This window comes from Callospermophilus lateralis, chromosome 1 (assembly GCF_048772815.1).
Source record: "Callospermophilus lateralis isolate mCalLat2 chromosome 1, mCalLat2.hap1, whole genome shotgun sequence".
Lineage (NCBI taxonomy): Eukaryota > Metazoa > Chordata > Mammalia > Rodentia > Sciuridae > Callospermophilus > Callospermophilus lateralis.
In genome coordinates, this window is record NC_135305.1 from 45804597 (window position 1) to 46306342 (window position 501746).

The 501746-nt window shown below is 34.5% G+C and overlaps 1 protein-coding gene across 1 annotated transcript; it reads left to right on the forward strand.

Moving 5' to 3' along the window:
• Positions 1-30155: 30155 nt before the first annotated feature.
• Kcnd2 (potassium voltage-gated channel subfamily D member 2) lies at positions 30156-476895 on the forward strand. Its single transcript, XM_076861771.2, has 6 exons — positions 30156-31270; positions 462034-462196; positions 470818-470913; positions 471798-471890; positions 474898-475145; positions 476711-476895. The coding sequence occupies exons 1-6, from the start codon at positions 30156-30158 to the stop codon at positions 476886-476888; spliced, it is 1893 nt and encodes a 630-aa protein (XP_076717886.1). The 3' UTR covers positions 476889-476895.
• The last annotated feature ends 24851 nt before the right edge of the window (positions 476896-501746 follow it).

A 501746-nucleotide genomic window follows, 5' to 3' on the forward strand; every position in this document is an offset into this window, starting at 1 on the left:
GATGAATATTTGTCACATCTTTTCTCACATAACAAGAAGGTAAAGCTCCAACATGATGTATAATAAGAAATAAAGAAGGGCTTAATTCAGGCAATTTATTTCCTGGAAAAGCCATTTTAGTTTTTTTTTCTTACTGTTATATTCAAGTAATGTATCTTCACTGAAGACAAAGATATTTTCTCCAATTTTAGGACAATTGGCATGAATGAATAAATAATAACAAAATGAACAAATGCTTGGTAATAATATGCATCTTCTTTTCATGCAATGATGCATTGTAGTGACTCTATCTAAGCACCCATCCATCTCTTTTTTCAGTTTACCATTTACATGAAATTTATTGTTGTAATTCTTTGCTCATTTACATAGTTGACAAAGTCTCTATATGCCAATCAATATCATTTGTTACCTGAATAACCCCATTAAATTTCAAAGTAGCTTTGAAATTTCTATCCGTAAAACAGAAGAAAAAAAAAACGACTCATTTAGTTTTTAATATATTTAATCACACCCTACCACATCAGTCAGTCCCCACAGATACCCTTTCATGTACTCAAAATAGAATACTTCAAGGAGTATTTGTGCTTAGAGGAGTTATTTAAAAAGTAAAGGGAAGTCAAGAATATTGCAATAATCTGAAATTAATAGCTAGCTGCAGATCAAAAGGGGTAAAAGAAAAACTAGTTACTAGAATCTGGGAGGAAAGAGTTCTGTGAAATCAATAACTTTGGGAGGAACAATACTCTTTACTTGAGCACACTCAACCCTAGGCATCCTAGCTGGGGCGGAGCCCGTGCTGATATTATGTTCTCTCAATCCCTGCCCATCCTCTGACTTCCTGATATAATTGCCCATTTCTATAATCCAACATAGAATAACAAGGCATGAATACTGTGTAAGTCAGCGTCCATCTCTCTGACCAAAAGACTTGACAAAAACAATTTAGAGAAGGAGAAGTTTACTTTGGGCTGTTGGTTTCAGAGGTTTTAACCCGTGGTCAGCCAGCTCCATTGCTCTGGGCCTGAGATGAGATAGAAACAACATCCATAAAGATGTAACAGAGGAAAACTGTCAGCCCACGGCAGCCAGGAAGCAATGAGAATGAGCAAGCAAGAAACCAAGGACTAAGATCCCCAAGGGCCTGTGACCTGCTTCCTCCAGCCATGCCCTATCTTCCTATAGTTACCACTCAATAATCCATTCAAATTCTGAATCCATCAAATGGATTAGACTACTGATTAGGTTGCAGCTCTCATAATCTGATCATTTCACCTCTGAACATTCCTGCATCGCATGACATGAGCATATTGGGGGATACCTCACAACAGATGCTCACCAGTTTAATCTGTAAATTTCATCTTGCTTGGACCAAGAGCAAATGAAGAATGATCTATTAACACATAGGAAATCATCCTGAACAATCAGTGAATTCGTCCTTCAATTTGAACATAAAAATAGAATGATAATCACAATGATGATGGCAGTGCACATTTGGATAGAGCTTTGGTTCATCCATAGGTATTTTTTAATATTCAGCTAATCTTTGTATGATGTTCTCACCTAATGCAATGTGTCATAATATCCAGAGCAGAATTTGATTTTCTGGCTACTCACCAATTCAAAGCCTCCTAGATTTCCAAGAATAAAGCCAGAAAAAAGTTTGCTTCAGATTTTACATTTGTTTAACCAGTGAAGAAAAACTCTGTATTTTTAAGTTTGAGTTTTAATTGCTGTCAAAATTATACATGTTCCTACCTAATAAGTCAGTTATATAAAGTTTGCTGTGAAAAATAATAGTTTCCACCTCCACTTTCCTCAATTATCCCTCATCAAATCAATCACCTTCAACATTTTTTGAATTTATTTTTCACCTTCAAATCTCTATATAGCATTCTTATATTCTGAATTCTTGATTATTCCATTTCAGGCATTGTATTAGTTTTCTAGGCTATCATAACGAAATATCACTAACTGGGGAACATAAATATAAAATACTTATTTTCTCATAGTTCTGAGCCTAGCTTCCAGTCCAAGAGTCCAAGATAAAGGTGTTAGCAGGTTTTTGTTTTTGTTTTTGTTTTTTATTTTTATGCTGAGGCTTTCTCCTTGTTTTATAGAAGGCTGCCTTCTCTCTGGATTCTCACATGGTCATCCTTCAGTCTGTCTGTTGTCTGCAGACCCAAACTCCTCTTCTTGTAAGGACACCATTGACATTGGCTTAGTGACTATATATTTATGACTTCATTTTGTCTTAATTATCCTTTTTAATGGCCCTATCATGAAATACTATCACATTCTGAGTTGTAGAACATTTAGACTTTGGCATATGAATTTTGGGAGGACAGAATTCAGCCTATAATATGTATTATGACAACTCTTAAGTATGCTTTTGAGCTCCATCCCCAAAGATCATCTGTTTTATCTGTTGTTCTGCTCTTCTTATGGTATTTAGGAGAGGATGCCAGTGAGCTATGTAAGTTTAGTGGAGATCTATGGTTCAGCCTTTGAAAGAGATTTAAAGAAAAATGTCTGATTTCAAACCTTTGTTATTTCCAGAAATACATGATAGAGACATTCCTGAGAATTTGGAGTATTAAATAATATAAATTAGATTTTTTTCTTAGTGTCCCTCATTATTGGTTTAAATTTCATTTTTAACAGTAATGCTAACTAATTTACCACTTATCTTTCTGTAATTTCAGTTTTGAAAACCGTGTTGCTGGGATCTCTTTTCCCTTCTTCTGACTTTATAAATTTATGTCTTAGTAAACACATCCTTTGTTTAATAGGTTTTCTGGAGAAAGCAAAAGTGTATGTGTATAAAAAAAATAGGACTAGTTTTCAAACAAAGCATGCCCATAATAAACTCATCTCTCATCCCCACTGATAGTTATCTTTTCCTTATTCATCAGTCTACTTTTAAGAAACTATCATTCTTCTGATTGCTAAGGCTAGGCAGTAGTCTTTTCCCCCAACTCCTTTACTGTTTCACTTCATCTAATCTGTCAATCATTTTACCATTTCTTCTTCTAAATAATATCTGAAGATTTCCACTTTCTCTGTTTTCTTTTTATCTCTACTCTCATTCACCTGCATGTCATTTAAATCCCAGTTCAGTAGACATGAAGTCAATTCAATAAATTTGTGTTATGTTATCCAAATGATAGATTTTGCACACTCATGATCCATTGAGAAATGAATGTTGGAAACATTTCAATTCAAATTAAGATTAAACCTGCTTCTATTAATTTAATCTACATAAGTATTACAATTTATTGATAACCAAAAGGTGAAGGAGAAGAAACAAAAACCTAGTACATAAATAGTGGTGTTTTATTATTATATCATAAATTTAACTAACTCGAATGGACTTTGGAAAATACCATTCCCCAATTTATTATTAAGTATACTTATCTAATAGGGTAAAAGCATATTCATATTTATCTGACATTGGTTAATTAAGTCAGTGCATGCCTATTCTGTAACTACTGTATATCACTTGTTGTGCATGGGTTCTTTTGTGGATATTGGGTTCTTTGTGAATATTGAGTTCTGTGATTTGGATGATAAGATGAATTTAAACATAAAAATTTGAATATGATCACTTAATATTCCAATTTTAGTAGAAATGACAGGTTTTTACAAACAGAAAGTAATATGGTAAGCTATAACAGGGGTAAGGGTTGGTATAGAAAGAGTACAACTTTCAGCTCCTTACAGCCAGGCCGTAGGGTTAAGGTGGACTTCTCCAAGGTAAGAATACCTGAAGTGATCATAGATTATGGGGCAAGGCATTCTAGGCAAAGGCATTAAATATCAAGACAAGGGTGTATTTCAGCATCTGTGTATTTAATTCTTTTTAACAATTCACTTTGTTTTCCACCCCCTAGGATAGATCACAGCTTGTAGAATATACTTAGATTATTATGAAATGAAATTCATTACATTTCATTAGTTGAAATGAATGCACTATACATTTGATTTCTTATACACACACACACAGTAAACACTATAAGGTAATGTTCTTGGTCTTTTTGTAGGTAAATTGTTTATCTCTGCTCTTGGAGCTATACTTAATGTGCTACAGTCCCTCCCTTCAAATGATGAATATCCTCTTGAAGAAGACTGAGCATTGTACCAACAGCATATGAGAGAACAATATACCCAGGAGGTATGTAAAGTAAGAGGTTCTAAAGTAAGAGCTCTGACACAGAAATTAGAAAATCTAAGTTCTAGTTCCAAAGTTTTTTCTCATTTTTAGAGTTAATTATCATTTCTCTGTCCCTGTACTTAATTTAAAGGAGCAAGGAGCAATTTGCATTAAAGTCTTTCTTTCTTTCCAACTCCTGAGTTACATATATCAGTAAAATAACAAATGGACAGTACTTCCCTGCCTCTTTTCCCTCAACTGGTGTCTGGCAAGGTTTGGCCTTTGTGACTAAGGTCAAACAGGAGCCAGCTTATCTCTTCTAAACTCCCATGGAATTGTATAGCTTGTTTTCTTACATGGAATAAGATTTGGAATATACTTCTGGTGCCAGACTGCCTGGTTTTATTATACTACCTTGTCACTTACTTATTAGCTGTATGATCTTGGAAAAGTTTCCTAGTCTGCTTATTGATTCATTTCCTCATCTATTTAATGGGGACTATAATAATGTCTATCTCATAAAGTTATTATGATATTTCAATGAAGTAATGTCTCCAAGTGTTTGGAAGCCTTGGTACACAGTAAGTGTTCCTTAATTAATAAATAATAATATTCATTGTCATTTATTGTTACTATATGTACATTCCCAGTGGCACCTGGAAAAGAGTTGGTAGAATAGAGAAAAATGAAGAGCTGACATGTGCAAGTGTTGAGCTCTGAAGCCAGGTTTTGCCTTTCCCTGCTCCAACGCATCATGTGCTCATTTCACATCTGATGATGGTGTGTGGACCCCAAGTCCTAGGAAAGCCTGAATGTAGCACAGATTCCTCTGTGTCCCTTACAGCATCTGGTAAAGAGCCTCATCTGATCCTTCATCCCTATTAATGATGAAAATCTAGGAAACAAGGTTACATGAGCAGGATTAAGTACACAATGTGCAGGGCCCAGTGAAAATATGGTTCCATTATTCAAGAAAGAGAAAAAGGTACTGACATATGAATTGTTTTCCTTTCTTTTGTGTACTTCCTCTGATAATTGATATGCATCTTTGTTCACTTACAAAAGAGAAGTTCAAAAATAAAATTAAGAATTTTAAGACAGTTACTGAAGAGTGTTAAACTCTGATATTGGAATTTTCACAAGTAACATAACACTCTCATATAAGCTGGCCCTGCAACCCCAGAGAGAGGGAGCGAGGAGGGAGGCAAAGGAGAGGAAGGAGAGGAGGACAAAGAGGAGGAAAGGAAGGAGGAGAGAGGAGAGGGGGAGAGAAGACAAGGGAAAGGAGAGAAAACAAGGGAGGGTGGGGGGAGAAAGAGAGAAAGATAGAAAGAGATGTTCCAAGTTGATTAAAGTTGAAAATATTCAATTCAATGCCAAAAAAGACCAAAACAAATAAAAATAAAAGGCCAAATTGCTCAAATTAATACTTAAATGTCAGAGGATCAGAGGATTGTATTTTAAAGATAATCTCAAGGGAAAAAAAAGATTAAACTTGAACTCTATCATGTAAATTTATGATGTAACTCATCCACTCTACTGACTAGTGTTTTTCCCCACAGTATACTCAGGATAAAAACCTGAATGCTTAAAATGGTGTTGTGAATGGATAATTATGATTGTGATGCATTCCACTATTGTCATGTTTGTAAGAAATAAAAAAAAGGTTAAAAAAAGAGAAATAGCTAAAATACCCTATTGAACTAAATCTGGGCTACCACTCTGTCTTCATGCCCTTCATTTTCTTTTTTTTTTCTGACTGTATTTTAAGCAAACTGGTGTCCTTGCTCTTGCTCAAAAATATCATTCACAATCTTGTCTCTTGACCTTAGTGTATGTTCCCTTATCTTGGCCTAAAATACTCTTTTTCCAAATCCTCATGACTCAGTCTTACTTCTTTCAGTTCTCTGATTGACTGGCGCATTTATGAAAGGGTCCTCCCTCACATCCCTATCTAAACAAAATTGAATCCCCACTCCCTTATTTCTTTCACATTTCTCTTTCTCTTTCCTTGCTTATTTCATTTCCTATACAGTATTTATAATTACTATTCATGTTTACATATATTTTTAATTTTTCTATTTATTGTCTCATCACAGATTATAAAGTCCTTGAAACCAGAAACTGTATTTTGTTCCTTGCTGTATCCCCACTGCATAGAATGTGGTCTACCTATAATAGATGGTTAATAAATATTTGGAAGAATAAATAAAATGTGTAAAGAAAATGGGGACCAGAATATTTTAAGGGTCAGGCTTTATGACAGACCTTTAATAGAAGTCATCCTCTTTAACACATGTAATGTGCAAGGAAACCTGAAAGTCAGAGGGACTAGATAATCTGCTCAAGGACAAACACTAATAGAAAAAAAATTTAATTACATTAATAAATCATAGAACAACAAAAGAGTATGTTACTAAGTAGTGGGGAAAAGCCTAAATCATATATTTATATAAAACTAATTATTTTTATATCAATATTTTATACACTAGAAATATTTTATACACTAGAGAAACAAATTTAAATCCCTTTCCTCTCTAGGAAGTGAATTAACTAAAAGTCAGAAACTTGGTAACTAAGCTGTTGCACTTCAGATTTCTCTTTCTCCAGTTTATCCTGTCTTTAGACTACTTTTCCTAAAACAACTATTTTACCATACTTTTCCCATACTTTTGAACTATTTATTAACAATAACATCAAGGGAAGCCAGGTGTGGTGGGGCACACTGGTAATCCCAGCAGCCTGGGCGGCTGAGACAGGAGGACTATGAGTTCAAAGCCAGCCTCAGCAATTTAATGATGCCCTAAACAACTCGGAGAGACCCTGTCTCTAAATAGAATACAAAAAAAGACTGGGGATATGGCTCAGTGGTTAAGTACCTTTGGGTTCAATTCCCAGTACAAAAAGTAACAAATAACCAAAAAACAAAACAAAAAAACAAACAAACAAAAACCTACCATGGTCAGAGGTCCTTGTTTGGTATTTCAGACATTTCATAAATTCAAGCCCATTTTATTTCTTAGTACTCTCAAAAACATTAACTGCATTCTAGTTAGATCATCTACCTGAATATCTCTATCGTCCTCAGCTGCTTGAACATATGCACGTGTGCACACACACACACACACACACACACACACACACACACACAATGATGTTTATTCTCATGGAATAACTTCTCATCTTTTCTGTGGAAAAAGCAATAACTTCACACTCCTGTGTTTTGGTAGGTAGAGTTCTAAAGTGGCCTCTGGGATTTCATACTCCTCCCTGGTGAAGGACCCTGTTAATCCACAGGCCCATGAGTGTGATAGATTCCACTATTATCACTGTTATGTTTTATAGCATAGTTAACCTAAAGAATGGTAGATTATCCTGGTGGGGCTATCTTACCTCTCCATGAAATGAAGTGTTTCCTATAGCTGGTCACCAAAAAGGAAGGAATTGACAAAGCATGAAAACCATGAGAAGGGTTTCATGCCCAGTTGCTGTCTTGAAGATGGAACAGGCTGAATGCAAAGGAATACAGAAACTAAGTCAGTGTTAGCTCATCGCGTGAAAATGGGAACATCAGCCCTGCAATGGTAAAATACTGAATTCTACCAATTGCATGGATGAGGTTGGAAATGGAATTTTCTCCAGAGCCTTTGAACAAGAACTTAACCTAGCCAACATGATATTAGCCTTGTGATCCTCTGAGCAGTAAACTTAATTACACTGTGCTAAATGTCTGACATATAGACTGTTGAATAATAAATGGGTATTAAGTGTTAAAATAGTGGCAATTTGTTATTCAGCAATAGAAAACTAACATAGTGACTGATTATTCTTACTTTACCACCACAGTTTCATAAGCATTTCTCATTAACATCCAGGTGTTCAGGAAAGTACCCAGAGGGTCCACATTGTAATAAAAGCTCTTCACATTGCCTGGGAAAAGGCTGTGCTAGCCTTATACTAGAGATAACTAAAACAGGCCTTTAGGAATTAAATCATCTGCATGAAATTTAAATACCTATAAAATAAAGTCTTATAATCTTCAAAGAAACACAACAAAATCTAGACACTCAGCAATGCAACATTCATGGTATAAAGCATCTGATGAAAATGTATTCAAAAACAAAAGAAACAAGAAAATGTAACCTGTAGCCAAAAGAAAAATCAGTTAATAGCAAAAGGCTCAGAATTGTTAGAGATGGAAGCACTAGCAGTAAAGTGTTGAAAATATTACTATAAGTGTGTTAAAATGCTTAAATGAAAATGTGAACTTATTAAGGGAAAAATGGGAAATACAAGAAATAAGTGGAATTTTAAGTTATAAAATATATTATGTATGAACTGAATTTTTTCTGGATTTATGGCATATTAGACACTAAAAAATCCTTGAAGACACAGCAATAGAAACTATCCAAAATGAAACAGTAAAAAATAAAAATGAAAAAATAAGGATCAGACCCTCAGTGGCCTGCAAAACATATCAACTGATCTGTCATACATGCCACTCTATTATCAGGGAGAAGGATTGGCAGAAAAATAAAAGGAGAGTCAAATTTTTCTAAATACAGTAAAATAGTAATAATAACCTTAATAATAACTATAACAACAACAACAATAAACACAGATCCAGAAAGCTCAGTGATCTCTAGGTAGAACATACAAGCATACATTATGCACATATACTTGCATACATACACACACCACCAGAACAAAATTATATTGCTATTAACAAAATTATATTGCTAACCAATAATGAACAGCAATTCTTACAAGATACCAGAACAAAATAAATCATATGTACAATAAAATCTATATACAAAATAATCACAGACATCTTGACTATACTAAGCAAACCAAAACACAATGGAGTTAACATTTTCAAAGGACTGAAAGTAAAAACCTGGCAACCATGAATACTGCACAGATGTGCCCCTAACCAATATTAAGAAGAAAAACTAGTAAGTTTATGAAGAAAATAAATAATATATTAAAAATAATATAAGACAATGCATGTTTACCTAATGAAGCAAGAGTGGTCATAAATGTGTGTGCAAAAAGCACTAAATTAATATTAAAAATTTATGAAAAAAGATTCAGGACACAAATTCTAGATAGCAAAAATTGAAAACAAATAGCAAGATAGTAGATTTAACTACACATTGTGGGAGGCCATCCTTGCACGTGATTTGAGTTACCTCCCTGGCTGGGTGAGAGGCACTTAGACACAGCTGTGTTAGAGCTTTCCCCACCCTTCTCCAGGTCCGAGGGCTTCTCTGTGCAGAGGCGTGTCTGGCCACTGGCTGGAAGACCCAATCGTCGCCCCTGACCATGGGATGCTGCCCCCACTTAACCTTCATTGGATGGGATTTTCCCTTGAATTTTTTGTTCCCCAATAAAAGCCCACTCCCTGGAGTGTTTCTCTCCCTCCCTTCCCCCCCCCTCTCTCTCTCCTCTCTGGATAATCTCTTTTATAAACCTCACTCTTGCATTAGGAGGCTGGAGGCGGGAGCTAGGAGAAGCCTTCAAGGAGCTGATATTAAAGGTAATAAGAGTCTTGTCTCTTTAATTTAAAACTCTCTAGCAATTACTCATGAATCGAACCTTCTTCCATGAAGCCAGCACTGGTTGCATGGCAGAGCACACAATGAAAATTACATTACAAATAAATGTATGGTTAAAACTCCAATTAAAAGACATATTTTCAGGATACTTAAAAAAACAATCACTGGAAAAGCTTCTTAAAGAAATGCATTTTAAATACATTTAAGTATGCTAAATGTGGAAAAAAAGATAAATTTATTTACAGATATAGACACATGTAAGTACTAAAATAAAAGGTAAGAAATACTGTATTAATATAAGACAAAAATACTTTAGAACAAAAAATGTTACCAAAAACAAAGAATGATATTTCATAAAGACTAAGAGATGAATGGATCAAGAAGATACTATAATCCTAAATGCATATGTATGAAATAAATGAATTACAAAATGCAAAATCAAAAAAAATGGCAACTAATTAGAGAAATAAACAAGTTTAAACTACCCTTTCTTTAGTCATGGATAGAGCAAGTTTAGATAAATAATCAAGGACATAGAAGATCTGAAGAAAAAGCAAGCAACCCAAAACTTTTAATCAAATTGTCCTAATTGATATTTATATAGTTCATTCCACCCAAGTGTAACAGTATATACATTCCTTTAATTACACATGGATGACTGATCAAAATAATCCATATTCTGCTTAATAAAATAAAACATAATGCATTTAAAGAATTCTAGCATGTTATGTATATTTTCTGACCAAAATGCAAGTTATTTAGAAATTAGTAACAAAGTTCTTTAGAGAATTCCCACGTTTATAGTTCTCTAATTCGACCCCCAGTTCCAGCGCAGAGTGTGACAAGGATGTGAATATTTGCAATTTTTTTTATACCTATTGTGAGATGTAGAGGTGGCTCCTTGCGTTTTTTTATGGTGACATGCATACATTTTATATAATAGCGATTACAGGCTCAGTATTGTATGTGGAGCCCAGTGGCCACAAGCAGGTACCGTTGCCCATCCCCAAGGCTTGTAATGCGGACAGAAGTGTATTAATACTGTTTTACAATGACTCTGCTTTCCCTGTAGACATCTTCTTTGCTGTTCACACTGCAAAGGCAGCTGGTTGGTCCATACTGGACTTGAATAAATTTCTTCTGTACCCCAAAAAAGACAAAAAAAAAAGAAAAAGCAAAACTCAACATCATTGTTATCAGGGAAATACAAATTAAATATACAATTAGGTCTCAATGCATATTCATTAAGATGGTTGTAATTGAAATGATTGATAATGTAAAGTGTTGGTAAATTTGTGGAGCGACTAGAACTCTCTCCCTCTCTCTTTCTTTCTCTTTTCTTTCTTTCTTTCTTTTTTTTTTTTTTTTTAAGTTCTGGTTGAATACAACAGCAATACTATTTTTTATATAGTGCTGAGAATAGAATCCAGAACCTCATATGTGGTAGATAAACCCTTTACTGCTGAGCCACAAACCCCAGCCCCTAGAACTCTCATTTCTTGCTGGAGAAAATAGAAAATTCTATGATCTCTTCTCAAAACATTTTTGGCAGTTTTTAAAAATACTAAATAAATGTATAATATAACTCAGCAATTTCTCATCTAGGTATTTGCATAGGAGAAATAAAACTAAAAGTCCCAAGAATACTTATGAAGAAATTTCATAGGATTCCTATTAAGATATCAAGGACATACACTCTATGATTGTTTTTATATTAAACTCTAGAAAGGAGAAATATAATATAGATTAGAAATTTAAACACAGCAAATAAGTAAATCTCTGAGGTTGATTGTACGGAGTTAAATTTATTGGGAAAGTATACAGGAAATATTTTAGGTGATGCAAATATTCTATACTTTGTGTTTTCTCATCAAAATATACAGTCAAATGGGGATATTTGTTATTTGTAAATTAGCAGAATTAATTTAACTTAAAAAAGATTTTGGGGGACATTTTTAATATATGATTCTAAATGCTATTATATCCTTTCAGATTCTGACAATAAATTTTCTGATTAAAGCTTGTTTTTAGAAGAGATATTGTATTTAGACATTCATGCATTCAAGTATAGTTCAAATGAGAATTATCTGTTTGAATATGAAAAGAAATATAGATGTTCTTGGGGCTCTATAAATGACCTGTGACTATATTCTGTCCAAACTGAAATCTATATTCATGGGTATTTATAGAGATTTATAGAGGAATTCTATAAAAAATATGTTTAAATTTCAGTTACTTCCAAATTCTGTATCCTCCTCCACTCTGTTCCCAGAAATTACCTCCTTTGCGGGTCCATAAGCATTGAATTAATCATGAGACAGTAACTATGGTGATATAATCTCAACTAGAAAAGTCATATAATTATTAATCAATTTCCTGTATAAAACATTAACTTTAACTATATTTTTATGAAGTTAAAGACATCACAGGATTTTTTAAAATGATCCCATTTGCTCTTATTAGAAATGTTTGCAAATTGTTGTAAAACTCATAACTCAGGCCAATTTTACTGCTATTCCATCAAAAAATGATTTAGGGACTAGATCAGAGTGTATCCAGTTTTCACCCCATAAAAGTGAAAAATACATGTTACGAGGTGCTAGTTACCTTCACCCTCTAATAGGTTAGCCAGACTATTTATTTGTGATGTCCAGTTAAATGACACACACATCAAAATGACCTTGTTGAAGTGGGTGTTTTACAATGTGCTGCATTTGTTTTTATATTCAATTAAGAAATCTTTGGTGAGTTGAGAACAAATAGTGATTGTCTTGTTATAGATTTTTAAAATTTACATTGATGATCCCAGTGTAATGTCCATTTATTCAAATTTTCAAGCTCCAGCATTGCAGCTTTAGGTGTTGTATATTGTCTGCAGATTTTGATTTTGTTCAAATAAGTATAAAATCATATGTTGCTGAATATATCCCTATTGACATACATATGAACAGACTCAACAGCTTAATGTAATCCTTCTAAAGATTATAAGAGTATGCCTAGACATAAAAATTCAACAGTGAGCATGTTTTATAAACTGGAATTGATGAAAGAATAGATCAATGTAGAGTCTAGACAGTTTTCAGCTTGTGACTTGAAGTCAAATTATATTTTCCTGTCCAGAAATACATGTCTTTGACTGTAAGTGGCAATCCACTAACAAATATTCTATTCATGAATGAGAATAATGTCACCAAAATGTTAAAGAAAGAGAAATGCACAAAGAAATAAATTAGGATATGTTTACCATTACCATTTGCCATTCTTAATTCCAATTCAAAGTAATTTGGTTTATTAGCAGAAATCCATGTACAACCAGTGTTTGCTTTAAATGTATCCTAGTAAACTGTTTTTTATAGTGCCATTTAGTTCTTTTAATCAATTCTGCAATCTCTCATTAATATCTATGCCTATAAACATGACTTTAAAATGATGGATAGAGTCAAAGTTCTTTTAAGATGGTGTTTTATTACCTTTTTGTAACTTAGCTTGTTTTAAATTATGTGTAGTCACTTGATAAATGTTTCTCATGTTTTCCCTCAAGAGGTACTGTGGCATGAAGCAGTAAAGAACACACTGCATTTAGGGTCAGGAGACAGCACCTGCTGTGTCTGTCATATGAGATGCAAAGAAAAAATGAATACCATTTGTCCTTACAGTGTTTTAAACATGATAAATATAATTATAGATGTATAAGATTCTGTGGGAGGAAGCATGCAATTTAGGGTTTTGAAAAAAAATGAAAGATTGTGATATATTTGAGTAAGTATTTGCCAGATAAAGTAGAGAAATGGCATTTAAGTCAAAGGAGAAACAACAATATATATATATATATATATATATATGAATAAGAATAATGTCACCAAAGTGTTGAAGAAAGAGAGATGCACAAAGAAATAAATTAGGATATGTTTACCATTACCATTTGCCATTCTTAATTCCAATTCCATATGTATGTATGTATGTATGTATATGTATGTATGTATGTATATATATATATATATATATATATATATATATATATATATATGGTAATGAGAGGGAAAACCTCTGGAATTTGCATCATTCTGACATGACTATTTTGAAGCATGTATGAGACAGTGGTGATTTGGGATTCTGGTGAGAAGAGGGAGGTGCAGAGTTTCAGAAAATGTAATGGAATCAGAGCAGAGAGTATTATGCTACTGGTGAGGGTGAGCTCTTCAAGAAATTTGGCAGAAGAGTATAAATCAGTATTTTTTAAAAAAATTTCAATATATCACTGTGCACTGTAGACCTTACCTGGGAGAAAAGAGAAATTTACAGGGAGGCTAACTTTAGGAGGCTAGGGCCACAGTGCATATGGAAGAAGATACTGTAGGGATAGGAACAGAGAGGAAGGGATGGACTTGAGAATACTGTATACCTTGTCATAAACAATTTACCTTTATCTACCAATATAGCCACTTAACCTTTCATTGGCTTAATATAGAAGACACTCTGACTCAAATTTTTATTTTGCCTGTTCAATAAATTTTCCCAGATACCCAACAGCCTCACTGATGTTTGGTAAGAAATGCCATTTTTTTCCTAATACAAACTTCCCACTTCACATCTAAAAATGGATCCTATTGTTAGGATAACTCAGATCATTATTGCTTTTTGTCATCGTGACTGGCAGGTCAGATTTCAGTGGTCTTTCTTTCTTGTCCCCATGTTACATTGCTTATATCTTCCATCCTACCTTGTATTTTCTTTGTTCTCCTTACAAAATTTCAGAATCCTTAAGGGTAGGGACCTTGCTGTGGTTGACTATCTGTGACACACATTCCTTTGCTTAAACTCAATAAATATGTGATGAAACAAAAAATAATTCATTCACACTAAAGTGTCATCTAGGTAATGTTAATTCCAAGTGATAAGAAACTGCCAAATAATATCTCTGGCATAACATAGAATCCTGAAGTCTATGTTTTTTATGGGTATATTCATCTTTATTCATGTCTATATAAAAAAGGTAAATCTAACTTTAATTCCTACTCATAAATGTGAGTTAACTCCTGTTCTCAAATGTATTAATGTACAATCTTTCATATTTATTCTATTGTAATTTTGACTATGAAGAATTTTATCATAATATCTACCTTTCAAGCTGATTTATTCAAGTTATCGTTTCTACTAATAGTAAATGATTAGTCATATAGAGTTTTACTACATTTATCAACAGCATCCTTGCAATGACTAAGATAGGACACTGGGATGAAGATTCATATTTTATTGGTCCACAGTTCATTAATAAGGAGTTAGTAATGAGTTTTGACAGGTTCCTGTAAATATCTTGATTTTAAAGGTTATTTTGACATGAGACCTGGATTTTTTTTTTACAAATTTGAATATTTAATATGTTCATTCATTAATTCATAAATACTATAAAAACTTATACTTCAGAAATATGGTAATTTTTTCCAAACTTTATAGTTGTGGTAGATTGTATTTTCAAAAATGATTTCAACAAGATTTCTAGCTCCATATGATTTTCTAGAATCTTGTCATTCTGCCATCAAAGGGATGATTCTAAGTCCCTCCCCACCCTTTGACCTTGGATGGGTCTGTTGGGTGATAATAAAGTGGAAGTGACACTATGTGTTGGACAGGATTAGTCATCAAAGCTATACAGCTTCTGTCTGGCTGCCTGCCCTTGGAGCCCTGCCATCAAGCTATGAGGAAGCCCAGGCCACATGGAGAGACCTACAAGGAGAGGAACTGAGACCATAGGCCCCGAGTCCTGCTCGAGTTTTCATTCAACAACGACCACCAACTCTCTGCCACATGAGTTTATACCACAGGACTTCCTCACCAAATCCTCTCACAGTATGGATGAATGTACAAAATGAAATGGCTGTCATTTTAGGCCATATAATTTTGAGGTGATATTTTTGAAAGATAATAGTAACTGAAACAAAAGTATGTAAAAGCATTCAGAAAAGTTACATCTTGTACTAGAGCATGTCCTTCTAATGTAAATGTGACCTCCAGGAGAGCCACACTTGCTCTATTTGGTTAGCTTTAATATGCTTAGTGCTCAGAATAGGGACTGGACTAAAGCATGAACTTGGTGCATAAAGTAAGTGTATGATATATAATGGAATAAACCTGTTTTTCAAATTTTGTGTAATACTTGTAATTTTGATTCAAAAATTACTAAAAGTCCCTGTAGATATTATTAACCAGGAATTCAGATTCATATTTAGTCAAATGTTTTCCCATTTTATTAACCTGAAGCAAAGCACATATTTTCCAAGCAATGCTGAAGGCTTTTGGAAAAAATTGCATAACTGTGAAAAATGTTTTCTTCTTTTATTGTTTATTCTGCATTGTTGTACAGAATTTATTCCAAGTGTGATTGGCAAGGAGGCACATTAAATAAAAGGTGAAGGCATATAAAAATCAGTGTGAGCAAAATTATCAAGCAAAAAGTCAGTATGTTGTTATTAGCTATTTTATATTTCTGAAATATAAGTTTGTCTGTGATAAACTTTGGACTTCTCCCACAAAGATATTCACATGTGTTCTGAAAAAAAAAAAAGTAAATAACTATTATAACTATTTAACTATTCATTGATGAGTATCATTTAAAATCATTGGCTCAATAAATTCAGAGGGAACATCATATTAGATTTTTTTAAAACTTGAATTTATTAAACTATCAAAAACATCCTGTTTAGTGAAAAAGATGCTGCACAAAAATGAATATTCATGAAATGATATAAAATTCTATTAAAGTAAAAAAATATCATATTGCTAAATTCAAATATTTAGATATAAAAATGCCTTAGAGATGTTAAGATTTATAATATAAATATTAGGAGCTCTATAATGAGTGCTGAATTTCAGTCAGTTATTTTCCACTTTGAAATTATCTCCTATGGGGAGTTCTTGAAATTAATAAACAAAATAATAGAAAAACAAAAACCTACCACATATGGATTTAGTTATAATCTGTTGCTCTTGATATCATGTCACAAGGTATTCTAGCATGGAATGCAGATGACAAACCTTATTTTTCAAAGGCAAATATGTAATAGCCTCATCCACACTAACATTATATTTTAAGTTGTTGAGATATTTTTTTCATACTGCTTACAAGACATAAATGATACATTTCATCTTGCAGATGTATTATATTTTCAAATTCAGAATGTGGTTCCTAAACTGACAGATAAATACCCTACAATACATAAAACTGTATGGTGACATCACTGAGTAAAGAAGGCCAAATGTGTTAGTTCTTCTGATATTTATAAAATTTATGAATAGGACAGAAATCTGTCTTATCTGTTTCAAGGAACAATAAGTTGAAAAAATTTTGTCATGATTCTGTTTTTGAAGATATAGAATCCCAGATAGCTTTGTGGCTAATGATTTTCCAAACTCTTAATAGTTTTCTAATAATAGCATAAATAAATTTGCTCAAAATTGTGAATAATTATAATAAAGATGTTCATTGTCTCAAACACATATTGAATTATGCAATTTTGCCTATCCCTCCTCAACCTGAATACTTGCTAATGTACGAAGAAATGGTACTTGTTGAGACTCTGAGAACTGCCTCCTGCTAATATTTTCAACTTATTGTCTCTGAAACAATGAATTAGATGTGGGTCCTTCATGCTGTCTAGCATCAGGTCAATATGTATTTTCATGCTTTTGATTATGCTGTGTCTTCTAATTTCTAGGCCCATTTCTGCTCTAACTGTCATCGTCATCTGACAAAATTGGAGTCTGTTTTTAAAAGTCTTTTCAGGAGTGTTTGGGTGTCCCCAAGACCACCTTGCACTCAGAGATTCACTAGAAACACTCACTGGACTCAGCAACTTGATGTACTTACCATGAAAACTTGTTTTGGCAATGGAATATGGACACACAACTGGATCACATCAGGAAAAAGCAGCACAGTGTCTAGAGGAATCCACACGGCAGTTTCTTAGGCTCTGTCTTTCCCATGAGGAGTCACACAGAGCACCCTCAGCCTCCTGTAACAAAATATGGGAACATAGCATATTTCTGCCCCAGGGATTGATTATTAGGCACCTAGGTAGGGGGCTAGAATGTACAGTACACTATCCCAGACTCTCAGAAGAAAAGTTGGTGTACAATATAAACTATTTAGTTTAAAGATAATCTAGGCACAGTGAACCACCTTCCCCAATAGCTGATGATTGACTGGTGACTAAATTTCCAGATACCAACCAAGGATCAATCTGCCAAGCAGATTGCGACCTCCTATGTTCATTCTTTTCCTCAAGAGAAGCAATCCACTGAAGATTCTATCTTTGTTTCTTGGAGAGTTGGCTGCTGATATTCACTGTTCCAATGCTCTTAGATCTCATAGCATTTCCTACCTTGGAGTGCCATTATCACCGTACTGAACCTTCCCTCTCATCATCCTGAATGCTCTTGAAAACTAGAAAGCACTTTGAAAACGTTTGTTGAAAAATTAAGTAATAGATCATTAAGTTTCTGCTTAGTCTATAGCACATTCCCTTTTCCATCCTCTTCCCTTTCTGAACGATTACCCCAGTCAGCTCTACTACCCTCTTCCTTTCCTGAACAATTCAGGCCTGATATCATAAGTAGGTAATTTATCTTTGCCACTGTTAAGTGCTGTACGTGTGAGGTGGAGAGGATGTTCATTTGGAGTAGTCTCCTCTTCTTTTTCTGCCAGTTCTTTCTCGATTAGATCTCTCCTGCACATAGCGGTAAGAAAATAAAGTTTATTTGCTATTTCCTTTTTGAATTAGATATAAGAAAAATGTATTGAAAGAGGGGGGCAAAATCAGTGTTTGAATAGCTTTTTGAACTCCTTATTTTTCCTACTTCACAATTTCTTTTTCTGTGCCAGCAATATCTGGTATTTCTATAGTATCTTCACCCCATGCAAAACATACCTTCAAATTTTTCATTCATATTTTAAATGTTTTAAATATATAGTAAAATATACTTAAAATATGCTTCAAATACTTTTGTTATTTTTTCTGCTCCTATTTACTAGGCAGTTCTTTGCTAAGATAGAAAAGTTGAATTTTCAAATTTCTATATAAAGACTACAATTGATATTTTGGGAAAAAGAGATAATATTGAAAACTAGACACTTATAGACAAAGGACATCAAAAGGCAATTACTTAATAAGCATTCTGAGCTTGTTGCTCTCTCCAAATCCTTGAGCAACAAATTCCTGTTAAAGTCAGTGGGAGTCCCCCCACCCCCCTGCCAGGATTTCACACAAGGGGAAAGAATGAGAATTCAAACAAATAAGTAGAACAAACTTTAATAAGCTCTCTCAATTAGTATTTACCTGAGAGACTAGAACAGCTGCAATGTAAAAACCTGTTTAATAACCTTCTATTAAATAATTTTCTTTATTTAAATTACAATCCATTGCAGGCTCAGTTGAAAATAAGATTTACATAGTATCATTTTCTAAAAGTGTAGTACTACAGGGCTCTCTTATTAACCAAATATTTTTAAGTATTGTACTGTTTTACTTTTCATTAAACTCTATTTTGAGTGATTTATGAAAGTCAAACACACAATTGTGCATGAAAATAATGAAGCAAATATCCTTCATGCATCAAAGTAGCTTACTAGAGTATATCAAATTGTCTTCAAGAAAGTAAACAAGCAAATTAATTATCTTTTTTCTCACAGAATGCGGTTTCTTAAATGACAAAAACCCTGTAAGGTTTTTTCAAGGTTTTTCAATGTCCACAAAGTACAGGGAGGCAATTTGTCTTCTTTGCCATTGCTACTCCCTTTTGCAAAAATTTGCTCTTCTCCAGCTTTTAAGGAAAAAACAAACAAAACTTTTGTCGTTGTTGTTTTGTTTTGTTTCTTTAGAAGACTTGCTGCTTATTTCTTAATTTTAGTCACAATTCTTATTTTATGGCACTGGAATTATCCTGTAGCAATTAATCCCAAAGTTCTAAATATGATAATGAGTCTGAGAAGCAAATTTATATGTTCTTTATTTTCCATCTTTTCTCATAACTAAAAAACAATTCTTAGAAACTAAAACACTTAGGGTAAATACTCTAAAATGAAATTCATGAGCAAGGGTTACTTTTGGATTAAATGACAGATCCATCTCTCTCTCTGTTCTCAGATGTCTAGTTCCTTTAGGGCCACCTGATCTTACATAACTTGGGTCATTCTATGCCCAATTTGATGCCTTACATATTATGAATAGCCAACAATAAAAACATGTTAAAACTGATATTTCCTTCTAATTTACATCTTGGTTTCTTAAGTCATAGGGCAATATGTACATCACCATTCAGGAGGCCAAGAATATTCTAACAAAGAAAATCACAGCCTTTTTCACAGCCTTATTGGGGTATGCAGATATATAAAGAACTGCACAAATTCAATGTGTGCAATTTGGACATGTAAAAATATTTGTGAGACACCAAGTCATTTCATGAGGCAAAACTGAGGTTATAACATAAAGATTAGATTGTGTTTATCCATTTACAAAATTTGTCAACTTTACAAAGTTTCAACCACATATGACAGAGCCTCAAAACAGCATTGAGGAACTTTGAGAATTAAGCCCATTTAATTATATAAAATGTTTTTTGAGACTTTATGCATATGAAAAATAAACTTCAGGAAAATTGATTATTTTGAATACTAATTTGTTCAAGGTCTAAACCTTGGTAAGGACTTTGACAGCACTAACAAAACAAAAGAAGTTGAGCTCAGGTTGTCAACTGATTCTTTCAATAGTGGTCCAAAGAGAGATGCCGGGTCATTGCTCTTTCCTTGGTGACTATATTCTAGGGATAATGTGAGGTTTTTGAAATTGCAAGTATGTTTTAAGCATTTAACTACCGTGACTTTCACATGTCCCCTTTTTTCTTACTAATGTTTCAGATTTTATTTCTTTTGGGAGCAAAGGCAAAATTGAAAAGAAATATATAAATAGTTTGTGTAGATCTATAGAACATAATTTTTTTGTATAATGCTTTCAATTTGTGATCAAATGTTTCCTTTTTATATTTAACAATATAAACATATATAATGAAAATTGATGTTTTTGGTCAGCCTTTTCCTACTATGAACAAAAGACTTGATAAGAACAATGTAGAGAAGGAAAAATTTATTTTGGCTCATGATTTGAGAGGTTTGGTCTATAGTAGGCCAAATCCTTAGTGTGGGGCCCAAAGTAAGACAAAACATCATGGTGGAAGGACTTGGTGAAAGAAAGCAGTTCAAGACATGGCAACAAGGAAGCAGAGAGGGGTCTGCTCATCAGGGAGAAAATGGAAACCCAAAGGCACATCTATTGTGACTTATCTCCTCCAGCTATACTCTGTCTGCCTACAATTATCACCTAGTTAATCCACATCAGTGGATTAATCCACTGATCAAGTTACAACTCTCATAATGTAATCATTTCAACTATGGACATTCTTGCATTGTCTCATACATGAGGGAGACAAAAGAGATGTAAAAATTTGACATGATACACTTTAATCGAGATTTATTGCACATTGCACACCAAAGGAAATAATCAACAGAGTAGAGACAACTTGTAGAATGGAAAAAATATTAACAAACTATTGAACAAGAGATTAGTGTTCAGAATACATAAAAAAAAATCTAACAACTTGACAGCAAAATCTAATAATCTGATTTAAAAACTATGCAAATGAGTTGACAGACTTTCTCAAAAGAAGATGTACAAATGGCCAACAGATATTTTAAAGATATTTAGCATCACTAATCATTAGGGAAAAGTAAATCAAAGCTATTAGTAGATTTCCTCTTAATGCAATTAGGATGGTTATTATAAAAAAGGTAAACAACAGGGGCTGGGGATGTGGCTCAAGCAGTAGCACGCTCGGCTGGCATGCATGTGGCCCGGGTTTCGATCCTCAGCACCACATACAAACAAAGATGCTGTGTCCACCGAAAACTAAAAAATAAATATTAAAAAATATCTCTCTCTCTCTCTCTCTCTCTCTCTCTTTATAAAAAAAAGGTAAACAACAGAAAAGCAAACAAAATAACAAATGTTAGCTATGGTGTGGAGAAAGCAAAACTCTTATACACTGTTGGTTGGAATGTAAATTAACATAGCTATTATGAAAATAGTGTTAAGATTTTCAAAAAAATAGAAATAGAACTGCCATATGATCCTGCGTTCCCACTACTGACTACAAATCCAAAGGAATAGAAATCAAATATTTAATACAGCACTATTCATAATTACCAAGATATGAAATTAATCAAGGTGTCCATCAATGGATAAATGGATAAAGAAAAATGTAGTATGTATTCACAATGGAATATCATTCAGCCATAAAAAAGGATGAAATCCTGTCATTTATGGCAAATGCAGTTCCATAGATTGAACTTGAGAACACTGAGTTATGTGAAATGAGGCAGGCACAGAAAAAAAGCCCGCATATTCTCACTTATATGTAAAAATCTAAAAATTGATTTAATAGATGTGCCGAGTGTAATAATGTTTAATAGATCCTGGAACTGGTATTGAAGAAGGTAGGTGGAAAGAGGAGTTGTTAACAGGTACAGGGTAGAGCTGGATAGAGGAAATAACTTCTAATGTTCTATTGAATAAAAAATGGTGGGTAACAATTAATTGTATATTTCAACACAAAGAAATGGCAAGTGTTTGAGGTGATAGATAGACCAATTACCCTGACCTGATCATTCTATACATCAAAATGTCACACTGTATCCCATAAAAATATACAACTGTCAATTAAGAATAAAAAAATTAAAATGATTTAAGACACATACTTTCAGTTACTGGTGAAAAGTCTTGCTTATTTTTATTTTATGTGTTGATTTGGCTTCTTTCTTAACTCAAGACTAAGGTTTTAAAGATAAAAATGCTAAAGATGTTAAAGTAACCTAACATAAACTCTTACAAAGCGTTTTCTGGATAAAAGTCTTGAGAATGTAGTTAGATATACTAAATTTATCTTATTTGAAACAGATCACCTGGATAATTTATCTCTTTGGGCAGAAACAATAACTGGCTAAAATGTGTGAAGAACAGATATGGTGCTACCCTTCTCCATGACACAGCCTGATTTCCTGCCCTGGCCAGAGACATTCCACAGGGACAGTAATCAAGCATGCACCTCTGAGTGTGAACTGCTCACCAGCAAAAATCAGCAACCAATTGACAAAGATGATCTACTATTGCATCTATTGCTGGGTTTAAGCAACTCAAAGAACATGTGATTAGGGTCAGAAGGCCTGGGAATGAGTCAGCTTTTGCCAATTAGCTGTACAATATAACCCTGGAAAATCATTTAAACTCCTTAATCTTTATTTCCTTCTGGGTAAAATAAACCTAGGAACAATACACACCTCACAAGGTCTTTTTGAAAATAATTCATAGTAAGTATGTAGAGAAAACTCTCTTTACAGAGACATACAAATGTGGATGACTTGTTTCATTGTAAAAGGGAAGATTTTTTCCTCCTCTCCTGTTGTACATCCTGGTAGTAAATCAGCTTGATTCTCTATAACTTTCAGGAAAGTTACCATAATAATCTATAATTGAAAGATGTGCATATCACTACCTAGTTAGAACATTCACTCACTTGTTCAGCAATCATTCATTGTATTTCTATTGTGTGGCAAGTAAGTGAGAGATACTGAGGATACAGAGATTAGAGAACAGTGCCTTCTTTGAATCAAATTACAGTACAGAAACTAAGAAATGAAAGGACACAAATCTCATCTAAGCTGTTACAGTCTCTAATGGAGCACATGAGTTGAACATCATTTTGAAGAGGCTACATAATGATTCCTGGAAGATGTGACTTAAGCTAAGTAGTTGATAACTGAAGGAAAAAGATATAGGTACCAAGACCCAGGATCCAGGAAAAACACATAAAATTCTTTACACTAAACAGATAGCAGAGCAAGACTATAAAACAGACTAAAAATTAAGGTGAGGTTTATAAGTTCTATATTCTTTCCTAAGTACTAATTTCTGTAAGACTATTGAAAGGGGTTATGACATGATTATAAATCAATTAAAAAACATTGCAATAAAAGTCATAGGGACTGCAAAGGAAGAATGAAAACTGACACTATTTGCAGATTACATGATTATATACACAGAAACCCCAAGAACTAACCAGGACATTCAAAAAAATTGCAGGGTACAAGATCAGTATACAAAACCAATTACGTCTCCACATACTAACAATGAATACATGGAAAGTAAAATTTAAAAAAACACAATACCATTTACAATTGCTGCAAAGGTAAAATATTTATGTGTGAATCTAATAAAAATGTACAATACCTATTTCCTTGAAATTAAAAAATGTTGATGAGAGAAATACAAAAAGAAGCAAATATATGGGGAAAGACCCAATGTAGTAAACATGTCAATTCTTTCCAAGTTGATTTATAGGTGTAATATAATGCCTGCTAAAATGAGAGTATGTTTTTTTTTTTTTTGGTAGATGTAGATAAGTTTATTCTAAAATTTATATGGAAAGGTACAGACCTATGAAATTTTTTTTTTAATTGTGAAGTGGGATGAATTATTTTACTTGAGATTGAGTTACTATACAACTATAGTAAGTAAGAAAAGGGTTTTAGCATTAGTGTAAACAGAGAGATCAATGAAATGGAATAGAAAATTGGAAGTAGATCCACAAAAATACATTCAATTGTTTTCTGACAAAGGCACAAAGGTAATCTTAGTGTTTTCAAACAACCTTATCAGTGTAGAAGTAACTGGACATACATAGGCAAAAACAAAACAAAACCAAGCCAAAAACACCCACCTCAAAAAAAGCTTGACCTAAACCTGTGCTTATACAACAATTAACATAGACTTTGGGCTTTGTTTTAAAATATTTAGAAGAAATTTTGCTGTTTAGTGAAAATCTTTGGGACTTAGGGCTAGAAAGAGTTCTTAACTTTAATACCAAAGAACAAAAGAAAAATTGAAAATTAGGATTTCATCAGAATTTTAAAAATTTGCTTTATAAAAGACTCTGTGAAAAGGATTAAAAGACTATCCAAAGACTAGCAGAAAAATGTTTGCAAACAACATATCTAACCTGAGACTATTATTTGGAATATATAATGAACTCTCAAAAGCCAGTTTTGAAAAGCAAAGGATCCAATTAAAAATGGGCAAAAGACAAGGAACACACATTTTACTGAAGCAAATATATATGGTAAATATGCAAATAAAAATATGTTCAATAAAATTAGCTATTAGAGAAATGCAAACTAAAGCCACAATGAAATACCACTTCTGTCAAAGATAAAGCAGGACAGACACCAGTGAAAGTGGTAAGGTCTTATTTTAATCATTAATATACTATTGCAATAGGGAAAGGGGTCCAGCATGAACTGAGCTCATGATCAATGTGTACAGAGGTGTCCAGGCGTTTATAAGGGAACATAAGGGAACAGGGAGGGATGAACAGAGATTCAGAGTTAGGAAAGTAAAAAAATTCCAAAAAACAGATTTGGGTGTTGGGTTCCTTACTGGAGCTTATGGATGTTATTCTCCTACCCTCACTGGGAGATAGGGGCTCTACCTTTTGTGTTAGCTAAAACAAATTCCATTAGCAGCCTTGGGTTTTCTCAGGCAAGGCCATCTTAAAAGATCATACACTGCATGATTCTTTTTAGATAATATTCTCAATAAATTATACAGGAGAATAGATTAATGGGTGAAAGGATTTAGAGAATGGGGAGAGAAGGAAGTTGTAGCCTTAAAAGGGGATCCTTGTAAAGGAAATATTCTATGTTTATTGTAGGCAAAAAAATACATGTGTGATAAAATTGGATAGAACTAAATATAAATATTAAAATGAGTGTTTGTGAAACTGCTAGAATCCTAGTAAGTCTGTAGATTGCTCTCCTATGGTATGAATGTTTAAGATCTCCCTTCGTAATTCATATGTTGAAATCTAACCATCAGTGTCATGGTATAAGGAGGTATAGCCTTTGAAAGGTGATTAAATGATTAGAATCATGATTAGGGTCCATAAGTGGGATTAGGGCCTTTATAAAAGTGGCCCTATGGATCTGCCTTCCCTTCAACCATGAGAGACAACTGCAAGGTGCTATCTCTGAATCAGAAAGTAGACCCTCACCAAATAATGAAACCACTGACTCCTTGATCTTGGACTTCTTAGACACCAGAACTGTAAAAATTATTTTCTGTTGCTTAGAAACTACCCAGTTTATGGTATTTTGTTATGGCATTCAGTACTAATTTTCTGGCTGTGATTTCATACTTATGATAAGCAAAATGTTACCTTTAGGGAAAACTAGGTAATACGTACATGGAATCTCTATTATTTCTCAGGACTCCATGTGAATCTATAATTATCTAAAAATAGTTTTTAGAAAAATCACACTAGGTATGGAGGACATACTGGTAATGAGGGTGGAATACACAGAGTTATTTGGGTCACTGGATGGGTGTGTTTGCTGTGGGGAATGGGGGAGAAAACAGGAGGAGTAAATGATTGGAGAAGAAATGTGATGAATTTATTTTGATCTTGATGAGCTTATTTTTCACATAATCAACCGGGCACAGTATATGAAATGAAAAGGCAATAAAGAAAGAACAGGATTCTCTGGGAAAGGAAGGCATATACAGTGATCTACTGGATTTTGGATACCTAATATTCACATAACATTTAAATATATAAATGTACATTAAAATATCAGAGTTATGAGCATATTGGGAAAAGGGATTTTTAAATTTAGGGCCAAGAGAAAATATACAGTAATATCTGTGTAAATTTCAAATGCAGGCTGGGATCAAATGAATATCATTAGTATTATTCATTAAAGTAATAAGGAATTAATATTGAGTACCCTCCATTGTTAAATGTTTAGAAATATTATCCTGCTAAATCCTCACAACAGGACTAAAATGTTTGTTTCATTATCTTTAATTTCTAATCCTAGAAGTTAAATAATTGGCCAAGTTGAACAAAGCAATTCAGTAATTTATTGGACTAGAATTTGAACTTGGATGTGAGTTCCAATCTCACAATCTTTCCACAATAAGAAGCTTATGATGGCAGATCATAACACATTCCTATAACTGTAGATATTTTATTCCTGTTTTTTTGGGACTTATTTTGAGAATGATCTGCCTACATTTACATTTGTAAATATCGGATTTCCTAGAGGGAAAATTTAAAGTTTCTATTTAGGTCATTTGCCCCATCTTTACAGGATGGCATGCCAGTACTGGCATTAATTGAATATTCATGGCTCTCCATTGTCTGGATTCCAGTCTTGGCGCTGCCATGGTACCACATTTTCCTATGGATTAGAAGGGTTAATTTTCTATAGTAATTGATAAGTAATACTCTCTTTGCTATTTTCCAATTTTCTGTTTGTTTCAGGGTGTGTTTTCAGGTATGCAGATGATACAGATTTGTTTGTTAGCATCACTTCACAAATACAAACAGATAAACATTAGGTAGATTCAGTTCCATGTCCCATGTCCTCAAGGTTACACAGTGCATTAGCTCCAACTTTAACTACTGACACAGGAATCCCTAAACCTCTACGTCTGTAAGCAAATAATCAAAAAATATCTTTCCATTCTACACAAATTCCTGTACTTTATACAATTTGGTTTTCTCTTTATACAGTGATTTTCTGGGCTCTGTTTTTTTTTTTTTTTTTTTTTTGTTATCCTATTTGAGACTTTTAGGAGACACATCATGCCTGTGATCTCTAGGGTTTGAAAGTCAATTTCTGTACCTTACATTATAGTCCACTTACTTTACAAACGAAGGGCAGTGAAATTAAGCCTTGAAAAGTAATTTTCAGGTAGAAATTGGTCTTCTTCTCCTAGCCAACGTCGATACAACCTCACTTTTTCCAAAGATCTTAATTATGATAATGATGATGATGATTCAGTAATCTGGATTTAATTTTCAAAGGCATTTTAACAAGAATTGTCTGTATCTCATTCCACATCCGGGAAAATGCATACTCAATCCTGAAAACTACATCTCATATAAACACTGGAAAAGGTGGCAGCAGGGGATTTGAGGATGTTTATGTGATCTGATTCTCTGTTGGATCAGTTAATTTTTTGATCCTTCACCTTTTTACAGCATCCAAACCTTAGGTGTAGATTTAACTTCTCGCCATTCACGCCATCTAGTGGTTATAAATATTATACATTTGGTTTTTAAGGATGATTCCTAATGACTGGGGGGCGGGGTACACGAAAAACAAAACGGTTGGCCGCGACAATTTTCCTGTCTCCCTTCACATCACTTACCCCTCACGGACACCTTTAACTACTTTAGCCATTTTATATATGCACAGCGATGCGTAAGAGACGATGAAGGGGACGCACACTCTCAGAGACGCACGTCCCTTGACGTTGACATTTAGAAAAGGGTTCTAAATCCTCCTGTCATTCGCAAAGGACGGAAAAGGAGTTGTGGCAAGACATAGACCGAGGAAACTGCCTGACTTTTCAGCAAGTTGGACAGATGTCACATTAACCTCAGCAACCTTAAGATCTATTTTGAAAAAAAAAAAAAAAAGTAAAAGAGGGGAAAAAGAGGGAATAGCACTTAAAAATTCCGCCGCGGAGCTTTGCAGGTTTTGCAACCCATTCGCCCCCAGAAGACAACCAATTCCTGCGCGTTCCGCTCCGTTCACTCTCCTTCCCAGCTTCTCTTGAGTCTTTTTTGCCCCTTTTTCCCACGCTCGCCTTGAAAGGGGACTTGGGAGGCAGAAGGAAGGCACCGGTCCCCTTTCTCCTCTTCTCCACCAAACCACCGCAGCCAAGCGCGTGAAGCTTCCCTTTGTTCATCCGAGGCTCGCTCTCTTCTCCCGGCAGAACCACCTGGATGCTCTCCCTCGGTGACATTTTGCGCCGGGGCTGGTGGGTGGCTGGGGTGGAGCGAGAGGAGCCCGAGGGGGCGGGGGCGGAGAAAGGTCAAGCCGAGGGAAAGGCAGGAGACGCCTTTCCTAACCTGCGTGGCGGGGCGTGCGCGCAGTTATTTATTTATTTTCTTCTTATTTATTGATCGCACTAGCAGAGCGGCGCGGGGAGCTCGGGGAGATGCAGGACCACCCACTGGCGGGGAAGCAAGGAGCAGTCCTCCCGCGCCCCCGCGCTGCCGAGCGCCTCCAGCCTCCGCGCTCGGACGAGAGCCCTAGCCGGCCCCGGCTCCGGCCCCGCAGCGCCGCCGCCTTCGCCCGCCTGTCAGCCCCGCAGCCCCGCCACCCCGCAGCCCCACACCGCACAGCCCCGGCCCCGGTGACAGCGGCCGCGCAGTAAGTTGGCAGGAGCGAGTGCCCTCGGTTCTCGCCTCCCCCGCACCTTTTGAACTTGTTGCTGTTGCTCGGCTCGCCTGCGCCTGGCTTTTGGAAGGTGAAAAGGAGGAGGGAGGTACGGAGGGATGGGGGAAGGGGAAGAGCTCGCTTGAGCTTTATTTATGCTCCCTGGGTGCATCGGATCCGACTGCTGGGGAGCTGCTTTCTCTCCTTTTCCTTTTCCGGGTGCACAGCGAGGAGAAAGTCTCCATGCAACTCAGCCCCAGCGCGCACTTTGCCAGGTAGGTACCGCGGGCGAGGCGCGTTCTACGCGGAGGCAGATGCTGCTGCCGCCACGGTGGCGGCGGCTGCCAGCTCACGGGCTCAGTAACTGTCACACTGCACCTGAGCTGAACTTGAAAAGAGAGTGAAGGGGCTATTGGGCGAACGCTTTGGGCAGACACCGAGGGTGTTTGTAGACGTGGGGGAAAAGGATCAATGTATTAACGCCCCCCACCGTGCCCAGGGCACATCACCTCCATCTCTGCAATTTCGGGAGTAGTAGAGGCGGCAACCGGACTCCCAGAGACGTGGGGCAGCAGCTGTGACTGTATCTCGGAAGCTACAACAACAGGTCGCTTGTTTGAGACTCCTTTGGCGGGAAGGGCTACTTGGAAAGGGAAGGTTTGAAAGAGCGAAAAGGGAAGGTGAGAAGGTTCCCCAATTCGTCAAAATAACACCACTGGGTGACTCTTCGTTTTCTGTCTGCTGCTCCACACACTGGCCCCAGATCGTCCAGACTCTGTCAGGGGAGAAATTAGACACCTGTTTGAAGAAACTGCTGCATCCAGTCACCTGTGTACTCATTCGTGCCAGGAGGGGGCCTGTGCAACTGCTTACACAGGTTGGGTTTGCTTCTACTGGAGGTGATTGCATTTTTTAAAAAATTGTTATTCCTAATACCTGAGAGGGAAACTTGCCTTCCTGAGGACTGACTTCACCTGGACAACTGTTTTGGAGTAGGGTGATACCTCTGAACCGTATTCCCCAGTACTGGGCTTGAGACGAGGAGGGTATCACTGTGCTTTTTTGGCTGACCCACTGTAGAAGCTCCTTTACTCTTGGTGCCCCACTTCCCGGCAACATGGCGGCTGGTGTGGCCGCATGGCTGCCCTTTGCAAGGGCAGCAGCCATTGGGTGGATGCCTGTGGCCTCTGGGCCCATGCCTGCTCCCCCAAGGCAGGAGAGAAAGAGGACTCAGGATGCCCTCATTGTGCTGAATGTGAGTGGCACCCGCTTCCAGACGTGGCAGGACACCCTGGAACGGTACCCAGACACTCTGCTGGGCAGTTCTGAGAGGGACTTTTTCTACCATCCAGAGACTCAGCAATATTTCTTTGACCGTGACCCAGACATCTTCCGCCACATTCTGAATTTCTACCGCACGGGGAAGCTCCACTATCCCCGCCATGAGTGCATCTCTGCTTATGATGAAGAATTGGCCTTCTTTGGCCTCATCCCAGAAATTATTGGCGACTGCTGTTATGAGGAGTACAAGGACCGCAGGCGAGAGAATGCCGAGCGTCTACAGGATGATGCCGACACTGACAACACGGGGGAGAGTGCCCTGCCCACCATGACGGCCAGGCAGAGGGTCTGGAGGGCCTTTGAGAACCCCCACACCAGCACAATGGCCCTGGTGTTCTACTATGTGACAGGGTTCTTCATTGCCGTCTCAGTCATCGCTAATGTGGTAGAAACAGTGCCCTGTGGGTCTAGCCCAGGCCACATCAAGGAACTGCCCTGTGGGGAGCGGTATGCAGTGGCCTTCTTCTGCTTGGATACCGCCTGTGTCATGATCTTTACAGTTGAGTATTTGCTTCGCCTGGCTGCAGCACCTAGTCGTTACCGTTTTGTGCGCAGTGTCATGAGTATCATCGATGTGGTGGCCATCCTGCCTTATTACATTGGGCTGGTCATGACAGACAATGAGGATGTCAGTGGAGCCTTTGTCACACTTCGAGTCTTTCGAGTCTTCAGGATCTTTAAGTTTTCCCGCCACTCCCAAGGCCTCCGCATCCTGGGGTACACACTGAAGAGCTGTGCCTCGGAATTGGGCTTCTTGCTCTTTTCGCTCACTATGGCCATCATCATTTTCGCAACAGTTATGTTCTATGCAGAGAAGGGGTCTTCAGCCAGCAAGTTCACCAGCATCCCTGCAGCATTTTGGTATACCATCGTCACCATGACAACACTAGGGTAGGTGCCATCAAGGGAAATGGGGTGGAGGTTGGGTGTGGGGGAGTTGATTGTGGGTCTATTAAGGTGCTGTGATACTTCAGAGAAACTAATTGTTTTCTTTTTCCTAAGTACACTTAGGAAAACATTATCTAAATGATTTGGAAAGTCTTCTAATCTGTGAAATGGTATAATGCAAAGATTGAGGTACTAGTGGGTTGCTGGCAGATATCGAGTATTGACCCCTGAAAGGGATAAATACACAAGTTTTGGAATTCCTGAATATAGGAGAATGTTAAAGATATATGTATGAATATATGAAAAATATATAACGAAGAAAAACAAAACCAAAACTTATGCCCTAATAAATATGTGAATATGCACAACATGTACTGCAGTGTTTAGAAAATGCTTCCATGCGTTCCAATGAAAAGTTTCCATGTATATTTGAAGTATTATTTTCCTGTTGATACATATGGAATGCATTTCTCCCTCTCAGCATCACAATTCTTATTTTACAACATGACAAAAAGTAGATTGTAGATGTATCAGAAGAATTTTAAAATATGCATGTAATAATAGGTGCATTTTCATTACAGCTGATAGGTTATTTTTTTAGTCTGTCAGGACTGAAGCTGATCAACTCCACAAAATGTAGTGGAATGATATTTAAAAGTCTAGGTTCACAGTTTCACAAAAAAAAAGCAGCACATGATTGTCATCCACACTTTTTTTAGAAACTACAGATCCTGAGCAATGGATCCACACCCACTAAATACGCATGGAAGATAGAGCAGTGAATGTCTGGTGAGATTGATGTTCACCAAGGACAGGCTGCATTATACAATTTTGGTTCCTAATTTCCTTCTAGAATTCTTTTGTGCATTCTTTAATTGGTGGGGGGAGATGAAGTTTTATAACTGAAGGGACTATTTTGAATTCACGTGTATTTTAAAATAGATTTTTAGGGCTAGTATTAAGACTTGTTTAGATGGTAGGAAAAAAAGAAGTGTCAGATGATTAAGAATGTTAATCAAACTGCTGAAAGTCGCAGCATTATACATATTAGAGAATCTAATAAAATAAAATGGTTAGAGCCTTTTACTTTTATTAGTTTTTAGATAAGCCAAGGAGTGATGTTATTGCCCTTTCTTCAGCTTTATGCTACTTTTCTTGCATAGGTAATCAGTTCAGTAAGGATTTGGTAATGGCTGTAAGAAAAAAATTATTCCCAAGGCTGCTGTTTAAGTTTTGTTTCTGGCTAATTTCATTGGCTTCCTTAAATGACATTGTGGTTAAAGTCAACTTAATTTTATTAGATATATTGTGTTGAACAGTTTCTCATGTTGTCAGATGGCCACCTAATGGAATATTTTTTACATGAGGAATTTTGGGTGAGTTAATTAACAAATTATTATAAAGTAAAATACAGTGCTTTTGATTTTGACATAGTCTCATTTATTTTTGAAGACTTACGGGTAGATTTTTTAAAAAGCAGTTAGTGAAGTTCATATCATATAGCTTATATTTCCCTTTTATTTGGTTGACAATTTTGTGACAGATTGTGAAGAAGATTCAGAATACCTTAGGTGCTTTTTCTTTATTAAAAGATGATTTGTTTTTTTTTTGTCTTATTGCCTTTATGTCATTCGAAATTATTATTATGGGACAATTGAGCAGTGCCAATCACTGTTATGATTGTAAAGTAGAAGTATATATGAATATAAAAGAATGCTGCAATAAAGGAAGAAATTTTAAAAGGAACTAATACTTTAAAAATTGGTGTATATGGCAGGTTTTCATGAGGTCTCATGTCATTTCACTCTTATCTACTGTCTAGATATAGCTATATCTACATATAGGTATGTCTTGAATGTAGGAACTATTACAATGAAAGTTGTTGAGCTGCTAATTTCATATAACTAAAAGTTCTATTCTATACCTGAAAAGTTGGTATTATTTTAATATTTGTTCCTTGAAATGACTTTCAACTTTTATTTTGAAATTTGTTTGTTTTCAGAAAAAAAATGAAGAAATTTTAACCACTAATGACAATGTTTATTATATAAACAAAATGTTTATAAATACTTATTTGTGCAGTAAGAAACTGAATAATAATGCTTGAGTAGTTCACATGTTTCATAGGTAAGTAGATTAGAAGGATTAAATATATATATACACACACACACGCACACACACACACATATACATATATGTACACTTTATCAGAACTTGGAAGCAAAACGGGAATTAGTTTCACAAATTTCACTGAAGTTGAAATTTTTAATTTTCAGGGAATTAAGCTATTAATGATTCTAATGGAATACACCATCCAACTTTTCAGATGTGGAAATGTTACTGCAACCAAAATGAGAGTATATGTAGACATTTAGCAAAGCATATGCTTCATATGACAACAAAATTTCTTAGGAAAATGTATTTAATTTCTCATCAAAAATATTTATAGTGCATTTTAACTTCCTGGAGAAATAGATTTTTAAAAGCAGTGTCTTTTTTATTTCTTATCTGTAGTTACTTTGTGATTCAACAGCATTATGTAGGAATAGAATATATTCAGCAAAAGCCATTGCCTGACTATCTTTTATGCTGCTGTTTTAGAGGATAAAGTATAAAGTGTAAACTTTCTGGAATGTACGCAGTAGTTTTAGATTCCATGAAGTTGTGTCTGTGAGATGATCAAGAATTTTCCACTATACTCTGAGCTTTTTTGGGGAGGTGGGAGTGGGTACCAGGGATTGAATTCAGGGGCAATCAACCACTGAGCCATATCCCCAGTCCTATTTTTTATTTTATTTAGAGACAGAGTCTTACTGAGTTGCTTAATGCCTCACTTTTACTGAGGCTGACTTTGAACTCGTGATCCTCTTGCCTCAGCCTTGCCTTAGAGTAGGGATTATAGGGATGTGCCACCACACCTGCCTGAGCTCTTTATAATGTGATGATAATTTTAATGATACTGATTTTCATCAATTAATGATAATAGATATGAAAAGGTGATCCTAAACAATGGCTATCAAAAGTACCAGCTATGTAAACATTACCTACAAGAGAACAAATACCAAAGAGCTTTGTCATGGAGGACTGGTAGAATTAAAGACTACTTCTCAGGTCATTTTACACAATATCTGTAAGTCTGTTCCTCCATTCCATCCTTTCTTTCCAAAGATACTTATTAACCTGCTCAGGGCCCTGGTTACCCTTTTGCCTCCATCCCACCCATTTCCCTTTCCATGGGAAAACTCTGATTACTGCCTGAGTCTGCCATGGTGAAAAAGAGATAACATCCATTGATAGTCTTTGTTCAGATGGTAGTGTTTAAATGTTGCTCAGTTCAGGAAACTTCCAGATGTTCACCAATAATAATAAAAAAGTATTTAAAAATTTGTTCAATAGGGTCAAGCTTCAGTTTGTTGTTGTACTTCATGTTCATGATTTGGGATTTAAAAGTGTAACCAGATGGCATATTGAATAATTTGAGGAACTATTCATATGTTAGGCAATATTTATATTCCTAATCAGGATTACTAACCATTTAGATAATCAACTTTTTTTTTTAAGAAAGAGGGAGGGAGGGAGGGAGAGAGAGAGAGAGAGAAAGAGAGAGAGAGAGAGAGAGAATTTTAATATTTATTTTGTAGTTTTTGGCGGACACAACATCTTTCTTTGTATGTGGTGCTGAGGATCGAACCCAGGCCGCATGCATGCCAGGGGAGCGCTCTACCGCTTGAGCCACATCCCCAGTCCCACAGATAATCACCTTTTTTTAAAAAAAATTCATTGCATTCTTGAGGATCAAACGTAAGGCTTCACTCATGCTAGGCAATCACTGTACCACTGAGCCACATCCCAGCCCTAGAAACATTTTTTAAGTGATGATATTGCTTTTAATATAAATCTTAAGAACTTCAGAAATATCATCTTGTGATCCATACCATTTTTTACATTTTAAAACCAAGTTGTTTTCATCAAAGTTTCCAGTATGGAGAAGAAAGCTGCTATATGGCATTTCTGTAAAGTTCATGTTTAGAATGAAAATTTTTTGATGTTATTTTTACTTTTTGTAATTCTGGGGATTGAACTCTGGGCCTCACGCATGCTAGGCAGATACTACCACTAAGTGTGTATATATCTGTGTCCCTACTTAAAGTTTTATCTTGAAGTAGGGTCTTGCTGAGTTGCCCAGGCTGGCCACAAATTTGTGATCCTCCTGTCTCAGCCTCCTGAGTCACTGTAAATTTTGTGTATTTAACTACATGAATCATATTCTGAAGTTTGAACAAATTTGGGAAAGCAAAATATTTGTTTATATCGTGTATTTACCTGAAGCATGGTAGAAGTACATTTTTGCTTTAAGGGAACTTTGTGTCTATTGATTAAAACCATCAAAAACTAACAATATCATATTTCAATTTTAATAGGTTTAGTGAATTTGTATTTTAAGAAACAAAAACAAACAAACAAAAGCAAGGGCTGGGGGTATAGCACAATGATAGATCACATGCTTATGCACTAGGTCCAGGGTTCAATCCCCAGCTTAAAAAAAAAAAAAGGCAAAATAAAATTTCATTGCAATTTTTTTATTTTTTTCCTCTTTTGGTGTACTGGGGATTGAACTATGTCACAAGTCTATTTTATTTAATTTCATTTATTTTTTTAACATATTTTTTGGAGAAAGGGTCTTGCTAAGTTGATAAGGTTGGCCTTCAACTCCTGCGGTAGCCTCCTGATTAAATGGGATTATAAGAAGGAGCCTTCATGCCCAGCTCATTGCAGTTTTTCTAACAACATGACATTTTCAAAAAAGGAAATTTTGCTTTTTAGAGTGGCATAATTTGAGAGGAATTTATCATTTCATTCATGATCTAAGTATGCTCTATGATAAAAAGAAATATAAAAATGCTCTTAAATAGCATCCTCCTGCTACCTGTCACAATTCTAATTACATTGGGGAATATAAGGAGTATGTCTTGCAAAATCATTTACGTAGAGACTTTCAGTGCATGCATCTACTAAAATTGATGGAATTATCCCCCTTTGTGTTAGCCTCTGTACTTAAATATTGCGAATGTGTTATCTAACAATGTTTACAGAGTCGGGGAAGTACCAAAATTTATCTGAGTGGTGAAGAGCCCAATTATGGGTAAGAGTCATTTTAATTTTGGCATACTACAACATATTTGTATGAAGTTCTGTGGAGAATGTAAATGGATAGAAGTTGAAATGTGGTATGTATTCTTCTTTTTAGCATTAAACACTATCTTAAGTGTTTTCATATTATTGCAGCCATCATTTGAAATAGAAACAATATTAGAGTTGGCATTTTAAAATATGTGAATTTTCCTACCGTATAAAACTTTTTAGCACGTACTTCCTTTCTAGACGATATGTCAGAAAGGAATAATATATGGTATCTCAACATGGTACTCTAGATAAGGGAACATTATTGATTTTCAGTGGGTCTGCTGTTTGTCCCTTTTACTGATGGACTTTGTCTTATATTTATTTTTATAGTTACACCATTTAATTCATAACTTTTCACCCAATTATATTCATCTTTGAAAATGAATTACTGACATTAAGATTTCTTATTAACTGATCATTCAATTCCTAGTGGAAGAAAACTTAGCTGTCATTTATTTAAAAATTTATCATTTCACACTTGCAAGAATCTTGTGACTTTCCCATAGTTAATACCATTAAATAATAGCAGTACTTTTGGAATTTCACTTTTAAACTCGTTTTTTTTTCCTTAAGATCTTCAAATATTATCTAGAAATGTGCTGTAATAATTATCTGGGGATTGCTTCTGATAAGAGGAGGAACACGTTGGCAGTTTATTCCATTCGTGTAGTGAATTTCTCTCCTTGTTCTACACTCTGTGTCTCACTTTTCCCACATTCCTTAATATCATTGCTGGCTTTGCCTTTGCTTTTTACCATGGTGATGCCCAGTTGATACAATATAATGATATGTTCTCATCCAGTGAACTTTTATGCCATTTTTGGGAAAACTACTTAATGGTACCTGGACTGACGGAAAAGTAAATCGGTCATTTTGCCTACATTAAATAAAATGAATTAGCCTGTGAATTGTTGAAACTGTGCAATTTAATTCTTTTTTCATTGGAAGAACAAGAATAGGCAAAGAACTTTGACAGTAAAGGAAGCATTATTTTTCCTTTAGAACTATGATAAATTCATTCCTGTTTCCCTCTCCTCATTTTCTCTTATGTTTTATATTATTTTCTAATCACAAATACATATACAGAGAGAAATAAGTAATGTTTTCCCCTTAGCTCCAGCAGCTAGATTCGGCAGCATGGAATATTGTCTGGTATTGAAAAGATACCCAATGGTGAAAAACCATCTCTTTATTTTTTTGTCTGTACATTATAGGGTTCTTTGCTTTACCGTTTGAATGTTTTCCACTTTTGTTTTCTTCTCCAAGAACTAGCCTCTGCCTTGATCTTGTTCATGAAAACTTTTCAACCTCCTAAGCCTGTATCACCTCTTGTTGGAATTATGTTTGACTTTAGAATTAAAGTCTCATTTTGCATATAATTTGTGGTTTCATTTCTTACACCTTACTTATATATATCACTTATCTAAAATTCTTGGGACCAGAAAGATTTCAAATATTTTGGAGATTTGATTCTGTAATTTTTGAAGGCTTATTACCTAGGTCAGTCCTCAAATGTAGAAAAAGGTCTGTGTTTATGTATCTGGATCTTGAAATGAGTGAATACCTGCACACCATGGAGAGGTCCATAGTCACGGAGCAGTGCTGTCTCAGTAGTAGCAATAATCCACTAATATAAGAGTCTTGGCTTTGTTCCATGTTAAAAATATTTATTTATTTAGAGAAAAGGGAAAAATAACTTTTATTGATTTGCTAGCAGAAGAGAAACACAGGGGACCTGTCCTAGAGTCTGTGATTCTGCCTACCAGAGGGAAAAAGGGATTTTTAAAGAGGTGATTTAAAGGCTACATTTCAGGTTCCCTTGCCTGGAGTTGTAATTCACTTGTTAATTTGGAAGACAGTCATTTATTAGTTCTTCTGGTACCATCCTTGAAGTCTGAATTACCTCTTTCCTGTAATGGGTGTGTGCTTGAGAATGAATAACTCTGCCTAGGTTGGGGAAGAAAGGTAATCCAACTTCTTCTGAGATTAGGAAGGGAAAGTTCGGGAGGGGGAAAGATTAGGGAAGAGGAGGGTCATGTTAAAATATTTAAATTTATTATTTGAGCATTTTGCCTTATGATGTACTATAACCCACTCTTTTTGTCTTTCTCTTTTGACTGGGAAGCATTGTGAGATTTATCTACTTTTTTATCTATAGCTAATTTTTCTGCAAAGGTTAGAGTTAATGGTTGTTAACTAATTTCTGCATAGAGATAATGAACCATTATCTCTAAATTATATATAAGGTACATGAAATTGTTGTCAGGAAGTCCACATTCTAAGGGCTTAAAAGGTGTACAAAATGTAAACATCGATGTAGATACATAAAATGGCATTGTACAATCTACTTTGCCTTGGAAATTTTGAAAGTGTGTTATGTAAAGAAAATCTGAATCATGAAAATGTGGAGGAAGTAGGGAAGGAGTTATCAGAAGTTGATGAGAAAAAAAAAACAACATTAAAAGAGAGGATAACAGTTGAGATAATGTCAAATTGGATGGAAAGGCTTTGTTCTAAAAGTAAAAGATCTCGTATTATTTTTAAATGTTATGTGGCCCTAATTCACCCATCTTCCTCTTTTTTTTTTAATACAAGTAATAGTGCTTTTGTAGACACAAAATAATGTCAGTGGCATACACTCTCAGGAAATCAAAATGTGGCTCAGAGTTCAATTTAATTTAAAGACTTTTTTGATAATTTATTACTTGTCAGCCATAGAAATAAGCATACACCCAGCTTCCTAACTTTAAGCAAGGTGCAGATCTAAAATAGTGGGAAAGGCAGAATATATAAATTTGTGCTATAATTCTAGGTCCTGATGAGTTCTATGAAAGAAAGAAATCTGGGTAATAAGGCTGCAGTTTGGGAGAAAGGACAGAGAAGTTCTTTCTAACATGCTGACATCTGAGTTGATGGCTAACTGAAATGATGAAGTGAGTCTGTGAATATCTGAATGAAGAGTTTTAGAGAAAGAGAGGAAACGGTTCAGGTTATTCATATCACTTATCCAAAATTCTTGGGACCAGAAAGATTTCAAATTTTTTTAGATTTTTTTTTGGTATATGCATATGAGGTATCTGGTGATATAATAAAAGTCTGAACACAAAATTTATTTGTTTCATGTACATCTTACACACAAAGCCTCAGGTAATTTTATATAATATGTTTAGTGCACTAAATAATTTTAAATATTTTTTAATGTGCCTGTGATTGTTACCTTGTGGCACCATAATGGCACTTAAAAAGTTAGGAATTTGAGAGCCTATTTCATTTTGGATTTTCAGATTATAGATGCTCAGAATGTACAAACATCAAGGGACTGAGATTTGGGGTATTCTGCCTAATGACTTTGTAATTGAAGAAATGGAGTGAAGAGTTTAGTAGCAATGAGATCTGAAAGATTTTTGAGATGAGATGATACAGGATCATTGTGAAGACTTTTGTTTCCTTCCACTGACTTTGGCAGCTAGATTTGGTGGTATGGGATATCTTCTGTTATGACATGAAACCCCGTGGCCACATACTGTCTATTCATTTCTGTGCACATTTGCAAGAATCTCTGATTTTGTAGATTCTGTAGAATGTTTGCCCTTTAGTTTTCTTCCTTGAGAACCAGTCTTTGCATTGACCTTCTCCTTGAAGCCTTTTCCAACTCCCAAGTCTTGTCATCTCTAGTTGGAATTACCCTTGATGTAACTAAGTTTCATTCTGTATGTAATTTTACTTCTTGCCTTCATAACTAGTTTGAAAGGCTTTCCAGGTTTGAGTCTGCATCTATTACAGACTTAGCCTAGTATAATGCTCAAATGTAGAAAAAGATATGTGTTAATGTGTTGCAGATGTGAGTTGATACCTGCATTGTCACAAGCACTCCTTAGCCATGGAGCAGTACCATCTCAACATAGGCGGTAATTTACTAATCTAGGCCAAACTTATATTAAAGAATATGAAAAAGATCATTTTACAAATAACTTAATCATGTACAGATTTTCATTTTTTATTAGATTTGTCATATTTACTTTAGCTTAAAATTTACATTGAGTTATTCATGAAATTGTCCCCAAATAGGGCATTTTATAATAATATATGATTAAATTATTAGCTTATTAAAAATAAAATAGTTCAAAGAAAAAAATTCCACATTTTAGTTGAAGAGACTACTGGTGGTCAATAGATGGAACTATATGGGAACTTACAGGGGAATTTAAAAATTTTGAGTATAGCTTTGCAGATTAACAGCTGTAAGTTCTAGTATTAGTGCTTATTTGGCCATCCTTAGAAAGTCTATGAGCTACCCAGTATCCATTAATAAATTCTATGGTGAAATTTAAAAAAAAGAATATCACATTAATTTTGAATTCTATTTAAACTAATTTCATTCCTTTTTTCTCATTTTTTTAGTAGGTATGTATATATCCTCTTCAGGTGTTTAATTATTTTTATGACTTTGAAAGAGAAAGTGGTTTACATATCTTGAAATCTGTGGAGATTGTCATACGATAAGATTTTTTTTTCAATACAAATCAGATTGTGACCATGCATATGGCATATGTATAATGAAAACTTATAGAGGCAATGCATTGATAAGAATCACCATATTGGAGAATTAAACATAGTCATGAAGGGATAGTTGGAAGACTTATGGGTTTAGAAGAACAAGAATTGAATACAAATATATATGCTTGAATCTAAGGGAATTAAATGTGGCATCAAACTTTGGCATGCTGTTTTCATTAAAACGTCTTTCATCCAGATAATTCTATATTCTACCCAGAAGGTCTGTTCAGAGGCTGGATTATTCATGAAGTAAGCTGGGATTCATGAGGGCCATCACACAGGAACTATTGTAGTATTCCTGGGCTTCTGCATGTGATGAAGTTGGATGATAACTAGACTCCCATCATTACCCTCCTTTCTCTATTTTGAATGAGATAACATTACAGAAAGTAATGTTATCTAATCCTATGCCATTTTATTACATTTTAGGAAAAAAATGTCACCATGCATATTGAAATTTATTAATTAAATCATTTCCAATTCTTACCAAATATGGTATTTTTGAATTGAAAATGTAATAAGCTTATATATTATATTCTTAAATTTGATCAACCCCCAAAATGGACATTAGATACTTTATTGAGTCAGAAAAGAATGTCCTGAATGGGCTCTCCCAAAGGTATGAGTTTTCTATTTCAGTCCAAAGGTATTAAAATAATGGACTTTTAGCATAAATGGCTCATTAGTTTCTATAAAACTTCTCAATTTAATCTTGAAACAAAAGTGAAATGTAGTTTTGAAACTCACATAAAGTCCCCAACCTACCTTGTGAAGGAACCTATGCTAGATTTCTGGGGGCTCTTTTGAAGTCTAATGCTCCTAAGAGTGCAACACACTAGAAGCCATTTTACTCCTAATGTTTCTTATTCTACTTGAAATCAGTTCTTATCATTAAAGAAAATATTACAAAGAATACTGAGCAATAAAAAAAGCAGGTCTGGAAGTTTCTCCATGATATGATTAAAATTTTGATAATGACTCCATAGTTTAAATATAATTTGAAATCTAATGAATAAACAAATTCGTAAGTTTCATTTTATTATTCTTTCCTTGGTCATCTGGTGATTGTTAAATATTTTTGAAACTGAATAGAATTCACATATTGAACTGAATTTTAGATAATGAACTAGTTTTGATTTTGTTGATTCTAATATTGATGCTTTTGACAGAAAGCTGTGAAAACATTGTTAAATCATTTGATTTGTTTTGGTCTAAAGAACAGAAAGTCAAAAGTTGAAGGTTCATAATTTGCTATTAAAAACTCATGTGCATTTTAAAGTCAAATAAAAGATTTGAAGGTATTCTGAAATTAAACATTATGAGTGTATTTTGAAGGAATATTTTCAAGCTTATTTAAATTTTGTAAAAAGCTAAGCCCTTGATACTAAGAGCCAAAAGAACTAAATATTATTGTTGGCTTTATTCCACATGCACACAATTTTAACTGTTACTTTTCACATCACACTTCTGTCATTCATATGTGCATGACCCTCTTTACCATCTTACCTATGCAGTTAGTAACATTTTAATAATGTAACTTGTGCATGTGAATCTACTGCCTCAAATAAAGGTATGTCATTGATATTAACCTGCATCTAACCACGTGCACCTTTTCTTCCCATCATGTTCCACTGTCTCTCCCTATTTCTACTAAAGTTCACCATTATCCTATACCCTGTGTTTGTTATTCTTAAAAATTTATTTTTAGTTGGGAGATTTCACGGAATTTATGAAAGAACATAATGTTTCATGTAGTCTTGAGTTTTGTCTTATAATATTATGTCAGGTTTACCACACAGAATTTCTAAGCACTGCAATGCATTTTGATTGCTCTATAACATCTTATTCTATTATGTGAATATACCATAGTTTATTTCAACTATTGTTCTGATGATGACACTCAAGTTGGTTTCATGTTTTTCTGAAGAGTGCTGATATACAAATTGTTGACAACTGTGTATGTTTTACCTTGGGGTGAAATTGGTGGTATTATCCTCATTTGGAGGATAATACCATTTTTTTTTCTGAAGCTGTTTCAGCAGTTGATACTCTTACTATCATCCCCACAATTCTATGAAGCAAGTACTTAATATGAAGAAATGAAGGCTATTGTTTCCATTGGTATTGCTTTTACCATGATCTTTTGGAGATGAGAAATATGAATGCAGCAACCATAACTTGAATTTTATTCAACTCTGTGATTTGTAGTTAGATCCTTTCCAAGTCCAATAATATGAAAGTTATCAAACTTGAAACTTTCTCATAAGGCTTTGGTTTATTTATTCTTGTGAAATTAAGAATGGGGATTAAAGGATTGAAGTTGATATTCAATTGGTTTTCTCATATTTTATAGTGTTCTATAAAAGGTTATATGTGACTTTTTACAAACATGTACAATCAAGAAGACATTTACATTCATTTCATTTGTATTGTTTACTTTTTCAGAACATTGCTGTAGTTAGAAAAACTACTCTAATTTCAAAACATCTCATAGGCATTCAGGAGTGAATGCATCACAGAGAAATAGGATATAAGAATAAATGTCAAAAGGAAATTGCTTCCATTCCAGGAAATTCTTAATTATGGGAGCTAAACTGAATATTATTTCCAATCCTTCATAAATAGTCTAGTAATTTTTATATTTGAAATAAAATTCAGTTATTTTGAAGAACATAATTAACTTTGGAATATATATATATATATATATATATATATATATATATATACATACATATACATATATATATTGTCTTTCTTTTTTAATGTAGCATTTCTGCTATTGGCTTTAAAATTGGATGAATTTAAAACAAAATGTCAGAATATAGCACAGTAAATATTCTAACAAAAACAAAACTAATGTAATTTTGAAAATGGCTGTAAACTATTCTTTATGGAAATAGGGCATTTTATTGAGGGCTGGCATAGTCTTAGAGTAGTGAGAAGTGAAGTGTCTATTGATTTTACAGAGAACTTCATTATTTTCATGTAAAGAGTCCAAATACATAATAATCTAGGAGAAAGAGAGGATTATTAAAAAAAAAAAGTAAAGGGAGCCATTTTTTTCCAGTGGAATAGCAAACGTTGGCAATATGTTCTAAAACATTCTATTTTAAGGCAAACTCTGAATAAATTAAGAAATTACTTGACAGACCACTCACATTCCTTTTACTTCTGTCTCCTTATTATTTCTCACATTTCAGTGCCCAATTTCTAGATCTCTACATATTGCTTTAACTATTACTAAAATACGTGTGAATGTATGATGTAAACTCAAATATGCATTTAAGAAATACAAACACACATATGCATCAGTTCAAAATGTATAGATACATAAATATCATGTACATGTGCAGATGTTTCTATACACATATCTCTTATTTTTCTGTGGAGACACAACATAATTTATTGATGTTAATAGTTTTTAGGAAGATCTGAGCAATAAATACTTATTTCCATACTTTAAGAAAAATAACATTTTACAAGAGGGTCTATTTGGTATCATTTGGGGCCTCTTTCTTTCAATTTTTCATTATAGAAACCTTAAACTTGTTATTTACAATTGCATTGCTTCTTTATAATATTTCTTTAATGATTTACTCAAAAATATCTTTAAGGTATAAGAGACTGCCTGGATTTAAATATCAGTTCTCTAATGTGCCACCCAATGAACTTGGTCAAATTACTGACATTCTTGATTACCTGAAATTTCCTAGCAGTAAAAATTGCCTAAGACTGGTGTGAAAATTAAATGTAAATATTATATGTAAATTCTTAGAATAACCAGTTCACGTAGTTGCTACATGAGATATTACATTTTAGTCAGTTTTTGCAAAAGTTGTGATCAAATAACTGACAAGAACAACTTAGAGGAAGAAAAGTATATTTGGGACTCATGTTTTCAGAGTTCTCAATCCATAAATAGTTGGCTCCATTACTCTGGATCAAAGTTGAAGCAGCATATCATGGTGGAAGGGCCCAGAGTAGGCAAGCTGCTCAGCTCATGGTGGGAATCAGGAAGGAGAGAAAGAAAAATAGAAGAAGAAGTGGCTATAGGGAAGATGCACCCTTCCAGGGCATGCTCTCAGTGACTCACCTCTTCCAGCCATTCCCCATCTGCTTGCAGTTACCACCCAGTCAGTTCATTCAAACTAGAATGTCACTCCAGTCAGAATGGCAATTATGAAGAATATAAGTTAACAATAAATGTTGGTGAGGATGTGGGGGAAAAGGTACGCTAATACATCACTGGTGGGACTGCAAATTGGTGCAATCACTATGGAAAGCCATATGGAGATTCCTCAGAAAACTTGGAATGGAACCACCATTTGGTTCCATTGGTTTGTACCCCAAAGTCTTAAAATCAACATAATATGGTGACATGGCCACATCAATGTTTATAACAGCTCAATTTCACAATAGCCAAGCTATGGAACCAACATAGGTGCCATTAAATAGATGATTGGATAAAGAAAACATGGTATATATACACATGGAATACTAGTCAATCATAAGTAAAAATGAAATGATGGCATTTGTCAGTAAATGGATGGAACTGGAGAACATCATGCAGAGTCTCCAAAAACCAAAGGCCAAATCTTCTCTCTGATATATGGATGCTAATCCACATCAAGGAATGGTGATGAGTGGAAGAATAGACATACTTTGGATTAACCAAAGGGGAATGAAGGGAAGGGAGAGGGAGGGGAAGAGGAAGGACAGTAGAATTAACTAAACATAACTTTCCTATCCTTGTATTTGAATACATGACCAGGGTAACTCTGCATCATGTGCACCCACAAGAATAGAATCCTAATTAGAATAAGTTGTAATCCATGTATGTAAACGAGACAAAGACACTCTACTATCATGTATATCTAAAAAGAACAAATAAAAATAAAATGATGATACAATAAGATAAAAATCTAGAGTGTACTTTATAGCTCTCATATCTAATCATTTAACTTCTGAATATTTCTGCTCTAACAGGAACATTTGTGGGATACCTCATATTCAAACAATAACATTCCTCTCCGGGCCCACAAAAGCTCATGTCCATATCTTGATGCAAAATGCATTTAGTTCATCTTCAAGAGCTCCACAGTCTTAACAATTTCACTATTGCCTGTAAGTCCTAGTCTAAAATCTCACCTGAGACTCAAGTCAAGCTCTTAACTATGAACCCCTGAAAAAAATCAAAAGCAAGTTAGATATATCTAATATACAGTGGTATAGACTAAACATGCCCATTCCAAAAGGGAGGAATGGGGACATAGAAAGAAAGGATAAGGGCAAATCAAGACCCAAACCCAGCCAAGCAAAAATTTCCCCTAACTCTGCTTATAACTCCTCCTGTAGCATCCAGGAGAGATTTTTATTGTATTACTGTCTTATAAAGTATGTGATATTAAATAATATTTATTTAATTAGATATTAAATTTTACAGTTAGTACATGTTTACTTTGCATAAGAAAAAGCCTCTAGTGGATCCCACCAATAGATGATTCAGCAGGAACTAATTGTTGAAGAGTTAAATCAGGCATTTCCCTTTTAGAAACTGGAATTTTGAGTCACCTTGAAAATATGTTTTTGCTTGAAAATTCAATTATTTTTTGTTACCAAATTATAGAAATCCTATATCTCTGACAAGCTTGTTTTGAAATTATATTCTCAATCATTTCTTCATTGCTTTTTTTTCACTCTACCATTTTTTAAAAAATATTTGAAACAATTTATTGTCAAATAAACCAAAATAAATGACCGAGTGCCAAGTTGTTTTAGTCAGCTTTTTAACTGCTGTGGCCAAAATACTCAACCAGAACAATTTTAGGAGGAAAAGTTTATTTTAAGGCTCATGTTTTCAGAGGTCTCAGTCCAGTTCATAGATGGCCAACTCCATTGCTCTTGGCCTGAGGGGGGAGGTAGAATATCAGGGTGGAAGGGTGTGGGGAGGAAAACAGCTCAGTACAAGGTATCAGGAAGCGGACAGAAATTTATGCTCACCAGAGACAAAAATATATTCACTAAAGGCACACCTTCAGGGGACCACTTTCTCCAGCCACACCCTACCTGCCTACAATTATCATCCAGTTAATCCAACAGGGATTAAAACACTGATTATGTTAAGACTTTCATAACCCAATGATTTCACCTTTGAATGTTATTGTATTGTCCGACACATGTGTTTATGGGGGACACTTCATATCTAAAACATAATACAAGTATTAAAGATGGAGGAGAGATAATGGAGAATGGAAGTTATGTTAAAGTGTTAGTGAGTATAAAAATATCTCTAGATTTCTTGCTAGCCAGACAAAATAAGAAAAAAATGTAGTATGTTTCACAGCTATTTATCCGAAATAAGAAAGTATCTCACTTCATGAATTTTTTTTTAGAAAAATAAGGTCTAAAAGTAATTGTCATGTAGATCTTTATAAGCAGTTTATTTACTAGTATAATGAACAGTCTAGAAGCAGTTTCACAGTAAGCTTAGAAATATTGTAATTTTAATTTTGTTTTTTATGGGGTACAGGGTGATAATTTATGTTTACATGTGTAATAAAGCAGGGAATTTGGCATTTCCATCTTCTTAAACATTTAAAACCATTTTTATTTACTAACAAATAGTATTCTTATATTGCTGTGTGTGGTTTTGCATGCCTGTAATCCCAGTGATTTGGGAGGCTGAGGCAGGAGGATTGCAAGGTCAAAGCCAACCTCCCCAATTCAGTGAGGCCCTAAAAAACAGGACTGTGAATGTGACTCAGTGATTAAGCTTCCCTAGTTCAATCTCTGGTACCCAAAACAAGAACAACAAATATTGTACATATTTATGTAGTCCATGTGATATTTGAGTATATGTATATAATATGGACTGATGAAATAGAGTGATTAATGTTTCCATCTCCTTATCATTACTTTGTGTTTGATGCCTTCAAGTTCTTAGTTATTCATATAATGTATAATAGGTTATTGTGAATGAGAGTTCCCTATTTTTCTGTGTAACACTAGAATTTATTACTTCTATCTATTTCAAACTGGAATTTGAAATCCATTAAACTTCCCTCTATCACCCCTCCTCCTCCCCCTTTCTAGCCCAGTAATCAGTATTCTGCATCAGAACAATGTTTTATAGCATCCAAAGATGAGAGAGAACTTAATATTTGTTTTTTGTGTTTCACTTAATTTACCCAATATAGTACATTCAAAGCCCATCCTTTTTGCTACAAAAAATATCATTACTTTTTATGCCTGAATAATATTCCATTATACATATACATCACATTTTCTTTATCCATTCATTAATGGGCATCTAGCTTGATTCCACATTTTAGCTATTGTGAATAAAAAAGAAATCAAATAATGTCATCTAACTTGATTTCACATCTTAGTTATTGTGCATATAGCTGTTGTGAATATTGTGTTATTGTTTGCAGCAGTAAACATGGTATGGAGGAATATCTTTGGTATTCTGTTTCTTTTAATATATACCCAGAAGTGGAATGTGGAATAGCTGTATGATAAGCAGATCTGTTTTTTTTTTTTTTTTTTTTGAGTAATCTCCATTATAGCTATGCTAGTTTACATTCCCACCAACGGTGTAAGAAAGTTCCCTTTCTTCATATCTGTACCAACATTTGTGATTTCTTTTTGCTAATAGCCATCTTAAGGTGAGATGATTTTTCATTGTGGTTTTATGTTGCTTTTCCCCAACAGCTAATGATGTTGAACAGTTTTTCGTAACTGTTGAATATTTGAATTTCTTCTTGTGAGAAGTATATATTCCCTTCATTGCCCATTTTAATTGGATGATTTGGTTTCTTTTTTGCTTTCTTTCTTTTGGTTGCCAGGGATTGAACACAGGAGTGCTCTGCCACTGAGCAACATCCCCAGCCCTTTTTTATATTTTATTTAGAGACAGGGTCTTGCTGAGTTGCTTAGGGCATTACTAAGTTGCTGAGGCTAGCTTTGAACTCATGATCCTTTTGCCTGGACATCCAGAGTCACCGGAATCACAGGCATGTGTCTCCGTATCTTGCTTTGTTTCTTTATTCTTGAATTTATTTTTGTTTCTTGAATATTCCAGGTATTAATCCTTTGTCAGATGATTAGTTTGCAAAAGTTTCCCCTATTCTGTAGGTCTTCTCTTAGCTCTGTTTATTGTTTCCTTTGCTATACAAAAGCTTCTGAGTTTGAGGCAGTCTCATTTGTGTTCTCTTCATTTCTTGCGTTTGCTTTTGGGGTCTTATCCAAAAAATCATTGTGTGATGTTGAAGTGTTTCCCATGTAGTCTTCTAGTAATTTCAAAGTTTCAGATCTTATATTTAAGTTTTTGAGACATCTTGAGTTGATTTACTATAGGGTGTGAGATAGAGTCAGAACTATTTTTTATTTGATCACATTGTATATGAAACTATTATAAAGTCATATGACAATATTGAAGGATCTAAAAGTGTTTTCATAGAAAATGCAAATAACTTGATCAAAATGTCATTATAAAATTCACATATAGAGTTTAGCAAATCTAGAGTGATGTTTCATAGTATATACTGAGGACCACCAGAATTAGGATCAACTGGGATATGTATTAAAACTACAGATCCTGAGGTTTACTTAAAACAACTGCAACAGCCTAATGGGAACAATGGCATGAGCATTATCATTTCTCACACAACAGTTTAGAGAACCACTGATCTGAAAGATGCATGTTGTACCTTTGTCTCTAATATCATCTTAGGATATTATTTCCTTGAACTGGAAGTTTGAAAGAAGGTAAAAACAAATCATTTAAGACTATGATCTAGAGAAAGTACTATAGTACTAATTTTTAAATTTTATTTCCTGGACATAGAAATAGTATGACATAGAAATAATATTCATATAGAAATATAGATAGAAAATCAGAAGTCTTATATATAGATAATAAATTGATTCTTTATTACAAAAGCAATATAGATAGCATCATGTGCTAAGGAATAAAAGCTGTTAGTCCTAGCATTCTGGAGTGCAGCTGTACCAAAGAAAATATATCTGCTTCCTTTTTGGAATTTAGGATAGTGAGCTTTTTAAAGTATTAATTTTCTAACACTGTCAGGGAAGGTGGGTTGAGCTTTTCTTTAGTAGAAGCACAAGATAATGGATCAATTGAGCATAATGAAAATAAAGAACATGGAGTCAGATTAGAGCTTCTAAAGAAGGAAAGAGATTATAAAAAAATAAGAGCACAGGCCATGAAAACAGTCTAAGTCTCATAAGACTTGAATTTTCTTTGGGTAATTTTTTTTCTTTATAGACTATATTTTTTTCTTCTATATAAACAGAAAGTTGATTTGAAAGAACTTGGTTTCCAAAGAAGATAATTTTTAATCACATGTAAGGGATTTCAAGGGTGCAGAACAAAGATAGGAAAGAAATTACTGGTGGATTCTTAGATTATAATTGAGCATAAAGGCACTTTTATGTAAAAATCCACTGAATGTGAAGTTGAGCTTTTTAATTGGCTTTTCATGGCTGTTAGCTGGACCAAAATGACTTCATGCTCTTTCCCGGTAGAGATGGAGAAGTTGCAATACAGCTTTTCCTACAAGATCTAGATGTAAAAAAAAACAACAAAAAAACAAAACAAAACAAAACAAAAAACGGTCTTAAGAAACTGTCCTGAAGATTAAAATGCACTTTCCATCTTGGAGAATCCTGTGTAGATATGGCTACTGAATTTTTGAATGTAAGTTTGGTAAAAAGAGGAAACCGATAATCAAATGTTATGATCTAGTTATAAAGGTTCTGATAAACATAATTTCATGCAAAACCCAAATGTTATTTAGTGTTAAGATCAGAAGACCTAATGTGACATGTTGAAGTTTTGGTTTGAGGTGAGTTATATGATGCATATTTATACTAGTTCAGCTAAATAGAGAAGACATTCTAAGAGACCTCTTAAGGTCCATCTTCCTGAATAGAATATAGATGGAAGGAGGAGAGGAGAGGGAGGAGGAGAGCGCAGAAAAGAGAGGTGTATAAGGACATAATCTGAGTCTTATACTAAAGTTAGGAAAACAATGTGAATTTCTTGTGTCCGAGTTCTCTAATACACCACATGGTGGACAGAGCAGTGTTCTATTTTTATTCCATATATTGGCTTTTTCCCTTTGATTCACCCCATTCTGATACCCATTGGTACAATAGATAAGTAAAAATAAGCTACATAATCTCTTGATAAAATGGAAAAGATCAAAGTAAAATAAGACCACATCAAAACCATATTTTAAGTTCAAACAGCCAGGGGGGTAAAAATTAAGCAAACTCTGTTGGATAAAATAAAAAGAATAAAACATCAGTAGAACATATTCAGAAAGGAAAGTAAGTTTTTAGGTATGAAATTTTCCTGGAAGAATATTAGAAAAGGCTCCACCAAAATAAAAACCAAAAAAAAAAAAAAAAAAAAAAACCCCAAAATCATGTGCTCAGTTTAATGTCCCTGGTCAGATGTCACAGTAGAAGAACCTCATGCTCCTACTAAAGATTTGAGCCACAAAATAAACAAGTCCTCTTATCTTCCTGCAGAAAGGATCAGTGACTTTGCCAAGAACAGCAGCTGTCCTCTCCCTGTACCTTAGGCCAAACATAAACATCAGCCAAATACCACAGGCCATGCTTGAAAGTTCTGACCTGCTATTTAAATCTAGAATTTTAAAAACAAAAGGACTCCCAACTTCTAGTCCAGGATTTGTTTTTGTTTGGTCTAAAATCTTGTTCAACTTTATTTCAGTTGATTTAGAGGAATTTGTTTTATTGAACATCTATACATATTTAATTTATTTTAAATATGTTGTTGCTAAGCTCACATTATATTTCTGATTACTTGTAATATCCCTAAGAATCAAATAAGAAAAAAAAATCCCAGTATTCTATAATGCTGTACTTGGAGCCTTGTGCTTTAGATGCCTGCTAATGGAAGTTCTCTCTTCAGAGAACCTTAGACTTTAGTTGAAATCACTTCTACAGATTTTATAACAAGGCCAAAACATTGTGGATCACAGATGCTGAATAAAAATGACTTTTTGTTCTAAAGTCTGTTCAATTTTAGGAACTTATATTACTCATGATACTTTCTCCCTAATTTTCATTCTCACATCCTCTGATATACAAATATCTATATAAAAATAAAATTTCCACAAGCAGTCTTCAGCTCGACATATATTAAAAATTATTCATGAAATAAACTATTTTCTAATCCTTATTGATTATCTTTAACCATTCAAAGAAGTCATAGATTTCTGTGCGATTTCTTTCATCCATGTGTTGGATCATAGCTATCCATATCTGTCCTGGACCATTCTTTTGAGCTTTAGACAGTAATTTCCAGATTTATGTCTTTGGTAACTATTAAGATTTTGACTCATATAAATGATCAGCATAAGAAATGGCCATGTGGAGAACATTTACAAATGTAAGGAATTCTTTAATGATCTGAAATGACCAATCCTTTGCTTGAGCTGAAAAGAACACAAATGTAACCCATTAGGCATAGAATATTGTCCACCTATACATTACTCAATTTTCCATATATTAAAAGCTACAAATTTGTGGAAATAAATATATAAATATTCACACACACACACACACTCTTATATGTATTTATATTTATACATATATTCCCTGTTATATATTTTTCTTATTTTCCAACTGTATTAGAACTTGGATGCCTGCTTATGTGACTAATGAGAAGAATTTTTAGCTATATCCAGGATCACCAGCAGTGGCGTACCATGACCAGTTAGTGCAGCAAGCCAAGGAATAGAGGAGAATTTCTTCACCTGGCGTAAGCAAAGTCTCAATGGCATAAAAAGGCATAGCATATTTTGGCATAGTTTATTGATTTATTTGGCACTCAAATATATGTTGAATATTGACTGAATAAAATCTGGAATCACTTGTCACTTTTAAATTCTAATGCATGGATTCTATGAATGGATTTGAAAATCATTGTAGCACAAATAATAATACCTTCATTTATAAATTATATTTGTTCTCATATTTGTATTTTTACTTTTCTAGCATGTTTTGCTTATCATAAATGATCAATAAATATTCATGGAAGAAATGTAAATGAAAGGACAAATGAAATATGTCTTTCTGAATGCATAAATATTTGATTCATTTGTAAAGTGTAGAAACATAGTTCTTGCAGAAAGATGGAACAGGTTGTTTTTGAGGACATTTGAAATTTATTCTATGGTCTTAACACTTGAACTCCCCAAATATTACCTATGATGTATGACATGGTATTACTTTATCTCTCTGTGGTATTCTTATCTGTAACCATTTCTTTTCATTTTCTTAATATTATTATTTGTGTCTGTGAAGCTGGAGTACATTATTGAACATACCTGAACGTTTGTTTAACAGAAACAAATATGATGTCCAGAAACACAAAACAGAAATGCACAATCACATATAGATCTTAACAAGTAAACGCAGAACTCATATTTCAGTTAACCCAATGTATTGACTGTTCCTAAGTGCCAGACAATATATTTGGCACTGTAAAGAAAGATGTTAAGTATGAGAGATTAAATTGTTCACAGATCTGGGATTTTACACCCAAGAACTGTGATTTTAAATCCTGGCTCCTCTTACTGGCTGATTCTACAGAATCTAGATAGTATGTAAAACTAAATTTGCATTTGCATGAAATAAAATCAGTGAGGAATTCTTTAATGATCTGAAATGACCAATCCTTTGCCTGAGCTGAAAAGAACACATGTCAACCATCTATTATAGTCAAGATAGGAAATTACAAGAACATTTGAACATGCGGATTTCTTCTATCAGAACCTCCTTGTCTTCTTTTAGGCCTGTCTTAGCGAAAAACTGACTAGGCTCCATGTACTAAACTAACTTTGCACATATATTTATGCTTGTCTTTTCCTCTCCCGAACATAACTTATCCATATTTTTCTCAAAGACTCCTAGATCCCAATATCTGTTGTAGTTTTAAATGATACACAACATAAATTGTACAAATAATAGAAGATTATCATTGAAAATATTGTACAATATTTATTTTAATACAAATGTGTCATTTTAAAGATAATTACATTGAAATGTTTTAAATGAATCTCACCATTGTAAATGTTCTAGTTGTAGTTTGGAAGATACACTTCTATAATAAGAAAGCAGTGGATTCAGATATTACTTCTCAGTTTTCTTAGTGCTTCTCCTCCCTTTGTCCTATTTAATTTTCAAATCCATTTTGATTTCCGGTTGGTGATAAGTCATCAGATCCCATGATACTTAAATGCATTCAGCGACACATTTCACAGATTACAGGCATTTAAGTGATATTCATTGGGTATTTCTTTATATTCATAGAATCTTGAATTAGAATTTTCTTTGTGGGTCATCTTTTCAACCATTCACCTATTTAAAGTTTATCTTTCTACTACATTCTCTATATTTAGGTTGCTTTTATTGAACTTTAAAAATATTCTTTGCAATTAGAATATTAAGGTGGCCCATTTTTTTTCAGAATAGCTCAAATTTTTATCAGGTTTTGAAAAACTGAGATGAAATGTATATATAATTTCTTCTCTCACCCATTTATCTGAACTAGGTTTCAGGAGGTTAAAGTGATTATGTTTTCATTTTCATATCCTTTCCAGAGTGTACTTAAAAAGAGCTATTGTTTCTCCATAGGCTTTTCTTTGCTGGTGTTAACCTCTGTAAATAATTCGGATTTTTTTTACTGTGCAAAGTTATTTATGGACCCTTTTATTGCTTGATTTTAAATCCTCTGAAGTTGATCTGACCAAATGAGACTGCATTAGAATCATGACCTAGCATGACACAAACCCTATGTGGAGCCTAAGTGCATTGACTTGTATGGATCTCATGGTACTGGGGATTAAACCCAGGAGCTCTTTGCCAGGGAGCTACAACTCCAGGCTTTTTTGTTGTTGTTGTTTTAAAAAATTTTTTTATATTTATTTTTTATTAGATCTAATCAATTATACATGACAGCAGAAATCTTTTTGATTCATTGTACACAAATGGAGCACAAATTTTCTTTTCTCTGGTTATACATGATGTACAGTGGTACTCACATGTACCTAGGGCAATGATATCGGTCTTATTCTACCATCTTTCCTACCTCCCACAGTTCTTACCTTTTTCTCCCTCCCCTTGGCTCAATCAAAGTTTCTCCACACATCTGCCTCCGCCATTATGGATCAGCATCCACTTATCAGAGAGAGAACATTTGGCCTCTGGGTTTTTTGCGATTGGCTTATTTAGCTTAGCATGATATTCTCCAACTCCATCAAGTTACCTACAAATGCCATAATTTTATTCTCTTTTAATGCTGAGTAATATTCCATTGTGTCTATATACCACAGTTTCTTTATCCATTCATCTGTTCAAGGGCATCTAGGTTGGTTCCACAGTTTAGCTATTGTGAATTGAGCTGCTGTGAACATTGATGCAGCTTCCGTCACTGTTAGTTTACTGATTTTAAGTCCTTCAGGTATAGATCGAGGAGTGGGATAGCTGGGTCAAATAGTGGTTCCATTCCAAGTTTTCTAAGGAATCTCTATACTGCTTCCAGATTGGTTGCATTAATTTGCAATCCAACCAGCAATGTGTGCGTGTGCTTCCCCCCCCACCCCCCACCCCCGCCCCGACATCCTCGCCAACACTAACTGTTGTTTGCATCTTGATAACTACCATCTGGTTGGCGTGAGAGTTCTTTTTATTCTGAGACAGTATCTCACTATGTTGCTTAGGGCTTCATTAAGTCAGTGAAGTTGCCAGAACTTGTGATCCTCCTCCCTCAGCTTCCTGAGTACCTGAGAGTACAGCACTCACCACTGTACCAGACTTAGAATGCTCTAATACCTTTTCTTTCTCTCCTTTTCTTACACTGATTATTTATCCTACTTGAGGATGGATAAATAACCAGATTAGAAAAATATTCTTGTTACATTTCATTCTATGAACTAATATAAATGCATTGTTTGAGGTTTACCTTGCTACATGGTTCAAATTTCTCCATTACTCTGTTTAATTGTATTATAAAAATGGAATGAAACACACAATAGGCAATATTTCTTCTGGAAGTGCTATAAAGGAATCTCCTCATTAATGAAAGTGTTATCCAGATCATTGTACTTGAAAGCATCCACACAGTGCAACCAGACATTTAAAATCCAACAGGGAGGGAGAAGAGAAGAAAGAGTATATTAAACATCCTAATTGAATTGTTTCAGCACCCATAGGCATTCCAGTTCTGATTGACCAGAAGCTGAGGTTTATTTAGTTGTCTGATGGGTTTTTTCCTTCACTCTCCAGGAGACTCATCAGTAATGAGCTTATTAAGATAACCAGGATGGATAGAAGAAAAGAATCAGACACATGCAGCTCTCCTATTACTAATTTTTTGATCAAATTCATTCAAAGGATGAAATTGTACTCATCGTCTTCCTTTCCATTATGATCATTGTCATCATCATCAGATGCTGCCATTAAATAAGTAATTACCTTGGGTCTGCAATATACTCAGCTGTGCTCTACAGACATAGTCTGATTTATGTGAATTTACAACATATTACATTTATTTCACAGGTAAACAAATGAGAATCAGAAATGACTGATGTTTGATCTTTTCCAAAACATAAAGACTGCATTATTTTCAGAAATGCAAATTCTTGGAAATTACTTATATTTGTTAAATAATTATTAGTCATAATGTAAACTGTCAGTCTAGACATAGAAATGCTAAACAAAGATCACTTGGCTCAAAGTGCATCAAGACTAACAATGATAAGAGTAAATTTCCTGACCTTGGACTGTATTTATAAGCCACTACAATGGAGTGTAATAGAGTATTTTCTTGTGTGAAGGATGGATTGAAGCTGCTAAGGCAATATGCAAATTTTCCTCCCTAAACATGTGTTGGTTTGAGATTTGCAACTTTTAAGATTCCTATTTGAAATCAAGATGAGAAAAAAATAATCCACAGTCTTCCAAAACAGTGCATTGTAAAAAAAAAAAAAAAATGGGGTAAGTTATGCAACCTTGTTGATTTTATCCTATTTCAGAAAGAAAAACAATTTTTTTCTAAGAAGTTGTTTTTTTATCATCTGTTTGAAATTGTCATCTAAGCATCATTAAAATAATACATGACTGGATAAAATACACTTTCATTATAACAGAGAGGATTGTATTACTGCTTTAGAAAGGGAGTTTATATTGAATATAAGCAGTTAGTCTTAGACTCTGCTTAGTGGTTGTATCAGCATTAATGGACGTGGATATCAGTGGACAAGTATGAACATAATAAATATCCCAATCATTTTTTTCTCCTAGGGTGAATTTTATTAATTACATTATCTCTTATTTATAAAATGAATACATATTATTATAATTAGTGTTTTATAAAATAAAAGGTATGGTTACGATATATATATTTTTAAAACATTTTCATCTCTATACACAGACACTACATACATACATACATATATACAAGTGTATACACGCATGAAATATATTTGTGATTTATTTCTTTTGTAGTCTCTCCTATAATATAAATTCTTGGAGGTTAGGACCTGTATCTAACTCAATTTGTTCTAATACTCTGAGCATTGAGTATGCTTTTTCTCTTATTTTTATGTTAGTTTTGATGAAATATGCAGTATTCTATTTATAAAGGAGAATTATCTTGACGTGGAGATAATGATTTTCAATATATAGCACTAAGAATTCATATTGATGTCAAAGAAGCAAATTCAATAAAACATCACTTTATATCAGCTTTGGTTGCAAGAATATTATGATGTTCTGTTTCAGTAACTATTAGGAAATATCAAGATTCAGTTCTTTCATTTATTCAGCAAATATTTGAGTACCTATTCTGGGCAATGCTTTTGCTAAGCGTTGAGGATACAAAGATTAACAAAGCAAATTTTCCACCTTGAAGAAATATTTCAGAGTCTCCTCTCTCTCCCTCTCTCTCTCTCCTTCTCTCTCTCTCTCTCTCTCTCTCTCTCTCTCTCTCTCTCTCTCTCACACACACACACACACACACATACACACACTCATTTCACATCACAGTACAAAAGATACAGGAATGAAGTTATTGCTAGGAAATTATGGGAGTCAGAGGAAGGACACCTAATCTAGTTAAAAGTCTCACTGAAGCCTTGGTAATGGTAAGTTCTGAATGAACTATTTTAGGGTGAATATGTGCTATGAACAGGAATGAGAATGGAGAATGGAAAGATCATTCCAGATGGAGGGAGAGAAAAAACAAAAATAATTAGGATATTAGGTATTATTGTGTTTAATGCTCACTATTTACTAATAACTCTACAAGGGTTTTTACATGGTTTCTATAGTTTATGCCTAACAATAGCTCTATGAAGTAAGTGCAGTTTTTATCTCTAGTTTGCAGATGAGGTAATGCAAACTCAGTCCAAAAGTAGGGGAGTTAGGATTCAAATTCTAGCAGTCTGACACTGGAATCCCTGCTGGTAAGCTCCCCTTTTACATTCTTGCCATCTTGAGTTAGGAGATCTCAACAATTTAGAGTAGGTATAAACTGTTCTCCAAGGATTCATAGACAATTGAGGCTGGAGTCCCATAGCAAGAATTCATGGAAATTGTTGAGGTAAACACCTGATACCTAAGTATAACCTGGAGCAATTTGAACAATTTTTAAATGTATGATACTAAAATTTTAGTTCTGCTTTTCACCCTTTGAAAAGGTTGTTATATCATTGTGTGTGTATGTGTGTGTGTGTGTGTGTGTGTGTGTGTGTGTGTTGCTGGGATTGAACCCAGGGCCTTGGTGTATGTGAGGCAAGAACTCTACCAACTGAGCTATATCCCTAGCCCAGGTATATCATTTTTAAGTGCTGGAAAAATCACACACACACAGACACAGTCATTCAGTCTGCTTGGCAGGATCAGAATTGCATTCATGTGAAGTACATAAGAAATTAAAGTGTTGCATTTGACAGTGACATTTCTTTCAACTTTGGAAAGCTGTGTTTTACATATCATGTTTTTCCAACTAAAGTGTTTAAGGTCATAGATCTAATTGTGACTTTTGTCCTACAAATTCCACAATGATTCTAAGTGCTGGATCTCATTAAGTTTAATTCCTAGACCAAGGAGAGAAGAAATCTCTATTTCAATTTAATCTCTTAAAATTAATTTCCTATTTCAAATAATTCTGAGAAAGACAGTGTTAATAATTAGTTTCACATTATCATTCACCTTTAAAAAACAGAACTCAGTATATGCCTATACTATGACCATTTGGGAATACTAATTGTTTATTTGAGAAATCTCTTTTTAGTACATAATAAAATGGGTCTAAGAATGCTTTACAGTCATCCTAATTATCTAGGTGACATATATCACATACATTTGAATGAATACTGTAAATACAATACTGTGCTATGCATAGTTGCTGAGAGAAGTAGTTTCCAACACTCTACAGGAATAAGGATTCAACATTTGGAAGAGGCTTTGGATCTGTAGGCTATAGTAGAAGAAACCAGATTCAGACCTGCAAATGAGATACTGAGAATATGAATGTCATAGATGAATGATTAGAATGCCCAGACACTAAGCCTTTCATCCATTTAGCAATTATTTTCTAAGAATGTAAGTCACTTTTTTGTAAGATACAACTTAAAGATGAAAATGAGACATCCATTACTTTTTTTATTAGTTGAGAGCTCTTATTTGACATTTTCATGAAGCTACTTTCTAATCAGATTATTTTAAAATTATATCTCTACATCAATACTACTTTTCAGAAACTTGACTTTTTAAACATTTTTACTCATGGCTGTTTTATGAGTAGTTATTTCTCATGGATTTTCGAGCCTTCTGCACTTTTAACTGAAACACTTCAGAGCCCTTTTTTGGATCTTATGTTTGTTCTATTGAGCAAAAGTCATTGCAAAAGTATTTTAACTTTGAATTTTTAAATTAGCCCTCTTTCCAATTATGTTCATACATTAAATCCTGGTTAGCACTGTGTCATAGAACTTTCTGTGAGGATGAAAATATTCTTTAACTGTCTGCTCAGTACAGTAACTGCTAGCTAAATATGACTACTGAGTACTTGGAATGTGAGTAAGGTGACCAAGGAATTGAAATTTTACTATTATTATATGTTAGTTATTTTAAATTTAAATGGTTACATGTTGTCAATGGCTGCTATATTGGAGTTCTAGTGAACTATATTTTAACAGTGTGGTTAGTAAAAATTCTGTATTTTTTAAAGATGCATTATAAAGATGTTAATTTAAACTTATAGAAGTATCTACAGGTAGGTGGCACAAGTTACTATATGGGGTATTCTTTCCCCAGGAATTTCATTATAATATTGGAACAATCATCCACAAAAGAAACTCATTTAACTAGAACATCTCAATCATGTTACTATACTATTGTGGATTTAAACCAAAAAAAAATATGTTTTTACATTGATAACAACTAGAAATATGAGCTATAGCAAACTCACTGACTAAAGTTTTCTGGCCACTTTTCAGTCTAACTGTTTAGTGATTAATGGGTTCATGATTTTAAATTGCATATTCAATGTGATTTGGATGATAAATTATTGGGACTACTTCCTTATGCAGCCATTTCCTGCTAATAATATCTAAAAATAAGTTTTAGGAACCAGTCTCCATTGTTGGTTTAAACATTTCTTTTCATTTCTGCTTTAATGAATTCAAAACAATATATGTTCGAGCAAAGTAAAAAATGTTTCTCTCAGAGCCTAGTCTTGGAAAAACTACACAGAAAATTAAGAACCATTTTTTTCCTGCTTTTGCAAGTTAATAATAGTTGAGCACTGCTATTAGAAAGTAAAATTCTTAGACTCTATTTGCTATGACTCTTGGCCCTTGCTGAATCACCAGTGCCAATAAAAGGGTTAAGGATAGTCACTAGTTAATGCAAGATCTGTCATTTCATCTTACTTGTTATAATTTTGCTATGTTTTGTATTTTCTTAACACTTTGCATTATCTGGTAAGAGAAGTTTTTCATAAACATTAAATGAGTCACAATCAGTGAGTTAAGAGCTTGATAAGGAGAGATTATCATGGCTATCACACTTTCACCATTCTGTGTATGTGTGTGTGTGTGTCTGTCTCTATATGTGTTATAATATTTGTATGTGAAAGTCTCATATACATCTGAGGTTTTCACTATCTTGTTCTTTTAGCAACACTCCCTTTTCATTTTCAGGCAGGACATCTATAGTTTAGAGTTAGATTCAGCTATGACTGAGAGAAAATTCAAAATTTTACAAGAGATATCACTATTTCTCATAAGCAAAGTGAATATTCCAAAGCTACTTTGGCCATTACTTCATCACAGTCACAGGCTTATTTATTTATTTATTTATTTATTAATCAAGTTCTCTGCAAAATTTGACACTTGAATTTTACTTTGTGGTCAGTGTATCTAATCAAGTTCTAGATTTCGTATCTGCATTCCAGAGAGTAAGATGAGGAAAAAGAAATAAAAGTCCTTTTTCTATTGTCTTTGAAGATATTTCTTGGTAGTGGCCATGCAAAATTGTTTTTAAGCCTGAATGTGATCTTGCCTACTTTCAAGATTCCTGATGCAGGGGTTTCTAACACACGAGCTGAAGCATTTAGATTACGAAAGCAAGGTCCTCTTTCTAAGATAAATATTAAACTACAATTATTTTCTTCTTTCTTGTAGAAATAAACTGTTATTTTAGCACATATTAGAACTATTTATGAGGCATACAGTTACAGATCTTAAAATAAAAGTAAAAAACTTGCCAAGGGCATATAGCATAGATTGTAGTCAAGTTGACTTTAACTCATATTGTCATGTTGTTCCATATGTGGGGCACCTATAAAAATCTTAATATAATATATGCTGAATATAGTATACATTGTGTAGCATAATTTAACATAATGTATTATAACATAATCATTATAATATAATAAGTTCTAAATTATGTTTTCCAGCCCAATTTATTTCCCTTGTGTCAATTTCATTGACATATTCACAGATTGAAAACTTGGAGCTTCATGGGTTAAGAGAGAGCCAGAGTTACCCCTTTTTGTCCTATTGACTGGGACAGTAGGGTCAAGCCTAAAAAGAATATATCTGATAAGGAACAAGGGACAAAATCTTTTTTAAAAAAAGAATAGCTTGGAAAAGAATCACTTCACTAGATCTACTTAATTTAGATGGACTAATTTGAGTTAGATATATATATATATATATATATATATATATATATATATATATATATATATATACACACACACACACACACACACACACACATACACACACACACCATTGTGTTGTGGCTAGAAAATAAGGGACATGTGATTAAGAAAATTCAAAACTTAACATGAACTCCTCAAAATAAATGCACAAAAGAAATGTGATGTATCCAAAAGAATGGATCTTAAAGTCAAAGGATATTCTTGAGCAGTAAATTTGAATTCTGAATTGTAGACTTGGAAGAAAGATTTAGAGAATGAACTAAGAATTTGGACTGCAATTTAAAAATATTGATTTATGCTATTTTTATTTCAGGATTATCTAAAGCACATTGTTTTAAAAATGTATAATGAACATAGATATTTCTCAGCAGAAAAAACACTGAATGGTGAACATATACCAAAATTATATTTTTTATTAAGCTACTTTTATGATAATTGTAAAACATTTTTACTAACTTAAAAAGCATGAATTATCATAAAAGTCTTCATTATTATTTAGAAATTTAGCATCTATTCTTCCCCATATCTTCCAAGTTCACACAGATTCTGTGATCATGGATAAACTTTCCTGTTAAGCTTACTGGGCACAGTGGCTGTCACATTACTTTTAGGACATTCTTGCTTTTCAAATAAGAAGGAAAAATGAAATTTAGGTTGAAAACTTTTAGTATTTAACACTAACATATTCATGTTTATACTGACACTGTTGTAAATGATAATTTTTGATTGTTTAAGGAAAGAAGGGGCCCCTACAGAAAAGTTCTTAGGCTTTATGAAAATTATAAAGCATCTCTGAATAGCCAAGTAAAAATCTGAAGGACTGTCTTCATTTGGCATGATAAATTATATGCAGTAATCAAATAATAATATACTTCAATGATAACTAAATTCTGTATCATTAACTGTGGACTGAATTCTGTTTTAAATGTTTTATATAAGTTATCTAATTTCATGCATAGAACAACCTTCTGAGGCAAGTATTATTGTTATAATTCCCATTTTATATAGTCCATGACATTCATTAACCTCTCAGAAAGAACATGAGGAATTTGTGTAGCTATATATAGTTGCATCTTCTGGGCATTAAACACTAACATGCTGCAACCACTGGTATGATCCCTTAATAAAGGAATTAAGCAGAATTAGTCACCACGTCAATATTTAATATCTTCTGCCAATATGACAGAAGTTTTATATTTTGTGTATTGCCATCTAAAAATTTTAACAAGTTAAAGGGTTTTGTTCAGTCTTAATAAAATGTTAAAATTATTTTACCCAATTTATTTAATTCTGGAATTATCTACTTTCTTTATAAATAAATATCATAAAAATCGCCATCTTATTATTGTTTTTTTTTTGGGGGGGGGGGATACTGGGAATTGACCTCAGGAGCACTGAACCACTGGGCCACATCCCCAGTCCTATTTTATATTTTATTTAGAGACAGGATCTCCCTGAGTTGCTTAGTGCCTCACTTTTGCTGAGGCTGACTTTGAACTCTCAGTCCTCTTGCCTTAGCCTCCTGAGCTGCTGAGATTAAAAATTGCCATCTTGTTGGGTCCTGTTCCATGGCAGCCCAGTTTCTTCAGGGGATTAATTTATGGTACCCTCTGAAATTTTATTAGCCTAATAATTCATTGCTGGATATAGTATTTCAGCTTTTTCAACTTAAACATTTTGTTTAATCTATTGCACTTAAAGGTAGCATTTGTATAAGTTAAGATTCAAATAGAGACTGTAACTTGAAAGCACCTTAAATTACTCAGTTAATTAACAGAAGTTAAAAAGTATATACTGCTATAATTATTGTACATATGTCTACCAGAGTAAGAGAACTTGGAGAACTGAAATGGGTAACTAGATGACTACTTTTTACCAAAAGGCATGTTTGTTAGACTATGTGTTAACTCAATATTCTAGCATCATGTGTTTTCATTCCTCAATATACTTGTAATGTGTTATAAATAGAATGCAAAATTACAGACAATAGGATATTTTGATATATTGCTAAACATCCTAATAGTCTATCTATACTCATGATTATCATCTTTTTATCACCTATTTATATGCAGTGTGTGATAAAAAGAACTATTTACAAATTAATTTATCCATGACAATTAATGTCACTAATGAAGATTCCCTAGAAGATCACACCAGTTCAGTAACCACTTATGTAGCTACATATTTTTAGTAGAATTAGTGAATTATTGTATAAACTAAGCACTTTAAGTTATATTAAATAGGACATTAAACAATATTAAAATGGGTCTGAAAAATGTTTTATGTATGATTGAAATGTTTGAATCTAAAAGAGTGATAGTAAAACAGATTATTAATTTTATTTCTACCAGATTGTCTGAGGTTCTTGTTTGTACTCAAACTGTATTTAAAAGCACATTTCCCAAACTGGGAACTTTTTCAGGGATCTTATCTGGAATACCTATTAACCTGTGATCATCCACAGACAAGAGCCAGCTTATCAGAATGAATCATGAACTTGGAAGGCTTGTGTATACACTCTAGAGATTATGCAGTCTAACGCTCTCATTTTATATTTGTAGGAAAGTGAGATATATAAATGTGAAGTCATCTCTACAAGGTCACACAGCTGTTTAGAGGAAGAGATGGAACTAAAAACAAGATCTTAGAACCTCAGGCTCATTTCCATACTCGATGCTGCATGCTGTTGACTGTGCTACATGTTATACAATGCAAAATTCTATTGCTAATAAATTTTACTTTTGTGGCAGACAATGGTCATAAAGAAAAAATGGGAGATGGATATTACAAGTCAAAATGCCTAGAAAAATTGTCTTTTGGTAATAACATTTCCATAGATTACGGCAGGGAGAGATGAGACAATTACTTTATGAAGGGGAAACTGTGGTATTTGAGAAAGAGTAGATTATGAATTTATTCAATAGATATATGCTCAAACTCACCTATAATTGTGAAAATGCAGAAAGTCTTACCTCTGTGTATTATGGTACAACAAATTGGTGATATTTGACCATAGAAATACAGAATGGTATTTCCAAAGAGAGTTATTATTGTCCTTTTTTTTTTTTTTTTTTGAAAGAAGAGGTCTAAGAGGTTTTAGATATAAAGAATTAAATATCTGTCCTTGAAAGCTCAGAAAACATTATATAGCATATGTATTTTCTTCTTAATGTATCATCTTAATTCATTTTCAGCCTCCAAAGTGAAATATTAAATATAAGATTGATTATTGTTTCTCACTATTCTGCCAAGGACAAGTTTTGCTTTTGAAAGGGTTAAGGGGATGCCTTCTCCAATTCTAGCTTCTCTTTGGGTAGTCCAAGATTCAGGAATATTTTCAAGGACATGAAGGCAAAGCAGCAAAAGTAACTGCTTTCCTAAAGTGTCTTTAGATGGGTAAAAGAATACCTTTCTACTTCTATTCTGATTACATGCATCTTCATTCTGTGTGTCAGTCTCTCTTAAAATAATGACTGAACAAGTAAATAACATTAAAAAATGGGTCATACTAAAAAGCTCTTGGGGGTAGTTGGGGGGATTAAATATCAAAGCACATGTCAAGCACTTAGCCAAATGTTTGGCACTGAACAAACGCTCAATTACTATTGTTATTAATTGTGGTTGCAATGGTACCTTGAGCTGTATTAAAAAGGCTTATATTAATCAGGCTTTTGATATATAGTGCCAAATTATATTCTGAAACATCTAAAACAAATTATATTTGTGCTGGAAATTAATGAGAATGCCCACTTGTCACATGATCTTTGAGGCCAGTCTCTCTCTGTCCCAACAGCATGAATGTGTACTGCTTCCATGGACTTTTTACTTTTTTCCCCTCACTTCTCATGTTATGAAATACAGAGCACATCTACTTAACCATAGCACAAATATAGACAATAATGGTCCTAGCAAATGTTTAGGTAGGAGAAATTCAGGGCTTTTAAACAAAAGAATATACCACCTAGAAAGGGCAATGACCTACAGAAAGATGGTTATTGAGAACCATTTTCTTAATAATGTAAAGGGCAAACTGAATGACATCTGATTTTTCTTGGTGAGACTCCTTAGAGATGTAAACCTTATTCAGTGTTCTCAAATGTGGGCACCAGACCAGCAACATTGTCATCTCCTGGTGCTATAGTTTGGATTGGAATTTCTCCCGCAGGGCCTGTTGTAAATGGTTGGTCCTTCACTTAGTGCTATTGGGAGGAGGTAGAAATTTTAAAGGGTAAGATTCAGGGGAGGAAGTTAAGTCATTGGTGGTGTGCCCCCCAATGGGGTTATTGGGACCTACTCTCTTCCATTCTCTCTTCACATCCTGGCCACTGTGAGGTGAGCAGCTTGTTCCACCACGTGATCCCATCATGATGTACTGTTTCATCATGGGCCCCAAAGCCACTGGCCAATTGGCTATAAACTGGAACTCCCAAAACCGTGAGCCATAATGAATCTTTCCTCTTTTCTCGGTGACTTATCTCAGTTATTTGTTGAAAAATACTGAAGACAGACTAGTATACTTAGCAATTTCTGCTAACTTACATGCACCACACCAAACTGCAATAAATATTCTGGGAGTGAGTCACATCAGCCTGTTTTTATAAGCACTCCAGCTTATTATGATATGGGTTAAGCTTTAAAAGCACTGAAATATAGAGTGGCAATTCACTTCCTCCTCCTTTAGCTGTGTCTCCACCCACCCCATCGTCTCCTCCTTCCTTTTCTCTCTTTCTTTCCAACCTTTTTGTCTTCCAATCCTTTCTCTCTGTACCTCCCCTCCTGTTCTTTTCCTCCCTCCCCTGAGAAATAGCGATTGAAACTAGTTATTGCATTATTGTTAAACTGGAGAAATTGACTAATTTGACGTACATGCTCAGCTGGTCACTAAGGAAGCCTGCATAGGAGATAGGAGTCCATGTTTCCCAGTCTTTAGCACAACAATTTTGCACTGCACCACAGTCACTTAAGAGGTTGAAATGTTCTTGAAGAAACCTTCTATTGTCAATATTATTGTCCTTGGAGACATTGTCTCTTTGAATATAATAGAATTTCAAAGCTTACTGATTTAATCTTTCATGCTTCAATCCAGACACTGTTCTATTCTAGGTGAAAGATTGCTATTTCTTTATTATTAAAGGAGGAATTGTGTCTTCCTAGCTATAATTAGTTACATCAGCCTTCACATCAAAAGGGTAGTAATTTTCTGAACCAGAGCTTTGCAAAGTAGCAAGAAAATAATTTTATGAGTGTCTTTTTCAAAAGCATGAAAATTATGAGACTGTAGGTTCAAACTATTCAATTCAAAATGTGTCCAGGTTAAGCCAAACAAATTTATTTCCTTTCAATTTTTTTTCACTCATTTCACTGAACTATGCTGTTTCATGGGGAGATGGCTAAATATCATGTAAAGTAAAAAAGCAGACAACCTGCAATGAAAGAAAGAAAATACGTGCCATATCTTCAACCCAGAGAAAATGAGGAATTTAAAAACAAATCTTAATGAATGAATGATAAAGCATTACCTGTGTTTTTACTTCCCATTTCTGCGCCTTTTGTACATGAAATCAATGTTGAAGAGCAATTCCATTTGCATTTTCATTTTCAGAATCCATAGGGACTTTGCAAAACCAACTGATTCCAGAGTATCTCCACCTCTCCCAGAATATTTTCTGTTTAGGTTTCTATGCCTAAATTCCACTAGTTGGCTAAATGAAACTAAGTATCACACTTGTTTCCCAGGGTCATTCTGCAGAATATTTATCATCTCTTTGTTTGTTTGTGGTGCTAAGGATCGACCAGTGCCTCACATGTGCTAGTCCAGTGAGTACTCTTCCTCTGAGCTACAACCCCAGGCTTTGATAAGATTTTTAACAACTGAAAGAATGGTACCAACCTTAAAACATAGGTAAAACTGTTTTTGGTATAGTAGGTTAGCATCTGCTTACTGGGATGACAGGTAAAATGGCTAGAATGTAGCATGTCCACAGTAAGTGATAACTATTCTTTTATTCCCCACATTCAAAATTTTCTCTTGATAGTTCCTGTACTAAGAATTGTGTGTACCTTTCCTTAACTTCAGAAATTTTGTGTTGCTTTATATTCTACCTCGATGCCATCTCCTCCATTAGATATCATAGTATGGCATGAAGTGTGATGTCAGGTGGGATCTTTGTGTTATGAATTCAAAGACTGAGATCCATGGACAAATGGAGGGTAGAGCAACGAGACTTATTTAAGGAAGAATAGGCTCCTGCAGTACAAAAATCCCAAGGGAGGGTACTGCTGACTCTAAGAATTTTTAAAGACATATCTGATGGTCTAGGGTGGGTGATTGGTAGAGCCTATGTGAATAGCCTATGTTCACCAGCATGGACAAGTCAGGTTCTTCAAGCAATGTGTTTAATAGGCCAATAAGAAGAGCACAAGTTTAATCCCTCAATTACATAAGTAAGAGGACTTGTCCAACCTTGAGATTTGGTCCTTCTGTTGGAGAGGAAGTGCTTGGGGTAAGGGTAGATTTTGTGGTTGGCAGTTGATAGGGGTAGCTGAGGAAGAGCCATTGCATTTAAAATATGCAGAAACAGTCACAGGATGTTCTCAAGGCTTGGGATCTCCTTCTAGAATGGCCTGGTCTCCTCCATTCTTCCTTCCTCAAAGGCCCTATTCCTATATGCCTACAGGTGGTGCCTTACCGTATCTGCATGTATACTTATTGGCATTCAGTTTACTTATCTCTACTTATTGGCATTATTTTCTCAATCATAACCATGATTTTTTTTTCTGAAATTCATAATATGGAAAATAGTTTTCTTTTGAGATTCATATGGCCTCCTATTTATAGAAAATATTCAATGATGTTTGATGAAACCTTCTTATTCTTTTTTTTTAAATTCAAAGAGAAAACAGTAAAATTTATGAGGCAGTGGAATAAAACAAACAGATTTTACAAAAAATATCCTTGTCACATTATTGATGTAAATAATAATAAACATACTTATTAGTGATGTTTCTTCTTACCATTATGAAAAATAGATGCACTTGCAAAGATGTCTCTGACTTTATGGGGCCATATTCTTAATTAATGAATAATGCCAGAGTCCTTAAAAACACCCACCATAAAACTCCAAGTATATTTGTATAGAACCTTTTAAAATATTAATTTCCACATCTTCTATATCTTTTCTGTCTTCTTCAACCCTCAAATGTTTTCTTTCCAGTAACTTAAACAAATTATGAGGCATTAAAATTCAACAAGGATATTTAGAGACAGGAAGAAAAGAGAATAGACAAATCCAGGAGTTGAATAGAGCAGAGAAAGAGAGAATATCCACAATGCTTTAAAGATTGATAGCTTACCACTTAACTTTCCAGGCATTTTATTATCATAGAGGCATGTTTAGATTAATAACAGTGCATAGAAAGTAAAAATTGACCAAATGTATGTAAAATATTCAGTCACAAGTCATAAATAACAACTCAGAGTCAGGAAATATATACATATATAAATGCATATAACACTATCATATTTTATAAATGTAGATTTCCCTATGAAATTGTCTATGGCTAATTGGGAGGACCAAATACTTAAAGTAAAAAGTACTAATGTTCCTCCCAAATTGGAACTCATTGGTGTGGTTCCTTCTGGGTGATTCTTGGGCTTGGAATTCCTCTGTATTATTTTTATTTCTAGACTTGACTCATGGCTCCTGATATTTCTAGTAACTGAGGAAGAGTTATACAGAGAGACTATAGCAACCATTCCCTAAACTACTTTTTAAAGGAGTTGAGTTATATTTAACTGTTGATTTCAATAATGCATCAAAGTATATTAGCCATTCTATTCTTTTACAAATTAGGTAAGATATATATATATATATATATATATATATATATTTATACACACACACACACACACACACATACACACACATAATCTTTAAAGAAATACTACTTTTCCTCTTTCATGAAACTCAAGTTTTATGTATTATACACATTCAAAAGAAATGCTTATTTTTATAATTCTCTAAAGGTGTGCTTACTAATATTAAAATAACATAAATGTGGTAAGTATACTTCTTATATACTTGGCTAAAATTATTTTAGGGATTTGAACATAAACTGCATATTAATCCAATTAAATATGTTTTTAAAATCTCAGGGATTATTATTAGTCCATTACTAACATTCAGTATCAGAATTAGTCAAACATGAATATACTGAACATCCCTGGAGGTGTGTACTGTTATCTGTCATATGTATTATAAATTCAAGTAACTCTTTTTCCCCTGACACTGGCAAAATATAAGCCCTTTATGCTTTGGAAAATATAAACTGCATTTCAAATAGTGAAAACAACAGAATTCAGACCTAAGCAACATTTGATCATCTAAGATTTTGATTAAAGTCAAGTTTATTCATAGGGTTGCTTTTAAAATCAACGCTGCATTTAAGAATAGAAGTAGATTTCCATGTCTGATATGGTATGTTTTCTTCCTCCTCTAGAATTTAAAAAAATCTCATAACATTTTCTCCTACCTTAATAGTTACATCTCCTTTGGATAGCTTTCTTATTACAGGAAAAAATAAAACCTTTGCAGCAAATAAGGGGAACACACAGTTTTATAATTCAGCTTTTCCTAGTGTTTATTTTTTTGACAAATGAGGGGAATCATCAGCAAAAGTGAATCTTGTTTTGAAGATAACATGTGAGAATGTTTTATAAGGTGGTAAATATGTATAAGGTTTGGAAATGGTGATGTACCTACCAGCCCTGTACCTAGCCTACAGGATCCTTATAATTTGTATCAAAATGTTTTGATTATAACTTTCATAATGTTGTGATAAATGGTTAAGAACTATAAGAAGCAAGATTTCTTTCTCTTCTTCTTAGAAATAATTCCAAGAACTGGAAGTTCTATATCCATCTTATTTCTAAAATGAAACAGTGTTCCCAGTAACAGAAAACTGTTGAACAAGAAAAGTGTTTAGATATGCCTGTATAGCCAGATATATGTTGTATCACAGCATGCATTACTCATGTTGCATAATCTATTCAGAAAGCATGCCTCAGCCACCTGAGTGGAACATATCAATGTGTAAAAAGTGGAGGTACTCTTCAGAACTGAAGAATACTTTAATAGATGCTGCGCAAGCTTTTGAAACTAGACACCGTGAAGATTCTCTGGGCTATTTCATTAACAAATTGTATCTGTGCAGCCTGCATTTCTCCATGTATTTATTGAACAGATAATAGGAAATAACTACTTTCTTTGTGAAGTTGTAAATAATATGGCAGAAGGATATTAAATGCACTGAGATGTGACAGAAGAGCTAAAACTTGTGGGTTTTAGAATTTTATGATGCAAGCCTCTTTTTTCCCCCATGAGGATATGTAAAATAAACAGACACATTTGAGTTGTTTATGTGGACAATTATCAACATAGCAGCTGCTAAAATGACACCATCTCAAACCCAGAACTCCTTCTTGTACTTTTTTTTCTGCAACACCCCTTGCTGAAGGGTTTTACTAAAGAGAGAGAGAGAGAGAGAGAGAAAAAATTTTTTTTAGCCTTAACCATAGTCCAGCTTCAAATGATGCAAAGCCTTTTATGATTTTGAAGGTGGTTTTATGTCCCTGCTTCACATAATCACTGTATGGCTCCCGTAAAGGTGATAGGAGGGCACTGCTCTTCCAGTGTAACATAGCTTCATCCTGTTTACTGAAATAGTTCCAAGCAGCGCCATGCAGAGATGATACATTACCATCCTTACTGCTAACAGCACGAGAGCTGTTTTCGTTTGTCTTTTGAGGGCTTAGCCGCATTTTACAATTATTTTTTAACAGTAAGTGAAGAAAAACTCAAGTAGAGATAAAATTACTGAATGAAGGTTTCAAGGGGCATAGGCTTTGTATTTTATTTTTATTATCACATAATATTACCTTAATATTGGTCCATAAAATTTGTTGATTCAAAGATCGTTTCTACTTGTTACTGTTCAGAGATACGTGTCCTAGATATAAGTCTTTTGATTTTCTCATCAAGAAGTCAGATTTGTTCTGTTCAAAGTGGGATAGGAGAAAATGGTCCTATAAGCAGGGATATCTAAAATTAGTTTTGCCTGTGGCCAATTAAAGAGCTTTGCAAATGACAACTTATTTAACTTCTTTGAGACTCAGTTTCCTTACCACGATAAAGCAAATAAGAAAGTCTGGTTTAGCAAATTAACTTTATCACATTTATTTCTACTCCTTTGTGAAACCTCATTATGCTGAAAGCAAATGTATAAACCTACAAAGGAGGAGAATTGGATAGGGGGCAACAACAATTGAGGGCTTTTCATAAGATTTTGAGAGAAATATGTGGATCTTAGTGAATGACTCAGTAGCTAAGTTAAGTTCTAAATGCCTTTGAGAGGCAACACCAACACAAAACAAGTTGCTGTGTGTTGCACAAAACCAGAAGGGTCAAGAAGTAGAGATATTTGGTATTTTAGAATGGGAGAGAGGGATTGGTTAGAGATCTCTGTAGGAGATAGACCTCACCATCCAGTGTGCATCCAAGCATGTACTTCTGTCAGACCCTCACAGAAAGAATTTACTCTTCAGAGGAATTCCTTGGAGAAAGACAGTCTTGGTGAAGCAAAGAACAGAGGTAGGGCACTGGATTAAAAATAAGTGTTTGCAGAAAGTCTGCATCATATTTATATGTAAATGGATACATCTCTAGAAGAAGAAGTAAGTAATATAAAGTAAGAGTGCTTCTCTAGTAAATAGTTAAAATACAATAGACAGTATTGATTGATTAGATTGATTGACAGATGCATTCATTCATTCATTTCTGAAACAGCTCAGTATGCACCAAGTTCTGTCCTGAGTACTTCACAAATATTAGTTTGTATAATCCCCAATAAGGCCATATGAGGTAGAGTTATCAATTAGTCATTTAACCTTTAAATTCACCTAATCCCTGATCCTGTCACTTTATAGTTTAACATTGTTCAATAACAACTCTATTTACATAATGGAAATGAAACTTTTAATGTTAGCACATTAGAGCCCTCATTGTCTGTCTGTATACAACCATAGGAAATTCCTTGCCGTAGGTCAAATTTTTTCATCTGGATTTACCTTTACGTATACTGTCTCTTTGGGCTTTGATCCTTTCAACTCTTGTTGTATATGTGAAAAGTATTTTATTATTTCTTAAAATCTTAGTTGTCAAATCTTTGATTCCTTTCCTGACTCCTTCAAGGAGAACTTCTGAGTACTTTACTCAGCAAGGAGAACTGTTGAGTACTTCACCTGAAACAGCTTCCTGTGACAGCAGTGGTTATCATTGTCCTTATGAGAGAGGGAAAATGAGCAGGAGACAGAGAGAGATGAGAGCTCCAAAGATGAAAAGGGAAAGAGTCAGGAATGTTAACAATGAAGGATGTTAGTGTCAGGATGAAGAAGTGCATTCAAAATGTGGATAAAGAATAAATGAGCTTGGTGGTGCACGACTGTAATCCTAGCAGCTTGGGAGGTTGAGACTGGAGGATCTCAAGCTCAAAGCCAGCCTCTGCAACAGTGAGGCACTGAGCAACAGTGAGACCCTTTCTCTAAATAAAACACGAAATAGAGCTGGGGATGTGGCTCAGTGGTTGAGAGCTTCCAAGTTCAATTGCCAGTATCAAAAAAAAAAAAAAAAAGAATATTAGAAACTATGATGAAATAAAAAATTTAAAATTATAGGAAAATGTTAACAAATTTATATGGTTTGCAGTAGTATTTCAGTTATTAGCACATCATGTATTATTTGCAGTTTCTAAGAACAATGAAGACCAACTTGATTTATCCTACATGTTTTTCCTTAAAAGAAACATTTTTCTTATATAAAGATACTTGACACCTGTCAACTGTTATTTACAAAAAGGTCATATAAACATTTGCCTTACATCATGCAGAATGACAGTAAATTGAAGGTATTTCTATGCCTTTATTTCATACTAATTCTAATTTCATAGAATTCCAGGAAAATTAATATTTATTATAGAAAGTTAATATTCTATATAGTGCTTATTTTGTGTGTATATATATATGTACTTGTGTATACATACATATATTTAGATAAGAGTATATTTAGTAGTATAGTTTATATGTTGTTTGGTTGTTGAGTAGCTTTGTGTTGACTTAGACTTTGTATTGTCACTTTCATAGCATGCACACTTTCTTTCTTCCTCTTTATTTAAGCTCCTCATAAGCAGAATATAGATACATGCCACATCTTTTTAGCAAAGCTGTGCTCCCTGGGGATTTTTGTTGACATATGCAGACTTCTTGAAGAAAGTCTAAGGAAACTGAGTGACTTCTTGATTAGAATACATATTTTGAAGATCAGTCGAAAGGTTTTGTAGATAATTACTCAATTGATTATTCTTGTAAAAAAAGAAATCAGAGAAAAGAACAGAGTAAATATTTTCAACATTTACCCATATTTCCATTACAAAGATGGTAAGAATTATAATTAATTATAGAGGCAATTGAAATAGAATAGAATGTTGAAGAAATAGCATTAATTTGAGGAACAAAGGAATGATTCCCAATTCTTTAAACTGCCTTTTATTTATTTATTTATTATTAATTAATAATTTATTTATTTTTAGGTTTATTTTATTTATATGTGGTGCTGAGGATCGAACCTAGGGCCTCACACTGCTAGGTGAGCGCTCTGCCACTGAGTCACAACCCCAGCCCTAAACTGCCTATTTTCAGTAATAGCCATGATTAGGATTTATTGAGCACCTACAATATTACAGTAAATATCGTGAATGGATTACCTTATTATATTCACAGAACAGTATGCATCTGGTAATTTTTTTTACCACTATTTTCCACATGAGGAAACTGACAAAAAATTACAGTCATTGGCTAAATTTGTGCAGTTAAAGAAAGAAGTGTAGAAGATTTTTGGAAGGGCTATTTGATTCAGAATTGGATAATTAAAAGTTGACAGTTGTGATTATGGCAACAGGAATCCATACATCCAGCTTCAGAGAATTACTTCAACTCTTCACTAATTTACTCAGATGTTTGCTGCCTCACCCCTTCAGTAATGGTTCTAGTTTAGTCTTCAATGGGTAAACATGAGGAAGCATTATCATCACTGGAATTATAGAAAATAATCTCTCAAACATAAAGGTGCTGATAATATTAGAATGATAACCACACAATTGAGTTAAATTCATATGTATTTTTTAATATTTATTTATTTATGTATCTTTAGTTTTAGGTGGACACATTATTTTGTTTTTATGTGGTGTAGAGGATCGAACCCAGTGCCTTGTGCATGCTAGGCGAGAACTCTACCACTGAACTACCACCCCAGGCCCCAGATGCATTATTTTAAGAACCTACCATTTTAAGAAAATTAGAAAGAAGCTCTATTTTTTAGACTATAGAAATTCTTCTCAGCTTTTCCTTTTTTCTTTTCTTTTTTAAAGTCTCAAGCTTCTAGCTGTGACCACTACTACCTGGTCTAGAAGCATCTCTGCTGTAACAGGGTAGTTACAGGCACTTTGAGGACTTTTTCATTGCAAAAATCTCAAAGTGTGGATTCATTTGTAGTAGTTGATAGATTTAGAACTTTAGTAACCAACCCTGCCTTCATGGGACCCAAAAAGGTCCAATTACCCACTTTCCATTTTCTTTGTGATCACATGAATATTTCACTGGGAGTTATCTTTCTCTGGTTTTGCACAAGGGTTAAATTGAACCTTCCATAGTTGAAGATGCTTGTGGAATAGAAATTGAATTTGATATTACTAAGGAAATTATCTAGAACAAGCTGATTGAAGATAGTTGTTCATTCTATTATAATAGGTAAAATACTCTACTGTTTATGTATATAAATGCGAATAAATAAATAATGAGTGGCTTTTTTCATTATTAGGTAAAGTTGTATTGGGAGGGAAAACATTTGGTAAGTTTTCTTGTGAAAACAGATGATACTTCTAAAAGTTTAAAAAGTATGTTTTAATAATATTAAATAAAGAAAACATTTGTTTGTAGTTGATTTCCCTCAAAATACATTTTCTGCCTCTTTCCCTCCCTTTCATTTATCATTACAGGACTTGGATGGCCATAACAGGAAGACAGCTGGGGCTTTGTTACATGCCTCAGGCTACTTTCTTGGTGACTTCCAAATTGCTTCTAGGTTTATCACTGCTGGTGAAGTACCTAAGCTTTGTTGTTTCTTAGTAAACACTGCTCAAGATATCTCCAAGGATTTTTTTTTTAATTTAAAAAACAGTGTCCTGTTTTAGAAAGGAAGTATTTATAGAACTCTGTGATATTATACTGTAAGGTATAAACCAGTAGTTTATACATTCCTGTCCAGGAAGTTGAATACTTAAGTACTCCTGGGAAGTTGAACCTTTATTCTAAGCCTTTGTGAGGATACTTTTATTTCTTTTTTATAAAAACTACCAAAACAAAACAAAAACCAGCATGAACTTCTACTCACTTCAAAAGGAGCCCTGTGCATGGAGAGTAAAGTACTGGACAAAAGAGAATTATTTAGATTCATTAAACTTATTTCTTACTTTTAAAAGTTATTTTTGTAAAATCAGAATATGAGCTATGTAAGGGATATATTTATTTTCCAAATGCATTTTTTGTTGTTACTTGATTAAGTTCAACTAATAAGAGAAAAGACAATATGGACCTCTTTTTTTTTTTTCCCTTTGATTGTGGCTTAAAAGACTAATAAGTAAAATAAGTAGTCCATGGTCAAAATGGGGAATAATGTATAATCAAATTAGTGCCTAGTAATTATTTTACATTTTACATATGTTATTCTGATTATTCCATAGTACTATGAAGAAGAAATTATAAATCCCATTTTAGACAATCGGTCATTCATGCAGCTAATATGTGTCAGAGTTGGCATAAATAGTGGACTTATAAGCAGCCTAAAGAGTGCCTAAATAATTACAAATTTGTTATTTGTATAGTATAGTATTACAATGAAAAATGGTAAGTAATTTTAACCACTTTTCAAAAGAGGTTACATGGCTTAAAATCCATAATAATCTCTACATAGAAGTCGAAAAATCCACATTAAATATGAAAAAGTAATAAAATGTCATTAAAATTATGGCAAATTGTAATCTCCTCATTAGTTAGTTACATAGGAAGCTTAGGTCCTAAAGCTCTTTGCTGAAATAATGCCTGCATTATCATTATTGAGAATTTTAATGGAAGGCAAGCACAGGCACACATGCACACACAATCTACAGAGGATAGAGAAAGTACAATTATTCAAAGATATATTGAAGTAATTTATTAATTTATCAATTGGCTAAAGCTTAGTCCAACTTAAATTGCTTTGTAAAGGAAAAATAAAACATCTATTAGTATGATTTATTTCAGATCCATGCAAGCTTGAACGAAGTGAACCTTGCTCAGCATTTCATTTGGGTTTCTTCTGCTTCCTCCCCTCTCCACTACACATTCACAGTTTGACTTTCCTCTCAAAGAGGGAGAATGAGCAGACCTAGCAATTTTCGGTGGAATTTGATGCATTCACAGAAAACAGTGTTTAACTTCACATTTATTGTATTTGACCCTAAGTAATCCTTGTTATATGTATAGAGAATACTTCTCAGAACTCTAAGAGTGCAAAGTTTACATGATATATTTTTTAGGGTGATCGGTGGAACCAGCAGTCCTGTAAACACAGTAGACCGAAAGGCTCAGAAGCAAAATGACACCTAAAATTGTTCACTTCTCCATGGAACATCAGTATTGATTATTTTGCCAGACATAGAAAATATTGCCTATGAAATATTTGAGCTGTTTTGGTGCTACTCTTAAGGGATAATCTCTAAAGCCCAGAGGGTTAGAGTCATCCTAAATATGCCCCTTCAAACAGCATGTTGCAAGTATCATGGTCAGAAACCATGACCAGGTGAATCTAGGAAGTTGAGCAGTGGGACCTTAGATACCTCCCGTGTGTGTGTGTGTGTGTGTGTGTGTGTGTGTGTGTGTAATATTTAAGACTTTTAAGTCTTAGTGATATGGACTAAGAAATTTATCCATTGAGAAATGATGAAAATTGAAGATGATTGAATCATTAAGTAATAATACCGAAGCAGATTTTGGTAAATGCATCAAAATTCCAGATGTCTGGAGGAAGGAAACACATAGAAGCAAAACATACAAAATTTAATGTGTAAATATGCGTGAAACTGCTTCTTGTTACTCAAGAGGGAATGGAAATATTATTTGTTTTTTCTCCAAACATAAATACATTCATGTTCATAATTCAATTGTTAAAGAAACCTGAAATTCAACATTTATTTCCAGTTTTAGATACTTAAAAGATAAAACTACAATATTTTACATGTCTCATAAGAGGTGGAAATCCAGGTGCTTTTAGTTTCTATGCCACTTTTCTTTGCCCCTATTAAAATTCCAATTTTGCTTTTAGAGAAAGAAAAATGATTCCACTTCTAGGATTATTTAGGTAGCTATGTGATGCAGAGGCAATTTTCAGATTTACATTCTTATCTCTGCTTCTGTAAGCTCAATTATTTTAACATGGTCTTTCCAATTTCCCCTAATGTTTTTCATAACTACTTCAAGCTTACATTTAAATCAAAACTCATTTTTGAAATAACTAATTTCTTCTAGACTTTTGAATCTTTTAGCACCATACTTGTATGTAGTTGCTCTTCTCGATGTGAATTTTAGTAAAAGATTTACTTTTTCTTTCAATGGATTTATTAAGCTTTAGCCAAAAGCATTCAGGTAAATTTTAGGTTTGAATTTTTATTAGCATATTCTCAAGTCATGTTTGCTATATTGGCCATTTATTTTGGTTAGCATGTAAAAGGACTAACTAAACCTTGAAAACAGGCATGTTGGGAATGCCTATTGGAAAATCTTTCATTTGACAAATGATATAGCCTTTTATTGTACTGAATTATTGTGTTTGATGTTCAAGGATTTTAAAATATCAGAGTAAAATCATTTATGTATTCAATATTTTATTGAACAGAAATAGTATATATCTCAAAGTTCTGCATTTAATTTGCTTTAAGGATGAATAACAAATATTCTGAGAAAAAGACATCAAACAATAGAATCAGTTTCTTCAACATATACGTTAATAAAAAATTAGATAATTTCATATTAATATTCATTAATCTTTATAGTATTTTGGTCATGATGTATATATGTTATACCTAACACATAGCAAGTTCCTTTTTTTTTAAAGAGAGAGTGAGAGAGGGAGAGAGAGAGAGAGAATTTTAATATTTATTTTTTAGTATTCGGCGGACACAACATCTCTGTTTGTATGTGGTGCTGAGGATCGAACCTGGGCGGCACGCATGGCAGGCGAGCTCCCTACCGCTTGAGCCACATCCCCAGCCCCGTTCCTTTTCTTAATTGTAAAGAAATATTCTTTTTCCCAAAAGGGACACATTATATTTCTGAATTCAGCCATGGATAGTGTGAATGGTTTTTGTTTTTACCACAACATCTCACTCTAATTAAAAATACCCATTTTCAGTATTTACTTCTGATATGACTTATGAGTTACAAGTTGTCAAACATTTAAAGTTAGTTTTAGAGTAGTGCAAAGTAAAACAAACTGGTTTTCAAACTTAAACTTCATCCTCATTTGATTTGTGTTAGTCTATGATTTGGCTGAGATTACAGTACATGGCTTCAGAAATTAAGTTGTCTTTAGAGATTATTGCTACTGTGCATGTGTAATTAAGTGTACTCATTATTGTCTATAAAGCTGTAAAAACCCACAGTTTTATGGGAAGAGTATAAAGCCAATGATTTCAAATCAATCAGTTGGAGAATGTTCTAAGATGTTCCAACCATTAGTTTTGTGAAAAACTCTTTTGAGATACACAATCTTCTTGCAGTAAGCCTAGATGGGTAGGTAGTAAAAGCTATGTCATATTAATTAAGCAACATTCATTAAGCACCTGCTGTGTATATGCCACCCTGCACTTCAAGGTGTGAGGACTTGGGGAGATGTTAGAGGGCTGTGGAATGTAAGATATGAAAGAATTTTAGTGGAAATCTTGGTCCAATTTATTTTGCTTTATTGTCAAGACCTAGAAAATGCAAGTGACTTAAATTCTCACATCTAAAATTAGAGTCAGTACTAGAATTAGAATGCACAAGAGAAAACAAAATTAAAATGAGTGAACCTAAGAGCTCAGAGTAGGTGTTGAGCTGACTAAAGATAGTAAAGTGTAAACTGTACAAATTGCATAGTGATGCCATAGGAAGTAGAGTCAAGGAATGACTAAATATAAAATTCCATTTGATCACTACATCTGGATCATAATCCCCATCTTTTTCAGAAATTGTGCCAAACATTTGCACTGATTCAATAGGAAGCATGAATAGAATTCTTTATTAATTGAGGTCACTCATGACCAAAATGTTCTGAATTAATGCTTTTATAATCCTATAGTTATAATGTCAATTGCAATTCATACTTTTGTTAAACATATTTACTTGCTTTAATGGTAATATTTAATGCTTATTTGACTTAGGGTATTCTTGAAATAACCCCCTGGTGATCAAATCCAGAGGCTGAGAGCCAGAGAAAGCTGATATGGAAGTCATTTAAATATTTGAGACCATCTTTCAAATCTTATATAATGGAGACTAAGGAAAAACTGATCTAAAAATACAATTCATAGTCAAATTTAGCATATAAAATTGAACAGTTTGTATTGCTGTTTGAAATAATTCCTTAAATATTTATACATATACAAATAGAACACCATTAATACGTATAACAACTCCAGAAATTAAATAAAATAACCTCATGCCAATATATGGTAGACTTCAAATTTTGTAAATATTATTTCCATTTTAATTATTACACTGTAATTTAGATAATTTTGTGCTGTAGTGATCACCATGTTTCAATAGATTGGCTTAGTTTTCTCTTTGTCTACTACCTTTTACCCTTTTCTATCCCCATAGCATTGCAAATGGTTGCATAAGAGCATTTAATTTTATATTTTCTGAACAGTAGTTCCTTTCCATTAACCTATGAAATAGATATGACTATAGTATTTTTCTTCCTGAATGGACCCTAAGTTTACTATTTGGTCTCTTATTTCCATCAAGGCAGTAAGGATCTTCTCAGTTTTGCAAAATCACTGTAGAATAACAAGGCCATAACTATAGAGCATTTTTTTTTAATTTTTAAAGGATAAATTATAGACTACTAACACATTGTACCACATTACATTTTTTAGAAAAAAACTTCAAGTGGAAAATAGGACACAGACTTGGAATCCCCTATTCCATCCCATGTATTTCCTGTATTAGAATAGATACCATTATCAACATCAGGCATATAGGATCTAGGTACTCACATCTATTTGTAAAGTAGATTGTCCTTTGAAAATATTGGAATAGAATACAGTGACACCAAAGACAATTCTTTGTCTGGTTTTAATGGTAGGTCAAAATAAAAAAGGGATTTGTTGATTGATTGCCCCTTATGTGCCATGTTTTTACATCTTGATTTAAGGCATTGAAATAACACAGTCATTTTCAGATCATTTCAGAATCACTTCAAAAGTATTCTCAGGGTAACAACACAGCCAAAAAAATATTTGGGAAACTAAAAAAAAAATGACCTAATGTAATAATATTGTTTACTCTGTTATGTCTTTCTATATAGACATTTTGACTTTCATTTAAGGTAGATGTCATAGAATCACTACATAATATACTACATGTTTTTATATATGCATTCTAGTTAGTAACATACTAATTTTAAAGTCACAAAGTAGTTACTTAACAGATTTTTGTTGATCAGCATTGAATCTTAAAGCATGTATATATATATATATATATATATATATATATATATATATATATATATATAGGCACAGGATTATGCAAACACAAAAGTACTAAAATCACTTTTTTATTTTGATAAGAAATATACTACCTGAATGCTTTTGTCCTACCTCAAGCTTTTTACATCCGTTGGTACCAACTTTTTTATGTCAATTGGTACCACAAGAGCCACTTGTAAAATAACATTGAGAAAATTTTGAATTGTGAGTATATGCTAGACACTGGAGGTACAACCAAAGTTGAACTGGGAAGATAGACACGCTATATCATATAAGTATAGAGACACAGGAGTGTTAGTTACAAAGCAAAGGGTTATCTTATCTATGGAGAGGAGTTGAGGAAAGATTCAAAGAGGAAGTGCCACATTCGTTGGGCTAGGTAGGATGAATGTGACCCTGCCAGTGTTCAAGGTTGTACACCCAGGGTCTAACAAATGAACAACTTGAATGTGTGAGAATTGATGTCTAAGGAATGGAAAGTGTTTCAGTGTATGTAAAGTTTATGGTGCAATCCAGGTAAAGAAATATAGGTAGCAAATTAGGGAAAGACCCTTCTACTCTGAAAAAGGCATTTTACTTTTTCCTGTCAAAGAATTTGACTAAAGAATTTCAAGTCAAGAAAGATGTGGCCATACTTTGGAAAACTGAAGTAGGATGACATTGAAAGCAAAAGAAACACAAAGCCAAACCAACCAAATGAAAGTTTATTGTAATGGTTTAAAAGGAAGGCAATGAAGGGGAAGATACAGAAGAAAAGGAGAGAGGTGTATTTAGAAAGTGAAAACAATGCCTAACATGACTGACTAAATACGGGAGTTAGGAAGAGGAAGATTGCTGTCTTGATGGAGTTGATGGAGTCAAGGGCAAAATGATTAATCAAGACAAAAATGGAAGAAGAGCATGTTTGTTGGAGAAGATAAATTCATTTTGGGGAAATATTAAGGTTACAGTGTTCATGCAGATGCATGGTTCCTGTAAGAAAATATCATCAGGAGGAATGAAGAATTTAGTGGACCCGTGTTGCCAAGCTTAAGGTGGAAGTAAGAATTTTGACAATGTCCAATACATACTATCTTCTAGAATTAAGTACTTATTTGTCTAAGGGCTTTATGTTTTTAGTTGTTAATAAGCTTTGTTTATTAAAAATTCCATTGTTCACTTCTTACATTTTAATATTATTTTGTTTTTGTTTTATTATTTTATTATTATTTGCTTCATTATTTTATTATTATTATATTGTTTTTGTTTTATTATTAAAACTATAGCAGTATTTTTATACTTTAAATTTTAAAGTATTTCTGATTAAAGGTATAGATTATGAATGTAAAAGTAATTAAGACCCTGAGTTTGATCCCTAGCACCACAAGGAAAAAGATAAAAGCTTCTGGAATATCTTCAAAGGAATGATTGACTTAAAAGGGAGCTAAAGATGGTGGGAGGAAGCTAATGATGATGATGATACCTTAGATTAATCGTTCCTTTTTTATGTATTTGGTCATCCTTAATTTTTTTCACATAATGAGTGAGGAAAATGTAAAAGAATCCTCACTCTTCTGGGAAAAGACTTCAGTTTTTATTGCAAACTTGTATAAGAAACAGTCTAAAATTTCAAGTTGGTCATTTAGTAACTTTGGTTACTGTGCACAACTTTGTAAAGTATGCTAACAAATGTTAAAATCAAACTTTAAGCTTTACTTTCTTTTATTTATTTTTATTTTTTATTTTCCCATTGGGAATAAACTCAAGTGATTTTGCTACCAACATTTCCAGAGATAAAGATTGCATAATAGGATCTCAGGATGCAAAAGTAAAGTAATTTAGAGAATAAATCTGAAGACAAAGGAAGTATCAGTTGCATCATTAAAGTTAGATATTGAAAGTAAATCAAACATAATTCTGGTAAAATAAATCTTAGTTTTGCAGTGTAAAACAATTCTTTTAAAAAAGCTAATAAATAGAATAAGTAAGTTAATATAATGTAACTTTATATAAAGGCATGTAACTTTTACAATTATAGTCTTGTAACTATTGGAAGTATTAGAGAATTTAGCAATCAGTTTTTCCACATTCTTTATATGGGGGTGAGGAAACTGAGACCCAGGGGCATCAATTGCTTCACATAATCAGTTCCAATCAGTGACAGAATTAGGGAAAAATCCAGCTTCTTTTCCTGTCCTCTGTTCTTCCTGCCACATAGCATTGATGGGGATGCTCTATATTAAAATTTAGAATATTTTAAAGAAGACAGTTTATAAAACAAGCAAAATTGTTTCTAGCTATTTGTCATGTAACTTATTTGTTTTGGGGTTCTTCAGTCTTAGGTTTTGTTAGAAAATTTGACCATTTAAGGAAGGAAATATTCCTTCAAATTATACTACTGGCATTTTCTAGCATTTACTTATCATGATATATTCTTCTCTGAGGTTTAGATCATCATAAGAATCAAAGACAGGGGCTGGGGTTGTGGCTTAGTGGTAGAGCACTTGCCTGGCATGTGTAAGGCACTGGGTTCAATCCTCATCACCACATAAAAATTAAAAAAAAAAAAAAGGTATTGTGCTCATTTACAACTAAAAAAAATTTAAAAAGAAACAAAAACAACATTCCTTTCTTGCTTAGCTAGTTAGTTGTTAGTATTTTCCATGTCTTGAGTAAAACTCAATATTAGTATTGCCATGATATATAATACTTTGTCTTTTGATAGCAATCCGTTCTATGGAATAACTTTTGGGTGTTAGATCGATGAGTTATTTTCTTTTTATCTGCTGGCATTAAACTGAAATTTTAAGCTAAATTCTAAATATTACTAAAACTAATCCTTTACTGTAAATGATATCTTTGATTTACAACAAAAAATAAATGGTCCTAAAACAAGATCATTGATTAGCACAAAGGTTTTAATTAATAGGTTAAAATAATGACCTAGAATAAAAACGGACAGTATTTAAAACAGAATCCTCCATTTGAGAAGAATGGGTGGCACTTTGGGTGAGCTCATTGGAGGCCACTATGGCTGCAGTGTTCCTGACCTGTTATGGTGTGGGGTTGAGCTGTAGCCACAAGAGGCCTGTTCTCAAAGCAGGAGGAAAAAGCTAGCATCAAAGGGAAAATAGGAGAATAATAGTTCAATTACCAGTGAAATTAAGAAACACAGTTCTTGAAGTTTTTTTAATTGTGCAAATTGATTTTTTTTAAAGAAACAAACTTGATAAATGATTTATAGTTGGGCTCACATAAAAACAGAAATGAAAACATCTTTGAGGACATTCTGTTTCCTCAAGTTGATATATTAATAAAACATTTGTTATAATTTTAAATATTTATATTGGGTAAATATCAGGTAGTTTACTTGTTTAGCAAATATGTGCTTTTTTAACTGGAAAGAATTCATACAGATTATACCTGCACACAGTAGTTGCCTACTTTTCTTTTGGGATCTCTGATAAGAGCACTCTGATTAATTGAGTGTAGCCTTTTAAATACAGCTCATTAATAAATGTTTCATCACTTTATGACAGAGAATGGATTAAAAGAATAGCACTTTCTTATGCTTTATTCATTGAACAGCTGCTCATAAAAGAAAAAATAAAATAAAAAGGAGCAGAAATTTCTGACCAAATTCCAAAAATATTCAAAAGGGAAAAGTGATTACATATACTAGTCACATGTGTATATAACTTTAAAAAGGTAGCTTTAACTATCAGAACTGTGCATCAAGATCCATGCATACAAATAGATATGAAAGTAAAAATAAGAGCAATTTGCATCCCATTTATGAAGGGAAAATGTATTTTATCTTCAAAATATAGAATAAGAAGAACTTTCAGGAAATCATAACAGATAATTATGATCAGATTCAGTCATAATATGGATAAAAATAATAGATTAAAATAAAATTTTACTCATTTTTTTCATGTGTTCTACAAATATGTAATGAGAGACATTTTTTTAATTCTTTGTCTTGCCCATAATATTATAAGCTTCAGGAAAGCAGCAACATGGTCTACTGTGTTTACTTAAGTATGTTCTTGGGAAATAACAGTGCCTAGATCATAGTAGGCATACAGTAAATGTTGATGAGTGACTGACAGATGTATGCTGGTGACAGTGCAAGCATGATCTACGTAGAGGGATAAGGACAAGGATATTTTTCTTTAAAAGAAAGAAAATGTCAATACTATTTAGTTCCAGTCGTCAAGTGATTTGAGCAGGAAAATGCTTGTTTTTTAGATTTGAATATGTTATGCTATTGGTAACAAATGTTATATAGTGTAATAACATATGAAAACTACAAAGTTCTCTGACATATTTAAGTTTAGAATCAAAAGGATAAAAGATAAGGAAAATGGAGTTTAAGAATTTTCTGGCAGTTTACATTCTAGAATTAAGAATATGAAAATTGAGTGTGATTATCAATAATGATCTATTCATATAAAAAGTTTGGATTGTTGATAGCGTAATTCAAGAGCTACACTGAACCTTTCAGATGTCTTTGTCTCAATATGACTTTTCACATGCAACCCTAGGAGAAAAACTTGGTCACTAGACTTGAACTGTATTTGTCAGTATTTTCATCTCCATATTTATCTGAAATGTTTCTTATAGTCTAGTTGACAGTTCACATTTCATTTCCTTCTTTGCCTTTATTATTAGTTTCCCAAAACTATAAACAGCAGGAATTAATGTTTCAAGACTACTGATAAAACTTTGATATAATCAACCCTGAATTGCAGTACTGAAGAAATTTATGAATTAATAAAATTATGGAGAATAATCAGTTCTAATATGAGTCACATAATATATATTTTGACACCTTCAAAGAAAAGGATAGGAAAATATGCAAACTTAGATTCTTGAGTGAACTGCATTCCAGGAATTACTCAATGTAGAAGGTACTTTCCTTTAGAAAGTCTAATACAAACTTTTTTTAATATTTATTTTTTTAGTTGTAGTCCAACAAAATACCTTTGTTTTATTTATTTATTTTTATGTGGTGCTGAGGATCAAACCAAGGGGCCTGTGTGTGCTAGGCGAGCGCTCTACCACTGAGCCACAATCCCAGCCCCAAATACAAACATTTTTTAAAGCAACTGTTCCAGAATACTGTTAAGTTTTTGGAATTTTAAAGAATAAAGATGTATACAACTCTGTGACAATATTTATTTCATAACGTGCTAAGTTCTTTATTCCTTGGTTGAGTTTAAGAATGTGCCCTATCAACTAGGACCTAAATCCATGGATTCAGTATTGCCCAAGATCTCAATGAGTTCCTATCAATATCTGTAGCACATAGTCACTGACCAAGAACTTTATCTTAATTCCCCCTAGATTCCTGTCATTATTTTGCCTGCTGCAGACCTTGTGCTTCATTTGTGTTTTGTGATGTAAAATCATGGCATCCCCAACTGAAATCCAGTAGCCTCTTTCAGGAGCTCACGCTTTATTGTTAAAGTTTCCATTGCTTAGTTCCACAACTACACAGCTTTTAAAGCAATTATTATATAAAAAAAGATTTCCCAAGTGCATAGTCAAAACCATGACTTCTTAAAATTCAATACTTTACAGTGTTTTTTTAAATATCAACTTTTTTAAAGCTCTGTGAATTATCTCATTTAAGTTTTAGAACAACCTATTTTTGTACATATGATCGTTCTCACAATATAGATGAAAAACCTGGTAGTTATAGAGAGAAAACATTACCAACAGCCTTTCAGCTAATAGATAGTGAAGTTGGGAGTCTAACCAGGATAGTCTATTTCCAGCATAAGCACACTCCAGGACTACGAATGAATGTTGAATTACAGCCTCAAAAGGAAGCAGTTTATCCTAAACTAATGATTGACTGAATTAATACATAAAATGAAGCTCAGCACTAAAGAAAGATTAATTTATGCGTTTCTTATTCATTTTCACATTTTGTTTTCAGTTTCAAAACAAGAAAAAAAATGTTCAGAGTTTAAGAAGTTTATACATAGTGTTCTCTTTTATTTTCCCTACAGTACTGAAATTCTAAATACACATTAAAAATTGTCTTAGTTACATATTCTTTACCATGTAAATTATGCATGTTAACAGATGATATTTCAATAAATATGTATTTAGTAATCGTGAAACTCAGCTTTTAGTACTTTTTAAAGCATCATGTTTTTATTGTACTGAAGTCATCTGGAAAATGCCATAAAAATATCTTGCTATAAATTGATCAACTGGTTACTTATTTGCCCTGTCCAAATTCAGTTAGGAAACCCTTTAATCTAGCTAATGGGCAGCTACTGCAATCTACTGTCATGGAAATAAACTAATATCATGTGGTAAGATGAAACTGCAAGATAATGAACATATAACTAGCTTAGTGTGTATTTATACCCTTGCATACTTTTTGATTCAAAGCTTTAATATGAATATTCCTTCCCATTTCAAAATAAGTTAAATCTCCTAAGAGTTTTTCCTGGTGCTATTTTCATGAAATGAAAAATTTAATAAATTTTAAAGAAAAAAATTATTGCTTTTTCTCATAGAAAATGGAGGGATTTTGTCTGATGAGATCTGGTGTATCTTCTCTGGTCTTTTTATTTTTTCTGAACTGACATTTGTGCTTTCTCAAGTTCTTTTTGACAGTGAAAGAATTATGCTGAGCTTCAGAATTTTCAGCAATTCAATGAAAATCCTTCACACTCCCCTTAAACTGGCCTTTCTAGGTACCCAATAATTACTCTGTCCAGGCATTGAAGAAAACACTTTCTGCAGTTATCCTTACAATTAGGAGTTATGAAGAGACCAGTGGATTTCTGAATTTGGACAAATGTGGAAAATGCTTTCTGATTGTGCTGTAAATTTGTTCAGAACTCCTATTGTTTAATTATTCGTGGCTCTAGAAGTAGATATTACAATTTATTTTGCATCTGTAGATTAATAATATAATGCTCCTTTAATAGGATGCTTGTACCTGGGAAGTGTTTTTTTATTTGTTTGTTTTGTTCTGCTCTCAATTAAACAATATTTATAGCTATAATAGAGTAACTAGTCCAGTCTCTAGAAGTTGAAGTTAATGATTAGATAAGCAAACCTTGGCCCATTGCTTAAACTTTTTGTTTTAGTTTCTTGCTCTGTAAAATGATGACCATAAAATACCTAATCTAGATATAGTGTGAAAAAGCTGAGTTCATCTATTTTGAATATTTAGAAAAGTTCCTGGCATATCAAAAAATCAGTAAGCATTAACTCAAGTTTTTATCAAATGAAATAAAAGCTGCTGAAATAAGAAAAAATCACCAGAGACTGTGGATGTACATACTCACATCAAAGGCAGTGGATAAGTTTCATTTTATAATGTGAAAAACCATAGAAAACTCATGTGCATGCAGAGCAATTAATGTATGGAAATATCTGGGTTTTTCTATTCATTATTTCTTAGGTCAGTGTTCTAAATAAAGCATGATGCTTTCAACACCTCAGAAAGGATTTTAAAAATAGATCATAAATCATCAATGTTGTTAGCAATGTAAAATCCCCGTGTATACCTAGCTAAAACTGAAATGAAGAATGGAAAAGGTTTCAAATTGATCTGAAGATTAAAATAATGAGAAAATTATGTTCAAAATAAATCTTTTAAAGAAAAGTATGGCTTTTTATCATTTTTAAAGTATGTCTTTTATGTATTGCCTTTTATGCTTTTAAACCATTTTGTAAGATTTTAAAACAATATTATTTTCCTATTTCAATTTACTATGCTGCTAGAGTTTAACAGTCATAATAACATGAAATACTTGGGGAAATTATTTTCCAGATTTATATTTTAATAATATGTGCCATTGAATTTCACTTTCATCATTAGAAACAGGTAATAATATTAAAGGAAATTAATAATGTTTAGTTAAAATGTAGTCATTTGTAATGATTTTTAATTTGCAAAGGACAGAAATTGTCCTTTACTTTTCCTTTATTTTATATCTATTTAAAAAGTAATCTTATTTTTAATGGTTGTATGCTTATATCCTGGTAGTTTTTAAATTATTTTCTCCTTGACCTGGGACCAAAGAAGTTGTGTGTAGCTTAGGGGAGAGATGAGGAAGGTAGATTTTGCTTTCATACACTATGTTAGCAGAAATTATGACATGAATGTTTTTGTATTCTTTTAGCTTTTACAACCCCACAAATAAGTAATGAAATTAACAGTGATTATAAACTATTAACTGTTCTTATAATTTGTCTCTGGAGCAGCACATGAAAATATGCCTCACTGAAATAAAAATGCCATTGTGGCTTTCTTGAAATATGTGAAAGAATATACAAAGATTGCCCTTATGACTTGGTTTCATATTAAGTACAATAGCCTTAGAATTTAAAATGCTTTGAGTTTTATCCCATTCTCTCTAGCCTTATCCTCATACCTTTTTTGTTTGTTTCTTCTTTTTAAAATTTGTGTCCAGTCATCTTATTGTAGTATTATTATTATTTTTTAAATCCCATTATCATCTCCTTTTCGGGTAAGAAAATGTAAAATTTGCTTCTACATTCCCCTCTTACCTGGGTTTTCTGTTGCTGTTAACAATACTACTGTTCGATTCCCTTGTAACTCCATTAAGTTGAATATTATTAATTATCTCCAGTGCCTACTATAGTTGTATTCATAAGTTAAACATGTTAGCATCAATAACAACTTCTTAATTCTTTCACCTAGTTGAAATAATAGCAATTTTTACCCCTTAAAATAGCAAGAGAAGGGTATATTTTCATTTGTAGAATCATTGTAAAATTATTCCTAACTTTAAGCCCATTATCATCTCTCTTTCCAAGATATCAAAGCTGGCTTGTTAGCTTCTCCGTGAGACATAATACAATATACCACATATATTTTATTTATGTTTTTAAAGTCAGTGATATATTTATGAAGCATGTTTAAGAGGACTAATTATGTCAAGTAAGAAAAAGTATATGGATGTGGCTGACATTTTTTGGAAGTCTCTTTATTAAATGTAAGAAACCCAAGTGTAGTTAGCTTTTCATGTAATCAAATACTGTTTCCAGTATAAATGAGTGGCTATTGAAGCCTTTGTATCCCATGTTTTTTTCTTAAATGCTTCACTGAATGTTTAATACCCTGGCATCACAGTTTGCAGCTTCTTTTAAAGGAGTCTTTCATAAAACTTTGGACAGAAACCTGCTCTAGACAGCCACATGGAAAATTGCACAAAAGAAAAGCTAATTATAGAAGCTGACTGTTACTTGATTGCTTAAATTTTTCTTTCCTTTATTTTTTTTTTTAAAAAGAGATTAATCACTGGCCTAGTTTTGCTTATGTATCCTAACATGTAAATTGTGAACAATTATTACTAATTTATGTAAAGCTCTACATAAAATCATTTAATAATAAGTGAAGAATTCTAAACAAGTCTTTTTCAATTAAGCAAGGATAATTTTAACCAACATACATTAACTTATTTAATATATTTAAAATCATTTCACCTTGTATGCTATTTAAAACTATGTGGATACCAACCCAGAGGTACTGTGAATAGTCTGAAGTCTTCGATGTCCTGTGGAATTTATCTTCATGGCATTCCCTCTGGCATTGATATTAGAGGACAGAGAACAGAGTCAAATTCTGTCTCAGCTACTTAGCATGTTATTCTGATGTATTAAGAAGATCAAGTTTAGTGGGAGTAAGTTATTTGTAAGAAAAAAAGGGTTAATAATTCATTCCTTAACTTATTCATAAGTGCCAGATGAAATCTTTTTTTGAAATTGTAGAGTACTTATATAATAATCAGAGTTTATCATATTTGTACATGGATTGATGTCGTTATGAAGTTTTGCTAGTTGGCTTCTTCCCACAAAGGGTTAGTTTCTCTCTATGCTCAGATTAGCCATTTTTCATATGGTTACTGTCACTCATCAGAAGAAACAGAAAATATAACATGGACAGAATCTTGAAAATTTAACTTCATTTGTTGAAAAGCAGCCCAAACTTTACTTAAACCAACAAATTCCATTTCTAACAAGGCATTTTAGCATCTTTGCCATAATGGCACAATTTGAAGGATAAGAAAATACAATAAAATTTTGTAGAAAGAATTTTAGTTGGATTATTTCCAAACGGTAACCCACTGTTTATATAAATATTGAAACTAAAATTTAATTGATTATAGTATAGTTATTATTTTATATTTATCAAAACATATTTTAACTTATCAATTCCATCTATATCAACTTGTTGGTTCTGTTTTGAAGAGAATTAGCTACCAGCATTAATCAAAATACATCATTCTTGCCAATTTCCATATCATTTCAGAATTTTGCATCATTGCCATCTCTAACAGTTGCCTTTCAAAATATTTTTTCAAAATTTCTTTTGGTCCTTTAGATCTTAACAACACATTAGTAAATTTCAAAAAATATATATTGTAAAATATTGTGTAAATATAGAATCATTTTTATTTTATATGAATGAATTATAATCAGCATCTTGTTTGCTATAGTTTGCAAATAAAAAGAAACTAGGTTCTTATAATAATACATTAGTCTAAGAGTTTTGAGCCAGTTTCATTTTTATTTTCTTTTACAATGATAGCTCTGTAAGAGAAACATAAGAAACCTGAACTGTGTCTAGAAGAACTAATAGTGGCTCTTAAATCCCTGCCACATAAACATTAAGCGGATTAAAATAGTGATATCCATTTAGCCTGAAGAATAGAATATTCAACCATCAAAATAGAAACTTTGAAGTGTTTGAATGGACACCATTTTGGAGTGTTTTCACTGTATGCATTGTAAAGGCCAGAGCTAAAGACAACTTGGTAGTGGTTGGGGGCCACCAATGTCTCTTCAACAAAGTGGTGGATTTTCTAATAATTTCAATGCTTCAACTATGGAATTAGTTGTTATTCTTTTTGTTATTCACTTATTTGGGATAAGCTCTGTATATTTCTGCAAAAGATTTCTTTCCTTAATAGAGAGTTAGTAATGGTTCCTGTCTTGAAGGGCACCCATTTCTGTCAAGGTCAGAAGTCGGATGACCTTCTGAGAGCCTACAGACCGACCACTCAGTGACTCAGTAAAGCCACTTGCCATCATCTAGTGTCACTGTCTACAGTTTAAGACAGCAGTCATTTGCTGTCCAGTAGTGCCAAAGGAGTATGTCTTACCACATCTTAGAACTCTAGCAGATTACTGGGTAATACAGGAAACAGCATATTAGATCACCCCCAGGACCCACTATGGCAAAATATCATAATTCCTTTTAGTGTGAAAACAATTTAGGCATAGAGTTTAATCTGTACTGCAATGAAGAAAGGAAAACTAGCTTTCCCCCTTTTTTTCCATTTCCTTTCTCCCAGTGTAAGATGATGTCATGGTTAGGAATCCATTCCCCAAGATGAATGTGACAAACAACAGATGTAGAGATGACTGAAGATTATAGCTGACTGCACTAAGTCCCTGTCAACTCACACTCCTGCTCCCACTAAGGAGGTTGAGGCTGGAAGAGGTGAATTTGATTTCAGGAAGTTATGCAGATATGAGGCATGCAAATGTCTTTGATAGTAGGCCAGGATTTGTCTATGGCTTGTTTTGTTTTGTTTGTTAATAAATATTTTTTTTTCTTCACTGTGGCAGCAATAGTGTGGGGACTGCTTGGCTATTAGTAAAACTTCCCCTAAGTTGCTGCATTAGAGGCAAGGATTAATTACTAGATTCATTTTAATCATTGATTTTTTCCTCTTTGTTTCAAATACTTAAATTTAGGGAAACACAGAAAAGCCATATCACAGTTAATAGCATTAAGAAGTAAAAATCTGTCCTATTGCAAAACCTCAAAACTTTACAACCTAATTATTCTTTGCTTAACCCTTATTGTATAAGGTAGGATGATCATACTTCACAAAAAACTTTTCAATTTTATTCACCAGTAATTATTCAACCAAAGGTCATAAAACCCCTCATCAAGAGCAAGAGTATGGTAGAATTTATGTAAGGATAAATTAGATAGCTAAATTGGATAATGTCCAGATCAGTGTTTTTTTGAATGATATCTAGTAGGTAATTTGCATGAACACTAAAATACTAAAAACAACAACAACAACAACAAAATTGTCTAAGAAATTATTTCCTCTCCAGTAAGGTATTGTTTACCACCCCAACACTATATTTACATCTAAAAACAGAAGATTAACTGTAAAACAAATTTAGTTAGCATTTGGTTTTGCCTGCTTTATTTATCCTTTTATAGAACTTATTTGAGAAGGAAAATAAAGAAAAATGGTAGATGCCCCTCCCCATTTAATACTTCTCACACCAGTCCTTTAAAATAGTGTCTTATTTTGTTTTAATTCTGGAGTAACTGCATATTATTTTGCTCCACCTGACAAGCCAAATGATGATCCTTTTATTTATTTGACCTTTGCAGATATGTAATTTAGAATATGCAAGGTATTGTGGACGAATTCCCATGAAGGTAGTAATTTTTGCAATTGAAGTTGATGTCTCCTCTTCAAGAAAAAATCATAAAAGCTAATAAGTATATAGCAAAATATCAGGGTGTAGTAAAGACAGTTTAATGAGGCTATATCAGCTCAGTGTATACAGTGGAGCAGTGTGGAATATTAGAAAGATATTCCACGCTGAAGAGTTAGGAGACCTGGGTTTTGATGACGAGTAGGTTTTAAAATGTCTTTCACTTCTGTTTTTCTACCAGTAACATTTGGAGGTTGAAGTAGATTACCAGTAAATTTCCTTTCCATTCTAAGGTAGTATTTACATGACTGCAACTTGCTAAACCCAAGCAACTAATAGATACATGTGTATAATAGTGCATGTAAGCACACATTTTTATGCAGCATTCACATAATGAAAAACAAGAGCCCAGGCATGAAAAAATCTGGAGGAAAGTCATTGATAATGATCAGATTACAATAGTTTTAAATAGGTGTGTTTCTTGTTTTGGAAACAAACTTCTAATATTTTCTGGCATAGTATCAAAACCTGTTCCTTCTGAGAAATGTTACTAAGACACTGTGTTCTTTTGAGGTTTTAAAAGTTTGTATGGAGCTGCACAGAAGAAAGTCTGTTTGAACACGATATCCCGACATGGTGAATCAAAAATGTCAAGCTGTTTTACATTTCAGACTTTCACAGTAATAAAATTGTCCTTTTATCTATTAAATATAACATCTTTACACAGGAGAGTCCTGATGATATGAAGATCTTTAGAAATATGAAGTTTAATGATATCACTGAATACTCAGCTTGTTATTCATGTTTGCTGTGCTCTCTTTGGGCATCTTAATTATGAGTATTTCATTGTTCCTGAGACTTTTATTCCTATTTCATTCATTTGTGTCAGAGTGTGGTGCATGGAAAAATCCAAAACATAATTAAAATATGAAAACATTCATAATTCAGACATAATGTTTGGATTTTGTTCCTATTAGGTACCTCTTTCTACTACCAGGTATGATGAGTACAGAGACTTTTCTGGGCTATGGAGTCCATCTCCTATTGAATTATTTTGAGAGACAAAATTTTAAGGGTTTTGTTTTATCTAAATGTTGTTCCCTCTTGATTTTATTCTTGCCATTGGCTTTCTAATGCAAAGGATAATGGTATTTTGAAGTTCCTTGTATTGCCTTTTTAGTTTTTGTAATGACTTGAGTTTTACACTGAGATGAGGAACAATTATAGGATTTAGAGCAGACAGGAGACTTGATCTGACTTACATTATACAGGGAATACCCTGTCTACTGTTTGTATGTAGAAGGAAGAAAATGAGTTAAGGGATGATTATAGTAATTCAGATGAGTAATAGTGATGACTTGGTATCAGAGCAATAGTAAGGAAATTTTGATAAATAGTTGAATCCTGCATATACATTAAGATATTATAACAGCATTTCCAATTAATTGGATATGAATGTGAGAGAGGGAAGAATCTGGTTTTTGTCTCAATGACTGAAAGAATGGAGTTGCCATTCACTTAAATTAGGAAGGATTGGAGTGGACTTAGTGTGTAGGGGGAAAGGGGAATGATAAGTTTGTTTTTAGGAGTGTTGATTTCAAAATTTTACATCTCAATGGATTTGTCACATAGACAGTTGGATTTATGAGTTTAAAGTTCAGGAAACAAACATGGATAAGAAATAAAACTTTGGGTGACATGGGAAGAGTGCTGTTATTAAAAAGGCATCTGAGGAGTGGATGTGGCAGAGAAAAGGCAATGGAGTAGGCTACAAGGCACTCCAGCATTAACTAGTTTGGAAGAGGAGCAGAAATCAACAAAGGGAACAGAGATGGAACAAAAACATGGCTAGACTTGAAACAAGTGTGTTGTTCTGGAAGCCAAGGGAAGAAAGTTGATCAAGGACAATATACCTGATGTCTAAAAGTGGAGTATGATAAGAATTGAAAAGTCAGCACTGGATTTAGCAGTTTGGATGTAAGTCATGATCTTGACAAGAACTGTGCCAGTGTAATGATCAGAAGAAAATAATGACTGGAAAGGAATAAAAATAAGAGGAATGGAATTGTTATGGAATATAGCCAAACAACTCAAAGATATTTTGCTGTTTTAATGGAGGAAGATAAGCAGTCACAGTAAAATGAGGTGTAAATAAAGATTATTTTTAAAGTGGGAAAAATAAATTTTATTTGTTTATGGCTGTCATCGTGACTACATTAATGGGAAAATAATGATGCAGATAAAGCTGTAATTCCAGTGTATGGGTTTTGAATAGATAATGGGAATTTGTATGAATTTGGAGGTAAAAGTTTTAGAGGGGAGTAAATATTATTTCCAAAAACTTGATAGAGAGTAGAGTATATGGGTTCAATTGTGGGTGGTTATATATGGCTGTGAGAGTTTCTGGAGATTCTATTTGGTTGTTTCATTTTTTTTTTTTTTTTTTTTAGTGGAGAAAGAAATCAAATTGTTGTCTGGGAGTAAGTTCTAGGATGAAGGGTTAGACATGTAAGAAGAAGAAGAAGGTATTAAAAAGTTCTCCAGGATTGTGGTACATGGGCTAGGGAAATATCACATATTATGGGCAATTTTTAGAGTTCTGTAACGGCTTGTCAAATTGAGTTCAAAGTTAGATCACTCAGAGTTGTATTTTTCCATATGTGACTTTAGTTGTACAAGAACAGTTGTTGAAAGGCAGAAAGCTAGAATTTGTTCTAGTAAAGGGGTAGGAGTTGAGGGACATTGAAAAGTATATAGACTCAATGTTAAAGGTACTGATGGGATCAAATTGTTGTCATGGTTTATACCCTAGAGCAAATGTGGTACAGAGACAGGAGATGATGATCAGAGACTTGGATGCATGAAACAGAGATTATGGAAATAGGAGCATTGCTAATAATTAATAGATCTAGACTTGACCTGAAGTTGATTAGTTCAGGTACAGTGAAGGACAAGATGTTTAGAGGGAAGAAGGTCAAGGAATTAAGAGGCCAGGTTTTAGGAAGGATTATACATGTGTATGTTGATGTCAGTGATTAAATAAGTAGTCATGTGGAAGAGTGGCAGTTTAGCCAGGGGCTAAAATAATTGAGAGATGAGGAGGAGTTAATTGCAAGGTCATTAAATGACTGCAGAAATGAAGGTAATGAGCAATATAATTTGGTGACAGGAGATTGAAAGCTAGGGTTTACAGGGAGGAGGGAAGGAGAATGGTTTAGAAATAATCAGAACAGTGGAAATGGCCATCTGTCAATGTGACCTCTTGGATGAAAGGTCATCTGTGATTTTTAGAACTTTATTATGTCTTCCACCATGTACGAACTCATCATATAATGATAATTGTTTGATTCATGTGTTCTCATTTAGAATAGGGAAGTTCCTCAAACCCGAGGTGTTATGAAAAAGTATAGGCATGAAAAGTTTTGGAGAGAATTGTGTGTTAAAAATAGTATGAAAGAGTCAGGAAGATACAGATTTTTTCCTGTGGCTGTGCAGCTTATGAATTGAGTTCTTCATTAATGTGTTTCATCTCTGAAATGGGGATGAAAATAACTACCTCACAGATTGTGGGGATAAGTTTAATGATGTATGTGAAGCACTTTCCACATACTAAGCATGCAATTAATATAGGTTTGTGCCTTCAAAGTGGAGATTCAAATATTGAATGTATTTACAGGGTGCTTCAACAAAGATAGACTTCTGAGGTACATAATTTCTATTTTTATCACCACTGATAAATGATTCATGAACTCATTCATACACCAACTGTGTGTTATTTCAGTGACTAGAAAATCTGTTTGTGTACTCCAGAGATTTTATTTTTCAATTTTTGGTTATATATTACTCATTAAAATGCTTATAGGGAGAAAAATATGTATAGTATTAATCTCTTCTACTGTAAGTATGAAAGTTCATTTTGATTTTCACTTTTTAAAAACTGTGTGGATAAATAATTAGCATGATCATTGGATAGCACATAAAATACATGAAGTAATGAAATATTTAGATTATTTCATAAATAATTGAATATATATAGCTAAGTTATAGTAATATGACATGTTTAAGGAGAATATAGATTTTTTATAAAATTACACACATGTTGAATGAATTTTTTTTTACATCTGTGGAGATTAAACCCTGAGGTAATTTGCCACTAAGCTAAATCCCAAAACATTTTTATTTTTCATTTTGAGACAGGGTCTTGTTAAGTTGCTGAGGCTGGCCTTGGACTTTTGATCCTTACATCTCAGCCTCCCACATCAGGGGAATTACAGATATATACCACTGCATATGGCTTATAGTTGCTTATGTAGAGAATTAGAAAAGAAAATGTTTAGATACTTTTTAAGTCTTATATGATGAATGAGGGTAATAAAACATGATCCAAGAAAAACAAAAAATACCATATGAAATGATATATTGGGCCAGAGGTAGTAGCTCCAGTCCTTATAGTCATTGAGGCACCTAGTAACACTGTGGTCCCCTAGAATCTGTTAATCTTGTGGAATCTTATGAATGTGGCCAGTAGAAAAATATAAAGGAGGAGAGTGCATGAAAGATTTTAAAAGGTTGTGGGAACAGTTCCCAAAGCGTTGAATAACATGTTTGCTCGCATGCCACTGGCTAGATCTAGCCATGTGGTCCACCTAGATGCAAAGAGGCTGGGAAATGCAGTCAGAAGCATATGCCAAGGAGAATGCTTGCTATGGATGAGGTAGCCAGTCTATTCCAGAGTGGATGTGTTACCAGATGTTACATTAAAAGTTAGGTACAGACTCTGTGGTACTATAGAAATGTTGACAATAGACAGATCATTTAAAAAATGTCAATAAAGGATAGATTATTTTACATAACCAGGTACCACTTTACCTGGTGAACACCAGGGTAGTCCTTGAAAGACACACGAAATGTGGTTTATCTCAAAAGATTTGTGTCCATATTTCAGGGTGCAAATAACAGTAAGAGTTTGAGCCTATAGTATCTTCCAACAGTGAAATCAATTTGAAGGGGAAATAATCTTTAAATAGTGAAGCAAAGGAAATCCTTCTATACAAATATGAAAGAAGAGTTGGACAGCAGTAAGGTCTATATTGGATACCAAAATGAGAAGTTGTGTGGTTATTTGGAGCCTATATTTTTAGTCATGTTATTTTAAGCCATAAGTAAAATAGTGTTGATGATATATTTACTTAAATGGTGTATAGCAAAGGCATACGTAATACTGAGTTCTACAGTTTGAAATTTTAATTTTGTATTAATCTCAATGGAGTACTGTTTTCATGTGGTATTCTTGGTTGCTTCTTTTTATAGAAAGCCATGCATAAGATTATGCATGTGCACAAGCAAATGAGCATTTATGCCGTTTATGTCTGCCATGCAAGTGCTTAGCATCTCAACCATCATTCTAGACATAACAGATAGATCCATAAGGACTTTAGAGCTGGAAAGAACTTTGAGGTAATGTAGTCTGAATCAAATGATTTTTCCAAGGAATCACATTTAATCCTAAGTCTATATCTATACACGTTTCTCATAAATTCCAAGGTTCAGGATTATTAAGGAGGAAATCATATTTCCAGTTGTCTTAATTATATCAACTTAAGTGTGCATATCTCACACAGAAAAGGGTCTTCACTAGATTGACTGTCTTATTATTTTGAAAAACAGCTTATTTTAGCCACGGATTTTTAAAAAAGTAACTAATATGACACACAAGTGGATATACATTAGAAAACAAATTATGGAGAACAGACTATACCGCCTACTCAGAGCTGAACCAGACAAGATGAAGTGTAGAAGAACAGATACTGCAGTAATGAGAGCACAGCTGCTTAGGATCCTACTGAAATGTAGGAGACATTATTCATGGAACAAAGAAAGAAAACTAAAGAGAACAGCACTAAAGCAGCACCTTCATATTTAGCCTCATATTGCATATTTACATATTTTAATCATATCTCACTTCCTTCCAAAATAGACTTGAGGCCACTTGCAACAAGATGATGTTACAATAGCACAGATGCAAGGATAAGACAGGAAGGGGTAGTGGTGAAATCACACCAGATTACTCATACTAGATTATTGACACTGAGGGTAAACTTTTATTTAGGACAGACTTATTACATTTGGTTTGTTGGTATTCAACTCAAAAAAGAAATATAATTGTACCTCTTTTTTTGGTAAAAAAGAAGGAGTGCATGAGGTTCATATTTTTATTTCTTCATAGTTCTGATCTCTGAGAGGGATTTATTTTGCAGTTCTTCAATAAGGCAGTTTTACAAGACATGACTTCAACATTATCCCATAAATAAATACTGAACTTCTATTTCTTGCCTGCTTCTCTGCTGAGTTCTTGGGATGCATAGATGAATAAGAAGCATCCTTAACCTTAAGGAGCTCACAGCTAGTATAAACCTAATTGGGCAATAAAGGGAAAGCGTAAGTTACTTGCAAGACAAAACAACAGCATGGAGGAAAGCGTGGTCAACAGGGTCAGAGACAGAGCCTCATAGAGGAAGAATGTATTGGTCTTAAAGTACCAGTAGATTGAGGATTAAAAGAGAAATGAGCAAAACTGTCTCTTAAAACTAAAACAAAATAAAAGCACACACATGGTTTTATTCAGCTATTTGTGAAATAATTTCTTTTGAAAACCACAAAACAATATAGTTTAGGAGCTTAATATTTAGGAGAACTTGCTTAATAAAAATAACTGAAAATTGAGAAATTAGTTGATGATTGGTCTCTTTGGGCCTATAGTGTTCACCAGGTAGTGTGCTTATCCATCATAGGAGTAGTACAATTGAGACTTCTGTTAAAAAAAACAAACATCTGGATTTTTGAAAAACAGTGGTTAAAAAAATTGCCACCTTTACCATGTTATTAGTGTAGTTTACTATTGTTCAATATATTCACATTTATGAAACCAATCTCCAGATTCTTTTCACGTGCAAAATTGAAACTCTATACTCTATTTCCCTTCCTCCAATCCCTGGGAACCATAATTTTGCTTTTTGTTTCTATGGATATGACTGCTCATATAAGTGAACCAGTTTGTATCATAGTGCAATGTCCTCAATTTGTAGCGTGGATTCCTATCCATTTTAAGGCTGAATAATATTACACCTACATTTATACACACACACACATTCATATACACATTCACACACACACACACACACACACACACACACACACAGTTTTGTTTATCCATTCGTGAATGAATGTATACACTGGGTTGCTTCTGCCTTTTGGTTTTGATGAATAATGTTGCTATGAACATGGATGTACAAATATCTCTTCAATTTTCAGTTCTTGTGAATATATGCCTAGAAGTAGAATTGCTGCATCATATAGTAATTCTGTTTTCATTCTTTTTTGAGGAAACTTCACACTGTTTTCTACAGTGATCACACCATTTTACATTTCTGCCAACAGTTTATAAGGGTTCCAATTTTTCTATACCTTCACCCACACTTACTTTGTTTTTTTGGCATTAGTCATGATGAGGAGTGTGATGTGAGATCTTCTTGGAGCTCTGATTTGTATTTTCTTAATAATTACTGATGTTGAGCATCTTTTCATATGCCTTGTTGGCCATTTGTAGATTTTCTTTTGAGAAATATCTAGTCAAATACTATTCAAAGTCCATTTATTAATGGGATTATTTGGGGTTTGTTTATACCTTTCATTTCTTTTCCCTTCCTTCTTCCTCCCCCCATTTCTTTCTTTCTTTCTTCCTTACTTCCTTTCTTTGCAGGAGTTCTTTATAGATCCTGGATTTTAACCCCTTACCAGATATATGATTTGCAAATATTTTCTTCTATCCTATAGGTTGGTCTTTCACTTTGTTGCATATGTCTTTCAAAATTTTTGCCTTGAATCAGTTCAAAGAAAATCCAATAGTTGAGATTCAGGAAAGAAAATGAGCATGTGAGTTACTAATTATTTATACTCATTCTATTTTTAAATGTTGGTTATTAATGCTCATCTTGACAAGGATGAGGTTAAGATCTTTTTATCCATAAGTGCAGATCAGACTGTGGTTGCCTGTGCCTTATTTAAACTGTAAAATTTTCACTTTTCCAGAAATGAGGAAGTGTATATTTATGTGGAAATTAAGTAGTTTCTTCAAAAATTTCCCTCATTTATTCTGTCTTATTTCTCTCTACCTCTTCTTCCCCTGCCCTCTTGCCTGATATGTATTTCTCCCCTAAACCCCTCTATGCTGCTCTTACTTTGCTGCTGCCCTGACCTTCCTATTAAGCAGTCTAGCACACTGTGTTGAAAATTGTGATTTAAGCTCCCTTTAGATGTGAAAAGAATTACGAGTAACAGCTGTCATTTCCACAGCACGTACTAAGTGGTGTTTGGTCCTGTACTCCAGTGAGGAGGAGGGTATGGAAGTTGCTTCCCACTGGCCCTTTCCCTCCCAGGGGTTACAGTCTAATGGGGGAATGTGAGGCAATTTACTTGGGTGAGAATCATTTGCTGCTCTTTTGGATTGAATTTGCAGTATGAGCAACATTTACCTTAATAGCAAAGCCAAATCTCCATGCCATTTTAAATAAGTTGCTTCTAAGAAGATAAACATTTTTAAAAAATGATAATTTGCTTTCATGATCTGCATGAGTTGGTGCTTTGATGATTTTCTTTTTCTTTTTCTTTTTTGTCTTCCAGTAAATAGTTATTATACCCATAATCAGGATGCTTAGCCCTTGAGTACTTAAGTATGCAGAGCAGTTTTCAGGCTGGTTTTGTGCAGTTCTGATGACAGATAGCCGTTATTCTGCATCTGGGCACTCTGCTATGTGTATATGATACCTCAGTAGCAGCTGTGTTACAGAACTGAGAAACCTCAAGAAGGAAGTTCTCCTATTTAACATTAAAAATAGTTTTTCTAGATGAAGGTTTTCTGAATTTGTTCAGGCATTTGTAACAAAGAACAATAGATTGCATTGCTTGTAAATAGTAGAAATTTATTTCTCACATTTCTGGAGGCTGGAAATTAGAAATCAGGGTGACAGAATGATCAGACTCTGGCAAGGGTTGCACACTGTTGATACTGTATCCTCGTATGATGTAATGAAAGCATTCTTGGGTGTACACCACTGTAAGGGCACCGTTAGTGAGGACTACACGTATATGATTTCATATCTTCCCGAAGGCTGCAATACCTAATATTATCTCATTGGGCACTTAGGATTTTAACATTGGTGGAAAGATACAAACATTCAGTCAGATGCATAAATAATCCAGAGAATTGCTAGGCACATGATAATGTTCTCTTTGACTTTGAATATGGTGGAAATTTTTCTTAGATGCCACACTAACCACATTAAAGAGAATAACATTATTAATATAGAAGAGTCTGGTCAGTATTCCTCTTGAAGTGAGCTAGTATAGGTATGGCTGTTGGAATGCTGACTTCCATTGGAAGTTTTTCATTGCTAGAACTTTAAGAAGGAATTCCTGATTATATTATTAAAGACTTTCACAATTTCTGTTGTTCAAATGATATGAAAGATAGAAGAGTCTGTCAATTTAGAGGCAGAGTGGCTGCATGTGCCTTAACAAAGTTAATGTATATTTTAACCAAAGCCAGGTGTTCTTTTCTGAGACTGGAGGAGCACTAGTTACTATACATGCAAGGGATCTGAGAAATAATTCCTCAGATTTAAAGAGACTATAGCAGGCTGCCAACTCCATCCTCCATGAAACATGATTGAAATATATCATACAACTTCATTGTGAGCAAATGCATTCTCCTAAATCTGTTATTCTCTCTAAAAATTTATATCTGTGAACAAAGAAAGCAAGCAGTTACTCCTTGGTTTCATTTTGCTGTTCCTTAAGATAGGCTTCTGTAGCTTATTGAAGATAGGCTATGGATGCTTCATATATTTGTTTTTTTAAAACATAATATTTCATATTTCTAAGTTCATATGTATTTGTTTTATTGACACTGTTTAATTCCTGTGGTTTATTAAAATGTCCCCTGGCAGGTGTCACACCTTATTCATCAGCGTACCTCTGACAGCAGAGCAGCATTTGAACATAAATAGCTCAACTAGAGAGGCCAGAGGAATATACCAAATGATAAGTATTTTTGAGTATGTGAACAAGGGTGCTCACCTACTGCAATATAGGCTTCCAAGAGTAATTTCAGTTGACCTATTGTGAAACAGGCCCCATTATACTCTATTAACATCTCACTATGCCTACATTTATTGGACACCTGTGCTACTGGCTATAGCCTCTTTCTTGACCCTATGAAGAGATTAACTTTTTTTATTCTACATTTACCTAAGGACAGTTTTCTGAGGCCTTTCAGGTAGCTAATTAGATGGACATCTGAAATAGTGAGAGGAACATACACCAACACCACCACATTACAACACACACACACACACACACACACACACACACACACACACACACAATGTTTTTCAAGGGAATGTGTTTGAGCAGTGTCTTTCAGGAATTAATGCACTTGTTTTTGTTGTTTAGCCCAGTGTAGTAAATGATGAGTAGAATTTTCTCCAATAATGTTCTTGGAAATTTTCTTTACAGATCACATTGGATTTTTTTTTCTTTTTTGCCTAGGGTAAGTAGTCTTTGTGCTGATTACTCACATTTACCTTGCTGCTGAACTATTTGCAGGGTACCTTACTATCAGCAAAAAGGAACTGGTGAACATGTATGTTATTGAAGATACCATGCAAGTTAATTCATTCCAGATGTTCTTTGAGCAGCTATTATAGACAAAACCTTTATACTCATTGAACAATATATAGAGGGACTCTGGCCCCCTTAAGCTTAAACTTCATTAGTTATCATTTATGTCATAGTTTTACTGTCTCTTACTTATTTCATTCTGTAGTTCATTATAGACATCATAAGATCAATGAAATATTAATGATACTTTCCACTTATTCTATCTAGTACCTTTTCAGTTCCTTTAAAAATCTATGAACAGTAACAATTAATTATATTTGATATATATACATATTTTATAGTAAATATATTTTGCTTTATTTAAAGGATGGGAACTTTGATAAATTTTCATAACATAAATAACATTTTATAGGCATATATAATATTATTTTATGATGTAACATTATCCGCTTTTACAAAAGTGACTATATCATTAAAGTTGTCTTCTGCTGCTGTGATGTTAGATATTATAAGTACTCCCCTTTAAGAAAGCAGGCATCATTTCTATTGAATGAGTGCAGTTCATTTTCTCAACCAGTTTATTTTATTGAATTGTAGAATCCGATGCTAATACAGTATTAAAGTTGCAAGTATTAACCATCATTACTCAAGAATGTGAAAAGTTAGGGTTTTCATAACAGCATTAATTTCCCTACATTTCTTATGCCTTATAATAAAATGTACATTTAGAACACTAACCAGCAATCCAGGAATTATATATAATCAGTGTTGGACAAGTTAATGTTACTAAGAGGATCTTAACTTTCATAGTCTCTGATTTGTTTTTAAATTTACAGCTTTAACAGTGCACTAATGGAAAGATTTTTGCATTTAATTTTCTGATTTTTATGAAGCAGAGAAGAACAGATAATAAAGATGCAAAAGTTGATAATGATTATTTCAGTATGATGACTATTTCAGTAGCAAATTTAGAGGAAACCCTGTGCATTTTTAATCAGTGTGTTTGATTTCAGAATGTTTATGCTTATAGAACATTCATGTTATTTCTGTCTGAGCACCATAATCAATTTTAACCTCAGGACAAATTCCTGTTCTCTATCATGATAGCCTGTAACTAAACACCTGTTAACATCTACTCCACGTAAAATCAATTGCCAAGTCCTACACTGTAGTTTCAGTCATACTGCTGTTTTGACAAATACTGATATAAACATATATATGCAGGTCCACTAGATGTATTTACACATGAAGTTACTTATAAACTACAGAACCAAAACAAGTCCAAACAAAAATCTATCTTAAACTGGCATATGTCTATTGAATATTTGTTGTAAAAAATTAAAGTATAGTCATTAGAATATAAATGCCTTTTTATTATTGACAGAGAGAAATGACTTTAATTATATGGTATAAGGATCTTGTAGATGATTACCTATATTAAATATGCAAATTATTTCATTAGAGAAGTCACCAGGTTTTTTGATATTCTTGTTTTTGTTTTGTACCAGGGATTGAATCAGGGGTGCTTTACCTTTTTAAGTTTTTTGTTTTGAGATAGGGTCTCACTAAGTTGCTGAGGGACTAGCTAAGTTGCTGAGGCTGGCCTTGAATTTCCTATCCTCCTGTCTCAGCCTCCTAGGTTGCTGGGATTACAGGTATGAATCATGTACTTGGACAGTTAAAGATTTTATATGCACTATTATATAAGCTTTATTTATATTGATTATAATAGATTATAATGATATTATATGTTGTATAATATACAAAGTTATATCAATTTATATGCATCTCTTAAAAATTTACTCATAATAGCTTAAATTCACTTATTCCCAGAATCCAAGTGTTATGCACTCACACAAAAGAAATGCATCCACATTTATGATCACGGCCTTTCAGTCCCCAAGAGCGTTGACAACAAATACAAGGTACACAGTGAAGAGGCCTGCAGTAAAATTGGCACTGAGACTTAATAGTTTTATCTATTGTCTTTTGTTCAGTGGTCAAGTATTTGGGTTTGGTGGTCTGGACTGCATATAATTTTTCAAAGTTTGTTTAAATGTTTATTTCCTTCATTGTGCAGCTTGACATGTTCCAAAAATTTCCATGCTGAAAATATATCTTCTCTAGTCTGACATGGGTCTTGCCAATTCCTGGCATTATATTCTTGGTCATTTTATGTACCAGTGGTTATGTGGATCACAATCACAATCTGAAGAAAGCAATCCACATTCCCCTCCCATAAAAATATGCACATGACATTCACTAAAATTTACATACAATTTAATGAGTTTTATAGTTCATCCCTTCCCTTCTGAAAGCCAAGTCATAGTCAGGTTGTCTTCTGCTCTTATGGGTCTTTAGAAGAAGTACTTTAAAGGCCTATTTAGGATTTTGCCAACTTGGAGACAACATGTTAGTAGATTAACCCTCTTAAATGTGATTTTGTTAATATGTGTTAACCTGTTACCACATATTTTGGCTGATAATTAGATGGGATCTTTAGGAAATGAGAGATACATAACTGAAAAAGTTAAAGCAGTAATAAAATTAAGTAAGTCTACATTTGTAGATGATTCAAAGAAAATTTTGCTTTTATTAGCTGGTAATTATTAAATATCAACTATATTTCAGGTGCTGCTTATTTATGCCTAGGGAAGTAAAATAATACAGTTGCCTCTGCAGATTCAACCTATCTGAGATGGAAAATGTTCAAAACCAGTATCACATTATGATGATCTCTAGGGTGATTATTTGTGCACTCGTCGCCTGTGGACCATTCTTCTTGTCATCATTCAATAATCAATATAGTATCACAACTATTGACATAGCATTTACATTGTATAAGGTATTACAAGTAATCTAGAAATGATTTAAAGCATAGAGAATGTGCAATGGCTGCGTGCAAATACTACTCTATTCTATGTACAGGACTTGAGCATCTGCAGAATTTGATATCCTCAGTGGTCCTGGAACCAGTCTCCCAGGGATACTGCAAAAGTTGTATTTTCTGCCTTCAAGAAGATCATATTCTTGGAGTGAGAAAGACACATCACATCATGTTTTCAAGGAAATTGAGAGAATTTTAAAGAAATAATTGACAAAATAATAATTGTTAACACTTATTAATAACTTACTACCCATCAGGCTATGTATTAATGTGTGAATTCATCTTGAAAACACTCTGTGAATTCTCTGATTCTATCTTTGTAGTCATATGTGATAAATACCTTCATTATCATTTTTTTTTCAAAGGCAAACAGTACAATACAGACTTGGGTTATCTGCCAAGGTGATTCATTTGGGATGTGACAGAAGAAGGAATGCAGACCTCGAGAGTGCCATTCAGCCTCTGTCTCTCACATTGTATCCACCTTATCATCTAGATTTGCTTTCTCAAATGTTAACTGTACTAGGGAATGAAGAATGAATAGGAGGAGGAAAAAAAAGGAAAGGAAAGAAAACTAGTTATAGAGCAGGGTGTGCGTGTGTGTGTGTGTGTGTGTGTGCTGAAAGCTTTTGACTTAATTGTGATAGTGTTAAAAATCATGCTAGCAGTAGTTGTACTTGTTGAGTAGACATAACGGGTTGTGTAGAAAGAAAAATCAAGTGTCATCTTAGGCTTCTGACTTGAATTATATTAATAAAGGTTGTGTCTGAGATAAGACATGAAAAAAGAACATCTTGGGGAAAAGGAGGAAATGTGTCCAACAATTAATTAAGATTTTTGAAAGAGCAGTGCTTGTTGGATACCTAGACCATTGAACATATGGGTCTATAGCTCAAGAATGGGTTTTTGTCTAGTGCAGGAGAACTCAACTTGTGGTCCACAGACCCTGGGGTCTTTGAGGTTCTTTTAGGGAATTCCCAGGTCATAATATTTAAATAACATTTGAACACTTACTTGCTTTTTTCTTTGTTCTGATAGTTGCACTAATGCTGCAAGGCAATCAAGGTAAAGGTGCCTTGAACGATTGAAGGCAGTGACACCAAACTGTCATATTCATCCCCCTACATAGTCAAAGCTTAAAAATAAGAAACTTGTTTCATTTAAGAATGTAGAAGCAACAAAATTTATTGATTTGATTAAATCTCAATCTTTGAAATTTTTAGTATTTTAATATTCTGTGTGATGAAATAAGAAATATATGCATAAAACATTTCTACTTCAAATCAAAGTATTGTGGTTGTCTCAAGAATAAAACACTTATGCCCTTGCCTGAATAGCAAACTGAAGTAGCCATTTTTAATTACAGTTTGGTTTTTATTGAAATAAAAACTGTCATGCCAAATATGTTATTCCAATGTAAGTATTTGGCAGATATTTTCCCCAAAATAAAGCAACGAGTTTGTCACAATCATGTTATTTTATAGCTTCCAGATATGTAAAGACTTTTTAATGATTGGTATTGATATAGAAATTGTTTTCATGTAAGTATTATACAATAAAAAGTGTCAAAATTTGAAAAATGAGCATAAATCAGGGAACCAGTATATTACAAATGTCCAATATAGGAAGTCACAAATGTGCACATGAGTACAAGATCCATTCAAAATGCTAGATAGAGGAATGGGTTTTAAAGTGAGAGTATTTGAAAAGTTCATTAATATGGTCTCTGATTCTCCCTTGTACCTTTTCTTTTAGAAATTGCTACTTACTGATATTTAGTATATTGTCAATAGAGAATAAATATAGTTATCTGAGAACACTATCAGAATACAACAGCCTTTTCCCATTATATTTATGTGAGACAGAATTTTCTTCTATTTTTCAATAAAACAGCACATTTCAATACAGTACAAAAGCAAACATGAGAACCTAGCTGTTTTCTATTAACCATGACATTAAAATTACTTGAAAAACTGTAAAACAATACCACTCTTCCAACTAACTTTTTAGAGAATATAGTTAAAGACAAAGGTTTTTTTATATGAAAAAAATAGTAGGCATGTCATTGTTCTTTTTTAAATTAATTGATTAAGAAGTTTTAGATTTTAAAAAGTAGGCTGTAAAAAATATTGGAAATGACTGTACCTTCAGTTATGAGGGAGAGAGAAGCTCAGCCACTTGCCATCCACTGAGGTTTATTTAGATAGTCTTGGGATCCTTTACATAAGAGATTCAGGTCATAAATTAGTGCACACAGATCATGTGACTAAGAGAACTGTACTCAATACACACAGATACCTTTTAAGGATTTTTTTTTTTTTTTGCTTCAGTACCTTTAATTAAAAATTCTTTAAGGAAAACTCAAACATTTTATGTATGAGATATATTGTATCAACTATAATACTTCTACTTTGATATGTATCCAAAAGTATGTTCAAGTGGTTAATATTAAAAAAGCATTTTGGAAGGAATAAAGTTCTAATTATATCAATATCCTGGTAAACTTAATCATTCTTAAGCTATGTCAATTCAAACCAAGAAGTGATCTCCCCTCCCTAGCTCACTTTTTTATTTGAGCTTTCTAACACATACATCTTCTACTAGGAAATCGGTGTGGTAAACTGATTTTCAAAATTTTTTTAGTATTGTTTACTATTTCTATGAAACTTCACTTGGTATAATTTCTAAATCTTCTATATAAATGACTTATAAATTATAATATCTCTGCCACCTTAGCAAATTTACGTCATTAATTTATACCAAAATACATAAAGAACACTGAATATGGTTTTGTTTTTCTTAAGTTATTATAGTAAGGAGCATTTAAACTGTTGTTTTAGAAGCATGAGCCCAAGGATATTAGATAACTCATTTAGATGAAGAAAAGTTATTAGAAAGGACAAGCCATTCACAATGGGTGTATGAATTCTGTGATTCCTATGTGTTAACCTTGCACAGAGGGAGGCACCTAATTCTTTATGCCAACCCTGTATGACTAGCACTCTAATGGAAAACTACTGAGAGGTTCCATGCTCCCTAAGCAGAAGGAATGTCATCCCTGGTGATTGTGTAATTATAACATTCCTTACAAGTCATGAAATAGTATGTGTTCCCTGAGATATGCCTTTAACATCATGTAAACCATAATTACCCTGCTGAGAGTATAGCTACTTTAAGGATAAAAGCATGTATTAGTTTCTTTCTTTATACACATAAACCTAATGACATTGTAACGTGAGCACTAAATCACAGATGAATGTTTTAAATGACCACAGGTCTTAGGATAGTATATGATGGCTGTAGGTCAGAAACAAGATGGTCCCCACCTTAAAATCCTGTTTTCATGACCTAATCGAAAACCATTGATTGATGCAGAGCAGCCTGACTTGTTTTACCACCAGGGCATAATAACATGTGGAATGTGAAATTATGGAAAGCCAGGCTATTGGTTAAGTAGGAAAAATAAATGAATAAAAATTGGCAAGAAAATAAGCACAATTTCTGTTTCAGTGTCTTTCCTTCCTATCAATACTCTTCCCTTGCCCTGTTTTCTTTTCCAGTATGGACCAAAGATCCAATATTTCACAGAGATTCTCATTAGCATTCTCATTTTGCCTGTATGCCCTTTCTGTTGGCTAACCCTCCACACTAATTTCAAGCTCTTTGTGAATCTAGTCATTTTATTTTCATGTGATTTCCAGACTAATTAGCATTGCTGAAAACAAAACGAAAATGAAAACTACATGGCAATGTGAATAGATTCCATTAAATAAAAGTTAGGGTTCTAGCCAGGGTATGGTGGCTCATGTCTATCTTCTGTGATTCAGGAGGCTGAGGAAGGAGGATCCCAAGTTTGAGACCAAGTTCAGCAAATTAGCAAGGCCCTAAAGACTTAGCAAGACCCTGTTTCAAAATAAAACATAAAAAAGGGACTGGGGAAGTTTCTCAGTGGTTAAACAACCCTGGGTTCAATTTCTGTACCCAAACAGAACAAAAAAAGTTCCAGACTGAACTGATTTCAGAATTGTTTTGTAACCTTTTTTTTTTTTCCCCCAGAGTAAATGTTTTGTTTTCCTTTGTAGTTCCCCAATTTTCTTTCAGACCTCTTGTAATACAGTTACCTATTTTTAGGTTTATGTTTTTGCTAATTTATTCTCTTTCTGCTTAAAATTACCAAAAATGCTAAAATTTTTGAGCAAATGTCACCAGAAATTAGAATTGGTACTCAACGGTCTCTATTACTTCTAATAGTACTAAAAGTTAAGTATCATCCAATTTTAAAAACTGATGAAACTGCCAACATACAAAGTTCTTAATTGAAACAACCAGGGTTAAAACTAAGGATTTATGACTAAATCAAAATCAATTCCATTACAATGCACTCTTTCTGTTTTATAATGTATAAAGTGATTTCAGTCTCCTATGTAGACAGTAGTTTACAACTTTAAAAAAAAAACATTTTGTTCTTGAAGGATATGAAATTTGTTCACCTTCACTAAATTTGGGTGTGCACATAATCATCTAAAGTTGTAGAAATTAAAGTATCCCTTGCATTTTAAGAGATATTTTAAAGATTAGATCATTTTTGTTTCCTGCTTTTCAGAGGATCATCAAATAAGGGAAAGAAAAAAAGTGCCCAGTAAACACTGATAGTATATTATCTAGTTTGTCAGATTATCATAACAAAATAACAGAATGCATGGATTTGGATTTAGAAAACAAAAATTTATTTTTCACAGTTCTGTATGCTACACATCTAAGATCAGGGTACCAAGGATTTCGGTTTCTCTTGAGCCTGCTCCTTGACTTAAAGACAGCCACAGTGCACTCCTGGGTATCTTTTGTATTCTTATAATGCCGCAGTCTGGCTGGGCACAAAATAACCGAGCCACCACACACCTTGTAGATTCAAACAGCAACTCTTTATTCTCGAACTGTCACTGGCACTCTTCAAGCACGTTCTGGGGAAAATCCACACCTCCACTGGGCTCTGCATCCCAAATACTCTCTGAATCCTTTGAGAACTCAATGGGAACTCAAGAAGCGGGCGGGCGCCTGAGGCAGCAGGATATGCCCTATTCCCAGCAGGATCCACACCCTAAACCTGGAACCGCCCTAAACCTGGATCTGCCCTGGTCCTTGAGCAGGGTCACCTTTCTCAAACATTCATGCAATGTCACTGCAAATGACCTGGGTCCAAGGCAAGCCCATTTCCACAATGGAGAGTCCTCCCTCTAATCAACATTGGGTAGGCTGACAAGGAAATTGCCATGCATCATTCCTACTTGGCTATGGCTCTCAGCATTATAAGGATGCAAGTTCTGTTTGACGAGGACCTCACTCTTAGGACATCAATTGACCATAATTATCTCTTTGAAGCCCCTTCCTTTAAACACAGTCACATTAGTGGTTAGAGCCTTAACGTATGTATTTTTGGGGAATACATGTGAGTCCACAACCGGCAGTAAATATTATCATTGTCTTCAATAAGCTTTTTTTAAAAAAATAAGTGTGATTAGAAATATGGGTGTTTAGTGTATGTGGATGTGATTATGGAATACATAATAGAGAAAATGAAATATAAACTAGAACTTGATGGACAGTTATGGATGGCTCAGGGAACAGAATATTATGATGGAAATTGAGTAAAAGTAATAAAGGTCCTTATATAGGAATTAGCAAGAAATGTATAATAAATGTGTAAAACAGACTAAGAAGATGTATTAGTACAAATGGTAACAGTCTTAAAAAAATCCTCAAAGGTGACAAAAGAAGCTGCTTAGGGTTAAAAATATTTCTTTTCTTCCTTCTTTACCTATAGCAAAGACTAGTAAAAGCTAAAGGTTATGTTTTGAATATCTATACATAAATCTGAACTGAATTGATTCAAAGCTAAAATGATCTACTGGTGATAGATAAGAAAAACAATTGCCATTTTCTCTTGCTCTGAATTTCAACTTTTCGTTTGGGGACTTTAATGACTTCAATTTAAAGTTTCATTTTCCTGTATAATCTCTTCTTATCCTTTCTCTCAGTATGAATTCTGTATTTCTACCAGCTTGATATCACCAGTATCCATAATCTATAGACACCATACTTAAGTATATCCTTGGTTTTTGCTCATGAATTTATCTTACCTGAAATGCTTTCTCCAACACCTATTCATTGATCCAAGTTTTGAAAAGGCTGCCTTAAGTTCAACTGCTGTAGAAGTCAGCCTTGCCTGAGGTTTTCAATTAGTGAAATTTCTAACTATGCACAGATTGTACTTTTTTGCAAAGCATTTGATAAAATGCCATCTTGCAGAGATCTTTAGATATTTCATGCAAGTGTATTTTGTCTTCATAACTAGAGGCAAAGATTTCATTTGCTTCATCTTATACTGCTTAGCATTGCATTGTACATAATACAGATACACATAAAATGCTGTTTATAATAGTAGAAGCTATGTTTTGGTATAGGTCAGATATCTAAGATATCTAAGAAGAGAGAAAAAGAGAGTCACAATTGATGCTCATGGATCTTTGAGTTAATCTTTCTCATTATGTTTTGTGAGGGATTAGTAGTTGTGTTTTTTGTTTTGTTTTGTTTTATTTTGTATTTTTACACATTTTATATCCTGGGCTATGTCAGTTTCCAATGTTCAATGCTTTCCATAATGGGAAGAGATTGGGCTCTTTCTGAAGCCTGCCTTATTGATGGAAACTTCCAGAAAGATTTTATATTCTGTGATAAATATTTTCTTCAATTTCTTGCCAAGGAAGGTGCCTCTTATCTCTCCACAACAGCACAAATTCTGGACATTACAAGTAATTAAGATAATATGTGAGAGGAAGGAAATGGTTTTATATTTGCCTTCCTGGTGGCTCTTAACCTTTTCAACATGGCATGGCTTGTACTACCATTAATATAGGCCACAAAATAGGTGACATCTTCAAACATTTTAAATATTATGAGACCTCAGGATATTTCAAGATCTTACGCATCTTCACAATGTTTACTACCCTTGCAATTTAAAAAATCCCAAATTACATCCACTTTATATAAAAGGTAAGATGAATTTTATTTCTTATTGTTTCTTTTTCATAAAGGGGATTTTTAACCATTAATTTAAAAGATAAATTTTTGAGAACTTCTCCTTTGATAATTAAAAATTCTTAATGTGGTAAGAAAATCTCATCTTAAAGGTTTTTAAAGAGAATCTTAGTGTGGAAATTATGTAAGTAGTATATAGTTTTTACTTTTGGTGACAATACAGTGCATAATTTTGGTTTAGCTATGCAAAGACTGCTTATGATTGCTAGCACCAGCTCATATTCATAACAATGTAATACAGTATATTCTTACTGACCTTTAATACCTACCAAGGATCTAATAGGTTGTGCAGGGAAAGGGCAAAGAGGTACATGTCTTCATATGAAGGAATTTCAAAAGTTTATCCCTTGATTTTATAACTATTATAACCCCAAATTTCTGTGATCCCTGTTATTGATATGATTTGTCCAGGTCTATCTTTGATCTTCATCTGCATTTGCTCTATCTTCTTGCTTGTGCCATACTCTTAGCAATTTCCTCATACTTTAATCTTGAATCTTGAAACTTTGGGAAAAATATCAGATTTGAAAACTGCAGCACTTAACAGAATATATACCTAACATCTCTTTAAAGATATGTCTTTTTTTCATTATCATTTGGCTCCACTGTATTCATTCTGAAAGTAGATCCGGGGTGGAAATAAATTTGTAATTAAGTATCATATTCAGATAACTTGGAATAGCAGGGATTTTTTTAAACATTTGTCTTGTATTGACTCCTTTTTCTGTATCCTTTCTTCATTAAGATGTGATTTGATCCTTACCTCTAATCCTTGATGCCATTATCACCTACTTTTCATTTTAACACATCAAAACTAAAAATTTAAGTGCAATAATACATCAATGACTGGAACACTCAAGAGAAATTCATGGCTTTCAAGAAATCGAAGTGCCTTTATATTTGTTTTACTTCATTAAATACTTGAAATAATCAGATTTTGTTGTTGTTTTTCAAATTTGTGTTTTATCTATGAGCCTATTATTTGTAAGCAACAGGTTAGATTCTTTTAAAACACTTGTTCAGGCAATATCATGTCTTTATTTAAGTTAAATTAAGTTCACCTCAGTTCTCACCTACTCTCTATAAACACATATATGGTAGGACTTTCAACACTGGTCTTTTGTTATGTATGGCAATAGAACCCATGCGTGGTTCTAACAAGTGTAATGATTACACAATCCCCAAAGCACACCCTCTGTTATGACTGTCACAGCGCCTGCATTCCTGTTAGCATGCAAGCTACTATGAATCCTAAGTGTTCCAGGTCTGGTCTTAATCTCAAAACTAAGCATTGCATAGTGGCTTTTCCCTAGTCCACTCTAACCTAAAATTTCTCCATTCTAGCTCTGGAGGGGGGAAAAAAAGTCTGCTTTCCATTTTAGTATAAGCAGAGTTCAGTCCTAAGGAACAATATCTTGTTGCATTCTGGGAGTTGGAGCAATTTCTCTTGTTTTTTTTTTTTTTTTTTTTTCCAGCCTAATGGGAAACAATTAGAAATAAAACATAACTGAATTTCTCTGTAGATCATCTGGCTACATTAAAGTTTCCATAAATCTGCTTCCTATGCTTAGAAAGACTATTTGTAAAAGCCATTGAGTTGAGGCTGAAATATAGGGATTTGAAACATTCAGGGCAGGTGAGAAGAATGAGCAGTGGTACCACATGGTGAGTGATTCCCAGGCTAACAATGTTGCTGAAAAGGAGAAGGCCTGGAAGGGGGTTTGAAAAGCAGAAACGCAAAAGCAGAAGTGCTTAAAAACACAGCTTTGACAATTTCACACACTGATTTGCTATAATCACCATTAATCCCTATTTGGCTCATTAATGTAATGAGAGAACCTGGTTGAAAGTAAGTTCCAAGAAAGTTCTAATTCTATTTAAAGATTATAGTGCAGCTGACTGTTTAATTACTTCAAGAAGTCTAAGCTATTCCTGAACTGTCAGAACTGAATACAAGGATTTACAGCTTTCTATGAATCTGTTGCCTCTTTTTGGATCCAGTAAACATCATGGTCTTGTGAGGATTTCCTAAAGATACAGGGTGTACAGCTAAAAGAATTAAAACCAAATCAATAACCTTCTGTTTTATATGACTATAGAAGGTTATAATTAAAGCATTCAGCACCCCCTTCCTGGGTAGGATCGGATCTATCATTTATTCTCGTGTGATCTTAAACATTTCTTATGAAGTTACAACTGAATTTGCAGCTGAAGAAAGTGCTGCTACAAAATCTTAAGTTTTTTTTCCTAAATTGTGATAGACCAGCACCCTTTCCATAAATGAATTTTTGGAACTTTTATAATGTCATTGTTTTTATGTAGCCCAATTCTGTTCATTTAAATGTCTTTAAAAGTTATATTTTCTCTGGTTTAAATTCCAGACTGTGTTATTGGCATAAATCATTTTTTCTGCTTGAGGTTTTACAATCCATAGTTCTGTTCAGCTTGAGGTTAACGGAAGGTCTCAAAACACATCTAATGAGAAAAGGAAGGAAAAAGTCAAAGTTTTGTTTTCAAGGCCAGGAAGATGGTGATGCTATGCTAGAAGTCTGGCATTTAATTTTATTTCTAAGTAAAAATATGTAAATAGAATGTGAGTGCTGCAGCATGTGAATTATAATGAAAGTAGGAAATCAGTTAAGAGGCAGCGTGCCCTAATAGCTTGCAGGATCCTTGGGTTCTAGCTCGAGCTCTGTAGTAACTAGATCGCTGACCTTTTGAAAGTCATTTATCCTTCCTGGGCTTCAGCTTCCTCAAGGATAAAATAAAAGGTTGCTGTAGATTCTGCCGAAGTTTCCTAAAAGTCTATATGTAATTCTGTGACGCAGGCTATGTATTATGGCTTCCTATCAGAATCAGTTCACAGTGAAGTACATTTTATCTTTGGAAATTACACAGTAAGATTTCAATTGTTCTATTGAGCATTGCTATAGGTTGGACCCAGGGTGAAGAGAACCAGGAAGGTCCACACAATGCAATAATTCTGATATAAAGAAGGGAAACAACAGGGAAAAGGGGAGTAGAAAGGAGAGAGAGATTTACTGTTTAGGTTGAATCCAGTGTAAATCCTTGGATGTCTAAGAAACCTCATGCTACATATGCTTAAAACTAAACTTTCAGTCTTTGTGATACAAACTCTTTAAACCGCATGGTAGTTGTCTCACAAGATGGATGCCTCATACTTCTGATTTCCAGGAGAAACACTTTTGAGTTACGCAATCAATGGATTTATGTTCAAAGTACTATATATATCCTGAGAGCAACCTCTACTCTTTCGTACCACACTGGCAAAGCTGTTGTCATCTCTCACCTGTGTTATTGTGCCAGACAAATAACCAGAGTCCCTGCTCAACCCTTTCCCTGCTTCAAAATCTAGATTAATCCTGTCATAACCTAAGTGTGACCATGTATGTTATTTTGTTTTGTCTGTTCAGAGGATGCAATAGCTTCCACATTTACACAAAATAAAAGCTGAAGTCTTTACAATAGCTAGCATGGGTGGCTTTACCTGGTGATGTCTCCTGGCACTCTGATCTGACATCTTCTTCTCTTACTGCTCCTCTGATATGTCTCCCCAGCTGTTCTCTTACTCACACTGCCCCAGCTCACTGGCCTTTTTACTACTTCCCTTGTTCTTAGCACAAAGGAGGGGCCTCTGCACTCAGCACATAGTACATACTCAGTGAATGTTTGGAAAATACATTAATTTTAGATGTTGTGTTTCTGCCACTGGGACGTGTCTTAGTTTTACAGTTTCTGTTCACATCCTAGTGTGTCTAGTTTATAAATGTCACCCTGACATCAACTTTGCACTTCATTTTGCCAAGTTCTCCCTAGGCAAACCTCACCATTTCTCTGTGTTCATGTACCGTACTGTACTAACTGTTCTCCAGAAGAAAGTCTGGCATAGTAGTTGGAGTCATTCTTTTTTATGCCATTAAGCTCCAGAGAAAAGCAGTGGGAAAGGGAGTTGGCCAACCCTACTTTCAACAAAAAAACTATTTACAGACTAGGAGGCATGCCTTGTGGGTGGGGCACACTGCCACAATGAAAGGAGGAAAACAAAGATTATAAGAAACAAAATGAAGAAGTCATAAACTACATGAAGAAGATACTGGAATGTAAAATTGATATTGTAGACAAAAGTATGAAAAGAGGTATGTAAAGATTCAATAGGATGGTGATGTTATGAGAAAGCCAAGGTGAAGTTCACAGCTGTTTTTTATTTCTTTTATTTTGCTTTGAGGGAGGGAGAGAGAAGGAAAGTACGAAGGAAGGAAGAAAGGGGCTAATTCAAGTGTCCTGAGTCAAAAAGTCACTTTCAGGAGTCAGTAGGAAGACGACAAGGCTAGACAGAAGAGTCAAGATCAAGGACAGTGTCAGGCAGCAGCCACCTGCAGGTTTCACGCTGGTTGGAACCTGAGGGACTAGGAAGACTGAGACACTGTGCTTGCATTGGCCAGCGCCTGTGTACCAGCTAGAACTTCTCTTCCTCTTTGTAATCCCTACTGAGAGAGGACAGAAGAGGCAGATAAGTGTTTGCATTTATTTCAGTCAGTGGTTTACTCAATGTCCTGAATAATCCTGCCAGGTCCTAATTAAGGTAAGGGCAAAGGTGCTGGGCCTGTGAGGAATGAAGGCAGAAATGAGAAAAATACTGGGATGTCAGTTGTGCATTTCCCTAATACTTCTTGACATGCATGGTTAAGGGTATAGAAAAGAAGCAAATAGAAAATGCACCTACAGGAAAAGATTAAATGAGATTCTTCCAAGACAAGGCATATGTTCTAAATAGAATCAGTATGGATGGTATTAATGTAAATTTCTATAAGTGTGAAAAATCATGTTTAGGAAAAAAATAAAAGTGATAAAACTAAAAAGAATACAGTTTGGAACTATGTTCTAATTTGAATAAGAATAAAATATCTTTAATAGAAGTTTAAAATTAATTAATTACAAAATCCATTTAAAATATTTAGAATGACAAAGAGCTTGTCCTGAAGAGATGGACAGTGGTGCCTCTTCCCTGTAAGTGAGGGTAGACAATGCTGAGTTTGGGTAGAGATTGTTTCATTTAGCAAACAGCCTCATGTGAATTACATGGAAATATATACCTCGTCTTGGCAGATGAGGAATCCCTGGGCTGTGATAACTAAACACAGGCAGCATGATATAAGAATGGCTCTGTCAGGAGTCAATAGGACTTTTTATTTAGATTCCAATATAATTTTAACAGATGATGAACCTATTAAAAGCGTCTGTCATTTGACTGATTTTTAGATTCATTTTTTCATGTAATTTTTCTGCCCTGAATCCAGACTTCCAAAATTGTATGGGTCACTTGTTATCCTTTGGTTAAATTTTGCTACTAAAAATTTATAGTGAAGTTACTACAGTAAGACACAGAATTTTGATGAACCTCGTGTAACTTTATGCCTTCCAGATGTTATCTTTAAAAATCTCCTTCCAATGAGCCATCATTGTGGATATAGCCCTGGGAATGAAAAGACTGCAAATCCTTATCTTTATGGAAACAGAGGCAGAATAGATAAAAAAAAAAAAAAAGAATAAATAATGGGTTAAAGAAGGAGAAGGAATTATAGAAAGGACCCTGAGACCCCATTGTGCCCTTAGGTGTTCAAGAGCTGAAGACAAATATGTGGGTTTGCTGGATTCCTCACTTGGCCAACTGGGTATGTGATTATGACAGTTAACTTATATTTAAAATTTCTTATATTTAAAAAGTTAACTTATATTTAAAATTTCAAAATCAGTGTCAAAAGGGTTATTATGGGTAAAGTTGTGTTTTACTTGCCCCCCTTAGCTTTGGTTTATGTTTAGTACTGTTTTGTATGTTCACTTACAAAAGGAGTCTGTCTGTATCGAGGGTACCTCGCATAACAGATTTTTTTTTTTTTTTTTCATTCCAAGGTCTGTGAAATAGTGGAAAGAAGATAAGATTTGGGTTTGGGGAGAAGCTCCCAACTATGGCAGAATCATGCAAATCCTTTTTCCTTTCAAGCATTCAGTGGAATAGTTGTTCTACAAGCCCCCTGTACCTGAGTGAACCCATGGTGGAGAAGAAAACAGGGTATAGTCCTGGAAAACAGTGTGCAGTTCTTTCCAAAATCTGAATCTCAGTCATTAATATGTGACCATGGTTGATTTCCAACATTTTTTTTTTTTTTTTTTTAATTTTAAAGGGCAAGGGCAATGACGGGTTAAGCTGATCAGAGGGGTATGGCTTCTAACAAAGATGGAGCCCGTGCTTGCTTTATTCCAACTTTTTTTTTTTTTTGTCATATTTCCTCATCTGTTAAATTGTTCAGTAGTTAATTTCCTTCTTTTCTTTCCACCTTCCTTCCTTCCTCCTTCCCTCCCTCCCTCCTTTCTCTCTTCCTCCCTCTTTCTTTCCGTCTTTCCCTTATTTTTCTTCTTAGAATCCAGTGAAATAGGACACATAAAATACTGTAAACAATGAAAATTGGGTATATAACTTCAAGGTATTACTGTAACATCTAAGAAAAAATAGGTTTACCTCTATTGAGTGCACATTATGTGCCAAGCATAGCATGCTGTGCTTATAATACATAGTCCTTCAGAGATTTAGTAAATCTTCAAGGTAGTTATTATGCCCCTGCCACAGATCAGAAACCTGGAATTGGTGGAAGTAAAGAAACATGATAGCAGAATTTAAGAAGAAAACTAAGGTCTGTCTCATTATTTCCTTTGAGTTTAGGAGAAACAGAGTCATGAGGTAGACCAAGAAGATACCAGCCAAGCAGTGGGGGCTTCCTGCTCTTTTTAGAGACTGCATGTAATCACTACTTTTCTATTTCCCTTGGAAAAAAAGACCACGAGGGTCTGGGTATACCTCTATAGGGACACTGAACATCATTTGGACAATGATATTTCTTTTCCCTGATAATATTTGCATCATTGTAACGTCTCATCACTGCAACCTAAGTGTTGATAATGATTATCCACTGTGTGCCGAGGACGGAGAAGTGGTGTGAAACGACCTCTCAGATGATTTAATCAGACTCTTCTCTCAATAAGAACATCTATCATTAAAATTCTTTTTTTCCCTTAAGCAGAAATAAAAAGGTTTTGTTTTCTTTGTACAAAATTTAGAAAAAAATTTCTAATTACTAAGTAGCTATAGTGTTGTTTTTCAGAAGAAAGAGAGTCAGCTTGTACTGTCATTTAGTTTCAAAAATAGTGACCAATTAATTTCATAATCATTTTCAAAAGGAACAAGTAGCCATGAGAACACAGTTGTTAATAGCTAAATTTTCTTCTTTCATTCTCCTATCAAGGTGACCAGGGAAGGGCTGCATCCATCCTGACAAATATCTGCTTTAAAGGTTTAAGTTCCTTTGGGATCTTTGTTGCCAGAGTGTAAAAAGGCCTGGGATAGTTGTTTTATTTGATACTAATTCAGTCGGGCAAGCCATAACCAGGAGTGTCACATCTAAATGTCTGGACACACTGTTCATCTTCCCTCCGTGATTGGTCTCAGACTATAGTACTATGTCAAGGTTCATTTGATCCAAAGCATTTCAGCATCAGCTTTTCCCTCTCACTGGCTCCAGTGAAGGAAATTTCCAGAATGTAAAGGTCAAAGATTCCATAACTTTTTATGATCGTAGTGTGTTACTTTTCAGGTTCTTTTTGCAGATCCAGAGACAATTGTTCTCTTACTGTAAAAACTGTTAATTGCTAGTTGATAATAAGGATGATTTTTATTTTCTAATGTAAGTTGGTTGGGTTTCAAAGTATTTCTTGACAGCTTATGTGTATGCTTGTGTGTTAATGTGTAAAGAAAACTATTACCTTGAAAGGAACCAATTCACATATCCTTGTTACAGTTTTAAAAAAATCTATTTAAAGTACTTCATTGTAAATATGGAAATGACCATCTTTTTCATTCTGAAAGTAAATTTTCTCTGTCAGTGGAAATATTATTGTAAGTTGAAAATTATTTGACAGCATTTTCACTTCTAATAAATTTTTAAAATTATTAGCCTCTCCCAAGTGCATAAGCTCCCGATGCATCCCATTAAAATTTTCAGAAACATTCATTTTTTGTTAATTCTTATTAACCGTATTCAGTTTGATTAATAATACGAAGGTGTTTCTAGGAAATCTGACTAGAAGCCAAGTTTCTTGGAAATAACATTGGTATCCATAAAGAGGTCAAAAGCTGAAAAGGGGGAAAAGACTATAGTATAGACAAAGCAGATTTTCACAGAAGGCAAAGGACAGAGTTAAAGAAAGCATGGAGAAGACATGAAAACACTGTGCCTCACTTCAGACATTTCTGCTTCTTCATATTTCAGTTATGCATTGTCCTTAATAGATGATTCTTTCTGTGTCTGAGCTGTAGGTGTACTTTTCCCAAACAACTGGGTATTTGGGCCACCCAAGTGTGTTGATGGGTTGCTGTGGTAGAGATGGTATTTAGCATTGGCTTTGTTATCTCTGATCCTCTTCCTTTGATATATGGATGTGACCTGGAGTCTAAGAGTTGACAACTGGGGGAGTTGAGATAAATTTTTAAAATATAAAGCAGTTATGAGAAGCATGATAATTTCAAATGAATATTCCATTAGAATCAACTCAAACTATTGAAATATGTACCAATGAGCTTTGCGGTCCTAAAAAAGAAATACTGCCGAACATGTGGCTAATTAGTTTACTTTCATATTTTACCTTGTTTTTTTCAGCTCTGTGAAGTTAAAAAGCTGTCCCACCCGTGACTTATAAGAAAAAAAAAAAAAAAGGTACTATTTAAATCTTCAAAAAACAACAGCTTGCAGGGGTCAATCCTTTAAAGTAGAGGCTTCACTGGTTGCAATTATTAATCCGTTTCCTTCAGGAAATATATGAAATTAAATATTAAAGTACAGATCTAAACACTCTACAGTCTCAGGGCTTCTAAGGGCATGATTTCCTTACTGTCCTGAAATAGCTGACCTTCCTCAATCCAAATGAGACTCTGCATGAATATGAAATCCCTCATTTCATCTCAGTACCTCATCATTTGGGCTTCATTTACGTTTTAGCACTTCATATCTCCTCTAATAGGCACAGATTCTCAGAAGTTAACCTTCCACCATGGCATAGATAACTGCTAAACAAAGGTCTTGTATATCAGAAGGAAACTCCATGGCTTTCAGTTTGTTCACTAAGCTGACAAAATTCATTTACCAGTCTTGTATACCAGGCATTCATCTAATTGCTTGGAATCAGTAAAAGAAAGACCTTCTTTCATTAAGCCTTCATTTTAGTGATGGATAAAAGATAACAATAAACGTGTAGCATATGTGCATTACATAGTATGTTAGTCCAGTGGCAAAATTTTTTAAAAAGAGAGAAAGATGTGCATAAGTGGAATCAGAAGTGGCAAGGTATATGTGGGGTTGGGGAGAATTGCAATTGAAAAAAAAAAAAGATGCTATTTGCCTTGTTAATATAGTGACATTTGGACAAAGTTGTGAAGGAGGTGATTAGCCTTAGCAGCAAGCATACCTGGAGAGAGAGCATTTCAGGTACTGGAGGAGAGAGAGCAAAGACCCCAAAGTAGAAGTGCAAGGAAGAGAAAGTGTAGTTCACCTGGAGTAAAATAAGCTAGCGTCGGGGAGCCTAAGATGAGATTAGAGAGGTTCAGGAGGGGTATGACCTAATGCAGACCAGAGAGGGTATAATTGGCACAGACTCAGTTTGCCCTGAGATAAATGGGAAACTACTACAAAATTCTGAGTATAGAAGTGTTATCATCTGACTTATTTGGATCCTGTATACATTTAAGTACAGAGTCAACAACATTTTTAGATGAGTTAGAATTGAATTCATCAAGACAAAAATTAAATATATTGCCTATGAAAGCTACCGACATCTTAGTAAGTATATTCATAGCAAATAATAATATTAATACTAATGGTAAATAATAATATCCACAAGTGTTAATTTAGTTAATCCTCACAGCATCCTATAAGAGGTAAATTACTGTTTTCATTTTGCAGAAGAGGAATGTGAAGCCCAGGAAATCAGTTCATTGCCCAAGATAACACAGCTGAAAAGGGACAGATTTGGATTTAAATCTAGGCATTACAGATAATGTGTTTACATAATTCTGCACCATTTGTATATTAAAACAAACACTGTATACCAAAGACCCAAATAGGAAAAGGTAACAAATCCTATTTTAGAATTAATCTTCTTTTGCTGTTTTACAAGGAAAGGATTATAGAACTGGAAAGGCTTGATAGTGCTGATGGTGATTATATTACATCAGATAGTTTAGCCTATGCAGTGAAAACTACCAGTCCCTTGCCAGGGGTTTATTTCTTCATGGGTTTACAAGCCTCTCAAGAGCTATTGCAGTTCCACTTCCTTCTGTCTTCATTCTGGGGCTCAGGCCAGTGAAGCAGTCCTTATCTGGGTCATGTCTGTATCATAATTGATGCGAAAAAGAATCTCAAACTTTCTCTTTTGTAGACAGTATTTGCCTCTACCCACTCTCCATTGACCACAATATATCATGTGACCATTCCTGAGTTCAACAGAGTGATGCTATGTACAGGACAGGCTCCATAGAGAGTGAGATGAAACAGTTCATGAGTAGATTCTAATCTACCACAGTGTTGTTGCTTTGATTTTAATCATTTTCCAGAGGTGGAAAGGCATATAAAGAAAAGATTAAAAAAAAAAACAAAAAAACAACACTAAAACATCTTGCCTTAGATTCTGTAAACCAGTGCCTAGGCAGAGAACCTATGGAAGTAATTTGATTGATGCCTTTCCTATAGCTATAAGGAGGGGTAAAAGAGAGTCTTCTGGATTTTTCTCCATGAAGGAATTATAAGATAGCATAAGATCCATTTCTTTTGAACGTAAGTGAATGTACCATACCCTTCAGTGTTGGTGGGTAATCTCAATTCAGCCAGTTATTATACCTAACATAATGCTTGACAGATAGTAATTCGAAATCACAGAATGATTGGATGAGTGAATGGCTAACTTGAAACCAGATGAATTCTTTTAATCAATTTGTCCTGAAAGCAAGCAATTTGTCAGTAATCCTAATAATTTGGTTTTAGCTCCTTCTGTCTCAGTCCCAAAGTCTTCATGAATGAGTCAACAGAATGCACTATTCAGGTTAAATGGCTACTCTTGCATGAGACAGAAGAGAAGTCTTCTATACCTCAAAGAATGTGTTTGGTTTACTTTTTTCTCTCCTCAAAGAAGTTTAGTATTTTTAAAAAACATACTTTTCCTAAATAGACAAAGGGCATGTATTTATTGTGTTCAACATGAGGTTTTGATATATATGTGAATATAAATACACATATGAATTGCTTCACATAGTTACTGTTTTGTGATAAGAATGCTTAAAATCTGTTACATATTTCAAGGATACATTATATTGTGAGTAACTATGGTTCTTATGTTGTACAACAGATCCCTCAAATTTATTCTTTCTAACTGAAGTTTTGCATCCTTTGATCAACATCTCCTCTACATCTCCTCAACATCTCCCTCAGCTCTGGCAGCCTCTGGCTACCACTATTCAACTCTTTATTTATGTAAGTTCAGCATTTTTAGATTCCACATGAGTAAAGTCATGTGTTATTTTCCCCCATGCATGGTTTGTTTCTGTTAGGATAATATCCTCTAGTTTTATCCGTGTTACTGCAGATAACAGGATTTCCTTCTTTTTATAGCTGAATAGTAAGTATTCCACTGTATATTTGTACATCATACTACTTATGCATTCATTCCTTGGTGAACACTTCGGTTGTTCCCAGTTCTTGGCTATTAGAATAGTGCTACAGTAAACATGGAAGTCCATGTATGTCTTTGACATATCAATTTCATTTTTTTTTTGGTTATATAATCAGTAGTGGGACTGCTGAATCTGTGGTATTGGTTTAGAAGGTGCAAACTGTGTAGCTGAAATTTTCTTGATATTTAGGATAATTTTATAATATTCTTAGTGAATTTAGATCTTATGAAAAACTTGTTGTTCTTAAAATCTTGAGTAGCCAAATTATTCACTTTAATTTCTCTTTAAAACCTATGTTCCATATGTCTCTACTTTTCTTTTAGGTCTAGAATAACTTTAAATCAAATTGATCTAAAAATGGAAAAAATTCAGGACTGTTTTCATGTATAGCTAAATTCAAAATTTAATATTACTGTTGTTATGCTGTTAAGCAATGTATAAAGTTATTTTGTTGTTGTTGTTATTGCTGTTCTATTCTGAATTTTTTTCCCTTTGCAAAATAATTTACTTTAGTACATTTAAGAAGTAAAGTTTTATTTTTTTATTTTTTATTTTTTTAAAATGAAGACATCTTCATAGTTTGTAGATGCAGGGAATAATAACACACTTTGTAATGACTTTTAGATTTTTTTACAAAGGAAAATCTGTATTATTAAATCGTAGACCCATTATGTAGCAATTTTCCTCTTTTAACAGAATGAAAATTCTAGAACTTTTACACAGATAGTCAAAACTATGAAAAGAAATTTGTCTTTTTGTTTTGTGATGAACTTCTTTCTTATCTGATAGGTTTCTTTTTTTCATAGAGGAACAGGACTGTTAAATTTAGCTCTGTCAAATACTGTGGGATCAAAGCTCCCTGCTAAGTCCCAAAATGGAATAGCTGCCACCAACCTTTCAACCACAAGTCTTTATGAACCTGGACTTTCTGGACCGAAGTTAGAAGTCTGTGAATTGAATTCCCTTTATAAAGTTTTACTTCAGATTTGTGCCCTCAGATTCGTTTCCCCTCAGGGATCCTTTTACTTCACTAGAATATTCTCTGGAAAATGATACCTTACAGTGACTTATGTCTGAGTCCTTTCAGAATTTTTATCTTAGTTGTCAATGTGCCAAGACTTCCTCCAGAGTCTAATTTGTTATTCAGTTCAGGATAGTTTTTTTTTTTGTGTGTGTGTGTGTGTGTGTGTGTGGTGTGTGGTGCTGGGATTGAACCCAGGGCCTATGCATGTGAGGCAAGCACTCTGTCAGTGGAGCTATATCTCCAGCCCTTATTTGATTTTTTATTGTGATTATTTCTATCCTGGCATTTTTCTTATCTTGTTTTGCTTCCCTCTGATCTAGGACTGGATTTTGTACTATAGAATTAATTTACTTCCCTTTTCTTCCACAAAAAAGGCAGAAGTCTACAACAACCTGCTCCTATTGCTGGTTGGAGAACAGCACCTGCACCTAGGTCTTGCTCTTTTTCTAACTGGTATTAACTGGCACAGGGCAATTTAGAATAACCTGTGAGCATTCATCTTCTCACATTCTAAAGCAGAAAAAGCTTTCACTAGAAGTGATTCATATGCAAATCTGAAAAGCTCTTTACCTCCTCCTTAGAATTGACTTAACTTTAAATTGCTCTTCTTTTTTGAGAGTAATAATGAAATTAATTGTTCTAGAATATCAGTGCTACAGTAAGGAGGGACCTTCCATACTTTTAGGACATGTCCCTAAGGTATGTTCCCACCCACATAGGGGAAAGTGGTCATGAATATAGACACTTAAATCTCAAAATACCTAGTCTTCATAATTTCAAGATAGACCCATGGGTAAACTACTCGGAATTCATGGATGAAATTGAAATGTTTATATATTAACAAAACTTGTTTGGCTGACTTTTTTTTTTTTTTTTTTTAATTTGTCTTTTTGACACGGGAGGGTATCACATTGGAGCTTAGGAAAATACCACAGGATATTGGCTGACAAGTCCTGCTTTCTATTGAAATTCCATTTGAATTAAATAACTTCAAAATGTTTCTATCTCCACTCTACATTTTTCAAAAAGATTAGAAGCCACATAACAATTAAATATAGAGAGTGTCTCTCTCTTTTTCTTGCCCTATGTGAGTTTTATCTTCCAAACTGCCAACAAATTAAGCTTCTTAATACAGACTTTGATCTTAATTAGGAGACTTTCTTGACTGTTTCCCATTGATTTTCATATAAATTTTAGAATCTTTAAAGGGTAACTTAAGTCCTTCCTCATGGGCTTTGCCTGATAACCTATAGGGTGTGTTCTATATGACTACTTTCCTTTTCCCAAATGCACTTTTCCTTTTGTCATTTCTTTACCTTTGCCCTCTGTGTTTCTTTGGCTCTAGTATACATCATTTCCTTCATCCTGAGACACCATGGTAGGTTTTAATAATCACTTGAGGTGCACATCTAATACTTTTTGGATGAGTTTCACTAGTCCTCACCTATTCAGCCAAACCATGAACTTATCCCACTGTGTACAGGGCCCCTGGCCCTTTTTGAAAAAGGAACTTGGCATATGTCTACCTTGTAATCAACTCTATAAGAAGTGAACACTTGTAAAAGAGACCATTTGCCTCTTGCCCAATGGATGCACATTGAAATCCCTAAAATCTCTTAAACTATGGAATTTCTAATTTGTGTAGATATTATTTATTTACTGGGGAACATAAATTTTTGAAGGAATACACAAAATGCCTCCCATAAAACACTATAAAAAATAACAGTTCATGAAGAAGTTATAAACTAAGTACTTCTGTCCTTGCCCCTTCTAGCCAGAATATACTTGGAAATCTAGATTCCTTTCAGTCTCCTCTGTGTAAATGCTAGGTGGCCATAATGCTTATTGCATACCTTACAAAGTCTTTTTAGATCAAAGAATCATTGTTCAGTCCTATTCCTTGTCAGCTTAAATGTACCATAACAGTGGAAATATTCCTTTTCAATATGCTGCATGAATTTATATCAAGGCTTGATAAGCGAACTGTCAGAAATCCTAAATTCATCAGAGACTGCATTATTTTTATGTAGATAAAAAGATATGAGTCTCTATTATATTACATGAGTTGTCATCATAATATTACAGTTAAAGCTAATGAACCATTCTCTGGCATTTGAAAAGCCAGTTAACGGAGCATTTTCCTGACGAAGCTCAAGTTTATAAATGAATTAAGTCTATTTGTGTGGGTGTTGTAATGATTATGAAATTATTCCTCAATGTTATAAAATATCCCCTTTCTGCCCCCAATTAAGGCCAGCATGACCTACAAAAAGTAGCAAGTCACATTCATTTAATCAAAATTAGATATGCAGGGCTTTGAGGGGAAAATAATCCTATAAAGAATATTAGTCATCATAGCAAACATTTCTTGTTGAAATCTGAGTTGTATTAGTCTTAAAATGAAGTTTTTTTGTAAACTCAACCTCCACTGATTACCACACCCTTGGTGTACATTCACACTGAATATCCTTTTTCTGTCTCTCAATTGAAGAAAGCTCTTTTTAAAAGTCCCCATGACTTTTTGTCTGTATTTTGTTCTTTCTTCTTGAACTTCTACTGAATTTTAGATGAATTGCAGTCATAAGAAGAAAGGTTTCTTAGAGTGGTGGAGGATAGTCACCCTTAAACACTGTGAGCCAGCTGTTATAAATTAGCAGTCCTCACAAGAATCCTTTGACAACTTTTCAAAAACCAATTTCAGAATTTTGTTGCCTTACTATGAGAGTAAATTATTGAAAACTCTCAAATATATTTATTTACTAACATTTTATATTCCCTTACTGTTATTTTTTTAAAGACCATCATTTATATTTTATATGAAAATAAACCATATTTATGACATAAATATAAAATGATGTATAGCATGAGTATAAAGACATGTTATATATGATTTGAAGTATAAAATATATTTAGATATAAATACTTAACTTTCTATTAGAATCCCTAGACCTGAAATGACCCTCTTTGAAAGACTGAACTGAATGGTGATATTCAGTTTTATCCACTGCCTATTGACTTTTTCTATTTCAACTCATTAGCTAATTCTGCCTTTCAAAAATCTTGAAAAACTTGAAGCTCAACCAATTTTTATCTCAGTTGGATGCTCAAATGGCAGCGTTAAAAATCATACACACTAAGTTTTCTAAGTTTCTACATGCTTCTCATCTCCTTTAAAGCATTCACATGACTCAATGAAATTTTTCATGTGCTCAGCTGTTTCTTACATTGTATTGGCAGAATCTATAGTTCTGGCATTTTCTTTCAAATAGGAGAAGGACTTTTCATTATATGTCTTCTGTTTACATAGTGTCTCTTATGTTTTGACTGAAGTTGAAATTAGGGTATTTTTAAATTCAAATTTGATATGTTGTTTAGTTTTGTTAGATGTGGTATTGAAGGAAGAGTTGAAATTGCAATTGAAAAAAACTGGGTTCAAATTCTGAGTCAGACATCTGGCAGCTGTGATTTGACAAGTCACATACTTCTGTGAAAGTTAATTTGGTCCTCTAAAGATGAAAGTAATAATGCTGACTTAACTTGTTTGATCCTTTTTAGAAGAATCAGGGAGATAGAGGCTATAGATGAGTTTTAAAATAAAATTCATATATATATATATATATATATATATATATATATATGTATGTATTTGAAATTTTTATTTCATAATATTATATTTTATTTTTCATTTAACTAAGGAAAAATGTATCTAGAGAAGTCAAAGAACTAGAACAAGTGTGGTGGGTACAGGCAGGGTTTATACTGTGATTATTAAAACTTGATTCCTTTTCCATTACCAGTTTTGTAAAATACATTTTATTTAACCTGTGAGTCAGTTATAAGTTTTCAATAATCTGTTATTAGTTTTCTAAGATAATACAAAATTTTTACGCTTACTGATTTTGCTTGTAATTGCCTTTCTCATCTCTCTCTCTTCAGGAGAAGAGAATATGGTGTTAAGACAGAGGTTTGTGGAGTCAGGTGGACATATGTTACCCTTGAGCCTGACACTTGGATACTTGGACTCTCTAAAGCTTCATATATAAGAGTAGGAAAACAATCTAATTATTTTGCATTATTCTTTTAAATGGCAAATATTTTAATAGGCGTCCATGTTCCATCATATTCCAATGACTTTGTTCATGTCATCCTTTCTGCCTGGAAGGCTTGTACCAGTCTCCTTACTATGACAACTGTATATATACCCTAAATTTAATATCAGAAATATCATGCCCTCAATAATACCTTATGGGACACACCATCCAGCTTATGTGTCACTCTTCTTTTACCCACACTGTATATATAATGTGTCCCCTATTAAAGCAACTTAATTATCAGTTTATAACTTTTTGTTAACTAATACTTGTTCTACTAGATTATGTCCTTTAAGAGGAAGGAGAAAGAAGCAAATAAGTGCTTATAAATAGTTATGAATCAGTGGACATTGGAAAGACTAACATTGAAGGCAAATAAAAAAAATTCTTTCCTTGAAGGAAAGACTGATATATATATGTATATAATTTATATTTCATATTTATGTTATTATATTTCACATTTGTTATTTATAGCTCATATTTATAGTTATATATCATTTAAAATATGAAAATAATAAATTTAAAGAGCATATGCATTATTTTTAAATTTACCTTATGATTATCACATCCAGGATTAACGTGTTGAGGTATTAAAAGATGACAAATTAAAATGAAATAATAAGGACTGGGTTGTGGCTCAGCAACCAGAGTTGCTCACTTAGCATGTGTGGGGTTCAGGGTTCGATCCTCAGCACCACATTAAAAAACTATAAAATAACGGTATTGTGTCCGACTACATCTAAAACATAATATTTAAAAGAAATGAAATAATAAAAGTCCAAATTTTATATAATTTTATTTAAGTAGGTATAATTTTGACAAAGATATTTTGAATGCAAATTTTACATTTTATTTTTTGGTGCTGGGTGTTGAACCCAGAAACACTTAACCATTGAGCCACACTCCCAATCCTTTTTTTTTAATTGTTATTATTTATTTTGAGACAGCGTTTTGCCAAGTTACCTAGGACCTCAGTAAATTGCTGAGTCTGACTTTGAACTTGTGACCTTCCTGCCTTAGCCTCCAGAGTCACTGGGATTACAGTTGTGCACTGCACCTGGTTTGAATGCAGATTTTAAAACAGAATCACAAAGTTTTCCGATCTCCCCTGATTAATCTCATGCCTACTGAAGTGAAAGAAAGTCCCCCCCCCCATGGAATATTTTGTGGGAATTAGGAATAAATGATAGAATTCCCTTAGTGGCCGCTGTATATTCCCCTGTGACATATACTATATAGCATTTTAAGTGAATACTAACTGAATAAAATAATTATAGAAATGTCTTTTGTTAACTGTACAAGATATTTGCCATAACGATTATTATTACTATAATACAGCTTCGTACAAGCAGGTTCACAAAAATGTGATTCTTTACTGAATTACCTAGCTATATAAATCTTCAGAGATAATTTCTGCTTTCAACATAACTTTAAAATTCATTGTTAAGTAACAGTTCAAAAATGCCAACATCTCAAAAATTTGGCAAGAGTAATTTGCTTTCTTGCTTAAGATTCGTACCTTCTTCTTCTTCTTTTTCTTCTTCTTCTTCTTTTTTTTTTTAGATAGAATTATATATTGGAACTATTCTAAGGACTGAGAGGGCGATAAAATCTTAGTTGTAATATTACTTTTCTCAGTAGCAAATGGCTCATGTCTTCTACTTTAATCTATACTGGAAATTTATATGCCTGTTTAAGAGAAGAACTCATTTGTAACTGAAAATACAATAAAACTGAAATAAGTGGCCAGAAAATTTTAATAGTTTCTTAAGGCAGATAGATCTCTACTCATGTCAGCTTTTTATATAAGAAATTTTAATGTGATTCTTCTCCAAGGTTAACTATTTCTTAGGCATGAAATAAAATGACTCTAACATAGCTCAGGAAAGTAAGCCAGTGTGTTTTCTATGCATCATGAAAATTCTAAATTTGATAATGTAATTAGTATGAATTTGGAAATATCACTGATAATATTTTAGTTCCTTTCATGCAGCCCTACAAGTCCTTTATACATGTGTAATAACATATGTAATAACATATAACAGGGAAATAGTAATGATTATTGAACTATTATTATTATTTGATGGATTGCAGCACAGAAAAATTAGACAATGTATCATGTTAAAGATCACAATTGGTCAATTTTATTTTCCTTGCTGATAAACTGTCTTTGAAAAAAATAGGAGTTAAAAGTTATTTATTTTAAATAAAATATACACAAACATCTTCAGGTGACCGCCAGGGAAATGTCAAATTTGCCTTTTCTTTCACTCACTCTTAAAATCTCACATCTACAACTCATTTATGCTTATAGTCTGGAAAACTTTTGAAGATATTTGATCGTTAGTGCTCCTTTTTAAGTATAGTGAAACTGTATTTTACAAACATCTCAAGTTAGCCAGTCTATGTAATCTTCTGCCTGGTATGATTGAGGCAGGTATGTGTGATACCTGGGCAGGATCAAGAAACAATTCTACACCCTTATCCAGCATCTCTCCAAATACCCTGTGTCCATGTGGTGGAGCCACAAGGTTAAGGTGGCTTGCATCACTGATTCATCATATATGGAATAGCTACCTTGGAGTTTTGTGGATACAAAGCTTACTTAAGGTCAATGAAATATAAATTTCTCATTAATATTGATTATGATACTCTAATGATATGACACTAACTTTCAGGATTTGTTTATTAGCAGCATAACCTATTCTATACTGAGTTATATATCTTCTTTCCTAAAGAAAATATAACTTACCTTATAAACTACAATAAATAAATATATCTAATATGTAAAAATATTAATGTATAAGAAAATAAGCTTCCAGCATTTATTGTACAATTAGTTTGGTTAGGCATAGTGACTCATGCCTGTAATCCCAGCAGCTCAGGAGGCTGAGGCAGGAGGATCACAAGTTCAAGGCCAGCCTGGGAAACTTAGCAAGAACTTGTCTCAAAATAAAATATAAAAAACAGGACTGAGGATATTGCTCAGTGGTAAAAAAAAAAACAAAACAAAACACCTGGATTAATTCTCTGATACCAAAAAAAAAAGAAAAACCAGTTTGAATTTTAGATAACTCCAGATAACGTTCAGAAATACAAAAATACCGACCCCACAAAGAAGGTATAGTGATAGTCATAAATATTTTATATGGGAATACTACAGAACTCTCCAGAATTACTTGCTAATATGTTGCTAATATAATCATTAATAATACTAGAAATAGAACCAATGTGGACTACATTTTTATGACTGCCTGCATGTTATAGAATGTCATTGACTTTGTTCATTCATTTATGCCCTCCCTCTTCCCATTTATAAAGCACATATTTGTTCTGAAGCAAGTAGGGTCTCTAGGTCAGGGAGTGTATGGATGATGAATTGGAGCCTGACATCTTGGGACCTCCAGTGGCTTCTGATACAGCACAAATTCCTCAGAAGTATGACTTTGGGAAATGACAAAAATAAAATGTAACACACAGCAATTGAAAGAGTTCAGTAATAGCATTACAAATAAACTCACTAATGCATGGACAGTATTTAATAACTTCTTTCTAGATTCTTATTGTATGCAGTATTTCCTTTTTGTATGTAGCATAACATTTTACTAATATGTTATTAAACATTTTTTTTTCTGTGAGGAAAATATCTAGTTATATATAGATATTGACTACAAATCATGGAACACAATCATGGCCACAATGTATGGAAAACTCTGACAAAAAAGATAGATAAAAGTTCTTTCCTCACAAATGAAATCAGCTTTCTATCTAATATTCATAAGTAGGGAGGAAGAACATAAGTAGACATATTGATCTGTTATTAAAAATTGTTTTAGATGTATTTATTTCAAGAACATTGATGACTTTCTAACAATAGTGAATTAGTTAAATAAATTATTTTAATTTCACAAACTGGTTTCTTTAGGAATTGTGAAAACACCAAAGAATTAAAGATATTTCTAACAAAATATTTAAAGATATGTAAAGTTCTCAGAATAAATTGCTAAAGAATTTACAAAATATTACATATAATTTAATTCTTATGTAAAAGGTATTTATTGTAATTATATCCTTGATTAAAGGAAGAATCTTAACTTTTTTGATAATAATATGATAGGCAAAAGAAAAACATTCTGCCCAATACTTATTATCTTTTTAATTTGATATAATGTGAAGGATGAATGCAAGCCTTTTACTTGTTACATAGAAAAATAAAAATAAGTCAATGGGGTACAATAGTACATAGACTTGTAATTTATAATTTTAGTTATATCTGCAAATGATTCTATTACTCTCAGAAATAAGATCTCCCAATTACTAGCCAAAACTATCGGTAAAAATTGTAAAGAAACTAAGTATACCAACATTATGAACAAATTATTTGTATGATGTATGATAATAAGCTTTTTATTAGATTGAAATTTCATTTCTAAAGAATTTTTTTTATTTTGAGTATGAAAAAAATTTATATTTAAAACTGACTTATGCCACTCAATTGGAAGAAAGAAAGCAGAGGAAACCAGTACTTTCTCATTAGGTTTAATAGACAACTATTCAGGAAATGTAAAACTCAAAATTGAAATCCATTCGTTTTTTTTTTTTTTTTTTAATAAATGCACAGTCAGTAGATTTATGATTTATTTACCTTACTTTATAGTTCATCTAGAACAGGATGCACATGCAATCAAGTTGATCATGCTGAACAATTTTTATTTTTCCTTGAGGCATTTCCTTGAAAAATCTGAAGCTGATTATAAAGCATATTTCAGCCTGGATAAAGTATGTGCTATTTCTCTCTCTCTCTCTCTCTCTCTCTCTCTCTCTCTCTCTCTCTCTCCTAATTCTAGAAAGTAAGTTAAAGTGTTTAGAATCAAAAATATCCAATTTTATTTTACTTTACCCACATAATCTTCCCACTGCATTAAGTCTGAATATGAAGCCACTACCCTAATTAGTCAAATATTGGTTAAAGCATAGAAGAGCAGTGTTGGTCCACTTTTTGTTGATGAAAGCACAACTTAAAGGAGAAAAATTTCATTTTGGAGCTCGTGGTTTTAGAGGCTCAGTCCATGGTCCTCTAACTTCATTGCCTGGGCCCAGGATGAAGCAGAGTATCACGGTGGAAGGTCATGGAGGAGGGATGCTATGCTCACTGAAGCAGGGGAGTGGGGAGCTCCAGTGTTGGAATACAGTACCCTAAGGCATGCCCTCAGTGACTTCCAGCACTTCCTACCTGCCTTTAGTTACCATCCAGTGATTCATTCAAATTATTAATTCATCAAAAGGATTATTCTACCAATTATATTATAGTATTCATACTATAATCATTTCACCTCTGAATATTCAATATTCGTGCATTGCCTCATGAGCTTTTGGAGGGACATTTTATATCCAAACCAATGAAAGTGCTAGGGTGAAAATTGTATATAGTTGAGATTCCCAAGATCTGAACAAGAATATGGTAAAAGTTTTAAGCTACTAAGGAATTCTGAGCCCAGGAAAGCACTTTTCAGGATAATTACAATATATTTTAAATTTTCAATCTCAAAGAAACCAGTAATACTTATTGTTAGAATTTAAACACAAATTAAATAACTTAGTGATTTTTTTAATAAATTTTACTACCATGTTGCTAAGATGTCACTTCAGAATAGAACAGAACACCTGCTAGGTTATTACTCCTATTAATGCCTTGCCTTTATAATTGTAAGTTTCTGGTCAGCATTAGGCAAATGCTTGCCTCAAGTATGTTTTGTAAATAATCACTGTGTATTAAGTTCTAATATTGTGAATAGTTTGTATAAAATCGTAGTGATACTTGCTAAAAAGAAAGCTCCTGAAGAACTTCCAAGGATTTTTCCTTAAGTGTCATGGTCAGATTATTCTCATCTCCTTATGGGACTCTGCCTTTCTTTCATATATAAAATTTATTTGTCTGTTTTAATTAGTTATACATGACAGTAGAATGCACTTATATACTTTGATGTATCATACATAGATGAGCTATAATATCTCATTTTTCTGAGTATACATATTGTAGAATCACATTGGCCACATATATACATATAGTCCATTTCATTCTTCTATCTTTCTTATCCCCACATCCCCTGCCTTCCCCTCCTTTCACTTCCTTCTACCTAATCTAGGGTAACGCTATTTTTTTTTTTTTGCATTACAATTCTTAATATACACATATACCACAATTTTTGTATTTCTGTTTGTATATAAAGTATGTTGACACCCAATTCAAGTCTTCATATATGTACTTTGTATAATGATATTCATCACATTCCACCATCCTTGCTAATACCCTGCCCTCTCCCTTTCCCTCCCACCCTTCTTCCCTATCTAGACTCCATCTATTCCTCCCATGCTCTCCCTCCCAATCCACTATGAGTCAACCTCCCTATATCAGAGTAAACATTCAGTATTTGTTTTTTGGGGATTGGCTGACTTCACATAGCATTATCTTCTCCAATTCCATTCATTTACCTGCAAAAGACATGTTTTTTGTTCGTTTTTAATGCTGAGTAAATTCCATTGTGTATATATGCCACATTTTTTCATTATCCATTCATCCACTGAAGGGCATCTAGGTTGGCTGCGTAGTTTGCTATTGTGAATTGTGCTGCTATAAACATTGATGTGGCTGGGGACACTGCCTTTCTTACAACTAATCACATCAAAGCTTGCAACTCTGAACTGTGACCCATATGGTTCTAAAGAAAACATATAACTGTGTCTCATGAAGAATGTATAAGTCAGTCTACAGGTGTAAACCATGCAAACGTGTTATGAAATTAATTCTGAATTGTATCCTAGCACTCCTTTTTGAAGAAAATAATTTCCCTTTGTACTCTTGATGTGTTATTTAAACTCTCTTCCTTTTCCCTTCCCTTTTCTTTGGCCAGATTTTCTTTCAGTCTTGTTCACTCTATGTCAACCAACAGTTTCAGGCTACAAAGATTGTCTTTCTACTTGTACTAACTCTTAATTTTCTTATTTTCCTTTCAGCACTTTGGGATAATTAATATTAAAACAGTTTACTTAATTAGAAGAATAAATACTCTAAAAAACCTAAAAGTAAAGCATTTTTTATAAGTTAGCAAGTAATGATTATTTAAACTTGGAAACTTAAAAGTATGAGCAGTCTCATAGCATATGCACTGAACTTAGCACTAACATACTCTGAAACTTAGTCAAAACCTACTAAATTTGTTGACTTTTGATAACAGCAACAGGACTTTGCTAAAGCATTGTTAGGTGAACACAAATAGACTGGCAACATATTACCCCATATTTTATGTGTGTATGGATATGTATGTAAATACATGTTTGCAGAAACCCACATTCACTCGTGTGTGAGAACCATGTTATCCTTTTATACTTCAAACTTGAACAAAAAATCACAATGAAAAACTTAATTAAAGGAACCTTTTTTGTCAGTATTAAATTACATTTAATTATTAAGAAGGCAAAGTTCAATTCACACTTTATCTTGTATTCTTCATCATTCAATGGTAAGTACTCTTGTATACAAGTAAGGCCATATTAGTGAGAGAAAATCTGATTAAATATCAATCTGATTAAAATATCTGTGGTCAGCATAACAAGGGTTTTATATATCTAGTTAGAAATAGAAGAAAGAATATATAATTTTCAGTTACAGGTTCATTAGAACTTTTCTGAATTTATATAAATAGGAAGTAAAAGGCTTTCAAAGATGATGATATGTAAATGTGTTATAGTATGAGAGAGTACTACGCTCATCACCCCAAACGGCACCCATCTTCCACCATGTCACTTCTTTCAGCATCACCCTAATCTCCTATGCTTAAATATATTCTTCAGTTTTAAAACAAGTTTCTGTGGGACCATTGTTACCATAATACAACACATTACGTTTGTTTGAAACATCATATAAATCAATGTATCAACCATTTTACTCTATCTAAATATATTTTCCAAAGAATGTATATGATCTTTTTAGAATTTTGGTTTTCCTGCCAAAAGGTATTAGACTGGATGTAGGTAATAAGTTAAATGAATACTTCTCTTGTTTTGAGGACAAAATCAAAATCTAGCTCATAAGAACTGCCATTGACATTCAGCAGTCACAACCAATAGAAAGCCACCCTTGGCTGCTAAGAAGCATGGTAGTGGAGTGGTAATCAAGAGGACCTGTGCTTGGCCCAAACTCTGTACTTATGGAAGCAGAAGTTTTTAGTGAAAACTTATAGTCATTTCCATAATTTCACAGATTTTGTTCACGCTTTTCTTTTACGATCAAAGTCATTTTTAGACAACTTTTAAAGCATAGATCCTGCCATTGTGTAATGATTAATTACTTGAAGGCAGAAAATCCTTAAGTAATTCTGTAAATCCCACATCTAGATCACTGATGGGAAGAAAAATAGATAAACAGTAAATATTGGTATTTTAGCCAGCTTTTTCACTGCTATGACCAAAAGACCTGATGAGAAAGGAAAAGTTTATTTGGGCCTCATGGTTTCAGAGGTCCCAGTCCATAGATGGAAGTCTCTGCTGCTCTGGGCCAGAATCAAGGTGGGACATCACAGTAGAAGAGTCTGGTGGAGGAAAATAGATCAGGACAGCATACCAGGAAGCAAAGAGTTCCGCTCAAGAAGGACAAAATTTATATCCAAAGGCACACCTCCAGGGACCTGCCTCTTCTATCCACACCTGATCTCCCTGGAGTTACCAGTTAATCCCTACGAGGGGATTAATGTACTGATTAGGTTAAGACTCTCATAACCCAATCAGTGATCTCTAAATGTTTTTGCATTGTCTTATACATGAGTGTTTGGAGAACACCTCATATCTAAACTGTAACAATTGGTAAATGAATGATTTTTTTCCAACTTTAGAAAGATTAAAGTCAATACCAATCATATTTGCTCCCAATGTAAGTGAAAACTAACAAATATATGAATACTGGAAACAGAAAAATATAACTTCTAATTTGGCATAGGAAAAGGTCATTAGTTTCCAAACTCCTAGTCGATAAGAGGCTATGGAGAAAAACAAGAAACAAAGCACAAGACAGAAAACACAGTTCCAGAGGATGTGACATTTTCATTTGTAGATTCTTTAATGTTCTAGAAATAGCTGAACTGTGAAGCATGTCCCATCCAATATGACATTAAAGGTTTTTAGAAAAGGGAAATGTTCTTGATGTACATAGGTTTTTCTATCATACATCAGTATTTTCATATGATTCTCCTTTCCTTTGTAATTATAGCTCAGATGGCTTTTGCACCGGTTTCCAGTGGTTCTGCATTGAGCTATTTTCATTCCTGCACTTAGTTATTTTCAGTCTCAACTGGAAATGAGTGCAGTGACCACCTGATGATACTGACTCCATTTAGTCTTCTTTGTATTCTGAGATTGAGCACACATTATTTTTGGCCTGACACTCCTTTGTATTGATCCTAAGAATTCTGTGCAAGGCTCACTTTTTCTGTCTAGCCTCAGGAGTATCAGGATGACATAGCCATTAAAATGTAGTTTTGATGGTAGGAAAGATAAAGTCAGAAGCATTTGTACCTTGTTAACCTCAGGAGCCCTTGAACTCTGATATTTAACTCAGAAGAAAATGCTAGACTATTTCAGGATATAGAAATATTTCTTAAGAATAAAAATCATATTCATTTTTACATTTATTTCACATCATATTTTAGGTTCACATTAAGTAGTCTCTTTATATGACTATGGGTGACTGGGACATTACACTTTCCCTCAGTGTTGACCACATTTTTGCTTCTCCACCCCACTTTCCGTGGAAGTCAACAAATGTTTCTCTTTCTCTTCTGAGAACTACAGGAAGTATCCTTGAACAGACCCACGAAAAGGACTCAATAACAAAGAGAAAGTACAGTTCCAAATATTTCTCAGTAGTCTATCAGTGATACTTCTTAAAAAGCCCAAAGAGTTAGAATCAGGATATCCCTTTCTTCTATATTTAAGAATTCAGAAATATATATGAGATCATGTATTTCTTTTAGTTTTTATATTTTTTAAAAAATTAATTTATTAATTTGTATTTTAGTTGTTTAAATTTATAATAAATTATTAATAATATTTTAGTTGTATAAATTTGTGGAGTACAGTGTGATGATTTGAAACATGTGCACAGTATATAATGATTAGATCAGGGTAGTTCACATTTCTATCTCAAACTTTAAAAAATACTTGATTAACACATAATGTTGTATATATTTATGGGGTACAGTGTGATATTTCAATACATGCATATAATAAATAGTGATTAAATCAAGGTAATTAATTGTCTCCTTTTCATTCCCATGTCCTCACCATTACTTCATGTTTGGAGTCTTTGATAAACACCACTTAAATTTGTATTCTACCAACAAATACTGAGTTCTGCAAATTTCACTGTCATAAGGACCATTGGTCATTCTTTATTACTCTTTGTTATCTTTGTATATTAAAATTATTTTCCAGAAATTTTCTGGAGCTAAAAATATTGAGGAATTAGATTCTCTTAACTTTCTCTTTAAAGATCCTGAACCTTCAAAGAATGGTGATAATTAAAGGATGTTGATTCCTCACCAAATTCACTTCCTTCTTTAAATATTTCAATGATACCACTCCAACTAAATAACTTAAATCATGCTCATCATCACTTGATTTATTTTTTTCAGGGCATTTATCATTAACATACTATATACTTTGTTATTTTGTTTATCATCCATTCCCCCCACACCACAATGTAAGCTACTTGAAGACAGTTTTTTCTTTGTTTTTGGTTTATACTTTGCTGTACAGAAGTTTTTAATTTTTGTTGATTCTTTTTAGGTATATAAAACTTTAAGATGCATTTTGACATAATCAAAACAGTATGGAATATAATTTGTTCTAATTAAGTCCCCAGCATTTCCCCATTCCCCAATGCTGTCTCTGCTCTCCTCCCTCTACAGTACTGATCTTTCTGCAATTTATTTATAGTTTTTTTAAAAAAACTAATATTCTTGATTATTGCCATTCAGATTGTGGAGTGAAATGAAATCTCACTGTCATTTTGATTTACATTTCCCTAATTGCTAGAGAAGTTGAACATTTTTTTCAAGTATTTGTTGACCATCTGTATGTATCATTTGAGAAGTGTCTTTTTAATTCTTTTGCCCATTTATTATTGGGTTATTTCTTCTTTTGGTGTTAAGATTTTGAATTCTTTGTATATTCTGGATGTAATGCCCTATCGGAGGAGCAGGTAGTAAACATTTTCCATTATGTGCTCTCTTTTCATGCTTTGAATTGTTTCCTTTCCTGTGAAGAAGCTTTTTAATGTGATGGCATCCCACTTACTGAATTTTGATTTTATTCCTTGCGCTTTAGAAGTCTTGTTAAGGAAGTTGATTCCTGGGCCAACATACTACAATGATGGGCTTACATTTTCTTCTAGCAGTTGCAGAGTTTCTGATCTAATTCCTAGGTCTTTTTGAGTTGACTTTTGTGCAGGGTGACAGATAGGGTTCAAATTTCAGTCTTCTATTTATTGATTTCCAGTTTCCCCTGCAGCATTTGTTAAAAAGACAGTCTTTTCTCCAGTGTATGTTTTTGGCACCTTTGTCTAGTATCAGGTAACCGTATTTGTATGGGTTTGTCTCTGTCTTGTATTGCATTGGTCTTCATGTCTGTTTTGATGCCAGTACCATGCTGTTTTTGTTACTATAGCTCAAACGGAGTCTTTTGTCAGTTTTGATTATGACTAAATTCCCAGCAGTTAGAACAGTCTCTGTCATATAGTAGATTCTCAATACAAATTTATTACATTAATAACTGAATGGTGCTCTGAATGACTATCGATGTGATATATATTTAAAATGTAATATTGTGAGACTTCCCAAATTATTGTCATAATATTTTGTCATAAGATGAAGTTTATGTAACTCTATTTTGCCTCTTAAAGGAAGCAAAGATGATTGCTTCTAAAAATAGTTCCAAATGGTGAAGATTATAATTGCTTGCTTTTCAAATAAATAACTTAATGAAAAGTATTTATTCTTTAATCATTTTTACATTTGAATTCCTGTATTTTTCTTACATGACATCTCATAAGCCTAATGGGGGCTTTTGCATTAACTTTTGAAGTCCCTGGTTTTCTTTATAGCTCTATCCCTATGTGTCCTAATTATGGGAGCTATTAAGAAAACAGCATGAAATCAAAACTTTATTTTGTAAATTGATTATGAAAATCAGTCTTCAAAGTATCCTTTTATGAATGACAGTGAAACTTTGATCATCAGAAGACTGGACTAAAGGGTTATCATCATTTAACTTTTCCTTTAACAATTGAGGACTTTTGAAGTAAACAGTGATATTCATTTTTGTTTGAATTTTATTTTGGAAAAATGAACCTTGACTGAATTAATACCCTACCCCTTCTTAATCAAATGCTGATGATACTTTTATCATTCTCAAATAATTACTTGTTGTATTGAGTGGATTCTAATTTGAATGTTTATTGATTCTCTCTGGGGGAAAAATGATAGTTTCAAGAATTTAGTATGTATTTTAAATTGTTGGCAATGCAGGATGCTTTATGGGGATATGGAAGCTAACTGTCTCCCCAGAAAGTGTTCTGTATATAATTTAATAAAATCCAAGTTTTAAATTCAACTGTGTAGAGTTTTCTATAGTTAGTGAGTTGGTCTTTTTGATGCAGATGACTTTAGTAGAAGACATGTTGGCTCAACATTATCTCTATAATCCATAGACCCCCTTGCAATGCCAATATGAGGTATTGTACCAAGTAGATACAATATGTGCTGTATGAATGAATCTGTGCATAAATCCCTTCTTCTCAGTCAGCCAGATGTTCCAATCTGGCCAGGATAAAATAGGGATGTATTAAGGGTGCTAGTTGAACCTGTTAGAGACTTCTGAGATGGAGTAAAAGAGAACTAGATCCCTAAGCTTGATCATGGCAATTAAAAGAAATTTAGAAAAAATTAAATCTATGGGATTCAAACTAAGAGCAAGAAATACTCTAGGGGATGTTCTGCAAGAGAAAACAGTCCAGATATGCCAAAAACCACAGTATTCAAGCTCCTCATATGGGCATCCATGGACACATTCTCAGGAATATGTCTGTGTTTGGGAATGAGTGATAACTTTTTGTTGAGGATCACAAATAAATTAATATAATTATGTGGATTATTGACATGAATATATGTGGTATATATAATGATTTATATTTCATTTTTAACATTTTATGTTATAAATATATTAAATGTTACATTCATAACCTATTACTCATGATATTATAATATACTATCATTACATATATTGGTATATTCAGCTACTAGATTTTACTTCCCAGTTTAGCATTTGTATGTATAAATATTTTGGTGTCAGGTTATTCTTCTTCAGTACTCTAGGACTACTGAATAAAGTATAGAAGTGTGCAATACATAAATATTTTATTCAAATTAAAGAAAGGCAAAGTGACTTTAATTCACAAACAATATTTTATGTTGTTCAGTAGGGGAAAGTGATGAGAGAATGATCTTCATATAGCATGTTCATCAGGCTGAGCTTGATGAATTGAAGAGGTTCATAATTTAGCTATTATTTACATTTCAAGTTGTTAAAGATTATTGCATTTTTAGCTTATATAATTAATATATACAACATGATATTTTGATATTTGTAGTGAAATTATTACTATGCTTAAACAAATTAACATATCCATCATGTCACAGATTTACCTTTTGTTTGTGTTTATTGTGAAAGTACCTTAAATATACCATTTTAGCAAATTTCCAGAATGCATTTAATATTATTAATTCTACTCTTCATGCTGTGCATTAGTCTTTGGGTTTGTTTATCCTTTGTAACTCAAATATAATCATTCTTTATATTAATTTATTAACTCCAAAGGTCATACTAATTTTTATTGGTTTTACATTTTTGTTGTATTTAAATTGAGCATTTCAGTTGTTTTAGGTTTGTGACAATTTTAAGCATAAGGCGTGTTTTACATAATTTTGTATTTAAATGTAGGTATATAATATATAAACAATAAAAGCTTATGCTGAGTCATTAAAGAAATTTTTGAAAACTTCATGTAAAGCCCTAGACTTCTCAAGAAATGAATTTATTAGAAATTCTTTGATCAGTTATGAGGAGACAGATTTGGTTTGGATGTTTTACCCACTATGAGTGTATATTCATGGTCCCTATTGGATAAACCGATAGTAGTCCCTATTTTCTATTAGAAATTTAAGTTTACATTAATTAAGGAGGGAGAGAAAACAAATTTTAGTAATTTCTTGAATTGAATACCTTATATTTTTCTGTTTTACCTTTATATTTTTCTGTTTCATACATATAAGATATTATACTGGTTGGTACTAATGAGAATATAAAGATGAATAAAACACACTTTCAAAAATAACATACCCCATGTCCATTTGGATCATTTGTCATGATGACTTTGATGATGATGATGATGATGACATTAATAATGATGGTGGTGGTGACTGATGCTAGTAGAGATTTCTATCTCTAATGTAGAATTTACCACATGCCAATGATTATGACTAGTGTTATATATATTACCTGACTTAATCCTCACAGTAGTTCTGTGAGAGAAGTGTAATTATTATTTATGTTTTACAAATAAATAAATTGAATCTTGGAGAGCTGAGATAATTGAACCAGGGTCACATAGATCTCACAAAATGGAACAAACTGGATGAGATTCAGTTTAAACCTGTGCTATATATTTCCAACCAAAAGTTGAAGTTCTTTAATGTTGAATAGTAATAAGTAATATGGTCCAAAATATAATTGTGATTTTTAGTTGTCTTTGCTTATCAATAAATAAGTAAATCTTCCTTCATGATATACTTATTTAATGATAAACAAAGAAAGTGTTTTATAAGGTTCAATAATAGAAATGTATCCTGTATGACATTTATCATTACCTGCTTAACACAAATCTAACATTTGTATGGGTTATAAGTAAAAATGTTGGTTTAATTTACTTTGCAATCCAAATATTTGAAGTCATACTCTATCAAAAACTTGGTCATGGCAAACAGAAGGATTTAAAAGAAAAGGTTTAAGAACCTATTCTCTTCATCTATGGATAAAATATTTAATTTTCTTCAAAGTTAGCCCTTCTAAAAGTTTCAAAATTCACTATTTGAATATTATGAGTCACTTTGGGCTTTCCCATTTTTGTCCTCCAGACTATTTTATGTAAAGAGTTATTTATCACAACCAATCCTATACCAATGACTTCAGATTTTTTTTCCTTGTTGGAGTGGTCCTATTCAGAACTGTGCCAGTGGAGCTGACATAAGCCCCATCCTTATGTTTGTGTGATAAGCAGCCGGTTCCTGTACACAGAGCTTATTGTTTTCATCTAACATGAGAAGTGGATTTAGAGTGCTAAAATTGACAAATGCCAATGTCATAGAATTAAGGGACACTTTATTAATCCCAAACCATTTGCCAGGCAACTTTTTTGTGTATTATAGACTCTATTGACAAGAATATATATTTGAAAAAAATATCATTTATCATATATACTAACATTTACTTATCATACTATGTTGTTTTCACCTTTTTCTCCAAAAGGGAATGTTTGATAAAATATGAAAAATTAAAGTTCTATTTTAGTAGTCTGAGTGTTCCTTCTTTCATTTTTTGAATTGTCCAAAAATATAATAGACCTTTTGAATTAATGGGATTGAGCTCATTTCCCAATCAATGGCACTTACTGTTTGACCTTGAGAAAATGTTAATTTTTATGAGCCTTATTTTATATATTTTTGTAAGCAGGAATTTGTACACAGCTGTCAGAATTGTTAGGAGAAATAAAACAGATACCAATGTGCATATTGCCTAGCACATTACTAGGCTTATAGAGAATACCATGAATATTATTTACTTCTATCTAATTATCACTGAAAAAAATCATTCATATTTTTTACCATCAACTTTTAGATTCCTTTGAAAAGAGAATTTCTTAGTATCTTTTACAAATACATTGACTTTTCAGTTTTCTTCAGCAGGTGATATGCATGTGAATTGTTCAAAGGTTTTACATATTTGCAATATTGTATATACTTTCTTCCCTTTTTTATATACCAGTGTATCTTAGTAAACTTTAGCTTATTTAAGGACCATCAATCCTGTGCTGATTATGCAAATGTATGAAGATTTAAGGTGCAGAAAATCCTTACTTTTCCCCAGTGTCTATGTTACTTAAAATTTTTTTCAAGTAATGATCTTTTCTCTGAAATGTGTCCAGATAATGCCATCAAGCAATGTGGTGAATAAGGCACATCACTTTCTGTTTTTAACTAATAAAACTTATTTTGAGAAAATGCTATGACATTCTATTATGTCTAGCAATCTAAAGACAAAATTTTCTAGTCATCCTAGTCTTCAAAATGGCAAAATAATTTGAAGGAAAATATTTTGAACTACTTCTAAAAGAATGTGACTTGAAAAGAGAAAATGTGATAAATTACAACAAACTGGTAATTTATTTTTTATTTAGAGCATAAATAATAGTTTTACATATGCTTTATGATTGATCAAGTTAGGAGAAATAATCAGAAATGAGTGGGAATCATAGTGACCAATTGACATTCCTTCTGTCACATAACCATTTAAACCATCTACTGAATAAGTATCCATATATATTTTAAGATTATTAATATTGCTCTTCTTGTCATTGGCTGAATGAGGAAAGAGTTTCTCTTACTTTGCAGAAGTGATAGCTCCTTCTATGGTTGTCAGAAATGTGCAGCTCTATACCTTTCCAATTAAAGATACCAAGTTTAGATTATCTGTCACTGAAACTCTCTTACTTATAATAATTCCCCAAACCATCATATGTTGGATGCTTAACTAAGAAGAAATCTATTCTGGAATATTTCTAATTTTACGTATCAATGGAGGTGATAGCATTTCTGTAATATTATGGTTCTATTCTCTATTTTTCTAAAGTTGTCAATGTATGGTAAACTCTAAGAGTGTTTCATGTTCTTTAGTTATATTTTTGCATTGTTCATAGTATACATATCTGTTGGACTTTTCAATAACTGTTCTAATATTTAATTTCATACTCAATATAACTCAATGTAAGTAAATGTTAACTGATAAGTGGTTCCAGTTCTTTGACTTTTTATTTCATTTTTAAGGTAGAAACATTAACATTGGCTTGGAGTACTGAAGTGATTTTTTTTTAACAACATAGAAATTGCAGTTTTTTCTTTCTCACTACAGTCACTCAAATTTTGTGCTCTCATGTAAGTAAACTACCTATTTTACCTGAGGCTACCTTTTATGTTCACTCAGAACTTCCAACAGAGCAAATCTCAGCAGTTCAGCCATATATTGAGGTAAATAAGTTACACAAATTCAATAGCTGAACTTCCAAATAAAGTCAGATTAATAGTTATAAATCTAGGGTCTGATATAACTACGTGCAGCCAATTACTTGTTTAATGTGATACATTTAGATAGCCAACTTGGTCAATGTCAATTCAAATATTCACTCTTTGATCTAAATGTACATCTTGTATTGGTCAAATTAATCATAAGATCAATTGGTTTTCCTCTTAGCCCTTACTGAATACACTGTGAGATTATCCATAGAACTTCACCAAATCAACAAGCTTTCCTTAGCTAACAGGTTATTTCTGTTTTAGTCAGATTTTTTGCAGCTGTGACTGAAAGTCCTGACCAGAACAATTATAGAGGAAAAGATAATATTTAGAGGCTCACAGTTTCAAAGGTCTCAGTCCATAGAGAGAGGCTTCATTCCTTGGAGCTCGAGGTGAGGCAGAAAATTATGGTAGAGAAGTATGGTGGAGGGAAGTGACTCACATGATGATCAGAAACTAGAAAAAGAATTTGCTTGATAAATACAAAATATATACCACAAAGTCACACCCCCAATGCCCACGTACTCCAGCCGTACCATACCTGCCTTCAGTTACTACTCAGTAAATCCTGTCAGGGGATGAATTCACTGATTGGGTTAAGGCTTTCATAACCCCGATAATTTTTCCTCTAAACCTTCTCGCATTGTCTCACACATGAACTTTTTGGGGATACCTCATATTCAAACAATAACAATATCCTTAGTGTGAAGTAATACATTTTATGTTAAATGTCCATAACATACTCCTGACTTAGCCTGGAACAAGTCCAAGTAATTTACTCTTTTGGACTAGGTATAATAGTTTTATTTTAACACTTTATTCCATGATCTTTTTTTTTCAGTGGAATATTAGTCAACTGATTTGTATTTGTATTTTTCATTGGGTTTATATATTTAATTAGGTAGGTTATTATTGTATGAGTTTCTGTTTATAGTAGAGAAAAGTGTGACTTACAGCCAACTCACTTTTTGAATAAGTGTTCAGTATTACTGTAGTGTGTGTGAGTGTGTATGTGTGTTTGTGTGTTCAAAGAAAATGCCTAAATTATTTTTGTATTTTTAGCATATGTGTGCCATTGCCATAGGGGGTCACAATGGCAAAAGCAAGAACCCTCCAAGTTCATGCCTTCCACATCACAGAATATTGTGACCATATTATACAACAGCCCAGAAAACAATGGATTTTTATTTGTTGTTATGTTATTGAATCTTACTAAATAATTACATGAATCTTGCTAAATGACTTTACTGTTTTATTTTATCAGTATTTAGCATGTCCCTCCAGGCTCTGGAAAGTGATCTACATTTAATTGTTTTCAGTTTTCTCTAAGTTAATCTTCCTGAGTCGTTACTGCTTATCTGATTTTCTTTCTTAGTTTATCTATGTATTCCTAAGAATGAAGGTTCGACATCTATGTACACATGGTAGTCTTGTCGAATAAAAAATGAAGTATTACTTTAATCCTGCACTAGGATGAAGGAGACTATATAAGCCAATATGTGTGCCCATTTTAACAGCTAATATTAGCAAAACTCAAGTTTGGTTCAGAGACTTTTCATTAAACTTTTTTATTAAAGTAGAAAACATCATTTTAATAAGATGCAAAATAAACCTCAGAGTATTATTCTCAGCCCTGGAAAATAATACTGCATATTTTCAATAAATTCTCTACCTATTCATCAGTAGCTGATGCTTCCTTTATGTATTCCAATGATATATTTAAGGTCCTTTGACTACCGCTAGAAAATATAGAACAAAGTTAAAAATCCTAGCACTTGTGTTTTTTTCTTCTGTATAAGAGTTCTGCCAAAGTTATTAATTTTAAAGCTCTCAACCATGGCATAATAATAATTACTTTAATAAATGCAATGAGTACTTTCTACATTTCACTAAATTTAAAAGTATTCCTCAGTTTCTTTAAAATATGCTAATTAAAAGTTAAATCATAACTTTTGTTGACTGCTTATTTGGTGATTGAGGCTGAATTCCCATAAAAAGCAGCAGGATGTATATATTCAGATAATAGATTTAATATTTCTGTTAGATGAGCATAATTAAATAATCATAATGTCCTATTAATTTGTGTTTATAAAGATTTCAAGTAACTACAAATGCTCTTTCCCAGTTGCTTTATTTTTGTTTGTTTAACTTGATATGAGTAATTTTTTAATAAACCAAGGTGGTTTATAGAAAAAAAATACATGTAAATTTAGTCCCTTAAAATATATTTTTGAATTGGGACAATGTCACAATGGATGAAGTAAGCATCAATTTCAGTGTTTGAGGTAGCTATAATATTGCTAATTTGGTTTACAAAAGAGATATTTGTTGGCAGTAAAAGACATCAGCTAAATAATCTTAATAGCCTTTCAAATGAGCTTAGCAATTTATTAATATGCCCCCCAAAGTCCTTTTATATTTTAATAAGGGAAAGAAAAAGAAAAGCATTATTAACTAAATATTTGATTGATGTTTATAGAGATTATTCTGGTAGTTTCATTTAGTCCATCTCCATGGCTGATGGTTTTTGTGGTGATTTCTGATTGTTTTTATTTCCCTTCTAAAATCCTCAGCAATCCACCCATCCATTCACCCATCCATCCAGATGCCTACCTGCCAACCAAGCAATCAACCAACCTACTTTTCTATCTTTAATACATGTAAGCAAACAAGCAAGCAAACATCAAAACATTTTGTGGCTAAGAAACAAACAAAAACATTCTCTGGCTCTTCACTATGAAAGATTAAGTGAAATTTCCTTAGTGTATATCCTGTTCGTTTTTGCCTATTTTTCTTTTTAAGATCATCTCCACTAAAGTGTCAGCCAAAACCCAGACACAAAGGATCCTTGACTCTTACCACCTTCTTTTGCATCTCCTTATACTCTCTGCACTCTGCTGGATCATTAGGATACAAGTCAGTAAGTTATGACCTCAAATACAATAAAACAGATTCTTTTCTGTAAAATGGCAGCAAGAGGTCCTGAATGTGTTAGTAGAGATGGTGTGTAGGGAAGCTGATGAAGGCTTCACAGAGAACATAGTATTTGAGCTGGCACTAGTACTATGAATAGTTTATCAAAATGCAAAAGTACACAGTGTAGAAAATGAGAAATGTGGTATTTTTTTATTTGTTTGTGTATAATGAAATAGAGGTAATAGGCTGAGAGTGGTTTGGGGCCACCTCACATGTGGAATATAAATGGCCTATACTTTGCTAAGCTCATTGACTAGTACAAATATGTGAGCAGTTTTTTTTTTTTTTTTCTTTTTAAAGAAGATAATGTAAACAGTGTATAGAATGAACCGAAGTGGATGAAAAACTGGTGGGAAGAGAATGATGAAGAACTGTTAAATTAGGCCACATGATAGAGGAGGCTGCATCTTATTGGTGGCTGAAATTGAGAGAGCTAAATACTGTGCCTGCTGGATGTACTAGTTGAAGGGGTGAGAGGAAAATAAAAATCTAAGTTTGCAAAGAAATGGCATTACAGGGGAAGCTCTTTCCCAGTCCATTGCAGTGCTTTATTTTATCACCGTCTGCTGGAACCCAAGTCCCTAAGACAAAGGATCTCAGAGACCTGAGAGAACCAATAAATGGCCTGTGTTAAAGACAATAATTTGGAGCAATGAAAATCCATAGTTTTCTTCATAGTCTCATCTCAGTTGCATTGATAAACTTTTTAAAACACTAAGTTGGGACTGGGGATATGGCTCAGTCATAGAGCACTTATCTAGCATGTGTGTGGCTCTATGTTTGATCCCTAGCTCTGCAAAGAGTCAAAAACAACAACAACAAAAAAATGGAGCATCACCATGTATTTCATCACCAGATAGAACACCACTTTCAGTTAGAACACCAAAGAGCTAAAGACTACTGACAGGTCTATCTGAATATCCTCCTCTTTTCACAGACTGTTTGTATTTAGTTCTAGTTATCAGGAAAGTCGTTCAGGGCAGTGTGGCAGAAAACACTTGGGTTTCATGGCAGAAAGCTCTGTCCTAGCATCCTGGCTCCACAGTAGTGTTATGTGGCATATGACAAAGTGCTTAACTTCTAAATTGCAATTTCTTCACACTTAACATGGTGAGGGGTAGCATTTTGCTTAAATGTGGGGATATTAAGTAATTGCCCTAGCACCTCATAAAGTGGCTGATCAAGAGAAGGAACTCAGTAAGTGATAGAATTGATGAACAGTGCTGTTATTAACATTTTGTAAATAGAAACCTGAGGACTCATCCTACTTCTCTCCCCCAGGAAGTTTTATCAACGAAAGCCATTCCTACCTTTTTGGAGCTCTTGCCACCCTCCTCTTGCCACCTTCCTAACTTTAACTTAAATTAAGATGTGTTGGGCTCTTCGGGGATGGACTTTATTCATCCTGGATTTCTTTCAGTGCTGGCTTTTGTCATACTATATAGTAGATGAAGAATACTTTAAAATATTTTGAATTTAACAAAATCATTAGTATATTTAGCAGTATATATGGCTCAGTAGTAACTATTATAGCACTCATCATACCATATTATCTTCCAGCCATAGTCCTCTCTGGAGAAAGAGTCCATGATGTATCCATGGTGCTTATGTTACATTAGAGAAAAAATATTGTTTTGAATGAATGACCATGAGCATCTTGCATTTGAGAAAACTTGAGTTTAATTTTACTCTTTTAAAAATAAAAGAGTTAATTAGATATCTAGTCGCTAATGTAATTTTGTATAAAACTTTCAACATTTATAAATATATGTAGTGTTATAATTATTGTATTAAAATATTCTATATTTACAAAAACCTTACTCCATTATCTGGAAATTGTTAAGAAATAATATATAGGTGGTTCAAGAATTTTTTTCATAATGTTATTCTTTACATAATAATTTTCACACATATTTTCTCAATGTAATTTATCCATAGTTAATTTTATACATTAATATTTAAATAAATCTGTGGCTGTGAAATAGCAGTAACTCAGTTATATTATTTTAAAACATTTTATAATGCCTTGCTGAGCAAAGATAGAACTAGTAGTAAGAGCATTTTGGCTGTGTAAGCATGGTTCTTTTGTTGTGGCATTTTTTGGGGTTATGTCTGAACAGAACAACTGGTATATCAACAATTATGCAATTTATAAATTTCTGAATGCAAAAGGGTTGTACAATAAAGAGCTATACTTTGGGCTCATTTAACAAGTTTATAAAAAGCATTTTGTTTTTTTTAATCATTTAGAATAAACAGCAAACAACTACTCTAATAAAGCATAGTCATGTTACCAGAGTGCACAGTTGACCAGCAGAATCACCAGAACTGAGAGGGGCAATCCTTCCATGTACTGAGAGTCCCCCTTTATTTGTAAGAGCACCTATCATACTCCATTCCTGTCATCCTTAATTTGTCTGTCTTCCCCACTGGCATGCAATACTACACTCTTATTAAACCATCTTTATACTCTCAGAGCCTATGAAGTAACTGACACATAGAAAGCAATAAATTATTGTTTATGAAACAACTTCATAAAGTAAATAATTAATTAATTGGACAACCACTGTGTTTTCACTGATTCTCAAAATTTAATGTGCATAAAAATTACCTGCAGGGATTTTATGATGCAGATTCCTAACACCTGTACTCAGAGATGCCAATTTAGTAGGCTGTGCGGACTGGGAATGTGGATCATAACAAGAACACTAAGATTTCTGATTCAGGAATAAGGATTATTCTTTAAAAATATTGGTATAATATCATTAATGTGATTAAGAAATCTTCATCGAATAAAATCATTGAGAATTTATTATTCATTGATTATAGATCAAGAGGGTCAAAGTGAGTGAGGACTAGCAGTACTATGAGAAAGTGACTGTCAGACAACATGCTGATCAAAATTTGGGCTCTACCTTTTCAGATTTTGTACCTGAGGTCAGTACAAGTAGGTAAGTAGAAGGTAAGGTAAGAAAAAATTTGGCAGTGTGGTCAGATTACAAGACAGCCTAAGGATATTGATATAGATTGGTATTTTAATTGGGCTGCATTTGAAGCTAAACCAGTAGAAAAGCAGGGAGCAAAACTTTAGGACAGATGACAGGACTGCATTTCAAGAGAGACCATGCAAGTGTATTGACACCAGGAAATGGCCTGAGTGAGACTTCTGACCGCAGATGGACCGACCCATACATCCTCAGTTCCTCTTTCAAGTTTACTACTTCATGTTAGCAAATGGAATGTAGCAAGGTAGGTACAAGTTCCCAGAGCTTGATATGCTTCTTTGGTACTGATCATTGTGGAAGGTTTTTCTAGAACATTTTATCTAGAGCTTTCTAGAGCATTTATACTTTCAGATTTAGGACAGAATCTCTAAAAAGTTTGTACAGATTCTTGGACTCTAAGCTGCACCTCCAGGAAGCACACAATGAACTTTGATACTTGTAAACTCAATGGGCCAAAAGTGAAGGCTGTGTCTTGGGAAATCCTTCTTAGATATTTTATTAATGAATGTTCTATTATATTTACAAGGAGTCATCCCCTTTCCCCACAAGTTTAGCCACACATTGCTGACTCTTGTACATAACTCTCCTCATCTGCTGTCTTCATAGTCTCTAAAATCACTTGCTGTAGACTTGCTTTCATAAAGATTCGAAAACACGGGCTGGGGATGTGGCTCAAGCGGTAGCGCGCTCACCTGGCATGCGTGCGGCCTGGGTTCGATCCTCAGCATCACATACAAACAAAGATGTTGTGTCCACCGAAAACTGAAAAATAAATATTAAAAAATTCTCTCTCTTACTCTCTCTTAAAAGACAAAAAAAAAAAAAAAAGATTCGAAAACACTAACCAATGTAGAAAATTTTCTCCATCTATTTTCCATCAATTTTGACTTTAAAGACTTATTTTTCTCTACTTTTGTTCCCTCTGCACAATTTATACCCTAGAGTACATTCAGATTGCAGATTGCGTGTCATAGTGTCATATATACCTCACCCAACATTTGAAGCAGCCCGCATAGGCAGAACAGCAGTTAGCCTAATTTTTTTTCAAAAATTAGGGTATAGTGTCTCCATGTGTTGAAATAAGTGACCCAGGTTATTATTAATCCAAGGATATGGGAAGAAGGTGATGGAAAAGAGAAAGCTGAGGGAAAAATGGAGTATGGGTTCAGAATGCAGCAGATGCCTAAGACATTTTACATCCTGACTTCTTAAGCAAGATTCTACTCCTTTGCAATTCATTTATAGAATAGTTATGGCTTCCCATTGGCTCACTGCTCCCATTTATTCAGCTACTGTAAATAATAGCCATCAGCAAAGCTTTTGAAATTTTCAGATGAAAGGAACTAAATTAAGAAAGCTTCCCAGGTGTATCCCTTTCCTACAAAAAGGATACTGAGTAGAAGTAGAAATCCAGGTACAGTGAACACAACATGGTCATTGTAACATATGCATTCCAGCTTTTGAGAGCCATAAATGTCTACTTTTTATATACTGAGAGTGTTTTTAATAAATATTTTTTTTCAATTGCAGCAGAATACAGTGGATTTTATCTTAAATTGTGGGAGATATTAGAGAAGGCAATATCAATCAGTTACAGTATGTGGATTAATGCCACAGGAGTTTCTTTCTTTGGTTATTGTAAAGTTGTTTGCTATTTTAAAGCTATTAGTCACATGCAAGTGTACCTGAGAGTGAAATTTTTCATTAACATCCAAAGATGATTCATTATGTTGCTTTCAGAAGAAACTTTGAAAATAAATTCCAGTGTATTTTTTTGTGTGTTCTCAAGTACTTAAAATGTACCTGCACTTTTAAAAATTTCATATAGATTATATTTTATGTATAAAAATAATTTTACATAAATATATGTACACTTATGTAATCTACATTTTCAAAAATATTATTATCAAAAAAAACTAGAAATAGAACTGCCATATGATTCAGCAGTCCCACTACTGGGTATATATCCAAAGAAAATGAAATCAGTATGTCAAAGAGATATCTGCACTCATATGTTGTTTGCTGCAATAGTCACAACAGCCAAGATGTGGAATCAGTCTAGGTATCTATCCACAAATGAATGGATAAAGAAAATGTGCGATAAATAGATTGGATCAAATGCACTTGCACTAGAAAGTGTTATGATCTTTACAATGGGCCTTGTAAACCTCTTTATCTTATTATTGTCAAATGATGGAACCAGTACTCATTTTTCTTTGCCAAGGGTGTTTAATTGGACTAGTATTATAAGTAAAATTGGGAAGCATTGAAACATAGAGTATACTAATGTAACAGTGGATTTGAATTTTTAGAAAATTGTCATAGAGCTCTATGGTATTTAATATTATTTATTATGTTTAATAATGTCAATACTCAGCACTTGAGAATGCAGTAAACAAAAAACAAGGTTGCCTATTAAGATCAAGTAACTATTAGGCATTGTGAGGAATAAAAGAATGTTAACGTGTTCAGAGTCTTCCAGGACCTCAAAATGCATTTAACCGGACCTGGGATATATGATTAAAATAATTGCTAAGTCAAACAGCCTTCATTTGTAACAATGCATATGTCACACACCTCCTTTTTAAAAATATTACTTGGTTGACATTATTTATATCATTTAATAGTTCCTGTTCTGAAGCTTTAAATTGATGGTTAAATTCATGAATTTTTGTACATTGGAGATTTGTTTGCTATTTAAATATATTTCTTCTCTGTATTGACATTGGTTTTCTGGATAGAGGAAAATTCTTTTAAGCGCTGAAAGTTTTCATTCTGTTCCTAATCATTGTTTTATTATTTTAGTATATAAACCATTTAAAATGCACCATTTATTTCCCCGACTTGTTTAAAGGAGAAAGTTTTGTAGGTTTTTATCTATTCAGAGCCATCATTCTGTGCAGTGGTATTTGTGATATTTTCAACATGAAATGTACAATAGATATGGTGGAAATGTTTTGGTTTCTTAGGGGAAAAATGCATTATCAATGTACTTCTTTGTTGTTTTTCCATTTTCTCCTAAATAATATTATGAAGCAGTTAAATGATTTTATGCCCCTTTTGCTGAATTTCTACTATATTAATAAAACATATCAAAGGCTTAGGTTTTTATTTTGTAGAAAACTATTACTGATATCAGTGGGCCCAAGTTTGTCAATCTCTTTGAAATGTCATTTTTGCTTTCCTCATCACCAGAGGGATCACCTACAACACAGTCATATTCACCCACTCTTCTACAGCACTTGCTCTGATTTTGTTCCTAGTGTAGGAAGGAAGAATATTTTTTATCTTCTGGGGAGTTTTTGACACAAATAATTGCATTCTTAGAGCCAGGGAACTAGCTCTTAATTAAATTAATAGCTATTTCCTGACTCAGTATTCTCCTGTGATTCCTTAATCCTTACAATTTTATTTGTTGTTACATTCTCAAAGGTGTATTATGTTCACAAGAATCTTCTACACAACTCTCAAAACTTGTCTAAAACATTGAGGTTTTGCTTACTAATTTTTTTTCTTGTACTTTTTTATTTTTTGCTTTTAGATAAACATGATGCTAACCCATAACAAGAGAGGATAGGGAGGGGAAGTGTAGACGTTCATTGCTTACTATTTTTGTTCTAATGTCTAATGTAATTATTCCCTTTCAAATTTCAAAGCTCAATTCTGTGACTAATGTAGCTTAATAAACTGTGTTTAGATATTTGTGAAATGTTCTTTCAGTGAGTGTGGTAGACAGAATAATGCACCCCTCCAAGAGGTCTGTATTCCTGGGATCTATGCATATATTATATTAACATGCTGACCTGAAGGGGATAGTATGAACTATCTCCTTGGGCCCAATGTAATCAAAGGTTCTCACACAGTGTCTTAGTTTTGGCTTCTGTAACAAATTCTATTGCCCCAGATGGCTTAGACAACAAACATTTATCTGGTGTGGAGGTACATGCCTGTAATCCCTGTGATTTGGCAGGCTGATTGTACATTCAAGACCAGCCTCAGCAAGGCTGAGGATGTAGCTCATTGGTAGAGGACCCCTGGGTTAAATCTTCAACACCCCCCCCCCCACACACACACACACTGTGTGGAGGGAAATATATACAAATTTTTTTTAAAAGAAGATGAAAAGAACAAGAAGAAAACGTTTATTTCCCACACTTCTGGTTACTGAGAAATTTGGATCAAGTTTCCAGCAGATCCATTAACCTGGTGAGGTCCTACTTTTTATTGTTTCCTTATATGGTAGAAATAACAAAGCTAACACTGACCCTTCATATAAAGGCAATAATCACATTCACAAAGGCTCCACCCTTATCACTGACTTACCTTCCAAGGGCCCCAACTCCAAATGTCCTCACATTAGATAATTAGATTTCAACAAATGACTTTTGGGGGTGACGCATTCTTTCAGTTCATTACACATATGGGAAAGGGAGGCAGATGAGTAAGGACCAGAGAGATGTTGTCTTGAGACTCAACTCATTGTTCGTTTTAATGATGGGTAGGGGCCAAGAAATGTGGGCATCTCTTGAAACTAGAATGTCAAAGAAAACAGTTTTTTCACTAGAGCCCCAGAAAGGAATGTAATTTAATGAAACCTATTTTGAATTTCTGAACTACAAGATGAAAATTTGGGTTGTTTTAAAGCACTCAATTTCTAGCAACTTGTTAACAGAAGTAATAGGAAACTAATAGCATTGGAGTTAAATATGGGAGGATTCTGATATTTCCTGGAGAGTCAAACAGGATTGCTGAATTTGAGTGTGTGAAAGGGTGCCTCTGTGAAACTTGGCATCATTGAGAATCTCTGGACAACATAGTTAACCGTTTCTGAGGCTCAATGCGGAGACAGGGTGGATAAAATATTACTGCACTGTTTCCTTTAAAAATTAATATTGCATAGATCTATTATTTTATTTCATTTTATATCATTTTTTACATGTTTATTAGGTATCAGATTAGAAGAATTCATTACCTTAGCTGACTGGATAACACTGATAACCCTCACTCCAGTTCTAGCAACCAACAATGTGTCTAGTTATTGGCAAATGTTCCTAGGGGCAAAATCACTTCTGGATGAGAACCACTGGGATACAGCACTACAGCACTTAACTGTTTTCTGCAACAAGATCCATTTTACAGTTACTTTTGGTAGGTGGGCACTGTCTTAACAACACCTGTCAAAGTATTTCTAGGTAGAAACACAGATTCCCTCAGGTATAGCTCAAGTTTTAAATGCTATTTTTTAGATATCACACAGCGCTGTGATACACTCTGGATTGTGTCTTCCTTGCATCCTCTCTTCTCATGAACCACCAGTTAAACCGCCTTGATTATATATTCTGCCCTGACAGATTTTATCCTTTGGCTTCTGGTGGCATCTTCACAGATGGGCTGGGCCTGATGGATACCCATAGCTTTCTTATCCTGTTAGTCTCTAGTTCATCCCACTCTATGAGTCCCTCAACTCCGGCAGATGTATTTATTATTAAAGTTTTTAAAATCTATCCTCATTCTCGTTTTCATATATAATACATACCATCAACAACAACCATATTTGAGTCCTGGATTCCCAACAATAATCTATTTACAAAACCAAATTGAGAGACTTTAAGTAGAAAAGCAATGTGAAACAAAACAAAAAAATGGACCACTTCAATGAAATGTGAATTGTTTCAGATAATCAAGGTGTGTTTGTAGCATGACCTTGAGATTGAATGCATGGATGGGGAAGTAGTCAGGCTCTTAGGGATGCTGTGCATCTTCATCAGCACTTCTGCAGTTCCATGGTCTTAACTTTCTACAGAATGGCTTTCTCTTACCTAATGTCCATGTAGTAATATAACTGAGTCAAAGCTCCCAACAGTTCACAAGTTTTCTCTTTTAGAGACTAGCCAAAACTTAACTACAGTATCTTAATTTCAGTTCCTAGTTCCTGACAGAGAAAATTGTGACCATGGGCACATGGAGGACATTTTTCTTGCTTCCAGCTAGGAAGATAATCTAAGAGGTGACAGCCACAGATTGGTTCAGAAAATTTACATGAATCAACCAACAAAGAATACTATCCTCCATTTTATTCAAATATGACTTATAATTAGAAGGAATTTCATGCCCACAATTTTAATTGCATGAAAGCAATATAAAATAAGACAATATCATTTTGGGGGAGGAAAATTTATATATAAAATACATCAACTCTTTATAATTTATAATTGTGTTTATTTTTATCTTTATTTTATTTATTTATTTTCATGTGGTGCTAAGGATCAAATCCAGACAACCCCAGGCCTATATCTTAACATTTATACATCCAATTTTATTTATCAAAGAGAAATTTGAAAGCAGTCTTACCTAGATATAATGAGAGTTTTTGTTCAGTGAAATACAAATTTTTCTTTTGCAAATAAAACATTTAAAAAGCAAACCAAAATTAACAAGATTTTTTAAAAAGAATCAATCAGATATTTTTGCACAACATTGAAACAGCAGTTTAAAAATTGACTTCTTTCAGAATTTTTTAAAAATGATAACAGTCTTTGTGTAAAAATACAAAGATGATTTGTTTTTCTCTGAATCATGTTTGTTCAGACTTTACTTGTAAATTAAAATTTTAGCAGGGAGTGTACATGAAATTTCACTGTATTAAGACAAGAAAGTATAGAGTTGGACTTTTTTGTTTTCTTAACGATATTCTGTTTTGTTTTCTGACAAGTTCACTGACAGAGCTTCAAAGGTAACTTCACAGCATCTGCATTTACTGTCATCCAGGAAGGAGTCAGTCCTAGATTTACTAAATATGACACGATCAACATGGCATAGTAATGAACCTTGGCAAGGATTTAAGACATAATATGGCACCAGACCCTCTCATTAGTGCCATGGGTTTTATTTGTGCATGCCATTTTTCTAACATTTGCAGAATGAGTGATAGAATACAACATATACTGAATATCTCAGCATTTGTGACATCTCTTAATGTCACATTTCTTTATTTTTTCTTAAAACCTGTTTACAGCTTGTTGGATTTTCTAAAAATATAGAAAAGATAAGGAAATAGCACAAAGTAGGGGATCTATGGAAAATCTATAGATTTTGTGAGAAACAACAAAAAAAGTCTGCCAATATATTCTACTTATCTCCTGTCAGTCCTGATATCCTGGGAAGGCACCAGTCTACCCAGACAACAGCCTGGGATTCAGACTAAGGTTCTAGACCCAGCTCTGCCAGCAATAACCTGTTACTCTTAAGGTATCTTAGATTCATTTTTGAAATGTGTGCTAGAGGATAAGACTTCTAGGATTCTTCTGTGTTAATACTGACTTATTTCAGGGTTCTCTTGTAGCCTTTGCCTCTTTCCCATCCTTCCTTCTCTTTCATAAATATTGATGGAGTAAATAACAAATACCAGGCATAGTGATGGATAAAACCAGGTACTTTATTCTATATATGTAAAGATGTTATATTACTATATACAACTAGACCCTTTCACCCCAGATTTACATTGGACTATACAGAAAATCCCTTTTGGAAGGAATTTAAGTCTGAATACTGTTTATTTGTAGCTAATAGTGTCAAGGAGAAAAACTGCTATATTTCTGATTCAAATACCTGCTTCATTTACATTTAATAAATTATCTTGAGAAAGCAAAGAATCTATATTTTTTAAAAGAACCAGAAATAATGATATCCATAATAGCTTTAGTAGTTTAAGGGCCAATTCGAGTAATAAAGTTTGCATTAAAGAGAGTCCAGTATATCATTCATTACTTCCCATTTTAAAGTTAACATTTCCCATGCACTACTTCCAGACAACTTTGCAAAGCCTGTCACTGCTGATATCTAACATAGTGAATCCCATTTGACTTTCTAATGTGTTCTCCTGACATTTCCTCAAGAGTAACTGATAGATTGGCTAGTCCAGGGGTACTGAACAGTGCAGGTTGATCCTGATGCAACTCATGTTTTAAAACATTGAAGAGTGTTGAAAAGTACATCTTAGGGGGGAAAAATGGAATCCTTTGTTGATGGCTTGTCTAAAATACATCATAATATTTACATGAAATCAGGGGGAAAATCATTTCCATGTATATTTACAGAAATATTTCAAGTAAAATGAGTAAATAAGTGCTAAAAGATATCATTCACATACTCACAGTTCTAAGGTTATATCTGCCAAATTCATAACAATAGATGTCACTTCAAAATCAAAATTAAAACAACTTAAAAAAAACTGACTTGTCAGGTAGCTACTGAACTACTTGTCACCATATGACTAATTTGTCTTTCTAAAGGCAGAATCATGACAGATATTAAGTGTAGAGTGGAGGTAGGAGTATTTGATATATTTCATGGTAGTGGTTTAGACATCCAGAATGCTCCTGGGGAAATTCCATATGCTTGTGAGACTAATTTGTAGTGTTTATTGGTTTCTGTCATAGTATAGTGGGTATTGCTTAGTGATTTAAAAAAAAGGACATTCATTTGTAGCTTTCATTTTTCATTTATGTGCTTTCAGGAAAGTACATTTGTCTCATTAAGCTGTAAGCAAAGAACTCCTTTAGAATTTAATTCCAATCAAAGATAAAATATTTTAATGTAATTTACTTTTCCCCCAGTGTAAGCAGAGACACAAATGGTGTTTGATAAAGTTACTATGGTGCATTAATAGTTAATAATAATGGATGCAATTTACCTTTAGTTCTTGAGTATGTTTTTTTTTCCTGTCAAATGTGTAATTATTTTGAAAAAAAAAATTCCAGGTTATGTCTTTAAAATACATATTTTTTTCTTCTAGTAATCTCAAGGTGAATCAAATCTGTTGCAACATGAAAAATATAAACTCTCCATTATCTGAAATCTCTTTCAAAGCATCAATATACACTAAACTTGTAATTTTGGCAAAAGTCTTTCACTGGTTTTAGAAGCAACAACAAAAGATCAGCCACTTATGTTGTGCCTGTTGTATGTACTCTCTTAGGAGGACAGGGGAGAGAATTCAGGTATAGGTGAAAGAGTTTAAGGATGATTTTGAAAAGCAAAACATATGTTTGCTAAATCTAAATAAGCTTTCTAGTTAACAATAGAAATCTTTGACAAAATAGTGCATGATGAACAGCAAAATTAGTGGCTTAGGCAAAAATTACTAAAGGAGTTCATAGGAGAAGGTGGCTTTTGCTGGAGATGTGAGCTGTGCATTTAGTCCAAAGGTCAAAACTGCACTGAGTAATGAATGATGAGGCAGATGTGGACAGCCTTTCTAGGATCAAGAAGTGCAAGAAATACTCAGAGCTAAGGTAGACAGATAAGAAAGATTTTTTTTTTATGCTTTGAAGTATGGATATATGAAGGATATCTGTAGGAGTAGAAAGACAAAAATTGAGCTTACAGTCAGGTATGATGATATTTCAGTGTCTGGATAAGTGATTTTTGTCTTTATCTTTTAAATCAGTATTTCCCAGAGCACAGTCTGCAAAACAATATTCCCACAAGATGTGATAGCTCTTCCTGGGGGTGCATGGAGACAGAAGTGATTTTGAAGTAAAAATACATCCAAAAAATTCCCAGTGAAAGAAACAAATTTCCTTATAATATTTATTCCTAGAACCCCATAATATGTTGATGTGATTTGTAAAACCTTTAATAGGAGGAAGTAGGCCAAATGAATCCTCAAACTCATTTGACTGGGAAACATGTTTCCTGTAAAATATTTCATATCATAGGTGCACATGGAAAATAATTTAGGTAATTTTGTTATTGATCATTGTTGGCCAGGAAGGCAAAAATATTTTACTCAATGTTCATTCAGCTGTACTATGTGCCAACACAGTATTAGTAAAAATATAAAGATAGTTTAAAATATACATTGTCTTCAAAGAACTCATAGTATGGTCATAATCAATGCCCCCTTCTAAAAGTGTAGCATCACCTGATGTATGCAATGATAAGAACATGCAAAGGGAGTGTAAGGGATATTTTAGTGTTTAGGCACATGGGCTTTGAATCTAAACCACTGGACAGATCTATCTAAGCAATGTTTTTGTTGTTGTTGTTGTTTGGGGGTTTTTTAGTACTGGAGATTGAACCCAGGGCAATCAACCACCAGGTTACGTCCCCAGACCTATTTTGTATTTTATTTAGAGACACAGTCTCATTGAGTTGCTTAGCACCTCGCTGTTTCTGAGGCTGGCTTTGAACTCGTGATCCTCCTGCCCCAGCATCTCAAGCCACTGAGATTACAGACTATCTAACGAATTTTAAAACCTCTTTATCTGAATCCCAGAAGAGAAATCTCAGAAATAAAAATTTGAAAGTCACTATCATACCACAATACAACTTGTAGAATTGTGGATGATATTTCCTACTTGAGCTTCAGAAGGACTTCCAAGGACATAATCTGGGGAAGAAAAGAAGACATATATATTTAAAACATACATACATACATACACACACATACACACAAATACACACACACACACAAAACAAAAAGATATCAAGATTGTAATTTTCCAAATGATGTTTTAGAAATCCAAGAATACTGTATTACTGTTCAATTAAAAAATGGGATTCTTGATTCCTTTAGCAGTCAGTTGATCAACAACCTCTGGTATATTTTATTTAAATTTTTCATTGTTTATTGTCCTTGACAATCACAAATACGGTACTGATGGGGAAATGCTTTGTTTTAGTTAGCTTTTTGTTATTGTGACCAAAGTAACAGAGAAGAACAACTTAGAGGAGGAAACATTTATTTGGTCTCTTTGTATCAAAGGGTCAGTTCATGGTGGGATGACTCCATTGCTCTGGGCCCAAGATGAGGCAGGACATCATGGTATAAGGGCATGTGGAGGAAAACTTCTTAGCTCTCTGTGGGGTCAGGAAGCAAAGAGAGAAAGAAAGGGCCTCAGGGAAGATAAACTCTTCCAAGGCATGCCACCAGTGACCCACCTCCTCCAGCCATGCCATACCAGCCTACAGTTACCACCCATGAAAAGTAGGATGGACTGATTAGGCCATAGCTCTCACAATCCAACCACTTTACTTGTAAACATTCCTGAATTAACGTGGGAGCTTTAGGGGGACACCTCATAGCCAAACCATAACAAGCCATATCTCTTCATACCTACTTTGCTTGATACCTGGCTATATGGTGACTTTCCCAAGGTAGTTTCTTCCTGTCCCTATTTTGAGAACATTACCTCAGACCCAGATATTGGTGACCTTAACATACTTCAGTTTAAATTTAACAATGATAAAAAAAGTTTAAAAGAAGAAAGATTCCTATTATAACTACAGTTATCTGCCAAAGTAGGAAATTGAATTGGAAAATAGAAAATAAAAGCCCCACGTCCAGAGACCTAAGGTCCACTCTTTGAGCATACCATTACACACAAGATTTATATGAAGCTGTACCATCAAGGAAATAGTACTTAATATTTATTTTGTGGTTTAAAACTTGCACAATATATTCAGTTTATCGAGTACCAAGTAATGCACAGGGTATTAATTTAACAGATGAAGAAATTAATGATTGAAAATATAGTATCAGCACTTGAGCCTTGAGAATCCTAGCTCTTTTGAGTATGCTCATTCCCCTTTACATTACCTAGATAGGAATTTTGCAACTCATGTGAGTAATTGCATCTTTCAAGAGGCATATATGAACGTAATTATTTGTGCCTGAGCACCTTCTAGTTGCCAGATGGTCAATAGGTAAGCTTGTATTAATATATATTCTCTGCAAACAATATTGTGCCACATTTAATTTTTTATTTACAGTCTTCCATCAGGTTCAAAAGGATCTGAAAAGAATACTTCACTAGAATTATTCAATCATGTGATAATTATGAGACAAACAAAAGAGATTGGTTTACAATAGTTTAATCCCATTATGGCTAGATTTTATAATTGAGTCCTTGAGAAGTAACACATTTAAATCTAACAAAAATAACACCCCAATTCATAACTACTGAATTGTCATGAACTTAGTTCTAGCACCACATCTCTCTTGGACATCTGTAGCAATTGTCTTATTATTTGGTCATTCTCCATCCTGCTCTTGTGTTGCAAAGTCTTGGAGTGCCATTTCTTTTGCATATGTATAGTTGAGAATCCTACTATACTTTATTAGGTTTTCAGTAATTGGTTATCAGTGCTATATTGTTCAATTTGTATTCAACTTAATTATAACCTCTTTCCTTACTCTTTTAAAAAATTTACATATATTATACTAATTGTATCACATCTGGTCCCCTAAATATTTCCCTTTTTTATGTTTCTGTTTTCTTCCTCTAAGCTTGACTTGGCTGACTTGGCTGTATCTCCATGCTCCCTATGCCATGGTCATCAAGCTTTGTTTTATTGCCAGCCTTTACAAAGGCTGTGCCTTCACTGAAGCGGTAGTGTTTGAAGTGTTTTCCAGAATGCTTTCTCCATGCATGTTTGGAAGCTGTTAATTTCCTTGGGATACTCCATCAGTTTTGATTTGTGGTGGAATATCATCCTACAATATCAGCCCAGCCTCCCACTGTTCCTTTTAAGAATGTTAAACCACCCAACTGCAGCACCCTTTGACATCTGCAGCCTCACAGAAGGTTTGCCGGCACTGCTCTGCACCAGATCTCTTGCTCTGCTCTCAGTTAAACACAAATTTCCTGATTCTGCTTAGTTCTGTTGAAATCTTAACCAGTGGAAAAGCACAAAAAAAATTGCCTGCAGTAGAAGTTTAATAATATGTAAGAAGAGTAGAAATTGTCACTACTAGCATCAACCTACCAAAACTGTAATGCACCACCCAACCAATACTGTAATTTTGAAGAGGTTTTGAGAAGTAGATATTTAAAAAGAAGATTCAGTGTTCACAGCATTAAACTAACTTATAATGATTAATGAAGAAAAATCTATAGAAAAGTAACTGGACAATCCAATGACATTATAGAGTATCATTTTAGCATCATAAAATTCTTAGGAGATTTTAAGGACTATGGTTAGGTTATCTAGAGCAGCAAACATTAATACAACATTTACATAAATTATATTTAACTGGAAAATATATAAGAACAGCTAAGTTAAATATTAAGGAAGCCATAATTACTTCTGGCTTAATATGTCTAGATGTGTCTTTACTTATATAGAAACAGAGAAAAAGCATCATTAATTTTAAAATTCATTTCATACATAATACAAATAAGTGAAAAGTTATCCAAAATATTTGTGTATACCCACACACATGCACACGTAATAATCTCAAACTATTTAGTAATACATACCCAGATAACCAAATTGTGTCTTCTCTGTTATGGTTTAGAAGCCATTGGATCCTTTTTCATATGTTATATATGAAAAATATATATATGAAAATATATATTGAAGCTGCACTGCATTATGATTCATAATAAAATACCAAAAAGTTCTTTAAGTTATTGGGAAAGAGAAATTCCTGTTACTTGTTGTTAGTTGACACTTCCTATCTGAATATTTTAAATAAATGTTTCCTGTTAGGTGATTAACATTGAATAGCTAGGGATTTTTTTTTTCATAGAAACCTCAGATGAATCAATGTTTCCATGATGATTTGGGGCATTAAGATATATGGTACTGTTTTATTCCTTAAACTGATTTATTATATTTCAAATATTACCTAAGGCAATTTCCTTTTTTTAGAACATCTACAGTAAGTCAATCTATTAGACTGAAGTTCAATTTTTTTTTTTGTGTGTGTGTGTGTGTGTGCTGAATCTGATGATGAGGTAATAATTCTCTTCTGCTAGGAAAAAAGAAACAAAATATACAGAATACTTTGTCACCCTTTGTAATTATTGCTGCCTTGTACTTCATATTGAGAATAGTGTAATTGTACCATACTTTAAAATCAGCAATAACTAAAAGACTCACTCTAATATTTAATTTGTATAGAAAAATGTGGATTTGGATGTAGAAAGGTTAAGACACTAATCTTTCTTTTGAGAATAATTTAAATGGGTTATTCCTCTTTTCACCTAGATCAAAAGCCAGTTGGAATTGTTCCAGAAAGTTTGCAGTTCATAGTCAAAATTATTACCAGTTGTCCAACTACCATTACTCCCGTTTGGCCATTTTGTTATTGTGTATCACTTAATTAATATTTATTGAGTGCATTGTCTTACAGTTTTCCTCTGCAATGCAATTCCAGTTATGATTGTTGATGTGCACTCATCAGAAATGGCTCCTATGATATCCTTGTTAGTAGAACTTTCTGTCCTGCTTTGACCTAGTTACCCATGAATTTCTGTGCTGCACCTCTGACATCCCCACAAACTATGCCATCTGAAAAATCACTGATTTTAGTATCTAACTCTAAAGTCAAAATATGATTAATGAATAATTCTTCCCATCCACATGATACCACTTCATTCCCTTCCATCACCTAGAGGCAGTTGTCATTGGCTGCTCTTCATTACTTACTTAGCTTGATGGTTGTAGTATCCCCATGTGATCTTTCTTAAATGCTATCATGGCATTCAGTGCTTCCATACCAATATTCTAGTCCTTTCCTTATACATTGGCTTTTCCCACTCGTTGTCTACATTTCCCTTCTTAACCAGTTTAGATTGTATCATTCATTATGTAAGTAAGTTCATGTTATACTCAAAATTCCTTTGCTCCACTGGCTTTGACTTTCTAATCGAGAAAATCATCAACACCCCATGAAGCCAGTCATTGGTTTATTCTGACCTGCATCTGTGTGCAGCAGAGTTCAGTTAAACAATGTACATCCAACTAGTACCACTGTAACTAGTCTATGTTTGTTAACATTGACCAGATTATCAGTATTATCATATAATCCCTACTGCTTTTTGTCCCTTTGGGCCTCTGAAAAGATTACGTCAAGTCTGCTCTAATTTCTGAAAAAAATTTAATATCCCTATTTCTCCCTTACTTTTCTGGAAATGACCTGTTCAGATCAACAACAAAAACCCCTCTTTGTTATAAAAGCTTTCAATTTCATATGAGAGTGAGAGAAAGAAACACTTACAAGGAGCTATTCAATAGCAACTTTCTCAGAGCCTTACTTCATACTTCACCTGCATCTACACTATCCACTTCCTAAATCAGCATGTCATTAAATCCAATCAAAATTTGACTCTTCTGTTTTCTTGACCATATCTTCCTTCTTACTACCACTTTTTTCCTGCATATGTAAATTTTTATTTTCCTCCTTCTTCTCTGTACTCCCTGCTCAACGCTCTTTGCTTATCCATTTCCCTGTACTATTTTGGGAAGCACTGGGCCCTTCTAGACTCAATATGGGCTCTCCTTCACTTTTCAGTCTATAGACCATTACAGGCCAACTAATTCAGTGAATGGAAGTTGCTCAAAATCAGCCATTTATGCCTGTGGGGTCCAGGATTATGTCTGTAGCCTGGCCCTCTCCTGCCATTCAAAAGAGTTTGTTATCTGCCATCTTTGCATTATCACTTAAATATTCAAAAACACAAGTTTACTCTGTCCAAAGCTACAAAATACTGCACCCATCTTCCTTTCATGTTCCACTCCTTAATAACAGTGACAACTATCTACTTGTTTTACAAAGTCAGAAACCTAAAAATCATTCTAAATTTTCTTTCATCCTTTATTCCTTCTTTATTCATTCCACTAGCCAGTTTTTTTTTTTACCTCCAAATATATTTGAGTAACTGTTTCTCCACATTTCTACCATTATGACACATTTCTACCAGTATGCCACCATATATCTTCTCTTACCTGGACTGCTTCCATTTTATCAGTAGAATCCTGGGTGGCCTCCTCAAACCTCCTTTTTAGGTTTTTTTTTTTTTTTAATAACATCCTGTGTTTTGAAAGGCAAATGTTAATATTTTTGTGGCCTAAATCTATTCTGCCTTACTTTGTAATCTAGCAGCACAAGATTTTCAGTTTCTACAATGTGCCAATCGCTATCAGGGTTTTTGCTCATACTCTTTCTTCTACTTCAGATATCTGTACCTCATCTTGTATACTCACATACTTCATCCTCACTAGCCTTACCTACTCATTTTTATAATAATGACTCAAATGTTACCTCTTCATAGAAGTCTCCCTTGATACTATAGATAAGATTAAGTCTCCTATTATGTGACTTTCACACTATTTCATAATTTTTTTCCATAAAATCTGTTTGAACAACTAAAATATAAGCATTCAAGCATATGCTGAGTGCTTACTATATGCCAGCCCTAGTTTATTGCTCTCGTAATCTATCAGAAAAGTCAACCACATTAAAAAAAAAATAAGCAAAATTGTACTTTCAAAGAAAAATACAACTCTTATTTCAATTGAATAATTGTTTGCCACGTACTTACCAAATGCAGAGCCCAGGAGAAAGCTGTAAACCAACACTGTGCTGGAGGGGACTTATAGACTAGCAGAGAAAACAGGTACATTAAAATAATTTTGAAAAAGTGAGCACTTATGTGATGCAGGTATTTAGAAATCTTGTTGATGAAGAATGGTTTGGGAAGGCTAGGTCAATATTTTAAAATAAATATCCTCTAAATATATAGGACATCTCATTCCTACATCCATGTTATCACAGCAAAGGATTGTGCCCCTCAGGTAGGAAAATGTTCAGTCTGTAGGAAAGAAATTCAGAGCCTTACACCAAATCATACCATTGCTCTTCTTGGTTGTTAGAATAAATCTGAATTAATTGTACCCCATCCCCCCATCTCTCCTAGCTTTTCATTTTTTCAAATGACTGAAAAGATTTATTGAGACCTTACGGCTGTTCACTCCCTAATAAAGTTCTCCCTCAGTCATCCTGCTAATTTGGTTGACTGGTCTATTTTTAAAAATTAGCAGTTTTCAGAAACAGCCTCCAGTATTATGGCTGTGAAAAATCTGTTGAGAAGAAATAAAAGGCTAAAACAAAATCTAATACTGTAAGCAAGTATAAATTTTTTGGAATGATATACGATCCTGTATTGTGCCAGTTTGGTCCCTGAGGCAGGAAAGAAAGCAATCTGGTTTTCTGAAACATTCAAATTTCTCACCTAAGCTCAGCTAAGAATACATCATTATGGGAAAGCAGAGTGGAAACTCACCATTTTATCCTTTAATTTACAGTGGCAGTGGGAACAGCACAACACAGAATCCAGAGTTCAAAGAGAGAAAAAAGATCTGGCTTATGGTGGATATAAACTTAATTTCTTTGAACCAGGAGTCTAGGCCCTGCTGTGTAGATTTAATGATGGGCATTCTAGACTTCTTTTAATGGCCCTTTATAAATTTTAGAAATGTGATAAAATATTCACTTAAAAGAAACCATTGAATAACCACTTGGTAAGAGCTGATTCAAGAAAAGATTTTTGCTGGATCATCAAATATTTTACTTATTTTAAAGTAGAGGCACAATCCTTAGATTGTCCTTCATTTAATACAAAAGGTTAATTCTGCTTTCTACCTCAGTTGTGATATTCATCTCTCCATTTCTTTCTAAATCCTATTAAGAGAGAGTAGACGCTTAACTTTATCATCTTAATGCTAGGATCTCAGAAAACATTTATCTAGATATAAACAAGAACATATGCCTTGTAGAAGGTTAATTTCTCATTGTGACAATGAAGAAAGGGGCATACACTGTGGCTTCACAAAGTAGAGTGTTTCATTAACTCCTTAAATGTCCCAACCTGTTATGCAAAGCAACTTGAGAAAAAATATTTTGTAATGATAATAATAATAATAATAATAATAATGATAATAATAATCATAGCTCAAATATAGGCTGCATTCAGCAACTGAAGTCTGCCTTGATCTGAACTGAATCGGTGTCTACTGTATCATTGGAATGCATCCCAAGCTAATTGTTGGAACCAGTTGGGACAGGGGGTGGTTTTTATACACATGTATTCCTCAAATGTCCCCTACACAGAGATTCTAATGAAATTTGCCTGTAGTGGGGCACTCGCATGGGTATTTTTTATTAGTTTCTTGGCAATGCTTGTATTCAGCTAGGCTGACAATCAGTTGGCCGCATGCTTCACCCCACTTCACCTCTCTGTCAATTAAGTGAGGAGCAGCAGCATCCAGGTTAAAGAAACAGCTAAGAGTATTTGTAGCTCAGCTCAGGGAATCCTCTCCCCATGCACAAGTGGTTGTACTTTTATTCACTTAATTATTCCATTAAAGAGAACCATAGCTTTAATATTCCAACCATTACTAAAATAAGGCATTAATTTATTCAATCAGGCATGAAATTTAGTGGACAAAAAAAAAATCATGAGTTAAATCACTTGCTTGGCTAAAATTGACACTTAGTTTCTGCTGAATTTTGAACCTGGTACCCCTTACCCAAATCTATATTGGTGAGGTAAGATATCACTCTACCACATTATCCTCTTGTATTTTTAAAAATATATAATTGAATATGAGTGAATCCCCACATTTATGTTTTCTTCCAAAAAAGTACCATTCTTATTGTCAAATTGGAACATATCGTTTATATATATATATATATATATATATATATATATATATATATATATATATCACAAGTCATTTTTAAACCTGGATTATTATCTGTCCTGAAATAAATAAAAGGTCTACTACTAGGGAGGGGTGGTTTTATGCTCCTACCTTTCTTAAAGCCTCAACTCCCATCTGCCACACATGATTGAAGGAAGCAGTCATGAAATTTCCATTGATTTTGTACATTTTAGGAAATTAAATTAAAGTGATTGGTCAAGTAAAAGGAAATTTTTTATTTCAAAGAGGTTTATATGAAAGTTAATTTTATTTGGAATATCCCATTTGTCCTGGAATTATGTTTTGGCACTTGTATATGCCAAGGAACCTCCCTTTAATCCAGCTAATATAGCAGCTGGATCCAGTATGAGGCCTTTTTCTTGAAGCCCATCCAAAACGGAATACTTGGATGACAATGTGGGCAGATTTTATATATAGAAACCACATATGTATGTCTGACATATGCGTGTATACCTTGTATGTACGGGCATCTGTGCACCTGTGACTTACCATGATTTAACTTCACTTTTTCCTTTATTCAATGGTGCAAAAGCTATATGCATTTAGTAGAAACTTTACTTCAATTTTTAAATTTAGATAATTTCCCTAGGCTAGCGATTCGTAGCATGATACTTCTTGTGATGCTGGGCAGTGGCAGTGAACTGCAGTTCCCAGTCACTCACTTATTTACAAGGGTAAGCAGCCACAACTCTACCATGTGCTAAATTGCCAAGGCATGATGTTCAGTAGGTTACTTGTATTAAATATTGTTTTGATTTATTATATTATATTATATTTTCAGCTTAAGAGGGGCTTATTGAGGTGTATGTATCCCCTCATACACACACACCATATGTGTGTAAATATATAAATATATATTTATGTATATATTTATATTATATTATATTATTTATATTATATAAATGTATATATATATTTATATATTAAAATATATATTTATATATTATATAAAATCTTATTTATATATATAAAATCTGTCCAGTATCTTCCACAGTGACAGTACAGAATAAGATACAGACCAAAACCTCATCAAAAGCTAAGGATCACAATCAATCAGAATCTAAACATTAATTTCACTAATAACCAGGCTTTGGGAACCAGATAAAGGAAATTCAAAATGGCTGGTGTAAATATGCTTTATCCCCACTGCTGTTCCCTGACTAACCAAACAACAAAAATTAAGGTAATTTCTTTTTATTTTCTTTCCTTCTCCTTTCCTCTCCTCTTTTAAGCTCTCCTCTCCTTTCACTCTACTAGCTGGTCCCTAGATAAAGAATCAAGGTTTGTTTATTCTTCTAAAATATCTTAAGAGCCACCCAGGTTGATTTGTGACTTTGCAAGGTTCCGACAGGTTGGAATTTCCTAACTTCTAGATCTCAGGTGCTTTTTAAAAAATGATGGCAAAGCAATCTGCAATAGTACTGTTGCACACCCCATGACTAACAAATGAAAGTCCTTCATTTAGTGCCTAGCATACAATATTTGCTCTATAATTATTATTGATATTACACTGTAAGAAAGAAATTTTTATAAGCAGACATTATACCCATTTTATTTTTACACTTACTGAGAGATTTAAAATTACAGAAAACAGAAGCAAATAGTCTATGATCAGGGACTCACCACCTCCTTGCAGACAGTGAGTCAATAGAATAGACTCAGTAGAACAGTGTCTGGCAGGGTGGACGTGTCCATGATAATTTGCAGAATTAATGAAAACAGGTCTTGATAGAAGGGGAAAGAGAAAGGAAAAACTTGGTGATGTCACCTCTTGAAAGAGCAGGGTATTTTTTGATACTTCATCAGTTCAGCTACAGATAGCTAGCTGGGAGACAGTCATGCCATAGTGCAACAGGGAGGAGGCACTGGGTGTGTACTAGTCAAGACAGTTCAGCGAAGAATGCAATTCATCTGGAGCAGGGAGTGCAACGAACAGAATGAGAAGAGGTATCTAAGAGAGGCATCTTATCAACCTGCAAGTAGAGAGTGAAGCAAAATCCATAGTATTGTTATTTGTCCCTTGATGACTAAAGAGACTGGTTAAACTTTCATCATCTGAGTTTATGTAAGAGGAAATATATGAATTCAGATTTTTTTTTAATTATAAAGGTTGAGGGAAAAGAGTGTATCATCTTTAAGATGATTGCTGGCAAAAACATGGCTTTGAAAAGTATTACCTCAGGAATCAAGCATTTATTTGGCATACATAAAATCATGAGCTCTGTGCAAATCAGAAGAGATGTTTAAGAGGACAAAATTAGAATGTTGGGTGATACTTCAACATCAATAACAATATAATTGTTATGGTAACAAGTTTAATTTTGATTATTAATATCAATAGATATCTGTATTTGATCCTATCAAAAATAAAATGTACTGATAATAATGATTGTCACTGAACTACATTTAAAAATTATGAGATATTCTCTTGACATTGTTAGATTTTCTAGTCATAGCATATGCAATGTAAGCACCTGTCACTTCTGTTAATGTCAGATATAACTGAGAGGTAATGCTCAACTGTCAACAACAGTAATAATGTCAGCTATTCTTTTTATGTATATTAAGCATTGTTATCACTATTGTCATGGTAATTCCAAATGTAGAAAATTGCCTCTGTTCTAGAAATCATGAAACTGTGGCTAAGAAAGGCTAGGCTGTTTACCTAGAGATAAAATGTGCAGGACAAAGCCCTTGCCTGTGGCCAGGACACTTCTGCACTTTGGGGCAAGTGACCTGAACACATAACCTCTCTGAAACACAGGTTTGTGTTTTGTATGAGAGAGACAGGAGCACAATCATCATACACCATTTTGAAGACAAAATGAGAAAAGCAATGTGCAAGTGTTTTAAACATTTACCATGCTGTTGGATCAGACGTTCTGTGATGAAACCGAGGAATCTGGTTTTCTCCAAAAAATCGTGGGTGATTGCCAATCTTCCGCTGCCATTTGGAAACAGTGTTTAAAGAGAATCTGGCACGAACCACTCTTTCTCCTGTACCCCTACATTCTAATTTATACAGCATTCCTATTTTTAGTTAAGGCAGTATGAATACTAGTCATCATTTCAGGCTGTTCTCTCTTTGTGGAGGTATCAGGCTTTGAATTACTAGACTATTCTAAGCACAGCTCATGTGGCAGGATAGAACCCCTTCCAGTCCCAGGACAGGCTAGCCCAAACCAGCTGCTTCCTTCCAGGAAATGTAATGGAAGCTGGTGGACTAGTCGCCACTTGTTAGGGAGTTGGGCACAGAGCAGCATCACATACCAGCAGCAGGACTCCTGGGAAATTCAGTGCAGGATGGCAGAAGAGCAGAAGGTTATTCAGTACATCTTCCTTACACAGTGTTTAGGAAAATCATTAAGTTCATGTAATGCTAAATGCAGTAAAGGAGTGAAGGGGCGGATCTTCTCATCTGGGCCTGACATATGTAGCAGGGTTGAAATTTACACACTCTCATGCAGATATGCCAAAATCTGTACTCTCTTTCTGTTCTATGTGATCGAAATATCCTCGTGAATATTACTGTGCTGGCAGGTAAAAAAAGAATGGAAGGTTCTCAAACTTTTTCTTATTTAAAACCTTTTGTTGCTGTACTTCAAAACGTTTCAAAAGAGTCTCAAGAAAATATGCAGTCTATTTAAATCCCCCAATCCCGAATCTCTTTTTCCCTTTTCTTCTTCCTTCATTAATGTGGTTATCCTTGTTGAGGTTGGAGAAGGCTTCCCTTTCCTTGGTCTATGGATTAGATATGATGTGAGTGTGTTCCCTAAAGTTGCAAATGTTTGAAGTGTTGGTCCCAATGTGGCCATGTAATAGAACTTTTAAGAGATGGATCGTAGGGATAGGTCATTGGGAGTGCTGCCCTTGGATGGGATGAATGTGGTTCTCCAGGGACTACTTAGTGTCCTTGAGAATTGTTATAAAAAAGTAACACCTCCTTATCTGGCTTCCTATTTCATCACATGATCTCTCCCTCCTGTATGAGCTGCTACCTTTGCAATGCCACCTACCAGGGTTCTCACCAGAGCCAAACTGATCCTGGTGTAATGCCCTTGAACCTACAAAACTGTGAGCTCCATAAACTTCCCATTATACATTGTCCAGCCATAGGTATTTTGGTAGTGATGGAGAATAGATTGACACGGGCTATCTTCTGGGATTATGTTGGTTCCACCTTCATTTGTTTTGGCAGCCTCATCTTTTCTGTGGGCATCTGGTATTTTTTTCTGCTGAGTTTCTTTTGATCCCACTTGGTTTTAGTGTGTTTCATGTCAGCAGCTCCTATTGATCAGACTATCCACTGGGGAGAACCATGATGTTTTTGTCCTCTCTGTCCTGTTCTCTAGTCTCTGCTCCTTCTTTCCCAGATGCTATAGAATCAGAAGTTCTGGCCCTTCCACCCTGTTTGGGGCTCCCTTGCCCACAACCTTGGGTACATGGCTATTCCTCTTTCTGTGAAGATATCTTCACAGCAGTCCCTTGACCCAAAGATAGGTGTTTTTTCCTATCTCCACTGAGTCCCTGCAAGGTTAGGGGAATTTCTCCTATTCTGGGAGTGAGGATAGACTGCCATTTTGCATCTGCTCAGATGCTCTGTGTTTGCATGGAGCACACTGCAGGGTTGTCTGGCCCTCATTCTGCACTGATGTGTCCTTCAGACGTCTCTGCACTGCAACCAGGTAGTATCAGTGCCCTCTGCATGTGGGACTTCTCTCAGCAGCTTGTAATTGATGTGGGACACAATTTTAGAAGAAAGAAAGAAATCCCCTAAAGCAAGACTGACCCTAATATACCTGTCCAGTTTTTTGCCATGTAATTGTCTTGACCCCAAATATAGATTTTGAAGTCTGACCTCTAACTTCACTTTTCTGTCCAAGCCATTTTCAGTAAACCAGAAGGACATGGGTTTACCTCATGTTTCTGTATTATGAGTTCATCCCAATTATTTGCCTCCTTCCAAAGGAGCTTTCATGGAATGAGATGGTCATCATTACCCTAAGTACACATATGAAGACACAAATGGTGTGACTCTATTTTGTGTACAACTAGAGATATGAAAATTTGTGTAATATGAGTTGTAACACATTCTGTTGTCATACATAACAAATCAGAATTTTTTAAAAAGGGAGCTTTCACCTTCTTTCTAACTTGGAACCATCATTGGATGGATTGCATGTGAATATGATTTATTCACCAATTCATTGCTACCTAAAAGATTTTTCCCTTTTATATTAGATTCCATCTAAGAATGTAGAGGAGGCAGTTATTTGTAGATGTCAGAAATACATTGTCAGACCAAACCTTCAGCTTATGCCCTGGAGTAAAGATCAGTCCTCTTAAAGATCAGTCTCATAATTTAAAAAAAAAAAAAAAAAAACTGATTTTTTTTCCTTCTGTACAGAATCTCTATATGGTCTAAACACAAGAATTTATCCCATTTGAGATTGGACACAATTGAAACTGGCCAAACTTGTTTTCCTTTACCCTCCATGACTGGCAGGAAGTATGTCTCTTTCTGGAAGAATCCATTACACTCATACTGCAAAACTGGCTCTTAAAACAAAATGATACATTTTATTGCCTTGTTTACTAACCCTTCCAATCCTGGTACACAGTGCTGACATTTTCAAGTTTGGCTTTATATCAGAACCAAACTGCTGCTTTAGTGATTTTGCTCTTTATTTTCTATTAGAGCATTTAATTCAACCTGAACAGAATAAAAGGAATAGTTTGGTATATATAAATTCTCACCTTTATAAGACAAAGGTGCTTCTTTAACATTATGGTTTAGCTATAAGACATTTTCTTTAACTCTTCTCTCTTGGAAAAAAAATATGAAAAAGGAGATTTTCTTAAAGACCACTTAGCAAATGGCTGATTACTCTGTATTTCCTCTAAATCCTGGCCCAAACTGTCAAACTGTTGTTTTAACTTGTGTTGATATTCATGCAAAATTTGATACTTATTTCAACATAAACTTTATTATCAAGTGGGTAATGGGTTAGTGACTAAGAAGATGCAGATCCTGAGGATGCAAGTCCCCACACTGCCTCTCTTGAGTCTGTAATCCTGGGCATATTAACAGTGTCTCTAAGGTTATCATCTTCAGATTGCAGATAATATTTACCACTTGACAGAACTGAATAAAGACTACATGAAATGAAGTATATAAAGAATCTGGTTCAGCCTAAGACCTCTGTGGACAGAGGGAATATGTTATCTAATTGTTTGTCAAATACAATTTGCAGTAACTAATTAAGATGGTGTTATCAGCATCGCCCATGTAAATCAATCCCAGCAAATTAAAGTGGTGGGATATTTTGGTCACATTCACTTCTTTTCTGAGCTAAGCTCTGGAAGCCAAGAACACATTTCATAGAAAGAAAAATGTGTTTGATCTGGAGCTATACAGTTTCTTGGGATTCCGTCTGAAATAGATCCCCTGCTTAATAAACAACACCTTCCTACACATGAATTTGACCTCAACTTTTACTTCATAAGCAGAGTCCACAAATCACCCTGGGTAAGAATCTGAACCTAGCTACTAGAGAAAATAACAGGAAGCATAAAAAGTAAATGGACTTACAAATAAATTGCCAACTTACTTGACAACAGATATAAAGTCAAGTTTAATCTATCCCTTAATCTAAAGGCAAATTAGTAAAGGGCATTTTTTTTTCCTCCATCGGCTTGACACAGAACTAACTATGCTTGTGTTTATGTTTAATGCAGTGTGCATTTTGCTAGCTTATGTCTATAGCTAACAACCTCTGCTATCATAGATTTGGTTTGAAAAATGTTTCAAGGCAGAGTTTACTAAAAGGGGAAACAAATTGATTCTATTTCATAGTGAAACTTCAAAATCATTTCTCTCTCCCTGTACTTTTTCAAGGGTGTACATAATTAGCTTCCTTTGTATTGCATATTTGTATATTCCTTTTTCCCTTTCCTTATGCTCTTCTCTGCTGTTTATATTTATATAACAGGTGCAAACTGAGCATATAATAGAGTGAAAAATACAGTAATAAACAGTAATTTCTTGGCTTGCTCCCTCCATCAAGGTTACTGGAAATGCAGTGTGCCCTACCCACTTCTGAAATATAGAACATTTTGCTACTCAGCAAAGGTATATTGGCATGAATATACAGGATGTAACATACCCCCCCCACCCCACACACAGACATTTATGTAGGCAAAGCTGTGGATATGTGATGCTTCCTGAGACAATCATTTTCAACATTCATTGGATTAAAAACTATTTTTGAGGAATTACTATGTTAAGGAATGTAATATACAATGATAAGCCGGACAAAGTAAACACGAATTCTACCATCATAGTGATGTTAGAGCCAAAACCACCTATGTAATTTTCAGATACCATTATGAATATTGTGGCTATGTTTGTTTAATAGAAATGTCTTCTGGGACTCTGTGGGCTGAATTATCTCTGTCACTCAGTTTTACTCAGATTCTCATCTTGTTACTTAGCTTAGCAGCACTGTACTGTGAACATGCCACGAGTTTCCAAACTGATTGAGGACAGCACCATTCACCACAGTACCATTATTCTCTTTGTAGATGTGCTGAAAACACATGAATCCTGGCCCTGTTGTCATGCCAGATTGTGTTTGCTCCTGGCTTGGGAGAGCAGGCAAATTGACCTTCTCGATCACTTCAACTACTATACCTTTTTCTTGTTTATATATTTTATTCTTTTTTATATTACAGCAGTTTTGACATTCCTTTCTACCTTATTTTGTTTCCCATTCCTGTATGACTCTATTTTTTGTGTCACTTGTTACTTTTACTTTACATGTAAGGAAATGTCATATTAATGTCATTGTTCATACAAAAATTATGGTAGGTATATCAGTAATTGACTATATTTAAAAACAAATAAGAACATATCTCCCAGTCTGAAATGGGAAGAGTACTTAAAGTTGTTTGCATATATAATGCTTCACTCAATGAAAAGCAAAATAAAAATTAAACTTTGCTCTTAAACATATATGACTTTCTGAAATTAAACATATATTTTAAAAAATTTTAACCTCTCAAAGATATGCTTTATGAATTCAAGTTTTATAATGTTCTCTTATGTCTCAAAGATAGGTAGTCTAGTCAGCTTTTCCATTGCTGTAACCAGAAGATCTGACAAAAACAATTTTAGAAGGGGAAAAGTCTGCTTGTTTGCTCATGGTTTCAGATGCTTCAGTCCACAGATGGCTGACTCCACTGCTTTGTGCCAGAGCTCATGAAGAACATCATGGTGGAAAGGTGTGGTTGAAAAAAGCAAGTCAGGATTTTGTACCAGGAAGCAGAGAGAAAGAGGCAGCTCCACTCTCCAAGGACAAAATATAAACCACAAAATCATGCCCCAAGACCCATTTCCTCTAGCCACACCTTTCTTGCCTATAGTTACCACCAAGTTAATCCCTTTGGAGGGATTAACGCACTGATTAGATTAAGACTCTCATAACCCAATCATTTCACCTCTAAACTTTCTTGCATTCTCATATATGAGCATTTGGGGGGCACTTCATATCTAAACTGCAACAGTAAGGATTTTCACTTAATAAAGATAAAATGAAAGAAAAAATGTAGAATTTTCCCATGTTCTAAAAGATTTACATAATTTGGGAAAGAGATCTACATTTGTTTTGTGTTTCCAAGATGCCAATGATCAATTTTGTATTTGGTTTGACTCAAAGTTTAAATTAAAAAGTTAAGCATTTTTGCCATGTTTCCTGCCTACCACCTTATAATGCACTACTCCCTCTGGGGTATGTTTTAAAGGATGAAATTCTCTTTACTTGCACATTTCACTTATATTTGTAGCATTACCCCTAGTCATTTGAAATACATTTATTCAGGGAAGTGTCTTCATTGTCAAATGTGTCAGATAAATGCAGAAAAATCCCAGGCTTTTCAGCTCTTCATCTTTTCTTAGGTTTACTGTGATGCACAGTGGTTTCAGAGCACATCCTCCAGTGTTCCTAGTGTCTCACAGTTCTCTTGTCATGTTAGTTTCCCTACGTCAGTGTCATTTTACTATTTTGAACATAAACCAGCATCTGTCAATAGTTCATGCAACACCAGATAAGGACCCCAAATTCCTAGGGCATAGCACAGTTCATTTCTCATACACCCTGCCATCGTTCAGGTCAGCCCTTTTGTAAGCAGAGCCTTGGCAGCCTGCCCCTGTGGACCATTCTACATCATTCAAACATAATTCAGCAGACCAGGCTCTCTTGATGGATTTTCTCATTAGCCTTCGAGTAACCATTTCTGGTCTTTACATGAAAACACTCTTTAGACCACTAACATCCACAAATGGGCAGGACTCAGCTAGGCATATCAACATTTCAGCCACTAGTATAATAATGCCAAAGCTCTTATATCAACTATTGTGAATTGTTAATGGACCATTAAAAGTTGACAGCAAATGTGTATTTTTTTACATGTGAAACAAATATAAAAAGTCTAAGAATATGAAAATATGTGAGAAAATGTTTATTCATATTTATATAACATAAAAGTACAAAATAATAATTTAAATTAATAAAATAACTCTAGTAAAATATTATTTTAAAAGAATATGAACATTATTTGCTATGAATGCTTTACTTCATTGTTTCTGTGACTTTTTTCTCAGTAGAAGTTAATAGTCATTGAACAGTTGACAAAGATGATTGTTAGCTTCCTCTTTCTCCTTTTAGTCTTTGACATTTCAGAAAGTCTTTCAAGACCACACATTTCAATAGCAATAATATCCTTTTGTATGATCATAAAACTGCTCCTATTTCCATATTTTATAACAGTGAGATACATCATAGGGTATATCTGAGAATCTCCAGTTGATTTACATCTTATGTGAAAGCTTAGGGGATGGAAAAATATATAAACCAGTTCCTATTAAATTCTACAAGCCATACTTTTTAAAATTGAACATTATAAACATTTGAAGATAAAGTAATATACATTTATCATTAATTCAATTTGATGTTTTATGTCTGTCAACTCATTCTTGAAAAATCTTCTCTCTGATTAAGATTTCTCAAAACCAGGTCAACAGGTAACAACCTTAGTTGAGTATATGATGAATACTGTTGTACATCCTTTCTTGTTGCTTCAGATTTAAGAGAAACCAAATGTAATAGAACAATCAATTCTAGTATATTTTAATAAAAGCCACAATAAAAGAGGTGCAGATGCTATGAAAACAGAATTGGAAGGTGATAAAATGTTACCTAAAGTGAGAGCATGAAACAGAGGAGTAGAAAATGAGTATTGGGAGACAAAATATTTTTTTTTTTGACTTGGATTTTTGTGATTGACTAGGAGTTTGAAGGGAAGATCACGTTTAAGAAACTGAAGACTTATTAGATTTTTCCATAAAGTTGATGTAGGTGTGGCAAAAGACAAATGGCAGAAAAGTTCAGTAGCATCAGATCAGAAACCTGTGGGTGTGGCATTGCATATTTATGACAGGACAGAAGAGAACGACCTAAGAGCTCCAGGTGAGTCCCCGAACTCTAGCTGCAGGAGCAGGGAGCCAGGCAAGGCTGACACTGTGTATAGTTGTGAGACATTTGCTGAAGCAATCTGGTTATAATGTATTCCCCAAATTAAGCAGGAGAAATTTGCTATGAATATTCAATTGAAAGAAAAAATAAAAATTGGTTTAAAACTTAGTTTTATTTAATACTATGAAAAATATGTATAAACCCATTTAATACCTCTTGAGGATTTCTTCTAATTCTATGTCACAAAACCCCAAAAGAGGGAATTCAAATATCACCAAGCTTCAGATCTGAGTTAATAGGTACAGGGAGACAGCTACCATCAAGATGGGAAGAAGCCAGAGGCTCTCAGTTCAGTGACAGTGTTGTGAAAACCAAGTTACTGTAGAAGAACCAAACTCAAGATATGGTCCACAGACCTCTGCAGGGAGTGAGTGGGGGATCTCCAGGAAGTTTCAGGGCATCAAAAAAGTCAAATCCAATATCATGATACTATTAAGATATTATTTTCATTTTTCCACTGTGTTGATCTTTTACGGAGGGTACAAAAGCAGTCATGGGTAAAACTCTTGACAATGTAGCAGAAACCATTGTAGTTATTGTATTCTTCCTTTACAATAAATAAGTAAATGCCATCTCACTTAACAGTATTATTGATAAAGCAGAAAACTAGTAATTTTATTAAAGGTTAGCCCTTGGGTATCCGTCTTCTTAACAATGTGTGACCAAGTTGAACATACACAAAAATAACTTGCGCTATACAGACTGTCTCCAGGCAAGTGAAAATGAAAAAAACTAAAACCACTCTAAGCTCTTTTAACTTGTGTGATTATCTCAGTTTCAAGTTGAATTAGTCATTTTTTTTAATGAAAAAACAAGTGACAAATTATAATTATTCTGACTTGGGTATTTGTTGGTCATGTCAGTGTTGAATGAAATTCTACTCTCTTTACAGAAAACCACTGATGGTATTTTTTGCTAATGATAACACTTCAGTTTTCATTTAAAAATCAGAAAGTTTAAAACCTAGTGTCTACCACTGTGCACTTGACGTCTAATAGGGACTTTCTTGATGATATTGAAATATTTTTTAAAATAAGACTTTCTGATTTAGTATAATGAGATACATCAAAATTTGGAAGATTTGCATAACTCAGTGAATTAATATGTTTCAAACGAGCTGTTCATGATCATGCATAGGTAAAAGATGTTTTCTTATTCAAAGGTAAATCAGTGGATGATAACGTTTGAAATTTCTGTGTTGTGTGCTTTGTAGTTCAGCGTTCTGTGTATGAGTTTGCTGGGTTGTCATAAAAAAAGCTACAGAGTGGATGGCTACATCAACCAGAATTTATTTTCTCATAGTTCTGAAAGCTAGGATTTGAGTTCTAGGTCCTGGCAGGCTTGGTTTCTCCATGGCTGGTGTCTTTCCTTCTTCTAAGGACACAAATCCTATCAGATTAAGGCCTTATTATTATGAGTTCTTTTAACTAATCACCTCTTAAAAAGCCCTATTTTTAAACAGTCACATTGGGGGCCAGGGCTTTAATGTATGAATTTGGTGGGGGAATAGTTCGTTCCATAACTGATTTCAGATTCCACACTGAAACCAAGTTTAAGCACCTACCACTAGCCTAGTTTTGATGTAGTATCAAAGAAGAATGTTCATAATGACCTGGTAAAGATCATGAAATATTATTCTTTTTTCTAACTCCATGTATTTGTTAAGTCAGTTTTTCTTCACTTTCATCACCTAAAACAGTATATCTTTTTTTAAAAAAATAATGCAAAAGCAGAATGAGTCCTCAGCTATCCTTTCTTAAGCCACATGTTAATAAATTGGCAAAAATTTACAATGCCACTATTCTTGGTTTCAAAGTAGAGTTATTTATATCATAAAAATATTCTCCTTGTTTTAGTGGGTAATGAAATTTTTATTATTATATTTCATGAATGAGTCATTACATTTTGGTGTTAATATCTAACATGGTAAATACCAATAAATGCATTTCACATAAACAAAAGCTCTTTGTAGTCCTCAGTAATTTCTAAGTATACAAAGAGTTAAGTTTAACATCTGAAGTTTTAAAATATCAGCATGGATGTTGAATATGCAGGTTTAGAATCGTGTTTATTCTAAAGATGGTTCATCAATATCAAAGAACAAGCAAGAAAAAAATCAGAAACTGATAAAGAAGTCTGAGGAATACCTGCATTTAGAAGCTGGAAAGAGGAGAATGAGCTGGCTAAATATAAATGTCAAGGAAGCTCTACAATTATAGACACTATCCTGAGCTTTAAGTACACAGAAAAAAGCAAAATGAATGTGGCTCATGGCTTCACTTAGTTTATAGTTCAAGAGGAAAGGTGGGGGGGACACCTTTTCATTAAAAAACAAGAAAGTCACTTTCAGAGAGGGAATGATTGATCACTATAGAGAATTCAGTCAAATAAGGATGAAGAAGTATTCCCTGAAGCACCAAGATGGTTGGCTTTGGTGAACTTGTTGAAAGCAGAGTCAGGACTGCAGTGAGGAGTGAGCTTGAGATCCCTGCAGCTTCAGCCTTTCAGCGTTCAGGAGGGGACACTCTTTCAGCCTCCTCCCTGATGAGAGCGGAGAGTTGTCCACAGCCTTTGGAGGAAGGAGAGCTTCTGGGTGTCTTAGATAAAGTATTGTTCTTTGTTGCCCATCGCCCTAAGATTCATAGTAATAGTAAAGCGCTAAGACTTCACTGTGGCATTATCTGGCTCTGCATTTGAATTACGGTATGTTGACAGACATCAGAGGTCTCTCATTTAACTGTCCATTATGTACCTACACCCCCACCCTGCCATTCACTCACACACTCACAGGAATAAGGACACAAACATCACCTTCCATGGTGTTCCTGAGAGCATGGTAGGAGGATTATTGCTTCGTGCAATAGCATAAATGATAGTTCACATCAGTTCTATTTTCTAAAACACACGGCCTCAGGATGAGTTTACATTTGACTCCATTAAATGTATTCTCATTTATCTAAGATATGTCTTCTGACTCTATCAAAACATGAATATTTTCACTATGACAGAACTTTAAATATTTGAAGACAGTCATTACTTGAATATTTTGTCTCTATGTAAATATCCCCAGTTTTTTCAAGCAATTCTCATATGACAAGATTTTCATTACTTTGTGCCTCCTAGAAACTTCCCTTAGGACATATTGTGGTATATTAATATCTCTGTATAGATTGCCTCTGAATTACATACTGTGTTTTGAGGGTGTTTGCAACAATGTGTGTACATTGGATCACAAAGCTTCTTGACATTATATTGCAGTTAATAGCCTAGAAACCATCCTATTGGTGTGGACCTTTATTTGTCTGGGATGGCATGGATAATGCTCAGTTTCAGAGAGGCATATAGTAAAATGGGATACTTATTCAGGCCTTTTACATATGTGTGTAAGTAGGTGAATGTCCACACACATCCACATATCATTTTTAGAAAGTAACTTGAAAATTACTTTTAAGAGAAATGAAAGTGATTGTGACATTTTATCAAACAGCAGTACTCCTGATAACTTATTTGGATAACTTCCATTATTGAATACAAGGTTTAACTTTTTTCTCTTTTATAGCATTTCATTCAATACTTTTTATTGTGCATTTACTACATGCTGTGTGACAGTGCTCATTGTTAAAGATACAACATAGTTTCTTGTGCTCAGGGGCTGAGATACCCCTACAAACAAGGGATTAAAATGCAGTGAAATGTGTGTTTACGGATCTCTGTAATTAAATTATGGTATGTTGACAGATATCAAAGGTCTCCCATTTAAACTATCTGTTATGTGTATCCTTCCCACCCCCATTCATTGCCTTAGTGTAGATATTGTTGTCTATCATTGGGGAATTAGTCTTCTTACCTGAAGTTTCTCCCTTTTAAATCTATTAATTACATTGCTCTCAGACCTATCATTCTAAAGTGCTAATCTAACCCCTTCACTACTGCTTCAAATTCCTTCATGGTTCCCTGTCAGTGGCATGGCCAAACCTGAATCCCAATATGTCTTCTTTGGCCTTTCCCAATGGTTCCTACTCCTATTTCCCTTCATGCTCCAATGATGCAGGATGCATGGATGTCATACCTTTAGCAATGACTTTTCATAGAGACCAGAAAGGGATTTGGGTAGGGTGAGAAAGGGATAATAATCCATATATCGGAAGCCTTCTTCTAATATACATATTCCTCTCCCTTCTCCTAGAGATTTAATATGCACTACCAGGGCTGGTGACCTCTGTTGAGCATGACTGCAGTAATTGGGTCATTATTACTATACACTGAGCATGTGCCTTGGTGGTTAGTTGTATTAAAATAGATAAAAGGTGGAGAAACATATACTCTCCTTTCCTGCATGCTATATAATTTCAAATCTTAGGACTGCTGCTCAGGTATTACCTCCTCTCTGAAGCCATCTGTGTCCTTGTCAGGTTCCATAGCATATTGTACTTGGTTGAGCTGCCTCAGATGCTATTATCTGGCCATTTGTAGCCCTCAATGTATATGATTCAATCAATTAATGCAGATCCATAAACACACATTCCACTGCATTTTAATCCTTTGTTTTTAAGGGTATTTCAGCCCATGGGCACAAGAAGCTATGTTGTATCTCTAACAATGAGCACTGTTACATGGCATGTAGTAAACGCACAATAAAAAAAGTATTGAATGAAATGATATAAAAGAGAGGAAAAATTAAACCTAGTATTCAATAATGGAAGAATGATGCAACTTTATAGTTATTCATAATAAGTTCATCAACATCTCTAGCAATTAAAGAAATGCAAATTAAAAGTACACCGAGATTCCATTTCACTCCAAACAGAATGGCAATTATCAAGAATACAAGTAAAAAAATAAGTTGGTGAGGATATAGGGAAAATGGTTAACTTATACATTAGTGATGGGACTGCAAATTGGTGCAACCACTCTGGAAATCAGCGTGGAAATTCTTCAAAAAACTTGGAATGGAACTGCCATTTGACCCAGTTATACCACTCCTCAACATACACCCCAAAAATTTAAAATCAGCATACTACAATAACACAGCCACATCAATGTTTATAGTAACTCAATTCACAATAGCTAAGCTATGGAATCAACCTATGGAATTATCTGCTGCCCTTCAACAGATGAATGGATAAAGACAATGTAGTATATAAATAAAATGGAATAATGGAATAATAATTCTTCAGCCATACAGGAGAATGAAATAATGGCATTTGAAGAATGGGTGGAACTGGAGAATGTTATGCTAAGTGAAATAAGCTGGTTTCAAAAAAATAAAACAAAATAACAAAGGCCAAATGTTCTCTTTGGCTTGTGGATGCTAACACACAATAAAGGGGGAGGAGAGAATAGAAGTTCATTGGATTAGACAAAGGGGAATGAAAGAATGAAGGGCAGGGGCTTGTGAGGATAGAAATAGGAAAGACAGTAGAATGAGTCAGATGTAACTTTCCTAAGTTCATACATGAATACAGCATTGAAAAAACGTGTACAACCACAAGAATGGGATCCTAATTTGAATAAGTCATACTCCATGTATGTATAATATGTCAAATACACTCTACTGTCATGTATATCTAAAAAGAACAGATAAAAAATAAGCCCAGTATGAAAAAGTAAGCAAACATGTGGTAGTACTTACAGCATTCGACAAGGTTAAAAACAGACCAAGGTAAAGAAACATGAAATATAAGAGGTATTAATATGCTCGATGGGATTATGCTTATCTTTCTAATTAAGAACACTTTTTTTCTTAAAAGGAAATTTTTTCTTACAACATAATTTGCTTGCATTAAACACATCATTATGCAGCATACTAGTCACTTACCATTGATGGTATAGAATATCTTAAATTTTTGCATATCCTTACATTTTGTACAGATGCATGTATGTGATAGGTGACCAATAACCCTCTGGTAAATGATGATAAAATTAAGTGCTCAAATGATATAGTCACATGTTTGCTGAGGAACCTCAATGGGGCAAAGCCAAACTGTTCTGAATTTAAAAAGTACTGGTGAAACAAGTGAAAATGGATCCTATACTTTTTGAAATCTTAATCCCTCTGATGCTCCAACCTGTGTCCTAGCAGTGATTGTGGGTTCAAGCCTCCTGAGTAAGTTTGACTAAACCACCCAGTAGCGTCCATAAGAGGAAAGAGAGACTTTTTTGTTGTCTTGTTTTGCTTTTTGGCTTATTTTTCCCCCTTTTGTGCTGTGGTTGAAATTACCAAACGAAGAAAAGCAGGTGTGCCCATTCCTGGAATTTCCATTTCTTTGCTGCAAATATAGTTTCCACAGATGGATGGACAGATGAAAAAATCCAGGTCCTAATGCTAGTTTTGATCCCTTTGTGTCCTAAGCAAAGCTTCTCAGTACCTGGGTCTAAATAGACACTGTGGTTCTAGAAATTTCAGTTTCTTCCCGTGTCTCCTCTTTCTTGCATCTTTTTCATCCCTTTATATAAATTTTCTCCTCTGTGAACTTTACATGAATTCAATTGCAGTGAAATGCAAGGGCAGTTGCACTGAAAGGAGAAGTGGTTAAATCAAGAGCTCCTTTTCTGCTTGAGGTTATTGCTTGTTTGCCTTTGGACAGTGGCCTCTTGTGGGGACACAACAGAGAGGGACCGTCATAGCTCATGGGTCCCAATGTGATACTTTGACCTAATTAGTTTATTTTCACTGCTGTGTAAAAAGATCCTAGAGAAAAAATAGATCTTTCCAGGTGTGAGCTATTACCCTGAAATAGCATTTCCCACCTGCACTAGTCTGTGATCATTGTCCATTAGTAGATGTCAGAGGACACATTGTCTTCTATCCAAGACTCACAGGACTGGCATACATTTTTAAAAAAGGAATGTGATATATTTATTTGCATGGGTGGAAAGTATTCCCATCTAATCTATAGGGAAAAATATAAACAATTTGTCTTGCAAATTTTTAAATTAGCCTGTAGAGTAGCAAAACATAAATTTTATACTAGGTACCTCCAATTCATTCCAGCTTACATTATGTTTGTGAAATCTCATGTTACTTACAATTTAAAAGTAACCAGGTACAGAGTAAGAAAATCATATCATTTTTATAGGAAACAGTACCAGTCAAAATATAATGACGGTTTTAACAAATGAATTACCCTATTACAAAATTAATTGTGCATTAATACAGTTTAGAGTCCATCAAAACTGAGATTTGATAGGAATAATAATAAGAAAAAAAACAGAATTGAAAAGGGATCTAAATCATTAAATGGAACCACAGATTCCTTCAGACATGTATGAAAATGGATACATATATAACCAGCCTCAAAGGAGCCCATTCACTTGCCCATTGCCCTCTGTCTTTCTCAAGCTGCCATTCCAATGGTGTATGCCTGTTGCTTGGAGTGTCTGGGAAATGGGTTTATTTTCCCAGCTCCCCTTGCATATTAAGGCATTATGCATAATATTACAGCTCAGAATTTAAAATCTTCGGCAATATGCTATCTGGTCCAATCTGATAAATATGTTAGAAGTTTGATCTAAGAGTGTGAAGGCCCAAAAGCTGAATGTAAGGACAATATGGCTAAAGATTTGAGAATTATAGAGCTTGAAACTAGAGATATACACAAACAGTACAAGAAGGGAAGACAATAAAACTTCATTTTGCTATTGAGATTGATAAACTATTCTAGCTATCATATCAAATGAATACATTTTATCCTGGCTGGGATTAGTAGGAATATTGGGAAAAAAATTGAAAGGAAGTACAAGATGGAATAGATACTCTCATAGTAAATTTTAATAAGTGCCATTTCTAAGAATTGAAACATAATCTGCAAATAAAATAATTACGATATGACCTAATAGGATAGTTTAAATGATTAGGATATAGGGAACATTAAATAAAACAATTAGGGCATTTGTAAATATAATAATTAAGACGTAGTATTTGATTAATAATAGCTATCACAGGTTATTCATAGGTTTGTAACAGAGAGAATCTCAGTGCACAAGCTTAGGTATTCAGGTATGCAAGAAACACTGTTTTCTCTATTTTTTTTTTTTTTTCCTCTTGCTGAACTTAATTTGTATTCTGGGCCCCAGTTTCATCAAGTGACAGAAACTCAATCTCAATCAGCCCTAACTGACTGTCCTCTAGGACTGTGTCTACAAAATACCAGGTGGGGGGCCATCTGGCCCTCAGTGTCATCAGCTATCTATCCCTGCTGGCACCCACTGAGACTTCCTCCTCCCAGTCTGGTCTGTGGTCACTGGTCTTTGCAGGTTGCCACTGTATCCCCTTTGTCCTCATTCCAAGGACACATTAGGCCTGCTGGCTCTCTATGCATTTTTCATTGGAGAAATTTTGCTTCTCTGTGCTGCTCCAGGCTAAGGAAAACTCTGTGAGCTGTTCTCCACCCACATGCCCAGATTTTTCTTTTCAAGAGCTGCAATTCAGCTGGGTTTTCGCCTTTCTCTTCCACCATGAGAGCTCATTCTGGGTGTCAGTATAGGAAACACTCTTGTTTCCAGTGCTGTTACAAATATCTGGCCTCTACTTTTCTCCCCTCAATTTCTTTCTTGTACCAGCCTTTCAAATTTTTCTCTGGAGCTGGAGAAGACATGGGAAATACAATTTCTTTACTCTCTTTGAATCCTCCCTAATCTTTTTTGGATTTCAAGCTAAAAATCTAATAGTAAATCTCCTTTCTTTTGAATTCTAATGTGTCAGCCACCACTTGCAACAATGAACATAGAACGTTCTAACTGCTATGCAAATTAGAGGAAGAGGCACAAAATAAAAGAAAATGCCAAGAACAAAATTCACATTTGTAATATAAAAATGTGTTAACTCCCTAGAGATAATTTTCAAGCAATCAGGTAAAATTTAAAAATAAACTTGTGCTAATGTATATATTATACTGAATAGTATAGTGGCATTTTAGGTACTTCATGTTGGATATTAAAAGATATGGTAAATATACCCCTAGATTTAAAACTGGCTTTTTTTTTTTTTTTTTTTTGTCTTGTAGTAACCATTGGAAACAAATTGATGGCATCACATTAGAATGCAGAAATGTGTAGACAAATTCTGAATGACTAAACAAATAAGATCCAATTTTATCCAGTAATAAATTTTGGAGTGCCTCAGAGAATGCATGCTTCTTAGATAATGCTCCCTAAAAACCACTTTTGTTGACCCGAAGAATTAGAAGTTAAAGAGCAGAGAATCTGGATTGTGCTCAGTGGTGAAGATACAGTTTGCTTTCATTTTGATCATAGAATTTAAGGCATGTGCTTTGAAAATCATATAAGCAGCTGTAATGTTTGCCCAGTTATTACGAAACTGAAGAGACCTTAGAGAGGATCAATGTACTTCCAAACAAAAGTGTCCATTGGTGGCCTTGTCAGATTTTCAGGAACCAATTTTAGATGTGTGGCAGCAAATTATCAGTGCTTGACTTAGTCCCCAGAGTCCATGAGATGGCAGTCATTGAGAAAATTTCAATCCAGATGTAACCTGGAGATTCAATCCAGATGTGACCTGGAGATTCAGTCCAGATGTGACCTGGAGTTGGCCCTAGTAGTACAGCAGTTTCATGAAGCTCTCCAAGAAAAGGTACTCATTGGTAAGACTTGGTACATCCACTTGATAATAATGTGCTTGCTTTTTTTCAGCCTTAAATTGAATTATTTCAGATAGGTTGATTTAAATAATATTTGCCAAAGATAGAGACAGAATTATATGTAGAATAGTTTTGCTAGAAAGATATCCAGTTAGGAAAATAGATGGACGGATGGATGAACAGATAGGTGGACACAGATGCAGATATTTATACCTCGAGGAACTGATTTTATAGGCACTCAGACCAGTGTTGTATTGTGGTCATTTCATGGTCATAATAGCAGTAACCATATGACATGCATTACAAGTATTCTGTATGCTAATTAAATGCAAAAAGAGTTAAAATCATACAATTATACATTAAGATATATATTATGAGAAGGGAAAGGAAGCAGTGTGCCCCAGGGCATTACCCTTTCTACCTTGTTTCATGTGGCATTAAATAACCGGATTTTATTGTGCTCATTCAACCTGAGCCACAATTTGTTGCTGTTCATTTTCATTCATTTATATATAATTATGAAATTATAAATCATGTCTTATTGATTTAAACATTTTTCCCATAACATTAATGAATTACTCAATTCACAAATATTTATCCATCTCCTTGCTCATGTCAGGAACATCTTCTTGGAACTTAAATCTTGTTAAGTTGTGACTAGATCTTAGTTCAAGAAGGTCAATAGTGGAATAGTCATGCCTGATGTGTCTTTGCTCTGCATAAGAATTGTCTGGCTGAGAAAAAATCAGCCCTGCCCTTTATTAAGAAAGCACCAATATTTCAAAAGACATCAAACTTTGAACTACTCTGTAGTGTAACTTAGAGTTCTTTAAATATGTATTGCAGGTGCCATGTTGATGAAAAAATCAAAATGGACTTCTTTTTCAAGATCTACAGCTTACTAATTAGACTGGTACTTGGATTGGTTTTTGAATCAGAAGATCTTTATCTAGTGTTTTTTTTTTCCCACTTTGAAACATATAATCAAAATAATGATGTTTGTTAAGAGAAATAATTGACTTCAAAACACTCAGGCATTTTGACATTAGAAAAGTAGATGCAATAATAAAAAAATTTTTCAGAAAAAAATTCTTCAGTTTTTCAGTAGCAGTTTTTCATCCATTTATTCATTACCACTAAATACTAAATATTAACGGAGTCCCTCTTCTGTGTCAGTAATGGTACTAGGCCTGTTTGTAGCAGTACACTGAACTAATAGGATGTCCTCCTCAGAATTGATAATCTGTTCAATTCAGCCTGTGTTTCCTATGACCTCTTTCCTTAAATTTTAACCACAAAATTTCACGTTCATCTCTGATTTGTCAGGTATTTATTATACTATAGATATTCAGGGGAAATAAAAACTTGGTACTAAGATTTAAATGTATTTAGTTCTTAAGTAGACTTTTCATATTTTGTTTACTTGCTGCCTTGCCAAAATGGAGTGTGTGTATGTGTGTGTGTGTGTGTATGCGTATCTGTCTGCACACCTTGCACATGGGAGCATTTTGTTTGCCTATTAGAATTGGGAGCTGGAAGGTCATGAATAGAATAAATAAATCAAACTACTTTGAGGATATTTCAATCTTGGAAGATTCAGAAAGCATGTAGAATTTCACAGTGAAAACTTCATCATTATCATCTCCTATAGATGTGCTCAGTGGTAGACAATACAGAGTTCCATTTGATATTTTATCAAATTAGCAATATTAAATCATAAGTCAATTCTGAGATTTCTTGAATTTTCAATTAATATAAAATTATTTTATTGGGATCTGATATAGAAAAGGAATTACATTACCTTTATGACCTTAGTTCTCCTTAAATAATTGTTGAAAACAAATAATATATTTTACATTCCAGTTATAGGGAAGTAAGGTAAAACAAATAAAATGCAACTTCATCTTAGTCTTTTTGATGAGGCTGTTTACAAAATTAAAACAGATGGCTAGTGTTTTCAGATGAAGTCTGATGAACAGTTTTCCAAAGTGTAAGAATTTATTTCAGTTTCTTTATCTAGGTAGAAATTATGGTTTTCTTTAAATATTTCTGCTATGGAATTCACTTTGTTGTGCAAAAATTGCCTGAGGGAATACAAGCAGGTAATGAGATACTAGCAAATTGTTTTAAAAGGAACACAGTTGGTACAAATATGTACTTAGATCTTCTGTGCCTCAATCAGCTTCAGGCATATCCTACTCAGGCCCTTCCATGGCCTGTTGTATCAGCCAGCACCTGCCTGAACCTCCCATGCCCTGAATTGTGTTTCCATGTGTCAACTGAAGGAGCCTATAGTTATTTTTCTGAATACAGGGACATTATGATCCTGGTGAGATTTTATTATCTAGGCTTGTATCTTTTCAGAAATTCTTTTCTCAAAAAAATATTTCTGATTATTCTATCCTTGGAAAAGAGACGATTTTATATCAAGGACAGTTTCACAATAAACAAATAATGAGATGTTCGAATTTGAAGGGTTGGTTTTTGTGGTCTGCAGTAATCCCTCAGTTGATTGAGCATCAGACAGGACCATTCCTACTGTTGATTTATTTTCCAGTACCCATACTGATGGCCACATGAAAGCAGGACAATGCAAAAGCATCTCATATTACATTTCACTGGCATTACATGGAAATCAAAGTAAACCAAATGAATTGCCTGGCTTCAGAAACTCAGAATTAGTTTATAAGGAAATTTTACAGATATTTGGAAACTGAGTAATATTCTGTAGCAACAGAGGGATTTGTATTTGAATCCAGACTCTTCTAGATGTTTGAAATTGTGCTATTTATTTTATTTCTCTGTTAAACCATTTGTTTTAAAGGCTGTTGGTAAAACTAAATTACTATGAAATTTGAGAGATATGAGAGTTGATGGCACATAGTAGGGTATGTAAGTATGTGTGTGTGTGTGTGTGTGTGTGTGTGTGTGTGTGTGTATATACCTATATATATATATATATATATATACCCTTTATTTTTTATAGCAACAAGAAAGTTCAATCTGATTCATTTTATTCTTCAGAAAACAGCTCTTTGATTTCTGAGGCTCATTTATCAAAGTCAGATATATATATATATATATATATATATATATATATATATATATATATATATATATATAAATGCTCAAAAAGAAGGCAAGAGGGGCTTTGTTTGCAATTTTATTATGTAAAGAATGACTATAAGTTTTATTATAGCCTGTAAAATAATAATGCCTTGTAAAAATAAATGTGTATCTAACAGGCAGCCCAGAGAAAATGGGGTATAGAAAATTCTCTTTTATACAACATGTAATTAACCTATAGAAGATTTTCCTTTACCTACTTAGAGAACAAATGATTGCTGAACGAGTTTAACAAATGGCCAGGGCTGGAGACGTAGCTTAGTGGTAAAACGTTTGCCTAGCATATTCAAGACCCTGGGTTCAATCCCTTACACTCAAAAACAATGACAAAGCTAAATGGCCAGACATGGAACTAAAATTAATTAGGGGAGATATGTTTGTACTTCAAGAAGTAAGCTTATTCAGATAATAATGTTTGTGCCCTATACTCTGCCCCTGCTATCTTTCTGACACCTTGGCTGTCTTAGTGGATTTCCTATGAACTACCACCAAGTTGGCAGCCAGCTAGTATCCAAGAAAAGTCTCCCTGGTCTTCACATGGTATCATTTCCCTTTGATAAATCACCTAACAGCCAGGGAGGCAACTAGAACTAAGAATAAGGCCTTGGTAAAAAATGTCAGAGATATGGACATAAGCTTCCTTCCATTTAAGCACAGAATGAATCACCACAACTCTGTCCTGGTATCTGGAGGAAGTCAGAACTCCAGCATCCAGGGGCAGTATCCATTTGTCAACCAGAAATAGACTCCCTCACCCTATGCGGAGCTTCACATTATCAATTAAACAGCCAAAGGAAGCTTTAAGGCTGGAGGATCTCAAGCTAACAGTGCATGGGTCAAATGCAGCCAAACATGTTTCATGTGTTCTGCATGGTTCTTGGTGAGAACGTTAAATCTGAATGCTTTTAGTGAGGTATGTTCTGCTTAGTCTACCACAGTCCCCAATGCAACATACTATGGGGATTTGAATTTGCAAATGCTTTCTTTCTTTGAGAATGATAACAATAAATGGCAATTTCACAAAATTATATAAAATTCAAGATGTCATACAAAAATAAGTGGGAACCTAGAAAGCAACAGGCCAAAAAAAGAAAGTAACAAATACTTTTTGAAGTAACATGTAATTAACCTATTGACATCAAGATTTATATAGTTGGAGAGCAATTAATAGCTGGGTGTGTTTAGCACAAAACATTTAAAATGATACTTGCAGATACCCATCTTAGAAATCACACAAGAATATTTTCAAGAATACAAAAATCACTGTGATTGGATCCAACAACGGGCCTTCATAAGTCACCAGTGCCTTTTGTACAACAGTGGCCAATGTGATTGGCCATATGTGTCCATTGCTTTAAAGTGAATTTAGGAAGAAACAATTATTCTTAAGCCATTTAGACTTCTAGTTAAAAGAGAAGTCAATTTAAATAAGAAATTTAAAATCTTATTAGAATCACCAATTGGCTACTTCACTTTATTTTGTTCTAGGGGCCAAAGCATAAGAGTGAACCATGCAGGTGTGTGCGTGCATGTGTGTGGGTGAGTGTGTGTGCACATGTATTTGCATGTGTGTGTGTATTCTGTGTACCACTCACTCTGTCGCTTTGCAGTATTGCTTGGCTAATGATTCTTAGTCATGAAGAATTAAAGAACTGGAGTGGTAAAGTTTTGATGGATAACCTCAGGTGTGTAGTCCCAGAGCATCAGCATCTGCACTCATATTTTATGGCTAATCAGGGTGAGGTCTGCTGCTGAAATTGCATTTCCGATGCTTGCTTTCCCACTGTGTCCCTCAAGGCAATGTTACAGTGACAGACTAAGGAGTGTGGTAGAAGAAGAAATTCTGCTTTTGAAAGATTAGATAGAGGTTTCCTTCCCTTCTCAGTTCCTAAATCCTCAGAAAACCTTGAAAGTTTCATTGGTTAATGGCTTCCAAGGGCGGAAAAACAGCTGTCATGAATTGGATAAGAAGAGTAAGATTTAGATGTCTCTCCATGGAGAATTTGACATTGCCATCTTTTTCCTCCTGTTCATTCTCACTGGCTATCTATCCCTTTCACCTCCCCATTCTAGTTTTCCCCCAATGGATCACCTTGCCAATGAATGCCAAATTCGTCTTCTTGAATTGTATCATTCCATACTCTATAAAGGCTTCCAGAGACTAATGATTCCTCATTTTCTATCCTTTAAAAAGACTCTCATTGCCTACCATTAAGACACACTTATTTGCATGGCATTTGATGGTCTGTGCGATATGGGAGCCTACTTTTCCAACCTTGTTGCTCACTACTTCTTTTCAGAGGTTTTTATCTTCCAGTTTTCCTCAACTGGAGTCTTGGAATTTTTGAAGGAACAATATTTTGTTGTGCAACACTGATTACAGAATTGTTAGCCTTCTTGTCTTCAGTGCAGTAAATGCCATTAACACCTCTCAGTCATTGTGACAGGCAAAAATGTTCCCACTCACCTCTAAACCCCACAGCAGGAGTGCTTCCTTCTCCTTCAGCATCTGGCCTTGAACTTCACTTCCTTCTCTATGTTATTCTTCCCATGCTGCTTTCTCGGCCTTGATCCTTCTTCACGTCTTCATATCCTTTCTCTTGATGCCTAGTGAAATTACTTTGATCCCTAAATCCAAGAGATTCCACCTTCCTCCTGGACTCCCAAGGCATTCTGTTCCTCACTGAGTGCCTACCACATACCAGGCAATCTTGTTAGGTGTGGTATGTGCTTTATTTGTACTTAACACTGTGCTTTCTTGCTCATTAAGTTGTATTTAAACTTGTCCCCTTCTCAAGGACCACACGTGCTCAACCCCTATCATCCTCCTCCGACCAGAGGAAAAGTTAGAAATGAAATCTAAGTCTTCTGTTTATCAAACTGAACCTTTAGATGTTCATATTAGAGGTATAAGCACCTTTTAGTAAGAGCAACGTGTGTGTGTGTGTGTGTGTGTGTATAAACACACATACACTAAGTCTCTATATGTTAAGTATACATATATGTGTGTATATCTATATATCTATATCTATATATATAGTGCACTTATTTACTGACAAACTTGCAATTTTCTTTTCTTCTATACCAGACCGGTAACTTCTTAAAATCAATATGTAATTTATCTTTTTTCCTAGGAACCCCACTGGATTTTCAAACAGTTCTCAAAAAGCTCTTAGGAAAAAAAAAACTTGAATATTCAAAAACTGACTAATATACTGCAATTTTAAATGCTTGTTTTAAAATTCAGAACAGTTCAAAAGAGTCAATTACCAGAATATCAGAATATTGGTTTTAGGGACAGAGGGAAGGTGAGAGTAGTTTACAATATTAAAACTGTAGATACTTAATGAAGTTATCTTAAACTTTTAAACAAATGTAACAATATCATTCTATAAAACTAACGTAAAATACCAGGAAAAGTGTGATATTTGAGGATATTGAGGGTAATGATTTGGAGCACATGAAGAAGGGCAGTTGCACAATTCCCATTAACATCGATGAAACACATATGGTAAAATCCACACTTTCCTCAGTGGAAGAAAGACCTCCACTGTCATTGGACATGTTACTTTCCATGGTGTGTGATTTTCTCCTCTAATTTCGGGCAATTTAATTTTCTGTGCACTTCACAAAGAAATGTCAGGCTGAATGAATAGAGCATTGATGTTGAACATCTCTCTTCACACAGTAAATTTGATCCTGTTATCCTTGATATCACCAAATGAAGGCAGAAAGTGAAATACTCTTTAATACATACTCGCCTTTGAAAATAAGAATTTGAACATGAACTATAGTTAGACTTATCTTAATAGAAATATAAACACTTGAAAATAAATTTTATTAAACATATAAGCCATTATTGAAGAACAGTATTCATTCTTTTGCCCCTCTAAAATTTCAAGATGAACTATATAGAAATATCAAAATATTTCATTCTTGTATTCTGAGTTTTAATGTTTTCATAAATCACAATGGTTAAAAGAACAGTGTCTGTCAGGACTCTAATTCTGTCATCTTAGGCAAATTACATCACATTATTGGGTCCAGTTTCTTTTTGGTTCATGTAAAATACTGGAATTATTTATTCATTAGATTATTGTGTTACTATAGCACCTTTAAGAGTGTTTAGTAAATGATAAATACAAAATAAATTTTCATTGTCAGTATTACTATCATAATATAAATATGATATTCTTCTGGAAGAAATAAGATAAATAATAATTTCTTACTTTGACTTTAGTATTATGCTGTTTCCAAGTCTATTTGGCATGATTGTTGTCAATAGTTGAATATTAGGGAAATAATAGCAATTAATATATATGATACATAATTATTTTAGAGAACATGATATATAAATACTGATATATAACCAGGATGGAAGCTATTCTGTTCATGAGCATTTTATCTGCCCATCCCTCTTGCTCAACACAGATAAACTATAAAGCTTCTTGAGAGAAGGGACCATTGTTTACTGGATTCTGTATCCTTACCATTTTACACAAGCTTGGCACTATCAGGCATTTAATAAATATTTGTTTAAATCAGTAATCTTTCTCAAAACAAATATTCCCTTTTCTTCCTACATATCTTCATCTAACCAATGTACCCAACCATTCTTTAATCATGCTGTGGAGTCTTCAATCTTTCATCTTTCCTATCTGAGGAGCAGTTTGAGTCTTATCACCTTCTAATTTCTAATTTCCTTACTGTATTTCTAGTTCTGTGCTCAAACTTCTCTCTACCCAATTCAGTACAATAAAGTATTGATTTAGATGCATGTTGAATTTGATCTTCAACTAGACCATGTACATCTTAAGGGCAAAGATAAATTTTACACTTCTTTTGTAATATATTGTGGTATGTCCTCAAAAATTATTATTAATTGATAAATTCAACATCCACATTACTATTTCTTCTTATTCCCCAAGTGATCTCTTCACTTGAATCTACTTGAACTATTCTCTTTTGTCCCAGTATAAAATTGTAATTGTTTCAACATTAAAGGCAGACTTTTCACATTTCGTATTTTACACACACACACACACACACACACACACACAATTACATGGGTGTGGAAGCTTGGGCAGGATTCTAACTCAGGAACCCTAAATGATTGCACATTTTTCTTACACTTATAAAGTAGGTAGAGATTAAGTCAATTGGCTCTGTACTTCCTTTCTGTTGTTAAGTACCAAGGGAGATGGCAGAGCAAATACCTTGGAGTTAACAGCCAGTCTAACCCAGCTGTTAATTAGCTATGTAAATCATTAAGATGGTACTGATGTAATTTCATGTTCCATTCTAATAAGGCATTTTGCATTTCTGTAAACTTAATTTACCTTGTTCTATGGCTCTACATCATCACTGGAAGAGATTTAACAGTTTAGAGTTAATGAAATAATATAGTTCTTTATTATATAAATTGTAATCAAATATTTTACAATAAAAACATCTGACAAGAATTGAAAGAAAAACTATTTATTACCATTTTATGAATGACAAAAGTGAAACTCTTAAGAATTAAGTAATTAATTAGGATCACATAGGTTAGAAATGGAAAAGCCAGAACTGGGTCTTTGGAAGTTTGGCCCTAAACCCTACACTCTTACCTCTAATCCCTGCTGTTGTTAAACATCATTAATTACCTAAATAAGTATGCTTGCTTCCCCTTCCATTCTAATTTGTCTGACACTCACTTTTTTAATCTCTGAAGGAATAGGGATGCGTATTTAATATAATTATGAGTGACCAATGGAATTTGAAGGAATGCCTTCTGGATCTTTAATTTTCTACCTTGGTTAAAAAATTAAATAGTAGAAATAATTGTTAAGAGAAACCTAGTTTCCACCTTAATTTTAGACAATAATGTGTGAAGAGGAAGGGACTGGAGTTTCTGTAGACATATTGCAATGGAAAAGAAGGAGAAGAGAATTACAGAGGGAAAGACTCAGAGGTTATACATTATTATGTGACTGGAATATCCTTTTATCTCCTTTCTTATGACTCTCTTCTGCAATAATAATATTTATTGTTTAGTTTTCTGATCCATTGTTCAACAGAGGTCATTATTAAATTGGTTGGTTCCGACACCTCTCTAACTCAGCCTTCCCTTATGAAGAGGTAGAGGGATTTACCTGTTGGTGACTTCGAGAAATCTGACATCCACTGGGACATGCTTAAAAATCAGGGGAGTTTCCTTCAACTGAAAGTAGAAAGCAGTTCTCTGCAATTCTCACGCCCTCATTCTCTCTCCTTCTTATTCTTCTGTCACTCTGTCTTTTCTCTCTTGCCTCTTCCTGAAGCAAAGCATTTCTAACCCTCCCCACATGCCTTGCCTCTTGTCTGCCTATGGCTCAAGCAGAACTTTCCAATTGTTATGGTCCATTTGGGGTTTGAGGTAGGAGGTTTGAGTTTCCCACAGTTAAATGTAACCATAGCAAAGCCATGTTGAATCCAGGTTGTTATATAGCTCACTTGGTCTTCTCATAATTAGCTGTGTTATACAACAGGAAAGGGCCAAGAGCTTGGCATATCCTTGTCTTGCCTTAATCTGAGGAAGCATAAGTTTATATATATATAAAAGAACTCCTCTGTGGACAGAATAGAGATTTTTAAATGACAAACACTTTTATTATATAATTTTGTGGAGGAGAAGTGAAACATCAATAAGACTTTGTAGCTTATTTAGATGTTTCTTATAAACAGAATAAAACAAATAATAAGAGCCATCATCAATTAAATACATATCATAGATATATATTATGGGCTAGATGCTGGATTCTGCACTATACATTTATTGTACCATTGTTTTAAATGGCTTCAAACTACTACTCCTAATGACCACAGCCTTGCTATAGACCTAAAGCCAAATGAGTGACATAAAAACATTTGTAAATAATAGCTCAAAATGTAGCTTTAGTGATGTCACCTTCTCTTTTATGCCCATTTCAAACTTTGCTAAGTCAGTTGTAGCATAATCACTACTAATCAACTGACTTTGATCCAGAAAGATGAAATCTGTTCAACATCACAGTGCTATCATTACCCCAGATTTAGCTAAATCTTTCATGTGGCATGTTCATATGTTTCGAAAATTCTAGATATCTAGCTAAGAAGATTTTTTTCAAACAGAAAGTCACAGGCTAAGCCACTACATGCTGATGAAACAGGAGAGTCATCTTTAGTACTTTTCCTGCTTTGTGAACTCATAGATGATCTGTAAGTCTGCAGTTATTCAAGCTATAACAGAGATCACTAAAACATTTGTACTGGTAAAAAAAAAAAATTTATTTGAATTTTAAATGTGACCTAATTAAGAATTCATTTTAAAGACCATGAAGGACAAGAAATATGTGCATACAGAACAGACTAGGACATAAAGAAACAGATTTATTGAGCTATATAAAGTTGGAAAGTTGAAGGGCCTTCAAGCATAGTGACATGGAATTAAGACTTGGGTGTCAAATGGCTGAGGGTTCAAGTTCTGGCTTTGGCTCTGTTTTCTTGTGCAAGTTCCTTATCTCTCACTCTTTGATTTCTTCATCTGTTAAAAGTTAATCAGTAGTACTCATTGCATAGGCTTGATGGAAATATTGAGTGAGATAAATTATATGAAAATATTTAGCATTTGGTCTGAAATTATTATAATTTAAAGTTTTTTTCATAGCCAAAAAAAAAAAAAGAAAAAAGAAAGAAAGAAACCAAGTGATTATAGTGCAAATCCTGAAAACCATGATCCTTATAGAGGAGGTTAACAGACCCCTCAAAACCTTCACCTTCAAGTCAGCTTTTGTATAATTCACACGCATAGTTTTGACTATAAAATTTTGTTTGAACAAAGAATAATATGATATTTTATGTTTCAAGATGTTTGGTCTATGAAAGAATGTTCCTTTGAAATTAATGTGCACATGGATGATATGGGGTATATCCTAACTTCTCTACTACTCTGGACCCACTTCTGTCAACTAATGGGATTAATTAGGATGATCTTCAATAAAATGTTCAGCTCTCAAAATGTATCCTTTGCATTGATGTAGCCCTTAAGCTGTAATTTATTTGCACTTATCTCTGAGTTTTTATAGGATTAGCATCTTTATTACAATATAGAATCTAGAAAAATTCATCTATTTATTTTCATTTTCCTGGCTTATTTTCTCTCTGGGAACATCACATTAAGTAAATACAATTTCATTACTGTGAAACTGATTATTATATTAGCTACAAATTTGAAATGATAGGCATGCTAACATATGCAAAAGGAGCAAAATAAGAATAGATTTAGTCTAGTATTTCATCTTCTTGAATGCTATTGAAAGGTACACAAACATTTATCAAAAAGAGGAGATGTCTGAGCATTTGATCTCATTAAAATTTCATGAAAAAAAAAATCTGTGCTTTGGTTATGTGCAATTTTGTATAACGAGAATGCAGACTGTTGACCAGATTTTCAAATTGTCAGTGACCCAGAAATCAAAAATGAGTCCCATTATTTTTCATCTGCTTCCTATTGAATTCCTGTATTCCTTCCCTTCAGCAGGCTCCTCCATATTTTGTAGATGATAAATAGGAAGATATAAGTGAGAATTGTAAGCCTTATCTTCTATTCCATCTCAAGGTAATGACTATATGTTTCCAAAGTAGGCTGCTATATTCAGTCCTTCATTACATGAGTATTGAGCACTCTGTGGGTGAGTGACAAAGAGACAAAATCAAGAGTGGCTTATTTAAGCAAAAGTTATAAATGGATATTGAGTAAATCAGAGTAGTTAAAAACTTTGGAAAACCAAGAATTGGCTTTAACTGCCAAGAAGTATTCCCAAAACCATGTCCCAGACCTCATCTGATAAATGGAAATGCTAACTACTGTCTGCAACTTGTATGCTAACTCCAGAATATGTTCTTTGTGAAGGTATTGCAAGGGGAAGCTCAGATCACAGGTCTGCATCCAAGGCTCAAGGAGACTGGAGAAGCAAATATTCAACATTTTTACCTTCTGTAACAATGAAAGTGAATGATTCACATCCCTTGTTTTAAGAAGAACTCAATCTAATTAGGGTGGTGATCACAAGGAAAATTTGAATTTTATATAATAAAAAGCTTTGGGTACATGAAAAGCAAACCCAAGACTAAGAAAATGAACATATGTTTTAGAATTATTTGAGAACTGTCCAGTTATTAATTTTTAAAAAGAAAATGAGTGAATCATCCGTTCTACACAGAAAAGCCTTGGAGTCATCTTTGAATTTCTTGCACCTCATCTCTAGTATACCAGTAATTCCTATTGATTCTTCCTTTACTTTGTATCCAGAAAAATATTATTTTATCTTTATGATTATTACTTTTTAAGTAGCTTTAACCTGTATTTGCATAACAAATCATTCAAAATGAAGTACAACATGTTCCTCAGAACTTTGCAATGATTCTCAAGCTCTCCCAGAAAAAAAGCTCAAATACTTAGAGTACCTTAAAAAGAACTAAGAGGGGGAACTGTTGGGGAGGGTGACATTGGTCAAATTATATTATTATATTGGGTGCATGTATGAATGTGTAACTATGAATCCCACTATTATATACAACTATAATGCATTAAAAATGTGGAAAGGTAAAAAAAAAAGGGAATATAAGCATTGATACCACTGGTTATCGGTGATGAATTCTGCTTCCTCTCACATTGAAGTATAACATTAGAGAAGCACACGGAGGCAAGCACATAAAGCAAGGTTTATTTAAAAAGGGGTAATATGGGCTGGGGATGTGGCTCAATCGGTAGCACCCTCGCCTGGCATGCTTGCGGCCCAGGTTCGATCCTCAGCACCACATACAAACAAAGATGTTGTGTCTGTCAAAAACTAAAAAACAAATATTAAAAATTCTCTCTCTCTCTCTCTCTCTCTTAGAAAGGGGGGGGGGGTAATATAGACTTCTGGGAGGGAGAAAGGAGTCATAGCTGGTATCCTGGTATCTCAAGAAATGAGATTGTTCTACCTTTTTTGTATGGCCTAGGCTTCCTTTGTTCTCCTGCTCTCTTCGCCTTATCTCTCTCCTCCCTGCATACCTGATTAGGCCCAGGAGATGCCTCAGTGGGATGGCCAAAAGGTAAGAAGCACATGGGCTGGAGGGGCCAAGATGGAGTGATCTGGGCAGAAGGGGGCATAGTGAACAACTTTTATACATCCCTGTAGAGAGGGACAATCCCCGGGACAGGTTACTTTAGCAACAGGTTGGAGCAAGGCAGGTTATCTTAATAATGGAGGAGGGAAGGCTCTGAAGGCATTTTAATCCCTCCCTTCTCTCCTTCGGATCCTTGCCTCTCTGGCTGTCTAATTCTGGCTTCAGCAATACAACGCTGAGAATGTCAAATGTTTTATTCATGCTCAAGTGCCTAGAACAATGCCTGACACACTGCAGATCATATGCATATATGTATATTTAATGAATATGAGAGAAGCTGGCGTAGGAGTAGAACTCAAGAGTTAATCTGACACATTATTTGCAAATACATTCTCCCAGTGTGTGGCTTGTCTCTTCATTCTCTTAAGAACACATTGTGAAAATATATGTGCTTAGCTTAAAAGAAAAAAAGAAAAATCCAGCCTTAGTGTGCCACCATTGTTCCTTTGTGCTCTCCTTCCCTCCTTTTCTCACTTTAGCCACACTTGGCCTCCTTGCAGTTCTTCCAGCACAGGAGCCAGGCCATGCCTGGAGTGCTCATCTTTAATTCATTCTTGTTTGTTCCCTCTGCTTAGAATGCTCCTCTCCCATTTATCTGCATAGCATGTCCCCTGTCTTCTTTTAGTTTTTGCTCAATTGTGCTTTGTGAGGTAAGCCCTTTCCTGAATATCCTACTTAAAATCTGAATGGCTGCTTTCTCCTCTAGCTTCATATTTATCCTTCCACTTCCTTGCTTTACATTTCTCTATAGCAGTTATTGCTTTCTACTATTTTATATAATTTGAAAAAAGTATTTTGTGTTCTATTTTGTGTACTATCTGTAAACCTCTTCTCTGAATAAGCTACATGAAAGTAAGGGTTTTGTCTCTCTGAATAGTACTATATCTGCAGTGCCTGGAAAAGTAAGCTTCTAGATTACAGGGAATTCTCATGAATATTTGTCAAATAATGATTAAATATTAGATACTGCCAGTTATGTGAACAGATCCCCCACTGAAGGGTAAAGACATGTAGAGACTTCCCTTTCTGCCCTACTTTTTTTTCTTATGACTCAGAATGTATTTTGTAGTAATTTCAGTATCTGATATTTGAACATTTTTCATCTTCACCCTGTGATTTTATAGTCCAAGAATACTTCTCCTTCTTCCCCAAATAAATGCCAACATTAAAGACACTCTCTTGTCCTCTACCAGAGAAAAAGGAACAAGAAAATATCACATTTAATAAACTGAGACTATCTTTTTCACTTATTTCTCGTAATGCTTCCTCCTTTTGCTTTTTTCTGCTAAGGATTCTCATCTCAGAATTTAATCTAGGTAGAAACATAAATGCTCCCAATTAGAAGAAAATGTTTCCCTTGGTCAGACTTGTAAAGAGGGAAATCCTTTTTCTATGTGTGCTGTGAGCCACCAGGTTCCTTCATAACTAAGCACATCATTATTATCTCTGTGTAGATGTAGTTGAGCTCCCCTTAGAGAATTTTATTAAATGTGTACTGTAGACCTGACACTAGTGAGGAGCTTTCGAAGCTGTAGTATAATTTATCCAAACAACAATATCAGTGCTGTAAGTGATTATCCCCATATTACAGTTCAGAAAACTGAAGTTGGACAAAAATAGGTAATGTGTCCAAGGTCATCCATCTATTCATTGATGAAGCTTATATCCAAACTTACATTAGCCTAGTTCCAGGAATGGTTTTTTTTCTACTTTCCTGTGGCCTGACTGCAAATATCTTTTCATGCATCCAGTCTTGTTTTTCATCATTTCAGTTTTATTCTCAGCCCCCAAAGGCATCTTTAAGTTACTAAAAAGCTTAAGAGAATTTGTTTCACTACCAAGACCTTTTTTTTTTAATATTTGAAATTAGAATCTAATTTCAGAATCAACTATCCATTTTGGACATGTGTAGGGAGGTAAGTTGCAAAAGAAAGCTTTAAAAAAAAAAAAAAAAAACAAACCTGTGGAAGTATCAGGGGCATTTGCATACTGAGGCTCTTTTTACTTTACTAGCAAAAGAGAAACTCTAATTTGAGGGTTCAGCCTGCCCCTGACCATTTTCTTTGGAGCTAAACAAAAAGAAACACATAGAATACAAAAAGATTTAAGAATCTTGGCACTTTACAAATTCAACCAAGATAAAGAATCTTTTTTTTTTTTCCTTAGAGATTATTAGGAAAAAATTAATACCTTTCCAGATAGCTAAGAGAACTGTTTTTGTTTCTTTGATATGTACTTAGAAGGGGAGAAAAAGAGAAAATATGTGTGTCTCCTTTCTTCTTCATACTTTATTGTTAAACCTGCATCTGCCTTTTCATCCTTGTCTCCCAGCACCAGAAAAGCTCCTAGATGCCAAAATTCACAGGAGGCAAGGCATGCCTCAAGGCCTCTTTGGTTGTAGTTAAGATAATTTTTAGTGCCTCTTGCCCCAGGCACCCCAGCTTAAAGAAGCTTTTGTGGCAGCCCCCAGACCCTCCCGGTGATTTGTCCCTATCTACAGGACTGCAGCTAATTAGCCTTGGTGGCTTGTCAGCTGCCACTGAGATGGCTCTGCTTTTCTATGGAAAATATTATTATCAAGAGCAGACTCCTTTTCAGCAGGTTTTCTAGAGCAGATTATATTTCCTTTCATTCTCAGATCAAGAATACATCTCTTACATCATTGCTGAATCTTCAAGCAGCTGAAATAACTGATATTACAGATGTTTTGCCCTCCCCCAACCCTTCATCTGGTCACGTTTCAGTTTTAAGACCCGGAGATTCTTACGTCAGTACCCTGTTCAGACCTACGTGGCTCGGTCTGTTTTTTTGAGTTTCCTTTTCATTCATGTTATTTCGTTCACCATGTATATGATTTCAGATATTTAGAGAGGCTGCTAAATATTTGAGCTGCTATTTGAAGTGACATAACTGACAAGAGACTTCCACTAACTGCCAAGGTTTTCTAAGAGGTTCAAGATTCTTTTTCAAAGAAGACTATAAATATGTATGTAGATTAATGGAGATTGTGTTATTTTTTGCAATATAGAATGCTATTTTTGTTTAAAAAAACAGATTTCTGTTCCCATTTAATTCTGCTTTTGTCACCTTTCTAAAATCATAATCTTCCCACTCCTGTTCTTGTAGTTTTCCATTGCAGATCTAACAAATCAGTGAGTATACTTAGTAAATTAAAGGCATTTTAAAATACACTAGAGAAACTTGGATACTTGCATTCCTTCATCTTTAAAAATACCCCCCCCAAATTATTTTCATGAATCCATTTGTAAACTAAGGCACTCATATGTAAGCAATGTATAGATTATGAAATTAAGTTATTCTCATAGTGCCATGGGATGGATAAGAATTGCTAGGAGAGTTTAGTATTGATTACTTCCTCACTATCCAAATAATCCTATTAGTCTTGTTTCCTTAGCATACCTCCTAGCATATTGTTGAAATAAATACTGGTAGGGAGAAAAAGTTGTTTGCGTGTGTGTTTGTGTTGTAGTATGCATTGTTCTAAAGGGTTAAGGCTTTTAAAATGCATGTAAAATTTGATATCTGAAGTAGAATCCTATAAGCAATGTTATTAAGCATGAGAAAACCAAGAGGAATATTATTCTTTTAAAAGAAGAAAGTCCAACATGAATGCTTGCCACTCTACTTTTCATACAAATTCTAGACTCTGGGAGTCATTCAACTTTAGCTTGTTGAGAATAAATTTGCAGGTAATAGTAAGCATCTTAAAGAGCATGGGCAGTAAAAGCCATAGCAATAATGGTCTCTGGCCAGGAAGAAATACTACTATTTCTAATAATCCTCTTTTAATATAATAATACTTAAGAGTATCTAAACTCCCAAAATGATTTTGAAAATATACCATTATAGAAAATAGAATAACATATACTCTTTGCCTTGAGCCCTTTCTCTGACTGAAATAATCATTTACCTTGTTACTTTGTCCTGTACTAAGTGATAATAATCCATATCATAGAAATTATGGCTTCTGTCCAGGAAAAGAAATAAAATAAGAATACTGCTATAAAGGTGCAAGAGTTGAAAACCTAACTTTTGATATTAGAACTATGAGATAAACCATAGCACTGTAATTGATTTTTATATTTTTAGTAAATGGCACAAATATGTGATATAATGAACAAGTCACTGAGATCACTAATTGTGTCTTTCTCTGCTTTTATCCTGTTTTCTATATGCCTGTTCATTCAAACTAATTTTCTTATCATCTGTATGTCCAGCAAAGATAAGCCATGCTGCAATAACAAATGATAAGAATCTAAAATCTAAACGTAAGTGCCTTCAATCTCTCTTGACGTACCGCAGTGTCTGACAAAGTACTGCACAGCTGCCTCTGCTTTAAGTGTTTTTCCCAAATAGACAAGATGATTAAATTATAACTGAATTTTAAACTTTGGCATATATATTATATCCTTCAAGATGGAGGATTATGTCCTTCCTTTTCTATTTTGATGATATAATCTGAAGAATATAGTAATTCAATCTCTCCAAGTAAATGCCACTGATATTATCCTTAACTGATATTTTTGAAAGTTATTTTAAAGTTTTTGATATTTTACATTTGTAATCCATGAAATGAGAAACATTAGGAGAATAATCAAGCATTTCACTTTTATGTGTTCTTTCAGATTACTTTGTATTGAAAAGTACCCCCAGTAATACATTGTTAGACAGAATTCTATACACTTGAGTCACTCTCTCTGGTTTTATATTTTCACATTTTGCTATCACTTAGTCTAATATAAGAGGAACATTTTTTTAAATTTTAAATTATTCAATTTTATAGTTAAAATGGAATCATTCAAGTGTCAGTCTTTTCTCTTCACTCTTGGGTTAAAAAATTACAGGTTGAATTTTCTAGGTAGCCATAGTATTTGATTTGTAGAAATAAATGAAGGAGCCAACTTTGGTTGCCGATCTTTTGCCATTTTTGCCTTAGTTTATCAAAATTGAAGATGATGTTGTGATTATACTAGAAAAGGACTGTTAGTCATGGATTAGACTTTTAAGCATACACAGAAAATTATTCAAGTCTGCTCTTGAAAGGTAAGCATGTATACTCTGATAGCACACATGGGATGGAACAGGCATTCTTTGTTTCTTTATTTTACATTTGAGCCTTCTGTTTTCAGGAACAGCATGTAGAGAGCCACTCCTTTGCATGTTACCAAACTGCCTAGCTGAATATATGTCATATGATTTACAAAAATCTGCTTTGTTTATTGCTTAAAAATTCCTTAGATAATGTATGAGTAATACACAATGTTGATCTTTGGGGCTTAAAAGCTAGTGGTTGAGGAGTAGATGGATGTATGCAACATTCATAATGGCCATATAAGTTATAGTATTGAAGTAAGAGTGCCTCATTCACTGAGGTGGAGGGAGAGCGTGTGCCTACTTTAGTGTATTAGAATTTTATTGCCATCTAACAAATTAACATAAAACTAGAAACTTAAAGTCACTTTTATTAACACAGTTCTGTAGATCAGAAGTCTGAGCAAGTTTGGTTTTTCTGCTCTGTATCTCTCAAGGCTAAAATCAAGGTATTAGCTAACTCCAGCTCTTATCTAGAAGCTATGCTTCCCAGCTGTTGGCAGTATATTGTATATAGTTCTTCTTTACTGTAGGTTTGAGGTCCCTGTTTTATTGTTGGCTAGAGCCAAGGGACCACTCTATGCTTTTAGATGCTACCTGTCTTCCTTTTTATCTGGTGTCTTCCTTCTTCAATGCCAGCAATGGCCCTTGGAGCCTCAAGCTGCACATGCCTCTCAATTCTCCTTCTACTACCAGCCAAAGAAAACTTTGTGCTTTTATAGTGCCTCATATGACTGGGTTAAACCCACCTAGATAATCTCTTTATTTGGGGATGGATTGATTAATAACCTTAATTATAAGAGTAAAATGTCCTTTTCCATGTAAGGTAATATCATGGGAGTAACAACAGGGACAAAGGTTATGGGGGACATTCCAGAATTTTGCACACTACACTTATCAGAGAAGACTTCTTTAGAGTTAAGTTTGAACCTCACCATTTTGGAGAGAAAAAAATAGAAACAATGAGGCATGAAATTGTGTGACATATTGTGAAGCAAGTTCGAAAAGTCCAGTGTACTTGTATCTAAACATGTAGGTGACGTCCATCCTGGGTTCATATGAGGCAATTCTGTGCAATTTCACAGATTTTCATAGCTAAGAGCTAACACTATGTGGCAAATTGTGTAGGTGAAGTAGAAGACGATACCATAGGATCAGAAAAGGTGCTCAGCGGAGAGGCATCTGACTCAATCTCAACCATTAGAAGTGTCAAGAGAGGTTTCTGTAAAGAAATTTGACTGAATTTTAAGAGATCAATTAATGGACCAAAAGAAAAAAAAACAAAAGAACAAAAACTTGAAGAACTTAGAAGGGAAACAAGTGATAAATGCATGAAGAAGAAAGAGTAAGTTTCAGTGGTAAACTGATGAAATTAGTTTGTGTATGTGCAGTTTGCAGTGCTTACAACAAAGAAGTGGAGAATATGACACTTAAACCCAAATATCTGTGAACATTTAGAGGTAGGACTAGTTGGATGTATATAAAATAAAATTAAATATAAATAAGTAATCTGAACATCAATTGGGACTGGTAATATAAAGTTATGGATTTGAAAGACTAAACTCAAAGGACAATACAGAGTAAAGAAGTGGAAATCAGCTGCAGTGGTAAACTAGTAATGAGAAGTAAAGAGAACAGAAAATATGGATAGAGACTACTCCTTCACCAAGCTTGACTTGGAGGGAAATGAGTGCTATAATGTTAATTGGAAAATTTAAAATGATATATCTTCTGGAAAATGGCTTCTCAATAGCCAATAGCAGCACTATTGACATTTAGAGCTGGATAATTCTTTGCTATGGGGAACATTCTTATGTGTTGTAAGACATAGGTTGAACACCCCTAATAAGAAAATCTAAAATCCAAAGGATTCTTAAATCCAAAACTCCTTGAAAAATTTCACTTCTGACCTCATGTGACAAGTTATAGACAAAACACAAGCACCCTAAAAATACTTTATAAAATATGAGTATAAAAACAAATATTGTGTTTAGAAATGGGGCCCATACCCTAAGATATCTTATTATATATGTGCAAATGTCCCAAAATCCAAAAATTTCCTCAATCTGAAGCACTCTGGTCTTAACTATTTAGGCTTGGGCATACTCAACTGGTAGTCTGCAGTCATCCCTGAGCTCCACCCACTAGGTGACAGTATTACCACCCCAGCACCCCCACAAGGAGACAGCCACAATGTCTCCATGCATGCCCAGATATCTTTGAGTGGGGGGAGGAATCACCTCTGGTTGAGAATCATTGCTTCAAAAAGCATTCATATTAATTAGGTAATGAGTAAAGATAATTGCAATTAGAAGATAGTAAGACCGAATATTGAGAGATTTGATGGAGAAAGAGAAACATTCTGTTGATACGTTCCTTGAAAATAGTAACTTTCAAAGATGAAGGAAAATAAATCTAGGAATAACACTGTTCACATAGTTTGAAAAAAAAAAAAACAACTAAAAGAGGTTGGCAGCTAACGATAGCATAGCCAATGATATTCTTATCATGAAAGATCAGGAAATGAGGCCAAGCATTGTGTTTCTGAGGATGGTCCTCCTGTGTGTGTCCTGGATCCTGGTTTTTCTTACTTTCTCAAGATCATTACTGTAACACTGGTTCAACCTTTCTGCTCCGTTCACTTTCCCTCATTAAAAAAACTGGCCATCTCTGTGTATTAATGATGTAGTAAAATAATTCAGGATTATGTGAAAACAATACTTGGTATTCAATAGCCACTAAAATATATTAGTTTCCCATTGTCACTTTCACAATCTGTCTCCCACTTAGTGTTTAAAAACAATACAGATTCACTGCCTGACAATTCTGAAGGCTAGAAATCTGAAACGAGTCTTATGGGGATAAAATGAAGATACCCAGCAGTCCTGTGTTCCTCTGGAGGCTCCCAGAGAGAATCCATTCTCTTATCTTTTCCAGCTTTTGATTACTACCTACATTGCTTGGCCCAGGGCCCCTTATCCATCTGCAAATTAAATCATTTCAGCCTCTACTTTTATCATCCATCTTCTTCTTATGACTTGAACTTTCTTTCCTCTTAAAAGGACTCTTATAATTCCATTGGGTCTGCTTGGATAATGTGAGATAATCTTCCCATCTTAAGATTCTTAGCTTTACCACATCTGCAAAGTCCCTTTTGCCATGTAGGAATGTATTTATAGGTTCCAGAGATTAGGACATGGATATTATTGGGGAGCTGTTACTAAGCTTATCAGTGGATGGTAAGAGGAAAATTATGTCAATATCATGAGAACAATTATAGGTTATATACACAGGATTGAGGAGGAAAAATTACATGTGGTGGACATTTTGCCTGAATAGAAGCCAAACCTTGGTCAGGAGATGTGGACTAAAGAGATTGCCCTATCATCACACCTTTATTCTCAAGATTAAACTGTAATCCGATCAGGATCCATAAAAGAAAGGAAATGTGCTCTGAGAGGTGCTGTTCACTCCATTTAATTCCCATTCTTATCAATCTACTAGAAAATCTAGCAGTTTAATTTCTGGTACATTTGGAGACCATCAGGTGTTCTTTAAATGCAGCCGCTCAAGAAAATAAAGTTTCATCAGAACCATCTGGCAAGTCTACATTAACAGAGGAACAGGGTGGCAGACCCAACCTGTTTGAGGTACGTATTTCATATAATACAGCATCAGGTTAGGCACAAATGCTACTAATCTCTTGATTGAAAATGGTCAATGGAGGTCGCTTCATTGTTGTTTATTCTATTATTAGCCATATGAAATTTGACGTCTAATTTACTCCTTTTTGTCTTCTGTGTTCAGTTGCATAATAAGCTATACACAACACACATTCTACTAAGCACTGACGCAGGAAAGAAAACGATTGTAACCAGGAGTGGGTGTTGATGCCTAATACATGTAAATGTAGAAAGAAACCATTAGACAATGAAAGTTAGCTCCCAGATGGTACAACCATCTGGAACATAAATCCATGAAGGTACTTCTGTAGTATTTTTGCAATGAAATATCAGACCTCACTGAAAATTTTTAATGGGCACTTACCAAGTTCACTGTTAACATTAGGGTTGATAAATGACAATTATACATATATACAAACTTGCATTCATCAAGGTAGGCACTGGAAGCTTTGAGCCTCTGTTAAAGGAAATGTGTATTGTAAACTAATTGGTCTCTGGGAGAAAGCTCGATGCCGGTTTTAGTGATTGGGATATGAAGCCTTTTAATTCCACGTAAGTATAGAAAATAGCATTCATCTACTCAGACTTTTCTGTTTGTTTTCTCATTGAAATCCCCCACAAATATTAACTAAGTACTTTATTTCCCTCTTACAATCTCATTTCACAGCTAGGTGAATAAGATAAAGAAAATTAGTAATTTATTTTTAGTTTTAAAGTAAATAACAAATGGAGTCCCTCTATGCCACTATGATTTTTCTCTAAAACAGATTGGAAAATGAGAAAGGATTAGTCTGAACACCACTCTAAAAGGTGTCCATCTTAATGTCATTATCTTGCCCATGATACAGACCCGCGGCGTCCCCTTGACAGTAATGGTTCTCTCTACTAATAATTTGCACAAAACTCCCAAATTCATACTTGTAATATCCCTTTTGGAAACAATCAAGTGACATCTATTTAGAAACTTAGTTTCTACAGCATATTTTTAGAAAATCATATTCCTTTATGGATATTTAAAAGGCCATAGCAACAGCAAGCCTATCTATATGCTGCAATTTTATTTACATATTTATGTATTTTTTAACACTGAATTGGTTCCACTGTTGCTGTTTTCTATGGAATGAGAGTTGAAGAACTTAAGGGCTGAATTTCAATGTGATCTATCTGAGAAATGTGCAATAAACAGCAGACAGATTGATTTCCTAGAAACCTGTCATAATGAGATTGCACAGGATATAGGCCCAGCTTCAGGCGTATTCTTCATTGATCCCTGAATGCAAGCAGGGATACTGCTGACCGTGAAATCCCTCTTGTTTCCATATTATAACTTACCTAGGAAACATGGTCCCCAAAATATAATAACATATTCTGGAAAGATCTTTATGAATATGGTACACACCCATACATCCACACATTACCTCTCATCTTCAAAGTGCCACTCTCTGACTTTGCTTCCTGTATTTAAAAATTAAATCGAAAACTTACTAACTTTTGATCCATTATGCATTTTATTGGTATAAATTCCTCAAATGTCAAGCATGAGTAATTCACAAAACATAGATGAATTGGATCCTCTCATTTGTGAAGCTCAGCACTTCATCTTTGTCATACTTCTGTAATGGAATAGGTTCAGTTATTAGCTGAATATAATTTTATAAAGATGTGTATTTGAAAGTAAAATGGAATTCATGATTTTGTCCATGAGTGGCGTATTTAAATTCCGTTCACAGCAAAGTGCTACATATAATTTCATTTTGGAATTTCAAATGTCTTTAGTGGATGCACAGCTTTTTAGCATTAAATACGTCCTGTGAGTTCATTCTTAGTTCCACTGTGCCAGAAAACTTCAACAAAAGGATATGGGAGAGTCTACCAGCACTAATGTTGTTAGGGAAATCATCATTAGTCAATGCTCTGTTTCAATAGAGGATGGGAGCTCAAATCCCAGTTCCATTTCTGTCAGGTTTTATCTGCATAGGATATTTTCCCCAGAAGGGCTCCTTGGAATATGACAGAGCCCGAAAACAAACTAACAGCCCCCAACTGTAGCCATGACTGGGATGAGATAAATCAGTGCAAATTTGTTCCAACTTCCCTGTTAGACCAATTGTGTTTTTCTGACTGAAATAATTACAAATCTGAAATGAGTAAGCTAAATTGAAAACTATTCAACTAATTGCATTTTAATGTCAGTATTACTTAAATGAGAAGCAAGAAAGTCTGTCTTCTGTTTCATAATGAAACAAAAAAATAAAAGAATAAACTTTTAAATTCTGTTAGTAGTGTAAAATGTCATTTTTGGCAAGTTATTTCATTGTGCAGATTAACGGTATTGGCTAAGCATTACTCTATGACCTGAGACAGTACTTAGTAATTTACCTCTGATGGTAGAGTAGAATAAAATGTTATTTAATTTTTTAATTTAGTATTTAGCATAAGTTCCTAGAGTGACATGATATCTAAAATTATTATTTTAATTTGAATGAGATTAGTATTCTTTTTATGCTTGCATATGAAAATTGGTAGACCTGGTGTCTCTCTTTCTGAGAACTACTAATGCAGTAACAAATAAATCAAGTTCAAACATTTCATTGTTATCATTACCACTTATAGCTATGAGATAAAGTTTATTTATATGTTAAATGAGTAGTACATTGTTAAGTATTTGCCAGCTCATAATGTTCATAACTTCAGGGCATTCACTCCCGTAGGCTCCCACTTCATTTTGTTTCCCACTGTCAAGCGTGTCACATCAATATGTCCTGCCTTATTCTCCAGGTGAGCTGGTGTCAACTTCTTATGCAGATTAAGTTTCATATACTAAATCTAATGCAATAAAAACATTTTTGCAAACTTAACTGTGCAAAGGATGTTCTTCTCTTCCCATAGTTCCTCAATTTCCATAAACTTTTAAACTAGAAGACATTATTTTTATTGCTATTTGTTTTTGTTTCCCAAGAAAATAGCAAATAAAATAAGGAAGGAACTTCCAAAACTTAGAGAGTTTAGGAGACTATAAGGAATAATCACTGGTCTTGGGAAGGTATAGAATATGAACTACCATAGTAAACAAAGGAGAAGAAAGAGGAATGGTAACTCAACCCATGTTTAAAGTATTATGTATATGATATTACATGACATTATATAGGAAATATATATGATAGGTAAAATACATCCTAGTCTTCATTTATGAATTATTTCTTTGGTAATGCTTCATGGTTAAGCCAGTGTATAAGTTGGTCATACAGCTTAATAGCTCCCCACATAACATACTGCTAACAAAATAAGAAAAATAAGACGTTTATTTGAAATACTTATGAATCTGAAATGAATAGGCTAAATTAAAAACTACCCCCTACTTGCATGGTATTAGTGTCAGTATTACTCAAATGAAAGGCAAAAAATGTCTGTCTTCTCTTTCATAATGAAGTAAAAAGTAAAAAGACTGAACTTTTATGTCCTGTGAGTAGTGTAAAAATGACACACTTGGCATGTTGTTTCATTATACAGATTAAAAATATTGGTTAAGCATTACTCTGAGACCTGACTCTGTGTGTGTTGAATATTAAAAGCATTAAATATTGTAGATGATCAATTAATAAACAGCAAGGATACTGATATATATATATATATATATCCTTACAATATTCTGATAAAAATTCCACATAATATACTTTCACACCCAATTACAGGAAAATGATGCTTACTTATTATAAAACATACAAATAAGGAAATTTTTGAGTGTACAATATGTTTTAATATTTTAATAAACACTGCATTTCTTTCTACTTGTTAATGCTTCTTGAGGATCAACTGGAAACATTTTTGTTGCCGCTTGTGCTTGAGTGGAAGACATCATGAATTTTTTTCATATTAATTGAAAACAAAGGTAAATTCATTATGGCAGATGTAGAAATAGCAGCAACTTATGGCTAAATTTAGTGGAATGTGAATTTTAAATTCTTCAAAATGTGTAACTGGGAAAAAAAAAAAGACTCTTTTAAAAATATGTCCAAACTATCTATACAGAGAAAATGCACGCTTGCCTATTGACACCATGAGCATGGGATCACTTACATTTGAAACTACAAGGCCAATGGACAGCCTTTGACTTGTGTAGCAATCTAATAATGAGTGGGTTGAAATTGGAGCTCTTTACTGTCACTGTGCTTCACTCATAGTCAAGCCATCTAATCTCAATAAGACTTTAATCTATCATCATCTCATCATCACTGTCCTCAGAGACTGAGTCATGAAGACTCTGATGATGACAAGGTAACATTACGCCTTTGAAAACTAACCCTGTGGGACAGGGTACTGAATTCTACTCTCAATTACAGAATATTAGAGTGAACGTCAAATATTCTTTGCAGAACTTTTGATGTTGAGTAAAGTAAAATATTGGAGCAAGCGTAATAATATGATTATATTTTGTAAAGCAGAGTGTAAAAATAGGAAACTTTGGAAGGGTGGTAGGATAAAAAAAAAAATGGTAAAACCTGAAAGAAGAGTTGGCCAGTAGTGTACTTATACTGTAAGGACAAACATTAATTATGTGTCAAGTATTATTTTAGGACAGCTATTGCTAGCTACTAATATTATCTCCTTTTTTTTTTTTTAAAAAAAAAAAAGGTTCAGGAAGATGATAGAATTTGCCTGAAGCTATACTGCTAGGAAGTGACATGGGGGAGGGGCTTGCTTAAAAGAAACCTCCAGAATAATGTGAACTCCAGAGGGGGTGAATAGCAGACCCAGAAAATGACAGTTGAATGAATGAATACCTGGTAGAAAAGCTCTGCACCACAGTGGGAAGGGCACAGGCTTTAGGATAACACTGCTCAGTAGTGAGTCCTTGTCTTCCACCTGTGATGGGGGCAACTTACTTTATCAAGCCCAAAGTTCTTGCAAAAGAGTGATAATATTTTCCTTATAAGATTATTGTGAGACTCAAAATGCAGTTTACACACACAATTCGTTTGATTTTTTTGGCTGTCTGGCTGTTTGGCTTTGTAACTTTATGGAGGAAGCCTAGAGTCTTTTGAAATATTCAGGCTTTGCAACAGTCAGAACTAGATTTAGTGAACCAGACTCTTGAAACATAGAAAACCCCAGGATAAAGAAAGGCATGAACAGTGGGAAATCCAGGACTGTCAATAACTGTGAGTTTGTGGAGACAAGTGGTGCTCCCAGAGAAGACATTCAGGAATGGTTGCAGCTATGGACCTGGGAATAAGATGACACTGAAATCCACAGGAAGGAGAAGGCAAAGGATCACAAAGAATTGTGAACAGTTAATAAACAGGAACTCAGCAGCAAAATCCAACAGAAATTCATCTGTCAAAATGTAGACAATTGCAGCTAGGAGTTCACTGACAGCTAGGGCAGATAGATCTGATACTAGAATTGAAGTTTCCAGTCACTACTGGCTCTGGACAGTGAACAGCTCAACCTTAGGTATGGAACGATGCCAAAGCTCTGCTGTGCCTCCCATAGGTGGAGAAAGCCATGGTGCTGTGGTGGTCAGTGAGAGGTGAATGTGGAGCTTATGAATGCATTGGTGATTGATAGGATGTGATCCATCACAGCAATGGGTTGTGCTTCATTTAAAGGACTTAACCTTGATGCTCATAGTCTGTCTTACAGGGAACAATGTGCCTGGTGACAGCAACAAAAAGCATCTTTACAGGAGGGATCCAGGTCGTGTTTCTCAGCCCAGGGACTGTATGAAAGTATTCCCCCTGATCATTTGGTCAGGTCTTTCTAATATAATGACATTTAGCTCAAGTGTCATCTCAAAAAGGAGGGGATCCTCTCATTACCTCACCCAGCACTACTCTTCTTATCCCCAGTTATTCTTGCATCAGCACAGCAAATTTCTCTCAAACGCCAACTCATGCTCAGAAGCAATGTAATTTCTTCATGTCTATAATTAGCCAGGCCTCCTCCTTGCATACTCTATGAACTGTTTGATGAGGAAAAAATAAATAAAATCAACTTTTAATCCAATTGAAAGGTTTGTTTTTTTTTTTTTTTTAATTCAACAATCGTAACATTGTGTAGGAGTATTCAGCTTTCATGGATAAAAATATTCAGTCTCTTAAATATTCTCCTCTAAACCTCCTTCCTTTCCTAGGCTAATCACTGGCTATATTGGGAGAGGGAGGAGGCTTTGGTGGCCATGTGATGGGAAGAGAAATTCAGGAGATATAAGGGGAATCTTCAGTTCCTAGGGACTTGAGGGTCATGTTATTCATCTAACCAGTTTGTCCTGTTATGATCTTTGAAGTCTGTTGTCATGTAACCAGTGATGTGAATTCATGGTGCTCCTTACAGGTGTCCTACCCACCTAAACTGGCACTTTATTGCGACACTCTATATTCTTACTGTGCTTCCTTGTGGACACCCAGCTTGGCAGATCCCTGTCCTTTCTACAAAACTACCCGTTTCTGACATCTTCTATGGTGCCCTCTTCCCATGGTCCCCCAGCCTCTGCTTTGGGGCAGGTTAGGTACTGTGGACTTCACATGCAGCTTCTGACCATTGTGCTCTGCCAAGTTCATGTGAAGGTCTCAGTGGTGTCTGTAGGGTGGCTTGTCAGAGTTCTTAAGGAGCAGTAGAGCAGGAGCATTCTCTGCCCTTCCTGCTTTCCTCCTCTCATCTCAGCACAAGAGCTTTTCATCTTGTTTCTCCAGGGAAGGAGGGTGGGGAATGTAAAGGTCATTCACTTCTCTTCATATTCTCCCATTCTTGTTTTCAATAAGCAACACCTCGATTATCTGCTCACTTCATTGTTAACCATTGAGGACCTGGTTTTTACTTCAAAAGCTGAGAATTGTATATTTTGTTCTCTGTGAATTGTTGCTATAAGAAATCATGCCAATCCTTTTCAGACATTTTTGTTCAGAAAAAAAAAAAAAAAAAGAACAACATGTTCAGAAAGGCAAAAAAAAAAAAAAAAAAAGATTAATTTTTCTTTAAACATTATTTCCTTAAAAAAAAAAGAGTTGAGCCAGTGCCGTGGTGCATGCCTGTAACCCCAGAGCTTCGGGAGGCTGATGTAGGAGGATCATGAGTTCAAAGCCAGCCCCAGCAATGGTGAGGCACTAAGCAACTCAGTGAGACCCTGTCTCTAAATAAAGTACAAAATAGAGCTGGGGATGTGGTTCAGTGGTTGAGTGCCTCTGAGTTCAATCCCTGGTACCAAAAAAAGAAAAAAAAAAAAAAAAAACGAGGTGATTATATTTGTTTTATTTCATTTATTCCATAGAGTTGTACACAAATACACAGTGATACATTGTAGGGTATAAATGTCATGAAAAAAATAAAGATAAATTAACTAACATTTTTCAAGTGACTATTATTCACATGGTACTCTCTTTATCATTTCATTAAATCATGCCATATCATTAAAGATCCCTTAAATAAGGTGTTGGTTATGATTTTCAAAATTACTTGATGTGTAATAAACTAAATGCCCTATCTCTTTCTTTAAAGTTTTTTTTGTAACTTAAAATTTGCATAGGTTTTGAAAATATCAAGACATTTTTGTTTCCATTTTCCTCACACCAGAACTGTTAGTGTAGAACAACTTTGTTAGGAATTCTGTTTTAGAGATGGAAACAGATTCACGGAGCTTAAATGACTGACTCCAGTGTCAAATATCAGAACATGATAGAGCTATGAATAGAGTGCATGAAAGAAATGCCTTTTTGCTCTCCTCTTCTAAGGCACGATACATTAACAATTGTTACATGGTTCTATAGCGTTACAAATTTAGCATACCCTTAAATAAGCAATACAAAATGTAGCATGCCTAATATATATATATATATATATATATATATATATATATATATATATATATATATATATATATATAATATAATACTAATGAAAACATAATTCTGTTGAACACTATTGTTAACATAAACCACTAATTTGGTTAAAAAAAAAAAAAAAGACAGAAGAAACCAAACATGGAAAGGTTCCCACTAGATCAAATCACTAGATTAAATCCTTATGCCATAAATCATATGCTGACCACTGCAAAAAAAAAAAAAGAAAAAATGATGGTTATGGATAAATGAAAAATGCCTCATTTCAAAGGTGAATATTCATCATCATAACCAAACCTAGAACAATCCTTCTTAAGTCTATTAGTAAAGAGAATATCTATTTTTAGCAAGTAAAAACGGATAAATCTTTCCTTTTTTAAGTTTCCATGGGCCCCCCAGCTCCATAAGTGGTTGGTAGAATGCATAGAAACTAAATAGAAGTGAACAGGATTTGAATCTTTTCTATTCCTCATTTTATAATCATGGCCAGACACTTAATCTTTCAATATCTTGTTCCTTTGTACTTAATATGAGTTAATGGTTCTAAAATGGATGGTTGTGAGGCTTAAAACACATAAATAAACAAACAAAAAAAAAATACCTAGCACAAAGCAAGTCATTTTTAGCTTTTAGTAAAGTATTAACTACTGAAAGCAAAAATTCTTAGCTTTGGTCATTAATGTTATCTTCAAAATCTATAGCAGTGCTTGGCCTAAAAAGGATTCCAAATATTAATTGAAAACTTACTATTTAACCAAATAATCAAAGTAGATAACAAGTCTTCCCATTTTATTTGTATTTATTGTAAGCCCTCTAAGTTGTTTGGCACGTTAAAATTGATCTTCTCTTATTCATATCATATTGTTTTTTCCCCTCTGTGTTAGTAGGGGATGGGAGAGGGAAATGTGACTTCTCTGTGTAACCTCACTCATTTTATCCCTGGTCCTACTTTCAAAATATCCATTACACTTTGTTTCTTTTCAAAGTAGATTTGTGTGGAATTATATTAGGGGACAGTACAACCTAATAAAATGGAAAAAGGAAATTACAGCTAATAAAAGGAAAAGAAAAAAAGTGTTTAAACCGTAAGAATGGCTGCTGCGTTGGAGCATCACCATTGACTCTAAGCTTTTGTACAGCCCTTAACCTTTCCAAATGCCAGCCTGCAGGGCTGGCCTCATTTCATGACTAAAGTGGTAAATTAGGTAGCTATCACCACAGGACGTTTTTCAAGGAGTAGCTGAATTGTTCCCCTGTACCAGGATACTTCTCCCTCTGGCCTAACATCAGTGCCCAAATATTAAGACCCACATATATGAGAGTGGGAACACCACAGCTTGGGTTTGTTTGGAAGTGCTCTTATTGTATTCAACTACCTTAGTACATGCTAACTAGCTTACTGCATCATAATTAGCTGTGTTTATACAGCTTAGAGAGGCATTTTGAGCAGTGAAGCCCTATCATTTAATTTTCATAGACAGGAATACCAACAATGAACCCTAATGCAATCTATGGACTTCGGGCAGTGATGATATGTCAATGTGGGTTCATTGATTATAACAAATGTACCACTGTGGCATCAGTGGTAGGGCAGTTTGTGCATGTGTGGGAGCAGAGGGTAAATGAATATACCTTATACTTTTGCTGATTTTTTCTGTGAACCTAAAGCTACTATATAAATTTTATTTTCCTAAACAACAACAACAAATTTGATTTATACAACTTATTTTAAGACATTGTTGCTTGCCCCTAGGTTTAAGCAAATGTATGAAGAATGGGTTAAAAAAATAAAGAGAAAATTACACAGAATCACCTATTGTCTAAGGCATTCAGTTTGGGTAAGCGCCGCAGTCAAGCATGATAGACAAATTGGGACAGCATTTATCTGGAGTTGAGCTAATTAGAGTAACATAGACCAGCTGAATAATTCAGCAACTTTTGTTGAATATTCCCTATTTGAACTCCATGCTTTGTGAGGTGAGATCAGAATGAGTATCTGTAATTATTAAACACAGAAAAAATGGTGTCAGAACTGCTAAGAATTGCTTTCCTTTTCAAAATTCTGGTCACAAACCTTTCAATGTATTCCTTACTGGTCGCTTTCCTCTTCAAAATGCTCCTTATGAATACTATTTCTCTTATGTGGAAGCCAACAATATAATAACAATAACAACAATAAGAGTAATTACTTCTAATCACTTATTTATCATGCATTACACATTAATTCAATAATAGTATGGAGAAAACTTTCACAAGAAATAGGCTTTATAAAGTCAATTTCATTTATAATGTCTATGCTAGTTCTTAGGTTTGCTTCTAGATCCACCCCAAGTGAGAAATATGTCCTAAAATACTTGTACTAGTTAAAGTGTATTGTAGACATAAAAGATATGGTATTGTCATATGGCTTGTCACACTTTCAAATTGTCTTTTATCACCTATAAATTTTCACTATGTCATATGTTTAAATTGACCTTATATCACCCATAAATTATCACTTAGTCATACTTAATGCCTCATTGATATCAATAATGAGTTCTGTCAATTTTTAGGGAAAATCTTGTCAGTGAAATAGCATTTTTCATATATGTAAGAATGTAACTGGAACCAAATACCACTATTGTCATCATCTCTTTTTTTTATGCCAGATGCCTGTGGGAAATTAGTTTATCTCCAGCTTGGCTAATGAATCATGAAAAAAAAAAACATTTTTCTGGTATAATATGAAAAATAAAGAACTTTAAATTTTTAAAACCTGTAATGATCTAAATAAAGATTTGCATAAATAATTTTAAATAATATAATTATACTTGCAAGAAAAAAATTGACTCGGGGGAAAAGCCCTACTAACAATTCATATCTCTGACTCTGTAACAATTTCTTGTACCAGCCTCTGGCTATAATGTTTTCTGTCAGACTCTAGAGACAGGATCTTTCATCTTTTTCTTAAACAAGCCAGGAAAATAACCATACTGAAGATTTTACAATTATATCCAAGTAAAATAAAGAAAACTTGATCATCTCTAATTTAATAATGTATTAAACCATTAATATTTTCTCCACCATTATGTATTTTTATAGGAATTATAGTACCTTAGAGTATTCTCTTTGGTTCAAATGATAAAATTCATTTGAATTTGATACTAACTAGGGAAATAAGTATTTTCTGCATCTTTGCTGTAGGGAACAATTGAAACAAATGTATTGAAATTCATGACTCACACTTGACTACAGGCGATATCAACTTAAAATTCAAGGTTTTAGTGTTGCAGAGGTGTTGTGAAGCTTCATGCATACAGTTTCATCAATTAGAAACAAAGAGAAAGCACTTTTTCTCCCCCCAAAAGCTTAATCTGCATCCTTTAAATACATAGCTATTTTGGTGTTCATTTATTCAGAAAAATCTAAGTACAAGCTACAGATTCCTCACTTTTAAAAAACAACCTCAAATGAAACATACTCTTAAGGTTTAAAAAATAATATTTCCATTTTAATTATAAATCCAGAAGATAATTTTATCTCTATAAATTTCACCTTATAATAAAATATCAATTATAGCATTATAATAAAATATCAATCACATGTCTTTGTGATAATAAGGTTAATGTAAAAATTATACCATATATTTATAAAATGTTGGTTTTCTCATGTAATAAAATCAGTCTAATATTTTAAATTGAGTATACCATATTTGTGGTTTTCTATCAACCCATTTAAATACAACAAAATTTTCTTTAGTGTGATTTTAAAATGCTTCCTATTTTTAATGACTATGTTAATTGAATAAGTAAGAAGTCTCAGCATATAGAATTACAAGGAAATTGAAGAGGTGTTTACAAAGAAATTTTTACACCTTAAAATGAACCCATAATGCTAAAATAAGTGTTGTTATTTTGCAATAGTAGTTATTTCTAAAGGTGGAGGGATTTTTAAGAAATATTTCTAAAATATACTCTGGTATTTTTTTTTAGATTTCTAAAACATTTATTCCAATAATTTTAAGTTTGAACTTTCTGTTTAATTTGTATATATTCCTCATTAAAAAGGAGACAGATAGGAATACTTAATAGAGAAGGGATAGATAAAACATCTTGGTAGCAGGCTGATTCTTGCCCAGCATGGACTTCTTCATTCAGGCATTAAGAACTCTATTCATAAAAATACCTTGAGGATTAAACTGATACCATTACCATACCTCATGAAAAGAAATAGCTTTCACATGGCAATTGGATGACCACACAGGATATTGACTACACTTAGGTCTGTATGTGTGCTAGTATTCTTTAAAAAAAAATTAATTAGTTATATATGACAGTAGAATGCGTTTTGACACATTGTACACAAATGGAGCACAGCTTCTCATTCCTCTGGCTGTACATGGTGCAGAGTCACACCAGTAGTGTAATCATACATGTATGTAGGGTAATAATGTTTGTCTCATTCTACTTTCCTTCTCATCCCCACAGCCTCACCCCTCCTCTCGCTTCCTTCTACACAAACCAAAATTCCTTCATTCTTTCCTATGCCCCGTCCGCCACCCACTGTCCACTATGGATTAGCATCTGCTTATCAGAGAAAACATTTTGCCTTTGTTTTGGGGGGATTGACTTATTTCACTTAGCATGATATTCTCTACTTCCATCTATTTCCCTGCAAATGCCATGATTTCATTCTTCTTTAAGGCTGAGTAATATTCAATTATTTATATGTACCACATGTTCTTTATCCATTCATCTACTGAAAGACATCTAGGTTGGTTCCATAGTTTCGCTATTGAGAACTGAGCTGCTATAAACATTGATGTGGCTGCATTACTGTAGTATGCTGATGTTAAGTCCTTTGAGTATAAACCAAGGAGTGGGATAGCTGGATCAAATAGTTCCATTTCAAGTTTTCTGAGTAATCTCCATACTACTTTCCATAGTGGTTGCACCAATTGGCAGTCCCACCATGTGGTATTATTCTTCCTACCCAGTACTGAAGATTTTGCACTTTGACCTTCAGATGACTAGAGAACAGGAAAAATTTCATCAAAGGCTTTGCCAACATTTATAAGTGCAAATAGTTATTTCTTTTTTATAAAGGTGTCTTTTGAAAACTTTTTGACATATATTGCCAAGTTTCTAAGAGACAGAGGGCAGTGATGTATGGTTTGTCAGCCAGTGATCAAATACTATTTTTAAAAAGATATATGTTTGGTAAAATGACATGATTTAGGGATTTATTTAAAAATACTTGAGAAGAAAAGGCAGAATATGGGGAAATCGTGGAAATTATTCAATCTACTTGATGAGCTCCTAAGAATTTTGTCTGAGTACTTTTCTCTTTGTGTGTTTAATTTTTCTACAATGGGAGATTTTTATAAAGATACCATGTCTTGACTAATAAAATTGATAATACTCAGTCATTTGTTTTATTTGAGACCAGATTTAACAATCTTATCTCTGCTAATTCTTAACATTCTTATCTTTAGAATCATTTGAGGAAAATAGTCCTCCTTTCTGTTAATTAAACCTTTGTGACATCTTATAGAGGCCTAAAAAAGTGTCTGGAAAGTTCTTAGAAATATATAAACCAAAAAATATTTTTTTTAATGTTTAAAGGCCAAATTGATTTTTTTCACATTTATGTATAATTTCCCATTCTACATAATATGTAAATTTTACAGTCCAAACAATACACAAATTAGCACTAAATATAAATCTAGACAGCCTAAAATCAGACTCATGCTATTTTGCAATGTTATATGTAGACATATATAAATACTTTCCTCCTTAAGGTACTCATGGGGGTCAATTAATTGCATTGATTAAGCTACAGCACTGACATAATAAAGTAAAATTGGGAACTACGATAGTCCTTGGGCAAGGAATCTTAGATACCCACCCAGTATCCAGTCTCCTTTCTTCTAAATATGTTCACAGTTGTCTTATACCCCAATGACAATATGTTTTACTGACTCTCTTGAATCTTTCTTTTGAGAAAAATCTTTCAGAAAGTCCTTTTCAAGACAGGGAGGGTTGCCTTCTCTTGATCCACTTCCTGCTATTTCTTAAGGTGGCCATGATGTCTCTAGGTCAAACCTCCATTTTTGAATCATACATTATAGTCTAAGGATTTTATTTATAGGGAACAACAATCATTGCTAGAACTTAGTATTATGCTTTGAGAATAGTGATGAATTGCTTATGATTAACTATGTCACTTGTAACTCATAACCCCATTCATGACTTTTATCACTCCTGACCCCTGCTATTTTCATTATTACAGATGAGAAAACCAAGGCTTGTCAAAGTTAAGTGACTCGAGAAAGTTCACAGGGTTTCTAAATGTTGTGAGACTCACAGCCAGGGCAGCCTTACTTGAAGCTTAGATTCTAACCACTGTGCTATAGGGCTTTTGTTGGACATAAAGGCTTCACATTTCTTTTATTAAGAACCGAACTTCTAAAAACATGCGTTTACCCCTTTCACTCACTCTATCAGAGACTCTAAGAAGAATGTGGTGGTAGTCTTTGCTTTTGGAAGTCTTGTGGCTTTTAGTAAGGGAAGAAGGACCAGTAAAGGAAACTAGTGATAGGGACCTTCACCTGTCAGGTCTGAGATGCCATATTGACAGCCAGGAGGTGAAGTTCAACCAGGCAATGAATCTGAATCCCTCTGCTCTTGAAAAGGTCAAAGCTAGTTATAGAGTTACATGAGTTATTTACATGGAAGTGACAGGTAAATCAGTAGAAATATCTGGGACTGCCTTAAAAGGGAAACAGGAAACTAAAAATAAGACTGGCCAAAGATTCTTGAAAATATCTGCATTTAGAGAAAGATTGAAGTAAAGAATGCGGTAGTGGTGAGAGAGTTCATCTGGTGAGGGGAGGAAAGTCAGAGGCATGCAGTCAAAGCCACCAAGAGTGCAAACAGTGGAAGAGAGAAGAGTGAGAGAAAAGGCTACAGAGATGGTCAATGGGGTAAGGATTCAGATGTTAAAAGATTAGAAAGTTACAGCCAAGTGGAAGAAAGCAATTTCAGTCAACTAGTAAAATGAAAGACTATGTAAATATAAGATAAAGAATTAGAAACACCAAGTATATAGTATTATTTGTAGAAGTTTGACAAGAAGGAAGAATGGGTATGAGAAGGTGCTTATCTGAATGGAAAAAAAAAGAATCCAGAGAAAGTTAACCTGTCAGTATAGTTTTGCTCTACTTTCTAAAATGTATAGTATTACAGAGAAATTTGAGTGTGTGATGGCTGAAGAGAAGAAAAACTAGTTGGGAGAAAAAAATAAAAGAATGTAAAGACCAATAAAAGAGAAAATGGATCCATGAGGAGAAAGATCCTGAAACATGCAGGACAAGAAAATCTTAATAAGTGAGGGGAGCATTAGGAATGCTTGCCATTAGGAATGGCAAGGCCCTGCCTGCTGCCTTGAAGGTAGGAAATGAGCAACCACAGAGAGGCTGCCTGGAATCTGTTTCCATTTAAGTAGCTATTATCATCTCATCCTTAATTTCTGCTTCTTCATTTAGGAAGGATTTATACATACACTAGGATTTCAGCGTGGTTGACAAGGTGCCAACAATTGTGGAGTTCTTCTCATAAAGGCCTTCCATTTATTTTCTTTTATGCAGATGTGGAATCTATCCATTAAGTAGGAGGAGAAATCGCCATTCCCAAAAGCAATTAAGTTCAAAACTGGAATGTACTTCAAAAAATACATTTTTCCCCTCACGTTGAAAATCCTTTCCAACACCCCAGCTAAATGTGTCCATTACTTTTTTTTTCTTTCTGAATACTCTCATTTTTTCTCACTTCTTTTTTTTTATATAATACATGGATTCTGTAATACAATTTTCTCATAGAATTTTCAACTAAGAAATGGAACCTGCTGTATCTGTGGCCCCTCATTTTGTTACAAAAATTTGGCAAGGTTTTAGTATTCAGAAAAAGCCACCAAATTGACAGCTATAGCTATATACCTTAGAAGCTTTTTCCCTCATAATATAAATGAATACAAGACACCTCCTACATCTGAGAACCAGGCTTATATATGTTATATACCACACACACACACACACACACACACACACACACACAGTTCTTTTGTGGTAGAGAAATAAACTAAATTTCCCAAGAGATCATTGAAAACAAATTAAAAATAAGATTTTTACATTGTAGTCAACACTGAAAACTTTCAATGATGATATTTTGGCTTTGAGATGAACTAGCAAATAATCCTTCTTTTAAGGTGTATTTACAACCATTATTATCTTGTTACAATAACTAGTATGTTTAGTATAATATTAATTATGAAAATACTTGGTCTATATTTTGAATATTATTACTTCAGTTTATAAAACTCTCACTTAAAAATCAAATTAGGGTAAATTACCCTGGTATAAGAAAATCTCATTTGTGCCCTCTAGTATTGCCAAAAAAGAGTTGATTTCATGACAGCATAAAAAAAAATCAAAGGGCAGCATGGAAAAAGTAGTTTCTATTCTTCTATAGGTAGCTTGGACACTGACATATTACCATAATTTATCACAAAATAGACAAGATGATAGTCCTGGATTTGTTCACAGATAAAGTCCATTTCAGGGTCCCACACAAAACCACTTTTCTACTGGATTCCCTATGGATAAAAAAGATACATACAATAGAGGAAAAAAAATAATCAAACTAGAAATATAAAAAGAACAGCTCATAACAATTGCCACATTATGAAAGAGGCCTGCCTTCACAATTCCTTCAAAGCCAGTAACTTCCAGATCTTTTGTTATGGACCTTATTTTTCTTCCTAGATTTGTTAATACTGCACAAATTTTTTTTTGTATTTTTAATTCTCCCTCTCTAGAAACTAAACTCCATGAGAAAAGGGACCTTATTAGTGTTTATTGCTGTGTGATTAGCAACTACTATATAGAAAGTGTTCAATGAGTATTTTAAATGTGTAAATGAATGAACAAGTCATAACTATTCATCATTCATTTACACAAAAGATAAGCTGTAACTCTAATAACTTTCAGTGTATGTGTCATATAGACACATACACTGAAAGCTAATGCTTCTAACTATTAAAGTTATATGTTATGTAGCCTATACATATGTGACAAATATAGGTAGTTATCTATTCAAATGCCTCACAATATTATAATTTGTAGCAATGTGACTTAAATATAAGCTACTTGATTAATGTTCTGCATATAATCCTGAGATAGGTTTATAGGGCACAGATCTTCAGGAAATTAACAGTAGAGATTTTTGGTACAGATGAAGACATGTTTGAACTCCACTTTATCCTAAAGGTTTTAATAAAATAAATGAGGGAAGACATAAAACCAGAGAATAAAAAATAATGGGAAGAGTCATGGGTGTGTCGGTGTAGTCATGTAATTTCAGTGACTCAGGAGGCTGAAGCAGGTCCAAGGCTAGCCTCAGGAATCTAGCACCACTCTAAGCAACTTAGTGACTCCCTGTCTCAAAATTAATTAATTAATTAAAAGGGCTGGGGATGTGGCTCAGTGGTAAAGCGCCCCTGGGTTCAATCCCTGGTACAAAATAAATAAATAAATAAATAAATAAATAAATAAATAAATATCTCAAAGAAGGAGAGAAATGATCAATGAGAAATGTTGAAATTTTGGAAGCCAAAGAGTAACACCCACAGGAGTGGTAGCTGACTCAGCCGAGCAGAGGACAGTCAAACCTGTGCCTGCAGGAAATGGGAACCAAGAGGGATCTAAGAGTGTGAGGTGATTAATGCTGGAGAGACTTGGAAAGCTCAGGAATTGCAGGCACTAGGTTCTTCCAGGGAGACAAAGTAGAATAAGGAAGCTCTCCTGAAAGTTAAGAGAGAACAGTTGGCCAGCCAATGAGGATAACTGGCAGAGGGCCAGGAGTTTACTTTCCAGGAAGGTGGAATCAGGAGGATATCATGTAGATTCAGGAACTTCAAACGCAAGTAGAGCATCAAAATAAAAAACATAAGGAGTGAGTTGAAATCCATGCTGAATGGTGAGACATTCTAAGCCTCTTTCCCTGTTTGGCTCACTTACTCGTTGTCTTTTTTTCTGGTTTGCAGGGCTCATTATCTGAGTCATTTATAGTAATTGAGACAATTGGAGGAATATTTGTAAAGTTTGTTAAAGGACTTACCCTGTCCTTTTAAACACACACTATAAGCTCAAAACATATGAGACTAGAACTTGAAGAATGCTAGACATTAAAAAGGAAAATCGATGTTAGCTTTCAATCCCAATTTAAATGAATTGAACTATTAAAAAATCAGACCTACAAAGGAAACATGCTGCCACGGAACAATTTCAGTACTCTTGACTGACATAAGCAAATTGGAACTCTTAGAAGGATCAGGGCTGCAAATGGCTTTGAAAGCCATAAATTGTAAAATCAATATGCTAAGCTACTGGGAGCCAAAGTGGAAAGCACAGTGCAGGAGCACTCTAGTGATCCTGCCTGGCTCCCACCAGCCTCTGGCATCCACATTCTATAAATTAAATTTCAACAGGTTTGCCTTTCTTGCCAAATAGGCCCACAGCTCTTACTAGAACCAGGGAATGTTCTTTAAGTAAAGGAAAAAGAAAGAAAGAGACCCATAATATTAGGACAAGCAATCATTTAGTTCTCAATATTGGAAACTGAGCTAAATAACTCTTCTGGGTACAATCAAAGCCTAAGATAGGAGAAGATGAAGAGCTATTTTTAAAATGGAATATCAAGAAAAGTGAAAGAGATGAGGTCAAATAAAAGAGAAATCAATCCCCAGTACTGTTAAAAAAAAAAAAAAAAAAAAAAAAAAAAAAAAGCCAGGGAAAGAGAAAATGAAAGTGAAAAAGCCTGAGAAATAAGATGCCCTCAGGTAACTCCCAAGAAAGTAATTTTATGGACCTCAGTCTCTTTGTGCCTTCTTTATATCAGGGGCAATAGTGTGCTGAGCTTGGGTGAGATCTCTCAGGTTTTTCCCTGCTCTTCTCTGTCTCCTTACCTAGATGGGAAGTCTAACTGCAGTGAACATGTATGGTGTTACCAAGCCCAAGCCCTCCTTCCATGGCAGGCAGTGGTCTTGTGGAGACTCTATTTCTGCATTTGGACAGCATCAGCATCCCTCGCCTGTCATTCTTGAAAGCACAAGTAGTGAAATACTGAACTCACACCTCATCTCACTGCCTAGACTTCACCTCAGCTAAGACTTTCTTTCAAATAATATGGAAAAGATCTGAAAATTTTACATAACAAGTAAACAAAAAATTCAAAAAATTAGTTATTCATTATGAAAACATCCATATTAAAGAGTGTAAAAAAAAAGGCTGACGAAAACAATAGAAAATTTAACAGTATATTTCATTGTTTAACTGTTTGTAAAAGATTCTATTAGTTAAAAATTAAAATCACATTTGGTAATGTAAAATAAAGTAAGTTCTTAAATTGAAAAAACAGTTATTCCCATTCTTTTGAAAATTTGTTATGTTTACTTACTAATTCTGGATGACATCTTATGAACAGTCTCTCTCTCTCTCTCTCTCTCTCTCTCTCTCTCTCTCTTTGGTGTGGGGCTGATTTATCTTTAGATGGAAAAAAAAAAACAAATTGAAAATTCTTTTTGGTCCTTTAAATAGGAGTAATATACATAGATAAAACATAATCAACTATGACTTTGGGCATCTAGCATGCTAATTAAATTCTAAGGATACTTTAGATTCTTTTTTTTTTTTTTAAAAAGCACATATTCAATAAGTTCCCCTAAGTAATCTGTCCAATTTTCCCCTACCATTGAGAGTATAGAATGTTAAGAGCATTGAGATAAATCAGCAATTACAGCTAAATGTTAACAAGTATCCTGATTAAAATTATCACTCTTCTAGAAATAAATTCTGTCTTTTTACACATGTATTAATATTCTGTATATTAAACATAGGCCAAAATAATTGCAGGATATTTTATATTTGTGTAACTAATATATCACATCAAAAATATGTAACAAAAATGTAACATGAATAGGAGTGAATTCATGCATGATTCAAATGACCTATATATCCATAGATAAGTCTGTTAATATAAATGTTATCTTTAATTAACATACAGAAGAACACAACATATCTATAAATTATATACAATGTCAGTATTATTTATATTCAATACATATGGTAAACTTTTTTAAAGACCAAAAACTTGAATCGAAAAATTATTACTGTAATTTGATTAGTGAATTATTTACATTTTGAAACATAGTTTTATATGCAACTGATAAATTGTGAAAGGTAAGCCACAGACCTCTGAATGAATCGAAGCTCACAGAAATTCTATGTCCATTACCAAAAAAAAAAGAACTCTGTTCTGATGATGTATTCTTCAACTTGCTGACATAGTATTTTTTTGAAATTATTTTTCCATGTTGCATTTACAGTGATTTCTATAGAGATAGGAATGCTTTCATTTCAGGTACTGATATTTACTCAAGCCACATCCTTATCAAAAGCTGTGTTAATCTTGTCCCCTCCCAGAAGGACATAGGAGTATCTAAGGTTTGAAGTAAACATTATGTGGTTTTTGCAAAATTAAGAAGTTAGAGCATATTAGCTATATTTCTATTATGGGTGCTCTGGCATATACACAGAGAATTCTTAGAAAATGCCTGTAATTCCTGCAGCTTGGGAGACTGAGACAGGAGGATCATGAGTTCAAAACCAGTCTCAGCAATTTAGTAAGACCCTAATCAACTTAGTGAGACCCTATCTCAAAATAAAATATAAAAAGGGATGGGGATGTGATTTATTGGTTGAGTGTCCCTGGGTTCAATCCCTGGTACCCAAAGAAAAAAAAATGTTGGTTCAATACTTACATTTATTTGTAGGCCAGCCATATGCAATAAAGAGAGAGCGAGAAGAGGCAAGTCATTGTAAAACTCAAAAACAGATCCCTATTACACTACTGTACTTATTACAGGAGATAGGAGGCTCAAAACTCAGGCTTCATCAAAGTGGCCTGGAAATCATTCCTGGGAGGGAGACCAGAATGGCTCTGCTTCTGCACCACCCCTGGACCCAAGTAGTTTACCTGGGGCATAATGTAAGCATCAGTACCACTTTAATATCCATAAATGAACTCAGGTGGAAACAAAACTGCAAAGTATTTTACCCCCTAAAATCTTGAAATCATGAATGTAGACAGCACAGTGGTAGTATCACTAATTATTCTATCTTACTGTGTAGTAGTCATTGCAGATGTCTTGAAATGTCACTTAAGCTCATCGGTACTTTTGAATCTAAGTAGTAGACCCAATCCAAGTGTTTATTATGTAATTTTTTGATAAGAAGCCATATCATAATTTTAGTTCCTAATATATTTGCATTTGAACTTCAGTATCAATGATATTTGGTTTTGGTAATTCTGTATATTTTATTACATACATTTTAGAACCCTATTCTGAGAAAGAATGCATAGATTTCACCTAAATCCCAAAGGAGTACATAACATATAAGTAGTCAAGATGCTCAGAATGCAGATTGCAAGTTAAACAGCAGCATGTCACATAGAATCTACAGTGCAGTGATTTTTATGCCATACCTGTATCGCTCTAGTCAAGATCTTAAGCACTCCCTAGGAGATTGCAAAGTGTTAGTAACCACAAAGGGATTGGGAGTGATTGGATGAAAAATTATTTACATAAAACACATGTGGATAACTCAGGAAATAATAATTCTTTCCCTGTGAAGTATTAGTCATCAGCAGCTGGTGACAAACTCTTGCTAAAGTAAGTAAATCTGTCATCTCATTCTTGAAATTATGGTGAGATTCAGAGAATGATTGAACCAAGTACTTGCCCAACAGCCCACACCTTTGAAACAAGAAGGGTTTAATGAAGTTAATTGAGTGCTAAAGCACCAGTGGTGACCAAAGAACTGCTGCTGTGCTCTCGTATAGATAAGGCAGGAGAAAACCCACCACCTGTGCTTCTAACATAGGAATGATCAAATTACCCACAGGTCTTCAAAAGTAAGCTGAGAATTTTCATCATCTGTGTTTATCACAATTAGTTCGGAATCACATTTAAGAAACATGGACATACATCACATACCATGTGTTGGACTCTCTGGGTGGAAAACATTGCCAGGAGCAAGAAAACTGATGTGGCTTACATGTCCTCTCCAGAATAGATGCTGAAATTTGTCATTGTAACAATATTAAAATTGGAACCTTAGAAAGTGATTATGTGTGAGAGCTTTGCCATCATTTTGACCTGAGTTAGTTATCATGAGAGTGGGTTTGTTTAGGTTTGGTGCCTCTAGCTCCGCTTCCTTGTCTTCCCTCAGGCTTGTTTGATACCCTGCTGTGCTATAATACAGCATAGATGCCCTCACCAGATGACAACCAAATGCTTTTGGACTTCTCAGCCTCTAAAACTATGAGAATTAAATTTCTTTTCTTCATGAATTTGACCCAGTCATTGAAATTCTGTTATAACCACAAAAAATATAACAAGACAACTATATTCCCTGAAATGTAAGTTTATCAATTAATTATGCCATAGGTAGTTATCAGGTACACACTGTAGACAAGGTATGAATGTCTTATTCCTGCTTCAGTAATGTAGATGTATGACTATAGTTGCTCTAATATGATAAAGAAAGTGTTTCTGCTGTTATAAGAGAATTTTCTTCCTTTCTTAGTGATAATATAGTTGCTTGCCTATCACTTATAATCAAAAGCCAACTTTTTAAAGTAACTCTGTGGTAAAAGATTTTCCCTCAACATATGGAGACATTAACCTACATTCCTGGTACATAATGGAAAATTCTACAGAGTTATGCATGAAATACTCTCATCACTTTAAGTATAAAAGACATAGGACTGATATTAAATCTTAACAAAATGTGTATGGGATTATTTTAAGTGCTATAAACATATTAACTCATTTAAAAATTAAATTCTTAGAATTCTGCCATCTCTTCATTTTAATTTTAGTTTTAATTCTCAGCTTCTGTATTTGAAATTTTAGAAGCAGTTAGGGAATGTATAAAAGTGCTACTACATATTTATGTAATTAGTGTAATTGGGTAATTAATGTAAATAATTGCAATTTAGCAATTACAGTTTGTTATATTTAATAAAATACTTAGAATATTACCAAATGTCAAGTAACAATAGGATTTTTAATTTAAAACTTTGACAATTTAATTCATATCTCATCAAAGTTTTCATTAATAGTGCCATAACAACTAGCAATTTCAATTTCGTGTTTTCAAATTTAAAAATGTTGTATTTGTACCTTGAATAAATTGATTCCAAGAATCAGTACTTTTCTGACCACAATATTTCATGCCCATCCATCAAAAAGGAAGTAATTTATTTCCCTAGAACTCAGAATATTTCAATTCACATCTCTGTTCATTCTTGTAAAATGAGAATCTAGTAAAAACCAAAACATACAAATGCATAAGCACATATTCTCTATAGTAACGTAAAATCATAACATAATATGTTATTTAAAAACAAAGTCCCTGGGTATGGGGAGATGGCCAGCACCTCATTAAGGGGGTTCTTCTTCCTGCCAAGGAGGGTGTAAGCCACCTAAGAAATTAGTCTAGAATAATTAGTGAAGAACAAAAGACAAAGTCGAAAAGATAGTTTCAAATAGTTGGAGCCCCTGATAGGTCCAGTCCACACAGGAGTGGAAGCTAAACAACTAGAAAAATCACTCCCCTGGTTTATTTAAGGGGGTACATGGAAAACAGGGATAAGGTTGCAGGGTTGGAGCCTTGCTTCCTGATGTCCTGCAGTCAGCAGGTTGATTGGCATCTTGGCAAGTCACACCCATTTCAGAGGGGCTGAGCAGCTACAGCAAGTCACCATATTTCTGGTGTGGGACCTGGGCAGAGCTGAATAGAGCTTACAGTGTGTCTGGGCAGTCAGCCAGAGGAGATGTCCACTGTAAGTTCCCAGAAGCCAAATTCTCCTATTCGTTAGGCTTTGATGTGGCACAGTCCACACAGCCTACAGATGGCTCTCAACATCTGGGTAGGTAAATTTCTTGAAGTTATTTTATAGACAAGCTAATGTGAACCCCCCCAAATTTGATATCCTTTTTGCACTGAACCATTGTTCTCAAATTTGTATAATTATAGGAATATTTATATATGTATATAATTTTCTGTATACATAACTTTATATCAATATATAAAATGCATACATGTTTGTCTTAGTCTGTTTGGGCTAATCAGGCTACTATAAAAAGAATACCATAAACTAGGTGAATTATCAACAACAGAATTTCATTTCTCATAGTTCTAGAGGCTACAATGATCAAGATAAAGACAATGATATATTCATTCTATGGCAAGGACACATTTTCTGGTTCATAAGCACAATCCTCTTAGCTGTGTTCTTACTAGGAAGAGGGTGCAAGGTAGCTCTTTGGGGTCTCTTTTATAAGGTCATTAAGCCCATTCATGAAAGCCTGTCTACATGACCTAATCACCTAGCAAATTTTCTGCCACCTCATTCCATCACCTTGTTGGGATCAGATTGAATTTCAATGAATGAATTTTTAAGAAGACAAAAACACTCAGATAATATCAATATATGTGTATGTATACACATATGTGTACACACAAACACATATAAATATATATGTAATAAATATCTTAAAGTTTCTGTTTTCTTCCAATAATGCAACTCTACTTCATCTTAATTCAAGTATCCTACAGAGAACTGATTAATATTTACTTCTTTTATAACTGATTTAGCAATAAAGTTTAGCAAAGGGCCCATAGTATTATTTGCAAAATAGAAAACTTTATAGTTGAATCACATTGCTGATCATTGGGCTTATAGCAATGAAGAAAACATAATCCTTATTCTTAAGGAATATGACACTTAATGGTGGTAGACAAATATGAATAAATAATATATGAGTTCATATAGAATTCTTACAAACAAAAGAAAAGAAGTATATATCCAAGTAAAAATATTAGCTAAAGGATATAAAGCAGCATGTTCTTTTCACAGAGGAAAATAAAAGGATTAGAAACCTGTAAAATGATGCCAAAATTATAAGTAATAAGAAAAAACAAATTAAGATGATAACAATATAGCAGGTAACATCCACCATATTTACAAAATTTAAGAATTTTAGTACATTAAAAAATTCTCAATGTTACTGATTATCAAGAAAATGCAAATCAAAACCACAATCATCTTACCCCAGTTCAAAAAGATAAATAACAAAATCTGATGAAGATGCTGAGAAAGGAGAACTCAGTAGTTGGTGATAATGTAAATTAGCATGGACATTATAGAAAACAGTATGGAAGTTCCTTAAAAAACTGAAAATGGAATGATCTATGATTCAGCAATGCTAATACTAGGTTTATATTCAAAGGAAATGAAATTGATATATCAAAGATGCACCCTCACTCCAATATTTATTGAAGTACTTATCAAAATAGCCAAGGTATAGAATCAAAGAATCAACCAATCTGTCCATCAACAGATGAATGTATAAAAAATATGATATATACAATGAGTATTATTCACCCCCCAAAGATGAAATCCTTTCATTTGTGGGAAAGTGAATGGAACTAAAGAATATCATGTTAAGTGGAATAAGCCATACGTAGAAAGAAAAATAACACATGTTCTTACACATTTTAGAAGTGAACAAAATCAATTTTACAGAAGAAGAGAGTGGAATAGTGGTCATTAGAGACTGAGGAGAGGAGGAGAGAGGAGTGATGAAGAGAAGTTAGATAATGGGTGCCAAAATGAGCTAGATAGGAGAATTAGTTCTATCACAGAGTAGTCTACAATAATTCATGATATATTTCAAAATACTTCAAAAGAAGAATTTGAGATAAATACAGATATGATAAATATTTAATGAGTTGGAAATGTTGATTACCCTTATTTGATCATTACGTATTATATAAAAGCATTGAATTATCATACTGTGTCCCACAAATATGTACAAATATTGTACCAATTAAAATTAAAAATAAAAAAATACCAAGATCAAGTTTGATAATAATATGAAGCAATGGAAACATATTGTTCATGGGAGTGGAAAATGGAAACAGCACTTTTGAAAACCTCACACATTTCCATCAGAAGACCTGAATCTACATAGAAGCAGAATCCAGAATAGCATTTAATTGGAAACATCTGAAGTATATAATTATTACATAAATCACAATAGATTTATAAAATGGAATATTAAGTAAGTACTAAAAATTGCTGACCTATAGCTAATTACATTCAACATTAATGAATCCTAAAATTATAATTAAAGTAAAGTTATAATTAAATAAGTAGTATCATTTGACTACATATAAGACTATATTATTCTTAGTAACTTTATTTTTTTTAGTTGTAGTTGGACTCAATATCTTTATTTTATTTATTTGTTTTTTATGAGGCGTGGAGGATTAAACGTGCTTGCGCATGCTAGGTGAGCACTCCACCACTGAGCCATGACTCTAGCCCCTTTAGTAATTTTAAAAATAAGCAAACCTAAATAGCATTGTTTAGGGGAATGTATATATGGAGTAAAATATTATTTTAAATCAATAAAATGAAAAGAAAAACAAAGCTTAACATAGCTGCCTTGGAAAAGATGGAAGCTTGGATTCAGGAAGAGCAATCAGGTAGCTTTTGGTAGCATAACAGATAGGTATGAAGTTAACTGATGAATTATTTAGTGTACTCTGTATCATTATGCTTTATAGTTTACTATGCATTACATTTTTTCCCTACATAATGACATCATGTTTAAAAGTAAGTAGTTTAAACAAAGTTTCATAAAAATGTCTTTAAAAGAGCAATATAGAAGAGAGAAAGTTCAATATAGAGAGAAATTACCTGGAAAAACTATATTTAGGTCAGACTAACATAATAATAACTAGATAAGGCATGGATCAGTATAGGAAGATATCTTTTGACCTGTGGACCCAGTTTTTGTTCATGTTAAAAATACATTAATGCTCTGAGAAAAATCCCATTTAAACAATTCAAAAAATATTAAAATTCTCAGTTAAATAGCCCCGCTGTGGAATCCAAATGATATTTTAACCAGCTAAAATATAGTTGGAGATGTAGTCTAATGTAACTTAAATTCTGCAGAAATTTGTGTGCATGGCATGCTATTTTATTTTTCAGTGCTCTGGACTAATGCATCTTTATGGGAAATGATTATATCACAGCGTTTTAAAGTGGATAACATGTCTGAAAATAGTCAAAATATATGTAAATCAGTATATCAAGTAGGCCCTAATGGAACCATTTAAACAGGCCTGTTGAAGTTTGACCCATAATTGTGATTGTACCAGTGTGCTGTCAATTTTACTTCCCACTGCTAGTTGATCACCAGAGGACATAAATAGCCATGGAGTGTATAATTGGTGCTGTGTTGCCACAAGTAGTTATTTAAATTCAGCTTCTCTCTACTCCCCTGAAATCATGTGCATTAGTAATAATAAAGCTGTGAAATAAGTAGATGCTTTGGAAATATAATCAAACCTTTGAAAAGTACTAGGTTTTTTTTTTTTTTCCTCTTGAGCCATGCTATTATGTAAACACTTACATTTACATTTTACAAAAACTAATGTTTAAGCCTACTCTACAAGCAGTAGATAAGTTGGGCTTGTTTTTAAGCACAACACTCTTTTAAAAATTAATGACATCAAACATTCCATTAAAGAAAGTATATTAGCAACCCACTATTGGATATTTTTAGAGGATAAAATGACAACATTTTTTTTTACCCCAATTCAATATGATTCAACTCTCCAATGAGACCTCCTTTATCATTCTCAGATAAGAAACAAGCCTGTCAAACCAATTTTCCCAGGTCACTGTGTCCCTTTTCAATCAAGAAAGTTGGGGCTGTAATGTTGTTGACCCAGAACTATGCAGTTTGTGCATTAGCATAGAGGCTGATCAACTTAATGCTTTTTAATGCCATTAACTTTTCCCCATCCATTGGAAGGAAAAAAAAAAAGGTAGAAAGTTACAATTTTAGCCTTGTCATGGGTAGAATTTTCAGATGAGATTTTCTTTTTTTCTGAATTTCATAAACTAAAAGGCACTCAAAGGAGTTACATTCACTTATTCTGACAGAGGCCAAGAGAGAGAAGCGGATTACTAGAAAGAAAGGAAAAGCCAACATTTTAAAATATTCCACCGGTCCCCTGCCCCTCCCATCATAGGGTTGGTGTCTTTCCCAGTCAGGCAAAAGTCTGTTCTCAAAAAGTGTGATTTTATCTTTATGGCAGCAAAAAGATTAAAAATTTCCTTTGCCTTAAGGAAGTAAAATATTTCTTTACCATTTATTTAACAAGCAGCCAAGCAAATGTTAGAAAAGGGTTAATCAACACAAGAAGCAGGCAAATTCAGATTAAAAAAAAAAAAAAAAAAGTCACTATAGCTTTAAATTAACACAAGGATCTTTTTGCAATGAGGTTCAAGTGAGGCCACAATCAGTGTCAGATGAGAAAACTGGACTCTAAACTGATTCTAAGTTGCATGGTGCATTCCTGCCACCTGTTACCTGGAGCTTTCCCTAATCCCTGCCTACTGACTGTAACCTTTCTCTTTTCCAAAACTTTGTTGTACTTTGTAGCAAGTAACATACTCTGGTTGTATTATAATTATTTTGTCTTACCTTCCCTGTAAGATGCTAACCTTCTCTAGATTTGGAATTATACATAATTTGTATACACACCCTTACTCCCTAGTACAATGGCTTGTCGAGTTGAATAAAATTCATCACCCAGTGCCATGAAAAGATATTAATCTGGCTTAATGAGGATGATGATGGCATTTGAATTTGTCTATGTTCTTTTAAAGATAAAGATAATTTACCAAAAACTGTCATATATCTGAGGCTATAATAACATCCTTTCTCTGTGAAGTGTTATGTGTAGCACGTAAAAATACTGATGAATCATTCTCTTTGTTAACTAGACTGAAATGTGAAGTGAAAATAAAGGATATTGCTAACATTTAGAGATAAAAAGAATAAGCACATAAGAACACTCAATTCAAAGCTCTTTAATTGCCTTATTATTAGTTGCCTGCAAATTTCCAATGTCCCTTTCTTGTGACTTATATTTTAAAGATCCTCTTTCCCTTAAAAATCCTTTGCCAAGTCAATATGGACACAACTGGAAAATGAAATATTCATATGGGCATGTACATGTTATTGCTTAGGCTAAGATGATTTTCTGAAAAAGATGAGTCCTTAGAACTTGTCAACAAGATAAGAGTTGACAAGTTGTATTTTATAAGATTAAGTTTAAGTTAGGATTATGCTATAAGCTTTGAGAAAACAGGGGTTTATATTTTCCTCATGTGAGGAGCTCAGGATAGCTCTGTTCCACAAAGAGCTCAGAGACCTGTGCACCTTTCAGTGGTTCACTTGGCCATCCATGGTCCCATATTCCAACATGGTAAATGTATTTCCAACCTTTGCATACGAAGTTCTTTTAACAGCACAGGGAAAAGAACAATAGAAAAACTGGCAAATGTTAGAGCTCAATTTTGTTTCAAGGAAGGGTTTATGAAGCTGGCATAGGATGTTTCCAAGTGCATTTTACCGACCTAATTTAATCTCATGGTCACACTTAACACAAGACAGCCTGGGAAAATAATTTACTTTAAATGAATATATGTACTTACATAAGTTTCTCTTGCTGTGTTTTGCCATTGTGGAAGAAGAGAAGTAGTCTCCACCACAAAATGAAGACTAAAAGAAGGAATTTAAGAAATAAATAAATGGAACAAGAGGGAATAAAGTAAGGTGGTATTAATAATATTTGCATTTTTTCATATTTAACATTAAAATATCAGTTCAAAGATAGCCATTTACCAACATTTTTTAAATATCAAATAATTACCTGCTTTGAAATTGTTATAAGGATGATAATAGCAATACATTGAAAGGCCTATGGAAGCCTCAACACATTAGTGTTCTCCAACAGGAAACACATGTAGCCCAGAGGTATTAGATTGACCAGTGTGTAAAAGTTTTGTATTTTGTTAGTAATTTTTAAAGACATCAAACAAATTTCATGCACTAAACACCATTTTCAGCATGGTCACTTCAAGATATAAGTAAAACTATTAATATATTATCCTACTCAGTTCATAGGAAATTCTTCTACTGGGGCAGCATAAGAAATCTATGATTTGACTTGCATTCAAAATTATGGGCTGGAAGCAGTTCATCCATATGAGCCTTGTTTCATAAATTATATTCTAATTGCCTAACCTGTCAAGTTTCTATACTGCTAAATATTCAGAGGAAGGAAAGGGAAGAAAACCTCATTATATACTTAACTGTATTTAAACGGATTCTCTGATAAGGGAAATTTTACAAAACCAACTCCTACAGATTACAGAAATTAATGAACGTTCAAAAACATGTAAGTGTTGTTGCTGTAAATAAATTATAGCTCAATTAAAAAACAATAATAAATTCTTGTATTAGCTTATTAATTTTGTCATATTTAAAGTTACAAAATAAAGGAGAAAACTAGGTATACTTTCCTTATCTTCATCATTAGGAACAAAAGGACATTTTATGTTTATTTCCTGTGCTTAATCTGTGATCTGTATAAGGTACATTAAAACAGATGCAGCTTCCTTTCATAAAAACTTAAAATTATTTCTAAGTAATAGTTTTCATCATTGGATTTCTCAGTAGTTTGGAGCTTTTCCTGTTATTCTCTTTATTGAAAATGCACTTTGGTCTGCTCCAATCCCCTTTATTTCTGTCCTACTTCCCAAACTCACCTTTCTCTTAAAGAAAATATCATTATCACCAAAATAAGTTATGCTGTCCCCACCTGGACTTAGTGCTTGCCTCTCTGTTCTTCTGTGTACTGATCTGATCTATTGGTTGGCATTCAGTTGTTGTTATTATGGTACTTTATCACCATCTTATCTTTCTTATTAGGTGGCTCATTCTTGAGCCCCAAATCTTTATCTAATTACCATTGGTCCCACCACTGTGTCTGCAGAGCACAGGACACTCAACATGTAGTGACCACTCCAAAAAAAAAAAAAAAAAAAAATGAAATGCAGTTTTCACTGATGGAAAACAATTAAAAAAAAATAGGAAGCTTCAATTAATACTCCATTGTATTTGCATCTTTATAAAATCACATTTTATATGTGAGCTTTTTTAGTCACAAAGATTTGGTTTGCTTTGACTGTTCACTTGTAATTGTTTTCTGTAATAGAAAAGTACTACTGTTAGAGATCATAAATTAACCTAGTTGTGTGTGTGTGTGTGTGTGTTATTTTTGGTGTGATTCAATAAAATTTTATTTGGATTAAGAACACAGTCCCAGAAATAACTGATTATTTTATCATTTACCAACTCTCTACAAGGAAGGGCAGAGATAGTTGATACAAACTGTATTTAACACATCGTCTTCACCAATCATCTTAATAGAAGTAAATATTCTTGTCTTTGAGCACAGCAATTCCATGACTACCTTAGTAATGCCTATTATTTTCTTATCAGGTAATAAGAAAGTATAATGTGTTTTCTAGGATCATCAAATTTGATGCTATATCCTCACCTTAGGAGCACTCTTGGAAAATTATTGAGGATCATCCCAATTTTCAATGTTAGACATTCACAGACATATATACTTGGAAATTCTGTCAAAGAACAGCCTGGACAAGATGTTTAAAACCTTTAAATATCTGAAGTGATTCAATCCAAAAATCCAGCTGATCCAGTAAATAACAAAAACAACAGCAAAATAAAACTAAAATTGTGTTTAAGGTACATGCTTTCCAAAGAAATGGGGAATGTAACCAAATTAGATAGCTTGATAACTTATCTTATTTCATTGATAAATTTTGCTTTTCTAAAATATACATCCATCAAAGAGTTATGATAAATATGAGTTTAAATATTATTACTGAGAAAGTTCTACTGATAATACCAAAGCCTATGAATAAATATGACTTTTGATCTATCTTTCATTCCAGAAGTTCTAGGTAAAGCACAAATAATGGTTAAATCTTATATTTCACTTCTGGATGTAATTTTTCTTTTTCCTATTACACATATAGAACATATTTTTTTCATATCTCTGTATATAAAGTATGTTCACACCAATTCATGTCTTCATACATGTACTTTGGATAATGATGTCCATCACATCCCACCATCATTGCTAACCCTTTGCCCCCTCCCTCCCCCTTCCATCCCTCTGCCCTATCTAGAGTTCCTCTATTCCTCCCATGCTCCCTCTCCCTACTCAACTATGAGTCAGCCGCCTTATATCAGAGAAAACATTCGGCATTTGTTTTTTGGGGATTGGCTAACTTCACTTAGCATTATCTTCTCCAACTGCAGTAATTTGTCCTTTCTGAGTGAAAAAAAAAAAAAAAAGTATGGTTCTAAAACTGAATGGACTTGATATGAACTCATCAAACCCTAGCATAAGCCCTACAGCAGTATTTTGAGAATTTGTTTTGTTAAATAATCTTACTTCCTCTAAAATCTGTACTTTCCTGTTCTTTGTTTCTTGGTTGCACCAGTCTTTATACTTTGACATACGTCATCTTGGGGAACAGACTGCACAGTAATGACCTTGCCAAGGACCAAGAGGTGTGTCTTCAAGAATTATAATCTCTTGTAACCCGATTTATGTGATTACTGTGTAAAACAGAACTTGTTCAGCAATGATGGATGGCAGTGCTGCAGGTATTGACTGATCTTTAGAAATATTTATATGACAGGGCCTTTAAGGTTTTGTACATTGTAGGAGAGAATAACTGCATACAGAAAAGAAATGAGCTGCGATTCAGGTTCTTGAGCATTGCAATTAATTATCATATTTCTTCCATGCCCAGTCCAAATGCTGAACATTTGCCAGTGCAGTAGCAACAAGCACCATTCAAATAAATGCCCTCTGCCCTTTCACAACATCACCTTCACAAGAAAATATTTGCAGTTTTTAAAAATCTGAAATTATTTGAAATAGTAAAAAATATATTTAAAGTCACAGTGTGTGTGAATCATTTAGATTCTAAACTCATGGTATTCTTTGATAGGTTTCTATTTTAAGAATTGCAGATATACACAGACCCACAAAAAAGAAACTCACTCAACCTATTCTGACAATTCTACTTTGTTTATGGAATTCCAGCTTTCCTCCTTGGGGTCATATTTTTCCTTGTATAACTTTCTGTTTTCCTCTAGTTATTTCAGAGTTTTAAAAATCTTCTCTTTTAAATTTTAATTTTTCATTAAATATTCACTTCGGTGACTAGAAGAAAAATGACTGAATTCAGTTATTCTGGAGCATGGATTTTGAAAATGTTTCCGTGAATCAATTAAGCAAAGCATAGTCACAGAAAAACAATCTATAAAAAGTATGAAGTGTTGGTAAGCAGTCCTGTGAGAAGGCCAGGGCGATGTAAATTCAAAGCATCTTCATTTGTGTCCTGGCTTGCCTCTTTAAAATGTACTCAGTGGAGACAGTTCTCTAGCCAAGGGTTGAGAATATGAGAAGCCCATAACTGCTACCTTATTTAAATAGCATTCTGGGGCCCCATAGCAGTCAATTCTGTATAACAATCAGACCCTGATTTAAGGGTAAATGTTTTGGCCTTCCCAAACCAGGGCCCTTGTGGGCTGGCTGCTCTCTTAGAGAGCCACTTCACTGTCTTTATTTACTAAGATTTTGGGCTTCACCTGAGTAGCAGAAGGATCAAAGGGTGAGCAGTGAGGAACAGTAGGAGAGTTCTTGTTAAACTGGTAAAATGGCTTCAGCTTCTCTGGGCCTATCAAGTACTTATGCTTTCTCACAGGCCTTCTGGGGACTGACTGCCTCCTTAACTTTCTGTCTTCCTCCACCTGGTGCCTTATTTCTCTAGCAGCAGCTGGCCATTCACCAGTCCACTTCTGGCTTTGGTGGGCTGAGTGTCCATGGCCCCTTCTCTTGGCTCTATCAAATAGGGTTCTACTTCCTCTTCCTTCTCTTGAACAAATGATGGGGATGCTAACTGCCATCACAGCACTACTTTGTTTCACCTTGTATTATTTAGATTCTAAACTCATCCTGTTCTTTGATAGGTTTTCTATTTTAATAATTGCAGATAAGCACAGACCCTAAAGAAGAAACACATCTAACCAATTCTGACAATCCTACTGTTTTTTTTTTGTTTTTTTTTTTAATATGGAATTCCAACATTTACCCTTGACATAGGTGAGGGAAAACTGGTTTTTCCGTTTTTGTTTATGTATTTGGAAGTTCTGGCATGGAATGACCTTTTACTTATCTGTTCCCTTACATTCTAGTCTGAAACATCCATTTTAAAATCTTGATAAAGTAAATATAATCTACTGAACTTCAGTCATCTAGCAGTGCTTTCTCAATCATGTAAAAATCAATAAAATTGAAAGAAAGAGAAGGAAGAGGAAGAAGGTATTCATATGTTGGAAGCATATTGTATGGGTTTTTTTCCTGTAATTCCTATTTTGTTTATAAAATAAAAGTCACATGCTATTTAAATTTAGCATCAAATCCCATATTTTTGGATAAGAGTAAAATTAAGCATGTTAATATTTTGGAACTTCCATTTTTAAACGAGATAAAGTTTTAAATGAGATAACAAAGTTTTAACTTGAGAGTTGAAAACTCTGGTAAGAAATCATGGCATAAAATTGCAAGACTTGTGCACATTTCTCCTTAGTCACTTCCTAACACTCAAATGTTTTTCAACAAAAGTTTTTCAAAGGTTTTGGTCTCTTTTATTACCTTCCTCTCTTACATTTTGTCTGCATCCTGTCCATTGCTTCTCTCTTTCTCTCTCTCATATATATATTCTATATATATTTATATAATACATATATAAATATATATATATATTTCTGATAAAAATGATCCATGATTCGGCTTATAATTTCTTTTGGTCCCTTCTCCACCCCAGAATCTCATCTCTTTAAAACCAAAAAGGCTCCAGATGTTCAAATTTACACACTGGTGGGTCCACATTATATGGAGCTTGTGCCTTATATAATTTGAAGGGAGTGACTTTAAGAAATAAAAATGCAAAATAATGAATATAAAACCAAGTTCAGGGCCTTGGAAGGCCCCCTTGCTTGCAAGGGGCCCTGAAGCTTCATTAGCTTCACAGTAAATCCGCCTCTGCATTGCTATATAAAAAGCCTTGAAAATCTTTTGCTCCTTTCTTCTATCCTTCTAAAACAGTCATAATTAGATAGCTGCTTCCCTATGCCTTTCCCCTAGGTTATATAAGAATAAATAATGAAAGAAACATGTTAGTTCAGATCTTCAAGATCTGATTCTTAAGTGGGTGTTAAATATAAAAGCTACATCACAGTAATTAAGTAACTCTTTTTGGTAAGCACAAATATATTATAGTGTGCAAAAACATAATTTTGGCTCATTCAACACCCTCACACTTATATAACTAATAATGATGCCAAAGTAATATTACTATTTTTCTTAAAATAATCCCTTAGTTCAAAACATTCATTTAATAGAGTAATTTTTTGAGTTCTTAGACAGTTTCTTATTATGCTAACAAAATTACTTCAACACCAAAATGTGGACTATGTTACTTTTCTTTTGTTTCTGCATTATTTTATATAAACTTTAAAATTATAACCTCAAGGATGTGGATCTGTTTTTATCATTCATTGAAAAAAGGCTTTATATTGCTTCTTATTGTAAATAACTAAATTTACAATGCTTGTCCCTCCTGTTACATTTGATGGCAGATAATTGTTAGTTGGTTTTAATTATACATCATAGTCTTTGTTCTGGAGACAATCCAAAGAGTAGATCATCTTGGTGTGTAATTTACTGAAACAGCTTCTAGGCAGCCTGCCATACTAAAGACCATGTGGTACAATTGTCATTAAAATTAGAAAAATATTGGTATACATGTTTGAATTAAGGATTTGAGGGGTGGTCCTATAAATTATGAAAAGCTCTGCAAAATATTACTAACAGCTGAGTTCAGCCAAAGGCCTAATTTCTAAATATCACTACAATAGGCAGATGTACTTTTTGTACCTGTGATAAGATTTGGTGAATTCTGGATCACTCATGAATATTGATATGCTCCTTTTTAGCAGGTGAGTAGGTGGGTAAATATTGCTAGCATCTGGATTTAGATAAGACATGAAGAAATATTTATCCCACCGCAAAAGATAGAGTACTTTTGCTTTTAAAATTAAAGGGCCCAAACTCTGGTTAATAGCTTCTTAAATTGGAGATAACATTTTATCCAATTTTAAAAATAGTAAAAATGTTCAGGCATTACTGGTATTTAAAGTCATAAATTTATTTTCCTGGTGTATAAAATAACTGTTCTGCTAGTTGAATAACAGCATTAAACAATATTTCATTTTTATTATTTTCTTTTTGAAACTTAGCAAAAATATGTGAGGTGAAGGCTAGCATAGGTAGCCAAAGTAAACAGCACTCTGTACACTTTTGAAATAAAAGATTCTGCCCTTCCTCTCCCTTTCTCCTTAACGTTTATGTTAGGAATCTTCTCAGCAAATCACAGGGCAACAAGCAAAAGAAATAAAAAAGATAGAAACAGAACTTCTGCTTCCTGTAGATATAATGCTGAAAAAAAATAATTTCTTTATTGTACAGAAGAGATATGCTGGGAAAAGAAGCACATTTGACATCAAAATATGTTTAATAGTTTTATTATTCACTATTAGTGAAAGAATTTTAAAAGTAGATTCCATATTGTATTTGCTTCCAATAACTTAAACTGATTATTATTCTTCCTATAGGACAAGTATAATTTTGTTTTCTGTTTCAAAGCTAGGAGGAAGTGTAATCTATATTTCTTTTGAAACTTTTTTCCTTTTAAAACTGGAAAGAAAGAGGAAATATCCTAGCAGAGCAGATAGTTTTAAAAGTGAATAATATAGGAAAATAGTTTAATTGAATAAATATTGAGTTTGATTCACGTGCCAATAATTGTGCTAGATGCTGGGTCCGCAAAGATAAATAAGATTGATACCCTTGAGCTGCATATGGACAAAGGCAGAGGCTGGTTAATGGGATTAGAGCACTACAGTCAATGATGCTAAGATCATAGATTCCACTTATGGACCAATTAGCTCGTCTTTGTTCTGTGGCCATAGATTGCATACAGATTAGAACCTTTCATGGGTTTTTGCCTTTGTACTCTATCTCCTGCCAAAAAGAATTTGAGAGAGCATACAGCAAAGATGTACAGAATACAGAAACTCAGTAAAAAGATAATAGAAAAGATTTTTGGTGCTGTATTTCATCAGACTGTGGAGGCAAAAAACAACAACAACAACAATAACTCTGTTTTAGCCTATGAAACACATTGAAATCAAAATGTGTTGTTAATTTGGCAATCTGGAAAATAGTTAAAGCTATGAAATGATTTTAATTGAGGAAAGAAATGTGACATTTCCATATTTCAGTTATTACCAGTTTAACCCAGAGGCACTCTACCACTGAGCTATATCCCAGCCTTTTGTATTTTATTTTTTGAGAAATGGTCTCACTAAATTGCCTAGGCTGACCTCAAAGTTGTGATCCTCCTGCTGCAGTCTCCTGAGTTGCTGGAATTATAGGCATGCACAACCATACCTATTCCAATCTCACTTATTAGGCACTGAGACTTAAATATAGAATCCAGATTAAGATAACAGATACAATTGTACACCCATGAAAATTTGTAAATAGACTTCTCGGTTGTAGCTATACTATCTGAAAATAGATATTCCACAGTAAAATTTTCAGTCAAATTCTTTCTGTTTTTTTTTTCTTATTTAAATACCATTATCCACATTATTTGTTTATGTCTTAATTGGTGTTAGAGTTATAATAATTGTTTTATTTATTTTCTGAAAGACAAGGAATTAAAGATAATATTTCTGACTGAACTTTATAGGCTTCACTTAATGCACTTACATATACTTTAGTTAGTTCATGCACATTGTTTCATGAAAAATTAGCAAGTGAGTTAAAATAGTGTAGTTAAACATTTATTCAAAATTAATGTTTTATATTATTAAAAAAGAAAACAGGTAATCATGGAACATAATGTTCATTTTTTAATCAATGTATTACGTATTTTAGGGAGATAGAGAGCAAACACTAGGAGAAGATCTCAGATATACAACAAAAAATATTTTTATGAGTAGGATTTATAGTTTACAAAACTTATGAGGAATGGAGATATTTGTTGATTTTTTTGGTAACAATGTGGAGGAGAGATTCTGCTGACCCTCATTATCTGTTCTATTCTTCATTATGCATAATGCACTGATTTTTAGCTGGATTATGGCCATATGATATAAGGACTACATCCTTCATCCTTCCTTGCAACTAAGAGAACAGGAGATGCATGTCTGGCCAGTGGAGAATAAACAGAAACCTTGTGTATAATTCATAAGAAATCAGCCTTATGCATTGGGTATGCCCATTCTCCTTCCTCTTCTCTTTTGGTTGGAATGCAAATTTAATGACTGACACATCACCCTCAATCTTTTAATGTGAGGTGGTCTTGAGAAGTGAAAACACGTTACTAGAATTTCAAGGTAAAACATGTCTGGATTCCCTGTGTCATCGGGCTCTTCTAGCCCTACATCTTCTAAATTATGAACTTGGCCCCTTCCCAGGATGTCACTGGCTCCACATCTGCCAAAAATACATATTCTTATCTTATATGAGGAACTGTTATTTTAGATGGTTTTTATTTGCATTCAAAACTAATAATTAAAACATTTAAAAAGCACTTTAGACATAGTGTGACAGTATTATCATATAATATGTTTACCTGGACTTTCATGGCAGCATTTTATAAACATTAGGTTATTGGGGAACTTAAATATTTGAAATATTTCAACTAAATGAAAGTTCATTTTAAAGCTATAATTCATATTAATTTAATGATAAGTCCATTCTCTTTTGAGTTAAGATGTATTAAGAGTTTATATTGTTACTTTGCTCATTTTAATGAATATCAGTGTTTTATTCTCTTAACTGCCATGCAAACTAAGACACATTTATAAGATTTTGATTAGTGTTTATTGAAAAAAAAAAGTCAACTACAGAGATAATTGAATATATTTTCCCAGTTCAAATGTATATCTTAATAATTTTAGAACAAATGAATATTACTTCTTATAATTATAAAGATCACTCTTTCTATTATGAATATCATGCTGATGTGTGTACTTTAACATTTTGGAAAGCAACTCTCTAGCAGGGTCTAGCTCAGTGCTAGAGAACTTGCCTTTTTGAATAAGGCCTTAGATTTGATACTGGAAACCACAAAAGAAAGCTGGGGTCTTTTTTTTTTTTTTTTCATCAATGATAACATATTTCTGTTATCTGAAAGATAACATTTCCTATCAGAAATGGGTATTTAACATTTTCTGAAACTTCAGCAAAGAATTCTATTATTTTCATAGCATATCAAGTAAACTGATAGATTTTGATAGGTCCGTATTTCAGGGAGGTTGCTGGAAAGATGGTTTTAAAGAAGGCAGCTACAGACAGGGCTCTTCCATTCATTCTGCCTTCTGTTTGCAGCATGCTGCTAACTCACAATATAATGGAAAGAAAGGAAACACATTTTAAAAATTGGATTTTACCTTCCAAAATGATTGCTACCTTTCACTGAAGGTCTAAAAAAAAGACTAAAGTCAAAATCAATAAGACAAAAATACCTCAACTTACAAAAAGGCTGTTTTATTTGTTCTCTCGATTCTGTTAATTACTTAATAACTGGTCCCCAAAATATGTAAAATCATTGTTCTGAATTAAAGAAGTAACTTAGGAATTGGTATTATTTGTGTGAACCTTGTGACCTCTACAAATTTTGTATCTTTTATGTCACTGAGTCAAAATAATTTCATCCAGTTTTATTCTCCTCCAAATATACATTCTCAGATTGATAGTTACCATCTATGATTTATTTATTTATTTTTTTAACAGGCCTGTTTTTTTTAAAAAAAAAAAAAAAGGAATGATGGAGAGTCTGTGTTTTACCTTCAGTTCCATTATTTTCAGAGACTGGTATAAATTAAAATATTAGAAGCAAACCTATTTGGAATATTCATGTAATATAAGCCAACAAAACAGAAAGAAAATTTGAGACCAGCATGAGAAGTGTATCAATTAAAGTTTTAATATACTTGTAATTATATTTATCATGTAATAGTTTTATGGTAACTATTAAAGCAGAGAGGAACTTAAGGAGAAATGACTGTTAATTTAATCATTTAAATTACATGTGGGATTCTGAAGCAGAAAAAGGATGCTAAGGAAAAACTAAGGAAATTTTAATTAAATAGAGGCTTCAGTTGATAACAGTGTATTAGCATTTATGAATTATAATATATATACACCATAGTAATATAAAATATTAATTATAGGGGAATGTGGATCTGGGGTGTATGGGAACTCTCTGTACTCTACAGTTTTCCTGTAAACATAAAACAATTCTAAGGTGAAAGTACACTTTAAATAAAACTATGAAATACTATATAAAGATAGGTATTCAAAAGTCATCGTAATCAGGGTTGGAATTGTCCCTTAGTTGGCTGGTTTCAAAAAAATCAGACATTTTTACATCTTTTGGCAATATGCCAGAGGGGTTGTATGGCATTTTCATGGTCAAATGGCATCCTAATTTTATTGCTGTTTATTGATATTTATTATATTTTTGCATAGAGTGGGAGATGTACCTTAACATATTAAAAACTTGCAGCTGTAATTAGTTTTATGTTGTTATCTCAGCACAATGTAAAAACCATTTTCAATTACAAAATAATTTGTCAAGTTCCACTCGTGTACTTAAAATGGATTTTGTCTCTTGTGGAGATATTAATTCCCACAGTTCCTTCAATATGATATATTACACCTAAGAGTGGAGGTTTTGGTACCATCTAGGATAATCTTCAATTCTTGCTTCTACCCAAACACTTGCTAATGCTAGTAGCTGTGGAATAGTTGTTGTGTTGAAAATGCTGTCTGTCCTGCCTTGGTTGCTCTAGACACAAAATCCTTAAGGAAGCTGCCCTATTTCTGCTTCATCATATTTTGTTCTTCAGTATCTGAAGTTTAATATTCATGCTTTCCTGTGTGACACAAATCCCCTAGTACACCTGTCACTAGCACTAATGCTCCAGCTAAAGGCCTTGATCTTTTCTCACCTGAAAGACATATTTGTTAGTGAAATAAGTTGATGTAACTTACTAAATGCAACATATTCCAGCTGTCAGAGACACTAGGTGTTATTCTGAGCATCTTACCTATATTAAAGTTCATGCTTAACAAACTTCTTGACATTGACACTATTATTATCTTAATTTCAAAGAAGACACTGACGCCAGAAATTTTAATTCACTTGTCCAAGATCACTTGCTATTAAGTAGTGGAGCCAAATTTCAGACCCAGGTAGTCTGGATCCAAATTTACATTTCATGCTTCCTGCCAGAATTTTGTCATTGCAAGGAAATATGGAGGAGAACATTGTTTGATGAACTTTAAGACTTAAATTCAAGCCCAACCTTAGCTAACTTTTCTTAAATCACTTCCTATCAATGTATTCATTAATACATATATATATAATTTAAGTAGATACTGATTTCCCAAAATTTGATTGGGGTAGGAGACTATTTTATATCACCTTTTAACAAATTGCATGAATTTCCAAGTCTCTACTTAACAAGCACTAAATTCTTTGCCACATTCAAAATTATTTGACTACTGTCACTGTGGATATATTGATTTTTTTAAATGTTTTATGATGTCAGGCATACCTTTTGCAAATTACAAATTTAGACTTACTACCCACTTTTCCCTGCTTCAGCTCCTGCCCCTCTATGTTAGTTCTCTTCAGAGCAGCCAGCAAATCTTTGAAAACCAAAGTCACTCCTCTACCCACGCCCTCCAATGGTTTCACATCTCAGAGAAAAATTTAAATCTTAAAATACTCTGTAAGCCCTCACATGATTTGACACCTTCCCCCCTCACATGCACGCACACACACACACACCCACACACACACTTCTTAGAGCTTCTATCTACTGACTTCCATGTACACTCCTTACCAACCACCCTAGTCTCTTGCTATTTTTTGAACATGGCAAGAACACGCCAACTCAGAGCTACACTGTTCCATTCCCTGGAACATTTTCCTTTTCACCTGGAGGGCTTTATAGCTTATTTCAATTCCTTCTCAAAAAAAATCAACTTATCAAGTAGACCTCCCCAAATCTCTGCATAGCATACCTCCCATACAAATCCTGTAACCTGGCTTTGTTTCCCCAAAGACTTATCACCATCTAACATTACTATGTACTTACTTGTCTATTTAGTTTTTGTCTGACCTGCCCCCAGGAATGCAATCTCCTCAAGGAAAGAGATCAATTTTGTTTATTGGTGGTCTCCAGAGCTGCTCTGTAGTAGGTATTCAACTGATATTTGTTGAATGAATAAATTATTGAATGATTATAGAAAGTGTTGCATAATTTATACAGAGTATAGTGGGATACTCTTAATATGATATTTCCATTCTTCATTGCTGACTAATATATCTTAAGAATGATTTCTACATTACTTGAAAATAATAAATTGTTACTACCATCTGATTTCTTGCACAGCAGGGAGATGTGGATTTAGATCATGACTATCATTTTTGGACTGTGCAGGAGATTTTTTTTTTACCTTTTTGAGATTCCTTTCTGGATTATAATAGGGGATAATAAAACTTATCTTGCAGATTTCAGAAAGGATAAAATACCTAGAAGATATTAATTTAGACCTCTACGGAAATACCAGGCTAACATACAGCCATTCATCAGTGAGAACATGCTCCAAATAATTGGATATCAGCCCATTTGTGATATATGATAACAAATCCACCACTTTCCTACCTTCTAAAGCTGGCACAAATGGAATTTCTCTAGTTATGCTTCCTTTTCCTTCACATGATTGGAACAACTTGAAATAAATTGCTTTTGCCCTACACAGATGTATGAATTACCAACTAGTATTATTTATTCATACCAATACCTCCTTTCATTGGCTTTGAATAATTGAGAATTGACTGTATTTAGGAAGATCAACAATCCCAGTGTTCAGTTCAGTTTTAAGAGCAGAGTTGTCACCAACCTTTAAAGGAATCAAGAAGAATTAATGGTATTTCAGAAGACACCATGCAAGTGCAAAATTTTTACCTTCATTGAAAATTGGCAGTGATATTAATGGAAAATATAGATTAAAAAGAAGGAATAGATAGAACTGTAAGAATGGAATATTTGTGAACAGATGTATAGTTGTTTATTTTGTTGTGAATATTAGATACCAAATAATAATTAAATATAAATATTCTTAGTATGTATTATGATCAAATTTTCAAATTGATTTTTTAAATTTGTTAGTAAACAAAACAATTTCATTGAATCTGTTGGGCTACATTAACATCACATTAACTTCTTCTAACCTTCAGAAATTAGGAAGAGGTAGCAATTATACTCTTAACAATTCGATTTAGAATCAACTAATTAATCATTCATTGCCCATGGCACTAATAAGTCATTAGTCTTGTGGAGGCTCATTATAAGGAGCAACATGTAGACAGGTTCATTTAGGTAATCCTTTCTGAATGTTGATGAGGTTATTTGTAGATGACACATGAATGTTAGGATCAATTCTAACACAATCAGTGAGTTTTTTTTCTTCTTTTATTATAACAGCAAGGAGGAGAGACTGCCCAAACCAACTAAGAATGTAGTTTGGGGATGTCTTTGAAGTTTCTTTATTGGTTAAGTGAATTAAGAATAGAACAACTTTCTGAAAAATCCCAATTTTTATATCTTTATCAATCTGTGCAACTACAAAAATTCTATTGAATGTGTACACACGTTCGGAAGCATTTTGAGAAACACACATTTTGAAGTTTTTAACCTTTCAAGAATTTGAAACCAACAAATAAAGGCAATCAATAGTGATATTGCATCACTATTTTTCTTCACACAAAGAAAATGTGTGTGTTAGGATTTTCTTACATATAATTTTTAATACTCCTTCTCACCTTTGATCCAGATTTAGGGTTGTATCTATATGAGAATTTTAAATTGAATAGCCTTCCACACTGATACTCCTTTTTTTTTTGTTTTGTTCTAATTAATGACAACAGAATGCATTTTGGTTCATTGTATACAAATGGAGCACAGCTTTTTATTTCTCTGGTAGTATATGATGTAGAGTCACACCATATGTGCAGTCATACATGTACCTAGGGTAATGATGTCCATCTCATTGCACCATCATTCCTAACCTCATGTCCCCTCCCTACCCTCCCTACCTTTGCCCAATCAAAGTTCCTCCTTTCTTCCTTTGCCCCCCAGCCCCCCCCCCCTTATGGATCTGCATCTACTTATCAGGGAGAACATTCAGCCTTTGATTTTGGGGGGGATTGGGTTATTTTGCTTAGCATGATATTCTCCAACTCCATCCATTTACCTGCAAATGATATAATTTTATTCTCTTTTAAAGCTGAGAAATATTCCATTGTGTATATTTACCACAGTTTCTTTATCCATTCGTCTATTGAAGGGCATCTGGGTTGACTGATACTCCATTTTTAAAAGCAAATGATGGGAATGTTTTATTTCACTGAAATGATACTTCTGTTTCATTAACAGAATTGAAGAGTTCTTTGGATTTAAATGATTGTAAATTCAGTAGATAAGTATGAAAATGTAGAGAAACCTTATTTTATTTTAAATAATTATAACACTTGGAAGTTTTGCTTGTCTGTCTTACTGGAAGGTTTTTTGTTTTATCACATGTAGGTGTCGCAGAACTTATCATTGAGATAAAACTCATAATGTTTAAACATTTAAGAAACCAGTAAAGTGACTTAAAGTCCTCCAGCTTACACTTTGCAATTTTTACACCCCCAAAATGACAAATAGCTCTGAGTTGCTGTCACTCTTTCTATTCACTTAGCCTCCCTCTAGCCAAATTGCCCTCATCATCCTCCCCAGATACACTTTTGTCTTCCTGCCTCTGCCTCTTCCTCTTTCTTTTTCCTGACCTTCAACCTCATTTCACATCAAAGTATTCATCCATGGCCAGTGCCAGGTATTTTGGGAAGCCCTTCTTGATCTCTCCATCTGGAAGTGACTATTCCTGTCTCTTGAGTTTTTATTGTTATGTCAGTGGGATCCAATAAGAATAGGAGAAACCACACAAGTTGTTTTGCCAGAGAAAATCTGTATAAGAAAAAGTTCAAACAGATACGAGAGAGTGAAAATGGAAAAGGAAACTGTAGGTAATAACAGTAAGATAGGGTAATAACAGGCAGGAGATATCATCCTTAGGGCGGGGAAAACAGGGAACAGGATGGGATTGTTAGAATTTACAAGCTCTGAGGAACGTCTCCTGTTGGTGAGACCCACATTTTCTGTTGCTGCTAGTGCTTCCGAACCTCACAGAATTAGAACTCCAAACAGAAACCTTGGTGCTGGCTGGGACTTGTGTCCGCCTCAGGAATTGAGAAGGAGATGAAATACGGAGTTAACTGAAGCTGCAAAGGTGAAGAGCTGGTTGCTGGCATGATGCTGATACAAGCGGGAAGCCAAGCAGTAAAATGCCATCTCTTCCCCTTTTTCTCAGCCATCTCCTCTCTTGGTTGGAGAAAATTAGCCAGGAGCCAGCTGGCAAAGGAGAAGCCAGATCCAGCATCACAAAACAGAGCCTAAAACATTGGATTTAAAAGAAAGATAATAACATAAAAATCAGCACCTTAGTGCTTTTAATCATACCTCTTTTCAGATACTTAGCACTTTCTTCCTCCTAATAGTGTTCGTTTTCTTACCTCATCAGTCTCTAAGATCCTTGAAAAAAACGTCTGTATATAATTCATATTTTGATCTTCCAAGTTTTAATTAATATTGTTGAATAAATGAATATATGAATTCCCCCAAATCAAAGGCTTTCCTTTTTCAATTATAAGTAGTGAATGTTTTATTATAAAAGAAGATCATTAGAAAATTAGTTTTTCTCTTATTTGACACTTCTAATAATTTTCTTAGGATTTTATTGAGTGTGCTTGTTTATAATACCTGTATCCAAACAAACACACCAGCGAGTGTTCTTTTTTAATTTAATCATTTAGTAGCTTATATAATTATAGAAATATGGCTTCAGTTTCTCAAAAGATTTATGGTTTCTCAGTACAGTTTTGCTTCTTTCTTCTTTTTCCACTAAGGGAAGGTGACAGCAGAATCAGGATAACTGGTGGTGTTCCAGAGCTGAACCAATCGAAGGAAGAGACTTTGTAGGCTAACGCATAGAAAATCTGGGGGAAAGACTGAAGTTCAAAGTGAAGATTTTTATGTTACTCACATCCAGAAATGACTTCCTGGCACATGTATAAGTAGATATACTGCCCTATTCTCCAAGTAGTATAAGCTGATCACATGAGGATGAGTTGGCTGAACCACATTAATTTAGATGTTTTGAATTTAATTTGATAGAATATGGGAGCTCCATTGTTGACCCAAGAATGAATGTACATATATATGAAAATCCATTTATACATTGAACCAAACTGTTGGCTGAATGCTATGCTTGCAAGTTTCAGGAAGACTTTTTTTTAATAGACATTTTATATGTATAATATACATATATTACAATATATATGAATATGTATATATACACATATGTATATGTGTATGTATATATATATTCATATATATACATTTAGTTGTAGTTAGATACAATGCCTTAATGTTATTTATCCATTTTATGTGATGCTGAGGATCGAACTCACTGTCTCGCACGCACTAGGTGAGCGCTCTACTGCTGAGCCACAACCCCAGCCTCAGGAAGACTTTCTAATTGGGTGGATTTTATAATAGATTTTTTTTTCTATAACAATTTCAACAGGTCTTAGAGAAGTGTTGCATAAACTCTATAAAATTCTTGAGTTCATGGGGCTGTTCTGAGAAGTATGAAACCAGTATTAAAACTTTTCAAAATTTCATTGTCTCTAAAGGAAACCATCTGTTCCAATAAAACAACTTTATGTGTGTAGCGTGTAAGATTCTAATCTACAAAACAATGATAAACTAGAAATTGATTATTCATCTCACAAATTATTGAGTGCACAATTACTTTAATTAAAGTAACCCAATTGTATATTTAGAAAGCAATTTGGCTTGTCAAAATTGGATTTTTTTATGCAATTTTAGTTAGTGTTCTTTTTTTTAATTAATTCATACTGTATGAGATACAATCATAGTTAAATCTGATGAAAGTTAGACATTGTTTATGATATACTTTAATCCTTTTTTTGGAGAAATAAGGAAGATGTTATTCTCAGTAGAATTATTGAGTCAGGATCTTATTTTTCATAATTATTTATGTAACTTTTTTCATAAATACTAGCTGAAGTTCAAGTTTTTATTAATATCACTAAGCTGAGAATTGTCAGCAAAGTTATTATTTAGTATGTGATTACTAAAAGAAACAGGGTAGCTAGCATAACAGCAAAGTTATTATTTAGTATGTGATTACTAAAAGAAACAGGGTAGCTAGCATAACAGAAGAAGGCAGTCTCCTTCACTTAGAAGCCATTTGACCTTGGACAAATTATTTGATCTATCTGAACTTCTCAATTTGCAAAATAAGAAGAAGAATTTTTAAATTTGTTATGCAGATTTTAAAAGATTAATAGGGCAAGGACTTAGCACATAACTTCAATAAAGGAGTAAGTGGTAGCTATTATGAATCCACTGCTATTTTCTATTCCAACCATTTGCTATTATTATTATATCTGTACAGGAATAACTTATTAGATTTATTTTCAGGAGTGCACTTACATATGAATCCTCTTGCATTTCATAGCCAGATTTCAATATTCTCTCCTTACCTGAAACCTCAATGTGCACATCAAATAGTGCATTATTGTAAATTTTACTCCAGTATGTGCTACTTATCTTCTTAGAACACTGCATGCCCTATACTGTTCTCCTCTCTGGGACATACTGTTTTCATACATTTTTTAGTATTTTTTTCTATGGGCTCTACATGTCTTGAGAGTATTCCATCTTCTATGCCTAAAGAGTTTGTTAAATAGGAATCTATGATCATGTCTCTACAAAAAAATGGTCATGGGATCTGGGGAATTTAAAAGTGAACAAGAAATTAATTACACATAGAAGTTATACTTGATGCTTTGTATGTATTATATTGGGATCAAAATTTATTATTTTGTTATAACACTTTTTTCTTAAGTCATTGAGTGTATAGCTTCAAGTCACAATAACTTCAGTTATTGAAAATGTTTTTTAAAAATTTGCTTGACACATTGAGTAATATTCACTATCTAAAAAATAATGTAACTTTTTAAAAAGGAGTAAATTGATGCCAAATGAAAGCTATAGTGTTATATCAACAAATTCCTACAATACTTCCCTTTGGAAAAATCACAGCAACTCTTCACTTCATTGAGTAGATTTTTTTTTCTAAATATGATTGATACACTAGATCATCTGTTAGAATGAAGTTATGAGGAGAGATTATATCCATTTACCTTACAAACATGTAGAATGAAGTGGAAATTGTTGTTAGAATGCATCTAAATTTGATTATATTTGCTATATAGCTAAAAAAAAAGTGAAATCTGAGCTAAAGAAATGAGTATTGAGGAATCCACACAATGGTTTGTGTAAATATGACAGAATTTTACAATAGACTTCCAAAAATGTCCCTGATCTTGGAGTTCGTGCATATATCTTTTACATGGCAGAAGAGATTTTTCAAATGTAATTAGGATTGTGGATCTTAAATTAGGAAAGTTCTTGTGAGTTATCTGGGTGCACTCAATCTAATTACTTAAGTTTTAAAAGCAGAGAACTTTTACTGGATGAAAAAAAAAAAGCGTTGACACAGAAGAATCTGAGTGATTTGAAGCGTAAGGACTAGACATGTTGTTGAGACAAAATGCACAGACAGGTGTGGTGCTACACACCTATACTCTCTGAGACTCAGGAGGCTGAGGGAGGAGGATCACAAGTTCCTCAGCAACTGTCTCAAAAATAAAAGATAAAAACAGGCTGGGGCTGGAGTTTTAGCTCAGTCAGTGGGAGAGTACCTCTGGGTTCATTGACTAGCCTGAAAAACAAATAAATAAATAGGGCAATATGATAAGGAATAGGTCGCAGAGATCAGCTCTCGGCTGACAGGAAGCAGAAAACAGGGACCTCGGCCCCATAACAAGGGAATGAATTGTGACCACAACCTGAATGAGCTTGGGAGTGGATTCCTTTCCAGAATGTTTCTCAGAACTGCACCTGAGAGCTCTGGCTGACAGACAACTTGATTTCAGATCATGGGAGCAGGAGCAGAAGAACCAGCTGATCCCACCTGTACTCCTGACCTCGAGAACCAGGAGATAGTGAGGTGTAAAATCAAGGACTTTGTGATAAATTTTTATGGCAGCATTAGAAAATTAGGACATATTTTCCCCAGTTCTCTTTTTATGAAAGTGATATTCCATTAACAAAGCCATCAGAATTTTAAGGGATGCTTTCCAAAAGACAAAACAAAACTTTTAAAATAAAATCCATTTGTATATAGTTGGAGTTTTATTACTCTAGTCTGATCCATTTCCTTCATATTTATTTAAAATGGTTTCCAAAATTCGTGTGTGATTGAAGAAGCTAATGTAATATTTATGCAATCAAAGTTAATGTTAAGACATATAATGATTTTATCAGGTAAGCCATGAATATAAATTGCAAATTATCATAATTATTAAAGATCATAATATTTGCACAGTGAAAATATTTTTTCAAAAGTAATGGTTGATCTCATTAATTTTTTGAGTAGGCTTTAACAATGAATATATTAACAATAGTTCTATATTATGAATAAATAATAATGGCCATATAATGTATGAATAAAAATAATTGCAACATGGAAAGAAAAGTCTTTGTTTAAATTATTTTGTGTATTATTTAATATTATATGATTTATTAGAAGATACAGTATTTAAAGGATATTTTAGTTTTAATAACCTCAAAAAAATAAAATACTTAGGAATCAACTTAATGAAAGAGGTAAAAGATCTATATAATGAAAATTACAAACCCCAAAGAAGACCTTAGAAGATGGAAAGATCTACCTTGCTCTTGGATAGGCAGAATTAATATTATCAAAATGACCATACTTCCAAAGCACTATACAGATTTAATGCAATTCCAGTCAAAATCCCAATAACATTCCTCACAGAAATATAAAAAGCAATTATGAAATTTATCTGTAAAAATAAGAGACCTGGAATAGCTAAAGCAATCTTTAGCAGGAAGAATGAAGCAGGTGGCATCACTATAGCAGACTTTAAACTATACTATAGAGCCATAGTAACAAAAACAGCATGGTAGTGGCACCAAAACAGACTGGTAGACCAATGGTACAGAATAGACACAAAGACTAACCCTCAAAATTACAATTATATTATTATTCTTATATTAGACAAAGGTGCCAAAAACATGCATTGAAGAAAAGATAGCCTCTTTAACAAATGGTGCTGGAAAAACTGGAAAGCCATATGCAACAAAATGAATTTAAACCCCTATCTCTCACCATGCACAAAACTCAACTAAAGTGGATCAAGGGCTTAGGAATAAAACCAAAGACCCTGTGTCTAATAGAAGAAAAAGTAGGCCTTAATCTCTATCATGTGGAATTAGGCCCCAACTTCCTTAATAAGACTCCTTTGGTGCAAGAATTAAAATCAAGAATTAATAAATGCCTATTTCTTAGACTCCATTAATATGGGTAGAGTCTGTTTTCTCACCATATTTGGTTACTTGACAAGAGTCTAAGCTTGGATAAGAATAGATGTTGCATTGTGCTAACAGTAAAGAATTTAGTAAAACTTGAAAATTTTGACCCTTGAGATTTGGTTCAGAGAAATCTCCCAGATCCCCTCCCTTCAACTGGTTTTTACCAGTCCTGGTCCAGGCAGCTTCAGTTCTTGCCTGCAGTCCACAGTAGACACCTAGTGTTCCTTCAGGCAATTCCGCAGATTCCACCAGTCTGAAGGATGGATTTCTATAGGACATATAGGACATATTCCATAAGAACATGACATATTGCTGAAAGCTCCTGATAGCTCCCCTTAGCTCTTACCTGGCCAATAAGGCTGAGCAAAACCTGCTCCCACCAGACTTCCCTGCTCCCTTTCAAAACCCTCAGGTCCACACTTTCTTTAACTGTATTGGATCTAAAGTCTCAAATACAACATAGCTTTCCTCGTGTTGTTACCTCTATCCCTGGTGTGTTTGTAATGTTAATACCCAGTCATCCTTCATCCCTTAGCTCCAACACCTTCTTCTTGGTTCTGGATTGATTTATATTTTATATGTGATCAAATAGTGTATATTCTTTTGGAATATTTATTTAGTTTGATATTATATATTAGGTTTGTGATTATTTGGTTGATTGTTTACATTAACAGACTGCAAGTCTAAGCTAGGAAGAACAGGTTTGTCTTTGTTACCTGTTGCTGAGAAGGGTGACATAATATGCACACTGTGTTTTTCAGTTGAAGGAAGGAAGGAAATTTATACTACAAATTGCTTCATGAACAAAAACAAAACATCTTTAAGTAAATATCAAATTTCTAGGCAACGCAGTAAATGAAGCTGCCAAGGACTTCACATATTCATAGGTTCATTAGTAAGATTAGCACGATTATACAGATGGCTCCGTCAACCTACCTTAGTCTAACCTATTAAACATTTGAATCAACTAGTTGTTACCACTTCATATTTTTCTTCCAATAAAACTTTTTTATTACAAGTTGTAAGTTGAAGTAATTATCTTCATAGGAAGAAATCATGGCAATAAAAATGTTAGTACTCTAGGTCAATTATAAGTTTTGCTAATGCATATTAATAAGTTAACATTCTAAGTATACATACGATTTTACATATAGGCTAGTGTGAATACAACCCTGAGAGGCGGGGCCCTTATTAACATAGTGACAAAATTTTGGACTTGCTGGACTGTCTATAATCCTGAACCATGGAAAACATACTAAACAAAAGTACCTTATAATTTCTCCCTAAAGATTATTTTTTGCTTTTCCAAACAGTGAACAATCTTTTACAACAAAGCTTTTAATTTGATATGCTGATATTCTTTGGTTTCTGCCTAAGAGGAGAGAAAAAAATTCTCTCTATCTATATGTTTGAGAAGGGAAGTCTTTATTTTGCAAAACTTTCCCTAATAGGAAAAAGAGATACAGTCCTTGACCTTGATAAGGTTAGAGGAAAATGGGAAAAAAAAAAGTGAGAATTGATGAATAAAAGAAAAATAAAAGGCTGGGGAGGGTTCAAGTATGCCACTGTAAAAGAATTTAAAAAATAGAAAAAATAGGTAATGAGGGCAGATGAAGACCCTATAGAAAGAAGTCTGGCAGTAAGTAGATTATATGAGATGAAGAAAAACAATTTATTTATATAAATGATGAGCTAAACCATTGATATGATTATTTTTTAAAATTGGCAGTAGATTGCTAGTAATGGAAATAAAAGATGTGGAATTCAAGTACTTTTTTAAGCAAAAGGAGACATAAATATGGAAAGGCTGCTATGGTTTGGATACTGAATGTCTCCTTAACACTATTGGAAGGGGTAGAACCTTTAGAAAGTAGGGCCTACTGGAAGGAAGTTAGGTATGCTCTTGAAGTGTGTTTTAGTCAACTGTGTTTTGCTACTGTGACCAAAAGACCTGACAAGAACAATTTTAGGAGGAAAAAATTATTTTGGGACTTGCAGATTCAGAGGTGCCAATCCATAGAGCACCGGCTCCATTCCTTGGGACTTAAGATGAGGCAGAACATCATGGAAGAATAGTGTGGCAAAGGAAAGCAGGTCAGCACATGGCCATCAAGAAGCAGAGGCTCAGTAAAATGGTTCATGCCTGCAATCCCTGCAGTTTGGGAGACTGAGACAGGAGGATCAGAAGTTCAAGGCTAGCCTCAGCAACTTAGGGAGACCCTGTTTCAAAATGAAAAACAAAAAGTGGCTGGGAATTTAGCTCAGTGATAAAGTTTCCCTTCCCCTGAGTTAAATCTTCAGTACCAAAATAAATAAATAAATAAATAAAAGAGAGAGAGAAAGCTCCACTCTGTACCTCAAAGACAGACCTTTCAAGACCCACCCCTTCAACCATACTCTACTTAATATAGTTACCACCCAGTTAATCTCCATCAGGGGATTAATGTACTAATTAAGAGTCTCATATCCCAATCATTTCACCTTTAAACTTTATGACATTGTCTCACACATGAGCTTTTGGGGATATCTCATATCTAAACCATTACAAAGGGGATACTGGAGCTACAGCCCCTCCCTCTCTCTTTGCTTTCCAATTACCATGAGGTAGTAAGGCCTTTTCCACCATGTGCCATCCCATTATGTGCATGTTGCCATGGGTCCAAAGCACTAGGGCAAATCAACCATAGACTGAAAGATCTGAAACCATGAGCTAGAATAAACTTTCCTCTTTGTCAGTTGACTGTATTTGTTAGAGCAACAGAAAGCTGGCTAATATCCCTTGGATGTGTGTAACAGTTAAGGTAACTCAGTTGTTAAGATGAATGATGACGAAGTTTTTAACATATGAGTATACTAGAAGCTTACTTGACCCTGTGTGTCAAAGTGCATACCTTTCTTCCATGTGGTGATTCAGGAGCCCATTTTCTATCCATCTTGTGGCTCTAACATCTGAATTTAGGTAGCTAATACGAAAAGAGAGAATGGAGAAAGTTTATCCACTTGGTAAGCAAACGACACATGACTTTGGTGGGAAAATAATCGCTGGGCCAATATTGGATGCCATGTAGATTAGGGATTGCAATTTATAGACTATATCATAGAGCTGGAAATGAAGTTCAGTGGTAAAATGCTTGCCCAGCATGCACAAGCCCTGGGTTCAATCCCCACCACCAAAAGGATACAGAGGTCTGCATTATAGGAAGATAGAGAGTTGTACAAGTACTGTACCAATTATCTTCGTTGAAAATCATATTGACACACTGATACACAGGAAAGGAAAACCTCCAATATTAACACTGCAGCATAAGAATGCTATAAATGTGAGAGGAAAATACATGCATTTTCATTTAAAATAGGTTCACCCTAAATTGTATAATTCTCAGTTCTAAGAAATCATGAAACCTAACAACTTTGCTCTTAGACTGCAAAATAAGATGACCAGTTGAAAAAAGTCACTTCTAGGATTGTATTCCAAGTGTTTTCTCTTTCAGTTGCACCTCTGAGTTACAAAATCAGGGAAATACTCATTAAATCAATTAATCATGCATATTTTACCTGTGTCAGATTTATTTAATAAGCATAAGTGGATAAACTTTAAGGATAAATTTCTCCTTAAGCTTTCATTTTTTTAAAGCATTTTTTGATTAATAGTGAATATATTTAAATTTGGATATTGAGTCACATTCAGGAAAGGAATATATACAATTAGATTTTTAAATATATTCAGTTAACATACGAGACATTCATTTCCCAATTTCTAAATTGGGCGTAATAATTTGTGTCTTACTTATCTCATATATAAATGTTGTTGGAACATAAAACCTGATTTATAATACATCACTGTTTGTGTTATTATATATAATGCATTAGTGCGTAGGTAGTTTGTATGTGTACATGCACATACATCCAGATAGATGAAAACTGGACATTCCTTAGTCCTGTGCCATTATCTGTTTTGTTGCCTTAAGGCAAACAGTATAGTCAATGATCTCTCAGGTTGCTTTTTAACTCCATCAATCTATGCAAAGTAAAGTGGTAACAGTGTGGAATTGTATTTCACACACAAAATTGCAACATCTCATCTCATCTCAATGTCCACTCAATTTTTTTTTCAGTTTTGATCTGGGCCTCCATTCATTGTTCTCCCTCCTTCCCTTCTTAATCAACCTTCTCTGTGCCTCCATTCTTACCTATTGTCCTTAGCCTGCTGTTCGAAAATGAAATTATTTTCTGCTTCAGTCCTCTATGTTAGCATTCATTTGGACATTTTAGAAAATGTCTTGTGTAAGCACTATTCAAAAATCCAAGATAATTTATGCAGTTGGACACGGGATATCATATTAGAGCAGAATACACAAAGACTGACTTCTCAACCAAGGACTTAGAGTGTGACCCGGAATGAATCATTTAATCTTCTCAGGCTTTTGCTAAGAGAATCACTTTAGTTACTTTCTATAAGTTAGAGATATTGAAAGATCAATGGGATAATATATGTAAAGTGGTCTTTGGAAGGAAGCAGAGGGGTAAACAAGACTTCTTCACATCCTCACCTTACTTTTAGAAATGAATCACTCTATTGTGCTGTGTTATGATTGCCAGGTAATTTGTTCTCTTTCCAACACTGCTAGAAATCCTCAGAAAAGTGATCCTTCAGCATAACTTATAATAACAATCCAGAGACTCATCCCTGGTAGACCAGAAAGGGTAAGTAAAAGTCATGAATATTCAGCTTCTTTGGGTTCTAAATTTCCAATTTGAGAACACAGCTTTATGACCTTAGGCAAATCACATCACTATAAGACCCAGGTTCTGTGTCTCCAAAAGGTGGTAAATTTAGTGCTGGTTTCATGAATAATAAAATGAATCTCTGTAAAGCTCTTGTTTTATGGAAATACTAAATAATAAAGGGATTCCTTGTATTCTACCAATTTTCAGCAATGCTTTTTGCCTTTGTTACTTAGACATGCCTATCTTTTTTATTCTTATTCTCAATTGATAGTATTTTCACTAGATTGGCCAATTGAAGCAACCAGAAATGGAGAACATAGACTCATATAGGTGAACCATACAGATGAGCATAAAAGAGTCTCTAACTCATCAGAATCCATAGCTCCAAGAAGTAGCTTTGCGATGTAGGTTGTGCCCCTGTATGGAATTAGAACATAAGGTCACTTCCAAAGATAAAGGAAGCCAAAGAGCTCTTGCAAGGCCTAAAGTTGCAATACTTCTAACCATCAGATAAGCTGAAACCTTTTAAAAACTAGAGTATCAGACTGGACTATGAAAAAATAATTTATTGGCAGTGCCAATTCGAAGAGTGAGAATGATGCCCAATTTCTTGGGAACTAGAATGTTTGTAAATCTTACAACAGATGTACAGTTCAGAAGGTTTAAACAGTGCAGTATTCTAGGAGGTATGGGCCTCATACGTAAATGGATCTCTTCGTGTCTGGACCACTACTTGGTTTCTAGCCTCATTCTGCATTGTGTTCTTGTATAAAAAACCGAACTATAGCCATGCCAAATTGTTTGTGGTGCCCACAGGGATGATGATCTCTCTCTGTCTAAACCTGTGAATAAGATTTAGCAGAAATGGTAGTTCTTCATAATCCTTTTTCGGTTCTCAGAGGGAGCAAAGCAAAATTACCCTATCAACCATGGTTCTTAATATATTGTTATAATCTTTTCTATAAGTGTCTTTCTACCCCACTATCAGCCCTGCAGGACTCTGTGCAGTTTCTGCGTCTTTGTTTCCCTATCAAAAGCAGAGATTTTGCTTTTGGTAAGGACATAATTGGTTGTTGCATTCAGTGAAAGAATTATCTTAAAACTTCATCATAATCAAAACTGAACCCAAATATTACTTGCTGAATGCCAAAAATTAGAACATAAAATTAAATGGCATCCAATCTGCCTTTAAATTTTATGTCTGAAAAGTGACCAATGCATGATCTTATATCCTGACTCACCAATAATTCTTAATAAATCATTAAAAATAAGCAGTATGTACCTGTAGAAGATAGTTTCCACTTGTCCTTTAAACTGAGCCCATCCCATTTCATGTGTGGCAATGGATCTTCTGACTCTGTTGTTGATACCACCTGTGTTTAGGTGTTAACTTCAGCTACTTCAAGCAAAGTTAGTTAACATGCACTCTCTGCTCTGTGCTTGATTTCCTGCCATGAAAGAACACTGAGGAAAAAACGCAAAACAAAATTCTGCCTGTGTTTATAATAAGAAAATAGATTTCAGACATTTTAGAACAAGTTAATCTTATTTTCTTAAAATAGTAAATTTTAAAAATACTGATATTGAGTAGTTAATAGTCTGTATTTGTGTGTTTTTACATGAAATGACAATTGCTTACTGTTTATAGAGATATTTTCAAGTTTTCGTGATTTTTACTTATAAGCCTGAGAACACCAATTCCACATAATGAAACACCTCAGTGAGAAAGAGAAAAATTGCTATTCTTGGTAAGTTTTGCTCAATCAGAGGAGTTGAAATATGAGAAAGTCTGAACAATTCAAGAGAAAAAGTTTAAATGTCTGTGGGCTTTTAAAAAATAAGTAAATAAATAAATAAAATAGGCAGCTGATGTTTCAGAAAGGCTCAAATCAGAACTAAAGAAATATACTCAGAATAATAAGGTAAGAGGAGCTGAGAAATAGGACTAGAGTTTGATAAAAAAAAGTAAAATGTGCAACTATTATATTACTTTTAAAAGTTTTTGCTTTATTTCCATGCTAGCTTTTAAAATATATGCTTAAATGCTCTTTCTTTGACATTTAGTCTTCAGGCAGTACTAAATATGAACATAGCCTTCATTTGTTTAGAAATGTAATTTCATTTTCCCTGATTACCATTGTGACTGCTATTACTGTAGAGCCTTGTTAATTCACACTAATGACAAGGAGACAATTGCTGAATTTTGAAAATTACTAACTGTGTGAACAAATATAATAAGAGCCACGGATATTTCGTCTCGGGGTGTACTTTGTTCATTTATTTTGACAATTTTAGCTTAGCTTTTAATTATTCTGATAATACTAGAACTAATCAATATCCTAATACATATTCTATGAAATTTAAAATACTCACAAGAGATAATTTCTTGCCAAGAAATTACTTGGCTTACTTAGCTTAGGATACCTAATTATCCTAAAGGATAATTAATAAAGTTCATATCCTTGAGAATGTGTTCAGCATTGCTATAGCAAGACTATTTTACACTGCACCTTTCTGAGTACCTCATACTCTAGTGCGACTGGGAATTTATATTTCTTTTAAAATACCTAAAAAAAATCATGGGGCTGGATTTGTACTCAGTGGTTAAAAAAAAAAAAAAAAAAAAATCTTCACATATGCAAGTCCCTGGGTTCAAGGACCCCAACACCTAAAATAATAAAAACAGAACAATACTTAAGTTATTCCTGATTCAAACTTCTTTAGTCATTCTGAGTTAGTGAGGTAGAATAATTTAACCTAAACTGCAACTGAATACCTTCTTTTATATATTATTGTTGGAATTATCATCAGTGTTTTAAATGGCTAACATAAACTCCAGGAGTCTGATACTCCTTTAACTCCTTCCCCAAATATTTTTTGCCATTGGAAAATTCAAGTTTTCAACCTGTTGGAAACCTTAAAAGTTAAAACCATAGACCATGATTTCGTAAAGAAGTTTTAAAGTTTGGCGATTGATATGGAAACTGAAGTTCTTAGGTTCCGAGCCAATAAAAGAGAATAAAATCATGGCATTTCCAGGTAAATGGATGGAGTTGGAGAAGATAATGCTAAGTAAAGTTAGCCAATCCCAAGAAAACAAATGCTGAATGTTTTCTCTGATATAAGGGGGCTGATTCATAGGTGGGTGGGGGGGGGCATGGGAGGAATAGAGGAAATCTAGATAGGGCAGAGGGGTGGGAGGGGAAGAGAGGGGGCAGGAAGTTAGCAAGGGTGGTGGAATGTGATGGACATCATTATCCAAAGTACATGTATGAAGACACGAATTGGTGATATTCTGCATTATATGTGTAACAAGAATTGTAGTGCATTCCACTGTCATTTATTTTTAAAAACTCAATTAAAAATTAAAAAAATAGAAATAAAAGGTAGATAGTAGATAAAAATAAAGAAGAATCTGTGGAATTTTAATTATCTTTTGGATTTTTTTCTTGCTTTCTGGGAGGGTACCAATTTGTATTCAGAATGCTATGGTTCAGTAGTCTTAAGTTAGCACAATACAAGTTTGTGTAAGTGAAATAAATTCAAAATTCCCACTGATAATTCTTAGAACACAATTAATTATCTGCATGGAACCTCTCAGTCTTTTCTCCACGTGACAAAATACTTGGTAAATTCATTCCTTTGCAAGATTTGAAGGCAATCAGTTCTCTCTATACCCTTCGCAAAATACTCCAATATTAACATTATATGGAATGTTAAAATTATAAAATAACATGTGCCTAGTGTAAAGCTATTTATTCATCTAATAGTCATTTACTAAATGAAGGACTTAAAAAAGAAAACCCACTATAAACATCCAGCTGACCCACAAAACCTCAGTTCAGTGGTAGAAAACATGTGAAGTCACACAGAGGCTTATGTTTGTTTCTGTGAAGACACCTTTTCCAGATTCTCCTTTAGAAATCTTTTCAATTTTCCCACATAAATAACCTCATGGTAACCTAACTGTGTTTATTACTTTGTGACTCCCATAGTCCTCATTCCAGCCAAACATGTTTGTTTGCTGTTCTGCATCTGTCCTTACCCTTTAGCAAATGATGATCATTTCCTGTAAGCATTGGGTTTCCCAAGTCTCAGAAGCTTTCCCCACAGAACAGAACTTGCTGCCTTTTATCTTGACCCCACTTACTCTCCCAGGCCATATTCCCTAGCATGCCAACATACAACTGTGATCTAGACACAAAAGAGATCTAGATCTCTTTTATGAATTTTTATGTACAATTCACCAAATATCACTTTCTGATTTTGATTCAGTACAGAATTCAACCTATCTATATTGATTATGCATTTGAAAAAATAGCAGACTGTAGCAGGAAAACTGGATCTTAAATCTTAAGAGTTTGGTATGAATCTCAACTATGAAACTTGTGTGTCTATGAGGAAAAATTATTCCAATAAATTGTCCTGCAGTTATGCCCTCATATACAGAAGAAAATTTATACTTCAAGATGAGGACTATCAAGATGTAAGTTTTACGTATAAAGAACTTTCAAAGAAAGCTTCTTATCATCTATTTTTGTTCTGATTGAACCTAATAAAGAATTCCAAATATAGTGTCTAGAACTCCAAATATCCTTCAAAAGAAATAGAATGAATTTAGTTTGAAAAAACATGACAAAATATCCAACATTTGGTTGATTCATTTTTTAACATATCATATATCAAATGAACCATTAAAATAACTGACTCAGAAAAGAAGCTTATTGTTAGGGGTCAAGATTTAAATTTAATCCTTAAATATAAAATTTCATTAAAAACCATTTTAGAAAAATGTCTGTGAAAATTATAATCATTTTACCTATTTTTAAATGCTATAGTATCACACTGGACATTGTTCTTTTTTAAAAACAAAGAATTCTGATTTTTTCAATCTTTCAGTTTCCATTATCATTTTATTAATTGGCAGAAGAACAATAGATGAACTCCCAAATAACTTTCCATAATCAATTTGAATAAGAAGGTGATGCATCTCTCCTATACCCAAGAGCACACAAAATATTTGACTTTAATTCAATAATAACAACTATGAATCATTTTAACGTTCATAGCCAATAGAGCTTGTGAAAATATATTGAAGTGCATCAGATTCACTGAGTAATTATGATGGCAATTTATCAGATCTGCACAATGGGCTGACTGAAGAGTCGCACCTATATATTTACCCTAATGTATATTGTTATGCAGCATATAATAAATTCTCTGTTTTATAGTCTTCTGGGAACTGAGGAAAATGATTCAATTAGCAAGAACACGTGAACTGAGGGAAATTAAATCAACTTTAATAAAAACATCTATAAAACATGTTGCAAGTAAAGTATAGTGGTCATTAGGGGTCTCATTCCTGGAAATCAATAAAGCATTTCAAGGGTCATATTTTTATAACTTTTTCTTGAATGTTAGTTGGACTCAGATCAAGGGCATCCTTAAAACTGCCAAACGCCAGAGGACTCCTGACATCAGGGACACTCTGCCTCTAATGAGATTGCTAAGTAGGCACTAGCTTTAGGTATGGAATTGGGTCTGAGAAAGTTTCATAACATGTGACAGGGGAATTCAGCACATCATTGGAAGGATAGCATACAGAAGGTACAACTTGGAAACTTCTAGTTTTCCCTAATACCCAAAGTTTCCTTAATCAGGAATAGTTTTCATCGATTTTTACCTAACTAGATCCACCTGCTCATTCATGATGGCAGGAATATGTCTAATTCTATTGAGTCTTTATATATTTATGTATTTTTTTTTAGTTTTCTGACAGCTATTTTCTGACAGCTTTAAGAAAAATAAATGAACAGATATACATCTGAAGCAAAGCATAGATGCAAATATAATGTCTTTCTTCATTATCTCCTCCCTCTACCTTTTCAAATCTGTTGCTGTCTTCTGGGGTAATTGCTGTTTACACTTTGTTATTATTATTCTAGAAATGTGTCTGTTAACTTACTTACAGAGAAATATATATGTATTCTATGCCACTGTATATGTAGTCTCCAAATCTCCATATCATTCTAATATTTTTTCATATATTCAGATATGTCACATTATCTATAAAAACATTCTTGTTTATTGCCTAGAATGAGTATACTATGATTTATTTGACCACTGTTTTTGGAGAATGATTTGGGGTATTTTTTGATCCCCAGATTATACATAATTTTCTATATTTTTAATATACTTGTAGATTATTATTTTAAGTTTACACTTTTCAGATAGTTTATTTGTGTGGTATGTACAATTAGGTTGACTTGTTATTACCCTAGTTCAGTAATCTAATCTATTCTAATTAATAATTCAGAGAAAGTCCACTGTCCTTTCCCTTTGTTTTTGTTGTTGTTGTTTTTGCCAACCACCTTTCCTCCAGGATATGGTTATTTAGGATTACTTAAAGGAACTCAATTATGTGTGGAGCTCTGTATTCTTTACCTTGAATGGACTTTGTTATCATTTGTTCCTATGAGTGTAATGTCCTGTGAAACCCCTCACAGTTCCACTCTGTTGAAGCACAACTTCTTTTCGTTTACAGAAATTATGAAGCCATTGTCTGATCTAAAAGAGAAAATCACTAATAGTCTCTCTATCTATCTATCTATATATATATATATATATATATAGAGAGAGAGAGAGAGAGAGAGAGAGAGAGATAGAAGTTATTTTATTACTTCAAATAGATTTTGAGAGGAGCTGGGTATGGTGGCACATGCATGTGATCCAAGTGACTTGGGAAGCTGAGACATGAGGACTGCAAATTTAAGGCTAGACTCAGCAGCTCAGTGAGGCGCTAAGCAACTTAGTGAGACCGTGCCTCAAAATTAAAAAAAAAAAAAAAAAAATTAAAAGGGGGCTGGGGTTGTAGTTTAGTGGCAAATCCCTTGGCTTCAATCCCCAATACCAAATAATCATAATCATAATATGATTTTGAGAGAAAAAGAAATCAGCATTCTTGAGCCAGTAGCTATACTACTTTTCTAATCATATAAGCTAAAAAAGCTAAAAGGCTTTATGCACCTCTGCCCAGTTTAGAAAGTCATCTGACCCTTACAGATTTTTTCTGATCTTCGCCCCAGTTCTAGTTGCTGCCTTATTCGTATTTCCATAGTTCCATTGCTTTATCCTCCATGGCAACATTTATTATACTCAGCTTTGTTTTTTAATTGTGCCTGTATGTGTCTTTCTTCCACATGGACACAAAGCCAATTAAAGATCAGGAAATTACCCATTCATCTTTATTCTGACAATGACAGTGCTGTAAGTATAAGAAGTATCCTTATAATGGGAAGGATAAGGAAAGTATAAGGGAAGCATGGGAAGTATAAGGACATATTTAATAAATCACCAAATGGATGAATTATACATATGTTTGAAAATAGGCTAAGTCATGGGTACGACTTAGAGCAGGCAAATTTGTAGAGCCAGAATATTTATCCCGTTGTTCTGATCAAAATAATTGCTGTGGAGATGGGAATGTAGCTTAGTGATAGAGTGTTTGTTTAACCCAAACCTTGAGTTTGATCCTAGTATAAAGGAAGGAAAGAAGGAGTAAAGGGAGCAGGGGGTGGAGAAAAGGAAGGAAACGAAAAAAACAGGGCTGGTAGCACACTCCTGCAATCACATCAACTCAGGAGACTGAGGCAGAAGGATCACAAGTTCCAAGCCAGACTGCACAACTTAGTGAGATCCTGTCTCAAGATAAAAAGTTAAAAGGGGTGGAGATGTAGCTCAGTGGTAAAATACTCCTGGGTTCAATTCCCAGTACCTAAAAAACTTTTAAAAATTGCTGGGACATAACTGTGGAAAGTGATAAAATAAATAAATTTTAAAATGTAGCTGTGATTTTGTTATTGTGTTACACAATAAAGTATTGCAACAATCCAGATACACTTACTTTTATGCCATAATTTTATTACTTTTCTGTTACTAAGACAAACATTGTTTCAATACTCTCAGGCCCTCAGGGAAGGAAGGAAGAATGATTTTCACAGTAGTTTATACAAACACTCCTCTTTAAATTGGATCAGGAAATCTTTAAAAATGGCAGCAGTCAAGGAAACGGAAGGAAACCCTCATCGTTATACGAAATCACATATATGAGGTTGTGAGGGGAAAGGGGGGGGAAGGAGAGAACGGAACAACAACAGATGAGGTAGAGAGGGAAGATGGGAGGGGAGAGGAGGGGGGATAGTAGGGGATAGGAAAGACAGCAGAATACAACAATCACTAATATGGCATTACGTAAACATTGTGAATGTGTAACTGATGTGATTCTGCAATTTGTATTTGGGGTAAAAATGGAAATGCATAACTCACTTGAATCAAATGTATGAAAGATGAAAAAAATTAAAAAATAAAAAAAAATCCTTAAAGAACCTATAAAAAAATGGCAGCAGTCATATAATTTATATTCTCAATGATAATATATCAAATAAATTTTAAGTTTTTATATCTGTGGAGAACAATTTAGAGGTTACATTGTGAAGAGGAATAACTTGTTGAAGTTTTTAAAGTGATTCATTGTAAAAAAAAAAAATGATGACATTTTAGAAGTTTGCTAGAAATGTGCTTTTCCAGTTTTGAGTTGTTAAATCTCTCTTATTACATATATGATTTAGACACTATGTTCCTTCATGGTCACATAAGATACACTATATACCTCATTTAAAAGTAAACTAAAATGAGATAGGTGACAAAGCTTTAGGTTTTTGGTCTGAGTCCTTAATGTACTCAAATTAAGCAGTGGCTTTTAGAATGCGGACAGAAATGAGCTAGCTCTATAGAGACAACTTAACACACATATATGAAACACAAAGATGGCAAACTTTCTTACAGTGATTATATTCCTCGGTGTAACTATGGCTACCGAATTACAAAATTGTTCAGCTTTATACTTGAATCGACATCTTTTCTTCACTGTCTCTTAACTTCAGTACATTGACATAAGAGATACATGAGACACTGAAGTTCAGGATTTGGGAGACTTTCAAACTGACAAACCTGTTTATACACCTCTATTGCTGATTTCTTTCTGCAGTTTTTGACCCCCTACTAGCAATTAATATATAATTTAAAGTTAGAAAGGTAGATATTATTAATTGGAATCTCCTAAAATTAATTGAGCAAAATCAGGTTTTAAAGTTTTCTTCCTTGACCATTGGCAGCTTTCACAAAACCATGGAATTTCAAGGAAGGTAGGGTACAAGGCCCTTGCACAGTGAATGTTTACCTGGGATCATATTGATACATATGGAAACCAAGTTTTGAGCCTGTTTTCTGTCTCTAGTCTTGCCTGTTCTTGTAGGTTCCCACTCTTTCAGTTGTAATATGATTTGAAAGTAGACAGGTCTAAATTTGAGCTTAAATGAAAAAGATGTTTTCCTAGTAGCTTATTCAGCAGCATAACTGAGTATTCTGAATTATTACAATGTAAAAGATGCCAGAATTTCAGATGTGCTGGGCCATTTCACCTTCACCCTGTTCTTCTCTTCTAGAAAGCTTTTCATGGCAGCACTCCAGTTACTTTTCTTCCAGTTGAATTTGAAATGCTCTATTACCTTGGCTAAATTTCAACTATGTCAGTAAAAATCCCAAAGAGCAAATCAAGTTAGCAGCAAAAGTGCCTTTCCTAAATAAACAGACTGCTGACCCCCAAATACGAGAAGAGACATTCTGCCATTGGGATTATTTTGTAGTCAGTTTTAATAAATGCAGTCATTTCTTGTTCATAGGTTTTCAATTGTTAATTCGAGTTGGAACCCAGTTTAAAATAGGCACCTGTCTCGTTGGACAGAGCACAGTTCACAGCAGCACTTAAGGATTGCACTCCCTGTGCTGGAGTATACCCAACACAATATGATCTGACACCATAAGATGCCAGAGACTTGTCGCCTCGATAAGGCAGAGTATGTTCCCCTATGAAGTGATTGGGACGCCTTCTATCATGCCATACCTCTTCGATTACTTCAACTTCTCTAAGAAGCCTCTTTCTTTCTCTCCTGAAACAGATGTTCAGAGTATGTGACTTTTCTGATTATAACAGCCACCATTTTTCTCTATAGTCAGTATCTCATATTGTCTTCATTTCCAAAACCATCATTCATGGAAAGTACTTACTCTACCCTTTATAAATTATTTGTGACTTCGTGGAGGTCTTTATGATCCTTGGTTATTTCTTCTAAAGGTCTTATCTTCCATGACACCTTATGCACCATTCTCAGGGTCTCCCTGGATCTGGTATTACAAATCACCTTGATAGAATCTTCAAAATTTTGATTTCAAATATCTCACTGTCTGACCACACTTATTACATTTCCACTCCACTCCCCATGTTGTGCCATTATTCAATCAATACTGGAATAATATCAGTCATTATTCAACATAGTAATTCAAACATTATTGACATCTGAAATTTATGAACTCTACCATATATTTTTACATCCCTTACCTCACTTAACCTTAGGTGCTGCCCTTTTAACATTGCTTAGTTTACACAGTTCATCATTGTAATTATTACTCCTTGGCACACTCCCTCATGTTCTTTGCCTGTTTTTCACTTATCAAACTCACTTGTCAACTCCAGCTTTGGTTAAATCCATCACTCCTCCTACTACCAGCCTACATCTGAGCATCTGAACACTGTTGGAGAAAAGCAGTAGTTGTACTGCATGATGTTAAATTCATGGCCACAGATTTATGATTCAACACTGCCCAGAAATCCTACTGTATTTCTCTAGTTAATTCATGCACCCATTTCTGGGAGGAAGGAGGGAGTTGAGACCTTCTCTACTCTCCTTCAACTGGAAGGGTCACTTCCCCCATACAAACTGCCTCAGCTGTTTAGCTTGATTTTATCTCTTTAAAAACAAAACATTTAAATTATAACTTTATAATTCTCCCACTACCAAATCCACCAACTTACCTTTAGTTTTATCACATAGTTCTTTTGCTCCTGTTTCACTGGATGAACAGTTCTTGATGCTGCTGAAATCCAGCAACAGTAACTGTGTCCCATCCATTCCATGCACTCAAAACCCTTATATTTGCAATTAAATCCATCTTTCTCTTATAAACATTCTGTACACAAACTTTCTATAATATTTCTCTTTTTCTATTGGTCAAATAACCATCTACAGCTGCCACCTTGAAGAAAATTTTTCAAAATTTGTTTCTGTTAGATTCTCTCTTGGTATTTTGCATCAGGCTTCCGAGCTTCTCCTGGACATTCTCTTTTCTGGGACACAGGTGTCATCAGTGCTTTTCACTCCTGAGCTTGATTCTCAGGCTTCATCTTTCAGTGTCATTTGAAACGGTTCATTACTCCTTTAATAAAGACTTTGCATACTTGGCTGCTGGGCCGCCACCACACTTTCCTGGATATTTACCTATTTACCAGGTATTTTTTTTTTTTTGAGAGAGAGAGAGAGAATTTTTAATATTTATTTTTTAATTATCAGCAGACACAACATCTTTGTATGTGGTACTGAGGATCGAACCCGGGCCGCACACATGCCAGGCGAGCTTGCTACCGCTTGAGCCACATCCCCAGCCCACCTGGTAATTATTTTAATCTCATTTTTTTTCTTTCCCTTTGCTAGAAGTGCTTTCAATCTGCAGTTATCTGGCCTTAGACATTTTCTTCCTTTAATCTGTTTTCTCTATGATGATTTTATCCTATTTTGTGGCCTTAAATACTGTTGTATACTCTCAGGCCTCCTGCTACACATTCTTTTTCCAAGTTCCACTGGCCTGGCCAATGGGTATTCCAAACAGATCTCTCGATGTATCAGATAAGGGAAATAAGCCAGGTATACAAATGTTACTTGCAGTCTATACTTTTCTCCATAATTTCCATGTACCATTGTATTCTATAAATCAAAAAATAAAATCCAGGGCTGTGTGATGTTGCACAATTGTAATTCCAGCAACTCAGGAAGCTGAGGCAGCAGAATCACAAGTTCAAGGTCAGCCTCAACAACTTAGAGAGACCTTAAGTAACTTAGCAAGACACTGACTCATAATAAAAAGTAAAAAGAACTGGAAATGTAGCTCAGTAGTAAAGTGCCCCTGTGTTCAATGAATAAATAAATGTAATCAATTTCATTATTCTTTTAAAATAGTAAATATTAATGCATGTGTGTGGGGGGGATCAAACCCAGGGACTCAGCTAAGCAAAAGGTCTACCATTGAACTACACCCCTAGTTGTTGTTATAAGGTTTCAAAGAATTCTTTCTTTTTGCTGTTCTGTTTTCATGATGCTGGGGATCAAACCAAAGAAGTTACGTGGACTTAACAAGTACTGTATCCCAGAACCACATTTTAAGTCCTTACAATTGTGGATTTTAAATAAAAATTCCTAAGTCACAAAGTCAGTATTGGTATATTCATTTTGAGGAAGACAATATTAAGCTAGTGTTACAAAAACTAGAGGGAGCATGCAAACTGAAATAAAAAGATACTTGTTCCTTCAAAATCACTACAAAAACAAAAGCTGGATCACAAAAACTTAGTGGGAGAGTGATGCAGAATAGAAACATACAACTAGAGAAATATGATGAAAAAGTAAGATGTAATCAGTTATAAAAATAAATTCAAATGGAATAAAATACTCAAAAACTAAATTCATTTACATGAGTAATAGCTAAAATAAAGTAATTATGACTAGTCATAATTATTAGTCATGATGGAGGGAAATACTCTTAGCAATAAAATCAAGCATAGGATAAGCTAATGTCTAGTCATGGCATCTTAATACATTTTTAAAAATAAATAAATGCATGTGTAAACACACACAGTCCCTTAAAAGGATATAAAGTAAATGTTTACAGTAATTCTCTGACAGGAAGTTGGCAGATGATTTTGCTTCTTTTTACTTCTCTGTATTTTATCTTCTCATCAACAGTACTCTTTTTACTTTAATATCAATAATGGTGATTATTAATACATTATTTAAATATGTCACTGCATATCTATGAAAGCTTTAGTCATAACTCATTTACAACTTATTTAACTGAAATTGAGAACTTCCAAAACTTTCCGCTTCCTAGATTTCTAGTCATTTTTTCCTGATTCCTCCATTTTGTGAAAAATTTTCTAATCAAAGGAATCCCTTTTCTGCATTTTAAACAATGGGTATGTTCTCATCTTTTGCCAAGCTTGGAATGCTGTTAAAGTCCATTTTGTATTTTATTTTCTTCATGGTACCTTGAGATCATCTTAGCCTTTGGAAATATTCTTGTCACAGATTCTCATAGCATCATCTGTACTGTTATCTGAGAAAACTATGAAATCTGTTGGTTTATAGCATATTATCGTCAGTCATATTAATTAATGGATAAAACTTTGTTCCTCTCCAGATCTGTTCATGGTCCCCTACCATCTTGACATATAAATGTTTCACAGACTTTTACTTATGGTAGGTTAGCCACCATAGAGGAAGTTAATAGTTTAAATATCAATTGGATTAAATGAACTTTTGTAAAATAATAACTGACACAAAATAAGTAATGGTCTTCCTTTGAAAGTGATTAATTTAAAAGAATTATGGTTACCTCAATCCACAAATACGGAATGGTGAAGCCAAGAAAAATCTAGCTCCCCAATACACCAGGCCATCCCTAATTTTCAAAAACAAAAGCACTGTTTTTTTTTCCCCCCACATCCCAATATCTTAGAGAAAATTTATATTAGAAATATGTCTTGTACAAATCATCTATACCAAGGAAGCCCAAACTAGTTGTACAAATGGTCCGTATTTAGGCAGCTGAAGTTTCATTCCCACCCCTTGAGTGTAGGCTGAGCTTGATGACTTGGTTCCAAGATTAAAGAATGGGGTAGGAAATAACTTTACAGGATTGAGAAACCTGGAAAGCACTAGCCAGCCATGTGATTAATGCTAAGTCATGTTGGTACCGTATATCATTATAAGATGTGATAAAATTGTCAATATACCTCTGTGGTCTTTCTTCCCACCCTGACCCCAACCTCATTCTAACCACAAGAAAAACAGCAGGTAGTCTCAAATTGAGACACATATTAAAAAATGCCTAATGGATATTCCCCAAAATTCTTAAGATCACCTAACCAAGGAAAATTTGAGAAACTGCCTCTGTCTGGAGAAGCCCAAAGACATACAACAATTAAGTATAACGTGGTGTGCTGGATGGGATATTGGAACAGGGAGAATGAATGTTAAGGAAAATCATTGTATATCTGAGTACACAAAGTGTGGACTCTTAGTTAACAGCATCATAACAAGGTTGATGCCTTCATTGTGACAGGGCACTATAGTAAGATAAGACTTTAACAATTGGTAAAACAGAGTGTAGGGTGTGTAGAAACTGTGCTATCTTTGAAACTTCTCTGTAAATCCAAATCTACTGTAAAAGTTTATTTAAATTTAAGAGGTCTCTTGTATTCTCCACTATAAAGACTGTTTAATGTTTATAGGAAATACTCCACATGCCACACCAAGTAATAAACAAATTTTATCTTTGATAAGTAGTATTTCTAAATAAAAAGTGTGCTGGATAAGAAGAATGTATTCTAGACAGTCATCCTATCACTCCAACAAGATGTTTTTTTTATGTATAGACTTTGGTTTTTAAATAGTTGTAACTGCTACAAATACAGTTGAAATACATGCCTCAATAAATAAAAGGGAAAGTAGATGAATCTCAATAAAACCTTAGTATTACAGTAATCTGGAGAATTATGGGCTGTTCTACATCCTTTGGATGTTTTCAATCCACTCTGGTTTAAAGCATGACTTACTTCCATTTTTGTTCTCTTTTACAAACAACAACATATACATGTTCTAAGAGGGTTTTTAAAATTTTTTCATCTGCACAGTTCTATACAGATTGGTACAATTTAATCATAAGTGCTTTAATATTGTCTTCCTGTCTACTGTTCTGTTACAGTTTCTGATTCTTTAAAGAAATAGCTACTAATAGACTGTCTTTTAGATCCTTATTTAATAGGTGCCTTGTGCAACATTTAGCTGAGAGCATGTTATTTCCTATAATGTCAATTTTAGAGTGGGTAGGTAACATAGAGTTCATGTCCTACAAAATCTTCATTTTTCAAAGGAAGAAACTGAGGCAGAGAGGATAATCACTTACCCAAGGGTGCATCCCTAATGAAAAGCAGGTACTGGAAACCTGACTCCTATTGCTTCGCTCCAAAAAAACTTCTCACTGAGTAGTATTTACGATGATTATTTTCCCAATGTTTTGGATTTTAAAAAGCTATTTAAATTTCTAGTTCTTACAATTTTCAACAGCAATACATTTATATTTTGACAAATGGGGCAACCGTTCTAAAATTGTACCCACTGTCATTTATGACTGAGAATAGGAAATAAATGAATGTGTGCTATCCATAGCAGATGAAAGGGTCCAGCTGGAGATACGTGGTGATGCCAAAGGACCCTTCAGCATGGCCTGTTGTGCTGAATTGATTAAGGGGGGATGGGGGGAGAGAGAACATGCAATAGCAAGATAAGTTAAAAGAAAATGTAGGCCAGTTATTTTTTTGTCTTTTATTCATTTTTGTGCTAGAAATTCTGAAGTAATGTGACCACAAGTTAAGCTAGTCATCCATTTAAATCATTTCTGAAACAGATAATAATTACATGTAATTTATTAGTTGTAAATTGCATATATTAATTTAAGTAGTAAAAGCAATTATATATTATAGGTAATTAAATACTTCCAGAGTGTACCTTATAGGCAAGATAAGAAGGGGAGATTATAACCAAGTATTCAAATAATCAAACTGTTGACATACACTACATATAGATAAATTTTTACACTATCTCATGAATGGTAAAATCCTAGCATAGATTGAGCATCCTTAATTAAAAAACGTAAAATTTGAAATGCTACAGAATCCAGAACATTTTTAGCACCAACATGGCACCGCAAATTTCCAAACTTAACTTCACGGAGGGGAAACAGTCCAAACACAAGTGTGTTAAAAATATTTTATAAATTTTTCCTCAGGCTATATGTATTAGTTGTACATGAAACAACTGAATTATGTTCAGACTTGGGTTCCATCCTTAAGAATCTCATCATGTATATGCAAATATTCCAAAATTCACACACAAAAAACAATAAAATCTGAAATACTTCTTCGGGTTCCAAGCATTTTGGATAATGGATACTCTTTGGTTTGGGTATAATTTGTTATGTCCTCCATGAGTCCCTTGTGATTAGAAGCTTGGTCCCAGAGTGGCAGGCAGTGTTGGGAGGTGCTGTGGAACCTGTAAGAGATGGGCCTAGTGGAGATCCTCCATCATTGGTAGTATTCTCTGAAAAGGAAGTTTTCATGCTTCCCTTTGGTTGTTCTCCTGGGAAAGTTGGATAAAAAGAACAAGCCAGGCCCTTCTCTTCCCATCTCTGCTCCTAATCAGAGATGTAATCACTTGCTTGCTCCTACATGCACATGGGCCATTATGTGCAACTCTCCCTTGCCCTTACCAAAGGTCAAATCATTGCCCTCCCTATGTGTACCCTCCACTCCTGCCTGAACTTTGATTCTACAAAATTGTGAAATAAGTAAACCCCTTTTCTTTCTAAGTAGTTCATGTCAGATATTTCATTATAGGCATACAAAACAGGCTAATATAGTTACTCAACCTATATCACTGTCAGTTTCAAAAGATTTGCATATTTGCCTTGGGATTTAGAGAAATCTGTGACAGTCATCTGGGACTTGATTGCCAAAAGCCTTCAAACTAATGGAACCAAAGTCAACTCTGATGAGAGCTTTGGGGCTTACAATCAGTTGGCTGATTTCTTATGAGAATATAAATGTCTGCAGTACATGTGATGGAAAAGTAAAGTATTCACTTTAAACCTGGTATGGAACACTGATCACAGGACAGCAGAGCCATGGGAAGAACACTGGCAAGGCAGGCTCTCAGTAGTACGTAATGACATCCTCATGTAACTCCCAAGTATATGACTCATGATCATCAACATGGAGACCACTAATGGTTTTATAGAAAAAAACTTTTAAGTTTTTTTAAACATTTTTATTGCATATTTTTAAGTTATAGAAGATGATTTTGTTAGTGGTTCATTAAAATTATACATAACAGTGGGATTCATTGTCATTTTTGTGTATGCATATAACATAATTTTATCAATCTCATTCCCAGTACCTTTTCTTACCTTCCTCTTCTTCCTTTTCATGATCTGCTTGCTCTATTATACTATCTCCCTTCTACTACTATTACTATTACTATTCTATTATTGTAATCAGTTTATAGTTCCATACATATAAGTGGGATTCATTGTGGTAGTCCAGTAGATTTCATTCCCCAGCACCTCCCCATGCCCTCCCCACCTCTTCCCTCCTTCCTTTTCCTCTGTTCTATTGGTATTGGTCTCTCTTCTGTTTTCATTAGATATTCTCTCATTATTATTATTATTATTACTATTATTATTATTATTATTATTATTCCTTTTTTTCACCCACTCTCTCTCCCTTGCTTCCACATATGCAAGAAAATATCCAACCTATGACTTTCTGAGTCTGGTTATTTTATTTATCCTGATGTTCTCCAGTTTTTATCCATGTACCCTAAATTACATGATTTTATTCTTCTTTATGGTTAAGTGAAACTCTGTTGTGTACATGCACCAAATTTTCTTTATCCATTCATGTGTTGACAGGCACCTATATTGATTTCATAACTTGGCTTTGTGAATTGCACTGCTAACAACATTGATATACATGGATCACTTTAGTATGTTGATTTTAGATATTTGGGATAAATACCAGCAGTGGGATAGCTGAGTTATATAGTGGCTCCATTCCTAGTCTTAATAAGACTTCTAAGCTTAAGAAAGTTGCTGTCTATACCAATATGTTGGAATGCTGACTCTATGTTTTCTTCTCACACTTTCAGTTTTTCTTGCCTAATTCCTAGGAATTTGATCTACTTCTAATAGATTTTTGTTCAAGGTGAGAGATATGGTTCTACTTTCATTCTTCCGTATGTAGATTCAAGATGATGTTTTGATATACATGTAGGTAGTGAAATGGTTGCTATAATCAAGCAAATTAACATAGCTGTCATCTCACATTTAAGTACTAACCCCATGTATTATCTAGAACAGTGAGACAACACTATAAATTCTGAAATTTTAATAACACAACTCAATGATGCATAACATGTACAAGATGAGGAAGAAGAGCTGAGGATAAGGGAAAAAAAGTGTTTCTCTCTTGAAGAAAACTTTCTTTCCTTGTCTTTCAAGATATCTTCATACTACTTTCCAAAGTGGTTGTACTAATTTGCAGTCTCACCACCAATACATAAGTATAGCTTTCCCCCAACATCCTCAGCAGCAATTATTGTGATTTATGTTCTTGATGATTGCCATTCTAATTGGAGTGAGATGAAATCTCAGAGTAGTTTTGATTTTCATTTCCATAATTTATTTGGCTAAACAGTTTTTCATATGCTTGTTTGCCATTTGTACTTCTTCTTTTGAGAAATGTCTATTTAGATAATTTGCCCATTATTGAGTATGTTCTCTGTTTTTGGTGTTAAATTTTACTTAGTTCTTTATATATGGTGGATATTGATACTCTGTCACAAAAGTAGCTGGCAAAGATTTTCTTCCATTCTATAGACTCTCTGTTCCTGCCTGTAATTTTTTATTTTTTTCTTTATAAGAGTAAGGCTTCCCTATGGTGAATCTGATAGGATGGGATTTAGAAAATAAAACAATTATCAAGTAAAATGTATCTATCAAAATTTTCATCAGGAGATACTGTACTAGATATCTAGCAAAATACTAATGAAGTTTACCTTAAGATGCAAAATTGATAATGTCTCCTTAAGGATATCTCTATAAATTTCTTTCCACAGGCCTTGATAGATATATAATTTTATGGTATATTTTTCATGTGGACTTCATGCTTCTTTGTATCCTCTTATAGTTACATATTATCCAGTTGGTGTGAGAGGACCCACATATAACAAGTTTTTGTTAGATCTTGTTGATATACTAGCAATGACTATGTATTTAAAACATGTCTAAATTTAGGAGTAACATGACTTTTTTAAAATTAGTGCCTTAGGCATTTGGATATTACCAAAGATTTAGATTAAATATTAATATATGAAATAATGCTCAAATTTCACACACTCCTTATGTAGGTTACTACAAGAGAAGTTGTACCCAAGGAAGCTGTAGCCTAGGAGGATGGCTATGTCCACACAGGCAACATCCCAACCACTGCAGTGATGTCAAATCAAAATAACAAAAATAATCAGATTCATCAAAATAGCATGTTGAGTTGATTGACCTGTTCCCTTGAACAGGACTGACTTAATACACACACACACACACACACACACACACACACACACACACATGCATTTTAATTAATTTCAGTGACTGAATTGGTAAGTTCCTATTTGTGTAGCTCAGAAATATAAGAGCAAAATGTAAATTTGCTGACTTGATAATTTCAAATTTACTCAAATATTATATTTTAACCTTTCTTCAGTTAATTGTACATTATTTTGTTATTTATAAAATAATTTAAGTCATTAGAACAATATTATTTATTTGTCCTCTCCCCACCATAGCCTGTGTTCATTTTCCATTTTCCTCCAATATTCTAATAAAATAGAGTGAAAAAATAGATAGGCATTAAAAAATGGTACCTGTTATTAGAGTCAACAATCAAAAATTTACTCATCAAAATTCTACAAAAATTTTGAAATCTGGACTATCAATTCATCCTTATTCTGACTTAAATGAGAGTAAAGAAAGAATTCTAGCATCTAGAATACCACTGCTAAGGAATAGAACCATCACCCCCAAACTTGAGTTGTCATCAGAACCAGCAATGAGGTAGCTTTATGAAAGGGAGGTATCCCAATAGAGTAAACTTATCCAGAAAAGTGGAATATTTTCCCATAAACCAGAGAGTGGGATGTATCACACACCTATACAGAGTCCCGCTGAGAATTATCATGAAAGATAGAAAGACCAGAGAGTAACCTGATCCAAATCCCAGAATCTGAAGTTCAAAAATGGGTTTTTAGAAGTATGCATGTGCAGCAGCTAACATAAGGTCTTTCAGTTGGTGTCACCAAGACAGGTCACGGTCAGCTAAATTTCCAGCTGCCTTTGGCTACATGCCTGGAACTACCAGATGATCTGAGAGCAAGAGGAGGATCTTGGCCTCAGTGAATTGAATAAATATGGAGTGATAATTCTTCTGGTCAGAGGAAAGAGAAATGAACCATATCATGTCATTAATCATCCAATATATGTACATGCATTTATCTGATAATAAATTAACATCTAGGGAAATTCATATGGAAGTACTTTAAAACCTAGATCATGATGTGTCTTATATTCAGCATCTTTCCTTATGATGAAGGAATATATCATTATAATTTCCTGAATATTTACCCTAAACACATAAGCCATTTTACAATCATTTATTGGTTTAATGTGATGTTTCTATGATCTGCTTTCTTAAATAATTTTAAATGCTTTGGTATCAGACACATGGATTAAGTCCTTACTTAATATAAGTTGATGAATTAATGGAGCTAGAAATAGAATCTGAAATTTCAGATCCTCAGGACTCAACTCCCTAGTTTAAAAGATGATAAAATCAAAGTATCAGTGACAGTCATCAAACATTCATGTCAATATATTGAATTGAATCCAAATTCACTGCAGTGTGCATTTACCAAACATGGAGTAAATTGACTTTCAAGTGGTAAACATCATTTAAGTGTTTTAAAATCAGTTTTATAATGGGGCTTTGAGAGAAACAGTAACAATACTTGACAGTATTCACTTGACTAATTTCCATGTCATCTTAGGGTGAATCAGTTTTAAAAGAAAGTGATTCATTTTATTCCTTCTCAAATAGTCACATGATTTATAATGAATTAATCCTGCATAAATGAGAGTAAAATAATAAAATTACCCTGATAAGTCTCCCAACTTTTAGCATAGCAATAGCATTAAGTGAGACCTAACTGCTAACATTGTTTTAATTGAAATGCGCTGGCCATTCATCTGTGTTCTGTTCAGCTCACATCAGCAAGTTTCATTCTTCTTATGAAATACATCCGTTCAGAGTCTGACCCTTCAGGAAGCCAGTGGAATACTTTTATTCCTAAATAATAGTAGAGACACCTTTAACTGTTTCTGGTGTTCTATTGATAGCAGCTGGGGTGTGACCTGGAAGCCTGAGCACATGTCTTGGGAGACATGGCTAATATTGAAATGATGTCTCTTGTAGCATCTTCCATTAGGATGCAGCAAATGGCCACTATTTATTGCTCAATTGCCATGTGTCAGGCAGTATAATAAATAATTCTAACTTTTATAGCAATCCATCAAGGAAAGGATTATCCCTGTTAACAGGGTTATTTGACCCACTTGCTCTTGACAAAAGTCAATTTTGATAATTTTATTTCAGAGAATTAGACAGACACACACACACACACACACACACACACACACACACACACTTGCTGTATCATATAAAAATATTCTAGATATTCACTAAATTGTTCTTAGAAACTATCAGTGATTTTCATTGCATGTATTTTGGAAATTCAGACCCTCAAGGATGCCCTCATTTTTCTGAGGCAGAGGAAGCCTTCCTTTGTCATCTCCAGTTGCCCTCTTCTAATGTATACTTTTCTGATTCAACAAAGGACTAGCAGCAACTTTCCTCCTAAAGCATGGCCATACCTACAACATTAATTTATCTAGGATTGAATTTTCAGGGCAACTTTGGCTCTCCTGAGTTTTTGCCCTTGTTAATAATTATGCTTTTCCTACATACTTATTCTCAGTGACTTACTCATTTCTTAATTCCTCAATGACTGAAAAAGCTAACATGTTTCGTGAAGTTTGGGGTTAAAATCATACAGTTTACTTAGAAAGTCAAGTGATAAAAGCCATTGGGTCTAAGGCTGCTGAGAATTCCCCGAGTCACCTTGGAAATAAGAGCAAGTCTGAATATCACCAAAAAGAAATAACTCCTACTTAGAGAAAGCCTCTGAGATTATTCAGGACTAGTGGTTACTTCATTGTTCTAAAAACTCATTTAGAATCTTTATAGATTTTCACAAACTCCTTCATTCTTCCCTTATACACAAACTAAATATTGCCATAGGTCAAATTATTTAGATTCTACTTTTTTTTTTTTTTTTTTTTTTGGCCAGGGATTGAACTCAGGGGCACTCAAGCACTAAGCCAGATTCCCAGTCATATTTTGTATTTTATTTAGAGACAGGGTCTCACTGAGTTGCTTAGCACCTTGCTTTTGCTGAGGCTGGCTTTGAACTCACAATCCTCCTGCCTCCGCCTCCCCAGCCGCTGGGATTACAGGCGTATGCCACCACACCCGGCTCTAAATTGTATTCTTAAAGCAATCTTTCAAAAGACAAATGACTTGTAAAAGAAACTTGATTCATACTATCATCATATGTGGAAATTACTTATTTCTTTATACCTACTAAGAATAAGGTAGAATAACAGCAAGGCCTGTATCTGCCTTCCTCGTCTACCCTAATTGATATTAAGCCAGATTCTACAGAAAAAAATTAGAATGTCTCCACAAACAGAAGAGTATTTGAATGTTTGAGTATTAATGTATGTCTTACATTTGTTATAAAAATAATGCAAGGGGATTTAATTTCTACAGAAAGATTTTCATTATGTAAATTGTAAGAACAAAGTCTCTTCTGATTCTGTAAAGTTTTTATTGTATAATATGAATTATATCTCAAGTTAGCAGTAAATGTTGTTAAGGGGGAAAAATGGAACAATGTCTGTGAAAATGTCTTATATAATATGCTTTTCATTTTTAATTTTCCTATTGATCTGGTCTAAAGTTTAGGTATAATCTGTGAAGAGTCTCTGTGCTTCTACTTACAGATAACAAATCAGCCAGCATAGGACTGATGCATTAGGAAATGAAATATAGGGTTTAGCAAGAGTGACTTTGTAAACAAGAATAGAAGTTATTGATACTGAAGCAGTTTTTGAAAGTACTTGGGAATCAGAAAAAAAATGCGTTCTGAAAATAAATAAAAAGCATGCTCTAACATCTCATTCAGCAAATGTTGCTACAAAAAAAAAAAAAAAAAGATTTCAAATTTCAAATAAATTTTCCTTCAAGTAATTTTAGAGTTCACAGGTCATTGATTTCTGAATCTAGAGATAAAAGTTGACTAGGAGATGATTATATACCAAGAAATATATTTAAGCAAGGAAATCAGTCATAGTCTACAAGAAGATAGTGCTCAAGAAATTTGAATAAAAAATAAATAAAAAAGCTTATTCCCAACATATATCAATATTTAGTTTTCTCCTCATTATTTTTAACACATTAAATATCAAATAGAGGACATTTGGCTTTTGTCTGTGCCTCTCCCTGGAACCCAAAATTCAGGAAGTAATGATCTCTACTTTTGAAAATCAAATTTCCTGGTGGATTTCAATAGTTACTGACTGAGCAAAGTTCTAGCTCTGTTTTTTTTTTTTTTTTTTTTTTTTTTTTTTTTTTTTTTTTTTTTAAGAGAGAGAGAGAGAGAGAATTTTTTTAATATTTATTTTTTAGTTTTCGGCAAACACAACATCTTTGTTTGTATGTGGTGCTGAGGATCAAACCAGGCCACACACATGCCAGGCGAGCGTGCTACAGCTTGGGCCACATCCCCAGCCCTCTAGCTCTGTTAATGCAATGGTATTTGTCAGATGTGAAGGAAGGGATGGTTAGAAAAGGGAAATTAGCCTAATGGTTTTCTTCTCCTTGAATTTCAGAGAAGAAATTTACTTGGTAATGTGAGGGAAATCATGTTATTTGCATTTTTAAGAGTGATTCATGATCATTGTTTCACTTGTTTATCCTAATAAGCCTGTCAATTAATTTCTATTATTGAAATTAGAAATCCAACACTCAAAACATTTAAGTGATTTTCCCAAGATCATTGGATCACTAAGTCACAAATACAAAACTGGAAGCCACTGTTTTTTCTGCCTATATGTCCAGATCCAATTTTTTTTTTTTTTTTTTTTTTTAACTCTTGACTCCTGGGAAACATGATTTCCTATGTTTATGCTCAGAATACCTATATTATGAGTTGGAGAGTTGGGTCGGTAAAATCATATACAATAAATAATTCAGCAAGTATTCAAAAGATAATTGTCTATAAGCTTAGAATGCAAAACAATACAGATTTAAGTTATAATAAGCACAAGAAGAAAAATTATATACTCTATATATTAGTATCTGGTAAATATGCATTTTATTTTGTCCATAATGTAAATTTAGATTTAAAAAAATACCATATCTAAAAAGTACTTATATGCTTACATCTCAGTCAATATTTAAATATTTGGGTTTCTTTTTCTATTTTTTTCCTCTCACATTCAACCTGTGATCTCTAGATTCTAACAAAATCAGAAGTGGTTTGAGCTATTGGATTCTTGTATAACTAGTGTTCTCGTGTAATTATAACATATAAACACTGGCACTGAAAGCAAAGCAATTTATTGGAAATAAAGTCTAAAATTTAAGCGGATTTATAAGAAATCCACCTGATTGCTCTGTAGTTACTTTTATTTAAGTCTTCAATCTGTTAAATTAAAATGCCTTTAAAAATCAAAGATAGAGAGGTAAATTGTGAATGTATCAAATTTTTCCAGCCTTGGAGTTCCTTGACCAAAATCTCTCTTGGATTTGCATCATGAACTTCAATAAAAGCTTAGTGGCTCAAGTCATTCCCCATTCTACTTTAGGGTTATCTGAAGTGTTTCTGCCTCTGATTTTACTTTCTGTAAAACTAAAGTAGGTCATGTTGTCCCTGATCTTCCATTCATGTCTGTTGTTTGTTTATTTTTATTTTTGTTTCTTTTTTTGGGGGGGGGGGAGGGTCTCATTGTTGTTGTTTCATTTCTTCCTGCTAAAGAATCTTCATTTCAAAGGTTGTTTTGGCAAAATGACAAGATGCTTGTTGCAGCCCTGTAGAAGCTATTAAAATTCTCTGTTGTTGCTATTAAAGGGTCCAGTACATCTAAGAGTGATATGGATTTCACAGTCAGCCTGAGGACATGGATAAATTATTCACCTGTCTTAAAAAAGTGCTTTACTTAAAATAACTCTAGGCAACTAAGAATTATGCCATTCTTCTGTTTAATTTTTAGTGCAAAAAGACTGATAGGGACTTCCAGGATGGTCTTTGTGTTGTCAGTGGTACGGAATGTCAGTTATCACATTGATGCTGCATGAATACTAGCATGAGGAATCCACAAAGAATGTGAGGAAGTCAGGTTTGTTCACCTTTATGTGTCCTAGAGATCTCTAGATTACACCTTTTACCAAGATGAAGAGAAGCAGTATTTCAGAGACAGAGACAGAGCCCCAGCCTCAGACTCCATCACAAACACTCTGTGTGACAGTCTTGGAGATGCCTAACCTCTTGGGGACTTGATTTCTGTATTTCTATATCAAAGCAGTTGTTCTGACTGTCTGACCTTTAAAGAGATTTCCCAGTTCTACAAAGGAAAATTTCTCTAGCCAGTAACTGAGTTTTCTAGAGAATTGTCTAAGAATCTAAAAGCTCTTCTTCCTCAAAAATGGCTTCCCCTTCAGTCCGCCTTTCCCTTCCTGGCCCACCCAGAATGGCCCAAAGACAATGATCAAACCTGGGTGGTCTTGCCTCAAAACACTCTAAGTGGAAGAGGAGGATTCTACAATAGCCTCTTAGTAGCATATGTGCTAAATATTTGTTGAATGAATGATTTATAAAGAAACAAAAGAACAGAGATTCTTGTAGCTTTTCTTCAGACGTATATCACCACACTCAATCACTGTACCAGAGCCTGATGAAGAGAAATGATATAGAATTTGCTTTTAAGTAAGTGAGAAAGAGACTGTTAGCAATGGCAAATCCATAGCTCCATGTTGCAGAGGACTGGAAAAAGGATTGGGAAAGAGGTCCATGAGGCAGATGGATGAAAACACAGACACACTTGGAAGACTGACCAAAGGGAGGGGTCTAGCTCATCACCCTGTGGCTGCATTTTGTTCCAATGAACAGTTCTGTTTGGTCGTGGCACTTAGTTGTAATCTTTTTATTAGACTTTGGATTCAGTAGAAGCGCTCTGTTGTAGGAATTGAATCTTAACTAATCGAGTGAAAAGTGACCCCACATCCATTAAGATGTCAGAGACCAGAGAAACTAGGGCTGACCCTTTTGAAATGGAGGCAGGAGCAACACATCAGCTTTAGACATGGAGATTCTGAAAGGACGTCACATTCAAACCATATTATAATTGAGCTATGCTGGAAATTAGTAAGCATATTTTAAAGGGGATCTTTATCCTGAGATCGGATTTAATAAAATATCCCTCTCTGCTCCATAGATCAGTCATGATGATTTATAGGGACTAGCCATTTTCTCTTTAGAACACAAGTGAAATAGGTGGAAAACTTAAATAGGAGGAGAAAGTAGGAGAAAGCAGAGAGATAGAAAGGAGAGGCATTCTGTATAAGCTAACAGCACATTCCTGCCAAGGCTTCCGTCTTTGCACACCCAGTGTTTGTGTGTTGATTAACACTATTACAGTTTCATCTGTTATTACTTAACTGACATGTTGCTGCAAATTATAGCTAGAGCACAGTAGTGGGTTAAGGATACAAATAACATTTAAAATAATTTCTTTCCTTTATACCTAGAGGAATTGTGAACTCAACAGCAGGTTTTCCCTTTACTCTAAAAGCATCCATCCTGCTAACTGAGTAAAATAGCTGTTTTTCAGAACATGCTGAGTTTTAAATGTAATGTGTTATAAGGTGTTTATTCTCCCACCGATTGGCTCCCATTAGCATTAATGGGAGTTGCCTGAACTAGTGCTCCATGGAGTAGTGAAAACATCTTTATCTCAGGGTGCTTTTTTGGGAAATGCTTCATTTCCAAGAGAATTCTTTTCTGAATCTTGGCTATTATAAATGTCACATCATTTGTTGTGCCATCAGGTTTTTTTTTTAAATAGTATTAATAAAATGAAATAGATACAGCTATATTGAAAATGAGTATAATGAAAAACATAATAATAAAGAAGAGCTAGGAAGAATACACCAAAGCATGGGCAGTTTAGCAGTCTCCACTGAATGCAGAGCCAACCTGACACCTAGCTTGTCAGAAGCTTCCTTTGTAAAGGGATTTTAGGTTGTCTAGCACCCATTTTTTTCATCCTTCCTCCAAGTAACCCAAACTCACAGATTCCAGTCTACTTGATTGCCTTTTTTTTTTCTTTAATTAAAACTGAAATTAAATTTATATTTTTTTTTAAAGTTCAAATATCCCCAAAAGCAGTGTGTACTCTCAAGATAGTTCAGTGTGGCACATAGTGAAGAGAATTATTATTCCTGTTTTACAAATGGGAAAAAATGAAGTAGCCCAAGATTCAATGGCAATTCAGAAATCATCAGGAGATTATTATTTAGTCTCCAAATCAGAATAAAATGGTTAGAATTGACTACTGCCCCATTTCGTATTTTGCTTTAAATCGGGAGACCCCCCCCCAAAAAAAAAAAATGGCCAAGGAAAGATACAGAATTAATAATGCTCGTTTGGTCAGATCTCATTGTGGGCTGACATCACTGCAGACTTTATGAATGGTGCTTGATTTTTCTCGATTCCATTTTATGTTAAGAAACAGGAAATGGTTTGCAACCAAGCACTTTGTAGTCGACCACAGGTAGCTCTGACTGTATTCTCACGTGTTCTTCAAGGTCTCCAGGGAGCCTTTTCAGGATAAAACATGCCTTCATAACTCCCTGCCTCTAAAGTCAGAACAATTTGCCTTTATGTTTGTGGAATCTTCCTATCAGTTTGAGGGAGAACAAATTCTGAGGAAAGACAACCTAATAAGTCATTTTCATGTGGACTTTCCCAGTCAAGTAAACACAGGCATGAAGTTCGAACAGCAACTTTAAAGTAGCACTTCTCAAATGGAAATACCATTTTAAAAGATTAAATAGGGGTTTTCTCAGCAGTGACAAAGCTCTGAAGAGAAGATTGTGTTATGGTGGAAGCTCACATGAAAAAGGAGTAAAGAAGGAGAATTTACAATTATTTATTGAACCAAAGACTGGAAAATACCAGTGAACACTCAGGCAGGCACAGAAACTTATTAGATTTTGTGTTCTGTTCATTAAGAATTTTAAATTAATTTATAGGACTCCAATAAAGTGCCTCTTTATGCTGTTTTTCGAGAGACTTTAGGAAAGAATGCAGTAGGATAGTGTCTTAGAAATATTCAAACAACTTAAGGAGAAAAAAAAATGATTTGTACCCTCTACTGCAGGGAATCCCTAGGATTCTTAGGGACCACCTTCTAGTAGAAATGACTTATAATAGTATCTCAATTAAAAGTAGGTTCCTAAGGATCCTTAGTAGTGAAAAGCTTGACATATGGCCACATCTCACAAATAGTCTTTATTATACTTTTGGTCAGTAATTCATCAATAGTTATTGTGCACCTTCCATGTGTCAGGCACGATTCTACTGGGCTAGGTATTGGAGATATTAAGTTGAATTGTACCATGTGAGTGGGGAAAATTGGAAATTGATGATAACATTAAACCTGTGAGTCAGGGTTTTTCGTGAGTTGCAACTCATAATATTTTCTAAGTATATAGAAAGACATGTAATCACATTTGTTTCATTTGAAATGAACTTTCACACTTGTAAAGAATTGCCAGAGAATGCTATTGTAAAAGCCACATCATCCCTCATTAGCGAATCCTTGAGAGGTCTGGATATTTGGAAGCATTCTTTTTCTCCTATCAAACTGTATCTACCTGGAAAAGGACAGCAATATATGACAGCAACAGCCTGTGATCTGTTTATCCAGTCACCCAATCATCTAACATTCACTGCCTGTTCATTATATGCCATCCACTCATTGTGATCAGGTACTAGAGAAACAAAGCTGAATGAGAAAAAAAAAAAAAACTTGGCCCTCAAGTGGCCTCTGGAGTTACACCACTTTCTGGAGGTCACCAGATAACCAGGGGACAGAACACTAACTTCTCTTCTACTTGATTCAGGAATTGTGGCTTTCTGATTTGACACAGGAAACTGGAAACATGGGAAATGCAATGAATAACTTCAAGAAAACAATTGCAGTGAATGTCCACGCCCAACAGAAATAAATATGTCTCAAAAGGATATGCAAATCTAATATGGAATGTTTTTCTTTTAATTCCATATATGTGAATTATAGTGTGATCCATGTATATTACATTTTTCATTATACCGCATCAAAAGAGATCACACAAAAAAACACTTTCTATTGGATTGAGAGGCTATTATGTTTATTTACTAGATGTGAAGTAGTAATTATGAGAGAATAATTCTAAACTTTTTGCTGTTTCCAAGTTCATATTATCGTTTCGTACCATTTACCACTCTCAGGGACAGTTAAAAAAATCCCTTCTAGCTTTCTAGGTTCTAGACTGCAGCTCTGTAACAAAAGGCAGATTTTTTTAAATTGTAATATTTTATAAATTGTAAGATTAATTGAAAGAAATCATGGGAAAAAGTGATAGGGCATAGGAATATGAACTAAGAGCGATAAACTGGGAAACTTAGCAAGGCCTGTTAATTTGATTTCCTCTTGGTGTCCTCCTGTCCTCAGAGAAAAGTATGGGTAAAGGGAAGGGACCTCAAACCTGAGAGGCTTTTCACTGGCTTCAGGGGAAGACCAGAGAGTTCTTCACGCAACTATTAAACTTTTTACCTTGAAATACATCCAAATATCATATTTGCAGAAGAATTCTTTGAATCCTATCCTCTCTTTTTAATACATCACCCTTCTGTTTATACTCTTAATTTTTTTTTGTTTTTCCCCAGTTTTATTTGAGTCGAATTTCCAGATAAAATTCTATATGTAAGGTATAAAAGATAATGTTTGCCATGCATACATATTGTAAAGTGACTACTCAATCAAATTAATTAATATATCCATAAACTCACAAAGCTGCATTTTTTCTTATGTGGAGAACACTTAAGATCTACACTCTTAGCTATTTTCAAGTATACAATACGTCATCATGAACTACAGTTACCGCACTATACATTGAGTTCTCTAGAACTCAATCATGAATGAAAGTTTTACCCTCTGGCAACGCCCACCCCCAGGCTCTAACATCCATCATTCTAATTTTTGTATCTACGAGTTTGACTTCCTTAGATTCTGCACATATAAAGTGTAATCATACAGTATTTGTCTTTCTGTGTCCAGCTTATTTCATTTAGCATAACATTCCCTAAATTCATCCATGTTTTTGTCACAAATGACAGGCGTTCCATCTTTTTAAGAATAAATAATATTCCATTATTTATTAATTTATTTATATGGTTATGTAGGTAGCTATCACATTTTTATCAATTCATCTGTTGATGGAAACTTATTTCTTTATTGGCTACTGTGAATAATGTTAAACATTTTTTGTGTGGTGCATTGTTTTTACAAGCAGCTTGTAGGTCCCTTGACTTTCTGGCTGTCACACCTATTGCAATATATCCTGTACTGGGTACTTAATATATTGTTTCTGCTGCCACAGCTGCTGATGAGCTTGGTAAATTCTCATCTTGATCCATTTCTAAATAGAGAAACAGCTTGCATCTGTTAGGGATGATTTTAGGCCATCCTGTGAGCACAGAGATTAGATCACTCAGCAAATGAAAATGGTTCTCATAATATTTATTGGCTGATGTGAGATTTTAAAGATATGGACTAGAATTATGTAGAAGAGAAATAGAGATTTCTAACATTGTTTTACACCCACATTATATGGCTCAGAGACTGGTGTGAGCTGGGCTCCCATCCTAAGCATTGGTAATTTTCTTTCTCTCCATCAAGAAAAGTATATTGTGCAGAATCCTTTGGCAAAAGTAATAGGATCATATCTTCCTGTGACTTTTTGACTTTGGTAAGCAACTCACATCCCTCAAGGACAGATATATTAAAAGTGTTTCACATGGGAATTCCAGATGTTTTGTTATTATTCCCAATAGGGTTAACCTACTTTTCTACTGAACACAAAGAGGATTCCAAGTTCAGTCTTAGCCACAAATACACAACAAATAATAAAGAGCAGCTTAGGATCTAAGAGATAGTTGCTCATAAAGTAAAGAAAATAAATTCAACAGAGTAAATAACAATAGTATCCTTCCTGCTAGTCCTGATCAGTTTCACCCCCATTTCAATTATTGGTTAGAGAGTGGCTCTCAAACAGGAACTTGCATTATAATCACCTGGAGGATCTATTAAACACAAATTATTGGCATCTACCCGTAAAGTAGTAGGCAAAAGTCTGCTTAACTGACAGATTTCCAAGAGATGTTGGTGCTTCTGTTATGGGGACTATACATCGAGAGCCTCTGAATGAGAGAAAGGTCTCATTGGGCTATGGAGTCAGCCACAGAATGAAATTTAACTAGCTGCTGCTTCCTCCATAACAGGTTCCATCTTTTCTTCTTTATAGTAACCTGGGTTACTCTGTTTCTCCCAACGCCCCGTGTCCATTTCCATCCTCAAACTTAAGAGGATCTAAGAATGAAACCATGAGAGCTCTGATCAGTCCCATATTTAGCTGTATGGTCATCGTCTTTCACTCTAATCAGAATGCAAATTTAAGTAGATGCTAAGTAACTACATCACACTACACCCATCCAGAGATCTACAGGTCCTCCATCTTCTGATTCCCTCACAGGTGCAATGGTGTTTTAACACTCCCGGTGTTTGCTGTCCCCTAGTGGATGGTGGTGCCTTCTGCTTGGCCCATACTGGTTTTTACAAAAAGTAAACTAGGAAGATTTGGGTTTGAGGTGATTCTTAAAGAGAATATTTACAGTGTTGATCATCACATTTAATGTTAGGAAAAAAATTGCTGTATTATTGTTTCTTGCTTTGCATTTTCTTAGTAAAAAGTGACAACTGATGTCAGAGGCTTCTACCCCATGAAAATCAAATTTGTTAGGTTAGCTCACTGAATTCAGTTTAGTGAGTGAGTTCCTCTACAAACTCCAGCCGTTTGCTCAGGATTTAGTTTCATATATCTATGAAGATTAAAATCTGGGTGTTATAGGAGGCTTTTTGGTAGTTCCAGAAACTGTCATGTAAAGGCATATTTAAATAAGTATACAATGTAAATCAAATGTGAAGATAATGATAGTTATTTCAGGGAACATTTAAGTCAGATTAAGTTTCCAATTGAGCTGCTCAATATCCCTGCATTTGAATAGATCTGCGAGGAAATTTTCCATCTTTAGTACAGAACATGGTTGTTAAATCAGAATACCAATAAAAAAAATTCAGAGGTATTTTTTTTTCATATGGGTCAAAATCATTTAAAGAAAATAGCTGTAAGTTTATTAAATATACCATATTGTTTATATTTTAAAATCATAAATTTTAATCTGAAAGGAGGAATTCAAGCCTGAGAATAACTGGCACTTCAACAATTCTTAATGGCAAACTTGTACTGTTGAAGCATATAAGTTACAGTGGAGTATTGATTATGTGTACGAACTCCCTGATGTCATCATCCTGTGTACACAACTTCAAAGAGATCACTATGAAATGAAAATGAGTGTCAAGAAAGTTGTCAACACTATTCATTGCCCTCCCACTTCTCAATGCTTCCCAAGTGAAAGACAGAGAGACCATTAAATAAATAAGCAAAACGCTGGCCAAGCCACAGTGAAGGAATCTTCTTCATAATGAAGAATCTTTGTATCAGATGCTGGCCTTATTGCCCAAGAACACACACACACATGGATTCTAACTTCTAACTAAATTAGGGTGACCAATGACAATTCATGTACTATAAAAAGGAGAAGGGACCACATTGAAGAATCTCCCCCTCAGGGAGCACACAAGAAGTGTGACCAGGGAGAGAAGAGGTTTAGCCAAGAGTACATGGTTCCTTCATTCAAGGATCCCCCTTTAGGATAGGCAGGTCACTGGCCAGGAACTTGCTTCCCTTTTATCATACTTCAAAGTCTTGTGCTGGCAGGTTCTTTTAGGGTCACTTCAGACATGTGACTTCTTTGGTGCTTTATTTACCATGACATTTTACTTTATTGGGATGCAGAATGAGGACTTGCCACGAAAGCATAGGTTTTTGAAGAGAGGATTTATTGCACACATGCACAGAGAAACTGTATTACCTGAAAAAATATGTGCCAGAAAATGACCTAGGCTTACAATATTAATGAAACAGATTTACCTGTATAATAGACGTGGAGTGTAAATCACCCTGTGGAATTTGTGGCATATTAACATTACATAAAGCAGTGTTACCTTGAGTTAGATCTGTGTCTCCGGTATCTTCTTTCCATTTAAGGGCTTTGTAATGTTATTTACTAATATTTGCAAGTCCATGCATATTGTTAAATTAATAAGTGTGTTACTCTAGAACCAACTCTCGAAGGTTGTAATCTATAATTTTATTTTTGACTCTTCCAGGCTGGCTGCTAGTCTCTAATTTTTCCTAGCTGTATTAAAACATTTCTCATTGTTCCAATCATTGAGAAATGCTCTACAGAATATGTTGTTTTACTTTTTAAAATTATATAGACCTTTTATAGAATATATAGAAATTATATAGATATTTATAACATTTTGATAAAAAACAATTTGTATATGTAGTTTCTTAGGTTTGCTTTTCTGCCTTTAATCATTCTATTGGCCCCACTATAAATATCCATTCAAAGTTAAGGTTCACATTTTCCGAAGAATTCTTCCCAATTCTTTCACCACCTGCATTTTTCTTGTTTCTCTCACTAATCCCATGCTTACTATTTGTGCCAACAATGTTTCTATTAAATCACATCTGTATTGCTAATTGGTTGGCATGTCTTTCTACTTATGCCTAAGCTCTGAGAAACTCAGAACTTTGTTTTCAATTGTTCCTAAATTCTAACAGTTAGTAAGTTTGATATGTAAAAACTCCTAAAGTTACAAAATTCAAACTTTGAAGTTGCCCTAATTGGCTAATATTCTGCAACCTGGTCAATAAAATTTATAATACAGACCTCTTAAATTTTTACTAATATATTTCCCCAATACCTTTGTCATCAGTAAATTTTCCCATGACTCTCCAGCTTTTTCAGAGACCTTTTGAAAAAATGCCATGCAGTTTTTTGTGGTCTGCTTGATTACGCTTTTATATAGTTTGGAACTCAGGAACAAGGGCACACCTCCAACAAATTATGATGCTTATAAGGTAAGATTCTATTCCAAACTTATCTAAAAGTAAGTAGAAAACTCTGCAAGGGAGGGAATATAAATGGCCCTGATGAATCACAAAAGGAGAGGCGTTGCAATCATAGGTACTGGGATAAGACAGTCAGAGAGGGACAACCATCACACCCTTAAATTATAGCATTCTTAGTGACATTAACAGTTCTGAAACCTTTTCCTCCTACACATGAACACATCCTCACCCTGACTGTTCACCCCAAATGTGGAAGGGAGTGTTAACACTTTATTTTCAACTCACAATTAAGTTTATTTTGTCAATCTGTATATAACTTAGGATTCCGGAAAGAACTAAATGGGATCTGTAGGATATATGTGAACAACTAATTAACCACACTGTTTCTTATAATATCTACACTTTAATGATTCTTTCATTGAAAATAATGGTCTCTATCCTATGGTGAAATAGATTGAGTCAGCTGTGTGTGCCCTGAGCTTTTCAACTGACAATCTGAGGAGTTTGTCCTTTCTATGCAAGATAATTGGGGCCTTAAATTTAAATTCCTTTTTTTTTTTTTTTTTTTTGGTCTATAGTTGTCTGCTTCATTGAAATATGTACTCCCTTTGCCTATGTTGTCTCAACCTAGTCTGTTGAGAGGCAAATTAAAATATCTAGGAAATTGTTATATCCAACAGCAGGAGAATATAGTATAAAAGTAAGTGGATGATCCATAGCATTATGCTGGGATCTTGGGGTTACAAATTATTTGAATAGATAAACTATTGATAAGTGATATAACTAAAATTTAGAGTAAACCCTTTTCTTTTAGCATTATTGCCAAATAGACCCAAGGAATGAAAAAATGGAGTCACTATTTTTGAGAATTGATTAATTTTTAAAAAATCTGTAGTACCTTTATTTTATTTATTTCATGTGGTGCTGAAGATCAAGCCCAGAGCCTCACAAGTGCAAGGCAAGTGCCCCCACCCCACTGAGCTACAACCCCAGCCTAGAGAATTTGATTAACTCTTAAGTACAGAACTCTACTGTTTGATGAAAAGATAAAGTTATTACTATTATAAGCCAAAATATGTATTTTCTAATAGTTTTTGGGGTTCAGTTTCACAATGGTATCATTGTACTACCGCTGCTCATGATAATATCTTGAATTAGCTAAGCACTTTCTATTTCCAAGGCATTGTGCATATGCCACCTCACATGTGACCTGTCAAACAGTCCCAACTGCTCACTCATCCTTTGAGACTGCTCAGGAGTTTCCTTGTACTGATGAGAACAAAGGTTTAAGCAGAACAGGGAACTTTCTCCAGATCAAAGAGTAGAAAATAGAAATTCAGGAACTGGGGCTGAATATTAGCTCCCATGCTTAAAAGTAAGATCCACACTAGAAGCTATAGTTTTATCATTTTGTATCTAGTTATAGCAATTTTTTTCTAAATTAAACAAAAATAAATAGGCAAATATTCTGATAGGAACAAAAAAAGTATACTCAAGATAAAAATGAGGTAGTATGTTTGAAATTCAAACTCTGTGGAATGGTTATTACAATGTGATAGCTTGTGCTTTGGAGCATGTCTCATGTCCAGTAAGATGAGTCTGTTCTATGATTTACTTGAGCTGCCACACACTAAGGTTTGGCTTTAGTTAACTGTGATCTTTGAAGTCTGATATGCTAATCTTTGACATCAAAGTATGAGTTCATGGATTAATTTTCCAATAATCCTCAAATTGAAAAGGACTTTAATAAATAATAACTTTGCTCTCTTAAGGAGATATTATGAAATATCCACAATCCTCTGGAGCAGATAGTTCTCAGATGAAGGACAATGCCATCATAAAATACCTGATATAGTGTTGCACTCAGAACAAGGTTCTATAGGTCACGATAGAACTGGAATGACTTTCCTATTTCTCAGTTGAAATTGTAATGTGACCATTTTTCATAAAATAATAATTTTAAGCCAACAAGCCATGTGAGCCAAAATTGTTGGGTTGTTCTCAGTTAGAATTTATCATTAATATGACTGACTCATAAATAATTCAGCAGTGATATAAACATTGCTATTTTCCATAGGAAAATAGTTTTCCCAGGTCCCAGAAATCATTTTTGCAGTTCAGTTTTTATTACATGAAAGTTTGCCACAGATTAATCAGTACAAGAAATTTTAGGTATTCTGTAGTTTTAAAAGACTATGTTTAAAAGACTTGCTGCTAAAAGTGGAATGATGAATCAAATTTGATTTAAAATATTTTGCCTTTTAAAAAACCTTCATTCAAATAATCAGGGGAAAAAGCGACAATAAAATGTTGGAACTTGTCATTTTTTAAAAGCCAATATCATCTTAAATGATAGGGATGCAGTTTCTATGGGGCCTCTCCTGTGCTCAAGGTCAAAACATTAATGTGGTACCAACTAAGCTGAATTTCTTTTTTCACTTTTTGGAAAGAAAGGTTTGTTATTTGAAATTGATGCAAATTAATGCTAAGATAGGGGCAGTCTTGCAGAATTAAATTTAAAATGTTGCCTTCTAGAAAATCCTGTCTCCCAGGATCAGAAGAACCAAGGTTATCAGTTTTATATCCCCCTGCCTGAAATTTTCTCCTTGTTGTATTCCTCTGTGTCTCATATTTCAGGTGTTGAATAATTGCTTAAGTTTATTGGAATCAAAAAGGTAAAGGGTTATTGAGGAAACTCTAATCCAGTGTACTACATTTAGAAGAAAAAAAAACAGTACTTGGAGAAGCCGTGTGTGACTTGCCCCATGCTACAAAAATAGTAGGTCCCAACATGTTCAGTTGTCACACTGAATGTTGATAAGCCTGTAAGCTAGCCATTAGTACTGTCAAGTCACAGCAGTTTTACAAACAGTGAGATTGATTAAGAAATACACAAATATGTTTGTGTCCAGATGATCAATCCTTCAAAGCAATTACCTTAAGAGGATATACAAACATTTCAGTTTGCCAAAAAGAGTTCTGAAGTCCCCTTTCAGAACCAGATTATATGACATTGATAGATTAATTTATTAATTACTAACACTGGTGTAATCTGTTATGTACAGGGCATACAGAGGTAAAATACAGTATGTCCTTGTTCTCAAGGACAGTAGCAGCAAAGGCAGATGGAAAGGGAGACGAACAGAACACAATTAATAAAACTGAAATATTGATTGAAATCAAGGTTTGCAAGAGGACACAGAGGTGAAGATTAATAATGATAATTTTCACATACTGCATTAGGCACTGTTCTAAGTATTTATGAAAACTAATCCTCTAATTGACCCTATGAAGTATAACTTACAATCTTTTTTGCGGGGGGGGGGGGGGGGGGACTTGGAAAGGTTGAAGCAACTTCAACCAAAGTTGCAGGGCTAGGATATGAATCCAAGAGGTATATGTGTAGAGTCCACATTCCTAAATACTATTATTCTATTTTTGGAGACTACTCTGGTGGTGTGTATAAGCAGATAGCAGTACCATTATGCTTCTTATAATAACATTTTGGTTGATGATAGACAGCATATACCAAGATGATCCCATAAGATTATATCACCTAGTGAGGTTATAGCGGTCTTAATTTGTATAAATATACTCTACGATGCTTGCACAATAACAGAATTTCCTAATGATGCATTTTTCTCAGTACATGTCCTCATCAAGTAATGTATGCCTATATTTCTAAAATAAATTGAGTATTAAAGAGAAGAAAAAACGATTATGGGAAGGATTCATGGTATCTGTCTATGAGGGCATCAACATTTGTTCATATTGTTCATGGCTCCAGACTTCTCTTTGGAAGTTACAAAACATGCAGTATTCAATTGTTAGGATAGTGATTGAAAATATGAATGTGGCCAAGTTTACTCAGACTATACTAAGTGAGAAATGAGGTTGCCTAAAGTATAAACACTAACATTTAAGGAAAAACAAGAAAGGGGGGAAAAACCCAATAAATTGATTGTGAGAGGGAAAAAGTCATAAAAAAAGAATAAGACATGGGAACAGTATATTGAGAAAAATTCAAGAATGAGAGCTTGTCCCACAGCATTGACATAGGAATTGACAATAAGGCCTTTCAATGATAGAGGAGAAGGACGCCCTGTGGTACTTTGAATTTGAGGTGGTGGGGAGTGGTGCTGAATTCTCCTTGCTGAAAAAACTTTACTGTGATGTGGGAAAATAATTGGGGTTGGAAGATTAAAAAGGAAGTGGGGGGTTTCCTAGAATTACATCTTGATTTTTGTATATAAGAGAGACTTCATCAAGTTAGTCCTCATTTTTAAATAGCAGATACTGAACTGCATTCAAAATAAGACTCTTAAAGAATGATTATTTGCCACCCTTTAAGAAACAAAAATATGTGCTGCAAGTTCTAAGGTCAATTCTATTAAATAAAACTTGGATATATTTTAGCAAATATCCTTAGCACTAGGCACTGCACTTGGTTCTAAAGATCTGTGATGAGCAGAGACACAAGCAGAAATGAATATTTTTTGTTGTTGTTGTTCTAATTAGTTATACATGACAATAGAATGCACTATGACACATCATATATAAATGGAGTATAATTTCTCATTCCTCTGGTTGTACGTGACGTAGAATCACACCAGTCCTATAGTCATATATATACATAGTGTAATGTCAGATTCATTCTACTATCCATCTTACTCCTATACCCGCTCCCCTCCCATCCTTCTCCTCTACTTAAAGTAACTCTATTCTTCCCTAGCCCACCCTCCTTATTGTGAATAAGCATTTGCATATCAGAGAAAACATTTGGCATTTGTTTTCTGGGGATTGACTTATTTTGCTTAGCATGATATTCTCCAGCTCTATCCATTTACCAGCAAATGCCATTATTTCATTCTACTTTAAGGCTGAGTAATATTTCATTTTATATATATATATATATATATATATATATATATATATATATATATATATATATATATCACACACACACACACACACACACACACACACACACACACACACCACATTTTCTTCATCCATTCATCTGTTGAAGGAAACCTAGGTTGGTTCTGTAGTTTAGCTATTATGGGTTAAGCTATTATAAACTTTGATGTGGCTGTGTCACTCTAGCATGCTGACTTTAAGTCCTTTGGGTAATAAACTGAGGAGTGGGATAACTTGGTCAAATGGTGATTTCATTCCAAGTTTTCTGAGGAATCTCTATATCACTTTCCATAATGGTTGCACCAATTTGCAGTCCTTCTAGCAATGTATGAGGATGTTTTTCCACATCCTTGCCAACATTTATTGTTGCTTATATTCTTGATAGTTGCCATTCTGACTGGAGTGAGATGAAATCTTAGAGTGCTTTTGATTTGCATTTCTCTAGTTGCTAGAGATACTTAACATTTTTGCATATATTTGTTGATCGATGAATCTTTGATGAACAAAAGAAAATATTTCATAATACCATAATGCCATTAGTAGATAATATGAAGTAAATTTATTTGTGAAACAATATTTGAAAGCTATAATAATATTCAAGGGAAAATCCTTCAGCCTACCTGCAATACAAGCAAACTTTAGCTTGAAATGCCATGCAGTATAAAATTCCAATATTCTTGGTTTATTTTAGACCCTGATTTAGCCATTTATTGTTTACCATAAGTAAAGTTTCTAATGTTACATATATTTCTTCTAAAGTAGATTCTTGACATATCTGTTAGAGGGAAGCATAATGTGTTTTCCATATGAGCAAAGAAAACCATGCACTATTCTCCTTTATAGGAAAAGATTGCCTGTTAAAACTGAGAATTCAGTAAAGATACATATGTTATGATAGAGAAAGAAATTAAGGAGCGCCCTCCTAGCTCTATGAGCTCAATCAAGAATCTAGCTCTATGAGCCCAATCCGTTAGAATGCTGACATGTCCCAGCCAGATCACCATTAGAAATATAATTAAATGCTCCCCTTTCCACTAATAAGAAAAAAATTCATTCAGCAAGTTCAAGAATGATTTAGAAGAAAATTACTGAAGTAGAAAAAGGCTTTTCTTTCTCCTCTGTTTCCTATTTCAGATTGCAACTCTGTTTCACTCAATGCCCAAAATATGAGACGCCTTTTTGTACTCTTCATCTCCCCTTAACCCACATCCGTCACCGGGTCCTTCAATTCAACTCCCTGTATGTTGAGTCTATCTATCATCTGTATTTAAATTATCATCATTTTTTTTAAGCCTACCAACTGGTCAGATCGCCTTCATTTCAGCTCCTCTCAAAGCATTCTCCACAAAGAGATCATTCCAAAATGCTAATGTAATATCTTCAGTATCTTTGGATCATCAATAGATTAAAGTCCGAAATCCTCAATATGATGTCCAAAATCCTTAATAATCTAACCCATGTTTTCTTCCAGCTCTACTTTCAGGCCAAAATGAATGACCCACAGGGTTTCAAATATTCTAGAAACATCCCTACATCTCAGATTGCAGAAACTGTCCCTTCTGCCTGGAATGCTCTATCTCCATCTTCCCACCTTCTTTACCTGGCTAACACCTGCTTCCTTTGCATTTGTCCACAAAGGTGTCTCCTCCTTCAGGAATCCTACCTCAGTCTCTCCAAAATGAGTTAGGTATCTCTCCTATATGTTCTCATTATAACCTGTACCTACTCCTTCAGAATATATATGGAACTATATTGAAACCACCTTTTATGTATCTTTATACCTTAGGCTACCTAGGGACAAAGAATGTGATGTCTTTACTCTAAAGGTATATGACAGCAGAAAAATAAATCGATAAATGAATGGAAACTCCTCATTTTGTAGATAGACTATATCAAGAAATTTGGACAAATAAGTTTTTCTCTGCAAGCCTCTATTTTTACATTCATAAAAGTATAAGAGTACAGAAAAGATCAAAAGAGATAATAAAGCTAAAATCAGCAATAATTAGGCACATGATTATGCTATATTGTAATATTGTTGCTGCTGCTGTTAATAATTACTCATGAATGTGAATATATAGCAACTTTTACCAAAGCTTGAGACAGCAATGCAATATTCTTGTGCAGAACTTCCCATTGCAGATTGGGCTTTCCTATCCACATTTTGACAGGGTCCATCAGTCAAAGGATTCCTTAGAGAAAACCACAATAGTAGCCCATGAATTACTGACTGGTTACTAAGAGTTTGCTTCAACAGATTAGAGCATTTGATTAATAAAGATGTTACTCAGCAAGGATATAAATACATATTCTTTTGTAATATAATTCTTAATAGAGAGAGTAGAATAGAATAAGAAATGACCTCAAAAACCTTCAGAATTCATTAACTGGAGATTTCTCTATAGAGTTACTTGTGTGTTGAGAGTTTTAGCTGGGGTGTTTTATATGCATTCTCTTTTTAAAAAAAAAAAAGCATGTAAAATCAAGGCAACTAAAGTGTTTTATTAAGCATGAGAAATATCCAGAATTATCTCCAATAATCCTTAGGTAGTTGTATAAGCCTTAAACATTCTATTCTCAACTTTTCTGTGTCTAATAATTACCTAAGGTTGATAGTAAAATATACAATTCTTGTTCCTTCTAGTAGACATTCTGATTCAGTACTTTTTTTGATTCTGACACAGATTTCAGTCAGTTCAACTTACAGAATTCTCCCTAAAAAATGTATCCATCCCTTTTATTTTATTATAAGACAACATGTTTTTAAAATCATACTCTGTTTCTGAACCTACTGACTTGTGTAGAGTAACTTTTATTGATATTTGTAACGGGGGAAGGAGGGTTTTCATTTTCAGTATTGGATTCACTCAGGCTCATTTTGAATTACAGTAATACAACAATAAAGTAATGTAAGAAGTTCTTATATTTTAACCGGGACTGTACATATTATGGATAGGCACTTGAAGAATAGAAAAGATAATATTGTTTTCACATTGCTCATCATTGACTTACCAGCATATTATAACATGAAACAGAAAGATCTGCTAAGGACATGTGATCTGTTTGGCCACTGCTTCGGTAGCATAGACAAGACACCTCACGGTGGGGGACCTCAGGTCCATATCTGTGCAAGGAGACTGGTTTTTTTTTAAGTTTCACTACACTGTATAGCATATGTATTGTTCATAGTCTGTGACAAAAGGAAGTGAATAAGAGTATTGATAAAAATAGTCATTCTAGGACAGTAACAACTCTCCCACTGTATCTCCCAGGAAGGAGAATGATGGAAAGACCCACCTCATATACAAAAGGATCATCTATCATCTAGTAGTGTTAACAACCTGTGAGAAATCTAATTACTTTTCTTACATGTTTGGCTTGGAAATAATTCTTTTAAGAATTATTCAGCATATGTGTGAAGTCACAGACCATTCTCTGGGCAATGAGATTCCATGATCTTTAAAAGCAAGTGCAAGTCTGTTAAGTGAGGGAAAAGGAGACGTGAGAAGTCTCTTTCTATGGATTTCCTTTTCTGAGAAATAAAAAAAATATATATGATTGTGTATAATTGCAAAGTACCCACAGAAGGATTTTTAAGATTCTAATGCTGTTCTAGATTTAGGAAATCAAAATACGAATTGTTGACAAATATTTTAACTTTCAGTAATCTCCCTAAGGTAAGAAAGATTAGCCAATTTGCAGGGATCTAACATAAGGCTTATATAAATTATTCCCTGATTCCTGAGTGTACAAGTCATGCTATTCATCAAACAAAACTTCAGGGACTTACAATTGAAGATCCACAGAACACAACACCTGTCTTCGGGGGTAACTGAGGGTTGTCATAGACAGAGAAGGCCGCCTGGGAGCTTTTGTATCAAAAAAGATGCACAATCTCAGGGACTTGTAATTTCTTTTTTTTTTTTTTTTTTTTTACTGTTAATGACATGCATGTCAAGAGTGCCACTTTGGCATGAGGACTCTCTCACTGTGAAATCCCAGTTGTGCATGTATTGGAGAAAGGGAGACATTAATAGGAAAAAAAAAGTGCACTGCATTCCTTGTCATTCCAAGTTACTTAAGATAAAATAGTCTAGATATTAATGCATCTTTTAAAATATTTGTGTCACTCCTTTACTAAGAATTTCCATCACTCTGTTTATAAGAATTACTAAGGTTCATAAAATAAAAAAGCATGACTGAAAGTCATCCCTCTGTGTTAGGACCCTTGCAAATACCAAAATCCACAGAGGATTAAGTCCCTCTGGTAAATGGCATGGTATTCATATATAACCAGTGCACATCATCTCATACACTGGAAGTCATCTTTAGATAACTTGTAATATATAGTACAATGTAAATGATTTATCAGTGTTTGCTGTTACTGTACTGCTTAGGGGAAAATGACAAGAAAAAGAAGTCCATACATGTTCAGTTCAGGTGCAACTACCACAACCCTCGTAGCCCTAACTACATAGAACCCAAGCAAGATGTGAGATGAATTGTGATCAAGCAACCAGTGCTAGAGAGAGACTCAGGTTATACCAAGTGGCAGGAGGCTATGCAAGGTACTCCCACACATCACTTCATTCACATGGATTCAGTGTAGGTCTCAATCAATACATAGCAAATGTAACTTTTGCTTTTTGGGACATTCTGAAATTTTAAAAAGTATTTCAGCCTACAGATGGTTGAATCCAATGGTGTGCAACCCAAGGATATGAGTAGATTAGTGTAGATATAAAATTATATATTTCATTTATAATGATTGCCTGTCTCATTCTCACATATTTTGAGGGCTCATTGTTGTTGATAAGATATTGCTTTTTTTTTTTTTTTCTTCTCAGTAGTAGGAATTAGACCTAGGGACACTCTGCCACTGAGTTACTCCCCTAGCCTTTTTTTTTTTTTAAACATGGGTCTCCCTAAGTTGCTCAGACTATCCTCAAACTTGTGATCCTCCCACCTCAGCCTCCAGAGTTGTTGGGATTATGTGTGTGCCTGCATGCCCTGCAATGACATTGCTTCTCAATGTTTAAGTTATTCATCTTTCTTTGCACATTATTTTCATAGAGTGCTTTCTACAAATCAATTTAAATATGTTTACATTCACACCTAAACCTCTGGCAATTGGCTGGCTAATTTGTGAATTTTATGAATATGCTTTACAAATAAGTGCATTAGAGAACTAAAACTAAACATTCTGTTTGTATATGAACTTGTCTGGCATTTTTGAAAATGGGAAACATTTTTTCATCTATTTTTTATTTCCTCGAAGGCAAAAAAAAAAAAAAAAAAAACAACTTGTAAAGAAAGCTCCTTTTCCTGCTCCTTCTTCTTTTGTGTTTTTGTGTTCATCATTGGAACCAACCCTTTTATTTTCTCTTCAGCAACTGAAATGATTGCTATGCTTTTACAAGGGAATCTGAATGTTTTTTTTAAAAATCTACAATAGATACTCCCAAACTCCTAGTCTTTGCACATCCATATGTAATTGTATATACTTAATATAATCTCCTTGTAACCCAGAGTCTCAATAGAAGTAGTGTTTGGTTTCTATTTTTACAATATCTCCCTTCACTTGATACAAATGACTGCCTCAGGTGTATTCATTGTTTTGAAATCTATATATCTGTCATTTGAAAAATAGCCTAGCATCTGAGAAGAATACAAATTTCTCACCATTTATACCTCAGAAGCTAATTTTTATTTCAGGTAAACTTAACAGAATTTGAGTTGTAGATCTATTTCAAAAGGCAATGTGATAGAACAAGTTCAGATTTTAGCTACCCATAACTTCTGGGCATCTCATAAACCCCTGCAGTCATATGTTTGTGCATGTAAATATTTTCTGGGGAAGACAAACTCCTAAATTGATCAATGGCTTTTATCCTCCTCATATAAAACACTGCTTATAATTGCTTCATGACATGGTAATTATGCCATATATTAATTTCATTAAGATTTATACTTTGGCCTGCAAACCAATTACAGATTTTAAATCTTGCATACCAACATCATGGGTAACATCATGCCAATAAAGAAACTCAATACTTAGGAAATAAAATTACATATTTGTAGATAAAATACTGTACATCAAATCAAAGCAGGTAAGCATGCAATTCTTTCATCTTCCTCTCCAGCTAGATCTACTTTGCACAAATGATGTATGCATTGTTCCTCAATTTTACCAATATATGCACAAAGGATTAATTTAGTACTTTTCTATGTAAGTTTGTGATAATAGACCTACAAGAAAAGTGGTTGAAACAAACCAGTTTCCAATTTAAAGCATTGCAAAAATATCCCAGAACATTTACATAAGCTTTTTCTCAACATAAGTGCAAGAACTAAGTCTAATGATTTTGAGTCAGGCAGCAGATTAACCCTTTCTAAAGCTGAGGATTAATATTATAGCAAATTCAGTAGCATTTTATGAAGTCTAATATATATTAAACAGGTAAAAAAATAAAGGCTCCATAAATATTTTGTGATAGATTCAAAATCTTTGGGTTCTAGAACTATCGACTTTCTAGTGAGACTGGCCAGATACCTATTTGTGTTCTTTGCAAAATGTGCATTTTCATTACTAAGATAAAAGTCTAAACAAGGGGAGAAAGTCCTCTTGAACCTCAAATAATTCTAATAATTAGAAAAGAATGAGGAAATTAAGGGATTGCTTTTCCTTTCAAAGTACATTTGATCCTACTTTGGGGCTAGGATTTTTAAAAATCAAACCCCAGGACTTCAGAAAAGTTTCTTAAGGCATGTGACAGATATTCCAGTCATGAAAATATTGTTTTGAAGCACAGTTAACAATGAGGATCAGAACACCCAAGAGCTTGTGTGGAGAGGCAGGTGAGTGTGTGGAGTCTCAACCAGGCTGCAGATCTCTGACACACCTTAATTTGTTACCTTGAGCAAGTTACTAAGCCCCCTCATCAATAAGGTGGAGTTAGTACCTCACAGGGTTCTTATAAGGATAAAAGTCGTTAATTTAAGAACTACCATCTAAGTGTTTGCTATAGTGAAGATTATGAGGCTTGTTACTTGGTAAATTGGAATGTATTACCTGCCTTCAGGAGGAAGGTCAAGTCTGTCATTGAACCCCCAGCAGTTCCTGGGATGGACACCCAAAACCTTTGGCTGAAGGTAGAATCAGTCATTTATTTCCAGTCACCATATTTCTCACTAATAATACCAGCACATACAAAGGGTGAGCAAACTCTGTGAGAGTGAAAAATAGTGTTAACTTTGGGATACAGTTTTAATGTCAAACTGATCCAGGAGGAAGTTCAAGATAATAAATATATTTACCTATATTGTGCTCCTTCCTTCTATCGGAAGACATTTTAGAGGTGACCACTTTGTATCTCCAACTGTCATCTTTTTCAACACAGTTTTACTAAAAACTTCCTACAGATAACTAAATGCTGTCATTGCAGACTCCCCTGATTAATGACAGGAGAAGATAAATACTTTTCAGTGCTGTATTCCTAACAATACAATTTCTAATTGTTAATTGTTACTTCTGAAAATTATTTTTCTATTATTTCCTGATTGCATCTCCTTATTTACAAATAAAAGGTAATATCCTGAATTATTTATCTCACTTTGGGGGACCTTATTAAGAAACCAGGTTGGAATAAAAAAAGCTTTTAGCCTTCTGACTGTCTATAAGCCAATTTGCCCCCAACCACATGTGCAAACACAATGCTGTCGAATCATCAAAAAGACAGTCATCCTATCTTATCTGTTCTTTTCTTTTCTGTGGCTTCAGTTACCCACCATGGTCAACTTCCAAAAAATATTAAATGGAAAATTTCCGAAATAAACCATTCATAAGTTTTAAATTGTGTGCTACTCTGAGTAGGGTGATGAAATGCTGCCCAGGTTGTGAATCATCCTTGTTGAACAGCTCTTGTGTCAGGTAACCCTTGCACAGTGGCCTAATTGCCATATCACAGGGCCCATGTAACTCACCCCACTTCATCCTGTCACATAGGCATGGTATCATCCCACTTCATAAGAGATTTGGGGGGGACTACCTTCCCATAACTTTTATTACAGTATAGTGTTGTAATGGTTCTATTTTACTATTAGTTATAGTTAATCTTTTACTTTTCTTAGTTTATAGATTAAACTTTATTGCAATATATATGGATAGGAAAAATCCTGGCAATCTATAGGGTTAGGTGGCATCTGTGGTTCCCGGCATCACTGAGGGTCTTGGAATGTATTCGTTGTTACTTAAAGAAAATCTGGGTTAGAGTAAAGAGAATGATAAATATTTTAACTCAAATTATCTTTGCAGCAAAACATAGTATAACATTTCTGTAACCTTTGTTTATAAATCGAAATTATAAAATAAAGGACATCTGAGGTTGATTTGTAATTGGATAGAAGTTTGTGCAGGGTCACCAAAGTGACAGGTTGAGTGAGCTGTAATGGAGACAGGGGACCTTTCAGATGGGGATTGATTTTTATTTGACAAATGCTAATGGTCCTTGAAGAAGGTAACTGAAATACTCCAAATACTGACTCTGCTGTGTAGTACATTAAATGTATTTGAGAAGAATCAGTGTCCCTCTTTATGTAAATATTTGTTTTAATTGATGTTTCTCCAGCTTCTTAACATTTTGTGAATAACTTGAGTGTTAGAACGTAATTTCAGAATATCTTAATAAAATAAAGAAATTATATGTTTGGAAATTGGCAGCTGAACCCTGGTGATTTTGTTTCTCCCTTTACTGTGGTTTTTCTGTTTCACATCATCTTTGTGTAGTTTTCACATTTTTTCTTTTTTGCTCTTAACAGCAATTAATTTTTGCAAAGTCTCATGATATATTCTTCTATACCTGTATATAAACAACACATTACCTTTCTCACCAGAGACACTAATTAAAGATTCTATCATTCCTTGATTTATTATGCTTTTATATCTATCTATAGTGCACTCACTACTGTCATAATCAGATTCTTTTAAAACTCCAATTACCAAACAGATTTCTCTCATGAATCTGACACTAGCCCTGTTCTTAAAACCAAGTGTGACCTTTCCTCTCCTGTGACATTGGAAGTAGCACACACAGTTGATATTTCTTAAATACGTTTGTATTGATATTCTTACAAAGGTTTGACAAGTGTGAGTGCCATTGTGGTACAAATGACACTGCAGCTTTCTTCATCTGTGCTGGCAGTTGCACCAGGCCACCCAGATCTCAGTCTCTTGCCACTTCTGTGACTAGGACCCCTCCCTCTTCCTCTAGCACCCACCCTCACACCCACCCATTATCTTTACTCCCCTGGCCAACAACTCTTCACTACCGGTTGCATCCTGATTTATGATGTGCCCATGTATGGATTGTTTGTGCCCAAACATCTATTCTCAGGTCAGCATTGACCTTACCTAGTCTGTATTTGTGACGATTTCCAGTTTTGAAGCTTTGAATTGAAGAAAGAAGTGGCAATGTGAATAAAAGGATAGAGAAAAAGCATTGTTAGGTCTAATAAATGAATGAAAACTGTTATGGAGGAAATCTTGGCTCAACGTGGGTATAGTTCTTCAAGCACTGTGCCTTGCACATAGTGGTTATTCAAAGTGGTTCTGTGGAAGGAAGGCAGGAAGAGAAAGAAAAGACAGAAGGTGAAGTAACCTGGCTGGTCCCAGGTCCAGTCCTGGACTGAGGACACCCTAGCTTTTCATGCCTACCTTCTCCTATCCTAGGAAAACATGGCCAGGATACAACTTAGGTTTAGGCTTTTACTTTACATAAATCATCCATGCAAGAAAATATTCCTTAGGGTCTCTTTGCATGTTCAACATCTGTCTTCTGTTTTAAAGCTACATAACTCTTTCTCAATGAACCATCTTTCACAATATAAATCACTTAAACATCTGGCAAAGTAAAACCAATTATACTAATAAAAATAAACCTGGATTACCAACAATACTTTGGTCTTCTTTAAATTCAGATATCTGTACTTCAACACAATTGTGTGGATTTACCTGTTTCGTTTAAAAAAAAAAAAATAGCTGTAGATGGACTCGATATCTTTATTTATTTATTTATTTATTTTTAATTTATGTGGTGTTGAGAATTGAACCCAGTACCTCAGGCCTGTGAGACAAGCACTCTACCATTGAAATACGACCTCAGGCCTACATGTTGCCTTTTTTTAAATCTAGAATATTTTTTTTCTTCTTTCTTAGCTATAATAACATTTCACTTGTTCAGTTACTACTCTCTAACACCTGACTAGAGCAATAAAACTAAAAATAGTCACATAAATAGAAATAGTACAAAACAGAAATTTATAACTTTCTAACTGGATTTTTCCAGCTTTGTCTTGCTGGTCAGTTTCTTATTGGTGTTTTTAAACTGGTCAAGTTTCATTTGCAGAGCTGTTGAAATATAAAGAATGATTCCCTTCATTCTTACTTTATAGACTTGTGCAAAAGCTCAGGATGGACCTAATGGTTGACGTTTTCTATCAGAACAATGATTTCCTGAGGTTTTTTTTTTTTCTTTCAAGCAAATTAAAATACAGACAATTGATTGTTTAAACAATGTATCAAGGCCGTCTTTTAAAAAAATTTTTTCTACATTAATGTGAAAGTAGTAAATGTGTATGTACACACATTATGATACATGACTGGAGAGTGGATTTCAAAGACAATTCATTCTATATTTTCAGTATTTATAAAACAATCCAGAGGTATATGTTTTTTGTGATTTATTACTTGCACAAATGTCTTCTGCATACTTCAAACAATAAACTGACTTACTGATATATTGTGCTGATTTATAAAAGTTTAACAGTTTGGGTAGCATGAACATAATCTATATAACCAATCCTCAATTCTTTAAAGACTAAGGAAACTTAGGTTGATAATCAGTCACACATATGCATACACGCAAATTTGCAAGACATTTTCCATTTTAAAAATGGTATTATCCTTTCGATTTGTAAAATGTTTTGATAGGATTTGTTCTGTTTGTTACATTCTAAGAGTCCTTTTTAGCTAATAAGATACTCCAAATAAAGTATTAAATCTAGAATATTAGATATTTTTCCCCTTAATTATAAACTTCTTTTAATTCTATCCTTAAAAACTTTGCAAAAGCAGCAGAACAATATGAATGTTTTCAGGTCCCACAACACTTTAAGTTACACATAGAGCAAATAACTATGGGCCAGTCATGTTATTCCTTGTGATTTTGTATTATATTACACATTATCGATCAGCCTTAAGATGTAATTGTGAAATGCACTTGAAATTAGCTATAGGCATGATCCCAAGGTTTGAGTAGAATGTTGAAAGTCTCTTCCAGAAATGCAAGAAGAAACAAATTTCCAACTTTAGCCCATGTAAAGTTCCCATAGCATTGCATAATGAATGAGGCCTCCTCCTTCAGCAATTATTCTGTCCATTTCTCTTCTCATTTAAGCTTAGTTGAACACTACTGTCTTCTATGCAGCTAAATAGGCAGCTACTCCTCATAGTCCAGGGCTCCTGAAGACTCTTTATAATAAGTGAAGGTAAAAAGCTTGGGAAATGTATCTTCAGTGGGCATTTAGAGGGAAGTTTCACTTTTTTTTTTTTTTTTTAAGCTGTTTGGTGTCGTTTCAGAGTTTGCTTAATGCAAGAAACCTGCAAGTGTGAATAGCTTTGTCCAAAAAAGAGAAATTTGCCTGCCAGATAGTACCAAAGTCCTAACTTTAATAGATACAAACACTAATTACATAATAGCACACTTTAAAACAACATTACAGTTGAGAAGTTATTCTGAAATTATATCAAGAAAAGAAAATGTGGAATCCTGAAACAAATCCTATCTTGACTTTTCTGTATACTATTATTTAACTTAAATTCAGGTCCAAGGAAGAGTTGTATGTTGTTTTAGCAACAAACATGGGACATTTGTTCCCAGGCAACAAGTAAGCCTTTAAAGTAAGGAGAAAGACGGTGGAATGAGATGGACATCATTACCGCAAGTACCTGTATGAAGACAGGAATGGTGTGACTCTACTTTATGTACAACTAGAGATATGAAAATTTGTGCTCTATATGTATAATATGAATTGTAATGCATTCTGCTGTCATATATAACAGATTAGAATAAAAAAATAATAAAATAAATTAAAAGAGTACGTTAGAATGAGGAAAATAGAACTAATTTACAGAATTCTAGGAAATTTTGAACTTTCAAATCCTTGACTTTTTACTTTACTAGATGGACAGAATATAGTATTTATATTTTTCTATATAGAATTTAATCTAGAATGCAAGAAAAATGACATTGGTAACAGTTGTTTATAATATAGTTAAATGTATTCAGTTTTTAAAAGCTGAAGGATTCTCTTTTAGTCCATTTCAAATTAGTTGATTTTATTTATATATATATAATTTTTTTTTGGTAGTGCTGGGGATTCAACCCAGGGTCAGGGCCTTTTGCATGCTAGACAAGCACTCTACCAACTGAGCTACATTCCCAGCCCCCTTGAGGCATATATTGACCATGATAGCTTGAGCTCAATCACTGTCAAGTGTCTTTGTGCAGTGAACAGGAATATTTCTCAATAACCAAGCTTCACATACCACATGTGAAAGATGATTTAAAAATTGTCCTGGCAATACTTGGGAAAGAAGAGATGAAAGCAAAAACGACAGTAAAAGTACCCAGTAATTTTTTTTTTCTTTTGTAGTAAATGATAAAGGGAACCAATGGATTATAAAGAGAGAAAAAAACTTAAGCACTTATTTGGAGACTATTAAGCAAAGAACAAATGACCAAAGAATTAAAATATATTCATCTAAACTTCTTGAATGGTGATTTTTCAGTCTTAGCTGCAATTTGAAATCACATGGGGAGTAGAAATACTGGTGCTGAATAATACTCTGAGGGAATGTTTTCCATGGACTGGGTTGCAGTCTGGGCACTGGAATTTTTACAGCTTCCCAGGTGATTCTGATGTGCAGCAAGGTTGAAACCCACTGTTCTCTTCTGTTTCCTCTCACCGTCACCTTTTTTAAGCTTTTGTACCTTCAACAACAATAACAACAACAAAAAAAAAATAGCTATAGTGTTTGCTTTGGGGGGAAACTATGCATGATGATTTTCTATATCTGTTTTAGTTTGAATCATCTAAAATTTCCTTACTTAGCAATAAATCTGATGCTTACTGTTAGACTGATTCCTTTCTTTACTTTTACACAAAGATATAGTACACAAATAAATAAATAACTACTCTACAGAATCTCATTTCAAAATAATTCTGACTTTCCAAAATCTGTACATTTGCCTATAAGATGCCAAGAAATAGCAGTTGTTCAAGAAGCTGGTTTAAGTTTTAGAGACCTATGACAAATCAAGGGAATATGCTCATATTTGGCCCTGAGTATCTGGCTATGCTTGAGACCAGAACTGAGCTAGTGACTCCAGTTGTCATTATATACATGAGAATACTCGGAACTCACATGCCCTTGGAAGAACCTATCTCAGCTAACAAAAATGTGTTTGGAAATGTCATATATAAACTTCTTAAAAATTCTCAGATTGTACCCTTCATTTTTATCTTAACAAATTTCTTTTCTTTGATATAGTTACATATGCATACATTGACCTACTACAAATCTCAGATAATGCTGTAAACCAAATGTTGAATTCTGATTCTCTCATAACTTTATATCATAACTGGTCATGAAAGTTTTAGACACATTGTAGGATAATATAACTAAAGTATAAAGAAAAGTCAATAATCATGCTGTCTTATCACTGATCATTTGATATATCCTTGTCTAGGAATTTTTCAGTTAGCTAGATTTTATACACATAAATATAAATTTATATATGATCTATTTAAAAAAACAGTAATGTTCTTGGTAATAAATTTGGACTAAAAAGTAAAGAATTGCATGAATCAGTTAATATTACCAATAAAGCTACCACTTGAAATAAATATTTTGTAGGATTCCTTCCTTTTTTTGGTGTTATAACAAAGATTTTTCAATACCATAAAATTTCTAAGTGTATTTTAATTGTTGCAGTGTTTCATCTTGCAAATTTATTTAGCTCTTGTCCTATTTCTAAGCATTTAGCTTGTTTCCAATACTTTTTAATTTCATAAATAATGTTCTGAGGAACAACTTTGTATGTGCCTTTGATTACCTCTAATTATTTCCTTAGGCTAGATTCTATGGGATTGTGAGTTCAAAGACTATATTTTTCTGAAGCTTGTTATCTGTATTGCCAAACTGGTTTTCAAAAAAAATGTGAAAAATCCCTCAATCTCACCAAAATCGATTATTTATTATGGAAGTAAATAATTAACTTCTAAACCTGTTTTTTTACTTTCTCCCTAGAAGCTGTATTCTCCATTCTTAGGCCAACAGCAGAAGGTGAAAGTAAAGTCTGATGTGCTTGGTGCATGATGTTTTACTATGCAGAAAAAAATATGTTGGCCCCAAGATCCTTTTGAAGAAGTTTTATGCATAACTTCTCATGAGTGCAGCAATTGTGAAATATGTCCTTCCTGAAGCATGCATTTTTCCCATAATTCAACTGACTTCCCCAGGCCTGCAGGGATGAGAGTGAAGACCTAGTTGCCCACCATTTCCACCTGTCTTAAGGGAAACTAGGAAAACTATGCCTTCTGGCACTCAAGGGATGACAACAACAACAATAACAACAACAACAACAACAACAACAAATCCTTAGGATTAAAATTAAAAATTCAGCTAAGTTTATATTCATTCAAAAAATATCCTCTCCGAAAGCAGTGAAGACCCCACTTAAAATTCAACTGATTTTGTATCATCATGAGGGATGCTCATGCGGAACATTAAATCTCATCATATGGTACCTCATGAGCCTACCACTAGCCAATAATTATACTCCATTTTTCTATATCCTCAACAAGGTAAGCAAAATAAGATATACTGCTTGAAAAATAAATTTTATAAAATTAACATTTGTTTCTGTTATGAAATAAAAACTATTCTTAGAGATTCACTCCAAATTGTGCACTTTAGTGAAGAGCCTTTTTCACAATGTAGAGTCTATATATTTCTAATTTTACTTCAAGTTAAATGAAGAGCACTTATTTTAATCATAATAAACTCTATAGAAAGAAAATAGTGTAAAATTGCACAATTTTCCTTTGAGCTAAATATGTTAGAACCAGAAGAAAGGAAAGAAACAGAAGTTAAACACTGAGAGACTCATGGAGGGGGTCTAGCTACGGGATGTGCTGGCACATCTGGCAATGCTTTGGTGGCCTGAAGCTGGTCATCCTGGTTCCCATTCTGACACTGAGAAGTGTCTGGTTAAGGATTAGCCTCAGCTACTCCAGAGTCTCCTTGATCATACCCAAGTCTATGGGAAACATTTCACATAAAATCCCAGGAAGATGTGAGAAGAGATATTTAACCAGTTGTACTGTTTCAATTAAGGTTTGCCTTGAAGTGAAACAGTTCAGTGGAGCAAAGTAAAGCTAATGTGAGAAAGAAGAGGGAGGGTGAGATGGTACAGGAAACAGGTGAACAATCCCTTTTATTCCCTCTCTTCCCCTATTTCTTTGCCTCCCCCTTCCTCTTTCTGCCTCCCAAACAGTCAGCAAAGCCTGAAAACCAGCAGAACCCACTAATCAAAAGAGGGTGCTGCTTCAGCTAAGTGGTAATTATTCAGACATCCCACATTGTTTACAAACACTTGCCCCTGTTCCAAATGTCTCATGTTCTCTTTTGATTCTTGAACACATTTGCAGTTCACCTTTTCTTAGAACTGCTTTCTGTTAATAAGAAAGATACAATTTTTTTCTACATAACAAGAAGCCATTTTTTTATGTCTGACACATTACTTTTAATATCTTACACTCTCTGCTTTGTAATATGCAGCCAGAATCAGAAAAATAACTTACAACTTTAGTGCACAGGCTTGTATTTCTTATGGTTAACCTTTTGAGACTGACCATAAGAAATATAAGCCTGTGCTCCAGAACTGTGTGAAAATAGGGCACCTAGTTTGTGGTACTTTCTTGTGGCAACCCTAGAAAACTTACATAATAAAAAATGCACACAACCACATATACATGCTCTAGATAAACAATTTTTGGTTCAGTTTAAAAAATTGAATAACATTTTTTCAATAGTATGAAACATAAGGGAAAAATCATATATTTGGGTTCAAGTTTGGAATACAAATAAAAATGGTCATCGAGAAGAATTAGAGAAAATGGTGGTGAACATGGAGAAGCCTGAAATATAAACCCTATCCCTAAAAGCACTCAAGGAAATAACTAATGACCTTTGTGTAAGGATAGCTGGGCATGTATTCTTAAATTCAGCAAAAGCCTTGTCTAAATAATTTCTAGTCTTTATGTCAACACCAATAATTTGTATATAACATTTGTATATAACAGGAATGGCCAGGGACAGAAAGTCAAAACCCAGTCCTATTTTCAGAAATGTCTTATTTCTCACTGAAGAGTAAAATATAAATCTTTATTGGGTCCTAATTAGATAATAAAGGAGGAATAAAGTATAACTTTAATGAGCAGAAATTATAACAATTCAGTTCCTCTCTGTTTGGATAGAAACAATCCTTTACTGATTTTTTTTTTTTTTCCTTACAGAAGAAAAATGTGGTTTGTAGATTTAGTGTTCTTTTCCAATAAAGACGAGGGAAGATGAACAAGCAGCAAGTTATTTGCCTGGAATCCAAAATTAGCAGATCTTAACAATTGATCAAGGTGTAAAGGAAAAAGAAAAGAAAGTCCTTGAACCTCTAAATATTTAAGAATGAGTTTTATCACTCTTCCTCTAGAAAACATAGTATGAGTGCTCCTGACCTCTCATTAGATTCTTCAGTAGCTTCATGCATTGCCTTGGAAGTCTCAATTCTGTAGCAGAATATCATAACCTCCTCACAGCCCCTCTGAGGTCTTAGGAACTCTCCATGATGATTAAAAAAAAAAGTCATAAAACCATTTTTTCTCATACTGGTTCCTCTTCCATTTTTCTCCTTTCTAGCAAATCTAAACTTCAGATTTAGTTGTTTTTTCCTTTTTTGACCTTCATATAAGTAGTCCTCATTTTTAATAATTTTGCAGTAAAGCTTATATTTTTATAGTGAACTGATATTGTTTAAGGACACAAATGGTCATCTCATTCCTCCTATGTTCTCTATGATTAATACGCCCTGTTTCTCCCACACCTGTAGATTCTGTCCACATTCTGTCACATCTCCTCTAAGTATCTTGATTCCTCTCCTTTTGCCTCTCTTACTAGTATTTCTCCATCCTGTCATTCCATAGATAGAGTATTCCCTCCAGAGATTGACCCAAACCACAATTCATTTTTAAATAACTTAAAATTTATATATTTTTATAATATGTAATTAAATATTTATTTATTTATTTTAGAAATCATTTGTTCATCTCTTGGTCAACTTTGGTCCTATCCTTGGCTCACATCCTAGCCTAGTGGGTACCTTATTCTTTTTATCACTTGTTTTCATTCCTTTCCATTCTCACAGTCAGCTGTTCTCAGCTGTTCCATAACCCGTAAGTCTCTCAAAGGGCTTTCTGTGGTTTCCTTCACTTATAATGTGGTCTCTCATAACTGCTTTTCATTACTCTGTGTGTTGGGGATGGGATATGTGCACATATCTCCTTGCTGAAGCTTCACAGTGAGCTACTGGAGGGCAGAAAGTAGACATTTGCAGTATAACCTATAGTCCTAGCAGAATTTCTTACTCCTAGTACTGTGGTGTAGATGCTTGTTATTTTGATGACTATTGAGAAGTACTCAATCACTGTTAAGGGTAAGGATAAGGAACATAATATAGCTTTCACTCCATCACTTCAGATCCCCACTCTAATCAATAAGCCCCCCAGAGCGGGGCCTCTCCGTGTTCACCACTATTTCCTCTAATTCTTCTCGATGACTATTTTTATTTGTATTCCAAACTTGAACCCAAATATATGATTTTTCCCTTATGTTTTATACTATTGAAATAATGTCATTTGATTTTTTTAAACTGAACCACAAATTGTTTATCTAGAGCATGCTTATGTGGTTGTGTGCAATTTTTGTTATGTAAGTTTTCTAGGGCTGCCACAAGAAAGTACCAAAGACCAGGTGCCCTATTTTCACACAGTTCTGGAGAAACTCTAGAGAGGTCCAAGATTAAGGTGTCATGGCTTGATTCTTCAAAAACTTCCCTCTGTGGCAGGTGGATGACCATTTTCTCCCTGTGTCTCCACATGATCCTCCTTCTGTACCTTCCTCTGTATAAAATTTCTCTTAAGACATCAATCATAAAGGATCACTGGCATACTAATGAACTCATTTTTAATTACCTTGGTCTTCCCATATCTCTTAAGAGTCACATTCTGAGAGAGTGGGCATTAGGATTTCAACGTATGAATTATGGGGAGAGGAAATGTGCTGTGTGTGTGTTTACACAAACACACACACACACACACATATAAAGATATAGATGTCCGTACATATCTGTACAGATACAGATATACATGAATTTATCTTCAGTAAAATAAATTCAAGGAGAGAAGTATTGTGTGAAAACAAGAAGCTATAGAAACAAAAGACACAAGCTTTGAGGAAGGAAAAAAAATCACACAATAATTTAATCAGTCATTCAGCCTAAAGTCTGAAGAATTCATCTGGGAAGGTCTCCTGTGCGGGACATCGGCCAGGTCAGGGGATCGAACACTGTTGTCTCAGTAAGGAAAAGGTAGTAGCTAATATATCCAGAGAAGCGTCAAAAGGTGTTACTCATATTCATTTTATTCCCTTGAGAAATTCTCTTGAAACTGAGGTAAATATTTGGAATGCACAATTGACAGAGACATATGGAGCCCATGCTTTACTAATATAAATAAGCTTTCTGTCCTCTTCGGGGGCTAAGTTACATTTTGAATTACCTCATAGCACATATGCTGCCCTTGTGCATCAGCACGTTAACATTCCATGCAGATCCATTTCCCAAAACTGTCCCTAGACCAGGGTCATTTATTGATTGTGTTCAGTCATGGTTTGTACTGATCGTGTTTAGTCTCACGTTCTGAGGCTTTTGAGCACATTTTAAAGTTTCCTTACTGGTGCCCCTGCTGTTATTTCTTAGGTGACTCATGTTGTCATTTTCCAAACCATTTTCTCTTCTTAACATAAGAAGAGAAAAGCATTCACACAGCTAAGATGGATTTTACGTTCAGTGCCATTCTGAACCATCAGTGAAAAAAGTGGAATGAGTTAGCATTTAAAACAGGCACGTTGGCGAAATATAAGAGGCCCATTTAGGAATTAGCTAGCTGCCTGTCAAACTCTCATGTCAGAAAGCCTCATCCCAACTCCTCCTAAACTCTCAAGCAGCCTTTTGTAACTTGCAGCAATCCTAATTCTTGGTGGTTGTCCTAAAAATATGGACCCACTTTCTTCTACTTTACCGTATTTAAATTTTTTGCAGACTGTGCATGAACATACACACACATGGGCGTGCACACATACTTTTGCTGAAAGATGAAGTATGAGTTAAAACAAACAAGAAAATCTAAAAATGCCCAATTGCATTGGGTTTGTAAAAGATGAATACCTTAGTATTTTTTTTGTGAATGGCATCAAATGAAAAATAATTGCAATAGTAGAAAATCATAGTGAGACAAGGTTTTTTCTAGCATATTTTATCAATTAGAGAGTGATATTTTTCATCTGAATGATCGTACCCTCTTCTGCATGGTGGTATTTAAGAATATTTGGATTGGGCGAGGCTTTTTCAAAGCACAAGATTTCCCAGAGTTCCTGATACATACGTAGTGTTTCCTCTCTTTTGAGGAGTCATCAGGTATGACAGTGACATCACTAAAGCTTGCTGATCGTGTGTGTGAGGAGTGCAGGGACGTTTAAAAAAAAAGAATATGTGCTGATAAATACAGATATGTGAAATTCATCTCACTAAAGAAATTTCTTCTTGGATGATTCACAAGTGAACATGGAAGAAAAACATGCTATAGAAAAGCAGGTGATAGCAGTTTGGGGGAAAGTCATTTTACTTGATAAAAAAGTTTGATGTGGTGTAACTTGAAATTCTTCAAATGTATAAAAAAAAAAGGGACATGTATGAATTTGCACACTTGGTAGATATGACCTTGACCTAGACAGACAAGATAAGGAGAAAAAAGAAGAGAGAGAAGCATGTTGTACTAGACTATATGTAGAGATAGCCAGAATCCAAAGTTCAGGTAAAACCAAGGATCAATTTGCACCACATATTAAATAGGTCAGTGATCACACAATAGGCACCAAGGAGAGAAAGAACAGGAGGAAACAAATAGAGGGAGGGTGCCTTCCATATAAGTAGGTGAAGAATGAATTCCAGGAAGCAGGCCAAAGGACCAGGAATCTGGGCCAGGGCACTGAAGACTAAATGTGGTCAGTGACACATCTCAGTGCTTAGGTATTTGAACCAGAGACCTGTACCTAAGGCAATACTTGAAAGCAATGGAAATGAATCTGAATCCCTTATATTTTCATCTGTAGAAAATTAAATGATCTTTCCTGGTGAGCCATCCCTGGCTATTCATTTCGTCCACATTAATGAGAATTCCTCAGATTTCAACATGAAGAAATGACAGCTTTTTAAGATTTATCTCTTAACAGTCCTATGGCTCGGTCCCACTCAGTCTATAAATTCTAAGCTCATTCTGATAATACTTCCTCATGGAAATGCCAAAGGGGTACTCTACTTGATTTCTGTATGAGTTTTTTTTTTTTCCTCTTAAGTAAGGATTGTATGATCAAGTTCCTAAAGATCTAAGTATCACGCAATAGAAAACCTACCATAGCTATAAAAATGTACATTCATACACACATATACATGCATAAAGTACAAGTAGTTACACATGATGATATTTGTGCTTTTTTCATATGAAAATTGCAGCAATAATCTTTAAAAAAATTGTGAGGTCTGGGATGTTGGCTGTCATATATTTTTTACTGAGGACTTTTCAGTTCTCATTTTCTTCATGTAAATACTGGAATTCTCATCATCATTGATTTCTTTTTTTTTTTTCCTTTGTTCTTGTCAAAGGACAAAAAAACCAATCTTTACTCACACATAAAATGCACTCAAGTCTTTATTCATAATTAAACTTGTAAGATAGGGTGTTGTTATGAAAATTACTATGAGCAGGTCTTATGTCCTGTAAGTGATACTACATCAGGAATTAGGCACAAATAAATGATTTTCTAGTAGTTTTAAGCAATTGATTTTTTTTCTATACTGAATTTGTTTGTACAACTAATGTGCATTGTGTAGCCTGTCAAATAGTCAAAGATACATTATTTGTGATTTGTAGCACTTTATCGCTAAGATTTTCACTGCTTTCTCAATGGTTTCCTGACTTTCAGGGGGCATTTTTTTGTCCTGTCTTTCTTATTTCCTACCAGCCCAGCATTTTAAGTGGGTGTTATAAATCTCTGCCAAAGGCACATTCATAGCCATGCTTCAATGGTTTCATTTAGACTAGGAGTTCCCCTACTTTTCAGGTTTCTTCAGGGTCTTTATCATGGTGAAGTAACACTTTGTTTTCATTAAAAAGACACAGCTTCCTAAAAATCCTCTTAAGGGATTAAATATAGAAGGTTTCTTTGATTTTTTTGGTAAGATCTAACATTATACCACATTATTAAATTAATTTAAGATTTCTACTTGAAATTCAAGTGGGTTTTTAATTTTAGCTTTGTTTTTTAAGGGGACAGGGAGGTACTCTGTGGATATAATTTTTTAAATAAATCCACTGTATCAGCTCTGTAAGGCAAACACTTTTTAGAATGCTGTAAAAATATTCCACAAAAGCAAACAGGATGCCAGTATCTTGTTTTGCAATTATAGTGAAACATATTATAAAAGACTAATAGAGGATGCTATGCTTTTCTTTAATCCAGGACCTCTAATTCACGCCACAAATACTGCTTCAAAGTGCATCAAATCCAGCAGAGAAATATACTAAGTCAGAAATGGAAAACTGGAGAAAGAAATCTTGCACAAATTCCAGACACTAAGTATATGCTAAGCAGACATCAAGAATACTAATTTCTTGAAAGGTGTCGTAATTATTTTTAAGATTAGCCTAAAGGCAGCTATATACTATTTTTCTTGATCTGTTTCATGATCAGGAAGCATGGCTTATTCATGTGGTTGTAAGCGAGCAGGAAATGCATGTCCTAATGGCTTACTCAGCTTTATTTTTCCTGGCGAATAGATTTCCTAACTGAAATATCTTTAGAGGGAAAAAAAAATCAAGTGTATTAGAGATAAGATGACCTTTTTCTTCCAGCATTTCTTTTGTAACACCAGTCACTCTGTTCTCTCCACATACTGATGAAAAACCACCATTTTTGGCTTGATAAAAGCTTGTCTTCACCATGGTCCATTTCATAAAACATTACACTGCCTTTATAATAATGTAAGTGGTATGTGTTACAGCTGTTACATCTATTCTTACCACTTTAATTTTTGTTTCAAATAATAGGAAAAAATATTTAATAGTATTCATAAATATGGTCTAACCTATAGACACTTCCTATAAGATCATCTGAAGTTCAAGACCCATCTTTAGAAACCAAGGTTATTTTGCATATACTGTACTTTTAAAATATTGCTATACTCATGTCCATTTATGAGAACTAAAATATCAACCAGAGAAAGTACATCTTTTTCACCCAATACACAAGTAAATTATCTATTGTTTATTTTAACACATTCTCTCCTTTCCTAAGCTGAATATGTAGTTGTAATTTGTAGGACATGAGTCTATGGTTCTTATGTAATAAAAATTCATAATATATTTCCCCAAGTAAAATGGAGAAAAAGTGAGATTTTTTTAAGCTGCAAGTATTTTTCCTATTGCTTCTGTTATGGTTTAGGTAGGAGGTATCCCCCATAGAAGCTTATGTGTGAGACAATGCAAAAAAGCTTAGAGGTGAAATGATTGGGTTATGAAAGCCTTAACCTAATTAGTACATTAATACCCTGATAAGGATTAACTGGGTGTTAACTGTGGGCAGGTAGGGTATGGCTGGAGGAGACAGGCTATTGGCGTTGGGCCTTTGGGCTATTTATTTTATATCTGGTGAGTGGAGCTCTCTCTGCTTCCTGGTGGCCCAGGCCAGAGCTGCTTTCCCCCACGCTTTTCCACCATGTGGTTTTGCCTCACCTGTTGCCCACAGTGATAGAGCCAGCCAAGTGTCTATGGACAGAGATCTCTGAAACCATGAGCCGCCAAATAAACTTTTCCTCCTCTAATTGTTCTTGTCAGGTCTTTTTGTCACAGCAGAGAAAAAGCTGACTAAAATAGTTTCATTATAATTTAACAGAGTAATTTAAAAGTTGCTATCTCATTGTAACTCCTATTTCATAATCCTAAGTGCCACAATCAAAATGTTATGAATGATTTTTTTGTGTGTTTTCATGGGGACTATGCAGTGATCTTTGATTTTTATTGGAGCTAGAAAAAAATAGAGTCAACTATGGAATTTCTGACCATTATGAATTATGTCAAAACAAAAGTGGTACAGATGAAACCCAGGCTGTCCCACCAAGGAATGGATTCTACCACTAGAGACAAAGGCCTCTCTGTGCTAGATGAGTTGTAGAATGTCTGCAGGATTTGTAACCAGATCCCTTGTCCAAACAGGTAAGCGCATATGCTTTCTGAGTGGGTTCCCTAAACTAGAATCTAGGATTAGAACCTTAGAAACCACAGATTCTGGACTCCCAGTGGTGAAGCTGGATCCCACCGGAAGCTGTTTTGTAGAGAACAGAGCAGAACACTATTCATGCCACCACTCTGGGGGAGGGAAGAACTAGGTTCTGTCTCCCAGCTGCACCCCCTCCCACTCCTCCTGACATCTGTGGGCTAAGGGAACACAAGCTTGTGAAGAAGCTACATTCAGTCACCAATTACAGTGAGAACTTCAAAAGGGCGTGGAGGAAGGAATGGCAAAATAGACAAGACAGGAAGAGGACTGAATTAATTTCACCCCCCCTCCCATGGCCTAAAGCATATTTTTAAATTTGCCTCACCCAGTTTCTTTAGGTTGAAGATGTAATTATCAATCTGCCTGTCTGACAGAATTTTATTCAATAAATGTCTCCTCTAGGGAAGTCTTGGGGATTCAGAACACTATCTTTTAAAATAAGCTTGAAAATACCAAAATTATTCCATATGGTAGGGATGTGTGTGGTCATAAAACAAGGCAATATAATATCAATCAAAATGCTATCTCATAAGCCAGCCCAGATACACTTTTTCTGAGGTCATAGGTCAAAGCTAACAAATATTATCTCAGCCTAAATTAGGAGCCAGCACACTTGCTCAGTCAATGTTTGTTTCCACAAAGCTGAACTCAGACAACAGACAATTTTTTCTAAGTTTAGAATTTACGTTAGCTTAAGTAATAGGTATTAAATTTACAAATGTGTTCTAGCATAAATATGTACTAGAATATAATAAATACACAACGTTAAATAAGACTCTGAGGTGAATAGTGAGTGTGCAAAGCACAAGAATTGAAATTTAGAGCTTAAACTTTTAATCTTTTCACTCTTATCAAAATATACTTTCAATAGACAATATAATTACGTGAGTCTGTGATATGTTTGGTAGACTATTTTGTGAGGTGAGGTGTAGATAATTTTTAAACTTTAGTGACAAGAACATTTTATAGCCCTCTACTGTAACACTAGGCATTGACAAGGACACATATGTCATGAAGTCCATTTCAGCTCCCAGAGCCTAAAACCCTTATGTGCTAAGAAAAGGCAACAGATAATAAAATAAACTCAACAAGTATTTTTCATTGAATTCTATGTTCATTTTAATTCATAACATTTGTATTTTGTAAGTTGCTTATTTTTGAATAATTTCTTTTTTTGGTATTAAAATTCTATCTTATTTATTCCCATTTACATTGCTACAATGCATATGATGCAGTTAGTCATTTAAGTGTCTTGCAGTTCAGTATAAGGTTTCTTTTTAATTTGTTCTAATTAGTTATATATCATAGTAGAATAAATTTTGACACATCTGACGTAAGTGGAACATAACTTTTCATTCTTCTGGTTGTACATAGAATTATACCAGTTGTATAATCATATATGCACATAGAGTATTAATGTCCAATTCATTCTACTAACATTCCTACACCTGTACCCCACCCCCTCCCTTCACTCCCCTCTGTCAATCTAAAGTACCTCTATTCTTCTCTAGCCACCCTCTCCCCTTATTATAATGCACATCCACATGTCAGAGAAAATATTCAAACTCTGGTTCTTTGGGACTGGTTTATTTCACTTGGCATGATATTCTCCAGCTTCATCCATTTACCAGCAAATGTCATCATCTTTTTTAAGGCTGAGTAATATTCCATTGTGTGTGTGTGGAGATATATATATATATATATATATATATATATATATATATCACATTTTCTTTATACATTCATCTGTTGGTTCTATAGTTTAGTTATTGTGAAATTGAGTGACTATAAACATCCATGTAGTTATCTCATACTAGCAAAAGCACCAAGAACATACATTACAGAAAGGGACAGCCTTGTCAACAAATGTTGCTGGGAAAACTGGAAATTCATATGTAGCAAAATGAAATTAAACCCCTATCTTTCACCTTACAAAAATTCAACTGAAAGTGGATCAAGGACTTAGGCACTAGAACAGAGACCCTATGCCTAACAGATGAAAAAATAGGTACAAATCTTCACCATGTCAGCTTAGGAACTGACTTTCTTAACAAGACTCCTTCAGCACAAGAAGTAAAATCAAGAATAAGTAAATGGGATGGAATCAAACAAAAAAAGCTTCTCCACAGCAAAGGAAACAATCAAAAACATGAAGAGAGAGCCTACAAAATGGGAGAAAATTTTTATTACCTGTACCTCAGATAAAGCATTAATCTCCAGGATACATAAAGAACTCAAAAACTTAACACTGAAAAAACAATTAACCCAATCAATAAATAGGCTAAGAAACTGAACAGACACTTCACAAAAGAGGAAATACAATTGATCAACAAATATGTGAAAACATTTTCAACATCTGTAGCAATTAGATTAATATAAACTATAACTATACTGAGATTTCATCTCACTCCAGTCAGAATGGCAATTATCAAGAATAAAAACAATAAGTGTTGGCGAGGATGTGGGGAAAAGGCACACACATACATTGCTGGTGGAACTCCAATTTGGTGCAACCACTATGGAAAGCAGTATGGAGATTCCTCAGAAAACTTGGAATGGAACCTCCATTTGACCCAATTACCCAATCCTCAGTTAATACCCAAAGGACTTAACATCAGCATACTACAGTGTTTAATTTATTCTTTAAGAAACACAAAGAATAAATTATTCAAAAGAAGTGGGAAACTGAAATCTTATAAGTAAATTAATTAAGTTGTCATGTCTGAATCCAGACCCTGGGCAAGTTACCTAACTTCACCAAGCCTCAGTTTACTCCTATGTGAAAACAGGGATAAAGATAGTACCAACGTTATAATGCCAAGTAGGAACCTGAGTGGGAAACATGTTAGTGCTCAATAAATGATTATTTTCAGTATTATTGTCACTTTATACACTTGTAGTCAGAAAGAGGGCTCTGAGTTCATGTCTTGGTTGTGTCCCTTAATGACCATAAAAGCTCTTAACTTTACCCTCTTCACAGAAGATTGCCCCTTCCTTGGATCAGTCACCGTAAAATACAGCTTCTTACCAAAGACTGCATCCTTCAAATTCCTACTGTTAATTCTTACCCAAAGCCTGTTTTAGTGGCAAATATTATTAATGAGAAATTAAAACTCTCCATTCATTACTGAAGAGATTCTGAATGTGAGGGATGTGCCTCTGGGAGTAAAAACATGCCACGAGATTTTCAGTTTTACATACTTTCTTCCATTAAATATATTGCTCTGTATTTTCAGAGGAAGAAGTCTGACTCTGGAAAGATTATGTGGTTCCAGATCCACATTTTATGTGAGATCATCTTTATATTCTAATTTTACACTTGCGTCATTCCATGACCTCAGAATATTATATATGTGGACAGTACTGATTTGGTCTTTCATAGAATTTTTTTTAACTGAATTCATGTTAGTGCTCTGCAACTGTTCTATTTTAATTGTATCAATTAAGTAGATCAGTGTCTAGGACAGCTTTTTCAATGATCTTCGTATGAAGACTTAATATGAGAAATTTTACTTAAATTTCAGTATGAAGAAAAGTTCTGAAGTGATCTTGTGTTTATCTTATAGACAGGTGGCTGATTTTTTCTTGGGCTGCTAGAGTATCTATACCAAAATCCATACACAGGTTTTCCGTGTTAAATTTATTTTAGATTTTTTCCTACCAAGATATTCCTTCATTTCTATTTCCCATAAATTTTTTTTCAAGAAGCAAAAACTGAGTAGCCCTTTCCCCAGTATGTAGCACCACCCATTTTCCATGTCTTTCAGTAAGTTCTTCCTCAACTCTCTACCTAGTGAGAATTACAAATGAAACGCTTCTTTACAAACTTGATTAATGCTTATATTTGGAGACTGAAGATTAAAATAACATGTAATATTAAAATCTACTCTTTTATAGCTTATATCATATTCAGCAAAAGAATGCATTGGCCTATAGAAAGGCAATATGATAGTCCCCACTCATGGGGGTAGAAACATGGTTCTGGTCCAGCCTTTGCAGCATCAGACATAATTTTATTTCCTCTATAGTCAAAATATAATAATAACATTAACCTATCTACTGCACAAGACTGTGCTAAGATAAATAAAACAACAGTGAAAATACTGTGAAAACACTATATAAAATACACAGCATTGATATAACCTGTAGTTCGAAGTACATTTACTCAACTGCCCTGCTTAATATAGATTCATAACCACATTCAACCATATACTTAGAACCTGTGGGTTAAAGAGCTCTCAAGCAAAGCAAATGTATTCAGTCTTTATTCAGTCCCCTTCACCAGTTATTAGATACATGATCTGGGAACGTTTCTGAACCTGCTCACCCTTCAATCTTCTCACAGGGTTGTTGAGAAAAATACGTGAAAGAACTCAAGTAAAATTCTTAGTGGCCGTAGTTGACACTACTTATGAAGATTAATGAATCCTGGCTGTTATTGCTACCATTAATACCTTTGCCTTGTCCTTAGAGGTAATCAGCATCACAAAAGGAAGCTCATATACACTATGTGCACTTGGTTTCAGATAATAACAATTGGTGGCTGACACGATTCTATAAACAATAATTAATGAGATTCTAGGCACTGATTAAAATTTAATGGGAAATTTTTAATTTAGAAATTGCTGTCCAAAGTATCCTAATCACCCAGTTTTAAGCTTAGAAGAATGGGTTTGGAGAAGGGCCTTTAACCAGACACTGTTAACATGGAGCTTCCGTCAGGTGTCTAGTAACCTAGAACACAATCCCACCTGTATGCAAAAACTGACAAAACACTGCCTGACAAGAACCATGATACTCTTCTTGCACAAAGAAGCAAATAAAGTGGAATGTTTTATGGGTATATCATGGTTGGAATTAATTACATTGTTTTTTGAAAAGTGGACTGTTTCTTGTCCACTTAGAAAGGCACATTTTGCCTTTCTTTGTCATGCTTAAGTATGCATACCACAGCTCTGTTTACACATCTGCACATTTAATCTGGTAAGAAACATATATGTGGATTATAAAGACTAGTAATTATTAGTGTATCTTTGTCTAATAAAAATAAGTTCATTTTGATCTGAAGAAAATTAAGATGCTCAGAGTACTCACGGTGTTCTTGGAATTTCTTCACTAGCATTCATTTTGTTATAAATGCATTTGATGGAGATATTTAAAATGTTTAAAGGGAAAAGAAAATGTCTACTGGTATTACAACATAATCCTGATAAACACTCTTGATGCTCCTATTTTCTGGGAGAGCAGAAAGATAACTGTTGTCAAAACTCACTGAGAAACGTCAAATATTATAAGCAAACAGTTTTTGTTAAAATGTTCATAGAAAATGGCCAACTCAAATGCCAGCAAAAACAGTTTGACTGTATAAGAACAAATACAAAATTGATTCCAAAAGATTTTGTGAAAATCCTATTTAGTTTAGCTAAGCACAAAGACAAAATGAAAGAAAATCCCCTATCAAATATTCCTTCCCAAAGCAGGCATTGAAAACCAAATAAGATGCAGTACGTGACAGTTGATCCAATCACATACTAATTTATGTCTTCATTGTTTCTAAGAAGTACTTGATTTGGAGTAGAACAGCCTCCCGATTGATTTAACAAACAGAATTGACTTCAAAATGCACATTCAAGGAACTAAGTAACTTTCCCTACCAGATGAGGTCCACAGCATCCTCCCTGTACAGTTTGGAGAGGAACATCACAGAATACAAACTCCTTTCAAATATAAATTCCCTGTCACTTCCCACCATAATTAAGAGCAGGCTAACCAACTGATAATGTTAAGAAAACCACTTCCTTGCCACAAACCTCCTTACTAATAGCCAGGTAACAAAAACTTCATCCAAACAATTTGGTCAGCAAAAGATCTCTCCACTAAGGGTTTTCTCAATGATTGTTCTAGCAATAAATTTGGTAAATTCTAAAGTCAAAGGATTTTTATATTTTTATATACTAATCAATGGATATATTGATATATATTTACGTACGTGTTTATATAGCATACCTAAATGTACAAACACAACATATACATATAAGGCACAAATAAGCAAAAGATATAACCAAACCATAATCCATATGCGAAGTACAATTATGACCCCACAGAAATCAAATGTTGCTTCTTTGATTCCTTGCCCAGAAAGAAATCAAGACTTTTGCCTGAAATCTGTCCCCTCAGCTCAATTATTCTGCAAGGAGAGAGAGAGGACATTTTTTTTTTTTCACATATTATCAGAGGAGTAAAATCTTTCTCTTGGTGGGATTTTACATCAACCACCACTGTCTGCTCTCTCTGAACATGTGCCCACAACAATACTGGCCTTCACCAAACTGCAGCTTTAGCACTCTTCTCTGTATCAAAGGAACTCTGATATCTAAGGGTACATCCCAGGGACATCCAAACCTACCTGAATGTCAAGATCATCTGATAAACTCAAAAGAGGGGAGGGGATCTCACCTTCAAACCACCAAATATGAGTATATCTCATTAAATCTGTGTTCTGAATAAATTCTGTACAATAAAGACATACACTAAAAGTGCAAAAACTAATCAGTGAATTAATTACTAGGCAGATAGTACAGTTTCATGTGTACATGTCAGTTTGGACTTGGTATCTTGCATAACAGATGTCTGAAAGCTGGAAGTCCAATATCATGATTCCAGCATGGTCAAGTTCTTCTAAGGGCCCTCTCTGTTACAGATAAAAATCTTGTTGTATCTGCACATGGTGGAAAAGCACTAGAGAGCTCTTTGGAGTCTCTTTCAAAGGAGTACTAATCTAATTCATGAAGGTTTCATCCTCATGATTTAAATTACCCCCATTGACCCATCTCTTGATAGTATTATATCAGGATTATAATTTCATCATACAAGTTTCAGAGGGAGTCAAACTATCAGTGCAAGACACCCAGTATACAGAAACTGGCATTTGGAAATTGTAGCTTATACCATAGTCCTTTTCCTTCTATGGTAAAATACCTATTTTTGTCACAAATATACTGAGACAAAGAAGTCTTTAAACATCAATAATACATTGGAGATTAGTGTGTCAGAATATAGCATATCTAGAGAAACATGTTGCCTAAATATCCTTCATCTCAAGAAAAACATTCTCACTTCAGTGCTACTAAAACCCATATGGAAGTGGTACTTTTAGAAAAATCATTGGGTCATTGCTTATATATCAAATACTGCATCGGGCTTACAAGCTAAATCCAAACAATCTCAATGATATTTTGTAGTCCTGATTTGCAAATCTACAGTATAAAAATAACTGAACTTTAAAATAATCAACTGAGTTGCTCTTAAATTTACACTGTTAGTTCCTTTAATGTAGAGCTTTCTATTAGTATCCATTGCCTACAAGACACTCAAAATATAATCTGGAAGAAAGGAAGAAAATTAGAAAACAAGGCTAATTGGGAAATATGGAAATTTGTAAATTTCAGGAAAGTTAGGAACTGATCTGTCTTAGTTCCTGAGTTAACTTGTTATTATGGAAAATAATCTGTGCTAAATTATCACAGCTATAATTTACATATGGCAGCGTTACCTTTTGTTTTCAGGGGACTCTTCTTTAAGTCAAAAGGACTCTCTATTTGGAGTAGAAATTTGTTTCCAGATACAAAAACCTGCCTCCATAATAGCAATTAACCTCCTTTGGAAAATAAGGGAGTTTGTCCCAAATCACTACACTGGCACTTCCATTTCTGCAGGTTATTCTTCAGCTATATATAAAATATATAGCTGAAGAGAAATTAACAAAATTTCAGAAAATATAATTGTTTCATTGAAGAATAATTAAATGCATCCATTGAAGAAATATTGAGTTGTACTTCATGATTTAAAGTCTAATATTATTTATTTTGTGGAAGAAATTAGAATTACTGATGGGAATTTTAGCTTTTAACTTAAAAATTAGTTCCTTTTAATATTAAATAATGGAACTGTCTTACTACTTCATAAAATTAATACACTTAAGTGGAATCCCCAGATTATACTGTTAAGATGATAGTTAAATATAGACAACATGTTTTAAAAAATTCTCTTTTATATGGGATTTCTGGATTGTTTGATAGTTTTATGTTTAAGTTAAGAAACTGTCAAACTATTCTCCAAAGCATTCTGTATTTTATGTACTTATAAGCTATGGATGACCTTAATCATTGTATCATTGCTTTGTCACGACTTGGTATTGTAAGTCTCAGTAGGGGCAGAAGTGTGTTTCTGTTCTGGTTTTTGGTGCTTTTCACTTTAGCCAAATAGTCATTTTGCTCTTTGGCTGACTTTTTAAAATTAGGTTGTTTTATTATTATTATAACTCGAGATTCCCTTTTGTATTCTGGAATAAATCCTTTTATTTTATATTGTATTTCACATATTTTCTCTCCATTGTTTGCCTTTTTATTTTCTCAATTGTGTCTTTTAAGGAGCAGAAGTTTTTAATTGCTATGGGCAAATTTTTGTTGTTGATGCATGTGTATTTAATCATATTTCTGAAATCTTTCACTCTTCAGAGTTTTTGTCCTATATTTTGTTTTGCAAGTTTTATATTTTGGTATTTTATACTTAGTTCTCTGATTTATTTTGAGTTAATTTTTACATGTTATCTGAGGAATGGGTTGAGGATCAATTTTTTTGGAATATGAATGTCAAATTGTACAAACTCCATTTACTCAAAGATTATCATTTCCGCTGACTTTGCACCTTCAAAGAAAATCAATTGAACACATAGTATATCTTTTCCTAAACTTACTATTTGGTTCCATTGATATGCTTGTCTATCTTTTTGCCAACATTATTCTGTCTTGAATACAGTTCTTCATGGTAGGTTTTGAAATAAGATGATGAGTCTTCTAATGTTCCCCTTTTTTCCTTCGAAATTATTTTAGCTATGGTGGATTATTTTCATAGACAAATAAATTTTGGAATAAACATTTCTAAAAAAGATTTCTGCTGAAAATTTTCCTAGGATTGAATTGACTCTTTAGATGACTTGGGGGAGAGTTAATACTTTAATAATTTAGGTTTTCCAATTCATGAACCAAGCACATTTCCCCCATTCATTTAGGTTTTCTTTGATTTCCTTAATCATGTTTTATAGTTTTCAGAATACTCATTTTGCACATGTTATTAGATTTAAACTTATATATTTCATATTTTCATGCTGTTCCAGTCTAAAAATTTTTCCCTTTCCAATTGTCCTTTCTTTGTATATAGAAATAAAATTATTTTTGCTGGTTTTACATTTTGCCTTCTTAAACTCCCTTTCTGTTCTAGTAGCTTTTCTGTAGATTCTTTGGCATTATCTATATATAGGTAATCATATCTCTGTGAATAGAGAAGATTTATTTCTTTTATTACTGCTCTGTGTACCTTTTCTTTCCTTGTCTCATTACATTAGCCTCCAGTAAAAGATGACTACAAGTGCTGAGAGCTGACATCTTTGCCTTATTTCTGATTATAGAGTAAAAGCATTTATTCTTTCACAATTAATTATGATATTACCTCTACATAGCATATAGATGCTTTTTTCCTAGGTTGAAGAAATCATCTTCTTTTCCTAAACCATTGAGAATTTTTATCATGGAAGGATGTGAGTTTTGTCCTTTGTTCCCTGAAACTTATTGAGATTATCATATGGTTTTGGTTTTATTCTTTTGTATACTGAAACTGGATTCCTTTACTTAAAGAATTTTACAAGACTTCTTTTTGGATGACTACAGAAGTTATTCGGATGATTATAGAGATTTACACACTGTAATATGTGGGATGAAATCAGACTTCAATAATTCAGTGCCACTCCATGTTCTATCCCTTTTATACACTGAGCAGATAGAACCAAAAAGCCTTCTTACTCTTAGTAAATTCTAAAGAAGTTCATCTAAATGTTAAGTATTTAGTAATTCAGTTCTGATCTTCGAAATTCAAAATTTAGAATATTAAAGTTGAATATAGTTCTATCAACTCTAGATGTGTAAAATTGGAATGAATTCTATTGAAATACAACTTATTTGGACAGAGTATTAGACATTTAAGAATGCCATATTTCCAAATGGACTTAAAACCTCATTCATTTTTATTTCAGATGCTGTACAAAGTGTTTATTCAAAAGAAAATCAGTAGGCTGAAAATATAAATTATAAAATGACTTTTCATAATAGAAGGGTCTGCCAGTGATATGTCTAATTAGCAAATGAGCTTCCTTATTTATATTAAGACATTGTTTGCCATCATTTATTAGAGATTTGGGGAAATTGATTGTAAATTTCCTTTGTCCCTAAATTGAAATAACTTCTTACATGACTTTTTAACTTTTAGTATGATATAGAGATTTGGAAAGATATCACTGTAATTTATATATTATCTCAATGAATCTCCACTGAGAAACTGCAAGAACCAGTGAATCAGTGAGTTATGTATCATTTTTTTACTGAAAAAAAAAATATAAATACTCCAGTATGTATGATTTCTTAATTTGGCCCATTTTATTTACATTTTTTATTTGTATATTTTCTCTAAAATTCACTTTTATCTGATATATTAGATACGTATGTTTTAATAGCATATTCTATCAATAAGCACTTTACATTGTTTTTATTTCCCTGTGCAAGACTTTGTACTAGTTGCTGACAATAAAAAGATAACACATTGTGTATATCTTCTTAGAATGCATGTGCTATTCCATTGGTGAATTAGATGCACTAATAATAGTTATAATATTGTAAGTACCTTCAAAGTTGGGACCACATTGTGTTAATTTTTTATTAAACCAGTGTTTGACATACAGTGACATACAGCACACATGAACAAATCTGATGCAGCAATTACAGAACTCTTGTGAAGGGGACAAAGAGGAGCCAATGACCAGTTCTTCATAGGGAAGTGTGTTCAGAGGAGATAAGGTTTGAACTGAATCCTACAGTTGGAAGAAAGTGCATCCAAAGGACAAAGGCATAAGTAAGAGTATGTTTGTGCTAGTTAAACAAGTTTCCAAAACTTAGCTAACCCTGCCAATGTGAGATAATGGTTGCAGAAACTGGCTATTGTTAACAAAAGCTAATCTGTGGATAGGGAGTGCAGATTTAAACTTCTTGCTTAGGTTTCACTTCTTGATAGGATAAGCAGGTGACAGCTAAAGCCTGTTCTATGTTAAGTTGTATATTATACAATTTAGTAAGTTAGCAACATATGATTCAAGAATTATACAATGCAACAGTCCTTTTATTCTGAAAATCCACCCTAACCAATCCTTTCTCCCTTTCCCCTTAAAAAAAAAATCCCTGTGATAGTTCACTAAAAACATTAAAGCTCCTTACCAACACTGAACTATAATGTCCTTTAGAATATATAACCACTTCTCACTTAGCTAATTTATAGGTTCACCTGCTCACGTGTGAGACCAATCTAGAATTCCATTCAGTGATTTTTTTGTTTTTTTTTTTCTTTTTTTTTTTTTTGCAGTTTGATCAGCTCAAAGAGGTGGATAAGGGAAATCTTCAAATATAAAACTGTCTAGTGAAGATAAGAGCAAATAATTTAGGACATGCAGCAGCAGACAGCGTTAGTTATTGCTCTTCCCTATGCAGTGAACAAAAGCTGCAAAAGTCCATGCCTTCTGACAGAATGATCACCTCCTTGTGGTACTGATGTAAATAAGAAAGTGATATAAATAACATTAGGGGAAAATTCAAATCCCCTACGTTTATCAAATTTCCTCATTTTATAGATTTCATTGGTGTTTTATGTATTATTATGAAAAATGTTGAGTCTCAATGATCATGTAATTGTGGAAAAATCCCTGGTGTTGGGGTAAATCTGTCACCTTTGTTTTCCAACAAATGCACCACTGAGCTTTAGGTTCCATTTTTCTTGTTTGTTTTCCTCTTTGTCACTTCTTTCCAGCTCCAGGAGCCTCTAGCTATCTATTCAAAATGCCTGGACAGAAGTATGTGGTGTCCAGTGTTCCATGTCCCAACCTCATCATCTGAAAGTTATTTAGATTCTGAGCAAAAAAAGGGGTCTGTGCAGGTGGCCTAGAAGAGGGGGCGCCCCTTTTAGCTGAAATAATAAAAAGGCAATGGTTTAATAGTCTTGGGAACATTTCACTAAAACTATGGAAATTAAGTTTGTAATCTAAAACATTCAGTAGAAGTGTGAAGAGAATCACTGTTAGAATGAATTCTACCTCAACACACACACACACACACACACACACACACACACACACTACCTCAAATCTCTTGAGGAATAGATGTCCAAAATTCAGAAAGACATCCACTGCAAATGTTACATAGCTCATCACTTTTTTCCTCTGATTGTTTCTATGGAAACATTTCAAATTCTTGAAATAAAGTAGAGAAGATTAGAATAAAGACTCAGATGCAGAAGCAGTTGGTGAAAGTAAATATTGCTCTTAAAAATCTACTGAAATGTTCCCTTCTGTTCCTGGGACAAAGATGAGAAGGAATTCAACACAAACTGTGTGAAGGATTCAGTCATTATTAAACTAGACAGAAATATTTTAATATAGTACCAAAGTTCCTGGAAAAAAAAATTACGCAGTCTACATATGGAGCCTGGTAAATTAGAAATAACACTACATATGGAATTTTTAAATCTGCCCTATCCCACTCATTGACATGTGGCCTATTAGAAGTTACTTAAAATTTCTGATTCTTTAATTCTGTGTTTACAAAATTAAATCATGATAGGACCTGACATATTATTCCAAGGATTTCTATGACGTTCATGTGTGATGATAGATGTGAAAGCACATTTTACAGCTCCTTAACTTGAAAGAAGTTTGTGATCCATGCCTTTACTAAGAAACTCTTTCTCATATCTTCCCAAATGGCTATACCCTGTGAAGAGTCCCAGTCCAGACCATTCCCAGAATTCTTGATTTGGGCTCTCTGAGCAATAGATCAATACAGTCCTGAATTCTAGCTATTCTTGTACTGTGTGTACACAATTGAAGTCTAAGTTTGGTATCTAACCCTCTTCTGCCAAGCATTATCTGTTTGAGAACATTGTGAGAAGCAGCATGGTTATATAGAGAGGGCAAGAGGTCAGAAATGAGACAGGCACAGGTTCAAATCTTAGTTTCATACTTACTAAACATCTCTGGCTTTGACATTCTCCCCTGACTGTGGGCATGCATGCCCAGCATCATATCCTGACTTTCTCTAGGCCTACCACAAATCCTGGTGTCAAAAGCTTCTGTGGTCCCTGTTATTAGGAAACATATTTAAGGATGCTCACCATAGTGATTTTAATCTCTATTGGTAAAGTTGGCATTGAAAATTCAGCTCCACTTATTAAAAAAAAGCAACCCAAATCATACCCTTTTTTCCATACTTTTATTCTTAAAATTAAATTTTAAAAAATAACTTAGTGGGAAGTTTGTGTTATATATGGACATTGTAATTGAGTAGTCTTGGATTCTGGAACAGATCTTATCACCTGTTGCCAGTGTGTCCTCAATCTTATTAAACCTCAGTTACTTTAGCTATTAAACAGGATTTATCCACTGAGCCATATCTCATAGGGTCATATAGGAATTAAATGTAATTTAAAACAGGTAATAAAGGGCCTGGCACATTTAATGAATTCTAAAATATTGGTGATTACTATTACTCTGCAAGTGATGACTAAAGGATCCTACATTGCCAATCTTTTTGCCTTGGTAATTTTAAACTATAGGGGGGGAATGTCTTGGAGAATCCAATTTAGATTCAGTATTCTCTGTGACAATTAAAATGAAAATAGGGGCTCCTTGAATTATCTTGTCTTTAAAATGCAAAAGTTTGATTTATTTTTATTTATATAATTATGCTTTAATAATTGTGGAAAACAGATTGAATAATTTTAGTGCTGTGTTAAGAATAGAATAGAAAAAAGAAAATGTCTTTCTTTATGGTGCATCATCTTTCATCTAAGAATTATGAAAAAAATGTTCTTAAATGTGACCTCTTTATCATTTTAGTAGAGCTTTGATGTAAACAGAATATTCTCCTTATTATTCATATAAGAAAAATATGCTGCAGATGATTCCTACCCTATATAACTGTAGTTTTCTTCTTTCCTGAAATGCAAAAATTCTTTCAATCTTCTTTTTTAATTTTCTTTTTGTGGCCCTGATGACCTAACCCAGGGCTTTCCAAGGCCTTGCTCATGCCAGGCAAGCATTCTACCCCTCGGCTTGACCCCAAGCTCTGTGCAATCTTTGGAATATAAGATAATACAGTTAAATAATGTGTCTTTAAGATCTTTTCATAACAGTACATATAGTTTAGTTCTATGGCAGTGGTTCTAAGATGGAGTTATTTTGACCCCTGTTCTACATTCAGCACCATCTGGAAACAGTTATACAGCCTTGATCACTACTCAAATCCAAAGTGTCTTCATCACTTTGTAAAGAAACCCCATACCCATTAGCATTACTCTCTGCTCTCCCCTCTCTCAAACCTATGACAAACACTACTTTACTTTGAATTTGCCTATTGTGGGAATTTCATGCCAAAGGAGTCAAATATGCCCTTTGTATATAGCATAATGCTTTCAAAATTCATGTTTGTTATGGCATATATTAGTACATTATTCACCACTATGCCTTCATAATAGTTCATCATATGGATGTACCACATTTTGTTTAACTATCATCAGTTGATAACATTTGGGCTCTTTTTTCTTTTTCTTTTTTTCTTTTTTTGTTCTCATGTTCAGTTCTGCTCTGAACATTCATGTACAAATTTTGGTGTGAATGTATGTTTTCAATATTCTTTAGTACATACAGTACCTAAGAGTGGAATTAATGGTCCATATGGTAACTCAATCTTTTTTCTTTCTAAGGGACTGACAATTTTTTTCCCAAATTTGTTCTACTATTTAACATTCTTATTAGCATTGTGTTTCAATTCCACAAATCCATACCAACATTTGTTATTATCTGGCTTTTTTTTTTTTTTAATTACAGCCACCCTAATAGAGGTAAAGCGGTATCAATACTTTTTTTTAAATTTTCCTTAAGAATGATATTGAGCATTTTTTCACATGCTTATTGGCCACTTGCATATTTTCCTTGAGGAAATATCTATTCATAACTTTTACCCATTTTTAAATTGGGTTATTCATGTTTATATTGTTGCATTGTAAGCGTTCTCTTTTCGTTTTAGAAATAATCAGATATATGATTTGTAGATATTTTTCCCATTCCATTAACTCTCTTTTTACTTTGAAACATGATTTTTTTAAATTTTGAATTGAAATATTTCTATTTTTTTCTTCCATCGCTTATACTTTTCGCATTCTAGGAAACCATTGCTTAATTCAAGATCACAAAGAGTTATACCTATATTTCCTTCTATAAATTTTATAGTTTTAACTTTTATATAGGTATTTGTTCTACATTGAGTTAATTTTTAAATGTAGTATATAGAAGGGGTCCAAATTCATTCATCTTTTGAATGTGGATTCAACTGTCCCATTACTTACTTAAAAGACTGTTTTCAAAATGAATTTTCTTGGTAACCTTATCATAATCAATCAACTATCAATGTGAGAGTTTATTTCTGAATTTAGTAATTTTTCCATTGTTCTACTTATATCTACCTTTATCCTAGTACCACACTGTTTTGGTTAGTGTGGATTTGTAATAAGTCTCAAAATTGGAAAGAATGATTCTTCCAACTTTGATTTTCAAGGTGGTTTTGAGTTTCTTGAATTTCCATATGAATTTTAGTATAAGCTTGTAAATTTCTGCAACGAAGTCAATTAAATTTTTTTTTAAATAGGGATTGAATAGGTATTAAGAGAACACTGTGTCCTAAAAGGAAATGTGTTAATAAGTTGTTTGTGTGATCAGATACATGAGACAAAAAAAAAAAAAAAAAACTTAAAGTCAGGAAAGATTTATTTTGTTTCACAGTTCCAGAGTTTTTCCTCCATGGTTGTCGGGCTCTGTTGCTTTGGGTCTGTGATGAGGCAGAAAGTTATGGTAGGGAGCATATACGAGAGCAAAGCTGCTCATCCCATAATAGTCAGGACGCAAAACGTCGAGGGAAGGGTCAATGACCTAATGTGCCCTTCAAAGGCAGCTTCCTATGACATGACTTCCATCCACTAGGCCCCACCTCCTGAAGGATTCACCACCTCACAGTAGTGCCACATTGAGGATCAATTCAACACCTGGGCCAGTGAGGGACATTTCAGGTCCAAACTACAGCAGGGAAGCGTGTCTATCTGACTATAGCATACAATATCTGAGAGTAGTCAAAATGAAGCTTAAAGATTAAGACTAGAACAAGAAGTACAATGAATGCGAATCTAAACAATATTTTTTTCTATAGTTGGAAGATAACCACAGAAGATTGCATGATTAGACTCATACTGTAGAAAAAAAATATATGTGCACAAATACTTGAGAAATTCAAATAGAGCTCATACCATTCTAAATGTAAAACAGAAACAAGATAAAAATCATGTTTAAAAGAAATAAAATTATAAATTAAAATCCAAACATTATAGAGTACAGAATTTAAAAAGGATGGAAGTATCAGGTGTCTGATGGACATGGGGACATTGCCTTCAGAAGAGACTAATATTGGTCCTGTAGAATGGAGATTTCTGAAACCATCATAGAAACATTTTAATATTAAAAAAAAAAACAACAACAGGATAGCTTTCCTCAATAACCAAAGATCTCACAGTGCTAGAAACAAGAGTTCATGTGGGGCAATTGGACTTAATCACTCAAATTCCAAACCAAATGGACAATCTAGAATCTCCTAGACTAGTGTTTGTTCATTTGTAATATTCACATGAGCCATTGATGGATCTCAAATGCAGATTCCAATTTCTGTGTGGGATGAGGACTGAATTTCCAAGTTTTCACAAGAGTCTTATATTCTCGGTCTGCAAACAATGCTTGAGCCGTAAAGTCTTAGAGGAAACAAATTAATTACCTTCCCCTAGATAAACACAGGATAGATATACTACGCAATCATTACTCATGTAGAGACTAATTACTTGCAGAGCTTTGTGTAGTTAGTTATTCCACAGTCATATCATTTTGAAAGAAACTGCATTCTCTCTTAAAAAGGGCATATCTTCACACTAAAGGGAAACATTAACAGGGTGCTGCTCATCTGCTCACCTTGTTTTAATTGCCTGGTTATACAGATAAATGTGTATTTTCAGGATTCTAAATGCAGTCTGCCCTTTTGTTCTCTTCACCCACTCAGCTGTTGTTAGAACAACTGCAACTTCACATCTAACAAAAACCGTTTCTCACATCAGTTCTAAAAACACCCATCTTGCTATCCCAAAGAAATCACGTATTTTCAGAGTTTTACCTCTGTTGTTAAGGATAGCAATTGTGCACTGAACCCAGTGTTCAGCAGCCTACAGCAGCTCTCCTGAAGTACTGAACTGTGGTATTAAATGAAATTTGGTAAGAGGCAAGACTACCCCAATGCTTTAGGTTCCTCTCTGGGTTGACATTTAACAAACTCCAAACAGTTTTCACATATTGTTTCATTACTATACATTGTGTTTGCCACAGTGTTTTTTGGTTTTTGTTTTTGTGTGTGTGTGTGTGTGTGTGTGTGTGTGTGTGCGCTTCTGAAATGTGAAGTCACAAATAGTTTTGTTATTGATTTAAAACTTCATATTTAGAAACTGAATCTTAAAGAAAGCTCTGGAGAAGGGTCATGACTTTTCAAATCTGATCCAACAATGGAAGATTTGTGATTCTGTGCCCTACATTTTCAGGGGTTTAGATTAACATAAAAATGAATGATTGCTGTCGGGATGAGAGTGCATTTTGTGATTTTTATTGGGTTGGAGTTGGGGTGAAGGATATAAAAGAGAGGGTAGAGAAAAGGGTTCTTAAAACCTTATCTAGTCCATGTCTAGAAAATCCTGATTGAATTGGTAAGATTACAAAGGAACACATAATTCAAAATTCAGAAACTGAAACCTCAGAGATAGCAGTATAAAAAGATTTCATTTTCTTTCTCCACAATAAAGTGAGAATTTCAAGGTGAGTCTCCTGATAGAATGACCTTTCAAGACTTCCTTTTAATGATATTTAAAATATCCAAGGTTACAAAACCCTGGAATTGTCACAGAGTGTTTGACTCTGCTTCTCTACGAAAACCACCAGCAGGGCTAGAAGAGAAATGGATGTTTCTAGGAAGAAATTTTTGTGCCATGATGTTTAGACTCCATTGGTAGTACTCCACATTAACAACTCTGTTGAGTTTTCTATTACCAGGAAAAAGTATGCTAAAACACATTCTAGTTCTCCAGACTCTAAAATGTACCTCATCTAAAATGAGTACAGAGACTTGGATCTTACAGCCTTCCCAATCCAACCTGCAGAACATTTAGCCAATAGTGTTCTCTACCCAAGATATGTCTTTTGTGAATTCCTTACTACTAATGAGTACATGGAGAGCTATTGCACCACTGCAAATTTGTCCCTGAATTTGTCCATAAAGAGCTGGTAAACAACTCAGGCTGAATTTGAACAAGCAGCTATCTCTGAAATAACACCATAATTCGTCCTTCAAGTCCCCTGTGCCAATGTGCTTAAACTTATAGTTCATGAAATAAAGAGTTAATAGTGTACTTTGGTTCCATAGCTCTGTCTCTCCACAACACTTTCATTTTCTGTAGAGTAGTGTTTCCCATTAAATAAAGTAATTAAGAAGCATTCAGCAGTGAAGGAAATAACACATTAGGTGTGCTGCTATGGTACTAAATAAATGACAAAAGAATATGTTGACAGATAAAACAGCCTATGTCTGTTTTACTGTACTTCATGTGTGACACACTTACTAGTTTTACAAAGATTTTCACATTATTTTCAAATAATTAAGTTTTGCCTCTTTTATAATATTGCAACTGAATATTCAGACTATTTTGCATATTCACACACTGTGAACTAGATATACATAATTCATTGGCAAACTGTATGTCTTAAGAAACATATATTAGAATACAGAGTTTGGTGCCTGAAAGAATGAGGCACTTTCTATTGTATACTTAATGATTTCTGGTTATCAGCCCTTAGAATATTTTTTCTTCCAAGAAAATTGATAACTTCATGCATACTGTAATTGCATGGGTCCCATCCAGCTACTTTTTAAAGCATTTAAGAAAGATGTTAAAATAATTGAATTTCTATTGATTAATTAGAAAAGGGTTGCATGTGATTCCCAGACCTTGTTTCATTAATCATTTTATAAATTCAAATTGTAAAACAGAAAAATTTCCAAATAAATTGCTTATTATAGAAGTACTTGTATTAATCCAAGAAAGGCACAAAGATAGCCATAGAATTTGAGAGAGGTATTCAGTACCTTCTACAGTAGAAACCTGGATCTTTAGCTTAATTTTCAATAATTTTCCCCCTACACTTCCATAAAGTATCTCGGTGCAATTAGAGGAGAGGATTTTGAATGCTGTTTATATATCCTCATGTTATATCATCATGTTATATATCACAATCTGGGATTAGAGGATGCCTATTGGTTCTTACACAGGATTCAGAAAAAACAGCATTCCATAGAAAATCAAAAGGTCAGTAGTCCTCACTGCTTCCCTGCAAAAAGATGGATAACTAAAACCTAAAGAAAGAGGGATACACAATTTACACAATTAAAAAACAGTGATAATTAGCATTTGTTTCTTTGTGTCCTGCAGAATGAGAAAACTCTTATTTCTTGAATTGTTCCTGGCATGATGCTATTATGTAACTCATCCTAGATGTAGGAGGAAGTTCTGGCTGGAGAGACAGGTCCTTCATCTTATTTATGAGGTCCTTTGTCATTTTCAGGAGTAAAATTATAGTCCTCTTTAGATGTTCGTGACTGTTAAAATTCCTAAACGGCAGCTCCTGTATCCCTATAAAGACATTAACCAAAGTCAAATTCCACAGTTCATATCCCTGTACATTATATATTAACTATTCTTCGTCAAAACTCTAAAAATTATTTTGATAAAACTAACAAATTTGTGCTCTTGATGCTGTTGGGAGTCTACGAATTATTTGTGTATAGAACAATGTTGAGATAAACAGTTCTCTAACAAAGCATTTTAATCTTTGTTGAAATAATTTTACATTATTAAACTTCCATCTCAATGCCTTCAACAGTTGGCACAGAGAGTTCTGATGGAAATAGTTTGGGATTTGCTTGATTTTACCTCAGCTCCCCTTCAGCTATAATGAAGCTTATAGAATTAAAAATCTACCTCATCTAGTTTTATTTGCAGTTGTGGAACTCAGCCGCTTCATTCAATTCCTTTGCCAACAATCTCCTGGATTTCATCTTCTGACACCCCCTCTCTTACATAGTCCTTCTGCCCTTATATGTATATGTTCCCCAGCTAAACCCAATTAAAACGCAATAAGCATTGGGTTGAAACTTCATTTCCTAACCTGATGTGTGCCAAGAGATATTCAACATAATAGAGTAAGTATAGTACAAAGTTTTGTATTGACTTTCTTCTGAAGTTAAGTGATTATAAACATCACTTTATATTAAAATGAACAAGGATATCTTACGGAGTAAAATGCAACATTTGCATAATTTTTAAGATAAAATAAGAGAATTCAAAGAAAGTACTAGAAAGGGATACTTACCATAGTCTTCCTAGGGGAAACAGTGAAGATTTTTGGTAAATATGAGGCTTGATGTGTTACCTAATGATTTTTTTTAACAAAACACATTAACAATTTAAATGAATTTATCATAGACTCAAAGAATTCAGTGTCGGGGCATGTAAGATCACCAGTCTTCATCTCACAGGAAGAAATGGAGGCCCTGAAATTTCTACTGGTACTGTTTAATCAAGACCATACAACTAGATGGCAACAATAACAACATGAGGATATATAAACAGCATTCAAAATCTTCTCCTCTAATTGCACCGTGATACTTATGGAAGTGTAGTATGTTCTTTGTTTTTGCTTCAGAAAACTGTAAACAGAAGGAAGACTTCCCAGAATCATCAGTGGTAGAATGCAGCATTGCCACTGATGGTCCATCCGCCCCCCTGCCACCCCCTGGGACCTGGCTCCAGAATCCTTAAAACCTCAGCTTCTAAAGGCCAGATGACCTAATTATAAGATATTCCTGAGTATAAAGAGTTCATTAGCTTAGCTCAAGAAGAGAATGTTAGTGAAAAGGCAGAATGTATTGCTCTTTAAGAGAACAAATAAATAACAACAAACATTTTCCCTTTCGAAGCATTATCCCTCTGTCCTCCCAGAAGCTGATACTTGTTCAGGATTTTCTGAGGTGCATTTTTATTTGATGAGGGGCAGCCTTGTCTCACAGTGACAAGTGACAGAGTGACCTAAACACAGCTGTTTCTTCCCAATAGCCAAGGTCAATTTCGTGTTGTTTATTGCTGTTTCTTTCATCATTTCTTCTATAAATCCTGCCTATGGTTACCAGAATCCAGTTCTGCATAAATCACCTTCTTTACTTCCTGCTACTGTAAGAGAAAATAAGGGAGAGTAAAATGTAGCAAATAATTGCTTCTCCAGGGCTTGGGTTTCCTCATGCTGCACTTTCATAGTCTGATCTGAAACTGGGTCAAACTTCATGGGTCTCTTCTAAAGGAACCACTTTCTACTCTGAAGACTGAAAACTTTGCCTGGAAGCTAACTGATGTTCAGTTATGACATGTTAAAATAACTGAAGGTACTTTGACTTGAAAAGTTCAGAGAGCTCTCCCTTCATGGAATTTGGCCCTGTATCAATCAGGTGGTTGATTTTTCACTGAATTGAAGCAAGTGTGCCTTCAAGGCTAATGATGAGAAGTATCTGGGATGCTGTTATATTGGGCAACAAGCTAGTTCCATAGATCAACATGGCTCTAATATGGGGTCCATTATTGTTGAGGAGATGCAATATATTGGAGAGAATTGTAGATAATTTTAGAGGATCGTGAATAGCACTCTTATCAAAGTACCTTGGACTTTATTATATAGGTTAGGGGAAACAGTGTGAGGAAAACGAAATGATAATGTTCCCAGTTCATTGGAAGGATGAACATGGTGATGGACAAAGGAAGGGGAAGCAAGCAAGGACATAAAAGAGACATGACAGCATTTACTTATTACATTAATCTACATAAGAAACCATAATACAGGGCATGGTGGTGCATGCATGTAATCCTAGCAGCTTGGGAGGCTGAGACAGGAGAATCACAAGTTCAAAGCGAGCTTTAGCAAATTAGCAGGGTCCAAGCAACTTAGAAAAACCTTGTCTCAAAATAAGAAAAATAAGAAAAAGGGCTGAAAATGTGCCTCAGTGGTTGTGTGCCCCTAGATTCAAGCCCCAGTAACAAAAAAAAAAAAAAAAAAGAATGGAAGAAGGTGAAAAAAAGAAACAATAATATGCATTTAGCAATAAATGCATATATAACAATAAATGTACCAGATTCTATATTTTAGCTATATAACAATAAACTAATAATGAATCTTGACCTCATAATCTGATTTACTAGTTCTGAAGGATGTGTGAAAAAGTAGGATGAAAATAAATAAACAGGACCTAGACTATGCTAGGAGAAAATGCTTGAGTGCAGTGTGATGAGCAGTGGGTTCTTCCAGAAGCTTGCACTGCAGTTCATGTGAAAGGTGAGGATCTCAGCACAACCAATGATAAGACTCCATTCAGAGGGACAAGAAAAAACTTTGCTGTGTGAAAGAATTCAGAGGCCAAAAGCAAATAATAAAGAAAACAACAAGTGGAAGGAAGAAGAGTGGATGAATCATTTAAGGCCTTATAAAGCATGGCTAAGACTTTGCATTTCATTCCAAGTGCTTGCCTCGCATGTGCAAGGCCCTGGTTTGATCCTCAGCACCACATATAAATAAATGAATGAATGAATGAATGAATAAATAAATAAAAGTTATTATGTACAACTACAGAAAACAAATTTTAAAAAGGTGGATCCCTTTTTCTGCTATGTAGAGAATGGCGGATGGAAGTAAAAAAGGGAATAAGAAAGGAGGAAAAGGTTATAAGGGAATTGATACAATGATCTGAAATAAGGTAATAAAAATAGACATGGAAAAAAATCCTTGATTTAAGATTATGTTTTTGAGGTAAACTGCTCATGCTTCAGAGTTGTAAAGGTAGATGGAGGAAGTAATTCCAGATCTCTGGTTTCTGTGCTTGGGCATATTTATTGAGGAAAAAAAAAAAAGAACAAGAAAGACTGACTTAAGATTATATTTTGATCATGTTATTCTTAATGTTTCTGGAAATAGCCGCAGGATGAGAGAGCCAGCATCGCCATACCTGTGGGAAAAACCAAGGGGCCAAGTGGTGTCATCCCAATCTCTGAGTCAATAGAGCCTCATTCAAACCTATGCCCAAACCATTTTCTCCTCTTTCTGTGTGGGATGACACAGTGTCCAGGGAGGGTCCTCAGATGTTTAGACACTATTTCCAAAGGCACATTAATTATGCTAAAATGAATATTACAGAAGTATTAAGAATAAATGCCTATGGATGTGAAGTTTTGCTTTCTTTCTTTTTTCTTAGTGTTACACGTTTTATGTTTTATAGTGTGATGTTGCCGTAGCAGGAAATTTATCAACCATATCAGAACTTTCATATCCAAACAAGTGCTTTTCCTTCAAAGAAATCCCCTTAGGAAAAGCCTGAGTATTTTCTCCAGATCTGCCAGCTTTGTAGTCATGTTTCAGGGCCCTTCTTTTGGAATTGCTTTCAGAGTTTATTGGAAATTTTTGAATGGTGACAAGTCTTGTTCTCTAAAGATTAATTAATTTTCAGCAGTAACTAAATTTCCAAAAAGCAAAGTATGGTATATAAATTTGGGCTCAAAATTAGACAAAAGTTATGAAAGGACTAGAAATCAAGTAGACATAATTTCCCATATGACTTTTAACTGACTGTAAAGAAAACTCAAGAACATTTAGAATAGTTGAAATCAGTTGTAACCTCCTGTATCAACTTTGCTTTTATAATTAGTTTGACATTATCTTAAAATCTAAATACTTTCATATCATACCAAACATTTTAGCAGATAACACTAACTTGAATCAGTTACTCTTATTTTCTTTACCTACATTCATTGTATAATAATAATAATAATAATAATAATAATAATAATAATAATAACAATAATAATAATAATAATAATAAATGATGTTAGGCACCATTCTGCTGCAAAAGTGTTTCTATCAAAATTTGTGTGAAATTAAAGAAGGAAAGTAAGCTTTTACCTTGTAGGTTGAGTTCTGTTGTCTATTATAATAAGTAATTCAGCCTCAGGTGATTCTGTGCAGAGTTCTCTATTTGCTATAATTCTAAATCTTTATTTATATTGATTTATATTGTCAGAGAAGCTGACAGGTAAGGGGTAAGTTTCATGAGTTACACTTAGACCTGAAGACCTTGAACTTTCCTGAAATTGTTTAGTAGCCATGAATCACAGCCCTGCATCACCTGAGCCCTTTTCCCATAACCAGAACACTGCTGCTGACTGTGTAGATTTCCATATAGGCTGCAACCAAGAGCAATTAATCTCCTTACTACAAACAGTAACTCTAGAGTTAAAATGTTGACTTTCAAGAGAATGTAGGTGAGGTGAGAAACCTACCAGGTGACCCAATGATAATGTACCACTCCAAAACCAAAATTTTCACAGTAGGAAAAATGTGGCAGATTCCTAGAGTACAAAGTTGGAAGACAACAAATCCAGCATGTTTTTTTTCTTCTGTTGATAAACTTACAGATTTCTTCTGTAAGAAAAATTCTGAAGAAAGGAATTACTTTATTTCCATAGTCAATGTGTAACTGATTATGTTTTTCTGCCTCTTCTGTTAGTTTTGGAATGTCCTTCAACCTTGACTTCTGTTTATCCTTCTCTTTACAATGAATACTATCGGAGCAGTCAGGTACTTTTAAGTTCATGGTGCATGGCACAGAGAAGGTCATAAAGGAATCTTTTTGTTGGAACAAAGAAAAGAAACAAATTATCTTACTGGATATTGCAAGCTTAAAAATAGTTTTGGAGTCAAACTTTCTGTATTAAGATTTTATTTATTTTTATGATGATGGTGTATAAAGAAAAATTATTTCCCCCCATTGAACATTAATTCCTTTAACCATAATACTGGGGTATAATTTGACCAATCTAAAAACACTGTTGTAAAGATTAAATGAGATAATACAAATAAAGGTGATAATATAATAAGTAGGTATTATATAGTGTTCTAACTGTAAATAGCTTTTATTAATTCAAATGGATGTCATGAATCTATTAAAGAATCTAATGGAATCCCCTCATCATCCCCTCATCATTCCATAGCTTTAGCAAGCTCTTCAAACTGTCTAAGCACAATTCACAATAGCTAAACTGTGGAACCAACCCAGATGCCCTTCAGTAGATGAATGGGTAGGAAAAAGTTAGACATCATTACCCTAAGTTAATTTGTGAAGACACGAATGGTGTAAAAATACTTTGTGTACAATCAGAGACTTGAAAAATTGTGCTCTATATGTGTAATATGAAATGAATTGCATTCTGCCATCATATATAACAAATTTTAAAAAAATAAATAATTCATTAAAAGAAAAACTACCTGTGTAGTTTTTTTTTTCATGTCAAGAGTCACTCACTGACACTAGTCACATTTTCCCCCACCTACATATCATGATCCATTAGTGAAATGAAGTCTACTTATTTCATAGGGACTGATTTTATTTGGGGGGGGGGGCGCAGGAGACTTGCCAAGGATTGAACTCAGGGATACTCGACCACTGAGCCACATCCCCAGCTCATTTTTGTATTTTATTTAGAGACAGGGTCTCACTGAGTTGCTTAGCACCTCGCTGTTGCTGAGGCTGTGTTTGAACTCAAGATTCTTCTGTCTCAGCCTCTGGAGTTGCTGGGATTTTAGGTCTGTGCCATGGCACTCAGCCCCATTATATTTTTAACTAATATGAACAAACGGAATGGAGTGGAGTAGAGTGCAGTGGAGTGGAATAATAGAATAGAAGAATAGAGTCTATGTTTTGCATTTAGTGGGATAAATAAAGGTAAACATTTTGTGAAACTTGCCTTAAGATGTATGTGCATAGTATGCTTATGCACCTATATATGTATGTTAGGTTCAATTATATCTTGCTTGATCAAGATGGCTCACACAGAGCATCCTGCAGATTTCTATACCTTATCATTTTCATTACCCTTGCTGTTCTTAGTTTCACCTTGTTTGCTTTATTTCCCAACATCTAAGCACAACAGCTACATTTGCAATACAACTGATCACAGAGATCACACACATTTAAAAAACAGATTAAACCAACCAACTGATCACATTACCAAGTGATCACAATAATTGTATGCTAGCTTCACCGATAACACAAAAGGTCGTGTTCAGAAGGCAAGATGCATCACATAGATGACCTATATTCCAGAGTTTCTTAGACTGTGACCCAGGAGCATGTTATACACAAAGCAGGAAAATGAAGGTGCACTCTTCTAGATGATGTGAGAAATAGTTCTAAGCCAAACTTTGTATCAGAGCATGATGCCTTACAGTAAAATTGTAATGAATAAATATTCCAGATTTTTGTAATTAAGATGCTTTAAGCCAATTTATCCACTTTCTTAACTTGAAACTAGAATCAGAACGTGAATCAAATATGTCAAGTGGTTTTCTTATAACACGTAATTCCATAACTATATATAAAATGGTTTTTGTTCGAATGATATATACTACAGACTGCTCACATAAAAAACCTAAAATGCCTGCAGTTGATGGAGACACCTTTGAAATTCTCCATTCCAAGGACCACTAATCTAATTTTCTTCTTCTTCTGTTTGAATTAATATTTCTTCAAAAAGGTTAGTTTCTCATTGAGTCTCTGAAATGAAGTGTAGCTATTCTCCCTCATTATTAATGTCTTGTTTATTATATTAAACTTTTTCAATAATTAATCTAATTAACATTGAGTTTACATTTTAAGACTTCTATTGTTTCACAAGGAAAAGATGTAAAATTATTTGGGGAAAAAAATGCAAGCATTTATTGTTTTTTACCTGGTGCATTTTTACTGTGTTTGCCACATTAGTGATTTAATTTACACTGAACAAACAACTCTCCCCAATACAGTTTAATTTAATGCAGCTAACTTTGTATTCAGCAACATTGTACTATATTTAGGATAGACACATTAGTTAAAAGAGCACATAAACAAAGTATTTCTTTTTGATATTCTGTGTACTCAACATTAGAGATTTTAGGAAGATTTGCCAGAGGAATTCCAGAATTTATAAGTCATTATTTATTTAATTGCTCTTTCAGGGAACGTTTGGAACTTTTCATGAATCTATATCTCATGTAGAGGCTTGCCTTAAATGTTGATTGAATGAAGAATTAAATAGTCAACATGTTACAAATTAAAAACATAACTAAACTTTTAACTTTAGCAATTCCTGGTCTTTTGACTAAAGATATATGGATGTTCTTTGAGGCAAAACACATTTAATAAGCTTTAGAATATATATGTATTTGAAGATTTGTAACTTCAAAAAATTATGTGAAGAGTTGAAATAAACCAACTAACTATTCAAGTCAGATTAAGAGTACCGGGAAACATATCATTGGTGTAAAAAATGGTGCTTTGTGCATGCAAATTTAGGAAATAGAATTTACAGGCATAAAATAGAATTTGTAACAATGGCAACAGAAACCAAACAACCAGAATATAGTCATGTGATATGGTTCCTTAAAGAGCATTAGCTCAGCAGTCAGGAAGTCTTCATTTTATTTTTCTTATTGTCATGTCTATTCTTAGTTTGTTGTCTTTTGTAAACTGAACATCTAATTATAAATGTGTGAAACAAATACAAAATCAACGTTTGTATTTGTTGAGGGACAAAACACTGAAAAGGATTTGTTTTGGAAATAAGAGACTAAAGTGATTGTTTTAGTCACGAAGTTCATATTCAGACAATTATGTCTACCCTTTTAATGTCTGTAATAATAATTTTTTCTTCCAATAGCATAAAATTTTTCTGTTACCTCAAATGGTGACATTCTTGAGTAATTTTATAAATACAGAAATTATAAAAAAGTAAATGTTCTCCAGTAATGTTTAAGACTTTATGAGTTTTTCATTTAAATGCTGCTATTCATTCTCTCATAAAAACTGGACAGAATTCTAACTGCAAATTAAAAGAAAGAAAGATGGACAGACTCAGTCATTTTCATTTATAATCCTTGATATCCAGGCCCAGAGTATAATTTGGAGTCCAAAATAAACAGTGAGGGCAGGGACAGTAAGTCATAATGTCTTGATCCAAAAAAAAATTGGATGACGCCAGGCAAGTAAAGGTCCTAACATGCAAAAGAGTGCAGATCCTGAGCAAATCCACACTCAGATAAAACAGAGTTTATTTTTCATGTGCTCAGAAGATGTCTTATCACTCACAGCCTATCTTCTGTTTAGCTGTGGTTTTTAATTAATAGAAGCACAAATGAAAGGCTATGAGGTGGGATGGCCAAGTTTTGCAGAACACTCTAGAGATGATGCACCTGCCTATACTATTTAGCCCAGGGGCGCCCAAATTTGGGATGACACATTTTGAAGTCTGTGATAAACGTTTGCAAAATTAAACAATATTGACAGTGAAATGAGCTTTTTATTAAAGTATTTTTTTCAACTTTAAAATCTCATTTTAAGCAGAAGTTTTTAAATAGAATATTATTAAATAGTAAATTTTGCTGTTTCCAAGCTCAGATAATTTTAAACTTTAGACAATTGGTAACAGAAACACATTCTGAGATTGCATTAAAAAGAAGAAAATAGAAAACATTGCATGTGCAAGAAGAAAACATTCGATTAAAGGAACAAATTTCAGTGTCTCTATTTACAACTGCCATTGATTGATGAAGAGAGAGAGTCTAGGAGTACTATGAATGGGGTTCCTTCCTCTTTTATTCATCCTCTGAAAGAATCCAGCTACCCTTGATACTTCTGTGAAAAATGGCATTCAACTATACCAAAGGAAAAAGAAAAGAAAAAAAATGAAAGGATGCCTTTTTTTTAAGAATGAAAATGCCCTTGGTTCTCAAAAGCTCTTTCTTTTTCATTAATTTATTCAGACCTGACCAAGTTATGATGGAAAGTCTTACAATTTATTGTATAAGTTGTGCACAAATGCAAGAAAAAAAAAAGGAAAACAACACTTACTCCAAAATAAACTCACTCTACTTAAGCAAATTGTTATTTCCAAGTCACATTGAATTTTAAACAATAACTGATGTGCCTGAATTCGTTTTAAAAGAGATAAACATATGTTAAATTTTTCTATGAGTATGATTTAGTTATTAAGTTATCTACTTCAAAGTTTAGAGATGCATGAAAACTAATATATTTACTTTCATAGAAGTCTTTTTAAGAGAGGGAGCCTGATACTTCTTCAAAATAGATATGCCAGGTTTCCTATGAAAGTGGTGAATGAAAGTTTTTACCCCAGGATTATTTACCATAGGATTATTATGTAATTAAATTAATTTATCATGTAAAAGTATTAAGTATAAATTCATATAATTTCTCTTGGTAAGTAAACAAGCAAATAAAAAAACATAAAACATACCCCAAATCACCAGTGTATTTAGGAACTATAGCAGAATCATGATACCTTTGAGCTAATGTCATTACCATATTCTCTCATGCTTTCAAATAACTATTTTCCTTACACATTTACACATACATTCGCACACATATACACATACAACAGGTTCATACACTCGCATAAATACACACAGATGCATAGACTTTAACCCTTTTACTTTACATTTAGACATTTATAGCTAAACCAAACCACTATGTGCCTTATATGACTAAATAAAATTTTTAAAACTCTCCTTTGGGGAGTTGTTAAATTTGTATATCATTGAAAAATTTATTTGCTGCCTCCAATCAATTCTGTAGGAGAATCAAATGAGTATAAAGTAGTCTTGAAGATTTAAAAGATTGCAAACAAGTTTGGATGAAACACTGCATCCTGAATAGGAAAGATAACATATATGTAATAACGAAAATGATAAACTTAGGCAAGGGGATTTGGAAAAAGTTGTAACAACAGAGAAAATAGACATTTAAACTCTGAGCTGGACCCTAGTATTTAGCTTTTTCTTTTCAAATTTACTCATCATATGTTAAATAAGGATAATAGTAACTACCACCCTGGTCATTGTGGAGATGGTCAGGCATGTTAAATGACTAGCTCTGGAACAAGTATATTTATTAGAATTAGCAAATAAATGTTCATTATTATTAATGGTATTTGATGACATTAATAGTTATAATCACGCTTGGTTGTGATCTTTTTCCCCAGTACCCCCTCACACTGAAGCTTACTTTACACTTCTCTCGTGATCCTTTTCACCTGTCTGATTATTTAATATTCTGCTACTAGTTTTGAACTGTGTGGGGCCAAGTATTATGATGAGTTGATGTGTGCATCCTAAAAAGCAAGGTCTCTCCAACTACAATCTGGTTACCATTATTTTATTCTGTTTAATTTTCATTAAATTTATTTTAACTGATACATAAAAACATGAAAAGTACACAGATTTGGGAGGCTATCATGTAATGTTTCTGTATATGTAAACATAACTTACTTATTTATCTACTTAACATACTGGGGATTGAACCCCAGAGGCACACTAACACTGAGCTATATCCCTACCATCTATTTCCTCCCCCCCCCCTTTTTTTTTAGAGACAGTCTCACTAACTTTTTGAGGCTGGTCTTGAACTTAGGATCCTCCTGCCTCAGCCTTTTGAGCAGCGGGGATTACAGGTGTGTGCCATTGCACTCAGATACATGTAAATACTCTCAATAGTTCTGGACAGAGTTCCAAGGTTTTGCACTTTAACCATGATTCTGGTTCCTCTCACCATACTTAGAGTACAAAGGTGCTACCGTACTTACCACATTGCAAGATAGTCTATATTTCTTGAATTAAAATGACAACATAAAACACATGATTTAAATTGTAAACTTAATGATTGAAACAACCATTTTTCAAAGATAGCTCAGAGGGAGAAACTACAGAAAACTTTATAGGAAGAGAGTTTTCTCAAGTTCTAAAAATTATAAAAACCAAAATGGTCAGAATAGAAAGAAAACAAATTTAGACTTGTAGAAGACTTTAAGCCATGTTATGGATGGAGCAGAATGGAAAGAATGTTCATGCGTTCGTGCAGCCTGCATGCTTTTTTGAAACATAAGCTTTAGATTAGATTAAAAATAAGCTCAAAAATATTAGTTGATATAAATGTTTATCTGAAAATGAATAAATGTACAAAGTTTTTAAGTAGAGTCTGTGAAATTATCATGTTTTTAGGACAGCTATTTCTTACAACCATATAAGGTAGTTGAGAGTAAACAGAAATGTGGAAGACAGGTGCTTCAATAAGGTCTTAGCTTCAGCTTCTATCTATATATTCAGTGAGATTGCCAGAATTTAAATGTAAGATATCCTTGCACATGCTTTCTATTGCTATGTTAAATCTCATGCTAACCCTAAAACAATTAAACAAGAGTATTTATGTATTTTAGCCTCAAAATAAACTTGTTTATGTTTCCTTCTGCCAATTAAATATGTTAATATGATGCATTTTTCCTGATTTCAAGCATCTCCAAATTTTTTAGGTCTCTTACAACTTTCCTAATTGCATTCTATTGGGAGACTCATATTTAGCAAATATCGATGTTATTTTTTCATATATAATAAAATTTCAATTAAACACTTAAAGCATGAAACTATTAACAACTTATGGATGGGGTGTAAAAAGTAAACCAATTGCTTACTTTCCGTAGCAAATAAAGTGAAAAAATAGAATGTAGCATTGCCTACTATATTTAATAACAGAGCAAACAGTCATGTTTGTGAAAGCAGTTCTGATTGTATTGTAAAATAATTGACAAGTTTTGACCATAAATTCTTAAAGTTTACAGCTAAAAAAAAAATCACTCACTGTATCTAATTGCAGTATTTCCTATTACGTGATTCATTTCTAGGGGAAATAAAATGAGACTTGTCCCATATTATTTAGTAGTAACAGCTAACTATAGGATATAGCTGGCATAAAATAATCGAAGAGTAACTCTCACTAGTGATGTCTAAGATCAAGTGATTTAGTGTACTGCATCACTTAGAACCAATGAAGCAGAGTAAGCAATTGGAAGAAAAAGTTTTTAAAAAATAGTGAAATGGCAAAGCAAGGCAACTACCATTAACAACAACAACAACAAAAAGTAATGATCTTATTATAGACATTGTATGCCGTCTCCACTCTAATTTTCACAACTCTGAATTTATTTGCCAGATTTGCAATAATGTTTTCTTCTATCACATAATTTTAACTTTAATTCAAGTGTAAAATAAGAATACTGTTTAATACTGTTTAGATCCTTATTACAGGTTTCACACTTAAGTTACAGTGTTGCATATGCCCATGTGCAGTATCAACTAATACAGTTGCTTTCCTGCCCCTCCTTTTCTAATCTGAGATATAGTAATTCATTTACATGTAAAAGTCTGAAGGTAAGCATCCATTAATTCATACTATGTATGTGGTAGAAAAGATTATTTTATAGGTGAAAAACTCAATAGAAATAACAGAATTCAAAAGATCACTGTAATAAGGCCTTCTAGAAATGATCTCAGTTTTTTGAACTGTGAGATCTGATTTAAAAATTCATGAGAATAACTTTCCTGTGGAAGACTCAGGGAATTATGGGTATGAAAGACAAAAGCAAAATAAAAATAAGAAACTCAAAAAATTTGGAATTCATTCATTATATGGGTATTATAGTTTATTATCACTGATTAAGATAAATCTTGGACATTTTTCTTCAGTTCACAAACTGAAAAGGGGAAGTTTTAAACTACCTGTGTAAAATTGCTTTGGAACCATGTAATTGTAATTAGATAGGTCAAGATATATGAAAAGACAATCATATGCAGTAAATTCTGTGATATTTTCTAATTGAACACAGATTCTATTTTCAACTTTTCTAACAGTGTTTATTCTTACAACAGTTTTTGTTTTAAACTTAAGAACACTATTTAGAATGTGTGTTCTGCATTAATTTTTAATCATTGAATTTTCTTGGACTTTCTGTTTTATTGCTTCATAAATAAATAAATTGTAAATTTGTCTAGTCAATTTTTGTTTCCACATAGAAAACTTGACCTTAAAAAGAGAAAGTTAATGTTCTAGATATATAATGAAAATATTTGTGAAAATGTACTTTATCATTAAGCATTATAATGGGGGATACATAAAAGAGAAACACAGCCTCTTTTTTCAAATACCATACAATCTTTTTAGTTGTAGCAATGATTGATTTAAAAAAAAAAGTAAGTCCGATTATTATTGCATATATTCATGTACATAATGTTTCTAATGAAACATTAAAAGAGTGGTCGTAGTTACATGGTCAGTGGCACACACCTATAATCCTTAGCAACTCTGGAGGCTGAGCAGGAGGATTACAAGTTCAGAGCCAGCCTAGGCAACTTAGCCAGGTCCTAATCAACTTAGTAAGACCTCTATATTATATAGGGGTGAGTGTGCAGTATAAGTGCCACAGTCGATCAACACCATCCAGTTCTATGAGTAGTAATGAAATAGGGCACCTCCGCACCTCCCGCTTGTATCATTATTAATTGTGCCAGTCTTTTCTAGAATTTTGGGCTTTATTTGAAAATAAATGTTACAGTATTCTGCATTGCACAGTATGATGCAATTATATTTAAGAGTGAAATTTGATTCACTGTGTGACACTGGTTGAATTGTTGCCTTTCTCTTTGTAAGATTTTCTTCCTATTTTTAAGAGGTAAATTATATTTTTCTGCCCTATGCAACACATAATGTTGTTTGGAAGTTCAAATGAACCTTAGGTAAAGGTGCTTTGAAAAGTACACTGTCTTAAAGAAATACATCGCTCTGAAGAAATTTCTAAAGAAAACCTCAGGCCTGTGTTCTCATGATCTTAAGTTCCCTCCCAGTGCTATGATGTGTCCTCCAGTCTCTTTCTCAGAATTTGTCTAATATTTTATCTAGAATTGGTCAACATCCACTCTGATTTGTGCACAGTACAATTTTCATCAAATACCACAAGGCTATTATATAGCAATATAACTTCAAATAAGTATTTTGTACAGCAGAAACCTAGATGGAACTGGAAATTGAATTCACCATTTCCACAAACCCTTAAACATCTGTCATGTGTCCAACATTGTGCTTGTCACAGAAATACACAGGAATACTGCCCTTCAAGAACTTTTTATCTAGTTGAAAAGAAAAGCAAATGAGCATATAATAACATATTTTAAATATTATTACTCTAAAGTGGATAAATGAGATAAATGAGAAATGTTACTCCTTTTAATAGTTTGATTTTGTTTGATTTTAGGAGTTACCATACGATTCATAAAAAAGAAGTTTCAACTAGTAGTATGATTTCATTCCAATTATTGATTTATGCCAATTTTTCAAATAAATGTTATTTTGAAGAGTAAAGTTCCTATTGAATGTTACCCAATAGAGTTTATTTAAGTTCTAAAAGAATAGATTTTTAATTTAATTCATTAGTCAGTGTCTTTCTGGCAGTCAAATTTATGGGCTTCCCATTGAGCTAACCACTTCTATTGAATTAAAGTGATATGTTTTGGTCTACACGGCAGGTTAAGATGGAAAGATTATGGCAATGACCCAAAAAGTTTAATCAAGATTTTCATGTTTATAGAAATGCATACAGCATTTATAATGGATTTAAAATAACTAATATAATAAATAAACAGATGGCATTTGTAACTAATTATGCATAATATTAACCCATTTATTAATTCATTGTAAGACAATAAGGAATCCATCTATTTACAGATACTTAATAATTACAGTTGCCTTCACTTTTGCTGAGGAGCCTTATAGGAATCCAAAGTTAAGACACCAATTATTCTATAATAAATAGGGTAATTGAGAAATTAAGGGGAAAAATGGTTCAGCCAGAGAGATTAATAGAAAAGATGCCCATTCTGGCTTTAGAAACGTTTTGCTCTGAGAAACTATGACAACATTTCTTTATAATCTAAGAAGCACTGATGGCAACAAACTTACAAATATATTGAAAGTAAAGGAATAAAATTATAAGCCACTGGTGCATTATAAAGAAATAAACAAAAGACTCAGAATGATTAAGACAAAGATTTTGATTCAGTCGCCTCTTGTGAGTTGAAGACAATGTGCAGAAAACTAAAAGTGTAAAAATCAAACAAACCTACAAACCAAATCCAAGCTGTTTTCAGTTAAGTTTGGGGTAAAGACCAGGTCCTCTTAGAGTTAGTTCATCAAATATGCAGTGGCAAATCAGCATAGACATTTCATGATCCAAGAATCAAGGGGATATGTACATTACAAGGCAAAGAGGCAAAGTGAGCTCCAGCATTGCCAAATCAACAGTAACTGTCCTTCAGGAAATCTCTGACGTAATCTTAAATTTTGAATGATTGCTTCTCCATCTAAGTCAGGATTTGAGGGGGGATTCAATATGTAATTGAATGCACTAACAATACTGTTTCTCTTCATGCATAAAAACTGTCATAATTTTTTTAAAAATGATGAAAGAAAGACCTGGAGGGGAGACATTCTTTCCCTCCCTTCCTGGGAATTCTAGAGACTGTAAAAGGAGCATATTCCTTGAGCTTAAGTGTTCATTTCTAGCCACCACATAAATGGATATCACCCCAGGAAACTTCTATAATTAAACTCATATTTACCACATTCCCTACACCATCCCTTCGTGTGGCTTTTCTGAATTAATTCAATAAATTTTTATTGTGCCCATACATTGTTTCAGGAGCTATTCTTCTGTGTCAGTGAAATCCCAGTAAAAAACCAAGGCTCAGACCTGGGGGACTTATATTTCAGTCAGGGGTTGAAGATAAGAAATAAATAATGAATAACATAATGCAAGTTATTAAGAAAAATGGACAGGGGGTGGAGGTGATACCTGGACTCTTGGAACAGCTCTCTGATAAGGTGTCTCTCCAGGAATGGCTTAAAGAAAGAAGAATGTACAAATCTGTGGTAAGAATTTCCAAAACAGGAGAAATGAGTTGAAGAGCACTAAGAAACAGCTCATGTAAGTATCAGAAAGAAGGTGTAGGTGATTGATCAGGGTAAGGCAGGAGAACAGGATGAATTGAGGATGGGTGGAGACACAATACAAATGACACAGATCTTGTGAAGAGCATTTGATCTGATTTGCATAAAGTAGAAATTACTTAGTGACAGATTTTAAATTAATCACTCTGCCCAATGAATAATGAAGAGAGTGTACTGACTGGGTCAAGGTAGAACTTACATGTTAGTTAGAAGGTGATTGCACTAGTGCAAGTGAGAGCTATACTGGCCAATGCTGAGAGTGTTCCTTGGAGCAATGAAGCCTGACTAGATCATGGACACATTGGAGGCTGTTGGAGAGTGTGGAATGTTTAGAGAGTGAGGATTAGGCGATGATTCTGAAGTTTTCGTCTGAAACAACTGGAATACTAGAGCCATACTGAAACAAAAGGATGGGAATTAACAGCATGGTTTTGAGTGGATAAAGTAGGAGATGCCATTTGAGTATCTAAATGGAATTGGTATGCAGGCAGTTGGATATGTAGGTCTGGAGTGCAAGGAAGGAGTTGAGCTTGAAGTTATAATTTGAGCATCATCAGCGTTAAGATCATAATTAAAGACCTAAGAAGTAAGTGTAACAAAAGAAAAAGTCCCCCAACTGGCATTTAGGGAAAATAAATAAGGTGAGCATAAAATCTTGGTGTTTCTCTTGTTAAGAGATAAGGTCTCAAAAGACAGTAAGCCAGTCATCTTGTAGTGCTCAGCACTGAATCATTTGCAGATAGATATTAGCAAGTCACTTTCACATTGATGTGTCAGACCCAAACTGTGTTAACCCCAGTATACAGAGACAGTTATTCTTTTGCAGGTACAAATTCATTAACATTTTGTAATTAACCAACAGATTGTAGAATGCTAAAGGAGGAAGTGTGAGACAGAATCTTACCGCATAGGCAATAATCCAATTAAGAGTCAAGTTACTGTGGCATTTCTTTGATTTAATAAAAGTATTTTTTTCCCTAAACTATCCCAAATTTTAGATGTCAATATCCATTGTTTTAGTTATAGGAATATCCAGCTATGATTGATCAAAATCCATTCCTTAAAACATGGATGGTAGGTAAAATATTATAGCAAAAAACTCTGACAGTTATATTTCATAACAACTTGTTTTTAGTATTTGATAAAGGAAAACATAGTAAATAAATATTCATATAATATGAATAAAATATATTCATATTGCCTATGTCATTAGGGAATTCCCAACCTGTTGAGAGAATGAGAGATTTGTGGTGTCTTGCTTAATGTCTACTCGTTCATAGACTTTTCTCCATCTGGTTTCCTAGGAGTTTTAAAACATTTAAGTTAAAGTTTTTCATTTTCATTTGTTGTTGTGTTAATATGAAAATTATTCTTGCCAGAAGCATTTTGTTACAATCTTTTAAGAAAGAAATTGAAATTAGGTATATGTGCCTGTTAATGTTATGAGAATAGTGCTAACTGCATCTGCTAACTAAATCTGTAAATTAGAAAATCTTTGGTTTAGTGATCACATCAGCCTTAAGGAGCTGCAGTTTAAAAGAGATTAAATGTATTTCTAACAACTGCTTCCAAAGCTGTTGATAGCAAAGGAAATGAATGCCTATTATCTTGAGAAATGTCTGCAAATTTTATTAGCGTAATATTTTGATCTTTTTTAACTCAGATGGCATTATATCAAATGTAGGGTATCGTAAAATAGTGCTTTTGCAAGTTTAAATAATAATGCTTAAAATCTTTTTGTATGGAGTCATTATCTTTTGAAATATTTTTCTGAGATGCCAGAATTATCCAGAATTTATACAGAATTAAAATATATTATATGAGGAAGCCCAGCATTCAGATAATCACAGAATTGCAGTTTGAATCACAGTGATGTTAAAAATCAAAACTGGAGTCTAAAGTTATTGAAACTCATTACTTTGTAAAGGCTTAAAATAATGCAAATGTGAAAGACCACATTAAAAATGCAAGCTTTTATAGGAACATTTTTCACTTTTTAGGAGGATACACAGAGAAATCAACATTAGAGTTTTCCTCTGGCAAGAAATAAAATTGTATATTCTATTTGATGCAATGCTTTCGAAAACAGCATGTTTAACTAGTATATGATGTTTGCATTCTGGATGATATAGAAAAGAAATGACTATTGTTTGAACTGCATATTCTATTGAATAGGTTGACTTTTTATCTGTAAACAGGAAATGTGAAGAAATTATATATATATATATATATATATATATATATATATATATATATATATATATATAATCTTTTTATCAACTTGCAACAAAAGCACCACTTATAAATATTTCTTGGTTCTCAGTTGAACCTGGAAATGGGGATTATAGACTTTTTATTATAAAAATACACAAACTCCATTTTGAAAAATTCTAAGGAATGTCAAGAAAATATTAAAAAATGATAGACACCCTATGTGGTAAGCATTGTCCTTATTTTATTCATGTATTCAGTATGTTGTGGCTTCATAGAATGAAATCAATAGTATACTGTCTCAATCCATGATGTCAGGTCTCCCAACTCGATTTCAAGTCCTTGTCATTATTCTAACTAAGACCTCAATTTCTTCAGAGGATAAATGGATTTCTGTATATTTTTATAACCTCCCTAGGATGTAACATGGTTTCTATATGATTAGAGAAGTGCAATTCCAGTAAATTGTATTCATAATGCAGCATCTGCTATTAAAGTCTCTCAATTTTCTATTTCAACAAAAAGAATGTCTCATAATTCTGCAATTTGCCATCATTATGATATAATTTCAGCAGTATGCATACAGATATGCTGAACAGTAGAAAAGAAGGGTATACCTGCAGAAAATAAATAATTCTGTCCTGCATCTGTGTATACCTTACATCTAAGAAATTGAAAGTAGTTAAAAGAAATGAACGTTGAAAATCAGAGACAACTACCTGTAAAATATAGTTACCACTCTGTTTAGCAAGGTGAAGTATATACACACCACACAAAGTAAGAAAATTGCTCTCTCTCTGGAGTAATATGGAGAGTGAGAGGAGTATTCTGACTATATCTTTTAGTACTTACACATAGTGATTTTTCTTTCCAGAAAAAAAAAATAGTGAAAAAATTACAATTGGCCTAAATTTCCTAAATTGTGTCTTTTTTATTTTTTGTTTGACTCTTTTACTAAATATATTGTACTCACCATTCGCAGGGGTTTTGTTCCAAGACACCCAATGGATTCCTGAAACCATATACACTACATTTTTTTGCCTCTATAAACCTATCTATGATAAGGTTTAATATTTAATTTAGGCACAGTAAAAAAAATTAAAAGAAATAACTGAAAATAAAATATAATAATAACATAATAAATGTTATGTGAATATGGTGTCTCTTTAAAAAGTCAAGACAAATATTGACATTTTTGAATTGTATTTCTCCAAGAGTAACTACACCTGTAAGTATGTGGTGACCACTACTCTGAAAACCAAGATTTATTTATTGCTCTACGTATGATAAATACAATTCACAAATTAAACTGCTAAACCCTTACAACATCATAAGGTATCATCCATAATTTCACAGATGAGGAATCTATCAAGAAGAAGTCAGGTAGCCTGTCCCAAATCCCACAATAAAGAACTAGGGTTAAAATATTGCTCCACTACCATTAGAGGTAGCCTTTGACCTTAGAAAGACTCTATGTTAGACCAGCCAATACCTTCCTCGTTGTTTGTCTAGAGTCTTCAAAGAGGCATAAAGAAACCCCATACTTGGCAGGGCTCACTTTCACTCACTAAATGAAGGGGAACCTCCAATTATATAAGGAGAGCTCCGAAACCTGTTGCAGTCCTTACTCTGTTAGTCAAGATACAAGATAAATAATTCCACTGCTAACAGCACAGTTACAGGCTTGATTACCCATTATAAATCACACACATAAAACCTTGAATTATTGCAATTTCAAGTATTGAGAGAAATGTCTTTTTTTTTCCTTCTAAGGGGAAGTAAGAACTGAATGGAGGTAGGGCTAAGGATGCCCATTTTATCATTTGCATTGATATCCTATTATCCCCTACTGTTCTTACAACTAGTTGCCCTTTCACTTGGACTGTTCAAAGGAGAACAGTGCTGTTGGTTGTAAAGCTTCTGTTTAGGCAAAGTTGGCAGGTAAAACAGAAGAGATTAGTTCATTTTGGAAGCTATAAATTTTTGTCAATAAAATCACATTTCAAGCATGGGTCAGAGCATCAAGGTACAACCTGGAACCACAGTGTGATCCTAAAAGGGGAACCAAGTATGTGGCAGTATGGAGTGGATGGTCAACAAGGAGCAAAACACATTCAGAATGACACATGCTGTTTCCTACACAATAAAGTACGATTCATAGTGACTCTCCTTAAAGAAATAAAAGCCAAGTTTACGCACATATTTATCAGAATTATAATATTTTATTCTCCCATAAATCCCATGACTATTAATTTCCTACTTTCCAAATGAAGAAACAGAAGTTGAGGAAGTTTAAAATGCTTTATCAAAATTATTTGTAAACTGTGAAGCCAAAATTGGAACACAGAATTCAAATCTGTAGCCCACGTTCTCCACCATTTTGCTATTTTGAGTTCATCACATGGCCCACAAACAAGAAACTTCAGCAGTAAGTCCTTGCCTCTTAAAATTTGGCAACTATTGTATTATGATTAAGTAAACTTATAAGCCTGAAAGAGAATCAGAAATTTGTGTTCTATAGAGAATCTATCAAGTTTTAAATTGGTTAGGATACCAAGGATTTAGAATCTGAGAGGCAAAATACATTTGAAGTTACTCAAGTGTAAGAAAAAATGAATTCTATCAAATACACAAAAGCCAAAGTCATGAAGATAATGTCAGTTGTTCTAAATATTAACCACTGTGCTCTGCATTTGCAGGATCTTCTTATTTTATTTTTTAATTTTTATTGTTTTTTTTTTAGTTATACATGACAGTACAATCCCTTTTGATATGATTATACAAGCATGTAATATATCTTATGCTAATTTGGACCACATTCTTGTGGATGTACATGATGGTGGAGTTCACTGTGGTGAATTCATATCTGTGCATAGAAAAATTATTCCGATTCATTCCACTCTCTTTACCTTTCCTGTTCCCACTCTGTCCTTTCATTCACCTTTGTTTAATCTACTTAATTTCTGTTATCCACCTCCCTTTATTGTGGGTTAGCCTCCACATATCTCAATGTTTGCCTTTTGGGGATTGATTTATTTCACTTACCATGATAGTCTCCAGGTCCATCCATTTACTGGCAAACAGACATAAAGTCATTCTTCTTAATGGCTGAGTAATACTCCACTGTGTATATATACCACATTTTCTTTATCCATTCAGCCAGTGAGGATCACCTAGATTGGCTCCACAGCTTAGCTATTGTGAATTGTGCTCCTTAAAACACTAATGTGGCTGCATCACTGTAGTATGCTGATTTTTAATGCTTTGGATATATACCAAGGAGTGGGATAGCTGGGTCAAATAGTGGTTCCATTTCTAGTTTTTTGAGGAATCTCCATACTGCTTTCCAGAGTGGTTGAATCAATTTGTAACCCAATCAGCAAGGTGTACCTTTTTCCCCAAATCCTCACAAAAATTTATTATTACTTATATTCTTGATAATTGCCATTTTGACTGAAATAAGATGAAATTTCAGTATGTTTTTAATTTTCAATTCTCTAATTACTAGAAATGTTGAACATTTTTTCATATATTTGTTAACTATTCATAGTTTTTCTTCTGAGAGGTGTCTGTTCAATTCCTTCACCTGTATATTGACTAGATGTGTGTGTGTGTGTGTGTTAAGTTTCTTGAATACTTTATATATCCAGGAAACCAACATCATATTTAAAATGCAGGTCATTTTAGACAGTGCAAAATTGATTTAATTGACACAGTATAAAATTTGGACAGTGCACTTAAAATAAATTCTACTTTCACATTTTAACCTTGGGCAAGAAAAAATTCAATTTCTTGCGCTTTAGTTGCTAAAACATGTTCACAAGCAACAAACTTTTATTGAATAAAATACTTATGATCCCTTCCTACACCAAAAATTTTTGTTGGTTTGAGAAAACATGCTGTGAACACATGAAAATTATATATAAGAATTGGAGAGCATTACTTAACAATCCCAAGGTCTCTGACCAGTAGCTTGTCATGTCAACCTGAACATCTCAAACACAATTTATACTAACTAACACCAACACCAAACAACCTTTTCCTTTTACCCTCATTCTGAAAATGGTCATGAAACTTACGTTTCTTGTTTTATAAGCTTGCCCATCATTTTCATGTCTATAGCTCTGGTAGCCAATATGGTGCCTGATAGTCATAAATATATTGATATTCAAAAACTGACTCATATAACAAATAAATAAAGGAAGGAAATATCAATACTAAATACTTGGTTGGTTAGGATACCGCCACCATATCATTTTGTCTCAAAACCCATTGGGAGACCTAAACGTTGGCTATGCATGATACCCTGACTCATCAATTATGTTGGTGTTTCTTGTAAATACTGAGTGCTGAACAGCACAATATTTCCTTTTCTATAACTTGAGATGCAACAAAATACGGAGGACATATATAAGAACTACACAAATGTTGACAGACATAAGGGAAAGAATGAGATTGTGTGTTCAAATGTGAAAGATTGAAAATACAACAGAGATAGTGTGGTCAGATTCATGTTACCTGATTCAGAACCAATTCCATGAAGCATACAGTTATTCCAGCAAGACTTCCATACAAGTAAGAGTTTTGATCTTTTATTTTAAATTGTATTCAAAGTTATAAAAAATTTCCTTGGAATGTCTTCAACTTTGCAATTATTTCACTTTCAAATGTCCTTTTGAATTTTTAAAACACCCAAATTTAAGAACAATATGTACAGTGAAAATAGTTGCAAGGAATAAAGCATTTTGTTAGTTTTGGGGGGGAAAAAGAATAAAACTGAAATTCTTGGAAGAGTCTTAAATTCTCTGAGAACAATTCTTTAAGAATTCCTAAAACATTTAGAGCAATGGCATTAGGAAGATTTCAAATGATAACATCCATTTGTTTGCCTAGGACTATGGATGTTTTATATAGACATCTCTAGTTCATTGGCACTGTTGCTAAATATTTGAAACACAACTGTGGCCTTCCTACTCCAGAAGCTACCATCCTGTGTCTGAGTAAAGTAATTTCTAGGTTTCCCCTCTAATTTCATATCTGTGCCCTAGATTTACGGGTTTACTTGTTTGCTCCTGCATCCTGTTATTCATTCATTCTTTTATTTAATGAATTATGCATTATAGAAGGAGCATACAACAATGCTCTAAAAAATCAAAAACACAACCCCTTTATGGGGTAGGTAGCAGGGCAAAGTCTACTATAAGCACAGACAGTAAAGGTTATGGTGTGTAAGAGCATTGCAAAATTTGCTAGGAAGAACTCAAGCTAGCAGCAAAATTCTCAATACAGTTATATAAAAAGTGCTCTTCCTCATTATGAAATATTTATGTTTGCACTAAAGAGTGTAGAGCATGTTTCTTTGTATTTTAATAATGCTTCATGGGCGATGTTTGCTGTGGATGCTATTATTTTTTGCATAATTAAGTAATGAAGCAATTAGCACAGCAGGCACATGTCAACTAGATAGTGGTTAAAATTTGTGATTAACTAGATTTTTTGCTGTGTTTGCCAATATTCTCCTTATTACCAAATAAGCTGTACTCTTCACTATGAAAGGATTGGGCTCCTACATATTTGAAGTTTTGCCTACATAATAATGCAACTTGATAAGTCTTAGCGAAATGTCCTGACAACATGAAAATACACACAGCAGAGTTCTCTATGAAGATCTGTGAACTAAACTTCTAAGAAAGTCATTGAGGTTAAACAGGAAAAAAAAAATCAAGTGTTAAGCATTTTTCAGGACACCTGAAAGGGTAGCTTGATCCTTTATAAAATCTCCCAAGTAACACTATAACTCTTCAACTGTTTTGCTCTGTGTCTGTACATTCTCTGACAAATCAACAACTAAATACTTTATGGTTGGGAACTTGTAAAGCTATGAGCAGGAAAACTGGCCCCTACAAATTGCATCTTTGTGACTCCATCAAGTAGACAAACTGAAGAAAGCAAATAATGCATTCTGACTCAAGGTCTATGTGTAATTATTTTCAACAAACATGTATTATCCTCCTGCTCTGTGACAGCACTTCACTCTCCTCTCAGAGCCAAAGATTAGTAAGCAGTGGTGTCTACCCTTGAGGACCATACTGTCTTCACTAAATGAGGAAACAGATTTGATTCATCATTAAGTCACATGTGAAGACATGTCATATTACGAAAAAAAAAATGTTTGCTAAATTTAGATGAGCCTCAAGAGTTCGATAATTGAAACTCAATAATCTGGAAATTATTTTTTGTTCTTTTTTATGACCTTTTAAATAACAGAATTAAGTAAGAAATTTGGTGCAGTTCATGGAAAGCCTACAGGCATGACATCTAAAGATCAGGTTCCTCCTCTGCTTCTTGTTAGCTGGGCACCCCTTTTAAAAAATTCAGAATTTCTTTGAATCTGAATGTATGAATGATAATAATTTGGTCCTGCCAAGGAACAGGATTGTAACCAGATTTAAAAATTGATGATTAATTTGAAAAATAGTATTCTTGCTCTAATTTTGGATTTTAAACACTTTGATTTTCCGGCTATTGCAAGGAATCACTCCTTTAAGTTCAAGAAAGGACTCTTGTGGAATTCTTTCATTAATTTCCACAATCCTATATGAGCACAGGAGAGATTTTATTTCTGTCCATTTCTGATATAAACATTAATCTAAGGCCACACTTTCACTAGCCATTCCAGTGTCTGTTTTGAATATGGATAAATAGATTAACTTGATTCAGGCACCATCTAGGTAAAAAAAAAAAAAAAAAAAAAAAATCTGTCTATGGTAGATTTTCACTAAGAGAGATTTGAGGTATATACTCTGCAGCTTTCTTAAAATGATACAAGTCCTTGAAATGTCTTTATCCGTATCAGTATTCTGGCAAGTACGATAACCATCATACAGTTCCAGGACCTAGTTGGAGGAGATTAGCTTCCGTGTGGCCTTTGCTGAAAGTTTGAAAATGAAGACCCAGGGAACGCCTACCTTCCAGTTAAAATACAATATAAACACACCAACACTGGGAGATAACCATTCTGCAAAAACATCAATACAACTGAGACTGGAAAGAGTGAAGACAAATCAGAAAAGACGCATTAAAATTGAGGTCTTAGGTTATATTGGCTTAAATGATAAAAAGAAACAAAGTGACTGAAGTGAAGTCAAGGTCAGAGCAAAAGTAAGTTTGGCCAGTAAATTTAAGATTAGGATTTTCCCCAAGGATTCCTTCCAAGCTTGCTGTGTAAAGAAGCTCTTCCTAGCCTGCTCATGAGCCATTTTTATCTTTTCTGTCCACAGTCCATGTGTAATCCAAAACAAAGTAGTAGAGAGTTTAAAATGTCTCTGGTATGGACATGGGGTGACCAGCACACTATCTGAGTTTCCATTAATTAGGTATCTGTGAGACAGACCAAAATAAAATGAATGAGGGATAGATGTATTTAGTGACATAAATTTAAGATAATCTACAGGTGTACCTCCAGGGTTGTGGCCAGTTTCGTTACAGATGTAGTAGAAAAATTAATTTGTGAAAAAGAGGACTTTCTCCACCATGGGGGCATGGGATTTCATGCTCTGCCTACTAGTAAATAGAATATTGTTTTGCCAGTGTTCAAGGTTATTCTCTTAAAGGTTAAATTTCACATGCAGCCTAAATAGTCATTTGAACAGAATATTATATAACCTCTCAGAGGAGCTGAGACACACACACACACACACACACACACACACACACACACACACACACACATTCTTCCTGCTTCATGATAGTTTCTTCCTAAAATTTTGAGAAAAAATGGGGCCCATTTGTAAACAGTGTTACAAACTGAGCAGACTTACATACTTCCCTCTTTGCTCCAAGATGAAAAGTTCTGTCTGGAAATCAAAAGAGTACTTTCATTTGACATATGCTTCATAACTGCTTTGAGCTTGTATGGCAATGAAAGACCGTGAAGAATATTAAAGATATGTAGATTATTCAAACCCATACCTATCTTTGGGAGAGGGCTTGTGAGAGATTGTGTGTGTGTGTGTGTGTGTGTGTGTGTGTGTGTGTGATATATATATATATATATATATATATATATATATATATAGAGAGAGAGAGAGAGAGAGAGAGAGAGAGAGAGAGGGAGAGAGGGAGAGGGAGGGAGATGGGGAGAGATTTGTGAAAGTAAAAAGCAAAAATATACAGATTGTCACATGGTCAAATTCCTCTTTAGTGGTAGTCCACTAAGGGTGTTAATTTTAAAGCTTCACTTTCCAAAAATGAATCTTTTTTTTTTAGAAAATGGTTTCCCTTTGGTGCATCGTATATATTGGAAAGAACTTCAAAAGTTAGCATGCACGTACACCTTGGCACCCCTGAATAAAACCTATAGAAAGATATTCTACAAAAACTTTGATGGCATTGATTCAGAGATGCAAAAGACAGAAAATTCAATCAGTTTTTCTGAACTCATTCACTTGGCAAATGGAAGTGAAAAGGAATCACTCTGGAAAAGCATAGATCCATAAGGCCCTCTTTTACAAAGGAATATTAGGAAATATTTCTGTTCAATATGGTATGTTTTTAAGTACAGAGAACAAAGCTTGAGACGAAGTATAGCTGATCTTTCACAGTGAATAAAATGATTCCTTCTGATGAATATGAGATTCACAACCATCGATCTCTGTCCCTTCAATTTAAAATTTAGTGCTCCCAGTTGTAGCAGATAGCAGTGCAACTACACCCCTTTAAAAAAAATGCTTCAAGTCTCACCTTCTTTGCATCACTGTTGCTCACTTAACATAGCCTGGGTATAGTGGTTTTTAATAGATTCATGTCAATATGTGTCTATCAGGATGAACTATTACATGCATAAATTAAGTCCAAACTCAGGATAGGAGAAATTTAAGCAAACTTCATTCCAATATTCAGAAGGATATGGAGTAATGAACTTGGTTAATTCAACTCACCCCTCTTTAAAGCTGAAAAGACTGCATGCCTTGCTATGTGTATGAGCAGTGAGGACAGCTGCCCTATGCCAGCAAGTACAGTGGCTAGAAACTGACAACAGTGTCACCTAAAGGGGTCTTCTACCTTCCAGAAGTGGAGTTTGTGTCAAAGCCTTAGCTATTTTTTTAAGTGTTTGCTTACCTAATATAAATGTCCTTATAACTCTTATACCTACACATATGCATCACGCCACTTCCGACACATTCATTTTTTAGACTTATGGATATTTTAAATGTAGCTTTTTTTAATAACATTGAATGCTTTCAAAGATTGATTATTCAGCAGTATTTCTTCCTTCCCTCTGTGGTTTTAGCCTACCCTGTGGAGTGTGTTGATGAAAAGTCTTGTAATATATTGAGCCTTCCCTGAAATTTATTGTCCTTTTTAGATGACACATATAAATATCCTAAATGAAATGTTGGCACCACCATCAAAGTACTAAAATATGTCATCATTCCTCTCTAGCAATTTCATATTTTACGTGTGTTTGATGTTAATGTGAATGTTATATTTGTGCTTAATAAATATATTGTATCCAGAAAGGTAAATGTCAATAGGCTTCTTGAACCCTTTCATTAAATGGTTGTGTTGCATGAAAATACATCATAAACATAAAAGGCATTGTAAATCTTGTTCATCAACATTACATAGCTCCATATATTTAAATGATTTATATTTGCATAAATGTGTATTTCCATAGAGAAAGAGCTAAAGTTCTAGCACAAATTCTTCAAAAATGTCTGAAAAGAGGAATAATTTTATGTTAGTGGTTTTGCAACTTCGGTTGCTTCTGATAGTTCATGGTGTAACTTCTTCACTTACCTTCTTGTTCTGTAAGATTCCATCCAGCAATGGAGAGATCCAACTGGGACTATGTTGGTGATATGATTTGAAGGTTTTGCTACAAATTCTCCTCATCGGAGGATTATGGACAGAGGCAGGGAAGGAGAGCTGACTGAGGAATGCTATCTCCACAACCAACACGGTCTACCTAATTATCTGGAGAATAAAACAGACTGATTGAAGTCCTCAGGGCTACATTGAGACCAGATGCTGAGTTAACCTGGCAGATCCAACTAGCTAGACTGTAGATCGGCATCAACTCATTCGGGGGCTGTCATTTTGGCAGCCTTCAGCTCCTTCTGTACTGTTGAACTCAAGAACATATGGAGAAAATGAAACAAGATGATCTTTTTAGAATGGATATTCCAAAAGACCCTTTACCTCTGGAGTCCCTGGAAGTAGGTAGGCAAGAAAATTTCCAGCCAAGGCTTCCAAGCCTGTGGGCATGCTTTTAGAGACCAAAGGATTCTGTGACCTTGTGTAAATCACATTGATAATGGATGGTTTCTCCAAGTTCCTGCTTTTCTTTCCCTCTGGGTATCTAACTCCCACTGACTTTAATTGGACTTCTGCTTAGGCTTGGAGAAGCACCCCAGGAGAAAATGCCCCCTAGTTGCAATGGCTGATAGATAAAACTTCAAAGTTTCTCTGGTTACTATCCATTCAATGGCATGAAACAAAGTATAGACACTATTAATGACAGTATTACATCATTAAATTGAGAATGTTTTAATATTGGATATTTCTTTTTAAGTGGGAATCTTGTTAACTTTTCTAAGCAGTGTGTGTGTGTGTGTGTGTGTGTGTGTGTGTTGCACATTGATACCTTAAAACCCAATTATAAAAAATTTCCCGGAAAGCCTAACTAGAGTTCTGCATTATGAAGCATAAAAGATAATGAAAAAAGAACAGAAGAAAGAAGGAATGAAATAAAAGCACAGCAGTTTCATGTCCACCTCCGGACATGTAGCCTGCAAACCCAGTCATTGTCATTGCATTCTCTGACAAGAAAGTTAGAGCTCCTAAGACTTCCTTATCCTTTTGGGTGCTGGGATTTTGCTGCCTAGTTGAGTTCATGTAACAAAAATACTTTATTGAATAAGAATCTAATTAAAATCTTTCTGATGTTTGCTCTCAAGAAGCTGCTATTATAAAGCTTCCTTTTCTCTGTTACCTTATGAAAGCTGACTATTGCCAGTTCTTTTTACTACTTGCTATTTATATTACAAATACATCCCAGAATCAAAAATATTGATCTTGCTCTCAAAAGACAAATCTGAATCTAGATCTGTCTTTTTCACTGCATTTGACATGTAGACTAATTTTTGTCATGTGAAATATTCTATATGGATAAAATTAAATACATTAAAGAAAAAGGAAGATGTCACAGTATAAATGATTTTTGGTTTTGTTTTTGTTGCTGTTTTTCTCTTCTGTTAGCTGTTATACGTCCTTAGGCAGAAACCATGTTTTATAATAATGTCAAACATTTATAAACTATCTGAAGGCTTGAAAAGCATTTCCATACACATTATCTCATTTAAATCTTACTTTTTCTATGGATCAGATAATACAGATTGAAAAACTGGATCTAAAACAGCTTAAGGGCTTTGTGAAGATTTACAGCTAGAAAGCAAACAACCAGGACTTAACCATGTGTTTTGATACCAAAATCATCTGAATTTTTCCAGAGCATGTATCATAATTTCTATAATAAAAATTTCAATTCTTTGACAACTGCCATTGTATATAGCACTTTCCAGTTTATAGAGCATGTTATTCCACAGGATTATCATAAAACCCCTTCCAGGTACAACAACACTAAGCTTTGTACGTGGTAAGTGTGAAAACATGTTTGCTAGTGAAATAAATGATAATTTCAGAGCAGTACATATTGGAATATTTTATAAAATTAGGTGCTATTCTCTAAAGCCATTCAGTATTCCACATATAAGCATTTCTTTGTGCCTAAGTACGGAACCAAGATTATTAGCCTTGGAGAATGCAGTTTTAATCTCATGAGTAACATTAGCATAACAAAAATGAAATATAATTAGCAGTCTGCATATGATAGGCTGTAATTTCTGAACAGAAAACAGAATAAGAAGAATTCTAACTTGTGAAGTTAACTATATCATACAGTATAGAATTCCATATACTCAGAACAATTAACCTAGAAATATAACATTCTCAATGCAAAATCAAGCTCTTTTCACATAGGTATGATTTGATCAAAGAAAAAATTATTTATGTTAAATTATATAGTACTTCATTGTGAATGTCTATGAAGATTTTAGGCAAATACATGTCATAGTATTTCAGACTTCAAGGAAAGGATTTCAACATATTAAGTCTCAAAGTTCTTTTAAGGGCCCATCAATTCTTGTGAGATGATAAATAAGGATCACGATGACTTTTATAAAAAAGGGATTTGAAATACAATCCCTATTCTATGATATATGCACACAGCATGTTACAAAATAATTCTTATACTTTAGTTACATAAAAATGTAACCCATCTCAACATGAACTAAAATATAAGAATTCTTTTGGAAGAATTTAAAGTATATTAACCATGAGTAAAACAGAACAATAATTGCTACCTAGAAAATATTTGTATGGTATATTTATTTTTAATTATGTGAATTCAAGGAATAGCCATAATAAAATAATTATCTTATTATATAGTAGCTTTATATATTGTTATTTCTAGTTATTTTCAGGGTAATTAATAGAAAAAAATCTAATCTAGGTTTATTTCCTCATGCTACCTCATCAGAAATCATCTCAACATGAACTTTAAAAAAGTATATACACACACACATATTTTTTAAGTAAGACATATTTAAAGTGTAGTTAACTTATATCTCAGTTTTTGAGAACTGAATGAAATCTTTATAAGGACATAACCTACCAGGTTTGAGGTACAGGCTAGGACAGGAATTTCAGGATGTTACAGAGAAGGGAAAAGATTATGAAAAGTGGGTCAAATGACCATTATGCCTGGAGAACTGTTCGTTTCAGGGACATCCCTGTTTCCACTCTACTGGAAAATACACAGTCACATACTAGAACTCAGTTCCATTTCTGAGGCCCAGATATCCCAGTCAGACTATACTAACAAATAAAATCTAGAAAGGTAAATGCAATAAATAGACCTGTTCACTTTACCAAGGAAACTGCTAAGATAAATGGCATAAAAATCAATTTCTAAGTCCCTGGAAAAGAACAAAGTACCAGAAAATGCCCATATTTAATCTATATACTACTAAATCATGCCACCATAAAATATAGCAAAGTAGCCATTAGCAAAGAATTTGCTTTTGCATCCAGTTGTGTTGCTTCAGCTAGATTAAATGTTCCTTATGGGCAGAATATTTTTGTCATTCCCACAAAAATTGGGTTGTACACATCACAAAATTTTAATTCATAGTTTCATGATAGTTTTAGTTTTGTTTCCTTGTAAAGGTTCATTACTATCAGAAGCCAGGTGCTTAACTAAGAATATTTTTATTTAGGTCAGGTTTCATGGTGCAGACCTATAATCTCAGCAGTTTGGGAGGCTAACAGAAGGGTTGAAAGTTGAGGTCAGCCTCAGCAACTTATGGAGACTCTGTCTCAAAATTTAAGTTACAAAAAGTCTGGAAATGTAGCTGAGAGGTAGAGCAACCCCGGATTCAATCCCTACAAAAAAGAAAAGACAGAATATTTTTACTTAAGATCAAGGTCTTCAGAAGTTGTTTGTAGACCTAATATTTATCCCCTCTAATAAATCCTGCAATGGAAAAACCTATTGTTAATAATTCTTCTAAACCCATCTTCAGCACAGGGTTTGCTCCTGTCTAAATGTATAGGCTAAAATCAGATTGCATTTTAGCTAATTTGTAGCCACCACTGTTAACAGTATCTGGCCCATGGCACACAATTAATATTTATTGAATGGATTCACAGTTACTCTACTTCATGTGTTGCTAGCTTCCTCCTCCCCCATGCAGTTTTTCTGTTCTTGCTCTCTGTAAATTTTTTATGTGTCCTATGTCTGCCTTTAAAATCTCTCTCTGCCTACTGCAATGATCTTGCATTCAGAGGACGTTTGCTGTACATTGTTAAATGACTCAGGAAATTGGTTTAGTAAAACAGATATAAGTCCAGAAGTAGTTCTAGCCCTAACAACAAAATGAGGAAATTGAACAGAACTGTGGCCCTAGGCCCTATTGCTCTAGAAGCCTGCCTGTCCTGGCCACGTGGTAAATGGCATGCTAATCCACAGTTACGTGTCCAAATGACAAGATCCCTTAACTTCCTTTGGCTCAAGGTAGGAACCCTGGACACTTACAAGTTCTATTTTCCTTTTATTTAGGAAGAACTGGAAGCCCTCACATTTAGGAAAGTGAGAACACAGATACCCCTATCTAAGGATCTGGCTCCAGGATGTGATTCTGTTATCTTTCGTGCAAACCTTTACCACGAAATCTCTTGTCCTTTAGAAGGACAAAAATGTGGCCCTAGGAAATTGAACTGAAGTCTGCTGGAATTATTTTGTATTCCAGAGATTACACAATGACAATCTGTCCCAAGGATTTTTCCCCACAACCATATGTGACCCATTTAACACAGCCCAATAAGTGAGGCTGTGTTTCAGAATGAGCCATGAGGACACACCTGAACAGCATTCACCTCCCAGAAACCTTCCTATGGCACTGGCAATGCATGCTCTCTACGGCCTCACCCTCTCCTGCTTCCTTTCCCTCCTCACCAAGAGCTGCTTCTTTTCTCTTGTCCCAGTGGCTCAGATTTTTCTTCACTTTGAGATGTAATCCTACTCTCAGACATCTTCCTAAGAAACAGAGTCTCCATTTGTGGATGGTGATTCATTTAAAAGTAGATCCTGTCTTCCGGTTTCATTTATGCTAACTTCTTTTCTGTCCAGACTCTCATTTGTTTTGTGTGTGTTCACATCTCATCACCCTCTTCGTTGATTCTGAGTAAGGCAGCCTGCAGTGAAGACTTTCTCACCCTCAGATGATCCGGATGGCCACATGGCTTCCATTTTACTGAGAAAAAATAAGAACAAAATGAAGTGTAAAGATTACTTTCTAAATGAAGAAGCTATCTAAAGTAAACTGTCAGGTATCATACAGATTATCATGCCAGTGGGGGATGAATGAAATGAAATAATTGTGAAATAATTGTGTTTTTCATCTCAACAAAGAGATTCAATACTGCCTTAGTAAAAATCATATTCCTCTAAAGAGACAATGTTAAAAGTGCATTTTCTGCTAACCAAAATATAAGCCTCACTTTAGTTTTTTAATCTTCCCCCTGATTTTATTTACTCACATTTGTTTGAACTTATGGAAAGGCAACTGTAAGTCTTCTTTTCTTTTTTAATTAAACATTCAGATCCATTGCGCAGATATACAACATTTTCAGTTAACCTAAATGATACAGAGTTCACTGAGAATGATATTGTCTTGGGAGTATTTACTTTACCTGAAGCATCCTGAAGTAATACCTACCCCACTAGGTCTTCAACTTTTCTTCCAGTATCGTGTAAGTTTTTCTATTCGCAGCCTGACCCTTGTGAATAGTGTTGTCCATATTAACTGAATATATATGAATTCAAAGACCTACAATCATAATTTGCCTGAAGTTAAATGTCATATTAACCTGCAAGCCACAGAGTTTGCTTTCCCTAGGTTGGCCCCAGGCTGCCTGGCTGCCCTGAGTGCCCTTGAACTTCGTTCTCTGTGGCTGATAAGAAGGATGAGAATAGTATTCTGAAAGAATTAAATAACATTTGCCACAGGTTTTGGTAAAGGTAGGGTATAATTATTATGACCTGCTCTTCCTACACTGCCATTCCTTGTTTGTCTTTTGTGGGTCCTTTACATCCAGATCCCTTATCCTCCCCTCCCTCTATAAACACACTAATATCATAATATAATTAAATTAATTTGTTGTCATATTGAAAATGATTCTTTTTGTTATGATTAAGTTGAGATGGCAAGATTTTTTTTTTTGAAAGATTTGGCTGAGGGAAAAAAAGCCTAATTATTTTCATTTCCATGAACGGCTTATTGTTATTGCCTAATAACTGTTGAAAAAAATAGTGTTAATGTACTTCATTATTTATTTGTCAAATTAACTGGTGTAAGTTTTTCTTAGTCTTAGTATTTGCCTCTGAATATATGTTTTTTCTCTATACTATATAAGTTTTATACTTTTATGCTAACTTAGCATGCTCACAACTTCTAACAGAATTGGTATAATTGAACATAATATGTGCATTTTACCCTCATTTACAGGATAGTATACAGACTTAGTATGCACATAGACATGAATATTTTTTTTTTTACCACGTATAGATGTATACAAAAGTTTTGCTTTGTTTTTACAGGCTTGCCCAAGTGCAGTAATGTTAGCAATGGCAGTTAGGTTTTTTTGTTTTGTTTTGTTTTAATTGAATGAAAAAAAAAATAAGGAGAGTGGTAAAAATATTTTTCTTTCTTCCTAAAATAACTGTTTTTGCTCCTTTGTATTTTTTTCTTCTTGAAGAGTGTGAGAGAAGCCTCATTGTACACAATAAAGGCACAATTAAGTATCTATGATTTAAAAATTGAATAATATAGATGATAATAATTGTTTAAGTTGGAATGAATGAGTTTGTAAAGTGCAGGTTTTTAAAAAGCAAGACAGAAGAGGAATGTTTTTGGTGGGGAGGGTACTGAGTATTGAACTCAGGGGCATTTGACCCCTGAGCCACATCCCCAGCCCTATTTTGTATTTTATTTAGAGACAGGGTCTCACTGAGTTGCTTAGCACCTCACTTTTGCTGAGGCTGGCTTTGAACTCATGAGTTGCTTAGCACCTCACTTTTGCTGAGGCTGGCTTTGAACTCATGATCTTCCTGCCTTGGCCTCCCAGACCACTGAAATTACAGGCATGCAAGTAGACTGTAAGAAGACAAGCGAGAAAATATAAAGCAGAAACACATTCCACAAAGTGGTGAAGGAAAAGGAAGAATCCTGAAAAGAACAGACAAGGCATAACTTATGGGGCCAGCAGTTAGCAGCTGAGAGTAATTTAGATGGCACAAAAATGAAGAGGACATTGCAGCTCAAGAAGGAGGAACAGGACTACTTACAAGCTCTCTGTCAGTGGAGTATACTAATGGCTTTTGGTTGATTTTAAATTTCGAATTTGATATTTCCCTAAGTTTTTTTTTTAAATTAGCAAATACCCATGTAGATTAGCAGGCCTCAATAATTAGACTTCCAAGTGCACTGCATATACAGTCTAGTGCAGCAGCCCCCAAACACAACATAGCCATGTACTCTAACTGGAGTAGCATTTCTTACAAATGGCTCCTATGCTTCTTATAACCTTACTAACATCTCTTACAGAGTCACTATACACTGTGTTCTAATCCCCCAAAAGTCAAATTTTATCAGAAGACCTGATATTAATGTAAGAATTAATAAGCCATCTAATCACATTAATGAGGTGTTTGCATAACAAATTATAAAGACAAGTAGATTCATAGATTGATTGACACAGAAAGAAAAGATCCAAAAGTCAGACTAATCCTTATCTCTGATTTAAATGTTGAGGAAATTGAGCCTAGAATTATTGGAAGACTTTTCTAAGGACACCTAATTAATTCCTGGCAGACTTAGGGAGTAAACCTCAAAATAAAGGAGACTTTTCCAAGGACACCTAATTAATTTCTGGCAGAATTAGGGACTGGACCTCATAATAAGACTTACATTCTCAGTTATAATCAAGATTTTTTTTCATTTTGGTCTCTATTACTATCTCAGAAATGCATCATTACTCACACATTAGCACTGATGAGTTGTTGTTGTTTTTTTTTTTTTTTAATCCTATGGGATTCTTTATGAGTATGGTTAAAATAGAAATTCACTGCAATGAAGAAAAATTCCAAAATAGGAAAGACAACAATAGTCAAAAGATAACACAATAGTTCAAAAATGCTTGCTTTAACTAAATAGCTATAGGGAGAAAGAAACAGAAAGGGTCAGAAAGAGAAAGAAGAGGAGAGAGGAAAGAGAAAGGGAGAATGACTTTAAAAAATGATCTTTTTCCCAAAGGGCAAATATATTTCATTGAGAATTAAAGGAAATTATTTTTTTTTTTACTTAGATTGAATAAATTTTGTATTTATGAGTTCATAAAAATCAAATAAAGTAAAATGTATCACCAGAATTTACTTGACTAAGGTTTCATGTATTTAGGGCCAATTTTAAAATGAGTAATGAAAGCCATCTGATTTCTTCGGGTCATAAATATTTTTGAAACTATAGAACTTATTCAAGATTTCTTTCAACTGTAATGTTCTAGTCTGGTTCATCTTTGGCCCCATAAAATTTATTTTGAAGGGAAATGAAGGGGAGAGAATATATTTCACAGTGGATCTGGCTACTTATTTTTATGGTTACTCGGCTAGACATTTTTATCTAATTTTATTTTAATATTGATTACCAATATCGGAAAAAATTCAGAAACAATAGTTGATTTAGATATCCTACAGAGCTTACTTATAAGCCTATAATAAATAAATGTCATTCTGTTACTTCTGTATGGCTTGATAGCTTTTGTATATTGGTTTCACATTTGCTTTTTACATGTATAATAACACATATCAGGTAAGTAGGATAAATCCCAGGTTTGAAATGAGGTTATAAGTTAAGTGATTCTCCTTAAATTCAAAGAATGAGTCAGTTTTGAAGTTAGGAATGAAATCTAGTTCATCCAATCTGGAGTTTGTATCTTCTATCCAGAAGAAAATGTCCTCAAGAAGTGGGAAATTGTGTCTGTTTTGTTTCCTGTTGCATTTCCACCAAACTACTGGGTATAATGTAGGTATTTGAATATTTGTACAGAATTTTTGGTGAACAACATGTTTCAATCCAGCAAATGAAAGCTATTGGAAACTTACTAACTTAAGCATCAACCAAATCTCCTCTCTACATCCCAGTTGATCCAAAGTCCTTCCATCCCAGATAGAACGGTCTAATTGAACAGAATAGAATATAGAGCTGAGAGATGGAGGCACAAAGAGGTCCTGTTCTAGCTGTCCACGTTCCCCAGAAATCAAAAACCTTTTTAAAAAGAAAAAAAAAATGAAAGGACTCATCATTAAATCCTAATATAAAGACTCTGATATAAGAGAACTAATCAAAAGCTCTCCTCATGTAGTCCTGGAAGAAGGACTTGAAGAGCTATAATGATATTCTAAAAATGGTCTTAGTTAGATCAATTGAAGTAAATGGAAATTAACTATCTCTATGGAGTTTATTGAATTGCACTCAAAGTTGGTGTTTGAACGGCTCACCACTTCACAACTACTGACATCCAGCTCTAATTTGAATTCTTTCTGCTAGAGACAAGAAGCACCTCAATGAAAGTTAAGCAACTTATAAACTGCTTTGAACCTCTGCAGTGTTCTCATTTTGTTTATCAGTTTTGCTCCTGTGTGCTTTGTCTTAGCTATTAGTAGGTGAACTTTAGTGTGCAGAGAATAGATTCTTTGGTAATAGCAAAAAAAAAAAAAAAAAAAAAAAAAAACAGGAGGAACTGACCCTCTCTACCATCCTTCACCATGGAGTAAAATCCCCAGGGACAGTGAAACAGTGATAGTTTTATCATAGAATGATCTAGAAACAGATCTCACTGACTCTTGGATGACGGATCTCTCAGGGATCCAGACTGTGCCTGAAATGCCTTCAGTGGCTCATTCATTCCCCAAGAGTCCATATTTTCCTTGTCTTTCCTCTGGATGCTTGCTTTTGATGTCAGAAAGTCCAAGGCCCTGAATCCTATCTCTGGAACTACCAAGTTATGTGAACTGGAAAGAGAGAGCTGTCCTTTATATATGCTAATTCGTTCATCTACCAGGGAGGAGCAATAATATTATTTGCCTCATAGGTTTATTATGGCACCAAAAAGAAATGTTGCTCAGCATCACAAACAAACTGAAATAGTTTATGAAAGTTATTCATAAAATAAACAATAATTAAACACCTACTGTGGGGCCAAGTGTTATGCAAAATACTGAAGTTATACAAGAACTAATCTTTCTGACCTGAAGTCTCTGAGTCCAGAGGGGTTTCTGAGCAGCCAGTGGATAAACACAGTCTACAGCTAAAGGGACAACAAAATGGGTATGTGGAAGAAGGGCAGTGTTGACTCTGCTCTGAGGAAGTTAACAAAAATTCAAGCCGTGTATCTGTGTGTATTCTCTCTACCCAAATTTAAATTGTGGCTTAAAAGCACTCAGAACATATCTAATTCTTTGTTTACTCTGTGGTGCTTCATGTATTGTTAGTGCTCAACAGATGTTTGTTATTAGCAATTATGATAATGTTCTCTTCCATTAAGTTGTTTTATTACAGAGAAGGCAGGGTGTTTGAAATCTCTCACATGGTTCTTCAGCTAGTTTTAATTGCATGTTTTGCTTGATTGTTTGTTTGTTTTTTTTCCAAATCCTAGTATGACTCCAATACAGGATATTTGATATTGTCAATGACAAAAAAAAAAAAAAAAAGTGTTTTTATAGAATGCTAAGCATTATTCATAGCCACAGTTAATGCAGCAAGTATTTGGAGAGAGATGGTATTCTCATAATTCTCATTATGTTTGCAACTTCAAGAAGTGATCGACACTTCTATCTGTTGCTGTCTCTTATGTTAAACAGTGACATTTCCACAGAGATTGACTTAGATACTTCAATCATAATTTATAATTGTCAGAATTTTTGACTCAGCAATACTAATTCCAGGAATATATTCTGAAGAAATATTGGCCATTTGTGAGGTATGTAGGAGGTTGCTTATTGTAGAGATTATAATAGAAAAAGGTTAGAAAACACATAAATATTCAACATGATAAGTGACTGGGTATTAAAATATTTGATATATGTATGAAATAATATGCAACAGTAAAAAAAGAATAAGAACAGATGATATGTGTTGATACAATGTCTAGTGAAGTTATAAGGGACACCTACATGTGTAATAAACTGTCATTAGTGAGAAAAGACATATAAGGACATAAATACAGGGGCTGGGGATGTGGCTCAAGTGGTAGCACGCTCGCCTAGCATGCGTGCGGCCCGGGTTCCATCCTCAGCACCACATACAGACAAAGATGTTATGTCCGCCAAATACTAAAAAATAAATATTAAAATTCTCTCTCCCTCTCTCTCCTCTCTCTCACTCTTTCTTTTAAAAAAAAAAGGACATAAATACAGATATAACTATGAATATAGATATATACATATAAACTCATATAATCTTATCCATTGTTGTCCAAGAATAAACCATCCCTAAATAGATGCACAGGAAATAGTCACTGTGGTCTTGGAGAGGAGATGAAGTGCAAATATTCATTGTTTATTATATATTTTTCCTCATATTATATTCCTTTGTTCTTATGATGTGTATGCATTATCTATTAAAAATGTATTAAATGAATTAACAAAACACCTAAATCATACTGTTCTTCCCAACTGTATTTGTAATTACTGTCTTAGAGGAAGTTTTTCTGTAAATTCACAGGGGTTATATATGTTGATGAATTCTCATATTAATGTACAGCTTGAATGTCTTTCTACAGGGAGAATATTTTTTAAATTCTTTAAATTACTTTCTCCCCCAGGAAGTAAATAAACTTCAATTACTCCAAAAGAGTCAGCATCAGCTATAAAAGAGAGATGAATCCTATATTTGATAACATAAACTAGGCATGATAATCAAAGAAAAAAAAAACTTTTAAAAGAAGAATGCATGAGCTACTGGATCCTTGGGATGCCAGCAGTAATTTACACACAATTACTTATTCAGGGTTGCATTCCTAATTACTCCTTGGGAAACAAAGATAATTATTATACTGTAGTGATTACTCCTTTCATCATACAAGAGAAACAATGCTGATATAGGCATATCTTAAAGAAATATAACTCTCGTTTGTTGATAAAATTGTTTATATACAATGTTTTAGGGGAATATATTAATAGCAAAGATGCATTTCTTAAAGGAGCATTGAGGTTTCCAGCAAACTCTTATACTCAGTTATTTCTAGAAAAATGAACACAAACCAAATCAATTTAGAACTCGATTCTAGATGTTCATTACCTACTACCTTTCTAACAGATATTTGTGAAAACACTTTGAAAAAAAAAAAAAGAATACTAAAACATCAAATAACCCATTTTAAAAATGGGTAATAGATCTAAACAGACATTTCCCAAAAGAAGACATACAAATGGCCATCAGGTATATTATGAAAAAATATTCAAATTAATTAACTGTCAGAGAAATGCAAATAAGACTCTTAATGAGATATCACTCATTCCAGTAAGAATCACTATCATAAAAAAAGACAAAATACAACAAGTGCTGACAAGCATATACAGACAAGGGAAACCTTGCATACTGTTGGTGGAAATGTAAATTAGTACCGTCATTATGTAAAACAGTATGGAATGTTCTCAAAAATTAAAAACAGAATTGCCATATTATCCTACAATCCCACTTTTAGAAATCCAAAGGAAATAAAATCAGTATGTCAAAGAGACATTTGAACTTCTTTGTTTATTGCAGCACTACTCTCAACAGCCAAGAAATGGAAGCAACCCAAGTGTTTACTACTTGATAAATGGGTAAAGAAAATGCGGAACATACACAAAATGGAATACTATGTAACTATAAAAAAGAATGAAATTCTGTCATTGTGACAACATGGGTGGAATTGGAGATGATTATAAGTGAAAAAAAGCCAGGCACACAAAGTCCAGTATCATATGATCTCACTCAGGTGGAATCTAAAAAAGCTGGTGTCATAGAAATTGAGAATAGAATGGCAGTTGTCCGAGAATACTGGAGAGAGCAGAGAGGGAAGGAGGGATGGGAAGTAAATCACTGGGCACTAAGTTACAGTTAAGAGAAAGAACAGCACTTTAAGTACAGATAGCAATTGTGTACTGTTTATCTCCAACAGCCAGGAGAAAAGATTTTGAGTATTTTTGTAATTTGTTTACACAATGTATATACATTTATCAAAACATTACAGAGAACCCCATTAATATGTATAATTTTGTTTTACATATCAGTTTAAAAAATTAATTAAAAATCAAAATACAAAAAACCATTGGTGTATAATAATGAACTGTATGCTAAAAATGGTTAAGTTTGCAAATATTATGTTGCTTTTCAAAGAATAGTTTAGTGGAAAGTTAGTAAGAAAGATAAAAGAGTAACAAAAAATTTGCCTCTTTAGTTTGAACAGTTATCTACATTCTAGTTATGAACATCCTAAAACACATGTACTGTTATTTTCCCATAAACATAATTGAGATATAGGTCAAAATTAAAGAACAAAAACCATGTCTTGATTGCATGTATTCAGAATGCAAACTTTCTTATTGTTTCATTTGCTTTAAATTATATTTAATCCATACTTTTGTCAAGGAATTTTAACAAAGTGGAGAAATTTTTAATATTCTATTTACTCTCCCCATCCATTTATACACTATCTATGTTTTGCATTTAATACTAAAGAGTTGCATACTAGCACATATTCCTTTAAAAGGCTTTGTTCTGGCTTTCTTGGCTTTTAATTGTGTCATTGGTACAAAAATGTTACTTTGTATCATCTTAAGGTAAGCAAAATTCAGAAGGTGAATATGCAGAAAAACTTAAGTGTAGGGCTGGAATTGTGGCTCAGTGGTAGAGCACTCACTTAGCCTGGGCAGAACTCGGGTTCAATTCTCAGCACCACATAAAAATAAAGGCATTGTGTTGTGTCCATCTACAAAAAAAAAAAAAAAGATTCTCTCTCTCTCTCTCTCTCTCTCTCTCTCTCTCTCTCTCTCTCTCTCTCTCTCCTTCTCCCTCTCCCTCTCCCTCTCTCCCTCTCTCCCTCTCTCCCTCTCTCCCTCTCTCCCTCTCCTTAAAAAAAAAAAAGGCTCAGTTGCTTTAAAAAAAATAAGTGTATATTCTAGAAGCAAATGTGTCTGTACTTTTTAGATTATGTACAACACTACCTCTTGCATTACTGTAGACTAGACTTAACTTAGGTATTTTACTAAATGGACCATAGAAGACTCTTTCCTTTCATTATTTGTCACTGTATGGCAAATGTCTAAATCTAAAATATTAGAAATGGATCTTTCATTGTATTTTTAAATACACAGAGCATACAGAGATTAAGTATTTAAATTCATATCCAATTGTATCTCCCTAATGTATTTTAATAAGGTCATGAAAAATGAAGTAATTTCCATACAATGTGGAAAAGCTGTGAAGTGTAGCATTGGAGTGATATTTATCTATGAGGTGTATCCATTTTATGGTTCTCTTTTCATAAATTTCATTTCCACTTGTGGAATTGTGTCACACACATACTAATTAATATGACTTATCCCCGTGGCTAAGCGGGAAGGCTTTTCACTTTTCCTTTATCCTTTCACCTTGTGCAAAATTATTATTCCCCTCAACACCTCATTTATCTCTCCTCTTCACCCTAGGGAGTCCCTTGTGCAGAACAACTAGGAGGTATATAAAGGGGAACAACAATCTGGCAGCCTCATCATAAAATGTGATATGTTAGCTATTTCCCTTTCCAAGGGACCTATCCAGCTGAGACTGTAGGAGGCCTCTGGGCCACACATGCAAATGTAGCAAACTCACATCCCAAGAAAACTTCTTTTTGCCAAAAAGGCAGAGGAAAATAGCTTTCTAACAGAGCTCTCTCAAAGGGAAAAAAAAAAAAAAAATCTGATTTTTAGGAGTTTTTTTCCTGTAAGAGAAATAAACTGCCTTAGCCCTGTAGCAAAAAGAGACATTGTTACTGGACCAGATATACATAGAAAGGGAGTTAAAGTAAATGCATTTTTACTGCTAATGCTAGGAAGACTGTTCATCACAAATATACAAAAGCTTCTTTGAAAGATTTATTCAAAAACAGCAAAGAACAATTTGAAACTATATTATTAGGAACAGTCAGGTGGATTTTGCTCCTAATACATGTGAAAATAGGCAGTGATAAGCACACATGTCAAATTTTCTGTTACGATTTTGGCCCATTTGGGGCTGTAGCTGGCGTTTGTATGTAGAAGGTTTTACTCCTAATTTATGTCCTTTAGTCATGTGACTGCCTGGTGGCCTGTTTTAAATAAACGTAAATTTATGCAGACTTGGTATTACCTGGGTTTATTCTTGAACAACAAAAGACATTCTGAAGGGTTTTGCATTACTATTTCGGTTTGTTTTGGAATCACAAGAAACCAACTGGCCTGGGCACTTATTAGCCTAATACCTAATCTACATGTCAAAGAGAATTTGAACAACTCATCTGATCAGTTACCCTCACTTGAAGAAAATTGCACATGGGTTTTTGACATTTCCAAAAAACATTAAAGTTTTCCAGAGGAAGACCTATCAACAGTGATAGTTGTAAGCTCCAAATGAATGAGTCTGCATGATTCCTCTAAAATAAAAATCTCTGTACCCTTTTAAGGATTAGATGCACATCACCATGCATAATAAACCATAAAGAAAAACAAATGAGAAATTTCATTATTTTAATCAAATAACTTTATCTAGCAGGTGTGATACATATAAATCCACTGGGTGACATGGGTTTTAGGCCTAAATTGGTGAGCAATTCACATATGTGATTGAAAGGAACATTATTTTAAATAACAAAAACCTGTTTGTTTTTTTTTCTTTTGTTTTATGATGCTATTCGCCTTTCCTTTGACTGAGTTTTCTGGGCTTTATTTTCAACCATGACTATTTTTCACAATATTATGTGAAAATTAAGTCATCTTTCACATCAGCAGTGCCATCAAATATTCTGACATTCAAACCTTAAAAGAAAAAGATCCCAATTCTCCAACTCTGAACAAATTAATAGTCCCTTGACAGGCTTCTACCTCAATACACCAAGGACTGGTATTTCCTTTCCTCTGATATTCACTCTCTTAATCATTAGGATAATCATCTTAATGCCTTACATTAAAATACTGTGTTAACAAGTCACTGGAATGCTTTATCTGGAGCTGTGCTCCTCACATGCTGACACATTCATTCAATACTCACCAGGCATGTGGCTGGCATTGGGGGATGGGTCTGTACCAGCACAGTGGGTCTGTGTTGAGTTCTGAGAAAATACAAAGATGAACTTAATTGCTAGTGAAAAGGTAAGGTATATAAAGGGTTTGGAACTTCCTAACTTTGCATGAAATAGTTCTCAGCATGAGACTACCAGTGATTTTTGCTAAGGTTAAAGATTTAGAAAACAGGTAAAATCCTAGGTACCTAGAACAAATGGGGGAAGAGTACAAAGGAAAAAATAAAAATGTCACAAGTAGAAGGAAAGGGAATAGGGAATAAAAAGTGTCATTCAAATTTAAAAGACTTCACTGTTTCTGTTTGATCCTGTCATATCTTTATCTGAACAGAGGTAGGTAGAGGGTCTGTCTTGGGTCTGTCTCTAAAACGAGTGGCTCTGGGTCCAACCTCTTACATATCCTACTACAATAGAGCTGATAGAGGAGAGATTCCTCTTCCAAATTCTTCATTAACCTTGACTCTGAGTCACAACTGGTGCTGCAGATGATGCTCTACGTGGTCCCCTGACCAGAGCCCTTCATCCAACAAACATGGCAATAAATCAAAGGCACCACCTGGGAAGAAGTATTTGTGTGAGGAATGATGTGACATATTTAAATTCTGTGCATACAATAGTAGAAAATGACTGGCAAATGTGTGGTTGCCTCATACATTTACATTGCAATTGTGAAAGTTTTCTTTGATTAAAATGTTATGTTGGAGTGTTGATTGCATACCATGAGGAAAACTAGTAAGTAAATTTGCAACTGTCCTTTTATGTCAATCCAATGAGTCATTTAAACAGAAAACTAATTTCCACAAGGCAAATATAACAAGAAAAATTACTTTTGGATTTCCTAATTGCTTCAGAGACCAGTAAGAAAAGTCATCATCCCTCCGAGATGGTGGAAGTTTGGTTGAGAGTAAGGTATCATGGAAGGCCATGGACGATATGCCACAAAGAACGTAATAATGGGTTGTTATAGACATTTTCCCCAGCTGCAACTTATAAAAGTGACATGTTGCTGCTTGTAAATTTATTATTCAGATTCTACATTTTTTTTTTAAACTTGGCAACTGATGTCCAAGATAGCAGCAAGTTTTGATTCTCAGTAACAGTTCTATAATCTTTCTTCCATTAAAAAGCAGTGGCTGTCATACATTCCATCTTATGACTAAAATATGTACATCCTTTCTTTTTTAATTTTCAAAAGAGAAACAATGATCTTGTGAAGAAAGCTTCTTAATAAAAAAAAAATAACTTTCTCTAAATAAAGCAAAAGGAAATGTGTAAAGGAATCTTCAATTAAGAACGGATCATTTATTCTCCCTATATATTTTGACCTCCTATTTCTTTCCAGTTGGTTGGATTTCAATAGAAATAACTTTTATGTTAAGTTTGTCTAGCTTTAATTTGCTATAAAAACATAAACTGTGTCATTATTATTGATTAGGATAGGGCTGCCAGGATGGCCTTGAAAACTCATTATATGCAAATGTGAGAACACAGATCATTATATGAATTAAGCTTGCTTATCTACCGTAGTATCAATGGTATTAGTGTAAAGTCATTAAATTTTTTTAAGAATATGCTGTGTTATACTCTGTAGTTTTAATCAAGGAATATAAGGAACCTGATTTAATGATTTGTTTTTGACAAATGTTCTTCTATTGTATGGCTTCCCGGCCACCTCCTGCCAAGCATTTGAAAAGGAACCATCCAATAGGTTTTTTTCTCTTAGCAATTGAGGAAGAAAAAGAGTACTAATTATCACATTTTTAAATCCAATCTTATATGGGAAAGTATTCCACATGATGTTTAGGTGAGATTTTTTGTTACTTTGCCATAGTTTATTAAGGTGAATGGACTTGGGACATTTCCATTCTTCCTAGAAGCCAAGACAAAACCCTCCATTCCTCTAACAATTTGTGTCAAAAAGTAGTTGCACTGCATTAAAATATATATATATTTTCTAAAGTGCTGTTCATAATAATACTCACGATCCCCAGGCTCCTGAGGCTTAAAGTAAGGAACACATCCTAGAAGAAAGGAGAGCAGCTGAGCAGCACATCTGTGAGATGTACCCAAGCACTCAGTAGATGTACTCTACCTATCCATAGACCTAAGAAAATTAAATAAGGTGGGCTGGGGCTGGGGCTCAGTGGTAGAGCACTTGCTTAGCATGTGTGAGGTATTGATTTCAATTCTCAGCATCGCATATAAGTAAATGAATAAAATAATAAAGGTCCATCAACGTGTAAAATCGTTAAAATTTTTTTTAAAAGAAAAGAAAATTAATAAGATAATGAAGGATATCTTGATGATAGCACACTCTGTGACTACTCTTTAAGCTTCGGTTCATGGTTAGGACAGTGCCTATAAAATGTTAAAGAATGGCAGAATACCAGAATACCTCCCATCCCAAATTTTGGCATAAGAAGTTTTTTTTTTTTTTTTTTTTTTTTTTTAACTAAAGGAACTTAAACAGGAAGTGCAAAAACGGTTAATGGAGATGAAACTCCAATTTGGAAGATATCCTCCCTGTAAAAGAAAGAAAGTGACATTCTCATCAGCAAGGAGGGGAAGCAGTAGAGACTTCAATACAGACAAACCCAGTTAAAATAATTCTTTGCTTCCTTTAGCCTCCCTCTATGATTTAGTTACTTTTCCACAATGGCGCCTCTTTGTACAACCTAACAGGAGGGTGTTTAAGTTTAACCACTTCCTTGGGTCTTTATTTCCTCATGAGAGCTCCTGTGTCACAAAGAATTTACATCAAATAAGCCCCTATGTTTTCTCCCATTTAGGTTTAGGATTGTTTGATTCTCAGACCAGGTGAAAACCCCCAAGAGAGTTGAGAAAAAATGTTGCCTCTCCTGCAGTATACATCCTTCGGTTACTACAGTATGCTTGCCATAAAGAAAATCAGTGGATACTCTGCACACTTTCTAAAATATAATTGATTAAACATTGTAATCTACTAAATGCCCCTAAGCATTTAGAATAGTGGTGCTTTTAATTAGGGAAAAGTCTCATTACAATAATCAGAAAAACTGTACAACTAAGCCATATCTATATACCAGCTTATCAGATAAACAATTCTTCAACAATATGAGACATTCCATTCCTAGGGTCTCACTAAGTTCCTTAGGGCCTCACTAACTTACTGAGAGTGGCTATGAACTTACAATCCTCCTGCCTCAGCCTTCTGAGCTGCTGGGATTACAGGTGTGTACCACTATGATATTCCATTCTTTATGATATGGCAATGGATTTCTCTTCGTTCTTCTTTTTTTTTTTTTCAAATAGCCATGCTTCCCAAAGAAAGTAAAATTTGTGTGCTATTTTGATGCATTAAAATTATCTTCACAGTTTTTACTTCTAACTTCTAACCACTCAACTCCCTAAATAAAATGCACCTTATTCAAAGCATCCACTAAAATTAGAGAGCCACAAGAAGAGACTGAAAACTAGAAAGCTAGCGCGGGATCAAGATCTGTGCCTTATCCTGATACCTGACACCTCCTCATTTTCATTCATGAACTCCACAAACTTTCAACTCCCTAAACGATTGCCAACATTGACTGTTGGAGTCATCTGTTTTCAGGCCAAGAACAAGGCTCAACCCCATTATTATATGCAGGAATAAACTAGAACCACTCTATAGTCCTACCCAGCTCTCCAAACCCACTGAACCTGATCTCAGCAGATTTCGCAAGACCAATATCCCATGTATAATATGAGTACATTTAAAACATGTGACATTATGAGGTAGGTTAAGTTAATTTCTTCCTCTTCTAATGTCTTACATCAGTTTCTCCAGACCTGTCTTAGAGAAGTAGACACACCCTGAATACACTTTGACTCCACCACATTAAGAAGAATAAGATCAGTTTATGATGGAATTTAACCACTCAGCAAAGAGAAAAAGAGCAAAATAATAATGCAGTGATGATTTAATAAAATGATTTTATATCCCCACACTTACTTGATTTTTTACAAATTTTATGAAATAATGGGATAATTAAAAAGATGTTAGTCCTTCAATTTCACAATGATTTTGCTAATTTATGAAAAACATAATTTAAACATCATTGAAAAATTTTAAAACTTTTTCTTAGTTTTTTATTTTTTATTTTTTTAATTTAAGGGCAAAACAAGCAAATAAAAATACAATGTATTAGGGGCCGGGGATGTGGCTCAAGCGGTAGCGCGCTCGCCTGGCATGCATGCCGCCCAGGTTCTATCCTCAGCACCACATACAAACAAAGATGTTGTGTCTGCCGAAAACTAAAAAATAAATATTAAAAAAATTCTCTCTCTCTCTTTCTCTCTCTCCTCTCTCTCTCTCTTAAAAAAATACAATGTATTAATAACAATATAATAATTTAATCCTGCCATTTTACTCCAGTTTCTTCCGCCTGAGATAACCAACATGAACCTATCTATATTTATTTCCCCACTTTTATCTTTGCTCATAAAAATGTTTACTACACGTATATAGTAATATGATTTTTTTCTAGAACATGACATGCATTTCTCACTTGATACTATATCACAGATTAAATTCCAAAGTTTTGTAAGGAAGGTGGTAGTAAAAACACACACTTTGCAACATCTTCCAGCTTTCATGTGTAGCTTCATCCCTGTCTTCAAGAGTGGATGATTAGTCTCTTGGCCATTATACACACTCTACAGCACTTGTGCTCAGTAATCCAATGATAGTTCTAGTAAATTTGCCTAAGAGAACAGAAGTCAAATCATGTGAATTAATGTCTCCTTGACGTTTAGTGAATAATTGTTGTCGCCTTCCCTCCAATACCAGCCCCTTTTCAATAGACACACACACACACACACACACACACTTAACAGCAGGGGTGGTTATTTCTAACTTCAGCTTCATCCTGGGGTTGCCTTTCAGCCTTCTTACCACCATGGATGTCCTTTGCTTTAGCAACAACAGCTTTTGCTTATTTATTTAGCATACCTGCTCATTTTCTTGCCTTTATCGAAGTTCTTTACAAATCAAACGTCAGCAACTTTAAGTATAGTCATTACATAAATTCCTTAAATCTTCAAACTTATCCAAACTTATATCTTTATACTTTGAATATAATCCTCTGCCATCACTTAAATAAAATGTTTATAACATCTTATTTAGTAGAAAGAAGGGAGGAAAGGAAAGAAAGGAGGGAAGATGAGAGAGAGTTATAATTCTTAATAAATGCATATTTATCATTAACATTTAAGACATACTAATTATCTAATTAGCACTAGCCATGATGAGCGTGGCCATATTTTGAGATAGTAAGATGTGTATTTCAAGCACAAGTACAGTAAGGACACATGCCAAGGACAGGTTTTGGTGAGAAAACAGGATTCAGGAACCCTTGGTTTTCTTCCACTCCTAAAGCCTTGATTCTGCCATTTCATCTCTGATTTTCCAGATATCTTGGTTACCACATTTTTGATTCAGTGATCATTCTTAGCCAGAAAATTCTGTAGGAGTGATCATTAGAAATAAATTATTCTATAATGTTCAAGTTATAGCAAGTAATTGGAGGATATTTACCCAGTTAACGTCTTAAGAGTCCCAGACTACAACCCATGAAATATGAGGCTATCTTCAGAGATATAGCTGTCGTAGTTACTTATGATTTGTTCTGACTTTCACTTCTAATTTTACAAGATTCATGATGCTGAGCTTTAAACAACCACATTTTAAAACCCTGGGTCCCCAAATGCTGATAATCTTTCCCGAAAAGTCGAGTTTTGTGTGGTGGCAGTGGCACTAGGACTTTTGAATAACTCAGGATATAGTGCAAACAAGTGGATATTAAGAGGATGATAGAGTGGAAGGGCATACATTTGCATGTCACCATAATAAAATAAATCATTAAATAATTGCTGAAATATGAGTTAGTTGGTTGATGAGTTGACATTTGTCTTTCTGTAGTTCTACATATCTAAACACACCAGATATTCAAGCTGAATGTGACACATTTACCTCTCTTAGGCAATGCCTAAGCTTAAATAGTCTCATACAGAGTACTTGATATATCAGTGTACTTTTCAGTATCTTAAATTGAGCTAATTGTTCATTAACTGGTTTTATTTTACGGAGTTACATGCCTGTATAGCACAAAAAAAAAAAAATAGATTCTAGTTCTCTCTTCTTTTTATATATTTATTTTTTAGTTGTAGTTGGACACAGTACCTTATTTTATTTTTATGTGGTGCTGAGGATCAAACCCAGGGCTTTGCATGTCCTAGGCGAGCTTTCTACTGCTGACAGCCCCCCAGTTCTTTCTTTAAAATATTCTCAACAGTCTTTTTTCCTTCGGGGTATGAAGGAAAGGTGTTGTGTATGCCTGCAGACTTGCTAGCAATAAAGCCAACGTAAAATTAGGTAAGAAGGAAGAAGAAGAATTGGGAGCTTTTCTGTGCTGCTTTTACTAATCTAAAAGAAATCACTGGAGTCATTTTCTTTCCATTCTCTTTACGATAATTGACTCACACAACCCAAGTCTTTTTTTTTTTCAAATAGTTCTGCAATGATCAAACTAGATTGGATCTTTCTGTGTTTATATTTGCTTGTTATAAGCACAATTATTCAAATAAAAAATGGAAAAATCATCCATAAGCATGCACATTCAATCAAGTATAAATCTGCAGTTGCTTTGATAATAATGGCAGATACTATTTCAAATATGGCCCATATTTGTGCAAATAACTTAGTCCACCATTCATTCAGTTCTTGATTAGAGAAACACAGTTTCAAATCAACCAGAAAATAATAATATTGGTGAGGACAGAACGTTAAGGAAATTATTATTATATATTATATAACTAGGAAAGTTTTAAGGATTTAATTGAAAAGATCAAGCAGATTTCACAATTATTTAAATGTGAGTATCTCAAGTCAATACTGAATTACATGATAAAATATTTTTAATCTTGGATCAATATGGTAAACTGTTACCCATGATTCTAAGTACACTTTTGGTGGGAAGAGGAGTGGGAAACATTCAAAACTCTAAAGAACATTGTGATCCATGTATTCAAAATCAAGAATTAACAGAAAAAAACACAACCATATGGAAGAAAAGCAGATCCTTGCCACCTAGGAATGAGAAATGTTGTATGTCAGGTTTGAAATCCTATCTATGTGTCAATTTACTTTTAATTTCTAAAGATATTTTACTTAATGCGTAAGTTTAGTGGAGAAATAACAACGCGATTCCAATAAAATAGGAGCACAGAATGTGAATGACTTAAGTTACCCTGGGAGTTTCAGATAGGAAGTTTGTCCCTCTGCTTACTCAAGAGACATCAGCATATGTGAAAGCAAGAATGTTCCTATTTCCTAGTTTCTTGCCCGAATTGAGACGTGCATAAGGTCTTGCAGGAGCGTCCCTCCTGCCTGCCATCTGGACCTAACCCAAGGTTTGCTTATCTAAATCAGCAGTTAGCCTAGCTTCTAGCTCCAGGTCCCTGCATTGAAACCATGACTCCATCACAGGATAGTGCTCCTATCTTGCTACCCAGTCGTTCTTTTCTAGGTAATTAATGGCGGGGGTGGGGGGGGGGAGTACAATAAAAAATTCAATACTTAGGAAACTAAGGAGATAGAATTTTAGAGCCAAATATTCAATATGTCTCAGTTTTCCAGTTCTTTCTTTTTGGCTACATAGAGGGCCAAGCAAAGAACAAGGGAGGGAAGGATGAGAGAGGAGGAAGAGAAACACAGAGAAAGGACCAAGTTCTGAAAGAGTTTATAAGGAGTAAATGTCTCACAAGCTGAACTTCTATCATCAGTTGACTTCTCTCTTTCTCCCACAACCCAGGGAGGGTACTAGGGATTGAAATCAGGGGCACTCAACCACTGAGCTACATCCCCAGGCTTATTTTGTATTTTATTTAGATACTGGGTCTCACTGAGTTGCTTAATGCCTCACTGTTGCTGAGGCTGGCTTTGAACCTGTGATCCTCCTATCTCAGCCTCCTAAGCCACTTGGATTACAGGTGTGCAACACCACACCTGGTGAGCATTTGATTTCTTAAATGTAGAATAGGGGGCTAATTTTAAGCTTAACGCTCACTCTCTCCTGGTGGACAAGATTCTTAAATAACAACATCTATATGCTTTTATTTATTTACTTATTTTAATGTGATAAGGAAAACCTCCTATGGCTGCTAGTTAGAGTAATGTGTTCTATTTACAAATATTCTTAACTTTGGGGGACATTTTAGATTCTAGTAAAAGCTGAGTGCCTGTTCAAAAGACAGAAGGTGCACATACTTAGGAAGTCTTTTGCATAGAGTTTCAAAGTGGTCTCAGAACCCTTGCTGGTTTTTCAATCAAACTTAAATCAAGCTAAACTTACAGTAAATCAGTTTCTGTCTCTAGCTGGCAGACATGAATCTGCCCATACATGTTTCTTTGTTGAACTTTAGAAGAAGAATAAAGTAGGGCTGGGGCTGGGGCTCAACTATACAGTGCTTGCCTAGCACATGAGAGGCACTGGGTTTGATCCTCAGCACCACATAAAAATAAATAAATAAAATAAAGGTATTGTGTCTAACTACAATTTAAAAGAAAAAGAAAAAGAAGGAAGAAGAACTACAAAGAGAACAGCCAAACATGTTGCTGGGGACTCTGATGTCAGCTTCTTTCCCCGACAAATGCTTTTCTCAAGTGTGAGAATGTAAAGATGGCCTGCAATACTAAACTCATTGTACGCAGACAGTGCCAAATAGAAGCAGAAAGAAAGAGGACATTAAATATCCCATTAACTAAAACGTTTATTACTCTGAGTAACCCAGAGGAAGCATACACACATTAAAATATGTAAATCTCATAACCCCAAAATAAAATCTAAATTCACTGAAGCACTCTCCAATAATGGCTTACTAGAGAAAAGAATGTGTAAAGAATAAATGTTTCATGGGACAAGGTTGTGCATTTAGCCAGTGTGCCTCTATTATCAGAATGAATGGATTTTCTTCCTTGAAAAATTTCACACATCAATAGTAACATAAAGTTCAGTAATTATCTTCTATCTTCTATCCTTCTAACACTGCGTGATGCAGTAATTCTTCCATGTCAAGATGTAAAGCAGCTGGGAATTGAACAAAATTAAAACACATTTCACATAGGTCATGAGATGAGAATATCTTCTTTGCCTAAATGAAAAGCACTGAGGAAAAGCTCCTGGGAAAGGAAGGCCATTGTAACAATAGGACCTTAAAATAATTAGTCCTGCTTTAAAAATGTCAAAACCGAAATTCTCATAAATTCTAATTGTCCTTTTAGAATTTTTTTTTTCTGATTTTTAAAATGTTTCTTATCATAAAACAATCAAAGTGGTTGGTGAAATAGTAAAATTACATTGCATCAGTTTCAGGATATTAGTTCAAGTCTAATAAAATTTTAATAGAAATATGTTTAATGACTTTAACTTACTATGGAATTGAATGGTACTCTGCAGGATTTGATAGTATATGACTAGAGAAAAGATTATTAAGAAGACATATAATGCACTTTTGTAAAAGATATTTGCAGGAAACCATTAGATGATACAGAAAATCAATAATGCCCTAGTGCCAATTTCAGCAACATTAAAATTACAGTGCTCGTTGATATTTATGATGATAGAGCTACCAAATCATTTCATTTTTATCTTTCACTACATTGGCATTTTTCTTTGTTATCTAGGACCAGTTGCAAAATTTGATCAGTTCCTTCTAAAAGTGTTTTATAGATGATCCTGTTTCTAAAAAGCCCTTCTCAAGGAAGAACTTGAACAGTCTATTCTTTCTACTTTAGTGTATAAATGGATTGGTAAAGCTCTTCCTTTATGTGGAAGGCATAATAATTATAAAATATTAAGACATTCAAAATGGATCTTAGCCTAACCAAGTAAATAAGATTTAATAAACAGAGTTACTCAGCTTTCTATTTTTTTTTTTTTTCCTGTAGGAAGAAAAATTAATGGAGTTCTGGCCTCATTATCTCACACGCTTAAACTGAAGTCCAAACAGTACTGAATTGTTCAAGAATAAAATTCTATAGGGTACAAATAAATATCATGAGTTTCGTGCATGTCCTTTTCCAAGGTCAATCAAATTATCATACAAACAGGAATATGAAGTTCATAATCTGTTTGGTTTCTGAAGTAACCATACAATCTTTTAGCCTGCTAGATATCATCAAGGGAATTTAGATAATTTAGTGGAATTAAGAGAAAAGTGGATTGCAAAATATTTCCACCACTTGTTCACTTGATACTCTGACATAAGAAAACTGAAGCTATTTGACTGCATAGCTCCATTACCAAGCTTCTCCACAGGTGAGGAGACACAAGGAGCTATCCTACTGGAAAGCTGTCTACAATTGCTTTCTCTCACATGAAAAGGACAAGGAAAAAGTTCAATGATTTCCCAAACTCTGAGCTTCTTGAGGTGTAGAATATAGAAATAGCAACTGCCAGAGGCAAAGTCATTTCACTGGCAGCTTCCGTGAATTGTGAAGTCCAAGGCAGTGATAAGAGGCAGGGAGGAAGCGTTCAGATCTTATGCCATTCACGCTCCCATGAGTCAGGGAGTCAGGCCTTTTCCATAGTAACCTGTCTGGTATGTTTTCCAGCATTCAATTCAATTCACATACACTAACGCATGTAATAATAGTACCAAAGATATTAAAATGCTAGGGGGAAAGTTTACATCCATTTCTAGTGGAATCTGTTTCAAAAGATGAGTCTACTATCTATAGAGATAAAAACATGTTAATTATACATACCGGTTTCTATAGAGCCATAGTCCTCTCTTGAACTTAAAAAGTCACTGATAATATTGCATTTTGACTTAAAGCTTTCTCCAACTTATTCTTTCATCCAGACCAATATATCATTTTTCATAATCATAGAGTGTTTCCTGAACTTCATTTTCCAGGTCATTCCTAAGAGTCAGAAATAAAGATGTGAAATATGTGCAAATCCTTACATTTTCTGCTAATTGACAGAAGCTTTTTTTGTTGCGGGGGGGAGTTCTTTCCATTTATTATTCTTTGGATAATGTTAAATCAAATATCGGCAACCTCCCAAGAACTCAGGGTATGTGAATTTCCAGCTTTCTATAAGCCATGAGTTTGTTGATAAGTAGATCTCCATCCCTGCCACTATCAAAAGCTACTACTAGCCTCCCCAAGAGTTGATTTATTTCCTGAGGGAAATCAAAAAGTCACTGTAAGACCACATCTCACCCTCCCTTCAGCTTTCTTCTGGTCTTTCTAAAAGGGATGGACATATCACCTCTGAAAAGATTACTAGCTCACCTAAGCTAGTGTAAAATATATTTATTTGAACTTTGATTCATCTTCTAACTACATAAATTTCCTTTTTCCAAATCCCTGGTATGTTTATTATGTAAATGTGCTCATCTTTCGTGATGTAAGGACAATTTCCTTTTGAATTTGCTTACCAAGTGTGCTATAAGTATGCTGGACATAAAATTATCCATAAATGCAAAAGCTGACCTTGAGATTCAAGCACAGGAGCCACTTGATAAATATTTCTTGCATTAAATAAGCAAGCCAGCTCTCTGTAAAGCAGAATCACTTCTTAGGCAATTGGTAAATCACTTCCCAGGCAATTGGTAAAGGAGAAGGTAAGACATCAACGGGTATGTGTCAAGTGATCAAGGTTCAAGTTGAACCTAGGAGGCCGTTCAACCATGCACCCTTCGAGTTTCCTCTTCTCGTCACCCTCATACACAGGGAACTCCTTGAAAAATCAAGTTTTACCATCATTCCAGAGGACTTCACCATCTGTGTCCTGATCAACCTGGAGAACTGGAGTCCAACAACCCTTTCTTCCATTCCTCTGCAGCCATCCACTAGCACTGCCTCAACTTGGAACTTATTATCAGTTGAAAGTAGACCCTCTGATATCTCAAATTTACCAATTTCTGATCTTTAAAGATAGCTTTATCTTTAAAGATATCCTCAGCTAAATACCTTCCTTGCTCGACTTCATGACTTTCTCTAGGCCCCTGACTCACAATTTTACTTTAAAATTCTCATTCTCATCAGAGTTTCATTTTCACTCCTACCCATGTGGAATGTTGCACCCTCTCTACCACCATCCTCCTAGCATTTGCTACCCCTTTATCTAACTACCCTATATATAACCCTGGAGCCTGTATCATTCCAACATATTTTTCTCCACTCCATATCCCCTGAACAGGAATAGAAAAAAAAAAAAAAATCACACAGCCATGACCTAATGATTTAGTTGATTGCTTTTCATTGCCTATCACATATTTGTTTATGCCTCCCCCACTTATTGCCCAACTCCCATCTACAAATTTATCTGTAAATAAACCTCTTACATTTGATCTTCCTGTCTTCGAAGATCAGTCCCTGATCGGCTTCAAAGCTAATCCCCACTCTTCTCTATTTTCATCTTTTCCTGCTTCCTCAGAAACCTCACTTTTTTTTTTTAATCCCCACTTTCTATGGCCTATTCTTCTTGTTTCTCTCCAGTGATTCTTTCATTATAATAGCTATATATACCATTTAGAAAATTTTTCTTTTGAGTCCTAATACCCCTTTCTTTTCTTCCTAAAATTTTCATAAAGGAAAACTCCATTCCTACTTAAAGGGAAAATTTCTACTTCTTACCATTCACCTACTCAGAATCTCAAATTCTAGTCCAGAAACACCTTTCACTAAAACGATCAGGTAACTCTTTGTCATCACCTCTAGTGGCATTCCAGACATGGCGCCATGCCTGTAAGCAACCTTCCCTTCCTCACCTACCTGACTCTAATTTTTACTCCAGGAGTTAACATGGACAACACTTCTGGAAAGCTCTACTTAAAGATACAGTCCAGTCAAACCTAGGTGCTCTTCTAATGAAAGCCAAGAACATCGTATATATTAATTACTTATTACATTTGGTATTTCAATATATTCTTTACCTATGAGGCTAAAACATTAGATTTCAAGTCTTGGAAAACCTTTGTCTTTGTAATCTAAGGATCTGGTATGAGTTCAAGAAATGTAAATTGATAGAAAAATAAGGAAATGAATTAATATATTTGAGTACTGTTTTAGGCATGTTAAATTCTATACAGAATTTCCTGAGGGATGAGCCACTAGCAGCCATGGTTACATTCGGAGTCTGTAAATTTTCTTAGTCTCTTTTTTTCCAAATAAATATCCTAATCCCTCCAGTTATTAAATTTTCATAAATTCCTATTTAAAATATACAGCTATAACCAAAGGAAATTTATTGGCATATCTTCCTAGTTCTACAGTTTCATAAATGTCTTCTAGCATCATGGTCAACCACATATGCCCATGAGGTCAAGATTCTCAAACTTAACATTATTGCATTTGAAGGTGGTTAGTCTTTGTAGGTTGTACCTAGAAGTTAGTCTTTGTAGTCTTTGTACTTGTTGATATTTTCTCTCTATGGCTTAACACTGTATTCATTCATTTTAGAAAGGAATTTTGTATTGTACATAAACTCATAGTACTTTAATATATTGCTGAATATTATAATCTGATTCCTTTTTTAGATAAATATTCTTCAAGATATCAAACATGAGTAAAGAGGGGAGCAAAAGTCCAGATCAATGATTTACATTTCTCCAGGGAAATACTAACCTATATTGACCATGATAAGCATTCTTGTGTTTTTATCACATTTTATTTCCTTCCATTTCTGTTTCAAAATAAAATTATTAAACTGCTTATAGATCTAACCATTTGATGGTACAGAATAGAGAGGAGAAAACAGGCATTGGTAGGCTACAATCTATATAAGAACTGAACAGTACTTTCTTCTAAAATACTTAGCTGAAGTGATCAAATTTGTTGTGTTGAAGGACAGAAAATGGAGCTTGTAAAAGCATACCTAGTGAAGTTGAGTTCTAATTAGATAAGTATTTCATAAATCCAATGGATAATTAGTGTAGAAAAAGTCAAGCAAGTATGTGATTACAGCAAGATGAGAACTGATATTCTCTACTCAGAGACCCTGGCAATGATCAGGCTGCTAAGATTTAAGGGTAGAGAATCACTATCATTAAATCTTTGAAGATGAATAAAGACATGATTAAGAAGTATAAATCCTGGTGGCATTTAAGGAGTGTGCAGTACAGACAGTGCTACCAAGAAGACTTCCATGAGCAAATGGAAATACAAAATACTCCCATGACTGACATCAGAAAGCCTGTGAGTAGTCAGACCACTTGGAATCAATCAGTTCCAGCTAGGAGTAAGCCAGTAAGCCAAAAAATTTTTGACAATCAGGGAAGACTGAAGAAAATTCACCAAGGTGAGTTCCAAGGCTTCATTCACATTCAGCTACTCATTGTGGAAAGTTTTTAGAGGTAGATCAGCTGTTGAGTTTGCATTATGCACATATTTGGTGATAAGAACTTGGAAAAATCCAATGCTAATCTAAAGATTAAATTACAAAAATCTGAATATCCAGTAGACAGAATATGGGCACCTTTCCTTCCAGAGACACACAGAGAATAAATTATGTGAAGTCTGTCCATCTCTCAGACATCACCTTTGATGACCACATGTGATGTTAGTACTTTCATTTTCACTTTCCAAATACTCAGATACTCCAAAGTTTTGTTTTGTTGTGGGAGAACATAGCATAAAGGAGTTCTTTAATTCCTAAGTTGCCTAAATGCAGTCTTCTGTTTTAAAGGGAGACTAAAGCTTATTTCTAGGTCAGTAGAAATATGTATAGCAGGTGTTATTTTAGGGTTCATGAAACTTAATCAGTAGTCCATACAGTTTAATCAATGTTCCATCTATATCCATTATTGGGAACATAATCATTAATTTGTGGGCCATTTTTGTTGAACTGTCAGTGCAATAGATGGCTTTTATGAATTGAGACCAAGGCCGATCCTTCACTCCATTTATTGAAAATAATAAGCCTTATCAGAACAGAACACATGCACTGTGTTACATTTAAACATCATTAAGATTCTTGAATACTAACTCTGAAATTGTTAGGGGGATCTGACCTTAGCAGGAACATCACTTATTTATAAGCATCATGCATTTATACAAGCATTGGTATAAGCATCATGCATTGCCAATTCCCTGCAAGCATTTAATTATATATGACTTAGTACTATGCACATATATTGTGTTTTCATTCCCTATATTCATATATTTTAAATAAAAAACATATATTTAAAAATATATATTTTACATATATATGAGTGTGCAATATGTATTTTATTTACCTTACTCTGTTGTAATATATATATATATATATATATATATATACACACACACACACACATATATTCCCTCTCAATAGTGAGCAATTGAAAATATTTTTAAAAATCCAGTTTGTGAAGGTATTTGTGTGTGTTTTCATTCACAAAATAAAAAATTCTGAAGCTTGACCCAGTTGTTCTTGACTTTAGCATTATAGCATAAGGTAATAATACTTTCTGTGATATTTATATTGCTTTTAAACATGAAACCCTTTCAGGGTATTAAACGTGGTACCAAATGTATACAGACAACATGATCAGGAAGTTCCCCCACTGACATAAAGTGTGAAGTTTCCATATCTGTGTATATTTTCATTGTGCATACGTATTATTCCATCTGGTAGCCTACCCTGAGGCTTCCTTTTATCACCCTACTTGTCCGTAAAGTTTCTTGAGATTTTTATTGAAAGAAACAATGAAAATGCTAATTAGTTACATTTTTCATCATAATCTTGTTTTTATACCGAAAGATCTCTCCTTTTTTTTCCCCACTGTTCCTGATTCTATACTCTACTTCCAATGAGTTTCATTGCCCCAAAGCTATCGTTTTTAAGGCTTCTAATATTGTTTTCTGTTCGCAGGGCTTAATAACTACTTTTTAATGGATTCTGTTTACCTCAGAGGCAGGCGTTTTGGAGAATTCAGCTTATATTAGGGCAGGATTAAAAACTTCTATGTGGCTTTGGGGGCTTCTTCCCTTGGAAAATTAAAATGGTTTAATCTTTTGACTGAAAAAGGAACTGAAGTGATTCCTTTTAAAATAAAACACTTGGGACTTGAAAGGGATCAAAAAAGAAGACAATCCTGCATGTATTCAAATGCAGAGGCAGAATATTTTATGCACATAATTATTTTAGTTCTTTTAATTGTTTTTTTTAACCTACTTAAAAAAAAAAATTGAGCACCTAGCCAAGCACTTGAAGTGGAATCTATTGTTCCAATATAAATAACCATGGAATCCAATTGCAGATCATTTTTAAAAGCTTCTTTTATAACTTAACTTTTTTTTCCATTTCTCTGTTCCCTTTAGCCATGAAAAGTCCATTTCATAACTGAACTAAATAATTCCAAATTCAATACCCAGAAAGAGGTTCTTGCATTTATTCACTTGCTCATTTAAACATACATTGCTCATGTGTCCTTAATATCTGCGTAGAATGAGAGGCACAGAGTGTCACTGCTTCACAATATTACTGTTAGAATAAGTGAAAGGAGGAAGTCAGAGACGGTTTAGACTTCAGTACAGGTAGATAAGAAAATTAAAAGGGAAAGTTGCATTTGGTTTTAGATGTGGTTAATTTGCATAAAAATAGTGGTCTCTCCTACAGGAAAATTTAGAGAGCAGTGACTAGGTGATAGAAGAAGTAATAGTCATCAACTGCCACAAACCTAATAGCATGCACAAGGTCCAAACTGGTAAATCACTATGTTTGATTTTGGGATGCAAGTATGAAAATATATGATCCCTAACTCCTGGATACCTGGCTATGAAGACAGGATTAATACAAAAAAGCATGCTGTTTATTCTCTCTCCCTGCAACTTCAGAGACGTCTCTTCTACTTTTACCATCATCTGCCTTATTTTAGTTATTACTACCACATACGTGTTCTATTTCTCATGCTGAACTGTGAGCTCTATGAGGGCAACAATTATCATTTCATCCAAATTTAACACCAGATAGCTTGATTACAACAGAGGGCACAAAACAATTAGTGAATGAATGGAACAAATGATAAGGCAAATTAGCACTAGCTAACTGCCACATAAATGGTATCCTGATTAAATCACCCCATCCACAGCCTTCCCCCAGCTCTCCCACTCTCTGACCACACACTCTGCTTCATTTACAAAATTCTTGCTGCTACCTTTTGTTATATTAAACATTGATCTATTTTTGGTGTAACTCAATAGCATGGCCTATACTAATGGTTGGGAAAAGGAAATTTGTTGTTTCCACTGCTATGAAAAAGCCTTCATTTTTGAATACTGCCTGACACAAAGATGCATTCTATAAGTGTTTGTTGAATAAAGAAAGGAGTTAATAAGGTTTTAGGGAATAATGGTTTGTTTATTTTAGATTAACTCTACTTAAGGCATCCAGATATGTTTAAATGAAAACCCAAAAACTAGATCATAAGTTCATTTTTAGATAAGTTGGATAGAAAGCATCCAGATATATTTGATTAATACCCAAATACTAGATCAGAAGGAGCAGGTCCCCTATAGCCTTGGGTCTCCTGAGTGATGTAGTACTACATGGTGGTATAGTTGTTGGACTATCAGTAATTCCATGTCAGTTAGTGCTTTAAGGTGAAATTCTATAGTTCTCATCCTAGGACTGAGATTGTTTTCACCTTTTGAACAATTTATTCATGTAGAGTGCATCTTGAGCCCTATAAACATGCGGTCCTCCAAAGCAGCCTTATTTCAAACTGGCACTGGGAAGGGATGCATGGCCCCTGAAGAGCTGAGACTGTCCAGGAAGACTTGTTTCTGAGTGCTGCACTGACATCCAGGATCTATTCTGCTCCTGAGTAATTGAGGAGCCTTGGATTTCTGCATCTCAGTTTTCCTAGCACTGGATAAGATGTAGGAGGTACAGTGACGGCAGAGATGGGTTATAAAATCCCTTCTAGCTGTACTGCTTCCAGGTTCTATTATTGTCAGTAGGGAAGGGTTTGAAAGAGGAATGGGGGACAAGGGGGAAGGAGCGTGATGATCACACTCTAAGGAAAAACATTATAACTACAGTTCTTTACCTGTACCGACATCTGGTGACATTTCTGTTATAAATAGAAATTTAAATATTTAAAATGCAAATAAATAAGTTCTAGATCAATCTCCATAAAAGGAAGGAGTAAGCATTAAGATGTGAGGAGAAAGTTACTAAACTACTAAATTTTCATACACATAAATAAATTTGGGTCTTCATAATTTTTTTTGCATCCTTGGATCATAAATATTCACATTTTCATTGTTGAATGTCAAGATGCCTGTTCATCAACTGAGTTGCCAAGAAGAAACAGGTGGAATATGTGAATGCTGGTTTCATATCAGAAATCAAGGATTATTTTTAATACTATATGAGGAAGTAACCTTTGCTGAATGTCCATATGAAAGGGTTTTTTTTCATATTATAATAACATAATTAAGCTAACTAAGCAGCTAATACTAACTTTGAGATAATTAAAAGAAACTCCCAAAAAGGCACCATTAAGCTTTAAGTAGGTAGTAGAGCAATAGAAAGATAATGTTTAAAAGTAAGCAATAAAATCCTATGGATTGTGGTGAATATAAATTAGCTTAATTGTAGTTTATTGTCTCATATAATCTCATGCTGTGCTATAAGTTATCAAAACATGAAACTATTCATTTCATCAATACACTAGCAACCTCTTGTTTTCCACTTTTTAAGCTAAGGAATATAAATATAACTTCATGATTTTTTATGTTTTTTTTTTTCTAAGTGGAAGTTGTTCTCATTACTTTAATTATTTCCCTCAGAGATGTGTAGAGGGAACAAAAGATAATATCAGAAATTATGAGGATAATAATACATCTGTTGCTGCATCCAATAAATTATAGTATCAGGACATTTAAAAATTAAAAATCAGCCATCTTTCAGGTATGTTTTCAATAATGACCACATTTCCTAATTGATAGAATCCATAGTAAATTGAAAGCCAAGGCTAAGAGTTGAAAAAGAATGTAAAAATCTTGAAATTCCTTGATTGTGCTGTTCTATTCATAAGACACACACATACATACACACACAAACACAAGCATTCACAGAGATAAAGATACAGATATGGATATGGATACAGATATATACAAAAAGCACAAAGATTTCATGAAACCACCCCAAATTTTCCAAGCTCTCCACCATTAGTCCTACTGATCAGCCACTTTAAAGACTGTTGAATGACAAACAAGCTTTCTCCACACCAACATTATCCAGTAAACACTGAGAGAAGACTTGAGAAATCAAAGAATAATTCAAGATTATTTGAATGGGGAATATGATTATTTCTGTATCAGTTAAGATTCTTTAGCTATATGGAATACAATGTCCAGTTAAAAGAACTCTAAGAATAATCCTTTACTGTCTGTCTTCACAAGAACTTTGGAGGTAGGCAATTCTGTAGGGTTGTGTTTTTGTTTTTTGTTTGTTTGTTTGTTTGTTTGAGCCTTGGAATCACTTTATTTTTATTTTTTATAATTAATTTTTTATCTATATATGACTGCAGAATGCATTACAATTCTTTTTACACATGTAGAGCACAATTTTTCATATCTCTGGTTGTATATTTATACCAATTCGTGTCTTCATACATGTACTTGGGATAATGATGTTCATCACATTCCACCATTATTTCTAACCCCTCTGCCCTATCTAGAGTTCGTCTATTTCTCCCATGCTCCCTGTCCCTACCCCACTATGAATCAGCCTCCTTATATCAGAGAAAATATTTGGCATTTGCTTTGGGGAGGGGATTGGCTAACTTCACTTAGCATTATCTTCTCTAACTCCATCCATTTACCTGCAAATGCCATGATTTTATTCTCTTTTATTGCTAGGTAATATTCCATTGTGTATTTATGCCACATTCTTTTTATTCATTCATCTATTGAAGGGCATCCAGGTTGATTCCACAGTTTAGCTACTGTGAATTGTGTTGATATAAACATTGATGTGGCTGTTTTCCTGTAGTATGCTGTTTTTAAATCCTTTGGGTATAGACTGAGGAGGGGGATATCTGGGTCAAACGGTGGTTTCACTTCCAATTTTCTAAGAAATCTCCATATTGCTTTCCATATTGGCTGCACCAATTTGCAGTCCCACCAGCAGTGTATGAATGAGATGAAATCTTAGAGTAGTTTTAATTTTTATTTCTCTAATTGCTAGCGATGATGAACATTTTTTTCATATATTTGTTGATTGATTGTATATCATCTTCTGAGAAGTGTCCAGGTCCTTGGCCCATTTATTGATTGGGTTATTTGCTTTTCTTGTGCTTAACTTTTCTGTGATTGGTTCAGCAACATAATAACATAAGTTCCACATTTCAGCCCTGTGATCATTTGGTGTGTTGATGATATCCCTACTTAGGATTTTAGAATGCCATCGATGGCTGTAAACATCAACTTTTCACAGAAATAACTTGCAAATACTTATCAGATCATAGACTTCTAGCAAATTCCCTAATGACCCTGTTGGCCAAAAGCACTTTATTTGTTCTTCCCTAAACCAATTATTGGCAAAGACAAGTGGGATTGACACAAATGACTTACTTAGCATATTGATTTATCTCATGAAACTCTGGTAGGATTGCACTTTTCAAAACAAGATGTATTTTTGCATATTTGAGCAAAATTTAAAGAAAGGAGTGGTTATGACTCTGGAAAAACAAACTAATGTCTGGCACAAAAATTTGAATTTGAGTAAAAATTTCACCTTAAACTCCCAAGAAAATTCTGTCTTTTAACCAATCCTGAAAGTTATAAGGTTAGTGGAGGAGAGGATGCCCTCCTCCAAGCTATCTGAGCACAGTTGTATATTAAGAACAAGCACAGTACCTGTCACTCAGGGCATGTTTAATGAATAAATAAAGAAGTCCTATGGTTTTTTATTTGCTTTCTCTAATGAAAACATTGCAAAAGAAGATGAAGCAGGTACTCCAGTCTACTATCACCTTAACTAGTGGGCATTTCTTAATCAAGCCAGCATGAAAATGTCATCATAAAGAGGAGTGTCCCAGAGACCCTGCAGTGTACAGAGTTATAAGATATGAGAGGAGCTCAGAAGAGCTTTATCCTCTGTGAAAAGTAATTCCAATAAGAAAACTAATTGGAAAGATGCTGGTAGCATTTCAGGAAATAGACTCCCCAAAAAATGTAAGAAAAATTCTGTTCTGTAGGACACTTAGCAAAAAGAGCACTTATTTAAAGTACTTAAATAATGTGATAAATGGCATATAAGATATGTACAACTTGAATAAGTATAACATGATCAGGACATTCTATGCCTAGAGAGAAAAAAAAAAAAGATTAAGAAGCATGAAAAATTTGCCAGGTATGGTGGCACATGCCTATAATCCCAGCTACCAGGAGACTGAGGCAAGAGGATTAATTTGAAACTAAACTCGATAACTTAGTGAGACCCTTGTCTCCAAATAAAAATTAAAAAGACTGGGAATATCTCTCAGTAGTAAAGTACCCTTGGGTTCAATCCCCAGAAACACACACACACACACACACACACACACACACACAAACACACACACACACACAAAACCAAGAAGCATGAAAAATGAGAAACTAGCACCCAGATCAGATTAGCAAATTATATCAAAAGCAAACTATAATACAGAAGCTTTGGTGAAATAGAAACTGAGAATCACCTATACGTTTTCTGAATGATCAAAAAATTAAATTGCCTTTTTTTTCTTTTTCTTCTTCTTTTTTTTTTTTTTAAAAAAAAACACCTTTCTTGAGATTCAGTGGACAGGAGGTCACAAAGCTTAAAATTCTGGTAAAGTAATGGCAGGAGGGGCAGAATAAACACAGATGGTTCCATTATGGCTTGTAAGAAACAGCTTTGTTCTTTCTCTTTTCTTTTTTTATGATTCTCTGGCTTCCTTCTTGAGCCACTGGAATAACAGGAGCCATCTCCAAATAGAGTCTTTATTTAGTAAAACAGTTGTAATGAGGAAATGGGGTAATTCAGCATCACCTTGAAAGCAAAAGGGACATTGCTGATTACATGGAAAGCTCCTATTACAACAGGGCTGAATTCTGCCAGGGGTCAGAATTCTTTGTGTACTCACTAGCCTGGAGTAGCCTTATTTCTGGGACTTTCAAATAGAGCAAGTTCATCTTTGGTAGAATAGGTTTCATGAAGTTCAAGTTAGCACACTGCATTTCAGTGCCTTGGGCTTCACAGCTTAAGCAACTACATCTAAATAGAAGTTGTTTTCAAGGAAGCAAAGATTAATCAAAAGAAAATAGTTGCAAGATGCACTCCTGGAATATTATCATGGGGTTTGTGTATTTCCTTCTTAGTTTATAAAAACTGCAGCAAATTGGCTAACATTTTTCAGTATTCAATTCCCAGAAAGTTTCATTTTGAAAGTCAGAGGATTTTGTGATACAGGACAACTTTGTGGCACACAGAATGTTACATACACTGTGTGGAACTTAAGGGTCTCTTTGAATAGTCTCTGGTAAAATTTAAGATAGAATTTAAGGCTCAGAAGCAATTTACAGTGAGCCCAGAAGTAGCCATAAACATGAGTCTGAATAAAACTGGAGATGCTCTGTATACCAAAACCAAGGCTAGAGACGGGGCTCCTTCCCAACATCCTTATAGATTTGGTTGTTATTAATGGGACTGTTGCCTAAGCACTAAGATATGTAGGAGCTGAGGAGTCACTAGACCTGTCAGGTTCTAATATATACAAGAGAGCCTGAGTTTGTCCAGGTCCTCACAAATACTTGCTTCTTGCTGAAGGATCTATCTAGGGATATCCACCTGATGCAAGCAGAGCCTTGTAGCTCTAGGAGGTTCATGATGATACTGGATATCATGGTGTCAGGAGGCAGAATTTGGTATTCTGGGATAAATGCTGGACTCACAGCCAAAGACAGAAATATTCACATTCAACGTGGCCAACAACTGCTCTGTGATCAGTTTGGTCACCTTGGAATCTGGTTTCAATCAGTATGGCAGCACTAACTCCATATCTGTTACCATGAAAGCAGTTTAATTTACTACACAGCTTAATTGGACTCCTGGTAAAATGTGTTTTGTACTACATAAAGGAGACAGCACTTTGAAAAGGCAGTTTCTGAGGAACATTCTGACCAGGCTATTAAAAAAAAAAAAAAAAAAAAAAAAAAAGCCTCTCCTAATACCAATAAATAGAAAGAATCACCGTTCGGATGGCAACTCTCTCCCCCGCACACACACGACAGGGGCAGGAGTTGTCTTTTGGGTTCTGTTTCTGCCTTTCCTCTGAGTTCCTTATAGGGAAGAGAAACAAAAGTTCCTGGATATCAGGATATCCAAGAGACTGAAAAGATTTGCTGTCCCACAGACACAAGCACACCAAACAGAACACAGTTATTAAGCCTTCCCTCTGGCAAAGGCAGGCATTAGTCCCTGAGAGATTCGCCTAGCTAAAGACCTTTACCTCAAAAACATTTGCATTTCTGGAGCCCCACGTTAAGAACATCTGGATTCTAAATTAAGATTCTAATTAAGTGCTGAGAAGATATTTAATTTGCTTTTGTGAATAATGCTGGCTATTGTGAATAATGTTGCAAAAATATGAGAGTAAAATTATTTCTTCAAGATCTCAATTTCAATGCTTTGGTATATTTACTCAGAAGTGGGATTTCTGGGTTATAATTTAGTCCTATTTTTAATTTTTTGAGGAACTTTGAAAATACTTTCCTCAGTGGCTATCCCATTTCACATAGTCAACAGAATACAATGGAATAATGTTCAGCTTTTTTTTTTTCTTTTTTTTTTTTTTTAAAAAAAGGAGATCCTACCATGCACAGCAACATGGATGGATCTAGAGGGTGTTATGCTCAGTGAATCAAGCCAGACACCAAAGGACAAGACTGCATGCTTCCTCTTGGATGAAGTACTTAAAATATTCAAATTCATAGAAGCCCATTGTAGAACAGTATCTGCCAGGGGTTGCCGGGGGGATTGAGGAATTGTTCAATGGGTGTAGTTTCAATTGTGCTAGATGAGTAAATTCTATATCCCTATTTTAGGACATAGTGCCTATTGTTTAAAAAAAAAAAATACTGCATTGTACACAAAAATTTGTTGAGAGTAGATCTTTGCTAAGTATTCTTCCCACAATCAAAAACTTAAGTGCTAAGCCATAATAAACAATATTTTAATCAAGGCATTGAGATAAGAATAGGGTCACATGAACACATAATCCTTGGACTTAGCAAAAAAAAATTGAAGTATAACTTTTCAAACAGACCCTTCTGGGCACATTTCTGCAGCAAGAGCCAGATTCTGGTCATATTTCCCTTCTAGATTCGACTGGAGGGAATCTCACTTCCTAAGTATAGGACCTCATCTGTGTTTTCTCTCTCACATCTCCCCTGGTTTGGACATAGTTTATTTTGTTCGTGCTTCTTTAAATTGAACTATGTTTTAGATATCATTTATACACAGCAAAATGCACAGACCTTTAAAAAAGCAGACCCTTCTTTCAAGTGTCCCTCTTGTTATTGAAGTTCATCTGTTGAATAATCCTAAAGGATAGCAAAGTAAGGGTGGATAAGTCAATATTGCAAGTGAGACAAGTGTGGAAAGCTCTCAGTGTGGGGTTTGAAGGATGGGGCTGAATCTGTACTAAACTTGTGAGCACATTCCTGAGTCAGAGTCAGTCAAGCACATGGGTGGATATGGCTTTCTTAAGAACCAGGGCTGCAAAACTAAAGCTTCACTACATACAGATATATTTATCCACTAGCTTATAGCTAATGTAAAAAAAAAAAATGTAAATGCCTCAAGTGTCACTTTTAGGTTAGAGTTATGCAAATTGTGCTCTGTAGCAGAGTCCACAAACTTTTTCTGTGAAGCAGCAGATAGTAAATATTTTCAGCTTGACAAGCCATACGGTCTCTGTCAACACCACGCAGCTCTTCTGTGATAGCATGAATGCAATCAGAAAATAGACAAACAAATGAATGTATCTGAGTCCCAATAAAACTTTATTTATAGACACTGAAATTTGAATTTCATGACATTTTCCTGTGTCAGCCATTTTAAAATTTAAGAACCATTTTTAACTTTCAAACTGTGTGAAAATATGAGTCAGGCCAAATTTACTGAAATTTGCCAAATTCTGCTGTGTACAGAAGATTTCCCCAGGCCTTGGGGACCTTGCCTCTAACAGTGAGTCCTCCTAGGCGTTTAGCTTCTGAAGAGCCAATGAGGAAGCCTCTGACCCATTAGAGTAGACTGCTGTAGTCTTATCTGTTTGGGGAGAAAAGTCTTGCCGTGCATGTCTTCTGCAGCCTTTGCTTGCAGACTGCATTCTGATTTTACAACATAACCCTCAAAGAAAAAAAAAAATTTTTTTTCTAAAGAAAACTCAAGCCTGTTTATAAATACAGAAACAGAGAACCCTACATCTCTTTGAAAATGTACTTTATTCTGTCTTTCTTGATGTTTGATGTTGCAAAGAGATCTTCTATAAGGTTAAGCACAATAAAGGGGAGTCTTACCTCATATATGCCAATAACCAGACAATGAAAATGGAAAAAAAAAAAATTGTTCTTGTTGTTGTTGCAAATGGAGCTATTCAGGGAGGGATTCAAAACCAGACCTCAAGTACTGAATCCTCTCTCCCAAATGCCTTCTCTGCTTTATGATGACTCTTCCTGTGCTTTAAAGAATCTTATCACAGACACAGCATACCCAGAGTATCACTGTATTGCAGACTTAATTTTATGAGAGTTGGTACTATGAACTGAAAAATGCACAGTAGTGGGCCTAACTCAGACACCCAGTTGCAATATAACACTGCGTTTTCACTTTCTGAACAAGAAAAATGCAACACGGGACACAAATTTAGATATTCAGCAGACACAGTACAGAATACCAGGAAATGTCGGTATTGTTTCCTTTTTGCTTGTCACCAATTTTGAATCACCATGAATTATACTACAATAAAAATTTAATTTTCCTTTTTAAAAAATGTTTATGCCTTGGATGTGCATATTGAAATAGTTGTTTATTTTCCTCTTTGTACTGAACTCTTTCCAGCTCAATAATCTGATTTCATAGATAGCTCCATTTTGTTTATAAATGGTGAGTCTGAAGTCAGTATTTATATAATTCAGGCCTAGTATTAACTTGAAATACATATAATGAACCCCAAGTCATAAAATTTATGATGCAGGTTGTCTTTCATTTTATTTTTGGGTCAATATTCTGGTTCAGTAATTATGATTTATATGGAAACTTAGTTATAAATCATCACTATCCCTTTCTCTAAACCAACACAGATAATGTACCTGAACTTTCAATAATGTGCTTCCTTGTACCATGGAATATGTGCAAGCCAAGTTTCTTTTGGAACCCTATTCTTTTCTCCTTTTTTAAGGGGAAGTGTCTATCGTCTGCAGAGGAAATGTACTTTTGTTAAATCAACGATGATACTGGGCTTTCTGATCTTCTCCTTGGCATCTTGTAAATCACAACACAAATCTTGCTCTGTGATTCTGGTATTAGAATTTATTAGAATTGTTTCTTTTATTATTTATTAAAATATGGAACTGTTTTATTTTTCATTCAAAGCATTCAATAAACAATTATATATTCTATGCTTGAAGAGCTCATATATGATGCAAATATAAGAAAAACACCTTCTTTAGAATGGCTTTTCAATTTTCTTTGTTATTGTTTTATATAAAATACACATACACACGTTTCTGTTGCCTTTTTATGTAATACTTTTTATAAAGAAAGGAAATGCACAAATAACTCCCAGAAAGGTCTGAACATTCAATATTTAATTATTTCCAAGCATCACTTGAGTGAGTGACACCAAGGCACTCAGAGAGTCCTTCTCCTCCAGGACAAAGGAGTTTAGACAATTAGGAAACTGAGAAGCAGAGGCCAGTAAAGTGGGAGGAGAACAAGGAGAGCTCAGGGTTCCAAAGTCAAGTGAGGAAAATGGTTTAAGGAGGAGCTTGCAGTCAGCTGGTCAACTGTAGTGAAAGAATCAAGGGAGATGATGATTGTGAATTGACCTTCTGATTTAGTGACTTAGAGGACATGCAAAGGAGCAGCTTTGGTGAAGTGCAGGGGAAGAAATCTCATTGGAATGCAAAAAGAGAGAGAATGAAAGAAGGTGACCTGGAGATGGCAACTCTTTCAAGGAGCATCACTGTGAGAGGAAAGAGGGGAAATGAAGAAGACAGCAGACTCAAGAGGAGTCTGGACAGGAGGAGGAGATACAACTTGAGTATGGTGAGTGGCATGAAGGCCACCTCCTGGTTTATCAAAGATTGTCACAGCTGAATAATCTCATCAAAGGCCCCCTAGATCAGTTAACTCTAAATTCTCCATTACAAATTTTTGGTAGCTGTCTTTTATTTTTTTTCCTCTAGTTTTGCCTATAACATAGTCACTTACCATAGTAAGAGAAACATTATACTAGATTATGTTTATGTGACATAAACACAATGACAGCTCCCAGGTTCCTTAGCCTTGGCAAACAGGGTAAGTAAGAAAAAAAGATTCCCAGGCACAGTCCTTTAATAACAAGTCATCTCATCCAGACCCCAAGGTTCCCTGCAAAGAATCCATCCCTTCTAGGATTAACAGGAAAAGAATCATTATCCAATATTAGAGTATCTGGCTGTTTGGCACTGCTGATTTCTGGCACTGCCTGGCAAGAGTCCTTATGTAGATGGGACTTGGAGTTCTCTATTCTCTCCAAACCACAGAGCCTGGGAGAAGCTGTAGCCCTTCCAGAGTATCCCATACAGTGAAGCTACCTCGGCTCTATTCAGTATGATGAAACTCCTAAGAGGAAGAAGCTTTCTCTCTGTTGAGTGGTTGTAATGTGATTGAACTTACAGTTTCTGGGCAGCCCACTATTTTAAACTGCAAAGTACATTTCCACCCCCAAAGGAACAAAGGAATTCCTATTCATTTAATCAAAGAAAGAGTAAACCCTCAACATCTACTAAAACAACTTCTCTCCCCTCAGCCAACACACAAAATGGACCAAAGAGGCATAAAATAGAAACATAATGTAGAAATATGTGAGGTTGTGACATCTCTTAATCAACTCCTGAATCCAGGAATCCTAAAGTGTGGAAGTACCAACATTCGTACATCTCAAGCTCAATCCACCAATACATAAATATTTACATTTTCTGTTAATTTTCTGAGTTCAACACTAAACATAGTTTATTATTCTGTTTATAATAATAGAAAAGAGAGAAGGAAAAGATATTAATCCTCCTATTATACACCCTGCAACACCTTTATGTTGCTTTATACTTTATGGTTGTAAGATTTTTTGTATATGCATTTATGTCCAGCTTTGAATAAAGTTTGTTTCTCTTATTAGATGTTGCCATCTAATGAGGGTAGGGATCACTGTCTCCCTTCAAGGTACCAGTTCATCCTTAGTCCCAAACATAGCACTTAGCAAATTGGAAGTTATTTTTAAATATTCCTAGATAAATAATGGATGAATAACGAATCAGAAGAAAAATGCAAAGAAAGGGTGGTCAGAGAGAAAGAGACAAAGTGGGGCAGAAGGAGGAAGGAAATAAACCAGCTTTCAATGCATCATTATTGCAAGTGTAACACTGTATTAGCTGTTTTGTATGTGCTGTTTCATTTAATCACCACCAAAAATACTTCTTATTATTTCTGTTTTGTCAAAGAGAAACAGACCCATAGCATTTACAGTAGCACTGCTGGCAAGCAGCAATGGAACTCAGTCTTGTCTAACTCCACAAAGTGTCTGTCTCTGTGCTTTCTACTATACTGCTGCAATAGGATACTTCACAGAGGCAGTAGAAGTAGCTATGTGACAGAGAAAAGCCAGAAGGAAAATGTAAACATTCAAAAAGACACCCCAGGGCTGGGGTTGAAGCTCAGTGGTAGAGCACTTGCCTTTCACGTGTGAGGTACTGGGTTCAATCCCCAGCACCACAGAAAAATAAACAAATAAAAATAAAGATATTGTGTCCATCTACAACTAAAAAAAATATTTTAAAAAGATGCCCCCAAAATGGTCTTTTTGGTTTACATTGTAGAAATCGGACTCCATCAACACTCAAGTTATAATTCATGGAGCCCATGTGGATGGTATTTCCCAAGACCATCTGTGCCTCTAGCTCAGTGCAATAATAATCTACTTTTCTCAAAACAAAAAACCTTTGACCCTGTTTCTTATCTATACACTTTGGAGAGGTAGGCCCATCTCAGATTGATTTTCCAGAACACAGTTCATCATATTTGATGTCTAGATTTAAATGGACTTTGCAAAGAATTATCATGTCCATATAGACTGTACAGTCTGACACTTGGGTTAACCAAGCCAGGCACAATAAATATATAAGTAATTATTACTTAGAAAATAAACTTGTCTTCCATTGAGAAGTGCTATATACAGACACAACTTAGAGAACAACTATCTCTTTCAATCTGAACCAGGGCATATATAATGACAAGTCCAGACTAAGCCTCCCTCTCTTCCAGTGGAACTATCAATACTGTTTCCAGAACAATGTTGCGGAGCCTTCTAATATGAAAAAGATTAAATGTAAATAGAGTAAAAAGGACCAGTGCGAAATTCCATATCTTGTTGGCATTACTACCCAGGATGATGCCTACAATGCTGAGATGTTTGCACTTGTCTCATGTTGGTTAATTAACTTCTGTGAAGTTATTTCTATTTTAGTCAGCTTTTTCACTGCTGTGACTAAAAGGATTCAACCAGAACAATTGTAGAGAAGGAAACATTTACTAGAGAGTTTATGGTTTCAGAGGTCTTAGTCCATAGAAGTCTGGCTCCATCATGGCAGAAGAGTATGGCAGAGGGAAGCAGCTAAATGTTAATTAGGAAGGGGAGAAAGAGAGAGAGAGATCTCCACTTGCCAGATACAAATATATACCCCAAAGCAGCGCCCCCAATACCCTACCTCCTCCAGTCATACCCCACCTGCCTTCAGTTACCATGCAATTAATCCCCTCAGGAGATTAGTTAGCTAATTGGGTTAAGGCTCTCATAACTCAATCATTTCTCTGAACCTTCTTGCATGGTCTTACATGTGAGCTTTTGGGGGACACCACAATCAAACCATAATAAGTAACATGGATTTTTTTTTTTTAACGACCTAGACTGCCACTAGTTCCCAACTACCACCTGCCTGTGCAGTTACAGCAACCTATCACGATTTATTCTGTTTCTCAGCCATTGCTTAGGATTTTCATCTAGGCTGCAATACTGTTTAGTTGCTGTGTCATCGTCTTCAAAACCTACCTAAAATTCAAGGTCTGGCTTACTATGGCAGTTTTGGACCTCCATCCCTCCCCACCCTGGTTTTAGTACTAAATGCAAACTGGATTGATGACTGGATCCTTGTCTCCCAACAAAGTTTGCAAGTTCCTTGGAGATTTAGTTCTTACCCTACTATTAAGTACTTCATGATGCTGAACACACCATGAAACATAATTTTGTTTTACAATAATAAAAAAGGAAAAAAATAGATCAGTTCAAAATACATATATCCCAGACGTTTTCTGGCTTATTGGTCTACTTACATTTTCAGAAACAACCACCATATGCAGAAAAAGTATGTCTCTCCTTAATTACAAAAAAAGGAATATTTGGTAATGGAACATATGCTGAGTTTAATGTTTTGTATTTTCTCTTTTGATGAAGCTTTGAGATTTCTCACTTTACATCAGACATATTTTGCGAGAATGTCAGTGAATTGTCATGTATGCTAGTCTACCATACTATCTGCTGCTCTTTAAGAAGAAGAATTAAGCCAAGTCTAAATTAGCATGTTTTTAATAATTTTCAAGTGTATGCCCCATCTTGTGAGACTGTGCTAAAGAAAATGCCTAAAATGGCAAATGCATATGTGAATTTAATGTGTTTATTGACAATGACATTGATGATGGTGGTGAAGACAGGAGACAGGAGAATTTCATTTTCTTCTTCTTATCCACCTGGCCTTCCACTTCCTCGATTCTGCATTTAAAGCCCTTGAGTCTTACTTAGCAACTTACTTTTAGGGAAGTTTGAGATGTTGCAACACTAATCAGAATGCATATAAAGTATCAAAGTGAAAGTACACTGAGTAGTTTATAGAAGGAAGTAGATTGACCACATGTCCAGGAGTTGATTTCAAAATGAGGTGTAAAATGAAATGCCAAAGTGAATCAAAGAATCAACTAATCCTCATACAAGGGGCACCACTGTCACATATTCCATCTCACATCAATCCTTTTATTTAATCGACTCAATGAAAACCACTTCTGGAGCATCAAACAAGGCAACCAGCCAGAAATGTCATTAGTCCAGGCAACATTTCTATTGCATACAGCTACCTAACTCAAACCATAAGTTATTTATTTTCAAGGCTAGTTTTATTCTTCTCGAATGATCCAATACTATGTTACTCTCCATATAGGTTGCAGTCAAACATTCTTTGTTGGTAGTGAATATGTGAAAAAAAATAATTTCACTATATTTAAATACTACTATTTTTTTTCCTCAATAGAAAGAAAAAGTTTTGGCTTAGCTAAAGGCTAAATTAGCATTTTGCTAAGCATGCCAAGGCCAAGTTTAATTTAGGCATTCCCATTGCTAATTAGGAGTGGCCTGCAAAGACCCCACCCAACATGTATTCCTTTTATGAGAGCCTTTTGTGACCTCTCAGTCATTTTTCCATATTAAAATTGGCCAAGTCACAAAACCATATGGGTTTTGTGCATTGCTTCATCAGTAGGTCAAATGTCTATAGATTATCAGGTACATGTAATTAGTTTCATATTTTAAAAGCTTAGGCTATATTTATTCATAAATAATGGTATTATCTTTTTTTCTTTAATCCTGAGAACTTTCTATTTTACACAGTTTTTGTACAGCTGAATCAGTGAAAGTGTTACCATTTTTCACCCAGGAAAAATGTGGAGGGCATCAGTCTTCCCTGAGCACTGATAAATGAGTGAGTTTGCATTCTAATTACAGATATGGTTTATGTGTTTTCTCCTTTTGAATGAGATTACTATGAGGTAAAGTAATCAGAAGATAACTTTTTATACTGCAGCCGATAATTTTTGCATTACTTAACTAAGCATTTTTCCACTGTTGATTTCTCAAATGCCAACCTCTTAAAAGTTAATATATTTTTTTTTCTGCCTAGTTGGGTAAAAGAATTCCCTTTTAGATTTATCTGGGTAATGTGAGGAATTTTTTATTATAATTATTTGTTTTAAAAGCAAAAGGAGAGCTTGAGGATATTTTTTAAAATACCAAAACGCCTCATAATAAAGAGTCCCTAGTCTGATATGCTAAACAGGACTTAACAGCTTTTGCAGAGTATAAATTTTTTTGCTGTATACTTTAATATGAAAGTCATGCAAGTGGTGATATACAAATTACCCTTTAGAGAGGTTTCATAAAAACGTGAGAGCGTGTAAAATGCAAAGGAGTGAAAAAGCAGTAAGTTTGCCCCAAGTGGAACAATGGCAAGAGAATGAAAATTAGAAGCTGAGGGGCTAATGACGGGATAATGGTAAGAACAACAATTAACAGAGCTGTGACAGATAGCTGAAGTGGAGGTAGCCTGCCACTGCTCAGTAAAATACAGTCAGCAGGGCCTGAGATGGGGGAAATATTTTCAGCATCATTTATAAACTGTTCTCAAATAAAATTACTAGACATTTTAGTAAAACAATAAAGAGATTTTATTTATTGTCCACCCCATTGAGCTCCTACATTTCTAAATATCACTGAGTCTATTTCTTGAAAAAATGTCACAGGATAATTATTTAGACTACCCATAACTCTCATGTTTTAGGGAAACATATTTGGGCACATAAATTTGTTCTAATATATTTGGAGCCCCTTTGTCTCTAGTAGGACAGCTGCAGCAGATTACTGAGGAGCACACAGACTGGAGTCAGACTGCTGGGCTTACTGCTCTGCTGCTCTCCTGCTTGCTAATAATGAGATCCTGGATAATTTTCTAAAATGCTCTAGGACTCAGTTTCCTAATTTGTTAAATAGAAATAGTAATAATGATGATGTCTCCCTTATAGAGTTACTATGAGGATTAAAAGAGATGATACAACACACAAAACAGTAGGAAGCAGTGCCTCATCAATGTCAGCTCCTCATGATTGCTGTGAGCTATAAGCCAGGCCACTACTATCAGCTCAAGATGAGTAGACTTTATAGTACATCCTAATGTTAGACCCAAAAGGTAGACCAGCTGTCCAATCCCAATTACTCTATGAAAAGGATTTGGTATTGGATTTTGATATGTATCTCTCCATTACCACAAAAAAGCAACTGTGTTCTTTGGATTCAAAAGATGGAAAAGTAAAAACTTAAACTATGATCCTTCTAAATTTTTTTCTCCACACTTAGTTGTTTTGATCGTATAAAAAAAAATCTTTAAAAGTATTAGGAATTTAAGTTATGAAAAAGAAACCTAGTCAAGAGAGGAGATAATTAAATTTCAGCAAATGAAAATGGGACAAAATCAATGAATAATGTATCCAAACTGTGGCCCTATTTGCAAATATTAAAGAAATTTTCACTCATTTATCCAGAGGCATTTCTTGATTTCTTCATTGGTATGAGTTACTTGGTTCAATGACATGGAGATAAACAATCCGAAGCCCTGCTCAAACAGAACTAAACAGTAGAGTTGTCTCATAAATAAATTAATAATGACAACACATGATGAAAATATCATACATTGGAGAGACCTTGGTGTTACAGGAACAAAGAGCAGAAGTGCAGAATAGGAAAATCTCCAAGGTCAAGGTGGGACTTGTTCTTAACCCTAAAGATGGATAAGTATTTCAACTTAAAAAGAGAGAAGGAAAATGCTAATGTCATTCCTAATGAGAGAGGCTTAGATTGGCGGGTTTTGATGAGTTGAGGCTTAGATTGGCGGGTTTTGTTAGTGAATAGAGAAATGCAACCCTGAAGTTCCAAAGATAGAATGTATAATTATGAGTCATCAGAAAATACATGGTATATGAAGCCTTGATAAACTTGCGAAAGTGAGAAAGAGACACAAGAGAGAACTCCCAAGGAAAACAATAGTTTAAGCATGGAAGAAAATGCACAGATGAATGAGAACAAAGGGAAACACTGAGAGCACCAGGAAAATAACATGCATGGAAACTGAGATTTAAGAGAGATGATACTGACAATAGTGGGAAATGCCACAGATTAGTCAAGACAAATTACATCAGAAAAGTCTCATGGAGGATTAGACTAATCTTTCACTAAGCTTATCTCTAAAGGAAAGGATGTAAATAGGACAACAAAGTAGAAGGACACTGAGTGGTAGGAAGGTTTGTGGGGGTTTCAATGGAAATATTTTGATCATGAGTATTTATTGCAAATAATGGTCCAGTAGAAAAGAAGACGTTTCATACGGCTAATTCGCGTAAGGCTAATTATCTTTTTTTTAAAAAAAAGAACACTTGTAAAAATTTTTTGCAGACTCTTCCCCCTAAGCATCACTCCACCTTACTGAAGCATATGTGAGACACATTACCCCAACTGAGTGACAGCCTGCTCAATTTCCAAAGCCAGGTTTTTATTGTGGCCATAATACAAGACTATGACATGATAAATTGTCTTCTCTTAGTTTTTTCTTCATTTGGAGTCAATATTCCATTTGGATGGAATGATATAACCATGACATAAATCATAAGCAGCACATAATGGCTTCTTGCAATACGAACTTTGAGCACTTAAAAAAAAAAAAAAAAGGAGGAAAACACATGAAGTTAAAGTGATAAGCATATACTCTAGATGTCCTAAGTGGTCCAGAGATTGACGGGCCATGTGGGCATTACTTAGAAACTCTCGTATGGCAGATTTCAAAGAAAACCAATCAGAACCATGTGGTGAACTTCACACAAGTCAGTTCTCACTGGCACATGAGCTGGATACTCGGCAACCGACTTCCTATTAAATTAACAAAAATCATTGCTAAGCCTAACCTTCATCAGCAAGCTCCTTAGAGAATTATCCAAGGTCAGTGCTCATCCATTTTTACTGTTTCCTGACAGGAGTCAGCATTTAGCCATCACCCTCCAGATGGTGATGTTCAGGACCTTGGCAAACTGCCCTTCAAAGGTTGTGAACCCTAGTTAAGAATAATTATCAGGATATTGAACTGATTTTTTTCAACCTTTGTATTTAAATTAATCAAGCATTGTGTTACTATGTTAACAGGGTATTTGGCCTACCAGATTCCCCTTTTAGATAAATATTGGTGGAAAAGTGATTTGAGCCTGCTCATCTGCTGTAATGTTCAGAAGAACAGTTATCACACAGCCCTAGGATCTGAATGGGGGCCCTAAGTTCAAGAAGAAAAGCAAAGAAAGTACCTCCCCAGAGTGAGAAATTGGATATTTATTAGACATATGTGGCACTTGCAGGAAGAAAAGTGCTGATACATTGCAGGTGCCTCTGGCCAGACTGTGGTGTCAGCAATGTCACATCAGCAGGTCAGATCAAGCTTCCACGGCAATCAACAAGGGCCTGATGCAGCTGGCATAGTGCCAAGTGAGAGCCAAATCCCATCTTGTCACTACACAGAGCTGCTTTATTTCACTGCCAGCCTCTAACGCCTGAATGTCTCATGGAACATTTGACAAGATGCTCTATTCATTTTAGGAAGTCATCCACGTTTCTGTTGGTTTCTCTGGCATCTTTCTACAGCCAATAATAAAAATAGCAATAGCTAACACTTACCGAGCTTTACGATACAGAATTTATATTCATTTGATCTCACATAATCATGGCTATTGGCCAAACACCATCAAATTCTGTCTACTTTCCTTCTAATAGAATCTTAAGTGAAAAAGTCTCAGTAAAGAATATTACCTTTCATAACCTCTATCTGTTTGTTCAAGAGAACAAAAATCAATATCAGTGTAATCAACCATAGCATAGCCAAGAAGTAATTTTAGAAACGGAGATTTCTAAAATATCAGGATTTCATAATAAATTCCAATTTATTTTTGGATGCTACATTATTCAGTATGGTACAATTTCCAGGAATTTTTTTTTTCCTACAGGCTTAAGTAAATCTTTTAAAGCCCTGAACTTCCATTTAAAATACAGAAACGATTTTTAAATCTTAAAGCTCTGACCAGCTGAGTTGTTTTTCTTATAATAATCTTTCCTTCAAAGACTATTCCTGTTCAATGAGAAAATCCACATCCCCTGAGTATTTATGTACCAATGTTTCTGTTCAAAGAATACTTAAAAGCTATTGACCAGATCACTGCTTTCAGTGGAAACCATAACCATTTTATGCAGAGTAAGAAAAGAAACACAAAATACTAGGGCATAATATAAGCTGTGTCTTAATGCCCACATTTTGAAGCTTATGTATGTTAAAACTTCATAAAAACTGGTAAAACATTTGCTATTTGCAGAAACCATAATCTAGGTTTAAAAAATCCTGTTTTACCCCTTATCATTTAGACAACCTTGTGTACATTACTTTAAATTTCATTGTCCCTAAAATTCCATACTAAATTGTATATGGATTGGCAGAAAATTTATTTAAAGTTCAGCAAGTGCTTGACAATAATAGCAACTATCATTGCCATTTTCTAGTTTTTACATACTACAGGATTTAAAGAGTAAATCATTCACAGCAAATAAACATGTGGAATAAAATTTAAATACATTTTTAAAGGAATTCACACTTGAATTACTTTAATATTACTACTAAGATTCCTTTTGAAATAAAAATGTGTATTATTAGATATGAATGTACAAGAAGCATATCATTTTTATTAAAGCAAAAATAGTATCAGGCTATAAACACTATCAGTATAGGTCAGATTTAATGAAAGCAAGCCAAGAGACCCACAGCTCTACTCCAGCACTTACTCTGGAAGCTTGAGGTACATTTTTCTAAGACTACAATGATCTTAATGTAAAAATGAGGAGTTGAATTGGATGATCTGTGTAGCTTCTCCCTGTTTTAATACTTGATAATCATGTGCTCAATATCACATATAAAATTCCACCAGCAGAAATTAATTCCCTTGGCTTTCAACGTCAGCAGGCAGCACAGTAAATGAAGAACTCAGTTTGAAATCCAACAAAGCTGATTTCCAATCCAGCCTCACTTTCCAGTTATTTGACCTTTAACAAGGGTCCTTCTCCATCTTCTCCCTTGTAAAACGTCAATAATAATAACTATCTGCTGGAGATATTATGAAAGTTAAGGATATTTGTAGGTATTCAATAATTGGGCTGGCAGTCAATTAATCATACTTATCATTTCCAGAGTCCTTCAATAAAAGGGTGATTTACTGAAGAGGATGATTTGGCAGAACTTTTCTTGTTGTTAGAAAGAGTCACTCAAAACTCAGTTAAGGGCTGGTGTTGTGGCTCTGTGGTAGAGCATTTGCCTAGCATTGGGAGGCACCGGGTTTGATCCTCAGCACCACATCAAAAACTAAATAAGTAAAATAAAGTTTATTAAAAAAAAAAAAACTCAGTTAAATGACAGATGTGGGACAGAAGTGTCATAAGGACATACTGAGTTCCAGGAATCTCAAACTGGTACAAAGGGTCATGTAAGGTGCTTGTTGCCACCTTAACTGTAATGTTCTGATGATAGGATATACAGAGTCAGGAATGAATATGACATTTGTAGACCCTGAGGGTTATATATTTTGAGAACCCTCTTTTAGATCAAAAAATGAAGTTATTGTAGTTATTGTATTAGTTTTTTATTTCTATAACAGCATACCACAAGAGTGGGTAATTTATAAAGAACAGAAATTTACTTCTCACAGTTCTGGAGGCTAGGAAGTCCAAGATCAAGGTGCCTGTCCATCTGAATATCTGGTGAGGGCTGCATTCTCCAGAGCGGGAGGAGCTCTGTATCCTGAAATGGTAGAAGGTAGAAGGACAGCCCAGCTAAATGTTTCTTGTAGTCTTATTCACAAGTGAGGAGGCCTCATGGCCTAATTACGTTTCTGTGATTTCCATCACTATGAAAAAAATAACTGAGAAAATTAGCATAAAGAAGGAAAGATTTATTGGGGCTCATCGTTCTAGTGGTTTCAGCCCATGGTCCCTTGTCTTGGTTGTTTCTGGGTCTGTAGTGAGGCCGAATATCATAGTGAGGAGCACGTGGTAAAGCAAATCTGCTCGCCCCATGGCTATTGAGAGAGAGAATAATAGAAGGGGCCTGTGCAAGGCACAGCTTCCAAGAGCACATGCCCAAGGACCTCCTTCCTCCATGTAGGCCTCACCTCGTAAGTTTCCACCACCTCCCAATAGGTCACTGAACTATGAATCCATCAATGGATTAATTCATCGATGAGGTCAGAGCCCTCATGACCCCATCACCTCCGAAAGGCTTCACCTCTGAACACTTTTGCATTGGGAACCAAGCCTTCAACACATGAGCTTTTGGGAGACTTTTCAGATCCAAATTATAACAAGATTCAGCCTCTGAATTACCATGACATTAGCCATTAAGTTTCAACATCTGAATTTTAGAAAGGACATATTCAATGAATAACAGTTATGATTATATTATTTTGCAGAAAGTGAATAGTTATTAAGAAGGAGGGGGCGCGGAGCACAACCACTAAATTCGAGCTTCCTGTTTGCCTAGCTTGAGCTGTTTGTTAGATCTCAAAATGCTCCAATATTGGCTAGGCACAGTAGCACATGCCTGTGATCCCAAGCAGCTCAGGAGACTGAGGAAGGAAGATCAGGAGTTCAAAGCCAAGTTCAGCAACTAAGTGAGGCCCTAAGCAACTCAGTGAGACCCTGTCTCTAAAAAAAAAAAAAAAAAAAAAGAAAAGAAAAGAAAAAGGGACTGGGGATGTGGCTCAGTGGTGAAGCACTCCTGGGTTCAATTTCTGGCACTCCACCAAAAAAAGTTCCAATTCTCTCTGTCCATAGGAGAAATAAGAAGTGAAATTTGAAGTGGAAAGAGATACCAATAAAAACTGAAAATGGTTGTAACTTATTACTTTGAAAAATCAATTATATAAAACTGTGAACCCATTATTAAATTCCCTCTCAGAGCTCTGATGCATAAATTTAGCTAAGTTCAGAGTGGATCTGCCTATGGTTGACTAAAGGAGAGACTGGGATAGGTCAAGCACCCAGGACTCTGCTGAGAGAGGACAAGCCAGGCCGAAGTGAAGTGACACTATTCCTGAGAGGCCTGCTTAAGGGGTTTGAGTGGCCAAGAAATCAAGGCTGTAAGAGAGCCACTATTACAGTAGGGAAAGTGACAGCAATGGGCAGCTTCAACTGTTACTACTGTTAACCTACAGATCATTCTGCATTTGCTAGCCTCTCCCCATGCCTCTGCTTCAGCAGAAAACTAGCCAACCTGACCCCATAACCTGGGCTCCATCAAGCAAGATGATACCAGAGGTAGTTTCAGGTAAAGAGGCATCAAAACTATGATTGGCAGAAAGGGAGAGACAGAAGTGACAATTCAAAGAAGAAAGACAAGTTTGTTTTTTTTTTTTTCATTTTCATAACAGTTGTTATAATCAGTGACAAGAAAATGAAAGATGGGAAGGAAATACCTTCACCAAAATTTTCTTTAAATGAAATGCTATTGTGTTCAAGAGTTATCATGCTACCACAAAGCAATGAAATATAACTGGGCCAGACAACCATGAATTGCAGATCTCCTGGGTAAATTCATTAGAAACTGATATATGCATACTAGGAAGGGCTGTACTAAGGGGTAGGATTAATGCAGGAGGACTGTCTTACATAGGGATAATTTGGCTAAATACCACACACATTGCTTCATATGGATGAATGATGAAGATAAGAATAAAAATCAGACTGACTAATGATGTTATTCAAACGTGATGAAAGTTTTATTGTGTATTCACTCTTTGCTAATGCTAAGATTACACTTTTTTTCATATGTATCAAATAATCTTATAACCTTCATAGACTCCTTGTAGGACAGGTATTTATACTTCTTTCCTTTCCCAACTTTGTTCCTAATTATCTCCTACTTATCTTCTTTGTCTCAATTTAAATATTTTACTCCCCAAAATAAATTAGGTCTCAACACCTTCCTTAATTATCTTTCTTCAAACCTTTTGGTCTTTCTTGATAGCATATACCATGAAGTATATTTCTACATTTGTGGCAAGTCATGACATGTATTCAAAGCCCTTGGAATTAACCACTACATTACCCTATCCATACTAGGTAGGATCTACAATTTGCAGGGCCCACTATAAAATAAAAATTTAAGCCCCTGTTCAAAAGCTGGAGAAAGTGTCATTACAGTTACTAAAATATTAAGTTTTACCCTTTCTTCTGGTTTCTCTCTACTTGTGGTATTTTATATTTGTTAAAATGTTTCAAAGTAAAATAAATAAATAAATAAAATAAAACTTTAAATTTTTACAGTGAATTTTGCAATTCATCTTCATGTTACCCAATACCAATTTTAAATGCAAATATGAGTATTTAATTTGTATGAAGAATCATCACAATTACACAATTCACATTTTGTAGCTCATAAATGCATATGTATTTTGTTCTTACCAGACAGTAGAATCATTCCACAGAACAAATTCTTGATTTTGCACATATTATAGGAATATACTCTACCTCCAGCTTGCTAACTAGCAAGGAGAGGTTGGAGAAGAAAAAAACAAACAAATAAACAACAACAACAAAAAAAAAAAACAGCAGCTACTAAGGATTGCCCTATCCTTCCCCTTGACTCTATGCCATCATTTCAGTCTAAGTGGTTGGCTAGTAGAAGAAGGTAACATGGGTAAGAGAGGATGTGTATTGGTGTTTGGGTTATTCGTGTTTCTTAGAGTGCCATTCCTTCTTTCTGTTTGAAGTAAATTCTGGTTCAAGAGGACAGAGTGGCTCTTCAGGGCTGTGAGCACCCCCACTGGCTCAGGGAAGATAATGTATGCTTATGTGGTATTAATACTTTGAGTCTTGCTATGCTTCTACAATATCCTGGGTCCACCAGAGTTCTTTGCTCACTTGACATTGTGAGTGCAAATGGGGCAGCAAAGAATGGTCTGCCATTGCTTATGTTCCCCTACCACTGGATTTGCAAAGCATAAGATCAAAGATAAAATTATTAAGAATTCCAATACAGGCATGGACGTGATGAAAGTATGTTATATGAGTATAACACAGAAACCCCTTACTGTGTGCAATGAAAATGCACAAATTTTTAAAAATCAATTTCAAGAAAGTCTCAATAGAGCATTAGATCAAGGACAGGGCCTTTGTGAACTTGTGGGCCTGTGTCACACTTGCATAAATCCAACCAGTTACCCTCTATTACTGTAAACTGCATGTTAAGCTTTGACCCTGGTGACACTAGATCTAAACTCCCACCATAATGAATCATAGTACATGGAGATAAAAGATACCTGATTTCAGGGCACTATGAGGACAAGGAAAGATGACAAATAGATCCCAAGTCTCTTTTCAACTTCTGTTGTAACTGGTAAAGGAGATAGATACATATGTTGGCACTCCAGGAATAAGGAATTATTTTCATTTGTAGACATTTATAATTGCTTTGCCATTGACTGAGCTATTAAATATTCAGATCTGAGCAGGGAGCAGGTAATTTAGTACAGCAATATTTTTCTCCCCTGCTTCATTATTGAAGTTGCACAAAAGTCAAATTATACAATAATGCAATTGCAACTATTTTAGAGAGGAAGATGTCCTCTCAGCCTTTTTTGAAGAGAGGGGTGACCCTTAACAAGGATGACTGTTTTCACACTTCTTTGGGTCTGAGTTGATTTGTTTTTTCTCCTGACAATCCCAGTTCTGAGGGTGTGTGGTCAGCAGCTATACTGATGGTAAGTTTGTCTTATTTCCCACCACAGCTTAAGACTTCCTTGGTCTAAGGAGCCATTCTGAGATTGGTATTTAGACTGCTTCAAGAAAATTAAATAAGTTTTTCAGATACTTTTGACAGATGAGAATTTTGACTCCTTAAGGTTAAGTAACTCATAGAGCTAGTAAATGACAAAATTAGAACTGGCACTCAGGGTTGGTAAAGCAGATATTTTTCCAGAATTCATTCCTAATAAGCTCACTGAAACCAAAGATAAAGTATTAACAATAACTTTAGGATCTTACCAAACTAGAGCTGTTGTCCAATGTTTTTAAATTTGCCTTAGTGAGTTAACTCTGTTATATTTTTGTTATGTAGTAGAGTACCCATTTTTTAGTCTGACTACACAGCTTCTCATATATTTTCTACTTTTCTGCCATGATTTATTTGAAGATATAAAGTTAAAAAGTGCATTTCCTTAACCTAAATAGACCACATTAAAATTGTATATGATACAGAAACATAAAATGTAGATGTTACATTTTATATATAAGTGTTCAAATAAAAAAAAAAAGTAGAGTCGTGGATAGTCTATGAGATGTCACATCCTCAGATCAAAAACATTAACTTCAGGATTTGATCAAAGATGCAAAGGTACTAAAGTTTATCATTATAGTGCCTGTGCACATTAGATATCTGAGTTTATACACTACATTCTCTATTACATTTATTTTTTTATTCACCCAAACTGGAGACTGTATAGGCAAAGCAGGGAGTACAACATTGTATTTGCAATGGCTTATCTTCCCTTTTCTAAGATGCCTCAAACAATTTCATGTTTGAGAGTTATGAAGGTGTCCTTTTCTGAACTTAATTTAAGAAACTCCAAAAGTCCATGTTACAAGGACCTATGTTCTTTATGAAAACCAGCAGAACCAAAGAGGCCATGGAAATGTTCAGTCACAAAAAAGAACCCATAGGGCTCCCTGTGTTAGCTCACATGGGGAAATAGTCTTTCTTGTCGCTGAGGATTTCTTTAGGAATAAGAAAAAGACTTTACATGGCTTTTGTATTTTATAGAAGTTCTGTTCAGATTTAGCTCAGAGACAATTCTGGTTCTATTTTTGAGGCTTTGGTGACTGGGCAAAAGCAGTTCCTACCTGATTTATAGGAATGATGTCTCTTTGTTTGGTTCATCTTGAGGGTGCACCACCATCCATATTTATAGTTAGAGTCCTAATCTGGTTTGTTTACATACCAGGTGATAATCAGGTCAGTCAGGAGATGATCAAATCAAAATATACAAGCTAAAGTAGCCTACAAAAGAGCTTATTGTGTAAAAGACTCTAAATAATTTTAAAGAAAATTAAGATGACTAAATATATATGGTGCAATGGATGGACAATGACTAGGTACATCCTTCCAATTTAAAAAGCCAAATGAAGCTCATATGGTTAGGCTCAGCTGAGATTTCTTGCTCCAGTCTCTGTCAACATGGACCCTAAGAGAATGGAGATAATGAAGCTGGTTCTTTTTGGCATGATGGGTTTAATGTGTCCTTCTATGTGAGGAATCAATTTAGTGCTTTAAGACTTTTTGTGGGTTACCTTTGAATTTTGGACTTCTGAAATGTACCTTTTGACTTAGTTTTGTAGTCTAGGAAGAATACAAATGAATAAAAGAATATTAGATAAGGAAAGCAAACAGAAGCCTATAATGAAAAGAGCAAAACATTTCCACCTAAGAAAATGAATCATATTTGATTTTAAAATAGAAGGGAACTAAAATAAATTGTAATCTTAAATTGGAATTTCAAAAAAACAACTACAGGTTCCTGAAGTGATGTCTTAGTCTAGGTTTCTGGAACAAACTCCAGAAACAGACTCTATCCCAGTTTGCTTCATGAAAGACCTTTATTTCAACTGTGATATCCTAAATGCCAGGATTCTGATTTCTATCCTGCGCCTCAGGGAGACTAAAACTCAGCCCTTTATAAGAGAATCTTTTGGCAGTCTGTAAACCACCTGTACCAGTTCAGCATTCAGTAGCAGAATTCACCTGGACATGGGAATTTGGAGTGATAATCTCCATCACACATTGGGAAGTGGAAGTCAACATTGCCATCCTGATATTTTATAGATGAGGAAACAGTCTCAGAGAGAGTAGATCAGTGGATACAATGTTACACAGCTCCTGGGAGACACTGCTGAACCCATCTTCTGGTTTCATGTCTTGTCACATAAAAAGAACCCATGCTGCTTCACATAAAATGAAAAAAAAAATGCAAAACAGTAACAAGGGCATAATACCCTAGTGCTTAGCAATCTAACAGTAGGCTCTGTTTCTTAGTAAACGCCATGTAGGTTACAAATCTGGGTAAATGTGCCATCAGAGATAGACTTGGACTTGGACAGTGACAAGTACCTTCACATAAAATCCAGATTCAAATAATCCCATTATCCCTTGCTATTCTGCAATTTAGTTGTATCAGATTTTTCCTGAAACAAACTAAAGTGGCACCTGAACCTTGCAGACTTCATTGACGATGGGAGTTTTTGCCATCATTCAATTATTTAGGTGAGCTGCAAATGTAAAGGAAAGGACTTTGAGAAGGCCTGGATTATATGACATACTATCTTTGTTTTGATTTGGCTTAATTTTTTGGACTATAAGGAGTAAATTCAGACAGTAAATATAAACAAACTCAGTAGTAATATCAGTTTGACGATAAATATTTTCTTCTATAATAACTTATTCGAGGAGAGCTAATGAGAAAAAGAAATTTTATTCATATCTGGGGGGTAGTATATCTTTTATGGTGCTTAATTATTATCTAGTCTCTTATGATAATAGATACACTACACAATTAATACAAAAAAATTAAACATTTGCTATCTAGTTCTGAGTCCTGCAGTCCATCAATCTTCCTAAATAAGCTCACTAATTTTTTTTTCTCAGAAAAAAGCATTTCCTCCTTACATGCTTCCATTGAGAATGGTACTTAATCATCGAGAATTTTAATTTACCAGCTAAAGCTGATCAGATAAGACTTCCGTTAGATGATAAGGAAGTTCTGACAAAGGAAATAAATTACTGTTTTTATCTGATTATGTAAGTAAAAACATGTGTTGATTATACAGCACAATGCAACTAACATGAAAAAGTATTTATGGAGTAGTTTGTACTACAATTCAAGATGACACTTGCAAATATCTATCCATGGAAACAACTAATCTCTGAACTCTTTTTCTCACTACTATATATTTATCTGGGCTCCTAAGAATTCAGCAGTATTCAGATACATTTGTCTCTTCTTTCTGTATCATCCTGTTTCCTTATACATAATATGTGTGGCATTTACCTTCCCCTGGAGTAAGCATGGCATAATGAAATAAAACACAGAAATGGAAAATCTTATTATAGTAGCCATTCCATGGAGACAGCCTTCCCATTTTCTTTACATTTTACCATGTCACTTTTTGAGAATTAGAAAAAAAAAAAAAAAAGAGTTTTCAAATGAATTAAATTTTTAAAAAATCACCAAAATATACTTTGTTGTAAATATTAAATAACCTTGGAGACAGTCAAAGATATATTGGGATATCAGAAATCAGTTATTGGAAATCAAGAATCCATAGTCTAAAGATAGACAAACCAAATATATCAAATGTGCCTCTCACTCACTTCTCTGACTCTCCTTGGTATCCACTTTCTGGAGCATTAAAGAAATAGCAATTGTCATTGACCAGAGTTGATTAGGCAGTGTTTAAGGTAAGACTGTCTACACACACACACACACACACACACACACACACACATATATAAAATTACTAATTTTTCAAAAGAGAAACTATCACTTGTATAACCAGGTAAGATAAGAAATTATTCAAGCATGGTCCAATCCATCTAAAACTAGTTGGTCTTAAATATCCAGTTTATGAAAGAAAGGGACATACTGCTACACTTACCCTTTGCTGTCAATAAGAACCCTTAACTGCTGGGTACTCTTATCTGGATCCTTTACTCTATGAGAGGAAGATGCTTCAGCTCTCTGAAGACATCCCTACCTGAAGGGTAGATGCTATGTATGCAGAGGTAGGAACAAGGCTAAAACCAAATCATTACATTTATTTTCAAAGCCATTTACTATGTCAGGACCCAAGAATTACAATTACTGCAAGATTACTGTTTTTGTTTTTTGGTTTTTGGTTTTGGGGGGGGTTTTGTATGTAGGAAAACGGAGGGGAAGATAAAATAGCATGCCACACCTATCATGAGAAAAAGAATACATCCTAAAATGAAAACATACCACTATGGTTTCACATCCTGTCTTTAAAGTGTTAGTAAATACAGAGTGACACACCTTACAGGAGCCAAAGTATTATCTGACTTGATGTTAAAACCCACATACAACTTTGTGTGCAATTTCTTCACTCTCCTGCTTTTCTGAAAGCCACTTGTAGACATGACTTGTGTCATTAATTACAAAGGAAAGAGACTTGTATACATTGTTATTCAATCAAGTTAAGAAAACAATCATTTATCTCTTTTTTGAAATATTAAATTGGTTGGAGATCACTGACACAAATACTGAGCTTTTTTCCTTTTGCACTCAGTAAGCACAATTCCATTCAAGATGCTCACTTTCCTCAGTGATCCAGAGTTCCTATTTACCTAGCTTCACTCTGATTTCAAATCTTCTATAATTTTTTGGGAAAGCTCAATAAGAAATCTTCACCAAGGGGAAGAAAAACTTTTTTTGCCCATATTTTATTTCTTCCACAATTAAAAAAAAAACAATTAATGTTATATTGTGTATAAACAGTGATAAATAAAGTCAGGAAGTTATGTTTTAAAAAAGGCTTTTTTTCTGATTTCATTTCATTGAGTTTAATATAAAGAAAAAAATGGTCATTTTCCTGTTTAAATTCCCTGCATTAATTTGTTTATTAGGTTCTGATCTCTGCACACACAGAGGGTGCTTTCATAAATGGGTATTGACATGCCCACCATGGGCTTATGCTGATGGGAGAATTAATCCTCCATTGTGTAGCAGTCAAGTCCTATTTAGTGGTTTGTCTGCTAAGATCAATACAGGGTCTCTAAGGCATAATGGCCGGCTCCTTTCACTCTTGCTAGGCAAACAGATATCCTTTTCAAAGTCAGTTCATGGAAAACAAGCTTTTTCTAGCCACAACCAGCCCTGGCTAAAACTTTCAAATAACACAAGTTTGAATTTCTGTGTTCCAACCTTCATTTCTGGCCTATCCTCCTCATCTTTGGATGTAAATTTCTCTAACTTTTACCCGTTAAAAACCTGTCTTCAAAAAACAAATTGATGCACGGATCCAAATCTCAGAGATGCACAGATGAATTCAAAGGCTGAATGTGCTATTGCTCTTAAGAACAATTGTATTTTTCATTAAAGATAAGAATTCTTAGAATAAGTCTCTGATTGTGGAATTTAAGTAGTACAAGCAGGCATCTGAGATGAGTTGAATAGAAGCCATCTCTGTATCATTAGAGCAAGATACTCCACTTGGTCACAAGACCACCTGTTGCTAGAGTTCCTAGAAGACTCTCAACAACATAGCCCTTCTATTTATTGCTTGACTAGCTTCTTTTTATTTTTTCTAGATTCAATTCAAATCTTGCCTTCTCATAGAGCATTTTCCAAGTGCACTCAACTCCCAAGAAATCCACAATCATGTCTACTACAGCAGTTATTATACTTTCTTTTTATTTCTTGCGCTTCCTCTCTCCCTTCTAGAGGTCACTAAGAGCAAGGACTATTGCTGTTAATTTCTGCCTTCCCACACTTAGCACAGAGTTTGGAACATGATACTGCCTCCCCGTACCTTCTGCACCAGTGTCAGATAAATGCAAGAGAGCAAGCAGGGCAGTCAGCTTATTGTCCCATTCATCGGAGGCAAACCTGTTCACAGAAGGCCTCCAGGAATGGTGGAGCAGGGCAATAGTGGGAAGAGACAGATAAGTGGGATATGTAGGTACCTCCATCCTATTTTCACAAAATGTTCATTTCCTAAAGTCAAGAAACAGAAAATGTCTGAAAAAAAAAAATGTTTAACACTATCGAAATCTTATTTCACTTAATGGTTTTAAACCCTTCTAGAAGAAACAGTGCTTAAACTTTCCAAAGTTGTTTACACAAAGAATAGTTCTTTGAAGTCAAGGTTAGGTAAACTGTGGCCCACAGATCAAGTGCAGCCCATCTCCTGTTTAACTTAGAAAAAATTTGTACATTTAAATGGTTGGAAAAATGTCAAAAGAAGAATAATATTTCTGGACATGTAAAATTAATATGAAATTCAAATGGTAGTGTCCATAAAGGTTTACTAGATTATGATCACCCTTATTCATCTATGGATTATGTAGGATGTTTTCTCTTCTATAATAATAAAGGTGGGTACTTGTAGCAGAAGCAGTGAGTCCCATAAAGTCAAAACCATAACACCTTGACCTTTACAAAAAGAGAGCTCTAAATGAGGGTATTAGGAACAATGTAGGCAACCTAATGACATTGTTTACATCTTTTAAAACATAGTTGAGAAACAACTGAGAATTAGAAAAAGTGGCTTGCTGAGACTTAAGAGAAAGTCATTGGGCAGGTTCTCTTTAGGGTGAATAGCAGAGATGTACATGAAATCATTAACAACTGGTTCCTGCAGAAGTTAGACCCAGTGGAGCCCAGAATGCAAGCAATGACCTTGTATCTTGAAGGTGTAAGAAAAAAGTTCATATCAACATTTAGAGACCTAAAAATCAGAGTTCAATTACTTGTTTATTGTTTTAACTTGAAAGAAGGTAGGAGATCTTTTGTTAAAGGAAGAACCAAGTGTGTAATTTATCATTATCAAGGAACCTACTCCTTATAGGAACTAGATAAATTTTTGAGGGTGGAAGAGAAGGGAGAAAAATATACTTAAGAAATATTTGCTTTAGTTTATTTTATTTTCTTGTTTGTGGAAGTTCATGAATTCAGGTGCAATTCACGTAAGCAGACAATTTGATTATATTTGTAAAGCCACTAGCATACGTTTCTAGAGACACACATTTATTGTTTTAAGTTTTAGAAGCCTCTTCTCATAATGAAAATCAACCACCACTGATTCCATGGAGACATCAATCACATTGATCTCATTGATCAAAGGTTAGTGAAGTACTAAAAAACCCAACAGGCTTTACCCAACAACTGTAAATAAACCATTATCATAAGCCCTCATTAGTGGTAGAAACATCACGTTGTCAAATGTATTTTAAGGGTATTCTAGCTATTCGTGGTAATGACACCTATAATAGAATCATTATGTTCTTTCTTGTATTTAATTTAAAGAGCATATCTTATATTTTTATTTTATTGCAAAAACCCTCATCAGCAATCTTTTAGATTCTCCCTGAAACATAGGAATATTTTGTCTTTATTTAAATTTATAACTAACAGCCAGTCCCTGGCATGTTTAGCTATAGACTTTCATTACCGTAATAAAAACCAACAACAAAAATAACAACATACCAAACAAAACTTCTGCAATAAAAAGACTCATGAGCAGCTGAACTAATTGTAGAACTGTATTACTTTTAATGGTGACTTGGTTTCACATATATTCACCTGCTCTTAAGAAAAGGCTCTAAGTGACTAGGGATGACCTTCCCAGTGATCTGTTGGAGGATTCAGCTCCAGGATGACGGCTTCTATGCAGAGGCCCTGTGGACACCTAGTCTCCAGGAGGCATGGAAGCCCCAGGGACCAGCTCTCATTAAACACTAGATACAAGTGGAACATTTTATAATCATCAGAGTTCATTTACATCTCAATAATATTGCTTTGTGTTTAACTCTGCCCCCTAGCCCCACCCCACACACCCTCTGTCAAAACAGATATTTTGGTTCTTTAGCTTGATCTTTGATTGAGATGGACATGTTTGACAAAAACTGAAAAGCCTCAAGCCTGCCCTAATAGGATGTCTGACCTTCCCTTAGTTTTTCGGGTGGAAGGGCTGGTTGTTCAAAACATTATATAGTTCTTGACATATCATATTTCACACATTTGATTCAAGTGGGTTATGAACTTTGAATAGTTTAAGAACAGGGTGGAGTGACATAGAATGCTGGTACCCAGAGAAGGCCTATCAGTCTCTAATGCTGGGAAAACAGAATTTTCTGCCTTTTAGGGTAGGAAGGTTGGAATCAACAAGATAAACAACAGCTTTGTGTCTGTACCCTAACATCTTGGAACCAGAATGGACCTAGGCCATGAGCTGTGGTGAGGTAGGCAGAGCACAGCTTTGGAGGAAGTGCCCTGGGGTTCCAAATGCACTGTGCCTCTCACTAGCTGTCCAGATGCCATCTGGCTGCTTTTCCGGGGCTGGCATATGCTGATTTTCTGCTAGTTCTGTCAATGGAAGGCATTGGCAGGAAAGGGGTTGGAGGAGGAACCATAGTGTATTCGTTTGCATCTCCCAAGGCCATTGCTAACCCTGCTTTGTGATCCTAGTTCTTTCCATAGTAAAGGCTTGGAATGGTTCCACCTTTCATTCAAGACTCTGCTCTTGAGCCCCCAAATTTTCTCATCTCTCTTCCCTCCAGCCTCCTGCTGGGTGGTGGTTTCTTGCTACTGGCAACTCCTGGTTTATCCAGAAACCTCAGCAACTCCATTGCCTGAGTAATGAAAATTCCGTCCAGTAAATTCATTCTGCGAAAGTGCTTGAAGTGGTTTCTGTATGGCTGCCTAGACCCTGAACACAAACTTTATTACTTTAAAAGTAAGGTGCTTATTTTCTAATCTCATTTGCAGAACATTTTGTGTAGATAGGAACATGCAAAGACATGTGAAACATATACATTGAATTTGCTTAAGATATATTCAGGAATTTAAATAATAATAATAATAATTTCTAGCTTTCACATAACTTTTCTCCTCTTTTTCCTTAAAATGAAACCCGAGGAAAATGATTTTTGTAGAAGATTCTTTTTCAGTTGGTTTATGTGCAAGCAGGTGTGCTTTTTTTTGCTTGATTTTATTTGTTCTTTTTAGATATATTTGATAGTCGAGTGTGTTTTGACAAATTATACATACATGGAGTATTCCTTATTCTAATTATGATCCCATTCTTGTAGTTGTACATGATATGGAGTTTCACTGGTCTTGTATTCACATATGAACAAATGCAAGTTATGTTTTCGTTTTGCAATAGTGTTTTTATATAGATACAATCAGAAGGCAACCATAAGAGCATTTACAGACTTCTGACAGAGCAGAAATTCACAGGTAGAGCAATGAAGTTAAGGCCCCTTTCCATATGTTTATCATAGTTAATAGGAAGAACAGCCATTTGGTCAATATTTTCATTTCCAAAGAAAGGCAAAAGAATCTAAACACTAAGGGTATGGAATATCTTCATTTAATCTCAGGAGATAACTTTGTCTCACATTGATTAGGAAGGAACTGTTCTCTGAGAACATCTCTAATGTAAATACAGGCCCTGGGATTCTCATCAAAAACACAGTTTGTTTAAAGACTTAGAAACTCTCTAGGTTAAATTGAAGACTAGAATTTTAGTGGCAATGCCTGGCTTTCTTTTGGTGGTTAAATTACAGTGTCTCTGATTTTCTCTCTCTCTCTCTCTCTCTCTCTCTCTCTCTCCTCTCTCTCTCTCTCCCTCTCTCTCTCTCTCTCTCTCTCTCTCTCTCTCTCTCTCTCTCTCTCTCTCTCTCTCTCTCTCTCTCTGTGTACTCTCTCTCTCTCTTTGTATTTAAACAATTGTGCCTATTTACATGAAACATTATTGTTAATTTATTTTTGCTTAAAAAATTTGACCTGTTTAGCAGGGAAGAAGTCCCTGGTCAGTGAAAAGGGAGAGCACTACACAGGCAAGGAAAGAACCAGGCAGGACAGCAACCTGGCTGTGTGCCTTGGGAGCACCAGTGCTGTGGTGGTCAGCTCCAATCTGGATTGGCACTTCTGCCTCACGACAGGAGCTGCCTGGGCCTCCCTGGGTGGTCAGCTGGGTAAGGGGATAGAATAGTGTGGCAGGTCAGATCTGCCAGAAGGGACACAGCTAGTATCTGCAGAACCGTCATCTCAGATACTGCTGCCACAAAGTGCCTCATTCTCTGCCCCAGTAGAGAACCAAGTCTCCTTGGCAGTTAAATTTCTGTATATTCTTCTCCATGAGACTTAAGAAGTAGATAATAGGCAGCAAAATGATCAGATCTTAGTGGGCAGAATTAGAAATAAGAGATGTGTTAGGTCATTACTGGATAATCCATAAGTAATTTTAAAAGTACAGTTGAAAATAAAATAGGCAAATACTTATTGACGACTTGAAGTTGTCATGAGGCCTATAATAGCTAATCGGTTTTAGGCTGCAAAGTTAGGTGAGAAAAATGAAAACATTCACAATAAACAGCTCTACTTTTTGCTTTTAAGCTGCCTGTCTGACATTCTCCTCAAAAACCACACTGCAGCCCTAATCCTGGGGGCCAGCTCATCCTTCCTCCATTGCGAAGTCCACCAAGGGGTCTTAGAATGGAACTGTAAGCAGTAAACCGGTTCAGAGGTGTCAGCAAGTGAAAGAGAGGTGGCTGGTTATAAGAAGACAGGTTTATGAACTGCACTGTCCAAGTGACTTAGGGATTTGGTTCCTTGGGACACAGCCTTGAGGAAAGCAGACTGGAACCCTGCTCAGTGGGGAGTGGCATCCAACAGAGCTACCTTTCAAAACAAAGGAAGAGAAAGGAAGCTACAGCAGCAGGTGACTGAAGGAAGTCCCTGGTGTGAGAGAAGCTCTGACAGTGTTAGATGAAGCCCTTTGGGATGCAAAACCAAAACACATAATCCTGCAGCTGGTCTCATCAACCAAAGTAAAAAGGATCAGGCATTTGCTAGAACCTGATGGATTTGCTTTTGATGGAAGACAAACATATTACTTCCAATATACTGCTAGAGAATAACCAGAGTGAACCTGTTAAGAAAAATGAAAACCACACAATGGAATTTTCAGAGGATTGCTAGTGTTCACTATTTAAGATTAGTAGCATCCAGTAAACCATTTCCCAGGATCATATCTGAGACAGAACAAGGAGTCAGTATTCATTCATATTGTTGGGCATTTGAGATTACAAAATCTGTCAAATTTGGGGTGATTTGTGTCTCAAAATTCTGGTCAGATTCTGGTCAGATTCATGTTTCTTATCCATGTGACATTGGGAAGCAGGTAGGGACAGGAAAAGTGTCAGGTCTTTCCAATTCTGTTTTCATTTAAAAGCATCTAGGTTAAAAATGGTTTCTCTGAGTATAAAAAGCAAGATGTATTAATAGTGTAGAACCAGGTTATGCTGGGCACTTCATCTATGCACCCAGAGTGGAATTTAGAAAAATTGAGGAGATGAGATGTTGCTGAGCCTGGAGGAGAAAAATAGGAAATCTGGTTAAGATAAAAAGAGCAGTAGACGAGTATCTCCCCTCCATCCTATTTTATTGTTTACCACCAGACCTTTCTTTGAGGATTTATTTAAGCAATAAACATTTATTGAGTTCCAACTATTTGCTCAGCACAGGACAAGGTCTGTGCTAAACTTGAGTTAATAATGATGACCTGATCCTTGACCTCATGGTCCACATGGTTTATCGAGAGAAGGTAGACCTGTTAAAAAACTAATTGTACTCTATTAGTTGCAAGTCATGGTGAAGCCCTAGAAAAGGGAAAACTCTTACCAGGTAAAGAGAAATTAGGCAAGAAGTTTTGCAAATGACAATTGATGTTTGAGCTTTATCAGTATAAAATTGGAATTTATCCCAAGGATTTATGCAGTAGGAACACAAAGAGGATTATTCTGGAGAGGATCATATTGCCAAGGGATAGAGCAATAGAAGGACACAGTATGTTCTACTACTAGAAAGATATTTGTTTCAATCAGACTAGAGGGCATGCCTGGGAGCATGAGGAGGACAGGTGGCCAAGTGGTGAAGAGATGTGAAGATCATATCATGATAAGGAGCCTGAACTTCTTCCTGCAGGTGGTAGATAGAATGTAGAAAGGAATGTGAAGATATTTGAAGGTGAAATGAGTTCCCAGCAACAAAGACTAGACACCCTTAGCAGAGGAACACATTTCTGGGAATCCCACAGCTGGGAAAGCCAGTACCCAGTGGGGTGTTTGGGTTTTGTTTGTTTGCTTTTAATGTGTTCCTCACTATAATCAATCATAAATATATTTTCATAACTTCTTAAAAAGTGATGTAAAATTCACTTTGAAAATAAGAAAACAGTAAGCCTTTTACTGATGGCATTCATTTAGGAAAAAAATAACGTATTAGATATTAGGTCATAGTCTTATGGTCCATTTATAACTTATAAAGCCTTCATTTGTTGACCTAAGAAGTGAAAAACAAGAAGAAAAGTAAGAGATAGAAAAAAAAAATGTTTTTAAAAGGTACAAACCAAAGGAATGTGGCAACTAAACCAAAATGAAATTGAATACCGAGGACTTAAGTGTATAAATGTTGGTTAGATGTTCTAAAAGCAATTTAGTTCTTTCCTTAATTTTCCCCCTTTTTATTCACAAATCCATTTCTTTACTTTTCCTTAATTATCACACTGAGGGCCCCTGTTAATGGGTTCTTGTTTAAAATTGTGCTTTAGTGATATCTCACATTATAGAAAATTACTCATCTTTAAAAAAGAAACACAACATGTTGTCAGAATTATGTTGTATCCTTTTGGAAACACCTCAAAATTAGATACTCTGTGAAATTGTTCAGATTTTGTTCTCTTCCCCTATTTCTAGAAGAAAAAGATGTCAACAATATTTCCTAAATGTTGAATGTGTGTAGGCAAAGATCAGGAATCGGCACAAGCAATTTACTGGAAATACTTTTCTCACTCTCTGCTTGTGAAAACCAGAAAAGACCTGGTTTGTTTCCAAACTTTCATTTAGCTTTTTATGCCCCCTAGTGGGTATTTGCTGTTTCTGCAGCCATAAAATAATGGTGATATTTTTACAGCATTCCCTTTTGTGCAATTGAATTCAGATTCTTTACAGTGACCGTATATGACACTGATATCCCTTTAAGAATTTAAGCATTAAAATTATGTGTTAAACATTATTTGAGCCATAAAACTTTTGATAATTTAATAAAGGCTTTATAATTTAATCAAAATTAATAATTTAATTTTTAAAGAATTCTTCAGGGATAGGGATGTAGCTCAGGGATAGAGTGCTTGTCTAGCATACACAAAGTCCTCGGTTTGATCCACAGAACAGCAAAAACTAGAGAAGAAAGCTCTTTTCAGCACAATACATATAAAAATATACACTGCCATGGAGTTAACATGACTCAACTGAATTTTATCCATGAATTTCTTAAAAGTTCATGACTCTCATCTAAAAGCCTCTAATTAGAAAAGGGAATTCTTTGACTTTCTCTTTTGTTTAACAGATGCTAAGATGGTTAGTATTGTAAATATTAGAAAGAGATTTTTTAAATACTCTTTGAAAAGAATAATAGCTTGAAATTTGGCTGAAATAGGAGATAACATAGAATACTTTAAATAATATATATAGTCTAGTAAAAGAAAAATTCTCAGGTTATCCAATAAAGCTAGAATTGATCCTCCAGGCAAAGGAGACGGATACAAAATCAGGCAGTTTTTAGGCAAACACTTATTTTAAAATGTTAAAAAGGAATCTGTCTTATGGAAGTAAAACCAGCACACCTCTGGCAAACAAGTTTTATACCATAGGCAGGTGTCATACAGAAACATTTTAAAGAGTCATTTGCTATTTGCAAACATTGCATCTACTATAAAAATTATTCATCAAACCCTGATCCTTCTAGAATACCAAACTGATGGCAGAAAATCCATGAGACCCTAAGGGGTAAAATTATTGGTTAAGAAGTGATCCAGTTTCCAGGTCAGAAGAAATTGTTTCTTAGAATTCTTGGACTAACACTTTGGTCCAAAAGAAGATTATAACACAAAATCAATAATTAAAGTACATAAACACACACTCTCAGCTAATGACTTTCACCAGGATATTGTACACCTACTTGCCTTCATCTAACTTTTTTAAGGGTACCTGTTTTTCAGATATACCACCCAATACTGATTTATGACCCATATGAAGTTTTTTTTATATATATTTTTTTAACTATTATACACGTTGAGTTACAGTATTTATGGACCCTGCACCTGCCCCATATAACCTTCAGGATGCCCCGAGGCTTCTGTGCACCCACACAGGATCCATCCATTTTATTCCTTATACATGGCAATTTATGACTTTTCATTGTAGAAAAAGAAAGAGAGAAAGAGAGAAGGAAGAGATTGAGTTACACTAAGCATCGAGGTTTATTTTAACATCACATTTTCTTCCTGCTGTATGTGAATTTCTTGCAACTTTGTGATTGTTTATAAAATACATTATTTTTTCCTCTCTGAGTATCCATGGGAAATTGTTTCATAGATGGAAAGTCATGCCTTAGCTGGGAGGTTTATTTTATATAACATTTCTCCTTTATCAGATGAACCTACAAATTCTTCAAATAAAAAGAGTAGAAAAATGAATCTGTATAAAAAAAAAAAAAAAGCCAGGAATCTAACAGTACTGAGTTCATAGACTATGGAAGAAAATTCAAGGCAATATTTCTGCTTGAGATCTAAAAACAGCCACACTCTAACCATATGATCTCGGAAGAATTGCTAAATAGGGAAATTGAGTAGGTATTTATAAAATTTGGTTTGGAATATGTTTAAAAACTAGGCATACTTCCTATTTTAATATTACTTGATAAATTGGGAAGATGGATAGATGGATGGATGAATGAATGAACAGATGGATAAATTAGGTAGATAGATAAATTCACTTAAGTTGTTTGCCTGAGTTAACCAGTTTGTACTACTTTTTTGGCATTGAGTAAGTAGAGTACATGCCAGAATTTAAGGATTTTTGCATGGAATTTTTGAACAATATTTGAAATTGAAGTCTTCAAAAAAACAGAAATTATTTTCTGAGGAATTGGTCTTCCACGAATGTGATTTTTAACGTAGAGCAAAAGTTGTCATTGTAGCCAAGTGTATTTGAACATGCAAATTTAGAATTAACATTTAGTTTTGTGAACCACAACTTCATGGTGTACCTTTCTACTGATATGAAGAAGAAAAAGAGCAATAAGCTGACAGATGTCCAGTGTGGGAAGGAGCAAAAAGAAACCTGGGTGACTGTAGCAACATTGGGACTACAGGAGGAAGAATGTAGAAGAAGCAGAGAAAAATAAGGGGATGGGAAAAGCTTTATTTCAATAACAAAGTGCAAGTCGCTTTATTATATAAAACTTCTGGGTAGTTATTCTCTCATTATAGTATCGTCTCCTTGCTTTTTAAGAACTCAATATTTATCTTTTTTTGATCTTTGGGATTGTTTGTAGTCTTATAATTAATTTTGCTAAATATATGAACATAAACACATCCACCTAATATTTTAGTGTAATGCTTTGGGGAAATGATTTTTTGAAGGCTGAAGACATAATATTAAGTTCTGAAGAGAAACAGGGAAAAAAATGAAATGTATAATACTACCAGGCTTAGCATAAATTTAAGAAGAACGAGCCAGGAAAAAAAAATTGGCGTGTGCTTTATGGAATATAAAGAATAATATATCAATAGGTAACTAAGTTGCCTAAGGTAGAAATTAATCATTAAAAGATGGTGATATTTCAGGAACGCTTTAAACTTTAAATGATCCTTTTGACATAGGTGTCACTTCTCATGATAAAGCATTGTGTTCCAAGCATGTCCTCCACAGGGTTTCAGAGGGATCTAATTCCTGAAGTGGATAAGGCTCTTGTGCTTCTTGCTATGAGTCTGAATATTGGTTTCAAAAAACAAATCCTTTGCTAAACAAAGGACAGCAGCTGTTTTTGTCGGGAAAGATATTTCTTATCCCCAGCAGATTCTATGCCCGGTGACAAGTTTTTGCAGATGAAAACTCCCTATTTCCATTTCTCCAGATCAGTCCTAAGTGAGAAGAGAGACAAAATAGATAATGTAAAAACATAAAAATCACACTATATTTTTTTCATTTATCCTCCAACATATTCAAATGAGCAAAACATATTTAACATGTTACAAACATCAACAGCACTCCCGACTCCAGAAAGCAAAGGGAGCAGCAAGAAGAACCTGTGGGCCATCTGTGCAGTATGGAGGGGGTGCGGAAGGAGGCAGCTGACGCATCTTGGGAGAGGGCACCAGCTCAGACTGTCCTCAGACATCAGTAATCACAAGTCAACCTGGACAATCTTGCACCCTGCCTGTTCTACTTCCTGTGCTGTTGCACCATCTCCCACTGCCCTGTCACACAACAGCAGAGCCTTGGGGATCATCCTAGTTGGCTACCATGTGGGAAAGTTCTGTCTCTCTACTGGAGTCAAACGATGAGAGATTTACCCACCAACGATCAATGTGTTCCCTCCTCTTCCCACCATTTCTCATTTCCCACCCAGTCATCTCAAATGCTTATCAACACTTTCTGGATGTCAAAGGAATTTGGATTGCAAAACAGATGTGGTAAAGGTATATAAGAAATATCATTTTATTTGCTTCAGATTAGCATAGCTTTATTACCTTAAACCACCCCTGTGTATTCATCATCTGTTTTCCTTTATGGATTATTCTGGCCCATAAATTTGCAGCCTTTTAACAAACTGCATCATTTCCTGTTTTAGTCAGCTTCATTTCCACTGTAACCAAAAGACCAGAAAAGAACAATTATGGCAGAGGAAAAGTTGATTTGGAGCTCAGGGTTTCAGAGGTCAAAGTCCATAGATGGCCAACTCCATTGCTCTGGGCCCAAGGTGAGGCAGAACATCATGGCGGAAGGGAATCAAAGATGAAAGCATCATAGGACATAATAGTCAGGAAGCAGAGAGTTCCACTCATAAGAACAAAATATAAACCCCAAAAGTCATGCACCCAGTGATCTGCCTTCTATTGTCACACCCTACCTGCCTACTTACTGCCCAATTAATCCCTGTTAGTGGATTACTGCACTGATTAAATTGAGGTTCTCATAACCCAATCATTTCGCCTCTAAACTTTCTTGCATTGTCTCACATATGAGCTCTTGGGAGACTCCTCACATCTAAACCATGACTTCTTTTTATGTTGTAAAATTTGCCGTAATAGTGAACAAGTTTTCTGGGTTTGCCTACTCTATGACATAATGCACACAGATTGCAAAACAAGTTAGTAAAAAACGAATTTAAAATAATCTTGTAAAGATGGACAGAAGAAACTATGGGATGGATTCATTACTATTCATTTTATCTCTTTGTTTTATATATTTATCTTTTTAAAGGTTTACTTGGATCACATGGACTCTAATGCTCGTCTTCTCGGCCTATGACAAATAAATGGGTTTTATTTACTTTTCTTTTGATAAAAACTTCCTAAAATTTAATTGTTAGGCATTCAAATCAAATCCCTTCTCTTAAAGGTGGGGGTGGGGTGGGGCACATCTTCTCTAGGGCCTACTATGCAGTCAATGAAAAGAGAAAGTAGATGCTTATAAAACATAGCCAGGCACTCAAGGTGAACTGTAGAAATTGGCTCATGGGCACACAGTATTGTGTAAGAAGGAGCTGACCTTCTAAAGCCCACAGACATATCTCCATTGTAAGAATGTCCTCAAGTCCTTTTAACTCACTTTCTAGGTCTCTTTTTTTGTTTGTTTTTGAGCTCTGACTGTTTCCTCATTAACATAATCTTTAGATTATGATATAACTTCCCAGTTAGAATACAAAAAAAAAAAAAGTTGTTTAATATGGACCCCATATTCTGGTTCTTAAGTTATGATTATTGTTGTACTATAAATTAAAGCAGTACCATCATTCTCTGACCAGAATCTTGTGGGAATTACAGTTACAGTGTATTACTTAACTGCTGATCCCCCCCAAACACCAACAAAAATAAGTAACTGCTTCTTCAAAGCAGAGGATCAGATCCCTGTGGGGTCATCTAATGCGGTGCCAGTCAGATTTGCTTTCTGTTACTCTCACAAGCCTGTCCTGGGACAATTCCTCAGCAACTTCCATCTTCATGTTAACACACTAATGTTTTCCAAATCTTCATGTTAACACACCAGTGTTTTCTCACAAGAATACTGTTAGTAATATTTGTCATTTCTGAGGTTCCCTCAAGCAGTAATGTACCCCTCCTCCCTCCTGCCTTCCCCAGGAATAAACTCTAGTACAAACTCAGTAAAGAACAGAAAATATTTTCTTTGTTATTTTTAGATATACAGGACAGTAGAGTGTATTTTGACATATTATACATACATGGAGTATAACTTATTCTAATTAAGATCCCATTCCTGTGACTGTCCATGATGTGGAGTTGCATTGGTTTTGTATTCATACATGAACATAGGAAACTTACATCTGATTCATTCCACTGTCTTTTCTATTCCCACTCACCCTTCCCTTCATTCCCCTTTGTCTAATCCATTGAACTTCTATTCTTTCCTCTCCCCTCCCTTATTTTGTGGTAGCATCCTCCTATCAGAGAGAACACTTAGCCTGTGGCTTTTTGGGGACTGGCTTATTTCACTTAGCATAATAGTCTCCAGTGCCATCCATTTACTGGTAAATGACATAATTTCATCCTTCTTTATGGCTGAGTAATATTTCACTCTGTATATAGACCACATTCAGAAAATGTTTTCATTCGAGTAGTATGTGGTAAGAGCCTGCTTTATGCTAGTGAGACACAAAGTAGAATGGCTCTTGCTTTGACAATTTTATTTTCAGGTGGGTCTATGAGGAGCAAAAAAAAAAAAAAGTAAATTAATAAATAAGAAAATAACATCTGTGGATAATAACGGTGAAGGTAACTAACTAGGAAATTGTTATAGAGAATGATTAGAGGAAATAATAAGATTACTATGAAAAAGCTGGCTGGAAAATAACTTCTGGATTGGAGATACTTAATGATGAAGATTGAGAGTATACGCACTCAAAAGACCCAATGGCCAGGGTGGCCAGAAGACAGGGATCTTGGTGGAGTGTGGTGTGAAGTATAGGCAAGAATTAAATGATGTAGTCCCTTGAAGGCAAAAGTAAGAAGTTTGGATTTATTTTATTTTCAAGTCCACCAGAGAGTGTGAAGAGAGTTAGTTGAAACTGCCTAATCTTCATTTCTGTGCCTGCAGTTCTGGCTGCCATGTTGGCATGAACTATATAGTGGTAAATGTGGAAAGTTCTGGTAAGATGGCTCTGGCAGGACAAGACAATGGCTTGATTTATTGTGACAAAGTGGAGACTGAGTAAGAGACCCAAATAAGAGTTGATAATTTTATCAAAGTCAGAGCTAGGTTTATCTTTTATTAAAGAGCTAATTTGGGTCAGGAATAGTGGCACATGCCTGTAATCTTAGTGACTCAGGAGGCTGAGGCCAGAGGACCACAAGTTCAAGAAGTTTGAGGCCAACCTTATCAACTTAGTGAGGTCCTAAGAACTTAGCAAGACCCCTTCTCAAAATAATTAATAAAAAGGGCTGGAGATATATCTCAGCAGTGAAAGCACTCTTGCATTCAATTCCCGGTACGGGGTTGGGGGGAGAGCTAGGGTTGGTCAGAGACAACACTATTAACTAAGAGAGAAGATATAGATACTGGGAATCGGGATGTGGCCCTTTCCATCTTGGTTTGAGCAACCAGGAATTTGTGGCTCCATTTAATTATAGGTGGAAAACTTGGAGGAACAGATTTGAGTGGGGACAGAGGAAGCTAGGGAAATAAGATTTCCATTTTGGCTTATTTAAGATTTAATTGGCTCTTAGGCATCCAGGGGTGGAAAGAATCAGATCAGACTACTGAAAATAGGGGTCCAATTTTCAGGAGAAATATCAGGGCTGTGGATGTAAATTAGGGTATAGTTTTAAGCTATGGGATTGGATGATATCAGATAGGAAGAAAGTTTATATGGAGACAATGAGGACTCGAGATTGGGACCTAAATGTACTCTAAAATTGAGACAGTAGATAAAGGGGCAGGAACCAGAGTACAAGAAGGAGAACTGGTAGCCAAGGAGGTAAGAGAATGACTGAAAGCATTTCTAATACTAAAGCCAAGAACAAAAAGTGATTTGAGGAGAGAATAGTCAAATAATCAAATACAAATGAAAGACTAAAATTATCATGGAGAAACGGCCATTGGGTTTCACAAGTGAAGGTTAATGGGGACCTTGCAAAGTTTATTTCTTAAGTGATTATATCTGATGAAAAGAATGTGATGTCCTACTTTTTCTACATCAATTTCATAACCAATCCAATGTTGAAAAAAATTAAGTGGAAAAGTATGTTATCTAGACTATAATTTCAGCACAGAAATATTGACTATTAATAAATGTAAAGAACTGTGCTACATTATGTAAAGGACAAATTGAAGAGCTATCATTACCTCATCTGGCTTAAAATATTTTCCAATCAAAGAGATTTCTAAATGTTAGAAGCATTTTCTACAAAGTGGAAAGGTAACTTTTTCTATCCAGATATTCATAATTTCTGGCTTTATTAAAATCTGAAGCCATGTGCATTATAGTTATGAAGTAGAAATAGAGAGGTATGCCAAAAAATCATTTAACTTACAGCAAAAATCTATTTGTAACAGGTGTAAGTGTTTTTTCAATGACTTGAAATGATAGACATTTTTTTTTTTTCTCTACTTCAGGTATGGTGACATGGTGCCAAAAACCATAGCAGGGAAGATTTTTGGTTCCATCTGTTCACTGAGCGGCGTCTTGGTCATTGCTCTACCAGTTCCGGTGATTGTTTCCAACTTCAGTCGGATCTACCACCAGAATCAACGAGCAGACAAACGAAGGGCACAAAAGGTGTGTACTCAGCTCTGAGAAACTATGATTTGGTGTCTCTTGCCATTTATAATGAGCTTCAGAATTTCCTATTGGCTTCTCAGTGCCAGGTTGTTCTATGCTAAACAGAAATTAAACATCAGTGGCTCAAAGCAAGGAATATTTCTGAAATAAATATGCTACAGGTCCGTTACTGGTCTAGAGATGAAACTTCACCTTGACAATGTACTTCCAGTCGTTCAAGCCTGGTAAGGGCTATCATGATCACCCTCTGCCTCCCCAAGCCCTTCCTGGAAGTGGCCCATGACTATTGAATTAGCCAAAGCAAGTCACACAGCCACGTCTAATTTCAAAATCAGCAGGAAACAAACCTACTATGGGGCTGGATGCAGAAAGTAAGTAATAATTGATGGAGAGCACTAATTACAGCAGTAAATTCAAAGAAAGATTCTTGGCAAATTTTATTAAAATCAGGTTTCTAGATCTGATTTATTTAATCTCTATGAGGGATCAAGCTGGTTCCGCTAACTTGACTAAAGTGTGTCACAGATATTTTGTTTATTTGCAACAGGAAGTAGGATACATATTATGATTTGTAACTGATTTTTACTTCTGACCCAGCAATTTCCTGTTTCTCTGATCTTCTCGCCAGTTACTTAATTCTCCTAAGTACACGCCACAGACCTATTTGTAAAATGGGAAAACATTAATATTAAGATTATATCAAGTACATATACATCTACATACACACTTAATAATATTAACAATATTTAATGTCATGGGTGTCTGATCATATTCCAGGCATTGGGCTAACGTTTTTAGAAATCTAACTAATAGAATCTTCACAGCATCTCTAGAGGTTGGTTACTTTATTCTTCCAACTTTATGGATGGGAATCCTAAGGAATTCAGGAACTGAGCAATTCTAAGGTCACATACCTGATGAGTTGGAGAGCCACAATTCCACCCAAGCCAGGCTGGCTCTCAGTTTCACACAACTTAAACATACCGTCAGTTGTGTCTCAGAAATACTGATTGATTATTAGCCTACTCCTCTTCCCCATTCTGTGTCAAAATAGTCACCTGGAAAGGCAGGGCCCTTTTTCCTTAAAAACTTTAGGGTTGGGCACAGTGGCACACTCCTATAATCCCAGTGACTCAGGAGGCTGAGGGAGGAAGATCACAAGTTCAAAGCCAGCCTCACCAATTTAGCAAGACCCTAGATAACTTAGCAATACCCTATCTCAAAATAAAAAAAAATAAAAAGAGCTAGGGATGTGACTCAGAAGATAAGCACCCCTGGGTTCAATCCCCAGTACCAAAAATTAAAATAATGATAGAAGTCTCTTCTGTAGTTTCCTCAATGCTAACACTGCGGTATTTCCAGTATCCTTCATGGTCACTGTATCTTTGTCTTTTAAAAATATCTTTTATTAAATATCTAGAAACCATTTATAACCATGACTAAAGCAGATGCACAATTTGGATAATGTGGTATAATTATAAGATATCATGAGCGATTTGGTGCAGTTCATAACTGGCTTTGTAGGTAATTGCAGAATGAATTTTAAATATACTTTTGAGCGATTTTTCGTCTCTTTAGTAAAGTATAAAATCTAATATAGTGTGAACTCTTTGGAAAGTTCAGGTAAATCAGTATGGTCATGCAGTGTGTTGTCCAGGGAATTCGTTTTATATCTATTGTCAGTGCTCCTCTTCCTTCAGCAAAGATCGCTGTTTCAACTTTGGAGTTGATTGCTTAATAGACACATCTCCCACTCTACCCCCTTTTTTGACTAATAACTAGTTTTTAACTCCTACTGATGAGAATGATAAACATTCCAGATAACATGAATGCAGAGAACTGATCATCCAATAAACAGGGAGAGTTTAAAAAGGCACCCTCTGGGCAATGGTGACCTCATGCAGGATTCAGGACAGACCTTCAGAGCAGCGCTAGGAGGACTTCAGACCCCTCCTCCAGGGCACTTTGTGTAGGACTCTTGGTCCTGCCCTACTTGGATCCCCTACTGGGCATACATCCTCTGAAATATCACACATCCCCCATGAAAGCTTACCTTGCACCACCCACCTATCTCCATTCTAGGAATGCTTTCTTTTAACATAAGAACCACTCTATGAAAACTATAGGAAGCACAAATGTGATTATCAAATATCCAATTCCCAAAATATCTGATTTTTTTTTTTTTTGGAATTTGTCAAATATAACGATAAAGAAAGTCTTAGAATATTTTAGAAGCCTTTTGGCTAACTAAATTTTAAGAGCCAAAGTAAAAGTGATGTTATAAAAGTATATGAATTGAAAAGCGGGTTTTAAAGAATGACTTTGGCATTTTAAAAATATCATCTGTATTCTAAATCTCTGCCACAATACAATGAATTTTACATATGAGCACTAGAAAAATTGGCCTAATAAGCCAAATATAATAACCTAATGTAATATATTCAGTTAATAGTCTATGGCCAATAAGCTAAGCATAATCCTCTAAGAACTTAGGTATTCAAACAAACTAACTTAACAAGGGACATTTCCTACTTTCCTTCCCAGAAGATTAAAAATAAATAAATAAATAAAGCAGAAAAGCCTTCATTATGCTAAGAAAGTTTGCATTTATCTGGGCTGGGGTGACTTGACAGATATTAAGGTTATGCAAAAATAACCAGCTGATTCAGTCAAGCAAGCAGTCTGCTCAATAAAAACATTATTCAAGCTGACCAATTAACGTAATATTGTAAAATGGATTCTTAGATCAAATTTTTTGGTGTTTAGTCCAATTGCCAGCTCCAAACTCTAGAAAAATCTTGAATGTGCATAATATCAAGCCTTTGAGAAAATTCTGCCATCATGTCAGGGATACTTTCTTTCTAGGCTCTTCCCCCAGCATATATTTTCTCTAATTTCATTACACACTGCTGCCTTTTAAAGGGAATGTATTGTTTACCCCCATTTTTATCAATCCTTCACAATCTGAACTGCACATGGACATGTGCATAAATGTAGGTTTTTACTGAGACCTTTCCCCTGCCCCCATTGTGTGCAATTGTATTTTAATAGATTTATTTTTCCACTCAGCTATTCAACAGGTGTTTATTGAATACCTTCCAACAGGTGGTAGGGTTGATATTTTAAAGCAAGTGGTACACCTTGCTTTGAAATATGAATAAGATCATATATAATTCGCAGATTCACAGGGTAACCTTTGTTCATCATGTAATAGAAACAATGGTGATTATAACTGTAATTAACAAATACTAGTAACAATAACAAACTCTTTCAGACTGTCTAGTATGTCCCAGGTGCTTTATAATATTCACAATCAACTTACAAAGAGGGTGATATTATTATTTCCATTTTACAGGTAACTTACACACAAGCACACATTTGTTGATTAAAGTCCAAGACCAGAAAAGTCTACATTGTTCATACTGTGAATTCTCTGTTACCTAAGGGATTTTCCTGTAAGGAACTCAAAATTCAGTGTGAAATTTAGAATCAATGAGCTAGTATGCAATATATATGAATATCTTATTCTCACATGGAGAAGATTTTTTACATTCATACAGATAGATGTTACTGATTGTCATTTATCACATCCTGCTATGGTACTTCTCAGACTTTAGATTAATTGGAATCATCTGGAGAGCGTGTTAAAACACAAATTGGATCCTGTTGTTAAAACACAAATTGAACCCTGTTCCCAAAGCTTCTGATTCTGTAGTTTTGAGTTGCAGCCTAAAAATTTGCATTTCCAACAAGTTCCCGGTGATACTGCTACTGCTATCACACTCTAAGAACCATTGCCAAGTACACTCAGCAAGGTCCAAATCAGAAGATTTTTTAAACATAATTCTAGAATAATGCATATACAAGAAATAAATCCTTGCTGGAGCCTGAGAATGATCTGGTTTAGATTATCCACTACTAAAAACAAAATTATTCAATTCCTACCCAAGTTTCTCTGGATAATCTAGTTTTTTTAAAAATTTGTCTATATTTCAATGATCACCTGTTATACACTCATATAGGAATTTGTGGATTACATACTTCTCCCTACCTACTCTGTGTTTAGCCTTGTTGAATCACCTCTGCTCTTAGCTCTCCACTCCTTTCCACACTACCTAATGTAACCACCTGGCAAATTCCCATTCAGAGTACAACACTTAGGTCACATAACACTGCTTCCATCAAAATTCTTCTGGGTATTGTAGGCAACCTTACTTCCTCCCTTTTTTCTCCCACAATAGTGTGTATAATCTATTATCATGTATTAAACTGTAGTGTCCCTCTCCTCCACCTTGAAGAGTATAGTGCAGTAAATGCGTGGCACAAAATAGCACTGGTATCTGTGAGAGGTCCTGGGTTCGATACTTAGCACAAAAAGTAAATAAATAGGAAGGATTCTTTTGCTTCTGATGCCCTTCTACATCTTCTTTCAGTTCTCACCTTTCCCTACCCAGAGTCCTCTTACCATCCTGTCATTTCTTCAGCTGACCCAATTCCCTGACTGTTTCTGCCCAGCACTGCCATCCCAGGATTAACCAGGCAGGGAATATTCTACTGCCTTCCCCTGACTTCCTTCTACTCTCACTTTTTTATTATTGTTTGGTACTAAAACTTTGTCTCATTTTTAGGGCAGCTACTTTCCTTAGCAAATGGAAAGATTCCCATAAACTCTTTAAATTTTTAAAAGCTGAGAAAGCTTAATATGTTAAAGCCACATGAAGCTTTTTTACTAAACCATAAATGAAAGAAACAACCAAACATGAAATTTCCAGAACACATGGTACGGGAAGTATGTGGGCTGATATCTGAGGGATAAGTAATTGGCTGAGATTACCAAGGAAAGAGATTTTCTGTTTTTCTCCCTTAAGCTGCCTGGGATACCTTAATTCTTCAAAAGTACTGAGACTAGTTTGTGATTTGATGACAAGATGGTCCAGAAACATCCCTCAATCTGCAGCACATCTTATTTAGAAGGTGGCTGTTCATTTAAGCGAATTGCTAACTCAAAGGTATTTTGTTAGGGATCTTTCTCTGATTGGTGCTCAGCCTTTATTCCAGAAAATACATTATAAATTTAAATAGTATTATTTGTCATAAATAAGAATCATCTACTTGCTAAAAATCCATTGTGTTACCCTGCATACTAATTTCTGAATGCTTTGTCTGCATGGAACTCCGTTCCACGTCAAATTAATTTAAGAAAAATTGTACACTGTGTCCTCCTTTTACCCTCACATATGTCGTGAAGAACCCAGCTGTAGGGAAAACCTTCCTAACATCTCAGCATTCCCCAATCTTGTCTTGGCCACAGAACCAGTTATTTGCTTTATCTGGTTCATTTAGATTTTATGCATTTCACTTATCATTCCTTGCAACTGACTGAGAAATCCTGCTGAGATTAGAGGATTAGGCAAAACTGAATTTCTGAGAAATTGGGATAAATGGGAGAAATGTGCTTAGGAGATGAACAGTTTTTCCCAAACACCACCACTATTTCTTAAAGCAGATAAATAGTTCAAAAATAACTACCAAGCTTTTATTCTAAAACTGACAATACAAACTCCATTTTTAATTAACACTTTGGAAACCTTCTACTTTCCAATCGACCACAGTTAATTATTTACTGAAACTTCACCCTGATTTCCATTTTTGTTGCTGGCAATTTGCCATGACAAGAAGTTCTCATTTCCTTCCAGGGTAGGGTAGAGGATTGGAAGGATTTTTTTTTTTTTTTTAACCTCTCAATTATACAACCTGGACTGGCCAAGATTGTTGTACTGAAGAGGTCATAAGTAAAATCATTTTCTAAAGTACTTTTATAAAATAATTTCCCTCAATTACCTGCTGGAACCAAAGTAATTAAAGACCTCAAAGGGGTCTTGAAAACATTCAACAGATATTTGGCATGTACCACCAATGAAACAATATTGTGTCAAAGTAAGACAAAAGAGGCTGAACAAAGATGAGAGATTCTTTTGCTAATGCACTGTATAAATCTAGCAAAAATGATCATGCTGTCTCTAAAACAACATATTTTTCTCTAAGGTTAGAACCATTTCTATAGTAGTGATGGCTACTGTGCAGATTTGCCACTATATGAAGAGAAATATATGACATCTTCCTTTGCTGGGTAACATTTTTAGTTAATGTACATGTCTCATTAATGAAAGAATGACATAGGTAACTATGATATAGGTGATATTAAATATAGTAGTTGCAAATTAAAGAAAAGGAAGGAAGGAAGGAAGGAAGGAAGGAAGGAAGGAAGGAAGGAAGGAAGGAAGGAAGGAAGATGGAGAGGTAGGCAGCAGGCTGGTAGTCAAAGAAACCAAGGAGAGGAAAGAGAAAGGAAAGAGCGGGTAGAAGAGAGAAGGAAACCTAAAAAGCAGTAAATGTTTCAGGAGAACAAAGATACCTAACTAAAATTTCAACAATGAGCCCTTTCTGGAAACCGTTATATAAACTGCTTGTTTCTGAATTATTATGTCAGTTCCAAGTCTTTTCCAAAAGTGCCTACATCACTTTCCATTGTTTGTTGAGTCAGGCTTGAAATTCTGGCCCTGCAGCCCAGCATTTAAGATGAAAAGTTCTTCTACTTTCCAACTTCATTCTCCAGTATTGCCCCAATCTTTGAGTGACCTAAGCATTACATTGACAATGAAGAGAGGAAATTTGTCATTGTTTCTCAATGCTTATAAATATGAACTCCTTGCAACCTATTTTAATCTGGAATCAGAGCCTGGGAAGACTATATTTAGAGGTAAATGTGGAGTTAAAGCCACAACAGTTATCTTAAAGCTACTTTGAGAGCTTCAGACATCTCAGTGCGACTCTCAAATGATGTGGATGCAAGAGCATCTTGTTACAACGACTTTGAAGGGAAATTTGGTAAAACCTATTAATTGAAGGAAAATTTGGTAAAACCTGTTAATATCACATGTACACACGCATCCTTTGATGCAGGAATAATTGCTTTCAGAAGTTTTTCTTACAGAAAAGCTCATGGTAATAATGTTCAAAGCAGGAAGTATTACTTGCAGTAGAAAAAGATGCTTTAAAAACTTAGTTGGTAGTTGGCAGGCCAAATAAATATGCTTCACTCATACAGATAGGGCACATAGGGTACATCCATAAAAAGTAAGAGTTTCCAAGATATGGTAAAAAAAACATAACTAAGTGTAACAGTGTGAGGAGTGTTCTTCCAACTGAGTAAAGATATATATGCCATTCTATATGTATACATGTGCTTGCTTTGATGTGCTTAGAAAGTTTTGGATAGGATTTCCTAAGAAGATTACCCGTTGTTTACTCCAAAGCATAGGAAGAAGATGGCTCCAGGTCAGAGAGACTCGATTGCTTGTATATCGTTTTATAGGATTGAAAGTTTTATGATATGTATGTATCTGTTTTCTGCTTTAAAAATCTAAGTAACTTTGAAATCCTTACTAAAAAGAGCATTCTAGGGCTTGAGACTAAAGATAGCATCTGTGTGGAGTGGTTAGAAAGGGAAGAGGAGTCTTCTTAGGGTCAGTTTATAAGAAACTTCTTTTTCAAGTCACCCCAGTTGCTATGTTACATACACTTGCTGAGAGATTCATCACAAGAATAGAATGGACACCAAAGGAGTGCTGCCCAGCGGGTGCAAAGCAGGCATCTTCTCTCACAGTCTAAACAGGGGTGTATCCCCAGACTCATAAAGTAGAATGCCAAAAAGGAAATCCAACTGACCACCCAGTTTGTTTGGTAATACCTCTCTGGTGATGTCACTCTAACAGTGAACAACTGAAGTGACCACCAGAAAAAAATTCTCTTAATTGAAGAACATTCTCTATATGAAAAAAAAAAAAAAGTTAAAAATTTTAAATGATCTTATAGACATCTTTGGATGGGCTTGCTCTGTTCATCATTTCCACAAATTCTAGAGTGAAATACAAAACAGATGAACATACAGTTGTGTGGACTTTGCCAACAAAGTAGATAAATTCAGAAATTTTTTTTTTTTTTTTAGAGAGTCCATTTTATTCAGCAAGGGCTCTGCTTTTTCTCCTTTACCAGAATAATTTCAAAGATTAAAGTTAAGTTGGAGAACACAATATAGCTGAATAGTGGTTCTAAGAATGGAAAGAAGGAAGGAGGGAAAGAACGAAGGATAGAAAAAGGGAATTGGTTCTTAGAACTTAGTTACTAATTTTATAAAGGACATTAGTTTAAATGAAAAGGAGATGGCAGCTGATTTACTGGGCTACTGGTCTTCATTTCATTAAATTACTCAGATTTGGATAAATGAAAATATAAGTAAAGTAATATTGCTATTTTTCTCTTGACACAATTGAGAGAAACAGTAATAAAATAGCTTCATCTTACTGTAAAGACTTAATTTCAATTCCTGCATGCATAACCCAGCTCTAAAGTAGTTAAATTGGCCTTACTAATAAATGTTAACTAAAACAAAACATTCAATAGAGGACAGGAGCATATTTGTCAGTAGTTACATGTGAAAAGTTGGCTTGCTTTTTAAAATATGTATGCTGACAGTAGGATAATGCAAGACTGACTTCACTGTTTAAAGAAAACCACTCATGAGTGTTGATGGGATGTTCATTTTTCTTGTCCTGTAGAAAGCTAGACTGGCCAGGATCCGGGCAGCCAAAAGTGGAAGCGCCAGCGCCTACATGCAGAGCAAACGGAATGGTTTACTCAGCAACCAGCTGCAGGTAAAGTCAAGTTCTTTGCATTTTTTAGTGATCAGTTTATTGGGGTAATATTAATTTAGTTCTACTTAACCATATAATTTTATTGGGAATAATTATGAAAGTAGCTAGCAAAACAGCAAAAGTTGTTTTTTTTTTTTTTAATAAGCTCCTCCTGTACACTCCAGTTGTCTGTAGCTGGTTAGAAGCTGTGCTATGGAGTATTGCCAGTGGGTTATGATTCCTAAATTCGCAATCAGACAGCGTCTCTACACTATCTCTAATTAACATCAGAGAGGCAGAAGATGCTCAATAATTCAAATGCCTAATTCTTTTTTTATTTAAAAATTGCTCATGTTTCTTGAAGTTCAGGTAACGGGGAAGCAGAGGTAATGCCCCATCTTGTTTTACTTCTTAATAAAGAGAGAACACCATTGATTCGGTGTTGGGAATGTCACAGAGTCTGAATGAGAGACTTTTACTTCAAAACTTTCCTTTAATATTTAGGATTTCCATTATCTTTTCTTACAAAATATCTTTCATGTAGGTGCACGATAATGGTTACAGGATTATCTAAGTACGAGGTTAAATTTTATTATCTAAAGATAAATGGCTCAGGCTTTCAAAGAAAGTTGGTCCTTGAATGAGTAAAAGAGATTTAAATTTTCAATTCAGGGAGGCATAGTCTAAAAGACCAGACCTCTAATTTGATGAAAATTTGTATGCTGATCATTCAACTTAAAAGCAACTGCACGTTTGTCTGTTTTTGGTTAAAAAAAAAAAAAAAAAAAGTGCTGCTGGTGAGCCACACAAAAAAAAATAGGCCAGATCTCTGTGCAATCGTGTGGTTGAGATTCTTGCTGTTTGCAAATAAAATAGAAGCACCTCTGTTTCTTATGTGTTGACAGTCCTCGGAGGAGGAACAGGCCTTCATTAGCAAGTCTGGCTCCAGCTTTGAAACCCAGCACCACCACCTGCTTCACTGCCTAGAGAAAACCACGGTAAGGAGACAGCACAAGGGCCTGCCTCTGTACTCTGACCCTAGTCCCATTTGCCTTTATGCACACACAATATTTCCAAGTATTATTTCACACTCTGCATTACTGGAAAATATGATAAAAACCAAGCAAACAGAAAACCTGTAGTATCTGAAACTGCTTTGAAATATCATGATGACATTTCGAGTTGGAAATTATCTTAAGAAACCTCTGTCTTAACTTAGTGGTGTCTTAACTCTAGTTCTAAGATATCAGTTAAATGCAGTTAGAAAACTGTCTTCCAATACAGAGTCCAATAAAATATTCTGTCTCATCTGTTTTTAAAATTTTGATTAAAAAGGGAAAAATGATATTTCAAGTGTGCCAAACATCTGGTAAAGAGAATATCAATAGCAAAAAGAGAGAGAGAGAGAGAGAGAATAACAGAATAGAAGCAAGTAATTCACAGATATAATAAATAGAGGTACATAGCAAAACTGATCAGTTTGCATTCAAAAGAAATGACACATTTAACCACTGGTACACCTCTGGGTGTTGAGGAAAAGTTTACATTTCTTCACTTACAGGCACTACGTGGGACTTCTCCATAGTAAAGACGTTCATTCCTTAGTTAGCTAGTCAATGTGGATCACAGTTTGTGATTACAGAGCAGAAAGAAATTTCTCATCATATTGAATCAGGTCAGCTTCTTTACTCACCAAAGACACATTATATGTATTCTCAATTTCAATATATTTCCCATCAGTTTATTTACCTATATAACCATGCAACCAGTATGTATCGTTTGCCTGCTATGTGCCTAATAGTGAGCCAGATCCAAGACACACCATGAAGTTAGTATGGCCTCTGTCCTCATTGAGTCTCCATTTGTGGGACAAAACATTAACCATGGGTGGTACTAGAGAAGGGGCATGAGCAGTGGAAGAACTGACAGGGCCACAGTGGAGTGGGGCAAAGAGGATGGAACCCCTAGGTGACAGGCTCAGACAAGGCTTCTGGAAAGACCTTGAGTTGAGACCAGAAGGATGAGAAGGAGGTAAACAAGGAAATGAAGAGAGAGGAACTTGGCCTAAGGGGAGGCAAAAGAATTTGAGGATGACTCAAAGGAGCAAGTGTAGCATGGCCCCAGAGGAAGCAGAGACAGTGGCTGGATAATGTCAGTCTTTGGAGTCAAGTGAGCAATTTTGATTTTTGTGTCATGATAAATGGAAATCAGTTAAGTGTTTTGACAGGATAAATACATAATTATATTTGAATTTTTAAACAAAGATATGGACAAGTCTATAACCTATTAGTACTTTCTTAGTACTTACTTAGTATTAAGTTTTAAAGAATAATACTTTGGGGCTTAAATGATACTTAGATGAACTTAAATGATAATGGTAGAATGCATTTACCTTTGTCTTTTTCCTCTTGTTTCCTTTTTTCAATTACTTTACCAATGAAGACTACTTTTTTAAAACCAAAAATTACTTTTGACACCACCTATAAAAATATAGGGTAACCAATAACAGAATGACTTCTTCAATTCTAATTGCTAAGGACATAAATTAAAATCTCATGCAGGATAACTTGCATTATGTGTGTGAAATGTGCATTGTAAAAGAAGAAATCAGATTATGAATCTTTTGTGCACTTTTTTTCTCTAAAATGTGATATTTAACATGAAATTTTGCCTTATCTAATCAAATTATTCTCTAGACTCTAAACAGTAGAATGTTAAATTTCATGTGTTTCAAAATGCTTTTCTCAGCAAAGAGATGACAAAATGAGTAACTAAAACAATCTATTTCCTATTAGCCAGTGAATTGCTTCAATTGTTTTACTAATATTTTAGGATGAGAGATGGTTAAGTGAAATTCGGTATGTGCAAAGTATTCCATTAGAAGGCCATTTCTGTGCACACAAAGGAAAAACAGTAATTGAAGTTATTCTCTAGCAATTCAGACCAAAATGTTTCCCTTCTATTTCTGAGGTAAAATTCTTGCATAGGCATTTTAGGAGGCTATTCTTTACTAAACATTTTAAAAGTAAAATTGACACTGTGCATCTATAAAATAGGCTGTGTGAAATGATGCCCATTACTGATTGCCTATGGGCTAGAAGGCAGTGGGCGGAGAAGAGCTGGGGCAGTGTGGTGCAAGTCTGCGATCCCAGCTTATCCCAAGGCTGACACAGGAGGATCGCAAGCTGGAGGCCAGCATGGGCAATTTGGCAAGACCCTGTCTCAAAATAAAAAATAAGAAGGCTGGAATGTAGCTGAGTGGTAGAGCAGTGTTCTCTACCAAGGTTCAATCCCCAGCACTATGCACACACATGTGCACACACACACAAAACACACCCTGAACCCAGACTGAGGTCATGAGTTCTCCCTGTGATATATCACAAAGAAAAGAGGCCATGAAAGTTCAGTGCTCATTCCTTCTGAGTCAAGCACAGTGACCCATTTTACAGATAAACATTTTATTTTCTTAGCTAATAAGTTATATTTTCTTATATACCAGAAATTTTAGGGAAGCATCTAAAGAAATCAGAAGTGTCTTCAATATCTTATTTTCAGATTAAATTTTTTTTCAATCCCATGTGAAGGTATTTGCTACTATTTAACAGTATTACTTGTGGTGTTCTATAAAATAACCTCTTTTCATGATTTCAATTTGTTTAAAAAATAAAGTCAATGTAAATTTTTAAATTTCCTGTAGATATTATCTATATTCATTTCAAGGGTTTTCCCCTTCTAATTTCTGACTTCCTGATTTTATGCTTAAATTCATAAAATATATTCTAAGATAAAGTTAATTTGTCAATGGACACTGAATCCACCTGCACACGTCAATCACTCAGTCTAACTAGAGAGATTTTATTTCCACACAAATGTCAGAGAAAAGTGGTTCTAATATTCTAATCTTCTGGAAAATGGTGTTAGTAAAAGAAAGCTATACATTTTGTTCATTTTAATTTCAAATGTGTTTCTCTGCTTTCTTCACGTTTTCTTCCAACTCTGAAATAGAATCATGAATTCGTGGATGAACAAGTCTTTGAAGAAAGCTGCATGGAAGTTGCCACCGTTAACCGTCCTTCAAGTCACAGCCCATCTCTCTCTTCACAACAAGGAGTCACCAGCACTTGCTGTTCACGTCGACACAAAAAAACTTTCCGCATCCCAAATGCCAATGTATCTGGGAGTCATCGAGGCAGCGTGCAGGAACTCAGCACGATTCAAATCCGGTGTGTGGAGAGAACTCCTCTATCTAACAGGTACCTGGATGAACCTACTGGTTCACAGGCTGTGTCCCTGCTGTCACATTGCCGCCTATGAGCAGGGAAGTCCTAGCTCCTAGGGCTGAGAAAAGGACAAAACTGTGCAGCAAGTAGGAGAAGGAGTCCACTGGCATATCCCTTGGGGTCAAAAGTAGTAATTATGTCAGTATTAACAACAGGAAGAAGAAAAGATGACAAACAATATTTTTATTGCTTCAACTCTACAATTTTTTGTTTGTTTGAGCAAGGACCTCTATACCCAGGAGCCCTATATATAAACTCAAAGAGCCTGAAATGACAATCAAAACTACTAAAAAGACAAGTGAAACTGACATCGATATGATTGAAAGTTATTCAATAGTACCTAAAATATATTAACATGTTCAATATAACAGTGAAAATTAAAACTATGCCTACACAAATCTCTTTTATTAACCTATACTTTTGATTCAAAAGATATTTTTTGGCCACATCAAATACAAAAACCAATCCAATATCAAAAAATAAGTTAAATTCTAAAATTGTTTACCAGTTAATTTATGGAAAATTTATGTGAAACTTTTACACTGACATTTTCCCTTTACTTTTCATTATTTACTATTTTTTTTACCATAAATGTCTAATAAAAAGTAATATATTTAAATTATACATTAAAAAGATCAACTTCTGCCAAAATGTTTTTTACTTCATTCTTTTATTTGAAGAGCATATATTCTTAGAGTGACCCTCTATAAGTTCAGTCTTGCTTCTTTGTTAGTATTTAAGAAGCTATGTTGAAAACCAAGATGAGATTCTGAATTCAGACTACGTTGATTTATAAAAATTGGACCACACTGTTAAAATTTAGGACAATAAAAATTTTTTTTAAGATATTTTATATCCATCATAAAACAAAGTAGAAAATGGTGATAGTTTTAAGAAGAAAATATTATGACATAAACATTTTAGTCATTTTCCATGAAAATAGTTTTAATTCCTGTTTATACCCTTCTTGATCCTTCTCCTTCTGCTTCTCCCAAAGAGTATAACATAACTTGTTAAGAATATCTTTTGAGAAAACCTTCAAATACTAGATGGGAACAGCTAGCTTTTTTTGGCTTCTTAAGATGTGATCATCACTAAATTGAGGGTTAATTTGCATTACATACTTCAAAAAGACATACTAATGAAAGGATTTTGTGGACAAAGGAATTGAGAAATCACATGGCATATCAAATTCTGAGTTTCTGTCTTAAAGTTATTTTACTTTGCTCAGTTCAGGCTGTCCAGATCTTACCTGGTCCTTTTTCTTTCTTACATTTAAAATGCAGTTTATTTGAGAAACAGTTGAGCTGGCTTTAAGAATTGTCTTTAATGTTAATGAACTGGTTAATGTTCAAGATAATATATATTAAGTTTTGATGTTTCATATTAAGTTTTGATGTTTCATTTTTACGTGATAATTTTTCTGAACATTTAAAATGTTACTTACAAGCATTAAAATGTACATTTTTTCAGCTTCATGAAAAAAAATTAAAATAAATATCTTCTTTTCTTAAATCTATTTTTTTTTCCCTCATCAGCCGATCCAGCTTAAATGCCAAAATGGAAGAGTGTGTTAAACTAAACTGTGAACAACCTTATGTGACTACAGCAATAATAAGCATCCCAACACCTCCAGTAACCACACCAGAAGGAGATGACAGGCCAGAGTCTCCCGAGTACTCAGGAGGAAATATTGTCAGGGTGTCTGCCTTGTAAGACAATTGGATTAGGTTTAAGAGAATTTGAGCCCTGGCTGTGGAAAGAATCTCAATGTAGAAGAAAGAAGAAAAATAAATAAATAAACGTTTTGCAGATTAAGACAGCAAAACAAGAAGGCTGATAGTGAAACAAAAATAAATCTTCCAAACTCGAGGATGTGAATAAAACCACCAATGGCATTTCTAGACAGAGTTTGACCTGTTATACAGAGGAATATTCTGTGGCCCTTTGACTTTGTGAATGAGCACAATGAAATGCCGCCTATCGATGCTTCTTATGATCAGAACTCTTTTTTAATAAAACAAATAAAATAAATCTTTGAACAAAATGTTCCAGTTGAATGCAAAACAAAAAAAAAATATGGAAAACATTTTGATAAAAATTTTTCCTGTTAAAACCATGAACATTGGCTATGATGAAGATTATTACATATGGGGAGAAAAACTCATACAACACATTTGTATTGACTGAAGGAAACCATCATAATGCATGCTAGAATTCTTTGGAGCAGTGATCTCAGTTTCCTTATGTTGTCTTCAGAATAGGCATGATAAACTATAATTGTAGAAAGGGGAAATTTCTGTGCACTTACAACAAGCTGATTGTTCCACGGTGGGCTGTGCAAATAAACTCCTTTTAGAACTGCAGTATTTCTCATGGGGATGCTCATTAGTAAATCTGAAGTGTTCAGATAGTTCAGTATTATTGTTTAGCCTTGCACCCAGTTACTGTTACAACTGCAATAATTCACTGCACACATGTTGTATCAGGAATCAGGATTTTTGGTGGTTGTACTTTCCAGATTATAGGTACAGTAAGAGCCACATCCATAGAAAAACTTCTGGTGTTGCAAGGTTTAGGTGACTTTTTAATCCAAAACTACTGTGTCATCAATGTTTTTCAGTAGTATTCTTTGGTCCACTGTATTGCTGTGACCCAGTGCATTCTGTATTTCTAGGGTACCTTTGTATTGGGTTCATTATCATCAGAGAAACTAGCGTTTACTGTAGTTCAAGTGACTTTCCTACTTTTGTATTCCCCAATAAATTATCTTGTAAGTAGATTGTCATCAATCCCCTTGTCAAAAACTAGAGAAAAGGAGTTGACATCTATGAATTATCTCTAATGTCTTTGCTGTTTATGGAAAAGCCCAGATACTAGATATATTGGGATGTGCTTCCTGAAGAGCTGACTGGGACTAATATCACAGGATCGACGATCTCAGAATCTTACTTGATGTATTATTTATTTTGCTTTAGATCTTGAATACATGTTGAGAATACCTAATGTGAATTGGAATGCAGAGATAAACGGGAGTGCTTCATGTCGCAGTATTTGATGAAAACATGCGGCCAATGCCATTCATGAAGGCGGCACCAATTTATCTCAGAAAGGTCCTGTGTTTGGCAAGGTGCAGCGTTCTCCACGAAATTGGGAGGACAGGAGCTTGATGATGCAAGATTGATTTCTGTGTACATTTAAGTGAAAAGTCTTTATACCTTTACACCCTTAAAATACATCAGCAGACGTGTCTGCACGTGACAGTGTAAAAAAGTTTTATGTCAAATAAAGTTTTGTTCATTCCGAGCCACCACTGTAAGGAATAAAGCTTAGTTTCTATATATGGAAAGAGTTAATAATTATCCCTCTATTATAGAGATCTTCAAATGCTTATCATAACTTATAAAAATTAATTAATCCAACCATTTTCGGGTAAAGTCAGAAATTCTTGCTTCCCATTTCTAGAATAGCTTCTAGAACCGTGCTGTGCACACAGTAGCTCTTAATAAACATTTGCTGAGTGAAAGTAAGATAAACTACTGTCTCTTGGGAAGAACTGGCTTTATTCCTAGTATGCCTTTTAAAAAGCTACTAATCTTCCAGCAGCGTGAATATTAACAATTATATTAACACCTGCCTCTTGTCACTTTATGCTTCTAGAGCAAATATATAGTGAATCTTCTTTGATGGCATTTATTGAGAACCTTTTTAAAAACTAGACTAAGGAATCACAATCAGGAATACTTAATGTCTTTTGATTCCCAACAAGAAGTTCTATTTTCAAGTTCTTGGTGTTACATCAAGGAAAATGCAGTTAGGTCATTTTAGTTGACAATTCTGCCTCCTCTTTTCATTTATCACTTATCCAGAATATTAATTTCTTTAGATGTTTGGAAAAGAAAAAAACTTTTTGATGTTTTAGGTGATTTAAAAAATATACTGTGTTGGTGGTGAGTGACTATTGATGACTGTGTTAAGTGCATCTGTATTGTAAGTGAAATGTAATTATTTCTGTGTACCATATGGAGTAACTAAGGTCATTGTTTTGACAATTTTGTTTGAAGTTCATATATCTTATTTCAAAGGATAGCATAATACCTGCATTATGCTGGAAAAAAAATAGACCTTTGGAGAATACTTAAATAAAACACGTGCATGCTTGAACAGGACAATGTGGTTGACTGTTGCCCTTTTTCCTTAGACTTCATTCCTTTCCAAAATCTAAGATGCGCCGCACTCATAGCTGGGGGAAGCCTGTGACACGTATGGACTAGAACTCAACACTTAAATCTAATCTGAACTGGTGGACACAGCAGCCTTACATCAACAGTGGGAATTTAGGAAGAAACTTTAACAGAAAAATTAGGGTCATTTAAGTAAGGCCAGTTCCTGAATCTTATAAACTTCTTCATTACTACCACTTGGATTGGGCAAAATAAACTCTAAGGTGGCACACGCCTGTTATCCCAGTTGCTGAGGCATAAGGATCTCAAGTTCAAGGCCCGCCTCAGGTAATTTATTGAGGCCCTAAGCAACTTAGCGAGACCCTGTCTCAAAATGAAAAATAAAAAGAGCCTGGGGATGGCTCAGTGGTTAAGCACCCCTAGGTTCAATTCCTGCTACCAAAAAAATAAAGCAAGAAAATAAGTAAAGAGATAAATATAAGCTATGAGATAGTAGTTTTGATCAGAATTCCATTAAGTTCTCAAAGGATTTTTTTCCTATATACAAAAACAGAAATTTGTCTAGTTATATGTGTGCATATTGAATGTATATATATTCTAAAAAATGAATATAAGCCTATGTATATGTATGAATAATATATATTCATAGGCTTACATTCATTTTAATAAAATGCACATACTGATGGTTTCTTTTTAATACCCTGAGGAGAAAAAGAGCAAGAAAATGTTAAGTGTTTACTATTAAAAGAAGGAAAAAGACAAAGTAAATCATTTAATAGGAACTGATTTAGCTAGTGCTATGTATGATTTTTTGAGTGAATAGTTTCTGTATTTTCTTGCTAATTATTTTCCTTTACGGCCTTTGATTTATTGAGGTGTCAATCATGCATTAAAAAGGTCCAACACACCTGCCTGCTCCTTCAACTTAGTTACAACATTGGCTTGAAAATAGCCTCCAGGAGTGATATTAATCAATGCCAGCAACATTTCTCAAAAGAATACAAAGGATTCTTGATGTCAGATAGATGATCCGCAGAGTCTTGTAAAAAAAAAAAAAATCGTCTCCTCTTGAGTAGGATGTTATTAGGGTATCTGTTTTATTAACACACAGATACAACAATGTTTATTGTACTCTGTAAATATCATCAGAATTTTCAACACAACTGTGTAGGCACACCTAGTTATTTTAAAAATGAGGGTTTAAACTGACTTTACCTCGTCTAATTGTGTTTGAGACAGTAAAACTTTCTCCAAAGAGTTAATTTTTGAACAAGTTAGCCTAAGACAATTATAAAACTTATTTTATTGTCAAAGGTTTTCTGTTTGAAATAATGTGGGATCCATGGCTTCTAATGGTTGGTTTGTCACGTGGCCTTTACCCTCTTTTCTCCTCAACACTAATTATTTCTTTGGCAGGAGCCTCTTGTCCCTCACCATTTTTAACTCTGGTTTCTCCATGGAAGTCCATTAGGTATCCACTGTGTATTCTACATGAAACTCCATTCATTGAATATTTGGGATGAGCTAGATGTTGTGTTGATGCTAGAGAAACAGAGATTAAGAAACCAGACCAGGCTGGGCACGGTGGCACAAGTCTGTAATCCCAGAGGTCCAGGAGGCCAAGGCAGGAGGATCGAGAGTTCAAAGCCAGCGTCAGCAAAAGCCAGGTGCTAATCAACTCAGTGAAACCTTGTCTCCAAATAAAATACAAAATATGGCTGGGGATGTGCCTCAGTGGTCAAGTGCCCCTGAGTTTAATCCCTGGCTCCAAGGGAAAAAAAAAAGAAAAAAGAAACCAGACCAAACCTCCTCAAGGGATTATATAGGAAAATAGCTCAAAATCCTCTCTGCTTCACCCTGCTACTCACACTCTTACAAGGCAGTGTCCTTTCGGCCATAGTGACAGGCAGTCTTCTGCCTCAGTCTCCTGAAGACATCTCTTCAACAGATGTTATAGGAGGACAGTGTTCTTCAAAGTGTTTTCTCAACTTTTTCCATCATGCTATTCAAATCCTCCTTCTGGTGGCAATAGTTCTATTATTATGGGGGTGAGGAGCCATCAAATGAATCTTGGAGGAAAAATAAGAAAGGAAAAACAAAACAAAAGATAAGAGAGGCAAAGCTTTACATGTAAGATTTGAATATGTTTTTAAAAATATGAAAACAAAAACTAACCTTTACCAAGTATCCACTCCGCCATTCCTACTGCAGTGTGAGAGAAAGTGAAGAAAGCTGTTAAAATAGTTTTTTTTTTTATTGGTTGTTCAAAACATTACATAGCTCTTGAAATCTCATATTTCATACTTTAGATTCAAGTGGGTTACGAACTCCCATTATTACCCCATATACAGATTGCAGAATCACATCGGTTACACATCCACATTTTTACATAATGCCATATTAGTAACTGCTGTATTCTGCTACCTTTCCTATCCTCTACTATCCCCCCTCCCCTCCCCTCCCATCTTCTCTCTCTATCCCATCTGCTGTAATTTAATTCTCTCCCTTATTTTTTTTCCCTTTCCCCTCACAACCTCTTATATGTAATTTTGTATAATAATGAGGGTCTCCTTTCATTTCCATGCAATTTCCCTTTTCTCTCCTTTCCCCTCCCACCTCATGTCTCTGTTTAATGTTAATCTTTTCCTCTTGCTCTTCCTCCCTGCTCTGTTCTTAGTTGCTCTCATTATATCAAAGAAGACATTTGGCATTTGTTTTTTGGCTAGCTTCACTTAGCATAATCTGCTCTAATGCCATCCATTTCCCTGCAAATGCCATGATTTTGTCATTTTTTAGTGCTGCGTAATACTCCATTGTGTATAAATGCCACGTTTTTTTTTTTATCCATTCATCTATTGAAGGGCATCTGGGTTGGTTCCACAGTCTAGCTATTGTGAATTGTGCTACTATGAACATCCATGTGGCAGTATCTCTGTAGTACGCTCTTTTAAGGTCTTCAGGGAATAGTCCGAGAAAGGCAATAGCTGGGTCAAATGGTGGTTCCAAAAGGGTCTACAAAGAGATTACTAGAGCTAATAAATGAATTCAGCAAAGTGGCAGGATATAAAATCAACACGCATAAATCAAAGGCATTCCTGTATATCAGTGACAAATCTTCTGAAATGGAAATGAGGACAACCACCCCATTCACAATATCCTCAAATAAAATAAAATAAAATAAAATACTTGGGAATCAACCTAACAAAAGAGGTGAAAGACTTATACTATGAAAACTACAGAACCCTAAAGAGAGAAATAGAAGAAGACCTTAGAAGATGGAAAAATATACCCTGTTCATGGATAGGAAGAACTAACATCATCAAAATGGCGATGTTAAAATAGTTTTCCAGGAGTAACAATGCATCTGTGAATCCTAACATCATAAGCTCTATTGAAATATCTGAAAGAAAGGGGCAACAAAGTAGTACATCTGAGAAGAAAGGTAAGTTTCTTTCTTATCAGGAGCACTCACCACAAAGGTAGGCTTGAGGGGTTTATGTCAATTCCAAAACATGGGAATGGTTGAAGGAGGGTATTGAATGAATGTGCTAAAGATCCTGAGAGAGATTTGGAACAACCCTGGGTGACAAAGGTAAGCCTCTTGACAAGGGATACAAGGCAGTAGAGAGGAATCCTTGGGTTTGGTTCTAATTGACAGTGAAACATTTTAAAATATGGTTTAAATCCTTTTAATTGCTTTCTTAGAGCTGTGAATGGCAACACCAAAAGGTAGATTAACCTATGGTCAATTTTTAATAATCATGCACTATTAGATTGCTCAGATATCTCTCAGACTCCCTGTACAACAGAGAACAGGACCCTAACACAGCAGAATAAGAAACTAGGGCTAAGAAATGATAAAAAGAAATACAAAGAATTAAGGTTGAATGGACCATGAATTGAGTAAATGAACCTGTTTAATTTCCCAATCAGACATACCTGCTTGGAGAGACAGAAGACTTTATAGACTTTATATAAGAAGATACAAACAGGGATGGGGTTGTAGCTCAGTGGTAGAGTGCTTGCCTCGCATGGGTGAGGCCCTGCGTTTGATCCTTAATACCACATAAGAATAAATAAATAAAAGTAAAGATATTGTGTCCATCTATAACCAAAAAAGTATTAAGAAGAATTTTTAAAAAGAAGATATAAACCTTTTAAAAGTAAAAATATCATGTACATCACAATTTTACATAGGACTCAATCTAAATTTATAATAGTGTCATCCTCAGTTAACCTGAGGATGTACAAACCATAGAATTAAAATCCTAATGCATCCTTTTCAGTATGCAGTTTCTTCAATACATTCACAGTGAGCACAAAATAATGATGATTAAAATAACCATGAAAAGGTAAAAACAATAATAATGCCTGCTAACTTCATTGGGTCTTAAATATATGCCCAACACCATGATAATCACTTTACATGTACCATTCCATTAGGTAATTGTATTCCTCATTTTCTTTGGAGAAAACTTTAACACTGAAAAATAATGAGTCTGGATTTTCCTAATTTAGGTAATAAAACATTTTAAATGAAATCCTGTATTTAGGTGATAGAATTCTATTGTATAAAAATGTTGATGCTATTGCCTCTTGGAGACTAAAACAGAAATTAAAGGAAATGGTGGGAGACCCAGAGGGAGGCTGGTTATAGTCATAATCTAGTGGTTGCAAAGTCATTACAAAAGGCAAATCAGTTTGTCTTCCCATTTGGTCCATAATTTCTTTCTTACCTTGAAAAATGTGCTGCTAATAATTTCATGATTAACTATTGGTAAATTAAAATAAAATGGAAAACAACTGGGAAATATATTGCTTGTCCAACTGACAAAGATTTTTCCAAGAACTCCATCTTGGTACAGCTTACGCATTGAGTTTCTTTTACAGCAACAGAGAGAATTGTGTATTAGAGTATCCACACTGTCTCACTCCCCTATCTAAACAAAGCCTGCCAAACCTTTCAAAGTTGATGGTCAGGGCTATAGCTTTAGCTTGTATATCTAATTGGCTCACAGTTCAACTCCTAGAGGCTAATGGTAACGGAACAGAAATGCTTTGGAATTAATGTCAGTAACCATAATTCCCACCCTTCATTATCTTTTGTATCTATCTAAATTCTTGCAGGCAAACATTTCAGAAAGTGACAGCAAAATGTCTATTGGCATTTAATACCACATGCAAAATAATGTGCAGAGAGATTCAAATTGGCAAAATAACTGCATAATTCAGTATTTCAAGTTAATATGGTACAATTAAAAATATTCCTGGATTTTTTCATCCTCATAAAGAATTCCAAATTTTTTTCTGTCTGTCATTGATATTTTTTATTTGTACCCCCCAAAATAAAAAGCTTCATAAAGGTGTAAATACCGACATTTGATTTATATGGAACTATAGAAAATTTAATGTACCTTTTAAAATGGTACTTGGGATATAACTACTTGCCATAAAACTTCTTCTTTGGGTTTCATCGTTTGCTTGTTTTATGCTCCAAAATAACTCTGCTCTATTAATAATATCTCTTTACCTTCCACTTCAGTCTTCCCCTTTCTATGACTTGAATAGTAAATGTGTTATTCACTGTATTAATGTTATATACAAAACTTCTTTTACATGAAAAAGTGTAAAACACATTTGTGGAAAATTCAGTATTACATACAGCTCATTATTGTCAAATCCTGATAATAAATTACAGAAGTTTTATATTTTATTTAATTTTATATGATAAGTTCTAATTTTTAAGAATTATTATAAAATAATACAACTTCTCCAAATTGCCTCATGGAAGGATTAAAAACTGTTTTTTCTGGGTGTTTTTATTCCCTCCCAAGCTAGGACTATATAGCCTGTAAACTAATATAAAAATTGCACCACACTATGAACAAGGGGCATGTTTTTATATAACAGACTGCTCCACTATCTAAAATGAAATGTGCTTATTCATCCAAATGGGCAAGAGCTAACTAATGAGAGCGAGAAAGCCATGAGTGACTGGAAGAACTGGAAACCAGATATCATTTGGGAGACATGAATTTTGGAAGACCAGAAGAATTCAACATCATGTCAGTTTCTTTAACTAGTGTACCTAGAATTCACTTTATTGGTAAAGACTGTGAGAATATAATTATATTTTAATGCAGTTATTTTCTGTTAGATATAAACTTGTGAGTTTTGAAGGGTTAACCAAAATTAATTCACGATGTTCTCCCCATAATATACATCCCCAAATTATAAGTATTTCAACTTAAATTTATCTTGAATGCTAAAATGATTATAATGAACTAAATTAGAAGAGTAAGAATAAGACCACAATTTTAAAAGTGAGGATATCTTCAGTTTCTGTGGAGTACTCCTGATTCTAATAAAATATTTTTATAATTATTCTTGACTGTAGTAAAAATTTAAACGCAAATGAGCTTTAGAATTACTAGCATTTGTGTTTAATTTGCCACATTTCTCCGTGTCTTCTCATAAAGTAGAGGAAAATACATTCAATGCCCAAAATGTATCCTAAAATCTCAGCACCTACAAATGCTTTTTCTTAATATAAGAGAAAACCAAACAAGCTAACTTAAACACCCAGTGCTTTACAGGTAAAGCAATACAATAAAAACACAAGTTCTTGGGTAATTTCTTATATGTCCATTTGAGTTTATAATCATAAATTGTCATACAATTTATGTAGATGTTTTGCAATTAAATATCTTTATCGTATCTCTGTTATGGTGTGGTTATGTGTTGTCCCCCAAAAGCTCATGTGTGAGACAACTCAAGGATGGTCAGTGGTGAAATGTTTAGATTATGAGAGTTGTGACCTAATGAGTGCATTAATCCACTGATACGGATTAACTGGTAGACAGGCAGGATGTGACTAGAGAAGACAGGTCTCAGGGGTGTGACTTTGCAGTTCACACTTTGTCCCTGGCAATCAAAGCACTCTGCTTCTTAGTTGCTATGTCCTGAGCTGCTTTCCTCTGCCCCAGCCTTCTGCCATAATGTCCTGCCTCATCTTGGGCTCAGAGCTATGGAACTGGCTGACTATGGACTGAACTTCTGAAACTATGAGCCCCAAATAAACTTGTCCTCCTCTACATTGTTTTTGTCAGGCATTTTGGTCGTGGTGATGCCAGATCTGACTAAAACCTCTCAAATCAAACTTAGGAGAGAAATTTTGAGAAAAGGGTGTACACATGGATGTGCTCATATACACACACCACACACAGGTTTGAAGATAGGCAGAATGTGAAGTTCTATCTTACCCCCTGTTGAAAACAAAATTTGAAAGAAAACCAGAACAAAAATTATTCTTTCCCAGTGATCACTAGAACTTCAAGTTGCTGGGTTTTTTGCTTTTTGTTGATTGTAGAAAATTATAATGTAGAAATATATAGGCTTTAAATAAATCTTTCTAAAGGAAATCATCAGAAGTGGCATTCTTGGCATTACCATACAGCATTATCTGTTTTCTAAAGCTTAAATACTATAGAATAACTGAACTCACACTAGCACAAGGAAGAAAAAGGTAAGCTATGAGTTGGTGATTTGGGGCACTCACATGGGAAGAGAAACTCATTGTTTATTCACTTACAAATTTATTGAAAACCTATGCTTCTTTAGGATACCTTAAGAAAAGCAACAGAGGGGCTGGGGTTGTGGTTCAATGGCAGAGCACTTGCCTAGCACGTGCAACCTGGGTTCGATCCTCAGCATCACATATAAATAAGTAAGTAAAATAAAGTTATTGTATCCAACTACAACTGAAAAAAAAAAGAAAGAAAAAAAAAGCAACAGATAGATTTTTCTTAAAATGCAATCTGTTTCTTAGGTAAATTTTATTTTAGACCTTAACATAACTGTGTCTGATGGGGAGGTTGTGAAAAAACTATCTTCTTTTTTTTAACATCATGACCTTAAAGGGGATAACAAGAATTTTAAAGTCTTGTTTTCAAACTATATGTTTGAGCTTCTAATCTATTTCCTTTTTTCTCCAAAGGACTAAGCTGCTTCCTTTGGCTTTGTAATTTATAAAGATCCCAGATGTATACAAACCCACATCCTCTGGTTCATACTAATCATTATACCTACCACATGAAGAACTGGGGACACTCCAAGAAAAAGGAGGCAAAACTTCCTCACACGATGGCAATGCGCAGTGTACCCTGTATATTTAACAGTGAGGTGCAACTCAAGAACGTTGTGCAGCTTCCCCTAAGGGACAGCATAATGCCTGCAGCTTAAAATTACATAAATTCCAAGAGATTTTCTAAAAGCAAAGAGATCCTTTTTTAAGGAATGACAATGGTATGATACTTTGACTATGGTTAAAACAGTACACCAAAAGGTCATAATGAAATGCAAGCTGTGAAATAGGTGTATTCATTCATTTTCTTTGTGAGTACAATGTACATTTCTGGCACTGTGCTAAGTGCTGGAGTGAAATGATAGCAAGATCCAGTCTTCTGTGTTATTTGCAGTTTACTTGTTGACATGGACCCTAAACAGGCAGAAATATGATTAAACAACCCAAGTTTAGAGCAAGATGCACTGTGGAGAAAAAAAATTATAGATACTCAGATCAGCAATAAAATTGTCTGAAAAAAAGGAGAGTAAACCAGGAAAAAGGCATTCCACATCCAGGAAGCCCTCATATATTTACCTTGGGAATATGAAAAAAAAAAACCTATTGATCAATAAAATTCATGAGTTTTAATTTATTTCTTTCTATTGCCTGTTACATCTATTTTATAATTTCAAACAAAAAATCCACATGTTAAATAAATTATTGTTGATTCTTATTTTTTTCCCTTTCATAACCCAGAGCCAGAATAAAGGATTTGGGGGGAGAATGACAGTTACCATCAACTCATTAATCAACCAACACAAGCCATTCCCTTCATTTCAATTCTGTGCAACAACCATGCAAGCTGGTACCAGGATAACCATTTTTCAAACAAAAAGACTGAAGCCCAGGGAAATTAAGTAGCTTGCCCAAGGCCACATCGCTGGCAAATGATTGAGAGGATTCAAACCCAGGTCTGACTGCAAAGTCCATCCACATCCCTATAGGTCTTTCCTTTTGTTAACAATACAATTAAACAATATTGAAGTCATACACAACACACCATTCTAGGCAGGTGCTCTGCCACTGAGCTACGTTCCCAGCCCTGGAGTTCTAGATTTAATTACTTAGAGGCAAAAATTTGGGAACATCTTTTGACTACTTATGTCTGAATTTCAGATCTGGTAGTTTTCCTGCATTAAGATGAGGTGTTTTTATCCTCATATTTCATTCCTTCACATTATGAAGCCAACAAATATTGATCAAGCACTTCATTTGTGCCAGATGTTCTGCTAGATACTTGAGATAAGACAATTAACAAGACAGATGTGATCTAGAGCTTTTGCATACAGTTAGGAAAACTATCACTAAGCAAATAAATACAGAGATAATATATAATTGCAAATGGTGGTAAGTCTCATAATGGAAAATCAAGGCATACCACAAAAAAGAGAAAAGAGGGAGCTTAAGTTCAAAGTCAAAGATCAAAACAATTTCCTTTGAGGAACACTTATTAGGGCCCCCAAAAGAAGTGAGAATTACCCAAAAAAGGGATAAAAACATTCCAATACTACTCTAGAGCCAAAATTATAATCTACAAGATAGAAAAGCTCTGATAACACTTGACAGCTCTTTAGAAAGCCTTGCTGGTTGAGCCTCAATGAACAAGAGAACAGAGACTACAGATTAAAAAGTAGACGGGGAACAGGACATGTGTGAACTTAAAGAACTTTCCGTTGAAGCATACTGGACTTTGTCCTTCGTCCAATGGGAAACCATGAAGAATTTTGAGCAGACCAGTGATGTGATACAATTCATGCTTTAAAAATCACTCTGGTTGGGATGTGCTGAAGAATGAGTTGAGGGAAAGGGCATAAGAAGCATCAGGGAGACCAATTTGGAAAGCATTATAGTAACTCCAGTGAGAGTTGAAGTATAGCTGATTTAAGGAGGTTCCTGAGAGAACTGGATGATTTAAGGGCCACTTTGGAGTTAAAGTCAAGGAGACTGGGCAATGATTGGTAACAGTGTGAGATATATCTAAGGAAGCTGTCAATTTCTGATTTAAGCAGCTAAGAGCAAGAAAGTGTCATTTGCTGAAATGATCAAGAATTCTCCTTTGAATATGTCCATGAAATCATCCAAGAGGATGCAAATAATAGTAATAACAAGACAAAGAATTATTAAGTACTTTTAGATGCTTACTGTATGCCCGGCACGATTTCCCAATGTTTTACATGCATTACTTCATTTGTCTTTAGAAAAAATATACAGAGTCTTGGTTTATGGATAAAGAAATGAAGGGTAAAGATGTTACATACCTTACCTAGGGTCATACAGCAAATAAGCTGCAAGACTAGAATTGAACCAAGATTTCTGACTCTGACTCCAAAGCCTGAAAATTTAACCACCCCAGGGATTTCTCTTTAAGTAACCAATTAGACATAGGAATGCACAGCCCGGAAGAGAATTAGAGAATTATTCATTTGGAAATCAGCAGTATAAAGGCCAAGGGATTAGAATAAAGGAGAAATAAGAGAAAGATCCCTGGAGCAAGCCACAAGGGGCTACACAGTAGTCTGAGTTGCCATAAGGAAAGGAAAGAGATGGGAGAATATTGAGGGATTTCTAGAAGAAGCCTGGCGACAACTCTTTGAATGTTGCTGAAATGCCTAGTAGGGTATGAATTGAAAGTATCTGGGGGATTTGGGCACCAAAGTGGTCAGCATCCAACAAAGCAAAAGCACATAATGTGAAACCTACATTGGATTAGAGACGCACAGGGTAGAAAACCTTGGATCACTTGGTTGGGAGTATAGCTCAAGGGATGACGGGATTTCTAATAAGGGAATCTGGAGTGAAGGAGGTTGATTTTCTATTTTCTCAATTTAATAAAATATAAAGTGGCATGCTTAGAAAGATCTAGGACCTAGAAAAGGAAAGGTTGAAATTAAAGGAAAGACAGGAGAAATAGCAAGAGTGAAGTCTGAGGACCTGGCATCAGAGGGAAGAAAGAGACACAAGAGGGAAGAGTCCTGGGCTGGGAGGGCTTCCTCAGAAGCACTCACAGGCACCTCGCTGAAGGGTTTCCTCTGTGGCTACATGTGACAAAGCATGAAATGGTCACTGAATGTGCCAGCTTGCTCTCTGCTGCCTGTGCCCACAGAGGGGCGACTGTCTACTGGGAACAAATCTGCTCTTTGCTATGAACGAAAAGGGAAATGACCTCAAATCTAAAGAACACTGGGATGCCTTGGAAGCATATAACAAAGTGACCCCGAAGGCACTCAGCAAAACTTGGGAACCACTGACTTCTTCACTCCCCAGTGGTGCCCAGTCCTGTCTCTGAGAAGAAATCACCATATCCAGAGAGACAATCCAGGACATGTCACCTCAGCAGGCATGCTGCCCACCCACAACTCAAGTGAAACCCTTACACTCATTCTCATCTCTGGTGATTGTCAGCAAGGCTAGAAAGAACACAGTCTAATTATAAAGACGCGCACAAAGATGCAGATGACTAAGCAGCTCCCAGGATATTTGCAATTGACAAGAGACCACTTAAACTTAATGAATCTCCAGAGAAATATAAATATTGAGAGAGAGGATGTCTGTGGTCTCTGAGAATTCTCCAGGGTGCTCTCTATTCTATTCTATCTAAACTGCCTATCAATCAGGATGGCTTGTGTACACAAGAGCATGCCAGATACATACCCTGGTGCATAAATACACACACACACACACACACACACAATTCACACAGACACATTCCCAGACACACATACTAATACAGTAATACACACAGCATGCACATAACACACGTATACATGCAAACACCCACCAACACACACACACACACACACACACACACACACACACACGGTATATACTAATTGTGAAGATCAATGTGGGTGGAAAGTTGGCAGAGGCAAAGGACAGGTAAAAAATTGTAAGTCTGCCCAAAGAGTTGAGATTTATTGTTCTAAGTGAAATAAAAAGCCACACGGAATTTAAAATGGCAGAGTAACATGAACTGATAACATTTTCACAATACCACCACTGCTGTAATTAAAAATAGCTACAGGAACTAGGAAGAAAGAAGGAAGAAAGAAAGGGAGGAAAAAAGAAGGAAGGGAGGGGGAAGGGAGAAGGGGAAGGAGAGAGGCAGGGAGAAGGCTCTCTTTAGGCTATTACAGTAGTCCAGGTGAGAAAGAAAGGTAGGTTGGGCCAGAGTGGTAGCAGTGGAGGTGGAGAAAGTTTGGTAGATTCGGGCAAAATATTTATAAAGAAGTGCTGACAAGGCTTGCTCAGGGATTAGATATGTAATAAGAAGAGTTTAAACATGTGGGTAGATTTACTAAAAATGAGAAGGCCAGGAAAGAAGTAGAAGGAACCGAGGGTTCTCTGTTAGCCATGGTACATTTTAAATTGATGCGGTCTGTGTGGAGATGTCAAGGAGCAGCTGGATATATAAAATTGAAATTGAAAGGAGAGATCAGGGATGAAGTTAGAAATACGAGAGTTATGAGAGTAGAGCTGGTATATAAAGCACAGTTTGGGATGAAGTTGTAAGGTAAGAGTGTCCATAAAGTTGAGGCCTGAGCAGCTGGGAACGTCCAGCCTTCCAAGGCCCGCAGAGGAGGAGGGGCTGCAAAGAAAATAGAAGGAACTATCAATGAAATAGCAAGAGAGCTTTTATCTGTTTTTATCAGTTTTACCAGCGTGTGTGAACCCTCTGAAAAGAAATAAATTCACTTTATGTGCTTTCTCTTGCAAAAGCTGAGAATTTGGTCAAAGCAAGGTTGTAAAGCCATGTCCACAAATTCTTGGATATGCCTTCATCCAAGAAATGCAGCCCAATTTCCCTTCCGTTGTATGTGGGTTACATTTAATGACTCACTTATAATTCATTGGATATGGCAGTAGAATAAAGCATTACTTCTAGATTCGATTATAAAAAGACTGCAGCTCCCATCTCAGAAGCTCTTTCTTGCTCTGTCTTGCTCTCCAGGATCACCTGCTCTGAGGGGAGCCAGGTGCTCTAGAGAGAAATGTTCTGTGTAGAGAAGAGTTGAGGGTGCTAACAGCCAAGATCAACTTTCTCACCGTGGGAGTGAACTAACCCAGAAGTGGATCTGTTAGGCTCTCGATGACCACAGCCCCATTCAACATGTTCCCTACATCTTCCTTACAATCCTGAGTCAGAGCCTTCCAGTCAAATGGCTGTCAGAAACTTTGAGATAATGTGTGTTGTTTGATGCTTTTAAGTTTTGGGGGTGATACGTTAGGAAGCAGTAGATGATGAATTTATCAGTATAACAGAAACAGAAAACGGCATGTAACTTAGTATAAAAAGCCTTCCCCACTCTACTTATTGCTTTACTCCTAAAAGAAAAAAAAAAACCTGGCTATATATTAAGAGAGACTGGTATTGATATGACCTTTTTCTATACAAAATGAGAGCTTTTGGTATGGATACATGTGTGGTTAACATCTTCCACAATCAGCTACTTTAGTCAAAGCAGACAACCTTCATTAGTTTTATGGTAATGAAACAATCACCACTAGAGGTAATTTCTAATGAATTATGGGATTGATAAAAAAATTACAAGAGGCGATTACCTTAGATTTTCCCCCATGCGCCCTGGAATTATAAGGTTAAGACCAAGGGAACATGTAGAGAAAAAGAATGAAGAATCTATGAAGTGTCAAGGAGAGGTACTGGAGGCCAGGCTCTATTACCTGGCTGTGAGACCTTGGAACTGTATTCAGCCTGTTAGGCCTTGGCATCTGCACCCGATGATGAAGTTCTACATTGCAGGTGAATGAGAGGGTTAAATAAAAACAGGCCTCATGAAAGCCCTTTGAATTTACAAAGCTTTAGGACCATCACCCAGGTTGTCTTGGTCCATTCCTTCCCTTATGGAACCTGGAAGGGGAAAGTGGGTGGAGCCCAGTGGTTCAGTTTGAGGAGAGAATGCATTTACTCAGGCATTCCTAAATGTCCCCTTTTCAAATTGCTGTCATACTGTATGAGCTCAGCACATCTCATTCCAAACCTTACATTACTACCCAGGTATCTCCATCTAGCTGATTTGCCTGAGTCAGTTATTCTTCTTCTATTATTATTAATAATATAAGTGATTATTAAGAGCTGGGTCTTTCTCCTCTTTGGTGATTCTTGGTATAAACTAATTCTGAATTAAAAATACAGAAAATCCCAGAGAATATCTGAACCCATATCAGGATAGCTAGCATTTTTCACTTCAGTAGCTCCTCTCATTTCACTCTATTGCAAGCATTGAAAAGGACAAAACTGATCACAGCTGCCAAGTGTAAGATGATCAAGGTAGAGGTGACTTTCTGACATAGAACCCATACTTTGAGAAACCCTTTGCAAGTGAAAAGTGTTAAACAAAACACTTTTCAAGTGAAAAGTGTTAAACAAAAATGCGCTCAGTGTTAGTTATTGAGATAACTATAGTGGTAGACTATAGTTTTTCCATTTTTGTGCTTCTTCTCCCCCCTACTTTTAGTATAAGTTAGGAAGAAGGAAGCTCAGGAATCTGCAGGTTTCCAGAAAGAGCTAATTAAAATTATCAGGCTGGCGTAACTAGTCATCAAAAACACATAATTAGGATCTATTCATAAATAATTAATTGAGAAGCAAATTTTATTTATTTGTTTTCATTTCTCTTTGTTTTTGTCTTCCTGGAAATTTGTGTTTCTGTGTGTATGTGTGTGTGTGTGTGTGTATGTGTGTGTGTGTATGTGTGTGTGTGTGTGTATGTGTGTGTGTGTGTGTGTCTATGTGTGTATGTTTGTTTTGGTGGAAGTCAAACTCAGGGTCCCTTTCATTTTACTCAAATGCTTTATCACTGAGCTACACTCAGTGGTAAATCACCTTTTTTTTAACAATCTTTGCAAGGATATTTATTTTTAAAATGACTTTTTCAAATTTCAGCAAATTTTGTAATATGATCCGTATTGTGAGCATATTTAGTTACAACTGTTAGATTCATCAATTGTTTAAGATGGTAAAATATTTTAATATGAAATATTTTGAAAACACAGAAAAAATAAACAAACATTTGTGTTCACACCATCAAGATCCAACAAATGTTACTGCCTTTGTTTCAGATATGTCTATTATTTTCAGAAATGAAGAATCATAATTACAACCAAAGCTTTCCTGATCCCAGTTCCCCATTCTCCCTTTTGCACATTTTGTCCTGAAATTTCTATGTTATAATTTTCATGTATGTCTTATTACTTGTTCTATGCACGTATGTATTCAAATTGAATGAAGTTGAAATTTCAGAACATCTTTGGTATATTATAGATGAAGGGATTTAAAGACTTGGGGAAATAGAAATCTGGAGTGAGTTTATCATGTAGACTGAAGGAAAATATACAGTTAAAAATTAAATTCTCACTCCCTGTGGAAGACTTTATCTCTGGGCACCAAATTTGGGGGCTTTCTATCCCCACACTTTTTTAAACTTCAGCAAATTTGAGAAACCAAAAATTCTCAGTGGGCACTGACAGGGTACCCTATGCTTTACCTCAATGTGGTTGAAGTTAGCATTAGTCTTACAAGTGAGGGCCTCAGTCCCACAAACCACCCCTACTTCAGATGCCAGTCACCAGGCCCAGGTTGTGACACATGCTTGTAAGTCAGGGTTACCCACAATGCCCTCCTATGGCTTATAGAACTCAGGTAAACACTTTTCTTCTGTTTAATTATTTATTATAAAGGATCTCACAAATGACATAGATGTTCAGCTGAATGGAAGACTCAGAGGGCAAGATATGGGAGAAGGGCAGAGCTCCCATGCCTTCTCTCAGTACACATCCTCAAGGCACCTTGAATATTCAGCAATCCAAAGGCTCCCCCAACTCAATACTTGGGGATTTCTATGGAGGCTTCCTTATGTAGGAATAATTGATTAAGTCATTGACTGATGTTGATGAACTCAACCTTCAGCCTTGTGCCCTCCCCTGGAGGATACAGAGAGGTAAAAAACAAACTGCCAATTCTGATCACACGGTTACGTCCCCTGACAACCAGCCTCCCATCTAGCTATCCAGGAGCCCTTGGCTATTAGTCATTTCAATAGCATACAAAAAGAAAACACTTTGGCGATGCCAAGGATTTGAGGAGTTATGTGCCAGGAACCAGGGCCAATACCAACTATTAGAACAAAAGATTCTTCTAGTGTCTCTATCTATGAGGGTATTAGGAGCTCTGTCTCAGGAACTAGGGACCAAAACTAATATATATTTCTTATCATAGTTACCCACTTACCCACCCTTGGGTATGCCCAGGGAACACTCTTTTCAGCAGTGCATTGAGAAATATACTTGAAAGGAAAGAGCCAACATGTTAGAAAAGCTCAATGTATTTCAGGACAGTAATGATACTTAGAGATCATTCCTTCAAAATGGGCTCAGGGATTTCCCAATTTTCAGGGACAGATAGAGGTGATTGTCAGAATAGGTAGCATGACTAGAGCACTAACCAAAATAGCTCTACCCACAGATATAACTACTAGCAGTTACTGATTATGGTATTCCTAGATATTTGGACTATCATATTTTTTTAAAAGCAAGAAACTTTCTTGTGAGCAGTCTTAACTTATCAATACAGTAGAGAATCACAATTTACTCAGTTCTAAGAATTGAACCATTTCATAGACAAGAGATCCTTCAATGAAAAGTACACCAGATAGCCTCAAGAATATCCCCAACACACTACCACAATAAGGATATTTAAGTCTTATTCTTTGAATTCCAGTGAAAGTCATTATCTCTTATAGCTGTGTACAGAACATGGGAAATGGATTCTTCACAGATGATTAGACTAACTTGGAGCTAACACAACTTCCCATAGTTCCACATGGCAGGGTGGTATCAGTATGGTCCTGAGAGTGGGTGTGTGGTCCTGAGAAAGTAATAGCTCTATGTTAAAAGGCAGGGGGAGTAAGAGTCACTCTTGCAGTAGACTGAGTGGGTTTGTAAACACACCTATGATTAGCTAAGGAGTTTCTGGATGCAAACACTACATTCAACAATGGGAAGCAAACCCACTTTAGCCTTTGGATCTATGGAGTAAGGCAGTTAGGTATGAACTTCCAAGTAAAAGTTTCTATATCAGCCCCTCCACTTAAAAATTACAAAATCACAAATAATACGTCAGAGATCAAATTTGAAAAAGTAGAGATATGTCCTCTCTCCATTTAACTATGTAATTATGCCACAAAAGATAGATCTTACAGAATTATGCAGATTAACATAAATTTAATCACCTGTAAGTGGGTGATGTTGCCTTGCACAGTTATTCAAGATATCATCTCCTGCTAAAAGCCTGGTATCCCACTAGTAAGTTTGGAAAATGCCTTTTCTCAAGACCAATTACTTAAGACCACAAAAAAATTTGCTTTATATGTCAGAGAAAGTTTTGCGGGTTCCCTCTATCAACTCAGGGACATTGCCAACTCTGGCTCTTTGTCATAACTAAATTCCAGGAATGTGGATCATCTAAGCAGCCCACCACTGGGATGTTAGGCCACTGTTCTGGTAACATCATTGTAGTTGCATCTGGAATTAAATGTGTAGGAATAGCATTCACCATGACAAATATTATACCTTCCATTCAATATACATTCTCCTTTTCTTGACTTTGTCCTTTTGCTTGAAAGAAAAAAATTATCTCTTGCCTCACAGTTTGACTCATTTGCCTTGCTTTACAGGATCTGCTCCTTTTTTTCCCTTAATTTTCTGGTCATTCCTTTTCTATGTCTTTTACTGGTTTGACTTACTCTCCAACACACACACACACACATACACACACACACACACACACACAGTAACTCTGTCTCAGTCATTATTCATATCGTGTTCACATGGAAGATGTTTTAGTCTCAGGATTCAAGAACATTGCCCATTAGGAATTTTTTGTAGAATGGGGTTCAGTACAAGAAATTATAAGAGTACATGCCTATAGGACTGCTGGAAGCAAAAGTTAGTCTAGAAGATAGTCAGAGTGTAAATATTAGAGCTCCCAGCAGGGCAGCCAGGGAGAAGTATGTACTGAGCCTTCTGAACTCCATGAAAGGGCCTCTTGTTAGAACAACATATCCTGAAACCACCCAAGGGAAAAAAACCTGAAAAATTGATTCCAGCTTTCTTTCCTATGAAACATAGCAGAATGAGGTGATAGACAGGAACACTGGTGAGTTGACAAAAGACAACCCAATTGTCCCTGAGAATCTAAACCCACCACCATAGAAACCTAAGCCTCTGCCTTCAAAAACCGAATTATCCTGTCTTGGCCAAAATGTTATCCAATGTGAATCCAAACCAAAACATTCCCTCCCAACTCTTCTTCTGTCAATAGGGCTGTGTTGCCCAGAATGTTTATCATACACTTATTCATTTGTTTGTTTGTTTAGGTATAGAAGCTAGAACTTAGAGGGTTTTACCCCTGAGCTACATCCCTATCCCTTTTTATTTACTTTTTATTTTGAGACAGCGTCTGGCTAAGTTGCTCAGGCTGGCCACGAATTTGTGATCCTTCTTCATCAGCCTCCCGAGTCACTGGGATTACAGGGGTGTACCACCGCAGCTGTTGTCTTTGACTTGTAAATCACTGAGTCAAATTTGATTTTTTCTTCTTCATAAAATGCAAGTCTCTATGTATCTTACTTTGAATGTTTGGCTTCTTCCTTCTCAATAATACTGCCTCCATAACAGTTCAAGTTATGTTTATTCAATTTCTGTATTCCTAGATTCAGATCTCTCTCCCTTTGGAATACATTTCTTTCAGCCTATTCTGAGTGAAGTGCAAGTGTACATTCAGCAAAATGGATTTCCTGGTGAAAAACCATGTACTAAGCAAAAAGGACAAAATTCTCTTGCTATGGGGTCTTCTATTAGATTATCCGATCTACCTCTGTGTTTTTATCTTCTCTAGTCAGAATGGGTCCCCCCCAACCCCGCATGCTGGACACACTATGATATCCCCGGTTTCATTGATTTAGTTGTAATTAACTTTAAACTGACATCTCTTTCTGCTTTTTTATCTCACCAAAACCAGTCCTGTAGACAGGCGTGGTGGTGCACACCTGTAATCCCAGCCTCTGGGGAGGCTGAGACAGGAGGATCTAGAGTTCAAAGCCAGCCTCAGCAAAAGGGAGGCACTAAGCAACTTAGTGACATCCTGTCTCTAAATAAAATACAAAATAGGGCTGGGGATGTGGCTCAGTGGCCAAGTGGCTCTGAGTTAAATCCCTGGTATCCAAAACAAAACAAAACAAAACAAAACAAAACAAAAACCCTGCCCTGTCTCACATATGATCTTTTCATGTCTGCCAAAACTTTCCGCCTGTATTGACATCTTGCTTTCTCTGAAATCCTGTATATGCACCACCTATCCTAAGCTATTTTCAGTGTTTGCATTCAATTCACACATTAACCAGTACTTTCACTGTGTTAGAAACTGGATGAAGCACTAGTTAACTATTCCATGTGCATTTGCTTAGTCTCTCAGCTGTAGGCCGTCTGAGGTGGGGATTGTTTTTTTTACATTTTTCTTCCGATCTTCAGTGTCCAGCCCAACTTGCTCTACATAGCAGATGCTCAATACAGCTTACAGAATTGAATTGAATTAGTCTCAAACTTAGCAAGAGAAAATAAGAAGATGAATTTCAAGGAAAACTAGGAGAGAGTAGAACGGAATTAGGAATTATCATTAGAATCTGATTGTCAGCTTGATTCCTATTCAGCCTCCAGCAGAATAGTAGCAGAGCAGTCATCACAATTTTCTTCAACCTTTGCTGGGGCATGGCACTCCAGAGGGAAAAATATTTTAAGCTATGCTTGTGTGAACAAATCAACAACACGGAGGCAGTTAAATTCTCATATGTTTAGTCCATATCTAAAAGGTCATAGCCCAAGGCTTAATTTTAAATTCTGGGAAATGCATCTGTGTAGATTTTTTTTTTTCTTTTTAACTGTTCCCCCTGCACTACCCTGTCCTTCAACAAGCTTATGAACAATGAATTATAAAACAGAGAACTAGCCAGGGGCAATGGCGCACACCCATAATCTCAGTGACTTGGGAGGCTGAGGGCAGGAGGATTGCAAGTTGCCAGCTTCAACAACTTATCCAGGCACTTAGCAACTCAGCAAGACCCTGTCTCTAAATAAAATATATTTAAAGAAAAAGGGGAATGTTGGGATGTTGCTCAGTGGTTAAGCACCCCTGGGTTCAATCTTAGTACCAAAAAACAACACAAAACAAACAAACAATAAAACCCCAGGCAAACTAGCTGGGCACCATAGCATGTGCCTGTTGTCCCAGCTATCTGGAAGCTGAAGCAGGAAGATCACTTGAGCTAAAGAATTCAGGATCAGACTGGACAATGTAGAAAGATCTGTCACCAAAACAAAACTAAACTAAACAAATAACTTTATTCCTGCCCTGTGTAATGGATAATTTCTTTCCGAGTAGGTCAGTGTAAGACCAATATTTATAATCCTTTTCTGTTAAACCTTTTAAAAATGAGAAGAAATATATACTGGGAGCACAGTAGAGGTGCTCCTGGTTGTAGCAGTAGAGATCACCAAGAAAGGGAACAGGTAGCACATCTGGCTACCTCGCTTGCTGAATCATTGTAGTAAGTCCTTGAAGCTGAGCAAGCTCAGCATCTGACTTGTTTAGCTCTGTCCTGGTGAAATCATCTTCAGTAAAATAGGAGAAATTTGGTCACATTCTAATAAAGTGTTAACTACTATAATCAGGCAATTGATCAAATAATTACTGAAGAAGGGATGTCAGCAAAATTAAGACCAGGACTGAAAGCATTCAATTAAAGTGGGAACAAGATAGGAAGTGAACCAAGGTCCACACAGGCAAGAGCGGACCTGGCCTATGATGGTGTAGAAATCAAACACCATCAGAGTTTGAGACACCTCTTAAATTACCTGACATTTTCATAAAACCAGGGATTTGTTGCTCTCAATTCATCTACTTTTGGACAGGTATTTTCATGAAGTCATTTTTTAAGTTGTTTTGACTTTTGAGAAAGATTATAACAATAACATGGATGATAATAAACTTATTCAAAATCTCCATCAAATAGACCAAAAATTAGTGGGTGCTGGGAATGTAGCTCAGTAATAGAACATGTGTTTAACATTTGTGAGATCCCAGGTTCCACCCCCAGAACCAAAAAAAAAAAAAAAAAATTAAGGAGTTAGGGCAGATTATATTTTCCCAAAATGGGTCAACTTCTATTCCATCTGTTCCGCTGCAAGGAGGCACTGCCTCTCAGCAAGGGTCCAGTCTGATTCCTGTCTTCTCTCTCCAGCCCAGACAGGCTTGTGACTTGTGTGTAACTAAGACTGTGCTGTGGTAGAGGTGCCAGGACCTCAAGGGTAGGTTGTAAAAGGAAATGTACATTTAACCTGAAGAGCCAGAACCTTAGACAGAGAAGTCAACTCAACAATGTCTATGGGACTTGGAGAGAAAATGTCTGTGACAAGAATTTCTCGTCATGGATCAGGTAACTAAAAAGTACTGTGAAACTGGCAATTCTGAAGCTTTGCCTTTCATATACCTTCCTTAAAATATTACTAAAATGGCCCATGAAAAGGAAAGCCCTTTTCTATTAGAAATGGCTCTGGGAATTCAAACCAATTAAGTAGCAAGTGAAGTCTAAATAAGTATTATTAACATAGTTTAAAAATTCAGATATTATGTTTCATTCTCATCTGTATCAGTTATTCATATGGCATGTAAAATGTTTAATAATAAATTCTACATAAATCTCTGGATTATATCAACAAAATGGAAAATGTTAAATGGGAAACAAGTATGATAATTTCTTCACTTTATATTGAGAAAACAGCCCAGTAAATATTCTCCCCTTTAATTTTTTTCTCTATAAAAAATTTTATTAATATATATTAATGATATAAGTAATGGGGCTCAGTGTGATTTTTCAGTACCACATGCATTGATCAATTACAGTCTCCCTTTATCCTCCCTTTCTACCCTCTTCCCAACCTCTAGTAGCACTATTTTACAATTCTTGTGTGCACTTCCCCCCCTCCAAAAAATGTTGTTTTTACTGGAAAATATTTTCACTGGGTAGAAAATTCTAGATAGTTTTTCTTCCCTTTCAATACAAGATGTAATCATACTGTTTTTGTCAAGAAATGGGCTGTCACGCTTATGCTTGCTTATTCCTCTGTACTTAATTATTTTCCCCTGGCTTCTTTAAAGATTTTCTATGTATCACTGGTTTTGAGCAAATCAATTAT

What these genes read in the sequence shown, in the direction of transcription:
- Kcnd2 (XM_076861771.2), top strand. Translation starts at nt 30,156, where the DNA reads ATGGCGGCTGGTGTGGCCGCATGGCTGCCCTTTGCAAGGGCAGCAGCC. An exon ending in GTCACCATGACAACACTAGG is followed by an intron (nt 31,271 to 462,033) that starts GTAGGTGCCATC and finishes TCTCTACTTCAG; the next exon opens with GTATGGTGACATGGTGCCAA. An exon ending in AGAACTCCTCTATCTAACAG is followed by an intron (nt 475,146 to 476,710) that starts GTACCTGGATGA and finishes TTCCCTCATCAG; the next exon opens with CCGATCCAGCTTAAATGCCA.